The 576716-nt window shown below is 41.3% G+C and overlaps 1 protein-coding gene and 1 long non-coding RNA gene across 5 annotated transcripts; one reads left to right on the forward strand and one right to left on the reverse strand.

The window, feature by feature from the left end:
* Nucleotides 1-6256: 6256 nt before the first annotated feature.
* On the reverse strand, nucleotides 6257-367531 carry LOC142658809 (leucine-rich repeat and fibronectin type III domain-containing protein 1-like protein). Of its 4 annotated transcripts, none has more exons than XM_075834428.1 (5): nucleotides 367073-367528; nucleotides 208930-209082; nucleotides 152890-152944; nucleotides 71116-72509; nucleotides 6257-7027 (listed from the first exon to the last, which is right to left on the reverse strand). In XM_075834428.1, the coding sequence occupies exons 4-5, from the start codon at nucleotides 72492-72494 to the stop codon at nucleotides 6508-6510; spliced, it is 1899 nt and encodes a 632-aa protein (XP_075690543.1). In that variant the 5' UTR covers nucleotides 72495-72509; nucleotides 152890-152944; nucleotides 208930-209082; nucleotides 367073-367528; the 3' UTR covers nucleotides 6257-6507. The 4 variants fall into 4 exon arrangements, 3 of the variants coding, with proteins under 3 accessions (XP_075690543.1, XP_075690544.1, XP_075690545.1); XM_075834429.1 differs by having other exon boundaries at nucleotides 367060-367528; XM_075834430.1 differs by lacking the exon at nucleotides 367073-367528 and having other exon boundaries at nucleotides 208856-208941.
* Nucleotides 367532-440732: 73201 nt separating this feature from the next.
* Nucleotides 440733-447318, forward strand: LOC142658810 (uncharacterized). The gene is made up of 2 exons (XR_012850185.1): nucleotides 440733-440876; nucleotides 446227-447318. It is a non-coding gene; the product is annotated as an uncharacterized LOC142658810 (long non-coding RNA).
* The last annotated feature ends 129398 nt before the right edge of the window (nucleotides 447319-576716 follow it).

The following is a 576716-nucleotide window of genomic DNA, read 5'->3' on the forward strand; positions in this document are numbered from 1 at the left end:
TGAACTTGCAATGATCCTTTAATGTCTTCTGTTGCACAAGGTTAATATTAGACTAAATGTCTGCACCCTCATTAAATATAGAAATCATTGTCTATGCAGTGGATTCCCTCTGTGGTGTTACTCAGCAGCTTTTTTTTAATTTTTATTCTTCTTGCATTGTTTTAACCTGTAAATTGCCCATTATATGACATGACCCCATTGGGGAAAATCTGACATTCAAGGGGGTTTTGCACTGGGAGATTATCAGGCAGACGAGTGTTCATATAACGCTCGTTGCCGATAATTGCCCTGTGTAAAGAGGGGAACGATCAGCAGATGACTGAGCAAACACTCGATCATTTGCTGGTCGTATTGTTTTAAAAAACTGAAAGATTATCTTTCTCTGCAGCACATCTCCCTGTGTAAAGGAGGAGACGCGCTGCTGACCTGATGATAATGTATGGGGACGAGCGATCAGAGAAACGACCGCTTCTCCCCATCCATAGCTCCGTGTGACTGGAGCAAACGAGCGCCGATCAACGATGTCTCGTTGATCGGCGCTCGCTGCATCGGCCGCTTATCGCCCGGTTGTTTACAAAACGTTCATTGCTGACATTGGTTTGTCATGTCATGAGACTGTGGCACTTTAAATACAAAGACCTGTAAGATGCAGCAGATGAAGAGCAGTCTCCCCTATCTCTCAAGTCCTTTTACGCAGGGGGATGGTGCAAGCATTAACCCTTTCAGGACCAGACTCATTTTCATGCTTTTGTTTATTCCTCTCTGCATTCAAAAAGTCATAACGCAGTTTTATTTTCTCGTTGACACAACCATAAGAGGGCTTACATTTTGTCCCGTAAAAATTACTTTCTGTTGGTACTATTTAATATTATCTGTGATGTACTGGGAAGCTGGAAAAAAGTTCAGAATGGGGGTGGAATTGGGGAAAAAACACAATTTCCGCTATTTTCTTATGGGTTTCTTTTTTACGGTGTTCAATGTACGGTGAAAATGACACACTACCTTTTATTCTGCGGGGTCAGTACGATCACTGTGATACCAAATTTATAACGTTTTAGTACCTTTAAAAAAAAATAAAAATGTAAAAGTTTGAAATAATTATGTTTTTTTGCATCACCATATTGTGGCCCCCATAACTTTTTTATATTTCTGTGTACAGAGCTGTGTAAGGCGTATTTTGTACGTGGAAATATGTAGTTTTTATTAATACCATTTTGGGGAATGTCTGGCAATTCAATCACTTTTTATTAAAAAATTTTGTGGGGGTTGAAGTGCTAAAAAAGCGGCGATTCTAACATTTTGACCCTTTTTTCCCACTACGACGTTCACTGTATTGGATAAGTATTCTTTTTTTCTTTTTTTTTTTTATAGTTCGGCCATTTTCGGACGCCGGGGATACCTAATGTCTTTGTTGTCTTTGTTTATTTTTATATGTGATCTACGGAAAGGGGGTGATTTTTATATTTTTTTAAACTTTTTTACATTTTTTTTTCAAACTTTTATTTAGCCCCCCTAGGGCGCTTGACCCTGTGATCATTAGATCGCTTATGCTATAGACTGCAATATCACCATATTGCAGTTTATGGCAAAATTAGTGCATTGCTATTGAGACCTGGCACAGGCAGGTCTCAATAGCAATCTTCCTATAGCAGGGCTGAGAGCGTTCACAAGGCTCCCAGCTGCTATAGGAATACACCGACTACCACGATCTCGCCGCATGGGAGCCGGTGACCAGCACTGAAGTGAAAGGGGCAGTAAAAACACCGGATGCCGGTGGCCACATCTGACACTGGCATCTGGAGGGTTAAATGCTTTCCGCTGGGTCCCTGCGGTGTAACACAGCAGAGACCCAGCGGCTATGGCGCCCGCTCTGCCTCTGAGCGGGCGCCATCTTTAAATACCCTTTCCCGACGTAAATGGACAGATTAGTGATGGAAAAGGGTTGAATAGCAGCCCTGAACTTCTGTTAGGGTAGGGGATCTGTACAACAAACGCCCTGCGCCTGCTGTCCTTAATGTTCTTATAGATACCTGTATTTTTAGTGCCGCCCTCATTACAGCGGAACTTTAAGATGAGAGATTTGGAGAGACCCTATAATTCCATATTGACAACTTTACTAAATATGTCTGATGCCCAAAGTACTGACCACACCGACTATTACTGTATGAAGTTATTTTCAAATCCGCAGTATGCTCGTTCTGTTCTGTTGTGGATTTCACCCATTTTGATGTACAAACTTCCCTACGTGTGTCAGTATTCTTAGGCCCTGTTCACACAGTTTTTTGCAGGCAGAAAAAATTGAAGTGCAGTTTCCACGTCCAGTTTTTTGCAGGAGGAAAATTTTGCCTCAAAATTCAGTTTGTAATTTTGAGGCAGATTTTGACCTTCCTGCACGGCGTTGGCCGCGATTTTCGTGGCGTTTTTCTCGCACCCATTGAGTGCTACGGGCAAAAAACTCAACGAAATACGCTTCTCTGCCTCCCCTTGATATCAATGGGAGGTCCGAGGCGTAACCGCGCGTAGATAGGGCATGTCCATCCTTTCTCCTGCGAGGCCTGAAATCAATGGGAGGCATTTTCGGACGGTCTTTGATAAGTTTTGCGGATCGGTTTCCGCACCAAAAAGCTCGTCAAAATACTCTGTGTGAACAGGGCCTTAGAGTACAGTTTTACTTATGGTTTTTATTGCAGGTGTAGTTTTCCCATTGAAGGCAATGGGGAAAAGTCACCCAAAAAACACCACTAATAGGGAATACCGTCCTGTACAAAACCCACAGCATGCCCTAAAGTCCATCCACTACTGTGTAACATCCGACCACAGAGAAAACGCAGAATAAGGCTAGATTCACACGAACGTGTCCGTTTTGCGCGTGTGAAAAAAGGCTGCGTTTTTCTTGCATTGCAGCTCTGTGTGGCATCAGTGTATGGTGCGTGTTTTTTACACGCGCATGTCATCCGTATTCTATGTCTGCAAAAAAAACTGAAGGAGGTGTTTTTTTTCTGCATCATTTCCTTGCCGACTGGTGCGTGAATCACGGACGGCACACAGATGATGTCCGTGTGCTGTCCGTTATTTTCACGCTACGATTGACGTAAAAAACACACAAAAATAGGACCTGCAGTAAGTTTCATGCAGCGGACACACGCTGCGTGAAAAACAATTTGTCTGGTTTCTTACTTTTTATCTCACAATTGTGTTTTTCTTTTTCTTTTCTTTTTTTTTAATTGGTTCTTTTCCCATATTGTCTCTTCTCTTCCATCTACCTGCTCTTATTATTCCTGGTCTTTGCTCATTACTTTTTCTACCTATTTCCCTCTTTCATCTCCCTTGTCTCTCATCTTTCCAATGATTATTTTTCTTCCTCTCTCCTTCTCTTCCTCCCTGTACTCTGCCATTATCTTCCTTCCTTTTATCTGTTGACCCTTCATTTACCACTCCATCTGCCTGGTTTTATTTCTACCCTTTTCTCTTCTCTCCTTTTTCTCACGTTCTCTTCTTCATTTCCTCATTTTTTATATTCTGGCATCTCTTCCTATTTCTTCACCCTTATACATGTATTCTCAGTTCTTTTTCTTCAGCATTTCTGTTTTTACTCTTCTCACCCCACTTAGTAAAGATTGAAAAGGAAAACTGAACAGAGAAAAGAGAAATGGAGAGAAGAAAAGGGTCTGGGAAGAGTTGAGATGAGACTTCTCTTCCCAAGAACCTTTTCTTCTCTCCATTTCTCTTTTCTCTGTTCAGTTTTCCTTTTCAATCTTTACATCTCCATTCTATTTCTCTCTCCCTCTTCCTCCCTGTCAGTTGTGTGTGTATATAGAAAAGAGAAGGATTCTCATTACAATACTGGGTTTTGCTACCCCAGACAGAAGGGCCTGGTATTTCTTTGCTCCTCTATTGCCCTATACTTTACCCGTGGACAAATTCCCCACCCCATTGTATTCTAACAATGCAACTCCTCTGGGGAGGGGTCCTGAACAACCAACCAATGATGGGCCTTCTCTCTCGAGGAGTACATAGCAGCCTCATGGTCTGACTCTATGGTATGTACACCTACGCTCCTGTCTCTTTCCTCTCCAATATCCTCTCTTTTTTTGTACTGCCCCATTTCTTATTGGTTTTCCATATGATTGTCCCTTTCTTCTCCATCCTCCCTTGCCTCATTCCTGAAGTTTCTCTATTCTATTCTTTCTTCATCTTCTACTTCCTTTCTTTTCCCACATCCCCTTGTAATTCTCTTAAGATGGCCATACACATGAGAAAGTTTTGCCAATCCACCTGACATCGACAGGATTTACTGATATTCTCATGTGTATGGGGGCCTCCGGTAGTGGGATGGCGCATTTTACATTTTTAACATACCCAATCTTTTTTGTTCCCATGGTAATACCAGACTGCTAGAGGTGTCTGGCATCGGCGTCTTACCCTCTTTCCATTGGAAACACATGCAAGCTTGGCCCAGCGTATGTGTTCATAGTGGAGTTTGCAAAAATAGCTGTCAGCTATCTCATGTTTATGGCCAGCTATTTTCTTTATTCTCACTTCTCTCCTCTTGTGCGTTTCTCTCTTCCTCTTACGTCAACCATCCGATGTTCTTTCTTCTCTTCTCCCTACCCTATCCCTCCCCCACCTCCTACGTTTTTTTTGTTTTTCTTTTTGTCCATTATTATTATTATCTGTTGTGGGTTCTATTCTCTTCAGCAGATTTTCTCAGATTCCTCTATCTTCTTTTTTTATTTTTATTTTTTCCCTTTTTTTCTGTTTCTTTTTTTGCTTTTTTCTTTCACCTTCCTTTACTCACCTCACTTCCATATTCTTCCCTTTGAATCCTCTCATTTTCAGTTTTGTTCTTTCTCTTACTTCTATTCTCCTTGCTTCTTTCTGATGCGTCTCTCTCTTTCTTTCTTCTGTAAGGCTCCATTCACATCTACGTCGGAGCCTCGGTTGCAGTTTCCGTCATATTTTCTGGATAAAATAGCGCAGCTTGCAGCGTTTTTTTGTCTGGAAAGATTACGGAGGCCATGATGAAAAGTCAATGGGTTCTGTCAGGCGCCGTTGGTGCCCTTCGACAGCACAGAATAATGGAAATAGCGACGAGGATGTGAACAGAGCCTAATTTCCCCTTTACCTGTCTAACTTTAGGATAAAAGTAGGGATGATTTATTGCCCTCCTTAACCCTTGGTCAGATACATGTGATGAATACACCATAAATGTGCACCACACCGCAGTGATCAATCTATAATATTAGGAATTTAAACTTTTTCAGGAGCACAATGTCAGACCAGTCACGTTGTGACAGTGTACATTGTAGAAGGGCATTTCTAAATTTGGCACACCTTTAGTAGTCAGTGCCACTTATCGGGGTTTATCTTTGTGTCGTCCAGACCTTATTTTCTTGACAGGCCTCATTCAGACGGCCATAATATGGCCACATTTTAGCGTCGGTATTACAGGTTTAAATCCCGACCATGGGCCTAGTGACCTGAACTAACAGCATCATGGGGATCTATGATGATGCTGCTAGTTTAGGCCATTAAACCCACGATTGGACCAGGACTTGCGTAATAATACGGATGCTAAATTGTGGCCAGGTTACGGCCATCTTAGGCCTAAGCTATGTAAGATATGGATCTGATGGTCTCTGACAACACCAATGTAAATGATTATTGCTGGATCATGTGAAGTCACCTAACCTTTCCAGGGATTTTTTCTAAAGTTTACCCAATTCCACTGAAATCCATAGGTAATCTGTATGTTCAAAAAAAGAAAGTGAAGCATAGTAATGACAGATCAGGAAAGAATTTGAATGGGTCCAGGATGACGTTCTTGAGTGAAATAATTACAGGTAAGGATTTGTTCACATCACATTTTGGTCCTACATTTAGCATGCATGCCCGGAAAGCTCCCAACATACACACTAAACATGTCCATAGGGCACCATTAGCCCGACAGAGGCCAAAAGAGTGTCCATTTATTTCGTGCAATCCCATATGAATACATTACAGATGATTTTGCACGCAATTTAGCACACTCTCATGAATGTCGTGTATTTATCACAGTGGAAGCCTGGCCTTAATTGTTCAGTAGGTCATTAGACATAATCAGTAGACACAAATCTTCCAGTATCATAAATTTTACATGAAATTGTATGAGGTTAATTCAGAGTATGAAATAAACAAGTGTAAAAGAACCAAAAAACATTTATTATGCTTCCTTCACGTAAGTGTCATTTGTGGAAATTAAGTATTTCACATTAACCTTGTTTAGTCACACACTTTATATTTAATAATATTGAACCAAAAAATAGTTAAGAATGCAAGAACCCTTTTTACATATTAAAAAAATAGCTTTTTGTTGAACCATCTGATCTTAAAAATAGACAATAGGTGTGAAGCCGTCAATGCGACTCCTTGCCTGAAAATGTTCTTCACGATACCACAATGTCCAATTCTTGGTGGATCGTCTTTTATAAGAGGTGCCTACTTTTGTGGTATAGGTATAATGTTCTGCTAGTGGGACAGGACGTCATTTGTTATAAAGGTAGTATCCGGTACGGTCACTTTTTCACCATCTGGGGTGAGGTCAACTATGGTTTTGCTTTTGATGGACGTTCCTGAGATGTCCTGCATAATACTGTCTCTTCTCTCGTTGAGCTTAGAAGACGAGCGTCCCATTGTTCCACTCTGGCTACCGTTGGTTTGTGAACACACGTTGGTGACCTTAGTTGGCTTAGATTTTGGGTGGTTATTGTAGACTTTATATTTCATTAGCAAAATAAAGATGAAGACTAGAACAGAGGCCACTATGATACCACCTATGATGATAATCATGGTTCCACCAAGAAACTGAGCATGGAGTGACCTGCATTGTTTATATTCCTGTTCGGTGGTAAATTGTACACATCCAATCACTCTGGTCGCAGTTAGCGAGGTTGTTCCATCATCGTAAACGGCCAGGACACACAAGTCGTAAATGCGAGAGGACACCAGGTCACTCAGGAAAAACGACTTGCTTGAAGATGGGATCATTCTGTATAAAGAGAAAGACATGATTTACTTACAATATAGATGTTTTTCTTTGTTACAAGACAATTGGGAATTTTATTAGAAATGCTGTTTTATAGGTGATCATGTTGGGTTTAATAATATTAATGCTATCAACTGATATTTGGGCACTGACCTTCATGAGCCTAAAATGGGCTACTAACAAATAAGGTGTTGTAGGTAAATGGTTAAAGTAAGTTACACTATCATATTTTTTTTTGCATAAATCAGTAGTTCATGTAAATACCTGAAACTATTGAATATATGTTATTAGGGAAAAGTGGCATCTTTCAGTTCCTGTAGTTATCCTTGCCCAGCATACAGTCTCCTTGTAACTGTCCCAAAAACCCCCACTTCATAAAAAAAACTCTGTCTAGTGTAAAATAATAAATAGAAAACAGGGAGGAGGGAGATGTAGCTGCAGTATTTCTCCATCATTTGTGTCTGAGACAGCATGCTGTGAGAGGGGAGGGGTAGCTGCAAGGGAAAGACATCTGATTGGCTCAGATCACATAGCACAGCTTTCATTACCCCAGAAGGAGCCCACCCATTCAATAAGCATGGAGAGAGAAAATGTAGCACAGCTTATATCATACCAGGCAATGCCCACCCACTCAACAAGCATAAAAGAAAATGTGCTTTTACTGAAGTCATCGGAGGGAAGAAAAAATACCTAAAATATGCAGGTTAGGCCCTGTTCACCATGTTTTTTTGTTTACGTTTAGCGTGTAGCTCCCAACTTACATGCTAAATATGTCCATCGGGCTACTTTTGGTCTCTGTCTGGTCAGTACACATTAATATACGGCAAAAAGTGGTATGGAGTATTGTAGTAGACCACGCTATTCGATGCCACGGAGTCCAGTAAATTTTTTTTTTACATTAGATACATTTTTTTTTTAAACATGGTAACCTATGGGTGATGGATGCCTCTTTATATCCTCAGCTAAAAGGATATGTCATGAGATATTAAATAGCTTTTCATGATGTATCTGTTAGACGAATGGCAATATAGCCTATGGGTGATGGATGCTACCGTTAGTCATCAGTCACACCTACATTAAATGTATACAAGCTTTTCTCAATGTATATGTAGGCCACAAAATGAGTTGTAAACATAGCCTCGGACAAACATTTTCCGGCTGCACAACATTTAGGCTAGGGCTTTCAAGGCGATTCACCGCATGTCCAAAAGTTGTGATAAGGCCCTAGCCCTAATATATATTTACAGCTGCTGGAGTGACTCTAAGGGCTTATTCAGACGAACGGGATATACGTCCGTGCAATGCGCGTGATTTTCACGCGCGTCGCACGGACCTATATTAGGCTATGGGGCCGTGCAGACGTGCGTGATTTTTACGCAGCGTTGGTCCGTTGCGAAAAAGTCACGACATGGCCGTTCTTTGGGCGTTTTTCACGCATCACGCACCCATTGAAGTCAATGGGTGCGTGAAAACCACGCATGCCACACGGAAGCACTTCCGTGCGACCAGCGTGATTCGCGCAACAGCAGTGAAAAGGATGAATGAAAACAGAAAAGCACCACGTGCTTTTCTGTTTACAAACTTCCAAACGGAGTGTCATAATGATGGCGGCTGCGCGAAAACCACGCAGCTGCGCATCATAACTGATCCGTGTGGCAGCAGCATAAGTGCCTTTTGCGCAGGCAAAACGCAGCGTTTTTTGCGTGCGCAAAAAGCACACGCTCGTGTCAATCCAGCCTTACCAACATACACCCATTTTCACAGGACCAGATCCTGGGATCTATTGACATTGGTCTATAATAAGTATATATTTAGATACCAGGTGGACTGGCCAGACTTAAAAACAGTATGATAATAACCTGAATATGTCTACCCCTATCATTGTTTGTATATTTCAGTAGCACCCACTTATATTAGGGAACATTCTGTATAATATCTGTGCGACACGTCGTTCACATATTATATTCTGTGTTTGTCCATTGTCTGGAGTGGCATTATTAGTGATTTCAATTGTCCTCCTCTAAAGACGGCATCATATGATTGAGTAGTGGAATTAATTATCCCACCACAATGTTATCACGTAACAAGCTTCTAATTCTTTCTTTGTATATTGTTGGTTTTATTACTTTAGGTTATCGGGGGAGTTTGATCCATTATATATTATAAGAAATAAAACCTTGGCTGCTTATTCTGAATAGACCATTGTTTATGCTTAATCTTTGCCAATCAGCAGAGTTCCTTATCCTGACACAAATGAATTGACTCTGCGGGTTGTTTATGAGCACCGCACATTGTGTTGCTGTTGTTCTGCCTTTCCTATTTGGCTGCCCTGTACTTCTGATTCCCAATCTGTGAAAGCACCGGAGCAAAATAGTTGTGCACCTGAGTTTGAGGGGAACCTTTCAAAAGTATATGAGCTAATGCACCCATCAAAGTTGTGTGCACGGACCATGTATGTTGGATCACATAGTCCCTTCAGGTCCGGGTTACAGAGCGATAGGCACTTCATGAAAAAATGGCTCTGTAATTCAACATGTGTTGGAGCATGCAGCAACTTTTTCCTACTGAATATGAAAAAAAAACCTCCATATAAAATTTGAGGCACAGGAGGTACAGTATGAGCCCGTAGCAGACTATGGTCGCCTTATAGCAGATCTGCACAATATGGTGGGGTCCCATAAATGTTTAAGGGTGCCGATCGCAAGGCACTTGTTCACAAGGAATGATCAGTTATGTATGTGGACGAGCTATTGTTACTACGATCGCTCGTCCCCATACATTTCCATTATGTCGGCAGCACATCTCTTTGTTTACACAGGGAGATGTGCTGCCGACCATTCATTTCATTGGCCACATAAATGAGCAGATCAGTTGATCCTTGCCCTTTTTACAGGGCAATGATCGGGAACAAGCGTTCATATGAAAGCTTGTTTGCCCAATCCTTGGCCCGTGGAAAGGGCCTTAAAAGGAGGGCATGCAAGTGGCATGACTGAACATTCAGTGAGGAGAGCCTCGAGCACTTGAACATCTAGGGGCCGCCTCAGTGGCACTTGCGACAGGGGCATTAAAAGTTGATTTCTCGGTCACGTAGCTTGCATGACCGACACATCAGATATCAGTACAATTCTCTCCCCCCTCCTTTATATAGTGCTGTTGAGGGCTCATATCTGCGGACAGATTCCCTTTAAAGACTTTTTTTAATGTCCTGTAGGGTATCTCCCCCAAAACTAAATTTTTATCCATTGTGATCTACTCCACTGATGCATCTTCGTTAAAAACTGAACTCGAAAGTCGGTCCTCAGAAACATTTCCTCTGGTGGGCCCAATGGACACAGTTCGACACTGGTCCCCCTTTTGGCACTGGTTTAACACACTATATCGGCTCTTCCTCTTCACTATTACCACCCCCTCTTCCTGCTATTGTGTGTGTATGAGATTAGTAAAAAAAATAAAAAGGTATTTTAGTCCCAGAAGTTGCATTACCCACATATACAGTGAAGGAAATAAGTATTTGATCCCTTGCTGATTTTGTAAGTTTGCCTACTGTCAAAGACATGAACAGTCTAGAATTTTTAGGCTAGGTTAATTTTACCAGTGAGAGATAGATTATATAAAAAAAAATATATGAAAATCACATAGTAAAAATTTGTATATATTTATTTGCATTGTGCACAGAGAAATAAGTATTTGATCTCCTACCAACCATTAAGAGTTCAGCCTCCTCCAGACCAGTTACACGCTCCAAATCAACTTGGTGCCTGCAGTAAAGACAGCTGTCTTACATGTTCACCTGTATAAAAGACTCCTGTCCACAGACTCAATTAATCAGTCTGACTCTAACCTCTACAACATGGGCAAGACCAAAGAGCTTTCTAAGGATGTCAGGGACAAGATCATAGACCTGCACAAGGCTGGAATGGGCTACAAAACCATAAGTAAGACGCTGGGTGAGAAGGAGACAACTGTTGGTGCAATAGTAAGAAAATGGAAGACATACAAAATGACTGTCAATTGACATCGATCTGGGGCTCCATGCAAAATCTCACCTCGTGGGGTATCCTTGATCCTGAGGAAGGTGAGAGCTCAGCCGAAAACTACATGGGGGGAACTTGTTAATGATCTCAAGGCAGCTGGGACCACAGTCACCAAGAAAACCATTGGTAACACATTACGCCGTAATGGATTAAAATCCCGCAGTGCCCGCAAGGTCCCCCTGCTCAAGAAGGCACATGTACAGGCCCGTCTGAAGTTTGCAAATGAACATCTGGATGATTCTGAGAGTGATTGGGAGAAGGTGCTGTGGTCAGATGAGACTAAAATTGAGCTCTTTGGCATTAACTCAACTCGCCGTGTTTGGAGGAAGAGAAATGCTGCCTATGACCCAAAGAACACCGTCCCCACTGTCAAGCATGGAGGTGGAAACATTATGTTTTGGGGGTGTTTCTCTGCTAAGGGCACAGGACTACTTCACCGCATCAATGGGAGAATGGATGGAGCCATGTACAGTCAAATCCTGAGTGACAACCTCCTTCCCTCCACCAGGACATTAAAAATGGCTCGTGGCTGGGTCTTCCAGCACGACAAAGACCCGAAACATACAACCAAGGCAACAAAGGAGTGGCTCAAAAAGAAGCACATTAAGGTCATGGAGTGGCCTAGCCAGTCCCCAGAACTTAATCCCATCGAAAACTTATGGAGGGAGCTGAAGATCCGAGTTGCCAAGCGACAGCCTCGAAATCTTAATGATTTACAGATGATCTGCAAAGAGGAGTGGGCCAAAATTCCATCTAACATGTGTGGAAACCTCATCAACTACAAAAAACGTCTGACTGCTGTGATTGCCAACAAGGGTTTTGCCACCAAGTATTAAGTCTTGTTTGCCAAAGGGATCAAATACTTATTTCTCTGTGCACAATGCAAATAAATATATATAATTTTGACTATGTGATTTTCTGTTTTTTTTTTTTTTAATATAATCTATCTCTCACTGGTAAAATTAACTTAGCCTAAAAATTCTAGACTGTGCATGTCTTTGACAGTGGGCAAACTTACAAAGTCAGCAAGGGATCAAATACTTATTTCCTTCACTGTACAAGGCTGTAATTTTAGACACCGCTAATGGAAAAAAAAATGGCGCTTTTTCTTGAAAAACAGCAGTTTTTTCATCTTTTACAATCCCTTAAAGTTGCCTGTGGAGGAAGAATAGACCATTTGCAGGATCACAAGCCCCATAGCCGCTGAACCCATTGAACGGGTACCATTATAGCCTATGGGTGAGGGATGCCTATGGGTGAAAAGGATCATTTGAGTTCATGACATATATCCATTAAACGGATACCATTATAGTCTGTTAGAGCGACGGACGCCATTGTTAGGCTTCCATCTCAGCCTACGTTTAACGTATACGTCTCCAGCTCAGCACCTGCTTCTGATCATGACACCACAGGGTCCCGTGCTTTGCCTCTTACGCTGATATATCTCCTTTGGACTGTATTCCTACAGGTAACCAGAGCAGCAGAAATACTGGAGGCATTGACTTTATTCCAGGATGTTAAGTGCTCTCGGAAAGTTCAGGCAGCCTCTTTGGGGGTAAGGAAGGATTTGAATTCCTCACCATCTTTCTACCCACTCACCACTCACAGAATCCATTCACCTTTTCAAAGACGCTTTTGTGTTCTTAAAGCCTCTGGGAAAAAAGTCTTAGATTGTTCATTTTTCACTCCCCATTGTCTGCTGAATGCTTCTTTCACTGCTGCCCTGTCTTAATCCACCTTTAGCACACAATGTGTAAATTAGGAACCTGCTGAGCAATTTCTTCTATTCTTCCACAAGACAAGTTTTTTCCTTCAAAATTCATTTAATGTTTGTCACAAGATTACTGTTGACTCCAAAGTATTTTTTTTTCTCTTTTCTTCTTGCGGAAGGTAAAGGCCTTTGCAAAAATAAATGTGTGTTTAACATATTGTTTATCTCTCATTGAAATATATGTATACAGCTCCGAGAAGTTATTTATAAGGAGTTTATTATGTATGATATTTATTGTCTAATTTTATACTTTGTTTTTCATGTCCTAGTCATAAGCAGATAATTATACAATAAAACATAGTTTTTCTGTCTGTATTCTGGATATAAAAGGGGTTTTCCATGACTTTCATATTGATTATCATTAGGATAGGACATCGATATCAGATCGGTGAGGGTCTGGCTCCCAGCGCTACCACCGATCAGCTGATTAAAGGGGCCGCGGCGCTCTGTTCTCTACATTGCTTACCAAGCACAATTCTGTACAATTGGTAGTGGCTAGGCCCGATGCTGTAGCTCAGTCCTATTAACTTGAATGGGACTGAGCTGCAAAGAGCTGCAGTACTGGGCACAGCCACTACCGAATGTACGGCGCTGTGCCTGTTAAACAATGAAGAGGCCAAAACGCTCAGCCCTTTCAATTAGCCGAAAGGTGGGGGAGCCGGGAGTCTGACCCCAACCGACCTGATATTGATGACCTGTTCTAAGGATAGGTCATCAATATCAAACTCCTGGAAAACCCCTTTAAAGGAACAGTGTCACGTAAAAAAAATTTTTTACATCAGTTTGATTTTAGTGTTTTATTAAAAAAATTTATATTTATTTGTGTGTTTGTGTTTTACTTCCCTATGGGGGCTGCCATTTTTTTTTCCATTTCTGTATGTGTCGATTAACGACACATACAGACATGGAATACGGCAGCTACAGTCCCATAGGGAATGTGAAAGGGGCCCGTTCCATCCACTATGCTGTACGCCGTCTGTGTGGGTACGGCGCATGCTCCGCTCCCACACAGTCCAAGTTGAACTGTGCGCCGTCCGGCGCCATTTTCCTGTAGACCGGAAGTCGCGGCCGGACAGTAAGATTACTACTTCCGGTCGCGGCTTCCGGACTTGTGCACTTGGAGCGGCGGTAGCAGACGGAGCGGACGGACCGGAGGGAGCGGCGGCGATTGGAGTAGGTAAGTTATTTCTGTGTATGTAAGTGTTTTACTGTGTGTTTACTAGTGTATGTAAACCTACTACACTGTGTGTTAGCTCAAAAAATGGCGACACACAGTGTAGGAGGTCTGACCGTTCAATCCCCTCGTTTCTCCTGGCACTAGCCAGGATAAAGGAGGGGGGATTCTGAGAGCTCACTAGAGCGAGTGAGTTTTCTCAAATTTTGCAGCATAAAGCAATGTGGTTGCTTTACCACATGCAATGCTGCAATTTTGGGAATTGCTCAATCTAGTGACCAGCACTGGGAAATATTATAAATTAGAATCTAATTTATAATATTTCCTGACTCGTGAAAAAAATTAAAAAAATTAGAACAATGTTTAATCACCTATACACTAATTGTTTAACTAAAAAAAAAAAAAATTTTTTTCTAGCGTCACATTCCCTTTAAAGGGGTTGACTGGTTTTTAAAGCCAGTTTTCTTATACCCTACTGGGACATTCAGACTTAATAGAGCAGTCTCCAACTTGGCACCCCCTTCAATTAGGTTTATCAGAGAGAGCGCAACTACATGAGCAGTTTATTGATTTTAATGGATAATATGTAATACTTAATTTCCCCTTTGGTGGCGCTGCAAGGAAATTGAAGACTTGCTGCCTGGTTCCCACATAGATCCCAGCAGCAGGACACCCTGTGATTGGTTTCTTTTTGTGGACTTCTAAAAAAAAAAGGGGATTGTAAAATGTGGGTACCCCTATTAACAATCTTCAGCCCATATCATATCACATCATATAAATGTTCACATAAGTATTTGGTAAGTGTACTGGTCTTCTAGTTGATTATACTACGTGCTACCCAGATGTGTGTGTATACACAGACAATGGGTTTGCTGTAGGCCAAATGTACACTGCGCAGATTTACAGTACCAGCAAAGAAAATGACACCCCAAGTAATCTCATTTACACATTGTGGAATTTGACCTGGGGTGGGGATTTTAAAATCCGCAACATGTCAATTTAGCTTGCGTTTCCGTCTTAGAATTGTATCTGACAACTTTATAAAAAAAAAACGCACCAAAATTCGCACCATAAAATCCCCACCAGTTTCTGTATCAAAATGTGAAAACACACCTAAAAACTCATAAAAAAATCCATTAAGGGTATGTGCACACGATAGCAGGCATTTACGTGTGAAAAGACAGACTGTTTTCAAGAGAAAACAGCTGCCTCGTTTCACACGTAAATGCTCCTCCTCGTATTATGCGAGGCGTCTGTGACGCTCGTAAATCTTGAGCTGCTCTTCATTGACTTCAATGAAGAACGGCTCAAATTACGTTGTAAAGAAGTGCCCTGCACTTCTTTGCCTTGGCAGTCAATTTACGCGTCGTCGTTTGACAGCTGTCAAACGACGACGCGTAAATTACAGGTCGTCTGCACAGATGTTTGCCGACGTATTGTAGCCCTATTTTCAGGCGTAAATCAAGGCATAATACGCCTCGTTTACGCCTGAAAATAGGTCGTGTGAACCCAGCCTTAGTGCGAATTTTACCTGCGGGATTACCTGCATTTATCTGCGGTTTTGAAGCAGATTTTCTGCACCAAATTATACAGCGTGTGCATGTAGCTTAAAGGTGCTTGTTTATAATTTGGGTTACCTATCCCTCAAGATAGAAGTGTCAATTTCAGCTGGCACTTCGGGTGGTGTGACACTTGGCAGTGGCCTGGAATATAAGCCTTATCTCCCGCCGGAAAGTCACTACTCCCCGATAGTCACCACAGATTCTTCTACACAACGGACTTCTAACATGTTATTCAACCAACTAATCTGAATTCAGCCCTTGAAAAGAAACGTCTCATATATCATTGCTATCTTCCCTGCATAAAAGGCTGTACTCCTTTATTTTTCATTGGATGCCCAAATTCCATGTTTGACTTCTTACTCATCAAGGCCATCTTCCTTTGTGGTGACCACCAGATGATTCCAGATCTTGTGTATGAATTTGGTGGTCACCTTCGCCTGCAGAGCATCCTCCAGAACTAGGAGTTATAGGGGAGTGCAGAGCTAATATGCGGCACATGGTATAATGTGAGGGACGTTTCTTGAATTTATATTGTAAACTTGACTGACATGTTATAAAGTATTCACATTGTGATAGTAAAACAGATGACTGTATAATAATATTCTGCAGTACCCTGCGGCAGTATACTTTATATGCACGTCCTCATGCCGAGTTCCCATCTGGTCTTGTCAGAGATTATATTTTATTTGACCTGCTCAGCACATAGTTGTGATCTTCTACATATGTCAGTATACTTGTGTTATGGAGACATTATGGTCCCAGTTCGTGCACCAAACGTTTCACCCTTTGACAGGTAGTCATCGAGGGCCATATGTCATTGAGTTTGTACAGCTAATGTATCGTTCTTGCTATGGTTCCAACCCAATTATAAATATGTTCCATGCCATTTTAGAAATGTAACGAAACTTTGGCATGATGGCCTGTTGCACTTGGACTCCAGTGTTGGACAGGGGTACCATAGGTCCATCCAGGCTTTAATTCACCCAGAACAAAGACTCAGTTCGCTGCCTTGTGTATAAAGATCCATAGCTAAAGCAGTACCTTGATAGTGGCCCCCACCTGGTACCGAGCACTCGAGGCACACGCTCCGCCATCCCCCTATCGTTCTTTGATGGGGTGCCATATTTACAAATTTATTTGCAAAATATTCTCATCCTAACGAGATTGAAACATGAGCTCTACAGTATTTGCTCTCTGGTAATGTCTTTTAAGGAGGTGCCCCCCAGTTGTTGGTGAGACACAGCTAGGGAGGTTGTTTTGACAGAAGTGATCATAAACTGCACGTCTTTCTGGCTGAACCAGTCCCTGGTTTAATAACATAATTTCCCCCTTTTGTGCTTTATTTTAATGTTTTTCTTGGTCTAGGAGACAAATTTTAATATGAATCGAAGTACGTTTTATAAAAAATTGGCCAGGACTACGACTCATGGTGACGCCCAGGCATCACCATGTTCTGTCTAGTGAGACCCTAATAGAAAAGGTTGATAAGCCTTGTTTTAAAGGGTAATTAGATTAAGTACTGTCCACTGTATATATAAGGCTCCAGTATAAGCTAAGTGCCTGAGCGACTGTGCAGTTGAATGTTGGGTGCCCGGCAGTCAGAGACGTCCAGAAACCCTGGAGAGAAGACAGAAGCATTTTTTTTATGCTTTTTTTCTTCTCTTTACTCACGTACACAGCACTCAATGAGGTCCAAAGTTGGAATGGCCCACCAGAGGATCTCCCAGTGGCCCAAATTCTGATCCCGTGAAGCTCATGAGGTCAGACAGTGACCATACCCTCTGGAGAAAGCAATTGAGTGTGATATCTAGAAGTCCTTTTACAGGGACTAGTTCTGTAAGGTTGGAGAGTGGGTCTCATTCTTCTTAATTTCCTCTGGTTGGCTTAATGGTCCTCCGTGACACTTGGTAGGATGGGTAGTCACAATGTTTACTGTCTGCAAGGAGTCTTTACAATTTACTGACATGCTGATATAATGCAGATTTCCAATAGGGGCCGAGATGCAGGCTTAAAGAGGCTCTGTCACCACATTATAAGTGGCCTATATTGTACATAATGTGATCGGCGCTGTAATGTAGATTACAGCAGTGTTTTTTTTATTTAGAAAAACGATAATTTTTGAGCTGGAGTTTACCACATGAAAGGCAATGCCACATAACATCATAGCCAAAGCATCCAGTTACAAGCCATTTGGCTGTGATACATTTGGACTCTATCGTCCTGGTGCTTCAGTGCCCCATGGTATCAAAGGTGGGACAAAAAAAAAAAACAGACTATGCCACTGCTGTGGCAATATGGCCACAGGCGCCCCAAAGGATGTACTCTAGCCAAAATGCTATTGGTGTCAATTACTATATTAAAGAGGCTCTGTCACTTCATTATAAGTGGCCTATATTATACATGATGTGATTGGCGCTGTAATGTAGATAACAGCAGTGTTTTTTATTTAGAAAAACTATCATTTTTGACGGAGTAACGACCTAGTTTAGCTTTATGCTAATGAGTTTCTTAATGGACAACTGGGCGTGTTTTTACTTTTTGGCCAAGTGGGCGTTGTACAGAGGAGTGTATGACGCTGACCAATCAGTGACCAATCAGCGTCATGCACTTCTCTCCATTCATTTACACAGCACATAGCGATATAGCTATATTGCTAACACTATAACATTACTGCAGTGTCCTGACAATGAATATACATTACCTCCAGCCAGGACATGATGTGTATTCAGAATCCTGACACTTCGCTAACGTTTTTGTGAGATTTACAGCAAGGCAAATGTAATCTCGTTTTAAATGACAGTTTACAGCGTAATGTATTTATTTTTGTATGCATATGGGCCATTTTTCTAAATATGGTGCACAGACCACAAAGTTGGCAGCCAAATCGTGCAATGTGGATTTGGCTTGTGTCAATTTATCTTAATTCCCATTTCTTTTACAGTATTTAAATATCTAAAGCAGAATATTTTAAAAGGGTCTGAACGACAGATCTAAAGGAAACACTTCTACAAAAATCTTGAGTAACCTACATTTTATTCATTCAACTTTCTACAGATCTTGTGCGCTCTACAAAGAGGTCAACCATAATCAATGCAGTTAAAGGGAAATAGGACAAGTCGTCTACTCCTACGGACTGCTAATTAAATAGAGGAAATTCATTTATATTACACTGTTATGCTGTCAACACAAGGCAGAAGCTGTCTATCTATCTATCTATCTATCTATCTATCTATCTATCTATCTATCTATCTATCTATCTATCTATCTATCAGGTTTGACTATACCTAGTTTGTTTTCATATACTTTAGTTTTAGAGGTTATCCCCCCCCATTATAATGGCAAGAAAACCCCTATTTTTGACTCCCCTACATCAGAAAATAAAATCACCAGTGATGACCTTGATTCCATGTCATAGGCAGGTCAATGGGACCTCATCAAACAACTACTTATAGCTCAGCTTCCTGAACCCCCTGTGGGTGTGACATGGGGGAATGGGATATTAGGGTTTAAAGAGATTCTAAGGAATTTTGGAAAATCACTTTAGTGTGCCCAACCTAATAAAACAAATAACTTTCATACATCTTCCACCACCCTGGCCTGCTGCTCCCCTTGCCATTGGTCCTCTGTTTAAAACTCCATGCATTGACACGATGTATATGGTCATAACAGGTCACCTGACCCCTCAAAAATGTATCAATTCTTATTCAGAAATGGAATTTTTTCTGCTGTTTTTTTCTTGTTTTATTACAGTTCTACACAGTTTAGGTCGCTACTATGTGTAATTTGCCCCATTGCTTTCAATAGGGACAAGCTCCAATTTAAAATATTAAAATCGGTAACAAAAAGAATGCTATTTTTATATATGGTACTGGCTCCTTTATTACAATAAATAAATAAAAATAACTAAAAGCATCCACACCACCACTTCACTATTATTATTATTATTATTATTTACCCCTGTATGACCGGCAACGGCGTAAACACCATAGAGGCTGCCAAAAGGGCTGGTATGGGAGAATTGGAAGAAGAGCCCAGGCCCAGTTGCTCCTATCCCTTTTGCTATTGGATGGTGATAACCTGTTCAGGACACAGAGGATCTACAGAGGAACTGCATTATTTGAAAACAAAGGGGGTAGAGAATCAGCCCAAGAGTCAAGGATAGAGAATCAAAAACAAGACTCTTCTGTCCTCGGTGGCAAAACCCAGCACCATAATGGCGGGCCAATTTTAATCTTTGCTATGGACCCTCCCTTTGATCTACACCACTAATAAACTAAAATACTGTCCTGTAATGGCTAGTGCAGGGCATGAAGGGGCGGTGCATGACACAGAGTCTTTTTGGTGTTTTTTTTTCTTTTTGTGTCATGCACCGCCCCCCTCAGGACCTTCACTAGGCTTAACAGGGTATATGTTTTGCCTGGAGTGTTCCTTAAAGCATACCCTTACCACCTAATACAAAATAGCATACAGCTAGTTCTACATGCCTTCTACCTAGATCTATAAAAGGAGAATCATGAATCATTGTCTATTGAGTAAACCTGATTCTAGCACATCTCATCCTATTAAACTGATACGTTCTTAGATTATGCTGCGTATGTTGCTGCTGAACGTCTATATGGCATAGACTTGATGTCAGTTTATATAGAATATGAATGCATCTTGAAATATCTGTTCTTAATTGGTTTATTGCACTGAATAACTTTCTAAGTGTAATTTGCATGATTCAAATAGAAACAGATTTATTTACGGCTTTTAAATGACTCATTCAGCTCCCGTGGATTTCAATTACCTGATTTCCTCAATTTTATTATGAGGCAAAATTCTAGATGATCAGAATATACTTAATCTTTATCAGGCCAGAAAATTGCCTCTCAAAATATATTTTTTTTCTTATATATACACGATAGTAGTTCTAGTTACAAATTACCCATATCTGGAACACTCAATGCCCAAAGAGTGCAATATGAAAATTACACAACATCTTTCCATTGCACCCTTTATTCACAGTTCTAGAAATATTCATTTAAATTGTTCCACAATGGGCTATTGTGACTTTTTGGGCCAAAATCTTCTGACCCTTTCCATAATGCTAAACTTGAGAAACTTAGGATAGAGTTATTTACATTGTATAATTCTCATTTGGGGAAACGTACATTTTTGAAAATTATAGGAATACATCAGAAATAAATATTCTGAAAAGTAGTCTAAAACTGACCATAGACATAAAATAACTGTTACATTGATCCTCGTATTCAATGGGTTTTATAATCTGATTTTACACACAAATGTTCTAGGGCTAATTTCAAAGGAAGACAATTTGGCCTATCAGTATACCAGGTTTGGAATTTAGGATTCCATGGCTGCAAAGTAATGCGAACCATGGTGTTACCCACTGTTCGTTGCCCAGTTATCACCCACCGATCACCCCATTAATATAAAATGTTTTGCATGTTGAAGAGGGAAGGGGATGGATCCCAAAAGCATATGGTGCTATGGTGGACAAATATAGGGTCTAAAAGCCTCCATATACATTAAACCCATCAATATGAGTTGTTTAAAGGAACACTAACATAGGAAGTACTTAAAAAAAAATCTAAATTGCAGCAATTTTTACCTTATACTCTTTCTCCCCTGAGAAATATACAGTGTATGGTATAAAAAAATAACTTCTCTATGTGTCCCAGGAGATCGGTCATTTTCCCTCTCCTCACAATCCTTTGTCTGGCTATAAGACAACTGGCTGCAGAAGGACCCTCCCCCACTGCTCTGTCTGCAGTAAGACACAGATTATTAAGCCCCACCCCTTCAGACATTTACCACCTGAGAATGGAAAGGGCCAGCAGGAAATTACCCCTGTGTTCTCTGCAGCATTTCTACAAGATTATTTGTTTTAGGAACATGCAGAAGATTCTGCAGACTGACAAATACAGTAGTAAAGTTTATCTCCTGTTTACACGTATCAATCATTTCTAGGTTTAGCGTTCCTTCAAGAATGCCATGGGTCTCATTAAATGATGTTTGACTTTATTGTTTATGTGTCTGTCAGGTCTGGTTTAATTTCTGAGTCTAAGACGAAGAGCTATTGATCTGGAGAGTGCGTTATCTGTAGAATAGGAAGGATTGGAGCATTTTTTTTATATTGCTGGACATCTCCAAAAATAAAAGTGAGATCATTTTTGATGTTGTTGGTAGTTTATAATCACAACTCCATCTTTATAGACAGGCTTCATAATGATGAGCCTAGTTATAGCTCTATAATGCCTTTAATACATTACACCCACCAAATGTACATCTGCACTGAGCATCATGTTTAACCTTATTATTGACTTAATGACAAACTGCTTGAATTAATATATTAATAATGACATCAGGTGGCAGAAATTGAGACTAGGCATGACTGCAGTAGAAGATCTTAGTTTCTTCAGTCACCCCCGGACAAAGGCATATCCAAAACGCGCATCGGATCTGGCGTCATCTCTGTGCGGGAGCTACATAATGGGGAGGTCACTCTGTATACTCTATTTGATGTGTTGGTTGCCTCTCTTCTAACGAATAACTGTGCTAAACTATTAGGGTATGTTCACACAGCAAACTAAAAACGTCTGTAAAATACAGAGCTGTTTTCAAGGGAAAACAACCTCTTATTTTCAGCCGTTTTATAAGCATCAAGCGTTTTTTATGCGTTTTTTACGGACGTTTTTGGAGCTTTTTTTCTATTGACCCAATGAAAAACTGCTCAAGAAGTGACATGCACTTCTTTTTACGGGGCTTTTTTTACACCTAATTTTTTCAAACGGCTGCGTAAAAAAACGCCCTGTCGGAATGAAACGCAGTTTTTACCATTGAAATCAATGGGCAGATGTTTGGAGGCGTTCTGCTTCTGTATTTTCAGGCATTTTCCGGGGCGTTTACGGCCACACGGAGCGGCACTAACACGGTCGCAACGCAGCCAACAACCGCGCTGGCACTATATAGGCGTGGCTGTCAAATACCTCGTGAAGGTGTATTCCGGTTACATGCGGTAACGTGTTATTTATTAACACACGTAGAACAATGGCGGAATTACTGTTTTTTTTATATTCCCCCCCCCCAAAAAAAAGTTAATTCAAAAATATGTACCACAAAATGGTGCAATTAAAAAATTCAACTAATCCCGCAAAAAACAAGTCCCCATACAGCTATGTTAACGGAAAAATAAAAAAGTTATAGCTCTTTGAATGCAACGATGGAAAAACTGAAAAAAAAAAAAATGAGGCTGGTCACTAAGGGGTTAAGTGTCTATTTATTGGCTGAAGAACAGACATGTGAGAGTAATAGTTGTCCGAACCCACCAATATCGATGGGATTGGCCAATGATCTCTTGTGTATGGGGTCCTGCTGACTATCCCCCGACGGCAAGTGTTGGGGGTAAGAGGAATCACGCATCTTGAATGTGAACATGCTCAATCCTTTGTTTCCATGAGATAAGTCACTATCGGAGGCGTCTGGTAGTGGCGTATTCCCCCCTCTCTATTAAAATAAACATGCGTGTTGAGCCGATGGCTATCTCATGGGTATAGGCAGCTTTACTGATGTTCTGTATGGAATAATTATTAATACTGAGATTTCTGATTAGGAGTTTTGCTTAAAATCTCAATTAAGTGAATATTCTTGAACACCTCGTGATCTTTTTGAATTAACAGAATGTTCCATAATCGTAACAACAATTTTGTAAACATTTGATCTACTGTTATCGCCCGCCGCTGCAGGGAACATGTGATATTAGTGTCGGTGATTAAACATTGTTCTAATTTTTTTTATTTTTTTCACGAGTCAGGAAATATTATAAATTGGATTCAATTTATAATATTTCCCAGCACTGGTCACTAGATGGAGCAATTCCCAAAATTGCAGCATTGCATGTGGTAAAGCAACCACATTGCTTTATGCTGCAAAATTGGGAAAAAATCCCTCGCTCTAGTGAGCTCTCAGAATCCCCCCCTCCTTTATCCTGGCTAGTGCCGGGAGAAACGAGGGGTTTGAACGGTCTAACCTCCTACACTGTGTGTCGCCATTTTTTGAGCTAACACACAGTGTAGTAGGTTTACATACACTAGTAAAACACACTGAAACACGAACATACATAGAAATCACTTACCTGCTCCAGTCGCCGCCGCTCCCTCGGGTCCGTCTGCTGCCGCTGCTCCATGTGCACAAGTCCGGAAGCCGCGACTGGAAGTAGTAATCTTACTGTCCGGCTGCGACTTCCGGTCCACAGGAAAATGGCGCCGGACGGCGCGCATTTCAAATTGGACTGTGTGGTAGCGGCGCATGCGCCGTTCCCACACACACGGCGTACACCATAGTGGATGGAACGGGCCCCGTTCGCATTCCCTATGGGACTGTAGCTGCCGTATTCCATGTCTGTATGTGTCGTTAATCGACACATACAGAAATGGAAAAAAAAATGGCAGCCCCCATAGGGAAGAAAAAGTGTAAAAATAGAAAAAAGTAACACACAAACACACAAATCAATATAAACGTTTTTAATAAAACCCTAACATAAAACTGATATAAAAAAAAAAAAATTTGGTGACACTGTTCCTTTAAGCAGTGTCTTCTGTGTGGACTCCAGTTCAATTCCTGAAGTGTGGCCTTGTCTGAGAGGATACCTCACTGGGTAGAGGCGGTGTAGTGAGGAGGTTGCTGCATAAGAAAGTTACTTATGCAGCTGAACCAGTTTTCTTTTACAGAACATTATTGCAGATTTCAGCAATAGGGTTTGTTCACACGGCCTATTTTCGGCTGTTTTTCGGGCCGTAAACGCCAAAAAAAACGGCTGAAAAATCAGAAGCAGAACGCCTCCAAACATCAGCCCATTGAAATCAATGGGAAAAACGCCATTCTGTTCCGATGGGCAGTTTTTTTACGCAGCTGAAACGGAAGCTGTGCTGTCACTTTCACTTTCCGTTGCGGGGTTCACCCGACGGAAACCTCAGACGGAACCCCGGAGCGGAAGCGAACGGTGATGTGAACAGGCCCTAACACAAAAGTTTTGTATTTTTTTAAGCTGGTTCACAAAAAAAAATAATTCCAAATTCTACTGAACCAACTGCCTATTTAGAGACCGGCAGCAGCTCCAGGAGCGACATCATAAGGGACACACTAGGCGGATATGCTGAGTAAAACTACACAGCTTATCCGCCCCGGTAGCCGCAGGGAATTACAACAGCAAAACCGCACCAAATAGTGGCGCAGGTTTCGTGAGGCTTGTCCGCTGCGGGAATCTTGCAGGGAAAAATTTTTTAGACTTGCCCCGGACGTAGTTTAGGTGACGCATCTCTCTCTTCTGGACGTAGCCCCGCCTCCTGGGATGACGCTGTAGACCATGTGACCTGCAGCAGTTACATGGGATGAAACGTCATGACAGGAGGCGGGGCTGCACTAAGAATAGAGGATCGCGTCACCAAAACTACGGCCGGGGCAAGTCTAAACTTTTTTATCAATTTAAAAAAGTACCTTTTTTTTTTCTCATGTGTGCTTTTTGCGGCAGAACCGCAGCATTTCCGCAACAGAGGAGCAGCGATTCCACAGAATAAATTGTCGTGCTGCGGCTTAAAAAGCCACACTGCAGGTCCATTTTTTTTGCAGCATGTGAATGAGATTTGTTCAAATCTCATCCACTCGGCTGCGACTGTAATACGCTGCGGATTTTCCACAATAAAATGTGTTGCATAAAATCCGCAGTGTTCATGCCTAGTGTGTTCCTACCCTAAGGCCGGATTTACACAAGCGTGTGCTTTTTGCGCGTGCAAAAAATTTGGGGTTTTGCGCATGCAAAGGGTCCATAACAGCTCCGTGTGTCAGCAGCGTATGATGCACGGTTACGTGATTTTCGCGCAGCCGCCATCATTATGACACTCTGTATGTAGCACGTGGTGCTTTTCTGTTTTCGTGACTTTCACGCACCCATTGACTTCAATGGGTGCGTGATGCGCGAACAATGCACAAATATCGGACATGTCGTGAGTTTTACGCAGCGGACACACGCTGCATGAAAATCACTGACCGTCCGCACGGCCCCATAGAGTAACATAGGTCCGTGCGAGGCGCGTGAAAATCACGAGCGTTGAACGGATGTATTACACGTTCGTCTGAATAAGCCCTAACAATAAGGCCCAGTTCACAGAGTTTTTGGGCCTTGATATTGACTCGGACACTGCGTCAGAATCACCAAAAAACTTCCAAAACTGCCTCCCATTGATTTAATCTGAAATCAATAGGAGCCAGTAGCGGAAAAAAGAAAAAGCAGCACGTCCTTTCTTGCCGCGGTTCCGCCTCTGACCTCCCATCGAAATCAATGGGAGGCAGAAAATGCAGAAAATTCTGTAAGGAATTTTGAGGCAGATTTTTTTTCTGCCTGCAAAATACTCTGTGTGAACAGGGCCATACTTAAACAGCACTTTCAGACACTTTACTCACTGTGTCTGAAGAGCTGCTCCTTTTCAGGCGATGTCTTCGGTCCAGACGTCCAGTCCTTCACTTCCAGGTAAGTTGTGTCCATGTGTGTGTCCGCGGCTGCGCGCGCCTCGTTCGCGGCTGCGCGCGCCTCGTTCGCGGCTGCGCGCGCCTCGTTCGCGGCTGCGCGCGCTTCGTTCGCGGGTGCGTGCGCTGGCAATCGCGGGTGCGCGCTTCCCCGGGTGCGCGCGCGGGCGGTCTCGAGTGCGGGCTTTCGTAGGTGCGTGCTCCCGGACGCTCGCGAGTGCGCACGCGCGGGAGTTTCCTTGTGCGCGCGGTCGGTCGCGCGCGCGGGCGGGCGGTTCGACGGCCCCATGACGAGAGGGGGGCCCGGCAGCTCACGACATTCTGTGGTGAAAAAAACGGGCCCCATCGCAGGGGCCCGTTTTTTTCTACCAATGGCAAGTCGCGGCAGTTGCCGGGCCCCTCTTTCAATTAGGTTTGGCCGGGCCCCTCAGACCACTACCCCTAATACCCCCCTGATGGCGGCCCTGTGCACAGCGTGCAAAACAGCTCAAGAACTTATCTTCATCTAAATGCGGAGTACCTCCCCCGACCAACCTCTCCACGTTCCTTCTTCTCCGACCTATCTCAATTTATTAATTTATCATGAAAACAGGTTAAATGAAAGTCTATCAGGTTGAACTGCGATCCTGCAGCAAGAGGCTGCCAAGTGTAATCTGCTATTGTTTATTAGAGATTGGGAGTAATCAATGGCAGAGCTCCATTTCGTTTAGGAAAATGAAACAGGAAATAAAAAGGCTTTTTATCTTCCTTTTAGAGCAGATGTTGTTTTTAGCCTGCCTGTAAATTCCTATTTATCACACTTTGATGAGCCGCCAGCACTGTTAACATGTTAATGTCATTACCACAGCCGAATGTCCTATGTATTCCCCAAGCTCCATTCAGAGATGACTGGTCCTGATAAGCCCTAAACACAGTTTATTTATTTTTTTCAGACTGTTCCTTATGGGAAGAAAGGTAAATACTCGTTTTCTATATCGTTGCAAACTGTAGTTAACTAGAAGCCCCTTTACACGGGCCAATGATTGGGCAAACGAGTTCCCGATCAATATCCTGTGTAAACAGGGAAACGACCACCCGATGAATGAGCTAATGCTCATTTGTTGGTTGATCTGCTCATTTATTCAGGCAAAAAAATGGTCAACAGGGTCAACATGTATAAACAGGGAAATGTGCTGCTGGCATGATGGAAATGTATAGGGACGAACGATCGTAGTAACGATTGCTCATCCCCATACATAACCAATCATTGCGAACCAGCACCGATCAACAATCTGTCTCGTTGATCGGCACTCGTTTTCATGCCCCTTATATACCTGTGTAAAAGGACCCTAAGACCAAGGTAATATTCAAGAGAAAGGGAAGGCCAAGGGTGTACGCACCATAGAAGAAGGTCATGTGGCTTCTATGAGACCCCTGGAAAGAGAGGGTAAAGTTCCAGGTTGGCTGCATCCCATATTTTAATGGGTGTTAAGAACCTGTACAGGCAAACAAGCGTCTGGGGAATTAACCAAAGGTTAACCTAAGGTTAACCAAAGGACCATGGAAAGGAGATAGGGGGCAAACAAGCGCCATGTCCTCCTATCCCAGTTGGTAAGGAGTGTGGTGGTGTTACCAGCACCAGAAGTGGGCCCATTTTAATTTTTGTTCTGGGTATCCTCACCTTTTTGTATAAAACAAAACCAAGACTTAGTAAGATGCCAATAGAACCTTATGGTCTACTCATAAGGAACAATTTGAACCAATTGGAAACCAACTAAGCTCTAACTTATATAAGGCATTTAATTTTTTTTAGAAATATTGCAGGAATGTGGGAAATTCGACAGACTACAGATGCCCATAAAATTAGAAATGGTGAGATCTGCCAATGATCGAATGTCAGACACCTGCAGCTGTCCATTCTTAAGATAAAAAAATAGTTTGGCCGAATATATATTTTTTTCTAACAAATTCCTACATTTTTCCTCCAAGATAAGCTGTACCTGGAGCATTTGTCAGCTTCTCACCCCTCCCACCTCCATAGAAAATAATTAACATATTAAATTGTCTTAACTAAAGCTGGCCATACACTTAGGGTAAAATCATACACAGAGTTTTGTTGCAGTTATTTGGTTAAGTTTTTTTGAACCAAAGCCAGAAGTAGATCTACAGGAAAGAAAAGGTGTATAGAAAAGACTGATGCATCTCCATACTTTGGTGTCCACTGCTGTGTTTGGCTCAAAAAATGGAGCCAAAAACTGCATCAAAACTCTGTGAGTGGTCCTGGCCTAAAGATAACTGTCGGCCAAACGCTAGTTTGTCCAACAGCTATTCCTCCCAAAAGCCTGCAGGAACAAACAATCGGGCATGTTGAAATCCAACATATGTGATCCTTCTTTGCCCCGACATGTGCCAGCTGGGAAAAGTCGGGACATCAGATAGTCGTACGGTCCCACCGAAACTGGCAGGTTTGGCCAGCTGTCATCTGATGTGTATGGGCACCTTATATGTGTGGATCACTGTGGCCCTTTATGATCCTTCGGTCAACAAGAGACAATGATGTCTAGGAAAGTCACTTATTGAAGTCATCATATTTATCTTTAAAAAGTAACTGTACTTTCAGAAAACGTTTGATATGTCATAGTTACGTATCAAAAGATTTGATTGGTGAATTTGAGTGCTGAGACCCCAAACATCGCTCAACTAACTGCTCAGCCGATCACAGGTAAAGGTGCAGAGTGCTTGGCTGAGCGTTTCTGCCCCTTCGTACATTTACTCTTTAATCCTTTCTTTTTAAAGGCTAAAAAGTACAGATACAACAGGGCCATCGTATAAGGCCAGTTTTACATGGCCATAATATAGCCACATCTTAGCATCCAAACTACAGTGCAACACCCGGACCACCACGGCGCCACTGAATTCAACATAGACCATCATAGAAACCCATGGTGAAGTAAGTACAGATGCTAAAATGTGGCTGTGTTGTGGAGTGTGGAACTGGCCTTACACCAATGAAGCCCTTTTTATGCTACTGGCTCAATGCTATTCCCACTAGTAGCTGGGGGTATTTGGGTCCCATAGTTTAAGCAATTGATGGTGGTCCCAGCAGTTGGACCCCCACCGATCTAACATTTATCACCTATCGAGTGTATTGCTGTTACATCTTCTGGCGTGAATATCCCTTTAACCCAAATATTATTTGTTATGCCATTTTTATTTCACTTCAATGATCAGCAGTTTGATGCATTTTCTTATTATTCACGTTGCCCAAGCTATTGAAAAGTGAACCTATTTGCATCACATGAATTTTTCACGTCTTATACCTTCCCGAATATATCATGCTCCCAGCAGCTGCCTGACTCTGAGTGCTCTTAATCTAAATACATGGATATAACTGCCCTTTGTTGTTTCTCTCAATCCATTGCTCCATGCTGCTAATGTAATGAATCACACCAATTAGTCATATGAGGGTAAGTTTTATCATATTGCTGCTTTTGTTTGCTTCACATATTTTATAAGGAGAATGTGTGACGTCAAAGGCGACATGAGCAAACCAAGGCCATAAAAAACAATACAAAAACTGCGCTGAACACTGTTCTTTTCTTTATAAATGGAAACCACAGCTATACGTCTAGCAGAGATAATATGCAACACTCCAGACACTAGAAAGACTACAAACAAACTCTGAAGACTAGAAGATGTCAGTCACCATTCTGTAGATTTAAGAAGCTCTACAGGCAAAGCCTTGCACTCCTAGCAAAGATTATATAGAAAGCCCTAAATACTTATCAGAAACTACAAGCAAAGCTGTGTATACCTTGCAGAAACTGTAGATCAAACTGTAAATAATAACCAGAAGCTACTAGAAATGCACGGGGAGCATAAGCATAAACTACAAGCAAAAGCAATACTCATCAGAAAGCAATGACTGCAGGCATCACTGCGTACCCCAGCGCCACCGCCACCGCCTCCTAAGGGACTCATCCGTAAATGAAGCAGATCATATTTCTTTTAAAGCAGAGGGAACAGGTAACACTCTGCACAGCAGGCAGCGAGACTGTGATGGAAATACTGTGCTTACCAGACAGGCGTTATTATCATGATCTGCGCAAATTATGCAATTAAGACATCGGCTTGTAACATTGTAAATGTAAAATTTAAAGTGTGTTGTTGAGTCTAGTTTCCTTATGCAGAGAGAACAAATGCACTTAGTTATAATATTAAAGGAACAGTCCAGGAAGAGCGAATATACTGCCATTTACCTAGTGCAGGTTCTGAGGGGTGGTGCTTGACACAGGCAGGGGCGTAACGATCGCCTAAATCGTTTTTTTTCCTGCAGCAGGTGGATGGATTTTTGCAAGTTCTATTCATATGAATGGAACTGATTTTCACCCGCAGAAAATTTCTGCAACAAAATCTGCCATGTCACACATGCAGTCTAAGGTCGAGTTCCCACCTAGCGTAAACGCTGTGGAATTTCAATTTATGCCGCGTTTTTGTTGATTTTCTGTTGTGGGTTTTCCCCATTGAATTCAATAGGGATGCAAAAACCACAACAGAAAGCCAGGTGTTGCGACTTTTGTGGCGTAATCGCAATCAAGAAATTGCGGGAAAAAAATAAAATTAAACTTACATCCTCCTTCCTGCCGTCCGGCCTCCTGGGATGATGTTTCATCCCATGTGACCACTGCAGCGTCACATGGCCTGCAACGTCATCATAGGAGGCGGAAACGGATGTCAAAGGAGGAAGGGGATAAGTATGAGCGCTTTTTTTACGCAGAGGAAATTCAGTTTTTCGGATGGAAGGTGCTGCGGGTTCCAGGTCGGATATGCTGCACATTTTTTACGCAGCGTATCCGTCCAGTTGGAACCTGACCTTAGAGGCCCCTTGCACCTCTATTGAAGCCCTATTATAGGGGTAGTCCAGTCCTTAAAAATTGATGGCCTATCTTCAGGATAGGCGATCAATAACTAATGTGTCAAGGTTCGACTCCCAGGACCCCCACCGATCAGCTGTTTAGAAGGGCGTGCAGCACTCGTACGAGCGTTGCTTCCCTTTCATTTCTACTTGCTCAATATGAATCGTCAACACACATGTAGCGGCAAATTCACAGGTATTGCAGCCTTCTTCTCCCATTGAAGTGAATGGAAGAAGGCTGCAATACCTGTGAATCGCCGCTACATCCATGTCGCTAATTCACAGTGAGCAAGTAGAAATGAAGGGGAAACTGCGCTCGCACGAGTGCTGCACCCCTTTCAAAACAGCTGATCTGCGGGGGTCCCGGGAGTTGGACCCTGACCGATCAGCTATTGATGGCCTATCCTAAGGATAGGCCATCAATTTTTAAGGACTGGACAACCCCTTTAAGGCTCCATGTGTATTAGTCAAAATACTAAAATCTTTATTGTAAACAGGTGCGGATATACCACCCACAATAAAAAGACAAGTACACAAAACACAAGTAAAATATACCCCAAAGAGGTGGGCAGGACACAGCAAAATAATCAATGTAAGATCACTTGATACAGACTAATATAAGTATAAAAAAAATTATTGTAAGCAGGACTGAATACCCTGCAAACCCTAAACAATATATTGTACAAGAAAGGTAAGAACAATATAATTAAATATAAAGAGTTAATGTCCATAGCAATATGGCCCATGATAGGTGTGTAGATGGAATGTATAGGTGATGTCCACCCACCTCACCCTGCAACGCGTTTCGCATTAGCTTCTTCTGGGAGTGGTGCCACCTTTCTTGTACAATATATTCTTTAGGGTTTGCAGGGTATTTAGTCCGGCTTACAATTATTTTTTTGATACTTATATTAGTCTGTATCAAGTGATTTTACATTGATTATTTTCCTATATCCTGCCCACCTGTTTGGAGTATATTTTACTTGTGTTTTGTGTACTTGTATTTTTATTGTGCGCGGTATATCTGCACCTATAACATAAATATTACAATAAAGATTTTTGTATTTTGACTTATATATTTGGCTTTGGCTAATTGTTGATATCTTCCCATCGGTATATATATATTCTATTGTGGGTACCTCCAAGTACTATTTGCAACATTGGAACAATTGTTCTCTCTGGTTTTGTAGGTTTTCTTGTGTATGAGCCCTTATATGTGGATTCTGGGGGAAAATAAAAACAAGGGTTTCTATGAGAATTTGTCTACATAAAGTAAATGTATCCACCACTGTGACTCCTATATCTAGAATCACATTTTTCAATCCTTTCTTCACATTTCTTTACACATAATTGCACTTTCTCTTTGATTTGTTGAAATTAGTAAGAGCCGCATTGCGCATCAAGCCCTGGGACACACAAAGCTCCTGGAGCAAACATTAAATGTGTCATTCTAAAGGCCCTTTTACATGGGCCAATAACCGGGCAAATAAGTGTTCATATGAATAATCGTTCCCGATCATTGCTCTGTGTACACAGTTGTCAACAAAAATGTATCCCAAGCATACACTATTCCATCAGATATAACTATCAGTTATCAGAATTCCCAAAAATAATCCTGATGTATATATAACATTAGATAAGGATAAATAGACTCCAAGCACATATTGGTTACAGGCTAGGTAAAGTTTAAGAGGCCAACTTCCCCCCATAATGTATCGGATAGACTGCTCCGTAATATAGAACCATACCGAAGAAAGAATAGAGCATATAGTCGGAGTATATAAGAATATATCAATTTTATTATTACAAAATAACATACATTTAAAAACACATCATTCGAAGACTCTAGTACTAGTACTGTGGTACATCATTCAGCACAGGAAAATATTATGTAACACAGACGAAATGGTATATGCCGCAAAATTGTATATACTACCCACAGAAGTGATTATAGTATATTACATCCATGTGGATTGTATACTGATCATCCGCAGTGTCCTCTCAGTTATATAAGCATGAAGGATACTATTAAGTCAGGAGAGAGTCACACCGGGAGGATCAGTAATAAGAATAGTGAACAGTTATAACAGTGCAGTCTTACCCATTTCAAAGGGAAGTAAGGAGTATCGATACACGTCCGTGCTGAGTCGCCCACAGAAAAACCCCAACGCGCGTTTCGCTGTTCTTAGTCGCTTCCTCCTGATGTACCCCCTGAGGAAGCGACTAAGAACAGCGAAACGCGCGTTGGGGTTTTTCTGTGGGCGACTCAGCACAGACGTGTATCGATACTCCTTACTTCCCTTTGAAATGGGTAAGACTGCACTGTTATAACTGCTCACTATTCTCATTACTGATCCTCCCGCTGTGACTCTCTCCTGACTTAATAGTATCCTTCATGCTTATATAACTGAGAGGACACTGCGGATGATCAGTATACAATCCACATGGATGTAATATACTATAATCACTTCTGTGGGTAGTATATACAATTTTGCGGCATACACCATTTAGTCTGTGTTACATAATATTTTCCTGTGCTGAATGACGTACCACAGTACTAGTACTAGAGTCTTCGAATGATGTGTTTTTAAATGTATGTTATTTTGTAATAATAAAATTGATATATTCTTATATACTCCGACTATATGCTCTATTCTTTCTTCGGTATGGTTGTATATATAACATCAATTCACAATAAAGTAAACAAATGTATAAACCTTTATTATCCCATTAAGGGAGAAATTACCCACAGAATACATACAGTTAAAACACAATTAATTAAAAACGCCCCGGATTGGAATGTCCACCATAATCCACAATAATAACCATGTGGCAACATGCAAATATTTTACAAAGTAATGTATAGTATAACCTAAAGATCAGGAATCTAGAATCTGATCAACTGGATATGGCATAAGTAGTAGTACATTGCATGACACATGTTAGAGACATAAAGATATAGAGTGTTGTAAATCACATAAATACCTATAGTGATTTTAGATAGTATATTTACCTATGGTGGACATGATGACGTATACCCGATCCGAGGATCACCTCGACGAAGGAAGCAAAATGTATATATACATCAGGTATATTTTTGGGAACTCTGTGTACACAGGGCAACAGTCAGCTGATGAACAAGCTCGTTCATCGGCTGATCGTATCATTTATGCAGCATTAAATATTAAACAGGGAGATGTGTTGCCGAAATGATGGAAATGTATGGGGACGAACGATCGTAGTAACCATCGCTCGTCCCCAGACATCACCAATCATTGCTCTTTGTGAAACAAGAAACAAGTGAACGTTGATCGGCGCTCATTTTCACGGCCCACATCAGGTCGTGTAATAGGACCATAAGGCCAACTTCACAGAATGATCCACCAATCCACGCTACAGAATGAATAAATCCCGTCAGTGAGCTGGTGAACTCTATGCGATGTAATGCTCAGTGTAATCCAGTAATATGGCTCTTTTTCTATTATAACACATTTCCAGATTAATGTTATTATCTATAAATTCAAGGGGTTGTCCACTTTGCACAATCTCTTTTTGTTAGAAGCCTCCCTGATAATAAGCTGTTTACATGGTGTCCAGTAGAATCCCCAGCGATCAGCTGTAATCTGTTGGGAAACTTGGCCGCAAATGTTCAATTCTCCTGCAGCGCCCCCACAGGAGAAATGAAACATTACACAGTTTGATTGAAATCAATGGGCTATCTTTTTAATGCATGGGCATGCCAGGTCCTCCAGATCGGGAGACGCCTATTATTATTAGAAATTATAAGAATGATTGATTTTCATTTTATAATGATTATAAAATATGTCTTTACTAAAAATTGTTCTAATAATGTCACCATTGTGAAATTTGTGGTAGACTTAGGCTGGGTTCACACAACCTATTTTCAGGCGTAAACGAGGCGTCTTACGCCTCGAATTACGCCTGAAAACACAGCTCAAATACGTCGGCAAACATCTGCCCATTCCTTTCAATGGGTTTGCCGACGTACTGTGCCGACGACCTGTAATTTTACGCGTCGCTGTCAAAAGACAACGTGTAAAATAACAGCGTCATCAAAGAAGTGCAGGACACTTCTTGGGACGTAATTTGAGCCGTTTTTCATTGACGTCAATGAAGAACAGCTCCAGATTACGGCCGTAATTGACGCCTCGCAAAACGCGAGTACGAGCAATTACGTCTGAAATGCAGGAGCTGTTTTCTCCTGAAAACCGCTTCGTAATTTCAGCCTTAATTGTTGTTATCGTGTGCACATACCCTTAGGGTGGATTCACAAATGCTGCAGATTTTTCCTCCAGAATGGCACCGGAGAAAAAAGTTAATTTTATCAAATCTTATTTACATGCTGCAGAATTTTTCCGCACGGAAATTGACCTGCGGTGTGGATTTTTTTTTCATCCGCAGCATATCAATTTCCGTTGAGAATTGAGAACAGATTTATACAGAATTTTTTCAATGACTTCAATGGGGAGATAAAAATCCGCAAAAAAATCCACTAACAATGTAAAATTGTATAATTATGCTGAGGATTACCCACGGATCAGCAGCAAAATCCACAACTGCAAATTTTAAATGAATAATTTTTTTTTTCTAATTTAAAGGAAATCTGCAGTGTTTTTTCCGTGAATTGCCAGGGATTTGAGCTGCCTAGCTTGACTGCACGGCTTCTACCAGGTGCAACTTGTTTCAACTGGTAGAAGCTGTGCAGCCAAAATCCGTAGTGCAAAACCGCAGCAATTCGTATTAAATTGGTTTTGCAGAGCGGTAATTAGCTGCACAGCAAAAAGACAATGCCATTCAGCACATGTGAAGTTACCCTTAGCCCTTATTCAGACGAACGTTTGTCAAATTAGCTGTAAAAAACGTCAATTTTTCATGGCCCATTTGCACTCGTGCGGGACCCGATTTCACGGATCCCTTACAGACTTGAGTCTATTGAGGGATCCGTGAAAACAAACAAGAATAGGATATGTCTTATTTTTTCACGGGCCGTTAAAAAAACGGGCGCGTGAATAGCCCCATAGAAATACATGCAGCCGTGTGACGGTCGTTAGAAAAAACCTTCGTCACACAGACGATATCGATGTTCATCTGAATAAGCCCTTAGATGCAATTTTTATTTGCAGTCATAAATGGGCTCCATGGTAACTTTTGGTCAAATCCCTGTCTTATGAACTCAATGTTTCCTTATGGGGGAAAATTCCGCAATGGTCGGAAGTGATCATCGTAAGGCACATGTGGCTTTTTCATTCATTGGGAAAATTTAAGGTTGTGCAGCAGTTACGGTAACCTGCGATTTTACGGCAAATGTCACGTGAACGCTGTGGAGCCCTAGTCTAATTTTTTTTTTTTGGGCCGATATAAAAAACTATATGGTTCTTGAAGAATATCAATTCACCCATAAAATACCTGTACTGTATGTATCTGCTGGTGTCCAGCCACCGGTAGGACTAAGCAGTCAATGTACAAGGCGACTTTTCATCTCGGATTCGCGCTTGATCTCTGGAACAGATTCTCCATGGAGTTTGAAGCTTCAGCTACCGGCTTCTCTCTTAAATGGAGTAAATTTGCAGCGCACAGCACTTCTATTATATTTTATAATCTAATAGCTGCTCCCGGGGTCAAAGGATAATGGGTTAATCTGTAATATTGACCCACAATGAATTCAAATGAGCCATGTTCTTAGGAAAGGTTTAGATGCGATATATACTTCACTGTCTCCAGTTCGATAAAAATGCACATTTTATATTAAGTCATGTAAATATATGTGCATGCATAAGAGAACATATCTCCGGTAAATAATAGTTTACAGACAATGCACTTCAGGTGTTATCAAGTAATGCAGGGGAAACGATGTCTAATGACAATGGTCTGTTAACGCTTTAGCTGCTGGAGAGAAAGTCAAAATAACACAGAGAATAGGATCAAAAAATCTGAAGCCCATGATAGGGTCAAACTATTAACTGTTCCCTTTCCATAGTACTTTCTGCTTTAAAACATACAGCTTGGTGAATCATGGAGGATGCAGGAAAACAGAAGTACATGGAAATGCTCAGTGCTTTATTCCGCCCAAAGCAATGGGGGGGGGGGGGGGGTGTGTGTCTCTAGATATTGTTTTTCTTTCCAGGTCCTAGACTGGTCATACAATTTAATAGGGGTTATAAATAAGGGACTGGTTTTGCTTTCAGAAACAGCGCCTCTCTTGTCCTTGGGTGATGTCTGGTATTGCGGCTCATACCCATTCAGATGACAAGGGTGGAGCTGTTTCTGGAAAAAAAGCAGCCCTTAATTTTTAGTTTTATATAGCCACTTTTATTTGTATGGGAGCAGTCTTACTATCCCCTGATGTTTGCTGACAGGGTAAAAATCAATTGAACATATTGATTTCAACATGACTGTCGTTTAATGTATTCTTTATGTCCCTATTGAAATAAGCATGCAAGCTTTACTAATCCGAGCCTAGAAGTTTATAGAAGAATCAGGAACAAAAATCATCTGGACAAGGGTCTTTATGGCCAGCTTTAGTGTCCCGATAGCCTTGCAGGGCACAGGATGCTCAGCAGGCATGCTCATATAAGATAAGTGTCCTGTTTAATCAAAGAAAACACTACGACTGTCATTTGATCTCATAAAACCATTGGCCTACAGCGACTTTATTAACCACTAGACCACCAGGGACTTTAAAATACCTGATTATAAAATGTTTTTTTAAAGGAAAAGCATGGGGGGTTCAGAAACGCTAAAGCCATAGATTTCACCGTTTTTTTCTGGCAATTATGAAAAATCTGCTGCTCACATTCACTAATGGAGTACAAATAGTTCAGTCCTTTAAATGGTCACTAACTTTTCAACAAACCTTGCATAAATTAATAGTACAAGCGAATATAGGAAACATTATAATATATCTTATTAGAGAAATAGAAACGTTGTTCTCCACTTCCCAGGCTCCTTACCCCCTCCCTCATAACTGTTCACTCAATCTGAATTTACTGATAAATCCGTCTCCTTGAGACAAGGCGGACTATGAGCTCACTGAGGGATCAGGTTACAGCTGCCCATTGAAGTCTATGAAGAGGGGAGAGGGGAGGGGGGAGGAGGGAGCATAGAAGCATAGTGAGAGAGAGAGAGAGAGAGAGAGAGAGATGCAGAGAGGTTACTGCAGCTTTTAGTAAGTGTAATATCAAACCCCAGTGCTAGATTCACAGCTACACTGCTCATTACTGCTGTATAATCTCATCCATGCTACTGCAGCATATATATATATATATATATATATATATGCATACATACATACATACATACATATGTATATATATTTATGTATGTATATATTATATATATATATATATATATATATATATATTTGATAGATAGAGATTGGGGGTAGGATGTTTTTTTCTCTATGTGTGCAGTGTATAGAAGATATAGTAGCAGTTAGGCTTCAGCCATTTGTTCAGTAAAAACTGAGGAATTAAAGATAGAGCCTGCAAAAGGTAAAACTGCCATATACAAGTAATATAATGGTATTCTGAGGAACTCCTGACCAGGTTCTGAGGAACCCCAGAATATCAGAGAACCCTTGTTGGAAAACACTATCTTGGGGTATATTGACATGAGACCTTTTTCACACCTTTATCAAAACCTCAACTTTTTTGTAAAATATGCTGTGGTTTTGCTGCAGTATGAAAATCCTAGGAAAATTAGCTAAAAAAAACAAACCTGGGAGAAATACATCTGATGTAAATACACCCGTACAACCTCTTTAAGATAGTACTGTCCTTCAGAGGCCGATCAGTGTTACAGCTGTAGTACAAATCACCGGCAGGATTACACTACCGTTCAAAAGTTTAGGGTCACTTAGAAATTTCCTTATTTTTGCAAGAAAAGCACCGTTTTTTTCAATGAAGATAACATTAAATTAATCAGAAATACACTCTATAAATTGTTAATGTGCTAAATGACTATTCTAGCTGCAAACGTCTGTTTTTTAATGCAATATCTACATAGGTGTATAGAGGCCCATTTCCAGCAACCATCACTCCAGTGTTCTAATGGTACATTGTGTTTGCTAACTGTGTTAGAAGGCTAATGGATGATTAGAAAACACTTGAAAACCCTTGTGCAATTATGTTAGCACCACTGTAAACAGTTTTGCTGTTTAGAGGAGCTATAAAACTGACCTTCCTTTGAGCTAGTTGAGAATCTGGAGCATTACATTTGTGGGTTCGATTAAACTCTCAAAATGGCTAAAAAAAGAGAGCTTTCATGTGAAACTCGACAGTCTATTCTTGTTCTTAGGAATGAAGGCTATTCCATGCGAGAAATTGCCAAGAAACTGAAGATTTCCTACAACGGTGTGTACTACTCCCTTCAGAGGACAGCACAAACAGGCTCTAACCAGAGTAGAAAGAGAAGTGGGAGGCCCCGCTGCACAACTGAGCAACAAGACAAGTACATTAGAGTCTCTAGTTTGAGAAATAGACGCCTCACAGGTCCTCAACTGGCAGCTTCATTAAGTAGTACATGCAAAACGCCAGTGTCAACGTCTACAGTAAAGAGGCGACACAGGGATGCTGGCCTTCAGGGCAGAGTGGCAAAGAAAAAGCCATATCTGAGACTGGCTAATAAAAGGAAAAGATTAATATGGGCAAAAGCACACAGACATTGGACAGAGGAAGATTGGAAAAAAGTGTTATGGACAGACGAATCGAAGTTTGAGGTGTTTGGATCACACAGAAGAACATTTGTGAGACGCAGAACAACTGAAAAGATGCTGGAAGAGTGCCTGGCGCCATCTGTCAAGCATGGTGGAGGTAATGTGATGGTCTGGGGTTGCTTTGGTGCTGGTAAAGTGGGAGATTTGTACAAGGTAAAAGGGATTTTGAATAAGGAAGGCTATAACTCCATTTTGCAACACCATGCCATACCCTGTGGACAGCGCTTGATTGGAGCCAATTTCCTCCTACAACAGGACAATGACCCAAAGCACACCTCCAAATTATGCAAGAACTATTTAGGGAAGAAGCAGGCAGCTGGTATTCTATCTGTAATGGAGTGGCCAGCGCAGCCACCAGATCTCAACCCCATAGAGCTGTTGTGGGAGCAGCTTGACCGTATGGTACGCAAGAAGAGCCCATCAAGCCAATCCAACATGTGGGAGGGGCTTCTGGAAGCATGGGGTGAAATTTCTCCCGATTACCTCAACAAATTAACAGCTAGAATGCCAAAGGTCTGCAATGCTGTAATTGCTGCAAATGGAGCATTCCAAGACCAAAGCAAAGTTTGAAGGAGGAAATTATTATTTCAAATAAAAATCATTATTTCTAACCTTGTCAATGTCTTGACTATATTTTCTAGTCATTTTGCAACTCATTTGATAAATATAAGTGTGAGTTTTCATGGAAAACACAAAATTGTCTGGGTGACCCCAAACTTTTGAACGGTAGTATATATATATATAATATATATATATATATAAAATAAATGATTTACCGTTCATAATAGACTGACCCTTCCTGTTCTGTGGAGATCACTTCTCAGCAGTCATCTCATCATTATCACAGGCAGAGTTACAATGACAGGTAACACCTCTATATAGATAACACAGGATCCACCATTCATAATAGACTGATCCTTCCTGTTCTGTGGAGATCACTTCTCAGCAGTCATTTCATTATCATCACAGGCAGGATTACAATGACAGGTAACACACACACACACACACACACACACACACACACACACACAACACACAACACACAACACACACACACACTCCTTGAACAATCTCCTGTAAAAGTCAATGGGTCCCCGCCTATGATACATTCCCTTTAAAGACCGAAACATGACTCCCCCTAGCCCACAGAACTGCCCATCATTCACAGTGACCAGGAATAGTGACTAACACACAGTGGATGCTAGAGGGCCAGACCTCTGACTGGTTTGTTAACTTGTAGTTTGTGAAATCAAATAAAGACACATGAAACGAGTTAGGACATTGTTTTATGTGAAGTCAGGGACTTAGTGACAATGACAACCAAGAGCAATTTAATATGTGACTGCTGAAAGAACAGTACAAAATATAAAGAAACTTTTATTACTGAACCTGTCGAAGGGACATAGATGGGAAGTTTTATAAGAGGTTATTACAGGGCTCCTGAAGTAATAACCATTTATCTTAAGCATCGGTTGACCTGAGACTGACAATTTACACACCTTACAGCAAGCAGCATGGTTAAGTAAGATGCTACATAGCTGATTATACAGTGAGGAAGAAGGGGTTATATGCCGACAAAATAAAATAATCCTGATGGTCGAGCGACAAATCCTGTATATTGAGCATGATCACTGCAGGCATCTTATCCATTGGTCTAAGGAGGAATTTTTGTTATGTGTGGCAGCAAAATAGTTATAAAGTCTATCAACCCTTTGGAGATACTTGGTCTACATCATTAGGAAATTGCAGGAAGTTCAACATGAGTCCCAAGGGCTTCATATTACAGAGCCGTAGGTACTCTGTGTACTACAGTATGGTAAAGTCTGGACCCATAAATTTTATGGGTGCCAAACTATGGATCCATACAACACAAAATCGTAATATGGCCGTGCATTAGTCCAACGTCCAGTCAAGAACACTCACAGTGTCCCTGGAAGTCCTCAAATGGCCATCTGCAGCCCCTGTGAAGGAATTCTAATGTTGTTCTTAAAGTTTTTATTTATCAAGTGCAAGGGCAAACGCAGTATTTCTAAAGGGGGATTTCAAAGCACGCCGGTGCCTAGAGTGGAGGTGGCAACTCCCTCACCCCAAATTTTAATTTAAAGAGGCTCTGTCACCAGATTTTGCAACCCCTATCTGCTATTGCAGCAGATCGGCGCTGCAATGTAGATTACAGTAACGTTTTTATTTTTAAAAAACGAGCATTTTTGGCCAAGTTATAACCATTTTCGTATTTATGCAAATGAGGCTTGCAAAAGTACAACTGGGCGTGTTGAAAAGTAATACATAATACACGCCCAGTTGGACTTTTACTTTTCAACACGCCCAGTTGTACTTTTGCAAGCCTCATTTGCATAAATACGAAAATGGTCATAACTTGGCCAAAAATGCTCGTTTTTTAAAAATAAAAACGTTACTGTAATCTACATTGCAGCGCCGATCTGCTGCAATAGCAGATAGGGGTTGCAAAATCTGGTGACAGAGCCTCTTTAAGTACAAATGGTATCCCTGGATGGGATGGTGAGCGGGGTTAATGAAAGTAGTCTAGGACAAGAAAAGTTACCTATAGTTTTATTTTATTCTAAATAGGACCAAACTTCTTTATAGGGGTCAGAGCCTTGTTTTCATTATACATGTCAATTTGCCCTTATTCCCTCCACAGGGCTGCCTTTAGGGCAATATGGCTGGTACTGCCATCAGGGGCCTGGACACAAAGATGAAAAAAAAAAAAATGCCCTTCTGGCTCCGCTTGTCACTTTAGTAATTGTAGTTACCATGGAGAAAGGAAATAGTAAATACTGCTGGGGCCTTGCTCTCAAAGTCCTGACACTGGCCAGCAATGACATTGTGAGCAGGGCCCCAATGCCAAGAGCTTGTGGTGGGACAAGGGAATGCTAAGTACATAGGGGTCTGGTCTGGGGTCTGACTTCAATTAGATGTGTGAGGGTGTGGAGATGTTTTGCTTTCCCAGGATTTAGACAAGTTGTCATTATTGAGGACCCATGAATTCTGCAGGGGAGCAGCTATAGGTGTTGCATAGGTAGCATTTGCACCACGACCCTCTGCCACATGAGAAAACACTAGTATTATAAATGGCACATGGTGGGTGGGGGACCCCGTTACAGATTTTGCATTGGAGCCCAGGGATTTCAACTTATGTCCCAAGTGAGGGACTCCCCCTCTATGACGTCCATATTCCCTCATAGGAAATACGGACAGGACTGTCTTTATAATGACAAGAATATTATATTTATTTTCTTGCATGGTTTTCTCCACCCATAATATCCAATAAACAAAAACTGCAAATTTTTACAAAAATAAGTGATTTTTTTCTAATTCTGAACCAAAAAATATACATATTCCCAAAAGCAATTTTTAATTGAGATTATAAGGATATTGATATCAAATGAAGGATTTTTTGTGCTTTACCTGATCCTGTTGTAGAAAACAATTCTAAAATTCATGACCATTTCCTCAAACCTAAGCCATGATTTGGAGCATATTTAAAGAAAATGGATCTTTTTATTTTGTATATTGTACGTAACCTCTCCACGTCTGTTCATATAAATCCTGCCTAAGACTGCTCATATTTCTCCATTTAAATACCTCCTATTATTCCACCGACATCAATGTGATTTATAGAAGTATTGTATGGAATGGGACGCATTATGTTTTCATGCAAATCGATTGTAAATCACAATATAAAACTCCATATGAAATAATCGAATTTAAAATGTGATGGATTGTGTATGTGGAGGGGATTGATGGCTGAAAAAAAAAATCTCCGTTTAAGTCGACCGCAGATAACTGAATATATAACACAGCTTCATAGAGTAAGAAATGGGACAGTTATTAATGTGCTTCATAGCTGGCATGTATAATTCAAACAACTCAAACCACTCCATAAACTGTGTCCAAGTAGAAAAAAGACCAACCTCAACTAATAATAATAACACTACAGTAAAACTGGCCCCATCTGAAAGGTTAAAAGTCACTATTCTAAGCCCTGGAAAAACTGGGAAATAGCTGCTTAGGTCTCCGGGTCATCACTCAGAATTCTGCTTGCAGTTACTTGGAATCAGTCAACATTGTGTAGACAGACACACCCCTAACAGCTTAGCAAAGCTTCCATAACGCAATCCAATTGCAGATTATTGTACAGTGCTTCTTGTGAACACTGCAATTTAAATCCATAGAGTACACTCCGTAAACAAACATAACCAGAAAGAGATTGCTTGGAGGTGTAAAGTGAGTGTTATGTGGCCCTTGGAGAGAGGGGGCTCAGCCCTAGTCCGTTCTATCCCCTTAATACTGGGTGGTGGGAGTCTGTGCAGGACTGCATTGTTAACCAGCAAGGAAATGGAGATTGGCCCATGGCACGTGGAGGGAGAAACAAACATCATTCAAAAAGTTTGAACAGCACATTTCAACAAAATGAAACAAAACGTATGTGCAGGTGCAAGAACGCCTGTGACTGAAAATATACAGCACACAAAAAATAGTGACAGCACACTGTGAACACCAATGTCACCTGAACTGCTAAATAGAGATAAATATGCATTACTGCTAAATCTACTTACAATAGGAAGGTTCTTAGTGCACGTTTTTGATCAAAAAGTGTTTGCCCACCTACCACGACAATGCGACCTCTGTAAGGTGGGGACCTACTCTGCACATACACCCAGGACTGGGACTAAGCCTACATATATCTGGGTATGGTAGGAACTAGCATTAAACTAATTAAATCACCCAAGGCAGAATGGGAGGAGTGCAAGATCAAAAAATGGAGGCAGTCACTAACCCCACATATATGGATCACATAAACACTACAAAAGTGTGAACAGCACATTCCAACAAAATGAAACAAAACGTGTATACAGGTGCAAGAACGCAGATGACTGCAAATATACAGCACACAAGAGAATGGCGACAGCACACTGCGAACAGTAATGCCACATAAACCGCTAAATCTAAAGAAATATGCATTTATGGTTGTCGCCTTGTCGTGGCAGGTGGGCAAACTAAGAACCTCCCTATTGTAAGTAGATTTAGCAGAAATGCATACTTATTTATATTTAGCGGTTTAGGTGACATTAGTGTTCACAGTGTGCTGTCACCATTCTCTTGTGTGCTGTATATACTCTTCTAAGGACTTTTTAGTTTGGCAATAACTAGGTCAGTCATGTATGTCATGTCAGCAGAAAACAAGTCAGAGAGCAATGCCAGAAGTATATGGCACAACTTTTGTACTTTGTGGCTTCATAGAGCGCTGGGATAGACTCTGTCAGGATCCATTCTCAGATATTTTAAGGTCATAGTGTTGGAACATGCTGTCCTAATGATGCCAAGTCAGAATAATGTAAATCTCTAAGCCACAAGCAATTATAAATTAAGTCATAAAAATGTAAAATGCATTAAAATTAACTAGATGTGATGTTAGCTCGGTTTTTGTAGGCTTACGTCATTACCATTTTATAATATTTTAATTATTGTCATTAACAAAATGTCATTACTGGCTGCAAATGTCAAGGACCGTATGTCATGCTTGTATAATGGATCAGGCTGGCAAATACGTGTATAGATATGATTCTTACAATTCGCAAGGCTTGTCTGAATTTTATGGCCCTACTGATTCTGAATAGCTGTAAATAAAAACATATTTGTGTGTGGGGAACGTGAGCGGATGATAAGTGGTGGTGGTGAGGAACATCATCAGGATTTATGCTTTGGAGACAGGACCTCTTATACTGCAAAGAGCAACATCAAATCTGGTATTGCATGATAAAAGAGAAGCAGAAAATGTAACCCATTGTAAAGGCTGCCATATGCCACGGAGTGACCAGCAGACTGACGGTGTATCCACTGGGTTAGGGCTTACGGCTAAACTGGGGGGCATAGTTCTTCACCTTGAAACCCGTCATGGAGATCTGAACTTTCCCAGAGGGAATACCCAGAATGGTGTCTCGTAGTAGTCTCTATTCGATTTTTCTGATCTATGACTGTGGAGATTGGCACAGGAAGAGGCAGCTACATTTACGTACTTGCTGATTGGCATGTAAGTTCCTATTAGAAAAGTAGGCAGTATTGCAGAACCATGGGGGAGATAAGTTTATTATATTTTGAAGGCACCGTGGCTGACATATTTGTACGTGCACTGCTGTAGCTGGCACATTTGGATGGGCACTGTTGTAGCAGTAACTACTCTGTGGGCACTGCTACACAATTCAAACTATTTTATAGACACTGCTTTGTGGCTGGCACAATATTATGGGTAATTGTGTGTGGTGGGCGCAGTGATATGTTCAGTTCTATACTGGCCATACTATTTGGCTTGCATCTTCATGGCCATAATAGTGGGGAATAGCTGCAAGGTGGCACCATTGTGTGATCACCACGTGGCACAACTAGTTCTGGATTTGGTGCAGCCTGGTTTGGTTTGATCAGAATAATAACGTGCGTGGTAAAATTTGCCGAGACGCATGCTTCTATACTTCTATCATTGAGGCTCCTGAATGGCAGCTAGCCATTGTTGGATATCCCAAAACCCAATTAGTTGTTCCTCTCTTATACATTGCAGGCTCATTCTAAATAATGGAATAAATGTTCTTTAACCTCATGCACTGAAAACAGAGGAAAATCATAGACTAATCAAATTGTTTGCTGCAGGGGCGGACACAGAGGGCCCCTGTGCAAGAACAGTATATGGGCCCCTTGCTCTCCAATAGCTCATTACAGAGCACCCCCTGCATGTCACCCCAGGTATAACAATCCACCTGTAATTGTGAGCAAGGAAATTCATTTCTTAGTCTCTTACATGTAATCTAATAGACAGTTGTAAATTGCTTTTAAAGTGGCAGTGGGCCCCCCTAGTACTGGGCCCCTGTGAAGCTGCACATGTTGCCCATATGGTACAGTACAGTCCCTGGTCTGCAATAACAGAGAGATGCCTGCAATATGGAAAAAGAAGAATACAAATGTTCTAATGAGCAAAGAGCCTATACTTCAAGAAGCTAGGAGGGGGTTAAATAGGACTCTGAACAAAAGCACAAAAACCTGATTACGATTCACTATCACAGATGTAATCTTGCTGATAAATGTAGAAACTATAGCGGGAAAAGGCAAGTTTCCATTCTACAATAGGAGGATTATCAGGAATATATGTGCTGAATTATTCATGTCCAGGTGATACGTGTTCTACAGAAACAGACCAAAGCTCTGGTTCTGTTTGCACACGGTATAAAATGTACGGATGGTTTAAGAAGAAATAGGATGCTCTGTATGGGCTCACACAGGGGGAATTAGAAAGAGTGGACTTCTAGGTGAAGGACTTCAGAATGACTGGGAAATAAATGTGTTTATTATTTCTTCCCAGGTTTCATTTCCCCTATCTCTAACCAATTTTGTGAAATATAGAATACGCTGCAAATAAAAGCTGATATATTGTGAAAGAACATCAACGCCAACGCCAGACGATTTCAGATCCCTGGCTCTTTCTACATTACTAAAGCAGACTTACAAATGTTTTAAAGAACATTTCAAACAAATATAGAGAGTGGAGTTCCATTTTTCTGATACAGAGCTCCAAATCCTCTACAATACCTTAGAGTTAAGTTATGAAATTCTAGCTGCATGTAGCCACCACTAGGGGGAGCTCACCGCATACTATATCATTATTGAGTTCAATGTATAAACAGTATGCAGTAAGCTCATAAGCTCCCTCTAGTGGTGGCCATAGCCCGCCAGAAATTTATCATTTAATTTTATGGCTACATATATAGGGGATTTAGCGCTCTACATAGAGAGAAAAAAAAAATGAAGCTCCAACTACTATAAACATATACAAAGAAAATTAACAGCACATTGTTAAATTAAAAAAATATAATGATGTTCAAGGGTTTTTTTTCCCCAAGGAAGTTGTCTTTTTCTGACATGTTAATAATACTATTAAGCTATTTCTTAATTGGCTGAAAATCAATAGAGCCGCTTATATAGCTTTCATGGTGGTTCCTCTGTAATAAATTCGCACAGAGGAAAAACATTCAGTAAAATATGAGGCATTTCCTTTGAGTAATCTGCAAATTCTAAATATAAATCTGTCCATTAGCCTTTGGAACAAAGTTTGCTGGCTTCATAAAGACCTTTTATTCAGCCAATACTCTCGAGACTATATTAGATTGTGATTTGTTAAGGTTGCACAAAGTCACTCTTCATGAATGTGTTACACCTAAAAATATTGGCCAAACAAAGCACTTAAAAAACACACATGCCCATTAATGTATTCATGTATGATTAATGTATGATTAGCATTAATCATATATTTTAAGCCAGAAAACTCAAGAAAGGCTGATGATCCAAGCTTGAATTGTACTAGTTAAATGAGACGCAAATCTCACTCCTACTACCGTAATGGGGTTTTCTAACTTTAGACACTTGTCAGTTGTCCACAAGAATTCCATAAATGTATGAAGGGGGGGGGGGATCACTTATCGGGAGAATGGAGATACACTCATGCAAAGGTGGCCGGTGGCTGGTGGCTACCGCATCAGGTGGTAAACTAAATGGAGAGCTGGCCTCAATATTAAAGTCTCTAATAGTTTTAGACACAGATGAGCAAGCTTGCGCCTTTAATCTCTTCCAAGATATAGTCACCTACAATGGTTGAGATTTTTTTCTTTAAGGGGGAACTTCTACATATCATACATTTATGGTTTAAGAAATAAAATGCATGTGCAGAAATGTACAAGAACAATATGTGCAACATCGTTAAGGGGATTATACAATGAATCATTTCATACCAAAAGTCCAGAAAGTCTATTAATAGTTGTTTTAAATTAATTTGCAGAGTCTCTAGCATATAAAAATACCTTTGTCATTGTTTTATGCTTCCCTGTGTCCCCCTTGGTGCTGCTGTCAACTGTGCTGCTGTGAGTGGGTTATGAGCAGAATCTGTCTCCTCCCTCTCTAGCAGCTGACAAATTGCCCCTTCTTACTCTCCCTGCAGATAGGTAACATGGGATCTATAGTAGTGAAGTAGTGATATACTACGTGAAATCCACAGTATGCACTCCCTTAGAAATCAGTGAAAGTATAATTAAATAAAACAATAAAGACCGAGTGGCGATGTGTAGGGTTCATATCTGCTGTCAGAAGGCAGAGCTTTGCATTCTTAACTACCTGAGAAGAACGAGTTTTCTCAGCTATACTGCCATGCTACTACAGAGACTCTGCTCCTTCCCTGACAAGCAGGTTAGAAAGCTATTTCTAGTGGCCCCTTTGCAGTGAAGAGAGGATTACTATGCAGAGACCTGGCTGTGGGGAGAGTAATTAAGGATGCGTTTGCACAAGCACTCAGCTCACTAGGTAGACGTGCACATTGCCATACACTTTGAAAACCAGGTGGCACCATACTATGTAAATAAATGTTATAACGCTTCACTGGATCATTGCTTTTACCAGTATGTAAATTGCAAACATTGTTATTTTTTATGATCTATACAATGAATATGATGTTTAATGGTAAGACAACCCCTTTAACAATTTTCAAAATGAGCAGGCACTCCCATCATTGCAAAAATCTTTTGGTGTATGCCACTTTAACGATCAGAATCCTGATAATAAAAAATATTCCAACTCTGGTGAGTTCGGGGCCAACTTTTTTCATCTATGAACAGCTCATTAAAATTAATGAAACAGTCGTCTTGAGACGTCACAATAAAGTGTTTCCAAAACTTTTCAAAAAGATTGTTATTACCATGCTTAAATGGTCTTAAAGATATCGTATAGCATTAAATGTAGATCAGTCTAGAATGATAGTGGGCTCCCAAGGATTTTTGGCAGGGGCACAAATATCGTGGATGCAGAGGGAGCAGTCACACCTGAGCCACGGTGCGTGAGGGGACCTGAAGGCACCTCTGCCACATAACAAGACACCAGTATTATAAATGGCAGATGGTAGGTGGGGGCCTTCATACAGATTTTGCATTTGGACCCAGGAGCTCCAAGTTATGCCTCTGATCCTTGGTCCCACTGTAGATGGTACTTGAGCTGTTTTATCGTTGCCTCAATACCCAGAGCAGCAATGGAAACTGAAGCTCTTAAAAGCTCCTGTCTATAACCAAAACTACTGTGATTTAAGGGCAGAGAAGGTGGCTGTTGTGGGAATTAGCAATAAAACGGTAAAGTGATAACACATTAGCATTTTTATTCCACAGGAATGTTTTCCTCTGCAAATTCATGGGGGGCAATTAATAATGTTGGATGCAGAGCAAATCATGTAAAGAATTCTTTTTATCCCATGTGATTTTAAATTGCAAATAAGGAGAAAGTATAATATAATAAAAATGGATTTTTCGCAAACTGGAGGATTCTCTAAAAAATATTCAAATGTGCAGATGCAAATAATATTATTCAGCAATTAAAAAAATGGTAAGGAATACATCAAAGAAAACTAAGCTGCAAGCGAAGAAAGTGGCTCTCTGATGTCTGCAGTGAATTCGCACAAAAGACCAGTATCCTACACCGCTCCTCTTCTATGCACTCTCTATTATGTTTTAGGTAATCCTAAGGCCTCATGCACACGGCATGGAGGCTGAACGGCAGCACAGGGAGTCCATATTATGGAGCTGTACAGGACTCGTCCGTGCCGCGGTCTATTTATGGAGAAAAACTGCATACATACAGCATCTGATGAAAACTCCTTAGGCCTCCATATGAAATTGGCGGCCTACATACGGTGGTACAGTAAGGGCCCCATGCATATGTTGAACGTAGGCAAAAAAATTCAATGCGAATATAGTCTACCATAAGTTGTTGGTTGTATGATCAAGTGTGTATATAAAAAAAAAACAACACATATTAGTGGCCCCTGAAAATGTTTTTACTTCCTGGAACTCCTATTTATATTCCTACCTCAAAGAAGCTTTGTGTAGGGCCCAGATTTGTAGCCTGGTTGCTTGCCCCCATGCCAAGCACCCTTGGGCAGGCTGTAATCACTTTGCCATTCCTTGAAGTCGATAACTTGATCAGTATTAGGCCCCATTTACACGAGCGTAATATACGCGCGTGCGACGCGCGTGCTTTTCACGCGTGTCGTACGCACCTATATTACTCTATGGGGCAGTGCAGACGATGCGTGAATTTTGCGCAGCGCGAGTGCGTTGCGTAAAACTCACGACATGTTCTAAAATTCTGAGTTTTTCACGCATCACGCACCCATTGAAGTCAATGGGTGCGTGAAAACCAAGCAGGTCGCACGGAAGCACTTCCGTGCGAACTGCGTGATTCGCGCAAGAGCTGTCAAACTGAATGTAAACAGAAAAGCACCACGTGCTTTTCTGTTTACAAACATCCAAACGGAGTGTCTTACACATGAGCGAACCGAACTCTACCGGGTTCGGCCGAACTAGTTTTGACCGAACCCGGCAGGAGACAGTCACTGTGCAGGGTACTGAAAGAGTTAAACTGGTTCAGCACCCTGGACAGTGACTTCCGATCCCAATATACGTGAACGTGTAAAAAAAAAAAAGTTCTGACTTACCGATAACTCCCGGCTTCTTCCTCCAGTCTGACCTCCCGGGATGACAATTCAGTCCAAGTGACAGCTGCAGCCAATCACAAGCCAAGCACAGGCTGCAGCGGTCACATGGACTGCCGCGTCATCCAGGGAGGTGGGGCCAGATGTCAAGAGAGACGCGTCACCAAGGACGCGTCACCAAGGACGCGTCACCAAGGCAACGGCCGGGAAGTTCGCGGTAAGTACGAACCTCTTTTTTTTTAAACAGGTTACTCGATATGGTGATCGGAATGCACTGTCGAGGGTGCTGAAAGAGTTACTGCCGATCAGTTAACTCTTTCAGCACCATGGACAGTGACTGACGTCGACTAGCCTCATCTCTATGATGGCGGCTGCGCGAAAATCACGCAGCCGCGCATCATACACTGATGACACACGGAGCTGTCAAGTGCCTTTTGCGCACGCAAAATGCTGCATTTTTTGCGCGCGCAAAACGCACACGCTCGTGTAAATGAGGCCTTAGGCTTAGATGATGGGTCAGGAAGCACACAGGAGCCGCTGCAGACCAAGCCGTTAGACTAGCTCACTGACGGATTTGGCTGACAATGGTGTTCTGCAGCTTCTACGTACTGTGATACAAAGAAGCTGCAGAAGTGAAACGACACAATATTTGTAATAAAAATGTAAATAAATTTAATTTAAATAAAAAAAATGTAAAACTTTTTTTTTTTTACTAAATACATATATCTCCTTTAAAAAAATAAAAAGCTGCCAAAGGTGTGCAGCAATTTTGTAGATGGCTTCCTTAACCCATATGTAGCAGGTGCACCCTTGAGATGTCTTATTTCAGTACATTTTTATTTTAGTGTGCAGCTCATAATAATATAGTTCAATGTGTTTTTTGCACGTTATCATATTTTAATTCTTCCTCATTGATGAAATGATTCTTCTAATCTCTCCACTAATTTTAGCTAATTCTCGAAATAGTTATTAAATAAACTGAACTGTTGGTCACCGTGAGAAAATAAATCAATATTAAAATGAGTATTATCCTCTCTGAGAATTACATTCTCACGAGTGGCGATTTATATCTACTTTCTCCTTCTCTCTTTTTTGTCAATCCATTAGAGGACTGAAACTGGATAGGAGTCATATACAGTAATCTGTTGGCGATAATTGTATTACATGTGAAATGAGACTAATTTTGCCTTGATCCCTCTTAGCTTTAGGCTGCATTAAATGGATTATTGCCTTTCAAAAGGGAAAGTGCATTTCAGTTCACTTTCTATGGCCAGGATAGCGCCATTTACAGCCAGAGATTAATTTGGCAGCAAGGTTACTGGAAAGTTACAATAAATTAATTTCGGATTAAGAATGGAGAATTCTTAAGTTACAGCATAAGAATCTTGCAATGACCCTAATTAATTTTTATTAACATCATCATACCATTGTTATATATCATATATTGAAATAAGAAACATACGTTCTGAGGGAGTAGTACCCAGTGGTGGACTGAGGTTCTTCGGGCCGACCAGAGGAAAATATTCTGAGGGCCCACCCTCCATCTATACATTACATGCGCTTGTCATAAATTTTGTTGGTATCATTGCACACACAGGACATATAATCAATAAGGTTTAATAGATTAGAGGTAGTCTCATGTCAATATGTACTATCACGGTATATGGACATCATAGAGGAAGGTCCCCCACTGGGGACCCCTCTCTATAAGCCAGCTCTGACAAACCTAGCCCGTTCATGTTTTAGATAAACAGCCATTTATTTGCTACTGCAGGGGAAATGTCTGGCCAGATGCGGCATTGAGTTTATTGCCGGGGGTTAGAGAGGCCAACATGTATTTAAAAAGAGGTTTTCTTCATGAGACAACCCCTTCAGTTGTGAAACAACCCATGAAGCTGCCCATACACATAACATAACTGTTGGTTGAAATGGCCAATTTTGGCCATATCAGCCAACCATCGTTTGAAAATTATACACGAATGATCGTTCACAATGGTAGATGGCAGACTATTGCCTTCCATAAATCTGATCAGTCTGGTTGAATTTTTTTCAGCCATGGTTGAATTCGGCCAATCATTTACCACTTTGCGCTAGCTAACTCTGTTTTTTTATTTTCTTATTTTTAATTCTCTACCTGATCGACCAGTTTAATCCGGCATGTTGCTAGTGGGATGGTTCGTATTAACGGTCCCACGGACGATTGATCAGGTGCATTCTGGACTATCTAAATCTTATGTGTATAGAAGCTTAAGAAACAAATTCTAGTGGAAACTGATTTGCTCCAAAGACTTTTACTGGATTTTTTGCAGCTCCACATTAGAGGCTGCGCCATAACAGTTCCTGCACCAAGGTGGACACATAATAGTAGAAACTGAAATTTGTTATGTAATTTCCATTTATATGTATTTCCTTTCTACTGACAGCTGGGAATAAAGTTGTCTTTCATGGTTTTTCACAGTTTTTTGTAAAAATGTACAAGGTCTGCAGACTCCAGGGGCCTAAAGCTGGCCATATACACTACTCTCTCAGAATGGCCGATGTGAGGGGAAAGAAGGATCAGGCATTTTGGATTTCAACATGCCCGGTCCTTTGTTTGCATGGCCTATACCCCTTTCTTCATTATAATAAACATGAATGCTCGCCAAAGCATACATGTTTTTGGGGAGTGGGGAAAAAAGCAGTTCTGGCCAACTTAACCCCCCATCTGCCTCTTTTCAACCCTTGCGTCCCATTAGCATAGTGGGTTGTGACCCTTCCTTTCTCTAAGAGAAAAAGGATTGCATATTTACAAGAATGTAGCCGAAAGCTTATCCTTAGTAGCGTTTATTAGATGGTCGTTCCTTGTCTTTGAATCTGGCAGTAATATCGCACTGTGTATGGCTGTCTTTACGTATACCTCCAATGATGGGCTCTACCACAGCAGATAATAGGTTGTGTAAATATCCAGATGGGAATAAGTGCCTAGCAGATGGGCCTACCCACTCCATCTGCTGTCTCCCACAACATATCGGCTGTGGTGATGGAGCCATCATTGGAAGTGCACTTTAACACAGACTGGTGGGTACGGATGTATTGTCTGGAAGCCCAGTTTAAAAGGCCATTAGGCCAGTTTTACACAGTGCGGTTTGCTGTATTTTTTTTTTAACAAGAAATTTTGTATTGATGTAGTGGTGCAGATGTGTGCGCTGCCAGTCCTGCAAGGTGTGAAAATAGCCTTAGGTAATGTATCCATACCAAAGAGTCTGTCTCAAATGGCTCACCCAATCAGCTCAGAGCAGGATTGGCACCACGAGACAGGGAAAAATAGCTTGGCAGCAGTCAAACCATGCCATTCGCCATCTCATGATGTGTTATTAATCTTCAAAATAAACAATTTATATAATGTACTGTATACCGAGCCCAGAACAGTCAGAATCTAGAGCAGTGAGAAACTAAAATGTAAATAGTTATTCCATCAGTGTCTCCAAGAAAGTGCCATAGAGTAATAGAGTCTCCAAGAATAGGAGCCGTACTTGTTTCCTTCTGCAACCAGAAAGTGTGCTGCTGTAGTCAGTGGTGTAATCCTGCTTATCTAGTCTCCAGCAGTACAAGAGAACTGTCATTCAGGTTTATAATCCTCCCTTCAGTGATGATGAGATGACAGCAGACGCATAACTTGAAGCTCCTGGGCTCTAATGCAATATCTACCTTGTCCTATTTGTAATACTGGTGTCTTCTTATGTGACCAAGGGTATTTGGGCACCAGGTCACGGGTGTGACTACTACCTCTGCACCCCCTATACAGTCTGAATACTTACATTTTTTTGAAAATATAATTTTCTGATGGTAGAGTCAATTTATTGTGTACTTCCCACTAAAAACTGAAATCAAGCAAAGCTTAAATAAATATGTAAATTTGCAATATTTTTACTATGTAATGTTAGTTCTATAAAAAGCCTCAATTTCAGCTGCAGGCCGATTTCCATCGTGCTTCTTCTTCTCTTCCTATATTAGTTTATATGCAATTAACTATTGCTTTATGTTAGTGACTGACCAGTATAGTCACAATGTACGTTCCAGCTCATACGTGCAGCAGTGCTGTAAAGGAGGATGCACTGTGGGATACTGGGAATCAGCCTACAGCATCATAGCACTGTATAGAAGAAACAGGGGATGGCAGCTGAGTTATATTGCAGTATCTATATTGTAGATATACATATTTCATACTTGCCAACTTTTGAGAAAAGACATCAGGAAGAGTCTGGAGGAGGTGTAGGCAGCGCGCCATGCAATTGTTTTTTACAAGCCCATGGCAAGAATACATGCAGCGCTATTTGATTTGACGACATGCAGCAATATTCCCGGCTTTGAAATGGCATAAACCATAACGGTACTCCAACGGATCCTATTAGAAGTCAATGGGTTACGCTGGGATCTGTTCTTATGAACAGAAACCATGACGCATATGTGAATAGTGCCTAAGATCTATTAGATTTTATTGATATATTTTTTTACAGATAAATAAGAGTCTTTTGTACTTTAGAGGTCATAGGGGAAAGTTTACCACACACAAGACATGGGTTTTTATTTATTGCAGTGACTATGAAAGTGTATGTTCACTGCAATGGAAAAAAAACAACAACCCATGTCTTGTGTGTGGTGGACTTTTCCCATTGACCTCTAAAGTACAAAAGACTCTTATTTATCTGTGAAAAATATATTAATAAAATCGAAAAGCTCTTAGGATTTGTTCACAAATGATATGTAGCTATTACATTAATATTTCACCAGCGGTGTTTCATGGTTTTGAGTATAAAGTGTTAAATAAAATCACTTGAAGTATACACAACATTTGGAGTGCTGTTGTATTTCTTTATTTACTGGATTCAAGTTTGGATAAGAAGTAGTCGGCCCACCCGGAAGGTGCACCCATTAGATATCTGCTTTAGAAGTTGTGGTGTCTGGTCCCACTGTGTTGCGTACATGTGACGAATTGTCATTGCAGGTGGCCGGGTGTACCAAGACCACCAGAGGGACTAGAGTCACATTGCCATGGGAGAGCGAAGGGGGAGGTGAGTATACACACAGTCGAGTCACATTATTATGACCACCTCCTACTTTCTCCATCGGCAGCACGTAGCCCATGAAGGAAGTGATGTGTCGTGGCTTGGTGGGTATTTAAGGTGTGCGATAGGCTGTCTGATCACATATCACTCGTTGTTGCCATGGGTAAAAGGGGCGATCAGAGTTGCAAAAAGGGATGATTATTGGCTTTCGGGCCGCAGTTTGTAAAGTGTTTGCGTGCTGCTGTTCTGAAAGTGTGTCGTGAGTGGAGAAATGGCACCATTGGTAATAATACATGAAATAATAGATTTAAGACTATTCAGATCTAAGTCTGGTTCAGTAGAACCGCGGGAGGTCCAGGTATTGAGACTATAAAATGGGAGCAAAAATGTGGCGCAGTACGGCCGTCTAAATGGCATTCGGCTTTTCACACTACCGCTGTTGGGTTTTCGTGGCAAGAATAGCATAGCATGTTATTCTCTTCTTTACAATAAAAAGTGATGGAAATCTGATGGAGACATGACAGACTCCTTATATATCAATAGCATCCGTTAATAATGGACACCATGACATAATTGGTAGAATGCTCTATAGCTCCTCTCAATGGCCATGTTGTGCAATCATTTTTACACCCATGTGTCTTTATACATCTTTCAATAAAGCACTCCTATATTTACACCATTAACATCTCACATCCATGACGTATATTTACAGATTACCTGGCGAGCTATCAACGGTTTCCATCGAATTGAGGTTAATTTGTTTAAGTAACGCACAGTATTCAGGATAAAACTCATAAAAACCCTGTACAACAGCAGACATATGGGGCCATTACAGGAGTATTTTTGCTCTATTCAATAAGTGCAAAAAATCTATATCTGCGGTGAATTCATTGTAGGAATAAAAAGAGGATTTATGAATTTGCTGTTTGAAGGGACTATTATATTGCTCGGAATTAAGAGTCTGTGTATTTGAGGGATAATTCAGCCTCCAGTGCTATGGAACTTGAATGTCTCAATTAGTTGAATGCTGTGAGATGGAAAATAACGTTACTGAACGCACGGCGGTTTTTCTTTTTCTCTTGTTTATTAAAAAATGGGACTCATATTGTACGGAATAAAAGTGCAATCACATTCACCTTGAAAATGTTTTTTTTTGTATATAGATCTCTCAGTACTTTTAAAAGGACTGTTCTGTGACAATAGTCCCATCTCAAGGTCTGTTTACTATTAGGGTTTGAAGTCTTTCATATCTTTTCCCATATACCATCGATAAATTTGATTTTTGACTTATGTAATCCATTCAATAAACACATTAGAAGAGCCGGTTTTATGGGGTAGCCCACGAGGCAATTGCTCCCGGAAGACCAGACCCCAGGAGCAAGCTGAATTTACCACTCATCCATTCGCTGCCCTAGACCACCAGGGAATGTAAAATGAACTCTTTGACTACCATAGCCCACCAGAGATTTTGAAGTTACAAGAAAAACTGTATAGAAATGGTAAGAAAGGGAGCCCTACTTTGCTTGCTGCCCAGGGCCCCACGTATAAAACCGACCCTTCACATTAAGCACTGCTCAAGCTACCATCATGGCTTCCAATCTTACCGGAGCCATGACAGATATAATGGATCTGTTTTTTCAAAACTATCCCAAAATATCTTGATAAATCACATTTACTTAGAATGGGCTCATCAGGTTTCCATTGGGATTCTGGTCTTTTTGATGGCAAGAATAATGCTGCTGACCACTATGCTATTCCTGCCATCACAACAGATCCCAGCACCAGTGTCATAGCCTTAGTAATTTTGTCTCTTTTGCAGGAGGTGTTCAAGCTCATAGTCCCTTAAAAGTGTTATCTTCCGATATCTTTCAATTTCATGTATAAAGTGAAAAACTTTTTTTAAAAACACCACTAATATAAGGATTGGGCCCAGGTCATCTTAATACAAATGCAAAAATACATCCATATCATGGTATTGTGGCCTTAGTCACAGAAAAAGGGAGCACATTTGAGGTCTCACATCCATGTTCACTTTTTGCTTCTTGTTAACCTCATGAAGAAGCAAGATAATGAAATGATCCCCAATAATGACAGCAGTAGGTCAATATATAATTGAAATTATGGCAGGGAGACGGGATACCCCTTCTATCTTTTGCATACAGCACTTCTACTATTGACCTTGTTTAGGAAGATAGCAAGGGTAGCAGAAGATCCCAAACCTTACTGACCGGACCTTGTCCAATGAAAATGTAAAGTATTTGAGAATACCGTGAGGGTGTGAAGCTAGATGGCGCTGGAGAGCGGACAAAGACAGGGGTGAAAAGGTCCCTGACCACACGTATTCGCAGCTAAAGTTAGAGTGAGCCCTCACAGCATAGAAATCGTGGTTGTCTTTAGGGTCGGACTGGCCCACCAGGGTACCCGGGGATCCCCCTTTGGGCTGTGACACAATAATGGGCCCCAATGATCAGGCAGACAACTCCATTGGAGTCCATCACTTGTCACTAGGGTGTATTTCTTATGGGATAATTCACAAAAAAACTGTTAGATCTTATAGATATGTCCTGTGTGTTCAATGATAACAACAATGAATATGATACAATTAAAATTAGACATGTACATGTTCTGTATAGATGGAGGATGGCCCTCAGGATCATTTTCTCTGGTGGGCCCAAGGAACCCCAGTCCGACACTGGTTGTTTTATGCAGGAACCTGATATAAAACTGGAAAACTTATAAGGGCCAAGGTGATGCTGGTTTTGGTAACACTATGACCCTAATAGAGAAAGAGGGTGGTCAAACCAAGAATGGGCCAAAGCTGGTAATTTGAACAAAATTAATGTATAATATTTAGTCAGTATTAAATTGTAAGTTAATAAACTGTTATTATTGCTAAGTTGCAGTTTTTGAATGATGTTTAATTGGTGAATGGTGGAGGCTCCTATATACGGACCCGGAGTGCCTTATGCCTGGTCTAGGCTGTTTATTATTTGAAAAACTTACCGTACATTCATTTGAAAGCTGAATAAAAGCAATTTTTATTGGATGGCTGCTACTTTTGAAGCTAGATACCCTATCCCCAAGTGCAGCAAGTCATATAAACCATATATTTATGTGGTTCATGTGATCACTGGTATATATTTGCGCTGTCCACGTAAAATGAATATAGCACAAACAAAGCAAATATGTGTTAGGGCAGACAAAGGCAGAGGGTTGAATCCAGCGTTGTAGAGGGTAAAACGGAATCTTGTTGCAAGTTTACTGGTATCAAAATTAAAAAGGTCCAATAGGTATGGAGTCCTAGTGTGCAGACAGGAGTGTGTGTCGGTCCAGTCGTGAAGCCTACGCGTTTCAGACGTGTTAGACGTCCTTAATCATGGCTGTTAAGGACGTCTAACACGTCTGAAACGCGTAGGCTTCACGACTGGACCGACACACACTCCTGTCTGCACACTAGGACTCCATACCTATTGGACCTTTTTAATTTTGATACCAGTAAACTTGGAACAAGATTCCGTTTTACCCTCTACAACGCTGGATTCAACCCTCTGCCTTTGTCTGCCTTTACCCATCGTGCGCCGACACGAGTTTCCGTGCGATGTCCACGACACACATGCCAAGTGTCAGGTGAGCTGGAGGATCTCTCCCCCATATTTTCTCAAATATGTGTTAAATAACCATTAGATATTAGCTGAAGGTTTGTGTAGTATACTTACTATAAAATACACTAACAATGACACTTAAAGCTTTGAAGGGAATTTTTTTTTTATATAAAAAGGTTAGTCAGTGTGATTAGTGCAACTTTTAAAATAGTTTTATTAAAAATTTGTTCTTAAAGCTGCATCGTTCTCTATGACCTGAATCTGTTAGTCCCGCGGATTACGGGTTCAGTGTCAGTGGGTTATGAACTTAGATGTGATGGATAACAGGTGGATCCTGCGTGTCTGCCCGCTGTCACTGAACCCGTCAGTCCCGCGGACTAAAGCTAGATATAGCTGCTATTTATAGAGAATATAGAGCAACTGTGTCTCAAAAAGTAAAACAAATTTTTAATAAAAACTATTTATAAAGTTGCACTAAACACTGATTGACCTGTTTATAAAAAAATAAAATAATTCCCTTTCAAAGTCTGCAAAAAGCCCTTTCGGTGTCCACAAGATCTGGCGTCTACTATGTGCAGAAAGCATTTATAACTTCAGCTAAGCGTTTGCAGAGCACAGTTCCACGCACAGATCCATTTTGCTGCTAATGCCGCTAGCTGACACTATCATCATTTTCTGGCACCAAGTTATAGATGGAATTAACAAAGTCTGCTTCCAACAATATCGGAGGAGTTTGGAACAGGGCCATTCTGACAGATCTTCATCCATCTGGAGCCCCTGGATCTCTACAATCCATGCCTGGCCCCTCTTCTCATTGTTTAGGCCCATTCTGAGCCTAACTGTTTGATTTATTACTTATGTCTTCTCCCGCTATGTGAGCTTTTATACTATTATTATCAGAGTATATTGGAATTGTTGCTTGCTTATAGCTCAGTTATATAGCTCAATTATATACATATGTATCTACTTTTTACCTTCACAAAATACGTTATTCATTCTACTCCATTCCTAATAATAGTAATTTAGCAGGGAATATATTAATTATGAAGACTATACAGCAGCATAGCTAAGGAAGGGCATATGCCCCGTGTGCTGGGTGCCGGGGGGCGCCAACAAGCCACTCTTCCTATTGACAGGGTATTTAGATACTGGTCTGGTTCAGCAAACTGAATCGTTGCCCCTGGGTGAAGGAAAGCCTAGCTACAACTCTGAGACTTTATTAGGTGCATGCAGCCTGGTAGTGTACCTACAGTTTCATGGGACAAGAACACCAAATAGTCTATTAATAATGTCAAAACCCTGACACTTAGGGCTTGTTAAGGGTAAGTGCATGTTGTCTACAAATTACACTTACAAGCTGCACCATTCATCTTCACTCTTCTGGGTCCCTCAGCATCAGGGCCAGCCTTTGGGGTGAGCGACCTGTGCGATCGCACAGGGCGGACCACTCCAGCAAGTGGAAGGGGGCGCTGCGCTGGCTCCCTTCCCCTGCTTGTGTTTCTAAAGCGCCCAGGCCCGGCAACTCTGCAGCTGCCTTGCACCGCTATGGTTGCTACAGTGGTAGCGACGTCACATTCAATAGTATCTGCGCCCTTAGGATGCAGATACTGTTGAACACTATGGCAGAGCAGGGTGGTATCGCCCTTCTTTGCCATTTACTAGGCTACAGGCCATTTTGCGCTAGGCTATCAGGCGCAGGGGCATGATCCTTGCGCAGGGCGACGTGATGACGTCACTGGATCACGCCGGCCTACGCAAATATACAGTTATGGAGCAGCTCCGTTCATCGCGGGAACGGGGCCTAGGTGAGTACAATTGTTTTGTTTTATATGTTTGGGGGGCTGTATGGCACTATCTACAAGGCGGAGGTGTGGGGCACTGTCTACAAGGGGAGGTGGGGGGCTGACTGTCACTATCTACAAGGGGGAGGTGGAGGGCTGTATGCCAGAATGTACAGGGGGGCTGCATGGCTCAATCTACAGGGGGGCACTATTTACAAGGGGGGCTGTGTGTCGCACCAAGGGGAGGGGAAGGGGGACATTATACTTTGGTGGCCCCTAAGGGGGCATTATACTGTGTGGGGGCCACTAAGGGGACATTATACTGTGAAGGGTTACTACAGGGGGCAATATACTGTGTGTGGCACTTAGGGGGCATTAGACTGTGTGGGCACTCTCAGAGGACAAAATACTGTGTCTTTAAAGGGGGTTATAATATATTATTAAATATCATTATCATACTGTATGGGGCAGCTATGGGGGAATTATATTGTATGGGGACACTAAAGGGGCATTATACTGTGTAGGGGGCAATATACAGTATGTGGGCACTTAGGGGACATTATACTGTGTGGGGGCACCCAAGGAGGCATTATACTGTGTGGGGGCACAATAAAGGGCATTATGCTTATACTTTTGGATGGGGCATTTTTTTTTATGATTGGGTGGGCGCCAAAAGAAAGTTTCACACAGGGCGCCATCTATCCTAAGGCCAGCTCTGCACTCAACACGCACCATCATTCTAATCTAAGCAGACCTCAGGAGATCAAGGTGCATCATGGGGGTAAAGTGTAAGTCATATGGCCTACCACACCATTAATACATCTCCTTCTATGTTTCTAGGAGCTCACTATGATAACTTTGTTCTTTGGTCCATTATGGAATTGAAATGTTACAACATGGCATAGCAAAATAAGCAGTTTTATGTATTCCCTTTGGTTGAATATTCCTCCAACATTGCACAAAATTAACAAAAACACTTAAAGGGGTTGTCCAGGATTAGAAAAACATGCCTGCGTTCTTCCAAAGCAGTGCCACACCTGTCCACAGGTTATGGGTGATATTGCAGTTCAGCACAACTCACTTTAATCCAACTGAGCTGCAATACCAGACACAACCCATGGACAGGTGTGGTGCTGTTTCTGAAAGAACACAACCATGTTTTTCGATTCCTGGACAACCCCTTTACGGGGAATGTATCACCTATATTTTTTTTCCAAATTAAAACCAGATAGTGAAACATTTTTTTTCTAATCTGTTTTTATTTGTTGATTGTAGATTTTGTACATTTTATTTTCTGTACATGATTATGGGGCAGTCATCTTTCCTGAGGAGCTGTTAACAGCATTGAGAGATATGATTTACAGCAGCCATTTGGATTATAGAAACCTACGAACAGGATGAGACCAATTTACCTCTATGGGAGAGTTTTCTAGGCATGCTCTGTGACCTGTGCATAGGTCATTGTGCAGGGAGGGGGAGGAGGGGAGCTGTGTCCATCACCTATTGTGAATAGTGGATTCTATGTTATCTATATAGAGGTGTTCGTTTTCATTGTAATCCTGCCTATGATGATAATGAGATGACTGCTGAGAAGTGATCACTACCGAACAGGAAGGGTCAGTCTATTATGAATGGTGGATCCTATGTTATCTATATAGAGGTGTTACCTGTCAGTGTAATCCTTCCTGTGATGATAATGAAATGACTGCTGAGAAGTGATCTCTACAGAACAGGAAGGGTCAGTCTATTATTAATGGTGTATCCTGTGTTATCTATATAGAGGTGTTACCTGTCATTGTAATTCTGCCTTTGATGATAATGAGATGACTGCTGAGAAGTGATCTCTACAGAACAGGAAGGGTCTTTATATTATGAATGGTGGATCCTATGTTATCTATATATAGATGTTACCTGTCAGTGAAATCCTACCTCTGATGATAATGAGATGGCTGCTGAGAAGTGATCCCTACAGAACAGGAAGTGTCAGTCTATTATGAATGGTGGATCCTGTGTTATCTATATAGAGGTGTTACCTGTCAGTGTAATCCTGCCTGTGATGATAATGAGATGACTGCTGAGAAGTGATCTCTACAGAACAGGAAGTATCAGTCAATTATGAATGGTGGATCCTGTGTTATCTATATAGAGGTGCTACCTGTCATTGTAATCCTGCCTGTGATGATAATGAGATGACTGCTGAGAAGTGATCTCCACAGAATAGGAAGGGTCAGTATATTATGAATACTGGATCCTATGTTATCTATATATATATATATATATATATATATATATATATATATATATGTAGCCTGTATGTGTAATCCGGCCTGTGATAATGAGATGGCTGCTGAGAAGTGATCCCTACAGAACAGGAAGGGTCAGTCTATTATGAATGGTGGATCCTGTGTTATCTATATATAGATGTTACCTGTCAGTGTAATCCAGCCTGTGATGATAATGAGATGGCTGCTGAGAAGTGGTCTCTACAGAACAGGAAGGATCAGTCTATTATGAATGGTGGATCCTGTGTTATTTATATATAGATGTTATCTGTCAGTATAGTCTGGCCTTTGATGATAATGAGATCACTGCTGAGAAGTGATCTCTACAGAACAGGAAGGTTCAGTCTATTGTGAGGCTTAGTGGCCAGAGTCAAAACTGTAAGGCTGGATTCACACGACCATGTTACGTCCGTAATGGACGGAACGTATTTCGGCCGGAATTCCCAGACCGAACACACTGCAGGGAGCCGGGCTCCTAGCATCATAGTTATGTACGATACTAGGAGTCCCTGCCTCGCTGCTGGACAACTGTCCCTTACTGAAAACATGATTACAGTACGGGACAGTTGTCCTGCAGCGAGGCAGGGACTCCTAGCATTGTACATAACTATGATGCTAGGAGCCCGGCTCCCTGCACTGTGTTCGGTCCGGGATTAGCGGCCGAAATACGTTCCGTCCAATACGGACGTAACAAGGTCGTGTGAATCCAGCCTTAGAGTTTAGAATTATTTTTTAACAGGTTCCCGACCGCTGGCCGTAAATATACGGCCAGCGGTCAGGGTCTCTAAAGTCCGGCGTATAGTATATATACGGCCGCACTTCAGAGACTGTGCACGCGCGATCGCGTGCACACAGCTCTATGCCCTGGCTGTTGCTAACAGCCATGGGCACTGGGCAGAATGTCAGGGGTCAATCTTTTGGCCCCTGAACATGTGATCGCTGTGACAACCAATCACAGCGATCACATGCATTTCTGCATAGAAAACAGTGTGCACGCGATCGCGTGCACACAGCCCTGTGCCCTCGCTGTTACCAACAGCTCTGGGCACTGGGCAGAGTATCAGGGACCAATCTGATGGTCCCTGATCATGTGGTCGCTGTGAAAACCTATCACAGCGACCACATTTGTTTTATTTTGACTTTTCTGGCAGTAAATCTCCTGCCTCTTTTCTTCTCCTCAAACATTGTTTCAGTTTGAGGAGAAGAAGAGACTCGGGAGAATTGCTGCCAGAAGATTACAGTGAAAAAAAATACAGTTACACTAAAACATTCTCTGTATAGATAGATTTCTATCTATCTATACAATCTATCTATCCATCTATCTTTTTTTCTATCTATCTACCTTTCTTTCTTTTATTCTATTAGAATAGGCAGGTAGGGAGTATATAATTATATATATATCCACATATATATAATATATATAGCAATAGCGGTTTATTTTTTTGTTAGCGGTAGTGTAGATATATATAGCAGTTAGTTTGTGTGTTTTATAAAAAAAAAAAAAAAAAAAAAAATTTGTTTAGTTAGTGTTAGTGTTAGTTACGTTATGGCGAGGAAGTTGTTTAGCGCCGAGGAGGCATACGCCATGCTGTGGTCTGAGTCGGAGACCGCATCAGAGATGGCGTCCGAGATGGAACCTGTTTTGGGCAGTGACGATGACAGCGTCACTTCAGGTTCATCTTCAGGGGACGTTGTCCCTGATGCAGTTGAAACTGCAGAACTTGAAAGCGCAGGGCCAAGTAGCGCTGTAGCACGGGACAGCCTGGTCCCTCCAGTCCAGGCTCTTGTATGGACACCTGCCCCATCTTTTGGGCCTAGAATCCACGGATTTACGGCCACTCCTGGCATAACCGTGGACAATACAAATTTTGTCCAAATGGATTACTTCCATTTATTTATAACGGACGACATCCTAAATCAGATTGTCCACGAAACAAATTTATATGCCACGCAATATATAAGGCAGAAACCTTCATCCACCCATGCCAGAGATTGGACGCCCACCAATTTGCAGGAATTAAAAATTTTTTTGGGGCTCACCCTAAATATGGGTATTGTCAAAAAGCCCTCCATTAGGTCTTACTGGTCAACAAGACCCGCCCAAGCCACCCCAGTATATTCTGCAGTAATGCCCAGGTCTCGTTATGAGACAATAATGAGGTTCCTCCACTTCAATGACAACGCACAGGCCCCCCCAAGTACCGATGCAAACCGGGATCGGTTGTTCAAAATAAGACCGCTAATAAATTCCCTGAACAATTTATTTCTGCAACTCTACACCCCTGAGCAGAATGTAAGTGTGGACGAATCCCTCCTCAACTTTCATGGCAGACTCAGCTTTCGCCAATATCTACCTTCAAAAAGGGCAAGATATGGCGTTAAGCTCTACAAATTGTGTGAAAGCGGGTCAGGATATACCACCGCCTTCAGGATTTATGAAGGGCGGGACCGCACAATAAATGTTCCTGGATGCCCCCCTGATCTTTCCACCAGCAGTAAGATTGTGTGGGAGATAATGCAGCCTCTGCTTCACAAAGGGTACCACCTGTACTGTGATAATTTTTATTCCAGTGTGCCCCTGTTTAGGCATTTGCATGCTGCAAGGACTGGGGCATGTGGTACCATGCGCAAAAACAGAATTGGTTTTCCACAGCAATTAGTGGGGAAGCGCATGGTAAAGGCGGACTCCTGTGCTTATGCATCTGAAGAATTGCTGGCGGTCAAGTTCAGGGATCGCAAAGATGTGTATGTGCTAAGCACGATTCATACCGCAGGAACAGTGGCAGTGAGGGAAAGAGGGGCAACATCGGACAAGCACAAACCAGTGAGCGTGTCCGAATATAACAAGTACATGGGGGGGGTGGATTTAAGCGACCAGGTTTTACAGCCCTATTTAGTAAAACGCAAAACTAAAACCTGGTACAAAAAAGTGGCCATTTATCTGTTACAGGTGGCCATCCACAACTCATTTGTGCTCTATAAAAAAAACAGAGGCAGAGACACATACCTGGATTTCCAGGAGAAAATTATTGAAGGCCTCATTTTTGATGTTCAGGACACCCGAGAATGCCCCCAGTCTGAGGATGTCACGCGACTGACTGAAAGACACTTCATCAGTCGGATTCCCCCAACAGCAACCAGAAGCAACCCCCAGAAAAAGTGCCGCGTCTGCAGAAAAGACGGGCACCGCAAAGATTCCCGATATTTCTGTCCCTCATGTCCCTCGCAACCAGGCCTGTGCATTGAGCCATGTTTTAAAAAATACCACACTGTTCTGAATTATTAGATTTTAGTTAATTTGTTGAAAATATATTTGCCCTACATTACGTTTTTATTTTTCCCATGATTTTACTCCAAGGGTGAGGGAGGGAATGGGTGGGGGGTGGATGTCATGTTTGATGTTTTCTAAAGTTCATCTGCTGGAGAGCTCCATTTGCATTAACCTGAAATTTCTTATTTTAGAAAACCCCAAAAAATAAATTCCCATTATACCCCTAGATGAATATTTTGGGATTTCTGCTTCAAGAGCAGATATTTTGGAAGTGTTATAGAAACTCTGTTGAGTTTTGTAAAACCAGCTTTGAAAAAAAGCGATTTGTGAAATAATCTTCTTCTATCCTCCGCCCTCCTACATCTCTATGTGATAAATAAGGCCACATATTTGGTATCCCCGTGCACGGGAGAAGTGGCAGAATGTGAACGGAGATTAATTTTGACCGTGGTCTATACCGTGTGTGAAAAATGCTGGTATAAACTGACGCATTTGCTAAAAAATTGCTAATTTTATTTTGATCCATCTTATTCAAGAAACTTTCAGAAGAAAACTGGACTGTCTAAAAATATGATAAACCCCTTGAAGGAAACCTTGTGGGGTCTACTTGTGTGAATGAAGTCGTTTATGGGGTGTTTCTAATGTTTCAGCAGCATTAGGCCCCCCAGAAAACAGTATGCGGCTATAAAATCAAGTGCAGAATTCCTGGACCGAAAAGGCCAAAAAGCCTCCTTTTATGCCAAGCCCTGGCACATGCCCGTGAATAAAGCACACATATTTGGTATCCCCATGCACGGGAGAAGTGGAAGAATGTGAAATGCGATGAATTTTGTCCGTGGTCCATTTTGTGTGTGAAAAAGCTAGCATAAACTGGCGCAATTGTTAAAAAAAAAAGGTAATTTTATTTTGTTCCATCTTATTCAAGAAACTTTCAGAAGAAAACTGGACTGTCTAAAAATATGATAAACCCCTTGAAGGAAACCTTGTGGGGTCTACTTGTGTGAATGAAGTCATTTATGGGGTGTTTCTAATGTTTCAGCAGCATTAGGCCCCCCAGAAAACAGTATGCGGCTCTAAAATCAAATGCAGAATTCCTGGACCGAAAAGCCTCCTTTTATGCCAAGCCCTGGCACATGCCCGCACAGCGAATAAGGCACACATATTTGGTATCCCCATGCACGGGAGAAGTGGAAGAACGTGAAAGGAGATGAATTTTGGCCGTGGTCTATACCGTGTGTGAAAAATACTAGCCTAAACTGACGCATTTGCTAAAAAAGTGCTGATTTTATTTTGTTCCATCTTATTCAAGAAACTTTCAGAAGAAAACTGGACTTGCTAAAAATATGATAAACCCCTTGAAGGAAACCTTGTGGGGTCTACTTGTGTGAATGAAGTCATTTATGGGGTGTTTCTAATGTTTCAGCAGCATTAGGCCCCCCAGAAAACAGTATGCGGCTATAAAATCAAATGCAAAATTCCTGGACCGAAAAGGCCAAAAAGCCTCCTTTTATGCCAAGCCCTGGCACATGCCCGCACAGTGAATAAGGCACACATATTTGGTATCCCCATGCACGGGAGAAGTGAAAGAATGTGAAAGGAGATGAATTTTGGCCGTGGTCTATACCGTGTGTGAAAAATACTAGCCTAAACTGACGCATTTGCTAAAAAAGTGCTGATTTTATTTTGTTCCATCTTATTCAAGAAACTTTCAGAAGAAAACTGGACTTGCTAAAAATATGATAAACCCCTTGAAGGAAACCTTGTGGGGTCTACTTGTGTGAATGAAGTCATTTATGGGGTGTTTCTAATGTTTCAGCAGCATTAGGCCCCCCAGAAAACAGTATGCGGCTATAAAATCAAATGCAAAATTCCTGGACCGAAAAGGCCAAAAAGCCTCCTTTTATGCCAAGCCCTGGCACATGCCCGCACAGTGAATAAGGCACACATATTTGGTATCCCCATGCACGGGAGAAGTGGAAGAACGTGAAAGGAGATGAATTTTGTCCGTGGTCTATACCGTGTGTGAAAAATACTAGCCTAAACTGACGCATTTGCTAAAAAAGTGCTGATTTTATTTTGTTCCATCTTATTCAAGAAACTTTCAGAAGAAAACTGGACTTGCTAAAAATATGATAAACCCCTTGAAGGAAACCTTGTGGGGTCTACTTGTGTGAATGAAGTCATTTATGGGGTGTTTCTAATGTTTCAGCAGCATTAGGCCCCCCAGAAAACAGTATGCGGCTATAAAATCAAATGCAAAATTCCTGGACCGAAAAGGCCAAAAAGCCTCCTTTTATGCCAAGCCCTGGCACATGCCCGCACAGTGAATAAGGCACACATATTTGGTATCCCCATGCACGGGAGAAGTGGAAGAACGTGAAAGGAGATGAATTTTGTCCGTGGTCTATACCGTGTGTGAAAAATACTAGCCTAAACTGACGCATTTGCTAAAAAAGTGCTGATTTTATTTTGTTCCATCTTATTCAAGAAACTTTCAGAAGAAAACTGGACTTGCTAAAAATATGATAATCCCCTTGAAGGAAACCTTGTGGGGTCTACTTGTGTGAATGAAGTCATTTATGGGGTGTTTCTAATGTTTCAGCAGCATTAGGCCCCCCAGAAAACAGTATACGGCTCTAAAATCAAATGCAAAATTCCTGGACCGAAAAGGCCAAAAAGCCTCCTTTTATGCCAAGCCCTGGCACATGCCCGCACAGTGAATAAGGCACACATATTTGGTATCCCCATGCACGGGAGAAGTGGAAGAACGTGAAAGGAGATGAATTTTGTCCGTGGTCTATACCGTGTGTGAAAAATACTAGCCTAAACTGACGCATTTGCTAAAAAAGTGCTGATTTTATTTTGTTCCATCTTATTCAAGAAACTTTCAGAAGAAAACTGGACTTGCTAAAAATATGATAATCCCCTTGAAGGAAACCTTGTGGGGTCTACTTGTGTGAATGAAGTCATTTATGGGGTGTTTCTAATGTTTCAGCAGCATTAGGCCCCCCAGAAAACAGTATACGGCTCTAAAATCAAATGCAAAATTCCTGGACCGAAAAGGCCAAAAAGCCTCCTTTTATGCCAAGCCCTGGCACATGCCCGCACAGTGAATAAGGCTCACATATTTGGTATCCCCATGCACGGGAGAAGTGGAAGAATGTGAAAGGAGATTAATTTTGGCCGTGGTTCATACCGTGTGTGAAAAATGCTAGCATAAACCGACGCAATTGTTAAATTCTTGCATTTTTTTCCAATTTTGCCCACTTTAGTGAAAAAAAAAAAAATGATATATACTGACAAATGCCACTAAAACAAAGCCCTATCTGTCCTTTAAAAAGAGTGTAAAATTCAAAGATGAACTTTATTCACCTGCTGAGTTATAGTCATGTAAAGAAGCGCATAGCAAAATTGTGAAATTTGCTCTGGTCATTTAGCTGTAAAACAGCCTAGTCCTTAACCGGTTAATATAGATAATGACAGAGAAAATAAAACAAAAAAAAAATCACAAACAATTCTTAAAAAATAAGCTGAACATAGAAAATTGATTTAAGCAATAGGTCATTTTTTTGATGACACGCTCCCTTTAATGCTTTTTCCATCTGCAGCATCTATCAGAGTGAAACCTTATATCTGTGGTACTTGGGTAGCAGCGATCATGATCCTTTAATCTACCCAAGTGTGGTCATCACGAGATATAGCAATTCCCATCATTGTTTTTAAATGAAGCTTTTGTCCTTACATGAACCCTTTAAACCATAATACATTAGATCACCTCTTTATATACAGAGTTGACCCTTTAATACTAAAAAAATGTTACGATAATGTAGACCTAACGGCAGCAGAACAGACCTGCACCAAGGCTCTTAGCTGGACAGAATTACCTGTAAATGAGGATGTCATCTAATGAGCTGTTGTACTGAATCTGGTACATCCTTATTCCAGGGATGTGACTCTGGGGAGGCCATTGGATGAGCGCCGAGGATGAGGTCAACTCTGCAACCACAACCTTCCTATCATGCAGAGATTTCGTTTCGTTAGAAGGAATGCTAGACTTGGCAGGCGTCAGTATATCAGAAAGTCCTGACTCAGTTTCCTTATCATAGCTGGTGCTGTTTGCAAGATTAGGGAACTGGTTGACTACAAGTTCCACATTTGCTGTAGTTTCTCCTGCAGCATTGGATGCAATGCAAGTAAAACTCCCACGATCTGTGAACCGTGTGGTAAAAATATCCAAAGTCCCATTCTCATATGATGTAGTCCTAGTTGTATTAGATACCAGTTTCCCATCCGGAAATATCCATCTTACATATGGATCAGGATCACCTACCGCTTTGCACTTTAAAGAGACACTTTTACCTTCCATCACCTCCTGCCTTGAAGTCCGATGAATTATCATAGGAGGTTCACAAACAAATTCCTCTTCTTTTATAGACCAGAAGTATTTGCCCATTAGCTCTATGGGGGAGGCACAGGTTTCTAAATCATCCTCTCTGGTATGCCGTCTTAGCCATACAAGTTCACAGTTGCAGTGTAGAGGATTTCCCCCAAAACTAAGCACCAACGAACTTAAAGGGGAACCTTTAGATTTGGCATATACGGGAATCCTAGAAAATAATGGATCTGGTGGGATTTTTTTTAGTTTGTTGGAGGTCATGTCTAATCTGGCAAGTTTATGAAGGTTGGAGAAAATTCCCTCAGGAACATATTCAATGAGATTGTGATCAAGGCCAACCGTATTAACACTCGAAAGCCTCCCGATAGTCTCCCATGGTATCTCTATCAAATTGTTGTAAGACAAATCTAAGTCTTCCAATGTGTCGATAAAGTCATCAAATGATCCCGGAGCAATGTAGTGGAGCTGATTGTTGCTCAATATCAAATGTCTAAGATTGACTAAGCCTCTCAAATGTTCTTCATTGATAAAAGTTAGCCGGTTGCTGTCCAAATGTAAGGCATGGAGCCCTTTTAGGTCCAAGAATGCATAAGACATGACTTGACTAATGGTATTTCGGGAGAGTGTTAAGTGAATGAGGTCTGTCATGTTAGCAAAGTCCTTTCTTCTGAGGGTGGTTATGAAATTGTCCATGAGCCGGAGCTCTGCTGTCCTCCTGTCAATACTGGGGGGAACAAATAGAAGGCCTGTCTTGGTACAAAGGATGGTGAAGGACGGGGAGACATTCTGGCAGGAACATCTCTTGGGGCACATCATGGCCTTTACAGATGTGCTTATAATGAGCAGACAAATAGCCAGCCTTTCCATGGTCAGGTGTAGAACCTGCAAATGAAACACAAAAGGATATTAAAAATGGAGCCATCTCATCCACAGAAGATATTTTATACAATGGCTAACCCCCCCAGCTGTGCAATATTATACAGTGGATCCCAATTATGAGACGTAGAATTTCAATGTACTATGCACTAAGCGGCACTATACTGGCCCTAGGTTGACTGTGCCCTGTGCAATTATTTCTATGGATGCCCCACTAATGGTTTAACATATAGTGCCCAAATAATACAATCATATTGTCCTCAATTAATATTACCGTAAGGTGCCCCAATAAAACAAAGAAATCAGACAGTTGCCTAATTAAAGGGGTCCCTGGGCATTTCATATGGATGTCCTATCCTTAAGATAGGCCATCGATATCAGATCGGTGGGGGCCGACACCTGGGAGACTTCACATTCCGCTACAGATGTGTACGATTCAGGGCCTCAAACATTGAAGAGGCTGCAGTGTTCGTTGCCGTGGCCCCTTCAGTCAGCTGAAGGACATAGTCCTGGAAGACGGCCCCCCACCGATCTGATATTGATGAACTATTCTAAGGATAGGCCATTAGTATGAAATTCCTGGAGTACCCCTTTAAAACTTTCCATTTAATAAACTAGAGAATTTAGCTGCATCTTGTAAAACGGCCTTTCCGTAGCTGCGAGCCCAAAGTGTGGGATCGGGAGTACAAGCTGCCGGTGCCCCGGTTCTTAGTGCCCACTTCAGAAGTGATAGGCTGCACATCCCTAAGGCCAGCCCCGATCTTATGGATACCGCGGCATGCTTTATATTATACCACTGTTAGGTCTGACTGACGGTTTTTGATATTCCATCGCTTTCTTATTATAGACGAAGTTCTATGACTCTGCGGCAAGATTAATGCATATGGACCGTTGTGTTGACATTCCTCCATATATCACTATTAAGCACAAAACCACAACCGTCAACATTTTACCATAACTTGCAGGACCTCGGATGTATCTATCATGTCCAACAACAAGCATGATATATTACATCTCCATCGGGACTTGATTAATTATTATTATGACATTCCTATTTGCATTGAAATGGTTCTGCTCAACATCTGTCTTATTAAGGGTAACTAATAAAAATGCCTTTTTTTCTGATCAGATGTTTATGAGATCCAGCCACCTTAGCGCTCGTGCACACAGTTGTATGAATCCGTATTACAGAACCCATACAGATCTATGGTCCTATACTCTAGCTTTGTATTCCTCTCATTTCACACTGAGGCATAAGAAGGGTTTTCCATATAACGCTATGAGAAATCTGTGCCATGCTCCATCTGTACTGTGGACGTATTCTCCCCTAGAAGCATTGCTGAGAAGGAATATGGTGCCGTTTGGCATACGTCTTCGTAATATAAGTCATAGCGGCTCCATATGTTGACGTACAGGCTTCATGCACTAGACGTTACAGTGCGTATGAGGCCTTAGACTACAGTAATAGCTATTTCATGCATTAACCCTTTTCTGCGCCGTACATTTATGGTGCTGGCAGGAGGTAGTTCCCACACAGAGCAGTAAATGTATGGCGCGGGGATGGCATGGGCTCAGTAGTTGAGCCTATGCCATCAGAGGTGGGTGTCAGCTATAACGTATATCTGATTCTCAACTCTGCAGCTGCCGGGATCGGAGCTAACTTTGATCCCAGCGGTTTAACCCCATAGTTGCTACGGCCAATAGCAACCGCGGAACCTCAGCGGCTTTACAAAAGGGTGGTGGTCCCATCGGAGCCCGCCACAATTGCTATCAAGGTGTATGAAAAGTAAATCTATCTTTTTTCTGAACAAAATGCTTTATTATGGAGAAAATAAAACAAAATAATAAAAGAAATTATACAAAATTGGTATCGCCGCATCTGTAACGACCCGTACTATAACATGATCACGCTATTTATCCAAGAGGGTGAACATCAAAAAAGAAAAACAATGGCAGAATTGCTGATTTTTGTTCATTCCGCCTCCCAAAAAAAAGAAATAAAAGTAAAAGGTGTATTTTCCCCAAAATCCATTGAGAACCTCAACTCGTCCTGCAAAAAGCAAGTTCTCACGCAGCTCCATGGATGGAAAAATGTACTGGCTCTTGGAATGCAGTGACACAAAAACAAATGATTTCCTAAATTTCTCCCCCTTCCAAAAAATGTATAAAAGTTATTCAATACATTAATAAATACAACTGATACTTCAGAAAATAAGCCCTCATACAGCTACGTCGATGGAAAAATAAATAAAAAAAGTCATAGGCTTCGGAAAGCAGAGATGGAAAAATAAGGATGAGTCCCTAAGGCCCAAACTCTGCGTCCTGAAAGGGTTTAATAGGGACAACCCCCTCATTACTGCTATCACTGAATAGTAATGCATAGTTAACAAACACAGGATTGAGTTTATGGGTTAACAAAAAAAAATATAAAAATAAAAATAAAAAAAAAAATATGTATAATCATTAGGTGGTCTCTGGTGTATTACTAAACTGAACACTAGATGGCAGTATTTCCCCACAGTAACTGAGGCTTAGAGAACATCAATACTGGCACTGCAAGTGTTTGCCTATTGAGATTCACCATGGCCAGGGGGCTGCTTGGTAAGCGCTGGTAGATAGTTAAGTGGCACACTATCAAAGTACACAATCTGGCTCTAGACCATTGCTGGAGGATCTGAGTTTAAAGGAATTTAATGCATATAACAAACATCCCCGCTCTTGTTTGAATTTATCCAGACCCATGTGTATATTATTAATTTCCCAGCAATCGAAATGGCATTCAACATTTTATTTCTTGGAAGACAATTTGGCCATAATAATTTCTCAAATATTTGTCATCCACATTACTGTCGGTGTAAAATACAGCAAAGATAAAATATAACGCAGCTTCCAATTCTAGCAGATTTTTGAGAATGGGACATCTATTAACAGTGTTGTAGGATCCATACTTAGGATTATATAAAAAATGGAGCAAATTGTGCCAAATATATCAAAATGACACATAATTGGTGCAAGTTGCTAGGCATGTTTGTCACAGTTCTCTTCCTTATGCCACCTATTCGATGCTGTACATATACACCAAATTTCTGTGCCAACACATGGCGCACCTGTAGATGTAAAAAGTGACTAAGGCCTCACGCACATGGCAGAGCCGTGTGTAGAGAGCCTGTACGGAGGCACATGTAGCCTGCGACTCTGTATTTTGGAGCCATAGGCACTCCATGTGTCGCTGTCAGGGCTGGTTTTATACAAAATGGGGCCATGGGCCACAACCAAAGTATCCTAACCCCTAAATAGTTTTTCTTATCAATTCAAAAGCTGTATATAGAAAATAAAACCACCATGCAAGGCGTAAGTAATACTCCCATACAGTATCCTAGTAATACTGCCATATACAGCCCACATAATAGCACCATACAGTGCCTAAATAATATGAAGTATTCAAATAATACTGCCCACCATATAGTTCCCCCATAATAGTGCCATTCAATTTCTAAATAATACCACCATACATTGCTAAATAATACAGTGTCATTTTAATGTAGGGTATTTCTTGGCACATAACGTACATTTTTATGGTTCAATTGTGACACAATTCTGGTATAGCAATTCTACTAAGCATTTTGCTTAGTAAATCTTTCTCATTGCGATAGTAATTTTTTTTTTTCTGCAATGTTTTAAAAAACTGCAGCCTCCATGTTAGTGAACGCGCTCATGAAGAAATCTATTTTACATAATGGGGAAGATTTAGGTCAATGGAAAATTAGATGCTTTTTTTTTTGTCTGCAATGTGGCCTGTGTGGCCACTAGATGTCAGCACATATAAAAACAGCGTCGTGTCATCACTTATTTTACATGAGTACCATAACAATATAAAAATACAAAAAAAAGGTTACAAAAATAAATGACAAAAAACTATTTAAGAGATGTCACTTTTTGATGATAGCGTCCCTTTCTTACGCTTTATGTATTTCTTTTGCCCATAGATGTAACAAGATTTTATCTATTGCGTTTTTTTCTGATTTATAATGGTTACATCTTTAGCACCAAAAAGGTTCAGATCCAACCAAGTGATCTCATTTATACTCAGTCATTGATCACTATTGTGTTTGATAGGCATTTCACCATCTGATGACAAGTAATTCATGCTAGAGTCACATTGGTTGTGGATTATCAGGAGAAAATTCAATGGGGTTGTATGAGATTAATTAATAGGGTGTATCGCTAGGATATGCTATCACTTACTGGTCGTAGGGTCTGACTTCCAGTACCCCCAGTGATCCTCAGTCTCAGTGGCGTACATAGAAAAGAGGGGGCTCCAGAGCAAAGATGAAAATGTTCCCACCATTTAGGTGCCAATTTTTTCCATCCAGGACAGAAGGGTCCCAAAGCTGTTTTCATGACCCTTGGGCCAATTTCCTACCCCTCTTGGAGAGAGGACTCCTGCACAGGTTCTTTCCACCCAGTAACAAATGGTATAGGACCAACCAGAAATGGGCCCCTCTCTACAAGAGCCCCATAGCAGTCACATGGTCTGTCTCTATGGTATGTACGCCGCTGCTCAGTCGATTCCGGCACAGCAGCACCATTCACTTGCTGGGACTCTTGTTCTTGTGACTGGCGGGGGTCCCAGATGTCAGACCCTCCCCGATCATAATGTGTTATGCCTTAACTTTATATGATGGGAATATCCCTTTAAGAGGCTTGTTAAAGAGATAGGTTCCATTTAAATAGCTAGTCATCACAAAATTAAATATCATCCCTTTTTAATGCTCTTTGTAGATGAGCCCATGGATATCAGCCGGACGCACAATCATACTTATTTGTATAATTCACTGTCGGTGTTTTAAGCCGCACTGTACACGTTAGTATACACAATGGTTTTAACAAGCGTACACGATGCACACAAACACAGGGAAAATAACAAGCACAAATCCTGAAGTCACGCTCATTGTGCACGCCGCGCTCTGTCATTACACATCCATCACTCCTCTGTCTAGGAGATTAACTCAGGGCCTCTAACTGTGTTATTACCCGCACCCCGGGAAGCAGAGGAGCTCAAATTAAGGACCATTTTGCACAGTTTTGTTATGGAGAGACATTCCAAAAAAATTCTTTATAGTGTGCGATCAACGAAGGGGAGAATTTTCAGAGTACAACATGGAGAATCTGCAACCAGTCCACCTGTCATTACTGTGCGAGACCTTAATGGTTTCCAGTTGATGGATTTAGTTGAATAAATGTCGATAGGGATTCAGGCAGACATTTGCTCTAAGTGTCTGTCCATAAGATCTAACAATTGTATAGTGCCGGAGGCTCAGACTCTTCTGAAATACTGCACTACCTACTGCGATATCACTGATCCTTATCCTCATCACAGTGTACTGCTAAGTAGATTTCCGCCACAAAATTAGCAGCGACGCTTCTCTGCAATACTGAAATTCCACTAGATACTCTTTCAGATGAGAATAGCCGTACCATATATCATTGCTTAAAGCGAATCCTTAACTGGCATGTATGTATGTATGTATGTATGTATGTATGTATGTATGTATGTATGCATGTAAGTAAGTAAGTATGTATGTATGTATGTATGTATGTATGTATGTAAGTAAGTAAGTATGTATGTATATATGTAAGTATGTATGTATATATGTATGTATGTATGTATGTATGTAAGTATGTATGTATATATGTAAGTATGTATGTATATATGTATGTATGTATGTATGTATGTATGTATGTATGTATGCATGCATGTATGTATGTATGTATGTATGCATGTATGTATGTATGTATGTATGTATGTATGTATAATGCATATACAGACAGAGCAAAGCAAGCAACCAGGCTGTGCCCCAGGATGCATGTTCAGAAGGGCTCCACTGTCCCTCAGTCAGATGCAACACTCCTTTAAGTGAACGTCCACCTTTTAACACCATGTTGTTTTTAGGTCCAAAATTCTGTGCTGATTAATTTCTTAATATGTCTTTATATCGGTCGGAGCTGTGTTTTTTTGATACAGAGCTCCAAATCCACTGCATGGCCATAGAGTTAAATAAAAAAATTCCGGGTTCCTGCAGCCGCCACTAGAGGGAGTTCAATGTATAAACAGAATGTAGTAAGCTTGTAAGCTCCCTCTAGTGGAGGATGTATGATCTTTGTATCTATCTATCTATCTATCTATCTATCTATCTATCTATCTATCTATCTATCTATCTATCTATCTATCTATCTATCTATCTATCTATCTATCTATCTATCTATCATCCGTATCTATCTATCTATCTATCTATCTATCTATCTATCTATCTATCTATCTATCTATCTATCTATCTATCTATCTATCTATCTATCTATCTATCTATCTATCTATCTATCTATCTATCTATCCATAAATAGTATAATCTCTTGTCATTTTAATAAACTCATTGGTGCTATTTATCCAATCTACTCTCACTAAACAATATTAAAATATTACATAGAGAGAGGTAACATTCTTACACTTGTCATTTTGTCGATAATGCATCAAGATAATTTTTCAAGTAAAATAAAAAAATTTTTTTTATTAAAAACAATTGATAGACCTTACTTGCAGTACCATTCATGACCACATGGTGTGCTGTTAAGATTATATACATTCATAAACAGAGCGAAAAGGACTTTCACTCAGATGTGGCGTATAATTCCATGAATCGCTAACTAGAGGTATCAATATTCAGCAAAGTAAAGTATAATGAGGTGAAATGAATCAAAATTCTTGAACGTTATGCTATTCAGAGATCTGTATTTAGTGTTAGGCAGGTGGGTGTATCATCTCAATTTACTCATTGTGCACCTTTTCTATTTTTCAGAATTATTTATGGAAATACGAGTTCTGCTATAGTATATGTAACGGAAACTGCCCACATTTTTAAACCTAGAATGCATTAGGATTGGGAATCGTTAAGGTATTCAATGTTCATTATCTGGAAAAATACATATTTAAAAAAGCATGAAAAACATACGTTACTTTGCACATGAGATAAATTTGGAAATAGTTAATGTTCCATTTTTTCATGTGAAGGAAGGACAAAAGACAAAATTAACAACAGTACACCTGGGCTGATTAATGCTGTATGTAGCAAGTATCGTATTGAATGTCTTTATTTACAAGTCTATTACACACATTATGGGACCCCCTAGTAGCGTGATATGGAAGGTGAGGTGCAGGGAGGGGGGGGGGGGGGGGTTTATCGGGTTGAACCGCAGTCACACCGAAGAATATTCTCTAAGAAAGAAATAGCAGTGAGTCTATCTTGATTGCTCTCATATCTAAAATGGAGCTTGAAATAAAAATAAAACATCAATTATTCCTCCCATTCACTTCAATATGAATCCTTGAAAAAAAACAGTGACGGGAGAGGGGAAGGGGAAGAAAAAAAAAAGAACAGGCGCTGCTCTAAGGTGATATTGTTTGGACAGTTTGTAATGCAATTGTTGAAAAATTTATTTGGAAATGCGATTCTGGGCAGTTTTTTCTACATGTTCTGTAGAAGAAATTTTCAACCGGAGAAGGATAACTTGTGGTATCTATATAAATGTCTTGAAAGACTATGTTTTTGGGATCCTATTTTTGCATTACAGCGGTGGTTATTCAGTCTGCACCGGAGCGGTTGGGTGGTTCTGTTCATATCTTGAGCTTTGTACTTCTCGGCCACGTAGGAGCAGATAGAAATAATAAAGGTTAAAATATGACAAGAAATAGAATTTAATAAACATTAAGGCCTCATGCACACAACTGTAGCCATGTGCACGGCCGTGATTTTCGAGCCGGACAGCCGCAGAGTGTCACCCACAGGCCGCCCGCAAATCGCCGGCCGCGCACATGGTTGCATGCATTAATTTCTATGAGCCTGTACCACAAAACACTGCCGTAATAAGACCTGTCTGTTTTTTTTGCGGTCCAGGCTCCTGGGCCATGCTCGGACTGTGGAAAGCACGGTTGTGTGCATGGGCCCATTGAAATGAATGGGTCTGCAATTCACCCGCAGATTTGTGGGTGAATTGCGGCCGCAAAAATATGTTTGTGTGCATGGGGCCTAAATAGAAAAGTAAATTAATAATACGCTAAAATAAATAAAAAAAGAGTAATTGAAAAGAAGCAAACCTACAACAATAGAAAGTGGAATAATACAGAAAGGGTGCTCGTACACTATAACAACTAGGACTATTACTCTCCTAGTCCTGTAAAAAATGATATCTTGTGAGATATTATGAATATACATACTACGAAATCAAACCACTCCCCCTTGAACTTGGACCGATAGCCTCTGACCAGGTCCTGATTAAACTAGACTATGGGGATATAAAAACTGTAGTAACACCTCCATTCTCTATGCCTGATGAAGACCTAGGTTCTAGGTTGAAACGCGTTGCATGCCAGTAGTGTTTTATTAGTTTATATTTTGTTTTTATTCTAACATGTAATACATTTTAAGTTTTACCTAAGCGGAAAAGAGAGTGGATCATTCCTCACCAAAGGGACGGGGAACCAAGAACCACATAAAGCAGATACAGGAGCGCCACTAGAAGTATTTGTTTTGCATAATCCATTGGATATTCACTTCAATATAAGGGTTCAGGCAGAATCCGCCCGAAGATCGGGCAGGACGCTTCTTTTTCAAAAGCGATCGGCTCCCATTGAAATGAATAATGGGCGAGGAATTTTGCCGCAAAAATTCCAACGTGTGAACATACCCTTAGATGTAGTGCATCCAGAAATGTTAAGTATAACCTGTTTATGTTGGGCCTTATTTCTTACCCCCTGCTGATTTCTGTAAATGCCTGCTGAGTGGGCATGTTCTTCCTTGTGTGATGTCAGATCTGTGCTGTGTGCTCTGATCAGATTAGATGCTCTTCCTCCCCTCTCACAGCATGAATGACAGACAGTCACAGAGTCATACACATACACACACAGACACAAACACACACTAAAGCCGGATTCACACGAGCGGGTTCGATCCGTGATATACGGTCCACTTTTCGGCCACATTTCCTGTACCGAACACAGTGCAGGTAGCCGGTTATGTATGACACTAGGCTCTCTACTACTGTCCCGTCCTGAAAACATGATTACATTATGGGACAGTTTCCTCGCCGCGAGGCAGGGACTCCTAGCGTCATAGAAAACTATGATGCTAGGAGCGCGGCTCCCTGCAGTGTGTTCGGTCCGGGAAATGCAGCCGACATGCGGACCGTATATCACCCACCAAACAAGCTTGTGTGAATCCGGCCACACGGAGACCCCCCCTCCCAGATACTGCAGCTACATCCCCCTCCTCCCTTGTCCTCTCTTTATTGTTTTACACTGGGCAGATTTTTGGTGACTACAGAGGAATCGGAACATTAACAGAGAGCCTGCAACCAGACTGCTGGAAGATCAGGAAGATGTTACATTTCCCTTATAAACTCTATTGCAAAGTTTCATGTATTCATATGTACTATTGATGTATTCAAGCAAGAATTCTAACAACAGGTACACTTTAAAGATCATCTTCACCCATTACGTAAAGATAAAGTAAGAATAAAAAACGATTTAAAAGGAGATTACCTTTAAACTTAATTTGACATGTCACTGAAAGTCAGTAAATTTCATTGGAAGGGGGTCTGTGCCTTGTAAACCCCACCAATCTCTAGAACGAAGAAGAGGGTCACGGGGCATAGACCCCCACTAGTGACACTTTCTGACAAGTCTTAGTGACATGTCAGGAGATGTTTAACAGTGAAGAAAAACATAGCTACTTTCTTCCGTGAATAGGGCTGAGTTGCAATACCACACACAACCTGCAGACAGGTGTGGCGCTCTTTTTGGAACAAAGCAGCCATGTTTTTTTTTTTTTAGAGTAGCTCACGCTACAGGGAGTTCCTATTTTGAGAACAACAATACAATTACAAAATGTCTTATTTTTGCAACTAACTACTTTCTTATTTTTGTTTTTGTATGGAATTTTCCTTTAAGGGCTTGTTTACACAGTGCAGATTTTGCATGCATTTTTAAGTCCAAAGCCAGAATTGGATCCAGGAGAGGAGACCTATAAGGTCTTTCTCTATATGTTTCTTCTGTTCCTCATTTTGACTTAAATACATGCAATGCTGCAGCAAATCTGCTTTGTGTGAACAAGGCCTTAAGATGACAAGATATAGAAGTGAGGTCCAGTTACAGTGAGAGGTAAAAAAAGGACAGATACAAACTAATATTATTAACTCTTTACAGCGTTGTACTACTAGCGTTTCCACCATGGACGATCAAGCAGTATATGTCACCTGCCAACATAATAAAGACGAGAGCAGTTGCCCTAAATGACAGCAATCACATCGAGGTGACTAATGGCATATGCTGCAGTATGGAAGGATAAAACCTTAAGACGTTGTGTATCCCTGCTCCACCTTGTGTTTTCTGAGCTCCGCTTCTTGGCAGCGTTCCTCAATCCCTGTTTCTGAAATAAAATCCATCACTTATCTCTGCATCACAACTGAGACTCCAGGATCATCAACCTCCAAAGTGCATTGAAAATGGTGTCGTGTAATGGAAACACCTATACATTGTGTAATCCAACATCTGTTCTATTGCATTAATTACAGGGGGGAAAAAACAGACGACAAGTAGATTATTCTACACCGCAGTCTTAAAGTGGAAATGCAAATCAGTCTGCCTTGCCTTAAAGAGTAAGGGTCCTTTTACATCAGACCAGTATGTGCTGTAAAAACAAGCGCCGATCAACGAGACAGCTCGTTGAAACCCGCGCTCGTTTGCTTCTTTCACAAGGAGCTATGATCAGTATTTCATGGGGACGAGCGATTGTTTCTATGATCACTCGTCCCCATTCATTTCCATCATGTCAGCAGCACATCACGTTTTTCTCATAAATATGTATTTTTTAAAAATGTTCCTAAAATATTGCAGTTTTCACACTGAACACTAAAGCAGACACAATAAGGCGACATATCCTGTTTTCTACAGCTCAGTTGTCAGCTTTGATGTGTAGACTTGGGGAGGGTCAGCAGAGTCATCTCATTATCATTAAATGGTTACCCAGAATATTTTCCCACAAAACTACAGTATATATCAATCTGATTAGCTCCTCCGGCTCTATAACCTTATGCCTGCAGAAAGGACAGCATGCTTGACATGACAGGTTACCTTTAAAGGGGCTTTCTAGCCTGTAAAAATGGATGTCCAATCCTCAGGACAGGCCATCAGTATCTGATGGGTCGGGGTCCCTCTTCCGGGACCCCCACGGATCAGCTGTTTTGAAGTGACCGCAGCTCTTCACCTTCATTTAGCGGCGATTCACAGGTAATGCAGCCTTTTCTCATATTGAAGTGAATGGGAGAAGGCTGCAATACCTGTGAATCGCCACTAAATGTGTGTCGAAGATTCACAGTGAGCAAGAAGAAATGAAGAAGAAGCAGCGCTCGTACGAGAGCTGCGGCCCCTTCAAAACCGCTGATCGGCGGGGGTACCGGGAGTCGGATCCTGACCCATATGCTATTGATGGCCTATCCTGAGGATAGGTCATCAATTTTTATTGGATGCAAAACCTTTTTAAGCATCACGGAAGGATATTGTCAGCGTATGACATTATAATTGCACAAAAATTTTTGCAAATTAAGGGAATATTATACATGTATACTTTACAACAGTCCAAATTTTGATAAGGCTGTTCTATGAAATGGACCTCAAAAAGGACTGAGTCGTGCTAATTTGCATACAAATGGGCATTCCTAGTTGTTTAGGGGCATGTGCATAAATTTTATAGCTTTGTGAAGTTGAGAGGTGACAGCTTTCTCTATGTCTTTAACTTTGGAATGGTGACCCTATCCTAGACTATTACTGTTCGCAGCATTGGAGAATATCTCCGTCATATTGCTCCGTACAGGTTCCGCGCACACGACTTTGCTCCTTAATGCATTTTTTCTCGATGGAGCATTGCTCTGCTTCAGTGTTCCCGGATGAACCCGGTCTAATATCCCAGTGATAAAAAAAAAAATCTATTTCTGCCTGATCATAGTCTTATAATGAAGTATTTTCCAAGTGTCCTACAAATATAACTATACAGAGAATTTATGCATATTCTGGTCTCACTTATTAATCAGCGCAGATCAATATTACATTCCCATATGAAAAAGGGGCTTATCCTAATTACCTCTGTCCCGCAGGGAGATATCAGTCTCTTTTTAAAGCATTTTTATTTATTAGACTTGGGTTTATTAGATGCACCGGCAATTTAATTTCCCACTAATTGCTAATCCGCTGCATTCCTCTTTATTTCTCCACAATTCCTGTCTGCTCAGTTTTATGCTGTGATATTAACAGATAGGATTTAGACTGGCGAGTAATTAATAAATGTGCCGTGGATATTAATTTGTCCTCCTGTCCGCCCGCTCTGCCCTTTTTCTCCTTCCTCCTCTGTACGCTGCAGTCTACTGTGATGTATTCCTTTATCATATGACTCGGTACCACTGCTGCGGGATTTCTGTTTCACCATATCACCACTAATGGGAAGAAATCCCACTGAGACCTGCATTTACCCTAATGCTGCTTTTTCATATCATATGGTGACGGATCCGGTGCCAATGGTTTCCGTTTGTCTCCGTTGTGCAAGTGTTCCGTACTTTTGACGGGATGAATAGCGTAGTCGACTATGGTATTCATCCCGTCAAAACCACGGAAATCTTGCACAATGGAGACAGACTGAAACCAGTCAGGGCTCCGTTCCGACGGAAAGCTCCGACGTAACGTTGTAACGGTGCCCTGACACAGATATGAACATAGCCTTATTGGTACAAATATTGGTTGATAGATAAAAGACTGATAAAAAGGTAGATATGGAAGACACATTGGAAGGTGGATAGATAGATAGATAGAAAGATAGATAGATAGATAGAGGAAAGTCCATAGCAGCACAGTGGAAAAAATATATAGATATTAGATAGATCGAAAGATGGATAGATATTAGATAGATGGATAGATATTAGATAGATGGATAGAAGAAAGAAAGAAAGAAAGATATGAGATAGATGGAAGATAGATATATAGATAGATATACAAAAGTCCAGCAGCACAGGCAGCGCGTGGGTGCAAGCCCTGGGGAACAGACCAACGTCCCAAATATACAGGAATCAAAAAATAGGCAGCACTCTGTAGAACCAAGTGAAAAAAAAATCAACGTTACTTTATTGCCCTGTGCAACGTTTCAGCTCAGTCCACTAGAGCAGTGATCCCCAACCACCGGGCCGCGAACCAATACCGGATCATTTGGTACCCGGCCGCGGTATCTGGTATCTGGTGGCCGCAGGGAATTTCGGGTGAAAAACTCCACTAAACTGTAGTGCAGTTTTTCGCCCGGAATGTCCGCTGCAGTAAACTGCTGAGTATTTAGCTGGCCTGCCTACTGGGATGAGGTTTCATCCCAGGAGACCGCTGCAGCCTGTGATTGGCTGCAGCAGCGGTCACATGGGATGAAAGGTCATCCTAGGAGACCGGCCCTCTAACATCATCCAGGCAGGCCTCCAGGGATGATGTTTCCTCCCATGTGACCGCCGCTGCAGCCAGGAGGCCGGCCTAGAGGAAGAACACAGATTTTTTTTTTCTGAGTTGTGTTTTGGCGGTGGAATTGCTGCGATTCTGCCGCAATAAACGCAACAACTGCTGTTTGTTGTGGGTTTTACCTCCCCATTGAATTTAATGGGGAAACCCCACAACAAATAAGCAGCGTTTACGCAACTACAATTTACATGCTGCGGAATAAAACTCTGCATCGCATGTCAATTTCTTAGCAGTTCTTCTGCTCACTATTTACGCAGGGTATGGATGAGATTTGTTCTCTCAAATCCACTTTGCTGCTACTGTATTATGCTGCAGATTTTCCGCAACGAATTCCATTGTGGAAAATCCATGGTATTTACGCAACCTGTAAACTGACCCTAACCCGCCCCCAACAGCACCCCCCGGCCCCTTTATCTCCCAATATTTTTTCATACACTAAGGGCGGATTTACACGAGCGTGTGCGTTTTTCCGCACGCAAAAAAGGCGGCGTTTTGCGCGCGCAAAAGGCACTTAACAGCTCCGTGTGTCATCACATAGGATGTACGGCTGCGTGATTTTCGCGCAGCCGCCATCATTATGACACTCCGTTTGGATGTTTGTAAACAGAAAAGCACGTGGTGTTTTTCTGTTTGCAAACATACTTTTGACTGCTGTTGCGCGAATCACGCGCGTCCCACGGAAGTGCTTCCGTGTGGTGCGCGAGATTTTCACGCACCCATTGACTTCAATGGGTGCGTGATACGCAAAAAACGCAGAAATATATGACCTGTCGTGTGTTTTACGCAGCGGACTCACACTGCGCAAAAATCACTGACAGTCTGCACTTCCCAATAGACTAATATAGGTCCGTGCGAGGCGCGTGAAAATCACGCGCGTTGCACGGACGTATATCACGCTCGTGTAAATCCGCCCTAATGGTGATGTCGAGCGGATACTGATGGGGCTCCAGGGAGAGGTGGGATTGCTGACCACGCCATCCTTCACGGATCACAAACGGAGACTGGAAAATGAACCCAAAAGAGCAACTACTCTTCAACTACACCTGTCTACTTTAGGGAGAATACTATAAAAACAAAAGAATACCATGAGGAATATAATCCAACTTGAGACTTACCGTATTTTTTGGACTATAAGATGGTACAATACACTGCACTACATGGATGAGTAACGGAAACAGCGTAACTCACTGAGCTACGCTGTTTCCGTAACTCCCATAGTAGTGATTGACAGTTACAGAAGCAGCGTAGCATGCACCAATCTCCAGAACGGGGCCCCTTAAACCCCGTTCTAGCTTACTCGCTCCGCTGTCTCCCGGCCACTTCCTGGTAAGGTGATCGGGAGTTACGGAAACTGCCGAGTGCTCGCTGAGCTACGCTGTTTCAGTAACTCCCATAGAAGTGAATAGTAGTTACAGAAACAGCGTCTATCTGACGTTTATGGAAAGACCCCTATAAATGCTGCGGTTGCTATTGACGGCGGAATTTAACTAGTTAAATGGTTAGGAACAGCACCATCGCTGTTCCTGGCCGTTAGAGCAGCGTGTCAGCTGTAAAACACAGCGGACACCTTCAGTGTATGGAGCGGGCTCAGCGCGTGAGCCTGCTCCAAATATCATCCTCCTCCCGCTCCATGATGTGCCAGCACATCATGGGTCAGGAAGGGGTTAATTTAGAAGCGGTCAGGGGGCCCGGCGCTGCCGGGTCCCTTGACTGCCGACTATAGGGCACAGGGTCTTTTTAGCAAGATTTATTCTTTCTAAAAACTGAGTCTTATAGTCTGAAAAATACTGTAATCTTTTTTCTCAAAATACAAACGATTCAAACTATCTAACAAATATGCACTAGATGTCATTTTGTTGCATCTTGAGTTTTTACAACAGGAGATTTTGACTGTACAGAGCAATATACAGCACACAGACACTGCACTTACGTCTGTTATCGCTAGTCAGGAATATGATACGTTTTCAGGTAATATGGCAGCACAGGTACTAAGGCTTAAGAGCAAGTAGGAGGAGAGAAAAAGGAGAGAATGGAATAGAGATGCCGACGATTATCTTAAAGGTTAAGTCTATGGTTAGCATAACGATGGATACAGAAATGGACCAAGTAATAGAGAGAATAGGAGAAAGAAGAAGTCGAGTCTGCAAACCAGGGCGGCAGCAGGTGACTCATCCTCTTTTTTAGAGGACACCCCGGGCACTTCCACGCGAACAAGAAGCGCACCAGGAGAGGGGGAAGAAGACACCGCTGGCAGCCAGGTTTACAGGAGCAACAGGCCGAGACCACCGACGACAAGACGAGCAATAGTGCTGAGGAGATGATAGTGGTAAACATTTCCTCTAAAATATTAACTAAACCACAGATATTACTTTTGAACAAAGGTCTATCCTTTTGTCCCACATCCCACACTGATTGGTTCCAAATTGGGACTAATATGTTTAGCTTTTTCAGGGCTTTCAAGCAGAAGTGGTGGTTAGATGGACGCTTAACAAGTAAGACCAATGACTGTTCTGAATAAAATCTTAGGAGGTATGGACAATCCAAAGGTAGTCATTTTGTGCCCCCCACTAGCATGCCTGCTATTGTTGCTTTCATTTCAGCAGTCAAAATTGATGTGGGACTGCTAAAATCTAACCCATATAACACTGTTTTTTCAAATCCTAATCACAAATGTGGGGCAGGTGTAGTTATGGACACCCCCCACATACCTTAATGAGCTCAGGAGGCAACTTAGTGACACCCTAGTGTACAGACAGATTTTCTTTGACCCGAAGTTTGAGATCCTCAAAGAGATTAAAATCATCATTGATAAGGCTAAATAAGGTGGCATTATTGAGGAGGATTTGGCTCAATACTTTACGCTTGACCAACCCAGAATGCCTGTTCTATATGTTCTCCCTAAAATCCACGAGTCGCTCTATGACCCACCGGGCCGACAAATTGTGTCCGGGACAAATTTTATTTTTGTATCTATCTGATTACACACCTGAATGTCGTTAATTTTTGATGCAACTTTTGAATATCATCCTTAGACGTAGTTTTATTTCATTTTAATTGATGATGATTTCTTTTATCAACAACAAGGGACTGCGATGGGGTCCAATATGGCACCTACCTATGCTATTATCTACATGTGCTTTGAGGTGATGGTGTTACATTCATCTTCCTGGTTTGGACAGGTGACCTGACAACGTTACAGGACTTTCATGCCCACCTTAACACCATTGACCAAACAGTTAAATTTACACTGGTCCATTCTGAGACTGAAATACAATTTCTAGACATACTTGTTAAACTAAACGAAAAAGGTTCGTACAGAACTTTATACCAAACCTACTGATTGCAATAACCTACTTAGCTTCAGTAGTAACCCCCCAAGAAAGGTGGTAAGGAGCCTACCAACCAGCCAACTTATGCGGGTCAAGAGGGTAGTAAGTGAAATCGACACCACTGAGAAAACACTTGACATCATGGTTAACAGGTTTAAAGAGGCTCTGTCACCAGATTTTCAAACCCCTATCTCGTATTGCAGCAGATCGGCGCTGCAATGTAGATTACAGTAACGTATTTTTTTTTTCAAAAACGAGCATTTTTGGCCAAGTTATGAGCATTTTTATATTTATGCAAATGAGCCTTTCTTAAGTACAACTGGGCGTGTTTAAAGTTAAGTCCAAGTGGGCGTGTATTATGTGTGTACATCTGGGCGTTTTTACTTGTTTTACTAGCTGGGCGTTGTGAATAGAAGTGTATGATGCTGACGAATCAGCATCATCCACTTCTCTTCGTTAACGCCCAGCTTCTGGCAGTGCACGGACACACAGCGTGTTCTCCAGAGATCACGCTGTGACGTCACTTCCTGCCCCAGGTCCTGCATCGTGTCGGACGAGCGAGGACACATCGGCACCAGGCGACAGAGGCTACAGTTTATTCTGCAGCAGCATCGGCGTTTGCAGGTAAGTCGATGTAGCCTCTGTCGCCTGGTGCCGATGTGTCCTCGCTCATCCGACACGATGCAGGACCTGGGGCAGGAAGTGATGTCACAGCGTGATCTCTCGAGAACACGCTGTGTCTGTGCACTGCCAGAAGCTGGGTGTTAACGAAGAGAAGTGGATGATGCTGATTCGTCAGCATCATACACTTCTATTCACAACGCCCAGCTAGTAAAACAAGTAAAAAACGCCCCGATGTTACACACACAATACACGCCCACTTGGACTTAACTTTAAACACGCCCAGTTGTACTTAAGAAAGGCTCATTTGCATAAATATAAAAATGCTCATAACTTGGCCAAAAATGCTTGTTTTTGAAAAAAACAAAACGTTACTCTTATCTACATTGCAGCGCCGATCTGCTGCAATACGAGATAGGGGTTTGAAAATCTGGTGACAGAGCCTCTTTAAGGCATGCAGTTATCCACGACTATTGACCAAACATCGCCAAATTATACAACATAATGACAGAAACACAATCCTCAGACAGAAGGGATCGGTATACGGGTCAGACCGTATACCATTTATCGCTATGTAAACAGAACAGAGTGACTAGAAAGCACATGTGATCCGATGCCATTGGCACATGCTGGGCAACTGCCTTAATCATGTTCCAGATTTCAATAAACCACCTTTGTTCTCTTATCGTAGATCTGCAAACTTGAGAGACAAGCTGGTGAAAGCAGATACTGGCTCTCTTAGAGTGAGGAGACAGACATACCTAAAACATCCCAAGTTGGGAGCTAAAGTGTATAAATTGTAGGCTCATTCACAAAGGGTCTACACTTACACACCCGACAACCAACAAAATGTATCATATTCGACATTATCCTACATGTGACGCTGACTTTATGGTCTATGTCCTTCAATGTCCCTGTACACTCCTCTATGTTGGAGAAACAGGTTGAACCAACATCGATATACCATTAGAAAGGAGAGGTTGGACTTACCTGTGTCCAAATACTTCTCTGATATGGGACACAACGAACACAAACTCAGATTCTGGGTATTGGATCACATCCCTCCCCTGAGACGAGGAGGCAATAGGACAAAACTACTCAAGGTTAGGGAGTTACAATGGATCGATAGGCTCAACACCCTTAGACCAAATGGGCTCAATGTAGACTTCGTGTTAAGTGAACTGGTCTCCAGTCCTCCTGACCCTGTGGTCCCCTTGGTGTCTGACTTGACATCGCCACCAGTGCTGTGACTTGTGACACTTCTATTTTTCCTACATCTGTTTTAGTTAGAGATCAACATTATGATTCATGTTAACATTTTGTTCTCTCCATCTCTTCCAGGTGAACCAGTTCTCCACACACATATCACAATTAGGAATCCAGAAAGGTGTTTTCCTTCTGCATTATAGTCATTTTTGCATAAACTTCTACTTTTGGGTAACTTGAAATTACATAGTGTTTACTGTGCTGTATGTACCTCTCCCATATATGTCTCCTGATAGGAACCCGGGCTGGTGTCCATTTTTGCTACCTGTCCACTAGACCGCCTTCTCGAAATGCCATTCTTGTCATATGCCTCGTGTGGGCCCCTCGTTATACACTTCTTGTGTTGGTACACCTGTTACTCCGACACCACATTTCACCCTAGGGAGTTACGTGGACACCTTTTAGGCACATGGATTTGCGATGCACACTCAGGTTACCGGTTTTCATATTTTGGGTAGGGTACCTGGACTGTCTACAGGACGGCCATTTGTGTCCTTCCCTCTCGCCATCTTTAATCTCTATGTGTATGAAGGCTCCCACCTATCTGTGCTGTATGTCTGACAAGTTTGCCTTAATTTGTCATAGGAGTGTGTCCAGACACACACTTGATGCAGTTTTTTTGACACCTTGTGAGACACCTCTGCATTGGACATATAGACCAGCCTAAATGGTTTCCATACATGCTCTTTACATTTATTATTATTTATCCCCCTCCCTTTATTTCCCTTACTCTAGTTATGTCAGATGATTTCTAGCTCCTTTTATCTTGATGACCGAGAGGTACGTTCCACGCATGCGCAAGCAAGCGCTGCAGTTAGCCCTGTCTCTCCCAGATGGTAATATGGCCGATATGGCTTCTCGGCACTCACGGCGCATGCGCTGACATGTGCCGCACATTCCGGTTACCCCTAACTAGACGGGCTTTCCCTGCATGCACAATAGCGCGGTGCGGACGCCGCTCTGGCGATGTACACTAACTGGACCAGAGGTGATTATTTTTAACCATCTTAACACTTGTGACCACCTGCACGTTTATTGATGATCAACACCCGATGATCAACACCTTATGCTTAGTACTCCATCTATCTGTATGTATGAATATGGACTTTGACTAGGAAGTCACGTTGTTATTTGTTTTCACTTTTACCTATATGACTTTGTACACTATATAACATTACATTGGTTTTTTGCTAAATACTGTGTTGATTGACACCCTGTTATATTCTATGGTTTTTTACTATGTCATTTGCTTGAGAAAGGCTCTAGTCGACAGAGCTGAAATGTTGCACTGGACAATAAAGTACCCGTTATTTTTTTCACTTGATCCTACAGAATGCTACCTATTTTTTGATTCATAGATAGATAGATATTAGATAGATCAAAAAATAGATAGTGTAGCCTTGTCAGCGTCAGACAGGTAGACCACAAGCGGGATTTGGTGTAACAGTACAGGGTTTTATTCAGAGCAAATTAAACAGTGTTTTTCCAGCCACAAATAACGTTCAAAGGAAAAAAAACAATAGATGTGCTTTTTTTCAGCCAAACAGAAATTCTTAAAAAGCCTTTTTTTTTTTTTTTGTTACCAAAACTCAGTTTGTTTCTCACTCAGGAACCATGCACTTTCTGGCAATAGTTTTCCACTTCAGAAGAGCCCCCCAGACTCAGCACTTCACCTTCATGCAGCTCAAACATAACACGCTCTACTGCCCAACCAAGTTGTTCTCCTTTAAAGAGTCTCTGTCACCACATTATAAGTGGCCTATATTGTACATGATGTGATCGGCGCTGTAATGTACATTACAGCAGTGTTTTTATTTAGAAAAACGATCATTTTTGACGGAGTTATGAACTAGTTTAGATTTATGCTAATGAGTTTCTCAATGGACAACTGGGCGTGTTTTACTATATGACCAAGTGGGCGTTGTACATAGGAGTGTATGACGCTGACCAATCAGTGACCAATCAACATCATACACTTCTCTCCATTCATTTACACTGCAGATAGCGATATAGCTATATCGCCATGTGCAGTCACATAAACACACTATAACGTTACTGCAGTGTCCTGACAATGAATATACATTACCTCCAGCCAGGACGTCATGTGTATTCATTCTCCTGACCACTTCTGTAGCGTCTTTGTGATTTACAGCATAGCAGGTGTAGTCTCGCGAGATTACGCTGTAAGCTGTCATTCACAGCGAGATCTTGCTGTGCTGTGCTGTAAATCATAGAGATGCGACAGAAGTGGTCAGGAGAATGAATACACGTCATGTCCTGGATTGAAGTAATGTATATTTAGCATAAAGCTAAAATAGGTCATAACTCCGTCAAAAATTATCATTTTTCTAAATAAAAAACACTGCTGTAATCTACATTACAGCGCCGATCACATCATGTACAATATAGGCCACTTATATTGTCGTGACAGAGCCTCTTTTTTTTTTTTTTTTATTCTTTATTTTGTTGACCCAAGAGGTCCATTTTGTAACATAAGGGGTACATAAAACAAGACAATGTACATTTAGAATACATAATCCTAAAGCAAATGTACACACAAAAAAAGATAAATAACTAAATACAGTGTGATACATCAGTGTACGGATTTGAAAAAGAGAGAATAATGATAGGGTAACGCAAATCTCCAAAGTGAGGCTGGAGCTGAGTTCCCAATCTAGGGAATGATGAAAGAAGGTGAAAGCGGAAAGGAGAAGGGGGGGGGGACCCTCCACAGCATCCCATAGACAAAGGTGCTATTCCGGCTGACTAAAGGGATGCGGCTCTCAAATTATGTCTTTATAGGAGTCCGAATCCTGAAAAACTATCCATTGGGTCCAAGTTTGGCAAAACCTGGAGCTTGAATCGTGAATAACGGATGTCAAGTCCTCCATATGCATGATGTCGTTAACCTGTGAAACCCAGAGGGATAGTGTGGGGGGAGATGGATCCTTCCACCGTAGCGGGATGCAATGACGTGCTGCCATCACTAGAAAGTGAAGCAGAGAACGCTTATACTTGTTCGCTGGAATGTAGAAGTGATGAAGAAGGAAGAAGGCCGCATCCATAGTTACACTTTTATCTGTGACTTCAATTATCACCCGTTTTATGCCTTCCCAAAATGGGGTAAGGAGGGGACATGTCCAGAAGGTATGAAGGAGGGTACCAATGTCTTGCCCACATCTCCAACATATAGGGGACGTTGTGGGGAAGATGTTATGTAGGCGGGCTGGGGTCCTATACCAGCGCGAGAGTAGTTTGAAGCTTGCCTCTTGGTATCTTGAACAGATGGAAGTTTTTTGGGCCAAAAGGAGTATACGCTGCTCCTTTGCTGGAGAGAAGGATATCTCCAGATCCTCTTCCCATTTTGAAATGTATGTAGGGGTGGGCATATCTGGGGGGTCCATGAGAATTTTGTAAATTGCGGACAAAGTATGTCTAATCAAGTCAGAGCCTGTACAGAGGGTCTCTAGTGGAGTCTTTACCACTTGGTAGGACATAGGAGCTGAGATAGAGGTTAAAAAGTGTCGTAGTTGCAGAGAACGCCAGTGTCCCAACGGAGGAAGATCAGGAATCTGGGCCAAGTCTGCAACAGAAAGCCATTCACCATCTGTCAAGAACCGATCTGCACGGTACCATCCCGAGGATTGCCAAATACGGAAAATTGGGTCCGTCAAGCTAGCGGGAAAGGCTGGATTGCCCAGTATCGGAAACATAGAGGAAGACAGAGCCTCTTTAATTAAACTTTTTCCTACACTACATCCACTCTAAAATCCGGACTCCAAAATCCAGGTTATTTAAAAAAAATAACACAATATGCTTGGTAATCTACATGTTGCTCAGTGCCATTTGTTTTGGGGTTTATGCCACTGAGAGTAGCAGTGTCAGTGGCACCTACCTGCCATTAGATAGATAGATAGATAGATAGATAGATAGACATGAGATAGATAGATAGATAGATATGAGACAGATGGAAGATAGACAGACGATAGATATAAATAAGAAAGATAGATAGATAGATAGATAGATAGATAGATTATGATTGATAGATAGATAGATAGATAGATAAGCAGGGCCATCTCCAGGTTTATGTGGGCCCTTGAGCGACACAGACTTAGTAGGCCCCACGGCGGCAGTAAAATGGCAGAAAACGTCACTTTTTGCCCCCATATAGACGTTAGGCCCTGTTTATGCCCTCATATAGAAGTTAGGCCCCCAGTTTGTACCCCCATAAACCCCCATTAACAGTCAAGGGCTTCCCCAGAGAGGGAGTCCCGGAGCAGAGCCGCTTCTAGCACTCTGCCTGGGACTCCTTCTCTCCTCCTGACATCACTGTCCATGAACAGTGATGTCAGGGTCTTCCCCAGAGAAAGAGTCCTGGAGCAGAGCCGCTAGCGCTTTGCCTGGGACTCCTTCTCTCCTTCTGACATCACTATCCATATATGGACAGTGATGCCGTGACGACGGCAGCATTAGCACCCACCTGGCGGCCGAGTGGGCCCCCCAAGGGTAGTGGGCACTTGCCCAGGTTCGCCTGGTGCTGACGCCAGCCCTGTAGATAATAGATAGATAGGAGACAGATGGAAGATAGAAAGATAGATAGATAGGAAATACAAAGAAGAACCGCACCACAGATTTTGGAAAATCACCTCTATCAAGGGTTTTGTGTGTGCAAGCCTGCAGACCACGACCAATAGTCCAAATTTAGGAATTCAAAAAATAGGCAGCACTCCGCAACATAGTAGTCAAAAAAGTAAAAAACGTTTATTCACCCATATGTAAGATTGCTACGTTTCTGTCCTAGTCCGGACCTGCTTGAGAAAGGTCCGGACTGGGACTGAAACGTAGCAATCTTACATATGGGTGAATAAACGTTTTTCACTTTTTTGACTACTATGTTGCGGAGTGCTGCCTATTTTTTGAATTCCTAGATAGATAGATATCAGATAGATTACAATACAGTACAGTATACAATAATCACTCCAAATGACTTCAAAAGCTACCACACAATTCAACAAACAATAGCTCCATGCATATATGTATATATATATATATATATATATATATATATATATATATATATATATATCCTCAAAGTGCTGCTATTTCTATTATGTCCCCTATAGACATAAACATGTCCAATGAGTTAAGAAGAGCAAATAACTGCTGTGCTCTAAGTACAGATCTCTGCTGAAGAAACTGCCATTAATTGGTGTTAATTTAGTGCGCTTACCCTGATTCTCCTGCAATAATTAATTATCCAATTAGTGAGGTCGCACTGCATTAGTGTTCTATGAATGAGCAAGAACAGGCAGGACGACGGGCCGATGTATGAGATGGATATACTGACATTAAGCGGCAGACTCTGGACTTTTGGAATTAAATAGTTTATTTTTAATTAATATATTAAAAGGTCATTTATGAATTGAGAGGAAGGAGTCGCACTGAAAGGTTCATTTATAGACCGTGAACCCATTTGCGCTGTGGAATAGACCAAATAATGTGATGTTGTTTGGTAAAATGGGGCAGATAAGTAATTTGGTGGTTTTCCCAGATTGGAAAAAAAGGATATGCTTTTTTTTTCTTCCAGAAACATTGCCACATCTCTCCATTGGCTGTGTCTGGTATTGCATCTCATGTGAATAATCTGTGCTGCAATACTAGACATAGCCCATTGACAGGTGTCTACTTTTTGAAAATATAAATAAAAAAATATATATATATATGTTTAGAATCCTGGATAAAACTTTTAGAAGCTGTAAGTTATTTACTTTCCACCAAAATAACTAGAGAGCGCAAACTATATTAATATTGATTTTTGCAAATAAAAAATATTATTTTTTTTTGTAGCCATTTGTAACCGAGGTAGTATAATGTACTATAATTCTATACCGCTAACTGAATGGATAAAGCATGGCTTATATGGCAGAAAATACACCCCTTGGTTTAAAAGCAAACATCCACCTTTGGCTTTGTGTGAAAGCGGATATCCAGTTGTGAGCTTCATTACCTATAGGTGATTCTTACTTGTTATTTATTTTCCTCAGTGCTTGCTGCTTGGATGTTTTTTTTTTTTAGCTCAGCTCCATTAGGGTAGTGCTGTAATCTGTGACTACAATTTAACTACAGTGCCTACAGGAGTCTAAGACACACCTCTTGTCTCATCATTGGTTCAGGAAGCTGCTCTTTCCCTGCCCACTGCAGCTCTGCCTCCTGATTGGCTCCTTAGTATAAACACAAGCCCTGCAGGAAGTCAGTGTATGGAGAGATGATTTCTATTACAGCAAAGACAGAATAATTATAAAGTATTAACTATTAAACCACCAGTGAGAAAAATATGAACACAGGTAATTGCCACACATTCAGTTTACTAAGGGATATGAGACTCTGTAAAGGAGAGCATGGAGAGTCGCTTTAAAATTATATTAGGGCACAGTTTACACAGCAATTCCCTAATATAAGGATTTATTAAAAATTCTCTACATTAGTTTACTGTACAGTTTACTATAAGTGCCTATAATGTTCCAACATAGGCACTTATGGCATATCCATAGGATAGAAACAAATCCCAGAAAATAGGATCACACAGGATAGCAAGCAGCGCTTGTACCTCTCATAGACTTTAATCGAGAGGGCCGCAGGTAAGCTGGGTCACCTTTCCATTGAAGTGTATGGAGAACGTGGCGGTCGGCAGTCGACGAATGGAGGTCATCAGATCCAGAGGTGGGACCCGTATCCATAAGGCATTTATGGCATACCCTATGGATATGCCGTGTGAATGCCCCTTTAAGTCTAGACTTGCCAGAATACAAAATACCTAAACAAGGTCTGTGCAGACACTGAACCAGCAAGGATTGCTGTAAGATTTCAGCTCTGAAGCCTGCAGAATTGTGAATGCAGCTCTGGATTATAATACAGTCTGTAACTAAGGATAAATACAACATAAGTAATACAATGGATTTGCAATGTTATATAACTCTTCATGTAGATTAGGGGGCTTTAAAATGGGGTGAATATGCGCAATATAAGAGATAATTCAATTCCAAAGTTTTAGTTTTTTTAGGTAGAGTAACCCATGATTTCATCCCCCAATTCCTCAGCCTTAAAAGTTGGCCGATCATTGGCTATAAGGGTATGTTCACACGGCCAAATTTCAGACGTAAACGAGGCGTATTATGCCTCGTTTTACGTCTGAAAATAGGGCTACAATACGTCGGCAAACATCTGCCCATTCATTTGAATGGGTTTGCCGACGTACTGTGCAGACGACCTGTTATTTACGTGTCGTCGTTTGACAGCTGTCAAACGACGACGCGTAAAAATACAGCCTCGTCAAAAGAAGTGCAGGACACTTCTTTGGACGTTTTTGGAGCTGTTTTCTCATAGACTCCAATGAAAACAGCTCCAAAAACGGACGTAAAAAAACGCCGCGAAAACGGCGTGAAAACGCAGCGAAAAATGCGAGTTGGTAAAAAAACGTCTGAAAAGCAGGGTCTGTTTTCCCTTGAAAACAGCTCTAGATTTTCTGAGACGTTTTTGTTGACTACGTGTGAACATACCCTAATTGTGCACAAAAATGTTTTTTCTTTTCATCGTTTTTGGTGGCGTTAATTCTTGATAATCTACATATTCTTTTTGATATATCGCAGTCTTCTAAGTAATATGGACTTTTTGTGAGTTAAATGATCTCTCATGTAGGAACAGAGTGATTTGAGGAAAGTAACCTAATGCCAGCGACATGTTTAATACATTAAATGATTAGTACTGGGCAGAAATTTAATGATGGAGAGATGTTTAAAGGTCAGCCTTATATACGGCTATGGTAATGTAATTATTGTGACGTCTTCAATAGGTTAAAGGCCAGTCATGTACAAGGACAATAATACTTACAGTGGGATTTTTTAAAGGGAACTCATCCCCAAACATGCCCATATAAACAATGGTACTTTACTGCTCCTAACTAAAAAAAAATAGTGAACGCCCAATGCCCCCAATAACCAGCCTCAATATGCGTGTTTGGGAAAATGATTGAACTTGGCTTCTCTCCCATACAAGGCCACTTTTAGAGGACCTGTCACCTCTCCTGACATATCTGTTTTAGTAAATATTTGCATTCCCCATTAAATAATCATTCTGGAACAACTTTTCTTAGACCTTTGTGTTGTTCCTCTGTTATTCCTCCTGGAAATGTATAAATAAATTGACAACTGGGTGTTATCATCCTCTTAGTCAATAGGGTGTTGTCCAACACAGCCTGACATGGTCAAATTATGATTGGACTTCTGAGACAACCCCTATTATTTTTTCTTGTCATAGGGATCCCAGGAAGAATTACTTTTGGGGGTAGGAAATAGTTTGTGGATGAATTGTCACACGAAATATCGGCCTGGGAAACAAGGATTCAATGGGACTCATTTTTACTGCCTAATCCCTCTTTAGTGATATAATCTTTATCTGAAATATCAGGCAGCTGCTTATCCCCTGCTCCACTAAAATAACATGCACTGGGTTGATAAGAGTCCCACCCGGTATTCTATGTTCATGGCTGGTTTACAGAGCATATAGACCTCATAGAGGAGGTCCCCTTGTCATTAGGGTCTTTCCCTATACAGTCTGACACTGTCAGCACTAATTGGACAATGTCACTGTGCAGGGACACACCCTATTGAAAAGAAGAATGATAACACCCAGTTGTCAATTTATTTATTCATTTCCAGGAGGAATAACAGAGGAACGGAACAGAGCAAAGTTTAAGAAAATCTGCTATTATTTCATTAGGAAAATAAGTATTTTCTAACATCAAAAGAGCTGCCAGGTCTTCTTTAAATTTGGTGTTCTATAAAATCCGTCCCTTTGAGAAAAACCTAAGGGGATAATAACGTACGAGAGGGCGAAATAAACCTGTGAAATAATCCAGAACATCGTCCATCTAATTATACAAAATATTGTATAAAATTGTTTTTTTCTGCCTTTTTTCTGGGGGCCTCTGACTCTTCTTGTTTTGTTCTCTTACAGCATTAACAAGCACTAATGGATTAATCACCTTCTTGCTTTTTCAGCCTAAAATAGCGTGCCACTTAAATGATTAGCATGTTAGCAAATGATGAGAGATTTTCAGACAAAACAGGCGTGGGAAAAGCTAGGTATAATTCCCTGCCTTTATTTTATAATGATGTTTTAGCTTGTTAATAAATCTCTTTATGGATTGATAAAAATGTACACAGCCGCTATTATGGTCCACTTATATCTGCTCTAATTTGTTGTACGTCGCAAATATAGTATTTTTTTTTGGCCCCGTTTTAAAGTCTCATTATCACTTATGAACAGATTGAAGCCACTAGAAAATTGACACAACAACATGAATAACGTGCTCTATTCCGTCAACTGTTCTCAGGTACCGCATTCCATTTTCCCATTATAGACATATATATATACTATATGAAGTATAGGGACACACCTCTTAATCATTGAATACAAGTGTTTAATTCAGTCCCATTACCACAGGTGTATAAAATCCAGCACCCGCCATGCCGTTGCCTTTATAAACATTTGTGACAGAATGGGTCGTTCTAAAGTGATCACTGAATTCCCGCCTGGTCCTGTAATAGGACGCTACTGGCGCAACAATTCAATTCATGAAATTTCTTTCCTCTTAGATATTTCAACATCAACTGTGAGTGATATTATTGTAAAGTGGAACCACAGCAACTCAGCCACGAAGTGGAGACCACGTAAAGTTACAGAGCAGGTCACTGAGTGCTGAGGGGCATCGTGCATAAAAGTCGCCAACGCTCTGCTGACCCGATAACTGCAGAGTTACAAACCTCCTCTTGCATTAACATCCACACAAAAACTTTCCGCCGGGAGCTTCATGACATGGGTTTCCATGGCCCAGCAGCTGCATGCCAGCCTTACATCACCAAGCACAATGCCAAGCGTGGATGGAGTGGTGTAAAGCTGCCGCCACTGGACTCTGGAGAAGTGGAAACTTGTTCTGTGTAGTGATGAATCGCGCTTCTCTATCTGGAGGTCTGATGGACGAGTCTGGGTTTGGCGAATGCCAGGAGAGTGTTACCTGCTAGACAGGATTTTGCCTACTGTAAAGTTTGGTGGAGGAGGGATAATGCTATGAGGTTGTTTTTCAGGGGTCGGCCTAGGCCCCTTAGTTCCAGTGAAGAGGAATCTTAAAGCTTCAGTATACCAAGACATTTTGGACAATTGTAGCTTCCAACTTTGTGGGAACAGTTTGGGGTTGGGCCCTTTTCTGTTCCAGGATGACTGTGCCCAGTGCACAAGGTCCATAAAGACATGGTTGGGTGAGTTTGGTGCAGATGGACTTGACTGGCCGCACAGAGCCCTGACCTCAATCTTGTCTAACACCTGTAGGATGAACTACAACGGAGATTGTGAGCCAGGACCTCTCCGCTAACATCAGTGTCTGACTTCACAAATGTTCTTCTGGACGAATGGGGAAAAATTCCCACAGCCACCCCCAAAATCTTGTCGAAAACTTTCCCAGAAGAGTGGAACCTGTTTTAGCTGCAAAGAGTGGACCAATTCCATATTAATGCCTATAGACTTAGAATAAGAGGTCATAAAAGCTCCTGTACTGTAGGTGTAATGTGTAGGTGTCCCAAAACTTTTATCCATATAGTGTACTTATATGAATGATGTATCCTATGCATATTAGAAGCCACACCCAAGATACATGACAGTCTTTAATAGTGATCTCCAACCTATAACTCCCTGGCAGTTGTGATATTACAACTCCCAGCATGTCCGGAGTCAAGTCATTCTGGGAGTCATAGTTTCCTAACTGCTGGACAGCCACGGGAAGAAATTAACTGACTGATCTATAGACATGAAGACAGAGTGGTTTAATGCTAGAAATAGACACCTTAGGCAGGGGCGTAGCTAGGGGCGGGCAGGCGGGGCATGTGCCCCGGGCGCAGCATAGAGGGGGCGCCAGCGCCACCTCCTCCTGCACTATAATTGTACCTGTGTCCATTCAGCGCCTTTCCATGAGTGAAGCAACTGGTACCTTTTGTACCAGTGAAGCTTCCGTAGATGAAAGGCGCTGATTGACAGGGAAAGTCATCCTGCCCAGCCAATCAGCGCCTTTCATAGACGCTGCGTTCAACCCCCAGGAGACCTGCGCAGAAGAGAGCAGGTCTCCATGGCTGCCGGACGGCGTGGGAGCGGGATTAAGGTGAGTTTAAATAGTTTTTTTTTAAATTGTAATGAAAGTGTGTGGCTGTATCTATGGGGGGGACGCCTTTATCTACACGGGGGGACCTTTATCTACAAGGGGGACTTTATCTACACGGGGGGGGGGGGGCTTTATCTACGGAGGGGGGACTTTGTCTACACGGGGGGTACTTTATCTACGGGGGGGACTTTATCTACACGCGGGGGGCTTTATCTACGGGTGGTGTCTATCTACAGGGGGGGCTATATACTGGGGTGGGCTATCTATGGAGCACCATATACAGGGGTGGGCTATAGCTACAGGTAGATATAACCTCCCTGTAAATATAGCCCCCCCTGTATATAGTCCCCCTGTAGATATAGCCCACCCCTGGATATAGCCCACCCCTGGATATAGGCCACCCCTGGATATCGCCCACCCCTGGATATAGTCCCTCTGTAGATATAGCCCACCCCTATATATAGTCCCCCTGTAGATATAGCCCACCCCTGTATATAGTATCCCACAAATAGCTCCCCCTATAGTGCTCCACAGAAAGCCCACCCCTGTATATAGCGCCCCTGTACATATAGTCCACCCCTGTATATAGTGCTCCACAGATAGCCCACCCCTGTATACAGGGGTGGGCTATCTGTGGAGCACTATATACAGGGATGGACTTTCTAGTAGAGCACTATATCCAGGGGTGTACTATATGTACAGGGGGGCTATATACAGGGGTGTGCTATCTGTGAAACACTATATACAGGGGTGGACTATATGTACAGGGGGGCTATATACAGGGGTGGGCTATCTGTGAAACACTATATACAGGGGTGGACTATATGTGGAGCACTATATACAGGGGTGGGCTATATCTACAGGGGGGCTACATACAGGGGTGGGCTATATCTACAGGGGGGCTATATACAGGGATGTGCTATCTGTAGAGCACTATGTACAGGGGTGGGCTATATCTACAGGGGGCTATATACAGGGTTGGGCTATACGTGGAGCACTATATACAGGGCTGGGCTATATCTACAGGGGGCTATATACAGGGGTGGGCTATCTGTAGAGCACTATAGGGGGAGTTATTTGTGGGACACTATATACAGGGGTGGGCTATATGGGGGCACTATCTACAGGGGGCTCTATGACAGGCACTATCTACAGGGGGCTCTATGGCAGGCACCATCTACAGGGGGCACAGTGTGTGTGTATGGGACACGGTGTATGGTGCTATTATAAATAGAGGTGCAGTATATGGCGCTATTATATTTAGGGGCGTAGTGTGTGGTATAATGATAACTTTATCTTTATTTATAGGTGCAGAAATGTAGGAAAAGTGAGAAGCTGAAGACATGTGAGCGGCAAACTGCAGAAATGGTCTGTGACCGGGAGAAGTCATCATAGAGGTCTTGACCGGATGGAGAAAAAGAACTAGAATCTGAGACGTCACCGGTGAGTCACTTAATGTAAATGTTTATTCTGCCTCTAATCAGAACTGTAGTTACTGTATGATCTGCAGTGAGATGATGGGTGGTGTGATTATGATATGATTTCTTTTTTGTGAAACAGCATCTCCCAGCATATCCTCACCATTGTTCGGGCCATGCTGGGAGATGTAGTTTTACGCCGTACATACCTATACGGCAGGGGTTGCACTAAATTGAGCTGTATTTGTTCTGGTGCTGTATTTATGTACTGAGCTTGGTTCCGGTGTTGTGTATAGAACCCTATTGCTTGTAAAATCTACAAATATTTTTATGCTCACGAGTCACGTTACATAAAAAGAAATGTGGAAAAGAAATGACACGTCGATTGGTAGAGAAAACAAACACGGCGAGGGGGAAGGAGATGTCGGGAAAGAGGTTGGGGGGGGGGGGGGGGCGCCAAACTGAATCTTTGCCCCGGGTGCTGGAGAACCTAGCTACGCCTCTGCCTTAGGTGACTTCAAATATCTAAAATAGGGCAACTGCAACCTGTAATGATTTTCATATTGCGCCTGTTCTGAGCCTTTCATACATATGAATAGTAGCCACAGTGGAAAAAGTAAAAATACACACAAACTATCTTCCCTTCTCCCCTGTGTTGGGATCCATTTCCGTCTTTGGTGAATAATGATGGATAGAAAAGATTTCCTGAATACCAGCATGCAAGCAGCCTATAGATTGTTTGCTTTAGGATATATCCATACACAGCATTAGCACTGCCAGCAAAGTGGATGAGATTTGAAAGTATCTCATCCACACGCTACAGAAAAAACCCACAGAACATACGTGTGGAAATTGACCTGCTGTGCGGATTCAGAATCTGCAGAGTTTCTATTTCACTTGTGAAAACGTTGTGGAATTTCCTCTCGGCAAATCGGGACAGAAAAGTTTTGAGTGAATATCCACCCAATACTTATGTTTTTTTTAAATCTATATAGATCCACCATTCTGTGCTGATTCATTTCACAATATATCTTTATGTCACGATCTCGGTTTTTAGAGGGGTTGTCTTGATGAGAGAACACCTTCAATAAGCCTGTCAATGACTTTATTATACTTCATTGAATGACTGGCAGAAAGTAAAATACGGAACCGCAATACAAGTCATTTTTTTTTTACAATCTGTTCGGTTTTTGTTTTTGTTCCGTCTTACATTTTGAGTTGTCCGTTTTTCATTGGTATTTGTTTCTTTTGTTAAAGGATTAACTTTCTTGTTTTTGTATTGTTGCTGAAATACGGATGTAAAAAATGGAACAAAAACGCACACGTCAAGTACGCAAAAATGAAACATGCGTTTTTTAAATCAAACCTGCCATTTCTATGGGCTAAGAACGGTACCAATACAGATCAATTGGAACACGCAACGCATTAAAAAAAACAAGTGTAGCAAAGAAAGAGAAAAGTGAAAAAAACAATTTCATTCAATGAAAAAAATGGAATTAATACAAGTTCGATGTAAGTAATGAGCCCTATAACTTATCTCCTGTGTTGTAAGAACCTCCAGAAATATTTTGGTCTTGCTGTGGGGCCCTTCCTCCTTCCAGTTAGAAAAATAATTGTAAAACTGCTCAAAAAATGATCAAATACTTGTTAAATATCCTTTTAGGAGTAACACGGCTTATAATAAATAGAATCTTGTAAGGATAATCTTAATCAATATCTTCCCTCAGCACATTAATTTTCCATTGATTATGGAATAGGATCATTCCTCATCCTATCTAAGAAGAAAAAGTGTTTTCTGAAGCTGTTCTCTCAGTCGAAGGATCGATCTTTTACCAGATATCACCGCACGCAATGAATTGCTCTGTGTGTTTGTCCGCTTGGAATTATTTATTTGAATGTAATGACCGGGGGGTAGGGAAACGGACAAGTGAGCCCTAATCTACCCGCCACTCTGTCCCTGCCTACTTGCAACGACCCGCCCTAGGCGACGGGGTACAACTGGGCGGCGGTCCCTGCACTCAGTAAGTGCACGACAAACACGACAAACATACAAGGGAATACAAGCAAGGGAAAGGGGCAGTTGCCCACGGCAACACCGTGAGCAACCAGAGTGGTGAACGAGCCGAGTCAAGCCAGGAGTGTGCGAGGTACCAAACGAAGAGCAGAAGAGTAGTCAGTAAGCCAGGGTCAGTATGGAGCAGGAACAAAATAGAAGGAGCTGTAGCTGGGCCAGGAAACCACACGAAAAAGAATAACAAGCAAGGAGGAACAGGAAATGCAGGTATAAATAGACAGAGGGCGGGAGCTAGCTGAGTCTGGCCAGGCTGCGATAGGCTCTCCCACTCCTAAGCCTGCCAGCCTGAGTGGTGGAAGATGGAGTCAGTCTCAGGGATGTAGATTCAGGTGCTGACTGATTAATTAAGGGAGTTAACCCCGAAGCTGTGCCTGGCAGATCCTTTACATTGAACTAAAGATATAGCTATTGTATATATTCCTTATCTTTGTCTTACTCTCTAGTCATTTAGTAAGGTCACTACGTAGCATAGACACGACCTTACTATTACTGTGGTATTTTTCCAAAAGCTACTGACCCATTAGTGTTGTCCACATCATCAGCTTTGTTACTGCTGGCCCATTGAACATGTCACTGTATATTCAATATAGATGCATCAAAAATGATTGCCAAAAATCAGCACGGTATGTAGGATCCTGCACATCCTTGCATTACACAGATGGTCCATTGATTTTAATGGGTGCCATGTAATGTGTTTTTATTTCGTCTGCAGCTTCCCCTGGTGATATCAGCTCATTGTCAATGTACCCTCAACAACCACTACAAAACTGTTTATCTTTAATTGTGCGGATTTGGGATTTAAAGAGCTTTTCCGGGATTGCTTATCAATGTCCTATATTATTAGATTCCAAGAGCTTACAATCCATGAGGAAATAGGGGTGACACAAGAGGTAAAAGTGTTTGATATGTACCATGGTCCAGCCATCTTTTGTACAAAATTAAGTACATAAAGCTGCATGAGCCAGTGCCTGTGCAGACGCATATATGAAATGCATTATGGTGCATGAAGTGTGAGCGATATTGCTGAATGAAGAAGATTGGGTTCTGAGTAATAATTTAGTAGTGTACTAAAAGGTAGTGTACTAAAATTTAGTAGTGTAGTAAAAGGAAAGGAGTCGAATTAAGGAATTGGATAAGCCTCCCTAAAAAGAGGTGTGTAGGGCACGCATAAAACTGTGGATGTTGGGATTGTCTATGGCAGTGCTATCTAGAGAACTGGTGCAGCACGAGAGAAGTCCTGAAGTTGGGTGTGTGAGCTTCGGATTATGGAGAATGATAACATGGCTTGGCTGCAGTACCATACACATTGGCATGAATGCGTGTTGCCGTTTCGGTTCTGCAGCGAGTGCCACTGTCTGTTCTGCTTATTTCACTACCTTGACCCCACTGATCACGCATTGGTGGTCTATCCTAAGGATATGTTAGGGGTAGACACAGACAGTCCCCGTGCAAGATCGGCATACGAGCTTTTGCTCTACGATAGCACTCCCCCTATCTGAACTGTAATTTTGACTTAAGAAATACATTTTGCTCATTCCCTTACATGCAATCTAATAGACAGTTAAGAAGCTGCTAGCTGTATATATATATATATATATATATATATATATATATATATATATATATATATATATATATATATATAAAACAAAAAGACAAGAGCATGGAAGCAGCACTCATGGAAAAAAAAAGTTACATTTATTCACCCAACAAATGCAACGTTTCACTTCCTCGATGGAAGCATATATGGTACGTCCACCCCTAGGATTACACATAATACTGTAAAATCCAAGGAAAACCCTTTAAATATAGACCATGATGCAATTCAGCAAAGCACCAATTTCTCAGTCTTGGTGGATCTTCCTTCCAAACTGGGAGATATTTATCTCCTTTAACTTGACTTATTCAGCCCACATATAAATATCTTTAAACGGCATTGCCCTTTAAGGCAAAAGCTTAACCATTGGTTTACCATTTGGGCCTAAAACTAGCGCGGTACTGACAGGATTGTGGAATTTCATGTGGACTGAGACATACAGTACAAAAAAAAACCAGATTCTTAACGTCCCCTCCAGTTTGAGGTTTTCAGGATTAATCCCATGTTTACAGCGTTCCAGTTTTCACAGTCTTTCCCCATTGCATTCTTCAGCGGCTGAGGTATCATGGAGCACTCTCGTGCATGGAGAGAAGAGACATACAAGCCGATCAGTTGAGGCGAGACGAGAGAGTGAGAAGCTGAGAGGGAAGAATCAATCTGAGCTCTAAATGACTGAATCCCTCTCCAGTGCAGCAGACAGACCAAACCTTTGCTTTATTGTGAGAGGCGGCTTCGATTCCTGGGTATTGTCTGCGGGCTTAGAACAAAATTGTGTTACATCCATCAGTCACTGTGTGAGCACATAGGGAACTGTGAAGTCAATCTGCGGATGCTGTTTGTGATCACCGCCCTGTTAATCCAATATTCACGTGCTCAGTCATGTGCATGTTCCCAGCAAACATATAACACAACAGGAGGCACGTAATGCTGACAAAAACTGAAATAGACAGTGCTAAAGGTGGAGCAAGAGGGCAACATAGAGGTACTGGCCACTAGCCTCTTGGGGTCTATAGTCCACCCATCTGCATTTGAAGGCACGATTATAAAAAGGTGCTGCAATGGTGCAATGACTTGATCTAATTGTATAATGTAATTAGGCTGGATTGTTATTGCCGGTTAGGTGGAACTAGGACCAGGTATAGATATTACATGCTTGTGCGTAGGTCGGTATAGTTACGTCTGAAAAGCCTTGTTGTTTATAGGAACACACCTCGGCACCATCCGAAATTGGAGAGTGTAAAGCATGATAATGTTCCAGTCTCTTCCTCGATACATTAATCTAATGATTTATAAATGATCACTCTGATAATTAGGGGATATCTAGTAGTATTATTAGGCCTCAAGTATCGAAACTGTCTCAGAGAAAAGTTCTCCTTCATAGTAACCAATCATGGACCATGTTACATCTCTCTAGTGCAGGCATAATACTGGATGCTGGGCTCTGATTGGTTGCTTTAATAATTTTTTTAATCAGTTTTGATACAGGCCGCCCTATCTAGATTTAGGCTGGGTTCACATCCAACATTTCTAGTGGTAGTTTGGAATCGCCAGTCGTCAAAAAGGCAAATTGTTCATGGGGGTGTAGCTGCCAGTCAGGTACATCAGTAACACTACCTGCTATTTTGCATTTACAGTGGTATTTATCACCATATACAGTGCCTGCCAAAGTGCCTCCAAACACAGTGCCTGCCAGAGGGTGTCTCAATATATAATGCTCCTGCCAGAGTGTGCCCCCATATACAGTGCCTCAGTAAGAGAGTGCCCCATATACAGTGCCCCAGTAAGAGAGTGCCCCATATACAGTGCCCCAGTAAACCAGTGCCCCCATATACAGTGTCACAGCTAGAGACATATAGTAGAAAGGGGCTTGAGAGTTCTAATCAGCAGATGCTCCCAGGACACTCATGTATGTCATTGTATCCATTTACTGGGGACACAGATGCAATTGTGATTAGAGATGCACCATAGGCAACTGCCTCCCCTGCCTGCCCCTTAGACTTCGCCTGGCCTTGTCCAATAGACTAACCCTTCATGGATATCTGAAGTGACTAATAGGACTCATGACAGGGGCACTTTAAGAAGTTTAATTGGTGCTTTATTGGATTGTTCAGTAAAACAGCTGTTTGGGCGCCTCTGGGGTGCAGCAATATCTCGTTTGGAATGACAGGGGCCTGTGGTTTGATTAATAACAAGGACCACACGAGCAGGAGGCAACACTGAATTTAATACTCAGCAATCCTGCAGATAAATAATAGTAGCTAGCATTCCATGGAAAAACACAGGTACGAATCCCCTTTCAAATGGTCAGAAAATACGGTAAGTCAATAACGCTGACAAAAATAATCTTTATTTGAAGTTAACAAGCAAAAAGGTAATTTGTCTAATTAAGTATTGAACTTATTCATAACCGCATTGTTGGCTTTTTAATCCTTTTTTAAATTTATTTTTGAAGATAAATATTTTTTGACTGTGGATGTTAAATGGGCCCCATTTGTCTTTTACTGCTATATTTACAAGGGTTGTCTCATGGGAACCCTCAAAATGGGAACCACATTAGCCATTGGCTGATCAACGTGGATCTGTCTCCAGAAACTCGCGGTAAACAGCTGTTTTGCCCGGGGAAACTGCGGCCATGCAGACATTTCCCCTGCATCAGAAGTGTTGTGTTACATGGCAGCCATTCAGATGAATAGCCGTCCCTGTAATACATAGATGACCAAACTCAGCCAGGGTGAAAGTCATTGCTTGTTAATGGGGGTAGCCTAATGGGGCACCATCCCCCTGTGAGATCCTGATGGGTCTTGGTCTCAAGTATTAGCTCTTGCTATGTATATGTTTCCCACTACTTAAATATAGGAATCTCAAGCAGCACTTATTTTAGATACCCCACTTGTCTGTAGCTCAAAGACCCCGACTCACTGGCCCCCCCTCCATTCTTATATCATGCAGGCTCAAAGAGAGAGAGGAAGAAACTGCAGCTGCATTCCACTCCTCCCCCCCTCATCACTCTCTACTACTTGTTGAATTGCTCCAGACAGATTTTTTTTTGCCCACTGAGGAGGTTTCTGGAACTTCCCAGAGAGCCAGCAGGCAGTGAAAAGAGAACTATAGGCAGCTGGAATGGTTCAGTAGATGCCACGTTCATCTAGATATATTACATGCATGCACATGTACTATTAATATATGGAAAAAAAATAGTATAAAGAGGTAGCTTAAAGGGGTTTCAAACGAAGGACATTTATGACATATCCACCTCTGGGACCCACACCTATCCCTAGAACAAGGCCCCCTAACCCCGTTCTACCTCTTTGTGTTCCGGCTGATTTCCGACCATGAAGGAGAAAACAGCGTAGCTCACTAAGCTACGTTGTTTCCGTAAGCCCCATAGAACTGAAAGGTAGTTACGGAAACAGCGTAGCTCGCATGCTACGCCGCTTCCGTAACTGCCATTCACTACTATGCAGTGGTGGATTATCATTAGGGCGGTTCGGGCGGCCGCCCGGGGCCCAAGGCTCCCGGGGGGCCCATTGCCGTCCGAACCACACATGATCGAACGGCCCCCCTCATGCCCGGTGTGGCGTCGCTAGCACCGGAGGGGGCCCCAGTGCTAGTGGCAGCCACATTCACACATCAATGAAAAGTTACTATAGTAACTGGGGCCTATGTAATAAACTACACGGGCCCCTGTTACTATAGTAACTGACAGTACTTACCCCTCCTCTTCCTGGAGCGCATCGGAGGTTGTGACGTCACAGCGCTGTGCGCAGCGCATAACGTCAAGATGCTATGCGCCGCGCACAGCGTCCCGACAGTTGATGGAGTGAGGACCTGCGGCCGAAGAGGAGGTAAGTTTCATTTTATTGTTTTGCTGATGGGTTTGGGTCAGACACCCGGACACCCACGCCAATCAGCTGTTTTGAAGGGGTTGCAGCCGCTCGTACGAGCGCTACTTCCCCTTCATTCCGGTCACTTTCTCACACTGTATCGCCGACACAGACGTGTCAGCGATTCACAGTGTGAGCAAGTGAGGGAAATGAAGGGGAAGCAGCACTCGTACGAGCGGCTGCAACCCCTTCAAAATAGCTGTTTAGCGGGGGTCCCGGGTGTCTGACCCCAACCCATCAGCTATTGATGGCCTATGCTGAGGATAGGCCATCAATGTTTAGGGACTGGACAACCTTTAATGCCTACCATGTGTTAGGCTTAGATACAGGGCCCCAGCTTATACTGCATAAGAATACTGTCTGCTGTACCCTGTATCTAAGCCTACATTAGGCTTAGATACAGGGTCCAACAAACAGTATCACACATGCACATGGGCCCTGTATATAGGGCCCTGTTCACATCACCACTGCCCTTCCGTTGAGGGGTTCGATTTGGTTACCCCCTCAACGGAAAGGCAAATGGAAACCTTAGCTTCCGTTTGCATCACCATTGATCTCAATGGTGATGGAAACTTTGCTAAAGATTTCCGTTTGGGGGGGATATTGATTTGTATCTATAGGGGGCTGTGTGTAACGCTCTCTATGGGGGGATGTGTGATATCTACAGGGGGCTGTGTGTGGCGCTATGTACAGGGGGCTGTGTGTGGCACTATGTACAGGGGGCTGTGTGTGGCACCATGTACAGGGGGATGTGAGTGGCACTATGTACAGGGGGATGTGTGTTGCGCTATCTATTGGGGGGGATATCTACAGGGGGCTGTGTGTAGCACTATGTACAGGGGGCTGTGTGTGGCGCTATCTATGAATGGGGGGGTGTAATATCTACAGGGGGCTGTGTGTGGCACTATGTACAGGGGGCTGTGTGTGGCACTATGTACAGGGGGCTGTGTGTGGCACTATGTACAGGGGGCTGTGTGGGGCACTATGTACAGGGAGCTGTGTGTGGCACTATGTACAGGGGGCTTTGTGTGGCGCTATCTATGGGAGGGGTGTAATATCTACAGGGGCTGTGTGTGGCACTATGTACAGGGGGCTGTGTGTGGCACTATGTACAGGCGGCTGTGTGTATGTGGTGTTTTACAGTGTGTGGTATTATTATAGTCAGGCGCGCAGTGTTTGGTGCTATTATATTTAGGGGTGCAGTATGTGGCACCATGATAACTTTATTTTCATTTATAGGTGTGGAAATGTTGGAAAAGTGAGGAGTAGAAGACATCTGAGTGGCAAATTCTGCAGAAATCAGTCATGGCCGGGAGATGTCGTCATGTGCTCTGGACCGGATGGAGAAGAAAAGAGGAAGAAAACTACTAGAATCTGAGACGTCGTCACCTGTGAGTCACTCGATTTATAGAGAATATGTCACCTCTCCTGACATTTTTATTATAGGAAATCCTTGTATTTCACAAAAAGTCTTTGTGCAGTCCAGGACTGAGAGACAATTCCCCTTGTCAGGAGGATGTGTCCCTGCACAGTGTGATACTGTCAGTATGTAGGGACACAGCCCTGTGACAAGGGGAATCCGTAACACCCATTTGTTAATGCTTGCCCAAAAAGGAAGTGTTAAAAATAGTTACGGCGCAGCAGGGCGGCAAGGGGGGCCCAAGTTTGGGTAACAGCCCAGGGCCCATCGTCTACTTAATCCGCCACTGCTACTATGGAAGTTACGAAAACAGCGTAGCTCAGCTGTAAGAATGTCCTTTGTTGCCCATAGCAACCTGAGCTCTGATTGGTTGCTATGGACAACAAAGGACATTCTTACTATATGAGCTGGATAAATCTCCCCCATTAATTGCAATTTTTTTTGCCTTTAAATTAAAATGGATTGACATTTCTTTGAGAAAACGCTCCAGCCTATTATAGCTGGATTGAATAATACCGATGTCATCTTATTCAGCAAACAGCGCTATTTACTTGCAAACAAACTGGACCGCAAAAACTGCCATCAACCTCTGCGTTGGATCGCTCGTCGCCAAATATTCTGATGGATATTTTTGGAAGCGCATTTACAGGAACTGAGCGTCATCATGGGTACCCATCAGAAAGGGCTCTTTGTTTGAAAAGTCGCACATCTCCCTGAAAAAGTGGCCACACATCAAGGTTGCCAACCTGATATTTTTTTTTTCAGGAAAAATTACAGACAGTAAACATTTTTTATGGACAATTTGGAAAACCACAATGAATCATAAAGATTATAAGTAATATATGTCTATTGCTTAGAATAGTGACATGAACACGTAAGCAGCATGTACTGTGACCTCTAAACCAATGATAATTACAATGCCAATAATTGGCACAAACACATTCAACTTCAGAAAAATCACGGACGCATCAATTTTTTTACGGACACTGGAAAAAAGACCCTTATTTTTACGGACTGTTCAGGAATTTACACACGGTTGGCAACCCTGCTACACATTATTTACCTCTGCTGTTTGGAAACCTCTGAAAAACAAGCTGCACAACTGACTGCAATATCCGAACGCAGGGGGACATAATCTTCGCCTGATCCATCCAATTTGTGTCAAGTGAAGTTTATGTCATAGGGGGACATAATCTTAACTTGTTCCATTAAATTCATTTTAAAGTTGTCAAGAACAAGATCATGCATCCAAGAAATTTGGGACAATGGGACAAGGACCTATTTTCCATCTTCTGCAGACTGAAGCATTAGGCTCCAAATAATCTGTGCATTGTTATGTTATTAGATGTTGCCTGACCTTATGCATTACATATTTCAGAACTGTGAACCAAGGGAAAATAATAAATATAGTGCTATGTTAACATACGGTAGAATACGGTAGTTGAGGTGCTAATTGTCCCTCTTAGATCAGTCAGGTTCAAGTATCTATTAGAGCGACCCTCCAGTCCCCAGACAACATTTTAAATATGATGGTGTATATGGAGTAATATTAACTGGTGCCCACCAGTCGTGTCCCTCTGCTGTGGATCTGCCGTTTTAGGGTCCCCTCTGTGATGTCCTAAAATGGCTCCAGCACTTCTTAGACTACGAGTCTGAGACACTCCCACTGTTTTTGGATTGGCCATAGCTGCTCACGTGAGCAGTTCTGTCAAATCCGTGAACAGAGTGTTTTAGCGCTGTGGCCTTTTTGAGACAGCACAGCGGGGACCCTATAACTGCGGATCCACGGCAGAGGGGGGCAACTGGAGGGCACCAGGTAATATTACTCCATATACCCCGTCACATTTATCATTTTCTCCTGAGACCGGATGGTCGCTTTAAGATCCAAGAGAAGAAGGCAACCACAACACTCTGGTACTTATCTTAATAGTTCTTGGTCATCTCCTCTTCTTATACCATCCAACATGGCGAACTTTAAAACCCATTTGGAGATCTGTCTGCACCATACAAGCTCTAATTCGCTAAATCATGACCCACCCTACTGTGAAATTCTTGAGAGACTATGTCCCTTTTCTCAATAAGCGTCATTACTTTTTAATTTGGAGAATTTGGAAAACCCTACAAAAAAGATTTCTGATGTGTTTGGATTGGGATGTAAGCTATAGGTAACTAGTTGTAGCAGATTAGGGCATCTGTTTCTAAAAGATAGTCAAGTCCTTCCCTATTAAGAAGTGATTACTCTCAATGGTGATCCTCAGAGGTGTAACTTGCAGCTCCTGGGAAACCAATGCAAAATCTATAACAGGTCCCCCAGCTATCATGCATCATTTATAGCACTGCTGTTCTAATATGTGGCATAGGGGCTAATGGGCCCAGGTGCAACTGCAACCGCTGCAGCCCCTATAGTTACTCCTCTGTCAGAGGCGTAGCTTGAAACTCCTGGTCCCCAATACAAAAACCATAAGAGTGCCCCCACAAACCACATATCATTTATAATGCTGGTGTCTTCTTATGTGACTGAGGGGCTTGTGGGTCCCCTCAGCCTCAGGTGCGACTGCTCCCCCTATAGCTACATCTCCGGCCCCTGGTGGTCTTCATCTGTTGTTCGCAGTCAGTACGCTGTATCAATGTGTGTAATGCACGTGCCTGTACGATCACCCTCCTCTGTGTGAATTGACTTGTGCACCAGGGTAAGGCGGTTTGGCACGTATTACTGTCTGTTGTCATGTGAGCATCAGAGAGAAGTGGATACATAATCCAGGTATCATATCTCTGGCCGCTGTGATTTACCCTCTCAATTATCTGTGTAAAGGTTAATTGCATTAAAGTAAGAATGAATGCAAATATCCCACACTGCCATTAATTGCATACAGCCTGATGCCACCTACTAATTATAGATCTACGTTCTTCACGGCACTGCGGCCCACGGAAAAAGGTGACTATGGCAGCTATATTTCTATGCTAACAACAATCCAGACAATGTCTTTAGGTAAACACTAAGGGTATGTTCACACGCTTAGCAAAGAACGTCTGAAAATACGGAGCTGTTTTCAAGGGAAAACAGCTCCTGATTTTCAGACGTTTTTTGAGTAACTCGCGTTTTTCGCAGCGTTTTCGCAGCGTTTTTTACGGCCGTTTTTGGAGCTGTTTTCATTTTGGTCTATGAGAAAACGGCTCCAAAAACGTCCCATGGAGTGTCCTGCACTTCTTTTGACGGTCCGTCATTTTACGCGCCGTATTTTGACAGCGACGCATAAAATGACAGCTCGTCGGCACAGAACATCGTAAGACCCATTGCAAGCAATGGGCAGATGTTTGCCGACGTATTGGAGCCGTCTTTTCAGGCGTAATTCGAGGCGTAAAACGCCTCCATTACGTCTGAAAAGAGGTTGTGTGAACATACCCTTACATGCACAGTTATGTAAGTCACAGTCCGGACAAGATTTGTTTTTCCTTTATGTGATATTTCTTTATTTTCTTGACAGTTATCAGACGTAGACATATACAAATGACAGCAAAATTGTTTATAAGAAAATGTGTCAGCACTGAAGAATAATGGAACAGAGGATTTAATCAACAAAAAAAACATCATAAATTGCGATAAATAAGTTCACCCAGCTGAAAAGACCTAGAGTTTTATACAATGCTTGCTGAAAACTAGAACGACAGTAAACTTTAAGAACACACGCACACTATGCGTATTACGTGCAGATTTGCATGCAGAATTTCCTGCGGGAAATCCGCAGCGAAAGGCCCTGTTCACACAGAGTTGTTTGCAGGCGGATAAACTTTTGACAACAGTGGCCAGCGAGAGGAGAGTTCAACAGATGAAATGCTGGTGGCAGGTTCTCTTTAAAGGAGTTATGCGGGGACCAAAAATTATTAGAGGTGTGGTCACTGCAGTATGTGAGTACACTCGCTAATATACATTCCAGTCCCTGTCGCGCTGATTCTGAGATTTTCAGAGATTTTTATAGCTCTGCTTGGGGACCGGAAGTCTAGTTGCACAACCTTCTTTGATGATGATACGACTCTTCGTCACGTGACCGACCCGCTGTCCTCGATGTACTCTCTGCACTACTGCTCCTGCTTGTACATCGTGGGCCGGTCACATGATGAAGAGTCGTGTCGTCATCAAAGTCCGGTCCCCCGGCAGCGCAATAAAAATCTATAAACATCTCAGAGTCAGCGCGACAAGGACCTCTTCCTTCTATAAAAGCTAAATTTTTTTGTGCTCATGCTAATATACATTCCGGTCCCCCATTGCGCTGATTATAAGATTTGAATAGATTTTTATAGCGCTAGCGGTGTACCAGAAGTCTAGTGGCACGGTCTTTCTTGATGACAACACGACTATTCGCCGTGTGACCGGCCCCGCTGTACTCTATGTAATCGCTGTAGCAGTAGTACAGCGATTACATAAAGAACAGCGGGGCCGGTCACATGACGACGAGTCGTGTCGTCATGAAGGAAGGCTGTCCGGACCCCGCCACTGCTATAAAAATCTATTCAAATCTCATAATCATTATGACGGGGTACCGGAATGTATATTAGTGAGTGTACTCAGATACTGTAGTGAGTACATTTCTAATAATTTTTGGTCCCCCGCATAACCTCTTTAATGGGAGCTGTATAAATCTTTATGCAGTGAGCTCCCCTTAGTGGTGGCGCAGGTATTCAGGTTAAAAAAATGTTAGTGCTGGGTGGCATGCCACCATACGTCCTTCCTTACCTTTCCTCTTATCCCAACATATGCTGAGATATGTGGCACAAGATGACCAGCTATGAAAGAACACATGATTTTACGATACTCTGTCACAAGATGTCTATGCCATGTGTATATGTGTGGCCACCCAGTGGTTGTAATATGAGTTGCACCTATCAAGGGTTTTGCCATCATGTCGCGATATTGTATTGAACTTGTTTCATGAGAAATTGGAGCTTTTAACCAAATTCAACCAAAAGTAAGAGTGGGCACATCTGTAGGAGTTCTTAAGCTGTTACTGTATTGCCAATGGCAGAAACCATTTCTCAGTCATAGCAAAACTTATACCAAAATGCTAATCACAGTGCCCTTATAATACAACACATTTATCTCCCTTATGGTCCTGAACTGCATGCTCCCCTCTCCATTTACATTAGCAGACAATCAAATTGCACCAATTTTTTTTTATTGAGTTTGCTTTATATTCTTGTCTCAAGAGCCATGAGGTAGTATAGATGTATTTAGTGTCAGACGTAACGGCATATTATGTAGCAGCATCGTTTTTATAAATTGGACACCATTTGTGCCAAACTAAGCATCTCATTTTTCCTTAGTAGGAGGTCATTCTTCAACACTATTGATCCAAAATTCCAGCGTATTCTTTGCCTTCAGAGACCAGGTAAAATATATCATTCATACTGTGTGATCTGAATGGCTTTGATTTTACTTTTTTCGGTTAAATAGGTTAAGACTTTTTCTTTGTATACACGCTGGTATTATATGTTTCCACACCCTCTCATCGATACTTAGAGCTTTCTTTGAGTACTAGATCTTCTAAGACTGCAATCTGGACTTCAAGGGTAGTAGCAATTTATGAATGTAACTGAGATTAAGCCTTGGATTCATACTTTTTATCATTCTTTAGAAGATTGCCAACATAGCTTATCATATGCCTATTAACTTTATGAAAGAAATATTCAATAAAGTTTCTAGATCTTCACAGTGGGAGCAATTACGGAACCAGTAAATGAAGCGAGATCAGACATACAAACTGTATAACATTAAAAAAAAACACTCCAAATGCCCTTTATGTGGCCATGACCCTATGTTCCACAGATACTATAAGGCATATACCCTCCGACCTTCATAACAGTCCTACTCCTCTCTATTAACCCTTACTACAAATAATCAAGTCATTTCAGGAAGGCTCGCAAATGTATAAAATGCAGAAACACAATCAGTTTTTGATGTTTTAATATATTATTTGCACACAAGCACATTCATGGAGATGTTCATTGCTTTAGAGGACTATGGGACTGTGTTCATGTTATTTCTTCAACTAAAGGGGTTGCCTGCTTTAGAAATTCCACTTTTAACTACTGTATTAGGGAATTCTGAGTTAAAAATATGGGTTTACTTATTCAGGATCCTCAAATTTTAGCCAGTATCGATCTATTACATAAAAAACACATTAGACAGACAATTCATTGATTTAAAATTTCAGAGTAATGCTTAATTTACCCTATGGTGGCGCTATAGGAAAATTGAACACCTGCTATCAGGCTCCCCCAAAGATTATCAGCTTTTTGTTGAACAACCCCTTCAACCCCTCTACGCAAAATGAGGTACATGTACACCATCTGTGCGGTCTAGTTCCTGCATAATGACGTACGTGTATGTTATTGTGATCGCACGGGCACAGGAGATTTACCTGTGCGATTACCGTAGGAGCCTGGCTTTGACTGACAGCTGAGCTCCTGCTGAACTCTGAATGCAAAAAACAATAGTGGACATACTGATTCCCCCAACACCCCCAAAAAAAGGTAAAAAGAGTTAAATGTACCCCAAAATGGTGCCATTGAAAAATACAACTTATCCCACAAAAATACATCGTTGAAAAAATATGAAAAAAAATGCTTGGTCCTTAAGGCCCATAAAGTTTACAAATATGGCTATATTTTCTGTATTTTCGTCAATGAACGCGGCATTAGTGTAAATAGAAAGACAACATTAAATCTTCTTGTCTAAAACCATGTTCTTGAAGGTATAAAACAACAGCTATAAACCTTTTAATCGATAGGAAAAGAATAGAAAAAGAAAATAAAGATGTAAATTTGAAAAAGAAAATAATAGTCCATGTAGTCACCTACTAACCAGCCCTTAGGCCAGGGCTACACTGAGACTTTTTGTAGGGCCACTGATTGATTATAACTATTGAGCTACAGCCAAAATAAATACAGGGGTTGCATACAATCTTGGACTGCAGCTGTCACTCAATAGTTAAAATTAATTAGTAGTACTACAAAAAGTCTAGGTGTAGGCCTTATAATTACCCGTTTCATTCTTTGGCTCTAAGTTACCTGACTAGGACAGCAATTTTTTATTTATTTTTTTGCATTAGGATACAATACAACCTGTCAATATTTCTCTTTGCAAAACTTTAATCAGCCAGATTTTGCACAAAAATACCCAAAAGCTCCAAAAAAAATAAAAAATGGCGAACCACCCCCTTTTCTTTTGCAAAACATTTTGGGGTCCAGTCCCTAGTCTATAGACAATTTCACCAGATCTTGAAGTGAAGACGAATTCACTATTTCTGCAAAATAAAGTTTATGGTGTGTGATGAGAATGAACTGTGCCCCTTTTTTACATTTCTTTATCAGAAGGCTGATATACAGCAAAAAATATCTCCCCCCGTAACTACCCCTATCAAATATTTACAGTTCTGATAAACTTACACTGACAACATAAGTGGAGGTAAAAAGAACAAAAATAAAGATTAGCAAATTTCCTTCCTTCATCTTTAAGATGTCTGACCTCCGATGACCAGCGGCTTCATGAGAGTCTGTTACTCTTTGTGTTACATGCCTAACGTAAGAACAAATCCTAGCTGACAATGACATTAATTCCTTTAACTGAGAGTCCCGAACTGAGGCCCATAAAACACAGCCAACAGGCGATTAATACAAGACGCTCCTCGGGGCTGACTTTTGGCTTGCTCCATTACACACAGCACAAATCTCAGGTCAATGCTAGTGATCACTATTCATAAATCAACCATTGTCATCATGATCACCCAAAATGGGACAGATTGTGACCCAGGGGAAAGAGATGCAAATACAGGACGTATGTAGGGTATTACTATGGGAACAGCAAAGTCCTAATTGTGTGGGTGGTGCTCTGACACTTTTGTACAGCTAAGACTACTCTAAACAATACATATCCTTCAACCAGAAGGGTGTACATACTATTGAGGGAGCCCATGCACCCTCTATGGAACCCATGAAGGAGGTAGACCCAGCTCAAGTTGACCCTCACCCATACTGCTGCTACTGTATGACACTGCGGATTTTCCGCAAGCAATTTTGTTGCGGAAAATCCGCAGTGTTTCCGCCTAATGTGTTCCTAACCTTAATGAGAATTTATCACCTATATTTTTACTAATAACATATTCTTTTTATTTTCTGATTGTATATACTTTTATTTTATGCACAGGATTATGGGGGCACCTATCTTGCCCGAACTTCTGCGAACAGCAGTTCAGAGATTTGCCTTACAGCAGCCACATGGACATAGGAAACCTCAGTTTGAAGACAACTCATTGACTTCTTTGGAAAGTCTTGTGGGCATGTTCTGTGCAGAGAGGGGAAAGAGGGAGGGGGAGGTGACCTGTCCCCATCACATATTGTCAATGGTGGATCCTGTGTTATCTATATAGAGGTGTTACCTTTTATTGTAATCCTGCCTTTGATGATGATGAGATGGCTGCTGAGAAGTGATCTCTACAGAACAAGAAGGATCAGTCTATTATGAATGGTGGATCCTGTGTTATCTATATAGAGGTGTTACCTGTGTGTGTAATCCTGCCTGTAATGATAATGAGATGACTGTTGAGAAGTGATCTCTACAGAATAGGAAAGGTCAGTCTATTATGAATGGTGGATCCTGTGTTATTTATATAGAGGTGTTACCTGTCAGTGTAATCCTGCCTGTGATGATAATGAGATGACTGCTGAGAAGTGATCTCTACAGAACAGGAAGGGTCAGTGAGGCTCAGTGGCCAGAGTGAAAACTGCAACATTTTAGGATTATTTTTAAATATGGATAATGACATGGAAAATGGGGAAAAAAACACAATTTTGAAATGTGATATGTTTACACGCTTGCTCAGTTTCCTCAACTTCCATAGAAATAAACAGAGAGAACTGCGCACATGCGCGGCCACCTCTCTATTCATTTTCCACCTAGATGCGATGGGCACTTCTCCAGGCAGGATAAGTGCGGGGGACATTTATGGCATATTCTGTGAATATTAATTGACTAATTAACTGAGCACTATTATCTATTCTGAACTTACAGTAGAGCACTGTACATCCTGAGCTTCCTGGTACAGGAATATTATGGCAGCACAGCAGAACCGCAAAAGCAGAACAGTTGTAGGGAAGGTTAGATGTAACTGCATATTAATGTCGAGTTATATCTCATTCAAGGTCTGTGAAAAGCTGAGTGACAGCTCCTATGGGCACTGTAATGACTGCCATTAGTAGCTTTAGGGCGATTTAGTAAGAGTAAGATAATTCAGGAACAGCTAATTAGAATATTCACGCAAGAGGACAAATTGGGACTGCATTTACCAGCAGTCAGACCCTACTGTTCATATTTTTATGACAAGTATGACTGACAAGCAATGAAAGTGTACTAGCGGAAAACCCCTTTATGTTAAATCACAAATTAGAGTGTACACTAGTTTAATGTGATGTTTCAGCATGAGGTGCTGTAAGGAATATGCACTCAATTGCACCATTGTTCTGGCAGCATCACCTTGCATGCAGGTTCTAAGAAGTCCTGTAAAATCTGCTTTTAGTTTTGTGGAACTAACATGTCTTAAGTTATAGCCTGTGCAAATTTTTTTTTTACTTAAATGAACACCAATTTTTCTAACAACATATGCTAATCTAATAATATACCTGATGTATGGCAACTTTGTAATTTAGTTACTGTTAATATTTAGTTGTTTTATCCATGAAAATTCTGTGTGAAGTTAATGCCACTAGGTGTCTCTCTTCCTGTAATCTGCTGTTTACCCCCTGTTGTCAAGCAAAATAAATCCCTAGTTGCAGATGGACTGCAGGCAGTGGAAGAATGTCTCCTCACTGCCTGCCCTATGGAGAGGGGAGGGAGGAACAGAAGGAGGGAGGAGCAGAGTTTGTCAGACACAATACAAGTCTATGGAAAGGGGATGGGGTGCAGGAGGAAGGAGCAGAGCGAGAGACAGGGAAACGCTGCCAAGAGAAGTCTATGGAGAGGGGATAGGGTAGCAGAAGGAGGGAAAAGGAAGAGACAGACACGCTGCCTATAAAAGTCTATGGAAAGGGAAGGGGAGCAAGAGGAGGGAGCAAGAGCAGAGATAGAGGAGACACAAACGCTACCGGCCATAAGTCTATGGAGAGAGGAGGGGGGAGAAGGAGTAGGAACAGCGAGAGAGGGGGGACACAAATTCTGCTGCCCATACAAGTCTATGGAGAGGGGAGGAGAGTAGGAGGAGGGAACACAGAGAGAGGACAAAGACACTGCTGTCTATAGAAGTCTTTGGAGAGGGGAGGAGGCAGCAGAGTGAGTGAGAAGCAGACAGACAGACACACACACACACACACACACACACACACACAGACATGCTGCAGCTTATAGGTAAGATTTGTATGTCACAGTGCTGGATTCTCAGCTACAATGCTCAGTACTGCGGTATAATATCTTCTATGCTGCAGCAGCTTCCATATATGTGATAGATAGAGATAGGAGAGCAGGATTCTCCTCTACTCTATGTACTGTGTATAGAATACATGATGACAGTTAAGCTCCACTCTTGAACACTGTTTTGTTTATTACTCTAAATAGGTCTAACATTTTCTGCTGATTGATTTCATAATATAGATTTGCAGTGGCAAAGATGAAATTCTAACTGCTTGCAGCTGCCACTAGGGGAGCTTTGGAGATGACTGCATACGGTCTTATTAGTTTAAGGTACAAACATTATGCAGTAAACTCCTTAAATCCCATTTGTAGCGGCTACAGGCAGCCAGAATTTTATCATTTAACTCTATGGGGGGATTTTATCAAGTGTTCTACGCCAGGTTTCTGGATTAGAATAGTCACAAATGCATCAAAAGTCGCAATTTACAAAACAAAAAATACTCAACTTTCGATGCAATAATGCTGCTCACAGCTCTTTAGGAAAAAGTGGGCTTGGCAGAAAGGGGACAGGCCACCCACTGGCCAACACATTTACTATAATTTACGTAGCTGGCGCAGATTTCCCTTTCTGGCGAACGGACAGCAGAAGATGCAACAAATTTATTGAAAACTGAATCTGGGGAAGGTACCATATATATCTTGTCTTTTCCTTTCTCTTCCTGTCACCTTGCTATATGTTCTGCCCTCTTATTTCTCCATAAAGATTAATGATGTCTATATATTCTTCCATCTTTCCTTCACTCACCAGATAAAATGAACTAACGGCTGAGCGCACCAGCCATTAAAGAAATTATATTTCATTAGGGATACTGTATTAGTAGATGTAAAAACTGAACATTTCACTGATGTTTATGGTTTAAATGATGGGATTATTCGTTGATATAAAGTTTAAAGGGCCACTAAACCTGAAAATACAGGCGTTTTGTATAAATGAATGGTAGGTGATAAAAGTTTCACAATATTACCAAAATTGGAAATATCTACTACTAAGTATTTATGCTTAGAATAACAATAAGGAGGTTGGGTGAGCAGGGATCTTATGAGGCTGGGAAACACGATGGCTTTCCTGTACATATGTAGAGCATTTTGCTCACCATATGGGGTTGTACATGGGACACAACACTTAGAACTAATGCCCTTTTCGTTTTCTAAGGTACGTGATGGTCCGGGTGCTAGCTCTTTGTCAGCTGAGCTCCCTATAGATCGTCTACTAATTTAGGGATCGTAAAATTTGGTTCAGAGGTACAGGATAAAATGTGCAATGTGGCACAGGAAAAGGGTAATAAAAGGGTAATAAAGGAATGAAGAGTAAAATGTGTAGTGATAGCCACTAACAGTAGTCATGACTAGTTATCAGGCTGTATTATTAACAGAGGGTGACTCTGCAGGGGAGAGCTATGTAAATAGCAAGAGCAAAACAGGACCCTACCCATCTCTCGCAGAGGCCCTTGGCTCCTTTTCCCTTCCTGGATCAAGAAATAGGACAATTTGGACACCCTCTACAGCAGGGGTCTCAAACTCGGCCGGGTAAGTGGGCCGCATATAGAAAAAATGGGAAGTTGACGGGCCGCATTACTTTCAAATTTGATACAATACAAAATTATTGTTAATCAATTAGTTATTTGAACTACTAGAACACTATATTACTAGAATAATAATACTACATTACTATAATAATAGCGCTAGGTTTAAAATTTGAGAGATTTCTACAAGTGCTTATTTTAACAATCCAGCTTTCCAGTTTAAGTGTCGCTAAATGCAGTCCGGCGGCTCAGTTAGCACACATGTCAAGATTGGGCAGCCCCTTTTTAGATAGTGCCGCAGTGCCCTCTGTGGATGCTGCCGCAGTGCCCTCTGTGGATGCTGCCGCAGTGCCCTCTGTGGATGCTGCCGCAGTGCCCTCTGTGGATAATGCAACACACCCCTAGATAAGGCCACAGTGCCCTCTGTAGATAAGGCCACAGTGCCCTCTGTAGATAAGGCCACAGTGCCCTCTGTAGATAAGGCCACAGTGCCCTCTGTAGATAAGGCCAGTGTGCCCTCTGTAGATAATGCAACACACCCCTAGATAATGCCAGTGTCCTCTTCAGATACTGTCACACACCCACTTGTAGATAACGCCACAGTGCCCTCTGTAGAGGCTGCCACAGTGCCCTTTGTAGAGGCTGCCACAGTGCCCTCTGTAGAGGCTGCCCCAGTGCCCTCTGTAGAGGCTGCCCCAGTGCCCTCTGTAGAGGCTGCCCCAGTGCCCTCTGTAGAGGCTGCCCCAGTGCCCTCTGTAGAGGCTGCCCCAGTGATGTCAGGGGCTTGCCCAGAGCTGGAGTCCCAGGCAGAGCGCTAGTAGGCTCTTCCTGGGACTCCAGCTGTGCTCCTGACATCACTGGGACTCCTGCTCTGGGGAAGACCCTGACACACTGTCCATATATGGGCAGATATGTCAGGGAATTCCGCATCGTCCCGGAGCAGAGCCTATACACACTGTCCACATATGGGCAGCGATGTCAGGGGAATTCCACAGAGTCCCGGAGCAGAGCCGACACCAGCGCTCTGCTCGGGACTCCGGCTCTGGGGAAGCCCCAGACATCGCTGTTCATATGTGGACAGCGATGTCAGGGAATTCCACAGAGTCCAGGAGCAGAGCCGACACCAGCGCTCTGCTCCGCTCTGGGCAAGACCCTGACACACTGTCCATATATGGGCAGCGATGTCAGGGAATTCCACAGAGTCCCGGAGCAGAGCCGACAACAGCGCTCTGCTCGGGACTCCGGCTCTGGGGAAACCCCAGACATCGCTGTTCATATGTGGACAGCGATGTCAGGGAATTCCACAGAGTCCCGGAGCAGAGCCGACACCAGCGCTCTGCTCGGGACTCCGGCTCTGGGGAAGCCCCAGACATCGCTGTTCATATGTGGACAGCGATGTCAGGGAATTCCAGCGTCTCGGAGCAGAGCCGATACTAGCGGCTCTGTTTCCCGCGGGCCGCAGATGACAGCCCCAGGGGCCGCATGCGGCCCGCGGGCCGCGTGCTTGAGACCCCTGCTCTACAGGATGACCAACCAAAAATGAGCTAGCACCAAGAACATCACAAACCTACATAACTACAAAAGCAGAGAATTCCAGGTGTTATATCAAAACTGCTAGATACCTTAGCTAGATCGGTCTCTTGTCACTTTGGACAACTTGGGAATCTCCATCCCTGGCAGCTCTGGCAGCACACGTGGTGTGTATGTAATGCTACTACTGCAGGGGGATATGGTTTGTCCCACCTATGTCCATCTTGTTACGGCTGCACTGCATCAAAGCTATTTACAGACTGTGACGTCACTCACAGGTCCTGCATCGTGTCAGACGAGCGAGGACACATCGGCACCAGAGGCTACAGTTGATTCTGCAGCAGCATCAGCGTTTGCAGGTAAGTAGCTACATCGACTTACCTGCTAACGCCGATGCATCCTCGCTCGTCTGACACGATGCAGGACCTGTGAGTGACGTCACAGCGTGATCTGGCAGAAGCTGGGCGTTCTGAAGAGAAGTGGATGATACTTCTCATCAGAACGCCCAGCTAGTAAAAGTATTAAAAACGCCCCGATGTACGCACATAATACACGCCCACTTGGACTTTTACTTTTAAACACACCCACTTGGACTTTTGCAAGCCTCATTTGCATAACTACAAAAATGGTCATAACTTGGCCAAAAATGCTCGTTTTTTAAAAATAAAAACGTTACTGTAATCTACATTGCAGCGCCTATCTGCTGCAATAGCAGATAGGGGTTGCAAAATCTGGTGACAGAGCCTCTTTAAGCCAAATATACTTGAGATCAAAGGATGACCAACGGTATTGAGCACAATGAAGCTGCAGCTGCTAAACAGGACAGGAAAAATGAAGCAACATACCAGTGGACATGGTGGAGACGGGGATGAGACGTCCGAACCCGACGCGCATTTCGGCAATCGCCGAAACGCGCGTCGGGTTCGGACGTCTCATCCCCATCTCCACCATGTCCACTGGTATGTTGCTTCATTTTTCCTGTCCTGTTTAGCAGCTGCAGCTTCATTGTGCTCAATACCGTTGGTCATCCTTTGATCTCAAGTATATTTGGCTTAACTCTGTTTATACTATTCATGTAACTGTTTGTGATCAGTACTTACGTTGTATACTTACTTTATAATCACCACAGTTACTAGTACTACATTCTCTTTCTTGCTACTGTGCTGTTGTAATTCGATGTACCTTGCTAGAATCTGTGATTGTTCCATTAGACACAGTTCTCCATGTGATCCCATGCATTTACTTCTGCTGCTATAACGTAAACATGTACACTGCTTACATGTGGACATAATACCCATACCTGGTTTGTTCGATTGATCAGACGTCTCTTTTTTACTGTGTGACTCATCCCCTATTTCCATTTTTATTTGTCTCATGTTTTTATTTTTATTTTCAATAAAAATTTTCATATTTTCTTCTAAAATTGTGCTTCAGTCGATCATATTTTCTCGGGTTGGTATCATGTCAATTGTTGATCAATGCACCAAGTGTATCTTGGTTACTACGCAGAATCCAATATAGTGCATTCAATATGGTTAGCAATGGTGCTTTACAGTTTATTTGGTGATATCCCTGAGCACTACTTCTTATTGCATTCTGTCCGTTGGTATTTTATTGGTTTCGCACCAAATGTTTAAGCAGATTTTAGGCCTCTGCGGCAAATTTTCATTTTAGGCACAATGGGGCAGATTTACTAATACTGATATGAAAGATAAATTTTGCGCATCTATGGACACTTTGTCTAACTTTATACCACCTCTTGGTTGGCCTACTTTAGACCAAGTCACACCCGCTTGTCGAGTGAGTTACGAGAAGTGTTGTTTAAAACATTTTATAAATGTGCCGCTGGGCATATGCAATAGAATACCGGAGCATTTTCCTTAGTAAATCTGATCTGATGAAAAGTGGTCGGTCGACCTGGTTGGTCCTATAATGTGTTGTGCCTAAAAAAAAATATTTCGAAGAAGCATTACTTCGTACTCTATTATGTGAAGCAAGCAGCGCTAAAAAACTTCTGCTATTATTTTCTGCCCTCCTATCTGACTGACTGGCTACTGGTTATGAAATAGTAACAGCCCGACAAAGCAAAGTGTTTACTGGTGTTATGTTGAGTGACTTATCTCCTATGGGAACAAAGGATTGGACATGTCGAAATTCAACATGCCTGATCTCTTTTCCCTCTGACATCTGTCATTGGGGAATGGTCGGGAAGCTCTTATATACATATATAGAGGGTGCAGAGGTGACTCCCGATGATGGTGTCTGAGGGGGTCCTTATGCCCTCTACCACATAAGAGGACACTAGTATTATAAATGGCACATTGTAGGTGGGGGCACCGGTAAAAATTTTGCATTGGGCCTTCTGAGCTTCCAGTTGCACCTCTGCCCCCATTCACATAAGATAATCAGACAATACAGCCAAAATTGTCAGATTCAGATGATTTTTTTTTTAAATCTTATGTGCATGGTCAGCTTTACTCTATGGGAAAAAAAGTTGTTCAACCTTTTCAAATTTTACAGATAATATCTTCCATCTGGGACATGCTGCCGTACAACAAAACTCTGCATGTAGTCCAGACGTAGACCGCAAGCACTTGACCATATAATAGCTTTGTGTTGTACAGATCTGTAATACAGCGCCCATAGAAATGTATGGGCCGATTTCGTAAAGAGACACACAGAACTTCCACAGATTTAAAAATTGGGATATTTTCCATCGGGGGGACTATACTTAGTGTATGGAGACACCGAAGTGTGGCACAGAGATTTCCTACAGCTCCATTATACGGAACCGTAGGGAGTTCGTATGCCGCAGTACATACTCCGTGCACACAGCTCTGCCATGTGCTGAAGCCTAAGGCCGTAGCCAGGTTGGTATCACATTTGTATCACATTTGTGTTAAATCCATAGCAGAAATACATTTGCAGGTAGAGATTAAAGATGAATTACATTTATAGTAGGATTAGATTTGGCGATTACCTTGACATTTAGATTTAGAAGGATATATCCACCATGGCATATATTTTAAATATGTCTTAAGTCTTCAGATTCAGCCATAACACCTACAATTACTGTCTGGATAATATGCCTTTAATGGATATGGACTCTAATCCTTTTCCTGCTGATAAAAGCGATGACAACTATATGTAGACAATTGGGCATTGTCCACACTTGCTGCCAAAATCATCAGGCAGACATTTATTCATATATTGACAACGTTCTGTAGGAAATGTATATCACACCATTTCCTTCCCCTGTGGAGGTTATGATCTAATGTGTGCACAGTTATTGGCTTATAAATATGCTTTAGTTTGTAGAAGAAACCCATCAAAACATGGAGAAACGTGAATGAAGATGTTATCCTCTTACTGGTCCTTGTGCTGCAATACGACAGTCCTACTCATGGACTTTATGACTTCTTATCGATCATCAAGTCCTCAAGATAGACTTATTGGTTCATTGGAAGATAATAACTCTTAGAAGAGTTGAAGGAAAAGAGTAAGCGGACAACCGGCAAAAAGATGGATGGACGCCGTGACAGAAATCATGGACACACAATTGAAATCCCTGAAGACCCTGGACATTCTGGAAAACCAGTTTATAATAATGATAAAACCAAGGGTAATACCTCTCTACCCAGAAACCAAACTAGCAGGAGGGGATTACTAGAAAGACTGTAAATTGAACGGTTGCCTCAGATTAGAAAAAAAGGTCTGCTGTTTTGTTTTTTTACACCAGAAACGGCACCAATCCTGTCCATGGGCTGTTTCTTGCATTGCAGTTCAGCCCCATTTTTTTTTTTTTAATCTTAGACAATTCCTTTAAGTCTATAGACTTGTTTTGCTACAATGAACCCCCAAGTCTTATTGAGACATGTTAAAAGATAAAATCGGTGGGGAACCATGGTCTGGTAGACCAACTGTGCTATTTTATGCATTTATTGGTTTATAGGTATGTCAATGCCAGAAAACATTTGCAGCAAAACCAGTACTAAAATCAAGTGTAACAAATTAAAGAACAATACAAAGGAACAAAAATCCCCACTCTCCTTATACCACCATAGACCCCATCCTCATACATGCCACAGAAGCTACCACAATAATGTCCATGTACTGTGTTTATCGATAGTGCTCTAAGGATACAATCAAACAATGTTTGTCTAATATCTATTGATGGTATCGTAATACATTTACTCCATATATAACTTTCCATGTGCATTTTTCTGTATTAAAGACCATCTCTGTCCGCTCCAGGTAAAATAATAAATATACCTAGTCTTAGTCATTGCAGGGAGATTTGAGACTGAGCCCAACCAACTCCAGAATACTCTTAGGCTCTGTTCACTCTTTGCTTTTTAAATACATTTGGCCAGGAAATACGCTGAACCTATCAATAGAGCCCCATGCACCCGGCATATGCAAAAATAGTGGTGTTATGTGTCGGCATTCCATGTTTTTCACTGTATAGCAAAGTGTTGTCTGCTGTGCTTACAGCGGCATACAGTAAAATATCCTATACGATATAAGTTTTTATTTTTCACATTAGGAGCCTATTGGTGACATATGTTACATCCTTCCGTCTGAGGAATAAGCCGTGAAATCCTCCCAACATATACCTCTGAAGGATAGTAAAAATGAATTGTCTGTAGAGCCTTACCTGTAGCAGAGACCCAAATGTATAACACCCATTCAGTACCGTACATTGAAGGAAGATGGTCCTATAGTAAAGAACAAAATGAGCCCCCTATTATGGTGCCATGTTTTTCCACCCAGGACAGAAGGACGTAGTATTTCTTTCTTTCCATGACCTTTTAGACTATTCCCATTGCAGTTCCTCTGGAGAGATGGATCCTGTACAAGTACTCACTAGCTAGTAGCAAGGGGTATGGGACAAACCAAGGTTGGGACCCCTCTTACCAAGCCCCCACATGGTCTGCTCTTTAGTATGTACACCCCTGCACTCATTTGTCATGGTTGGGAATGTTATGCTGGTCTTAGCGTTGTTAGATATTGAAGACAGTTTATACCGGAGTCAATGTTACTTAATATTCAGGGTGTAATGTACGAGTCATCTAATTAACATGAAGGAAATACAGTATTAACAGTCACATTTTTGCAAATCTGAAAACATTGTTTTTTCAGGTCATAGTGCATCTAATGTACAAAAAAACTTCCTGATGACGTACATGTTATAGCAGTATAGTAAAAAGTAACAAGCAGTACGTAGTCAGAAAGACAGAAAAACAATAGCAAAAACAGCTGCAGCTCCAACTATAAAACCAAAATGTGAGTTATTTTCTGCTAGATATTACTCATACAGCTGTCAACAATCCTCTTCCAATGTTAGAGTTGAGAATATTTTCAAATTACACAATTTTGACAAGAGTCTCCTTTTAAATATATGCGAAACGTGTTCCAAGGCGCGTTTCACTCAGTAGAATTGTCAATATTATACTTTAGGATGTAAGCAGACAATGATCACTCTCATCCATCAAAAATATACCCTGCACTTAAAAAAGGTACAGTTTCAAATGTTTCAATTTTCACTTAAAATACAGATATCATTTCCGAGTAACAACAATGCATCTCCCCAATCTTTCCGTTGCTGCCAGTATAAGATATTTTTATCCGATTGGCAAATATAACGAGATATGAAATGTCCTTATCACAAGAGGCTGTGGTGCAGCAGAAACTTTATGAGCCACAACTGACATTTGAAATTCACCCAAAGGAGGTTTTATGATGCCTTAAATTGTAGGTCACGGGTGGAAGCTTCTTTAAATTGTTCATAAAATATTTTGTCAGTGCTAGGAGAACAATGGTGTCTGTCTGTTAGGTGATTACTCTCGATTTTCCGAGCAGGCAAGAGAATATATCAGTAAGTCACATTTATAGGAGGTCTTATAGCCTGAATTTACCTGAAAATAAGATCTTGACCAGGACAACAGCACAAGGGGCTTTCCATGTTGATGTGGATGTAATGAAATGGTCTTCCAGTTTTGGCTTACAAGTTGTTGTGAAACTACAACTCCGACCATGCTGAGAGTTGTGTCACGTAGGGTTTGTGGACCCACTGGGCCGTACTGCCTTGACGGTATGGCAGCTGTCCAACAGGGTGCAGGTTAAAGTCTATAGTTCGTATAGGGTACCTGTGGCAGCTCGGACAGTAGCAGGGCAGGCTCGGTTGGAACTAGGCAGCAGGCAGACGTCAGGCGTGGTGAAGCAGGACAGGCGTGGTATACAGCACAGCACGACTCTGGCTCAGCATGGCACACGACCAGGATAGCACGGGATACAGGTAACAGGAACACACTAGGAGACCATCGCATAGACAAACTTAGGGCACGACAACAACGCTCAGGCATAGAAGCAAGGGACTGAACCCCTCTTATAGTCCAGGGTACTCATGGGCTGATACTTCATTAAAGTCCTTCCACCCTACGGGATACGGCTGAGGTGAGTGGAAGTGAGCGCTGATGTCTCCTGAGGAGGAGACTGGGGCCAGCGCTCGCCAACCCATGGCTGCGGCCGTCGGGGGGAGAGTGAACCTGATGGCCCGCAGCCACGGATATGACATGTTGTGGTATTATACTAGCTGGAGAGCCAGAGGTTGGTGACTATAACTGCAATCTATAGGTTTCTTTGTTGCCATCTCATAGATTTCACTAGTGAAAAATTATATCAAAGCCAATATATATATATATATATATATATATATATATATATATATATATATTAGAGGTAAGTACATGAAACTTTCTTATACTGTATATATTATTAGGACAAATAGTCATTTTCCGCATCCTTCAGCAGCCTGTAGTTCGCCTATAAGGTGTAAAAGAATGGGAGGAGGGGGTAGGAGGGGATGTAGCGGCATCTTTTCAGTGAAGCAGAATAAGGAGGAAAGGAGAGGTGGAGTAGCAGATTGGAGCATCTCGTTGGGTCAGAGACCAGAGGGCGAGGGGAGGAAAAAGACCCCAAATATGATGGTTAGACAAATCATTTCTATGTCCACCATATCTAATATCTACAACTAAGGTGCGATTGGCTAGCATGCAGCATGGAGTGCTGTGTACACGTTTTCCTTTTGCCCACAAGGAATTTGCTAATTTGACCTATTTAGCACAAATCTGCAGTATAATGTTGGTTAACAGCTACAGATATGTTGTGTATAAGCGGCGAGACGAAGTTTCCAGCCCAGCAGAGTTTCCTCCACTTATAGATACTTCCATAATGAGATTGCAGCCGGTGTTTCTACATGAAATATTGATTTTTTTGAATACTTGAGAAGATGGATCGATCTCGCCTCTTCTTTTCCTAGTAGTAAAAAAGGAACATGCTTTCCATGTTACCTGCTGCTCCCTCCTCCACTGACCGGAAACTACCTTCAATCGGAAACGGTGAAATAAACAGAGACTTGATCATTTCCTATTAAGGCCCATTGTGCTCATGAATATGGGTGACAAAGTTCATTAGATATTGATTTATTTTAAAACTTTTGTTCAAAAAATTTGTCAACAAAATCAATAAATCTCAATGTAGGTAGTGAAATCCACTAAAACATAGCAATGAACTATATGAACTGAAAAAATACGAGGGTAAAAGCAGCACAGGCCAACCTCAACTGGACATGTCTCTTTCAGAATGTGGCAATGGACTGTTCGCCATGGGTCCGTCTGCTCTAATCCTTCTATATAGCTGGGGAATTGTTATATAATTTGGCGCCTATTAAAATCAATGGACTACCAAGTAATACCTGGCTGCTGAGAGGTCCTTTAGAGCGGGAGTTACTAGTTATAGAGGCTCTACACTCTAGACGGGGGTGCCGAGCAAGGGACCTTCTGTATGACGTCCACATGCTCTACTATGGCATATGAAGAGTGAGCGAGAAAGGAAGAAGGTAGGATCCAGCGCTGGGTGCAATTAAAACGGATTTTCTGTTCCAAGTTTATTGGAAATAGATTAAAAGGAAGTCCAGTTGCATGTAGTCCTGGGTAAGTGAGAAGTGGAGGTGCGTGTCCTCGGGGCCTACGCGTTTCGGACGACTATCCGCGTCCTTAAACTTGGCTGTAGTCAAGAAGAGTGACTGTCCTAATGGACAACCTCTTTAAGAGCATTAAAAGGTGTTGTACAGGATTAGAAAAACAAGGCTGCTATTTCAAAAACAGCGCCACACCTGTCCACAGGTTGTGTGTGATATTGCAACTCAGACCCATTCACTTCAATGGAACCGAGTTGAAATTCCAGACACAACCTATACTATAGACAAGTATGGCGCTGTTTATGACATCATTTTTCTTCGAATCTTGTACAACCTTTTTCATTTACATATTATCGGGACATTATGAATAATATAAAAGCACAGGTCCTACATACTGTCATACCAAATGGTTTTAAACAAGTAAAGTAGAGGAATATTTTTTATATAGTTTGCAAATACTAAGAAAATGGACCTGACAAAAAGAAATCTATAGAACCTGAAAGAGTCTCTGGGGAATATGAATATTTGATCATGATCATATGTGACGTCTATGTGATCTCTAGTATGGAAACTGCTTTGCCTGCTATAGCGCAAAACTAAATATATGAAGTGTCTTGCCAAAATATTCAAGCTCTAAAAAGGTCAACAGTAAAGTGAATTTTCAAACTCACAATTCTTTTTTTTATTTTTTAAATAAAATAAAAAATCAGAAAAATGCTGCATGCATAAGTATTCAACCCCTGTGTTGAGGATTACACAGAAGAAAGATGTTACGCTTCATCCCATGTCACCACCGCTGCAGCCAATCACAGGTTGGAGCAGTATCCTGAGATGAAACGTCATCCCAGGAGGCCGACATGCTAGCAGGTCGGCTAAGCGCTGCAGTGGACACTCCAGGCAAAAAACGGCATCACAGTTTGGTGCGGTCTTTCGCCCAGAATTCCATGTGGAGCACGCTTTTACGCAGCGTATCCGCCCCGTGTGAACTCTGTCTATATAGGTGTATTTATTTTTTGTTCTTTCATATTCAGAATGAAGAGAAAGAGACAATTTCAAGTCTTATCATTGCTTATCCTATGAATAGGCTGGCTATACGTTATACAATCTATCCAATATGTAGTTCTATTTTTTTCATAGGAGAAAACTCAGCACATTTTCACATTTGCGGGAAATGAAAAAAATAATTAGCAGGAAATATATTTTCCCAATTTCCTATCATTTCATTCCTTTCTCTACGTCTCCATTTTGACCCCAATGCGCGATCCATTGTGCGAGATTTCAGTCTGCATAGATGAAAGTCATTACAAACTTGATATTATTTCTCTAGACTTGTGTTAGCAAGATTCAATTTCCTTCTTTTATTTTTGTCTGTAAATTTTCGAGAAAGATAATGGCAGAAAAAAACTGCTGGGCCAAGAAATATACATTAGGCTACAAACTTATACATCAAAATGGCAGCTTCCCCTAGCAGAGGGTGGTTGGAGGTAAAGCGCTGCTGAGCGGCGTCACACAGGAATCCTCATTTTACAACAGCACAAACAGAATTTTCAGACCCAGATCGCAATCAATTACGGTCTCATCCAATCAGCCTCTTTCTGTCACCGGCCGCTGAAAAGCTTATCGCAAGTTCCAGCTTTAGATTTCCCCATAGACACTAATGTGATGTTTTAGCTAAAAAATAGAGATATAAAAATATTTTAAATGTGGCATAAAACAGGCCTGTCAGCAGCAGCGTCTTAAGATTTTTGTGGTTGTCACTGTGTGTTATGGTTCAAAACAGCCCAATTTCTTTTCTCATCATCTATTACAAGCTGCGGTGACATTATTTTATTCATACCACCTTTAATCCAAAAAGAATGGCAATGGTTTTATATCACATTGTAGCAGCACAGGACGGAGCCTGTAATCCAGTATACACATACCAGTCTCATTATATACTCTTCTATCTTTGTAGAATAGACCCATTATAGGGGTTGTCCAGGTGCTACTATTGTCCATGGACTATGCCCAGTGGCGGATTAAGTAGACCATAGGCCCTGGGCTGTTACCCAAACTTGGGCCCTCTTTCCGCACCGCCACCCTGCCGCGCCGTAACTATTGTTATTACTACCCTTTTGGGCAAGAATTAACATATGGGTGTTACAATTGCCCTTGTCACAGGGCTGTGTCCCTACATACTGACAGTATCACACTGTGCAGGGACATATCATCCTGACAAGGGGAATTGTCTATCAGTCCTGGACTGCAGGAAGACTTTTTGTGAAATAGAAGGATTTTCTATAAGGACGCAATCGGGCATGAGGGGGCCCGTGTGGTCATGTGCGGTTCGGGCGGCCATGGCCACCCCGGGAGCCTTGGGCCCTGGGTGGCTGCCGGAACCGCCCTAATGATGATCCGCCACTGACTGTGCCGGGTATTACAGCTCAGCTACATTCACTTGATATGCACCCTACAATACCGGGCACAGTCATTGGACAAGAGTGGCGCTGTTTCTGGAAAAAAAGCTGACACTTTTTTTCTAATCCTGGACAGCCTCTTTAATGTTAGTAACTTTTCCACCGTGATTAGGTCACTACCAGGGGCATAACTAGCAACTATGGGGCTCTACAGATAAAAATCGAAGGGAGCTCTACTTTATGACTTAAAATGTTCTCTTTGATTTCTCTTCCCTTCCAAAGCCTTCCAAGGGTCTATTTTCTATTATTCACTGCCTTCTTCTACTGCACACTAGATTTTTCTATCAATCCCCATCATCCTCAATAATTCTGAGCTATCCCTCACCTCTAAGGCCCTTTTTATGTCGCCAGTGGACCCCCTTTCAACTGCTGGGCCTCATAGTAGCCATTATGCCTGCCATCCTGGTCGTTATGCCCGAGGTTACAACTCTCACCGTAGAAACAGAACTCATTTCAAGTCCAATACCAATCGTTTCTAGTTTACTTTGTTTATTCATCAAAAAGGAAAAGTAGAGGAAGGTGATTGTCCTCTATCTCTAAATAGGTTATCATTTGGGCACTAGCATAATTCCCACACATTATGCCTGGGAACCTCCCCAAAACTGTCTAGAAACACCCTTTATATGCAAATCCTGTTCCCCCCCCCCTAGTAACAGCACCACTGTTGACCAAGGGTTGTGTCTGATATGGCAGCTCAGTCCCATTGAACTGGTTCCCAGTCTTCTAAATATTTGTAAGGCTCTATTCACATTAGCATCATGGCTTCTGTTCATAGAAGAGCTGTGACACATTTGTTTTGGAATGGATCCCTATCCCGTTAGGGGCCGATTGTAAATCAGTTGTTACATCTTCTGTGTAAAGATGGATCCCATTGGTTATGATGGGATTAGTCAGGTGTCCAGTATTTATAAGTGCAAAAACAGCACTGCAGGCTACGCCATTCTTACCATAGCAAATACTGCAACCTCTGGTGGAAAGTAATAATTAAAAAAATGCTTATGTGAACTTCTAATGCAGAGCAGAATCTGGCATTACAAAAAAAAGGAACTTATTATTAAAGGTACCGCATCTGTTTCTCCTCTAATAGCGAGTGGGCAGTCAAATTTATAGAAATGACATCCGAAGAGTCAAATTGCCTGCTCCTTGTACTAGACTCTACTGTGAAGATTTCGGACTACTCTTCTGTCTTTGTGAAGTGGGAGGTTACAGTAATCTGAAATCATGTAAGTAATTTAATCCTATAATAAAAGTTAATAATGGTAGTAGCTCATTTTAAGTTACAAGTGGGCACCCTCATCTATTAGCTAGAACATAGAGCGAATGCAAAGAATGTCTCTTGCTCCGTACTGTAGGAACCAACATGTCTATGCATCACATGGACAGCCAATTAATTTCAATGAGATCTGTGTAATGCTTAATTTCTCCTGTGGTGGCACTGCAGGGAAATTGAACACTTACTGCTGGATACCCCTGCAGATTACCGCTGATCGCTGTGGATGCCAGCAGCAGGAAACCTTGTGATCAAATTATTTTCAGGGATCATTCTAACAAAAATGCATTGTCCAAAGTGGACAACCCCTTTAAACTGAATTTCTAGTATTAGTTGGAACGTTGCTGTAAGCAAAAGGTTGAGTTTAGTGTAGTAAAAAGTTGTCAGGTAAAAGGTATGATAAGGTTTCCATCTGCTGTGGATTTATGCTGGTTGCCCCTCGTGACATCATAGCGAAACAACCTCAAGGCAGAAGACTTACACATTCTAGAGATAAGTAGTCTGTAGATGCTGTAGAATTACAGGTTCCAGCATCAGGTAGACAGCTTTAACCCTTTACTAGTGGGATTGTCCTCTCTTCCGCATTGCATCTTGCCCGGCGGTGCCCATGCGTTCATTAAAGCACCTAATTGCATTTTTATTTATTTGTTATCCTTCAAGACCTAGAAGAAAGGAGTTCATACGATAAAGCCGGTGGATACCACTCAGTCTCTGAAAGTATGAGCTTGTTTAGAAGTAATTGTAAAAGTAACCACCCTAATCACAAATAGGGCTTAGTCATTGAATTACGCACTTGTCCTATGGAAACTTGCAGCGCAGTTCTTACTATTCAGATAAGACCCACTTAAGGGTATAAACTATTCAGCAAGGCTCTTTCCTTACTTAGGCTAATCTACTAAACCAGATACAAAATCATGCCAGCTTGTTTACTTCCTTTTAATATTAATTTGCCTGTCTACAATACAAATTGTTAGCCCTGTGTTATATACTCTCCTAAAAGGAAGGCGCCGAGGGGGTATTTTATGTCCATTTCATTGTCGCCTTTGTGTCAATTTTGTTCTTACTGTATCTAGCCTGGCAGGTCTTCCTATATTATTGACAACATTTACATTTCTTCCACCACTGACTTACGTAAGCCTAAGGCATCATTTACATGGCAGAGACACGTGCACGGTAGCTGACGTGAAGCACTCGGACTCCCTGCGATTCCATAATACAGAGCTGTATGCACTTTGCGTGCCACCATATATCACCATATTAAAGGCACTTTATATATTGATTGCTCACTTTTAGGATAGTCCATTAATGTTTGATCGGTAGGGGACCAACCCCCAGGACTCCAGGCCGATTAGCAGAATGAAGGGGCCGCAGGGCTCCTTTCATATAGATGGGACCAAGGCACATAATGAACCCAAAATTTATTATCTTTTTTAGACACATTTTACACCTATCTCAAGAGTTATAACTTGACTAGAAATAGGGGAATGATTAAGAGTAGTAAAATGTGCCATATATACAGAATTAAAAAATAAAATATTGGTGTACATGTACATTAATTATGATGTGGTGTAAGAAAAAGAAGTGTGTCTAACATGGGTAGTTGACCCTAGTTTTTTATAGCAGGTGTACCATTTTGATAAATTTGCCATAATTGGTACAATTTTCACCATCTCATAAATGCATGCATCCTTCGACACTATTGATAAATTTTCATTAGCATTATGATGAGAAAATGTTGCTTCATTTCACTCTGTACATGTTGCATATAACTGTAGCCAAGGATACATCCATTTTTATCATAACCAGTTCATAGTAGAGACAACCATTCAGCCATATTGCGTACACTTCTAAGGGCACCAACTGAGGGGTTGCAATAAGCGGTACCCAATATGCTTATTCATAAACCTGTAGTCACAACAATTAGCATTTCTGTTGAAAATGGGAAACATGGGCAGATTGTGTATGAGACTTAGGCCCATCTCATAATTACCCTTTTAAAAACTGAGAAGTATGTAGGTGCCAATATATACAGAATATTACTTTATAATAATATATGAAGGCAGGGACCATATTTGAGACACAAATACCAGAACTGTCAAAAGCTTAATATGAAAAAGAAATGAAATTGTTTTTATAAGAAACTTTCCAAGATTCAGGACATTGGTGTTGCTTGGATCGGGAAGACAGATGTGTAACTTGAAGCCCATGTGCCCCGTTTCAACATCTGTAACAGGGCCCCTATGTAATACCGCCCATTTATAATACTGTGTCTTCTTCTGTGGCAGAGGAGTATTTGGATCTCCTCAGGTACAAGGGTCTGGGCGCAACTTTTACCTTTGAAACTCATATACCGATACCCCACGGGTTGTAGTTAACAGTTTAGAATTAAAGTCAGCTGTGTATTATGATTTACAAGATAATGCAAGTTTTTCTAATTTTCTATTAGTATCATAGGTGTATCTATTACTGGCTGTGTACAATACTAATTATTTTCCAGTCAATTCCGTGAGGTACAAATATACATTGTCGACGGCACTTGGGGACAGATTACAAGACAATTCATATGCACATAATAAAAGTAATGTTAATGGATAATGAAGGTTACGAATGGCCAACATGTTTTGAAAAAAGAGAATACAAAACGGAAGATCTTAATTGGTCATTAAGAGATTCTTCTCTCTACGCAGATTTGCTGGGAGGCCCAATTTGTAAAAATGTCACTTTTCAGGGATATTTTAAAACCCCTGTACTGTCATGACTCAATGATTTCCATTGCATTTGTTTAAAGTGCATTATTACCTGTATGAAGCCATAGAATTACAGAAAACTGGAATTATTTTTGCTAGATAACAACTCACAGACATTTCGTATCTATAGACCAGAAGCCTCTACATTGGGAAACATGTCCTGAATTGTGTTATCTTCTCTGCTCCTCTGTCACTTCGGAAAATAAAAATTCTGGAGTATTTTTTCTTAGAAAACGGTCAACCCACAATTTGTACAAAGAAGATAACCCGAGAACTCAGGTATGGAAATAAATTGTGAGAAGGATTCTTTTTTTCTTTTCAAAATTTCCAAAGATTTTATTTTTCAAGATATGTATTCTTTTGTAGGAGTGGTACAGTTATAACAGGCGATATTTTTGACGTTTCGGCCTATCTCAGGCCTTTGTCACAATTGCTTAACTGGTATACAAAAAATAAAATAAAATATAAACAACACATAAAAAATAAAGTACACATACATATGTAAGTAATGGATGGTTGCTCCGTGTAAATTATATATCTAGTATAGTAAAGTTTACGTAAATTTGGAGAAACATGGATATCAAAGAGCGATGACATATAAGTATAGCCCATATTTTTGGGGAGATACGTATCAGAGGTCAAGAGACCGAGACACAAGTTGATTTACTGAAGCTGTGAGCTAAACAAGCAGGCATAGATAGTACGGTATGTAACAGAACAAACAAACAAACAAACAAACAAACAAACATTGTCATAATTAATGATCAAATATCCCAAACAAAGCACAGAGAAGAAGTTGAAAATAAATCTTTGGAAATTTTGAAAAGAGTACCAGGGGATCCTCCGGTGGGCCTAGGCTCTGACACAATAATGAACCCAAAAGATCCAGTAGAAAATCCCATTTGAAGCTAATTTTCGAGCCAATCACTTGCCACTAGAGTCAATTTCTTATCGGTTGATTCACAAATAACCTTTAAGACCTTATTGATGTCCTGTGTGTTCAATGTTTAAGATGTTTAGATGGAGCATGATCCCATCTTTTCCTCTTCTGGGTTCAAGGAAACCTAATCTGACACTGTTGGGTTCCAGACACGTTTAACCTCTCTGCCCATATGGTTTCCAAAGATCTTGAATGACATTTATTTCCATACCTCACAATTTATTTCCATACCGGAGTGCTCGGGTTTGCTTCTTTGTAGTAATTTAAGCAAACTTAATTCATAATATTTTGCCAGCAGTATATTTATTATATGTTCACTTATATGTGGAATGTTGGAGACACTCTCAAACTCTTAGGTGATAGGTCCAAGGGCAATCGTCCCGTTTTCTCTCCCCATAATCCAGCCCTGAATATAATGCTCTGTCTTTCAATCGTAAGGAGCAGGATTTGGACGCCCTGATAATGATGTCCTCTAACCAGCTTCACATGTGGATACCTGAGTCACCTCCTTGATTAATAATCTAGTCTGAAGAAATGTTCTACTCCAGCACATATTCTTCTCCACATAATTTATTACTTTCCAATATAACTGGCTTTGCTTTTTCTTGCCATCAAAACATTTGCTTTTTTCTTCTTCAAAAACATTAACCTATTTCATTACTTTTTTGTTAAAATTAATTTCCAAAAACCTTGAGCTTTTTTAAAATCGTAAAATATTTAAATGTTTTTCATCAATTGCAGTAATTTGTTATTTTTTGCTCTTTGACAATTTTTGTCCCTCAAGAGTTAAATTCTCTGGTGTTGAAGTTAGGAAACATTTCTGGAGCCAGCTTCAAAGTGAATAAATTAATGTAAAAGACATTCGTTACCAGGGACTTGAGAGCTCAGCTATTTAAAATGAACAGTACATGTTTCCAGAATTTTCATGTTGCAATCTATTCATGACTGTATCTTCAGACCAATGTCCGTTCTGTGTCTTTTCTTTGTGAAGGACACTTTCTATTGTTTGAAACAAATAGTTCCTCGCAGCCCCACACCTCTCTAATACATTTAACATTTAGGGGTCGAGCACATGGCAAGACCAAGTTCACGGGCCATGTACTGCAACACATAGCCCCTATGGTTCCATATTACAGACCCGTAGGCACCACTGTTCCCTCTAAGCTGTTCTTTCTGGAAATGATAGAGTTAAAAATGTAACACCGTGCAGTTATTATTGGACTTGCTGACCCCATTTGAACATTTGAATGTTGTTCTTTTCTTTCCCGAGCGGACAGCTTAGAGGGAACACTGGTAGGTACTCAATGTGCCGTCATATTTTGCCTATACGAGGCACTGATTTCTCCCATAGAAGCATAACCTCTATAACTCAACATACATTGGAACATGCCACAATTTTATTACCATCCAGCCACAGTAGAGTACTACTGCTTGGTTTACCAATCACTCCAGAGTGCAAAGGGTACTTTGCTTTGATTGACTCAGCTGTAAGATCTAATGGGACTGCAATTAGCGTTCCAAAGGATTTTGATGGCTTAGACTGAATTCACCCTCCCGATACATACTTCAAGTGTTTCCATAGACCCCCATTCACCCGATGGAGGCCAAATGAGTGTCCCTTTTGGCTTCCGTCAGGCTGAATAACTTTTTTTTTTAACTGTATGGAACGACACCATCTAATGTATACTGCACGGTATACATTTTTGTAACGTGGGAGCCTATGGGCGACATATGCCACTATATGCCTATCTTAATGTATACCTCCGAAGTATACTGCAAGCGCAATGTATATATACCTTTATTCCGGCATAATCTGACTCACGGTTTGGACTGGCATATTGGATCCACAGTTATAATTTTTATTTACTTGGCATCTAGATCTGATGATATCCATCTTTGCAATGTGCCAGTGTAATATTTTCCTCCTTCAGCTCTGTTTCATTTTAGGTTACCTTGGCAGCTGTAACATCAGAACAAACATAAAATACACAAACAGTCTTAGAAGAGGACGAAGTGAATGTTTTCTACTGATATATTTCTTTCAGGTATAGAAATTTGTGCTAATGTCTTGATGAGTGACCTATCCAAAATCCATCTACTTTCATCAGAATATCCCAATAAAAAACGTATGTATGTACCCAAATTATCAACATATTCTATTTAGCTATATCTTCTTGGTTTATTACAATATTATAGATAGGTGCCATGTTTGGGCTGACCCCCAAGAGTACCAGGGGATCCTCCGGTGGGCCCAGGCTCTGACACAATAATGAACCCCAAAGATCCAGTAGAAAATCCCCTTTGAAGCTAATTTTTGAGCCAATTACTTGCCACTAGAGTCTATTTCTTATCGGTTGATTCACAAATAACCTTTAAGACCTTATGTCCTGTGTGTTCAATGTTTAAGATGTTTAGATGGAGCGTGATCCCATCTTTTCCCTCTTCTGGGTGCAAGGAAACCTAATCTGACACTGTTGGGTTCCAGACACTTTTAACCTCTCTGCCCATATGGTTTCCAAAGATCTTGAATGACATATACAGGTAAATCTACATTGTTATCATAAATGGCAGTCTTCACCTGCTCCCTCTCTGTTATGTGCTTTTGGCCTTCTACTCACATACCAGGAGGGTCAGAATAAATAGCGCTATAGGTCCTCCAAGACCTATGGTTCTCAAGTGCTTCGTACACTTACTTGACTTATTTTGGTTGTATATTTTCCAGCATGATAACTACTAGGCATGGCATCTGATCTAAGGCAACACATCGCCATACACAAAATATCTTGAGGTTGACTGTGCCTATTAGTATATCAAGCTCAGGAACTTAAAGTAAGCATCTCTAGTACTGAAGCCCTCCCCATATCTCTCGACAAGTATGTCATTCATGTCAAAGGAAAAATCATACATTTTAGAAAGTAACTAGTGTTGCATAGATGAGATACAGATCATATATTGACCTGTAATTAAGTCTTCGTTACTTTGAAAGGTTGGAGTAACCCTTTGATCTATCGATGATCAAATGAAGTCACTGTTTAATATGATGGTAAATCTGGTGTACCGAGCATCCACAATTAAGGATGTGTCACCTTTCCAAACTTTGAAGTCTGACTTTCCTTATCAAAACTGAAGGCTGAGAGAGAAGATGGTTTAAGGGTAAAATTTAAATAGAAGAAGGGAACTCAGAATCAATTAGGCCCAAAAAAGTCTTTGGTAATGTATTTTGGAAGCGTAAGTGGAAATACAGAGAGCTTTTCCACATCACAACTTACAAAGAACAAAAAGATCTGAGCTGTTTTTTATGGCCTGCCTGGAGTTAAAAGGGATATATATTTGTGACATGAGTCTTCTAATATTAACCCTTCCCTTACTAGAAAACCAAATTTTTTCATAACAGTTTATTACTATTACAGCTGAACATTATTGCTTCGTCCTTCCAGCATATTAGAAGACCAGTACTAAAAACTACATGTGATATTTGAGGGGCCGTGTTACATATTTTTCCATTGGGACCCAGGAGCTTCAAGTTATCTGGGCAAAAGAATGTGGACACCTGACATCACACCTGTATGAGCTTGTTGGATATCCCATCCCAAAGCCCCATTTTGCGGCTGTTATAGCAGTTTGCATGGTCTACTGCTTTGTGGCTGAGCTGTTGTTACCCCTAAACGCTTCCACTTTACAATAAAATAACATTTACAGGTGACCAGGGCAGATTTTGCACGAATTTTACTAATTGACTTTTGGAAAAGTTGGCATCCTTAACATGCCATGTTTAAAGTCACTGAGCTCTTTAGTACTGCCCATACTAGCAATATTTGTCTATGGAGATGGCATGGCTGTGTGCTTGATTTTATGCATCTGTTTGCAATGGGTATGTAATGTTCACAGCCGCGGACCATCCTGCTTACCTGCCCCCCGACGGCCATGGACAAGTGAGTGCCGGGGCGGCATCTCCCTCCTTAGAGATGCTGGCACTCACTTCCACATCGCTGCACTGGTTCCCGTATGGTACGCGCGCATGCTCGAGCCCGGCCGTAAAGGGCACACATGAGTAAAACCTGTAATTAGCCCATGACCACCCTGGACTATAAAAAGAGCTCTGCCCTTTCATTCATTGCCTGAGCATTGTTGTGTTTACCCGTGTTAGTCTTGCAAATGGTCCCTTAGTGTTATCCTGTTCCCGGTGTTCCCCTGTCCTGCTAACTGTATCCTGTATCCCGTGCTACCTTTGTTCCTGTGCCTTAGAAAGTTGGAGTCGTGTTGTTCCCCCGGTCACGCCTGCTGTGTTACACATCACACCTGGTGTCTGCTGCCAAGGTCCCGTCTGTGCCACGCCTCCATTACTGTCTGAACGACTACAGGTACCTCTGTGCTTGGACTATATCTATACATTGACTTGGTACACTGTTTGGCCAGCTGCTATCCCGGTACAGCCAAGTGGGTCCACATTCCCACAGATCGTGACAGTGTATGACTGAAACACCTGAAATCAATAATTAGGAGGGGGAGTTCACATAGTTTGGGTCATAAACTGTATGTGAGTACAATGTCTAGTAACTTGGTGACATTATGTGGGAAAATTGGAGGATTTGCAAGAAGAATTAAAAGGTGTAATAAGAAGTTTTTTTCATAGACGTTTATTTTTCTACTATTTGGTTTTTCTTTCCTAATTAAATAGTATAATGTGTTGTCATGTTATAGACAGCATAAATAAATTGGTAACAGTGTTATCTCTTCATATACAGAACGGCTTGCATCTGACAAAGCAAATCCATTACTGCTAATATGAGTATGACAGCAACATGTGTAAGAACAAGCCTGTTCTCCTGCATGCACAAAGGTTACAATTTGCAATTGTTGCAGACGAGAAGAATGGATTCACTCAGATAATGCTGTGCGCTCTCTCGCCCCCAGCTTCGGTACAAGGACTTTCCATTGTGCCAGTCTATTGAGCTCTAGGCCTGCCCGCTCCCCCCGCCTCTGTCAATCACTTTGCTCTTACTTGCTAGAACATCCTTCTGTTCCCCTCTGCCTCCATTAATTCCACTGCCTCCTCCATTTCTGGTGCACCCTCCATCTTACATCTTCTGAGCACCCCTCCCAGTACTTCAGTCACTAACATATAGGCCTCTGCTTTACTTATCCATATTTCTCTTTTGTTTATCAGCTGCCTGTGCTACTGAAAAGATGCAGAAATGTGTATTTTCTTACAATTTGGAAGAGATCTTTTATGGAATATGTTGACGACTTATAGACTTCTGCTCATAACAGCTACCAACAAAAAGTCAGGACTAAAGATCCTGCATGATGGAGTTTGATCAACAGTAATCTCAACTGACTACCCCATGAACATCAGTGGCTTATCTCACCAGGTAAAAAAGGATTGGACATGTTGAAATCCAACATAACCGATGCTTCGTCTCCCTGACGTCTTCCAGGGGACTGTCGGGCTGCACTAAACACATTAGCCAGTTGGTGAAACCCACAAAATCAGAGGTTCAATAGACATTAATGCGACTACCTCGTCAGTCAAACACTTTGCTTATGAAGTTAGGGAAGAATAGTTTTATTTTAGCTACTACAGCAATCCCGGCGGTGGTGATGGTGCCATTACTTCAGACAACCTTTTCTCTGCTGTGGCACTATGGGAAAGTGGTAGTCTGAGACACTCCCTACACTACTCTAAATGGAGTGTGCAGGCACAGCTGGTGACATCACTCTGCCCACCTGAAGCCAGGAGCCGGTAGGGAAGTATTGGGAATGAAGGAGGACTGAGCAGCGCCATAATCTGAAGCTCCTGGTTCCCAATGTGAAACCTATGACAGAGTCCCTCTTACCATTTGCCATTTATAATACTGCATCTTTTTTTATGTGGCAGAAAGGGGCCTCTGGGCTCCCTCAGGCACCATCACCTGGATGTGACTGTTACCTTTTCACTCCTTTAGCTACACCCCTACAGGTAAGATTATATAATTTCATTATTTTTATGCACCCACTAGTGTGTAATATACGCCACTGTCCTTAAACTGGACAGTCACTCCAATCTAATAAATATAGTCGGATTTAATGACAGGGTAAATAAACCAGAACAATGGAAAAAAGATAAGAAACTGGTGAGAGGAATTCCAGTTTTATTTTGAGTGATCATGAGGGTAACCTTTAGCCAGGACATCACAGGTAATAGAGAGTCCATATAGTCGGTGATAATTTGGTTTGCAAGGGTAACCACTGTAGACATGGCATTGATGGAGACACGAAACTCTACTCAAATTTTGGGACCTTGGTCGGTTATAGACCATGGAGCCTTCAATATTTATGGGGCACGCTGCAGTGGTATTTTTTTTTAATGTTACTATACCAGAAACTAGAAGTACCATTTTATTTTTATTTCTCCTCCATGAGTGACTGATATAGTTTTGCTTTAATCCCTAAAGAGTGAATGGCGTTGCAGAGCTCATGTGGTGCTCCATTCTAATATACACCGCTGTAAAATTTGGTCCTTAAATGTGGATCCTGAGGGCCATAGCTCTAAGACTAAAGGGTGCGTATATATATGTGGGTGCAATACCAACCCCAATAGATCATAATTTAAGGATATCCTATAGAGACAATACCCATGGAAAAGCCTGAGATACTAGAACGATTCAATGCAATAAAGCACATTTCAACTTTTCTCTGCCATGCAGGATCCACCTGTTATCGATGACATCTAAGTTATGAAACTTACATGTGATCGCTAACAGCACGATCCTGTGTGTCAGAGACACGCAGGACCCACAGTCACTGAACTCGTCAATGCCGCTGACATGATGGATACTGGATTCAGCACTAGATACAGCTACACAAGAAGATAAAGCTATACAAGATACAAAGCAGCTGTATCTCAAAAAGTAAAATGTATTTAGGAAGTTGCACCAATCACACTGATAGACAATTTTATAAAAAAACAAAAAGCAAAAACAATTTCAAAAGTGTACATAAGTGTACATAAGTGTACATAGCCTTTAAAGTAGAGGAACCACTAATGTTTAAGTTACACTTATAGTTACTTGGAGTGGTTAATTCACTGCAGCAGTAAATGTGCTCTTAGAGTCAGGTAACAGTCTGACATTGTGAACCTATGATTTATTCAGTCATATGGAGTGGGTATAGTTATGGGAATAAAGTAATGATATTGATTGCAACATTTTTCTGGAATCCACTAAATAAAAAAATTGCCTTTCTTCTGTCTCACTGGTGAAGATTTAATTTCCTCTTTCTATCAATTAAATCTGTCTCTCCCTCTGTCAAACATATCCTTTAAATACAAGAACTCCAAGTGGGAGAAGAATTGTACTCTGTGACAAAACAGGCAGCAAAATGCCTATGCGCTCGTGCTAGCGCGTCCTGCCTCCACGCCTTACCGTATTATTATGGAACAATTAGCTGTATGACTGCAATTCCTGTGCAAACAATTGTCAGGAATTCAACTGACAAGTGCCTCTCATTCTGCAGCTTTAAGAAATGATTAGCCTGCTCAGTTAACTGTTAACGAATATCTTGTGACATTTCTACATGGTTAAAAAAAAGCCTACGTTTTCAAGATGTTTTACTTTCAACGTCTTCCCGAAATCCCAACTAAGACCAAGGCAATAGTCAGCTGTGCTATAAGGTTCATTTATTTTTAGCCAAAGCAAGAAGTGCAGTCTAAAGGGTGGAAATAATATAAGGTTTCATGCACACTACTGTATTATGTCTCCATACAACATGGATCCGTAATATGGCGCCCAATATGGCACGCAATGGTAAAATGTTCCATTGAATGCCATATTACAGAGATATTCTACTTTAGAAGCATTGTTTTCAGATGTCCTATTGGACTGTCTAGGAGTAAGACTGGAGAGCCGCTAAGTAAGACATGGTGTAAATGAAAATCCACAATCCACAAAGTCACCATGGACCTCATTTTTCTCATGAGACATAAAGTGTTACCGCTATTCCTAACACTACCAGTCCATGTAAAGAGCAAATCATATTTGGCTTAGTAATCAATTCACATAGATCTTCTCAATTGCCTTTGGAAAAGTAACCCCAAAGTCACTGATTTCTGAGTAAAACTACTTATCTAAGTCAGCATGCCCATGGCCTCGGTACAGGTGTGAACAATTTCTGAGTTTTAAGGCCTTTAACACGTAAGGCCGGTTTTAGAAAAAAATGTGGTCCCAGCAACAAGCCCAATTTTCCGCCACATTCCCCATTTTAGACAGTTTTTCTCGTAATTTAAAATACTGAATAAATAAAATAATACATCCATACAATACCTAAATAATGTACCTCCATATGGTATCCAAATGATATTATCATACATTGCCATACAATAATGCAATTCAATGGCCAAATAAAACTGCCATAGTGTCCAAATAACACCACCATGCAGTGCCTAAATAATACTCCCATATAGTGTCCACATGATATAGCCCACAGTATATAGCCCACAGAATATCACCTTATAGATCAATGCTGTGCAAAAACAAGTGAGGACTCCGTGGCAGCGATTTAACAGCCGCACATTTCTCTTTATTGTTCAGTGTAAATGAGATTAAAGAGGCTCTGTCACCAGATTTTGCAGCCCCTATCTGCTATTGCAGCAGATCGGCGCTGCAATGTAGATAAGAGTAACGTTTTTATTTTTAAAAAACGAGCATTTTTGGCCAAGTTATGACCATTTTTGTATTTATGCAAATGAGGCTTGCAAAAGTACAACTGGGCGTGTTTAAAGTAAAAGTCCAACTGGGCGTGTATTATGTGCGTACATCGGGGCGTTTTTACTTCTTTTACTAGCTGGGCATTCTGACGAGAAGTATCATCCACTTCTCTTCAGAACGCCCAGCTTCTGGCAGATCACGCTGTGACGTCACTTCCCCAGGTCCTGCATCGTGTCAGACGAGCGAGGACACATCGGCACCAGAGGCTACAGATGATTCTGCAGCAGCATCGGCGTTTGCAGGTAAATCGATGTAGCTACTTACCTGCAAACGCTGATGCTGCTGCAGAATCAACTGTAGCCTCTGGTGCCGATGTGGCCGACACGATGCAGGACCTGTGAGTGACGACACAGCGTGATCTGTCGAGAACACGCTGTGTCTGCACTGCCAGAAGCTGGGCGTTCTGAAGAGAAGTGGATGATACTTCTCGTCAGAACGCCCAGCTAGTAAAAGTAGTAAAAACGCCCCGATGTACACACATAATACACGCCCAGTTGTACTTTTACTTTTCAACACGCCCAGTTGTACTTTTGCAAGCCTCATTTGCATAAATACAAAAATGGTCATAACTTGGCCAAAAATGCTCGTTTTTTAAAAATAAAAACGTTACTGTAATCTACATTGCAGCGCCTATCTGCAGCAATAGCAGATAGGGGTTGCAAAATCTGGTGACAGAGCCTCTTTAAGGCAGATTACTGGACTATCAGTGGTTCGAGATGTTTTTCCTGCCCATTATCAGATTACTCTTGGTGGTCGTGTCCTTGAGGGCCCCTAGGAAACATGAGCCCTGAAAAATGGCCCAATTTGTCAACTCCTAAAACCAGCCTTGGTAATAAGGCACTGATAGAAGTCTATAGGTCAAAATGGAACTCAATATGCCTTTGATTTAAAAAAAGTTTAAAAAAGTTTTTTTTCTCAGAATTTAGGGCGGCAAAGTCATCTTTGTAGTTTGGAACCGTAGACATCATGTGTCACTGTTTAGGCTCCACTCACACAGTTCTGCAGCACCCATAACGCTTGATATTGGCAAACACATGTTCCTTTCATTACCTGTTATATAGAGTCTACAACAAAAACAAAAAGGAACATTTTTATGTACATCTTCCTAAGAGACAATTTTGACCTTGGGAATGTAACTAGAAAGTTAGTAACTTTGAAAGGTTGCTCCTGATTTCTATTGCTATCTGAAAGTTTATGTATAATTCTGTGATTTCCATAAGACAAAAGACTAGAACAGTTGCAGGTTAAAAAAAAACACATTAATATTACTATAACACCGAGGGCATATATTTGATTACAGTGAAATGATACACGAGGTTGTCAGAAACGGTGATACTTGAAATTAAAAACTAAGGAATGATGAGAGCAGGAAATCAGCAAGAAACATCTGCAAAAGTGGATCAGATCCCAGGATAAAACCTGAGAAAATATACTCAGCAGAAAATTGTAAATGTGACCTTTTACATATTGAAATCTCCTTTGGAAGGATCTGCTGCAGATGCTATTTACCAAATCATTTTACATATTACCTCACCCTGCAGGGTCAATAACTCATATAAAGTCTACTTCCAAACTTCCTTGGAGGAAGTGGCTCGTGTATCTTACATAGAGCAGGACATGGTGGACCATGGAACGCCTTCCCCCACTTACCTGCAGCCGTCAATAGTGAGAGCTCACTTCATACAGATCTATACAGTTCCTATTCATTGTGATACTAGCGGTAGAAGGTGCTAGTTTTCCTGTCAAGATGACCACCATTCAAGTCCATGTTGCTACTTGAACATAAAAGGTTTTAGAAGTTTATATCTGCTACACAATAGACTGCTTCTCTATGAAACACAAGAATGTTTATGTCCCTCCCACTCAGGCAACAGGAAGTATGAGTAGATAACAAAGGTAATCTTACGCAAGAAAGTTTTCGGGATTCAATCTACTTAACATTTCAGTCCAACAGTTTGAGTTGTTAGACACGTCACTATCAGTGCTACACTTCTAGTACTGAGGGAACGGAGTTGCGAAGCACATTATAAATAAACAAAATACGTTTCTTTATCAGATAAAGACCACCTGCTTGTCCTGCTAATACACATCAAGGCTCATGGCTATTTAATCGCCCTTCTAATTGCCTACGAAAAAATCAATCTATACCTAGATTTACCTGTTTCTTGATTGTACTTGGTTCTTTTAAGTGTCCTTCACTCAATACGTGAAACTGGAATGTACAACGTGTAACATTGAAGGGGTTGTCTGAGAGGACATCATAGAGGGTGACTCGGGACTGGACCTATAGGTCTGCTATTAAGGCTTCAGTAATCTAAGGTCATGGCACTTACCTGTGTTATGCAGTTCTTTGAACACTTGCTCGCTCAAGCAGGTATGCAGTGGTGCCTGTAAAAAAAAAGAGGAGCAAGCTTTAGTAAAATAACAAACAAGTATATTTTGCAGAGACAGTCAAGGATTCATAGAATTATATGTGATATGTGAGCCTAAGATGTTCTTTACTTTTAATAAAAAGGAATTGCAGATTCAGGGGCCCTCTCCTGATTAATGTCGCCCAACTCCACATTCTTGGACAAGGGGGTCCTTCCGAAACATCCTTTGTAGGAGAGAAGGGCACAGTGATCTTGGGATGAGTGAAAGGACAAGTGGCCAACCTCCACTGGGGTCCACCAAGGATGAAACTAGGTTGCCTTAAACCTGGGGAAAAGATTCAGTTTTGCGCCCCTCCACCTCAAAGTAATACAAATACCTAACGTGCATACATAGATTTTTAGTTGAGCGGCCCGATCATAAGCCTGCCTTGGCACCGATGATGGGTGGCATCAACACTTTAATATGCAATGTAAGTATTTTGCCCAAAAAGTATGTAACTCTATTATTAACACTTGCTGCTGGTGCCAGTGCCCAAACCTCACTTAGTACCCAGAGCACACCCCTGGGGCAACCTCTAAGGTACTTACCCTCAATTAGCGTCTCACAGAAGCCATTTGCAAAAGACAAAGTTAGTCAGTACGTCCTAGCAAAGGGAAAAAATGGGCATGGGCTAATCTGCTGTGACTGCGATGCAAAATATATCTTACTGCCCAACTAAAGAAATGATCTTGTGTTTCCATAGAAAAGATGTAAGGCTTGTATGTATACTCATAAACAGTGGGTGACTGTTAAGATGATTCACCAACAGGTGTAAAACACCAAGTGGGATGATATTTGTTTAAATTACCAATATTAAAATTGCAAACTTCTTTTGCTCTTTATATTTTATTAAACTTTTTGGAAATTATCCCCATAAATTGGACTGAAGCAAGAAAGTAAAAAGGTCTTATCAGATCATAGAGAAACTAACACATTTTAATTGGATCAAAGCTTAACTTGCCTGGGTCAAACCGTACTGCGGGAAAAACTGTAAAACATCTAGACAAATTATAGGCTAAGGGTAAATCTGCACACTTTATTTTATTAAAGTGTATTCAAATCTACTGTACTACCCCAATTATATTGTGTTAAACAGATAAGAATTGCACAGGCAAAGCTAACAGGTTTTTCAGGAATCTTATGATTGTGCCGCTCGGCTAGAACACAAAATCCTTTAACGAGAGAGTCTTATGTGAGAAAATGCCTGGGTATGGTAACTACTGGACCCGGCTATTTCACATATATGAGTCAAACGTTTTTCAGAGCAGATGTGGCCATTCTCTCTTTATTCATCTTAGTCCCAAAGTATCACAAAAACTTTGTTTTTGGACACAAAAAAATCCTCGATTTTAGACGGTTGTCAATGTAAGAACCCCTAACCAGATTGTGGGCTTATTACTTAGAGGTCTTACTTATAGGTTTTGCCCTTTTATTATAAAAGAAACACTTAATGCCCCAGAAGTTTTCAGGTCTACCCTCCACTGATCATGGTTATGCTAAGTCAGGCAAGAAAGGCAAGTAAAGGTGGACAAGCTCTTTAAAGAGAACCTTTCACCTCCTCAGACATGTGTAGCTGAGTGCAGCATGTTATAGGAAAGGCTCCACAAACCCTGTCTCACGTAAAATTATTTTTGTAACTCCCTCCGTTATTTACATATCGGTGCCGTTATATTTGGCGCCCGATATGTAAATAAGCCCCTGAACAGTCAATGGGGCATTTCTAACTAACTAAAAGGCAAGGGGCGTGATGTCTCTGTTCTGACACTGTCCAATAAGCAGCGGACAGTGTCGGGGCGGTGGCGCTGTGCTCCCTCCCGCGAGAACACACACAGACTTGGTGGTTGTCCTGCAGATAGCATGGGCGCGCACATCGACAGATGTAAGTAGATCTCCTCCTCGTCTCCTTGTCTCTGCTTCCTCTCCTAGTCTCTTCTCGTTCCGTGGCGGCGGGAGTGGTGACGTCGATGTGCGAGCGAACGGCCATGCGCGCACGCTATCTGCAGCACAAACACCAAGTCTGTGTGTGTTCTCGTGGGAGGGAGCACAGCGCTAGCCGCCCTGACACTGTCCTCAGCTGATTGGACAGTGTCAGAGCGGAGATATCACGCCCACTTGCCTTTTAGTTAGTTAGAAATGCCCCATTGACTTTGCAGGGGCTTATTTACATATCGGGCGCCAAATATAACAGCACCGATATGTAAATAACGGAGGGAGTTACAAAAATAATTTTACGTGAGACAGGGTTTGTGAAGCCTTTCCTATAACATGCTGCACTCAGCTGCACATGTTTGGGGAGGTGAAAGGTTCTCTTTAAAGATACATGGGTACCACCACTTGCTAGACTACAGATTCATAGCTTCAGGGTGGCAAATAGTGACAACATAATATACAATATACCACAAGGTCCTTGTGGAATAACCATATGATTTTCTAATATAATGCATAGACATTACATGGAGTTAAGGCCGTTTTACATGGGCAAACAAACTTTCATATGAACGCTCTTTCCCAATGGTTGTCCTGTGTAAACATGGCAATTATCAGCCAATGAACAAGCAAACGCTCGTTCCCTGGCTGATCAGTTAGTTTATACTGGCCAATAAAATGGATTCTAGTTGGCAGCACATCTCGAACGATCATAGAAACCTTGTAAGTACTTGTGAAAGGAACAAACAAGCGCCGATCGTCGATCGGCGGTTGTTTTTACGGCCCATTTTGGGCACTGTATAAGGACCTTTACATGGCAAAAAAAATACTGATTGCCTCCAGCCACCACTAGGAAGAGCTTAGGGGTTTATTATATTTTCAGTATGCAGTAGACTCCTGAGTTCCCCCTAGGGATGCCTGCAGGCAATTATAATTTTAATATTTAACTCTATATCTATGCTCTTTTTTAGAAATACAAAGCACCTGAGTATGTGTATTATAGTCCAGCGCTGCATTCAAGAATTGATTGCAGCATAGAGCATTGGACTATAGGAGCTCAGCTAAATATGTATACAACTATCGGCTGATTGCAATAGCAACCAGCAGAATTATGAATGCAGCTCTGGGCTATGGTACTAACAACATACTGCACGTTACATTTACAGATTTCTTGGCATAATCACACAATTAACAATGTGAAAATTACAATCAACCGTGGATGCTGGTTTTGCTTTGTTTTCCTAAGGATTTGTAAAGATTATAATTAGCACATACTCATTGCTATTTGACCTCCTCATTTTCTGACCTCAAGGATTTCAGATTTTCAATGATTCATCTTCCAAGGACTTTATATTTCAAAAACTTTTAAAAATGTTATATGTTTACATTTTGGGTGGAATTTCTTGTTTATTTAGATAAGTAATGTTTTTAATTTTTCTTTCTAAAACTAATAACATAATCTGTAGCTCCTGAACAGTCGGAAGCATCCAAAATCATCCTATACTATATTAATTTCACGCCATATTTAAAAGGGTTGTCTAGTTTAGAAAACCCATTTTCAAATAGCCTATTAGGGTATAATAAGTTAATATGGCGGAGGGGGACCGGTTCAGGATGCTTATCTTTTAATCAAAATAGAGAGTGGTTAATAAAAACATTCCTCTCACTTTTGAGGACCTGGCAAATCCATGCATTACATGGACAGCCCCTTGATTTTAATGGAAATTGTGTAATGCTTTATTTGCCCAGTGGTGGCACTGCAGAATAATTGAACTCTTGCTGCCAGTTTTCCCCCAAAGAATACATTTGATCACTGGGGGTCCCCTCAGCAAGATACCCTGTGATCAGCTTACACTGGGGGGACCATCCAAAAAACTGATTGCCCAATGTTGGCAGTCCCTTTAACGGGAAATATGTGGGCAGCCCTTGCTTATGGCAAAAATCTACCGAGCCTGCTTAGTGACATATTAATTACTCTACAATTTGTTACTTCTATAAGAGTGACTTTTGGAAATTGGTCACATTTTTTTTAATAGAAAATGAGATGTAAACGGCAAACACTTCAAGATCTGAATTCAAGGACATATATTACCGCTTAAAGTGTAGCTAAATGTTTGACAAACTTCTGACATGTCATAGTGACATGTCATAAGTTTGGATTGGTATGGGTCGGAGCACTGAGACCCCCACCAATCGGTAGAACGAAGCAGCTGAAGCGCTTGTGTGAGCGCTCAGTCGCATCGTGTCTCTTCGGCTTTTTCCGGAATTAAGTGTATCGTGTACGGACTCAATAGAAAGTCTCTGAGCCCGCACTCCGATACATTGGCTTTCCGAAAAAAGCTGAACAGACACAAATACGAGAACCCAAAAGCAATCAAAACATGGGCTAAAATAAATTTTATGCCACATAACACCCGCATCGATGTGCAAGGAAGAAGAAAAGTGTTCTCAACTAGGCCAGGCCAGGACACTACAGTATAAGACTTCAGGGAGGCACCAGTTCATCAATCACCAACGTAGCTGGGAATAACAGAAGTTCTCGAAAAACAGTAATATAACCAATCAAGAGGCATGAGGACTGTGTAAAGCAAACTATAGAACAAGATTACTATAATTCTGCACTTTCCAAAAAGTGTTAGGGACTGTCTAGGCTGCTGAAGTACGGATGATTTTAGTTATACTTGATGATGGTTGATGCCTAAAAAAAACGACAAATATTCGTCATTGCTAGGTCGGGATATTTCACGACCCATCAACTGTATCAAAATTTTGCAGAACATGTCTGGGCCAAAATATAATGGATATCAAACTTATCTACTGTATTGTCAGCCAAACGGGTTTTAAATTAATTTATATTCGTCACCAGGATGAAGGGAGACATCAAAAGAAATATGGGTCAGAATATGAACGTCAGGGCTAGAAGAAGACGAACCTAAGTACTGAATAAAGTCTTATGAATAATAGAAGCTACATTTAACATTTTCTTTTGCTGGTTTATGGGCCCAACCTGTATAGCTAAAATATAGCCACAACTTTCGAGACTGACCTAGAAAAGACACCATGTGTCATATGTGATGGGCATGCCTTAAAGTATGCCCATTTTGGATCACCTAAATGATTTCATTAATTTGGTAGCAAGAGTTAATACAGGAAAACCACCTATAGGGTTGTGTAGGGAGATGCCTCTTTAACAAGAGGACTAATAACACCCAGTTGTCAATTGCTTCATACATTTTTAGGAGGAATAACAGAGGAATTGCACTGCACAGAATTCTAAGAAAAGAAAATGATAGTATCTATAGTAGTATTATTCATGATCACCCCCAGTATAGCAGTCTTTTTTTTTTTTTTCGTTTTTTTTTTTGGTGGGAGGGAATATCTGTCTTTTGTTTTAAGGCCCTGAGCCTATGGAATTCAAACATCCACCTGTTGTCTCCTTTCTTATGATATCTGAGGCTCAGGCTGCTACTCCTTCTCTGCCTCTACTATAGATGCTTTAAACTGCAGCTCTGCTTTCTCACCTTAGCTACTCTGTGTAAACACAAGCCTACCACAAACTCACCAGGAAGCCAGTGCATGGAAAGCAGATTGTCATTACAGTTCAAGGGTGGCATGATTATAAACTACAAGCAATTAAACCACCAATGAAATTAATAATGATTTGCCAAACGTTTAATGGCTCATTAAGCTCCAATAAGCGGGATTCTGGATTTCCTATTTCACATTTCATTACATTTCTGTTTTCTTCAATAGCCCAAACCCCATGGGAATGACATATACTGTATATCATAAAGGATGAGAGTAGTAGTTCTTATACATCAGTATACATACATGCGCCAGTACATTTCCGTCTATAGTGTATTACGCTGTTATTAGTTTCCAGAAGATCAGGTGCTGGCCTTGGCGATAACACTGCCCGGAGGAGCTGAAAGCGCAGATAATGCCTGTTATTAAGGAATTTACGAGAAGATAAACATCTGCTTTAAGATTATGCAGCAGAGTGGAACTGTGGATTTAATTGACTGTAAAATAAAATCGTTTATTATTGCTTGTGTACTAACAAAGATGTTACATTTGCTGTCGCCATGTAGGGAAAAGTATACGCTTGCTGGATTATTATGCATTATTGTTTGTTACAAATGGTAAACTGCACAAAAGGACCACACACAATAACAAGCTAGCAACATACACCTGTGCGGATATGGGGAGCATGCCGCCTACGAAACAGGGCGTTACTGGAAAACAGAGGAGAGCTGAAGACTCCTTGTATACAAGAATGTAATGTATGGGAGTAAAGCTAGGCACAGGCAGACTGCTAATATGGCGTTATGGTGTATCCACACAGTATCCACACGGGCGACACAGTGGGCCTGGCACCCAAGGTTTGTGTTCACCTTGAATCTTTATATTAATGTCTATGAAGTATTATTTAGGCCTTGTACAGCATTGGAGCTGTTATTTGGTCACTGTATGTTGGTATTATTTGAGCACTATATAGCGGTATTATCATTGTGCCGCACTGCTACTTAGGTACTGTACAGTATATTATTTTTGCACTTTATGTTGGTGGTGGTGTAACTGTATAGCATTGTTATTGCTAATGCATGGTATTGCTTTTTGGGCACCATGCTCTATGGCACTTATGGTATGGGTATTTGTACACTGTGGGACTGTACACCATAAGGGGGTTGCGCCATCAGAAGGTAGCGCACAAGCTAAAAATATTAATTTAGTTATCAGTAATGTATAATATATGTAGCATCACGGGCCTGTAAGCGAAAAATATTAATTTAGTTATCAGTAATGTATAACATATGTAGCAAATGTAGCATCACAGGCCCGTTCGATGATTGGCTGTTATGGTCACCTAACATGACATCACAATGGATGTGACATCACTGCCTGGAGGATAGAGGGTATGGTTATTTATAACACTGTATGACAGTACAGCACATAGAGGGGCATCACAGAACATACTGCACGGGGCACCATTCAATAGAGGGCCAGACCTAATTTCTGACTTCCTGTACAATAAAGATGGTTTCCGATATCCAATAACTCTCAAAAAACCTTTCATTTGTGTCTTAAGAAGTTCCATGTACTCCAGAAAAAAGAAATGGAGAATAAAACTTTTAATGGAAGATGCCTACCTTTATATGGCTTTACTATATTGGTTTAGCCTTTCTTTTATACCATTTATTAGATACATTGCCCATTCACCTTTAGTCTTTCTTTACATATGCTTATATCACAATAGCCTTCTATTTTTGTTCCCATTTAATATGACACATTGTTGTACTCATTCATATCTAAGGACTAGCATGAACTTACCAGTCAATATTAAAATAAACATCTTCAATTTCCGCAGCCAAGGTCAGGAAAATTGAAGACACAAAACTTACTATCATCGAAAGGAAATATAATGGAGGTAAATGAAAATGATGGTAGAACAAATTAATAAGAACTTTCAGCTCGCTGAAGTAAATTTTGAATTACTGGATGTGCTTCATGCCTAATTATAATACATAAGGCCCATTGCTCACACCAGGACTGTCAGAGGTTTATAACATTATTTAACCCACGCACCGTTTCTTTTCTCCTTCTCAGCACCACTGGAAGCACTTACTAATTTACATTTTATCTCCTATCAGACCTTTTTATGTCTACGATGAAGCTTATCCCATCCTGCAGTGGAAAACCAAATTGAGGTGTTGAACACCGTGTTCGATAACACAGCAATAAGGTTTGGGACCAACTTTCCCTGGACGAGAGAGAACAACGAATGGAACTGATTTGACTTTTCTTATCCAATTATATTTATTTCTACCAAGGAAAGCCATGAAAGATTCTGTATCTGGTATCCACTTAACATGCATGTTTGGCCAAATGAGCTTATTTAATGAAGCACTCCAGCAATTTTTTTTTCATGCCTATATATTGCAGCATAGGATATTGTTAAATAATAATGTAGAAGCTCTTGTGTGTGCCATTCATGGGTAGTCTGCCATCTTGGTTCCTTCTTCCCCTCTGGTGTGGTTCCCCTATCTAAGTGCAGCAAGTGATAGATCAGTGACATTGGACAGTGTGAAGATAGAAGATCTATGTGATGTAGTTTTAGTCTGTCTCCTCTGCCTCTGCTAGTGAAGGGTTTCTCCATGTCAGCCCTTACAAGCAGGAGGCAGTGAGGAGCAGCATTTCATAGAAATACACTGTACTTTCTGCAAACAGCACACACAAACAGTATAGACAGTCAGTGTGAGTCAGGGGAGGTTTATAACTATGAAACTAATCCTTGTATGGACTCACCTACTATATCACTGCACTCATGCTTCCTTAGCTAGGGATGAAATAATCTCTTCAGCAGCAATTAATGCATGGGGGACATACAGGGGAACAAGGAGGGTGGAGCTGGGTGGGGAGGGGAGGTGTCTCAGAGCTGTTAGTAGGGTATTGATTGAATGACACAATGACACTTTTAGAGTGTAGATGTTGAGTAAGCATATGTGCATTAAATAAAATGATATGTGTGATATGTGCATTAAATAAAAAAATAAAAAAATGTTTCCGGGATGTTTCTCTGAAGGGTTGCTTTCATATATTAGGGAATTCCCAGTTAAGAGAGGAAGGTCAGGATCCTCATCCCTTGGGCAGAGTGGAGGACCTGTCCTGTCCTGCATTACACAGACTACCTATTGATGTGAATGGGCACTGTGCAATGCCTAATTTCCCCTGTGGTGGCACTGCAGGGAAATAGAACACTTACATCTATGGTTTTCCCATAGATTATACCTGATCGCTGTTTCCAGCAGGCGGACACTTAACGATCAGCTTATTGTCACGTGGCGCATCTTAAAAGTAGGGGTTGTCCAAAGTGGACAGCCCCTTTAAAGTAGCATCTCAGGGGTCCATTGTTGATTGAAAATAAGATTTAAATTAATAGTTTATATGCATAATGTGTAAATGTATATTATAATGCTCCTGACCTGTCACCGAGCTTATCACTCACCTAACTTCATAAATGTCATTTTGGAAATGATAGATATTCATTAATATATTTACTATATTATGACTTTATTGGCTGTATGGTTCCAAACTGCATGATAGCACCCACAATACTTTATCCTACGTGTAAAAAACGTGCGGACAAAGTATGATTGCACTCTAATTTGCAACCAATTTTAACTAGTTGAGACCCTAATACTTTAATTGAAAGTAAGGGTGAGTTCACACTTGGTGTTTTTGTTGCTGTCTTTGCTGCTTTTTTTTAAACTCACAACAAAATCACGAAATCACAACAAAAACTTGTCAAAACCAAACCAAAATGCCATGTGTGAGCAATCAATTAAATAAGGCTGCGCTCCAATATTTAGTTCCTGTTGCTTATATAGCGGCAAAATATTCCACAGTCTAATACAGAAACTGTCTTCATTTATATCAGTCACTGTCCACAATGGGGCTCACAACCTAAATCCCCCATCTCAAACAGACACTACAGCCAAATTCATAGGAAATCAAATAAACTGTCAGTTTAGCATCATATTTTTGGAGTGTAGAATGGAACCCACGTAAACAAGAAGAGAACTATCAAACTTAATGCAGATGTCGCCCAGGGCCGAATTCAAAACCAGGACTCCAGTGCCAACCACTGAGCTACAGTACTGTAACTGTGTAATACCAGGCACAGCCTATGGACAAGAGTGGCACTGTTTCTGTGAAAATAAAAAACTTCTTTCTTATTGCTGTCCCTGCATGCCCTTTTGCCTTTCCTGCAGATACTAAATGGAGTTGCCATCAATGACTCCAGGAAAAGTAATTGCTGAACTGCTTTACACATACTCCACCCAAATCTATATTCCACATTGGCCTATTCTACATTGGCAATATTCTCTAACATCATGTCATGTACCTTGAACAACTAAACTTCTCATTGGGTTCTTTTCTGTCAAAATAATGAATTAAAGAAACAAAAAGAATGAATTACAGCCAAATTCCAGTATATGAAAAAACTAAGTAAGACCAGTGACATATTGATTTAGTAATGAAATAATCCTGGCAGAAATACATTTACATAAAATTAGTGACACCTCAATTAACTAGATTAAGAGTCCTGTGCAAGAAAAATGCTGCTGAGAGGAACAGGGGGAACCTGGGATATATTTTTTATAACAATTGTATTAACTTCCTGACACCCACCATTTATATACTGACACTAAGTTATTTCCCAAAGCATCATAAAGTGGAATTAGAAGTAATTAAATAAAATGGAGAGAACAATAGGGCTCATGGTGAAAATAAGGAACATATAACAATTTACGTGTGGTTTAGTAGCGATCCAATAGTATTGTGTTTTACTGCCAATGGCACCATTGTAGGAGACATTATTAGCTACAAAATGCAGCATATGTAAAATGTTAGGAGCTGGGAAACGGTCAATTTCAAGAACGGATAGTTCACAAATATTATGAACATGGGTATAAATATGCTTTTAACATCTAGTATTCAGAGATAATCATATATGTTCATATCCCTAACTAATGGACCCAAGTAGTCCAGAAACACGTAGGCAAGACCCAGATTGGAGGCAAGTTCTGTGGTGGCGTCACCTATAGTACACGCGAAGACGCTGAACAACAAGCACACCAAATAAACCAACTCTCTAGTGAGCCAACAGCCGAAAGTTAAGAGCAGCGAACCAAATGGATAATAAAGTGTGCACCTTGCTGGAAGTAACTGAACATGACTTCCTTAGGTCAACAGGAACGGTAAGTGAAGGCATTGGTAACAATTAGGTTTGGATTGTCTGAAACCACCAGTCGCCGGGAGATGATGAAAAACGTATCATGGTTTGGCTCTTCTAAAACGGAGTACAAACATATAAACATATGAGTCCCTATTGTAAACTATGACTACCCAGAGAGCACACTTGTTCTGACTGTTATAAATCTGTAATTCGCATAATTTCCTGAAGAAACTGCTCATGCTTTGTAGTGTCTGATTATCAGGACCTAAAACAAGCCTGTGTAGCAAGGAGAAGGTAACTCTTGTATAGCAGACAGAACTTCCTCTGACTACTTCTGTATGTAGTCAAATGCTGGTCACCCAGACAGGAAATCAGGTGGTTGCTAGGCAACCTGAACTCACACAACCACACAAGACATAATATGAATAGACTCTTCTAATTATGTAACACCAGCTAAACAATGGCCATGCAGTAACTGCAGCTGAGTTGGCTTTACTTAAACATTCTTGGCATAGAATAGTAGCTTAGAAGGAATTACATATCAGACATTTTACGTAAACATAATGAAAATCTTACAATCATTTATTATAAATACCTCCCAGTGTTTCAGAAAGTCCTGTCAGAACTAAGCTTATTCCTGATCCAACATAAAGCCCCACTCGACCATATTTCAGCTGACCCCTCGCCTTATCGCCAAGTTCCATCCCTTTCAGACTCTGACAAAGGGCTGTCATGTGGATAACGGGCCAAGCGGGACTTGTGATCACAGTAAAATAATAACTTTATTTTTTACTGTGCTCACTGTTTTATATGTCAAAGTAAAGCAGATGATAATTATAGATAATAACTAGTATTGAATGACTGTATTTAGGATATGGACTAAGCAGTTTGTTGTTGCGTCAATGTTCTAAATGCAGTCAGATAAAGTAGCTACGACGAACGGTTAAAGAAGAGTCATCTCCAGAGGATTCAATTAAACGGCTTTTGGTTAAAGTTATTAAAAAGGCTCTTATGCGTATAAAAGGTCTCAAAACAATGATACAAAAATGATTCATTTACTAAACTACAATGCAGACAGGTATACACCTACATCAGACCATTTATAGATAGTGGTGGGTTCAGTATTTTCACAACTGTTAACTGGTCCTTTTTAATGTGGTCGGGATTGATGCTACATTAATTTTGGAACGACGAGTCGGTTAAATATCAATACCCGGCTCTTGTACACAGAAAAGCAGAATGTAACAAAGGAACAGACAATGACTGGTGTCCCAATACCACCTCTCAAGCATCTCTACATGTACAACACGCTGACATCCCTTTATTATGCAAAACACATGCACAAACCTGGTGTTCAAAATCTATTTACAATACAGGGAAAGCTTCTTCTGAAGAGAGAAGGTTTTTATCCGATTGTGTCGGCTACTAACCCTTTGTCAAGCGAAGGGGCTTCGGAGATGTATTTTGTATTTATCACATCAGATCCGTTTGTCTGTGAAAACAATTTGGGCTTCTTATATCTCAAAGTAAGTCAATCCCTTTAAAATATTAACTAGTACCTCGTGTTTATCATTTTTGCAGGATGCAGCCTGGCCTTGTGATGTTGGGGGAGAATGGGATGTCAGTAGTTTGTTTGGTACACTTAGAAGGTGCTCGGCAGCCCACCTGATAGTATGGGCATAACTAATAGGATGCAAGCCAGCATGTTGCACTACACACACACACACATATATATATATATATATATATACACATACATATATATATATATATATATACACACACAGCACCAGACCCAAGCTCAGTACATAAATACATTACCAGAACAAAGCTCAGTACATAAATACAGCACCCTTGACTTGAAAAAGCCTTCATAGAGAGCGTGAAATGTTGTAGTGGATGTTGGATGATTAAAACCAAGTTTTTTTGAGTGCTGCTTTGCTCCTTCTTTTTATTGATATGTACTAGACAAGGAGAGGTCACTCCGTGCTTTGAAGCATAGCACCGGCCTTATTACGTGTGGAACCACAGTGCTACTCCTATCTTTGATTCTTTTAAATATAGCACCAGATCCAAGCTCAGTACATACATACAGGACTAGAACCAAGCTCAGTACATAAATACAGCACCAGAACAAAGCTCAGTTCATAAATAAAGTACCAGAACAATGCTCAGTACATCCATACAGGAATAGAAGCAAGCTCAGTACATACACACAGGGCAAGAAACAAGCTCAGTACATAAATACAGTACCAGAAAAATGCTCAGTACATCGATACGGGACTAGAACCAAGCCCAGTACATACATACAGTACCAGAAACAAGCTCAGTAAATACATACAGTACCAAAATCAAGCTCAGTACTCAGAACCAAGATTAGTACATATATATGCTTGAAAAAGGTCCCAAGGTGGGACAGAAACGTTGAACTTGCCATGTTGGCACAACAAACCACTTTTTTTCACCTTGATTATCGGAGTGCTGCTGGATTTATTTCTGGGATATCTACATGGTCTTTGGATCAGGACTATCAGCCGGCACCCTTTCATTGCTGAACTACTTTTGCTTGGAAACCGAGTGCTGCTGTCTCTCTCTGCTGGTATATATATATATATATATATATATATATATATATATATATATTTGTATATATATATATGGTCACAACCCATAGGCAGGTGTGTTGCTAGTTCTGGAAGAAACCAGACATATTTTTCTAATTGTGTGCAACCTTTTTAAGTGATGACTGTCCACTTCCTCCTAATAAAAATACAGGACAGGCATTGAGCACTATATCAATGTAGTATTTGTGCACTGTATGGTGGTATTATTTAAAGTTTGCACACTCTAGTAACATAATGTACCTGGTATTATGGCAGTAGTAATCTAGATATCTTTCTGTGCAAAAAAGAGGGAGCCCGTACACATGTAATTTCCCACAGATCTTGCTCCACATAGAAATGGTCATTTGAAAAACAAGAACAACTAGAATAATTATCAGGTTCAATACATTTTTCTAATTGATTAAATAACTTTCTATTGAAACAGGAATTGTGTCTCCGCGGGAGAAACTGATAAGGTCAGATGTATTTTAGGACGTATATGGCCACCTTTTCACCAGCACGGTGGTTCAGTTTAGTAGTCTGCACATTCAATTCTCAAGCAGCTGAATAAACCCTGAATAAAACTAAATTTATGGAGACTTTTTTCTAAAATGTTAAAACCATTCTTACAGTGATTAACTTGAATATTTTTCTTCTCCGAATTCTGTATTTTTATGAAGACATTTAGCTTGAAGCTTCATCCCTCACAGAACTTCTCAGAATTTTATTATCTGTTCAGGAACAGCTGCAGTACCCCTTGTTTTTTTTCTTAGCACCAATATAAAGGCACATGGAAGGTATACACATAACTCTACTTTCCTCTTAATTTTCCTTTTCCCCCCTCATTTTTTTCTCCTTTTTCTCTATTCCTCAGTGTACAAAGAACTCATAGTATTATAATGTACATTAATATGTATGTGCTTGTATAGCAATAATAATAATAAATAATATAACAAAAAATATGAATCAGAGCAGAACTGTGTCTGCTGCTTGGAGCAACAATTACGTGAGTGCAACCTCCTAGCTCCTAATATTTAGCAAAAGCCATAAAACTGTAATAAATTACATTAAGCTATATTCATCTGTTCTGGATTTCACAAGGATTTCAGCACCAATTCTGTGCCAAAAGCCTCATCAAATTCGCTAACATTTCAGCTCCAATGCATGCAAATGTTTTTTTTTTAAACAAATATGAGCAGATTTAGGTCCGCACCGCAAAAAAAGCAACCCAAAAATATTCAGGAGATATGGGACTGCTCAAGTAAAACCAGCCTGTTGAGTATTTAAGTTATAGTATGTCCAATTCTATAGCCATAGCTTAAAAGCTCTTAGGTTCTGTTGGAAAAGGTTTACATGGGTCAAGACCGAACAGTTGAGTTATTTACAGGCTCACATTACACTGGGTTCATAGAAAATGTAAAATGTGACTATTCATTTCTTTGCCACATAAAGAGGATCTGTCACCAGTTCATCACTTCCATTCACTTCCCTATCTCCTACCTAATCTAATAGGGGCTTTAATGCTGATAACTCCTGTGTTTTTTGTTTAAAAAAAGTTTATTATTTCCGAAGCTAAGTTCTTTTTTTATATTTATGCAAATTTTCTCTTAATGGCCAACTGGGCGTTTTTTTTCTTTTCACCATGTGGACGTTATATAGAAAACTGTATGACACTGACCAATCAGCGTCATACACTTCTCTTCACCCCAGCCCAGCGTGATTCCCAGACCGGCGTGATCTCAGCTAGAATCGCGAGATCACGCTGTGATGTCACTTACTCTCGCAGGTCCTTCACCGGGGCCGACGGAAGACGGACCAGACATCGCCTCCAGCTGTGTCATGACGATTATCCTCCTGGCATTAACCTCTTGGTGGCATAAATAAAAATATGTTTTCTACCATATACATTTAATAATTTATCACTAAGAACTAAGAAAATATTTTACGCGTAAACGCTAAGCATTGTAACAGATAGAGCTGATTTCTATCGCCTGGATTCCAACCTTTTCACTACCATAGACAAAACAATTTTTATTAACCATCATAAAATTGTTGCATGGCCAGCAGTAATCATCATATTAGTACAGTTACATATTACATAGTTACATAGTTAGTATGGCTGAAAAAAGACGCATGTCCATCAAGTTCAACCAAGGGACGGGAAAAGGGAAGGGAAAAATTTCTACACATAGGAGCTAATATGTTTTTGTTCTAGGAAATTATCTAAGCCTTTTTTAAAGCCATCTACTGTCCCTGCTGTGACGGCTCCTGCGGTAGGCTATTCCATAGATTCACAGTTCTCACAGTAAAGAAGCCTGGTCGCCTCTACAGGTTGAACCTTTTTTTCTCCAGATGGAGGGAGTGCCCCCTTGTTTTTTGAGGGAGTTTTACATGGAACAGGATTTCACCATATTTTTTGTATGTGCCATTAATATATTTATATAAATTAATCATGTCCCCCCCTTAGTCATCTTTTTTCTGGGCTAAATAGGTTTAATTCTTTTAATCTTTCCTCATTGCAAGAAAAGTTTTAGGGATTGGGGTTTACCACAGGTGATGGAATAATTAACATGGTCACTTAATAGGAGATTGGCCCAAACATGACACCAACCTCATTAATGTTTCAGGAATAGACAAATACAGCAGAATTGGGAATTACTGAGCTGACTGCATTCAGAGCACTGGCCGGATGACTATGCCCTCCACGCCTATGTTCCATAAACATTAATTGTGCCCAAACATCCAGTATGTCCAGTATTGAGAGATATCTTCTCATTAGACCATAAGGCCTGGGTTACATGGAGACTTTTTGTAGTGCAACTGATTGACTTTAACAACCGAGCTATTGCCGTAGTCAAAGGAATACATTGCGTTGCATGCAATCTTGTGAACTGCCACTCAATAGTTAAAATCAATCAGTTGGGCTGCACAAAGTCTCCATGTAGCCCAGGCCTTAATGGAAAATATTGCTGACAGGATTTGATGAAATGTACCAATCTAGCAGCTATATGTCAATCAGAAAACAAAATCCTGCCAGCAGAGTATTTTTGATGGACCAAAGAAAACTTCTACAAAAATAAGAAATGAAGGATTTCTACTATAAATACTTTAGGTAGGGTTTAGTATTCCAGGTTTTCTATTGCAGACAGAGCAATGGAGAAGGGCTCCTTCTGCAGCCAGTTGCCTTACTGACGGATATAGGATTGTGAAAAGGAGAATTAGGAGGCGAGCTGATTTCCTGTAACATATATAGGAGAATTCGTTATATATTTCTCACAGTTTTGATTGCAATATGTCAGAATACAGTTGACAGAAAAATAATTTACTTAAATGGGACTGAGCTGCAGTACAATTATTTATACAACTCTTGCAGTTATTGAGTGTAGATCAGCTGCTCCAATAAAATTGCCCTCTTACCCCTATCAAACATATTCTTGTTTCACGGATGCTTCTATTTGAGGTGAATTGATCACAATTTTACACATTTTGATAATATTGTACAGTTTCAACCTTGAGTTTAACTTTTGTGAAGTTTGAGTAGTTTGTCTTGTACAATAGTGTGACAATCCTTCTACATAGAGCATGCATTCATATTTTGCCAGTACAGTAATGTAGAGAAAGCCCATCTCTGATCATATGATCCCAATCAGATCTTCTATATAATGCCTCATGAACATGCCTGTATTATGGATCAGTGTTCCACCGATCCATCTTATGAAACGCATAGAAGCTTTCAGTCCCATACTGTAGAATATATGGAGTGTGTTTTTTTTTCCTGTAAAAAATGATGCAGAATGAATGAGAAATTAACTAAACGTTACATGTTTCATTGCATGCCATATTACGGAGGCATTGGTTCAAGGGGCGAATAAGATGCCATAAGGAAGAACCATAAAGCAGCATGAAGGGTGCCTATGACGGCGTAATCGAGCAAGGTGGAGGAGGGGAGAAAACAATGGGTCAGCATTGGTGTAGATTTCACTATTAAGTGATACCCTCCAAGCTTTATACAAAAAGCACACTGTCAATGTATATATTCATACAATACAATTAGGCAATAAAACGCCTATATCTTTTAACCTAAAATGCATCACAAAAACAAATACAGGACTGCAATTGTAATTTTACGGAGCAAGGTAAAAAAAAACAACCCACATAGGCTCTGTTTACAGAGATGGCGAGTTCTCTTTGCGTACAAATAACCTTGTATTCCACCAGACACTAGAAAGAACCATTTGTCTGCAGATAAATTGCTACTTCTCCTATGTTCTGTGATTGAAATGTAATTATGGGGTCGTTAGCCGAGAAACAGAAATAGTCAATATCTAGAGAGGTTTTTTGAAGTGAAGTGGATGGATTATTATCTGCTAATTAACCCTTTATTCACAAAACCAATTTTAGTTTAGACTCCAATTAGTTGCTTTCAAAAGCAAGTTTAAAAGTCTGCCCGAAACTGCAGAACAAACCCGGTACTAAACTTCAATTAGAAAACCGCATGTTTCCAGAATCCTAATTATTGCAGTATGCATATTTTAAATTTCATTATGATTAAATGGATCCTTGTCACAAACGAGATAAAAAGGTAGTCAGTGGTGTACTAGTCAATGGGACCAAACTGACAGAATACAGTACTATACATGGGCTTAGATTATGTACTGGTTAGAATTTCATTCTGTAGGATGATTAAAAGGAGCAGAAACTCTTAAAAAGTTATCCTAAGATATAAAGAGGTTGTGCCATGAAGACAACCCCTGTCCATATGCCCTTTCATCACAGTCAGTTAAGCGGAGCACAGCCACCCTTAATACTTGAGAACATGGCGTACTTTGGGCCCACCCTCCATCTATACAGAACATGTGCATGTCTACTTTTATATGCATCGTAATTTTTTATGTTATCATTGTACTCCTAAGGTGACCTTCGTTGGCCCAACATGGGGCGTGTAAGCAAGCACTGATCAACGAGACAGCTCGTTGGTCGGCACTAGTTTGCGCTTTTCACAAGGAGCTACCGTGGGGACGAGCGCTCGTTATTACAACCGCTCATCTCCATACATTTCTATCATGTCGGCATCACGTCTCCCTGTTTTACACAGACAACGATAATATTTTCAGCATTTAAAACTATACAATCAGCCAAAGAACGAGTGTTTACTTGTTCATCGGCTGATCGTTGTCCTGTTTACACAGGGCAATTATCGGGAACGCTCATTTGCCCGATTATCGGTAAAAGGATCTATAAGTCATATCATCAATAAGGCCTGGTTATTTGTGAATCATCCCTTTAAACAATGGACCTTAGTGGCAAGTCAGCTCCAAATAGGGTTGTCTTCTGCTGGACCTTTGTGTTAGGGGCCAATTATTGTGTCAGCCCAGGCCCACTGGAGAAACCTCTGGTAATCTCTTGGGCCCCGTCTGATTCTGCGAATCATTCTCCTGTGTATATCATTAGTTGACTTCTCGATAGGAACCTCTTTCTAATCCCTTCATCGTGGAAAGAGACTGTTTCTTTAGCCCACAGAGTTTAATGAATTATTCAGCTCATGAAACTCTTTATAAGTGTTTCACTGTATATTCTTTACACAGAGTTGATCTTCATGAGTAACGAGTCATGCCAGGGCACTCAGCCATATAACGCAAAAGATTTCCAGCCATTTCCATTAATCCCACTAACCTGTGTGCCCGTTCATCACTGCAAAACTTTATAACTGTTAGCAGAGAAACTGCAGATATAAGGGTAAACGGAGCAATGGTCCCCCGAGTATGGGCAGTGGTACAGTACGATTGTCCTTGTCTGTATTTCTTCTTGCTTAAGAAATCCTAAAATCCAAATGTGAGGTTCATGATCGATTGCGGGTTTGGTGCATTGTGCTTTGGCTTTCTGCCACCTGCACAAACTCTCAGCCTATTATGGACACAGTATTTTTTATTTTGTTCTAACAAGGCCGAGAGCTGGTGGCAGCGGGAGAAAGCTTCAGTCAGGTCTGGAAGATATCAAGAGAAGAACAGGAGATGCATTAAACGGTGAATGTTATTATGGGAAACTCACTTGTTCTGCCACTGTCATAGAAACATTATGTCTGGTAGCCGCCATTAGCAGACTTTAATATTCTAAGATGTTATAAAGTCTTTTTGATATTTTTGTTCCAAGTCTTCAAGCTCATCCAATGTAAGCTGACACATGCTTTGTAGCCGGTGCCCATAAGACAGCTTATATCCTCGACTGACAAACCAGGCACAGGAGCCAATACGACAGTCCAATTAATACAGCTATGGACTTCAATATACACACGATTTGGGCTTAAAAAGTCCTTGGAAATTGTATGTTCTTTAGACTAAAGTGTTGGCTTATTTTCCATGTTTGTATGCTTATCCAAGCTCTGCCCATTATTAAAGGGGTTGTCTCAACACAACAACCTCTTTTCAACAGGAATTTGCCCCGACAATCAACTGATCACTGAGTGACTGACGTCTGTAAACCCCATCGATCAGCTGCTACTAACCACACATTTCTCTTACAGTGGCCACTACAGGAGAAATATAGAATACATGTTCACCCAATTTAATGAATAACTGGACCAAGTCTGCTAAAACGGGAGATACTCTTTGCTACCGACATTCTAATAGAGGTAGGTCATGGGTGGGTACCCCTCTATATGATGCTCATTTGACCTAATAGGGCAAATTGATGGGGCTTGCCTTCTTGAGACATGCCCTTTAAGGCCATATGTCATAATGCGGCTTATGGATAGGGATTGTGTTCTTAAGACAATGGATTTAATTGTAATAATGCTAATTATTTTTGTGTTTGGTCTCGTACGGATAATATACAACCAGCATAGTCGTTATGCCTCACAATAAATTATCATCCATGACTAGTCAGTTACATGTCCCTATTACACAAATTCCATTAACAAAATTTGAAACAAGTGCAATACATTTTCCTAATTCAAAATTCAAAAGATTTTACTTGTTTGTAACTGGATAGTTCTTTGGTACCACAGACACAATGATTATTGTTATGACGACTCAAATTGCTGGAAATTGTTTTAAGTGCGTACTACATTTTCAGTGAAATAACATTTTATAACTCCATTGTAGAGCTCCCTTCTTGCTGTGCTTATTGTCTTCCACAGTACCTTGAACCTTGCTGAAAGCTTGAAGTTTACTGATCACCACCAATAGGGTACTGAAATATTTTACTAAATAAATGTCATTAGAATTTTTTTTAATTACTTTGTAAAAAAAGCGGCTTTCATGGTTTGGTTTAGTTATGCAAATGACCTGAGTACGAGAATTGGGTCTAAACTTCAGGGTTTGGCGAGTCCCTGCATCCTCCCACAATCCCCCACTGAGATACACTGGTATAAGTAACTATGTTAATGATGTTCTTGGCCCAAAATTACCCATGGGTTGTGATCCACCAGGTGAAGGATTGACTAAAGAATCATTAATGAAAAGCTTTATGACAATCTCTTCACATGTGACAAATTAGGGAGCAATGGGCCCACATAATGTTTTTGCATAGGGGCCCTCTCCTGTAAATGTCTACTAATGATCAGGGTAGTTACCTATAGGTGGCACTAGGGAGATAGTTCTCCACTAGGAAGAAAACTATCTTCCATTTTTTTTCTCAAGGTGTTTAGGACTCCCTACCAGCTGGATGTCCGAATGGAGTATTTGGATCTTCAAAGAGTCCATACATATGTCATCTCACACAGCTGACCATAACTCTACTCTGTTGAGGAGCATCTACTTTGAAACAGTGCTGTCTTTTTGGCTAAAATCATGTGTAATATCTGTTCCTATCAGTGGTTTGAGGGGGCACTTAAGATGTCTCTGAATGTTCAGGGTGTGGTGCCCTCATGAGTATTCCTCCTAATGGTCTAGGGTGGATGAAAGGTTCCTTACCTGGCTCCCTCTTCTTGGAGATGTGTGGGTGGCAGTCTATGCAAACACCAGAGGATGCGTTCTGCCTAAGCTTTGGCAAAGGGAGGCCACTGATCCCTGACTCTTGTATGGGCGCAGTCCATGAATACTGAGGACTACACAGCACGTGCACATCAGTGAGTAGACTAGCAGAACTGCAGCAGATAAAAAGTGTTTTTAAGAAAACTACTGCAAGAAGCCCAGTAAGTGACCCAGCGCTGGACTCTGTCACTACTTTATGCTGCCCTCAGATCTGGCAGCATAAACCTGGTGATAGATTCCCTTTACGATTCCCTATCAGCTGGAACTCTGCAAGGAGAATCCGTACCTACTGAGTTGTAGATTTCTAGTCTTTATGTCACCTAAATAAATAGTAACAATTGTGATTTATGTTCTTCAAAATATACTGAAAATGCTGCAGGATAATAAAATGAACAACTATTCATCTCCCCTGTAACATAACCGAACCATATCTGACACCTGCAGTGACAACGCATGCTGAATTTCCTAGCAAATCTATCATCGATAGAACAGTTCACTTCCCCCATCTGTTGTCTCATTGCAATGACAAAATGTCCCGACAGAAATAATACCTGAACATTGTACAATTAAAGTCCGGACGGATGCATTCACATTCACATTTCATCGCTTTATCATAGGACATCATCTCATGGTAAAATGTAATAACAATGCATTGACACTGGTGGGAGTTTAGAATTGTGTCTGGCCATTTCTAACATTCTTTTTGAGACCTTTTGGACACCATTTGCACCATACATACATCTTCTGTGGCTTTGTATTCCATAAATGTATCCCTGCTTTCTCTCGAACCTGATGTGGTTGTCACAAGGATGAAGCTCAGCTTTCTTTGCCCTGGTCACAGCTTCAGTATGGTGCCCCTACCCATGTAGTAAAACGTCATATTTTTTTTCTACATGTCTAAACAGAGCCCCACCTAATTGACCAATAATCAGTCCCATAGTAGTGCTATTACAATAGTTTCAATCCCATAAATATGTCCAGAATTTTTCTTGCTAGAGGCACGAGCCACTCCCCGTATCCGGGGCACATACAGCACCCACTCCCCGTACACAAGGCACATAACTAACGCCCACCAGCTACACTCTTAAGATGTTAGCTATTTACAAAGAAGGACTAAGCAATGTATTTTTTGTTTTACATTAAAAGACAATTGTAGTCTAAAATTTTCTGGGATAATACTGTTCACGGTCATTGCAAAAATAAAAAAATGTAATCCTATTAAAATAAAATATCTAATTAATTAGAAAAAATCTGCAACTTACACAGATCTGCCCATTGTAACTTTTTTTTATCTATTACGTATCAGCAGGGGCGTAGCTAGGGGGTGAGGTGGGGCATGTGCCCCGGGTGCAACTAGGTGGTAGGGGAGGGCGCCGCAGAGCAGCTGATCGCTGCTATTAGGCGCCCTGTATGTTGGACACCTGCAAAAGTGACCAGCGTTAGGAAGAGCCAGGAGTTCATGCGGTGGCAGTCTGTCTGGGGTCTGTGACGGTTCGGGAGTGGACCAGTCCAGTGACCTGTCACCTGACCTCATGTCAGTGACATGAGGTCAGATGACTCAGGTCAGGTAACTGGACTGGTCCACTCCTGGGCTGTCACCGACCCTAGTCGGAAGGAACTCCGCCGCTTCCTTCGCCACATGACCTACTCGGCTCCTCTGGTGAGTCACGTCAGGCAGAATGGAGAGTGGTAGCTAAGTACAAGGTGGAGAGTGTGGTGCTAGTTACAAGGGGGGGGGGGTGTGGCGCTATTTACAATGAAGGGGGGAGTGTGGCGCTATTTACAAGAGGGAGCGGGCTGTGTGTGCTCTATCTACAAGGAGATGGCCCTATTTACAAGGGGGGGTGTGTATGGCACTATCTACAAGGGGGGCTGTGTGGTGCTGTTTACAAGGGGGGCTCTGTGGCGCTGTTTACAAGGGGGTACTGTGTGGCGCTGTTTACAAGGGGGGGCTGTGTGGTGCTGTTTACAAGGGGGAGCTGTGTGGCGCTGTTTACCAGGGATGGCTGTGTGGCACTGTTTGCAAGGGGGGACTGTGTGGTGCTGTTTACTAGGGGGGGCTGTGTGGCGCTGTTTACAAGGGGGGCTGTGTAGTGCTATTTACAAGGGGTGTGTGTGGCGCTAATTACAAGGGGGATGTGTGTGCCACTATCTACAAGGGGGGCTGTGTGTGGCACTATTTACAAGGGGGGCTATGTAGCGCTATCTACAACAGGGGGGCTGTGTGGCATTAACTACAAGCGGGGCTGTGTGTGAAGCAATCTACAGGGGGCTGTGTGGCGTTATAGAGATGGGGATGTGTGTGGCACTATCTACAGAGGGCTGTGTGTGGTGCTATCTACAAGGGGCTGTGTGTGGCCTCTTTAATTTATTTTCTTTGAATAAATTTTTATGTTAACTACGTTATATAACTATATCTCTTGTAAAATATAGAAATGATTTTATGCTCGAGTTACATTAAAAAAATTGCGAAAAAAAAAATTACACCTCATTGACTGGTAGAGAAAGCAAACACGGCGAGGGGGAAGGAGATGTCGGGAAAGAAGTTGGGAGGGTGGGCGCCAATCTGAATCTTTGCCCTGGGTGCAGGAGAACCTAGCTATGCCTCTGTGTATCTGTAAGTTCCTGCTCCAAAGGCGGAACATTTTAAAGTAAGAGTGACAAGTTGTAGAGGTATGTGATGGTAGATTACATCAAAGAGGATTGAACTTGAAGCTACTTAGGTTAGGAAGATAAGAAGAGTGAGCCGTGTTTTCAGCAAGACAGTAATGCCTGGGCTACCATAAAACTTTTTGTAGCGCTACTGATTAATTTAAAATATTGAGCAACAGCTGCAGTACACAAGATTGCATACAACTCATTAGATTCCTCTGGACTGCAGCTGTATCTCAATGGGTGAAATCAATCAGTTGTGGTACAAATAAAGTCTTCGTGTAGCCCAGGCCTGAAGGTCAAGAAACTGGATGAAAAACTAACGAGGCATAGCCGAGAGTTCCAAAGAAAACATGTAGTTCTGTGGAAGTTTTATGAAACAAGGCACAGACTTCTAGAGATGACATGAAGCTGTGGAGAAGTTTAATGAAACAAGATGTCATTCCTGAGATGTGAACATCTAGGGATGTTTGATGAGACAAAGCAAAGGATTCTAGAGAAAATATCCAACTTTCGAGAAGTCGGATGTAAAGATGCTTGATAAAAGGATGAAGGGAATTCAGAAAAGGTTAGCCATCCAGTTAATTTAATCAGAAGACAAAAAGAAGCAAGGTAGACACGTTAGCTACATAAAAGTTGTAAGGATGTAATAAACCTGTAACGTCTATGGCCACGGACCGTCGTCCTGACTTACCGCGGCCATGGACGAGTGAGTTCCGGGCGGCATCCCCCTCCTGGGAGACGCCGGCACTCACTTCCTCCTTCAGACACTGTCTCCCGCAGGGTGCGCGTGCCGGCGCGTGCTCGGACTTAAAGGGCCAGTACGCGCACATTTGCAGAATAGCTGCCTCCAGATTGCCTCTGGACTATAAAAGGGGCTCTGCGCACTCAATCATTGCCTGAGCGTTGTTGTGTTACCCTAGTTTGTCCTTGCAAATTGTCTCCTAAGTGTTTTACAGTTCCCAGTGTTTCCCGTTCCTGCCGCCTGTACCCTGTATCCCGTGCTACCGTGCCTCTGTGCCTTCAAGAGTTGGAGTCGTGTTGTGCCCTCCGCTGCATCTACTGTGCCGCACCCCGCCGGAAAGTAGCCTGAAACCACCGCTACTGTCTACATTGCCTCAGGTACCCTTTCAGAACTATAGACATTGCATATATAACTGTTTGGCCAGCTGCTATCCCGCTACGCGGTACGGCCCAGTGGGTCCACACCCCGCGCCGTGACAAAACCGAGGTTATGCAACAAACTACAAGAAAAAAGTATTCTGGATAAAGAAGTACAAGACATGTAGTTACATCCAAAGATTATAGTAAGTGTAAAAGCCCTGAGGCATGAACATAGTGTAGGAAAAATAACCAGTAAATACCTTCCACCCACAATATGTGTGGAAGATAAAATTCATTAACCACCTTAAAAAGGAGTCCACTGAACTACAAACCTGCAGAAGACGCGCCTTTCCCCCACGACTTCTTCTGGTCTTCTGCCTCCGGACTTTTTAATGGATGTTTTTAACCATTTTTTATGGTAATTATGTTAATCTATATATTCATTAGCTATATGTACATTTGATGGATTAACCCAGAAGAGCCTCCTTATATACACCCTTTGGAGTTCTGAACTGTTAAATTGATGTTGATTATGAAGGACATTTATGCCCGTGGAACATTAACACTTTGACAAGGAAACCATTTTTTGAGCTGGAAGGTCAGCCCCTGTTTTTTCTTCAACAACCACCGTATAGAGCATATCATTTAGACAGATACTAGATCCTTGTGGACATGTAAATGAAAACCGTACAATTCTTACCTACACTAGACATATAAACAACAACAAAAAACAACAACACACCTATTTAGACATATGTAACTGCTACCTGCCTGAAGGACCTTTAACTCCTTCAGGACCAAGCTAATTGTGGCCTTGAGGACATAAACATTTTTTGATTTTGCCTCTTTGCATTCCGACGACCCTAATTCTTTAATTTGGTACTTTATGTAGTGATCTTTTTTTTTTTATGGTACATATGCATTAGGCACTTAATTGATATTAACTTTCATTTTGGGAAAAATGCAGAAAAATGCAATTCATATATATATCTTTCAATGCAACTAGTCAATATATATATATATAGACTAGTAACATTGGTTTTATTTTTCATTATCGTATGTTTATCTTTAATCCTACCAGTGCACAAATCAACTTATATCAAGCTCCTGCAAAATAAAATAATTGATTCAGGCACTGACATGATTGCCATTCATAGAGTTGATGAACACTGACAGTTACATACATTTTCCCTGTGCTATGTAGGCAGTCATTGAATGATCCTTTACAATATGATTATTAGAAGCATTTTCCATACCATATCCTCAGTCACTTCTGCTGGTGCTGCAGATTATGAAGATATTTTTGACATTGCCACATTTCCACAGTTGCCTATAGAAGTCAGAAAAGGTCACATTATGCTGCCATTTACAATATCCTTAATGCTATTCATACAGTTATTTCTATTGAATTTGTTTCCATGGTTCTGTCCACCCTGAAAAGAAGCCGCAAATTCCTAAAAGAATTATTTCATGATAGGAATTGTAACAGCTGGTCTTGCCATGCATGAATGCACCCACCACCCTTCCACATCACATCGCAGTCACCAACACTCTCACGTGGAGCAGCAAAGGCATGTATTCAGCTTGTGTATGAGCGAACTGCTGAATATCTATCTATCTATCTATCTATCTATCTATCTATCTATCTATCTATCTATCTATCTATCTATCTATCTATCTATCTATCTATCTATCTATCTATCTCATATCTATCTATCTATCTATCTATCTATCTATCTATCTATCTATCTATCTATCTATCTATCTATCTATCTATCTATCTATCTATCACTACAGACTTCACACATATAATAAGCTGTTCTTGACTACACAATGCTACATGACATTTTTTATGTAAGACGTGTGGCTGAAGAAAAGGGCTCTGGGTCTAAAGACCTTGTATATTAAAACAAGCTGAGCTACAACGAGTCATGAATCTGAAAATATCTTTTTTACACAATAATTTTAGGAGTAAAGTAAAGTAAAGGAGATCTGTTCCATTAGGGATAAGGGAAGAGTACGAAAACTATGAGTGGAATTTCTTAATAGTTATCAATAGTTTTGTACCTGTTTCTTGGCTTAAAAAAGTCGCACGGCATATTTGCACAAAAATTTGCCAGTTTTCAAAAGGGCAGACAAAAGTGGGCAGGATTTACTGGGAGTGGGCATGGTCTCCACCTTTTAGATAGATTTATTAATACTAAATCCAAAAAATGAAACACATTTTTTTGCAAATCTAGGGTTGCTCATAGAAGGCATATATTTCATTTTCTGACTTTAGGACAGTCCAAAATGCGCCATTTTTTTTTAAAGAGGGATGTGTCTTTTAATATATTTAATGAAACCCTAGTCTTAATAAATCTGCCCTTGTCTTTATCCTTAAAGTCAAAAGTCATATTAAATAAAAAATAATTAAATACGATTTTTATATCAAATTTAATAAATTCAGTGATCTCGAGCCTACGGCTCTCCACCTATAGTGAAACTACAACTCTCAGGTTGGATGTCATCAAAATAATTAAGGGTCTAGTCACACGGTGCAGTCAAATCATGGTTTATTGCTGCGATTACTGCGAAATTGTGGCAAAACTCTGAGTTTTTTTTTCAAAATTATGGTATAAAAACCACAATTTGACCGGTCTGCGTGAAAAGATGGCTTAAGCTGGCCATAAACACTAGATTAAGATCGACCAGCACACCGCTCATCGATTGTATTGTTCACAGAAATGACCCAACGATCAACATGTCAGACTGAAGTGGACAATCCAGGCATACAAAATGCAGTTGCGCAAATTGGAGAGTGATTGGCTGTAATTTGCTAATCATACCATATACACAGTTTCAACCAACTAATTCCAACTCCAATTCCATCAGACATTGGTCGGTCATTTGCCACTGTGTTGGCGTTACATTTTAAAATGATGATCAATCAAAATGGTCAAAATTGGCCAATTTTCATCTAATGTACAGTATATGGCTAGCTTTAGAGAGGTGATTTAATTATTACGTACAGATATATTATATTTGTATAATCTATCTATGGATCTGTTTAAATCTAGGCCTTACATATACCAAGAGGTCATATACCTATATGTCTTAAAGAAGGTTTCATATACAGCATCAGCAAAGAAATCTAGGAAAGTCTCTGTCACATACTATTGAGATAGTTGACTCATTGAATGATTCTAATGGGGGTCTTGATGCCTTTCTTGGAAGTCATATTACACGTTAGTTGTAATAGATGCTGGAGATGGGTCGTTGATCCAGGGATTTATTCTGATTGACATATTGAAAGGAATTGTGCCATCGCAGACAGCCACTCTAATGTGGGACCATCCTCTATGACCTCCATATGCTCCGGTAGGGCATACGGACGGGTTATCCTGATGGGTCTGTTTTGCCTTCTACTGGTGGATAATAGATTGAACATATCCAATTGTTCTGTCAACCGTGTTTTTGTGCTATTAATACTACTCTGCGCTGGATCACCCTGAGTTATCCTAGAATCATCTGTGTGTGTATGGCCCACGTAAGTTGGTGAATACAAATATTGTGCTTGTAAATAATCAGTGTGATTTACCAATTATAATATAAATGAGCTGTTAACTAAACGCTGCCGCGTGGAACGGGATATATAAATAGGTTACGGAGGGGAAACTGCGCAGATAATAAAGTTGTTTTGTGATAAGATTGTTACTGTGTACAGATCCCAATCAGACAGACACCGCTGCGTGCAGAATAATCACTGAGGCTGATTGACTCGATAAACATGTAACAGATTGAGAGGCAGAGAAAGAGAAAACTCTTGTCTTATTTCATGCACGCACAGGAGGATCCGGGTGTCATAAATAAACCTCAAATATTATTGTGTTTACAGCAGAGTAATTGATCTCCAGGGATACACAGATATTTTATCGTAGGAGCTTTGATGGCAAAAAAAACCCCTGATTTTAACATCTTTGTTAAGTTTAATAAGGTAATCTAGAATTAGAACTGAAGCGATATTTTAGGAGATGTAGCCATTAGCGGTAGAATGTGATAACACCATGGCGAGTGAATTAATAAGGTATTCCTACCCTACTGCTTTCTCAGCCCTGTCCTACTGTCCCCATTATATACATCATACTAAAATCTCGCACACAACCTATCCAGCTGAATCCAAATATCCATTGTAATATCTTTACATGTTCATTATATATCAGACAGTTCCCTTACATCTATCCTACTGCTTCAGTCTCAAATGTCCCCTGCCCCAATGTCCTCCATACCTATTATTCTTCTCTCTCACTCGCATCCTACTGTAATACCTTACCTGAGTTTTATATGTAATTGGTGGAGCCCGGCAACATGTAGTACTACTGATTTACTATATCATGAGATGACAGGTGCCCGCCGATGCATGAATGCACCAATGGTCAAAAAAGCTAAGGAGGACTAACGTGCACTCAGTGGAGCAGATCCTCTGCTGAACTGGTTAAAATATATGGACCACTAAACCTCTGGAGATTAGTTAATTAATGGGATCAAACTAGTCATGCTTTTGATCTACCCAAGATTAGACCAGGGGACTGGAATTTTGGATTCTGAATAACTACAATTAAGATATTGTTCAGGGCCAGGTTGAGGCTAGCCATAGACACTATATCAAATGTAATTGAACTTTCCACCATGTAATTGAAAATTCCACCATGGCAAATGTTGGGGGTAAAAGAATGATAAGTTAATAAGTTATGTTGGATTTCAACATGTCTGATTCTTCGTTCCCATAGTTTCTGGTAACAGCTTCTTCTTATCACCCTACTGAAGTGAACATGCATGTTGGGGAGGTCAGGGTAGATGTTGACTGGACAAGTCTTCGTCGGACAGCTATATCATGTGAATGGCCAATTGCTCAGAGTAAACCAATACCCAGCCCTCCAATACAGAAGACCCAGCTTTAATGCTTCCTTTTCCATTATGACCCCTATAACAACTCATATATATATATATATATATATATATATATATATATATATATATATATATATATATATATATATATTAATGGGCCATTATGGAGAAGATGTGAGAAAAAACTCTGGAAATGATTTTAAATGCAGCTGTCTCACTCTGATACTTTGCAAGAATGTTGTTTCTCATGAGTTTGGAAAGGCCCACAGTAAAATACCAAATGTATACACTGAGTTGTGCCTAGTGCAAGGCCTGAAGGGAAGTGTATGACTAAGGCACTGTTCACATTTAGTTTTTAGTTTTCATTTGGCACATACAGAAATTTCCCGGTGTGTGACCAAACATAATCCCCAACGTAAGCAACTGTATGCCTCAAGAAAGTTTTAAGAAAGGCTCTTGTCCAGGTTTGAACACTGCTCGGGAAAGGTTGAGAAGAGCTCCTTGGTGGCTTAGAATATTGCTGGTTATGGATGAAGAAATTCTTCACCCAACTGTGCTACACCAATGGTACACATAGAAGAGATGAAGGCCCCAAAGCAAGGATCAAAATGGGGCCATCATTATAGTGCTGGGATAATACATGCCAGACAGAATGGCCCCTGGTGTTTGTTTCCCCCTTTATGACTGTTAGGCCAATTCTCCACCCTTTCTTTGCCAACAATGCAGTTCCTTTGGAGTTCTTCACAGATTCTCAAAACCAGTAGCAAGGGTGATGCTTCTCTTCTAGGGCCCCATAGCAGCCGCATGGTCTGCCTCTATGGTAAGATCATCCTTAGTTGCTACTTCATTCTTATTATATACCTCGAAAAGAATCGGAACTGGTTGTCTAGAATTTCAATGCCTGCCTGGTACGTTATCGCTTACCCACAGCACAGCGGAGTCTCAGATAATAATTTGAGATGATCGGACTGATTTTACACAAATCGAATTCGGTCAGAACATCCCCAAAGTTTCGGATTCTGAAAATGCTGAAACTTTTTTAGTTTGCGGCACACAAATTGCGGCAAAATAGTGGGCAATGCCCATTTTACAGATCAGAAAATGGATCACATGACCTTGGGCAGTTTTCCCTTATATTGCTTCACAGGCAGTCTTCCCAAAATGCACTGCGGTTATCCCTCCTTCTACCCATATATGTTGCTATCACTTTGACATTTCTAATGCCGGCTTGGCATTAAAAGCTTTAAAGGGGTTGGATACAGTCCTAGAAGTCATCAAGGAGTCAGAATCGAGTTTTCGGGGCAACCGGGGCAATTGCAATGTGCAGTGAATTTATTTGGATGAAATGGAATCAGATCCGAAACAAATTCCAAGAAATTTGCTCATCTCTAGTAATAATAATTATTACATAAGCAACATTTTTAGCTGAATTTTCCTATGCGGACACTGGAATGCCACTCTAAGCCCCGCATTGCATCTGCCAGTTTAGTTGGTTTTATGTTCCATTTATTAGCAGAAGAACGTCTAGAGAGAGAAGCCATCTTGTTTCTTCTTATTCCCCACAGAGCCTTATTGTCGAGTCTGTCAGGGAAATGTATCAGTGCATATATATCCAAACAGAGGAATTTCCTCTCTGTTCTAGAATGATATGACTGAAACATCACATCATTTCCAGATTTGGAACATGATTTGTTTTGCATTCTGCGTTATGATATGATAAAAATGTCTCCGAATGGACGTCTAGCATCTCGGCACATAATTGTGCCAAGCGTTTATTTTTATACCTCTGGGTATAAAGCAAAACTGGATAAAATATTCACATTTGAAGTATTTTCTTCTTTCAAACGCTTTAAAACCAATGGGACTTATGGATAGTAGTGAGGATCATTTGAAGGTATGCTGAGCTCTGAAATCCTCCATATGTGGGCAGGCTTACCTTCTTTGCAATGTGATACTTTAAAAACTAAATCCCACTTCGGTTTTGCAAGTGACCCCCATTTATGTGAAGGGTTTATCTCTGAAAGTCTGATATCTCTATGAATTCAATAGTTTTCTGCACATATTGTGAATGGTTCCCACAGGCATCCTGGGTCAGTACGGTCAAGGATAATCTTTGTTTGCCCGTTCACGTAGGAGGAAAAACTAATCAATGACATGATTGAGAGACGAAGACTAAAGAATTCATCTTCTCCAGGGATTCATGCCAAAAATATACAGACTTGTATTTTTCTTTTCCATTGAAGAGAAGAAAGGTTGAGACAGCAATAAGGATACATGACCCTCGGATTGCTATGAGACTAAATGGTTGCAATGGAGAAAGCCATAGATAAACTGATATACAATGGACAAAAAAATGGGACATATGTACTAACATCAATGTACGGAAACTATAGTGACCTTCACCAAGGTCATACGGGATATACACGGTTAAGACAATGCACACTGATCTTAATTCATCACGAACTATAATATTTTATTGACTAATTATCTTATCAAAAGATCAACTTTACCAGTGATGGTATAGTTAGCTTTTTTGTCCAAAGAAAACATTTTCTTACTTTCATCTCCTAGCTCAATATTTGAAAATATAGGAAGAAAGCAAAAAGAATCAACTAATTTCAACTTGTTAAATGTTAGTGGAATGTTTTTGTAATACGAACTTGCCTTCTTATAAGGTACTTTCCCTGGCAACCCCTTATTCTTAAAAGAGCAATCCACTCTGGTTTCCCTAGGGCAGTGTTCACATCTGTGTCAGGGGCTGCGTTAGGAGCTTTCGTCGCAGATCCGATCCAAAAGACTGCACGCTGCGCTATTCTTTTCCGGTACAATGACGGACATTATGATGGAACCAGACGGAACCCATTAAAGTCAATAGGTTTTGTTGAGCGGTGTTAGTGTCCATATTGAAATGGATCCAGTGCTTCCAGTTTTTCGTTGTTCTGCTCCTATGATGTAGATGAATGACGGAAAACCTTAACGCAGATGTGAACAAAGCCCAACAGTAAGCGGATTACAGGGTGTCCTATTGCTGGATTCTCCAACAATCAGCTCTAAATTGTGGACGAATCTGGCAGCAGGTGTCCAATTCCTCTAGAGCGTGACCAGAGGACAAATTAAGCATTACACAATTCTGATTGCAATCAACGGCTGTCCATGTGATGCATAGAGAGGGCAGATCCTTCAGAGTGAGTGATAGTCTTGTAGCAGCTTACCGCTGTGGCTGATACATGAGGGTCTGTATGAGGGACGCCCTGTATTATTTCAGGATTTCCTATGTATTAATTCAGGATTTGAAAATACGTTGTCTCAACCTCCAAGTGCACAATTCCATCCTTATTCCCCTGGTAAAAAGCGCCATGGGAAATATAAAGTCCCCTATATATCCACTTAATAAAAATACTGTATACCATTCGAGTTATTGTAGATAGATACATAAACTAAAATACATATATCAGCAGTATTTTTGACTTATGTATCATGTTTGATCACCTCCTTGCTGACCTCATTTGCCATAATAATAACAACACAATCAAGACATCATCAATCTTGTTGTTATTAGTCACTTTTAAAAGGACACTATTTGTAAAAAACAACAAACATGTTTTTATATTTTTGGATTTGATTATTATATCAGGCCTATTATACAAATAGTATATTACAGTTTTGAAATTGGCCACTAGATGTCAGTGTGGAAACACTTTATACTGGTACAAAAAACATCTTGTTTTACAGCCTGTAGTGAAATTGAATATCATTATCTTTAGTAGGCAGTGCAGAGGCTTAACTTAAAACAGAGACGGTACTTGTCTCCTCTTATGGGGATGAGGGGCAATTCGGCCCTCTCCAAAACTAGGGCCCAGGTGCAACCACAACCTCTGCATCACCTATTGCTACAGAGATAAAGGTTTTAATGACAGCTTTCACGTAATTAATATTGCAAACAGCTGACAAAGAACACTCAAATGTATGTAAATGTTTCAGGAGGTTCTTAGGCCTCGAGATATGTGAGATGAAGTAGTAATCATGAAGAGTGCTAACATTTTTCTGTACTTCATGTCAGCAAACTAAATGTAGAGCACTACAGTCAACCTCTACAGGACAAAATAGCTCCTTACAGAGAACAATAGATTAGATTTAACCGCATAGCAAAGACAAGATAGAATTTAAGTTTAGTACCACTTTAAGGACTACCTTCATGAAATAAATATAACTTAATACTGAATAAATGAATATAAATGTGGCATTAAAAAAAAATCCATGTATGTTTTACTCTTTTAAATAAGTAGTTCTATGATAATGCCTTTTAAGGGGGTTTTCAAGTCGTAAGAAATTGATGGCCTATCCTCAGGATAGGCCATCAATATTTGATCGGTGGGGGTCCGACTCCTGACTCCATGCTGATCAACTGCTGTGAAGAGGCCGCGGCCCTCGGGCGAGCGCTGCTTCTCCTTTATTCTTGTCACTGCTCTTACTATGAATTGCCAACACACTTGTAGCGGCGGTTCACAGTATTACAGCCTTCTCCCGTTCACTTGACTGGGAGAAGGTTGTGATACTGTGAACCAATAATCATATTGACCCGCAGAATAAAGTTAACATGTAGTTTTTACCACATGGTCAATGCCTTACAGATGAATCCTATATTTTTTTTTCAGTTTCCAAGTACATTATATGGTATATTAAATGGTGCCATTAAAAACTACAACTCGTCCCACTTACAGCTATGTCAACAGAAAAATAAAGAGGTTATGGCTTTAGAAGGCGGGTAGGAAGAAGCGAAAAAGAAAAATGGCTGCAGCGGCAATGAGTTAAGCTTGAAATTTGACAACAAACAGTACAGGAGATCCTATTTTGAACAAATTATCTCAATATCATTTATCACAGTGTTTGCAGGTTCAATTTTAGGAATCAATATTTTTATTCGGACATGCTAATTCCAACATCAGAACTATTATGACTGCACTTTTTACCCAAAAAATGGCAGCCACATTAAAAAATGCCAATCTGTAAATGAAACATAATTAACACACTTTGTCTATCATTCTACTGCTTGATTTACTAATACATCTCTCCCCAGGGGTGGGATCCGGCCGGTTCGCCCTGATTCTCCTGAACCGGTTGTCAAAATGCAGAACCGGGTGAAGCGAGAAGCCGGAACCGGTCATCTGCACTCAATGGTATCCACGTCCTTAGGACGCGAATACAATTGAGTTGACTAGCGCTGCCCTGGCGAGGCACATGATGCCTCGCCATTCGGCGCTTTAGTGATGATGCAGTCGGCGCGATGGAGATGACGTCATCGCGCCGCTGCATCGTTCCGATGGAAGAGGAGTGACGTCGCTGCAGGATGGCGCGGCTACGGGACAGGTAAGAAAATGTGTTTTTTTTCCTTCTACTGTGGGCACTACGGGGCACTACATAGGGGACCATACAGGGAACGAGAAATACAGAAGACTATATAGGGAACTAACTACAGGGGACTATATAGGGGGACATACTAAAAAGAATGAAGAAAAAGAATGAACATTATTACTAATGGGAAGAAAATATAAAAAAGGGCATAATTAATTTTTTATGTTTGGTAGACATGGCATGAACAGATTTTCCTTGTAGTTAATGAGGATATAAACACAAATTCCATATAAACAAACGCCTTAGGAAATTTCTGGGCTTGATAGACCTGCAATGAACAGGATATAAGTGTAGTTTATAAGGGAATGAACACATATTCCATAGAAACAGATGCATAATAGTTTTCCTGTGCTTGATAGACCTGGAATGAACACGATATATCTGCAGTTTATAAGGGAATGTGTTAATTCCCTTATAAACTACACTTATATCCTGTTTATTCCAGGTCTATCAAGCACAGGAAACATTTTTACACATCTGTTTCTATGGAATTTGTTTTTATTTTCTCATTACCTACAAAGAAAATCTGTTCACTCTATGTTTTCGAAACATAACAAATTCATATCTTTTTTTATATTTTTGCCCATTACTATTATTGTTGATTCTTTTTCTTCATTCTTTTTCTTCATTCTTTTTAGTATGTCCCCTATATAGGGGCCCTTATCTACAGGGAACGCCTCAGAGGGCCCTTATCTACAGGGAACGCCACATAGGGCCCTATGTGGCGTTCCCTGTAGATAGAGACCCCTGTGGCGTTCCCTGTAGATCGAGCCCCCTGTGCCACTGTGGCAGTCCCTGTAGATAGGGCCCCATGTAGTGTTCCCTGTAGATAGGGCCCCATGTGGCGTTCCCTGTAGATAGGGCCCTATCTACAGGGAACGCCACATGGGGCCCTATCTACAGGGACCACCACAGGGGCACAGGGGGCTCTATCCATAGGGAACGCCACAAGGGGCTCTATCTACAAAAAACACTACAGGGGGCCCTATCTACAGGGACTGCCACAGGGGCAAAGGGGGCTCTATCTACAGGGAACACCACATGGGGCCCTATCTCCAGGGACCGCCACAGGGGCACAGGGAGCTCTATCTACAGGGAACGCCACAGGGGGTTCTATCTACAGGTAATACCACAGGGGGCCCTATCTACAGGGATTGCCACAGGGGGGCTCCATCTACAGGGAACGCCACAGGCGGCTCTATCTACAGGGAACGCCACAGGCGGCTCTATCTACAGGGAACGCCACAGGGGGCTCTATATACAAGGAACGCCACAGGGGGGCCTATCTACAGGGGGCACTATACAGGGAACGCTACAGGGAAATCCAAAGGGGGCACTATCTACAGGGAACACTACAGGGGGCCCTGTCTGCAGGGAACACTACAGGGGGCACCATCTACAGGGAACGCTGCAACCTACAGAGGGCTCTATGGGAGTACTATCTACAGAGGGCTCTATGAGGGGCACTATCTACAGGGGGCACTGTGTGTGGTGCATTACTTTACAGTGTTTGACACAATTTTATTCAGGGGCACAGTGTATGTTACTATTAGATTCAGGGGCACAGTGTGTAGCGCTATTATATTCGGGGACACAGTGTATGATACTATTATATTTGGGGGCATAGAGTGTGGTACCATAAGAATTTGATCTTCGTTTATAGGTTCAGAACTGTTGAAAAAGTGAGCTTCCGAAGACATCTGAGCAGCAAATTTGACCATTTCCGCAGAAATGGGTCATAGCCAAGAGGCATCATAGAGTTCTGGACCAGATGGAAAAGTAAAGAGAATGACTACAATCTGAGAAGTCGTCACCGGTGAGTCACTAAATATAAATGTTTATTCTCCCTGTGACTGCTCAGTACTGTAGTCACTGTATGATCTGCAGCGAGATGATGTATGTATCATTCTTTTTTGTGAAACAGCAACTCCCAGCATATCCTTACCATCGTTCTGGCTATACTGGGAGCTGTAGTTTTATGGCGTACAAACTTATATGGCAGGGGTTAAACTACATTTTCTAATTATCTCTGTACTGAGCTGTATTTGTACTGGTGCTGTATATATATGTACTGAGCTTGGTTCTGGTGCTGTATATTTATATGTACTGAGCTTGGTTCTGGAGTTATATTCATCATAACAACCAAGCTCAATACATATATACAGCACTAAAGAGAAGCTCAAAACATATATACAACTCCAGAACTAAGCTCTGTATATAAATACAGCACCAGGACCAAGCTAAGTACATATATACAGCACCACAACAAAGCTTAGTACATATATACAGCACCAGAACAAAGCTCAGTACATATATACAGCACCAGAACAAAGCTCAGTACATATATCAGAACAACCAAGCTCAAAACATATATATATATATATATATTTATGTACTGAGCATGGTTCTGGTGCTGTATATATGTACTGAGCTTTGTTCTGGTGTTGTATGTATGTACTGAGCTTGGTTCTGGTGTTGTATATATGTATTGAGCTTTGTTCTGGTGCTGTATATATGTAATGAGCTTTGTTCTGGTGTTGTATATATGTACTGAGCTTTGTTCTGGTGCTGTATATATGTACTGAGCTTGCTCCTGGCGCCCTATCTGTGCATTAGCCGGGAGAGTTGTCGTGGCTTACTGTGCTCGCCGCACTGTCCTCCACCCTTCTCGTGTGCACAGCCTAACTAAATGGGCTGAGCGCGCTTAGGATATTGAATGTGCGCATATAGGCCTATACGTTATAGGTGAGTTTAATATAATGTGTGGGTCGGTCTGTACGCTTATGTAATTATATAAACAGTGTGGCAATCCACACTAAAACATTCTGGACAGGGAATTTTTTTATTTAGAGTCCACTTTAATGTAGGGGATATTTGGAATATCATAATTGTTTTATTTTTTTATTAGAATTATTTTCAATGGCGCGATACACCGCAAAACACTGTGAACCCCCCTCCCCCGCATGTCTTCGTCCGAAAAACAGGGAACCTGTTGTTAAAAATTTGGATCCCACCCCTGTCTCTCCCAACTATTCCATTTATTACAGGATTGTCTCTCCCGAAACTGACTTTAAAGGGTCTGTTTTTCCTGGTCATAATCGATGCCCAAGTACCTTCCCATGATAGTATCTCTTGTAAGGGAGATTGCATGCACTCTTGTACACCCCGTTTATCCTTGTATGTTAACATTGTAGTGCCGGTGGGAGGCGGATTAGGGGTAAGGGTGAGGAGATCAACATGAGTTGCGGTTCCTTTCTCCTCTTCCGTCAGAAGATGCCTTTCTGGTTTGCAAGTCCTGTACTGTACATATGGAGTATGTGAGTGTGGTATTTGAGGTGTTCTCAATTGCATAGCAAATGTACTTAGAGTAAAATGGGGAAATCTGAAGGTGGTATATGAAGAATACTGATGTGCTATCAGGAGGGGGGTTTAGAGAGCAGTATATTCTTCACTGTCGAGAAATATAAGCTCTACCTACTTCCTACTGTGCATCTCTTCAGACATGTAGACAGTCTGTAACAGCTGCTCTTTGTACTCGGTATATTTTTAGCATCAGGGTTTGAAGCAGACTCTTCAGATCATACAGCAAATAGCAGAAAGATAAAAGATCCAGGCAGTGGTAGTTTATGTGTATGTGTCAGAGCTGAAAGAAAGAGGGAATATTTATAGGGTCAGCCGTGGACTTACAACTAGACAGGGGACGACCACCTATGGAGCTGTCAAATTGAGGTGTGCTCCAGAATCCAAAATAACAATCTCCTAAAACCACTACTGCTTCGAACAAAGCTTTGCAGGTGAATATTGCAGGGAATAAAAGCACCAGTCTGCCTATATTCATGGAGGCACCTTCAATGAGAGGCGGTAGAAACATACAGGTTCCTTGCCATCGTCCAAAATGCAAATACTAGAGAAGAAGGAATTCTCAGGAGAGAGATTCTGCATCAAGTTTTGATAAGACCTCTCTATTTATCATACTGAATGTTGCCGGTAAAATAAAATACAACAGCATCAGCATATTCGGATCTGCAGAACATACAGCTGATTGAAGACGCCTGAATGCTGTTACAAGAGCGCAGAGCCAAACTGACAAATCACTCGCAGCATCCCTGCATAGATAATTAAAACATTAAAAATACATTAGTGTTTTCTTCAGAAATCTGTGGAGTGAGCTCTTTCACATCACTCGTCAGCAGGGCTTAAATGTGAAAGCAGAGCAGTTAAACATAGAGACCATATGGTTAAACAAACATAGGATTATAGGACATGTTGTTTGTCTAAGAGGTCCACTCTAGGGAAAACTATGGTGTCCATCAGAAGAGTAGATACTGGGGTATCGAGGTTGCAGTACCACCCAAGCCCTGGTGCCTGACGGTAGGGTTGCCACCTTTTCCACCCAAAAAATACTGGTACAAAATGGGTTTAGCTTTGTGGGCTTGACTGGCCATGGAGTATGATTTGCCATTTAGATCTGGGAACTATTCATTACTTGTCAAGACTGTTTAAAGCATGTGACCGGCGTGACAGTCATAGAAGATGTCAAGGATAAATAGTGATATTCAGCCCTGATATCCTTTCTTTAATTTCGATCTAGATGGTAGACGAATATCGATGTAACACAAAGAATATTGCTTCTAAGTAATAGGACCCGTGCACAATTTGCTGGCATCAGATGGTTGCCTCGTCAGCTGTCCCGTCTGGCGGGTGTGCACTAGTGTCTCTCCACGTCTATTTAGGACTGGGCAGAAGAGACTGCATGGAAAACCCCTTTAACAGGATAGAATTAAGCAAGGTAGGACCAATCACAGAGCTTTATTGTACTTATCTTGCTAAATCTTTGAGAACAGGCACACATTGGTGGTACCCCTAATAGCACAGGAGGGTGTACACTAAAGACCTCTGAGTAAGGGTCTCTCAGTTGGGTCTTCTCCTATCCAAAGTGACCACATGGGGGTCTGTACTGATGTGGCAAACTACTCCGTCCTCCCTTGCTGCCCTCCTTATTTCCCCCTATATACGTGATGCTGCTCCTTCTGTATGCAGCGATGTAAAGATAAACTCCACTGCGTACAGTCCTTCCTGCCATTTTCCACAGTTAACAGAGATTTTCCTCCACCTTCCTGTGACTGAGCATCGGTATCATGTAGGCGCTCATGTAGTTAGGGAGCCTGTTGCTGTAGTTCGGGAATATCTGCCTTGCTCCCTATGGCCCACACAGAGAAACACCAAAGGAAATGGGTTAACATGGGGCAATATTACTGGTAATTAATATAGCCGATGTAAAACATTTATAGGCACCGACCTATAGCCATCAATACCGGATGGGCTGGTGGTTTAAAGGCCAAGTGGCAACAGTACTGAGGGAGCACATAAGAAGACACCAGTATTATAAATGGCACATGGCAGGTGGTAGTGGTGGGGTATGTTATAGATTTTGGACATTCAAGTTACCTCTCTGATATCCATCATGCATTGTCAGCCAGATTCCCCCCATAACAGTGTAGGTAAGCTTTGAAGAGCCAAGAAAAAGTTCAAGTTACTCTTGCCTGGTCATGGATTTTGAAGGTGGCAATAGACAAAAACTTTTGATCATTTGTTAATTTGTAAATATTATTCTTGACACTTTTTATGGATACCCAGAAAGAAATACAAATATTTTCCCAATTCATGGAATCTCCTTAAAGGAACAGTGTTACCACAATTTTTTTTTTAATATGTTAAAGATGTTAGTGCTTTATTAAAAACGTTTGGATTAATTTGTGTGTTTGTGTGTTACTTTTTCTTATTTTTACACTTTTTCTTCCCTATGGGGGCTGCCATTTTTTTTTCCATTTCTGTATGTGTCGATTAACGACACATACAGACATGGAATACGGCAGCTCCAGTCCCATAGGGACTGCGAACGGGGCCCGTTCCATCCACTAACATGTACGCCGCTGTGGGGGAATGGCGCATGCGCCGCTCCCACACAGTTCAATTTGAAATGCGCGCCGTCCGGCGCCATTTTCCTGTGGACCGGAAGTCGCGGCCGGACAGTAAGATTACTACTTCCGGCCGCGGCTTCCGGACTTGTGCACATGGAGCAGCGGCAGCAGACGGAGCGGATGGACCGGAGGGAGCGGCGGCGACTGGGGCAGGTAAGGGATTTCTATGTATGTTTGTGTTTCAGTGTGTGTTTACTACTGTATGTAAACCTTCTACACTGTGTGTTAGCTCAAAAAATGGTGACACACAGTGTAGGAGGTTAGACCGTTCAAACCCCTCGTTTCTCCCGGCACTAGCCAGGATAAAGGAGGGGGGGATGCTGAGAGCTCACTAGAGCGAGGGCTTTTTACCCAATTTTGCAGCATAAAGCAATGTGGTTGCTTTACCACATGCAATGCTGCAATTTTGGGAATGGCTCCATCTAGTGACCAGCAATGGGAAATATTATAAATTAGAATCCAATTGAATCCAATTTATAATATTTCCTGACTCGTGAAAAAAAAAAAAATTAGAGCAATGTTTAATCACCTATACACTAATTGTTTAACAAAAAAAAACAAAACATGTTTTTGCAAACAACACATTCCCTTTAAAGTAAATGTCCATCTTGTATCACCATGTCATTTTTCAATGCAACATTCTGTGCTGATTAGAGGGGTTGTCCTACAACCCCAGAATATTGTCCACAGGATAGGTGATAAATGGAACCTTTGACTTGACTGTCTTGGCTTATATATATAACCCAACATTATCTATGTTGTCTGTTTAAATTATAAAAATTCATGGGCTATCTATAATAACAATTTGATTAAAAATTTCACTTAAAAGTTTTTTCAGAAAAGTTCCCACTAAACATAATGTACAGATCGGAGGCCGCTATTTTGGTGTTGTCATAGAGACACGGATGCTCAGAAGACATGCTTGTCAAGGAGATGCTACCCAGATTGTGGATCCATGGTATCATGTTTATTTTGCAGTCCTCCCTTAGAGTAACTGCCACTTAAAGGGGTTTCCCGAGTTTATGAGAAACACAAAAAAGTACATATATGTGCGTGAATGTTAACCAGGTGATGCCGCCATAGCTCAGAAGTAGTTATTTTTATTTATATTATTTTCCCCAGCTCTGTGCATTACTGTTGTTTTCATTTTGCTAGGGCTTGCTGTGGGTGGGATTACCATATATTGGACTACAGTTCCCATGATTCTTCTCCCTCTCAAAGACATTGCCTCTATTTAGGTGCCTGCATGCCGTTCTAAACAAGGTATAAGGTAATCCCTCTCTGTCTGCTGATGAGACACAGCTTTGCAGCTATAATCTGTACTATATGCATCCCAGCATGTGAAACACAATCCCTCCAGTGACAGGGATCTAGGAGGTATGTGATGTGTGACATTCCACACTCCGGGGAGGAGGGTGAAGGCAAATAACCACGTTGTTCAGTGTGCCGACTGTCACACAACCAGGAGCATGGTCATGCGACTGCTTGTGAGAATGGCTTACAGAGACATCTCAGCTGCAGACAGTACATTAGTAAGTGACTCATTTTACTGCAATGAAACCATTTGCACACAATTTTTAAAGACCGTACATCACTTCCTCTAAATTGCCATCTATAGCGATAAACTAGTAAAAAAAAAAAACACACACACACAGAGTAGAACTAAGGAATTTGATGGAGTTCAGACAGAGGTGGTATACAGAGGAAAATAAGGAAGAATAGTAGGACTAATAATAAGCAAAAGATAATGAAATATTGCTAGTGGCTTTGAACTAAAAACACACACATTGTCAATTGACATAGATTCCGGATACCAAAAGATGAGGTATTGGTAATGTTCTCGTTATCCGCTGACCTATAATGTTTCCCTATCACGTAATCATTCCGCTGTTCACTCCGAGGGATCATTTTACCTCAGACTCAGCATTTCCACTACCAGACAATGAGGCTGATATCTTCAAAGTATTTATGTCGTATCCCTGCCAAACCAATATGATCACTTTATTATTAAAACAATATCATTTCTTCATTATGACTGCTTCCGAAGATATCTCCTAAAATAACCTCTGTCTGGTAAAAACTGAACAGGCGGCCATTTTGTCAACTAAACAATCTTCATGTTATTTTTGGATTTCTCATACAAGCCCAAAGCAAAATACCTTATATGTCAGTGACATCCTTAGTTCCCAGAGAATTTATATAGAAAAGTCATAATATCTTATACAGTCTTATTTTGTATTATTTTAGACAAAGTAATTTTATTACAATATCCACCCCATGTTAATGACGATACTTGCGTGGTTGTGATGTTGTTACTATGTATATGGTAAATTAACAATTGTGTCTTTTGGGTTTTACTATAATATTGTAAGGCTAGGATAAAATATTTTTAGTAAAAAGGACCTGTCAGCATCGTTCCCCTATAAACTGGGAGGTTGACACCTTCTCTGCCTTTGACCACCAAGGATGCTGACACTAACTCCTTCCTTTCCTTTCCTAGACCATCCGTGATTCAGACATTGACTCCTTCTCTTCTCTAGACCACCAGGGATGCAGACTTGTAACCAATTTTCTTCCATAGACCACCAAAAATGCAGACGTTAACCCCTTCTCTACCCTAGACACCCATGTATGCAGACATGGACCCCTTCTCTTTTCTAGACCACCAGGACTGCAGACGCTAACCCCTTCTCTGCCTTAGATCATCAGGAATACTGACAATTCCTCCTCGAAATGCATTGCATCGGAGTTGTGTGTGTATCTTGCCATTCAATGTGCATCTATCCTCTAAATGTAAGATTGGAAGGAAGAATATAGGGTGATTATTAGTTGTTCTAAACACAGGGCTATACCTAGACCTTTTGTAGCTGCAGAAAATCATATTTCATTGCTAATAATCAGGGCCGGCCTTAGGGGTGTGTGAGCTGTGCGAGCGCACAGGGCGCTGTGTAACTAAGTTTACACACGGAGTAAATAAGAGCCGAGGAGCAAGCTCTGTCCACATACCGTCCTGCACGAAGCCTGTGATACTGTCAGCATGGAGAGATGGTGAGTGTCTGTGTGTCTCTGTGTATTTCTATGTGTGTATACAGTATGTGTCTCTGTGTGTATACAGTATGTGTCTCTGTGTGTATACAGTATGTATCTCTGTGTGTATACAGTATGTGTCTCTGTGTGTATACAGTATGCGTCTCTGTGTGTGTGTATACAGTGTGTGCCTCTGTGTTTGTATGTGTATCTGTTACAGTGTGTGTGTGTGTGTGTGTGTGTGTGTGTGTGTGTGTGTGTGTGTGTGTGACTCTCTCTCTGCATGTGTTTATGTCTCTGTAAAAGTGTGTGTTCAATATTAAAGCAGAACAGATAAAACAAAGATATCTGTGCTGCCTCCTATATACCCTCGGCCCCTATATATCCTGCTGCCCTCTATATATCCTGCTGCCCCCTATATACCCTGCTGCCTCCTATATACCCTGCTGCCCCTTATATACACTGCTGCCCTTATATATATATATATATGCCTCTGTGTGTGTTTATATGTGTCTGTGGGTATAGTTATCATCTACTACATTATCTGTACTCAGAGAGCTATCACTGTGTTATCTGTGGTGTTACATAGGACTGCAGGTAACATCTACTACATTATTTGTATTCAGAGAGTTATCACTGTGTTATCTGTGGTGTTACATAGGACTGCAGATAACATCCACTACATTATCTGTACTCAGAGAGATATCACTGTGTTGTCTGTGGTGTCACATAGGACTGCGGGTAACATCTACTACATTATCTGTACTCAGAGAGCAATTACTGTGTTATCTGTGGTGTTACATAGGACTGCAGGTAACACCTACTACATTATCTGTACTCAGAGAGTTATCACTGTGTTATCTGTGGTGTTACATAGGACTTCAGGTAACATCTACTACATTAGCTGTTCTCAGAGAGTTATCACTGTGTTATCTGTGGTGTTACATAGGACTGCAGGTAACACTACTACATTATCTGTACTCAGAGAGTTATCACTGTGTTATCTGTGGTGTTACATAGGACTGCAGGTAACACTACTACATTATCTGTACTCAGAGAGTTATCACTGTGTTATCTGTGGTGTTACATAGGACTGCAGGAAAAATCTACTACATTATCTGTACTCGGTTATTACTGTGTGTTATCTGTGGTGTTACATAGGGCTGCACATGAAATCTACGACATTATCAGTACTGGGTAATTATGTGCCTGTGTGGGTATATATGGGTCTGTTTGTGAATGTGTTTTTGTACTTGTATATATGTGCCTTTTATGTATTTGTATATGTCCCTGTCTGTGTATTTATCTGCCGGTGTGTGTGTGTGTGTGTGTGTATGTGTGTGTGTGTGTGTGTGTGTGTGTCTGTACGTCTATATATTTACCTGTATGTATATATTCCAGATGTGTGTATGTATATTTGCCTGTATGTCTAAATGTCTGTCTTTATGTATGTATAGTATATATGTCCCAGCGTGTCTATATATGTGGTTAATTTTTGGTTTGTGTAGGGGGCGGCAATAGAGAGTCCCGCACAGGGCGCCATCCAACCTAAGGCCGGCCCTGCTAATAATGCATAAATAAGGACACTTACTCATTTACATTTAGTTGCAATATTGTGCCAAATCCCCACTTGGGTACACAGTCACATGTCCCTGGAAGTCCTGTAGTTCTTTCCGCTTTGGTGACACGCTGACACATACCCACGTGACTGTCAGCGGTCTCCCACTTATATTGTCTTTGCATGTTATCAAAGCATGTGACCACTAGGAGGCTAGCACTGTGACAACGCAGAGGAAGTAAGCTAGCCCTCTTCTTCCTCGGCAGAATCTCAGGCAGGCATTTCCCGGCGTATGCGCACTAAAACTGGCAATGGGGTGAAGATACATGGCCAAAAGGAAAAGAAGGGCTTCATGCGAACTGTCGTTTTCAGAGCGCACTAAAAATGCCTGCCCGTCTACCTAAAAGTTTTGTGAGCGACTACATCGGGAAGTGGGGAGCATTGCGGAAATGTGAGCTTGTGCAGGAAGAGTAGTTGCAGTCAGGGGCGTAACTAGGAAACACTGGGCCCCATAGCAAACTTTTGACTGGGTCCCCCTCCCCTGGGTGCCACACACACCCCGCCCTTGTAGCTAGTGCCCCCCAGTAAATAGTGCCATACTGACCCCTCCTGCAGACAGCCCTATACAGCTCCCTGTAGACAGTGCTATACAGCCCCCTGTAGACAGGGCTATACAGCCTCCCCATACAGTGCTATACAGCCCCCTGTAGACAGTGCTATACTTTCAAGTAGCACAAAGAGGGACAATCGATGCGGCGCGCAGCGTCAATTTTGTTCTTTCTCTTAAGCCACACTTCTAATCCCACCCAATCCCCACCCATACACACCCGGTTCAACCCACACAGTATCATGCTCCCATAGTGCCCCCACACAGTATCATGCTACCACAGTGCCCCCACACAGTTTAATGCCCCCATAGCTGCCACCATACAGTATAATGTCCACACAGATGCACCATACAATATAAAGACCACACAAATGCCCCATACAGTATAATTCCCACACAGATGCCCCATACAGTATAATGCCCACACAGATGTCCCATACAGTATAATGCCCACACAGATGTCCCATACAGTATAATGCCCACACAGATGTCCCATACAATATAAAGACCACACAAATGCCCCATACAGTATAATGCCCACACAGATGTCCCATACAGTATAATGCCCACACAGATGCACCATACAATATAAAGACCACACAAATGCCCCATACAGTATAATTCCCACACAGATGCCCCATACAGTATAATTCCCACACAGATGCCCCATACAGTATAATGCCCACACAGATGTCCCATACAGTAGAATGCCCACACAGATGCCCCATACAGTATAATGCCCACACAGATGCCCCAAACAGTGTAATACCCACACAGATGCCCCATGCAGTACAATGCCCAAACAAATTCCCCCATATAGCATAATGCCCCATAGCTGCCCCCACAGTATAATGCTCCCCATAGATTCCCCCACACAGTATATTGCCCCCCATAGCTGCCCACACACAGTATAATGCCCCCCATAGCTGCCCCACAAAGTAAAATGCCTCCCATAGCAGCCCTCACACAGTATAATGCCTACCATAGCTGCCCCCACAGTATATTCCCCCCATAGCAGCCCCCACAGTATAATGCCTCACGCAGTGTAATGCCCCCTAGCTGCCCCACACAGTATAATGCCCTCCATAGCTGCCCCCACAGTATAATGCCCCACACAGTATAATGCCTCCACAGTATAATGCCACCCATAGCTGTCCCCACAGTATAATGCCCCATAGCTGTCCCCACACAGTATAATGCCCCCATAGCTGCCCACACAGTATAATGCCCTAAACCGTATAATCTCTCTCATAGCTGCCCCATAGTATAATGCCCCCCCCCCATAGTTTTCGACATCGCTATCGATAACCTCTTTAACTATTGAGCTGCAGCTGTAGTCCAAATGAATACACTGAGTTGCATGCAATCTTGTGGACTGCAGCTGTGACTCAAAAGTTGAAATCAATCAGTAGTACTACAAAAACTCTAGGTGTAGCCCTGGCCTAAGGTGTGTGAGGACCGCAGTTTAATCAGAGGTCTTGCTGCAAACAATTAATGGGTATCCCAATATACCTCACACAGTACACTATTAATGTAGCGCACAGCAGGACTTTGATGCACCAGCAGGGCCATCACTACATTTCTGTATTCTAAGTTTTAATTTAAATATGACTTAAAGCTAAGATTATTCTCTAAGTTTGCCTGAAGAACCAAAGGTTGAGGACTGGGCACAGTGTGCAGAAGAGATTACATTGTGCATTGTGTTGCTGTATGAAAACCAGGAGAGACATCAATTGCCACTGCTTTACTGGAACTTGCTTGGCTGCTTTTTCTACTCATGGTGCCTAAAATTTGATTAATTAAGATTATAATCCCTCAGCACACACCATTGAAACATGATTAACATTACAATTCAGAAAGTTCCTCAACTTGACAGCTGAAAACCACCTTCGGCCAACATGGGACAAACCCAATAACCTATTAGTTATATTACTGTTATTGGACTATTTTTGGATTACATTTTTAACCAAGTGTTCTCTGAGGCATTCCAAGAATGAGACCTCACATATTCTTGGCTTCACATGAAGTATAACACTAGCCCTTGAACCATATTGTGGAGTGCGAAGAATACATTAATACGTATTTCATGCCGCAGGACCCTCCAAGAACAAATGTGACTTGAAGGATTCTTTTGGTATTAGCTTAAAAAAAAAAAAAAGCGTAACCTTTATATAATGAAAAGTTATGCAACTATCTAATAAACTTTGTGTTTTTAAATTCATTCTCATACGATTTCTGCTTCCTGTCAGTGAATGGAAGCATCCTTTTTTACATCCAGAACCTAAATACTTATATAGATATAATACTTCTCACAGCTGAGAGTTTACTATAATGTATCGGGTCAAAGCAATCATCTGAAAGCGACTGTCCAGTCATGATCCTAAAAATGATATGTAAGTTATTACCTTTAGGGGATACTTATCTTCTTTTTATTTTTCTCAGTTTTTATTGCTTGGCTGCTTCTTTGCTCAGATCTATTAGGCAGAACTATGATTCATGACTCCAGCATATCCACAATGCCTGTGGGGAGCCTGAGGTAGTCTGAAATCCACCTCCTGTCTGATCATTGGTTCAGGCTGCAGCTCTGTCTCTCCAGATTGACTGCTGGGTATAAACACAAGTCTAGCACAAGCTTACCAGAACATGGAGAGCTGAATTTTATTACAAGTGCTGAATGATTATAAAATAAATATTACTAATATCTCTCACATTTAGGATCAGCAGCAGCTTGGAGGAAATTAAACAGCAGTAATGAGCAGTGTAGCTGTGACTACATCACTGGGGTGAGATATAACACTTACTACAAGCCACAGTAGTGTCTTTGTGTGTGTCTCTGACCTGTCTCCTTCCAGAATTTCCTTCCTCCTACTCTTCCTCCACTCTCCATAGACTTCTGTGGTCTGCTGTAACCTGATATCTCAGTGGAACTTAGAATCCATCTCCTCTCTGCTATACAGATTATAAGAGTGAATTCTAAGTGCGTGAACATTTAAGAAAATGTTATCCTTCTGATAAGTGGAGAAAGAGAGTAAGAGCTCAAGAGTCTTATCGGACATACTTAATATATAAGTTAAAGGGGTTGTCCGAGATTAAATGACTTTGTGTTAATGCTTGTAATTTATAAATGTAAATACATTTCTAATATACTTACATTTTCCAAAGTGGCTCTGTTTCCAGATCCTGCCATGGGGAACTTAAAGAGGCTCTGTCACCAGATTTTGCAGCCCCTATCTGCTATTGCAGCAGATAGGCGCTGCAATGTAGATTACAGTAACGTTTTTATTTTTAAAAAACGAGCATTTTTGGCCAAGTTATGACCATTTTCGTATTTATGCAAATGAGGCTTGCAAAAGTACAACTGGGCGTGTATTATGTGCGTACATCGGGGCGTGTTTACTACTATTACTAGCTGGGCGTTGTGTATAGAAGTGTCATCCACTTCTCTTCACAACGCCCAGCTTCTGGCAGTGCAGCACTGTGACGTCACTCACAGGTCCTGCATCGTGTCGGCACCAGAGGCTACACTTGATTCTGCAGCAGCATCAGCATTTGCAGGTAAGTAGCTACATCGACTTACCTGCAAACGCCGATGCTGCTGCAGAATCATCTGTAGCCTCTGGTGCCGACACGATGCAGGACCTGTGAGTGACGTCACAGATCTGCACTGCCAGAAGCTGGGCGTTCTGAAGAGAAGTGGATGACACTTCTATACACAACGCCCAGCTAGTAAAAGTAGTAAACACGCCCCGATGTACGCACATAATACACGCCCAGTTGTACTTTTACTTTTCAACACGCCCAGTTGTACTTTTGCAAGCCTCATTTGCATAAATACGAAAATGGTCATAACTTGGCCAAAAATGCTCGTTTTTAAAAAATAAAAACGTTACTGTAATCTACATTGCAGCGCCGATCTGCTGCAATAGCAGATAGGGGCTGCAAAATCTGGTGACAGAGCCTCTTTAACGGGTGACGTCACTCTCTGCACTGGCTCTGGCCGCTTTGTTGATCTTGAATTCTTTCCCGGGTACAGTGGCGGATTATCATATGGGCGATTCGGGTGGCCGCCCGGGGCCCGAGGCTCCCAGGGGGCCCATGGCAGCCCGAACCGCACATCATCTTCCAAACCTATTCAGCGCGCTAGCGCTGCTAACTTCCGAAGATGAGGAGGGGAGGAGCAGGGAATTGGCCGGGAAAGGGGTAGGACACGCCTCCCTGACAAGTGCGCCATTGAGTAACAGAACAGCGACGGACGGCTGTTCTGTTACTCCAAAGCTGCAAGAGAAGAGAAGAGCCGGGCGGTCACCGGGGCTGAGGTTAGTTGGCTTATCCTCCTGCCCAACTGGTTCCCGACCGCTGGCTGTATTTTTACGGCCAGCGGTCAGGGACAGGTCCTTAAAACCCGAGCCATAGACTTTCTACGGCTCGGGTTTTAACTTGCTGCCCGCGCGATCGGGCAGCTGAATGTCGGGTCTCCGGCTGTCAGTGACTGCCGGGGACCCTGAGGAGAAGACAGAAGCAGCTTTCGCTGCTTCTGTCTTCTCCGATGTCTTCTTACACAGCGTTCAATGAACGCTGTGTATAGGAATAGAGACAGCAGCAGCGGCGCTGTCTCTATTCCTCCCGGTGATCATGTGACTGGTCACATGATCGCCGGGTGCCGTTAGTGACAGACTGTTGCTGGGTCTAACTAGACCCAGCACAGCCCTATTAGTGACAATCGTCACTATGAGAGGGCTGATTTCCCCTATAACTGGGGCTGCTGTGCAGCTCCAGTTACAGGGGAAAAACATGGTGTAAAAGAAAGAAAAAATATATATAAAGTTCCCCAAAGGTCTTTTTTGACCTTTGAGGAACAGAACATAATAATAAAAAAATAAAGTGCAAAAAAAATGAAATAATAAATACACATAAAATACCCACCCCCCAAAAAAACGTTCCCCGCCGCCAATCATTGTTGTAACGCTAGCGCTGACCCAATTACCCTAATATAGACATGTAATATATTCAAATTTACGGTAAACAATGACGATCACAAATAATATGTCTATTTTAGGGTAAAACTATGTTATTACCCAAAAAAATAGCTGAAACTTAAAAAAGCTTATTTTTTTACTATTATTTTCAAACTTTATGAATAAAAATTCTAAAATAGCAAAAAAGGTGTGTATAAAAACAATAAAAAACGAAACCTGCAATGTCTACGGAAAAAACGTCGCAAAAAATCACGTCGTTTTTATTTTTTTTTTATAAAAATGTGTGTTTGGTGCAACTTTGTAATTCCGTTTTATTAAAAAATATTTTCGCTTTTTGAGATACAGCTGCTTTGTGTCCTGTCCTGCTGAACTGACGGGATCAGTGAAACGGGCCCTGCGCTAAATTATAATCTTAGATGTGATAGATTTGAGGTGGATCCTGCGTGCCACTGATCCTGTCAGTCCTGCTGACCTGACGGATACAGGATACAAAGCAGCTGTATCTCAAAAAGTGAAAATATTTTTTAATGAAATCAATCAATCAATCACACACATACTAATATATATATATATATATATATATATATATATAAAATTATGATATAAAGTTTTTAAATGTGTACATAACCTTGTGGCACTATATACAAGGGGGAGCGCTGTGTGCCACTATATACAAGGGGGAGCGCTGTGTGCCACTATATACAAGGAAGAGCACTGTGTGCCACTATATACAAGGGGGAGCGCTGTGTGCCACTATATACAAGGGGGAGCGCTGTGTGCCACTATATACAAGGGGGGGCTGTGTAGTGCTATCCACAGTGGTATGTGTGTGGCGCTCTTTATAGGGGGGGCTTTTTGGTGCTATTTACAAGAGGGGGAGGGCTGTGTGGCACTCTCTACAGGGGGGCTGTATGGCACTATCTATAGGGGGCTGTGTGTAACGCTCTCTACGGGGGGGGGGGGGGATGTGTGATATATAGAGGGGGCTGTGTATGGCGATATCTATGGGGGTGTGTAATATCTACAGGGGCTGTGTGTGGCACTATGTACAGGGGGCTGTGTGTGGCATTATGTACAGGGGGCTGTGTGTATGTGGTGTTTTACAGTGTGTGGTATTATTATATTCAGGCACGCAGTGTTTGGTGCTATTATATTTAGGGGCACAGTATGTGGCACCATGATAACTTTATTTTCGTTTATAGGTGTGGAAATGTTGGAAAAGTGAGGAGACGTCTGAGTGGCAAATTCTGCAGAAATGAGTCATGGCCGGGAGAAGTCGTCATGAGCGCTGGACCGGATGGAGAAGAAAAGAGGAAAAAAACTACTAGAATCTGAGACGTCGTCACCTGTGAGTCACTAGATTTATAGAGAATCTGTCACCTCTCCTGACACTTTTATTATAGGAATCCTTGTATTTCACAAAAAGTCTTTCTGCAGTCCAGGACTGATAGACAATTCCCCTTGTCAGGAGGTTGTGTCCCTGCACAGTGTGATACTGTCAGTATGTAGGGACACCGCGCTGTGACAAGGGAAATCGTAACACTGTTAATGCTTGCCCAAAAAGGTAGTGTTAAAAATAGTTACGGCGCGGCAGGGCGGCGGTGAGGAAGGGGGGCCCAAGTTTGGGTAACAGCCCAGGGCCCATGGTCTACTTAATCCGCCACTGCCCGGGTATACGACACGTCACTTGTGGCGAGCCGTGTATGGGCTGTTCTGTTGTAACGCGCATGTGCGGCCCCTGCTGTTATCTCGAGAACAGCAGGGACCACGAGAACAGCAGTGACAGCGCATGCGCATTATGGGCTGTGAAGCAGAACAAGCCGATATACACCATGTCACAAGTAACGTGTTGTATACCCGGCAAAGAATTCAAGATCAACATAGCGGCCAGAGCCAGTGCAGAGAGTGACGTCACCATCAAGTACCCCACGGCAGGATCTGGAAACGTGGCCACTTTGGAAAATGTAAGTATATTACAAATGTATTTACATTTATAAATTACAAGCATTAACACAAAGTCATTTAATCTCGGACAACCCCTTTAAGAGATGCGGTTATGACAGATATATGTTGGTGCTCCGCTTGTGTCTGATTTTGACAATATGGCTGGCATTTCATGGTGATACTATATATATATATATATATATACATAGATTTATTGATTGATTTAAATTTCATCTAGATTACATCTGGACAGGGATGGATTTCTCATTAGACACAACAGGCCCTTTCTGAAGGGCGGCCCATCCACATTTTTGCCGATCCGGCTTTGGAACATTTAACATGAACATTAAGTAGTACTGGTGACATTGTCCTAGATGTCCTTACACTGTGGCTTTCCATCATGTTGGCTTGTCTCAATCTGTAGTCTCATGACACTGACTGGTTATGCCTCCCCTCGTCTCGCCACCAGGACTCTCCTTAGCACTGGCACAATGTCTGGCAGTACTGTGTTAATTGGATGTTGCACACATGGATGTCAAACAGATAGAGAGACATGCAGCGAGCCTTGACTTGGACATGGAGTCGGCTTTTGAGCATTGCCCGAGAGAGAGAAAGAGAGAGGGAGAGCTGGCAAATTTATTGGAACACTGTATGGCACTCTTTCTGTTGCCACTATTCCTAGGACATTGTAATACACCATTTCTGGGCATAATGTATAGCACTATTCCTACTCTTTATGTGGCACTTTAAATATGAGTACTGTAAGGTTCTACTCCTATGGGCACATTTCATGTGGCACTTTTATATGGGCACTATGTATGTCACTATTTAAGTGCCGCTGTGTAGAATTCTTCCTATGGTCACTGTACATCACTTTTAAATTGGAGAGTATGGCAAAACCATATAATTATGGACATGTGGCAAATTGACAAAGTTTGGAATCTTTATAGGATATTGATTTTTTTTAATGCTCTAGAGTAGGAATAATTTACAGCGGCGCACTCTGCACTCCGCAAGAATACCTTTGTCTGCTGAATAGGGAACCTGCTGTTAAAAAATTGAATCCTACTCCTGACTGTAAGTGCTGACAGAAGAATTTTTTCATTGTACTGAGCTCAGTCATGTCCTATCATACAAGTACTGATGTTATATGGTGATTGCGGAATACCATAAATACAATTCAGGTGAACGTGTCTTTATTTCCATAAGGTTTGTGTTTGAAGTAGCTTTATTTAATAGAGGGACATAAGGTGCTGGACATTTTGTGCATGTAGACTCCTGACTGCTATCTCCAGTACAGCATCTGCCAATATCGTCATCGCAAGAAACAAGCGACTGCAAATTACAATAAGGAATCCAAAAACATCTAAAGAATGTGCTCTCAAATATCATACAAAGTATATAATAGCAATTGACACAAGAAGCATCTTCTTCATGTCATTAAGTCACTGGTTCCTTATATGCCAATGACCTTGACTGTCATTTGGTGTTAATAGCCAAATACTTTCTCATCTTCTATAAAGCTTCCACTGAATTTGATTATACACATTATTCATATATATATGAATCCTTCAGTGCGCACTACTGCAACAGCGTATACTAGTATGTCTTATTTTAAAATTGCATCATAATATAAGTATTGTTTTTTTTTAGCTGTTTTGTTCATTGAAATAAATGAAAACCCTAAATATTTGCATTCCAAGATCATAGGGTGTATCAACGCGGACATGTGGGTTTTGCTAACAAGTCGGCATAGAAGACACAAGAGTAACATAAAAAGGCTGGCAAAAAGCAACTGTTTAAATGGTACAACCATGGCGTTAGTCAGGATGATGGTTGTCACCTTGACTTTCAGACTTTTGACTTCCTTCAGAAGCAATATAGGGGAATCAGTAGTCTAAGACTGTCCTGCTGCCTGTAATTAGACATCAGCACAGTCTAAGTGAATTGAGTGGGCGGGCACAGCTGGTGACATTACTCCCCATTATCTGCCTGCCAACTCTACCCTGAAGCAGTGAGTAAAAGTAAAGCTGCAGGGTAGTATAGTCTAGATAAGTATAATAATACTTTTTTTTTTTTTATGTTACATATGTTACCCACCACCCACCCTATATTTTAGGGAGAAGAGGAGATGGTAGGAAGAACAAAGAAGCATTTTGCATATATTTGCATGAAAGTGAGTGACTGGGTGACCAGAAGTTTCAGCTCCACAATTTCAAAATGGCTGATTATAATTGTATTTTCCTGCCCTCTGAGACGCCAACCCCCCCCCCCCCCCATAAAATATGCCACCTAATGTTAAAGGCACTAAACATGACACCAATGTTAGAAAGCTGGGTTCTTCCAAATGGCTGGACCGTTAATCCATTAAAATATCACTATCATTTTGTGATTTTGCAGTGTAGGCAAAGCATGGTTAATGCAACAAAATATCTGCATAAAGTATATAATAAATTTTGCATGTGGATGAGCGGCAGAGTCATTGTCACTGACACACCTGAGTTCCAGCAGAGCTGCCCTGCTCTAGGTTTCCAGACTGAATGAAAAGAAAGAATGTTATTTTCTAATGACCTTTAAGAAGCTTCGGGAAGGTCACCGCTCCCTCACTGGCTCCTGAAGTCTTTTCATTAGTTTTTCATTTGCTTGTGGACTTCAGCCAATAATGGATTCTCTCGGTCACACTCGTGATGCAGCTTCCTACACAGCCAAGCATAGACTCCCATCCTGGAAAGGAGAAAAAGGCAAGTTTTAATTGCTTATTTACTGAAACTCTTTACGTGGTGGTATGAATTTCATCCATGATTACCTGAAGGAATGCTAAGAAATATTGAAGCCCCCCTTGAAACTACACCGTCTTTACCATTTAGAGCGTCATATTCAATAATATCTAACCAATATAACCTAATTTTGTTCTATAACAGCAGATAATGCACAGCAATCTAACTTTTTTAAAGAGACAGATTTCCCGGGAGACAGCAGAATTTCCGTATATCGTAACCAAGCCATGGACTCGCCCGGGTATTAAAGCGATCAATTGGGTTTTTGCATGTGATCGAGTGGGTGGGAATTTGAAATGGTTTGGTACTTGATATGGCACTGTTGGTACAATATAGGCATAGTGTATTCATCGTGCAGCCTCCTCTTCTGGCTAAAAGACTTATTGGCGGTATAGTGTTGATGATAAAACGGGAAGAGCAAATGGATGTATTTCCCTTTTTCCATGACCATTAGCACCAGTCTGAGCAGTGTACTCAAACAAAAATCTGTCTAAAGACACCAATAAATAAGCCCTAACAATATTGTTTATTCTTAACCCCCTCACCACCCTATACCACCAGGGCTGTTAGTCTAAATTTCTCCACTAATCTATACCACCAAGGATTTTATCATAACCCCTTCACAACTCCCTACCGCCAGGGATGTTAGCATTAATCCTTTCACTTTTCTACACCCCCAGGTATGTTACCATAAATCCATTCACTGTCTTAGACCACCAGGGATATGTTACCGTCAACCCCTCCACTAACCTTGACCATCAGGGATGTTATAATTTCACTATTCTATAACCAAAGATATGTTACCATCAACCCCTTCACTGCCCTTGACCATCAAGAATGTTCTTTGAACCCATTAACTATTCTAGACCCCCCAGAGATATTACCGTTAATTCCCTCACTACTCTAGACCACCAGGAATATTATCACTAACCCCTTTACTATCTTAGACCACCATGAACCTCACTATTAAATCTTACTCTAAATGACAAGAGATGTTACCACTAATACTTAAGCCATACAAAACCATCAGAGATATTCCTAAACCAAAGGACAGGACACTGGACAAAATCGATAAGTATTTATTTAACACTTATTCTTTAGGGCCAGTTCACACAAAGTTTTGTGGCGTTGATATTGACACGGAAATCATATTGGAATCAGCACCAAAAAATGGCCGAGTTCACTCCCCATTAATTTCAATGGAAGGCAGAGGTGTTTTATTTCCTGGGTGGCTGTTGGCCGCTCACGGATTAAAAAAGCAGAACGTACTTTCTTGCCACGGTTTCTGCCTCTGACCTCCCATTTAGTCAATGGGACGCTGAAAAAAATCTTTGGCTCAAGTTTCTGAGCGGTTTTAACAGCATTTTTTTCCCGCGGTCTTTGCATTAGCAAAATACGTGCATAAAGTTCAAAATCTGCCTCTAAATTCTTGAAGGAACTCAAGTGTGAACAGGGCCTTACAGAGCTTCAACTTATGTTGCATTATTATTTCAAAAATGTTTAGCGGAATTATTAGGAAACACCCATTCTATTTACACATGCCCAACTTAATTGTACCATGCCCACTTTTGTCACACCCTGGATTGTCCTACAACTTCTACCCATGTTTTATGTATTTCCACAATTCTATGTACTATGGTATACAAACTCCTCTTTGAGTGGAATTCTAGCATTGTTCATCCTAAATTCTTGCAACATGATTAGAATTGAAAAGTTATGGTGAAAAATCACACAAGTAGAAGTGAAGAAGGATGTAATTCTGTATACCAGTGCAAATGAACTTTCCATTCATGGTATGTGGACAACTAGGTGCAACACCGATGGGCACCAGATTGTCTGCCATTATTGGTTGTCACGCTGTATCAGTTACCTGAATTTTAAGATCTTACAAATTCAAAAAAATGCAAAGTTCAGCAGTTTAGCTACTTTGTTTGCCTTCTCTTCTCCGGAATGCCTCTAAGCAAAGACTTACCAGGCACAACCCATTATTGTGTGCACAATGAGAAAACATAAAGCTGTGTCTAGCTGCAGTGGGACAATTAAGAGACAATGATATTTGAAGTAGCAATCCTTTTACAGACACCAGTTTCAGTTTTGTGTAGAGGTGACAGGTCACTTTAATTAAAATCTATGTACAAAGAAAAAGCAATGTGGTTCAAAGTCTCCAAGATGAAATGAGAGAGCGATAGTATTGATCTGACCTGCATCCTCCATACATGTAATGTAGTGGTGAACAACTCAAGGAGCTGCCCATTAACCGGAGACTGTAATGAGTCACGTAGATAGACTTCTTGATCTCTAATGTTTTTGGAAATTTTTGTTTTCCTTTAAGTTTTACTCCCCTTAAATAGCTTCTTTAGTGTGCGTGTTGTTGACATTTATAGACACATTAGATTCATCAGTATATTCCAGGTAAAACAACAACCACAGGGTCAATAAATTCAGCACAAAATGTGTTCAGTCAACAAAGCCCTTAAGGTCAATTCTGGCAGTGAATTTGCATTGGACAGAGTGTTCAGTTTGACATATATTGACTTACTCCATGTATACTGACTTAAAGGAACACTGGCTAAAACTGATACACTGGAGCAGATTTATTATTGTCTTTGCGCCTCGGTTCTGGCGTTTCGTGCACCCATTTTCTTGGAGCAAATTTGTTGATGCGTGCGCCAGAAAAAACCTTGGTTTGTAATATGCTCGCTATGTCGGGTCGCATACTTAGAATATTTCCGTGGATTTGTCAAATCAAGAAATGCGCCAGATTTATCACTGGTATGCGCCAGTTTTGTGGCACAAATTACTGGTCTAAAGTGTAACGCCCAATAGGTGGTGTAAAGAAGGGAAAGGAGTCTAACATGTGCCAAGTGGTGGAAAATCTATCAAAAGGCGTGCACGTCATTGAAAAATTTGGCGCATCTTCAGCCTAGCACTTTAAGTTTTAGTCTACCTATCTTTAAGTCATTATTAATAAACTGGCCCATGGTGTTGTATTATACCTAGTGCAGCGCGTAGGGGGCGCTGCATAACAGTGATTCCAGTAACACCAAAAAGGGAGTCCCTGTGTCATGTCTGGTTTAGGGAAGGAGGGGACTAAGGGGGCAGTGCATAACACAGTGGGGCAGATGTATTAATATTTAATTTAGACAGCTTAGAACTAGATTAGATGCGCCAAATTTATCACCGTGACTCATGCTGTATGATAAATATGGTGCCTCAGTTTGCACTTTTGTCTAACTTTATGCCACCTCTTGGGTTGGCTTACGTTAGACCAACTTATTTGTGCCAAAATGTTGGGTCAATTTGCGAAGTTTTAAACCACGCAATTCTCTAGATCACGCCCTCTTGTAAAGTGAGGTGCAAAAAGCATCTAAAACAGTTAATAAATAGGGCACCCGGAATTCTGGTGCATTTTGAATTAATCATAAATCTGCCCCATTGTATTTGTTTTACCCTGGAATGTTCCATTACTGAGGTTGTCTCGTTTAGAAAGCTCCTTTTTAAAAACCCGGTCATGGCTTTCTAAATTAAAAAGAAGGGAGTCACGTTCAGGACTTCCATCAATTAACCGGAGGATACAGCAGCTACAAAGACTTTTTATCCCTCTGGAGAACCCAGCCTGCCATGCATTACATGGACAAGCTACCCATTCTAATGGGCACCATGTAATGATTAATTTGTCCTGTGGTGGTGTTGCAGGGAAATGAAACACTTATTGCCCGATTTCTCCACATATTACAGCTGATCGATGGGGGTCCCGGCAACAGGGCAACTTGTGATCAGATTATTTTTGAGGGACTCAGCTAGCAAAAAGGAATTGTAAAAAGTGGAGAATACCTTTTAAATATAGGAGTACACTGTATAAAAGTCAATACTACTATTAAGAGACCGGGAAATATATTCATATAGTGAAGCACAATTGCAATCATTCAGAAAGTGGGGGGTGGGGGGGGGGAGTGGCCAGTTACTGATTAGCAGAGCTGCTACTAGCCTTGATGTAAAATGGCACCCCCTACTTCCCCAAATTGAAAATGGGAAAGTAACTGTACGGCATTTCTGTCAAAGTGCTGCCCCCTGCAGTCAGGAAAGGAGTGTTGCCTAAGGGTGCCTTATGGATGGTGGACCCCTCCAACAAGATATCAGGTTCTTTCTGATAATGTATATACCTGTACATTTTTGGGGTCCTTCGGAATTATTCTTGGGTTTTGATACTTATGAAATGGATGGACTTGGTAATGTAAAGACTACGTCTGTGATTGTAGTTCTGCTATCTCAACTGAATCCCTAGCTGGATCTCATTAGGATCTCACAGTAGTATTCTAATTTAAAGGTGACCATACAATATAGATAGCCGGCAGTTAGGGTCATCTTATTTGTGCCAAACTTCAGCTGCATAGCAAAAGGAAACATATCAAAGAAACTTGGTTACAAGGAAATGTAACTTGTGGACATAATGGCTTGACGGATGTAAATGTTCCATTTCTTGTATTTCAGAATGTAAATCTGTGTGTCAAAAGTTATTAGACTGCAGCTCTGTCTGCAAATACACGTGTATGAAATACTAAGTCATCACTGTTATTACATTAAGACCAACGGCATAACCATAAGGAGAGAAGACAATGCGACCTCGATGATAGACATTTTGATGTGTCCCACATGGACTATCTCATATTAATATATCTAAGACCAAATGGGCAGCACTCCAGCAGATGCAAGTAAAGTGGACTTTTAATCCCATGCGAAGCTGTGACTTTTTGGTTCAACAGGATCCTTTCTCAACAGGTTTCGGTTGAACCAAAACATCACCCCTTATCATGCAATAAAAGTCCACTGTACATCCATCTGCTGGAGTGCTGCCTATTTTGTCTTATATTACTGTAGGGTAGTGAGCCAGAACCTGCTACTACAACTGTCTATCTATTCTATATCTATTAATCTCTCACTCTATATAAATCTCATATCTATCTATCTATCTATCTATCTATCTATCTATCTATCTATCTATCTATCTATCTATCTATCTATCTATCTATCTATCTATCTATCTATCTATCTATCTATCTATCTATCTATCTATCTATCTATCTATCTATCTATCTATCATCTATCTATCTCATATCTATCTATTCATCTATCTATCTCATATCTATCTATCTATCTATCTATCTATCTATCTATCTATCTATCTATCTATCTATCTATCTATCTATCTATCTATCTATCTATCTATCTATCTATCTATCTATCTATCTATCTATCTATCTATCTATCTATTTTTCTATCTATTTTTCTATCTATCTATCTATCTATCTATCTATCTATCTATCTATCTATCTATCTATCTATCTATCTATCTATCTATCTATCTATCTATCTATCTATCTATCTATCTATCTATCTATCTATCTATCTATCTATCTAATCTATCTAATCTATCTATCATCTATCTATCTCATATCTATCTAATCAATATCTCTCATATCTCATGTGATGGGCGGCATTGGGCTACTGGGTTCGAATCAGACTATAGGAAATATCTGCATAACGTTTGTATGTTCTCTCTGTTTGCTTCAGTTTCAGGAAATTAGATTGTAAGCCCCACTTGGGACATGGACTGATGTGAATGGTGACAATCTTGTAGACAGCCCTGTGAAATAAGTTGACACTATATAAGCAATGGGAAAAAAATAAAAAATATCTATCTCTCTTGAGGGTGAATGTAGAGGACATTTAGAGTAATGGTAAGACAGTCATTCTCCTTGTGTAGATGTATATCCATCCTCATGTCCTTTACATTCCCTTGGCTTGGTATGGTAGTTTATTCTCAATCAATTGCTGGGTTCTTAATATCTCCTAGAAGTGAGTAAGAGAGATGAATGGCACGATTACTAATTGATCAATAATTCTGGCAGTATTAATGGTGTTTGTTACTCGCCAGGAAAATAACAGTCTACAAAGTGCAAACAAGGCGGTGGAGCGGAGCATCTGTCATTATCCTCTAATTGTCACTGCTGAGTCTTGTGACTTCCTCAATGGATGAGACAGGTCATCAAGGGCAAGGAGCAGGACAGATGCTCTCATACATCTACGTGATACATCTACATGATATGGAGAGAACAGCTTCATTATTCACATCTTTCATCAATCCAGAGGGAAATAAGGAATACCAGTGAAGGGAAGAATATAACCTCATGCCCTTAATGTAAAGAAGACTTCAACCCTACAGCTAGATTTTCCTGGAGTTCAAAATTCTTACAGTATATCATCTTGGGGGAGCATCAGGGTGAAGTTAGATTCTTTTATTACGTATAGCCGCTTGTACTGTCTCAGAAATTAAAGGGGGTGTACACTTTTGTATGTATGCATGTATCATGAGCAGCTGCAGAAATTCGCTTTAGGGCATGACCACACATGGCGGAATTCCTCCGCAACTGTCCGCATCGATGCCGCACAGAATCTGCGTTGCAGATTCTGCAGCGGATCTGCACAAAATGTGCAGTACATTGATGCGGACTAGCTGCTGCAGACTGCGGGAAAAGTGCTTCCCTTCTCCCTATCAGTGCAGGATAGAGAGAAGGGACAGCACTTTCCCTAGTGAAAGTAAACGATTTTCATACTTACCGGCCGTTGTCTTGGTGACGCGTCCCTCTTTCGGCATCCAGCCCGACCTCCCTGGATGACGCGCCAGTCCATGTGACCGCTGCAGCCTGTGCTTGGCCTGTGATTGGCTGCAGCCGTCACTTACACTGAAACGTCATCCTGGGAGGCCGGACTGGAGACAGACGCAGGGAGTTCTCGGTAAGTATGAACTTATATGTTTTTTTACAGATACATGTATATTGGGATCGGTAGTCACTGTCCCGGGTGCAGAAACAGTTACTGCCGATCGCTTAACTCTTTCAGCACCCTGGACAGTGACTATTTACAGACGTCTCCTAGCAACGCTCCCGTCATTACGGGAGCCCCATTGACTTCCTCAGTCTGGCTGTAGACCTAGAAATACATAGGTCCAGCCAGAATGAAGAAATGTCAAGTTAAAAAAGCAAGACGTATCCGCAGCACACATGACATGTGCATGACAGCTGCGGACTTCATTGCGGAACTTTGAATCTCCATTGAAGTCAATGGAGAAATTCCGCCATGAGTCCGCCACTGCTCCGCAACAGACAGAGCATGCTGCGGACACCAAATTCCGCTCCGCAGCCTATGCTCCGCAGCGGAATTGTACGCATCGTGTAAACGAACACTGCTAATTTAAAGTGAAAGTCAATGGAGAAACGGCTCCGCTGCGGATTAACGCTGCGGAGTGTCCGCAGCGGAATTTAAGTGGAATTCCGCCATGTGTGAACCCGCCCTAACAGTCGACATCTATGTAAACCAGTTGAAAGGGATTTTTTTTAATATAAAAAGATCAATCAGTGTGATTGGTGCCATTTTATAATTCGTTTTTATTAAGAATTACTTTTACTTTTTGAGATACAGCTGCTCTGTATTCTACTGTACATACTGTATCGTATACTAAGACCTGAATCCGTCAGGTCCGCGGGACTGACGGGTTCAGTGTCAGCGGGTCACACAGGATCCACCTGTAATTGATCACATCTAAGTTATGAACTTAGATGCGATGGATAACAGGTGGATCCTGTGTGAGCCACTGACACTGAATCCGTCAGTCCCGCGGACCTGATGGGTATAGGATTCAGCGTAAGATAAAGCTGCTCTGTATGCAAAAAAATCCCTTTCAAAAGTATAAATAGCCTTTACAAAAACTAAGTCAGAATATTAGTCATTGACTTCTACGGACGAGTGCTGTCCGCATGCTCCGTGAAATAGTTTACTGTGCAGCGAGAGGGAGGAGGGAGGAGGAGAAGAGCTGTGTCCATCATCTATTGTCAATGATGGGATAGTGTATTATCTGCCTCTGGTTGTATAATAAAGGTATTACCTCTCATTATAATCCTGCCCTCTGATGATAATAGGATGACTATTGATCCTGCCCCTAGTTTACACCACAAGCTGAAAGTGATATCTACAAAATAGGATGTGTTCGTTTATTGTAAGGACTCACAATAGTGGTCACTGTAACAGATATTTGTGATATTGAAATAATTATTTTAATATAGATAGTGATGTGAAACATCTAAAACAACGCTAACATTTAAAACAACAATTTAACATAAAAACTTCAACAATGGGTCATTGCCTGGTAATAGTTTTCCGTAAAGGAACACTTCAGGCAAAAATGATAAACTGCGTTGTGCCTAGTGCAGTCCTTGAGGGGGCGGTACATGACACAATGATTAAAATGTACACAAAATGGAGATGCACCACCCCCTCCAGACCTACACTAGATATAAGAAGAATGCAATTTACTTGGCAAGTTACCAGCACCATAAAGACGTGTAGAATTATTAATCAATTAGTAATTATGTCATAATTCTGTCATCTACCACTCTTAGGCCACATGCACATCGTCCTATTACAGCACCACGAGACGTCTTTGGGGCTCTCTTCTACCTCTGTAAGCTTCCCTTTTCATACAAATGCATTTATTTTTCTGTCAGACCCTGTATGACTCTGACAGATTAAAAAAAATTGTGGCTTGCACCACTGGAGGCCATATTATTGAGCTATTCTCGAAGTGATGCTTCTAGGGGAGAATAATTCCATAATACAGAGCACTATATGGCAGCATACAGGTAGTGTAAAGCCACAGGGACTCTGCATGCCTCAGTACACAAGACTCTACTGTGTGCACAAGGCCATGCTCTGTGCTAGGAGATCTTAAAGAGTAACTGCGCTATCACAAAACTTTTGATATGTCATAAAGACATGCCAGAATTTTTGACAGGTGAGGGTCTGGGTGCTGAAAACCCCACCGATTGCCGAAACGAAGAGGCAGAAGCGCTCAGGCGAGCACACTGTCCATTTGGTTGTGAGCGTCTTTCCTCATTAGTTGAATACGGGTTCATAAAAAGTCTACGTGAGTCCGTCATCAGCTAACAAGGAAAGCAGCTCACAGTACGAAAGGGCAGAACGCTCAGCTGATTTCTTCTGCACTGTCGTTTCAGCGATGGTGGGGGTCTCAGCAACAAGACCCCCACCTGTCAAAATTTCTGACATGTCTTTATGACATATCCAAAGCTTTTTAAAAGTGCAGTTATTCTTTAAGGAACTCACTGGTTTCCGCTACTCCATTAGTTACAATTTACACTAGCTCTCGGAAGATAGGGATTCTCCTGGTAAGGAGTCTTTAAGGCAATGCTCCCAGGTAAAAATGCTTAGACTTTGTTAGACTAAGAAAGTTTTAATGCATCTCTGAAGGTGAAGAACTGGTCTTGCTACACTCGTCAACATTGAAATTGCAACGCCAAGAAGCAAAAGTTTTGGAATTGTGGAAATCACAGGATCGATAGACATGTTAATGATATGCAAATGATAAAAAAAATGGAAACAAAATATTCCAAACATCTTGATTTATTTAGTATCGAGTATGAGCGGCACGCGCAGAAATACTTGGCATGCTATCAATGAGGTTATTAATGGATGTCTGAGGAATATTATGCCACGCTGAATGCACTTGGGCATTAAATCATCAGGATTGGCTGCTGGCAGCTCCCTTTGCAATTACCAACCAATGACGCCCCAGATCTGCTTAATGGGAGACAAGTCCGGAGACGCTGCAGGCCATGGCATGAGAAACATGCGGCCTGGTGTTGTCCTGTTGAAAAACAGCTTCTGGGACTCTTTGGAGCAATGGCTGAACCATTGGTTCCACAACCAAATCAATGTGATGCCGAGCTGTTAGCGTACCTAAAATCAAGACTAGAGGGGTCCGGCTACAGTAAATGATGCCACCCACACCATAATCCCAGGAGTAGAACCAGTGTGATGTGCCCTTTTGAAGGCCTCTTAATGGTGTTGCCCACATGGTCTTCAGACCAATTTCCGGCTATCATTGTATCAGAGACAAAAGTGGGACTCATCGCTGAAGAGGATAGACCTCTATTCCAGCCTCCATTGCCATCTTGCTGTGCACCATGATAGCCTTTGAGAGCGGTGGCGTGTGGTCAATGGAACACCTGTAGCTGGACGTCTGGCTCGTAGCCCAATGTTGCACAAACGCTTTCTGATGGTTTGTGTTGACACTGGTTGCCGCCCTAGGCTTGGGATGTGATGTCCAATTTCACTTGCATTACAGAATGGATCACTACGCGCAATTCTTCCAATCAGAGGATCCATCCGTGCAGGGGTTCGCCTCTGCGCACCTCTTGCGGTCATTCCCGTTCGTTGTTCTTCTTCTAACCTCCGGGACACGTAATGTTGAACAGTGCTGACATCTCGGCCTAGGCGCGTAGCGATTTGCTGGAGTGATAAACCACGTTCTGTCAGTTCAAGGATTCTGTCCCTCTCAGTTTGCGACAAGTGGCGATAACTGGCACATTGACGAACAGGGGGCATCACACAATCATCCCACACCACTTGATCCGATTTTTGAGGTTTCATGTGGCTAAAAAACTTTGCTTTCAAACTGGTTTTTATGCCCCTCACACATGCCACAGATTGGAGCTAGCTGCTTGAAATTTTGATCATTTAAAGATCCTAGCGACACTTGCTACTTCCTCAATTTGTATAACCTTACAGCTTGTCCTTCTGGGGGTATGGTCACACGGCAGCGTCTGTAATGGCTGAAATTACGGGGCTGTTTTCAGGAGAAAACAGCCCCGTCATTTCAGCCGTAACGGCATGTGCAGGCGCTTGAACGCCGCGTCCATTACGGACGTAACTGGAGCTGGTTTTCCATGGAGTCCATGGAAAATGGCTCCATTTACGTCTGAAGAAGTGACATGACACTTCTTTGGCGCGGGCGTCTATTTACGCGCCGTCTTTTGACAGCGACGCGTAAATATACGCCTCGTGTGAACAGACAAACGTCAGCCCATTGCTTTCAATGGGCAGATGTTTGTCAACGCTTTCAAGCCCTAATTTCGGACGTAATTCGGGGGTTAAAACGCCCGAATTACATCCGTAAATAGGCCGTGTGAACATACCCTTTGTGTTGCAATTTCAATGCTGAGGAGTGTATGTGCTTATAGGATTGGTCCATTGTAACATATCTCCAAAGAGTAGGCTTGAACATTGGATCAGGTCCTTCAGTGCATTGGAATTTATAAACAGTTTACTATATAAAACTGGAGAACGCAATGACTTTGATATAACAAATGGAAATTCACACTTGGTATATACAAGCACGGTGTATTGGGAAATGAAACTGAAATAGGAAGGTCTAACATGAATCTCAGACCTTGAAATGGTTTTGAAGCGAGCCAAGCAATTATCAAGTAGTAGACCTTCGCTCTAGAAGAAAAATACATATATGCAGAAAGGACTAAGCCCGATCAATAAGTCCTTACATTAACACGTACAAACCTAAGGCTCTAAGTGTTTCATATGTATTTGTAAAAGACAAGTCTGCATATAGACAATGACTAACTGGAGATTCCCAAACATACAGCAACTGACCCCTCAAAAATCTTCTGCTAAGTGAAGTTTTGTGTCAACATGAGATTCCCTGCTGTGATTTGTCCTAGCTGAAGGACAAGTGAAGGTCATGAGTCTCAAGATTATATAGAAGACCTAAATAAACATCTTTCTATTGACTCCTGTGGGACAGGTGTGGACAATCTATTACATGTAGGCTTACAGGGGCACCAGACTTGAAGTAATGGACTGACACCTACATCTTTGAGTTTGGTAAAGGAAGCACAAGCTTTAGGACTTTTGATCAATTCTCAAATCTAGCTGGTGTAATTCTTATTATAACTCATCATAAAAACATACAGATGTAGTAGAACTGAGTTTGTTATTTGACACAACTCACTGTGATATCACAATGTGTTATCTGTGGTTTCACATAGGACTAAATGTAAAGCTAGTCTACCTAAATGGAGAACACCAGAAACAGAAGATCCCTAAATACATTAGTAACCATGTATTAAACCTAGTGCATCGTATCTATAGGGACCAGGGCATGACAGCCCATAAAGAACATGGTGGTAACGGTGGAGCCCGCTGATAACTAACAAAACCTAAAAATTGGAGTCTGACACACCAGAGTAAATATAAAACAAGGCTTGAGGGCCGAAACGCGCGTCGGGGTTGACACCAGAGACGGTGATCTATAGGATGGGTAAGAGTTCCTTTTCAGCATCTAATCCTATTGTAGGATATACAAATTTCTCTCTCACTTGATTATTATTTATACAGGTACTATGCTTTCTTTGAGCACAGGTATCATCCTGGGTGCCCTATAATGATAGTTCTATTTGATGCATATCTTGCTAATTTCTTGTCATCCCAGTGTTAGTACAAATTTGTCTGATTTTATAGAGAGTTTACTCATTTGCTTGCTGAGCAGGTCTTCTTACCGCGTCAGTTATCATCCATATATACAGCATATTTTTGCTACATATTGTAATTTTGATTTTTTGGTGGGCCACATTGTGGCATCTATTTTCTATAGGATTACTTTATCCTCTTTGTACATATCTGGTTGTCTTTCCGCACTGTGGAAATCATCTCTGTTTTTAAATGTGTGTTATTCTAAATGTAAAGCTAGTCCATTATGTTAAATCAGAGGGCCAATTCATATGGTCTTTTTATGAATCTGTGGTTTACGGATCTGTAATATGGTGCCCAAAGCCTGCTATGGACCTATCCTGTGTCTTCTGTGCCCCTATGTGATTTTATACATATACACCTCGGAAACTGTGTCGATAAGTGACACATCACTTCTTTTTTTGCCTGCTGAAAATTCTGGGGCAGTTTCACAATGAAGACTATGGGAGGCTTCCTACAAGTGCTATTCACGCTGATTCTGACATGGAAAACATTCTACCCTAGAAGCACTACTTGCAACAGGCACTATACCGTGGTAAACAGAGTGGCTACAGGGCCGTAATACACATTCATAGGGTTTATGCATAAGGTCGTAGAGGGTCTATGCAGACAGCATTACATGAGCCCAGAGAGTTATCACAGTGCACAGACAATGTAGCCGCCAATGAGTGTAAAGACGGATTCAGCTCTACTACATCTGTCTAATAATTTAACTCATGAGCTCATTCATATCTTTCCTCTTAATACTTGCTCCATCTTGTTTTGGAGGCATGCTTAAAGAGTACCTAAGTTTTCAGATGACTTTTCAGAATTCTGTTAGCAGCCATGTGTGTACATGAGGAATAACACTATTTCTAGCCATTATATGACTTGTATTCTGCATTTTTATGCAGTTTTCCCCTCTGAAGGCTCTATCTCTAATTCTCAGTTGTCTGGGGAGCCTAACTGCTATCATGTCTTCTATACATTGCACACATAGAAGAGGAGAATCCTGCTCTCAAATCTCTATCTATCACCTATATAGAAGTTGTACCAGCATGGAGGAGATTATACAGCAGTATTGACCAATATAGCTGAGAATCCAGCACTGGTGTGAGATATAAATCTTACCAGCAGCCTGTGTCTCCTCTCTGCTTTTACTCCTCCTCCCTCCTCAACTCTACATAGACTTATATGGGCAGCGTGTCTGTGTCTCTCTGCTACTGCTTCCCCATCCCTCTCTATAGACTTGTATGGGCAGCGGGTCTGCGTCTCTGTTCTGCTCCCTTCTCCTCTCTACAAAGAATTCTATAGGCAGCACGTCTGTGTTTCCTCTCTCTCCCTGCTCCCTCCTGCTCCCCTCCCCTTTCAATAAACTACTATGAGCAGCAGAGTTTGTGTCTCTTTCTCTCTCTGCTGCCTGCTCCTGCTCATCCTTTTTTTTCGATAGACTTCTATGGGCAGTGTGTCTGTGTCTTTCTATCCCAGCTTCCTCCTTCTGCTCCCCTCCTCTCTCCCTAGACTTCTATGGGCAGCATGTCTGTGTCTCCTCTCTCTGCTCCTTACTGCTGCTCACCCCCTCTTCATAGACTTCAAAGGGCTGCAACATCTATGCATTTTTTCTTGCTCCCTACTCCCTCTCCATAAACTTCTGTGGGCAGCAGCGCCTATGTCTTTCTCACTCTGCTCCCCTTCTCATAAACTTCTATTGGCAGTCAGTGAAGAAACACACCCCCACTTCCTGCAGTCCATCTTCTTTGCTTTGTAACTAGACATGGATTTTGCTTGAAAACAGGTGGCGGACAGCAGATTACAGGAAGGGAGACACCTAGTGGAAGTAACTTCATAAAGAATTTGCAAGGATAAAACTACTACATTTTAACAGTAAGTAAATTACAAAGTTGATATATATCAGTTATATTATTCTATTAACATAATTGGTTTGAAACGTTAATGTCTATTTAAGACCAGGATCGCACATACAGTTTTTGTGGCAGTTTTTGCTTTAAGTGTATGTGCACACGAGAACTGTCTTTTACGTCTGAAAAGACAGACTGTTTTCAGGAGAAAACAACTGCGTCGTTTCAGACGTAAAAGCTCCTCCTCGCATAATGCGAGGCGTCTTTGACGCTCGTAATCTTGAGCTGCTCTTCATTGAATGCAATGAAGAACGGTTCAAATTACGTTGCAAAGAAGTGTCCTGCACTTCTTTGGCGAGGCAGTCAATTTACGCGTCGTCGTTTGACAGCTGTCAAACGATGACGTGTAAATGACAGGTCGTCGGCACAGTACGTCGGCAAACCCATTCAAATGAATGGGCAGATGTTTGCCGACGTATTGGAGCCCTATTTTCAGATGTAAAACGAGGCATAATACGCCTCGTTTACGTCTGAAAATAGGTCGTGTGAACCCAGCCTATTTTTGTAGCCAAACAGGAGTGGACGCCAAGAATAATAAAAAGAGAAAATGCACCATTCTTTTCTTTTTACCATTTCTACCTTTTGGGTCCACTACTGGCTTTCACTCAAAAACTGACCCACAAACTGCACAAGAAACTGCATCAAAACTGCATGTGTGATCCTGGCCTTAATAAAAATTTGTATTTATTTCTTCCTATAAGCCATATATTCAATGCAACACGTTATAGGTGTGTGGTTATTTAATACCATTCCTGTCTAAAGGCTGAAGTGAAGTCTGACTAAGGGTATGTTCACGCAACTTATTTTCAGCCGTTTTTCGGGACGAAAAACAGCTGAAAATACAGGGGCTGATTGCCTCCAAACATCTGCCCATTGATTCCAATAGGAAAAAATGAGTTTCGTTCCCACGGGGCGTTTTTATACGTGCCTTTTGTAAAATTTCACTTCTTGAGCTGTTTTTGGAGCCTTTTTTCATTGACTCAATAGAAAAACAGCTCCAAAAACGGCCGCAGAAAATGCTGCAAAAAAACGCAAGTTGCTTAAAAAATGGTTGAATATGGTTGAATATGGTTGAAAAATGGCTCCGTATTTTACGTCCGTTTTTGGTTTGCCGTGTGAACATACCCTAAGCCTCATTCTGTCCGATTTTCTGTACAATCACGAGCAACTCTCTTTTTTTAAGGACAAGGTGTGCAGTAATTACAGTGCTGACAGAGAGAGAAACGAGACGCTTGGTTCAAAGGAACAGCCTCCAGTCTCTTGTTGATTCATTAGCAACATCCTGCAGTGGTCTGCCTTGTAGTGAAAGACATAGTATATAATGCGCCATAGAGACAAAGAAATGACCAGTGCGTTCAAGAGTGCTGCTATTAAATGATATGGTTGAGAGCAAAGTAATGTAACAGCAGTAACGCGCTTAATGGGTTACAGGGTCAGTCCTGTCTACAAGGCGATCTGATGTTATAATGAGTATAAAGCTAAGCACTCCCTCTATACACAAATTTTCAAAGGATATCCCCAGAATGAGTGGAGCTGGAGTTTACAGAAAGCATTGTCACTTAAAATTCCTATGACCTTTTTTTCTGTTCAAAACATTTTCAGCTGGTGCTGTGTACACTTGTAACAGGGTCAGTAGTCATCTCATTATCATCAGAGGGCAGGATTATAATAAAAGTTAACATCTCCTATATAAGGCTCAAGGCAGATAACAATCACACCATGTACATTAGATAATTGGGACAGCTCACCTCCCCCCCCCCTGCACAGTAACCTCTGGACATGTCACAGAGCATGCCCACAACATTCTCCCATAAAAGTTTGTCCAACATACAGAAACATACTGTTTAACCTCCATCTAGTATGTAAAGCAGAAGAACAATCTAACAGGCAGCCTACTTTCATTAGGGGCCCCTACATAGAGCAATGTACTTGGCTGAATGCTCACTGCGAGCTTCTCTTTCGGGGCTCCAGGTTTGTCACTAATCAGCAGCAGGGAAAGAAGAAGACAAAAGATGGGCTGGACCAAGTGGACAGGAGTCACAGTTTGGCTTCACTCTTAGGCTGGGTTCACACGACCTATTTTCAGGCGTAAACGAGGCGTATTATGCCTCGTTTTACGCCTGAAAATACGGCTACAATACGAAGGCAAACATCTGCCCATTCATTTGAATGGGTTTGCGACGTAATGTGCAGACGACCTGTAATTTACGCGTCGTCGTTTGACAGCTGTCAAACGACGACGCGTAAATTGACTGCCTCGGCAAAGAAGTGCAGGACACTTCTTTGCCACGTAATTTGAGCTGTTCTTCATTGAACTCAATGAAGAACAGCTCAAGATATACGAGCGTCACAGACGCCTCGCAAAATGCGAGGAGGAGCATTTACGTGTGAAACGAGGCAGCTGTTTTCTCCTGAAAACAGTCTGTCTTTTCACACGTAAATGACAGCTAGCGTGTGAACATACCCTTAGGGTATGTTCACACAGGGCAGATATGCTTTGTAAAGGCACGTACTGTATCCGCCCTGTGTTCCACAGGGAATTCCATTCGAAAAACCGCACCAAATTGTGCACAAAAAAAGAAAAGGATACTTAAAATGGCGATGCGTCCCCCCGCTGTTCTCACGTCAGACGCTCTGCAGCCCTTGGATGACGTTTCATCCGATGTGACCACTGTAGCCTATGACTGCGTCATACCAGGAGACTGGCCCGGAGGTAGAAACACCGACTTATGGGTAAGCATAAGATTTTTTTTCCTGAGTTGCTATTTTTGCGGTGGAATCGCTGCTTTTCTGCAGCAAAAAACACAACATTTGCTATTTGTTGTGGGTTTTACCTCCCATTGAATTCAATGGGGAAATTCTGCAACAGATAAGCAGCGTTTACGCAAATACAATTGACATTCTGCAGGTTAAAATTCCGCACTGCAGGTCAATATCTGAGCGTTTTTTTCTGCTCATCATTTACGCAGCGTGTGGATGAGATTTGTTCTATCTCATCCGCTTTGCTGCTACTGTATTATGCTGCGGATTTTCCGCAATGAAATCTGTTGCAGAAAATCTGCAGCGTTTACACTACGTGAACTGACCCTTGATATATAATGGAAGTTTAGTAGGCAAGAGCATAGTCAGAAAATTTTAGGGTTCATTGAGTTGAAATGCAAAATGTAATGCCAAATTTAAATTAGGGGTAAATGTCCGACAAAGTCATAGAAGGGCTGAAACTAGGATAGAGATTATACAAAACTTTGGGCAAAGTCCTGGCACTTTAGAATATATTTTATTTTCCAATTCAACATTTTCAAGATTTTTTTCTTGCTTTTCACGAATTGAATCATTCTTGCTGACATCCACAGGCTGAAAATCCATATCAACTTGATAGTTATCACAGCTGAAGGTTTGCTCCTACTAATCCTGAGAGAATGCTATAATGTATCCGCCTGGCTGTTCGCTCACAGAGGATAGCCTAGACTGGATACAATAGTAGCAATCCCTTCGTTGTGGGTAGTAAAGTCTGTACAGGTTTTCAGCCCCTGGATATGACCAAGAATTTTTTCATTCACTGGCCGCAAACAGAAATCTTGAAAAATGTGTGGCCTTAAAGCGAAAAGTATATTGGAAAGTTGTTGTATGTGTCATCACACAATGATTAGGCTTTATTTACATAAAATAGGAAACCCTTTTTAACCCCTTAATGACCAGCCTATTTTAAACCTTAATGACCAGGCTATTTTTTTGCGTTTTTCCATCGTCGCGTTCCAAGATCTATAACTTTTTTATTTTTGCGTCGACATAGCTGTATAAGGTCTTGTTTTTTTGCTGGTCAAGTTGTATTTTTTGATAGCACCATTTTGGGGTACATATAATTTATTAATTAACTTTTGTTAATTTTTTTGGGGTGTAATGAAAAAAAAACCTCATAAATGTTGCCACTTTTTTTTTGCATCTTAGATTTATGCCATTTACTGTGTGGTATAAATAACATAATAACTTTATTCAGTGGGTCATTACGATTGTGGCGATATCAACTGCGGGCCGCATTTTCGCGCCGTGCTCCTATACTCCTATCGAACATGTTCTATCTTTTGCGGCACAGTTCTACGGCCCGGACGCCTATCCGTAGCAATACGGAAAGGTGTCTGCGGTCAATAGAACTGAACGGGTCCGTAATTATGGACCGTATTACGGTCCGCAACTACAGACATTTTTTACGGTCCTGTGCGCTTACAGAGTAAATCACTTTTTTTTCTAAATTATTTGTTTTTGTGTCACCATGTTTTAGGAGCCATAATTATTTTACTTTTATGCCGATGCAGCTGTATGAGGGCTTATTTTTTTTAGTACCATTTTGGAGTAGATGCGATGGATGAACAGAAAACAGCAATTCTGGCAATGTTTTTTTGTTTGATTTTTTTACGGCGTTCACCGTGTGGGTTAAATAACGTAATCACTTTATAGGTGGGGTCGTTACAGACGCAGCGATACCAAATATGTTTAATGTTTTAATTTTTTTATTTTTTTTCCGATTAAAGTATTTTATAAGGGAAAAAGTGGGGTTTTCATTTTTTATATGGGATTTTTATTTAGTTATTATTACCTTTATTAAACTTTTTGATATTAGTTTTTATTATTTTTAGTCCCACTAGGGGACTTCACTATGCGATCTTCTGATCGCTTTCATAATACACTGCAATACTTCTTTATTGCAGCGTATTATTGCCTGTCAGTGTAAAACTAACAGACACCTTCTAGGTCATGCCTCAGTTATGGCCTAGCAGGCGTCCACTACAGGCAGACCTGGGGGCCTTTGTTAGGCCCCCACCTGCCATAGATGCCATTGGCACGCTGCGATTGCAATTGCAGGGTGCCAATGGCGTGAGAGAGGGAGCACCCTCCCTCCAAAACCACTTGGATGCGGTGCTCGCTATTGAGCGCCACATCCAAGGGGTTAAACAGGTGAGATTGATTTTTAAATCGATCCCGTCCGTTAGTGCAGGTGTCCGGCTGTCTTTAGACCGCCCGATACCCGCTATATCTGACGCAACCCTCGGACAGGTGTGGTGCTGTTCGTGAAAGATGTATTTTTTTTTCTAATCCTGTATAACCCTTGAATATTGTGCTCCTTATTTCTATACTTTGTACTTATGTCCAGTAAAATAAATATCTGCATGTGACCGAAACACGGTGAAGATATCTCTATAATTAGCCGAGCCAGACTGCAGCCAGTACACCTGGATAGCACACAGCACAAAATATAATGAAAAAGCGTTCCTAATCACCGATAGCAGAACTGTACATGATTATGAGATCTCGTAGGTCACATGCCGGGGTCAGCTAGTAAATATGTCTTGTGAGCAGCTTTTTTTTTTTTATCTAAGTCATGCACCATATGCGTGGAAATATCTCAATGTATAAGGAGATATCTCACATTAGATTACTTGTAATACAAATACAAATAAAATAAAAAATAAAAATACAAAGAAGAGCAATGAAGCTAATAAGGGACATGGAGAATCTACGTTATGAGGAAAGATTAATAGAATTAAACCTATTTAGTCTTGAAAAGAGACGACTAAGGGGGGACATGATTAATTTATATAAATATATTAATGGCACATACAAAAAATATGGTGAAATCCTGTTCCATGTAAAACCCCCTCAAAAAGCAAGGGGGCACTCCCTCCGTCTGGAGAAAAAAAGGTTCAACCTGCAGAGGCGACAAGCCTTTTTAGGCTGGATTCACACGAGCATGTTCGGTTCGTAAAGGACGGAACGTATTTCGGCCGCAAGTACCGGACCGAACACACTGCAGGGAGCCGGGCACCTAGCATCATAGTTAGGCCTCCGTTTTGTGACATGTGTATATGGTGCGTGGCTGCGTGATTTTCGCGCATCCGGCAACATTATGACACTCCCTTTTTATGTGACGACACAGTAAAGGAGGGGATTTTATGTTTCCCTTCTCCTCTTTACCAGCTGTAGCGCGAATCACACGCGTCACCCAGAAGTGCTTCCATTTGCCGTGCGCGATTTGCACGCACTTATTGACTTCAATGGGTGCATGCTGCGCGAAACACGGGCAAGTATAGGACATGTCGTGAGTTTTACACAGCGCACACACGCTGCGTGAAAATCACTGACAGTCTGAACAACCCCATTCACTAACATACTGTAGGTCCGTGCGACGCGCGTGAAAATCACATGCGTATCACGAACAGATAAGGCCTTATGTACAATGCTAGGAGTCCATGCCTCGCTGCATGTTTTCAGTACGGGACAGTAGTTCCACGGAGAGGCAGGGACTTTTAGCGTCGTACATAACTATAATGCTAGGAGCCCGGCTCACTGCAGTGTGTTCGGTCCGGGACTTGCGGCCAAAATACGTTCCGTCCTTAACGGACCGAACATGCTCGTGTGAAACCAGCCTATCTGTGAGAACTGTGAATCTATGGAATAGTCACCGCAGGAGCCGTCACAGCAGGGACAGTAGATGGCAATGTGTTGAATTTTTGTTTCATCCCTTTCATTTTTTCCCGTCCCTTGAATTTTTAACGTTTTTTCAAACTTTAAAATGTTGCAAAATATTTTATGACATTATTTAAAAGATTTTTAAAAACTACTTTGAATAAGTAATGAATAATAAATAAGGAATCCATGACTAAGGTAGAATTATCTGTATGATTTTTAAAGACTGAATTGCAACATTTTCCTCCACCGACACATGTTCTGTGTTCACACATTGCGGTCAAGACCAGTTTTATAAACCTGTTGTCTTCTTGCCTTTTTCGAAAATCTGTGATATGACTGCAATGTGTGAATATGGCCTTCTGTTTAGCGCTATATGCAGCCCAGATAAGGATGAGAAATACAAATATTAATAAAAGAGATGGAGAAATGTCATTCTTCAATATTCAGATTCCAATTTATTCATCTGAAATATATATTTTTTTTATAGAATTATAGATAGGGATAGCCTACCCTAATAGGACAACCCCTGTTCAGATTAGGTCCGCTGCTCGAGATTATCAGCTAGAGTGTAGAATGGCACTGAAAAGGACAGCTCCCAATCTGGAGGACTACCACATATTTGGGCTACATCTCTGCTTCACTTGCCATACACAGCAATCAGGAATTTATCCAAGTGGGAGAAAAACCCATTAATATACTGTCCAGTTACTATTATACTATTAGAACTTGATTTCGGAATTGCTGTTGTTTATGTTGGAGTTGGTAATGGAATTTATACTTAGGTCCAGGCCACAAGGCAACTCACTTTCACGTGCGAGTGGTGGGAATACCGCAACACGACCACAATGATTTCCTATATAAAAGAAAAACATGTCAGATTTTTTCCAACCGCTTGAAAGTTGCTTCAGATTTTTTGTTTCATAGGAAATAATTGCGGTTGTGAAATTTCCAGGTTCTTCAGAGGGCAGAATCCCAGAGGTGATATCAACTTAACTATCATATAGTTTAGAAACTTTGTACTAGTAAATATTAAGAATTCTGCAATTTTTTCAAATCCCTGCTATTAAAGTATTATGGGTAGATAAAATGTACTGTATTCGCTCTTATCAGATAAAAAAAAACCCCATCTGGTTTCTTCCAGAAATAGCGCCATTCTTGTCACTTGGGCTGTGTCTGGTATTGCAGTTCAGCCTCACTCATTTGAATGTTGATGAGCTGCAATACCAGGCACAGCCCATTAACAAAAGTGGCGCTGTTTCTGTAAGCCAAGACAAAGTTCATCATTTATCTTATCGTCCTTAGTGGATTTACATCTCAGAACCTTCTAAGCACAAATTGTCTTAGATTTCACCCATCTTCTTACAACACCCTCTGCAGTTTTTCCCTCTGAGTGTCCTCCTCTCACTCACACGGCTCTGTGAGTACCGAATTAACATATAAATACACATCATTTACATATAAATTTACACAAGTGTATCTATATGTGCATTTTCCGTTCAGCAGGTGCCCTCCCCCCAGGGCCACCTATACACAAGTCACAAGTCAGTAGTTCCTATAGGTAAACCCGGCCCTGAGTATAGTGAAGCTGGTTCAGTAGTGTCTAGCAAGATAGGGAAGAAAGAGTGCCCAATGTGACTATTTCCCAAAGGTCCACACTAACATAGTATCTGCCTTGTATTCATTTTGTCTTTGTACCGTACCTGGCAGTGGCACTTGATATCTTTCTTGTGGACTTCCCAGCCCTAAATCCACGGTGAAGTCCAGCCCTGTGTGACCCTAAGGCCTTATTCACACGGACCTGTCCGTTTTGCGCTCGCAAAAACGCTGCGTTTTGTGAGCGCAAAAGGTCTGTGTGGCATCAGCATATGGTGCGTGGCTGCGTGATTTTCGCGCAGCCGCCATCATTATGACACTCTGGTTTTATGTTTACAAACAGAAAAGCACGTGGTGCTTTTCTGTTTTCATTCATTTATTTTACTACTGTAGCGCGCATCACGCGCGGCACCCAGAAGTGCTTCCGTGTGCCGAGCGCGATTTGACTTCAATGGGTGCGTGCTGCGCGAAACATGGCCAAATATAGGACATGTCATTAGTTTTACGCAGCACACATACGCTGTGTGAAATTCACTGACAGTCTGAACGGCCCCATTCATTAACATAGGTCCGTGCGACGAGCGTGAAAATCACGCGCATAGAACGGACGTATAACACGTTCGTGTGAATAAGGACTTATTGCTACACCACTGATTGAGTGGGCATAAATCATATCATAATCTAGCAGGGCGCCCTCTAGAGTAGTGGTGTAGTGTAAATAAATTTTTATAGTAGTTGAGATTTTTATTACACAGATCTGTGTTATCTTTCACACGGCATATAGGACTAATTTCAGGGAATGGAAAACAGGGCAATAGCCCAGGGTCCTGTTTCCTAGGGGGCCCCAAGTGGAGCCTAAGATTGGAGTATATAAGCACTTACTGCTGTGGGCCACCAGGAACTTTACTTTTTACCCCATCCCTATCTAGGCATTGTATGGCGGTATTATTTTAACAGTGAATGGCACTATTGTGTGGGAAATATATGGCAGTGTTATGTTGGCACCATGTTGGTATTATTGGATACTTTATGGAGATATTAAGGCTTTGCAGTATGGAAGTATTAATTTTGCATATGTATCTGTGTTAGGGCTTATTCAGACGAACGTATAATACGTCCGTGCAACGCGCGTCGCACGGACCTATGTTAGTCAATGGGGCCGTTCAGACTGTCAGTGATTTTCACGCAGCGTATGTCCGCTGCGTAAAACTCCCGACATGTCCTATATTTGCCCGTTTTTCGGGCATCACGCACCCATTGAAGTCCATGAGTGCATGAAAACCGTGCACGGCACACGGACGCACTTCCGTGGGCCGCGTGTGATGCGCGCTACAGTAGTCAAAACTATGAGTGAAAACAGAAAAGCACCACGTGCTTTTCTGTTTACAAACATAAAAACAGAGTGTCATAATGATGCCGGCTGCGCGAAAATCACGCAGCCACGCATCATATGCTGCTGACACACGGAGCTTTTATGGACCTTTTGCGCGCTCAAAACTCAAAACGCACACGCTCGTGTGAATCCGGCCTTATATATATTTATTTTAAGATGACAAGAACAACTGTATAAAAAGGGCAAGCAGGGGACCTACTTTGCTTTTTTGCCCAGGGCCCCATAGTCTATAAAACTGGCCCTGACTACATATTACCCAAATGTAGATTTTATGGACCTAGATACAGTTAGGTCCAGAATTATTTGGACAGTGACGCAAGTTTTGGCATTTTAGCTGTTTACCAGAACATATTAAATATACAGTTATATAATCAATATGGGCTTAAAGTGCAGACTCTCAGCTTTAATTTGAGGGTATTCACATCCTAATTTGAGGAAGGATTTAGGAATTACAGCTCTTTAATATGTAGATGCCTCTTTTTCAAGGGACTATAGGTAATTGGACAATTATCTCAAAAGCTATTTAATGGGCTGCATGGGCTATTCCCTCGTTAATCCATCATCAATTAAGCAGGTAAAAGGTCTGGAGTTGCTTCCAGGTGTGGCATTTGCAGTAGAAACTGTTGCTGTGAACCCACAACATTAGGTCAAAGGAGCTCTCAATGCAAGTGAAACAGACCATCGTTAGGCAGAAAAAAAATGAAGAAATCCATCATAGGGAGAGCACAAATGTTAGGAGTGGCCAAATCAACAGTTTGGTACATTCTTGAAAAAAAAGAGCACACTGGTGATCTTGTGAACTCCAAAAGGCCTGGACGTCCACGGAAGACAACAATGGTGGATGATCGCAGAATCCATTTAAGTGAAGAACACTCTCCTGGAAGTAGGTGTCTCAGCATCTATGTCTACCATAAAGAGAAGACTTCATGACAGCAAATACAGAGGGTTCACTGCAAGGTGCAAACCATTAATCAGTCTCAAAAATAGAAAGGCCAGTTTAGACTTCGCCAAACAACATGTAAAGAAGCCGCCCAGTTCTGGAACAGCATGAAACTAAGATCAACCTGTACCAGAATGATGGGAGGAAGAAAGTATGGAGAAGGCTTGGAACGGCTCATGATCCAAAGCACACCACATTCTCTGTAAAACATGGTGGAGGCAGTGTGATGGCATGGGCATGCATGGCCGCCAAAGGCACTGGGTCAATAGTGTTTATTGATGATGTGACTGAAGACAGAAGCAGCCGGATGAATTCTGAAGTGTTCAGGGATTTACTTTCTGCTCAGATTCAACCAAATGCAGCTGTAAAGGATCTGCCAGGCACTGCTTCAGGGTTAACTCCCAGAATTAATCAGTCAACACCTGAGTGTACATCCCTGAGACAGACACCAGCTTCCTCCACTCAGGCTGGCAGGCTTAGGAGTGGGAGAGCCTATCGCAACCTGGCCAGACTCAGCTAGCTCCCGCCCTCGGTCTATTTAAGCCTGCTCTTCCTGTCCATCTGTGCTTGTGAATTCTTTCCTTGAGGTTTCCTGGCCCAGCTACAGCTCCTGCTACTTTTTGATCCTGCTCCATACAGACCCTGGCTTACCGACTACTCTTCTGCTTTTCGCTTTGTACCTCGCACTCTCCTGGCTTGACTCGGCTCGTTCACTACTCTGTTGCTCACGGTGTTTCCGCGAGCAACTGCCCATTTCCCTTGCTTGTGTTCCCTTGTTTGTTTGTCGTGTTTGTCATGCACTTACTGAGCGCAGGGACCGCCGCCCAGTTGTACCCCGTCGTCTAGGGCGGGTCGTTGCAAGTAGGCAGGGACAGAGTGGCGGGTAGATTAGGGCTCACTTGTCCGTTTCCCTACCCCCCCCCCACCATTACAAATTCACAAGCCCTATACCTAGTCTACCCTGGTCCCTGACACCATTATGGAACCCCGTGAAACCCTGGCTCAGCAAATGCAGGGTCTCTCCCTACAGGTCCAGGCCCTGGCTCAGAGGGTCAACCAGCCTGATGCTACCTTGGTAGTTCCCCTCACCGCACCCCTTGAACCCCACCTCAAGTTGCCCGACCGGTTCTCAGGTGACCGGAGGGCTTTTCTCTCCTTTCGGGAGAGTTGTAAGCTTTACTTTCGCTTAAAGCCTCACTCCTCAGGTTCTGAGAGCCAGCGGGTGGGTATAATTATGTCCCGGCTCCAGGAAGGGCCCCAAGAGTGGGCCTTCTCCTTGGCTCCTGGCGCCCCTGAACTTTCCTCCGTTGATTGTTTCTTTTCTGCCCTCGGACTTATTTATGACGAGACTGACAGAACTGCCTTTGCCGAGAGTCAGCTGGTGACCTTACGTCAGGGTAAGAGACCTGTTGAGGAGTATTGCTCTGACTTTCGGAAGTGGTGCGTAGCTTCTCGGTGGAATGACCCTGCCTTAAGGTGCCAGTTTAGGTTGGGTCTGTCGAACGCCCTGAAAGACCTGCTAGTTAGCTATCCCTCTTCTGACTCCCTAGACCAGGTTATGGCTTTAGTGGTACGACTTGACCGACGTCTCAGGGAACGACAACGTGAACGTTTATGTGTTTTTTCCTCCGACTCCCCCATGATGCCTCCCGAAGTCCCGTTGCTTCGTTTGTCCCCTAAAGACTCAGAAATACCTATGCAACTCGGGGCCTCCGTGTCCCCTCAACAACGTAGAGAATTCCGCAGGAAGAATGGTCTCTGCTTCTACTGTGGGGATGTCAAGCATCAAGTAAACAACTGTCCCAAGCGTAAGAATGCTGCCAGAGAGCTCCCGCGTCTAAGTGATCATCGGGGAGGTCACTTGGGCGCACAGGTATTTCCCGTAAATATGAAACGTACTAAGATATTGCTTCCCTTTCAGGTCTCGTTTGGTGGTAGGTCTGCTACCGGCAGTGCCTTCGTGGATTCAGGGTCCTCTACTAATATCATGTCTGTGGAATTTGCTATGTCTCTTGCTATGCCTCTGATTGATTTGCCTAAACCTGTTCCGGTAGTGGGTATCGACTCCACTCCTCTTGCTAATGGTTATTTTACACAGCATACCCCTGTTTTTGAACTCCTTGTTGGCTCCATGCATTTGGAGCAGTGCTCTGTACTATTGATGCAGGGATTATCGTACGATTTGGTTCTAGGTCTTCCCTGGTTGCAGTTGCATAATCCCACGTTTGACTGGAATACTGGGGAGCTAACCAAATGGGGTAATGAATGTTGTACGTCATGTTTTTCTGTTAATTCTATTTCTCCCCCTAAGGAGGTGAATACGCTACCCGAGTTTGTTCAGGACTTCGCTGATGTTTTCTCTAAAGAGGCCTCCGAAGTATTACCGCCTCATAGAGAATACGATTGCGCTATCGAATTGGTACCAGGAGCTAAGCTTCCTAAGGGTAGAATATTTAACCTTTCCTGTCCCGAACGTGAAGCCATGAGGGAGTATATCCAGGAATCCCTGGCCAAGGGTTACATTCGTCCCTCTTCTTCTCCGGTAGGTGCTGGCTTCTTCTTCGTAGGGAAGAAGGATGGGGGTCTTAGGCCATGCATTGACTACCGTGGCCTGAATAAGGTCACGGTAAGGAACCAGTATCCCCTTCCTTTGATTCCTGATCTCTTTAATCAGGTTCAGGGGGCCCAATGGTTCTCTAAATTGGATCTACGGGGGGCGTATAACCTTATTCGCATCAAAGAGGGGGATGAGTGGAAGACTGCGTTTAACACGCCCGAAGGCCATTTCGAATACCTCGTCATGCCCTTTGGGTTGTGCAATGCCCCTGCGGTCTTCCAGAACTTCATAAATGAGATTTTGAGAAATTACCTGGGGATATTTCTTGTAGTGTACCTTGATGACATATTGGTGTTTTCCAGGGACTGGTCCTCCCACATAGAGCATGTCAGGAAAGTGCTCCAGGTCCTTCGAGAAAACAAACTGTTTGCCAAAATCGAAAAATGTGTATTTGGGGTACAGGAGATACCATTTTTAGGTCAAATCCTCACTCCTCATGAATTCCGCATGGACCCTGCCAAGGTTCAGGCTGTGGCTGAATGGGTCCAACCTGCCTCCCTGAAAGCGCTACAGTGTTTTTTGGGGTTCGCTAACTATTACAGGAGATTTATTGCTAACTTCTCGGTCGTCGCTAAGCCTCTTACGGACCTCACTCGCAAGGGTGCTGATGTCCTCCATTGGCCCCCTGAGGCCGTCCAGGCTTTTGAGACCCTCAAGAAGTGCTTTATCTCGGCCCCCGTGCTGGTTCAGCCCAACCAAAGGGAGCCATTTATTGTGGAGGTTGACGCGTCCGAGGTGGGAGTGGGGGCCGTCTTGTCCCAGGGTACCAGCTCCCTCACCCATCTCCGCCCCTGTGCTTACTTTTCTAGGAAGTTTTCGCCCACGGAGTGTAACTATGATATTGGCAACCGCGAACTTTTAGCCATTAAATGGGCATTTGAAGAGTGGCGCCACTTCCTGGAGGGGGCTAGGCACCAGGTAACGGTCCTTACCGACCACAAGAATCTGGTTTTCCTAGAATCTGCCCGGAGGCTAAACCCGAGACAAGCTCGATGGGCGTTGTTTTTTACCAGATTCAATTTTTTGGTTACCTATAGGGCCGGGTCTAAAAATATTAAGGCGGATGCACTGTCGCGTAGCTTCATGGCCAGCCCTCCTTCGGAGGAAGATCCTGTTTGTATTTTGCCTCCAGGTATAGTCATTTCCTCTATCGAGTCCGATTTAGTCTCTGAAATTGCTGCTGATCAAGGTTCAGCTCCTGGGAACCTTCCTGAGAACAAGCTGTTTGTTCCCCTGCAATTCCGGCTAAGGGTACTTAGGGAAAATCACGACTCCGCACTATCTGGCCATCCAGGCATCCTGGGTACCAAACACCTCATTACCAGAAATTATTGGTGGCCTGGTTTGCCTAAAGACGTTAAGGCCTACGTCGCCGCCTGTGAGGTTTGTGCCAGGTCCAAGACTCCCAGGTCCCGACCAGCGGGCTTACTGCGTTCGTTGCCCATTCCCCAGAGACCTTGGACACATATCTCCATGGATTTTATCACCGATTTGCCTCCATCCCAAGGCAAGTCGGTGGTGTGGGTGGTGGTAGACCGCTTCAGTAAAATGTGCCACTTTGTGCCCCTCAAGAAACTACCCAACGCCAAGACGTTGGCTACCTTGTTTATCAAACACATCCTGCGTCTCCATGGGGTCCCCGTCAATATTGTTTCTGACAGAGGGGTACAATTTGTTTCATTGTTTTGGAGAGCCTTCTGTAATAAGTTGGGGATTGATCTGTCCTTCTCCTCTGCCTTCCATCCTGAAACCAATGGCCAAACGGAGAGGACTAATCAGTCTCTAGAACAATACTTAAGATGTTTTGTCTCTGACTGTCAATTTGATTGGGTTTCTTTCATTCCCCTCGCCGAATTTTCCCTTAATAACCGGGTCAGTAACTCGTCAGGGGTCTCTCCCTTTTTCTGTAATTTTGGGTTTAATCCACGGTTCTCCTCCGTTTCACCTGGTTGTTCCAACAATCCCGAGGTGGAGGTCGTTCATCGGGATCTGTGCACAGTCTGGGCCCAGGTTCAGAAGAACCTAGAGGCGTCCCAGAGCATACAGAAGGCTCAGGCCGATAGAAGACGTTCTGCTAACCCCCTGTTTGTGGTCGGGGATCTGGTGTGGTTGTCATCCAGGAACTTGCGTCTCAAGGTTCCGTCCAAAAAGTTTGCTCCCCGGTTTATTGGGCCGTATAAGGTCATTGAGGTCCTCAGTCCTGTCTCTTTCCGGCTGGAGTTACCCCCGTCTTTTCGTATACACAACGTGTTTCATGCCTCCCTCCTGAAACGCTGCTCCCCGTCCTTGGCCCCCTCGAGGAAACCTCCTGTTCCCGTCCTCACCCCTGAGGGGGTGGAATTTGAGGTGGCCAGGATCGTGGACAGCAAGATGGTCCAAGGCTCCCTCCAGTACCTGGTCCATTGGAGAGGATACGGGCCCGAGGAGAGGACTTGGGTACCCGCCCGGGATGTTCACGCTGGGGTATTGGTCAGGAGGTTCCACCTGCGTTTCCCCAGTAAGCCAGGTCCACTTAGAAAGGGTCCGGTGGCCCCTCATAAAAGGGGGGGTACTGTAAAGGATCTGCCAGGCACTGCTTCAGGGTTAACTCCCAGAATTAATCAGTCAACACCTGAGTGTACATCCCTGAGACAGACACCAGCTTCCTCCACTCAGGCTGGCAGGCTTAGGAGTGGGAGAGCCTATCGCAACCTGGCCAGACTCAGCTAGCTCCCGCCCTCGGTCTATTTAAGCCTGCTCTTCCTGTCCATCTGTGCTTGTGAATTCTTTCCTTGAGGTTTCCTGGCCCAGCTACAGCTCCTGCTACTTTTTGATCCTGCTCCATACAGACCCTGGCTTACCGACTACTCTTCTGCTTTTCGCTTTGTACCTCGCACTCTCCTGGCTTGACTCGGCTCGTTCACTACTCTGTTGCTCACGGTGTTTCCGCGAGCAACTGCCCATTTCCCTTGCTTGTGTTCCCTTGTTTGTTTGTCGTGTTTGTCATGCACTTACTGAGCGCAGGGACCGCCGCCCAGTTGTACCCCGTCGTCTAGGGCGGGTCGTTGCAAGTAGGCAGGGACAGAGTGGCGGGTAGATTAGGGCTCACTTGTCCGTTTCCCTACCCCCCCCCCACCATTACAGCAGCAGGTTGATTGGACGTCGCTTCACAGTAAAGATGGACAATGACCCAAAACATACTGTGAAACCAACCCAGGAGTTTATTAAGGCAAAGAAGTGGAATATTCTGAAATGGCCAAGTCAATCACCAGATCTCAACCCGATCGAGCTGCATTTCGCTTGCTCAAGACAAAACTTAAGGCAGAAAGACCCACAAACAAGCAACAACTGAAGACGCTGCAGTAAAGGCTGGGCAAACATCACAAAGGAGGAAACCCAGCGTTTGGGGATGTCCATGGGTTCCAGACTTCAGGCCGTCATTGCCTGCAAAGGATTCTCTATAAAGTATTTAAAAAAACATTTTATTTCTGGTAATGTTAATTTGTCCAATTACTATTGAGCCCCTGAAATGAGGCGGCTGTGTAGAAAAATGGTTGTGATTCCTAAACGTTTTACAGGATATTTTTGTTCAACCCCTTGAATTAAACCTGAAAGTCTAAACTTTACTTGCATCTCAGTTGTTTCATTTCAAATCCAATGTGGCAGCAGCGGAGCCCAAATCATGAAGATTGTGTCACTGTCCAAATAATTCTGGACCTAACTGTATGTACTTTCTGCACACCTCTGGGTAAATATAACCCTAAAACTTAAAAATAATAAAAATAGGTAAAGCACTGTATAAAGTTTACAGCCAGTAATATAGCAATATACTAATGAGCACAAATCACCATATTTATTATATATCTACACAATACTTACTGTACCATTTTAATTGCCATGGCCTCTCTGTTGACACAAGAAATTCTTCTTGCATTTGCTTTAGTGAAAAACAAATACGTAGCATTGCCACTAACATTGCTTTTAGGTGTCTTTGTTGTGGTGCTTGGTTAGTTTCAAGGTAAACCAGCACCCGTGGGAGGATGAATCTTCAACCACTCGCAGCATAACGGATGACCTTGTCTATGGAGGAGTTAGAATAGCATGTTTTGTATGATTTTCTCAGCACATCCTCCTCCATCACGACTGAACGCCGCTCAGGTTGTATGCAGATCTATGTATGAGGACACAACTATCAAGGTACAGAGGGGAGAAGGCAAAGAGTGTAGATTCTGTTGCTGTCTTCTTGTGTGATTCTATCTACACCTTCCATGAATGCTAATATTACAAAGTGTGGGCATTACGCATCCAATACTAATGTTAATTAATGTATAAATAATTTTAATCATAAGTGATAATCACAGTAGGTAGGTGTTATCTGCAGTGATGAGACAACACATGATCCAGAGAAAAAGAGGTAAAACCTGTAAATAGAACAGAACATTTACACGTACAATTACAATGATGATTCTCCAATAGGCACCATCATATTATTTAGAGCTCTACATTACTATAGGGGTTGTATGAGATTAGAAAAACATGGCAACATTTTTCCCAATATAGCACCACTTTTGTCCATGGGATGTGTCTGGTATTGCAGCTCAGTCCTATTCAAGCGAATGAGCCTAAGGCTTCGTTCACATCTGCGTTGGGACTCCATTCATGGGTTCTGTCTGAGCTTTCCGTTAGGGGAACCCATGAATGGAATCCAAACTGAAACAAATGGAAACCATAGGATTCCATTTGCATCGGATCCGTCACCATTGAAATTAATGGTGATGCAAATGGAAACCTATGGTTTCCATTTGTTTCAGTTTGGATTCCATTCATGGGTTCCCCTAACGGAAAGCTCAGACAGAACCCATGAATGGAGTCCCAACGAGGATGTGAACGAAGCCTTGTATACCTGTTGTGTAAGGGTTCCGTAATTTGACGGAATGAATAGCGCAGTCAACTATGGTATTGATTCCGTCAAAGTGACGGAACCTTTACACAACAGTGACAACCATTTGCACCGGATCCGTCACCATTGAAATCAAGCATTTGTTTCAGTTTTGATTACATTCAAGTGCTCCTCCGACGGAAAGCTCCAATGAAACCCATGAACAGAGTCCCGACGCAGATGTAAAAGAAGCCTAAGCTGCAATACAAATCATGACCCAAGGATGGTGCTGTTTTTAGAAGAGAGCAGCCACGGTTTATTGATTTTTTTCTAACCCCTTTAATATAGGGGACAAACCTAAAACAAGACATGTCTATGAGCAAGACACGGTAAGAGAAGCGGGATTATAAGGGGTTACATAAGATTCAATATATAGGGGAAAGACTAAAGGTTATGAAGGTTGTATAAATCAGTGTTTATCAACTTTGATCCTCTAGTATCCCCGAAAGATCATGCTTTTAGTCTTAGTGTTAGAGAGGGGTCATAGTTTTGACATCTTCTCCTGGACAGACTTTGTCTGGTACTACAGCTCATCCCCATTCGATTGAATATGACTTTTCTACAATACCAAACAAATGTGGTGCTGTTTCTAGAAGAAAGCAACAATTTAAAAAAAATCTTATACAACCCCTTAAACTAAAAAAAAGAAATCATATTTCATAGTAAAAATATTCCTAAATACCTTTATTTCGCCAAAGATGCTCGTCTAGTCAAGCGGTAAACATTGTGGATTATTAAAATGGCTGCCGTTACGTAATCGTATTTGAAACCCACCTTAGGCCCTGTTCATACAGAATTTTTGGGAAACTGCTTCGGAATTAGCGTGAAAAAATAGCTGAAATCGTTCACCAATGATTTCAATGGGACGCAGAGGTGTTTTTTTTAGCTGCTCGCGGGAAAAATAAGCAGCATGTCCTTTCTTGCCGCGGTTTCCACCTCTGACCTCCGATTGAAATAAATGGGAGGCAGAAAAAAACTGCGGCGCTCGTTTTCAAGTGTTTTTCGCTGCGTTTTTGCCCGTGGTCCTTGCATTAGCTTCAATGGCCAGGATCAAAAAAGCGCAAACAGGTCAAAATCCGCCTCAAATTTCCTGAAGGAATTCTGAAGCAGATTTTTTCTGCTTGCAAAAATCTCAGTGTGTACAGGGCCTTAGAATGCATTAGAATGATTAGGACTGCGTGAAGATAAGCACTCGAGCCCAATGTTGGAGCGATGTAACTGCTTCTTCCTGCTCAGGATGACTGGCAGCTGTGACATGAACGCGCGTACTAGAGCGCGCACATTCTACTACATTCTACTCACTCAGCCTGACAGGATTTAGCTTGCCTCAGACGCGCAAGCTCAATCAGCCGAGGAGATTTTATTTCTTCATTTACCCTCACCTTCGTGTTTTATTTATATTTTTAGTTTATTTTCCCAGAGATCCCCTTTAAGGATTAGGTAGGTTACATGACTCCCGTAGCTCCATTTTATGAATTGTGAAGATTTGCCTGGAGTTTCCCTTTAAGTTGTTTCTAGTTTAATAATTTTGTCATATTTTAGAATTACTGGATAACACATTCAATGACATTGAACCCTGTGAGTCAGCCATTGTCCCGAGCTTATTAGTAATTGATAGAGAAAAGGCTTTACAACAATAATCTTGTCAACTAAAAGAAGTGCAAGGACTGAGTAACTGAAGTCTCAGAAAAACGAGAGAATCTGTAATTTGAGAAAAGAAAAGGACGATTTTGAAAATACTGATTGGTAGCTAATAGTCCGATTTTCCAGACCCTAAAAATGTTGGGGCTTATTTTATTATTTTATGTCTGTTGGTAGAATAGCACCAACATATTCTGCAACATTATACGGAGATTGTCGCCATTCACATCAGTCCCTGTCCTCAATGGGGTTCTCAATCTAATTTTCCCTTTCTCACCCTCATACACTAGGGACAATTTTATATAAAGCCAATTAACCCGTTAACAACCACCCACTGTCTTTTTACGGCAGGCAGTGCAGGTCCGCAGACTACAGCAGCATCATTTGGCATTGCTGTAGAAAGGGCATATGAGCGCTCCTGGGAGAAGTCATACTCTAAGCAGGAGCTGTAACTCACTGTAACTGAGAAGCCTCCTGAGTATAGCTGGGATCGAAAAAAATAAATCCAACCCCAGCTGTTTAACCCTTTCATCGCCAGGGTCTGTGACCGCAGCATGATCAAAGGGGACTCCCCTCTTCGATCGCATCACCAGAAACCGGGTGACACAATCAGAGACTGCCCTCTGCACACTATGTGTTCCCATAACAGCAGCCTGTGACATAGCGACGCAGTGTAATGTATTAGTATACAAGAGTATATAAAGTTATCCCTTCATGGGATTAAAAAAGTATATATATTTTATTGCCAATACATTACATGGAAACAAAAAACCTACACATATTAGGTATCTACACGACCATAATGACCTATGGAATAAATTTCACGAGTTATTTAGTGTAAAACGTGAACGAGATAAAAAGTAAACAAAAAAAAAAACAATGCTGAAAATCGCTTTTTCCTATATTCATGCCGCAAAAATAAACGATATAATTTACATAATAAATTTTTTTACTCCCAAAATGTGCAGGAAAAAAAAAATTCTCCCGCATAAAACAAGGCCTCATGTAGCCACATCAATGAAAAAATAAAAAAGTTATGGCTGCTGAAAGGCAGACGGGCAAAAACAAATAAATGTAGCTGGACAATAAGGCCTTTTCAGGCCTTGTCATTAAGGGGTTAACCTATCAGAATGTTATTTGGAGTGTGGGAGTAAAACCGAGGCGAGAATGGGGAACATACAATCTTTGTGCAGATGTTGTCCGGGAACGCAGAAACCCCAGTGAGGAATGTCGACAGTGGTAACCACTGAGCCACCAGGGTTTAAAGAAATTTGCATAAAAAGGAGTGTCAATATTAGATTTTGGGGGCGGGGCTTAAAACACCTCATTATGATCATTGATCATATCTGATCGGTCAAGGTTCGACTGCTGGGACTCCCACCGATACCAAGAACGGGGATCCAGGAGTGCCGTAAGTAAAAGAAGCAGGACTGCACCTGTTTGGCCACCACCGCTCCATTCACTTTGTATGGGCCTGCCGGAGATAGCACTCCATTCATACAGGGCATTCTGAGACACCCATACTCGGGTTATATATATTCTATAATTGGATACTCCATATTGTTATGTTCTGATCCTCATTTAATTACCGCTCTCTCATTTTCATAATTTGTTAATCCCTTATTATATTGTCATGGAGGCAGAGAGTTGTCATTAGTTTTGCTTTGCGTTTAGTAGACGTTATTGAGTCGCCAATCAATCGTGAATTATAGTTAATTGTCTAGGTGTAATTAAATTCTTGCTATAGTAGTTCTTACTTATTTAATCATTGATTATAATACAGTTAACTTATGGCATTAATGTAGTTTATGTTCATTGCGCTTTGTAATGTTGAATAGAAAGTCGCTGGGAGTTTAAAGGGTTTGCCCACTTTTAAAAATCATATTAGGGTGTATACAAGGATTTAATGTACCTAAGAAGCAAAGTAGGTTTGTAAATACATTGTGTTACTTTTCTTGTACTGTTTTTGAGTTTTTATTATAATCAGAGCTGCAATTCTGCAGGCTTCAGAGCTGAAATCCCTCCAGATTCCCTGCTTGTTTAGTGTCTGCGTAGATTTGCATTGTGGGAAGTGTTTAATTTACACCAGGCATTGTACAGAAATCTGATGTAGGAAAAACAAGCAGCATTATGGCAGCTCAGCTAAACTGTTAGGTCTTATTCACACGAGCTTGTCCGATTTGCGTACGCAAAAAAGGAAGATTTTTTTCCGTATAAAGGTCCGTTTTTTACGTAATGCCATGCGCAAAAAAATGTCAGTAAGGCCTGATTTACACGAGCGTGTGCGTTTTGCGCACGCAAAAAACGCGGCGTTTTGCGTGCGCAAAATGCACTTAACAGCTGCGTGTGTCATCAGTGTAATTACGGGTGCACACACACATAGTCACCCGTAATTACGGGTGCACACACGTAGTCACCCGTAATTATGGGAGCCCATTGACTTCCTCAGTCTGGCTGTAGACCTAGAAATACATAGGTCCAGCCAGAATGAAGAAATGTCATGTGAAAAAACAATACGCTCCGCAGTACACATAACATGTGCATGACAGCTGCGGACTTCATTGCGGAATTTAGAATCTCCATTGAAGTCAATGGAGAACTTCCGCAATGAGTCCGCAAACAGTCCGCCACACCTCCGCAACAACCATTGTATGCTGCGGACACCAAATTCCGCACCGCAGCCTATGCTCCGCAGCGGAATTTTCCGCATCGTCTAAACGAACACTACTAAAAAGCAGTGGAAGGCAATGGAGAAACGGGTCCGCTGCGGATTAACGCTGCGGAGTGTCCGCAGCGGAATTCCAGAGCAATTCCACCACGTGGGGCTTTGCCCTTAAACTCACAGAGTATTACCTGGAACTGGCCCCATTGTGTCTACCTGTCAGCTGTGAGCAGAAGGAGGTCTGTCCTCCTCTGGATGTAAATAATGTTTTCTATTCACTGAAAGCAAGCAACAATCTTAAAAATGGAGAGGAATTGAAACAAAGTATATTAGAAAGTTGCAGAACTTTTCCATTATACAATGATTAAGCTTTATTTTCATAAAACTGGAATACCCCTTTAATCACATCTAGGCAGGTGTACAGATCCAATTGATCATAGTGCACGGATTACTAATTGTGTGTAACACTACTATCTTATAAAGGGAGGAATGCATTATAAATTCAGCAGCCAGATAGACATTTTTGAGGACCAATGAAGCAATTCCTCCAAATATCCATATATCAATCTTAAAAGAGGGACAAATTGAAAGGAATGAGAGACAGGGGGATTTGAGTCTAACAGAGGGACAGATGGGAGGTATGCTGTTCCATATGCCAAGGTATCTGCTTAAAGCGAGATGCCATACTTCCTGAGTAATTATCCACATATAAACGATATCCCTGAAGTGTAGAAGTGGCAAAAACTCACCAAAGCAAAACATGGAACACAAAATATTCATTTGCTCTCTAGAATGGCGATGCTGCTGATTGAACCTTTTAGGCTCCGTTCAGACTACATGCAGTATTATTTTTACAGTCAAATTTGACAAAATCTGCAATGTTGCGTATTAGTCACGGATTTGCGGCAAAACCTGCAGCGGAAAATTTCTGCCGCATCTTAACGTGCCCTATCAGTTCACAGATACTCATTCAGTCATACCAACATGGCAATGGGTTATTATCTCCACATATAATGTGTTTATGGACTGAAAAGGTCCCCTCTTAAAATATTAGGGACATGGTATATCTGAGATCTAAAGAATGGACGTTTCCGGTAGCGAAACACGTTATATGTAGAGATAGCAAACCGTTGTAATTATGGTAGGACAGTTCAAGTGTCTGTGAACTATTAGGGTAGGAACACACACAGCGTATTCATGGAGGATACACTGCGTCAAGCTGCGCAGCGTATCCGCCCTGAACACTGCAGGGAATGGCGTCTGGAAAATCGCACCACACTGTGGTGCGTTTTTCCGGCGGAATATCCGCTGTGAAGCGGCGCCGCTGTGATTCCGCCGCAAATATCGCAACACACCCCCTTGAGGAAGCGGACATTCGCGAAACGCGCGTCGGGGCGCACACAGCGATCATCAGGGAACACATAAGGACACTCCATGGGTAAGAATATCCTGTCTATTCCTGAAGTCTCAGGGTATGGTTTACTTCAGGCTGCAGTGTGGGGCCATCGCAATATTCATCTTTATGGGTAAGTCTGGCATAATATTCCTTACGTTTCAAACATACCCACTATGATCTATACATGCTCTGTACATTTGACTTCTTTTCTGGCAATTTTTGCCTGACTACGACACTCTGGTCTTGATCTATCCTTGCTATTATGGCGTAACCTGCTATGTAACCTCTTGAATTCGGGCACTTTGGAAACACACGGTCATAGATTGACCTTTGTGTTCCCCGTAATTATTGTACCTGTGTTGTTATCACCACTAGGCTGCAGATACGCCACTACTATATGATTTAGATGTTTGACTTGTGGTCTATGTTAGACATATATAAATTGCCAGGGAATTTTTTGGTGGGCAGGATACCCTAAACTCCATTTGTTTGAAGCTACCACGCTGCTTCTTTTTTCAGATCCCCTTTGAATTTTACATATGTATTATCTTGTGTTGTATGTCCTAATAAAATGTGTAATTTTTTATCATATTTGTGGCGCAATGACTTCTTTTTCTCTAAGTTTTCCATATTTTATATATAATGTATATTTTACTTTTGGTCACTGGTGTCTGGTTTAATCATGCTTATGTTTCATGAGAGCAACCAACCCAGCCAGCAATGAGTGTAATGTTATCTGCATTTATTTTTATCACTTAGCAAAGACGAACCTACACACACTACATGCCACCCACCATCTATGGGTACAGAGCGAAGAATGATGGGCATCAAATGTAAGTCACTGATTTTAATGTTTAACGTAGTGGACTTTTAATATCTCACGCACTCTGGCTTCTATTTTGTGGGGCACAGTTTATAATAGGTTGTACTAAGCTTCAAATGCCTAGAAGCATTGCCGTGGGGAAGCCTGTGTTAGTTGGGTGGGGGGCCCCATCATAAATAACTGCTCCATACTGCTGGCAGCCTTAATCTGGCCCTGATTGTAGAAAACCATTTCTCATTCCAGGAAAAGTCATTATTAAACCTACAATCATTTCCTTGTAATTCTAACTGGAGAAACAATGTTGTACTGCAAGCAAAGCAGAACCTTCCCAGACTATTACTTACGCCTCAATGTTTTCTTTATGACCTGGGGCTGGCCCTAAGGTGTGTACATGTCCTCCAACAACAATAGCCACACAACACAACTATATATGATAAAATATTGCGTAGCAGCCACTCTGTATTCAACACAAACACTGCAAACGTTGGGGAGACCGACAGAGTCGGACTAGTGTTCCTTGGGCTCACCAGAGGACATGATCATGGGGGCTTCCAGAACATGACCTAGTCCCCTTTAAGTTTCACTGTAATCTTTGTTGCAATCATTGTACACACAGGACATATCATCAATACGATTTTATAGGTTATTTATGAATCATACCCTTAAGAAATAGACCCTAGTAAGAAATGATTGGCTCCAAAGTCAGCTCCAAATGGGGTTGTCTTGTGCTGGTTTATTGGGGCCCATTATTGTGTCATTGACAAGGCCCACTGGGGATTCCTCTGGTAGACCAGTCTGACCCTGGTGCTCGACTAATTGTGACTCCTTTCCCCCTGAGCCTGGGCTACTCTGCCTTTGGCTACTTGACTACTCAACATTGAAGCCTGCACCCAGTTGGCTGCCCTAGGTAGCCGATGGTTTCCCCGACCAACCTTTGTGACTACCTGGCCCATCCAAATGGGGACCTGGTGCACAGCCTATGCTCCCCCACTAATGAGAAACTATAAACTGGGGGAGGCACAGTTAGCAGCTTGAGGACTGCACTGTTCAAGAGGCGACTGCATGAGGGATCATTTTTATGCCCAGCCCTGCACTGAAGTTCATAGTTCCCTACGGAGAGGCAACTACAAAGTTTGGCATTCAGCTCAATGACAATCCCAACATCAAAGGGAGGTTCCTCAGCTCTTGCACTGGGAGCCGGAAATCTTCTAATTTAATGTTATTAATTGAATTTCTCCCAGAGGTTGCGTGATCTGGCCTGCGGGAGCATCAAAGCAATGCAGACAAAGTTTACATCAGCCTATATGATGGTAATTCACTTATGCTCCAGGCTTACACACATTGATTTTGTTGGACGTTAGATACATGGGGGTGGTCAATGATGCTACATGGGGGTGGTCAATGATGCGACCTGGGGGTGGGCAATGATGCTGCATGGGGGTGGGCAATGATGCTACATGGGGGTGGGTAATGATGCTACATGGGGCTGGGCAATGATGCTACATGGGCGTGGGCAATGATGCTACATGGGCGTGGGCAATGATGCTACACAGACAGGGCAATGATGCTACATGGACAGATTGGCAATGTTACTGAAGAAAGCATTTATTGCTTTGATTGTCTAGTTATAACATGACGGCTGACATGGACCACCAGTTGTGATTAACTTGTGTAGACACTGGGAGACCTAAAACTCATCACCTCTTCACCATCACTGTGGTACTACTTTCTCATGTAAATTATAGGCTGTTGTATTTAATTGAAATATATTATGCTGGTCAAAAGTAATTATATCTAACTATCAGTATCATTAATCCACTTATGTAGACAGGATGGAAGGACTGACCTTTGAATCGTGTCTCTGTATTTAGAACACTTTGCACCTAGCAAGGATTGCACCTTGAGTTATATAGATTGCATTGCCAAAATAATGTCATTTTAAATGTGTTTTGAGTGACACAATGACCTCAATTTGTGACATGGAAGACAATATGACAGGATCTATTTAATCACTCAGATGAAATGCCATGACTGTAGAGATGCTGTGGAACAAGACCGTACGATGCTATAAAATGAAGTCTATTTCAATGAACTAGTCTGCACTGGTATTACAGTGTGTTATTTTTTTAATGGTTGACTCTTCTCCCTTTTTTTAACTTCACCTTCCTCCCTGTCAATCTCAAAATCCCTTCTTCTCTTCTATCCTCTTATTCTCACCACTCGTGTCAGGTATAGCGCCCATCCCTTTCCATAACAATACTTTTATGTCCTCTGCTTTTTTCCTCCCTATCTGATTGGCTTCTCACCACCTCCATCTCACCAACTTTTACATTTCTTTCCTACCCTTGAGTTGTTTCTTATGACTTTCAACTCTTTCTCCTTCTTTGTCACGCATTTTTCTGTCTACCTTTCAGTCCTAAGATTTGTAGTAATGGAACAGGAAAAAAGAATACCGTTCTTGGCGCGGTCCCTCTTGGAATTAATCATTTTTGATGCGGTCTTTTCCGATTTATCAAATGAATATACTCAATTGATGAAAAAAGCCTTACAACAATGAATTAAAAGTCCATCAATTTATTTCAGTGTTTTAAAACAGCAACGCATTTCGAGACCGAACCGGTCTCTTCATCAGGCTAAAAGCACATAAGTCTTAGGGTATGTTCACACGCAGAGTCAAAAACGTCTCAAAATACGGAGCTATTTTCAAGAGAAAACAGCTCCTGATTTGCAGACGTTTTTTGTGCCACTCGCGATTTTCACAGCGTTTTTCGCTGTGTTTTTTTACGGCCGTTTTTGGAGCCTTTTTTCAATAGAGTCTATGGAAAACAGCTCCAAAAACGTCCCAAGAAGTGTCCTGCACTTCTTTTTCACGGCTGTTTTTTTACGCGTAAAAAAACGCAGCGAAAAATGCTCCCTCGGAACAGAACGCAGTTTTCCCATTGAAATCAATGGGCATATTTTTTGAGGCGTTCTGCTTCCGATTTTTCAACCGTTTTGCGGGGCGCTTACGGCCCGAAAAACGGCCGAAAATAGGCCGTGTGAACATACCCTTATCGTTTTAGGCTTATGTATTTTTAGCATGATGAAAAGACTGGTACAGTCTCAAAACGTGTTGCTGTTTTAAAGTACCAAAATAAATTGATGGACTTTAAATTCATTGTTTTAAGGTCTTTTTAGTTCATTTGAATATATTCATTTGAGAAATCGGAAAAGACCGCAAATAAAACGTTTATCTTTCAAGAGGGACAGCGCCAAGAACGGTATTCTTTTTTTCCTGTTTCATTTCTACAAATCTTACACTGACAGAGCCCCGGTGGCCCCTGTATGGATTCCAGGCTGCAGTCCCCCCTCATTTCGACATACAGTTCAGGACGTTGCGCTCCTAGCACAACGTCATCAGGTAAGCACAACTAAATAACTAATTTTTCTCCAGGAGATTTTTGGATGATGCACTATGTGCGACGTGTATTCTTTTTCTTTCTTTAATAGCTACCTTTCCCTGTCCTGTCACTTACATGACTATCTACCGTAATATTACAGGTATCCACCATGCTCATGAATATAAACTGAAGGTACCAGATGGACACGTGAGACAGAGAAGGTTCCTATTCTCAATGGCCCAACTACGTCCTTTAGAAGACATCCATTCAGTCCTTCTAACTTTTGTTCTGACAAAAAAGTAAATTTGTCATGAGTGTTGTCTCATTCCTGGTACTTCTTTGTTGCCTAACCTATGTCTGCTTTTAGAGTGTGTTCTTTACTTTAATGCCATTATCATTCTGACATCACTTTACTGAACCTTTTATGTTTTATTTTGATCATCTAAAATGCTGTTGCTTTTTCATATTTATCACAGGCAAAAAGCTCCTCTCATCTCAAATTCACCCTTCAAAATTATTTCCCATAAACAGTATTCTTGAAATTCCTTTCTCTATGCAGATGTTTTTCTTAAAGAAATGCTGTATAGAGAGACATAGGGGGAAAGATTTATCAAAACGGGTGCAAAGGAAAAGTAGAGTGGTTGCTCACAGCAACCTATCAGATTGCTTCTTTCATTTACAAAAAGGCCTCTGAAAAATGAGAGCTTGAGCCTGATTAGTTGCTATGGGCAACTACTTCACTTTTGCACCAGTTTTTATAAATCTCCCCATTGTTCTTAAACTAGTTTCATCAGATGTATTACTACATATGGTTTGTCACCGCTTTAATTATAATGTTTAATGTGCTCTTAATTATGGTTGGACCTGGAATTTTGACATTTTACCTTAGAATTCTGACTTTTTGTCTCAGAATTTTGACATTTTACCTCAGAATTTTGTCATTTTACCTCAGAATTTGGACTTTTTAAGGAGTGTGAACTGTGTAAGACAGCTCTTCAAATCTCAGTTTTCTGCACAACTTCTGGGTGTAACATAGCAACATAGCTGGAGTGTACTGCAGGTGTTAACTGCAGTTAAATCTACATATTCAGGTTAAAGGGAACCTGTCACATGGTACATGCTGTCCAATCTGTTGGCATCATGTTATAGAGCAGGAGGAGCTGAGTAGATTGGTATATAGCTCAGTGGGAAAAGATTCAGGATAACTTGAATTTTAATGACATAAATCCCTGCTTACGCTGGGGGTAGGAGTCAAGTGGGCGGTCCTACTCAGTGATTGACAGTTGTTTCCGTATGCACACTCATACAGGGAAGGCTGCCAATCACTGCAAAGGACCGCCCACTTGACTCCTACACACACATTGAGCAGGGATTTATATCAATAAAATACAAGTTATCTTGAACCTTTTCCCACTAAGCTATATATCAATCTGCTCAGCTCCTCCTGCTCTATAACATGATGCCTACAGATTGGACAGCATGTACCACGTGACATGTTCCCTTTAATATGGTAGATAGCCTTTAAATCTGATCTATCAGACAGTATGCACATAGACAGTAATAGAAATAGATTATGTGTGCAGTTATAAATCGGCGTTGGATGTTATCGTATATATAGTGTTGTGTGTTATTTTTATTATCAAAAACTACAAATGAAATCATTTCGGAGCAAGGCACAAATACAGATCCACATTAGTAGCTTCTTGTTAATGTGTCAGCAGACTGAGTAACACGGAGCTGTTTGTCTTCTCTGCTGAGACACACTTTTCACCATGATGCCGGCTTCTGCAGACAGATGCTTCCAATTCTTCAGGGATTTTCTGCTATATTTGTTTCTAGGTTTCCTCTTACTAAAAAGACTAAATTCGGAATTGATACGCTGCAGTACACGTCTTATACGCCATTTAAGATAAAGAAGCCAGGCCCATCTATAGTCCACAATGACAGCAGCCCCACAGGCAGCGCTCTTATCTTGGGCAACAAAATCTCTTTTCTTGGGGTCTACAGATTGACGGTGACCTGAATTAAATGTTGATGTCTGGAAGCTAAAGGAAGGAGCGGCAAAGACTTCTAAGTCTTCTCAGTTCGAGCTTGTCTCATTATAATGCAGCTTAGAGCGCGTCTGCATCGGACAATACAAATAATGATCCCTTAAATGCCTTGTGTCTGGTCAGGACTAACTCACATATCATCAATAGCTACTTCATAACAGACATCCTATAACTTCCCCTATATTCCCCTCATATATGTCTCCTATATTACCTTACATTTTCATATAGGCTCTTCTTAATCTACCATGTCACCTGTAGTATATAGCATGATCCTTATAATGTGTATCCCATACCATATAGTGTTCCTTTTCATCACATTCCGAAATCTATACCATACCCCCCACCCATCCGGATCACATGCATGCTATACTGAGCGTGCATGTTTATTTCAATGGGGAAAAGGGAATAAACTGCTACCAGGGGTTTATATCTCTCAGGGAACAAAGAATCGACATGCGGAAAACCAATATAACTGTAACAAATTCAATACAATATTGCAATATGCTAACAAACCTCTTGACAGGTTGCAACGTACAACACAACCACTGGTGGCCAAATAGACACACATAACATAGACATCCCGTGACAGTATCACGAAATCGCATCTAAGGACATGTTGAAATAAGAGGAAAGGAAGGACAGGTCTGTATAGTCCTGCTGGCATCTGAGGGTTTGCTGCATATTTTCTAGTCTAGAAATTAATCTGTGACCTCAATACATCAGCGGCACAAATCTCCCTTTTGTCGTGTTTGCTACAATGTATCAGTGCAGATGAAATACATTCTGGATTCCATCCTGTTAAGCTTAACAACTACAGATGCATATATTTGAGATGACACAGTGGACCAGGGTGGAAAAGGTTAATTGAATATACACTTCGCTATGGCACCACCACAGTCAAGGCAAATAAAGAGAGTGCTTGCCTAAGTTGACTAACATTAGTTGGTTTATTATTTCCATTTAGTCTAAAAAAAAAAGTTTATTTTGTTTTAAATTAACTTCTATTTTTTTGGCTTTGTGAAAAAAAAAAATCTAAATGATAATCCAGAATCTCTGCAGGCGACTGCCTGTAATTTTTAATAATGTCGACTCTGTTTATACTAACATCAGGTAATATCAGCTCCATGTTTTTCTGTGATGGACACTAAATCCAATATATTTATAATATCAAACCAGCTCCGGGGCCTAGAACAAAGAATGAGTTTTAATGAAAAACAACATAGCGGAAAGATAAGCACCGGGAACGGTAGAGGTCTATTACACAATGTGTACAGTATCGGGCCACCACCGAGTCTGTTAGCACCAAATTAGTTATGCAATAGTAGATGTGGTGCATTCTCAGTCTGCTCAGCAGAGATGGATTGTGGGTAATGGCATGCAGTAAGTACATCTCTCATAGTTGAATGCTTACTCTATAGACACAGGCAACGTGTTGTGTAGAAATCAGCAAGGGAAAGCAGGAATGAGAGATTCTAAGCCAAGGAGCAGATGAATTGGATCTGTCACATATAATAGGGTGTCGGATGCTGGGCGAAGGAGCTGAGAATGTTTATTTAACCGCTGGATGGGAAGCCGTGTTCCTTCTCCTAGACGAAAACATTGTTTATTTCTTCTGGAAAAAGAGTACAGCTTAAATAAATAGTCAGGTATCAGGCCGAGCAGTTAACCTTGTCCATGAGAGGAGGCTTGCACAGCTTGGATAAGAGTACGTTGTGCATCCCAACAATAATGCACATGATTTACACCCACATCATCTAGAAGTGGGGCATTTTACAATATAATTCATTTCAGGGAAAGCAATAGAAAGGGAGCGCTTCTTATTCTCACGGTCCGCACATACCACGTGCATCTCTGAATTGGAACTGAAATATTTCGACTTCCGCCGTTTTAATTTTGTAATGGTCTCAAATTTCATTTTTCTTTTTGTTTTCAAACTCCCATATAGATATAGCCACCTACATTTTAAAGAGTTAATATTATTTGAAACAAAACTTTTGAAGATTTTGGTGAATTGGTGTCCAGGTCCTGAGTCCTCTTCCAGTCAGGGAGTCTAACTCTTAGGCTGGGTTCACACGACCTATTTTCAGACGTAAACGAGGCGTATTATGCCTCGTTTTACGTCTGAAAATAGGGCTACAATACGTCGGCAAACATCTGCCCATTCATTTGAATGGGTTTGCCGACGTACTGTGCAGAAAACCTGTCATTTACGCGTCGTCGTTTGACAGCTGTCAAACGACGATGCGTAAAAATACAGCCTCGTCAAAAGAAGTGCAGGACACTTCTTTCAGACGTAATTTGAGCCGTTCTTCATTGAACTCAATGAAGAGCAGCTCAAAATTTACGGCTGTCAGAGAAGCCTCGCAAAATGCGAGGAGGAGCATTTACGTGTGAAACGAGGCAGCTGTTTTCTCCTGAAAACAGTCTGTCATTTCAGACGTAAGAGCCTGCTACCGTGTGCACATACCCTTAGAGAGTCTATAGCCCGAATACTCTCCCTGGAGAGCTGATCAGAGCCGAAGGGGCACAGCGCTCAGCCAAGTGTTTCTGTCCCTTCTTTTCAGCGATCATTAGGGGTCTCAGCATCTAGATATCACTTATCCAAACTTTTGACATGTGACAATATAAAGACTTTTTTGAAAAGACGGTGACCTTTAAACTATTTTTGTCAATTGCTTCTGACTATGACTTAAAAGGGTTGTCCAGGCTAGAAAAATATGGCCGATAGAAAAATATGGCTGTTGCCTTCCAAAAATGTTGCCACACCTGTGCATGGGTTGGGTCTGGTATTGCAGCTCAGCATTATTGAAGTGAATTGGATTGAGATGCAATACCATACACAACATTTGGACAGGGGTGACGTTGTTTTTGGAAGAAAACAGGAATGTTTTTAAATCCTGGGCAACCCTTTTAAAACATATCGCTGCTTAAAAAAAACAAAGCTTTGTTAGTTTTGCAGAGAACTCTTTATCTATCAGTATTTGCTATGTCAGCCAGTTTTCCTGTTAACCTCCTATGAAGAAACAAAGTTACAGAAGCTGTTTTTAGCAACTTATGGAGCTATCATTTAGTCACTGTGTCACTAGAGCTTCATGGAAATGCATACACCCTGTTCTCTCCTCCCTCTTTCCTCTCTCTGTGGCTCCACCTACTGTTTTATATACTGAATTCTTCAGCAGCCTATAAGTATAAAGCTCTATATAAGTACTGCCTACTTGTATAGCAGAAGATTCTTGGAAAAAAGCACTATCCTTTATTGATACCAGTGTCTGATATTGGAGTCCGAACAAGGCAACCTTCTAAATAGGTGACTTTATTACACTTTTGCTCAAGTACCAGTTTCCTCCTGGATAGTTTTTGGGAATATCGAGAAACACATTTTAAAATGATCTTAATCTAAAAAAAAACTTTTGTCTGTGGAACTAAGTATCTGGTTACATCACTGCAGCGCAAATTTTACAAGTTTAAGGAAGTTTAAGTAGCTGGTTAAAGGGTTATATACTCCTGTACAGTACATATGTTTGTAGCAGTATAGATGAATGATTTTTCAAGGAGATCTAACATTCCTGGTACTATAGCTGTGGTCGGTGACAGTGACAAATGAGAGATGTATAGATACACAGTGCAGCCACTCAATTACCTGGCATAGTTATGTTCTTTTCAACGCAAGTCCATTGAGAGCTTAAATTGCATTTCACCCAACATAGAAAGTGTTCAAAGTCTGTAGTTACCAATAGGAAATAAGAACTCTATAATAAAAAAAAATATCTCCAGCTCCTCAGGTTCCATTGGGACAAGATCTAGGACGGTGGAAGCTTCGAATGTTTTCAGCTATATCCATCTCAGCAAAATTCTCTCTGTCCCTTCACAGCATGAGTTTATAATGAAAAGTTGTTGAAAGTTGCAATAAACAATCTAAATATAAATATATACAATATAGTTAAAGCTATAAGGAGTGACTAGTGGAGTTCAAATATTTTGGATGATATGAGAAAATAAAGTAGAATATTCTTTAGAAATCATACAACCTGTGAGTTTGTATCCAAATTGGGCTTACTATTGCATTCCTCTGATTCATCAATAATTCATATATCCCTTTGAGATGTGCCTACTTTAGTGATGTCCTAAGAGTTTGGGTCTCTTGACCATTGACCATGATAAAAACAAAAAAATTTAAAAAAGGTATTTTTAGATGCCACTTCTTGCAACAACCCCCAACATTTTTAAGCATAATTGTTTCTTGGGATTACCATACAGCAGCCATGAGAGATGAATACCCCAATGATGCCAGAAAAAGGACAGATCTGTAATTCCCTTCACACTGTCAAGAGTTAAATCATGACATTCTGTCTGCCTTCAGCTACCACTAGAGGGAGCACACAGTATACAGATTTTTTATTGTGTGCCATGGGAGCTGGATAAATCCATATGCAGTAAGTTCAACCTAGTGGTAACTGAAGGCAGTCAAACTCTTAAAAGGTAGATGGCTGACCTAATATAACCCTCTCCTAGCTTGGTTCACAGTGGTGGAAGGAAAGTAGCAACCAATTTTATGTAGACCTCCACTTACCCCTTTGGTGTCTGGGAGGACTTCTGCTGTTGTTTCGTTACTTTAGGTCAGGACTGGTATCACCACCAGGCAAACCTAGGCAGATGCCAGGGCCCACTGGTTTTGAGGAGCACATGATCTGAGTCAAGTCAACAGTGAACTTGACAGGGGGCCCATATACACCTTGAGTCAACCCCTCTTGAGGTGGAGATTGAGTATATTTTATTTAGCAGGAAATACACTTTTAGTCAGAAGAGATAGTCATCCTGAAGCCAGGCACAGTCAGTAAAGCGTTAATGCTTTTACTCTGTAATGAAACTAAGTGAGAAAGGACATTCAAATTGCTTCAATTTTGTAGGAGGGAAATATAATCGCCCAGTGTATTAAAACATGTGCAAATACAATAAAACTACATTACGCCCTTGGAATGCTCACAGAATAATAATAGAATAGTGTGTTTTAATTTTTAGCCCGGCAATTTTGTTGTACTGATTAATTAAGATCTGTAACATTAATTAAATAGCAAAGAAAACTCTTGAATTATTCTATGATCTACAGATTACTAATCCCAGCACATTTAAGAGCAGTGTTTGTTGTAGACATAATCCTAAATGTGTCATTTAATGCTAATAAAATAATAATACACTATGTGGAGACGTCTCTCAACACATCAAATACTACATTTCTATACTAAACAATAGTACTGGCATTAAAGAGACATAGAAGAGAGGGGGCCTCATTGCAAAGATTAACTGAACCCCCCTATTATGGTGCCAGGTTTGTATTGCAGTATAAATGCCAGGTTTTTATGATGCCCCTATTATGGTGCCAGGTTTTGCCACCAAGGACACAAGATCCTTGTTTTTTTGTTTTCTCCTCCACATCTCTTTCCTTGACTCAGGGGCTTATTCCCAACTAGGTGGGCCAAGTGCAAAGATGTCATGAGTGGGCCCCTAATTCCTGCAAGAGGTAAAAATAATGCCCCCCACACAGTATGTTGCCCCCAGAGAGCCTCCCTGCACAGTATAATTCTCCCATAGTGCTCCTCACACACAGTGTAATGCCCCCATAGTGCTCCCTCACACAATATCATGCCCCCCATAGTGCCCCATCATACAGTAATGTATAATGGCCCCATAGTGCCCCCCGCAATATAATGCCCACTTCGTGACCTTCAACACAGTATAATGCCCCCAGAATGCCTCCCCACAAACTACAATGCCCCATAGTGCCCCCTCACACAGTATCATGTCCCACAGTGCCCCTACACATTATAAGGCCCCCATAGTGCCCCCTCACACAGTATTATGGCCCCATCATGCCCCCAGTTCAATATCATGCCCCATACAGTTTAATGCTCACAATGCCTCACCACACAATATCATGCCCACATAGTGCCCCCTCACACAGTAATGTATAATGGCCCCATAGTGCCCCCCACACAATGTAGTGCCCCTCAACACAGTATAATGCCGCCAGATTGTCCCCTCACACAGTACAATGCCCTATAGTGCTCCCACACATTATAATGCCCCATTGTGCCCCCTCACACAGTATCATGGCCCCATAGTGGCCCGTACTACAATATCATGCACCATACAGTTTAATGCCCCACAATGCCTCACCACACAGTATAATGCCCCCATAGTGCCCCACACACACAGTATCATGTCCACATAGTGTCTCCCATACAGTATAATGTCCCATAGTGTCCCCGACACACAGTATAATGCCCCCATAGTTCCTCCTAATGATATCAAAATAAATACTCACCTAGCCCCGTTCCCGTGACATGAATGGAGGAGATCCCTCTGCAGTTCTCCTCCAGTCTATGTGGTGTGTAGGCAGGTGCGATGACGTCACTGCATTTTCTGTCTGAACCAAGCCACTCACGACAGGCGCCACAAAGTGAATGGTGAAGCAGGGAGCTCATAGCTCCCTGCTTAACCATTGTATACCCAATCCCAGCACCGCATCTAGATCAGGCATATTTAATTTCAGAGGTGTGTGGCAGTGGTTTTAATTCCCTCTGCCCATTGAAATAAATATGCACCCTCGGCTGAGTAGAACGTGCATGTTTATGGGGGAGTAGAGATTCTACAGATATCTCATATGTAAGACTAGATTTAGAACAGCTGTAGGCCCTGTTCATATCATGTGTGTGATGCTCCTTCAATGTATACATCTAATGTGCCCATAGACTATCATTAGCCTAACGAATTCCAAAGAATATGTATTGGTATATCTTTTCCTCAACTGTATTGGTTTCCAATACAAGGGGATTCTATAAAAAAGTATACAGTGCAGTATATGATTATTAACAATGAGAGTCAATGGCAGACCTATGCAACTGTATAAGCATACATGGGGCATACATTTGGCAGCACAAAAAAATAATGCAGACGAGATGTGAACAGAGCCTTACAGAGGTTGTAGGGTTCTTTAAGAATTGGATGTTAACTTTAAATATAGGAAAATTAATATTGTTGTCATGTGATGAGATACAGAAACGAAAAGGTTCCTGTACTTGATATATGTCTAAGTTATATATGGTATCAATCCATGTCGCATTTTCTACATGGAGGAAGAAAAAAAATAGCAGTGTATAGTCCAACAATATAAAATACATTTGACTTTATTATGGTCGAACAAAGAAAACAAGAAAATGAGCGAATCAACGTCAGTAATTTATTAGATTTGCAAGAGACTGAAGCCCTGGTTGACCTGAATGTGATTAATACAATAAATCAATAAGTATACTGCAGTCATTTATTAATTTACAAATATTTCTATAGAAGAAATTCAAATGATCCATTTACATTTCCCAGCCTAGACATGTTGAATATACAAACCATAGGCTAGACTAAAACCAGTCGGACTACGTACAGTGTGGGCTGGAATTTTAGAATCATATTTCCAGTTATATATGGGATATATGTGACTGTAACCGCCAGTATCTCATTCTTCAGGTTAGGACGTTGTGATATGAGTGGTTGTTTGACAGGGTCTTCACACCGTAGAGCTGCTTGTAACTGAGGTCTTTCTTTCGATAGATAACTTAGGGGTGCTGCTGGGCTGCCATTCTGTTAGTCAGGAAAATAAAATAACCAGAAACCAACAGCTGTCCATTGTGAAGATCCTGCAAACAGCTCCACATATCTCAGCTTCCTGGGCTCCTGTGAGTATGACGTGGGTGTGTGGGGGGATATTGGGTTTAATATCAGTCACATTTTCATTTTTAAGCTTGAAATTTATCAACTGCTGACAACAAAATGCATTTGTGGAGAAAGTAACTATAATATTGTGCCCTATCAACCAAATGAGACCCCCCATGCCCAGCGTTCAGCTCATGTCATATGTACTTGTCTACTTTGGACAATTCTATTTTGTTAAAAGGGTTCCCTGGTGATAATCTGATCACAGTATCATAGTTGCCAGCATTTCCGAATTTGCTGGGGATGTCCCGAATTTACAGAGATAGTCCCAGCAAATTACTGTCCTGGACATGTCCCGGCAACTACCATATTCAATTGTATTTGCGTCCTCAGGATGCAGATACATTTGAACACTATAGCAGAGTAGGAAAATTTTCGCTCCCTGCTCTGCCAATCACTCCTCCTGGAGCAGAATCCCTGGCAAGAGCATTACCGACACTCTGGATGGGGGTTCAGCTCCTAGAGGGAGCCCCTGACCTCACTGTCCATATAAGTCAGGCGCTCCTCCTGGAGCGAAATCCCCGACCAGAGCGTTGCCGATGTTCTGCCCGGGGATCCCGCTCCTGGAGGAGCCCCTGGTGTCACTATCCATATATGTACAGTGACGTTAGGGGCTCCTGCAATTGCGGAATCCCTGGATAGTGAGTTGCTGACGCTCCTAGAGGGAGTCCCTGATGTCGCCGCCTGTATATGATAGCGACGTCAGGGGCTCCTCCAGGTGTGGAATCTGCAACACTCTGACTGGGGATTCCGCTCATAGGAGCCCCAATGGTGCTATCTACAGGGTGGGGTGTGTGTGTGCGGTGATATCTACAGGGGAGTGTGTGTGGTCCGATCTGCGGGGGTGGGGGGGGGGGTGCGGTGTCTGGCACTATCTACTGGGGGGAGAGTATGGCAGTATCTGCAAGAGAGTTGTGTGTGGCACTATCTACAGGGGGCTGTGTAGCACTATCTACAGGGGGCTGTGTGGCACTATCTACAGAGGGCACTGTGGCATTATCAACAGGAGGGCTGTGTGGCTCGATCAACAGATGGGGGTGTGGCCCTATCTACAGAGGGCACTGTGGCATTATCTACAGAGGGCACTGTATCACTATCTAAAAAGGGTGTGTGTGGCACTATCTACAGAGGGCACTGTCACACTATGTACAGGGGGGCCTTGTGGCGCTGTCTAAAGGGGGCTGTGTGTGGCATGATCTACAGGGAACAGTGTATGGCAATATCTACAGGGAGCAGTGTGTGGTAATGTCTACAGGGAGCAGTGTGTGGTAATATCTACAGGGAGCAGTGTGTGGCGCTATCTACTGGGGACAGTGTGAGGCACCATCTGCAAGGGGCACTGAGTGTGGCACTATCTATGCTGGTTTTTACGCTATCAGTAGTTGTCAGCAGATATCGCCTAGCCCTAGTGATGAAGTGAAACATTACCTGCCTGTAAACAACTGGATAACTAGAGAGAGCGATCCTCCGGTGGCATGTCCCTCCCCCAGGCCGCCGGCATCCGCTCGTGTCTCCTGCTCACAGCCGCAATGTCTTAAAGGGCCAGCGTGCGAAATGCAAAATTCACTCATTCAATCCCTGTTGCCCCAGGACTATTTGCGGCACTTAGACTATCCACCTGGTGCCTGAGAATAATTGGAACAATCTAGTTTGTATCCTGCAAAGGTTTCTGCGTACATCTGATTCCAGTCCGCTATTGCTATCTGTTGTTAGCCTGTATCCAGTTATCCGCTACCAGCCTGTATTCAGTCCGCTATTGCTGTCTGTTGTCAGCTTGTATCCAGTTATCCGTGGTCTGCCAGTGTCCAGCTACCTGCCTATTTCCAGCTGTCCGCTATCTTCCTGTGTCCAGTCATTTGCTACCAACCAGTGTCCAGCAATCCGCTATCAGCTTCCATCCAACTGCCTGCTGTCAGTCTACCTCCTAAGACCATTGTCAAGCAAGAAGCTTCTATCTTTCAAGGTACCATCTGCCAATGCCTGTTTATAGTCCACTTGGCCAGCAGCTACTCCGCCGGGACCACCTCATGAGGTAGTAACCTGGTAGCCACCCCGCAGCGAAGACCAGAACCATATATAGGGGTTAAAGGGTGAAGACCGGTGAGGCTACTTAGATACCGCTCTGAGAGGTGGCCTTAAAGAGGCTCTGTCACCAGATTTTGCAACCCCTATCTGCTATTGCAGCAGATAGGCGCTGCAATGTAGATTACAGTAACGTTTTTATTTTTAAAAAACGAGCATTTTTGGCCAAGTTATGACCATTTTTGTATTTATGCAAATGAGGCTTGCAAAAGTACAACTGGGCGTGTTGAAAAGTAAAAGTACAACTGGGCGTGTATTATGTGCGTACATCGGGGCGTGTTTACTTCTTTTACTAGCTGGGCTTTCTGATGAGAAGTATCATCCACTTCTCTTCACAACGCCCAGCTTCTGGCAGTGCAGATCTGTGACGTCACTCACAGGTCCTGCATCGTGTCGGCACCAGAGGCTACAGTTGATTCTGCAGCAGCATCAGCGTTTGCAGGTAAGTCGATGTAGCTACTTACCTGCAAACGCTAATGCTGCTGCAGAATCAACTGTAGCCTCTGGTGCCAATGTGGCCGACACGATGCAGGACCTGTGAGTGACGTCACAGATCTGCACTGCCAGAAGCTGGGCGTTGTGAAGAGAAGTGGATGATACTTCTATACACAACGCCCAGCTAGTAAAAGTAGTAAACATGCCCCGATGTACGCACATAATACACGCCCAGTTGTACTTTTACTTTTCAACACGCCCAGTTGTACTTTTGCAAGCCTCATTTGCATAAATACAAAAATGGCCATAACTTGGCCAAAAATGCTCGTTTTTTAAAAATAAAAACGTTACTGTAATCTACATTGCAGCGCCTATCTGCTGCAATAGCAGATAGGGGCTGCAAAATCTGGTGACAGAGCGTCTTTAAGCCAAACTGGTGTAGTAGCCCAGTGGGTCATAACACTGTGCTTCTAATGCATAGGCCTGCCATGTCCTCCAGAGCGAGAGATACACTTGGAGGGTATTTGAAAATTAGTTGTCTAAACCAGAATACCCCTTTAATGAAATTGTGTTAGAAACAATATGGATACAAAAACTCTTGTTGAAAGATAAAGTATTCCAGGACTTGGAGTAAAGTACAGTTGCATTGAGCCTTATTGATTACACTAGTTCAACGTGACTTATTCTGTCCCTTTTATTTTACAGCACAATACAATACAATTCTTTATACTCGATTTGGTCAAATGTGAAGCAAAGCAATTTATTTGTGTTAGGTGACCCTATCATCCTGTATTTTACCATTACTAACACACAATAACTCAGAGAACAAATTGTATACACAGTAAATCATATATAACAAGTCATATAGCTATTTCATCCAGAGGCATAACTGTAAGCACCTGGGCCCCAATGTAAAATCTGTAACAGGGGCCCCAGCCTAATATGTGCCAGTGATATAACTGGTGTCTTCTTTTGTGGCAGAGTAGCTTATGGGCGCCCTAAGTCACCAGGACCCGAGTGCGTTTTCTATCACTGCACATCCTATAGCTACTCTACATCTCAAATCTATATCTATCTATCTATCTATCTATCTATCTATCTATCTATCTATCTATCTATCTATCTATCTATCTATCTATCTATCTATCTATCTATCTATCTATCTATCTATCTATCTATCTATCTATCTATCTATCTATCTATCTATCTATCTCATATCTATCTATCTATCTATCTATCTATCTATCTATCTATCTATCTATCTATCTATCTATCTATCTATCTATCTATCTATCTATCTATCTATCTATCTATCTATCTATCTATCTATCTATCTATCTATCTATCTTATCGATCTCCAAAAATAAATCTTGCAGCACTCCAATGAAGTAGGTGAAAAAAAATTTGGTTTATTCAAGCCAACATATAATAAATGTGCGACGTTTCAGTCCAACATTAGGACTTTTTTCAAGCATGCTAGGGAGAAGATTACTTTATGATTTTGGTGGAGAGGTCTAGTAAATTATCACTTCAGCCCTGCTTCCTGTAGGGGCATAGCTGGGGGCGGGGGGGGGGGGGGGGTTCAGCAGGACAGATGTTCTAGGCCAGGGGTGGGCAAACTTTTTGACTCGCGGGCCACAATGGGTTCTAAAATTTGACAGAGGGGCCGGGCCGGGAGCATTTGGAGGGAGTGTTTGGGCCGGATATACTAAAGCATTAAATGTAGTGTGTGCAAACCTCATAGCACAGTAAGAACACTACAACCCAATTTATTAACTGTCTTTCAAATGTGAAAAATAGCCCTTATCAGTTAATAAATTTGTCTCAAGGAATATGCAAGATATGGCATTTACATACTATTTCGCAGATACTGGGAGGAGGAAATGTAAATAGATTAAAATAACATACGCACTGTGATTTATCAAGAAAAAAGTTCTGTTGACTCTGTAAATTAGCTGCCAACCTCTGAGCAGTAGCCGCCCGTTCTTGTGTTGACTGCTTGCTAGCATAGTTTGCATGCTTCGTGGCAAAGTGACGGCTGATATTGTACTCTTTGAAAACCGAAGGGCTTAATGGTGACGTGAAACGAAGTGAAAATTAAAGTGAAATAAAGAGAAATACGCACCACATTAACCCCTTAATGACCGGGCCATTTTGCACGTTAATGACCAAGGATTATTTTTTGTTTTTCCACGGTCGCATTCCAAGAGTCGTAACTCTTTTTTTATGCCGTCGACATAGCCGTATAAGGGCTTGTTATTTTCCGGGACGAGTTGTATTTTGTAATTGCACCATTTTTAGATGCTTATAACATATTGATTAACTTTTATTAACTTTATTTTAGGAGAGAATTGAAAATAAGCAGCTATTCCAGCATTAATTTTCACGTTATAAATTTACGCCGTTTACTATGCAGCATAAATAACATGTTAACTTTATTCTATGGGTCGGCACGATTACAGGGATACCAAATGTGTAAAGGTTTTATATGTTTTTTCTACGTTTGCGCAATAAAAACCCTTTTAGAAAAAAATTACTTGTTTTTGCATCGCCGCGTTCCAAGAGGCGTAATTTTTTTATTTTTCCGTCGATGTGGCCGTACGTGGGATTGATTTTTGCGGGACAATGTGTAGTTTTCATTAGTACTATTTTGGGGTACATAGGACTTATAGATGAACTTTTATTTTATTTTTTATGGGGGGAATGGGAGAAAAGAGAGAATTTTGCCGTTGTTTTTTGCGTTTTCTTTGGACGCCGTTCATCCGGCGGTTTAATTAATGTGTTCATTTTATTGGTCAAGTTGTTATGATCGCGGGGATACCATATATGTGTATGTGTGATTTGTTTTGACCGTTTTATTAAATAAAACCACTTTTTGGGGCAAAAAAGTAGTTTTATTTGACTTTGACTGTAATTTTTTTTATTTTTTTTTTCACAAACTTTATTTAACGGTTTTACTTTTTTTTTTTTAGTCCCACCAGGGGACTTCACTATGCGATGTGCCGATCGCATATATAATGCTTTGGTATACTTCGTATACCAAAGCATTATTGCCTGTCAGTGTAAAACTGACAGGCAACCTGTTAGGTCATGCCTCCGGCATCGCCTAACAGGCAGATGCTGAAGACAGACCTGGGGGTCTTTGTTAGACCCCCGGCTGTCATGGAAACCCGACGGCGACCCGCGATTTGTTTGCGGGGGCGCCGATCGGGAGACAGAGGGAGTTCCCCCCTCTGTCAAACACATTAAATGCCGCTGTCACTGTTGACAGCGGCATTTAATGGGTTAAACTGCCGGAATCGGCGCGTGCTTCGATTCCGGCAGTTGCAGCAGGAGCCAGGCTGTGTATAACAGCCGTGCTCCTGCCGCTGATCGCGTGGGTAAACTGTCAGTACCCGCGCGATCACAGGACGGATATATCCGTCCTCCTGCGCGAACTAGCAGCTGCTGAGGACGGATATATCTTGGACAAGTTCGGCGGGCCGGATTAAAAAGCCTAACGGGCCGTGTGTGGCCCGCGGGCCGTAGTTTGCCCATGTCTGTTCTAGGCGTTGGTGGCCAACAAACCACTTTGCCTTAACCGGGGTATTCAGACACGGGACAAACTGAATCTTCGCCCCAGGTGAGAGATGGTCTAGCTACTCTGTCTACATCTGTCTGTGTATATATATATATTACACACACACACACACACACACACACACACATGCTTAGTTACTTTTTTTTATGCTTCGAAGCCTCACCACAATACCACACACATTTACAGACTCAAATCAATTATTTGTTGGCCCATTTTCAATAAATAAGAGCAATCTTTTCACATTTTTCCTCTTATTGCCCAAATTGCAAAGCCTTATGAATGATTATGTAGGCTGTCAACTTGGAAGTCATAGCTGTTCACTATTGCAGTTTGTTATATTATTTGTATTGCAAGCACAATTTGCATACAGATTGTCAGATTTATATGGTAAGTTATGAATGTCTATACATGTCTAGCGGATGAGAATTGTTTAGTAAACCCCTGTATGGTCTGTAATATATACAACTCCTGCTATTATGCTATTAAAGATTTTATTCTATGTCCTTTTAATTTAGATTTGTCCTTCTACAGAGACATTTGTATGGACTCATACTGATCCCTATGGATCTATATGCATTCAGCATATGCATTTTATAAAGTACATGATTACAGTTTATAGCTTAGCCACTGGGAAATATCCTGCCACTTCGCTGACAGTCCATAAGACAGTGATTGACTGTCTTTATAGGCAGAATACAGACTGATTTAAATAGCAGTGTGTAATCTGCTGATGGAATTGTCAGGACACTTGCAGGGAATTAGATTTCCTGCATGTGCTATGCGCTATGATCTGATCAATCTGATCAATGATAAAGATAACAATTCCGATAAAAAAAGTATAGTAGGGAATTACAGTATATATATATATATATAGACTATGCCCTTGTTTCACCATAAATTTCTGATTGTAACACAGCATACTGTAGGTGAAAAGACAGAGTATGACATAATTATTAATATCTATTTATAAGAATAGCGCCATGTCTAGTTGCCCATGGACTTATTCTTGAACTAGAGCAATATTGACACTCTAGTTGTGCAATGTTGTTATAGTACTGAGCAGGGCCGGCAATGTTATGGAGGTACTTAGGGTGGATGCCAATATTATGGAAGTACTGAGCCGGGCTGGCAAGGTTATGAAGGTACTGACTATGATTGTCAATGTTACCACTATACTGATTGTGGCTGGCAATGTGATTGAGGTACTAAGTGTGGATGGCGATGTTATGGTGGTACTGATTGATCTGCGCAATGTAATGGAGGTACTGACTGATCCCAACAATATAATGGAGGTACATACTGATGCAGACAATGTAATAGAGGTACTGACTGATCTGCACAATGTAATGGAGGTACTGACTGTTCTTGGCAATGTAATGGAGGTACTCACTGATCCCGATCAGGTAATGAAGGTACTTACTGATCCCCGCAATGTAATTGAGGCACTGACTGTTCTCGGCAATGTAATCGAGGCACTGACTGTTCTCGGCAATGTAATGGAGGCACTGATTGTTCCTGGCAATGTAATGGAGGCACTGACTGTTCTCAGAAATGTAATGGAGGTACTGACTGTTCCTGGCAATGTAATGGAGGCACTGACTGTTCTCAGAAATGTAATGGAGGTACTGACTGTTCCTGGCAATGTAATGGAGGTACTGACTGTTCCTGGCAATGTAATGGAGGTACTGACTGATCCCTACAATGTAATGGAGGTACTGACTGATCCCGATAATGTAATGGAGGTACTGACTGATCCTGATAATGTAATGGAGGTACTGACTGTTCTTGGCAATGTAATCGAGGTACCGACTGATCCATGCAATGAAATGGAGGTAGTCACTGATCCTGATAAGATAATGAAGGTACTTACTGATCCCAGCAATGTAATGGAGGCACTGACTGTTCTCGGCAATGTAATGGAGGTACTGACTGTTCCTGGCAATGTAATGGAGGTACTGACTGATCCCGACAATGTAATGGGGGTACTGACTGATCCTGGCAATGTAATGGAGGTACTTACTGTTCCTGGCAATGTAATGGAGGTACTGACTGATCCCGACAATGTAATGGAGGTACTGACTGATCCCGATAATGTAATGGAGGTACTGACTGATCCCGATAATGTAATGGAGGTACTGACTGTTGCTGGCAATGTAATGGAGATAATGACTGTTCTCAGCAATATAGTGGAGGTACTGACTGTTCCTGGCAATGTAATGGAGGTACTGACTGTTCCTGGCAATATAATGGAGGTACTTGCTGTGAATGGTATGGGGGCACTAATTCTGCTAAACATATGTCTCCAGTAATTTATTAAAATATGGGCGATAACAACTATCTGCGGAGAAGAGAAATGGATCATATCGGATGAATCTTTTAACTGTTGTACCAGGCGGTAATGATTCTATTGTTACTTATTAGTATAACTACTTGGTACGTATTTGCCAAATTATCTGTGTCTATTCCCACCTTCAAGTCATTGACCCCAGAAGATCAGCGTGCTCATGTCCCACCGAGAACATTTTGTGGTTACAAACCATTACAGACCCACTTCAAAGCAGGGAACACATAGATAAACGGATGGTGAGGAGGAACGCCAACAAAAGGATATTCCCTTCCAAGTAAAACCTTAAAACCCTGCTGATATAATTACATGAACCGCAGGCCTGACATACAATGCAGCACTAGCTAGAACTATAGTATATTCAAATCATTATGCCTTTAGTGTAGGGACATTGAACCTCCCCGCTTAAGATATCCTTAATTCTAATCTACAACAAAACTTTATCCAAATGGAAAAAAACACCATAATGAACATGAACAATAGAACAATATTTCCGCAATGTGAGCATCAAATTGGCTTTTAAAAAAAAGTTGGCGCTTACATAATGATGGTAGAATTTTTCAAAAGGCTACGATGAGTTACTCTTAAGAGCCGACCTGAATCTTCTCTGCTGGAAAGATCTGTTTGAATCGACTTTCTTCCTCGCAAATTCAGGTCGTACGTGCTGAAGTTCCAATATAGCACGGCTAAATTGCCCTTTGCAAATGATAAAAGCCAAAATTCCTGTTGAGTGTAAAATTACAGTAAGGAAGTACACAATGGAGATAAAAATGTCAGCGCGTCTGTATACAGAGATTGACGAAAATCTGTAAAATTATAAAACTCCATGGGATTTTTTTTTTTTTAGCGCCACTCCACATAAAGGATTTTGACTGTTTTGGTGAAGTGAAGAAGAGTGCAGGGGAATGTTATTTTAATAACTAAACTTTATAGTGATGAAAATACCAGTTAAGGGGGTATTCCGGTTTGAAGAAGTTACCCCTCATCCGTAGATGATCGGCGGGTGTCTGACCGCTAGGACCCCCAGCGATCACGAGAACGGGTTCCCGTACCCCCTGTTTGAACGGAGTGGCAGGTCACTTATGCGCACTGTCGCTCCATTCGTTCTCTATGGGAGCACTGGAAATAGTCGAACGCTGTAAAAAAAAAAAAAAGTAAAGTCTAATTACCCTAATTTTATGTCTATATGGTAGATTTGTTGCAGAAATTTCTGCAACTGTCCCATTCATCTAAATGGGGCTTGCAGAAATGTAAATGTATGTAATATATTTTTTAGTTGCAGAAATTTCTGCAACAAATATGACATATCTGAACATACCCTTAGGGGTCTGTATTATAAAAACAGAGTTCTGACCATTGAACCTAAAATTACATGGTGTTAAAAGGTGTATAGTAAAGGGATTTTCCCACAAACACAAGTATCCCCTATCCACAGGATAGGGGAAACATGTGTGATCGCTGAAGGTCCGACTGCTGGGACCCCCAGCGATGAGAACAGTCAACGCTCCATTAATTTCTATGAAGCTGCTGGAGACAGCGGTCCCAGAAGTCCCATAAAAATGAATTGAGCGTGGGTCGAGCATGCGCACCAGTTCTCCATTTTCACGGAGCCCTTTGGGGAACGTTTGTTCCCCCGTTCCTCTCATGACTGGGAGTCTAAGTGGTCGAACCCCCAGCGATCACACATTTATCCCCTATCCTGTAAATAGAGGATACATATGTTTTGTGGGGAAAACCTTTTAACTTTAATGCAACTGTCCAATCTGTTTGGAGTTGAGATCTTGATAGTAAAGTTAAAGGGGTTGGTCCAGGATTAGAAACACATACCTGCTTTCTTTCAGAAACAGTACCACACTTGTCCATGGGTTGTGTGGGATATTGTATCTCAGCTCTACTGAAGTGAATAGGGCTGATCTTCAATACTACATACAACCTGTGGACAAAGGTGGCGCTGTTTCTGGAAGAAGGCAGCCATGTTTTTTGTAATGCTGGAAAGCCCCTTTAAGGGTTTCTAAGTGGTAGAAATGAGAATCTACAGCTCTAATCATCAGTCAGATAATGCATAATACACAGTGCACGATCCACAGAGCATCAACTATAATTAAAATATAGATTTGCAACTCGGCCAAGAACATTTAGCACCCAAAGCCACGTGCCATTTGCAGAGCACACTCAATGGACTGACAGCGAGCAGAGTGGTTTGTTTTTGTATATACCCATGCGTATGTTATTTTCAGGTGATAGAAGAGAGCTGCCGATCAATGCTGCCTATAAAAACACATCTAGTCTGTTCAATGACACCAAATGCTCATATTATTCTAACCAGAACACTAAGACCTAAAAAGAGATATTTTAGAAGACCAATCACATTGCCCATCAGATGAAATGCCCAGAATAAATTTTTGAAAGAACCTTTCACTGTTAACCCCTTGCCGCCGCAGCCAGTTACCTTCCTGGTAGAGCCAGATTTTTCAAATCTGACGTGCCAATTTATGTGGTTATAACTTTAGAATGTATTTACTTATTTAAGTGATTCTGAGATCGTGTTCTCGTGACACATCGTACTTTATGTTTGTGGTAAATTTTAATTCATTTCTTATGAAAAACACCAAAATATATTAAAAATTTGCACAAATTAGCATTTTTTTCTCGGTTTGTAAGACAGATAGTAATGCCATACAAAATAGTTACTAATTAACATTTCCCATGTGTCTACTTCATGATGACCTTATTTTTTTAACATCCTTTTTTTTTTTTAGGATGTTAGGAGGCTTATAAGTTTAGAAGTCATTTTTCAGTTTTCAAGAAAATTTTCAAAACCTATTTTTTTAGGGGCCAATTCAGTTCTGAAGTGACTTTGAGGGGTTTATATGTTAGAAACCCCCTATAAAATCACCAAATTGTAAAAATTGCACCCCATAGAGCTTGTTCACATGTAACAGAATTGTTGCGGAAAAATTTCTTCAGCATTTACGTATCGACTATCAGACAATCGACAAAATCCATAAAATTTCATGCATTTTTACTGCATTTTTTTGGTGCGTTTTTTCAAGGGCTGTGTGATGATGATATTTCTTCTTCCTGTGATGTAGTTCCATCCCCTGTAAGAAATTCTGAAGCGTTTCCGCAGAAAATCAGGAAAAAGGAAAAAACGCAGCAAATCAGTCCACTTTCCGCTGTGGTGCATAATTTTATTTCCGCAGCAGAAAGTGGACTGATTTGCTGCGTTTTTTCCTTTTTCCTGATTTGCCGCATCAACGCATTTCTGAACAGAATTTTTCCGCACTGCGTGGATGACATTTGTTAAATCACATCCCCTTTGCTGCTACTGTATTCCGCTGAGTATTTTCCGTCTGCAATTCCAGACGGAAAATACGCAGCAATTCCGTTATGCGTCGACAAGCACTTAAAGTATTTTGAAAGTTTCTTAACTTTAGACATTTCATAGGATTTAAAGCAAAGTGAAGATATAATGTATAAATTTCATTTTTATTGCAAGTATTCAATTTTAACTCATTTACGATGTTTTACTTTTTTTAAATGATACGTTCAGCAGATGAAGGAGCGTTTGCTCGTTCATCTGCTGATCGCTGTCCTGTCCTGTTTACACAGGGCGATTATCGGCAACGAGCATTCTATGAACGCCAGTCTGCCCGATAATCGCCCAGTGTAAAACCCCCTTAAAAGAATGGCAATTTTTCCATAGATATGCCATTTCAGTGCCCAATATATTGTGCCCCGCTTCTGCCATTGTGAATAAACAGCTCCTTAATTATTCTGCGGTTTCCTGATTTTAGAAACACCCAAGTGTTTCTGTAGTATACAGCTGACACCTGCTGCTGTTAGTGCGAGCTCAGCTTTTGCAAATTGTGGGAATCCCTTGCCGGCCATGACCTACAGTTACGTCAAATGTCGGCAAGGGGTTAAGATACAAAATGCACTGCAGCATGCACAACTCTTACTATACCAGTTGATTGTATATGCTAAAAAACGGCCACAATGTCAATATAATGCCATGCCCTAATCTACAAATTTCTAAAAGGACTTGCACTTACAACAATTCTCTTGTTTATATATTTTACTCGAATTTCTTTGTTTGCAAGTGGGAACACGCTGAGTAATATGGGATAACAGACAAGAGGAAACTAAATTTGCTGTTGCGATCTGGGATCCCTCTCTTCCATTGACAGAGTGCCAACGCTATAAACAGTGGATGTAATCTGGTGATAGAGCTGAACTGGGCTGCTGTAGAGAATTAGATTTCCTCACACCTGCTCTCCGCTATTACCCAGACTGCTGAGTCTCAGAAAGGTAGCAATTAAGGTTATCTATCTATCTATCTATCTATCTATCTATCTATCTATCTATCTATCTATCTATCTATCTATCTATCTCATATCTATCTATCTATCTATCTATCTATCTATCTATCTATCTATCTATCTATCTATCTATCTATCTATCTATCTATCTATCTATCTATCTATCTATCTATCTATCTCATATCTATCTCCTATCTATCTATCTATCTATCTATCTATCTATCTATCTATCTATCTATCTATCTATCTATCTATCTATCTATCTATCTATCGGAATTCTTTCACTGTAAAGACTTGTCATGTAAAAGACAAATGATTTGTTATTCCCTTACGTCATTTCCAGCAAGCAATACTAGTTCTGATTTTTCCAGTAAAAAAAGTAAATGTAGAGGCCCCTGTTTGGGAAAGAAATTAAGGTAAGGGTGAAAACAAGCATCCTATTAGATGATTTTAAGTTCAAAGAGAGGAATCCCTCATTTAGAACCTCCATCAATTAGTTGGAATAGAGAGCGGCTGCAAAGAACTCAATGGGAACTGTGTAATACTTAATTTCTCCTGTGGTGGCACTGTAGGAAAACTGAACACTTCCTGTCAGGTTCCTCTGCAGATTACGGATGATTTTGTGCTAAACTTTTCTTTTCCTAAAAAATTATTTAACTCTCCTTTAAGATTAATGGTGTTCTATAACAGGTTCCCGGCTTTTTCTAAAACTCACAAAAGCTCTCAAATCGGAGCTACAAAATAAATGGTTGAGGAACGCGCTCTGTAAATAAACTTTTGGTTTTCACGGCAGATAACATGGGTCTCACTTTATTTAGGGCAATGGCGGCAATCTCTTTCCTGGAACCCTAACCCTTGTGAACTAAATTTTCATCCCCCTGAGCAGTAATAAAAAGTCTCTACATTCACGCTCTTACACGAAACATAAACAAGACAAGACTTGGCCTCACAAGATGAATAGACAAAATTCAGTTTTCCAGGTACGTGAGTAAAGTTGATTAAAAAGGAAAAACAAAATAAATAAAGCAATTTACTATGAGAAAATTATATTTTGCAAAATGATATCATTGCTCTGCGGGAAACAACTTTGTTGTGATTGTTTTATATTCTCATCCTAATGTACACAAAAATGAGAAAATCCACACAGCTGAACATTACCGGGAGGAACTGGGAGAAATTAATAGCATCATTTTGGAGACAATGTACTAATGGAAAGTAACATTTATCATAAGAATGTGTATAACTGGAAAGAAAAGGTCCATACCATTTTTTTAGGAAGAGTTGGACAGAACAAAGTACTCCTTGAAGAATGGTAAGTTGAGATATGGATAGAGAGAAAAAGTTACAGGTTGGTTATTCTGTTGCCATTTCTTGCTCATCTGGTAGTTCCAATGTTTTTGCTTTTTGACAATGGAAATGTACATCTAAGGCTTCGTTCACATCTGCGTCAGGGCTCCGTTCCGTCGGAACAGATCGCTGACTGACACAAACTGAAACCATAGGTTTCCATTTCCATCACCATTGATTTCAATGGTGACGGATCCGGTGCCAATGGTTTCCGTTTGTCCCCGTTGTGCAAGGGTTCCGTCATTTTGATGGGATGAATAGTGTAGTCGACTGCGGTATTCATCCCATCAAAACGACATGACCCTTGCACAACGGAGACAAACTGAAACCATTGGCACCGGATCCGTCACCATTGAAATCAATGGTGATGGAAATGGAAACCTATGGTTTCAGTTTATGTCAGTCAGTGCTCCGTTCCAACGGAATGCTCAGAAGGAACATCGGAACGGAACCCTTACGCAGATGTGAACAGAGCCTTAAACATACAGTTAGTTTGGCCAACAAACTAATGTGCATGGGGCAACCCTACAGTCCTAGGACCTCTCCCGATGGAGGAAATAACAGTTGGAGATGTTGAATTTCCTGCATGAAGCCCTATCATACCTGATCCACTCTCTCCAGAGAGATAAGTGCTACTAGATGTGTCTGGCAGCCCCATCTCTTCTTCATATGGCAATATACTTGCCCGCTTGCAATAGGAATGCATGTTTATAAGGGAGTTGGGGAAAAAGCTGACAGAAATCTAAAATATTTACTTCAAAGTAACAGCTTTACTTCCATTCACCCTTTTCCTGTCACACTGGCTTAAACTATCCATCATTCACTGTATGTCTGTCATTAACATGCAATATGGTTCACTCTAACTCCTATATACAAGCAGTAACGAACAATGTCTCACATGCCTCAACATCTAGGGAGGGAGCGAAGGGCGGCAGGATACAGAAAGTAACGTACTGAAGGACACAAAGCACTGACTAGGTAAAGCTTTGCTGACATTTTATACAGTGCCCCCAATACAGTTTACTGTATAGTACCCTACACTGATTTTCTGTATCAATAAAGGTTTAGTGACCTTTAGTATGTTTCTATCTGTTACCCTACCACCCTAGATCTGCCCTCCTCTCCCTGCTAGATTGACATTTATCTGGAACCATTGAACCCAGTATCTAATATCGAGACACAACCCAAAAATGTCCATAACTTAAAGGGAATCTGTCACCAGCATTTCACCTATTCAACTAGCAATACCTGGTGGAAGTGGGTGAAAAATCATTTCTATGTAACCTATAGTTATCTTCTAAGTCGGCTCTGTACCTTTAGTATTCAATTTTTTTGTGTTCCCGTGCCGTAGGCTAATGACCATAAGAGAGTGATATATTTGTTTGAAAAGAGTCATATCTTCATTTCTCAAGCCTTTCCAAGTTTACCCCACCTCCTAAATATTGATTGACATCTCCTCGCCTCCCCCCAGCACACACAAAATCCTATCTAACCTAACATGGTAGCGCATGCGCAGTAACTAGATTTGAGACCGAGACGAGGCAGGGAAGGGCATCGAACCATGCATGACTGGCGCATGCATGCTATCTCAGTCGAGAGTTTGGCATTCAGGGCGGGCTAGTTTTCGGCAGTGGGCGGGCATAAGAAGAGGATTCATTTATGGATTCACACATTTCAGAACCACTCTGCCCCACCTAACTCGAAGCAGGGTCATTTTAACACCAGTACAAAGATGTCATGACTAGGCCCACAGAGATTCCAGTCACAGATGGCCCAATAAAGTCTCACATACCCCCAGATTCCTTTCCACAGGTGCCTTTATGAATTGCTTTAGATGCCCCCCAGAGTGCCTTCCACAGACAACCTACCTAGCCGGAGTTTACCTCTTCCATTAAGCTGGGCATGTTCACTAAATCTGAGGGACATCTTGTAGGACGTCATCGCCATGTGGGAATCGGCAGTGGGTGCTTGGTGCAGCTGCAACGCTTGCCCTTTGATTGAGGCGGCAATATCTTGAAGCCCACCTTCAGCTGGCCATACATGCAATGTCAACTATGAACAAATGTCCCTTTAAGAGCAGATACAAGAGAGACGATTAAAGCGTTTGGGTTGTGCAAACAGGGTGCCCAACAACTCCCCAAAGATTAGATTAACATGATATACCTAGAAAATAAAGTTATACCGCCATATACTCTTAAAATACTGATCGCTAGATTAAATCTCGGAAGGGTTTTCTTCAGAGATATTAAAAGAAAGCTGACAAACCACATAACAGTCAGGAAGGCGCCAGTCATTTCCGAAGAAATACAGAAAATAAAGTAGGTAGTTAGTTAAATTGTTCCTGCAGACTTACAAGTTAATAACTAAAAATCACTGAGAGTCACAAGTGTTGGAGCAGTTCTTGAAGGTGAAAAACTTCTTTAATTGATCTGTCAGAACTGTCAACAAAAGTCACTAACCTCCCTATATCCTCGAGACGCAATGCGTGAATTTCTGTCGACCGCTGCACGGAGAAGCTCATAATCAGCGTCTAATAAGTTATTTTCGTTCTCTTCCTTTGGATAAGGAGTAACCAGGGATATTAAGAAGGGTTGCTTAATACTACAGTAACCTTAGTAACGGCTCGTACATAACATTTCATAAAAGACGTTCAATGTTTTATAACTCAGTCATCTTGTTGGCGGCCCCTCGGAAATGCTGAACCGAAGGAAACTGGTAGATTTGTAGGAATATGTACTTTGTTAGTGTATCGTATTAAACACAGCTATCCACTAACAGAAGGAGAAATTCTTCAAGTATAGATATAGAGTAACCAATTCAACGTTAACATTTACTTTGCAAGCTTTAAAGGGATTTGTAGAATTCTAAAAACATGTCTGCTTTCTTCTAGAAATAGCACCACTCTTGTCTATAGGCCGTGTTTGGTATTGCAGTACCGTGCCATTCAAGTGAATGCGGCTGTGCTTCAATTCTAGACATGTTCCAAGAAGAAAGCTCCCATTTTGTAGAATATCATACAACTCCTTTAAACGTCCCCCACAGTGATACAGAGAAAACAATCAGAGCCTCCCTTCCAAAGAAATGCAATATATTAGTATTCCTTAGTTTTTCAGCAAATAAAAGAATTGTCCATCTGTAACTTTGAAGGTTATTGTGGATGGGATTATTAATCATGCTAAAAGTAATGCTTAAAGCAACCCTCCGGTCCCGGGACAACATTTTAAATAAAATGGGGTATATGGAGTAATATTACCTGGTGCCCTCCAGTTGTGCCCTTCTGCCGTGGATCCATCATTTTAGGGTCCCATCTGTGCTGTCCAAAAATAGCTGCAGTGCTTCTTAGACTATGAGTCTGAGACACTCCCACTGCTCTTGGATTGGCCAGAGTTGCTCACATGAGCAGTTCTGTCCAATCCGTGAACAGAGGGAGTGTCTTAGACTCAGTCTGAAATGCGCTGTGGCCATTTTGAGACAAACACAGAATGGACCCTAAAACGGCGGATTCATGGCATAGGGGGACAACTGGAGGGCAGCAGGTAATATTACTCCGTATACCCAATCACATTTATCATTTTGTCCTCAGACCGGAGGGTCGCTTTAATAACTATTAGAGAATTTTCCATAGGTAAACCATTTGTCACACCGTTCCCTGATTGCCAGGGGTTAGCATTTTGGCAGACATACCAATCCTTGCACCATTTCCTGACCCCCAGGGGGCAGCATTTTGACAGATATACCCATCCCTGCTAGAATCATCCCTGTAACTAACTGCTCATGATATTACGTTGTATGTGATGACATCATGCAGCAATTCCCTTATCGTTTTGGGGTTCTATGAAGCTATTGCATGCATGAAGGCCCTGATATGACTGTAAGCCCTGAAAACTTTTTCCACTTATTTTTTTTAAATTAAATATGTATTTGAGTAGACAAGATGGGAAAATAAAGGAAACACCACAGGTTATTCATGGACGTCACAATAAAGCGTGAATAATTTTACAATAAAAAATAGCACTTACGACTCCTGCCGACATCATTTCATGGCAATTAATTCAATTATCTAAACATATAATAAATGTCATTTTGTGAAGGGCTGGTGTTTGCTAGGCTTATCTTTTGTGATTATTTTTAAGACTTAAATTAGGTAGGAACACAAAAAAATAAATCATTGTGTTAAAAAGGTCTGTGACATCTGCATGTAAGTATTACATTTAATATAAATGACTTAACTATCTATAAGGAGATATAAATAATTCTATGAAAATATATTGTTAGACTTTATGCCTGTGGGAAATATTCAAGTGAGTTTTTGACTTTCCAGCTCCTCTTCCATACTAACTGGTATCTGTAGATTCCCTTATGTGGGTACCAATTGTGGATGTTTTCTAGAGTGGTCAGACAAAGTACCTTCAACCATGTGGGCAAAATATGAATGGTTTCTTTAAGGTTGGGATATTAAATTGTTGTAATAAAAAGGGATGTGGACAAAAGTGGACAAGGGTCTGCTGATGATAAACTTATTACAGGATGTCCTGCTGCTGGGACCCCCAGCGATCAGCTGTGATCTGTATAATCAGCAAGTGTTCAGTTTCCCTGCAGCTCCACCACAGGTAAAATACAGCATCACATGGTGACCATAGACATCAATATTCTGTCTATCTAATGCACAGACATGTTGGATCCTCCAGAGAGAGAGAAAGAGAAAAAGAAAGACTCTTTGTAGCCACTCTGACAAATAGACAGAGATGCCAAATAGGGATTGAAAATGGGTTTTCTAAACCAGAGAATCTCTTTATTAAGCAGGGATGAAACAATGGGGTTACAGTTATCATGAAGGTTAAAATATACTGTAAATTTCTGCCTGGTTATTATATCATCAATATATAACATGCAAAAAAAATAAAAAAATAAAAATATATATTTCACCATTGTATAACCCACCCACTATCTGCTGCCTTTTCTTTGACACACAGGAGGTTAATATTGCATGCAAAACTCTTTTTCTATAAATTTGTAATAAATTTCATTGACATGTTTCTATGTATCTCTGTGTGAGAGAAGAAGCTTGCTCTCTACACGTGTGTCAATGGCCGGGTAGGGGATTGGCCTCATTACAGAGGTTTTACCGTTCATCAAACCATCTCACTCCGAGCAGCTGTCTACCATAAAGGATGCTTCCGCCCTGTTGACAAGGATCTGTCGTCGCTCGTCTCATGAATGCATAGAAACCTCTTTCTCACACCAGGGACTTTAAACAATCCGGTGTCTCCATGGAAACTAAACACACATAACAATACGCTCACAGGTCTGAAGTGTTGCATCAAATTTCCTCTCCTATTTCATATATTCTTGCTAATTTACACCTGGACAAGGGAAAATGAGTGGGAATAAAACACAATGACCAATCACATTATTTTGGCATACACGCACTCCAACGGGACTGAATAAGGATGTCCAGTACCAATTATATACACTATCACCCATCTAATTTCAGCCAGTAGTGTTCAATATTGATCATACTTGCCAAATTGTGAGAAAGTAAATGCTGCAAGCTCTGCGTAGATTTTTTAATACAGAAGCTTTGTGCTCAAGTACTCAAAGTACTCCAATAATGACATTCAACGTTGCGGTACCACTGTCCAATTGCCCACATAACAACGAAGTGTGCCAATAATGATGCAGTGCCTACCCTCAAGAAAACATAAACTCCTCTTTGCTCTAACTCTGCTCTCTTAGGCTTTTGACAGGAATTAACATGGCAGCAGCCACCTGGTGGACACTTGTTTTTTTTGTCTGGCGGTACCAGTCTATGACCACTCTTGTTGGACAGTATGACTGTTGTGTGGTCCCATTCATATCCTACACCAGGGTTCTAACCCAAGGTTCTCGAGGTTCTGCTGTGTTGCTTGTGGGCTATCGCCAGAACATTAGCTGCAGTTCTGGTCAGTAATCTGGATTCTTCTGTAGTGCAGCGGAATTGGAAGAGCAGCCAGGTTGCCTCATATCTCTCAGAATGAAATGTGAGAGGAGACAGCTGCAACGACGTAATAACGTTTAAACGGTAACTAAACTTTTTTTTAACGTTTTGACATGTCACAGTGACATGTCAAAACTTTTTATCGGTGGGGGTCCGAGCTCTGAAACCCTCACTGATCGCTAAAACAAAGCGTCAGAAGCGCTCGAATGAGCGCTATGCTGCTTCGTTGCTGATTGACTTTCCTCGGAAAGCCGAGCAAGTGGTGTACCAGCTCAATAGAAAGTCTTTGAGTTTGTACACCGCTCGATCGGCTTTCCAAAGAAATCACCCGAGCGCTTCTGTTTTAGCAATCGGTGGAGGTCTCAGTGTTTGGACCCCCGGCGATCAAAACTTCTGACGTGTCACTCTGACATGTCAAAAGTTTTTTAAAAGTTTAGTTCCACTCTACTGGCTCCTACTTCACCTTCCCTCATGTCCACCATGGCCTTCATCTGCACTAAGCAAAGAATGCGTGCATGGGAAGGCCATGGTGTACATGAGAGGAGAAGTAGAAGCCATTAAACATTGTTACAGTGCTGCATCCGTCACCAGCATTTCACTCCAGTGTTTAGAAAGCCACACTCACCACCATCGAGTATGTGCAGCTGCAGCATCTCTTTTTGGAGGAGCTTCTCATCGCTCCTCCAAAACCATTACCTGTCGTCCTCCACGATCTTAAGTAATGTGTAAAGGTCATAAGCAAATGGAGGTGGGCAGGTAATTAGTATAGTTTCTGACTCCCCCCCACCCAAAAAAAAACAAAAAAACAACAACCCATAATACCTGCTAAATTTAAAATAAGGGCAGGTAATAGATTGGAAGAGGAGCCATGCTTATATTTATATACAAGTTATATTTATATAGCCAGTAGAAGTTTCTCGCCTTTCCCCAAAAAAAAACCTAGTAGAGACTTACACCACATGGGATTCCAGCCACCACCATCAGACATTGTCACCAACATTTGAGGTTCATAGGTGGCATTTATGGACCCTAAAGGCTTCAAGGTTGGCTTAGTCTACAATATTGCTACATCTATGGTCTGTTGCTTACACTGTACATGGCTTATGATACATCATCTGGACCACCAATAGCCTTCTTTTTCTTCTCTTCTATTTCTCAGCTGCGGATGTCAATCTCATAAGATCACTTTTCTCCAATGAACAGCTGAAACTTTCGAGCCCAATGTGAATTGTAGATTCCCTTTCTCAGTTCTGTGGAGAGTTTGACGGCCAACATGAATCACAAATCTCTATTAGAAGTAACAAGCTGCCCACAGGAAGGTCAGTGCTGAACTGTCTAGGGCTCTTATACATTGTGGAAATTCACGTCCCAGAGATCTGTAGGACAATACGTTCTGGGTCAGCGAGCACCTGCTGAAGCCCATCTACGTTTCCTGTCAGGCCTGGGAAGACCAGGCTGATACAAAGGGACAAAGTGTCAAGTTCCCTCTACATCTCATGTTGTGCATTTTATCTGGGCAGGGAATGGCGGGCACCTTTAACATAGAAGTATGTTCACTGTCAAAGCCTGTTGTTTTCTGCTTCACATATATAGGTTTGAACCAGAAATGCCATAAAACGAGTCCCAATTCTCTGCAAATTTATATGTGTGTAATTCACTGTGAAAGTGGAGGCAACTCGGCAGAGAACACCATGAAAACAATAGGTCCAGAGCTTTTCCCTGAGACATCAAAGAAATAAAAAAAATGATACAATCTGTACATATATTACAATAACAAAAGGAAAGTATGAAGTGGAAATTAATTTAACCTGCTGTTTGCAGAAATCTAACCTCTTTTGTATCGCTCTCCCTGGAAGAAAGACAGCATAACCATCAGCGTATGAAAGGGTTGAGGGCTGAAAGGATAGTCATAGAATTCCATAATGGATTATAAAGCAGAATGGACGCTTTTCTTTCAAGATACAGTATATAAACCATTAGATTGCAATGCTAGGGCTATTAAGTTATATTATCATTTAAGGGGTTTTCTTCACTGGGTCAGCAAACTGGCAACTACATCACAGACGTACAACATCTTTCTTCTTCAATATCAATGTAATGTTAAAAAGTGGTTATCATTGTCTCTTACCAGGGCTGCAAACCAAGGGAAGGCGGAACAGGTTGCTGCCTATTGTGACATTAAGATGGGGAGAAGGTAGAATTTATTGGCAATCAGTCAGCCGTTCACTGTCGGCTGATTAAAGCGTGTGTTGGGTGGCAGTGTTTATAGATAGATAGATAGATAGATAGATATAGATTAGAGGTGAAGGAGTTGGGAACCATGCTACAAATACGTGGCAGGAGACTATTAAATGAATTACTGTCCATCTGACAGCTATCATGCTGAATTTAAAGGGGTTGTCTAGTTTAGAAGACCCATTTTTGTATACCCTATTAGAAAAATCCGAGTTAATAGAGAGGAATTCCCAGTTCAGGGTCCTAATCTCATGGCCAGAGTGGACAGTTGCAAAGAGCATTTTCTGTATTACACAGGCATGGTGTAATGTTTAATTTTTCCTGTGGTGGCGCTGCAGGAAAATGTAACACTTATTGCTAGGTTTCCCCACAGATTACAGATGATCGTTGGTGGTCCCAGCAGGAGGATACTATGCAATCTGCTTATTGTCAAGGGACCCTTCTAACAAGTAGGGTTTATCCAAAGTGGACAGTCTCTAGCTGATGGGTCGGGGCCGAATCCCAGGACCCCCACCGACCTGCTTCCCCTTCATTTCTGCTTGCGCACTGTGAACATTCGACACTCATTCACTTTAATGGGAGAATGTTAGTGACTGGATAAGCCCTTTAAAAGAAGAGGATGAGGAGAAGGCTGCATTTTTAAATGTACTTTAATAAAATGTCCAAAAAAAAAATCACTGATTCATGTTCTTAATCATTGCCCAGGTATCAAAGACAGCTCACTTAGATGATCATGTCATAGGAAATGGGAATAAATAATTAAAAAAAAACATTCAGCTATATAGAAGTATAGGTGGACCAAACCAATACTTCTAAGCCGAAATTCACACGAACGTGTGCGTTTTGCGCGCGCAAAAACCGCAGCGTTTTTTGTGTGTCGCAGTTCCGTGTGTCATCAGTGTTTGGTGCGTGACTGCGTGATTTTCGCGCATATGCCATCCTTTGGACACGCGGTTTTGAGGTTTAGAAAAAGAAATGAAGGAGGTGGTTTTATTTTTCCCTTCATTTCTTGATCTACTGTTGCGCAAATCACGCGCAGCACACGGAAGTGCATCCGTGTGCTGCGCGTGAATTTCACGCACTCATTGACTTCAATGGGTGCGTGATGCGCAAAAAACGCTCCAGTATAGGACATGTCGTGAATGTCCCCATTGCCTTACATAGGTCCGTGCGACACGCGTGATTTTCATGCGCGTATCACGGACGTGAACTACGCTCGTGTAAATAAGGCCTAAGTCTAATACATTCTCAGAAAACCCATGGCTAAATAATGAAAGGATCTTTTCTGATTTCAATTAACAGCCGATGTTTCTTACCATTGTGGGACTATGTAAGTAATTCTTGTATACTTGATTCCGAGCTGGTACATGCCCGAGGGAACATCTGAAAGTTCGGATGGAACATGTTGACTGCAGCAAATTCAGACTGACCTTTGTTTCTGTGTAATTCTATTGATTATATGTGTAAAGTCGTATTAAACATGTCCTTTGGCGTATAATTTTATGAATCAATGGTTTTTAGACATAGATAGCTGTCAAAATGCTTCTCTACACAATTTATACGATTCTTAGTTCTAAACTGACGCCATTATTTGTATGAGATTTCCTGGACGATCGTGCACTATTATAAGAACCAGAATATAGAAAAACAATTAACTTTTATCAAGTTTTTTTCTGCGTTTCCACCAAGACACCATTGCTTCTGGTGCCCCAAAATTTCAATTTCATTGGGTTTCCTTCCAAACTCCAAAAATATACTTGATATTGGAACATGTATGTGTATGTGCAATTTCGTAAGAGATGTAGATGTGAGCCCAACTGGGAACGGAAACCAATGTGAATATGTTCTCCATAGTACCGTGGTATATATAAATAACTAGTAATACATAGTACAGATTGCAAGATTCTGGACTTATCCTCTGCAGTCTGTCTTTTTTCGAAGATTGTGGGTCCTCTATGGCAGTGGGACACCGGCGATTAGGTAGGTAATAGCTTCATACATTGCTTTTAAAGTGGGCCTTAGAGGAAGGTTGCATGGCAAATCTAAATATTCATGTGTATGCCACATGCCAGGATTTAGATTTGCGGAACTAATTTACAATGGGTTGATGTCATCACGTCGATGCTGACATCAGGAGGCTGAAGAATGTGTCATACACTCATGAGTATATACATCTACCATAACATTATTCTATGAAGCCCATTGGAATACTCACAGTAAAAGTGATGACCACCCTCACCACCCACCACTTATCGCAAAGGACCAGCTGCCCACTCCAAAGGATCTGCCAGAGCTGTATTTCCAGGTAATTTTCATGTTAATTTGGTATGGGAATATTTTAGAAACTTGCTATATTAACAGAATTTCACTGGGTCAAATTTGACTGGATAATTGTAGCAACCACCCAAATATTTACATTCATCCCATCAGTAACATTATGTTCTGCACTGATTGATCTACCTGTGAGGTCTCTCCACCATTCTGAATACATCTTAAAAATTTCAGATTCAAGAATCGTGCAGATTTCTGGGTTGTTCATCGTTTTCCACTCAGTACAGTTACAGTACATTTATATATCAAGTACATTACAGTTACCTCTTATTTACCAATATAGATTGAAACAATTGTAGAGGTCACATCCCACCACCATCATCAGGGAGAGCGGACACCTAAAGAGGATCTGTCACCTCTCCTGACATGTCTGTTTTAGTAAAAACTTGAATTCCCATGAAGTAAAACATCTGGAGCATCTTTTCTTACAACTCTGCATTGCGCTGTTCCTCTGTTATTCCTCCTGGAAATGTATGAATAAATTCACAACTGGGGCGGGACCATTTCTCTTCCCAATAGGGTGTGTACCTACACAGTCAGACACTTTCAGCACTAATTGGACACTGTCTGTCTGTGTAGGGACATGCTCCAATGACAAGGAGAATGGTGACACCCAGTTGTCAATTTATTAATAGTCAAGATTGTCCAAATTGGAGAACCCCCTCTAAATAGTATATTACATTTTGTTTTATCATGGAATATGGGGTTGAGTAAATACTGTATGGTTTTTACTTTTGCATAACAAAAAAGAAAATAATATTCATTTTCATATTCTTAAGTACATATAAAGCTTGTGGACTGAACACGTCTTAACATTCTCTACACAATAGACGCTAATGACATATGATTATGTGTACAATACAGTACAGTATTAACTTCATGTATAACTTCCGCTAGACGTCCCCACCACGTGCGTTTATGGAAGCCGTATTGTGTCTCTGATACAAGCGTCACTCAGTAATTATGAGAAACATCATAATTTTCCTCCTGAAATATGTGAGTGCCGTACTAAATCTTCGTGTTCTACCTGTTCCATATGCATAAAATATTTATATAGGAAATATGAATGAGAGGTTGTCACAGCCATGCCCTTTTTCTCACTGCATGGCAATACAATCTTAAAAAAAGGGGTTGTTTCAAAACAGACATCTTTGATATAAAACCCACCATAGTGATCAGCTGATCGTCACAGGTCCAGCTCCTGGGGCAAGATGCGAACAGCTGTATTACATGGTGGCCATTCAGATGAATGGCCGTCTATGTATTTCCTGGGTCTGCCAGAGTGAGAGCTGATGTTAGAAGCTCCCCGCTCTGGCTCATATAGGGGTTCCTAAGCTAGGAAACCCTCCTCTGTGACGTCCATATGTCCTTATAGGGCATGTGGACAGGGGTAATACGGAAGGGACAACCGCTTTATGTGCACACTTATACTAGTAGACCGATAAACAATGAATGACTATACCAAAGTGTACCTAAATGTGGCTTTCTTTCAGAAAAAAGCCTTTGCTTTAAAAGTTGAGTCAGAGATTTCCAGTGACAAAAGAGTGCTGATGAGTAGGTTAAAGGGCTCTTAGGAGCACCGAGGCCCATTTGTTCTGGAAATCAATGGCGGTCTCAGCTGAAGTACTACACTCATGTTATCTTCTAAAACAAATCTATGACATGTCTGAAGATACATTTTTGTTGAATTGACCCTTTAAATTTCTGAAGTGTGAATGAATTCAGACATGTTCTCTATTATGTCACTCGTGCTTTATATAGTCCAAAGTTCCTTTATGATCAGTTCTTAACCCAACTGACTGTATGAGTAATTCAACTTAAAAGGCTTTGTCTGGTTTTGAAAATCCATTTTCAAATACTGTATAAAAACTTAATAGAGAGGGTTCCCCTGTTCACCCATTAGCCAGAGCAGAGAGTGGAAAAAAGAGTGCTGCTTGCTCTAAAGGATTGGGATTACTTTCAATGAGATCGGTGTAATGCCTCATTTCACCTTTGGTGGCGCTGCGGTTCAACTCAACACTTAGAGCTGGGATCCCCAACAGATTACAGCTGATTACTGATGGTCCCAGTTTCAGGACATTCTATGATTAGCTTATCTTCAGGGGAACCCTTATTGTCCAAAGTGGACAATCTCTTTAATAGATACCTTTGTAGGCAAGGTGACACTTTTTAAATTGCTCAACTTACTCAACATTAAAGAGGGTCATCCTGAAACAGTCTACTATGGACTTGGAAACAATGTGAATTATAGGCTTCGCTTTCCAATCAAGCAACAATGATGTTTTACAGAACAGCAGAATTTGGGCATTTGTGCTGATTCTCCGGGTAAGTAATACTTTGTGCAAGATAATTTATGTGACTTATATGGGAAAAGTCCCAACAAAAACATCTGACCGTCCAGATTTCTTGATCCTACAGCAACGACGGAAAACAACATAGGAGCAAATTCCCCCAGAATCATCCAAGGATCTGGAATCGTGAAGATTAAAAAGCAACAATAGTAGCATCAGCTAATGTGTTGGGTCATGACCTGGATGTCATATATTTCTGAATTCTCATTGACTGTTAAAAATGTCCACTAGTTTCAGAACTGCAAGATAGATAGCAAGCCAGGATCAGGAGGCTAGGCTTATAGAATTTAGAGATGTACGAGGATCAACAATCCCACACGTTGATCTGTACAATTAAGTAAAATAATGTCCAGAGAGTGTGTAGATCACAGAGGGCCCGCAGAAGAAAGCATGTTTCATCTCTGGACAACATTAACCTAATTATGTTCTGAAGTCAGAGAGAAAGTAGGTTATACATCCCACAGGTGTCGTTCACTTCTATACTTCTCATTACATCTGAGAATCTCTGAAGGAAAAGACAACTTCACTTATGAGATCAAATCAGAACACAGCTCACTTCACACTGACCAGTGAGTATATTGTGAATGGCGGAAAATGCTTTCATTCTATTGTGATGAAGCTACAACCTACATTAAAAATAAAAAATAAATAAATATATATATATATATATATATATATATATATATGAATATAATAACGTATATTGTACATTGGCGAACCAGACCCTACATTATCTGCTCTTTAACAAGTAAAAACTGTATGTTGTGATAGAAGACACTACGATTTCTCTCCAAATGGTTATATTTGGCTGGTAACTTGTGTTGCTCCAGATCTGCAGTTAGGGATGGTGGCAGATTAAAAGTAACATCCATATCAAATCTCACGACATTGGCTGAGGTTAGCCGTAACCTATATTAGTATTACACATATTAGCATATATATTTGAATATATATATATATATACATATATATATATATATATATATATATATATATATATATATATATATATATATATATATATATATATATATATATATATACATTGTTATGGAAAAGTTAGAACAATTTGCCCATTGGAGTAATCACATAATATAGTTTAGGTATTTTTATTGCATGAATAAAAAGGGGTTGTCTGACTAAAAAAAACAAAAAACATTTCAAATACTCTGTTAGGGAATTTTGAGTTTATAGAGAAGTGTCAAAAAGTCAGGACCCTACTCTATAAGTCAGACTACAGAGAGGCTACAAATAGCGGACCTTTCTCTGGAGAACCTGGCATGTTCATGCATTAGACAGAGAGTCCATTTCCTTTGAATAAGAACAGTGTAATACTTAATTTCCCCAGCGGTGGCACTGCAGGAAAATTGAACTTGCTGCTGCCTTTTCTCACATATTTCTGCTGATCGTCAGAGGTCCCTGTTGTGGAAAATCTTGTGATTAACTTATTGTCAGAGACCTTTCTAACTAAGGAATTAGTGGACAACCCCCTTTCACATGCAGGGAAATAGGAAAACTTTGTTTACAGGAATATGAAAAGAAATCGAAATCTATTCCTCATGTTCTAATATATTGATACATATCTGTCTCATCTAACCACTGGATAATGTTACAATGTAACTGTTGTAAGTGTATTTTATGTTTTTTTTTTACTGTATCTGATAGATTTTAAATACATTTGTCTCGGAGCTTTATCTGTAAAAGGGGTTATCCAATCCTATGTGAATTAAGCTTAGTCATGGTGTTTTGAAAAGTTATATTACCTTCTAATATACTCTATGTTTCAATTCCTCATTATCTTTAAAATCTCCGTGTGCTGTAAGTGAGTGCTGTATTTTGTAGGTTTAAGAATGTGTCTGGACTGCTGCATAGTAACAATCAAGGTATCCACTAAGTGAAAACTGCAATTGTGCATAACCCCGTGTCGACTTTTGTCACTGAATCTCCTCCAGACTGCTTTCAGTTTCCTGTAGATGATGCAAGGCTATTATAAATTAATTATCTCCACACCCCTGTGCCATGGGCTTGCATTTGGATACTGCATGTAACATGCATGCTGCTGCACAGGAACAGTCTGCAGCGCCTCTTATGCCTTGGACCATATTTGGCTCCTCAGCATACTGGTTATAATTGGGAAGGCTCTATATAGCAATAGATGATCTGGCCATACCTCATTATGTGATGACTGTTTAATGGGATCTACTACCGGCAGGTAGGGATTTTTTTACATCAAGACAGTGGACAGAAGCTGATTATTCTCTTCTACATCAAGTAAGAGGTGGCATAGGAGAAATAGAAGAATGCGGTTATAATGGACTATAATGGTTAGGGGTAACGTGTATATGTGTCTGACAGAGATTTTTCTAATAAATAAAAAATTTGAAAAGCTATTTCTTAAAAGCAACAATATTTGGAAAGCCTGTTCTTTTAGTCTTGATCTATGTTGAACAGCAATGACTACAGCTTGCCCAAAGATGTATAAGCAATTTACAGGCCTGAAGTACACCAAGGATTAATATGAAAAACCTGCTTCCGTATATAACCAAATCTATTTATACTGTAATAGTCATTTTTAGAGTTTTTAAATGATCCAGGAGAGATCATTTCAGCATCCAGAAAAGGAAGTGCGAAGAATGTGCCATCTGTTACTGCTCAATTCCAAGATTATAAATCCCTGGTTTATAGTCACATTGCAACATATAAAATAGGTGTGAAATATCATGATGCAGACTTTTAATTGGAATTACCCTATACCTTATGTTCACAGACTATCTCCTGATCAAGGTGCACTTACTGGGGTTTCCTAGTACCCAGAAACCCCCATTTAAGCTGTTCAGGGAAAACTGTTTTATATATTGTGCTCAATGGGAGCTGTTTAAATCCCTATGCAGTGAGCTCCCCCTACTGGTGGTTGCAGGCAGGCAGAATTTTGTCATTTAACTCATTGTTTGTGTGAATGGAATAGGGGATTTTGAGCTCTTTATCAAATAAAAAAAATTAAAAAAAGAACTCTGACCCCTATAAATAATTATGGATCTCTTTAGATAAAATGCAATGAAATAATAGGTATATATTTCTGCCCTAGACCACCACCAGTAACCCCTATACCATGCTTAACCTCCAGGAAAATTAAGTATTATCTCATAAGCACCCTAACTCACAATGGATATTGAATATCATTCTTAATCCTTTTATCTAAAGCAATACTATCACTCACCGCCAAAACCACACTATGTAAAAATAAGCGATGTAGTGAATGTAGAAGGTTGGCAAAGTGAGTATAATTTGGGAGCATTTTAATGTTGTGGGCACCAATGGACTTAGAAACCCCCTTTAAAGAATATAATAAGTATGAGGCTGCTAATTGCATTAAACAATTGTCAGATGCAAAAGGTATTTGGAAGCCCAGAGGTAATAATTTGAGCCCTGGGCAAGTTGGCAGTTGTGTGAAATCTCCATTTAGATTTTTTTTGGCAGTGGACGGAGTGATGTCCAATTGTTTGGTGAACTTTTAATCCTTTTGCAGATTTATAGAAATCTATAACCTCCTTTTTGAAGGTCTCAGAGTGCTCTTTGGATCTAGGCATATTGACCTGATACCACATATTTTTACATCAAAGAAGAAACGCAATGCCTAAGGCTTAAGGGTGCCCATACACAATGCGGCTGAGCCATGGTAGTTGCCGTGTGTTCGAAATGAAAACAAGTACTTTACTGTACAGGCTACGTGGCCGAAAATGGCATTGCAAAACCATGGTTCTTGGACGCAAAGCAACTACTGCAGCTTGGCCACATTATGCTAAGGGTACCGGAATAAAAACAGATTCCTCCAAGATCTTCTCTAATGAATTTAAACTCATTTGCACCTTATTCTAATTTTAAGTCTTTGTGTTGGGATAAATCAGAGAGGGGAATTCCATATCTAAGAATTTTTGGTAAAATAAATTATTGCAAAGTCAATTTGTTAGTGTCTTTCTGTTCAATATCGTCATATTCATCTTTATATATGGGGTTTATAATGATCAAATATAAAGACCTTGTACAACAGTTGCGATATAGTGGGGAATCCTTTGGGTGAGGGGTGGACATTAAACAATAAAGAACCACAATTGGATGCCCTATAGGCGGAAAATCACAAAACTAATCTGGAATTTATTTCAATAGAGTTGAGATGATTTTGTATGACGGTTTTATGGCAGCGCTGAGGAAGCCACGGAATACCAATACAATTGAAATCCATTACTGCAGTAATTCCTAAAATAAGTAAACGACGCATGAATGCTCCACAAATTCCGCAAGAAAACAATTAGTCTTCTACTGTTAATGAACATTTCTTGCTACTCTCTAAAAGCATTATAAAGATCCTCACACAGCATTTGATATGACTTGATAGAATTAAATGGCTGGCTAAGTTAAAATTATACCGAGGATAATTTGATTTTCTTTATAATGGGGAATGCATGGAGCTATGAGTAATTATAAGGGTGTCTAGTGATTCCTTAATCCCATCATCTGCCAACAAGATAACAAGTCACTTGGAGTCTCTTCTTTTCTTTTCTGCAACATGCAGTAAGTATATTACCATAGATACTAAACTCATACTACAGCACCTGGGACCCTATAAACATGTATATAATTAGGTTTAATTATCCCCTATAGACAAGATGATGGGCTAATACTCATGTTTCCTATGATTATTTCTGCAAAGTTTCAGGAAAACATTTAGGACAAAAACATTTAACCAGGAATATCGGGGAAGGTTTATCACAAGTATCATAGGATACATAAATAATAACAGTAAAATGTCACCAAGTTAATTCAAAAAGGGAATGTCTCCATTTAGAAACAGCTACAAAGAGTGTCTTTCATTTTGGAGGACCCAACACCTCGGTATGTTAAATGGAATGTACATTGATTTCAATAAGATCTCTGTAATACTTAATTTCCCCTGCGGTGGCACTGCAGAGAAATAGAACACTTGCTGCTTGGTTTGACCCATAGATAACAACTGATCTGTGGGATCCAGCAGCAGGACGACCTGTGATCAGCTCATTGTCAAGGGACCCTTCTATCAAAAAGGGATTATAAAAAGTGGACATGCCGTTAAGTTTTCTAGCCTGAGCGATTAAGCAAACGCTTTTTAGGAGGCAAGAAATTCAAAGGCGCTCAACCTTCTGGTCTACTTACTCAGCGATTGGGCCAAGTGCCAGTAGTCTAGTCTATCATAGACACATTTTTGTGGCTATTACATAACACCCACGTGTCATCTCTATTCCCATCATAGAGATCAGGGCAGGAAGAGGAAGTTAAACATGATCAGTCGATCGTCTTCAGCTTCCTGTGAATGGAGATAAGCGGCAACAGTCAATGGACAAGAGTGGTGCTGGTTTGGGGATTCTATTAGTGGAAACACCCTGAAATGCAAGAGGCTCCTTTAAGACATGGGACATAAAACAAGTTAAATGACAAAACAACCTTGTTTATGCAGCACTATCATTATATGTTGGCAGCTCCATATAGAGCCATGACAATATGAGCTACTGTATACAGATAGGGATAGTCAAACTGTTTAATGACTAGTCGGAAAACAACGCTGAATTGTAATTGTGTAAACTGCAACCTTTCCAAGCTATTGCCTTTGTCTATGTGCTTCCTATGTACACTTAGCATCCTCTGCAAATTGTAATTTATGGCCCGTAGCCTGACTGCAGAGACAGTCTGCCTGTGCTACTGGAAATTGGCCATCACCACACAAAGCACAGACCTGGTATTGTCAACATGGGAGTGCGGACAACATTGTTCTGGGGGCTGAGCGGAGGCAGCGGAGAGAAGCACAGATTGATTCTGTTATCAAATTAACAATAGGAACTTGGCAACTGGCTTTACACTGGTAGTATAGAATCAGATGTACGCCTGGCCCCGGGCAATACAATAGTTGTTCCCAATGCATGCTGGGATTTTTTTTTTTTTTTTTAAATAATTAGCAACATCTCAATAATATTGCAGCTGGGCTTCCATATTGTACCAAGAGGGCCATAATGCCCCTAAGAGAATTCCCCAGCAGTGTTGTAAAATGTATTATTTAGGACTATAATCGAGGACATTTTAATAGAGAGTTTTTTTGTGTTTCGTTTCAAAAGCAGAAATCCCTTTAAGACAACCATCTTGGCGGGAGAAGATCATGACTATAACTCAGACTTTTACTAAGCAAAGAGCTAACCATCCATTCAAAGCACAAGTTGCAGGACAAACTGCATGCTGTACAGCAATCCTGAAAATAATAAAGATATTTTCCTTGAAGGGTAACTAAACTTTCAACAAACTTCTAACGTGTCATAGTGACATGTCAGAAGTTTTGATCGGTGGGGTTCCGAGCACTCAGACCCCCAGCGATTGCTAAAACGAAGCTGCAGAAGCGCTCACGTGTGCCGCCTAGTTTCTGATCGGATTTTCTCGGAAAGCCGATGTAAGGGGGCCCATGGACTTTCTATTGAATCCATACACAGCTAAATCGGCTTTCCGAGAAAAGCCGATCAAAAAACAAGTGGGCTCAGCAATTACCCGAGCACTTCTGCCGCTTCGTTTTAGCGATGGGTAAGGGTCTCAGTGCTCGGACCCCCACCGATCAAAACTTCTGACATGTCACTATGACACGTTAGAAGTTTGTTGAAAGTTAATTTACCATTTAACCAAAAAATCACCAATAAATATAAATCTTCAGTTTTTCTGATCTTTTACATTGTTAAAAATTCTATTTACTTGTTCCTTGCTGTATATATCTGTTTCTGACAAAAACGAGTCACAACTAGTGAGATCTAAATTACAGCTCTCACAAGGGGTTGTCACCCATGTTTATACCTATAAAAGAGGACCTATCCTATCCTATTTTCTTAGAACTCATTGTGCTATTGCTCTGTTACTCCTCATGGAAATGCATTAATTCAGAACTGTCCTTTATCCCTTTAGTCTATGGCCAAACTGACCACCTAAAGGATATCTCTCACATACATCTCATACAACCTACCTATTGACTGCTAAAAAAAACAGCTCAACACCGTAGTCTTTTCTGAGAAGCTTATGTCACATCTAGAAGAGTAGCTATAGGGGGTGTAGAGGTAGCAGTGGCCCCTAAAGAAGAAACAATTATTATAAATAGCACATGGTAGGTGGGAGACTCTGTTGCATATTTTGTATTGGACCCCAGGCGCTTCTAGTTACACCTCCGGTCATATTGTAGCTACAACCGCAACCCGTGGAGCACATACAAATTGACATCTGTGGCCATAACTCTTCACTCAACTCTTCTGCCCTTGACCTCATTCTTCACATCACGTCTATGTTGGTTCAGATACTGGCTGGGTGGCTGGTTCTTAGGTTCTTTCTTTTAGATGTTTGTTTCCAATTTTTTGGCTATTTTGTATCTTTTCTGGTTGCAAAATATGTTACATAGTTAGTACGGTTACAAAAAAAACATATGTCCATCAAGTTCAACCAAGGGATGGGAGAAAGGAAAGGGATGAAACAAAAATTCTACACATTGACATAGGGGCTGATATTTTTTCGTTCGAGAAAATTATCTAAGCCTTTTTTAAAGCCGTCTCCTGTCCCTGCTGTGACCGGCTCCTGCGGTGACTATTCCATAGATTCACAGTCCTCACAGTAAAGAAGACTTGTCGTCTGATACATTCTTGTTATCATAGTCACTTTACAGGCAACTATTGTACCTAGCTTGCGGAGGGAACCTGAATCAGAGCAGGTTTACTAAGAAGGAAGCATTCAGCTTACTGACAAACCATCTTCATCTCTGAGAAAATCAATGGCCAGAGTAAGAAATGAGAGTCAGACTATAAAGATAATTTCATACCACACTGGTTATTAAATAAACATGAAATTGCTCACATAAAATGAGAGTTTGCTGCCTGTTAAAAGCATAGGTTATAGAGCCAGTAATATCACTTCAGAAATCTAACATAAAAGAGCTTTTATTAATTAAATTGCTTTTCACAGCAGCTTTGTTTCCGATAGTCATCTTGCTACAAATATCTTAAAGGACGGGTGTCGCGAAAAAAAAATGTTTTATATCAATTTGCTTTTAGTGTTTTATTAAAAAATGTTTGATTTATTTGTGTGTTTGTGTTTTACTTTTTTTTATTTTTGAACTTTTTCTTGTCTATGGGGGCTGCCATTTTTTTTTTCATCTCTGTATGTGTCGATTAACGACACATACAGACATGGAATACAGCACATACAGCCCCATAGTGAATGCGAACGGGACCCGTTCCATCCACTATGCTGTACGCCGTCTGTGTGGGAACGGCGCATGCGCCGCTCCCACACAGTCCTAATGGAAGGTCTTCGGCCGAGCGACGTCCGGCGCCATTTTCTTGTGGACCGGAAGCCGCGGCCGGACAGTAAGATGACAACTTCCGGTCGCGGCTTCCGGACTTATGTTCTAATGCAAGCACTTGGAGCGGAGGGAGCGGACGGACCGGAGGGAGCGGCGGCGGCAGGAGCAGGTAAGTTATTTCTGTGTATGTACGTGTTTTAGTGTGTGATTACTACTGTGTGTAAACCTACTACACTGTGTGTTCGCTCAAAAAATGGCGGCACACAGTGTAGGAGGTTTGACCGTTCAATCCCCTCCCTTCTCCTGGCACTAGCCAGGACAAGGGAGGGGGGATTCTGTGAGCTCACTAGAGCGAGTGTGTTTTCTCAAATTTTGCAGCATAAAGCAATGTGGTTGCTTTACCACATGCCAATGCTGCAATTTTGGGAATTGCTCCATCTAGTGACCAGCAATGGGAAATGTTATAAATTAGAATTTAATTTATAATATTTCCTGACTCGTGAAAAAATTTAAAAAATGAGAACAATGTTTTATCATTTATACACTAACTGTTTAACTAAAAAAATAAAAAATACATTTCTAGCGACACATTCCCTTTAAGGCCGATAAGTAATATTTTTCTTCACATGTGACAATTTTGTTAAAGATGACGTCATAAGAATTGCTGGTGACATCAGACACGGGCAAAAAGTCCATTCAAGGCCCTATGCACACGACCGTATTTTTCATCCGGAATTACGGACCATAATTATCTACCAGAATTACGGACCCATTAATTTCTATTGGCCACGGACTCCTTTCCGTATTTTTACGGATGGGTGTTTGTACTGAAAAAATGATAGAACCTTTCCTATTCTTGTCCGTAATTATGGCACGGACTCTCCCACGGAAGCCTATGGGCGCTTCCATAAAAACGGATGGCTATGCATGTGCATACGTAAACCGTCCGTATCTATGGAAGCGTTGCTATGCAATATGTTGGTTACATCATTTGCAGCCTCCCTCTTTTTTTTACGGATCCGTATATACGGATGAAATACGGATGCATTACGAAACGTATTTGCAGATACCGTTCCGTATATGAGGATACGTTTAGGATGACTACAGATCCGTATTTATGGACAGTATTTATGGATAGATGAAAATACGGTCGTGTTCATGGGGCCTTACACTATATCAGTCCTATACATGAAATATATATGATCAATCACCACTTTCATCGGAGGAGAGAACTTCACCTTCTTATTAACCCATCAGTTTCTAACCAGGTTACCACCATTTAAGGGGAAGTCTGAACACCTACAGCAAACCCAATATGTCTCTATGACAAATGGTTGCAAATGGAAAAGGGTGAAGATTCAGACAATACAGTATGTTCTATACTGACCAAGGATGGTGCGCAGGAGAAAACTATATATAGGTAACACAATAATTTGTTTTCAATTAGAATTTTTTATGACAATTTTCCATTAATTGAGTTGATCGAATTACTCTGGATTTCTTGGAGTTCAACTACTGAGAAGAACTTATAAAGTTTGATCTGTTAAAATCTGTGTGTTCCTGTTTGTTTCTAACGTGTTCTCTAAAATTTTACTTGTATGTTGTCACAGAATTAATTCAGCCACCGATCATAGTCTACTAGTAAGAACCTCTGAAATATACCATGGTCACAGATCCCACAGTAATGACTGGAACTCCCCCTCCCCATCTTGTAAAAGCTACGTTATTGAAATATATGAAATATGTCTCTTCTAGTGCATACATTACCGCTGGTGCTACTGCCCAAAACACATTACAACAAACCACTGGTTGGATGTCACATTTAGGTGAACTCAACCACGAAGCATTCATATTATGAAAATAAGACATACAATTTTGACCTCTGAGCAATGACATGGATGTGCATTTTTAAAGGAAAAAAATTGGCCAATTTAGACTAAAAAAACTGTGTATTTGTAGGCTACACTCTAATAAGTTCTGGCAGCTGCCTATTAACAGCTAGTTGTTTATGCCTGAGAACTTCTCCTGGAAACACGGCCACTTCCATTTCTGAATAGAGCAATAAGAGGGGCAAGGGGACCAAAAAGAGAAAGCCTTTCTAGTTCTCTTAAACCATAAAATACACAACAAATTTATCTGCATCTCCAAAACAGCAAATCTTGTGTGGTGTTCCCAGTATGCAGTGGTTATTACCTTCCTATAGTGGTCCAGGCAAGGAAAGTGGTGATCCAGCGACAGGGTCAAGGGCACATTGATGCACGTGGGGAGCAAAGGCTAGCCTGTCTAGCACAATCCTACAGAATAGCTACAGTAGCATACAATGCTGAAAAATTTACTGCTGACTATGGTAGAAAGGTGTGAAAACACACAGTACATCACAGGTTTCTGCGTATGGGGCCACGTAGCCGCAGAGCGGTCAGAGTGCCCATACTGACCCCTGTCTACTGCCGACAGCTCCTACATTGGGCACGTGAGCATCAGAATAGGACCATGGAGCAATGAAAGTAGGTGGACAAGTCTGATGAATCATGTTTTATTTAACATCCTGTAGATGGCCGGTTGGGTGTGCGTCGCTAACCTGGGGAAGAGATGACTCCAGGTTGCACTATGAGAAGAAGGCAAGCCAATAGAGGCAGTGTGATACTATGGGCAATGTTCTGTTGGGAAACCTTGGGTCCTGGCATTCATGTGGATGCTAGTTTGACAAGTACCTAAACATTTTTGCAATGGTATTCCCTAACGGCAGTGGACTCTTTCAGCAGAAGAATGCGCCTGCCACACTGCAAAAATTGTTCAGGAAGGGTTTGAGGAACATGACAAAGAGTTCAAGGTGGCCTCCAAATTCCCCAGAACTCAATCCAAAGACTGATACCAAGATCTCAATTGAGGATTTGTCGGTTGTGCTGGAAAAAAAAGTCTGATCCATGGTGGCCCCACCTCGCATACAGGATCTGCTGCTAAAGTCTTGGCGCCAGATACCACAGAACACCCCTTCAGAAGACTTGTGGAGTCCATGCCACACAGCTTAGAGCTGTTTGCAAGAAGCTCAATGATAGATATATATATACACTGTATATATATACAGACATACAAACATTGTGAGTAGAGGCATGTTCATATATTTACAATTATACATACTTATATAGATCCTACACAGAATATACTTTGCAGAAACAGATGGTGCATTTGCGTGTCCTAGACATAGAGCGCTGTGATTGACAAGTGAGAATAAACACCGTAAACCAGAGGAGAGAAAATCTCACAGCTTGTTTTTCTTTAATTTGCGGCAAAGGATATAACAGTCCCCATAGGGAGTCACATCAAGGTGTTTTAGAAGATATATTTCAATATTGACTAGGCACTCAATTGTCTTTATTGAGGGTTTTTTTAGCGCATAAACATCAGTAGGACGTTTGATTGTACAACTTCAACTCAATAAAAAGCAATAGCAGGAAATAAAGGAATAGCTGTTGCTGAAATAGGTAAAACATTTCAAGAGTTTTGCAGTCAACCATTAGAGCTTTTCAGTGGCATCTGGTACCAGTCCTGGCTCATGGATGGCTTGGAAAGGTTAATCTAGACCCCTCATTACTGAGAGAGGTCCATCTATAGGTCCATCTAAGTTCTTCACTTCACTGACAGGAGAGATTTGTCAATATCACCAAAAGAAATTCTTCCATGACATTCATCTGCAAGATGCCTTAAGTGGTTACTCGGGGGAGGCTCTCCTGATAGTGAGACAGACATGTCTTTCCTGATAATGAGGACAGGGAATGGACCTTTCCGGGCAATAAAATCGTGAGAGCACCTTGAGGAAACCACCTGGAAAAGGATTCAAAGAAAAAAGCTCTGACTAGTGACGAGTCTCAGAAAAAAAACCTTCTCCCGTAATGAGCACAACAGAAAATGGTCTACGGACGGATAAGTCTTCTGATAATGAACTCTCATGATGGACTTTGTCCTGGTAATGAAAACCAAAACAGACCGGCTCACAACCAGGAGACTATCATTTGTTACTTTCGTTAACAGAGCAAATTACTTTCTGAGAAATGATTACAGAAGAAGCTTAAAGGAACAGTGTCATCACAAATTATTTTTTTATATGTTAAAGATGTTAGTGCTTTATTAAAAACGTTTATATTCATTTGTGTGTTTGTGTTTTACGTTTTCTTATTTTTACACTTTTTCTTCCCTATGGGGGCTGCCATTTTTTTTCCATTTCTGTCTGTGTCGATTAACATGGAATACGGCAGCCACAGTCCCATAGGGACTGCGAACGGCTCCCGTCCCATTGACTTCCGTGTACGGCGTCTGTGTGGGAACTGCGCATGCGCCGCTCCCACACAGTCCAATTCGAAATTGGCGCCGTCCGGCGCCATTTTCCTGTGGACCGGAAGTCGCGGCCGGACAGTAATATTACTACTTCCGGTCGCGGCTTCCGGATTTGTGCACTTGGACCAGCGGCAGCAAACGGAGCGGACGGGCCGGAGGGAGCCGCGGCGGCAGGAGCAGGTAAGAGATTTCAATGTATGTTCGTGTTTGTGTGTGTTTACTACTGTATGTAAACCTACTACACTGTGTGTTAGCTCAAAAAATGGCGACACACAGTGTAGGAGGTTACACCGTTCAAACCCCTCGTTTATCCCGGCACTAGCTAGGATAAAGGAGGGGGGATGCTGAGAGCTCACTAGAGCGAGGGCTTTTAACCCTATGTTGCACTGCTGCAATTTTGGGAATAGCTCCATCTAGTGACCAAAAATGGGTAGTATTATAAATTTAGAATTAATTTATAATATTTCCTGACTCGTGAAAAAAATAAAAAAAATTTGAACAATGTTTAATCACCCACACACTAAATGTTTCATTTTTTTTAAAAAAAACATGTTTTTCTGGCAACACATTCCCTTTAAGCCATAGTCCTGGCAAGAAAAAACGGTTGTAGTTACGGTGTTTAATCTACTTGAACATACCGATATTCTTACAATGAAAATAAATACTGCAATTTACTAATTTATCATCATTACTCCATTTATTCAAGGAAACCATTGTAGAATTGACCAGTCCTTAAAAATTGATGGCCTATCCTCAGGATAAGCCATCAATAGCTGATGGGTCAGGCTCCGACTCCCAGGACCCCCGACTATCAGCTGTTTTGAAGGGGGTTCAGCACTGGTACGAGCACTGCCTCCCCTTCATTTCTACTTGTTCGCTGTGAATCGTTGACATTTAGCGGATGTAATTCACAAGGTATTGCAGCTTTCTTCTCCCATTCATCACAGGAAGGATTACAATGACAAGTAACACCTCTTTGTAGATAACACAGGATCCACCATTCATAATAGACTGACACTTCCTGTTCTGTAGAGATCACTTCTCATCAGTCATTATCAACACAGGCAGGATTACAATGACAAGAAAACACCTCTATATAGATAACACAGGATCCACCATTCACAATAGACTGATCTTTCCTGTTCTGTAGGGATCACTTCCCAGCAGTCATTTCATTATCATCACAGGCAAGATTACAATGACAGGTAACACCTCTATGTAGATAACACAGGATCCACCATTCAAATTAGACTGATCCTTCCTGTTCTGTAGTGATCAATTCTCAGCAGTCATCTCATTATAATCATAGGCAGGATTACACTGACAGTTAACACCTCCTTATAGATAACACAGAATCCACCATTGACAATAGGTGATGGACACAGCTCCCCTCCTCCCCCTCCCTGCACAATGACCTCCGCACAGGTCAAAGAGCATGCCTAGAAAACTCTCCCATATAAGTCAATGGGTCAGCCTATTGTTTCCTATGGTCCATGAGGGAGGTAAAGCATATCTCTAAATGCTGGTAAGATGGCTGCCCCCATAATCATGTACAGAAAATAGAATAAAATAATCTACAATCACAAAATAAAAACACATTAGAAAAAAAGATTTTGCTTCACTATCTGGTTTAAATTACGAAATAAAAACAAAGTAGAGGAAACATTCTTTTTAAATCTCTCTTCCTTTAGCCACAAGGGCAAGCCATGTATTCTCTATAGGATTCACAAATATAATAAGTTCTCATAAATGTTTTGTTAAGGGCAATTTACATATTAATATAAAGATATCATATCCTTCTCTGGACTTCATATTCTAGATGCAGCTACACAGTGTGTTATAAAAAGGTAAAATAATACCTGCTTCTCTAAAAGCTTTATACCGTCATTTCAGAAAAAATATTTTCACTGGCAGTCTAACATATAAGCCTATTGGTGATAGTATACCCGTAGAATTGGTCATGATTGTATCTCCACGAGAAGTTTCAATGTGTATGGAAAGGCTGCTGGAAGATTGGACAGGATCGTATGATGCCGAAAGCCTGTCCTGTACAGAGTATTTGGGTATATACAGCGCCACAACCATCCAGGCACTGTGTTAGTACCGCAACTCAGCCCCATTCACTTGAATAAGGCCGAGATGTTGTTCTCAGCACAGTGAGTGAATGGGAGTAGCGCAGTATAAATAAAATGCCGGTTTGTTCCCAACTTGTTGAGGTCCATTGTCTCCATTTGTCTTGCCAATGGCTGATTGAGCTGAAAAATTGACAGTTATGTTCTTGAGTCAAAAATTTAATCAGAACAGCTGTCAATTCCCTCCCTTAGCTCTTCTTGGCAGGTCATTCAAAGTGGATTATTCAACAGGAGGAGGGAATGAGCACAAGGAATCCCATTCCAAAACAAAAAAAAAATAAAGTAAGTGAAATTCAGAATTAAAGAAAGATTAATATTTAGTTCTCTCCCAATTTCACCTGCCAATGTTAACGTTTTCCATCTATGTTAAAATAATTGATTTCTCATTTTGGAAAACCATGATTCCAAGTTCTACATTTCCAGCCGCATAAATCAGATCTATCTTGGAAAATGGAAATAAATGAGAACTAGTACGTGTTATCCTGTGTCTACCGGCATGTTTCCTCTCCTTGTTTTCTCTTGGTGATAAATTACAGCTTGAGGGGAGAATGGTGTCACTTGGCAGCCCTTCTATTACATTTGATCATCATTGAGGAACTGTCAGTGTAATATCCAATTTGATACAGCGATATCAAAGCAGCAGGACTCTTCTTTTGTACTCGATCCCAAATTCTCAATATTATCTTGAAAAGTCCTCTGGTTCTCTAAATTGTCTTGACTATTATAATAGGATTTACAAATCAATGGGCATTGCTGTGTTCTATTACCTTTTTTTTTTTATTACCCATTAATGCAATGTGGGTGGACTGACTTAAATTAAGATAATAGTCAACTGTATTATGAGTAATTCCCTAATTTAATATTATTACAGCAATCACTTCCCTTACTGGTAGCAATCCAATAATAAGTCTGATGGGCTGCAGGAACATAAAATTGCCTACTTCTCTGCAGGCACTAACAGCAGAAGGCAACCACCCAAGTGCGTACATACATCGTGGATGCTATTGAACCCTAGGAGATCGGAGGCGCAGTCCCAATTGGTCCAATCCCCTTTGTTACTGGGTGGCAAGAACCTATTCAGGACTCCCCTCTCCGGAGAAACTGCATTGCTTGCAAGCAAGGAGGTGAGAAATTGGCCCACGGGTCATGGAAATGGTGTTGTGAAGGATGGTTTATTCTCTGTATTAAATTACATTATGAATTATCCAGCAGGATGCCGAATTACTAAGATATGTACTTTCCATTATTTTAATGACCTTTCCTCTACAAAGTTTTGTTTGAGTCTCAAAGAAATGTGTTATCTTTATGTATTTAGTGTGTGGTCTTCATCCACCCCATTGTAACGGGTTGGCTGAACGACCAGACATAAAGTGCAACTATTTCTTATTAGCGCAACATCCTCCCTCATGGGAAAGAACAGTTAACAACACCCCATTGTATGTTTGTCTCCAGGTGTTACCTGATGTCAGCATTTTAATGAAGATGTACTTGAAATATTCTTATGGTCTGCTATTGGCTGAATAAGAAATATTGTCACATTGCCTCTGATTGGTTAACTTCAAGCTTACACCCCTTTTGAATGATATTATTGTAATTGAGTTTGGCAATAAACCCCCAGAAGAGTATTTTGAGCATATCAGCAGCGTCTGTGTGTTACTTCTCCTTTCTCGATATATATCGGTATGAAATCTCCTGATTGGGATGCTGCATAAAGTTCCTGACGTGAGTGCCTGTTGGAAAACTTACATTTCAGTCCAATATATTTTGAGCCATTGACTTCCATGACAGTGTGGATAAGGAAACAAACGTCAGGCCCCACTGTCCTGGGTGGAAAACCCTATCATCATATTGAGCAGTCCACTTTGACCTTTGCTATGGGCCCCTTCTCTTCTATGTACACCACTGTAACTGTCTGTATACTGTATACTGTCAATGGGGTACTCATAGAGTTGTGATAGCTGTCACATTACGACAGCTCTCATAAGTGGTGAATTTAGAGACTATAGGTTCCCATAATTGGTGCCTGTGTTTTGGACAAATTCCCTACAGGAAATAAGTGTAGACTGTGACAGTACCACAACCACGTAGGCGTATTAGCAGATTTTTAGCAATGATTTTGCCACCTACACATAAGAGGAAGGGTCATACATATTGGTAGAGTCGGACTGGCTCATCAGACTACAATCGGATTCTCCGGTGAGCACAGGTTCTTATACAATAATGGCCCTCAAAGCTAGTTTTGAGGTCATATCTCAGAATCTTTTTTTCTTCTGATGGGCCCAGGGTACACCAGTCTGACGCTGCATATAGGTCTAGGATTGACAATGAAAACCTCTTTCAGAATATATATGATAGAATTTAAAGAGGACCTGTCACTAGGTAATATAAGTTGAACTATTTTATTGACCTGAATAGCACTGTCTCCCTGATTCCAGCGCTGTGTTTCTTTTTTTCCTGGACCCTCCCCCCATTCCAGAGATATGGCCCACTGTTGTGTTGGCTCCCTATATACTAATTTGCTGTGGTTAGCCAAAAGTGCGTGAACTACCATCAAGCTGCCTCACGCTCATTGGTTAGCATCAGAGGCTGGGACGCTAGCTCCATCCCATTGGCTAACTACAGCAAATTAGCATATAAGGAGCCACTACAACAGTGGGCCATATATCTGGAATGGGGATGTCCAGGAAACACAAACAGCGCTGCAATCAGGAAGACAGCGCTATTTAGGTCAGTAAAGCAGTTGAACTTATATGACCTAGTGATAGGTCCTCTTAAAAGCTTTAATGAAAAGTAATCTGAGACAAAAAGGAATGCTTTGACAAATAAAGTCTATACCATGAAGCGTTCACCAATGTTTCCTCCACAAATACGCCAATTTTGTAAGTAGTATATGTTACAAGACACTAACCTAAGCTAAAACCTGCAATGTTCTGGTTCTTGGATCAAAAATCCAGCCACAAGACAAGTCAAAGCTGGCCAAGCACATAAGAAGTCAGGTAAGTTGAGATCTGAGTTTTCAGTGGTTAATGAAGCAGTCCTATCTCTTCCAGCACCCTACGGTCTTGTAGACATGGGAGGTGTCTGCAGTTATCTCCTGAAGACCATCGCAGGGGCACAGTTGTGGGAGAGTGTCAGGTGCTAGAGGTTGGGGGGGGGGGGTCAACAACGATCCATTCTGCCTTGGCCAGGGTATTTAGATAGAGCGGTAGCAAGGCTTTCGTTCAGTTGGTGCAAAAATTCAGCATGGTGCCCTACCCTTAATATAAATAACCTGGACAAAGCAGAGTGGCAGAGTGGCTGGTTGGTTTCCTCTAAACTGAAACCGGGGGCACTTGCCTTACTAGCACCCCCAAGCTACACCTTTGATTTAGATACAAGCTAGCAGAGTGAACTGAATCTTTGCCCCTAAGACATGGGATCCTATCTTTGACTCTAGGTCAACAACATGGTCATCTTTGTACTACAGATGTGTCTACACTTACTTTTTCTTGAATTGCATTGTTAAGCGGTCTGTCATTATACTAATTCAATACAATCTCGCGGCATACAGTTAAAAAAAAAATTGTACATTAGGCTCTGTTCATATCTGCGTCGGAGGCTCTATTAGGGGACTCGTCACAGTTACAGTGAAAAATGCCAGAAGACATAGTGCAACATGTGATATTTCTTCCGGTAAAATGACAGATACCCTCACGGAATCTCGACGGAATCCATTAACGTCAATGGGATTCTTAGGACACCATTAGTATCCGTGATGCAATGGCTCCATCGCCGTTTTTTCATTCTTCTATGATGCAACAAAAGAATGGAAAAACTTAGCACATATGTGAATGAAGACTAAGGGCTATCTGTACATCACATCTCCACCCTCTGACCAGTGTAGTTCACTCAAGGCCTGCAACGTTCTTGGTTAACACTCCGGTATACAGCAATGTACTATATTTACCTGCTGATCACACTTAGGAGACACCTTGAAGCTTAGAGATGGCTTCTACCTGTGCTGTTAATTGCTGTTTACAGATATGTATCACCGCTCATTTCTTACTATGATTATTTATATGTACAGCGGAGTCTTTAGCATTCTATGACACTTCCAAGTCTAAAAAAAATAATCTCCCGCTATGGTGAGGCAGAGGCTGCCACCCTGCAGGTTACTACTAGATATTTATCACGGTGGCCCTTACTGCAGGCGTTTTATCTGTACTTTACTCATGTTTTACCGTTACATGAAATATTAATTCAGATAAATGACCTTATTTCTTGGATTCATGCGATATCACATTTACTCTATTTTTTTGTGGATGAGGCTGGGGTCCTATCTACAACTTGGTCAAAGAAAATACTGCTATCTATATAAAGTGAAGCTCTGCCTTGGAGCCACTTTAAATAATATATTAGAGAAATGCAAATATAACAATTACTAATGTAGTGTAGACTGAAGTCTTGGCAGCAATCTCAGAATAACCTGCACCTATCATGCCAACTATAATTTTCTTAGGTAGGAAAAGAGCCTTTGGGCCTCAGGCACTGGGGTCAAGTGCAACTGCTAACTCTGCACCCGCTATAGCTAAGTCCCCGAACTTTATTGTATATTCTTTGATGGGAATCTATTACTGTGATGTCATTGAACACTAAAAGTCACGATTGGGTGGGTCTCATCAACTTGTGCCCTATATGTAAATGATGTGGTCCTCATTAGCCGAGATGGACCATGTGGTCGCATCCATGGCCCCTTAGTAGAAGAGAAAGGATGCTCTATTTGCATACAGGGAATTATTTTTTGTAGAACCCCGAATAAGAGTAATGGAGCCGATTTTTCAGGCGTAATTCGAGGCGTAAAACGCCCGAATTACATCTGAAAACAGTGCGTGCGAATATAAACTTAAATTGAAGGAGTCTCTTGTGGTCATAGGTTTCTTTCAAGATGTTTCCAAGGTGTAACCTCACTTTAACTACTCACAATAGGATACAGCTGCCAAAAATATAAATGTTTTTTTTTTCCCATAGGAATCTATTGAGGTAACATCAGGGTTGGGGTAATCCCACAACTCAAGGGCAACACCACATCATGGGAAGTCCTACACTGAATCCAAGTGGTAGCCAGGTTTCGCCTTACCCTGTGCCCTAGACCTGTATCTAAATTCCACGGCTGAGGCAGAATGGCTTGGTGGAGCTTGCCCTGGCACACATGCCCCGTCAAACCCCCTAGATACAACCTTAATACATTTTGGGTATGTTTACAAAAACAAATTACATTAGGCCTTATATTCTGCTCAAGAGCCAAGTGCCTCGTCTATACCAGGATTATTTTCTCCCCCCCTTCTTTGATAGTGTTATGACCATTCCTAGTTGGCACCGTACGATTGTACTGATAGACTAATTAATAACTAAGATTCCCTCTGTTCTTTATGTTCTACTTCTTTTACTGCCTGCTGCAATGTATCTAAATCTCCCCCATTGTTTTTCATTGTATACCAAAATCTATCGAGAATAATATGTGACATCCCACCCAACCATTCAAGAACTACAAACACCAGCATGCTTTGCCTATTTCATGCAGCTTGAGAGTTCTATGCGCTATGGAGAGCCATTGATTGCCAGACAATGAATGCTGAAATGATGACTAGGGACTTTCTGTCAGCTACGGTGGTAAGGGTTAATGACAGCCACATTGTCCGTATTGATCCTCTCTGTGATAGGCAACACGTTTTTTTTCCCTCCGATATTGTTTTATTCATGCAAGAGAAGTAATATAATCTGTTTGCCGATAACATATTATAAAGCTAAGAAATTGGAGCAGCGCTTTCCAATATGAAGGTTTAATGTAATTTACAGAGTTGCTGGGATGACTGTAGACCGGTAACCTGTCCTCCTGTGCTAAGACCATGATCTTTATAGTCTCAGAATAACGTCTCTTACCTATAATTACAAGAATACAAATACCACCAAACTTCCTGACATTTTGTAGATCTGCTTATAATAAAGCTAGAAACACAGATGTTTCGCATTACCCTGCATATCCCTTTTTACTATACATGATACTACATTTCACATTATTTCATATAATAATTCCCAATGACTCTTCCTTTAATGTCTATAGCGAAGGGATTGTATGACAATCCCAAAAATACATATGCTATGCAATCCCATTACATTAAGAAAAGGGCTAAAATTATTCTTATCTTACATAAACGTCCATTACTCTATCACTACTCATTCCCATAATGCCCCCCGCCCCATATAACCCCACCATATGTAGCATTATGTACCCTCAAAATTCCCTTTCCTGCTTTTTATTTTCTGTAACCCATCAGCACTGTATTATAAGGGGGGAAATATGGCAATTGTTCCGGGCCCTCCATTATCTATGGACCAAAACCCACATCTATCAAATGTCCAAAAGTAGCCTACACAACAGTCAACCCTGTATTCAGAGGAACCAACACAATGGATAAAGATGGATCCATCAGATCTGGACCCTTTGTACTGGTTAGTTAGCCACTCTACAGGATATGCCATAAATGTGTGATAGATGCGGGCATACAGTTGCATACCTCCCGACTTTCAAGAATCACAAAGAGGGACAACTGATGTGGCGTGTGCAGCGTGTCGCATCAATTTTTTTTCTTTTAAGGCACGCCTCTAATCCCACCCAATCCCCGCCAATACACACCCAATTCAGCCCACAGTATCATGCTCCTATTGTGCCTCCCCCACAGTATAATACCAAATAGCTGCCCCACACAGTATAATGCCCCCATAGCTGTCACAATACGGTATAATGCCCCCATAGCTGCCACCATACTGTATAAAGCCAACACAAATGCCCCCATGCAGTATAATGCCCAAACATATTCTCCCATGCAGTACAATGCCCATACAGATGCCCCCATGCAGTATAATGCCCAAATTCCCCCATACAGCATAATGCCTCCCTAGCTGCCCAATACAGTATAATGCCCCCTTAGATGCCTCTAGTGCCAGTGCCCTTGCAGATAGTGACATAGTGCCCATGTATATGGTGCCCATGTACCTAGCTCCACAATATCCCCTGTAGATAGTGTCCCTATATAGTGCCACAATGTCCATGTAGATAGTGCAACACCCCCATGAAGATAGCTCCAGCCCCCCCCCCCCCTGTAGATAGCGCCATTGGGACTCCCTCTAGGAGCGGAATCCCCATCCAGAGCATGGGCCTGTGATTCCGCTCCTAGAGGGAAGCCCTGATGTCACTGTCCATATATGGACAGTGACGTCAGTGGCTACTCATTTAGCGGAATCCCCGCTGCTGACTCTGGCCGGGGATTCCGCTCCAAGAGTAGCCACTGATGTCACTGTCCACATATGGACAGTAACATCAAGGGTTTCCCTGAGCACAGTACTTACAGTAGTGCTGTGCCTGCGGAGTCCTCAGCGAGCGGAGGAGCTCCCTCTGCTCCTCCGCTCTGAACTAATTCTAAAGCAGGGAGCTGATGGTTCCCTGCTTCAGAATTAGTTTGACAGTGGGACATACCCCCCATATGACGGTTGGGAGGTATGCAGTTGGAACCCGCACCTACAGTATGGGGGGAACGGGGATCCCCCAACCCCCGTCCCACCTCTGCCGCACCCAGGCTGAGAATGAATGGAGAGGCGGCCTGCAAGCCCTGCTCGGCTGTTTCCATAACTCCCATCAAACAGAATAGAGAGAGAGAGGCGCACACATCTGTGACCCACCTCTTTATTTAGTCTTCACCAGGCAGGGTGGATGTTGGGTAACCCCTGTTTTTAATATATGTGCGGTTTTCTGAGTCACATCTATTAGACATTTATGACATATCCTGTGGATATGCCATAAATATCTGAGATGGGAATAACCCTTTAAAGGGGTTGTCCACTACCGGACAACTGATGACCTATCCACCTGGATAGGTCATCAGTATATTATCGGTGCGGGTCCGACACCCGAATCCCGCACCGATCAGCTTCTCCGGTGGCATGTCGTCACCGGATGTTATGACACATTATGCAATGTACAGAGCCGGAAGCAGTTGGCTCCATACATTGCATAGTGGCCATGCTGCCGAACTGCAGATCTGCTCCTATTCGCTTAAACAGTACTGCAGCTCGGCCTCTATTCCAGGACCGGAGGCAGCCAGAGCAGCTTAACGGTGCGTAGCCCGGATGTCGGACCCCCACGGATCATATACTGATGACTTATCAGTTGTCCGGTAGTGGACAACCCCTTTAAGCACTGTACAGTATTATTTGGACACTGCATAGTATTATTTTAGCATTGAATAGTATTATTTGGGTACTGTCTAGCACTTTTATTTAGGTTCTTCTAGAGAAAGGAGAGGAGGTTTCTCACTATGGTTTTTTTTTTCCCAAGGGCCTCCGGAGACCTCTATTGAGCCTTGTGACCCATCCATTATATAATCCATCCAAACCACCACCATTACTACCCCATACTCCATACAATCACGATCTGCAATACGTGTAATTCCGCCTAATGTTTCCCATAGTACCATTATGTTACTGCGATCGATAGGAAACTGGAATGATACTTAACACACAGGTCAATATGCATTGCATTCTGGTTAGTGTGGTTTTAACTCCTATCATCCTCCTATCTACGTCCCTGACCACAGCAACAGTTAAACATTGTGAGTAATGTGGAGCGAGGCAGATGGATAAAACCCTGGTTCTGTATCTTACGTGGTGACATGTGAGGACGGCATGATGATAAATTGCTAACATAACTCCACTTCCCATCAAATCATTTGAGAGTGAAATCCAGCTAACTGGATCCACTGGAGAACATGCAGTTATAGGATATCGATACTGGGTGTAATGGAAGAGATGATAGATTATATACTCTGTTCTAAGCACACAGTCCCATGATGTCAGCAGCTCATGCAATTTTAAAGGTGCAATCTTGCCCCATATTAACTTTGCCTCAGGCCATAAAACGTATAGCGAGCCGCTTAGTTTGAAATGAATTTCTGGGATGTCCTAATATTATCTACAAGTGCAGCGCAGAAACCATTGGGTCTGAATTATATAGATGCCTTTCCTGTAAATGGATATATATATAGACATATGAGATGTGCATGCATTGTACAACTGTCAATCAACAGCGTCCGTAGTGATTTTACACAGACGCACAGGTCAATACACTGCGTTCTTCTGTTTGGTAATTGTCTCAATGACAGATCTAGCGCTGTGCTTCCATCTACTAACCATTCATTTCGCCTATTAAATTTAAATTATTTATTTACCAAATACCCTATATAGACCAAGTATTAGTAAAAATCATGAATATATTTCCTTACATGCCATCACATGCTATGCCACACTGCTGGTAAATGGGCAACTGTGGTCACTATTCTTGCATGGCGACAAAGTTCAGGGGTCAGCAACCTTCGGCACTCCAGCTGTTGTGAAACTACAATTCCCAGCATACCCTCACAGCCAAAGACTTTATTATTCTAGCCAAAGTCTGTAAGGACATACTGGGAATTGTAGTTTCACAGTAACTGGAGTGCCAAAGGTTGATGACCACTGTAGTATGTCAACAGGCAATTTCTATTCATTTAAGAATGTGCTGATAATGCATAACTGGAAACATGTTGGAGCATGCGACCCTTTCTCAATTCCCTCCCCCTTCTAATTCCTCTTTTGTACTCATCTACTTCTCCTGATTCCCTCTCTTCATGTCTGGGCAAGCTCACACTTTTAACTGGGGCAGAAAAGTGATTTATTAGAGGGTTCTGCCCAAATCGAGGGAAAAGATGGAATCTGTGTCTACAGTTTAGCTATAGGGACTACAGAGAGTCTGCGGTAGTCGGAAATCCACCACTTCCTCCTCACTGAAGCTCTGCCTCTTCAGATTGGCTCCTGAGTAGACACACAAGCTCAGCACAAGCTCACCTGGAAAACAGGGAATGAAGAGCTGAGTTGTAGTACAGCTGATGTGGATTTTGCAGCAAATTCGGGACAATTATGCAAAAAAATCTGCAGTAAAATTTGCACTTTAGAGGGTTTGTCCAGACGTGCCAGATTTCGGAGTAGACTTGCCACCAATTTTTGTCTCCGCAGTGAAAATCCACTGCTTCTCCGCAACAAACTGTGCATGCGAGTTTTCACACTGTTGTTTCCTGCAACGTCTGCACTAAGTTAACTATAAAAGCTATAGGAACTAAAGAAGAAAAAGTCTGTTGCGGATTTCCATTGCGGCCTGTCCGCAGCTAAAAAATTCTGCCGCAAATCCACCACATCTGAATGGGCCCTTAAAGTATGACTATACTTTCATAAAACTTCTGACATGTCTTAGTGATATGTCAGAAGATTTAATCAGTAGGGGTCTGAGCACTGAGACCCCCTCCGATCGCTAAAACAAAGCGGCAGAAGAGCTCAAGTGTGCACTGTGTTGCTGTGCCACTTTTTATTGATCGGTGGGGGTCCCAGTGCTCGGACCTCCACTGATCAAAACTTCTGACATGTCACTATGACATGTCAAAAGTTTTATAAAAGTATAATGTTTCTTCCCTGGTTCCACATGGAGGCTGCCTGGAAATACTCCATAACCTCTTACATGTGAATTTGATGATGCCAGCAGGACGTTTTTTTTAAATTTACCATGCAATGGCAGGATCCATGGACACATGGGCATCTGTTTGTCTATAATGCATTAGAAATATGGAAATGCAGAATTTTCCATTGTGATAAAATGAAATATGAAATTTTATGGAACGACTTCTGTGTCTTGTATACAAATTCTGCAGCCGCTTGTTTATATGGTTATTGAGCTCCTCTCATTTTAATCCACATGCATGTATCATGCCAACAAATAGTTCAATATTTACCCCTCTGTTGTGAATACCAATTACTTCAGAAAATCTTAGGACGTCAGCCAAAACCCAGCATAATATCTGGGAGCTGTATGCATTTTAAATTGCAGTTGCTACTTTCATGGTGAACATATTCTCAGTTTTGAGTTGTAACAGTCAAAAATATAGTAAGTGAAGTAAATGTAAAATCCACAATCCTCATCTGATATTTTCTCATATTTTACAGGTTGTGCCATGCAGAAAAATAAAATCTCCTAAAAACTCTCTGGAAACAGTCAACAAACTGCTGTTGACTGATCTGTTTTTATTATTATTTGTCTATGTTTAGTAATATGAGCGCACAATGGTGCCCTACTATTAAGGGGTTGAGGGTCTGGCTCATTAGCACTTTAGGCTCTGTTCATATCCCGTTTAAACACAATGTCTGGCGTGTATGTTTGAAGGGTGATGTAAACCCCAAATTTATGCAATTGTATGCCCATACCTAACAATGTATAAAAATGTTTGGAACGCCTTAAACACCTTCTGCATTCAGATTCAAGAAATAACTGCTGAATACTAAATATAAATATGTTAGTCAATTTTTTTCAGATGTGCACATAATAAGTATTACATATTCAAGTGTTAATGAGCTGGCTTGCCTTGGAAATTCACACAATCAATAATAAAATCTGTCAACAGCAGCTAGCGTAGCTTGTTATTGGTTTTTGGGTAGCAAAAGTTTTTTTTTGTAAAAATAAATTGAAAAGTAATGAAAAGTGAAAGTAAAAAAAAAAAAAATCTAAAAATGCACGTCTGCTAACTATATAGTGAATTAGTTCTTGTAGGGACAATCTCTTTAAAAAGGAGAGGGGGTTTTATGAAGACCATAAGCTCCTAACAACTTCTCCTTTTTATATTGCTACAATACCAATGCTATAAACTGCATGTATTCTGCTTACTTCTGGGTACAAAGGAAGAGATTCAAGCGATAGAAGTATATTAGGGAATTGCTAATAGTCAGGGCTAGTTTATGGGGATGGAACATTTACCCAGGGGGCTTCATACCTTAGCAACCATCAACATCAGTGGGATGCACTGACAATTATTGAATATTTATGTCCAGTTCACGTTAGCCACATATTATATGACACTGTTACTGGGGAGGGGGTCCTAACCACATTTTTTTCCCCAGGGGCCTCCACAAACCTTGATCCAGTCATGCTCATAGTAGCCAAATATTCAAGCAAAGGATGGCCAATATTTTTGTGTTTCAACACAACGCAGATTATAAAAACCGTTCTCAATAATATCCCCTATGTGAGATTTGTTTTGTATGTGACAATTACAACATGTCTAGCCAAACAGCATTACACCCCTTCCTCTATATTGCTCAATCCCCTCAGGCTGCTACATCAGGCCCTGGCACACAAGGTCTGTACCGCGGCGCATACGAGGCCCTGGCGCCAGGCAGCGTCAAGACATTGTGTGCTGCATTGCATATATTGTCCTGACCCGGCCTGGCGTCAGGACCTTGTATGTGCTGCAGAATAGCCCTGATGTTAGGGCTGGCCTTCTGCAGACAAGAGAAGACAGGAGTGGTAGGTAACATTTTTTTCTTTTAGGTTTGATCCATGGGGTCCAATTTACTAGGAGGTCTAATTTGCCAGGGGGGGGGTCCAATTTGGGGGCATAGGGTCCAGCACCGGGCCCAGCACCGGGCCCAGCATGGGGCCTGGCACACACTTGGTACGCCCCTGCTCAATAACTAGATTCATTTGCCATTCAAGATTCTGGAAAAGCTGGATGTTAAGCCTTGGAGGAGGTGTAATGGTGGATATATTGGATGTAACCCTCCAAAAAAAAACTAATAATTACAAACTTGACAGAAAAGTTTGATACAAAGACTTTGCCAGACAGCAAAAATCTAGGTTGTCAAGTTACTAAGAAGCTTACCTCCACTTTCCCAATTCGTCTCATATTTCGTTTAAAAATTCTGAAGATTTTAAATGAAAGAAGTTCTCTGTATCTCTATGCCAGGGGAATGTCACATCTATGTATTCCATATCGGTGATAAAAGCTAAGCAGTGTTGGCATCTCCTTTTCCCCCTGCTGTGAACACTGGGAACAGAATCGCTATAGCTGGGTTGGGTTTTCTTTAGCTGCCGGCATGCCTGGCATGTATGTGTCACCGTTTGCCCTGAGTGGTGATGTATGTGGAACAATGCTAACCTGTGGGTAAAAAAATAAGATAAAAATCTAACGCTTCACTGTGACATTCGCTTTGTATCGGGAGACAACACAGTTCCATTGCAATGCAATATTATATACCGTCATGGCCTAAATTCAATGCTAAAAAGATTGTTCTTAAAGGGAAAGTCCACATTTAAACACCACTTTACAGTCTAGAATAGGATTAATCTAAAAGGCTGAGGAACTTTGTAAATACATTACATTGTATATATACTGTAAACTGTAAAATTGGGTTGAAATGTGAACCTATACTTTAATAGGGTTATCTCACGTAGACAAACCCTTTGAAATAGATGTCGGCCTGGCGATCAGCTGATCGCCATGGGTTTGGCTTCTCTAATCTCCAGCGATCAGAAGCCATGTCTGTCAATACATTTCCTCTGCAGGGGCGGCTGTTGAAGAAATGTAGCATTGAAATCTGACCATTTCATTGAATGTCGGACCATGTAATACATGGAAGACCTGAGACTCAAACAGGAAAAGCTGTCAATCACTCTGTGTGGTCGGGGAGATTCAGGACTTGCAGACTTTCTCTATTTTTTTCATGAAAATACAGTAATCCTAAAAACAGGTTATCATTGCCTATGACTAATATTAAATATAATTCCTCGCTATAATTACAGTACACATAAAATAAACAAATAGTATAATGTAATAATCTATAATAATAGACATCAGTAGACAATTCCCATTGACTTATCAGTGCACAGGCCGTTAATAGAGATTCTGCAGAGTTTCTTCCTATATTATTTACCACTGTTAATAAAAAGCTTTTTTTAACAGAAAGTTTATCTTCAAGTCAATCACTGACTGCTATGAAACTGCCCATTCTAGTCTCAAAGAGGTTCTGTAACAGCTGAGGTGTAAACAGAGCCGGCCTTAGGTTGGATGGCGCCCTGTGCGGGATTTTCTATTGTTGCCCTCCACAAACCAAAAATTAACCACATACTGTATATAGACACACACATACTGGAACATAAATACTGCACATACATATAGGGACATGTTTAGACAAACAAGCAAATATATATACACACACATTCTGTAATATATACATACATAAAGGTAAATATATAGATATACATACACAAATTGTATATACAGATGCACACACACGCGCACGCACACACACGCAGACGCACAGGCACCTCAATACACAGATAGGAACATATACAAATACATAAAAGACACATATATACAAGCACAAAGACACATTCACATACACACCCTTATATACACAGTGCAGATAATGTACATGTCACCTGCAGTCCTATGTAACACCATAGATAACACAGTGATAACTCTCTGTGTACAGATAATGTAGTAGATGTTACCTGAAGTCCTAAGTAACACCACAGATAACAGAGTGATAACTCTCTGAGTACAGATAATGTATTAGATGTTATCTGCAGTCCTATGTAACATCACAGATATCACACTCTGCTAACTGTACCCACATATATATATATATATATATATATATATATACACACACAGAAGCATATACACACAAAGAGGAGAGGACAGAGCAAAGGCAGAGCCCAGAGGCGCCCCCTACATGCTGGGAGGGAGGAGCGCCATGTGCGCTCGCACAGGTCGCACACCCCTTACGCCATCCCTGGTTGTAAACTATACAGTTTATTACCGCAGATCATGTTACAATGCCTGTTCATATTTCCTTTCAGGGCATATAAACGTTATACTGGGGGGCCCTACTCAGGACCAGCCTCTATTAATCAGAGCTCTCCACAGGACTCATTTGAATGGACACCATGTAATACCACATTTCTCCTGTAGTGGCTCAGATTTCACTGGTAATCACCAAAGTTTCAGCTGTTAGGTCCGCAGCGATCAGTTGATCATGCTTTAGAGCAGGAGTGGTCCAGATGAAACAACCCCTGCTCCCGTTTCCACATCAAAAATAAATTTTACAGCAACTGGGGTGTGTATTACAAGGCAATGTGCCTTTAAGTGACAAGGTGACGTTATCACATATATTGTTATTAAGATTATGTTATTAGTATAATGATTCATATTATTCTTACACCCAAAACTCAGGTTATAACATAGAACGGCTTATGTGTGTACCGCTTCTGTATAAATCCCCCATGTCCCCTGAAAACCTCTGTCTATAATCCCTCCATCACTCTGTGCCATACTCTGTTCCTCTTATACTTTATGACCTTGTGATAATTCCTTTAAAGAGGCTCTGTCACCAGATTTTGCAACCCCTATCTGCTATTGCAGCAGATAGGCGCTGCAATGTAGATTACAGTAACGTTTTTATTTTTAAAAAACGAGCATTTTTGGCCAAGTTATGACCATTTTCGTATTTATGCAAATGAGGCTTGCAAAAGTACAACTGGGCGTGTTGAAAAGTAAAAGTACAACTGGGCGTGTATTATGTGCGTACATCGGGGCGTTTTTACTACTTTTACTAGCTGGGCGTTGTGTATAGAAGTATCATCCACTTCTCTTCAGAACGCCCAGCTTCTGGCAGTGCAGATCTGTGACGTCACTCACAGGTCCTGCATCGTGTCGGCACCAGAGGCTACAGATGATTCTGCAGCAGCATCGGCGTTTGCAGGTAAGTAGCTACATCGACTTACCTGCAAATGCTGATGCTGCTGCAGAATCATCTGTAGCCTCTGGTGCCGACACGATGCAGGACCTGTGAGTGACGTCACAGTGCTGCACTGCCAGAAGCTGGGCGTTGTGAAGAGAAGTGGATGATACTTCTATACACAACGCCCAGCTAGTAAAAGTAGTAAACACGCCCCGATGTACGCACATAATACACGCCCAGTTGTACTTTTACTTTTCAACACGCCCAGTTGTACTTTTGCAAGCCTCATTTGCATAAATACGAAAATGGTCATAACTTGGCCAAAAATGCTCGTTTTTTAAAAATAAAAACGTTACTGTAATCTACATTGCAGCGCCTATCTGCTGCAATAGCAGATAGGGGTTGCAAAATCTGGTGACAGAGCCTCTTTAAGTCTACATATAATCCATTCTCTTAACCAACTCAGATCGCTCCACATATAGTTAATCCTTCTAATAAATCCTGCATATATCTGCTTATATTTCTATATTGCCTTTTTAGAGGACCTGAAGTTCACACTATTGCCTCATGAGAAAGGAAATTTCTGTCAAAAGAAAATTGTGTATTAAAGGGGTTGTTTCATCATGACCCCACAATCAGCTGATTGGGCCACATTTTTTTCGGCTGGCCATACATTTCCCCTGTAGCGGCCACTACAGGAGAAATGTAGTATTACATGCTAACCATTCAAATTAATGGCTGACCATGTTATACATGGATCGGCCTAATCCACTAGAGCAAGAACCATTCTTTGTTATTGCTCTGGCTCATAGAGGGGGTATCCATACTGGGGGATCCTATGAGAATCATGGACTTTGGCTGTCGTGATGAGACAAAACCTAGTTTTTTGGATGCTGCAGTGGTGGGGCTCTACATTGCACAAATACGGATGAATGTTAATGTTAATGAAGGCCCCTATGTAGTCTGTGGAGAAGTGGCCATAGGTCAGGTTAGCCCCATCCATTTTCCCCATGGGAAATGTGAACTTACTCATTGTTCCTAATGTCTTTAAGAACTTCTGCAATAAGGGAGTGTTCGAGGATTTTTTTTTATTTTTTTAAAAGGGTCTGTTTTTATTCAGAAACAGCGGCACTAATGTATATGGGCTGCATCTGGCATTGCAGATCATCCTTATTCAAATAAATGGGTCTATGCTGCAATACCAGGCACAGCCAATGGAAAAGGGTGGCATTGTACCTGAAAGAAAAAAAGAACTGACCCTTTTTTCAAATCCCCTTTAACCAAAAAATAGGTTGGGTAGTCAGATCCAAGGGTTATGCTGCACTACGCTCCTAGAAGGAGAACAAACAGCAGGCCCTCCAGTCCCGAATGGGAGGTATTGTAACATTAGTATTAGGGAAAAAAACAAACATTTTAATTTAGACATCTAGAGGCAAAAAAGAGAGAATGCACAGCGCCACATAGTGCGGGTCACCAAGGTAGGATGAAAGTGCAAGTTGGAGTTGTGCAGTTATGCTCACCTGTAATAATTGTGAAAATTCAGGCACAACTCTGATCTAGGCAGGGTAAGATGAATATATCTCAGCTGCAGCTAGGTCCCAACCGGTAGTAAGATAGATACCGCAATTTATACAATTCAAAAGATGAGGACCCAAACGAAGCGCTGCTGACATCAAGCCAGGAAAACCATTTTGATTTTCGCTTTGAGCACAACCATGACTGCAACCCTAATGGGGTCATGAATTATCAGTCACCCTGATCTAGACCATGAAACAATAAAACTAGAACCACCCCTCCAAAACATTTTCATTTTACTCCAAAACCCTTAAAGGGAGTATGTCACCGCTTTTGACTCTCTCAAACCGCTACCACCGATAGATAGGTGAAGAGGATACAAGTTTAAACATGCCTTTGTTGGCAATGATTCTCCATGCACAAATAGGAAAAATGTACCTTTAAAAAACTTTTGGCATGTCATAATGACATATCAGAAGTTTTGATCAGTGAGGGTCCGAGCACTGAGACCCCCACCGATCGCTAAAATGGAGAGGCAGAAGCAATCGGATGAGCACTGTGTCGCTTTGTTTCTGATCAACTTTCCTCGAGCGGTGTACGGGCTCAATAAAAAGTCTATGAGTCTGTACACCACTCGCTCGGGTTTCCGAGGAAAGCGGTTCAGAAACGAAGCGGCACAGGGTTGACCCGAGCTCTTCTGCCTCTTCATTTTATCTATTGGTGGGGGTCTTAGTGCTTGGATCCCCACCGGTCAAAACTTCTAACATGTCACTGACATGTGAAAAGTTTTTGAAAAGCTTAGTTACCCTTTAAGCTTAAATTGCTCACGTGTAATATGTTAATTAATGGGATGCCAAGTGTATGCCAGGCAGGGAAGTGTCGTAGCTTCTTGGCTGTAAAACCTGCCAAACCATTGACATTGCTTTTGAGTGACGGCTCTAGCGGTCACCTGTGTCATGAGATGCTACCCACTAGAGCCATCACTCATGAGCACAGGTAAGGGTAGTGGAGGATTTACACCCAAGAAGCCTGGACACTTTCCTGACTGGCATTCACTTGGCATCTCATTAGCATACGGCATGTGAGTGATTAAAACAGCATTTTCCTAGTTATGCTTAGAACAGGATTGTCAACAAAAGTATATTTAAACTTATATCCTCTTCACCTATCTAGTGGTGTTCGGGGTGTTAAAGGGGTGATAGACTCCCTTTAATTCCAGATCTACATCAATCTGTTGGTACACGGCGCCCATTCAACATCTCTAAATAAACCTTAGTGTATTGTGTCAGCGTGATCACCAACTAACTAGATGCGCAAAACACAGACTCAAAGCATTTTCATTATAACAAATAAACATCCTAAATACACTGCAATTTCCGGCTGCAGAAGATTATACCCTGTGATAGGAAATGAGTCCAAATCACAAAGACAATACCTGACTACCCCATGAAGAATAGTCATTTCACAAAACACAGTCATATACCTGACTGACGGATGAAAGCGACCTCACATGGTACCGGCTGAGGGTTCAACACATCGCGGGATCACTTTCTTACAACATTTTAGTGACACTTAAGATTTCGGTTGTGTCTTAGTTCAAATCAAAACGCTGAACTTTTTTAAATTAACCACCCACAGCTATAAAGATTACAAAGCACTAACATTGTCTAGGAGTCATAATTGTATCCATGTCATATTTTATTTATGAGGAAGATACGTTTTAGAAGCTGGCGAGAGAGTCGTTTATGAATAAAGCTCATTTGTGAATGTCTGTTTAATTAAAGTCTGCCATATCCACATAAAATCGGAAAGTTCAAGTTTCAGTTAAAACGGTCTTCAGTGAAATTCAAATATATTAAGAAGAAATAACGTTCTCACTAATGTATACTTTATGTTCAAAGGCTATGTCACCTTTACATCCATTTTTTTTATAGCGCCAATGCTATGTAAAAAAATGATGCAACTTTGACAAAATCTCTCACCGTTTTGTGTACACAGCTCTTATGAAGACCTATGTGTCTCCACGATTACAGACTACAAACATGGTGTAGTCTGATCCAGTCATGTATTACTCTCGCCCTTCTACCCCTCTACTGACTTATCTATTGTCTATAGAGTGGACAGAGGGAGTAGAGTGACCCCTAACTGCAAGATCAGACTATAGACAAGTTTTCTTTCTTACCTATCGAATGTATGCATATCAACAAGAAGTAGGGGACAGATGGTAGTATGAATGGAGGAGCAGACTACACAGGGTTGTTTATAGTTTGTAACGATGGAGACACATAGATCTGCATAGGAGCTGTGGACACAAAATGGATCATGTGACTGGATTGTCCTAGGCATGGGACCCTACAAGTGTTTATGTACAGGCACACATCTAATGGGAAACCTGGCTATATTTGTATTACATGACCTCTATGGGCCTTATATCGTCTTGGGGAACCACAGAAATAGAGTATATATAATATTATCTTTCATAACAGTTTAATATCTCTCTCTCGGTTTTCAGCCTCTGGATATGAACAAGAATGTTACGATTCACTGACAGCAATCAGAGATCTTAAAATGATGACGAATAATACACAAAGTTGCAGATCTTTTAATTATACATTGATGAGGCTTTATTAACATGAAACAGGAAAATATTCCAATGTTGTCAGAAATGAGAAACTCAGTGTCATTCAGCTCTAATATCTTCTGACATGTCAGCCCATATTACATGGATATAACCAGACTGAACTGTATCCGTCCTGACAGTTAGATATAGTCAGAAGGGAATCTATTCATGACCAGAATGATGTCACAGAATTTCCTGTGCTTATTAGTAAACCTTGTCAAATTAAGTTCTAATTTGGAGACACTTTAATATTTCATTAGTAAACGTCATTGCGGTAAATGTAAATGGCGCCTCTATCCTGCCTGCAACGCAAAAGTGGCAACAGCATGTTTAATTAAACCGGACAACCCATTTTCTTTAGCTAGGTCCCACCATAACTAGTTGATGGGGCTAGTCCCACTGCTGGGTCCTGCGAATCATTACCGCGCATCACACTGATATCAACAGTCCACTGAATTCTCTGAAGGTCCTGATTGGGAAACAGTCCCATTACTTCAAAATGCCCAAATAGTCTATTTTGCAAGTAGTGGTCTAAACCACTCAACCCCTTTAATGCCTTTCACACTGACAGAGTCGTGTACAAAGACCCTGTATAGCAGCAAAAGGAGTCCTTCCGGGTCACTACGATGGCCATCTGGTGCCTACAGAGGTACGGGATAGGCACATACATTTGTATGGGCATCATATTACAGATCCCTATCCCACGGATCCTTTATACCTTTACATGCATGAGGCTTAAGACCTATTTATATGGAGCAATTATTGTTCCGATACAAATGATAATGATAACAACAACATCATCGGTTAAGACAGGGGTGGGGAACCTTTTTTCTGCCAAGGGCCATTTGGATAGTTATAACATCATTCACAGGCAATACAAAATTATCCACAGGATATGTCATAAATGTCCGATAGATGCGGGTCCCACCTCCGGGACCCGCACCTATCTCTAGAACGAGGCCCCCTAAACCCTGTTCTACCTCTCTGTGTTCCTTCTGATTTCTGACCATGAAGAAGAAAACAGCATAACTCGCTGAACTACGCTGTTTTTGTAACTCCCATAGTATTGAATGCCAGTTGTGGAAGCAGCGTAGCATGCGAGCTACGCTGTTTCCGTAACTACTATTCAGTTCTATGGGACTTACGGAAACAGCGTAACCCAGCGAGCTACGCTGTTTCCTTCTTTATGGTCGGAAATCACCTGCTTCAGCACAACACAAAGAGGTAGAACCACGTTTAGGAGGCCCTGTTCTAGAGATATGTGCAGGTCCCGGAGGAGGGACCCGCATCTATCGGACATTTATGACATATCCCATGGATATATCATAAATGTCCTTGATGAAAAAAAAAAGAAACCTTTAAGTCACTTGGACCTCACTTTGAGTAAGTAGGGGCGTAGACAGAGCCCAGGAGAGAATGACACGGCGGCAGTGGCGGACAAAGTGAGGTAGGGACGTGCAGTGACGGGAGTGGACCAGTCCAGTCACCTGACCTCACGTCACTGACTCAGGTCACTCCGGAGCCAAGAAGCGAATGATGTGGCGGCAGCACTGTCTGAGTGAGGCCGGGCCGGACCAAATGATCCCATGGGCCGGACGTTCCCCACCCCTGGGTTAAGATGATAATTGCCCTGTATAATAATACAGATTCAGATCAAAATTTTATTACTAAGAAAAGACGAGATGGAAATCACATAAAAACTGAAGGAGCACCCCATGTATGAGAATGTGTTGTTGCAGATGTGTCCACCTTTACCTTTGCATGAATTTAGTTAAGGACTCCAATTTATCAGGAAACAAATTCAACACAATATCACGATACGCTAGTTAAACAGTTGACATTCTGCAATTTACATCACAACCACTGGGTGGCTACACATTAACACATCTGGCATAGACATCTTGTGACAGAATATCGCAAAATTCTATTTTCCTTTCAAATCTGGTCATCTCACGATACACAAGGAAGGACACATCTGTGTATGAAGATGTGACTTTTCACAGGTCTCCATTTGGAGATTACTTTTTGTAGCTAGACTTTCCTTTACCCGGAACAAGTTGCCCTACTGGCTTGTAAATCACCCTCCCCCCCTATACGCATGCTCTGCCAGCACCCCCCAGCTACCTTCCTGAAATAGACCTTCAACTGGTTTACTGTGAACAATCTGTTCAAGCAATAGTTAAATAATTTTGCCAAGTGCCAAGAAGTGCCCGGTTAATATCCAGCATGAAAGTGCTAACTAAAGTATATGTGACCCGCTGCCATAAAATGCCTCTAGTTTTATTTCAATGGTAATAGGTCCCCACTGAAGAATTGTCTCTATTAGTCACACGGACTGTTTGCTCCTCCAGTCCCTCGTCTGAAAGTAACATTTCTGAGACGTCAATGTCATGTCAGTGTAAAGCAGCAGGGAGAGGATGAGGCCACGAATGGCGGTCGTCTATCCCTGAGCTCTCGCTATACAATACAGATGGCAGAACCTGCAACGCTGCTGCAATATGGCCAGGAGCAAGACAAGCCCGGCATAATGACTTTACCGCTACACCATATTGTATAGATGATTTACATTCTGTAGCCACTGGCAAAGACAGGAGATATCAGCAGGTAAGTGGGACAGGCTAAATATGTACGCAAGTAAAATATATTATTCCTATAGCAAAAACGAGCTGCAATATCATCTATCCAAAAAACAAACCACACTCTTAGGCCTCCTTCACACTGGGTTTTTGTCTGTTTTTTTTAACTACGTGAAAAAATGCATGCAAAAAACTGAGGTTTTTTACGCTTTTTTTTATTGTGTTTTTACATGTATTTTTTATGACATTTTTCATTTAGTGGCATATTTTACATTGGGTTTTTTCAGCCATTTTTCTGAAGTCCTATAGAAAAAGCTTATGAGAAAAAAGCCACAAAAAATGCCATCCCCAGAGCATGCTGCGTTTTGAAAAAAACCCCACTGAACCAAAAACCGCCATAAAACAAAACGCTGTGTATGTAGACTATAGATTTTAAAGTAATATCTGGCCGCAGCATTACGAAAACGCCACGAAAAATGCAGCAAAATGCTGTGTGAATCCATCCTGAATGTGATTCTTGAATTGTGGGAAGTCTCTAAATTTTTACCTATATTTATTTCTGGGAATGCTGGGTGACAACCAATATGGCTGCCACAAGGGTTGTCGGAACTTTCTCAGACTCCAAAATGGCAAATTTCAATTGGGATGTAGAGTTATAAAAATAGAGAAAATATAGCTGCCTAGTTAGACTTGCATGTGCCTCCGATTACAGATGGAAAAAAATATTCGCACTCCACCAAGCCATAGTATTATCGTATCTTCCCCTAGAAGCATTGTATCTAGGGAGAACACAGTATAGGTGGGCCATACAGCGGCACATGTGCCTACAGCTTTGTAATACGGAACATTAAAAAAACAACTGCACTGTGCCGTTCCCCTGCTATTCCTCCTGGAAATGTATGAATAAACTGACAACTGGGTATTACTATTCCCCATGTCAAAGGGGTGTGTCCATACACAGGCTGGATTCCTGTAGAGCTTTTTGCGGCGTTTTAGTGTTTTTCGTGGCATTTTTAATGTCGCTTTTTAGTGTGGTCAAATGTTACATTATAAATAGAGGAAGTGTTACTATAAGTTCTGTCACCACATGTCCACCACGCTTCTGTTGCGTTTCCACTGCGTTTTCACTGCGTTTAGTTGATGCAAGTTGGTATGAAGTAAATCCAAATGCTGTAGGTGCTCGCAAATACACCCAAACTGGTCCTGTGTCGACAGCAGGTGATCAAGGCAATAGTGATGTATAGTAAAGGTGAATCCAGCACTCAAAAATAAATCATAGCTATGATTAAGGACCTTACTGGTCTGAAACGCGTAAGCGTGGTCCCGGGATTTTTGGGTTTTAGCTTCTTTGTTTTAATATGACCAAATAAACCTTACAACTTTTATTTTTGAGTGCTGGATTCACCTTAACTATACACCACTATTGCCTTACATTATAAATGGCTATAGTGAAATATAAAATGCAGTACATACACCTGCGTTTTGGCTTGTGCGTTTTTGGTGCTTTTTTATGGTCAGCGACATTTTTTTCAAAATGCAGAACGTGGTGTTTTTTCTGAGGTTTTCCCCACAGGACTTCAAGAACACCAGAAAAAACATGTACAAAATGACAACAATTAAAAAAAAAAAGCCATCAAAAATGCCATTGAAAACGCTAGCAGTTTAATATGCCACAAAAGATCTATGTGTGAAGAAGGCCTAATGGTAGGGCCACACAGAGCAGCCGCTGAACCTGCACCGACCGACATGCGGTTATACGGAAAATTAGAATTTTTTTTTCATTAATTGTTAAAGACCACACAATTTTACAGATAAACAGTAGTATGTTAATGACTTTAGAGTTTTGTGGGTAAAACTGCTGTTTAGATGCAATATTGTGCAGCCGTTAAAAATTCATTTAAAAACCGCCTAAATTTTTTGTGAATTTTGGACATGTCTCAGCCGTCCGGTGCCCCCTTCGTGTGACCCTGTCCTAAGGCTAAGTTCACACCAGATGAAAACGCTGCGGATTCTCCATCCAGATTTGCGGACGTAAAGTCTGCAGCGGAATACAGTAGCAGGTAAATAGATGAGATTTGAACACATTTCAATCACATGCTGCAGAATATAAACCTGTGGTGTAGAATTTCAAATCCGCAGCATGTCAACTCCTATGGTGGAAAAAGCAAGGAATTATTGCGAATTTTTCACATTTAATTTAATTGAGAAGTTAAAATCCACAATCAAGTCCTAGTGTTGCAATGCTGATATTTCTGTTGATTACTTGCGGATCCGCAGTACAATCTGCCAGGGTCGATGTCAATTATTTTAAAAAACGGCATACTCACCTTACCCATCCCCAGGTGCTCCTGTGGTGCCACTTCCCTGGTCCCCCGCCGGTCTCTGCTTACCGTTCTCCAGCGATGACGTGTCGCCTACAGCTGGAACCGGCTGAACAGAGTCCGGCTGGGGGCCAGGGAAGCCTCACCGCTGCAGCAAGCCACAGGTGAGAAGTACAGGTCACCCGTATATAATAGCCAATACAATACATATCCTTCCCGCATAGTGTCTCAGCTTAGCTGCAGGTGGAGGGAGGGGGAGGATAAAACCTCTGGATCTCCATGGATATGACTGGAAAGATGGCTGCTGATCCTAGATAATAAGTGGGAGGGGGGGGGGGCTTTGTGTTTCCTTGTCAAAGTTTTACTTTAAAACTATAACACAATAAATATTTACGACCCCCTCGCCCCAGGCAGTCAGTGAATGCAGTAAATATATCCACAATTCTCTCGTTCGGCTACCTCTGCATGCAGTCTCCATTAGCCGCCTTAAGATATTTTCCAAGCCTAACCACTATTTGCTTTTCAAAAACAACTTCAGGTTGTGTTACGCCCTCGCCAGCTGCTGGAAACATTATTTTAATCATCTACAGATAACGAGGAATGGATTTCCTTTGTAGATCGAGCAGCTTGCCTTGACAAAGTCCATTTCTATCCCACGGCCCCGCAGCCTCGCGTCCTTCTTAATAAGCCATGTGTGATCTTTCTGCGCACACACATCTCTGCATCGGGGCTAATTCCCCCAGCTGGGACCTGGCTTGTTTATTTCTGAGCCGTAGATTGGGTTTACAGGGAGGAAATAAACTATTATTAGGTTGCAAACGGCCTGGGAGATCCTGAATGTGCGTTCTTCATGTCATGTCTCTGATCCGTGCATCCTAGCATTGCAGTGAGATGTAACGCAGGCGAGCTGATAATACAACATGATCCTCAGTAATAATACAAGGTTTATTGTATCAGCATGGAGACGGATGTAATAACGTGTACAGGCGTTTAATAACACGCGGGCTGATTTCATTACACGTATAGACAATCACTAATATCCGGTGATGATATAATGTCGGAGGGAATAATCTAGGAAGACGTTTATTACAGTGATATCGTGTATCAATGTTATTCTACAAAACATTTACAAAGCATTGGAACAGGGTGGCAAATTTAGGGACACAATTACCCAAATGTGGAAACAAATGGGACTTCCTGACTTGGGGAAAAAAACAAAAATGAAAGGGGCGAATGTGCTGAACTTCATGGGGACGGAACCTGTGAAGTGGTACACAGAGTCCCTACAGCTCAATATTATGGAGCAATGGGCACTGTGTGTGACGCCATGTGGTGCATCTGTATGATACTATATTTATTCTCTCCTAGAAGGAAATATTCTTGAGGAATATACCTCAGTACAGAGTCGTAGCTCGGCTTCGCTTCATCTGGGGCAAAGATTTAGTTTGTCGCACTAGCCCTGTATGTACCCTGGCCAAGGCAGAGAAGCTTATTAGTCCCCTGTCACCCAGTACCCTCGGCACATGCCTCTATAATACGGCATACAGTGGAACATGGCACAATATTTTTCTCTTGGATTCCATATTGCGGTTTAGTATAACTCCGAGCTTGTATGACGTAATAATACAGCCATGTGCATGGGTACATAGACTGCACTCCATCTAAAATATGCAAATAGCATAGAATATCCCAAGCAGATAAATGCCATCAACACATTCCTTGCTTATTGTGAGCCTACACAAACAAATGTAGCAGAGCTGAGTCATTCAGATGCTTGTTATTTCTCACAACTCATTGTATTATCACAAGATCACGTATAATAGCAATATAATACCCTACCTATAGAATGAGTAAGTGGGTCATCACTGTGTAGAAAGGAAAAAAATCCAGTTCTGCTACATAGATGAGCAATGGCTGCATGTGAAGAATTACAATTAGGTCCCGTGCTGGTTCATGCCATCACTCCCTTCCATTGCAGAACAGGATAGCCCAGAACTTTGGAGATAAATATATAAATTGTGGACTCAGAAGTTATAGACTTCAATAATGGATGAAGATTTAATTTTTGACTGGTTCTATTTAACAGAATTGTCCATGTTTCACTTAGACATATCATAAAAAGCGGTTGCCCAGTTGCTTAGACAATCTTGGGTTTGGTGCCGCACCATCAATGAAGAAATGGTCACTCTCTTCTAAACGATAGTTAGTTACGGTCATTTCTCTATTGATGGTTGGCACTGGCACTGGTGGATGGACTTATCCGATCTTTATCACATATCTAATACATCATAAACATAATTTTTGAGACAAACCAAAATATTCGTAGCATTGTTATCATTTATTGCATATTTGTCTTGCCCCATCTTAGGAGACAGTGACATGTCAAGGATTTAAAGGGAACCTATCACCAGCATTTTACCTATTAAACTCTACTCACCCCTTCACTGGCCGCTGCTGTCAAAAGTTCATTGCCGTTATCCCCTCTCCTAAACTCCTCCTCTGACCGTAAATAACGGTCTGCAAACATTTTGCACCTGTTATGGTAATAATCCGGAGGTCTCGTTCATTCCTCTTCTTATGCCCGCCCACTGCCGAAAACTGGCCCGCCCTGAATGACAAAATTTTGTCTGAAATAGCACGCATGCGCCCGTCATGTATGGTCCAATGCCCTTCCCTGCTTCGTCCAGGCCTCAAATCTAGTGACTGCGCATGCGCCTTTAAGACCCATAAGAACAGTATGTGCATTCAGTTTGTATGTTTGCTATGTACCAGTGGGACTCTTCCAGATCCTGTAGATTTCTTAATGACTATATGCACCTTTGAAATCATTTTTTTGAGCTAAGACCAGTCAGTGGGACTGACGGGTTCAGTGTCAGCGAGTCCTGTGTCTTGGACACACAGGATCCACCTGTAATCGATCACATCTAAGTTATGAACCTCAATGTCATAGATAGCAGCTCGATTCTGTGTGTCCGAGACACAGGACCCGCTGTCACTGAACCCGTCTTTCCCGCTGACCTGACAGATTCAGATCTTAGCCCAAGATACAGCTGCCCTGTATACAGAATACAAAGCAGCTGTATCTCAAAAAGTAAAAATAATTTTTAATCAAAATTGTTTTGAAACTGATAGACCTTTTTATTTAAATGCTCCAAAAAAAGACTGATGTTTAAAGGGGTTCTGTGGGACTGATGGCCTATCCGTAAAATGTGTGTATCGAAGGATGAGTGAAATGAGTGGACATGGACCAGTGTGGATTTCTCGGTACAGTGCTGCACAATATGTTGGAGCTATACTAATAATACATAATAAAAAAAGTTTTGTTCCTGTTTTTTGAGCCAAACAAAAGCACAAGAAATAAGTGAGAGCAAATAGATTTAAAATCATTGCAGATGAGTAGTTAAATTGCAGAAAAATGCAGAAAAGTACTGCACATAATAATCAAGCTCAGTAAACAAGACCTGATGGTGGCACAACCAAGAGAGAATTGCACGTGACATTATTAGATGCACTGACTCATCACTGTGATCCTGGAAAAGATCTTATAATGCAGAATAATACCGTTCCCATTGTAATTTTTTTTATTTGGTTTCGTGTAGTTGACGAGAGTCATTATTAATGGTACAAACAGGAAAAGATTATAAAGTAGTGGAACCCCAGTAAAATAATCGATTATATCAGTCCAGCGGCTCATCCATATCATGCGCCCTGCATTTCAAAGCATCATGGGATGTGCCAGTGGACTCTATGGATTCCTGTCTAATTAGGATAAATCACAATGCTCCCACTGTATACACAAAATGTGCCCATAAACTTCAATTAGCCAGATGTATGGCAAAATAATGTCCTTTTGGCATACAATTGGCCGATATATGTTGATATTCTATATTTACAATTCACTGGAGCCCCCCAAATAAAAATAAAATATTGCAATGGGAGTCAATTGCAGATTCTTATAGTTCTAGTTGCTTTCATCTGGGACATGATCTTAAAACATGCGCGCATATCTGTAAACATTTTAATCCCCATTTGGGGACGTTTTGAAGCCCCACCTCCAGTAACGCCCAATTTGAGCATTTTTGCATAAACCCCACTGCCAGGAAGCTCCTGATATCGGCCTCTGTTTTTAGCAGGACCTCTAAGAGGAGTGGGGGAAGGGAAGTGACAACTGCTCTTAACACATTTTTTAACCAAAAACGTGGTTGTCACTTTCAAGTTTTGATCTTACAAATAGTACTAAAAATCTTTACCTCGTAATGACTGTACCAAAACGCGTCAGCCTATATATAAAATTATGGACCTGATCACGCAGAAGAGTGTTTTTCTCTGCTTAGCGATAACCCATATTTTGCATGTAATTGCTCTATTCATAAATGTTCCTCCATCCAAATATCCTGCAAAAGTCTCTGTGAAAAAACAAAAAGCAAGTGGACAAAAATGCTTCTGAAAGACTCATGTTATTATGGAACTAATAAATCTATGAACAGGTGGAGAAAGCCATTACTCTCTCACATCAATTCCCTTATTACTTGCTCTAGGCTCATAAGCGTGAATAAGGATATATTGACTAAAATCTGTGGGTGTTGGGGAGTTAACTTCATTGGAAATAGCTGCGCAAAAGTAAATACTCAGTATTAGAAGAGGAAACATAATAAACAGGTTTAGATTTTCACAGCAAGGGATTTGATATTGAAGTTCCACCACAACTTGCTATAGTCACCCGCCGTCCCTGGAAAACTTCACTCAAGAATAAGAAATCAGCTAAAACATGGCGTTAGTGGCTGTCATCTCTATAACACCATGGCAGATATTTGACCACCACAGAATATGTGTTAGTCTCCACCATATTTTTTTACTCCTCTGTCTCCACGCAGGCCTCAGTTGACAGGTGCCCACAGTCATGTTAATGGATCATAGGACATAACTATATCTAAACCTAAGATCCAATTTCTTGATTCAAAGCTTTTGTCTATGGATATTAAGTTCATGGCAATACAAGGCAGAGGTCTCAGATTGTCTACCAATACCTCTCTTATAGACGCAGGTTGCAAGGTGTCTGACCCCCCCAACCCCCTGGGGAAGTACCCGGGCTCAGCAGAGCAGTGCCAACCCTACAGCACCTCTTCCATCGCCTTTTTTCCCCTGTCTCTTTATGTTTAACCCCCAATTTCTTCCTCTCTATGAGTTCTTTACCTCTACGTCGTGGTATTGCCATCTTCTTTTTCTTCTCTTTTACCTTTTTGTTATTTGTGGAAGGTGTATGTGGTGAGTTGTTGTGATATATGTAGCATAAGATACCCTTTATGGGAACCTTTCATGTTGAAATTGCAGCCTGATCTGTGGACAGCATGGTATAGAGCAGAAGGAGCAGAGCAGATTGATATATAGTTTTATGGGAAATGATTCAGGATAACTTGAAATTTACTCATTTAAATCTCTGCTCATTCTGGGCTTAGGAGTCTAATGGGCGTTCCTACTCAATGATTGACAGCATTTCCTGTAGGAGTATGCAGTCAAACATTGATTGGGACCGCCCACTAGACTCCAGAATCAGCTGAGTTTTAAATGAATAAATTACAAGTTATACTGAATCTTTTCCCACATAACTATATATCAATATACTCAGCTCCTCCTGCTCTATAACATGTCGCCTACAGATAGGACTACATTTTCAATGTGATAGATTCCCTTCAATGTACCGCTAATCTCTATGAATGTGTGTATATCAAACCACCTCTCTGATGGCACTCTATATTTGAAGTATCTTGTATACCATGTAGTAACCCGTTCATTTATACTTTAATCATTTTCTTTTACCTGTCTTTTAATACCAGTGAATATATTGTTTATTCTAGAAGAATTTTGAGAAAATCTCAGTGGCATTATCTCCTTGAAGGAACAGGTCACTTTGACATTGCTTGGGTAATTGTAGACAGTGTTTTGACTTGTGAAACAACTCCAATCTCAGTAGACTTTTCATCTTTTTCAGTTTCTTATGGCAATAACCGCTCTACTCTTTGTATGACTGTTTTGTATATCTGTCAAGCTCTGTAATATCTTATGAGAGCAAGACGCTGTCTGACGTAGATTCCTGCTCCCTTTCTAGACCGAAAAGTCCACTACCAAGACTTTATGTACCATAAAGGAAGCCCCTGCGGGCTGCTATGATGCTTGAGGAGAGGACTTCACCAGGTTGGCTCCATCTCCATGATCGTTTCCCCTCCACAAGTTCACACAAAGCTCAAAAACAGGGAAGAGAATACTTGGCAGAGATATGCCACCCATCTCTCCTACGTGACTGAACCATCGCTGGAAGGAGGCCCAGTTTCATTTTTGCTATTCTCTCCATCTCATATTCCAATCACGTTGCAATAATGTTGTCTAAGGCAAAGCCCTCACTTCTTCATAGGGACACCACTTTCAATGGATTAGGCTCGGGCGTGCTACAGTTCTCCGTCTGGTACTGTAAGATTTGCTATTTGAAAAGATTTCTTAATATTTTTAATAACTGTGTACAAGGTACTAAATATTGACATTTGCCTTTAGCTGATGTTCTACTGGGATCAGTAGTCCTAGAACAGCATTTGGCATGGAATGATAGGCTTTGTAGTTCCAAATTTCGCTATAGTGCTCACAGCAAAAAAGTCAAGTGCTCCAGGAAAGAAGCAGATACAAATCTAGTTTTTTCCAAATGTATAATAACATTTACTGTGATATCCTCCATAACAATATGTTTACCTTGTAAGAACATAAACTAGTACAGGGAAAACGTTAAGAAGTCAAATGGGACGACTGGGCCAATTTGTCTTGAAATGTTGTGAACATTGGATGATCTTGTATCCGGCGATTTAAAGTGAACTACCATGGCTTATGCAAGTAGAGGTTTGATGATATGCAGTTCTGGGTGATGACCACATGATGACACATTGGTTACTGCTAGATCTTTGTGACCACATAGTCCTCATTCTGATGAAGAGTCCCAAAACACGCATCTTCAACTAGGCCGGAGCTGCTTAAAGGGATTCGCCAGGTTTTAATGGATTCAGTCAAGATCTCTCCTGTTATTCCTCTGGGCCTGCTTCATTGTGGTTTTGTAGGCAAAGACATACCAACACATGCCCAAGCTGCAGAAAGGATAAACTATACATTACTATTCTACAATATATGACTGTTCACTATTTGCTGCTGTCTGTGCTGCTGTAAACATGACGTTTTACCATACTGCGGACTGTGTGCAGTGATCTCCCAGCAAAGGGCTGTGGCATACCAGGACCCGAGAGCAGAGCTGTCATTTGCCCTGCAGGCACCATCATAGTAAATTAATTGCCCAGAATTGTAAACACTGATGGCACCACAGCAGTGATCAATACATAAGGTATTCTGTATAGTGTACAAAAGAAGGAGGGTAGAGGACAAAGAAGGTCACGAGAGGTTGCAGACTGTCACAAGAAAAGAAAATTATATGCTTTTTAAAGAGGATCTGTCACCTCTTTTTACATGTCTATTTTAACAAATGCATGTATTCCCCTTGAAATTACAATTCTGGAACATATATTCTTAGAACTCTGCCTTGTACCCTTCCTCTGTTATTCCACCTAGAAATGTATGAATAAATTGATAACTGGGCGATGAAATTCCCCTTGTTAAAGAGGCGTGTCCCAGCACAGTCTCATTCTGTCAGCACTGATTGGACAGTGTCAGTCTGTGTAGGGCCACACCCCCAAGTGGTAACACCCAGCTGTCAATTTATTCATACATTCCTAGGAGGAATAATAGAGGAACGGCACAATGTAGAGTTCTAAGAAAAGATGTTCCAGAATTGTTCTTTTATGGGGAATAAAATTATCTACTAAGACAGATATGTCAGGAGAGGTGGCAGGTCCTCTTTAAACCACTCAAAATGATCATAATCTTTATATTTCCTAGACTGAAGATGGCTGTAGCTAAGAGGGGGCCTATTCCAAAATGTGCTATGGGTCCCCAATATTACTGTTTTCTCCGCTGCTCATTCTCATATCTCATTATCAGGTTTACATTTGCTCCAAATCTCCACAGTAGAGTTGCAATTTCTACTGTGTTGGTAAAGTAACAATGGCAATATTTCCTTACTGCACAATAAATTGAATTTTTTACGATAAGGGGAGATAAGAGGGGCTGCTGCCATTTTATTTGCTGCCTGAGGCTGTGGACTGACTAGCTACACTCCTATACATATGCACCTATATAACATATGCACATATATATATATATATATATATATATATATATATATATATATATATATATATATATATATATATATATATAAAAGCAGATAATTCCCTTCCTGTCCTGTTCTGTCAGAGTCCCCAGCCATTATTTTCTCCAGGCTAAGATGTGGTAATTATTTTCTTCATCCATCCTCTATTCTGGGACACAAAGATAAGGTGATAATCTCTCTTGGGGCCATCATATTTGTGATCCTAGATGTTTAAAGATGCTGACTGAATATATCTCTCAGACACCATAATATATGTTATCCCCAGTAATATGTGCCATAGAGGGAGAGGTTGGCGCACAGTCCGTCACCTTCTGATTAAAAGTTCTGTGGTGATACTTATACATTTGTGATAATGTACATTGCAATACTCATAATGTTATACTCAACACTGTCTGTATAGCACCCATCCTATCTCTATATCTGCCCATCTTCAATATTCATGAGCTCCTCAGCTTTTCCAAGGATTATACTGATATTATCGAACTATACATATGGTAGGTGCTGGAGATTATAGAGACAATGCGCCAATCCGATATACGAACACAACTTTATATTTACTCAGGCGTTTATTTCACCATACCTCTTTAGCAATAAATAGATTTCTGCTCAAAGCTGCTGTAGAGCCCAGTCTACAAATGATTTCACGAAAATGTACCATAAATTAATTAACAAATAAACAAAAGAAAATCAAATTAGACTAACTACACTTACTATGACATAATCCACTTCTTGATCCAATTTGCCTTATACCATTAACCGCAAAGTAAAAAATAATGAAAAGAAAGCCCCACCTCCACGTCTACAATGGAAGCCCAAGCCTTGACTTCTTTCGCTGTCTGACTCCTCCAGGTGTTCCAGAGCGTGACAGGGAGGACCAAAGGAGATTGTCCGGTTTTCTCTGACCGGTGATATACATACAAGAGAGGAGGCTAATAGCAGATAATCTAGGAAACACTTTATGGTTTTAGATTTTGCCATTCAGCTCCTTTCCATGGTCCCTTGTCCTTATTTGAAAAGAATGCCTTTCTTCTGGAGGGTGAGTCCTGCACAGGTTCTCACCACGTGTTAGAAGAAGGAATGGGACCAACCAATTCTGGGCTATTTTTGCTGTGGAACCATAGTAACTGCATGGTCTGCCTCTATGGTACGTACGCTTTCAACTCTGACAGATTCTTGCGGGACCGCTTGTTTAAGGAGCTTGCAGAACATCTTGCATACTAACAAATTTAGTATGTGTTTGCTTTCTGTTCACATTCGTTGCATTAATAGTACGTGTGAACTTAGTGTCACAATTTGCAGATTTATCCGCCACATATTTAGCTGAAGATTCACGGCTAATTTATTGCAAACTCAGATTTTGTCGCATATCTCACCCTTTGCATTGCGAAGGATGCAATCCGGGATGAAAATCCTCCACAGAATTGACATGCTGTGGATTAAAAAATGTGCAGCATGTATTGAATTCCATGCAGATTTTTTCCTGCTACATGTGGATGGGGTTTTGAGAACCCCATACACATGCATTGTACTGCAGTTGTCGCAAATTTTTAGTGCAGAATCCACACCAAAATGTACGACAAATCATGGAGGGCGCCTTGAGGCAAAGAGACAGAAGTATAGACGGGAATATTGAGCCTAGGGTTTAACATTTGGATTTATTGGTGTTTTTATTGAGATTAATAATGCCAATTAAGGCATTTATGTTTTTGAGTTACACTAAGGATTAACTGTGTGCCTGAATTGCATAAGCTTACCGAGGAAGATTCTGAAAGAAGTTGAAAAGAAATCTGATTGGATGGAACGGCGGGAAAATTCACCTTAAAAACCCTGCGGTCTGGTGGCCATTGCCATTTACAAGAAGAAGAGCTGAAGGAACCCCGCTCCAGCCCGCCCAAGATTTAAGACCTCTTATGGATTTGTCACATTCTTTTTAGATCGATGTGTCACCCAGCTTAAGGCTTTTGATCAGAATTATACTGATTGATCGGTTATTGGCTGCACCTGTGGTTTATTTAAATCATTTATTTATTGCTGTCCTTTAATAAAGCAGTGCGGCCAATTCCTTCTAAGCTTTGTATTGTGAGCTTATTTGTGCTATTTGTTGGTTATGTTAAGGTATTTGGTTATATTATGCCTCATATATTCCCATGAAACTTGAACGTACCCTGAACAGCAGATAATTAGAATTTTTTGTGACCACTCATTATTTCCCCTCTATGACAAATCTTCTGTACTTCCCCTGCAAATAAAACATTATGATGTGAGGAAGTAACAGCTAGAGGTTTTTATGTTCTATTATTTTATTCTTTTTTATGGCCTTCATACTTCCCCATGAATGAAGGATTTTGGAGGTAGTTTAGAGAAAGGTACTGTCATTCTCTATCATGAGGGATATCCGCTGCTGGCATCTAATTGGCCTTTGGCACGGACCCCAGTCCTCATGTAATGGCAAATAACATGAAGCACAGAGAATGACTCCTGACAACCTATCAAGACACCTCATTAAGCACCTATATAGTCTCATTCTGCACCACAAGGAGATCTATCACACTGCCCCATCATTTCCCGGTGACAGGACAATAAATATCAGATGTTTTCTTGATGTTCATCTTAATTCAAACAAAGTCAAAGTTATGTGTTGACATCTGAAGGCACCATGAAAGTTCTTCCAAACCTAGTAAGTCGCTCATTATGGGCCTTCTATATCACTCTTCAGTCCAGACAGTTTCTTCCCCTATGGATCAATATATGCGTCTTTCTTTTACTGGGACAAGCTTTCTTGGTGCCCAAAAACAGGGTTTCAGAATTCGTCCTCCCCCACTCTCTGAAACTTATTTTAATTGCCCCCTTTCCCCACCAGTCCCTAGCGTTATTGTTTATGATCCATACTCATAATTTCCCTCTACTCTCAACCCCTCTACACATGGAAGTTCTCAATGCAGGGCCAACTGGTGGTCACCCTATAGCTTCATTCTGCAAACACAGAGCTAAAAAGGTTGTATGCAAAGGCAGATCATTTTTTGATCCCCTCTATGAAGTTCTAGGTGGCCACCTACTCCTCGTCCTGACCCAGCTGACTGGCTCTTACCACCATAGACCAGTCTGGTTTCCCCACAGCAGTATCTGTCACTTTCCTACTGTTGTGGAGTCTACTCATATTCTCAAGCAAGACAGATGATGGTCACTTTCCACTACCCTCACTATTTAGCTCAAATGGACGCTATCATACCGGCGCTGTGGCAGATCAGTACTATAGAGGTCCTAGTGGTTTGTAGACCATTGAAACACTTCTGGTAATGAAATGATGAGAGTCTTATCAAATTAAATTCAACTTTATGCAGGGCCAGGGCTAGATCAAGGTTGGTGGAGGCCCCTATGTAAAAAATGTGGTCCGGACCCCTTCTCCACTAACAGTGTTATATAATGCTTAGTTAACATAAGCTGGGTATTGACATCAGATAATTGTCAGCAGATCCCGATAATGTCGACAGGATTCAACCACAATCTAATCTCTATGAGGGGAGTCCCACTGTCCCCTGATGTCTGGTCTTGGGAAAAACAAGATTCAACATATTTGATCTCAACATGTTTAACCAGGAGATAAGTGGAGTCCGATGCGTCTGACAGCTGCTGATCCCCCTCTCCGTGTGTCAATTAAAATGCTTAGCCACCGGACTTCATCTTGTTATCGGTGCGGGCAGACATGGCATCGAATCTCAGGTCAAGAAGAATAAAGCTCAGACCATTAGTAATAAATATTAGTAAAAACAGAAAAATAGTCACCTCTTCTGCCTCACACTAAAACCTTTACAGTGTTGGAGGAACATTAGAAATCAATTCCAACTTCCATGCATTGCACTTTATATTATCTAGGAAGGACTGGAGGGAACTGTGTTGTTTCGGCTGATTGGTAGTAAGGGGCAATTGCCCTTTTGGCCCTTCCTATAACCTGTCCCTGACATGGGCATACGGTAGATAATATCTTTAAATAAATTAGAATTGATATGCTCTTTAGTATTCCCTTCTCCTGTATTTCCTACCTCTTGCCTTATTTTAGTGCCTTTTCTCGTGTTGCCGATCAGCCTAGCTCATCCTCTATTGCAGTACCATCTATCTCTCTGTCTCTATATTTTTCCTACTATTTCTTCATATATTGAGCCATCAATATTTTATTTCAGTGATACAACACTCCATCCTTTAGATTTTAGTGCTCATAAGTCTTATCCTGCCAGCGCATACAGCTCATAACATTAATACTTTGTTGTAGTCCATGCATACAGTATAGAGCGCTGCTCTGCAGAACATTTTTTACCTGCTAGAGCAAAGTAGGGCAGAATTAACTTTTACACTGCCTGGACACCCAATAAACAGAGCATGTGATACAATACTATGCATTTATTATCTATGCTGCCATGCATCTACGTAAATGAGGTCTGCTCCAGGCACGCTGGCCAGCGACTTTGTCAACTGATTAATTATATCGGTATGAAATTAAATAGAAAATCAATGAACGTAAATACTGCAGGTTCTAAAATTAAATTGGATAGTAGTTTCGCTTAAGTTTCGCTTAATCATATCTCAAAAAGAAAAGACTGCGGATTAATATATTTGCATTTACCAGTTTGTACAGGTGGCGTATTATACCAGGATTGTAGAAATTGAAGTTTTGCTGGGTAAATCTGACTATACTGAGGCTTCGCTCAAAGCAAATATGCAGGATAGAGTGCCATAGAAATCATTAGCACTTCAGAAGAAACTCTGCGCTGGACGTTATGTGGCAGATTTATAGTAACTAGTGCACGTGAAAAGTGGAATAGCGGCAAAAAACAACCAATCAGGGGATAGATTTCATTTTCCCAAAAGGCTTTTGAGAAATGAGAGCTGGATTGTGATTGGCTGCTATGGGTAACTACTATTCCCTTGCACTAGTTTTATATAAGGCTTCCTGCAAAGGGCAGTGCCGTCTGCCCAGTGCCTGTATGCGGCACATAGAAGTCCCTATGTCAGCGTACTATGTGTGCCTCCGTACATTGTCTCTGTACGGCGGCGTTCTTACCTATAAGCAATGTATCCACGGGGCTGGCCTTAGGTTGGATGATGCCTTTGTGTGATACCTTCTGTAAGCGGCCCCTACTCTAAATGGTGTGCAGTCATACAGTGTACAAATCATCATACCATACAGTATGGCATCTAAAAAATAGTGCCATGCGCTGTCCAAAGCTGTCACAGTTGCCTAAATGACAATGCTACTGCCACCACTATACAGGGCAAAAATAATATTCTGCACTCTGTCTAAGTACAAGTGTCACACAATACCACAATACAGTGTGCAAATAATACCACTATACAGAAACCAACTAACTAATATATAATAAGAGAGCTGTACAATTCCTTTTGAGATATAGCTGCTCTGTATCCTGTATACAGAGAAGCTGTATCTTGCGCTGAGACCTGAATCCGTCCGGTCCACGGGACTGACGGGTTCAGTGAATGTGGGTCCTGTATCTCTCTGATCACATATAAGTTCATATGATGGGATCAACTCAATGAATGAGAGGTGGTCACAATACTGCTCTATTACTAACAGCAACAAATAGTAATATATTATCGTGTTTACTGCCCTAATCTGCCCAATATCTTACTTATTGGGGTCTCCTGTAGGTAAATCAATGGGGTCACTTTCCAACTCTAAGTTATTTTCATTACCAGGGCAACTTGACCACACTCTACAGGAACAGCCTGCACTCTGTGTAGTCTGATCCTGCAGTTATATTGCCATCCATCGGCCCCCTACTTATTTCTAACCTACTAAATTATGTTGTTCTGAAAAAGGGGAGAAGTTGAAGGGAGTAGGACAGGGTCAGACTACACAAAGTTTGTTTGTAGTCTGTTACCATGGAGACTCATAGGCCTGCACAGTAGCTGTAGACAGAAAACAATAGCACAGTTTTAATGAAGGCTATTTGCAAAGTTACTTCATTTTTCATATTAAATGAATTAGAACAATAAAAAATTGTTGTGAAGGTGGGTCTTCCCTTTCAGCAGCAATAGTCCAAACATATTTAAATGCAAACATAGTAGAATGGATAAAAAAAAGTTTTTAATTAGGATGTCTGGAGGACTCCCAGGGAAATATTGACAATGAGAAACTTGTTTTTTACTGGATTTTTCCTTTTATATAAGAACCCCAATAACTAATTAAACTATAAACAGAATAGAAATAATAGAGATATATCCTGGATGCAAAATAAAATTCTGTTTTATACTTAATGACCTCTGGAACATAATATGTCCATCTAAGACTGTTCTAAAATCTCTGTTGGCTACTCATAAGAAGTGTAAAAAAAAAATGATCTCTCTTTCCTCCTATTTATGTAAATAATATATATTCTTCATGCTGGAAGCCGTATTATGAAACTAGAGGCATTTTGTGTCTTGGTAATACATAAGATATAACCATCATTAGAACAATACCCTTGCTGTCTCCTTGCAGAACTTTGCTTATGCAGGGAAGACATTGTTCCGATTCCGAAAACCCCCTTAGGCCAAATATTATGGTATACTGAAATTTGATCAAGCTTTCTGTACACAGTGTTTTGCTGAGGTCAGATGTATTTACTAGAACCACAGCCCAAGAATAAAAAATATTTATAAAAGCCTATTAAATTCCAAGATATAGCCAAAGTCTTAGCACATGAAGATACCATAATGTGTGAGGTGAAAGTGTTACCCTATAGGCAAGTAAACAACATTCGGGACGCCAGGTAAGTTCTTCAGCTCAATAATGCATGGCTTCTGCTGCGAGGAATATTCAACCTTAATTTTCCTCTCTATTTTGTGCTGATGGTGCAATAATATTCTTAGCAGTGTGACGCTTATCACTGAGTGTATACATAAGAAACTAGTTTAGACATTAGCAACTACGTTGCCATGTCTTGTCCTTTACCCAAGCTGCATTAACCAAAACTAAAAGTTATTGGGAGTCATCGTGGATAAGATCTCCTGTTCTTGCCTGCACTAGTTTTCAGCCATCAGGCTCATTGTGTGTTTTTGTGTAGATAGTGCTGCAGACAGGGGGCCTACAAAGAGAAGAGAGGACACCAAAGAAAAATTATTAAAACAGGCCTAACGTCTGGTTTTGGATCACTTCACTGAGTTCCCATTCCGGGACAGGAGAGCCCAAAGTTGTTTACCCCATTCATTTTTCCATCCCATGATGAGATCCGATGAACGAGCTGGTTGTACCTTTAATTTGTGTTGGCGATGATGAGGAGGAACCACCTGAGGGTGAAGGCATCAGCCTGAGACATAGTAGCCACAGGCGTTGACTTGATGTGGTGTAAGCCCTTGATTGTAGTTTCTGAGGTCTATCTTAACCCAGATTGATCCAGAGCAAAACAAAGAAACCCTAACCATAAAGAAGATGGCCTACATAACCCAAAAAGCAGGACTTACCCCATGTCTACTATTTTTCAAGCAAGTATCCAAACCTTTCTTTAAGTAATCCCCAGGTCACTTCTTCACATCTCTAACAGGAGCTGTCAGTGGAGAGTGGGGCTGATTCTGCGTTTTGCTATGTGGCCCTTTGATTTTTATTTTTTTTTGCATGCCCCTGCTGATTGTGATATCCTTATGGGCTACTGTTTTTTTTGCCTCATGCATGAAGGTAAACCCACAGACTCACCTCAGTCTTACTTAACTCTGTGAATTATCATAATATACAGCCGAAATTCAGCTACATCTGTATTTTGCCTGCCGCCCTTCTGACTATATCTATCTTTTCTTGCCTTTCTTAAGCTTCTCCCTGTCCCCTTATCTGCACCATTTCCCCATGTTGATATGGCTCTCCTATACATTAGAAAAAGTAAATTGGGGTTTAATGCAAATGTAGTTCTAGAGCCCAGAGAACGTTGAGCAGATGATTAGATATGCAAAACGAATTAAGAGCGAAGCGGTCATTTATACACACTGATTTATATTCTACACGGCCCACCTTATCTTTCCTAGAAGAGAGATTCTCGGGCTTTGCTTAACTGTGTCATACCTTGTTGGAACCTGAATACTAACAAGGAACAACCGAAAAATGTGAGCTTGATTCTGTGCATAATTCCCCCCGTGTTTGCTGTTATTTTCCCCTAAATTGCTCTATAAATTCTTAACCCCTTAAGGACGCAGCCTAGTTTTGGCCTTAAGGCTCAGAGCCCATTTTTCAAATCTGACATATTTCACTTAATGTGGTAATAACGTCGGAATGCTTAAACCTACCCAAGCGATTCTGAGATTGTTTTCTCGTGACACATTGGGCTTCATGTTCGTGGTAAAATTTGGTCGATATATTCAGTGTTTATTGGTGAAAAATTGCAAAATTTAGAGAAAATTTTGAAAAAATTGCATTTTTCAGAATTTAAATGCATCTGCTTGTAAAACAGACGGTTATACCACCCAAAATAGTTACTAGTTCACATTTCCCATATGTCTACTTTAGATTGGCATCGTTTTTTGAACATTCTTTTATTTTTCTTGGACGTTACAAGGCTTAGAACATAAACAGCAATTTCTCATATTTTTAAGAAAATTTCAAAAGCCTTTTTTTTAAGGTACCTCTTGAGTTCTGAAGTGGCTTTGTGGGGCCTATGTATTAGAAACCCTGATAAAACACCCCATTTTAAAAACTAGACCCCTCAAAGTATTCAAAACAGCAGTTATAAAGTTTTTTAACCCTTCAGGCATTTCACAGGAATTAAAGCAAAGTGGAGGTGAAATTTGCAAATTTCATTTTTCTTGCTGAATTTCAATTTTATTCATTTTTTTTTCTGTAACAAAGAAGGTTTTACCAGAGAAACACTACTATATATGTATTGTCCAGATTCTGCCGTTTTTAGAAATGTCCCACATGTGGCCCTACTGCGCTCGTGGACTAAAAGACAAGCCCTAGAAGCAAAGAAGCACCTAGTGCATTTTGAGTCCTCTTTTTTATTAGAATATATTTTAGGCAGCATGCCAGGTTTGAAGAGGTGTTGAGGTGTCAAAACAGTAGGAATCCCCCAATAGTGACCCCATTTTGTAAACTACACCCCTCAAGGAATTCATTTAGGGTTGTTGTTACCATTTTGACCGCACATTTTTTTCACAGCACGTATTTGAATTGGGCTCTGAAATGAAAAAAATGTCATTTTTTCCAATAAAATGTCATTTGTGATCAAAATTTCTTATTTTCACAGGGAACAAAATACCCCATTTTGTTGCCCAATTTGTCCTTAGTGTGGCAGTACCCCATTTGTGGTGATAAACTGCCGTTTGGGCCCATGGGAGGGCTCAGAAGGAAAGGAGCGCTATATGTTTGTTGGAGTCCAGATTTTGTTGGATTGGTTTTCGGGTGCCATGTCGCATTTGCAGAGCCTCAGAGGTATCAAAGCAATGGAAACCCACCAAAAGTGACCCCATTTTGGAAACTACACCCCTCAAGGAATTCATTTATGGTTGCTGTTAGCATTTTGACCACACAGTTTTTTCACAGCACCTATTTCAATTGGGCTGTGACATTAAAAAAATGTCATTTTTTCCAATAAGATGTAATTTTTTACCAAAATTTCTTATTTTCACAGGGAACAAAATACTCAATTTTGTTGCCCAATTTCTCCTGAGTGCATCAATACCCCATTTGTGGCAATAAACTGCCGTTTGGGCCCATGGGAGGCCTCAGAAGGGAAGGAGCGCTGTGTGTTCTTTGGAGTACAGATTTTGCTGGTTTGGTTTTCGTGTGCCATGTCGCATTTGCAGAGCCCCAGAGGTATCAAAGCAATGGAAACCCACCAGAAGTGACCCCATTTTGGAAACTACACCCCTCAAGGAATTCATTTATGGGTAATGTGACCATTTAGACCCCATAGTTTCTTCACAGAACTTATTTGAATTGGGCTGGGAATTTAAAAAAAATATATTTTTTCCAATAATATGTCATTTTAGCTCAAAAATTCTTATTTTCACAAGAAATAAAATACTCAATTTTGTTGCTCAATTTGTCCTGAGTGCGGCAATACCCCATTTGTGGTGATAAACTGCCGTTTGGGCCCATGGGAGGGCTCAGAAGGAAAGGACCACCATTTGGCCTACTTGGGATTTTCTAGTGCGAAGTCATGTATGCAGAAGCCCCTGAGGTACCAGTACAGTTGAAACCCGCAAGAAGTGACCCCGTTTTAAAAACTACACCCTTAAGGCATTCATCTAGAGGTGTAGTGGCCATTTTGACGGGAGACCTACACCCCATAAACTGTAATGTGGGTTCTCCCGGGTATGGCAATACCCTACATGTGGCTGTTATCAGCTGCCTGGACACACAGCAGGGCCCAGAGGGGAAAGACGAGGGGGGATAAGCTGTGCGGAGTGCATCAGGGTAAGTAAAATTGGGGTAAATTATAAACCAAGGGATGTATGATAAATTTTAAAACACTTTCATACAGAGCTCTGGTTATTCGGGACACGTGTCACATTGATATATTGTGTCCTCCCTTATCCCCCTCTTATAGCAGACTTTGCACCTCTTTTGACTTTTTCCCTTCTTGCCAGTTTGGGGAACTTCCCCTGGAAAGTGTTGCCCTGGTACGATGCGTGTGGGCTCGCTTCCAGAAGTACTGTGTGCCCCCCCTTCTTGGTCCCTAAAGATTAGGTTCTTGATAATCACCTCTTGAAATTCCAGGAAAGTTCCCGTCTGGCCTGCACATCGACGTAGCATGTACGCATTGTACAAAGCCATCTATATGATGTTCCCGGCCAGCTTCTTATACCACACCGCATGGCGCTGTAGGGCTTCAGGGCTTGATCTTACAAGTCCATCACTCCCATGTACCTATTGTAGTCCAGGATGCAGTCTGGTTTGGGGGTGGCCTTTCCTTCATATATCCTAAACCTGTAGGTATACCCTGATGCACTCTCACAGCTTATACATCTTCACGCCATACCTTGCCCTCTTACCCGGCAGGTACTCGCGGAATTGAACCCTCCCTTTAAAATGTACCAGGGACTCATCAATAGAAATACACTTCTCGGGGGTGTATGCTTGGGAAAACCGGGCACTGGAACGGTCTAATAGGGGTCTCCGTTTAGACAAACGGTCAAAACTGGGGTAATCTCGGGGTGGGCACGGCTCATTATCAGTATAATGTAAGAAGCGAAGTATTGCCTCATTTATTTATTTTTTTAGGTTCCAGTTCAGTTCTGAAGTTGCTTTGAGGGGCCCATATATTAGAAACCCCTATCAAATACCCCATTTTAGAAACTAGACCCCTCAAAGTATTCACAACAGCATGTAGAAAGTTTATGAACCCTTTAGGTGTTTCACAAAAATTTAGAGCAAAGTAGAGGTGAAATTTACATTTTTTTTTTGTCAGAAAATCCTCTTTATACCATTTTTTTTATAACACAAAAGGATTTATCACAGAAACGCAACTTAATACGTATTGCCCAGATTATGCAGTTTAGAGAAATATCCCACATGTGGCCCTTGGGCGGTAATGGACTGAAGCACCGGCCTCCGAAGCAAAGGAGCACCCAGTGGATTTTGAGGCCTCTTTTTTATTAGGCACCATGTCCGGTTTGAAGAGGTCTTGTGGTGCCAAAACATTGGGAACCCCCCAAAAGTGACCCCAATTTGGAAACTAGACCCCTTGAGGAATCCATTGTAGTTTTCTTGGGGTGCATGCGGCTTTTTGATCAGTTTTTATTCTATTTTTAGGTGGCGTGGTGACTAAAAAACAGCAATTCTACTATTGTTTTTTTTACGTTTTTTTTACAGCGTTCACCGTGCGCTATAAATGACATATTCACTTTATTCTGCGGGGCGATACGATTACGGTGATACCAGATGTTTATAGTTTTTTATTATGTCTTATGGCGTTTGCACAATAAAATACGTTTTGTAAACAATCATTCACTTTTTGTGTTACCTTATTCTAAGAGCCATAACGTTTTTATTTTTCAATCAATAAAGCCGTGCGAGGACTTATTTTTTGCGTAACGAACTGTAGTTTTGATCAGTACCATTTTTAGGTGCATGCGACTTTTTGATCTCTTTTTATTCCATTTTTTGGGAGGTGAAGTGACCAAAGAATTGTGATTGTGGTTCGGTTTATTATTTTATTTTACGGCGTTCACCGTGCGGGATAAATAATGAAATAATTTTGTAGTTCAGGCCGTTACGGACGCGGCGATACCAATTATGTATAGTTTATTTGTTTGTTTATATATTTTTATTAATAATAAAGGACTGATAAGGGAAAAGGGGGATTTTTACTTTTATTACTTTTAAATCTTTTATTTTCTAATTTTTACACATCTTTTTTTAACTTTTTTTTCACTTTATTACTTTGTCCCACTAGGGGACTTGAGGACAGGAGGCCCTGATCGCTATTCTAATACACTGCACTACATGCGTAGTGCAGTGTATTAGAGCTGTCAGCTACTCACTGACAGCAAGCATAGTGGGTCCTGACGTTGTCAGGACCCACTAGGCTTCCGTCTATGGCATAGCCGGACGCCATTGTTTGGTGTCCGGTTGCCATAGTCACCATCGCCGGCCGCTATCGCGTAGCAGGCCGGCGATGGCAGCTTAACCCCTAAAAAGCCGCGATCTCTATAGAACGCGGCTTTTAAGGGGTTAATCAGCGGGGACACAGCGATCGGTCCCCGCTGTAGGAGCTGTGACAGCTGCTGAACAAGACAGCAGCGTCACAGCTCCTGTATGTGTCGGGAGGACGGCCGAAACGGCCGTTACTCCCGAGACGTACTATTACGGCATGGAGCGCGAACGATACAGCTGCCATGACGTAATAGTACGTCAAGGAGCGGGAAGGGGTTAAAGATATCATTAAAATATATTTGGCTTTTTAATAGATTGAGCGGCGCAGGCAAAAACATTGCGAAAAACGCTTTCTCTACCTCCCATTGATGTCAATGGGAGGTCAGAGATGTAAACGCCCGAAGATAGGGCATGTCGCTTCTTTTTCCCGCAAGCCGGTTTCACCGTTCCTGGGGAAAAAAAATGCATCCGCCTCCCATTGAAATCAATGGGAGGCGTTTTCAGACGTTTTTTGGAGCATTTTCCAACACAGTTTCCGCATCAAAAAATGTGTAAAAAAACTCAGTGTGAACTGGCCCTAAGGCTTTTCTTGTTTGGAGAACTGGGGTCCTGGAGTTGAGTCAAACTAATATTTATATACATTTTGCATGTTTATGTTTGTGTAAGTTTCCTCCGAATACTCCCGTTACTCCTAGCACAAAAAACTAGAACGGGGTTTAGGGGGCTCTGTTCTAGAGATAGGGACCCGCATCTATCTGACATTTATGACATTTGTGACATTATTCATTAACTGTGACATCACCATGAGTATCATCTCTTTTTTAAGACATCACTTTATGCATGACTCCTGTACTATGACATCATTTCTACATTATACCTGTGTACTTGCGAAAGACATATGACACTGCATGAACACCAAAATAATCATGAGCTTTACATGTTCAGAATTTACTGCTGAAGGTGGTCATTATGTACATCACCCCTGTACTGTAGCATAACTGTGTGATTTACAACTGTTCTGTGACATCACTGTGTGCATTTTCCCTGCACTGTGACAGACTGTGTACATGATTCCTGTACTGTAGCTTCATTGAGTTAATTTTCCATTTACTGTGACATCACCATGAGGATTTGACCAAAGTATATACGGTGTGTATGACTTCAAGATATATAATAAAGAAATAGATTATATACAGCAGAATGTGGAATTCAATTGACTAATGACATTACAGCCAGACTGCTAGAACTATTTTTAAGGCGGTATGTGCCCTAATGCTCTGTATGAGCCCCAAAGTGCACTCAATATCTATCGCCCGCTAATCATATTGGATGATTAATCTGATTGGATTATCATAACCCAGTCTGTCACAGGAATGGAAATAAGAGTGTAATGGGATTGTAATATACATGTAATATTGTCAGCTGGGATATTATAGACCCCTGTTTTATTAAAGCAGACTATGATCTCTACAGCCCTGAGAACAATGATTACACAATAAGCTCCTCCAGAGCACAGTAAGGAGGCCTGTCGGGAGAAAGCGAGAACAAACTGTCATGTATATCTATAAATATTTGATGCCACCCATCTATGGTTAATGCCACAGAACCTCTATAATGTCACATAAAGATAGATAAGCAGGCGCTGCATACACTAAATGGAGAATGAAGGTATTCAGATTGCAAATAATTTTCTATACAAGCAATATAGACATAATACGTTGATATTGCCATTTGGTACATTTTAAATCTGGGTAGACTCAAGCCGCTCCGAGGACCGTGGCAGGTGGGGAATTTGATTGGGACGGTACACCTGTCAAACCATAGCGCAGGTGTCCTATGGCGAGCTCAGGGAGGACAGAAACCTCCCGTGGAGAAGAGGGGTGTAAGCTGCTTGGTACAAAAAGATCCTAAATGTACTCAAAGACCAAGACGGGGCATGTGAACAGGGGCAGACACAGACTGATCATTTGGGAATCAGGGCAGTGTCTTAGAGCCCAAAGCCAGAAGGGGACCACAGCCTCGCCAGTTACAACAATTCTTAAAGTTTTAATACAGGGCCTAAAAAAAAGGCAAGTAATAAATACTCCTGCAATTAAATTTATTTACCCAAACCAAGTGTATTATGGCTATAGTGGTTCGTAAGTGGCCAACATGACCCTTAATGCCTGAGGCCAAGATCACTCTTAGTATAAATAGTCTTTTGTAAATTGTTCAAGTTATCTAATCTCTGGCATTGCTTATAGTTATAGTTCCAACAGTGAACAAAATAAAATTGTTAGGTCCAAAATTAAGGTCAAATATATTTTATAATATATCTTTGAAGAGCTCCAAATCCCCATTTTCCTTTTACAGAACCATAAAGTTAAATAGGTACTGCACTTTGAACAAACTTTGCATAAATCAATAGTACAAATGAGTATAAGAAACGGTGCAATATATCTTACTAATAAAAAATTGCCTATTTCTCCACTTACCAGGCTCCCCCTAATCCGAACTGTTCACTCCCACTGAATTTACTTCTAAATTCGTCTTCTCAAGACAAGATGGACTCTCAGCTCACTGAGGAATCATGTTATAGCGGAGTGTAGGAGAAGGGTAGGCGTAGCAGAGTGAGAAAGGGGCAGAAAGACACATAGATACAATGCTACAGCTTCTAGTAAGTCTTAAATCTCACTACAGTGCTAGATGCACAGCTACACTGCTCATTACTACTGTGTAATCTCCTCCATGCTGCTGCTTCTAGATGTGTGATAGATAGAGATAGGGAAGAGAATTCTGCTCCCCTATGTGTTTAGTATAAAGAAGACTTTAGTATAAAGAAGACTTCATAGGAGTTGGCTCCAGCCACTAGCTCCTGGAAAACAGAGAATTTGGAATGGATTCTGCCGCAGTATTCTGCAGTATTCTGCTTCCCATACAATTCATAAAAGAAGCCTCCTGTCCGATCTTCGGGCGGATGCCACCCGAACCTCCCATTGAAGTCAATAGGAGGAAGAATCTTCCTGCCAATGGAAGGAATAATTCCTCTGTGAATTTTGCGGTGAGACCCGCCACGCAAAATCTGCCATGTGAACTGACCCTTAGAGATAGAGCCTGTAGAGGGGAAAACTGCAAAAAAAATAAAAATATGCCATATACAAATCATATAATGGCCAGAAATAGTGTTATTCCTCATGTACACACAAATGACACAAGTGACAGCTTAATCTGAAATGTCACCTGAAACTACAGGTACAGTATGCTGTTTTGGCTGCCTGCAGTCACAACTAGGGGGAGCTAACTGCAGACCAATTTATAGGGCTGCTACCATCAATAAGGGGTGCCAGCTTCAGCTATTGTACAAGAAGAATGCCACAACTAAGGCATCAAGCACAACACAGAGCTGGGTGCTAAAGGTACTCTGCATACTGCGCTGATACTGGGATATTTTTCCCTTGGAAAAAAATTGGGTTTTCCTAGACTAAACAAACTGGCTAAAGGCAGGGAATATGATAAAAAGAAACAAAAGATACATTACTCACCTGGTATATCCCCCGCCGCTCCAATGCCACTGCTCAGTTGGTCCCACTAGTCTTTGTTAGCTGTAATTCAATGTTGACATACTGACTACCCGCACATGACCACAGCAGCCAATCACTGGATTCAGCAGTGATGCAGCGGTCACATGCGGGCAGTGGGCACATCATCTCCGCAGGACAGCTAACAAAGCCTGGCGGGACTATTGGAGCAGCGGGGATATACTATGTGAGTAATGTTTTGTTTGTTATTTTATCACATTCCCTGCCTTATGCCAATTTTTTGGGGTCTTGGAAAAAACGGAAATAATACTGTTATGGAAATGCAAGTGGAGTGATACCTCAAGGCTGCTGGATTCTGCCGGGAACGAGCATGCATGTGAATTCGCAACCTCAAATCCATAACCACTCTGATTGAAAGTGTCTAAGGCTACTCTAAGGTGTTCGCCAGAGCCGACCGCAAGGTGGGATGGACTTTGCTGCTTAGAACCCTGGTTGTCTTAAAGAGGTTCTGTCACCAGTTTATAAATGCCCTATCCCCTACCTAATCTAATAGTCACTGTAGTGTAGATAACAACAGTGGTTTTTATTTTTATTTTTAAAAACGATAATAAGTTATGAACAATTTTAGATTCATGCTAATTATTTTCTTAATGCCCTACTGGGCATTTTTTAACTTTTGACCAAGTGGGCGTTGTAAAGACAAGTGTATGAAACTGACCAATCAGCGTCATACACTTGTCTCCATTCATTTCCATCTGTACTCACAGCACAGCGTGATCTCGCGAGATCACGCTGTGCTGTCACATACACCCACATTAACTTTACCGAAGTGTCTTGAGAGTGAATAGACACTGCCTCCAGCCAGGATGCGATGTCTATTCCCACTCCCGACACTTCGGTAAAGTTTCTGTGGGACTTTTTCAAAATAAAAACCACTATTGTTATCTACATTACAGCGCCTATCAGAGTGTAGTTTTGGAAAAGAGGTGCAATGCCGGCAAAGCTGAGCTGGAAACAAGACAGCCAATAGGTTAACTGAAAGTCCAGAAATGGAGTAGAGGTAATCAGACAAGCCACGGTCAAAACCGGCCGGGAGCGGATAATCAGAATCGGTAAGCAGAGGGTTAACGAGAGACAAGCCGAGGTCAGTATACACGAGGTCCAGAAAACAGAAGTGCAGGAGCAGTCAGGATCAGAAACCAGGAGTCAGAAAAAATTCACAAGCAAAGACAGGAGGGAAAAGACAGGTATAAGTACAATCCCACAGCTGATTGGCAGAAGGACAGAGAAGAGAGAACCGCCCAGAAGCTAGACAGGTTGTCATAGCGACCTTAAGGGAACAGTGGTTTTCCTAACAAATACCAAGGTAATATGACATAGAAGCCTATGGGAGGCATATTACGGTTTCGTACAACTCGGAGGTGTTACAGAGCCATAACACAGCCATGTGCATGACGTCTTACTATAAACTTCCATAACTGTTTGATAGGCCCTGAAGTAATTCTCTCAACTCTCTTAAGTCTAATAAGTATTCTGTCTAATTAAGTCAATAGTTGTTTGGTTGCTTTGGATTATAGTACTTTTGTTGCTATGGATTATAGTACTTCCATCTGCGCCTTCCTATTAAGTAAGTTTATATCTAGTGAGCAAGAGACAATGGTGCCAATTTTCTATCATAATATTTTACCTTTATACAGTGCAGCAAACCAGATTCTCAAATTGGATATAAATGATAATAATTGTCCGGTTATTATGTGCTGTGTCTTTATGTTCTATAATGCGCTGACGGGCCCAGGTTTCTAGGTACAATCTTTTCATTCTAGTGATTTTGTTTTTCATAAAAATGAATCCGTCCACCCTTTTCCCCAAAGATGCCTTCCTTTTTGTACAATATTTATCAGACCTTCAGAAGCAAAGAAACCTTATACATTATTACTGATACAGTAGTAGGGGGTGCATTTTCAGTAACATGTTTTGTTCTTAGGCAAGAATCCAGACGGTAGACACTTCAGGCTTCAACTGCATATGATTATTTGTAAGATTGCTTGTAGAAGATTTGTCATAAATAAGCATCCACAATACACCCGGAAGCTGCACCCATCCGCTGTTCTGGCTGCCTCCGGGCGCCGGAAGCTATGTAGGGGTCAATGCCGGAAGCAGAAGGCTTCGACCATTGTATAGTGGCCGTGATGCAGTACTGCAGTTCTGCTCCTATTCAAGTCAATCGGATCAATATAAAAACACAGCCCCCAACCTGGACAACCCCCTTAATGTGGCTTTAGCAGCCTATCTTATTTAGTGTATAACAGCTTATATTACTATCGGGTATACATTAGCCTGTGTTATTTTTGTGCCTATTTTGAGGTTGAGGTTCAACTCATGCATTGTCCCACTGGGGGTATTGGAATTATATTGTTATTACTATCTTGAGGCATACATGTTTAGGGCTTAGTCACTGCATCTTATAATTATCGATTTTGATTGTATGTATTGTACTGTTACCAATTGTGACCACCACCTCAGTCTGTTTTATGTGATTTTAGTTGTTTTTACGGAGACAGCTGTTGTCATATGTGTTACAATGAATTGTTCTAATAAAGGTATATTGAATTAAATATGTGTGGGATTACTATTATGTTACCGTAGTATACGTTTATGGGTATTGACTTTAATGCGGTATGCCACGGCTTGTACAAATATAGGGGACTATAGTCTTTTTGAAAGGTTTAAAACAAGTTATTTCAGGAGAAGAGGTTTAAGCGCGAAGTAGGGAAATACAGAATTCTCCCAAGCGTTGTGACTTGTGCTGAGACTATTAAAGAAAATGTCCACCCACATAATAATTATATATGGACACAACCAGCGTCTATTTATACATCCCTTAAGGTCTATCTTTACGACGAAATGATTTACTTAAAGGCCACAAAGTCTTAGGAAAGTAAAAGAATAAGTCAACAGTCATCATCCTAGCAGAAGATGCCCAATTTTTTCCTTTCTGAATCTGCAAAATTTTTTGCTTGAGTTTATGCTCAAATTCCTGATTATACTTTGTATAACACAAAATATAATATTGCAATATATTGCAAAATAGGTAGTCAAACACAATTTTATAGTAAACAGGGTAGGAGCCATAGTAACTGCTATGAAACCTAGAAGCTAAAGGGTCCTGGCCCCAATGTTAACCCCTTCCCTCCGCAGCAATTTTTCAGATTTTCATTTTAGTTTTTTCCTCCCCACCTTCCAAAAGCCATAACTTTTTTTATTTTTTCCATCGATATAGTCCTATGAGGGCTTGATTTTTGCGAGACGAATTGTCGTTTTTCATAGCACCATTTATTGTGCCATATAATGTACTAGGAAATGGAAAAAAATAATTTGTGGGATAGAAAATGAAAAAAACAGTGATTCCTTGTTTTTACGGAATTCACTGTGCAATTAAAACAACATGTTAACTTTATTCTGTGGGTCAATACGATTACGGCGATACCAAATATATATAGTTTTTTCTATATTTTACTACTTTTACAAGTAAAAACCTAAGTGTAAAAAATAAAATTTCTATAGCCATAACGTTTTTATTTTTCCGTTGATTAAGTGGTATGAGGGCTTATCCCGCTCATTACTCTGAAGTGTCGGCTGTAACATACAGCCGACACCCGCATCGTATGGAGCGGTTTCACTCCGTGAGCCCGCTCCATACTTCCCCTACCCGACTTTGGCGTATGGATACGTCAAACGTTGGGAAGGGGTTAAAGGGGTTTATGAGGTTAGAAAAACATGACAGCTTTTTTCCAGAAACAGCACCACTCTTATCCATGGGCTGTGTCTTGCATTACAGCTCAGTTCTATTCAATAGGGTGAAGCTCCAATACCAGATGGTATTGGTATCTTGCCAATGGACAAGAGTTGCACTATTTCTGAAAGAATGCCACTATGTTTTTGTAATCTCATACAACCCTGTTAAAGGAGGCTAAGAGGTGATGGATGGGAGAAGGAAAGGTAATAGATAATGGAATTCAATCCATTAAAGAATTGACAAAATGACACAAGACAGAATGAGTAGTCTATGACCATGATCATCATAAACGTTCCAATTTTTGGACATGCTGATGGTGGTCATGAAGGACTAGGGCCCAATTCCAAGAGTCCTCATACCCCTGACTACACCTATACATAACAATCCTACATGTTTAACTGCAGTACAGAAATTTAATAGAGGAAAGTGGAAGGTTCAGCATTTTACCAATCAGTTAAAGGGACTATAAGCCCTGTAAGCAGCAGGTTTAGGGTGGGGTGAAATTGACAGCCGTGTTCTTCAATAACATCACTAACATAAAGACTAGTAAAATGTTTGCCTCCTCGCTCTGTCCAGTTCCCATAACCTCCAGAAGCATTTCAATACATACACTTTATGTGAATGATGTTAGCAAATTGTTTTATAATCCTGTTGTCTCATATACTACCCACACTTAGTGGCCCTTTACATGTGAACCTCAAGATCTAAAGGGGTTATCCACTTTGGCCAAATGGTGATCACACGATTTCCCACTGCTTGGTACCCCAGCGATCATCTGTACTCTGTAGGGGAACCCAGCTGCAAGTGTTCTATTCCGCTGCAGTGCCACCACAGGGGAAATGAGGCATTACACGGTTCTAATTGGGATTAATGTTCTATCTGTATAATGTACGGATGTACTTGGTCCTTTAGTATGATAGACACTATTTGTAGTTGCTCTTCACTCTGGCTAATCTATGAACCTCCTTTAATAAATTTCCTAATTGGGTATTTGATCATGGATTTTCTAAACCAGACCACCCCTGTAAGCCTCAAGTTGTATTCCACAAAGATGGGTTAAAAGTACATAGTAAATTAGACCTCCGGTAACGCTATATCCTACAATAATAACACCCAGCTGTTCTCGGGAGGGATTCAGAAGCTTTCTCTAAACTGTCCAGGCAGGAACACTGATTCAAGACTGGGATAAGTCTTCAATGACATTTGGAAACTTGAGAGATGTAAAGGTAGGAGATCTCAAAAGGGACTTCGCTGCTTAGAGAAATTACACAAACCGTGTTTACTCTTCAAATACAGACCCTTAGATGTGATCTAATTACTAAGTACAGTACAAACATATCCAAGGTCAATACAAAGATCTGTTTAATGAGTTTTTATATTCAGGCATGTGCAAATACCAGAAGATCAAGTGCAGCTGGAGAAGGATGGCGTCATCTTATGTATTCATATAGATTTTTTGGTGTAAGAGTAGTCAGATTTACTATGGCAAATTCTTCCCAATGGATACGTCACTCAGCTGTCCACTATCATTAGATATGAGATAATTGTTTGCCCGATTTGCAGGTTCACCCTATTAATGCCACAGTTACGTTGGAAAACTGAATAGTAAAAAAATTATATAAAGTAGAAAAGCAGAAAAACCCACAACGCCACTGCCTGTAAAATATCAAAATGGGGAAGCCGTTTTAATACTTTATTTTAGGGTCAATATTCTAAATTTTAATTAAAATAGAAATTGTCCTTTTGTGCAGTTTACCTCAAATAAAACTATATAGGCTATTAGTTTAAAAACAATTATAGTAATAAAAAAAATCTGTATATTTGCCAAAACAAATAAAAAAGAATTATTTTGGGGTAGCTCTACACATTAAATAAAAAAGCTAAAGCCATTAAACCAACCAATGCGCAAAAACGAAGTGCCTGGCCACTGGGGAACGAAATAATCTGGTTTCCAAGGGGTTAATACATTTTTGTTCTATTATATTTTTATGAGGCGGTCTTTTTTATTTTTATTTTTTGTTTAGAATCATCTTCTTTGTCCTGTGATGGTCTATTCCTGTTTATAAAGAGTCCCGGTTGAGGAGGAGTGTGTCACTTGACCCAATTTCCTCTTCTGAGAGGGCTGACAGAGAAGAAACGAAAGACATATATGACAACGTACATCTCAGCTCCCTCAATGTCCCATTAATTGGCCTCCATTGCCCTTTCTAGATACAGTGGCATCATGATAGAGGGTGCAGAGGTTATAGTCGCACCTTGGCCCTTAACCCTGATGGAGCCCAAAAGACCCCTCTGCCCCATATGAGGAGATTAGGATCAGTGCTATATAGAACGTATAATGGTTGGGGACCTTATTATTATAGATCTTGCGTCAGGGCCCAAGCGCTTTAAGTTAAACCTTTGTCTAGATCAGTCATTATGGGATCTGTAAGGCGTCCAAATGCCAACAGACCTTTTAGTGTCTGGGCCCATCCAATCACAGTTTTGGGAGGGTTACAACTTTTCTAGGCCTGTCAGAATCTTTTTTATTCTTTTGCTATTTGGATTGTCGTTTTTTTTATTTTCTCTTCAGGGCTCAGTCTTCAGTTATACTACCAAGATAACTTTTAGGATGCAGGATCTAGAAAATGATGCTCCGAACATGAAGCCTTTGCTGACACAGAGCACAAACCAGCCTCAATGCCCCACAGCCATCTATTAACAATAATTGTGCCATCACTAGGATCTGTTCTGTGAATAAACTCACACACTACAAACCCCCTCATGACTGCAACCAAGATCTAGACACCTTTATGGGTCCGACTCCTGCATTCCCAGAGACTGTGGAATATATATATATGTATTTGTCGATAGATATATATCCAACTGGTAGTGTTTATGGAGAGGCATCACCATCTATCGCGAAAATCCCTGCTCCTGTCTGGAGCCAGGAGTGACGGATGCCCCTTCAAGGTATTATAAATGTGGAGCCCGTTTTTTGAATGTCCATTGCACAGCAACAAGACTAAATTCGTTCTCAATTTTGTTGTACTGACTGAATAAATTTATAGCAAGAGCAATAGATGGAAAGTGTAATGTGTATACATTTATGTATGTGGAGAAGTATGGATGGGATTGACTAAGCATTGTGCTTGGCAGTGACTGCGTTGTGTATATATAGCTGACTAGGGCGTATATATACAGCAATATATTTAAATTGATAGCATTGGAAATAATAGAAAGAGAAATTGTTGTCATTGTTGGCCGAGGTTATGTGAGGGGGTGGCAGGTATTACTATGACTATGAATAGGAGGAGTAGGTAAGCATGCCTGGGGGGCAGGGGGTCCGTGACTAGGTGGTGGGATTATGATGAATGGTGAGGGGGCTGCTGTATTAATCACCAGGAACAGATCAGGCTCTTTCTGTTTAGTCTTTCTATCCGGAAGACGAAGCATATGGTAAAGCTCCAGGGTCCACAAACAGGCGTCATTTATAGTATTAGTCTCCCAATATGGCGCCTTATGGGCCTCTTCAGGCTTCAGGGCCCGGGTGAGATTGCAACCTCTGCTCCCCGTATACTGTAGATATGCCCCCGTCCAGAAGGAATTCGGTGCCTGATATAGAAACCAACTATTCTTAAATGTCCAGAGACAATCACAGATATTAAACTCTATGCAACTATTCTATGAGAAGAAAAAGAAAAGGGGAAAATACAACTGATTCTACAGCACAAGTTGTCTATTATCTCTAACCTATGGCAATTCTATTTTTCTATCTATCTATCTATCTATCTATCTATCTATCTATCTATCTATCTATCTATCTATCTATCTATCTATCTATCTATCTATCTATCTATCTATCTATCTATCTATCTATCTATCTATCTCATATCTATCTATCTATCTATCTCATATCTATCTATCTATCTATCTATCTATCTATCTATCTATCTATCTATCTATCTATCTATCTATCTATCTATCTATCTATCTATCTATCTATCTATCTATCTATCTATCTATCTATCTATCTCATATCTATCTATCTATCTATCTATCTATCTATCTATCTATCTATCTATCTATCTATCTATCTATCTATCTATCTATCTATCTATCTATCTATCTATCTATCTATCTATCTATCTATCTATCATTTGTCACCTTTCTGTGTTTCTGCCCTCTTTTTTGAACTATATATACAATGACCAAAATGTTAGCATAAAAATGATTTTGAAATTGTATTAACTGCGGTCTATTTGTGGGGGTTTTGGTCCTACATATATAGATATGAAAACATCCTTGATGTGATAGGATGTTGAACCTATTAATTGGACATCTTATACAACCAAGTACAGAATGGATAACATGTGGCCTGACCTGAATATGACAGGATCAGAATAAGTGAAGATGTTACTCACAGCGATCTTAGTGCTTGGCTTTGATTTTTATTGTTTACTTTATTACTTTTTTCGTGCATTATATTTTTCCTTTTTATAAAAACTAGTGGAAAGTCATTAGATAACGAATCGCCTCCTCTCCTACAAACGAAAACATGCGTTTTTTTGTGTCCCTTTAAATTCAGTTGAGGAAAATAAGATTTATTGTTGGCAGATGTAATCGATTATTAAGATTAAAGGGGTTGTTAACTTTGTCAGAGGAGTCCCCAGAAGATCAGCTGAACGTTTGCTGTTACTGGTACCCCCAGTGATCAGGTGTTATCTGTGGGGAGGCCTCGCAACAACTGTTCAATTCCCCTGCAGTGCCACCACAGGACAAATGAAGCATTACACAGTTCTTATTGAATCCATAAGGCCCTGTTCAAACAGAGTTTTTTGCAGGCAGAAACATATTGTTCAGGGTAATCCAAAATAGGAGCTTTTTTTTTTCCACAATACCGCCCCTTTAACAAAAGAGACACCAATTAGCGCACAAACACTGACTGAATAAAATATACATAAATGCTAAAAGGATATCCAACAAACCGGAAAGTACACTAATGAACAGCATGTACTGCAGAAAGTGTGTGTCAGCAGCTACGAGTTTACTCAAGTTCACCCAGGAAAACCAGAGCCTTACTAAGGTCTCATGTACATGGCCATATTACAACTCCATACTGTCACCCAGCTGTACAGAGCCATAATATGGCACACATCTCTTGGAAGATACCGATTCTCCTCGCAGAGATCCAGCTGGTATGGTGCCGTAAGGGCAATGCTTCTTGGGAAATAAAATTATACAAAACAGCTCTTCTCCAGAAGAAAAAATGGTCTCCTTAGTGCTACCTATAAGTGACTGCCCTGCTCTGTAAGTCTATGTCTGACCCCTTATAACGCTCTATAGAGGATTGGGCATTGACATACAAGATGGGTGGTCATCTATAAGTGGCACTAGAGAGACCCTTTAGGGCTAGTTCACGCAGAGTTTTTTGGCGCTGTTTTTGACACGGAAACCGCTTCGGAAACCACGCCAAAAAACTTCCGAAATCGCCTCCCATTGATTATAATGGGAGGCAGAGGCGTTTTTTGCCCATGAGCGGAAAATAAGGCAACATGCTCTATCTTCCCGTGGTTCCGTCTCTGACCTCCCATTGAAAAACGTTGCCACAAAATGCGCAGGCAGGGCATTCCTGAAGGAATTTTGAGACAGATTTTTCTGCTTGCAAAATCCTCTGTGTGAACATACCCTTGTAAAGCTCCGCAAGGAAAATCAGTATCTGCATCAAGAAAAATCTCAGTCAGCCAACCAGAGCCCTACTTTGTACTGATGAGGAGCAACACTGCTGATATAGTGTTGTGTTCTACTGAAGGGTGTCTTTCGTTTAGTTAATAACCAGTCATGTTTCAAGGCTTTATAAAAGGTTGGACATTGAATGGCAGAATATTCACCTATAGGTGGCAATAGAGAGACAGATTCCTTCCTCCTGGAGGAGAGCTGTTTTGCATTCAAGGTGTCCTCCTGTACCACCTTCCAATATCATACAGAATCTTTCTTAGAAGAATTGCTTCTAGAGTAGAATATCTCTGTAATACAGTGACATATGGAGTGCCTATGGAACTGTAGGGTTACTCTGTGTCCTACCATATAGTCTCAATGCACATGTTTCTTCTATAATGATACAGTGGCGGTTTAAATAAAGGTACCTGTAACCAGCTTATAAAGGGTTAACTGGTGGTGTTTCATGAGAAGGGCTCTGTCAGTTCGTGGGTCTCTTCCAATCAGTTTTGCTGCGTGGACGCTCAACATCAATGACTGACAGGTCTCTCCTACTTTTCACGAGGACTCCGATTTGGGGAGGGTTGCGCTGTATTTAGCCTTTATGGCCGTGTTATAGATGCCTTTTCTTTTACTACATACTGTTTTATCCCTTTATGGCCATGTTATTGATGCTTTTATTTATTTAAAATGACAGTGTTGCGGTAATAACACATTGTGAATAGAAGGGCACCTGCATCCACTTCTCCACCTTCACATACTATTATGTACAAAATATAGCTCTTTGTGTCTTTCAGGTAGCTGCAACAATCTTCTTAGACACTATGATATTTTTGTGCCATTAAAGTGGAATAGCAATTGTGTTCAAGTCAGTGTAATTGGGTAATGCTTACCTGCTGTTTATTTTTTTCATGGTGCTACTCTAGCTTTACTCTATTAGGACACAGATATCTTCAGTGACTCCGGCATAGCTGCATTGTCTAATAGGAGTCTTAGCTAGGCTGCTAATCAGAGGGTAAGGCCACACGGAGCGGCCATGACACGGTCGTGAAGCGGCCAACGGTCGTGAAGCGGCCAACAAACATGCCGGCACCATGTTCGGCGCGACTGTCAAATACCCTGTTAATGGCCGCGCGTTATTGCCCTTTACCTGCAGCCAAAACGGGTGTATTAATTAATGTCCGCACGAATTTGCAGATAAAGGGACGTTTTACCCGCATTAACGAGCAGCCATTAACAGGATATTTAACAGCCGCCCCGAACATGGTGCTGGCGCGGTTGTTGGTCACATCGCGACTGTGTCAGAGCCGCACCGTGTGGCCTAACCCTAAGGCTCCTTCTCTGCCCCTCCCCTATAATGTATACTGCAGCTCTGCTTATTCAGATAGGCTGCTGTACATTAGCATTAGCCCAGCAGGAATTAAGTGATTAGAAAGTTGATTTCCATTATTGAAAAAATAGTAACCAAACCACTAGTGGGACAAAGAAGAGTATCATGTAACTGCCTCGCATATACTCAGCTGTAAAAGCCTCACTAGGTCTTGGAGAGTTGGTTTCATATTTGATTTGCAATGCAGGAGAGCAATTCATGAATCTACCATATCTTGCAAGAAAACTTCCTGGAACTTATTTCCAGTCTCTTAAGAGAGTTGTCTGGTTTAGAAAACCCATTTTTATATTCCCTATTAGGGAATTTGGAGTTATCAGAGGGGGTCCATCGTTCTGGACCCTCAATCTAGTTGCCTGGGCAGAGTGGCTACAAAGTGTCTCATACCTAGTATGTCCATGCAGACAGCTCATTAATTTAAAAGGAGACTGTGTAATGCTTAATTTCCCCTGTAGTGGTCACTGCAAGGAAATGGAACACTTGATTCCCCGATAGTTTACAGCTGATCGCTGGGGGACCCTTTTAACATAAAGGGATTGTCCAAAGCAGATATCACCTTTAATGTTCCCATTTACTGCACAGAGATTGAGTATATTCACACTTTGCGGAGTTTTCCATTATACAATGAATCAGCTTTGTTCAGAACAATCCTTTTAAAGCAAATTTGGTCTGGGAACAATGGTATTTGCTACAGATTTAAAGACTATTTATATGTGATCATGGCTATTGGATTTTTTGAAGTTGATTGTCAACCCCCCACACTAGGCTCTGTACAGTATGTGGTTTTCATACCCCATGCTAGTAAGCTGCAGAGAGGCCTGAAGCAATATAAGAGCTTACAAAAAGTTAATGCGGCAGTGAGAATTAGAGAAATGCTTGATATGAGTACTAGTCCGGTGACTTTACCCCTTCTCTGCCGTTAGTTCAGTAATAATTCTGCCTTGAGCTGAAGAGAAGATTAATCTGAGATAGATAGTTGTCTGGCAACCCTATTTAAAAGACTGGTTGCTAAGCAATGTATTCCTAGCAACCAGTCTTTCAGATGATCAGCTCACACCTGTATTGGTACTGTGCTGATAGCAGAAAAAAGGGAATTGCGCTTGACTGCAGTGAAAACAAATCATTCTCCATCTCAGGCTGCATTATTAATCAGATTTTTCTTGTAATAATATTAGGGAGAGAGATGCTTTAAGTTGTAGACACTAAACTGTAGACAGAAAACTAAATCTACTACTTAAAAATAGTAACAAAAAGTCTTTATAGACAAGGGATTAAAGGGATTTTCCAGCCAGTAAAAATTAATGGCCTATCCTCAGGATAGGCCATCAATCGCTGATGGATCGGGGTCCGGCATTCAGGATCAGCTGTTTTGAGGGGGCCGCAGCGCTCATACGAGGGCTGCTTCCCCTTCATTTCATCTTGCTCACTGTGAATCGTCGACACGCATTTAGCGGCGATTCACAGGTATTGCAGCCTTTTCGCCCATTCCCTTCCATGGAAGAACAGGCGGCAATACCTGTGAATCGCCGCTAAATGCGTGTCGACGATACAAAGTGAGCAAGAAGAAATGTAGGGGAAGCAGCGCTCGTACGAATGCTGCGTCCCCTTCAAAACAGCTGATCGGTGGAGGTCCCGGGAGTCAGACCCTGACCCATCAGCTATTGATGGCCTATGCTGAGGATAGGCCATCAAATTTTAGTGGCTGAAAAACCCCTTTAAGAAAATAATAAAATCTCACTACAACATTGCCAAGGCTTTTAACCTAAGATATAATCTCATCGCTACTTTATACAATTATATGGAGGTCTTCTTGTCCACTTTCAAAAAATTTTTTTATAGAAAGAACGCACAGACAAACATGGAGGCATGGTCCTACCATTGATCATTTATTGATACTCATGTCCAATGCAATTCATTGTACATAGAAATTAGTCTACCCCATCCTTCATTTTAAATCCTGAAATAGTAAGAACAGTTGGATGTGATATGACATGTCCTTTTATTTTGGGTTCATGTTCAGTTGAAAGTTTACTTAACCAAGATTTTGGGTAACGTCCTATTAAAGCTAATACATATGGGAGCCCTTCCTGAATGTCAACTGCCCAATACAACTAAATGTAAAAATGCAACTCAATTCAATCCAATTGTTCACATAGTAGTAAGGAATGACCCCCTTATGTCAACCATCTCATGCAATAACCCCCAAATATGAAAATCCCAAACCAATTATCTTTAACCACACAAAATAGTAACTGATTTATATAAATCACCAAAAATCAACTGTGTTCTAGAATTATTTTTTAACCCCTTAAATTTCATCTATCCATTACAATTATGTGACCCCCCCCCCCCCCTAATTTCACTTTCACATGCAATTCCATGTGATCTCTTAATCTCATTTATCCCCCACAATTATATGATATCCTTCTAAGGTTGACTTTCCTAAGCAATTAGATGTGATCCTCCCATTTTATAATATTTCCATATTCTACTTGCCTTCTACTACAGCATCTTCTGCCATAGCCAAATCTATATTACCCTCCCTTACGTCATGTGCCTCGGGAGACTGCTATGTGATCATATATCCTGAATCAGACCCTATCTAATCAATAGATGGATATGTAATTGGACCCATTCACTGACATATACTGCTGTGTGCTCATAGTCCATAGGGTACTAAGAAAATAATACCCCCCCCCCATATACTGTATGCAACTTATTGAATATAGGTCCCTGATTATACAGAATACTGAGTCAGTGTAAATAATTAATTGTATTTAATATGCATTTTGCATATTATATCGTAATATTTCATGTATTTAGGAAGACTAGAAGTGCATGAAATCAATTAAATACATATATGGTAGGTGTTGGTTTCATTTGAAGAATACCTGTATACCCCATAAATCTGCAGCCTGCCCCCCGTGACTGAGCCTCTCATGAATCACAACATGTATTAATCAGGAATCTCCTCAAGTGGGAACACAATCTGCTGCTCAGCCGGAAAATATCGCTTTTAGGTGGAAACGTTAATTTGCACATGCAAAGCGGATCTTTCCATTTATACGTGGACAAGTGGGCACCTCTGACTGTCTCTTTGTAAATGTCTCATATCTTGTCACACTCTCAGTCTCTTATAAGCGCTCTTTTCTAGTGCAGGAGATAGATTCCCCATAGACTATAATAGAAATGTACAAAAAATCTTTATTAAATATAGTAACAATAACAAATAATGATTGTGCACGTACTGTTACATGCACCATATACTGTGCAGGCTACGCATACTGACATACTTTACACGTTGTCCATCCAGCTGATTACTTGGCACTATGTATGGGACTAACCTCCCCATACCCCCGGGTTTACTAACTACTTACCTATAACTGAGCGTGTGTTAGGTCTCTAGTGGACGGTTGATTCTGTTGGCTCTGGTCTTTTTCATCTGACCCTGTTGTTTATGTCTCCGTGTTCATTGTATCAGATCTCTTTTCTCATTATTTGTTATTGTTACTATATTTAATAAAGATTTTTTGTACTTTTATCTTTGGAGTACATTACTTACTTTAGGGTCATGTCCCATCTTTGGTTCGTTTTTAGGTCTATGCATTAAAAGGGACCCCAGTACACGCCACTCTTGGTGTGAGGTTGTTGTTTAGGTTGTTTGTTTTTTTTTTTGTTATAATAGAAATGTGGTGAGATAAATGGATAGAAGTGTTGCAATAGAACCCAGATACTGGGATTGTTTGGCGAGTATTTGCGTTACATCATATTTTACTTACAGAGTTGGGCGTTGGGGGATTTTGTAATTGCAGTTTCCAGAGTCTTAAAGTAATTGTGACCTGTCTGGAAATAAAGGCTCCACAATGATGTTAGAATAAAGTGGTTTATGGATCATATAGAAATCCATTGTTATATGACACTCCGATGCTTATACCTCTTTCTGGTTCATATGATGGACACTAATAAGATTCCCTGCAGGCCTGCTTGGCTTAAGAAAATCCCAAAAAGTGGGGTACATCACAGAGATTTTGGGGCACAGCTGACAGTCCATGCAGTTTTACCACCCACTTCACCCTCTGATGATTTCTATGCAGTATATTACAACTTTAGATCTCCCCCATGCATTACATAAGGGTCTTCTATCAACCATCTCTGATGGGAGGCTGCTCCCTGCATCCACTACCCTGCGCATTAAGGTTTGTCATTCAGGATTCAGTGCATGACCTCTGTCTCATATATAAAGCTTTATATCACAAGCAGCACCCTTAAAATAATTACCTGCCACCCTTACCTGGATCTATAGCTTCTCTTCCAGGAAGGGGTCCCCAATAAATCCGGAGTTTTTAAGTATTCAGGCTCTGACCCTTCCAGTTATTCCAGAGATGTCCATTCCAGGGTCCTTGAAACCTTTAGCACAGAAGAATGAAGACCTCTCCAGAAATCCAAGTGAAGGGAACAAGGGATCCTAATGTCTTAGAAACCCACCTGGGAGATAACATTCCAATGCAAAGCCAATGTGGGGGTTCTCCAGTGTCACCCCACCAGTGGTGCTTATAATCCAAGGGGAGGTTGGCACAGGGGGTTGTGCCACAGTGTGCCAGCTTGCAAGCAATCCTCTGCCCAGAGGATGGATATTATGGTGGCTGAAGAGTCTGTCTCTCTCCAGTCTGTCTCTCTGTAGCCTCTGTCTCTCTCTGTCTCTCTCCCTACATACTGCAGCTCCCTCCCATCCCCGGCTCTGTGCATCCAGCGATCTCTTCCCTGCTCAGCAACACGCGGCCACGCCCCCTCCCGTGACGTCCCCTGTCACTCAAGTCGCGGCGGAGCTGTCCGTGGTGCTGATGCAGGCTGCCTGTATAGTATTATAATCGCCAGTGCATGTGTCTTATTACACTACAGTGCTGCTTCCACATCATTTAACATGCGATAACTTCATACAGGTAAAGCCTCTTACGCCATAGGTGAGCTGCATCTCATGGCTAGGCATGAAATAGTTAAATACATGCTTTCCAGCCTCTTAAAGAACACGTCCTCTAATATTAAATATCAATCCTATAATTGTCAAGAATTATTCAACAGTTTTTTTAACTTTTGTCAGCAGTCACCCAACTTTCCTAAAATCCTGAAAGGCAAATCAATTTCAGCGTATGAGAAAGCTGGGTGACAGCCAGCTAATGGCCATATTAGTTGTCACCCAACTTTCCCAGAATCCAATATAACAAGAAGAGGACAACTCAAGGGCTTAGGTGAGTTTGTAGATTATGGAGAATATTATTTGCATGGTTTTAGGGGATTTTGGGCTGTCAGCATATAACATTTTTTATTCCCCTTTATTTTAAGAACTGATAGGATAATAATAAAATATGAGGAACACAACAGATCTTAAAGGGACATAGGGCACCTTTTAAATCTGTGAGAATTGCTCCTCCGCTTTTTATCCATCTGGCTTATTTTATTTATATGGTAATTTTTAATAATTATTTACATATTTGTATGTTTCTGACTTCACAACATGTTTTTTTCTAGGTTATGTAATTTTATATTAGGTGTCTACACATCCCCTGTTTATATGTTGTATTAGGGTGTATAAACATCATAGGAGGGTCTCCCTGATTAGAACCCCCCCATTAATCAGAGTGGAGAGCCGCTAGAAAGAGCAACGCTGCAGAGGAACTACAAAGATGCCGATCGCCCAGCAGTAGCAGATGATCGCCACGGGGCTAGACCTAAATTTATTTTCTTCCAGTGCAGCTGTATACAATCTATTGTTCCATGTTATCAATCACTTCAGGCTTGGGAGAAGCTGACTGTAGTGTTCAACAATGGAATTACTGGAAGAAAGTCCACAAAAATTGCTGCACCCCATGATCACTACTTAAAGGAAGGGTGTTGCGGAAAAAAAAATTTATATCAATTTGCTTTTAGTGTTTTATTAAAAAAATGTTGTATTTATTTGTGTGTTTGTGTTTTACTTTTTTTTATTTTTGAACTGTTTCTTCCCTATGGGGGCTGCCATTTTTTTTTTCATCTCTGTATGTGTCGATTAACGACACATACAGACATGGAATACGGCACATACAGCCCCATAGTGAATGCGAACGGGACCCGTTCCATTCACTATGCTGTACGCCACACAGTCCAAATTGAAGGTCTTCGGCCGAGCGACGTCCGGCGCCATTTTCTTGCGGACCGGAAGCTGCGGCCGGACAATAAGATTACTACTTCGGGTCGCGGCTTCCGGACTTGTGTTCTAATGCAAGCACTTGGAGCGGAGGGAGCAGACGGAGCGGACGGACCGGAGAGCGGCGGCGGCAGGAGCAGGTAAGTTATTTCTGTGTATGTACGTGTTTTAGTGTGTGATTACCACTGTATGTAAACCTACTACACTGTGTGTTCTCTCAAAAAATGGCGGCACACAGTGTAGGAGGTTTAACCGTTCAATCCCCTCCTTTCTCCTAGCACTAGCCAGGATAAAGGAGGGGGGATTCTGTGAGCTCACTAGAGCGAGTGTGTATTCTCAAATTTTGCAGCATAAAGCAATGTGGTTGCTTTACCACATGCCAATGCTGCAATTTTGGGAATTGCTCCATCTAGTGACCAGCACTGGGAAATGTTATAAATTAGAATCTAATTTATAATATTTCCTGACTCGTGAAAAAATTAAAAAAATTAGAACAATGTTTAATCATTTATACACTAACTGTTTAACTAAAAAAAAAAATACAAAAATTTCTAGCGACACATTCCCTTTAAAGAGGTTGTCCACTTTGAATAATCCCTGCTTGTTAGAGGGGTCCCTTGACATTGATCAGCTGTAATCTGTGGGGATACCTGGCAGTAAGTGTTAAATTTCCCTACAGTGCCTCCACAGGGGAAACTAAGGATTACATAGTGTTTATTCATATCAATGGGTTGATAATGTAATGCAGAACAGGACCGGTCCTCCAAAGCTAGAGAGGGTTATAATAGCCGTTGCTCCACGCTACTGTATACCAAGTCCCAGCATCTCCTGGCCAGCGCTGCTCCTCTCCCCTGATATCTGCTTCTAGCAGCCTCCTATGCTCTCCTTGTGCTTCTAGCACGCAAAATATCCACCCAGCTTTCGAAAAGTATAATGGATCCCCTTTTTCTGTACACTCCGCCTGATCTATTAGGTTCTTCCTAGCCAGTCTAGTGTTTGCCAGCTATTAATTTGTTGGATTTCCTGTGATTGACCTCTGCCTGTATCTTTTGACTATCCTTGCCTGATGCCTGCCCTGACCTCTTGCTAGTGACCCGTGAAGAACCTCTGCTGACTGCCCTGAACTTTTGCTCGACCCTTTGCCACCTGCCCCGATCTTTGCTATATTTGACCCCGCATTCTGTCTATTGATTTTTTACTACGCTTGTTTGCGATGGCCATCACTAAGGGAAACTACTCCAGGGGTAGCGACCTGGGGTTCCCTGCAGCGAAGTCCAGATCCCTGTATAGGGTTAAAAGGGTGAAGACCTGGGGTTCCCTTAGACTCTATTCCCCAGTTTAGCCTTACGTCAAATCCCTTGGTGACAAAGTTGGTTCACACACCCTCTGCTGGCCCGTGATACTTTTCCTATCTACTGGCCGCTCATGACAACGCTCTTTGTAACTCTTCTCTACTTTGACCAAAAGATAACGATCCTGAACAGAAGACCCCTGTGTAAGGTGGGCATACCCAAGATGAGTTTTCTTTTTCTGAATGTAAACAATAATGCTTCAATTCCCTGAAAGCAAACAGGTAACATGAAACAATAAGGAATTGATACACAAAGTATATAAACATTTTTCATAACTTTCCATTCTACGTGATTGAGTTTTACTTGCATTCTTTTTAAGGGTTGACCACTTTGTTTCTATGAAGAACAGACTGGTTATGGTTCATAACATTGCTTGTTCTCCTGATCATTTCTACACTACTGAGACTTTCGGGATCTGAAATTGATTACACCAATAGAGGAGTCCAGGAGAGCACAAAATGTTGTTGTCCTCCATGCCAGCACCTGGTGAGTTCTAAAAATGATAAGTTATATGTTTCGCTAAAAGAATTTATTTAGGGACCTATGAGGTTTTGCATCTACAGGAAGCAATTGTATAAACTAAGATACGCCATCACTTCTTCATCCATGGGGGCCAACTGCTAGAACCCACACTGATGCTTACAATGTTAGATTATTCCTGCACAGCAGCGCTCCCGGCCACCCGCCGTTCAGGGAACGGCATTACTATAAGTGAATGAAGCTATGTTGCAGTTTCCTATACAGTGGGTGGCCGGGAGCGCCACTGGAAAGAAGAAATGATAGACCTCTGATGCTGTCTCTGTGAGATCCGAGAGATCAGACCTCCATGAATCAGAATGTTATTGCATATCCTAGCAATACGTCAGAATATTCTAAGATGAGAATACCACTTGGCTTTTAGGGGATCCCCATTGTCTGATTTTTATATTTTTACGAATAGAACTCAATATCAGTAATGTTTTCCCAGTTTACTGTGCATATTTTTCTTCCCAGTAGAGGGCACTGCAGGGATACTGTCTCTGGACCCCCAACATCACTTTGTGGCAGGTATACTTTTTTTTTTTTTTTAGAATGTGTGATCCAAAATCCAACTTTTTTAATTGTCCTGTATGTTAACTGAATTGCCACTTGATATTTTTACCATAATTTTTAATAATTCCATTTCATTTATGAAAGGTATTTCAGGCAAGTGCTTCCTCACACCTCAAAACGTGTAAATTATTTTTTTTTTCATCATTCTTTGTTTAAAAAGCAAGATTTAAAGTCATTACAGTAATAATATCTTAAACAAATCTAAAAAGCATTTTCAAAAGTAACTGCACCCTTATGATTTTTTAAATTTTTTATACCAATATATTGATGTATTGATGTTAGGGGAAGTTACAAATCTACCTAAAATAGCAATTGTCAATATATGACATACTATACAGTTAATTCCGTCAATAAATATATCAAAACTTCACATACAGTGGATGTGAAGTTCCATGATTTATCCGTGCACAATTCTCAATAAATATATTTATAAAATGTCATATTTTAAAACTGCTTAGACGTATATACCACTAATATATTCTCCCTATAGTATGTACCCATTTATAAAAATATTGAGTCATGTCCATGGTCTGTCTAATGAAAGTCTTCTTCAACCCAGGATTTGCATAAATTCAGGCAGCTCCTCCCACATTCTCAGACTCCCACCCCTGCTTTGTCTTAGGACACACCCATTCCATGTTTATGTGAGAATATAATGAATTTTAGAAAGTATTCCTGCAATATATATGGAATTAGCTCCTTGTTGGGTTTTCGGGAGAAACCGTAAAGTAAATGTATAGCATTCTATTGGGAAACTATCAGCACATTGTAAGAGGCCCAGATAGCAGGTAATTGTGTCCAGAAAATATATTTATTTTACTGATTTGGTTTGCAAAAAGAAGACCCAGCATGTTAGAGACTAAAAGATAATTGAAAATGCAAATAGGAAAGATGATTTAGTGGCAGTGTTTATGCAGAATGTTTTCACAGGCCTCCAGAAATGAATTATAGTTTTTAAAACCTTTTAAAATGCAGTAAAAAAAAAAACGTCACTGACATTACATTTAATTCCTCCCTGCTTTATGTAAAACTGTCATTGCCGGCTGATTTAAAAACACGATGACATTTTGTTATCATGATTGAATGTATTCTAACCTTCCAATATGGCAGAAAGATGAGAACGGAATGAATATCCTTGGTGTATTAACCCTTTGAATGTATGTCTGTGATTTCATTATATTATTTAAACAGGAAACTGACGTTTTATCCTGTAAAATGCCGAATATCATGATATTGTCTTATTCCTATGCTGTGCTGATCCTTCAAATATAATAATAATAATAATAGATAATGTATATATAACTGACCATGACTGGCCAATCATCAACTGTTATATTATAGATAACTGACCCTGATTGGCCTATGATCAACTACTATATTGTAGATAACTGACCCTGACTGACCAATCATCAACTACTATATTATAGAGATCTGACCATGACTGAAGAATCATCAACTACTATATTATAGAAAACTGACCCTGACTGACCAATCGTTTAATATATTATAGATAACTGACCAATCATCAACTACTATATTATAGAGATCTGACCATGACTGAAGAATCATCAACTACTATATTATAGAAAACTGACCCTGACTGACCAATCGTTTAATATATTATAGATAACTGACCAATCATCAACTACTATATTATAGAGATCGGACCCTGACTGACCAATCATCAACAATTATATTATAGAGATCTGACCCTGACTGAAGAATCATCAATTACTATATTATAGAGATCGGACCCTGACTGACCAATCATCAACAATTATATTATATATAACGGACCCTGACTGACCAATCATCAACTACTATATTATAGATTACTGACCCTGACTGACCAATCATCAACTACTATATTATAGATAACTGACCCTAACTGACCAATCACCAACTACTATATTATATATAACTGACCCTGACTGACCAATCACCAACTACTATATTATATATAACTGACTCTAAGGCTGGGTTCACACGACCTATTTTCAGACGTAAACGAGGCGTATTATGCCTCGTTTTACGTCTGAAAATAGGGCTACAATACGTCGGCAAACATCTGCCCATTCAAATTTGCCGACGTACTGTGCAGACGACCTGTCATTTACGCGTCGTCGTTTGACAGCTGACCCTGACTGAAGAATCATCAATTATTATATTATAGATATCTGACCCTAACTGACCAATCATCAACAATTATATTATATATAACGGACCCTGACTTACATATTAACTACTATATTATAGATAACTTACCAATCATCATCTACTATATTATATATAACTGACCCTGACTGACCCCAATCATCAACTACTATATTATAGAGATCTGACCCTGACTGACCAATCATCAGCAATTATATTATATATAACTGACCCTGACTTACCTATTAACTACTATATTATAGATAACTTACCAATCATCATCTACTATATTATAGATAACTGACCCTGACTGACCAATCATCAACTACTATATTATATATAACTGACCCTGACTGACCAATCATCAACTACTATATTATATATAACTGACCCTGACTGACCAATCATCAACTACTATATTATAGATAATTGACCCTAATTGACCAATCATCAACTACTATATTATAGATAACTGACCCTAACTGACCAATCATCAACTACTATATTATAGATAACTTACCAATCATCATCTACTATATTATATATAACTGACCCTGACTGACCAATTATCAACTACTATATTATAGATAATTTACCCTAATTGACCAATCATCAACTACTATATTATAGATAACTGACCCTAACTGACCAATCATCACCTACTATATTATAGATAACTGACTAGCCTATCATCAACCACTTTATTACAGATGGCTGGCCCTGACTGACCTATTATCAACTACTATGCTATAGATAACTGACCCTGATTTGTCTTTGATCTCGACCAAAAGTGCAAGATGTCAGCTGTAATGTAGAGCTAACAGCCCCTACATTTAGAGCGAGCACCATGCTCTCCCCTACTGACCATGTTGTGCATTCACAAAAAATGTTGGTAAGGGGTTAATGAGAGCTAGTACCACCCCTGAGCTGCATCTAAGGCATCTCATTCAACCAACCAGTACCCTGCTCTGTACTGATGAGGAGCAAGAACCCTGAAACAGTCCTGTCTACAGATGGGTTGCTCTTTCTTTTGGAGCAGTGCCCGGTTTGGCTTTTATGAGCCATTTTGTAGACATATAAAATCAACGACACAGTGAAGGTGTGATATAATATTGTAATATGCAAATTAGTTCTGGTTTCCATTTTATATACAGTTTTGAACACTAAAGAAGTTAATATCGGTGTACATAGAAGAGAGAGGACCCCATAGCAAACACCATAATGGAACCCCCATTACAACTTCAGGTTTTGCCACCAAGACAGAAGGGTTTTGTGTCTCCCTCCCCCATACCCTTTCCACAACCCTACCCTTTGAGCTAATTTCCCTACTACTTTGCTTACAATGCATTTTCTCTGGAGACGAGAGTCCTGCATGGGTGCTCACCACCTTGTCGCAAAGGAAATGAGACAGCCCCCCCTCTAGCCAAGGGTCCCATAGCAGCTGCATGGTATATATGCTATCGCAGGTTGATGATTTTAAGTGGGCCACACTGTTGGGTTGGATTGGGTACCATCTTAAACAATACAGACCTGCTATTTGCATTGACAAACTTTTGATAGATTGAAGCTGTATTAGGGAAAGACTGGTGATCCCATCTAGTGAATATAAGCATGCGTACTGACTGCCTGGGAGTCAATTCCATGTCAGCTGAATATATGTGATGTGACTCTCCAATTGACTTTCCTTTTTTAGCTGGGGGATGTAAGAGACTTCTTTAATCTCTGAACTTCCAACTTTTCATTTGTACTCCCCTTACTATATCGAATATGTTTATGCAATGAGCCTCACAGCCTAAACCTTTATTCATCTCTAGATTCTTATGACATTCCTTCTTATTCTTCAGACTAGGCCCAATTCTCCACATCTTTGTCTTGAGCCCTCGTCTACGGCACTTTTTAAAAGTTAGCTCCACCAATATACGGAATTCATCTCCTGTTTTGTAAGTTCATCCTTGGTTTACTTGTATGGCCATATCAAATCCGCTGCTCTCATCGTACTCTTTCATCTCATCTCAAGTGCGACAAGCAATCTGTTTCATGACAAAGGACGAGAGGTTTGTACCTGATTCTAACATCACCCAGTAATGAAAAAAACTCTGTTTTAGACCTGGATCTATAATAATTCAGTACATGTACAATTAAAGATTACACTATAATGCATCGCTCAGCTTTCAATCCTAAATAAATTAGAGAATTAGAATTAAACAATATGTTTTTTTATCTAACTTTGTCCAACACAATTAGATTTTTTGTTGGGGGGATGTGCAGTCACAGTCTACCCTTATCATTCTACCTAGAGGAGAGGGAACCTAATAGCAATAATCCAACTAGCTAGCCCTTTATTTAAATAACCTTTCCAATAAAGAGTAGCCCCGTTGGCACCCATCACTCGGGGTACATGCCGCGCCAGCCTCCCTGTGGATGACAATGACCCCTTCCCTCTTTTTCTCAGACAGAAGATGATCTAGTGCTTTTTTTCCACCACCCCTCCTTCTCTTTCCTTTCCCTTTTATATGACAGAAGAGGATTGTGATTTATGTGTCAGATGTTTCCTCCCTTGTTTAACAACTTAGGGAAGCCCCAACTAGGGACGGACATGCCATATATGCAATCTGTGCAGCTGCCGAGCGTGCCTGTGTTCAACAGGGAGAAGTGAGAAAGCCGCTGACAGACTCCTCCGGCAGCGGCTTATCTATTTGCATATAAAAGGATCGGGCAAGTTGAAATTCAACATGCCCAACCCTTCTCTCCCCCGACATCTGCCATCACCATATACATGAGATGGTTGGCCGTTCCCACTGAAATCGACGGGTTCGGCCACAATACATCTCACGTTTATGGCCGACCTTAAAGGGGTAATATATATAACAACAAAAAAAGGAAAAAGAATTCCAGAAACACAAAAGGCACTCTTGGGCTATTTAAAAGTTGTAGAAAAATACTTTATTGAAATCTAAGTCGATTTTAGAATATTAATATATAGAAGGGGAAGGGGAAATGGACACAGAATATTATTTTTATTTTTTTTGTAAATTTATTTCTTTACTAAAAATTGTTGGGTTGTGGAGGATGGAGCCAACCTGAGATGGGCTTTCCTAACCACTGGCTACAGCTGCCATTCTCTCTATGATACGGATGCAGCCATCTTTATCTTGACTCTGATAACTTGCTGCAGCGTGATATCACACAACAAAAGCCATTGAAAAGTAATTGAAAAAGTCAAGATAAGAGATCTAGCCATTTGTTATTTAATGCGTTAAAAGTCAAGATAAAAACAGCTACATCTGTACATACTGTACATTGTTTCATCTCCTAACCAGGATATTCTGCACACATGTATCCTATTCTAGACCTCAGTTACTGTTATGTATAAAACACATGAAATGTGCAGACCACAAACACCATTTAAGCTGCTATAATGTCATTAAATATTAAGTTGGTCCCTGATCTGTATTTAATGAAGTGTTTACTTATCACTTTGACACATATGAACCATCATGTAGAGTATGTTAAGTTAAAAGCAGAAGATTAGAGAATTTATTATAACATGAGGTGGCTAAAGTCTAGAAAAAAAATATCCAGATAAGTGGACACTGCAAATCAGCTCTTCAGAAGAAAAAAACAGACTCTCTTGTGCCACCTATAGGTAGCTACCATGTAAGTCAATGTCTGACCCATTAAAAAACCTTAAACACGACTAGGGATGTTAGTCAAACCAAAAACACATATATTCTAGACAGTATTTTTTTTTTGCTTTCTCTCACCCAAGTGCAAAACAAGTGCAAAGCTCCACACGGAAAAGTGCACAAGGAAGCGCTCTATCGCCAGCCCCCTCTAAAAGGTGAAGAGCCCCACAAACCTTCCCCAATCCCACAAGTCAAAAGAGCCCTGCAAGTGTCGGGGATCAAAGGCTTCCCTTCGCTGAAATTTAAGGTTAATTTAGACGGCCCGAAATGGGCCGTGAAAACGAGCGCTGATAGATGAGACAGCTCGTCAATAGGTGCTCATTTGCTCCTTTCACAATGGGCAATGATCGGTTATGTATGGGGATGAAGGATCATTACTACAATCGTTCATCCCCTTTCATTTCTAACATGTTGGCTAACAACCAGTTTATTGACTGCATAAACAAGCAGATCAGCCGATAAACCAGCGTTTGCTCGTTCATCGGCTGATCGTTGCCCTTAATACACAGGGAACGAGTTCTGTGAACGCTCATTTGCCCGATATTTGGCCTTTACTCCCTGCCCACCTCCCCCCTGTGCATGTTGTCCAGTCATGTCACATTGCTCACAGCTCTACAGGTTATTGGAACACTGCAGGGCACACACAGCGCATGTCATGGGTAGCATGGTGGCTCAGTGGTTAGCTCTGGAGTCCTGGGTTCAAATCCCACCAAAGACAACAGCTGCATGGAGTTTTCATGTTCTCCTCAGTTTGCAAAGATTTTCTCCCACACTCCAAAAAATACAGATCTTGGGTCCTCTGGTAAGAAAGTCTGACCCCGTATTTATACAGTTCCTTGATACAGTGAGTGGCCTCAAGAAAGAGTTTCACTTTGTGTGGGAAATAGATTTTTTGAGTATTGAGAATAAAGCAGCAGTACAGATGTAGCCATCTCTATCTTTACTCTTAATGCATTAAATACAGTGGCAAGAAACTTTAACTTGAGGGTATGTGCACACGATAAGGGTATGTTCACCCGGCCTATTTACGGACGTAATTCGGCCGTTTTACGCCTCTAATTATGTCCGAAAATGCGCCTCGATAGCGTTGGCAAACATCTGCCCATTGAAAGCAATGGGCTGACGTTTGTCTGTTCACACAAGGCGTATATTTACGCGTCGCTGTCAAAAGACGACGCGTAAATAGACGCCCGCGCCAAAGAAGTGTCATGTCACTTCTTCAGACGTAAATGGAGCCGTTTTCCATGGACTCCATGGAAAACCAGCTCCAGTTACGTCCATAATGGACGCGGCGTTCAATCGCCTGCACATGCCGTTACGGCTGAAATGACGGGGATATTTTCTCCTGGAAATAGCCCCGTAAATTCGGCCGTTACGAACGCTGCCGTGTGAACATACCCTAACTGCAATTACGTCTGAAAATACGGAGTTGTTTTCAAGGGAAAACAGCCCCTGATTTTCAGACGTTTTCGAGCAACTCGCGTTTTTCGCTGCGTTTTCGCAGCGTTTTTTACGTACGTTTTTGGAGCTGGTTTCATTGGAGTCTATGAGAAAACGGCTCCAAAAACATCCAAAGAAGTGTCCTGCACTTCTTTGACGAGGCAGTCATTTTACGCGTCGTCGTTTGACAGCTGTCAAACGACGGTGCGTAAATGACAGGTCGTCGGCACAGTACGTCGGCAAACCCATTCAAATGAATGGGCAGATGTTTGCCGACGTATTGTAGCCATATTTTCAGGCGTAGATCGAGGCATAATACGCCTCGTTTATGCCTGAAAATAGGTCGTGTGAACCCAGCCTGACTTTTTCAATGGATTTTCAATGGCTTTTGTTCTGGGATATCACACTACAAAAAAGTTATCAGAGTCAAGATAAACTTGGCTACATCTGTACATCCAGATCTATGAATGCATTGTATAATAAGTGTACTGTAGGTGGCACCCCAGCTGGATTAATATATTGTACCCAATTATAAATATATCCTGTTTATATTGCGACACCGCTACCTGGTTCTCAGTCTGTGTGGCTTTGCCGCCAGCACCTAATCAGTTACTCTATTCTACAATATAATTATTCTGTTTCTTGAAAGGTGCGAGTCTCTGACTCTTCTCACTTCATCCTTTGAAAATGAAACAAGTTTAGTCATGTGAATAATGATCATATTGCACTGTACACCCAGTGAGCATGCGGCCAGCGCTGCCCTCCCATCACAGTGCATGGATATTCAGCCGCACTATACCATCCATGTCTCATCTCTTGCTGTGTTTATAGCTAAGAATCAAGAGACGAGGTAATTTCCTTGCCATTTTTAGAGGAGGTAGATTGAGATTCATAGGATATGCTTTCCTACCACTCATCACGAGCTTCCAGATATATCTAACCTAAATTCATTTCCTACTACAAAGCCATGATTGATGTTCCACAGTACACAGAACAAGTATATTGCCTATAAATTGACAAGTTGCTCTGTTTTACTTACTTGAATAGGAGCAGAGCTGCAGTGTTGCAGCACGGCCGCTATACAGTGGTCAGAGTCTTCTGCTTCCGGTACCGATCCCTGTATAGCTTCTGATGCCTGGAGACAGCCAGAGCAGCTGATTGGTGTGGGGTCTGGGTGTCAGACCCCCACCTGATCATATATTGATGACCTATCCTGTGAATAGGTCATCAGTATAAAAAAACAGCCCCCAACCTGGACAACCACTTTAAAGTGAATGTCCGTCTCTAAAAAAACTAAATTTTTTTAATTATTATTTATTCTGTGTTGAAATAAAACTACTTCAATAATATAATTTTTTTAAGTAAAAAAAACAAAACATGAATCACAGTGTCCATGACTTGTATCGATTGGGGGGAGCAAACAATTCTTTGCCCACCCCTAGAATCTTATTTTAGATTCTGACACAAGAAGAAGCTACTTCCTGTTAGCCATTTTAGCTGACATGGGGCTAATATTTCGGTCAACCGATTAGGGCTGTATTTATATGGAGGACTTTTTTTTTCTCCCTCCCTCTCCTAGTTCTTTCAGGCAACCAATCACTGTGAAACCATCCTTCTCCTCCAATCCCTCTAGCTATGCAGAGGCATACCATATCTCTACCTGAAGCTGCATAGCAGTAAAAAGTCTCTACTAATGACTATAAAGTAAAAATCGTGAACATTTTCATTTTTTTAACAAACCCAAATTGTGTGTCAAAGCAAGATATCATAAATTTTAATATATATATATATTAAACAGTGTAAACAGTTAAATTTCTAGAAAGACTATATTGAACTAGCTTGCAGTAATGTAGACGTTCACTGATGACATCATCAAGAAATTTAGTACTGCATAGTGGAGATTTAGAGAAGAAGAAGGAAAAGCCACACTTACTTAGAAGTAAGAAACACCTATGGGGGCTGCAGTCCTGCAATAAAGATTCAGTAAGTGTTACCATTTCAGGAATGGAGAGGAATCCGTCTCTTTCTCATGTACAGTATGTCCAGTTAAGTTTTTACTGGAAATGAGTAAAATGTCACATGTCACACTATTATGTATTATTCTCCATGGATTTAATACATTCTCTGGTTTTACAGCGTTATGCCTCATGAACATGGAAAAAGGATATTTTAAAGCTGCGGATAATTTATCAACAGCACACGAAGCCGGCAGCCGGGGTCCATCTGGTGAGTGTCTGTTCTATTAGATTTTACTGCAGCCTCTGAATCAGCGCTGCCGAGAAGTGGTCCCTACATATTAATATCTACGATATTAATGTACATTATGGTTAACACATTTCACCAGCTGGAACGCCAGGGACCCCGGATGCATGTACAGTTGATTTAATGGTTTCAACTAAATTCCAGTCAAATAAAATCACGTCTACTGTGTAATACTCAATAATATTAGTGTATATTGTTGTATTGTCTGGGATTGGGTATTTATGAATGTGCACCATCAATCAAGTCAGCCATTTTGTTGGCCATATCCATGAATATGTAGGTAATGATCAGGGCCAGATTAAGATTGGTGGGGTACCCCATCTAGGAGAATTCACATATAGGACAGGTGGCCATGTATGCATGTAACCCTCTCCACTGAAATCTGTGGGAGTTAAGGAGACAGCCGAGCCAGCAACTTCTTAAGACTTAAAAAGAGAGACACACACATGCATGACCACCTATCTATCTTTTCTCGTCGGCTGAATGTGATCACAAAACAGCCATCCGAGGACCCCTGTTTTCTTGAGAAGCGGGGGTTCTGGAGGTAAGCAGCGTATACACTAGACACTACCTATATAATTAATGACTGCCATGGGCGAAGCTATTAAAAGCTGTATTGGAAGAACCGGCTTGGACAAGGAGGGTGGGTGCTTGAGATCTCTAGGTCTTCGAGGTGGTGGAGACCCTGATAAACGTGCACTGTGTGCTCTCCCTTTAATCCAGTCCTGGATATAATCATTAATGAGGTAAAGGCCACTAGCCAGTTCCTAATGTTTCTATGTATCTTTGCATTCTTTACCACTAAACACCCTACAGCAGTGATGCCCAACTGGCAGTCTAGGGTAAGGAAAACTCCCATGGCAAAGCTGCCTTCTCCAGGATGATTAGGTATGAGCCATCTTGTACACTGAGTAATCTGCCCATCCAAAAATAATATGAAGAGCTCCTCTGGGGGCACTGTGGTATCTTTTCCATTTCTAAAAGTTGTGTCGTGTGTATGTTTATTTGTATGTGTATGGATCCACATTTGAGGCCCACACAATTAAGTTGGCCACCATTTACCTCATGCTTGTTTTCCTTTGTAATAAAGTTATTAATAAATGATTCAATTATTTAGCCCCAGCTAATATTTCAACAAGATATCAGAAGTAAAAAAATGAAACGTCTAGACATACGGCGGAGTCCAAACTGGATAAAGGTAGATGCATCTCAACATTATCAAGAACATCAGCTCCACCGTTCCTGTCCAGTTATATCTAGCCACACTCTTCATCTTCTTTGCTGAAATAGTAGCCGTACCCACAAAAGTCATCAGTTTTACATTCATTCATCCCAAAATTTTGGTTCCACTCTGAGCTTTTCTGTTGCAATAGAAACTTCTTGTATAACCAAATACTTCTGCAGCAAAAAAATAAATAAAAAATTACTGGTAACCATCTCCCCTTAAAAATGGAGGGGCAAGGGCATTCCTTATAATTGAGCAGGTATACCAACAGCTATGGAGTCCAGTAGTTGAGAGGTTCAGAGTTGAGTGGTATCTAAATCTCTGAGAAGTATGGTGGTGGAATCTGGCATAGAAAGCACATCTGTATTGCATACATGTTAAAGGGGTTATCGGCTTTCTTAGATGGGTTCCCCTTTTTTGATGGGTTACCTTTTTGTTAGATGGGTTCCCCAACAATAGGCTGATCACAAAGAGTTCTGCTGCTAGGACAGTAATCTGTGGGGGGTTTCGGCAGCAAGTGTTCAATTTCACTGCAGCGCCACCACAGGGGAAATTAAGCATTGCATTGTGCCCAGCTAAAGCTTATGGATTGTGTATGTGACATATGGACATGTTGGTTCCTGTAAGGTAAGAGGTACTCTATGTAGTCCCTCTATGTTCTGGCTAATAGATGCGGGTGCCTAATTCCCAAATAATGCACCTGAAAAAGTTTTTCCCAAACGGACAACTTGTTTAAATCATAATCTATAATGATACCTTATTTTCTTAAACCTGGATCTGCCATAACTAAGCAGGACCCATTATTACTTGATATGGTACTGTGTACTGGGTTCTTCTTTTAACATACCATCATTACTCATCACCAGCATTTCTACAGAATATCAGATGGAAATGCTTCTTCCATAGGAGTATGATGTTGCTAGCCCCAATTATATTAGGGTGCGGTCTAGCCGGCCTGTCTAATGAATATCCACAATGGGAACTAAAGTGATCCTTTAAAACAGTGTTCTCCAATCTGTGGATTTCCAGCTGTCAGGGCATGATGGGAGTTGTAGATTGACCGCAACTGCTGAAAAGCCGCAGGTTGGAGACCACTGCTTTGATCATTTAAAACAGTTGTCCGCTGCTCCCTTCTGTCAGTTCAACAAGGACATTATCAACCTACATTGAAATGCTAGCAACATGCAGAGGAAGTGGCACAGGACTTAAAATGACCACGCGGGCTGTATTCATGGCGCAGTATTGGTGCAATGTATAGAGGATACGGAGAGTTGAAGGTCAATAGAACATATTGCAGACTTACTGTGCAAGAAATAATACAAGAGATTACTGGGAGTGTGCCTGTGAACTAATCTGTGGCAATCAGATCTCATCAATATTTGCCAAGCACTCTGAGTCAGTTTTTATGTGATCATTTCACCTTTGATACAATCAGGCATCCATGAATGGGTGCTTGCTGATTCTCTATCTTTTTGTCACATACATCTCAGTCTGCGCTCTTGATCTGGTTGCCAACGCCTGTACCTGGATCTTTTGGCACTCTGTGCCCTACCAATTTTAATAATTTTGATAATAAACAATTATTTTAAACGTTTATACAGGCAGAATAATTACTGTGCAAGAAAATGAAATCGGAGGATCGGTCACATTTTTGCCATGCTGTAGGAATCTCAAAGTGCTGCCGGGCCATGGATAAATCATATGGGCTGATGTATTATTTGGAGACATAGCTTTCTGGTAACTCATTCATATAAAAATATATAATCATTCCCGGAACCCCTGGCACTGGATCTATGGAAAATGTAATTATCACATTTGGGAAAATGCTGTAATCTTGTCATGATGCATTGTCGTCCCTGCATGTTATACACTATAACTTTCCGCAGATTTTCTGATGTGGTGTTACAGTTTGTACTTCCAAGAATCATTTATGTGTTGCACATTCTTTTTCTGTTTTGTTTATTGTGTGTGCGCTGGCTGCTTGTTTCTGAAATTGCCCTACGAAAAAGATGAGCTCTTTTAAAGGCTGGTATGAATGGGGATTTAACTCAAATAGGCTTAATGAAGTTTCTGGGGCTAAAACACTGAGGGCTTATCCTTAGGCCTAATTCACACGAACGTGTCCGTTTTGCGCGTGTAAAAAATGCAGCCTTTTGCGCGTGTTGCTGTTCCGTGTGTCATCAGTGTTTGGTGCGTGTCTGCGTTATTTTCGTGCATATGCCATCCTTATGTCACGCGGTTCTGACGTTTAAAAAATGAAATGAAGGAGGTGGTTTTCTTTTTCCCATCATTCCTTTAGCAACTGTTGCGCGAATCACGCACAGCACACAGATGTGCATCCGTGGGCTATCCGTGATTTTCACGCACCCATTGACTTCAATGGGTGCGTGATGCGCTAAAAACGCTCAAGTATAGGACATGCAGTGAGTTTCATGCAGCGGACACATGCTGCGTGAAAAACACGGAATGTCTGAATGGCCCCAATGACTTGCATAGGTCCGTGCGACGTGCGTGAATTTCACGCGTTTATCACGGATGTGAAATACGCTCGTGTAAATAAGGCCTTAGGATAGGCCATCAATGTTTCATGTGTGGTAGTCCGACCTCTGCCGATCATCAAAACGAACGGGCTGCAAAGCTGGAGCTCTGCAGCCCTTTCAATGTTTACCCAGACACAGAGGCTCATCCATACGTGCCTGGTACTACTGCTCGGCCCTATTCAAGTGAATGGGACTCAGCTGCAGTACCAGACAGAGCCACTGTGCCTGGGTAATCAATGAGGGGCCGTAGAGCTCACAGAGTGATACAGTCCCTTTGCTCTGCTTATCAATGGGAGTCCCGGGGATCAGGCCCCTACCAATCAAACATTGATGGCCTATCAATTTTAGTCCTAAGACACCACTTTAAAATGTTTTTGTATCATAGACATTTATTATATATCTGATCCCTTTCTCTGTAATAAAAAAAAACCTGATTAAAAAAGTGATACAGAAACAACAAAGCTCGCTCACTCAGCTGTGTATATATCCACCAATTATATAATGAACAGTTGCCATGCATGTGCGGGCTACATCCCTTCCCTACTGGGTAGAGGAGACCAGGAAATCCCATCCTCTCAGGATTGGTAGGTATACTAGTGATAAGTTTCCCCACTGATCAGACAATTATGCCATCCTGTAAAGGTCCACTGGTTTTGGACCAAATACAGTTAAGAACCCCTTGTATTAGCTAAGCAGTTAATGGGACATTAAAGGGTATGTACACCTTTGAAAGCGATTATTATTATTATTATTATTATTATTATTATTATAATAATAAAAGTGTGTACAAGTGTGTTTGGTGCAAATTTGTAATTACATTTTATGAAAAAATATTTGTACCTTTTGAGATACAGCTGCTTTGTATCCTGTATACAGAGCAGCTGTATGTTGCACTGAATCCTGTATCTGTCAGGTCAGCGGGACTGATGGTTTCATTGTCAGCGGGTCCTGTGTCTCTGACACGCAGGATCGAGCTGTTAGGGATCCTATCTAAGATCATAACTTAGATGTGATCGATTACCGGTGTACCGGAGGAGGTAGCACATAACATCCACTCGTACACCTAATATTCAGGAGGGGGTGGCTGCTTAGTTTTACAATCATGGGCATAGTTACCCATGTAGCAGGCATATCAGCTTAACTCAGATGTAAGGTGCAGGTACTGATAGCTATGAATGATGGAAGAGGGCGACGAAAATTAAATAGGTCCCCATTTCATGTTTTCCTATAGAGCGACATGAGTACTTATTGCACCCCATGCTGAGTGCATTATCTGTTATTGTGTGTAAAATCTCTCTACTATGATATCACTGTGTGCATTATTATTGAGGTGTCATATTTCTTCATGTCACAAGACAAATGTAACAATAAGCTTTTAATAATCTGAACTCGCTGCTGAAGGTGGCAACAGTGAATTGAGGCCCCCAGCGTTGTAGGTTCCCATCATCAGTTGTTACTCTCTGATCACAGTTGTACAAACATAAAGCTTCTATACTATGAGGTGCTCTAGAAGCCTATTGGTTACCTTCTTACTACATCACACAAAGTAATGACACCACAGCATGGTACACTACATGCGATCATTGACTAGTACCTTATAGAAGTTTTATGTGTGCGTGATTGTAATACTAAGTATAGGCATGACTTCTGTTTTCCTCATTTGGGATGACTAAAAGGACACCCAGAAAAATTCCTGCCCCGATGATCTCACATATCTTTAGCTTCGAGACCCTCCAAAGGCATTAACACACATAAGAGCATATGTACCAAACAGGCAGCTCATGCCGCTGCTATGGTGCTCCCTGGAAAGATGTGGCCCATTCCAGGTTGGTTCAAGGAAGTGGAAAATACTTGAGTAACCGGATGGGAGCACCAGGACCTCCTGTCATCCTGTCCTGTGGTTAGGATTGTGTTGGTGTCAAGCAGCACCTGAAAGGGGGCTTATTTTCATCTTTGCTCCAGTGTACATTAAAAGAAGACATATGTCCATCAAGTTCAACTAAGAGATTGGAGAAAAAGGAAGGGATTGGGGAAAACTTGTTTTTTTGTATTACCTCTATTGATCCAAAAGAAGGTTAAAAAAAAAAAACACAAAAATACAAACCATAAGGCATAAACCAATCTGCCCTAAAATGGAAAGTTTCCTTCCTGATCCCTAGTGCCGATTAGACTGGATTAACATTCAAGCAAAAATCCAATACATTGACATAGGCAGTGATATTATTTTGTTCTAAAAAATGATCTAAGCCTGTTTTGAACATAAATGTAAATGATTTAGGCTGCGTATAAGCTTCACTTCTTGTCAAAAGTATATATACAGTAAGTAACCAAGCTGAGTGACAAAACATAAGAAAGGAACAGGGAACAAAATCAACATTGGAATAATACGTTATTTCAATCATTAAATAATCAGACTGTTCTTGGGAACGAATAAGTACATTTTGTGCTTCAAATTAAATGCTTATTAAATCAAACACTAAAAAATATGTATTTGGGTTAGTGCTGGTATATTAGCGCCAGAGAAGTAACAGGCTGCTAAAATCAATTCATTGCTAGTCCAAAAGCTTAGCAACGGAGACCCAAACCCCCCTACTATCTACAGCCGCCTATCACCTCCGTGTCTTCCTCCGAGGTCCAGCCATTGTATGTTGATCTCTGTTCAGCTCTGCTCTGGAGTCTAGTAAATCAATCTTGTTATCGTACAAGTTTAGTTTTCATGGAAACTAACGGAGCCCAAGGTAAGGGAGAAGCAGACAGATATTGTGCAAGTCTGATAATCACAGATATAGGATGAAGTGGGTCAAAAAGATAGACAAGAATAAACCTGACAGTAGAGGAAATGATTAGAACCAAATAAACAGATACTAACATGATAGAAACGTGCTCTGTAAACTGATATACATACACAGTACCACGCAGAAAAGCAACTTTCATCCCCCGGAATTTCGTGATATTAAGCTCATTATATAAATAATAATTATCTTAATGAACGAGGGTAATTGTAACCTTTACACTGTGGCAAAACTGATATCACAGCTGCAAGTACAATACATGTTGTACTAGAGAACTGCCAAATAGAATTAACCTTTCAGGTTACACCACTGATTTGCTTCAATCCACCTGTCTTGATTGCAACAATGTAATATTTAATTGACTATTATATGAACCTACGATTATTTGTATAAATTCAGCACAGAAAGCAAAACAAATTAAGACTCAGGTAATGCAGAAAATGGTAAGTTTGTAAGATACTATATGCCTCTTTATTACAGAGTTTACTAGAGAAATGTAAATTATTTATGAAATTTGCTCCGCTACTGACTCCCAGAATCTGCTAAAAAAAATAATCCGTTTCTCATTATTGTAGTGATGCTGCTAGATATCCTCCTACTCTAATCTTCTGAACCAGACATGAGAAGTTAGAAATGCAGAATGAACCTTGTCAAGGCCCAAGATGTTCTCATACTTCGTGTGAGAATGACCCCTGTGAGAATGACCCCTGTGAGAATGACCCCTGTGAGAATGACCCGTGTGGGATCCGTTTTCCCACTCTGATCAGGTGGTTGGAATTCAGAACAAAGGAATCAAGCAGCTTTTATGTTCTTTTTGGCTCAACATGTGAAAATGGCTATGTTTTCATGGAGTATGTTATACTTACTGTGACGGAGCCTGTGGATAGTGAGACTGTCACAGGGCCTGCAGAAGATGGTCTGAACCCACTTTGTGTCAAGGGAATTGACGTAGGGCTAAATCAGGGAGCGGAGTCCAAGGGAACCTCTATACAGGGACTTGTACTTTGCTGATGGGAAACCCTAGGTCACTACCCCCAGAGTAGTCTCCCTTGGTGACGGCCAACGTAAACAGTCATAGTACTAAATTGGCAGATAGTATACAGGGTCAGGTATAGCAAAGATCAGGGCAGGCAGCAAACGGGCTCTCATGGTAGATCGAGCAAAAGCTCAGGGCAAGCAGCAAACGTTCATAACAGGTCACTAGCAAGAGGTCAGGGCAGGCGGCAGGCAAGAATAGTCAAAGGTACAGGCAGAGGTTAATCACAGGAATTCCAAACATACGATTAGCAGGATATCAATCAAGCTAGATGGAACCAGGCAATGATAAAACCAGGGATAAGTCTCTTTATACCCTTGGTGGCTAAATAGGCACACACTGGCCCCTTCCCGCTCCTGGACATACTATTATGTCATGATAAGTGCATCGTTCGCACTCCATGACATAGTAGTAAGTCCTGCATGAAACCGATCACACCGTTCATAATCTGTGATAGCTGCTGTTTCCAACAGCAGGCTATCACAGCTCAGTGTGCAGGGACCGATCGGGGTTGTCCCCGCCTATTAACCTAAAAATAAAATTTAAAAAATGTTGTGTAAAAATAAAAAAATAAAAGTTTAAAACTAATAAAAGTAAAAATCCCCCTTTTTCCCTTATCAGTCCTTAATTATTAAAAAAAAAATGAAAAAAATAAACAAATAAATATACATAATTGGTATCGCCGTGTCCGTAACGGCCTGAACTACAAAACTATTTCATTATTTATCCTGCGTGGTGAACGCCATAAAAGAAAATAATAATAATAAACCGTACCAGAATCACAATTTTTTTGTTCGTCACCTCCCAAAAATGGAATAAAAAGAGATCAAAAAGTCGCATGTACCTAAAAATGATCGATGTTCTGATCGAAACTACAGTTCATTATGCAAAAAACAAGTCCTCGCACGGCTATCTTGATGGTAAAATAAAAAAGTTATGGCTGTTAGAATAAGGTAACACAAAAAGTAAATTATTTTTTATAAAAAGTATTTTATTGTGCAAATGACATAAGACGTAAAAAAAACTATAAATATATGGTATCGCCGTAATCGTATCGCCCCGCAGAATAAAGTGAATATGTAATTTAAAGCGCACTGTGAATTCTGTAAAAAAATATAATAAAAAACAATTGTAGAATTGCTGTTTTTTAGTCACCACGCCTCTTAAAAAATAGAATAAAAACTGATCAAAAAGTCGCATGCACCCTATGAAAACGGCAATGAATTCCTCAAAGGTTCTTCCAAAATGGGGTCACTTTTAAGGTGTTTCCCCTGTACTGGTACCTCAGAAGCTCTGCAGATGTGACATGGTGCCCAGAAACCAATCCAGCAAAATCGACATGCCAAATAGCGCTCCTGCCTTTCTGAGCCCTGACGTTTGTCCAAACAGCGGTATTGCCGTAATCGGGAGAAATTGCTTTTCAAATGTTGGGGGGGTTTTCTCCTTTATTTCTTATCAAAATTAAGCATTTGTACGTTTTATTGGAAAAATTTGATTTTCAATTGCACAGCCTAATTACACAAAATGCAGCAAAAAACTGTGGGGTCTAAATGCCCACTATACCCCTCGATATGTTCCTTGAGGAGTGTAGTTTGCCAAATAGGATCACTTTTGGGGGGTTTACACTGTTTTGGCACCACAAGACCTGTTCAAACTGGACATGGTGCCTAATAAAAAGGAGGCCTCAAAATCCTCTAGGTGGTCCTTTGCTTCGGAGGCCGGTGCTTCAGTCCATTAGGAAACTAGGGCCACATGTGGGATATTTCTCAAAATTGCAGAATCTTGGCAATAAGTATTGAGTTGCGTTTCTCTGGTAAAACCTTCTGTGTTACAGAAAAAAAATGGAATAAAAAGGATTTTCTGATAAAAAAAGAAATTTGGAAATTTCACCTCCACTTTGCTTTGAATTCCTGTGAAACACCTAAAGGGTTAATAAACTTTCTAAATGCTGTTTTGAATACTTTGAGGGGTCTAGTTTCTAAAATTGGGTGTTTTATGGGGGTTTCTAATACATAGGCTCCTCAAAGCAACTTCAGAGCTGAACTGGTACCTAAAAAAAAGAGGCTTTTGAAATTTTATTCAAAATATAAGAAATTGCTGCTTATGTTCTAAGCCTTGTAACATCCTAGAAAAATAAAAGAATGTTCAAAAAATTATGCCAACATATAGTAGACATATGGGAAATGAGAACTAGTCACTATTTTGGGTGGTATTACTATCTATCTTACAAGCAGATACATTTAAATTTAGAAAAATTCTATTTTTTCCAAATTTTCGCTAAATTTTGCTATTTTTTCACAAATAAACACTGAATATATCTACCAAATTTTACCACTAACATAAAGCCCAATGTGTCATGAGAAAACAAGCTCAGATTCGCTTGGATAGGTATAAGCATTCGGAAGTTATTACCACATAAAGTGAAATATGGCAGATTTGAAAAATGGGCTCTGAGCCTTAAGGCCAAAACTAGGCTGTGTCCTTAAGGGGTTAAAAGTGTGAGAGTCAGTGTCACTAGGAAGTGCAGGAGAAGAGCAATGGCGATGGAGAGCGCAACCAGCCCAGAGTGATGGAGGGATGCGATGGCCAGGAACCAGAGGACGCCGTGGAGAGGTAAGTATAATGTGACCGCGGGGAGCTGCGGTCATTACACTTGCTGGTTTTTGGAAATATTTAGAAAACAATTGTTTGTGGTGTCATATTAGCCAATACTACGTATAGCAGGATATGGAAACATTTGTTTGCATGTATCACACATTGAACTTTCATAAATTACATTTTTCTCCTTATTGATCACTATTCTACTTTATTGGTTATTTCTCTTTATTGTCCTACTCTATTTGATACCCTTTTTGAGCACTGGTGGCAAAATAAAATTTTGTTATTTAACTGGAATTTCCCCTTAAAGGGGTTGTTTCAATAGACAATATATTTAAAGCCATATTTAAGCCATCCCGGTGATCAGCTGATCGCCGCAGGTATGACTTGATAAACCCCTAGAGATCACTGGGTGAAGTACCAGTAGCCATACATTTCAGCCACTGCATGGGAACTGTAGCATTATATGATGGCCATTTCATGTAATATATGGTCGGGCCTACATTTGCTTTATATTAACGCACCCATTTCACAAAGGTGACTTTTTACAACTGTAGGGTTCCATTGTTGGCAACAGTCCACATGGTAATAACATCTAATTAATCTGGCTGGAGAACAGACTGTAATTAGATACTTTAGAGAAGCAGCTTTTGGGCATGTTGTATATGAAGTTTAATGAAGAAGTAGGAAACAAACTCCAGTTTCCCACCATAGTTCTACCATTTAATAGCCACATGTTGATATAAAAGCCCCTGTACTTATTTTTTTTTTTTTAAATCCACTTACTTCATGAATCATTTTGTTTTGGAGCCAAGCAGCCATCTTTGTCTAACTGACTTTTCGTGGAGGAAACTCTTTCTTTCATTGCTTAGTGCTGTGTGAATAAATGAGTGAATGGGTGAGACTGAAACATGAAACACTATAAATGGTCAAACAAGGAGGTCATAATACTATCGTTGACCACCTCATTTACTGGAAGAAACAGAGTGGCAGTACTATCTGTGTCCACCTCATTTACAGGGATAGACAGGAAGGCAGTACTATCTGTGCCCACCTCATTTACAGGGAGAGACAGGAAGGCAGTACTATCTGTGCCCACCTCATTTACAGGGAGAGACAGGAAGGCAGTACTATCTGTGCCCATCTCATTTACAGAGAGAGACAGGAAGGCAGTACTATCTGTGCCCCTCCTCATTTACAGGGAGAGACAGAAAGGCAGTATTATCTGTGCCCACCTCATTTACAGGGAGAAACAGGAAGGCAGTACTATCTGTGCCCACCTCATTTACAGGGAGAGACAGGAAGACAGTACTATCTGTGCCCATCACATTTACAGGGAGAGACAGGAAGGCACTACTATCTGTGCCCACCTCATTTACAGGGAGAGACAGGAAGGCATTACTATCTGTGCTCACCTCATTTACAAGGAAAGAGAGAGAGGTAGGCAGCACTATCTGTGCCCACCTTATTTACAGGGGGAGACAGGAAGGCAGTACCCTCTGCACCCACCTCATTTATAGGGAGGGAAAATAGGGCAGTATTATCTATGCCCACCTAATTTACAAGGAGAGAAAGGAACGCAGTACTATCTGTGCTCACCTCATTTACAGGGGAGATAGAAAGGCAGTAATATCTATGCCCACCTCATTTACAGGGACAGAAAGGAAGGCAGTACTATCTATGCCCAACTCATTTACACAGAGAGACGAGTTATGAGACGAGTACTCATCTATATAGTAGTTGTGAGAATGTGGGGCCCACAACTAAAGTGTGGACTTTCAACTTATATGGTTGTGTATTACAGACACAACCCCGTCAACACATGCGTTTTAAACTAAATTAGGCACTGGTGCAGCTCTAACCATTTTCTATTGTATCCCAGGACAGTAATCACATAAATAAGAAGAAAACAAAAACAGGATAGGTTGCGCTTTAGTTTGTTACTGTAGGATTTTTCAGGGAGAAACCAAAGTGTGACCGAGGCTCTCACCTGATCGGGTTACACAGACGGTGCAATCCGTTAAATGGAATAGAAAATAGAAGTTCACTCAGGGTTAAATTTCATCAAAAGATTATACATTTCAGGGTGTTCATTTACCACTTCCTCAGATCAACATGTCATAAAAATAATCACCTCATTTACAGGAAAAGACAGGGAGGCCGTATTATCTGTGACCACCTAATTTACAGGAAGAAACAGAGAGGCAGTACTCTCTGTGCCCACCTCATTTACAGGAATAGACAGGGAGGCAATACTATCGTTGACCACCTGATTTACTTGAAGAAACAGAGTGGCAGTACTATCTGTGACCACCTAATTTACAGGAAAAAACAGGGAGGCAGTGCTATCTGTGCCCACCTCATTTACAGGAATAGACAGGAGGGCAGTACTATTTGTTGTGCCCACCTCATTCACAGGGAGAGACAGAGTCAATACTGTCTATGTTAGCATTATTTACAGGGAGAAATGGGAAGGCGGTATTATCTGTGTCAGCATCATTTACAGAGGGAGACAAGGAGGCAGTACTATTTTTCCTAAATAATTTACAGTGGGAGATGGGGGAAGGAGCATTATGCATGATGTGCCTATATTTTACTGGGAGTCACTATGAGGCAGTACTATGTGCTTACATCATCATACATCATTACTTATTTGAAACATGGGGAGACTCTAAAAAAGTCTATAGGTGTCAATTTGGATTGGCATTTAGTGAGTACAATGTCTGTCACTCACTTGCTTAATCTTTTTAAGAAATCTTAGATATGCTCTTATTTGAAATGATTATGATTCATTTCACAGCAAGTGTCCACCTATTGTCATGTCATTTTTAGGTCCAATATTCTGTGATGATTAATTTCTTAAAATATCTTTACAGGGGACGGCTCTTAGTTTTTACTTATACAGAATTTCAAATCCCATGCATAGAAATATAATTAAAGAGTAACTGCACTTTCACAAAACTTTTGATATGTCATAGAAAAATATCAGAAGTTTTGATCAGTGGGGGTCCAGGTGTTGAGACTCCTGTCGCAGAAACGAAGGTGCAGAAGCACTCGGCTGAACACTCTGCACCTTCAGCAGCGATCACCACTCTTTTTAGGCTGACATAGAATGTCTATGAGCCAGTCGTCATCTTATCTCAGCACCCAGACCCCATAGATCAAAACTTCTCTATGACAAGTTTTTTGAAAGTGCAGTTACTTTTAAAATGATAAAATTATGTCTTAAGTTATGATTAAGGACCCTAGTGGTCTGAAACGCGTAAGCGTGGTCCCGGGATCTTTGTTTTAAACGTTCTGTTTTAAATGACCGAATAAACCATTTAACTTTTATACCAAGTGCTGGATACATCTTTCATTGTTCACCTCCATTACCTTGTATACCTGTTGTCGACACAGGACCTCATTGGGAGTATTTACAAGCACCTGCAGCACCTGGATCAACTCAACTTGTACCAACTAACGCATTGGAAACGCTTTGGAAACGCGGTGAGCGGACTTTCTGTAATATTTTCTCTTTTTTTTCTAAAATTATGTCTGCCTGCAGCCACCAATAGAGGGAGCCTGGGAGCTGAATGCATACTTTTTATACATTCATCTTAAAGGGTAACTAAACGCTCAACAAACTTCTGTCATGTCATAGTGACATGTCAGAAGTTTTAATTGGTGGGGGTCCGAGCACTTTGTTTCTGTTTGGCTTTTCTCAGAAAGCCGATGTAGCGGTGTACGGGCCCATAGACTTTCTATTGAGTCCGTACACCAACTGCTCGGCTTTCCGAGAAAAGCCGAACAGAAAGCAAGCGGCTCAGCGCTCACACGAGCGCTTCTGCTGCTTAGTTTTAGCGGTCGGTGGGCGTCTCAGTGCTCAAACCCCCAGCGTTCAAAACTTCTGGCATGTCAGGAGTTTATTGAATGTTTAGTTACCCTTTAATAATAACACAGTATGCAGTAAGCTTCCCTTACTGGTGGCTGAAAGAAACTAGAACCTCTATAAAGATTTAACAGAAATGAATCAGTACAGAATTTTTGGATATATTTAGCTACAAAAAAAAAAAATGGTATTCAAAGGTGGTCATTTATGTTTAAATAATTTTGCTATGTGTTGTATGATGATTTGTCTTTCTTAGTAACGTAGAGAAGGAGGATTGTGGAGCATCAGATATACACAGAAAACCTTTGTGGTGCCGGTCGTGCTGTACCGCTCTACAGAACGAGAAATAATGAGGCTGTACTGTATACGGTTGAATGAACGTTGAGTCCTCATGGCCAGAGAATTCTCCTTTATCTGCCATTTGTTCTTTTTGTCTGTGCTAGCCGGCAATACTCTTTCATGTCCAGTATGCTTTTATATAACCTATAATATAGATTGGGTCACGGTTATTCCAGGCTCTGTATAACAGATATTTAAAGGTTCAGTTAGCCCCCAGGTAGCAGGAAATGGCTCAACCACAGTGTAACTGCTCGGAAAGTGGAAACCCTGTGGATCTGTTCACTGTTGACAATGGTGAGAAAGAACGCTTTTCTCCTATAGTATCGACTGACGGCCCTTATTTGTGGCACCACCTTTCCCTCCATCCTACTGGTCTCCCACCTGCAGTAGTGCCGGCACCTCTGTGTGCGATTCCACCCCTGCCTCCAGGACAGGATATTCATCTACAAATTAAGCTGTTCAACTTTTGGCTCGGAGGATGTGACAATGGATACTGAGCAGCATCTCCTCCAGAGATGGGTACGGAGCGTTTTGTCTTTATCGGATTTTCCCTGCATTATCTCTGTGTCAGTCCAACCTCTCCACTGAGATGGAAGACTGACTCTGGGTAGCCATTGTGAATTACTAGAGGCAGAAATGGTTTTATCTCTCGGTTTGGCTGTGGGGGGGGGGGGGGGGGGGGAATTATATCCTTTATCTTCCAAAATTAACTGAACTAACTCAGACACAAAAAAAATCTATCTTTAGCCGGCATAGAGACGTTACAACGCTACCTCTAATTAGTACTAGGAAATATTGTATGCAGGACTGTAAAAATACAAATTATTGAAATAATAGCAATTATAACAATCATAATAATAATAAAAATAATATTAAAAAAATTATCATTTAAAACACCATTATTTATACTGCACCAACCTATTCCACAGAAAACAAATATACAGATGTAGCTGAGCTGAGTATGTCGCTAAAGTTCCCTAACTCCCATAGAGTGGAATGGAGAGAGCTGAACGGACACATCTCCATTCAGTCTAAGGTTGGATGCGGCCACGTTCTCTTGATAGGTGGGGTCCCATTGGTGGGACCCCCACCTATCAGACATTTTATACCATATATTGTGGATATGCCATAAAAGTCTGAGAAGATAAATCATTTTTTATCAAAAACCTTTATTAATACTTTACATTGTAATATCCCACAAATGGCATCTCTTAAAGGGGAATTTCACCCAAAATGGAAATGTTTTCATATATTAGTAAATCAGAAGTAAGAGCAGCAGCCAAAGTTTAGTCATTATGTTTTATATACTTACAGAGATATTGGAATTTTTTGTAAGTTTTGTTGTGGAGGCCATTTTTACTGAAGTGACAACAGGAAGTGAAGTCATATTAGTTGCCACTTTGAATTAGATACACTAAGGTAAGCCTTTCAGATTGGTATAGATTATCACATGCTGATGGAATGACGGCTAGTTGTCTGTTTCTGAGAAGCTAAGTTAAAGGCGACAACAACATGGCTGCACTTCCTGTTGTCACTTTTTAAAAAATGGCCGCTGCTATGGAATAGAAAAATGGTAAAATCTCTGTAAGTAAAACAACTATAATTACCAAACTTTGACCACCACTCTAACCTTTGAATTACTAGTACATGCCCAATTTTTGTGTTTTCAGTGGAAATTAATTATGATTTACCCTTAAAATAAAGGGAAAAAACAGAAATAAATATTTGTTTTTGATTTGTCCTATTCTATAAAGCTATTTAAAGTTTTCTTCAGCCATTTCTTAGTTACAACTGTTATTTAGGTGACCACCTATAGGGACCCATAACAGGTCCGGCATCACCAAAAAAAACAAAAAAAAAAACGGGCCCAGCGAGTAAATGCCATTAAATAATGGCTCCGGTGTTTCTTGCCAGTCTCTGTTTACTGTGCTACAGCGATGACATCACATCGATATACATCACCTCTGCAGCGACTGCTGAGGCCAGTGATTGGCTGCAGCGGTCACGTGTGTGGGTGTGATGTCATCGCTGCAGCTCAATAAACAGAGACCAGCAGGGAACACCTGAACGATGGTGGGGGAATTTAACAGGTAAGTTATGCTTCTTTTATTTCCCGTTTCATCATCATTTTGTTTTTTAGGTCCAACATCATGTACTGAATTTTTTCTACTATATCTATCTTTGTTTTTCTGATCCATAGATCTAAACCCGCTGCATAGACAAAGATTTCAAAAATAAAAATTTGGCTCTGTCTGCAGCTGCCGCTAGAGGGAGCTGTATTCAGTAAGCTCCTAAGCTCCATCTAGTGGTGGCTGCAGGTAGCCAGCAAGTTATATTTTACGCTGACTGCTATAATACTATATTAAGAAACGGTAATAAAATTCCCTCCTTCTTGGGATCAATCCAGATCTCAACGAGATGGCAAGTTTTTATGATATATATATCATTTAGCCTAAATGACAACCCTATAGCACTCCCTTTTTGTCCATACCAAATATTAGGACATTGGTCTCCTCTCCCTGTACATAGAACAGTAAATGCTGATCTTTATTGTTATCACACTTTACATATTAAGCCATAGGCTACTGTCAATGCTAAAAGTAGCGATCACCATCAAGTCAATGGTCCCTGCACGGCAGCTATGATCCCTGTATGTAATAAAGACTAGTTTCTTTTATTACAGTATGAAAATTGTGTACAGCAAGTATTTAATATAGTATTATAGCTTCAGTACAGAATAAGAAAAAGAACACAGTGAATTATGAAGATTGACCTAGATTTCAGCTCTTAGAACAATGAGTGTGATATTTTACAGGATTTCCATAGTACAGAGAACCTGAAATGTTATTACCTTTTCAAGGTCAGAGGATTACAAGAGGGGTTCAATGCATGAGGGGGGGGGGATTAGATTTGGTCCATTTAATCTCAGTGGAGTGACTTTAGATAACAGATGAAGCTTTGGAGAAAGGTTGCCTGTAAATTGTAGTGAAAATGATATATATCCAGCATTACCACATTAACTAATTCTTGCTTTAAAAAAAAAAAAAAAAAAGGGACCAAAGAAATGTCGTTTTTGCATCGCCCCATTGTGAAAACCATAACTTGTTTATTTCTCCATCCAGGTAGCTTTTTAAGGGCTTCTTTTTTAAGAAATAAGTTGTTTTTTCTGTGGCATCATTTTGAGGTACCTATAACTTAACTTTTTGGAGGGCTAATGTAAAAGAAACTGAAATTCTGCAATTGTTTTGTGCATTTTAAATATATGTTGTTCGCGTCGCGGCATAAATACTATGTTCCCTTTATTCTATGCGTTCGTACAATAATGGCGATACCAAATATGTATATATATTTTTTAATGTTTTATTACTTTTGCACAATAATAGCAGCTTTTAGGAAAAAAATTTGTTTTTATGTCACTGTATTCCAAGAGGCAATTATTTTTCTGTCTATGTAGCCATATGTTGGATAGTTTTTTTGCAGGACGAGTCATATTTTCTAATAGAAACATTTTGGGATACATATAAATTATTGTTTAACTTTTTTATGTTATTCACCTTTCACTTTAAATAATGTGTTAACTTTATTATATAAATGCGGTGATACCGTATATGTGTATTCTTTTAATACTTTTCCATGGAAAAATGGTTTAATTTTTTTGATTTTGATTTTTTTACTGTGCACTATTTAAAAAAAATAATGAAATACATTTATTTTAGTTTATTTCATTTTTTTTTTAAGTCCCACAGGGGGACTTCACAATGTGAATCCTTGATTGCGTCTATAATGCTTTGGTATAGGCATATAGATATGGCAGGCCTGGGTGTCTTTATAAGGCCCTTGGCTGCCATGGAATCTCTTCGGCATCTTGCAATTGCATCACAAAGCGCAAATGAGGTGTCAAAGGGAGCCCCCTTTTCTGTCAAACCTCCTAGATGGCGTGGGCGCTATTGATAATGTCATCTAAGGGGTTAAACGGCCGGGATCGAGCTAGCAAATCACAGCCGCAGATGGCACGGACACAGCTGAGACACACTGATTTAAAGAGCAGGATCTATCGGGCGCCACCAAACAGGTTAGAAGAGCGAGTGATCATAAAACCATTTATTGACCAATGTGCAGCGCGTTTCGAAGTCGGTCTGACTTCTTCATCAGGTTCATAAAATAGCTGGTTTTATGATCTTATGATCCTCCGCTCTTCTAACCTGTTTGGTGGCGCCCGATGGATTCTTCTTCTTTCGTTTTATTGTATTGATTTTCCTGGTCTCGTGTATGAGGTCTGCAGGTGGAGCAGCAACCACGCCAAACGTGGGAACAGTCTTTGATCCAGACATGCATCCCAGTGTTTTGTCTGTTCATTGCACGACTCAGTCTGGTGAGTGCGGCTTTGTTTCCTCCGGCCAGAGGATTATTACCAGTTACTTTCTTTGACATCTTACACTATGGAGCGCTTTCTATTTTATCTGTAGCTAATTTAAAGAGGACCTTTCAGCTCCCTTGACATGCCTGTGTTAGGGAATACTTGCATTCTCTATAAAATACAAATTCTAGAGCATTTATGTTGTGCCGTGCTCTATTATTCTGCCTAGAAATGTATGTATAAATTGACAACTGGGTGTTACCATTCTCCATGGCCATCAGGAATGTCTCTACGTGTTTTAACACTGTCCAATCAGTGCTGACAATGTTAGACCGTGTAGGGATACGCTCTATTGATAAATGGAATGGTAACGTTGAGTTGTCAATTTATTCATACATTTCCAGGATGAATTACAGAGGAAGGGCAGAGTTCTAAGAATAGATGATCCAGAATAGTTATTTCATGGGAAATACAAGTTTTTACTAAACAAACATGTTAGAAGAGCCACCAGGTCCTACTGATAGTTAGATTTGTTTTGCCACAGGGGTCAATCTGTGCCCAGAAGAGTTGCTTACTTAGGCTGAGTTCAGACTTTGCATTTTACTGCGGTCATGCATCTTAAAAGACACAGGTTTCAGATGTTACAAAATCCACATTTTGTGTTTTTTAGAACCGGCAATTTTTCTTTTTAATAAAAAAACTCAACATACTTCATTTGTTTACATTTTTAAAACATTTTTCAATGGGCAAAAAACACAATGGTTTTATTGCTGCGGTTTGTACTCTGCAGTATTGGTGCAGTTTAAAGCTACACTAAACCATAGAGTCTAAACCCATGGGTCTCCTGCAATCCTAATTTGCATAAACAGCAAGCTTGCCCCCTACAGACTCTCCTGTTTATTGCTATAGCTGTCAGATTCTCCGTACGGTAAAGCACTGTCTACGATATTTATCTAACCAGAGTGTCAATACAACAGTATCAGTATCCTGACAGTCAACCTAATTGTCGTTGTCTATGTCCTGATATTGCTGCTCACACAAAACCAATTTATTCCCTGCCAGTAAATTAATTTCTAAATTGCTTTTTATTAATACTCCTTAATATAACGCTTACAAAATTCTCATTTAATTTTTTTATGCAAGTTTCTAAACCTTGGATTAAACATCTATTAGACAGTGAAAAAAAGCCACATTAAAATATTATTCTAGGTGTTTCATGCCAGTGGAAATTATCCTTAAATCAAAAATATGCCTTTGAGTGGGAGCAGGGTCATAAAATGGTGTAAGTAGAATTTCTCTAGCACAGCGGGAAATGTTGCCGAAATAAATAAATTTAATAATTAAACATGTCGTTGTTCATTTGCACTATTTAAGATCACTTGTGTATGTGTGCTAAATAATGCAGCAGGCAGATCTGCAAGTCAGCAATTATAGCCGAGCGGCTGGAATAGCATTTAAGACTCTGTACAAGTGCACGACATCCCCATCTCCATCTCCACTGACCAGATAATACCACTGACGGGAGTAATAGAAAACTTCTGCATAATTCCACATGAACAAAGCCTGTAAGATGGCACATGGAGGCATATGGTGTCTAAATATGGCATCACATTAAAGAGATATCCTCCCCTAAAATAATGTCTCGGATGTTGTATGGAACGGTAATAAACCCATGCACATAAGCCCTACTACTGAATATCAAAGGCATTCCGGAAATTATCATCTAAAATTTATATATATCAGTAATCACCAATAATATCAGTTACGTAGTTCGATGTGATAAGGCCAACATCTGCACATAGATTTTAGGGGAAATTTATTAAGGCTGCCGTTCATACGCCAGTCTTAATAGTAAAAAAAAGTTGGAGTAAACTGCGACACATAAGAGGATAAAGCCTCTTAATAAATGTGTCGCAACTTTCTCTTGGTCCGTGCGCCACAATTGTGGTGCAATAACTGCAGCCATGCCCAATCCATTCCCCCCCCCCACATCTGCAATAGCAAAACACATACTCACCTCACCTCAACTCCCCTCCGGCTCCCTCAGCATGCGACAGTTCATACAAGGTCTTGATGCTGAGCAGTGACTGGGGCCTTATATGCAAATTCAATGGGGCCTTGCATACAACATTCGGATGCTACCGGCGTCAGTATGTTGTATTGCCAGCGCTGGAGCGATGGGTGGACCCAGAGGGAAGAAGAGGAGCGGGGAGAGGAGTATAATAAATTTTTTCTTTCATTTTTTTAAAATTTAACAATCCAAAGGGGGAGTACTTGGATCGGGGGGCTAGGGGGGCAAAAGTGGTGAGGGTGGCGCAAAAAGCCCAAAAACATATTGCTCCTTTTGCAACTTTTGTACTTTTCTGGGTTAGAAAGGTTGAAAAATTGGCCTCTATATGTTCACCACAATTTACAGTTATGTTAACAAATTTTTACACCTGAAACCTCCTCTTCGAGAAGACCTCCCCAGATCTAGACCAAATTTTTCCGGGTTGGATTTTTTATATTGGCCCTCTTCTTCGAGAAAACCACCCCCCTAGATGACCATTCTTCACTGCAATTATGGGTAGTGGTCTACAGAAGGTTTCACTGAATTCTTTATCTGTTAGAAAGCAATTAAATATGCCAATTCCCTGGCAAATTGTCTACGGGCATTATATGTGGTGAGTACACCTTGCCCTCCCCTGAAATTGAAGGACTTGGCAAAACAAGCACTAAGCATGTGCTAGATCAGCTAGTATTATTATCTTACGCATGAAGGCGGGAGCAAAGGTGCAGGGACAAGCACAGAGACATGAGTTTCAAATAAATACGAGGATTATTTCCAGCACTCGAAGATCTTATAAAAACGCCATAAATCTACATTGAATTGTATTAAAACCTGTGCAACTAAACAGCAGCTTACGCGTTTCCGGTTTATATGGTTCTTCATCATAACACATGTACATACACACCACCCAAATAAAGTAGCAGTTACAATTTTATAAAATAAACCATGCTACAAAACCAAAATAATAAATAAAAAAAATGGTACATATAAGGCCTGGGCTACGTGAAGACTTTTTGTAGCGCAACTTTCCATTTGTATCGAGCCACAGCTACAGTGTAGAGGAATAGTTTGAGTTGCATGCACTACGGTACACTCCAGTGGAGTACAGCTATCACTCGAAAAAGTCTCCACATATGTATATATATATATATATATATATATATATATATATATATATAAATACACACATATATATGTATATATATATACACACACACACAGTATATGCAGCCATGGACTAAAACAACATTTCTAAAATACTATAATACGTGAATACTGATATATGAAGTCCCACTTAATATGAATACTATCCAATATCTGGCTTTCTTAAATGTATGATTAATATTCAAAAAGTTTCTCCATTCAATATTTTTTTTATTAATTTATGGTCACCTCCACTGCTTAAATGGCCTTCAATTTACAGCCGTCTGTCTAATTGTATAAAATGACATGTTCATTGCTTTATTTAAACATTTCCCCAATGTCATTCAATTTACAGTCTATGCCCTATACTCCTACTTATCGAGTGAATGGTGATGACAGGATGAGCTATCAGAATATTTTATCACAATGCTGAGACAATCATCCTTTTTGATTTGGGAATTCCAGTAGACCCAGATGCGCGGACTGTGGATGGTTTTTATTCCTGATAATCACATTTGCCTTTGAAGCTAAAAGAGCAGAAAGGATCCATTGCCTTTTTAGTTATTTTGCCCAGCTGCAGAACTGCATGTTCATTGTTGTACACGGCTGTACGGGCCTAAATGGAGTCATATAAAGCCAAGCTGATAATCACAGCCAAACAGAAGCCTAATATAAGAAGATTTCCTATAACATTCCTGAATTCTGCTACAGAATATAATGAGGTTGTCTAATTGGGATCACAGCGGGGATGTAGAAGAGAAATAATGTTGTTTTTTTTTTATGTTGAACCTATTTAACATCCCTGGAGGCGGCCATATTGGAAATACACATTTCCTTCCTGTGTTGTCTGTATAGGCAGTAGAGCGCGAGTGCTTTATGGCAGCTGAAATGAATGGGACTCAATTCACATAGAAATCTTATAGATTGTGACAGTCTACGGGAAGTGATGCAGTATAGCCCCCTCCCCCACAGACCAGGGAGTGACAGGAAAGCTTTATCTGTATGTATTGTGTATAGTGTTACTATCCTGCCTTATCTAAACCTTTTATGTACAATATAGCTGCAATCAAAGAGGAGCTGTCACCTCTCCTGACATGTCTGTTTTGGTAAATACTTGTATTCCCCATAAAATAACAATTCTGTAACATATTTACTTAGAACTCTGCATTGTGCCTTTACTCTGTTATTCCTCATAGAAATGTATGAACGGTGTTACCGTTTGCTTTGTCAAATGGGGTCGGGTTCCTGCACAATCTGAGATTGTGAGCGCTGATTGGACAGTGTCAGAATTTGTAAGGACACACCCTCATTGGTAACACCCAGTTATTCATACATTTGTAGGAGGAATAATAGAGGAATGGTACATTGCAGAGTTCTAAGAAAAGATGTTCCAGAATAGTTATTTTTATAGGGAATACAATTATTTACTAAAACAGACATTTTTAGGAGAGGTAACAGATTCTCTATAGCTTTATGTCTATGCGGGGTGGGGGGGGGTTAGAGTTCTTTATAAAAAAAAAGTAAGCTCTGTCCCCTACAAAAATATATCAAGAAATTATTTCCCTTTTAAATCTTCCGCCCTCTACGAGATGGTTCTGCTCTCTATGTTCCAGTCTACACAGCAAAAAGTGAGTTACAATAGAGCATTAGTCTAATGTGGCTGCTGTAGTGGCCAGTGTAAAAACTGCAACATTTTAAGATTTTTATTTTACGTTAAAAGTTAAAAATAACACAAAAAACAGCACCGATATAAAAAAAAAATAACAAGCCTGATTCAAATAATTTTACATTTTCTGATTCTCTCATTCCCTTTAAACAAGGTTTGTGTTCCAAAGTATATAAAATTGAACAAACTAGTTCAGCTTGGGCCCAGATATTGGCAGGGACCAATGCTTTAAATGGGTTCTATTGCATTTAGAAATAGTGTTCATTAAAAATGAATGCTAAAATTGCTGCCACCCTGCAGTATTTCCATTTCGTATATTCGATCTCTGACCTGAGATGTTCAGGACCACTTCTGAAGAATCAACTTGTATTTTTTTCACACATGAAAACCCATGCACCTGCTTCTATCAACAAGAATCTAATGCCTAACCCAACTCAATATGGTGACCTCAAGTGTGGCCCTTGACTCCTTCAGAGAGACTCATGTCACATTCGGTCAAGGCAAGGACAAGGGCTAAGCCTACATACACATAAATACAGCCGGGTTAATGGTCACTTTCTCTATATATTCTATTCTGCCAAAAACAGGAAGGCAACCTATGAGGCAGCTGGAGATTGTCTAGATAAAGCATGCAGGTAATCCGCTACCTCAAGTCCGTCACTACTTTGATCAGCAGAGTCTAAGGCTACTCTATGGTCTTCACCAGAGCCCACCGCAAGGCAGGCTGGATTTGGCCACATAGAACACAGGTTGCATTAACAGAATACAGTGTTGGACAGGAGGTGCAAAGCAGGCAATACCAGAACGGAAACCAGACAGACAGAGGGTAACAGCAAACAGAGTACACAACCCGTAGAGACTGTAAGTCCAAATCAGAAAGCAGAAGAATACCAGGAGTTCCAGATGTCAAAACCAGCTGAGAGCAGAATGCCCAAATCAGTTAGCAAAATGGTTCATCTAAAGACAAAGCCGAGGTCCAGTTCCAATAATTAAAATAGTCAGGTGATACAGGGTGTAGCCAGGAGCTTGATCAGAAACTGCATACACAAAGAAATTCACAAGCAACAATGAAAGAGCTGACCTAGAATCTGATGGAAGAAGACAGAGAAATGGGATTGGTCCTGCAACTCAAACCAGAGCCACCCAGAAGCTAGGCTAGTAGGCATGACAATCTTAAAGAGACGGACGTTTCCTAACAGAAGCTGCCTGCCCCTGGGGCTCTCCATGTATAGAAGGCATATGAGGGTAACCATTTGGGCATTGGGCAATTTAGGCAGCAGAACTTTCATTAACTAACTAACCTATATAAACAAACACGCAACGATCCTTCAGCTGCTATATATCAATAATAATTCTCTATAGTTTACTTTTTTGGCTGGGGGGATTCCCTACTGGATGTAATTAAAGAGACTTCCAGGAGAAATATTCTATACAGCACTGTAGCTTGTAAGCCACCACTCTACACCATGGATAGGTTTATTGTATATAACTTATGAATGCGTTGCTCATAGGCTTTGTGTCCTTATTTCACCATTTGTCCTTATAGTGATACACACAACTTTGATGCTCTTGGATGGAACAAAAAAAAAAAAAAAAGAGCAGGACAGATCAGTTCCTAACCCTCTAATTGGTCTCCTGGGGTGCAACTCCTTCTTGGTAACATATCACATCACAGTGACAAATGCAAGGCAACATTCATTATCCACCATGTGTCACTTCACCCTAGCAGTCGAAGATCAGTCACAGTCTTACTGGATCGAATGATTAGAGGATAGTGACAGGTTGGAAATAGCCACGGATCTGACCACCTTGTAAAATCCAGCCTGGTCTATCTTACTTATTATATGAAGTTATTTCTTATTTTGGCCCTGACCATTTACAATAAAAGGAAATTCAAAGTTATTTCATTCTTTTTTGAGGACTAAGGATGTGTTTTTGCATAGTACCATCATTTATAGATGGGATACAACATTGATCAATATCTTGAATTCTGTGCTTCAATATAATGATGCTGAAATTTAAATCCTTACAATTATAATCATTCCATCTATGGTACAAAAATGATGAAATGTTTTATTTTGTTTGTTATTAGTCCAAAAACCATGGGACCCTTGTGCTACTAATAATGAGACAAAGGTCATTTCAAGGGGGCAGCTCATTCCTGCGTCCACTCACACATAATGTGCATGAGTATATAGAAATGCCATCATGTAAAGTGGTTATATAGCAAACCTACAGTATGCTCTTACTGTTATAAACTACTCCCTCATTGTTAAATTTTTGTTTCCCAGCATCCTTTTCTTCCTTAAAACCTTACACCAAAAATTCAGAAATTGATTTCCTATCCTCTGTATAATGTCCGCCATCTTCCTTTCAAGAACCAGAGCTAAGAAGATCTGGAGTTGTCACCTGCTTTTTCCTGAGCCCGTTCTTTGGCAACATACAAAAAGCCACTGGCTAGAAAAAATGGTTGGTTAAAAAACACTTACCAATAATTACTTACAACTGGGGACAATCAGTGGGGGTCATGACATTTGTAGGTGGAAGATCCCTTGCAATGAGTTTCAGTAGTCAATGGCATACAGTAGGTTCCATTTCTACTTGGTCAGGTACACGGTATGGGATTGAAACACGTTACAATAGAGCTCCCGTAAAGGTTTTTCTATTTTTAAAGATGTTCGTAGATGCAGTTTTATTATATCCAGCAAAACAACAGCACCAGGGACACTGGAGGATTTTATTTTCCATTACTTTGTATGTCGACGTCAGGATCGTTGGGAAGATCTTTGAGGAACTTTGGTCTATATCAGCAGCTATCACCATGGGATGGAATTACCCATTGCCACATGTTCACCATAGAGTTGTGCCTGTTTGGATGGACAATCTTACAAGATCTATTATTAGGGGATCTATTATTTATTTGATATTGCCCTAGGGAGCGCCCGTTCTTTTGTGTTTTCTTGCACCTTGTTTTGGTGAAAGTTCTCTCCAGGTTTCGATCTTATCCTCATTCCCATTCCTTAAAATTCTTACTCTGCACATCTCTCATAGGTACAAACATGAACTTCTCATTAGTCAAAAATAATTAGAACTTCTTGGACATGGCCAGACCACCACCACTCCAGCACTTAGGTCTTTGGTTTGAATAGAACCTGACCAACACCTACAAATAAAATTTGCATGCACATGTTCCGTTTTTTTTTTTTTTTTTAAATGCTCCCTTTCTTTTTAAATATAACTTGCATTGTCTTCCTATGAAAATTAACTGCAGTATGAGTATTGAGCCAATGGATATTTAATAAGTTAGTCCCATTGTAGACAAATCTTAAAAGGCTTGTAAGAGATTAGCAAAACATAACGGATTTCTTATGGAAACAGCGCCACTCTTGTCTATGAGCTGTGTCTGGTGTTAACTCAAAACCATTCAAATAAATAGGTTTGTGTAGCAATACCACACACAGCCCATATACAAGAGTGGCGCTGTTTCTAAAAGATAGCAGCTATTTTTTTCTATTACTTATATGTACTTTTTTAATTACTTAGACCAATTCTCACATTCAGAGCTTTTAAATGACCCAACAGAAGTTACATTTTGTTAATTCAGTCGCTTTTGGCTTTAACATCCTTTTAATAGTCACAGTGGAGACATCTGTTTCCCTCACAAGTCATTAAAGTCTACAAAACAGATGCTGAGCTTACCAGTCGTCTTCACCAACTTCCTAGTACTCCTCGCCATAGCTGCTCTCAAAACAGTATGGTATTTAAAGTTGCGTCTAATTTAGGCCTTTAGAATTCACTAATGAATAATCCATAAAGTAATTATCTTGTTAAGGAGCTATGGAACAGTTTGCTTTTAAATATTTTATGAAGGTCGCGAAAATATCATTCAATTTTTACTGTCAACTCAGGTTAAAGCAATCGCTATATCACTTGCGGCCTTCCTGTTGTCTTATAGCAATGTGGGTACAAGGTTTTTTCATATTTGAAAGATGTTGAACTTCCGGAGTTTGGAGGCTCCATTAGCGCTGTTGGCCCATGAAGCAGCTGATGTCAGGTTATTTTGGGCCCTTGACTATTTCTTCGACAATGAAATGACTCAATACTTTTCCTGAGGCTGAGTGAAATATTAAAGTAGTAAAGCAGAAGGACCTGTGCTATAGACAGTGTTGAAATAGTTCATTCAAGTTAATAAGTAGCTATATATCCTTGTAGAATGATGTTCAATGCATCATATACTGTTATTTTTAAGTATTCTGGAAGCCTTAAACTCTTAGATAGGGTCAGGATTTGAACCCAGAAACTTTTGTGTCCCAGGAAGGTGCTCGTCTAGCTGAGTTACTGGTGAAGCTGGACAGCTCCAATGCAGAATCTATTGTCTAGGTTCTCTTGGTTCTCGCCTTTTGAGATTCCTCGCTTGATTACCTTAATAGTTTCACCCTTTTGGCTCCTATATAAGCCTGGCCCTTGCACTTCCTCTCTGCCAGACTATTAAGCTTTCTGTCTGAAGTCTAGTCCCTCTTGCTTTTCTACAAACTGTTGTTCCGTATTTGTGTACTGAACTTGGATTGTCTCCTGATAATGTCTCCGCCTTCAGGAAGATTTCTTGTCTGGTAACGCGCGCCGATCGATGATAATGTGTCGATTGGCACTCATTTGCTCCATTTACACGAAGCAATGATGGTGTGTATGGGGACGAACGATCGTTAATGCGATTGTTCATCCCCATACAGTTTGCATATTGTCGCCATCACATCTGCTGTTTACATAGAAAGCCGTCAAACGAGTGCTTGCTTGTTTGTTTGATGATAGCTGCCCTGTTTACACCAGACAACGATTGGGAATGGGCGTTCATATGAACGCTGGTTCAGCCGATCATCAGCCTGTGTAAAAGGGCCTGTACCCTACAAACTGTTGCCAATTATTTGTGTACAGAACTTGGATTGTTTCCTGACCACATCTCCTCCTTTCACTACAAACTTTTGGCACTTAACTGTGTACTTGACTACTTTTGCTATTATCACCCTACGTCCAGATTAATTCTGAATCTTCTACAGACCTGGACTGTACCATTCAAGACACTCTTTCTTACACCTTGTAAAAGTTATAGTCTAGTCCGAGCCTGAATTTGCACGCACTGTAGATCTAGGTTGCACTAACATGGATTCTTTAAGACATGTCGCTTTTTGCAGGGCACTTTTTACACTATGTTGGTCTCTGGTATGAAAGTCCATCTAAATGTAGTTATAATGTAGAGCAGGCACAGACCATGTACCGCACAGATGCATTCCCCAGCATTGTATCCCTGCAAGTGGAATTTGCGTTCAGACCTTGACAGATAGATACACATACATATTAGATTAGAATGCTCTCTTCTATTTACTTTCTCGAATTGTAGCAAAAATGATTTGCATTATTGACAAATGCTATGATTGCAACAATAAGGAGTTGCCACACATTCTTCGTTATTTCACTGTATTTGATCCCTTCATTCCAAGAGTCATAACTTTATTCTTTTTTTTTTATCGATATAGCCATTTGAAGGCTTTTTTTCTTGCAGGATGAGTTGTAGTTTTTAGTGGCACTACTTTTTATACTATATAAATACTGAAAATAATTTTTTTGTGTGGATGGAATGGAAAAAAAATAACAGCACTTCCTCCATTGTTTTTTGAGTTTTGATTTTACGGCGTTCACTAAGCGGTAAAAATTACATGTTTACTTTGTTCTGCAAGTCGAAAAAATTATGGCTATACCAAGTTTCTGTAGTTTTTTTTATGTTTTACTACTTTTATGAAATAAAAAACATTTTTTTTTTAAAAAAACATTTCTGTCACCATATTCTGAGACCCATAATTTTTTTATTTTTCCGTCGATGGAGCTGTGTGAGGGCTTGATTTTGCAGCGCCATTTTAGGGCAAAGATTAATTTTTATGCTATGATTGCAACAATAATAAGTTGCCACACTGATTAAGGTTTTACCCTTTCCTGCTGCAGGGCATTTTTTTGTTTTTTCATTTTTTTTTCTCCCAGCATTTTAAGAGCCTTAACTTGTTTTATTTTTTCATCGATATAGCCTTTTGAGAGCTTTTTTTTTTTTTGCAGGATGAGTTGTAGTAATGGCATTATTTGTTGTACCATATAAATTATTTGTGGGTGGAATGGAAAAAAAAAAAGAAAGTCCTCCATTGTTTTTTGGGTTTTGCTTTTATGGCGTTCATTGAGTGGTAAAAATTACATGTTAATTTGGTCTGCAAATTGAAAGATTACGGCAATACCAAATTTCTGTCGTTTTCTAAAAAGAAAATATTGTGTCGCCATAATCTGAGACACATAACTTTTTTATTTTGGAGCTTTATTTGCAGGGCCATTTCAGGGCAAATACAAATTTTTAATCACTTTTGAGTCTATTTTTTCGGGGAGATAAGATGATCAAAAACAGCAATTCTGGCATTTTTTTTTACGGTGTTCGTCGTGTGGGATAAATAATATATTGTAATAGCTTTTGTAATTGTTCGGACACGTTGCGGTCGTATAATGGTATCACGGATGGGCTCCCCCCGTCTATCTAACAGGTTAGATGCCACAGTCGTTATTGACCGTGGCACCTAAGTGGTTAAAAGGTTGGGATTGGAGTCATCTATGATCCTGGATTTTACTTTGAGGTGTCGGTTGTAATATACAGTCGACACCTGCTGGCTATGGAGCGAATTTAGCCCGTGAGCCATCTCCATACTCCCACTTCCTGGCCGTGAAGTACAGTTACATCAAATGTCGTGAAGGGGTTAAGATACATTTTCCTGACCTATTGAAAAGATTTTTATCAGTTTGGACTGAATATTTTGTTACCAAATTTGTATTATGTATTAAGGCAGCTCTTACCACTCATTATCAATTCAATTGGAGGAATTATCATGCATTTAGACCAGCTCAGTAATTAGAGGAACACTCTCTGAGAAGAATAACAAAATTGGAATTGCAGATACTTCTTTTTCTAATTGAAAACATTATTATTATTTTTATTTTCAGCTTCATCCTGTGATTTCTAAATCAAGAGTGAGAGAGGGACTATGTACTTATTTGAACTTTCATTGTGTTTGGTGCGGTAGCATATAATTTGGACTATTTCTTTTTATACCAGCTCCACTAACAAAAAAACGAATTTTTTATTGTAATTGAATTAACTCTTATGTGCCTATTTTAGACTTTTAGGTTTTTCGGATTAAGTACGTAAAAAAAAAAGTATTTCTATCAGACGCCATATGTACAGAGGTATGCTCTCTAGAAGTATTGTTTTTAGAGTAAAGTATCTCGGTACACAGAGTGCAAGAGGAGAGTTTGAAGCAGTGCATGGCGGCTGTACTTTTTTTGGGGGGCATGGTGTATTTATTTTTGCTATATATGTCATACACTATTGCATGATGGTAAAGATAATCCAGAACATTTAATCTTCTATAGCCTGTCAGGTGGCATTGATGCTGGATTGAAGGAAATTGACTGTAATTATACACAATCTCTATACTTTGGAGCAATAGCAAATTAAGGATAGACTAGATCAGGGGCGTAACTAGGAAAGGCTGGGCCCCATAGCAAAGTTTTGACTGGGGCCCCCCTCTCCCCTGGGTGTCACACAACCCCCCCCTTGTAGATAGTGCTTTTTTTACAGCCCCCCTCTGTGGATAACGCCATACAGCCCCCCTGTAGATAACGCCATACAGCCCCCCCTGTAGGTAACGCCATACAGCCCCCCCTGTAGGTAACGCCATGCAGCCCCAACCCCCAAAAAAAATCCGACCTATAGTGTCCTACAAAAGACATGTATCCCCTATCCACATGTGTGATCGCTGGCAGCGATAGGGAGAACGGGGGACTGAAAGTCCCCCCAAGTTCTCCATGACTAACCTCTGACTTCCGGCGTCTGCGCAGCTCAATAAAAATGAAAGGCGCGCTGGTCACGCATGCGCACAATCGCTCCATTCATTTCTACGGAGCTGCCGACACAGACCCTGGAAGTCCGAGGTTTGTGATGGAGAACTTCAGGGGACTTTCAGTCCCCCGTTCTCCCTATCAATGCCAGCGATCACACATGTATCCCCTATCCATAGGGGATACATGTCTTATGTAGGAACAACCCGTTTAATGGCAGAGCGGGGAGATACCTCGCAACAGAAGGCCAAGTGTTGCGACCTTTACGACATAATCGCAGCAACTACGCGGCAAAAAAAAAAATCACAACTCAGGAAAAAAATGTAAAAAAAAAATAAAAAATCATAGTTACCCAGAATGCTCTCCTTCCTGCAGTCCGGCCTCCTGGGATGACGTTTCGTCCCATATGACCGCTGCAGCCTGTCACATAGCCTGTAACATCATCGCAGGAGGCCGGACTACGCGCAGAGAAGACGGAGGGGGTAAGTATTAGCGTTATTTTTCACAGCGCAAATTACGTTCGGAAAAAAGAGAAAAAAAGGTGAGATTTTTCGCACGTAATGTACTGCGGGTTCCAGGTCGGATACGCTGCATGATTTTTACGCAACTTATTCGACCCATGGGAGAACGACCTAATAGGGAAAAATGTGTCAAACAGCAGCTGGTGGGCTGGCGGAGCAGGCTTAACATGCTCATCATTGAACTCAAGTGCTACAGCTCTGACCACCATGAGCCTTTAGCTACCCCCCTGGAAATATTAATATAGTTTATCATGTACATTAGGAGACAAATAAGGGAGATTTGAAAATAGTTCTGTAGGGTGCACAAATTTAGGCCTCATGCACACGGCCGGCCGCCGACACCCGCGGGCCACTTTTTCGGGAGCATGGCCCGCAAAATTAGAAATGTAGGACATACTCCACAATTCCCAGCGCGGTTATACGGCACTGACACATTTTCGGAGCGCTAGAACCTGGAGGGTTTGTAATTGCGGACTGTATTGCAGTCCGCAATTACGGAGTGTTTTTTACAGTCGTGTGCATGGGGCCTAACCAAAATAGCAAACATAGAATTAGATATATTCCCCAACTTGCTAGACAAATTTGTCATTCTTACACCACCTCATGACTGGGATTCACGTACATTAAGTCAATGGGTGCGTGAAAACCACGCAGGTCGCACGGAAGCACCTCCGTGCGAACTGCCTCTTTCGCGCACCAGCTGTCAAAAGGATGAATGTAAACAGAAAAGCACCACGTGCTTTTCTGTTTACAAACATCCGAATGGCATGTCATAATGATGGCGGCTGCGCGAAAACCACGCAGCCGCGCATCATATGACGCTGCCTCACGGAGCAGGTAAGTGGCTTTTGCGCAGGCAAAACGCTGCGTGTTTTGCGTGTGCAAAAACGCCACGGTCGTCTGAATCAGCCCTTAGTTACATAGTCATGCATGACCCCTGGAATCATTCCAGTAACAGGTTTCAGCAAAGGAACATTCGCACTGGACTTCATGCAGCAGGTGATTATTAACCCTCTATAACCCAGACACAGCGGCATCACCATACACACTGTGGATATGATAGAATATCCACATAACGCAGGTCCTGGCCTGGATAGAAACATCAGGCACTGCAAAGCCTGCACCAACTTCTGGTCTGCCCTGTATAATATCGTCCTCTATGCCAAGCTAAACACAAACACCCCCTGTAAGCGTTACACAGGCAACTAGTGCATTTATTACACACAGCAGTAAGCGCACCTATAACATGGCGGCGGCGGCAGGATGCACTGGCACAGAGCTGGTTGTGTTGGTACTTTACCGCCCTCACGGAGCAGCGGGCTCCCCCTCCACCACTGTAGCTGAAGACACAGTCAGTCCGGACACTTCCTGGATCCGTGTTACACAGAGGCTGATGGGAGGAGCTTAGTGTCAGCGCTGTGTGTAATGGCTGAGGGAGCTCTGGTCCGTCCCTCATAGAAGACATAGACTAGCGGCAGTCCTGACTGTACTGTCCTCCGCCCGAAGTCTCGCGTCGTTCGTTCCCTTTAGCTCCGCCCCCTGTCCTCTCCCCTGCCTGAGCACTCCTCCTACCACCTATCGCCGTCCTATTCAACTGCACAGTGTGCAGTGCAGCGGCTATCACCGGGCTCCCGGACCCCCCCTGCGGCTATCACCGGGCCCCCGGCCCGCCCCCCCCCCCCGGATGCCTAGTGTCACGTTAGTGATGCTGCTACTAGGCATGAAGGGGCCCGTGCCTCCAGGCCTGGCACATAATGTAATGTGCCTGTCAGGGCGACACGGGCCCCCCCATGCCGCGGGCCCCGTAGCAGCTGCTACGGCTGCTACTGTGGTAGTTACGCCACTGGACTAGATGACTCTCCTTCTAGAAGTGGCATTTTGTACTATTTAAAATTCATAGGCTAAACGACATGATGTATTGAGAAGTGATTATTGGATGATGATTATGACAATGATAATAATAATAATAATAATAATAATAATAATAATAGTAATAATAATGATAATAATAATAGTAATAATAATAATAATAACAATAATAATAATAGTAATAATAATAATAATAATAATAATAGTAATAATAATGATAATAATAATAATAATAATAATAATAACAGTAATAATAATAATAATAAGTTTAGGTGTTAGGATGTTTGTATAATCCTACATTCATAAAATTAATATGATAAGTGGAGAAAGAGGCATTTTTCTTTAATAAGATATATTGAAAAATTTCTTGTCTTTTCTTATACTATTGATATATGTAAAGTTGTTTTATATTTCATGGTACTCTATGAACAGAATTTCTGACTGCTATAAAAAAAAATTGGCACAGAACATTTCGCCTATTTAGTAAAAAAAATAAAAAAAATAATAAAAATGGTGTTCAAGGGTGGACATTTATTTTAAGGTGGTCCACGCTATTCATGCACAGTGTACTATATAATAATGTCTTCTTCGCACAACATTTCCATCATAAATCATAAAGTGCACTTTTTTTTATTGTGCTGTTTGTTTTACTGTGAAACCTACAATGCATTAAATATGCGTATTTACCATCTCCTACTTTACATTTATCACGGTATCCTTCAAACTGACTGCATCTTTTCTTTACCTTAGTTGTGCTTTTTATACTTTTTGCATCATGATTTGATAAAAATATTGTGTTCTTGTGTGCAGCATCACAAATGTATTTTCTATCGAATGTTGTTTACTCAAATTGATGTTTTTTACCCTTCCAGCCTTATTGACCGCACAAAGATCAACTTTACATGATGACAATGAACATGTCTCTGATGATTCCATTGGTCTGTATATCAGTCCTAGTGGCATCACTTAAAGGTCCAAAAGTGGCAACATGTGCCTATAGCTATCATGCATCTTTAACCCTTTCAGGACAAAGCCATTTTTTTATTTTTTATTTTCGTTTTTTCACTCCCCGCCTCCCAAGAGCCATAACTCTTTTATTTTTCCGTCAGTAGAGTGGTGTAAGGGCTCATCTTCTGCGGGTGGAGTTGTAGTTTATATTGGTTTTTCATTTAAATATAATAATATTAATTGCATATTGGTATTGCATTTAAAGTACCCTATAAAGACCAGTAACATGTTCTTCCCCCATAATCACTACTACACATATTGTGTTCACATTAGTCCTTATCTTAGACATGCAAACTCTATGGCCATTACATAGGAAGACAAAACCTATGCGTATGCTTTTACAATCCCCATACAGATGTTGCCCTGGTCAGAGTCAAACCCAGGACAACAGTACTACAAGGTGGTAGTACTTGTCCCTGTGCCAAAATGTTACCAAGTGTGAGACAGGAATACACCTTCTAGTACCTCTATGGCTAATAAAATATGATGGTGTTTATGAGATATATTACATGTCCTTCAAGTTCAGTTGAAAAGTCATCGTTCACTGACCATAAACGCATAGGTCATAATATGAGGGCTAGATCTTGACTTAGATTCTTCTGATAGGTTGGATCCACAGGATCACAGACAGTCATGTCCTCATCAGGAAGACTGTGCAATACATTAGACCCTCCTCCATGTGTCCATGGCGCTGGTCACTCTTGACCAGTAAAAGGCATTTGATAATATTTCGCAAATGTTTATGGGCACGGTGTTGCGAGGGTTCAGACTGGGGGAAATGTTCTGTTCCTATACTAAACTTATGTACATTTACATTTTAAGTATTGGACTGGTAAACAACTGGAAGACTGACCTCTTTTTGGTCCTCTTTGGAGGTCAGTTAAGTATGCCGTCTTTCAACTCTTCTTTTTGTTTGCATTTTTCGCAGAGTTTATCCGGCAAAACCAAAAAATGACAGATGGATCATGGCACCAAGACCAGACTGTCAGGTAGCCAAGAACATGGACAACGCGACCGTCTACTGTGCAGATCAGTGTTCGGTGATGGTGCTGGTACAGACCTGTGAGGAGTTCAACAGAGCTTCAGGGGCTAAGATCAACTACAGGAAGTTGGAATCTATGTTCTCTGGAAAGTGGTCTCTGACTTCCTCTGCCCCTTCTCCTTCTTCATTCAACAGGACTTCATCAAGACACTAGGAGTCTGGTTTGGGATGGAAGGAATGGCTCTAAAGTCCTGGGACGATTATTTGGCCAAAGTCAACCAGAAGATCCGACTCTGGAGTATCATAAAACTTGCCATTGAGGGAAAGATTATTGCACTATGTGATGGGAGACAACCTGGCCTCCACATGTTACTGTTTCTCAGGCTATTACCAGAACTGTCCTTTGCTTAGTTTGGGGTTCCAAATTAGACACACTAAAACGTAGGGCTGGGCGATTATGACCTAAATGAAAAAACACGATTAATTGTAGCCTGGATTACGATTAATTAACTATTATTTAGGCCACATCCCTTTTCATGCCATGCCTCCTATTTGCATGCTATGCCATTGAGCCTGCTGTATACTACTATTTATTATATACCCCTTGACACTGCCCCCGCACAGTATAATGCCCCCATAGCTGCACCCACACAGTATAAAGCCCCTATAGCTGCCCTCACACGATATAATGCCTCATAGTACCCCCACACCATATGATGCCCCATAGTGCCCCCACACCATATAATGCCCCATAGTGGCCCCCACACCACATAATTCCCAATAATGGCCCCCACACTGTATAATGTCCCATAGTGGCCCCAACACTGTATAATGCCCATTAGTGCCCCCACACCGTATAATGCCCCAAAGTGCTCACCACACAGTATACTGCACCCATAGTGCCCCCACACAGTATAATGTCCCCACAGTTTAATGCCCAATAGTACCCCCCACACAGTATATTGCCCCATAGTTGCCCCCACACATTATAATGACCCTGTAACTGTCTCCACACAGTATAATGTTCCTATAGCTGCCCTCTACACAATATAATGCCCCACAGCTGCCCCCACACAGTATAATGCCCTTTAGCTGCCCCCCACACAGCCCCAATAGTGCCTAATAAAAAATATAAAATACACACTCACCTAACCCTGTTCCACGACGAGTGGAGGGGATCCCTCTGCTCCTCCGATCTGTATGGCTCGGCACAGACTGGCATGATGACAGTTGAAACAGGCAAAAAAACACAAAAAAAACGATGCGTTGGTTATCTGTGCTGAATTCCGTTTTTTGTTTTTGTTTTTTTTTTCGATTAATTGCCCAACGGATGGGTATGTATAAGGAGCCCTGCAAGTATGAGAATGGAGTCCCCAACATCCCCTCTCTGGTGAGGGCTTCTTTTGTGTGTCACAGTACAACATAGTATGTATTTGAAAAACGATTGTGAATAAAGTTTTTTTTAATCAAAAATAAGCTACTGATTCTCCATGCAGGACATCTTAAGAGCAGGGAGTCTTAAGGGCAATGCTCCCTCGGGAAAAAGTATGCAAAATAGGGTAGCCATCTACCTTAACCCCTTCCCGCAAAACGACGTGTCTGGTACTTCGTAGTGCGGGGGGAAGTATATGGAGAGCGCTCACGCGCTGACCGTGATCCATATGCGCAGGGCTTAACAGATGCCTGTAAAAATGACAATATACTGCAATACTTTAGTATTGCAGTATATTGTACCAGCGATCAAACGATCGCTGGTTCAAGTCCCCTAGAGGGACTAATGAAATGTGTCAAAAAAGTGAAGTAAAGTTTTTAGTATTGAAAAAAAAAGTTCAAAAAAGCCCCCTTTTCCAATTTTTCCTCTAAAGTAATGTAAAAAATAGAAAAAAGTTAACAAAATTGGTATCACTGCGTCCGTAAAAGTCTGAACTATTAAAATATAGCATTATTTAATGTGCACGGTGAACGCCATAAAAAAAACAACATTTAAAAAACCCAAATCGTTGTTTTTTGGTCAATTTAGCTCCCAAAAAAAAAGTTATAAAAATTATATGTACCAAAAAATAATACTGATAAAAACGTCAGCTCATCCTGCAAAAAATGAACCGTCACACCGCTCAATCAATGAAAAAATAGTTAAAAGTTATGGCTCTCAGAATGTGGGGACTCAAATCAACATTTTTGTTTAACAAAAAGTTTTTTTCTTTAAAAGTAGTAAAATATATAAAAAAAACCTATATAAATTTGGAATCACCATAATCGTATCGAGCCACAGAATAAAGTTAAGTTGTCGTTTTTACCGTACCGTGAAAGACGTAAAAACGAAACCTAAAAAACTATTGAGGAATCTCAGTTTTTTTCCCAATTTCTGCCCGCAGAGAATTTAGTTTCAGTTTCCCAGTACATTATATGCTACCAATAGAAACGATAACTCCTTCCGCAAAAAATAAGGCCTCACACCACTCTATTAACGGAAAAATATGCTTGTTATATAAAAAAAAAAAAATGGCTTTGACATGAAGGGGTTAAGGTAGCAATAGAGAGACCTTTTCTTCTAGAGAGGACCTATTTTGCAGAGGTAAATTTAAAATGTGCTTATCAAAATCATGGTGGCTACTTCATGCACTGGGGGTTCTGCCTGTATGCACTCTACAAAAGCCATAATAAACTCAACACAAGCCATAATAAACTCAACACAAGCCATAATAAACTCAACAGAAGCCATAATAAACTCAATAGAAGCCATAATAAACTCAATAGAAGCCATAATAAACTTAATATGGAACAATCCCCTCCATGAAGGAGGCAGCCACCAATTTGTTGGTTTTGTGAGGGAATAGGCAATTGATTCTCTTCTGTGACAAAATCGAGCACTGAAGGCTGAGATACTGCTAATTAAATATATTCTCACTTTCTTCAAAGTTCAATGAACGCTGAGATTCCCTTTAAAGGGCTTTCCACAATTGGACGACCCATGTCCTCAGCCATACGGAGAGGACAAATTATTTATAAAGCAGTTGTGCCTTTGTTTACTAGGATGAAATTATACATATACATCCCCTCAGAGAAAGCAAATCAAATAGAAGGAAGCAGTAACTATTAACAGTCACCGTTCTGTAGGAAATGATCTGGGTTACCTCTCTAGAGATGCTTTTTTAGATTATTAAGTACAATGTATTTTCATACTAATGCTAGGCTTTAGTGTAAATGCCAGCCTATCTTTAAATTGTAAACCATGAGAAATCATCCGTACATCTTTACAATTATATATATATATATATATATATATATATATATATATATATTGTGCAAATTCATTTTTAGGTGCTAAAAATATTTTGACTATGACTATTGAGTTTTTTCTTAAGGCGGTTGTCTGGTTTAGAAGACTCTTTTTCAAATACCCTATAGGGAATTCTGAGCTAATAGAAAGGGGCCCCCCGGTCACAGGTCCTCATCTATTTGCCAGAGCAGAGAGCACCTCTAAAGGTCATCTCTTGCTTTGGAGGACCCAGTACATCCATGCACGTACGTAGCTCTCTAGCTGTTGGCAGCTGTAGAAACTATTGTGCACTAATGGCACCAAGGACGTCCCATTACTAGAATTTGGTACTGTTGTCAAAACCATATCTATTCCAGTTAATACTAGAGTAAAAGCTAAAACACTAGGCCATATATTTCATAGGATTCTCCTTTTTCTTTTGTTATCAAATTTTTCTTTTATTATATCGATTATCATAAAGAAAAAAGAAATAGCATAAGGGACAAGAAATTTTCAATCCTCATTTCCCCATGACGTGTATCAGCAACACCCCCCCTTCTGGTATATGTGAAGCCATTTAAGAGTAGCAAATAAATTAACGTATTAAAAAACTCTATATAAGGCCCCCTGCACACGGGCGTGTCCGTAATCACGGGGCGCGGACTGCCGCGGATAGCCACTTGCATTTGCGGGCCGCGCTCCCATTCTAAACTATGGGAGCACGGTCTGTAAAAGCAAAAAATCGGATATGTCCTATCTTTTTCAGAGGCCCGGACACCTTCCCACAAATATACGGGAAGGTGTCAATGGGCAATAGAAGTGAATGGGTCCATAATTATGGTAGTAGTAATAAAGTTAAAAAAAACACCAACACAGAAAAAATATTTTATTGAACTAAAACCCACAACACAATCATCGTTAACAATTTTATTGAAAATAAAAACGCCGTAGTCCAAAATCCGAATCTGTTAAAAAAAACACAAAAAAACCACATTAGTAACAGTAATAACTAAAAAAGCAAAGCCATTATTTTACTTACCTTCCTGGGTCTGTGACAGCTCTAAGCTGTCATTGGCTAGTTTACACCACATGATCCAAGGTTACCTCAGTTCATTTGTCTACAATGTACTGAGGTAACCGGCAGGGCGTAATTTGCTGCAGTCGGGATAAAAGGTCGCTGCAGAAGTGTTTTTTTTCCTAAAAATTATTAAACTGTGACCTGATCAATAATAGGAGAAATGGGTCCCAGTGCTCATGTGGGGGGCAGGGGAGGGAATGTGAATGGGGTAGCACTGAGTATTTCTTTTAGGTTAAGTTCACGTAAATCTCATCCACATACAGCAAAAAGAAAAACCTCTGTAAAAACGTTCATAAATTGACCTTCAGTGCGTTTTTTTTAATCCGCAGCATGTCAGTTTATGCTGCAGAATTGCTGGTTTTCTGTTGCAGGTTTTCCCCATTGAATTCATTGGGACGAAAAAGCTACAACAATTAGCACATGTTGCGATTTTTGCGGCAGAATAGCTGCGTTATCGGGGTGTCAGCACTAAAAGTGCCTAGGGAAGCACCAACTCCAAACACGGCCCTGTCGACAACCTGTGTCTGATGCTCTCTAGATGGCAGTCTCTATACTGTTTATGGATTTACAGGACAACAGTTGTTTGATTTCCATGCAGTCCTGTAAGTTTATCATTGGATTGCTCCTATTTTTTAAAGGGGAACAATTCTGAATATATTAAGGAATTGGTGTTTTCTGATATATTGGCATAGGTTCACCAAACAGTACCCCCATTTAAAGAAAACCATTGGAAATTAAATGTTATGCTCCTGAACCCAACCTAGTCACCTTTCTAATCAGATCCATAACTTGAAGCTCTTGGGCACCAATGTAAAACCTGTAAGAGGTCCCCCAACCTACTATGTGCCAATAATGCTCGCGTCTTATATGGAAAAAGGGTGTTTGGGCCTCCTTAGGCACCAGGGCTGAGTGTGACTGCCACCTCTGTACCCCAGGGGCAACACAACATTTTGTAAAGGCAGGGGTTCACATCCATACTTGCATGGTAAATGAATACGCTCATACAAAAATCACACATATATACATACATTAACACAAACACACGTATATCTAATAAATATACTCACTGACACATCCACACACCTTCTCTGTTAGATTTCTCCGACAGAGGCAGTGGGCACATCAACACAGGATTGCTCCAGCCAGCAGTGATGTGGAGGCACTGGAGCTCTCCCTCCCTTTTCCTCTCTGACCCAATTGTCCTCTGCATGTTTGCTGATAAAGGGTAGACATCCTCCATAATGTTCATTTTTAAGCATAGGATGGCAGACAGCATTACATACATACTGTCCAATGTACTACATGTCGAGGAGGAGGGAAGGCACAAAGGTAGGCTTTAATTCCATAACCCCCTTTGTGAATGCCCCTGCTGCACCCCGTATAGCTACACTACTGTTCATAATCCTGCTCTATATTTTTATTTCCCATAAAAAGGTATATAACTTATTTAAATAACTTTCATCAATCATACAGGTCTCCCATGCCCGAATGCATTGGGGCAGTGTTATTACGTGGAGATCGGGGGAAGTGGTGAGATCCTGTGCAAGGAAGAAGATCTATAAACAATATCTAGATGGGACAAGAAGTTGCTCAGACAACAGAAGATCCATATGTTGTCACCCGGTGCAGGCGTGGACTGTTGCGATGCAACTGCCCAAGCAAATTCCAGTGGATAGCTTACTATAAGAAAGATAGAAGAAAAAGTATTGGCTTCAGACATGAGATTTATTAAAAGTTTACATTGGAAAGCCTGCTTTTTAACAGAGTTTTCCTTTAAGAAATAATAATGAGAATTTCTAGTATATGACTCTATTAATAATAATCTTAATTACACTGATTAGAATATAATTTTTAATGACATAATTACAAATGTATATTTGTCTCTTTTTCTTACACGTTGCTTTTCTATATTTTCATATTCACAGCTGTCAGTGACCCAGATTTGCTGTTAGTTTATCAACAGAGCAAGCAGCACCTGCTGCGGCGGCGGCGGCAATCACTTCCATGAGGCTGTTATGTCAAAATGAGTAAGAACTGGAATTAAAGGAGAACTCCAATACTATCAGCTCCTCTGGTTAGTTTAGTGTCTAGTGCCTAATGTAACCCTACAAATTATTTTGAAAAAACAATCACTCTTAGTAGAAGGCGCTCCTGCGCTTGTGTGGAAGATTGAGCCAAATCCCCAGTTGAGGCACAATATCTCAGTAAATAGAAAATATGAAATTTATTTCTTTAAAAAAGACATGTGTAATAAACAGCATATGTCTCAATGGTGGTCCAAAAAGCTACGCATTTCGACCCCAGGCTAAGCTCTTCATCAGGCTTGTCTACACTTCCCAGAGATGCGTCCATGGTCCAGTACTGTACAAATCATAGGAGATCCCACAGCAAGAATCATATTAGTAGTGATTCCCACCACACACTGCACTTTTTTACCCTGCCATTTGTGGTGATAGAAAGTTTGAAAGGACCACTCCCAATCTATACATAACATGAGCAGGCCCATTTTAAATATCATCATCATCATTTTTGTTGTTATAATTGCAGACCTAGGACATATAATCAGTCTAATATTTGTGGATTAACACATAAAAATAGACCCTAGTGGAAAATAAGGGCACTCTGGTGGTCCAGTTCAACCCTGAAGCTTGTGTTGGCAGTATTGCTCTCAGGACTGCTCAAGCGAGTATGCCAACATTATGGTGCCTATGGAGAGGGGAGTCAACCATGCAGAAGTTCACGCTGGCCATGGAAAAGGTATATGTGATCAACCTGAGCTGGGATCCTTGCTCTCCATGAACCCGTGGCAGCCTTTATGGTACACACTGTCTACCCTTGTCACAGTTCTCTGAGTACAGATGTAATGCAATTCTATCTTTTACGTCTAATGATGTGACTCTTTCCCAAATCATCTAGTCCTGCTGTCCCATGTTAATCTGCCATTACATTCACTTCTGACTAGTGTAGGTACCCAATGGGTGGGAATTTTCCTTAACTATGTTCTACATGTTTAGACTCTTAGGGTATGTTCACACGACAGCGCAAAATACGTCTGAAATTACAGAGCTGTTTTCAGGCGAAAACAGCTCCTGAATTTCAGACGTAATTGCTCATACTCGCGTTTTTCGCTGCGTCCATTACGGACGTAATTGGAACTGTTTTTCAATGGAGTCAATGAATAACGGCTCCAATTACGTCCCAAGAAGTGTCCTGATCTTTTGACAGCAACGCGTAAAATGACAGGTCGTTGGCACAGTACATTGTAAAACCCATTGAAAGTAATGGGCAGATGTTTGTCGGCGTAATGGAGCCGTTTTTTCAGACGTAATTGGGGGGCGTAAAACGCCCGAATTACGTCTGAAACTTGGTCATGTGAACATACCCTTAGGCCTCATGCACACTGTAATACAATGCCCATATATACTGCTAGAGGCCGATACTGGTACTCATTTTATAAGGTGGCACACAGATGTTTTCCATGGAATCCAGGAGAATAAAATTATGGCATACTTCATCTCATGCTTCATTACAGAAATGCTTTTATGGAAGAAGACTATGGCATACAGAGTGCCTACAAGTCCGTAATAAGCACCTATAGAGACTCTATATGGAGTTGAACAGGCTAGGTGCACAGATTCTTGCTTTGCATGATCCCTCATAGAAAAACCTGAATTGCCAGCCATTTTTGGGTGGAAAAAGGGCTCTCTCACCCCTGGCCAGGGCCATATAATAGAGAGGGTGCAAAGAGCATGGGCCTCCACCACTGACCCATAATGTCCAAGCCAGTTCATTTGATGGGGCCCAGTATTTTCTAGTTTTGCCTCTTGCAGTCACTCTTTATATGGGTAGTCTATACACTGCTCCCCTCTGGGATCCCCATCTCTTAAACCAGGGACCCTAATGGCCATTCATGTGTGTCACTCTCTCTTTTGAGCTAGGTAAAAACAAAAAACTAAAACACAGCGGAAAACACAGTGCACATAGTGCATCAAACAACACAATTATAAGGTGAAAAGAAGTGTAGTCAATTATGCTGACCTGATGGAGTTGCGCTAGAAGCACAACATCCACTGGAGCGATGTATAATATGCCCGGGTCCGGCTGTAGATCCAGATAAGTCGCATCTTGGGTTCCAGTCCGGATAAAGACTTATCCAGAGATATCACAAGAAGAAATGTGGAAAAACAACCGAATATTAACCCTGGCACAGTGTGGAGTCTACGACATTCTTATCTCCGTCATGGATAAAGGTAACTGTTCTCAAGAGTAATTCCAAGGGTATTTTATTTGCACATAAAAACAACACGTTTCATTGCCAGACCAAGTACTTGCCTGATGAAGATTCTGATAAGTAACTCGTAGACTCCACACTGTGCCAGGGTGAATATTCAGTTGTTTTTCTACCCTTCTTCTTTTGACATATACAGAAGTTGCTGGCTTGGCTGTCCCCATAAATCCAATAGACTTGCGGTGAGGGCCACATGCATGTGTGGCCACTTCTCCTATATGTGGCTTGGCTGCAATAGAGGGTCAGGTTGGGTCTCGGTGGTCCCACCAATCTTAATCCAGATCTACTTCTGCACTTTATATTGTAAAGTTTTGTACAAATGAATGTTTTGCTTGTCAGTGCTGAACTGTGTATAGAGTAAAAATATCTGTAACTAGATCTAAATATAGTTCTGCAGCTCCAGTATAGTGATTAGCACTTTCACAGACAGTTGTAAAAAGCCAAAATTAGAAATAGAAACATTATTAACACTACAGGCAAAAGTAGCAACGGAAAAGTATGTAAATTGATCTGAAGTCATCAGGTTATACATAAAACACAGTTGTGTATTTTCTGTGCTCTCCTCTTGCTTTACTCTAAGAGACAAATGGTTTCCAATGGAGTCTCCTTTGCAGGTTTATGTTCATTTTGAGATGTAGCATGTGCAATTGTCACCACTTGTGTGTTGTATTATCTCTCCCAATGGGGTGCTGACTGGTGACAGTAATGATGTAGATCAGGATTCATCTGAATATCATTAAAGGAACGACTAGTTCTGTGTTTATCCCACCTCCAGTACATGTGTTCCTTTGGTCCTGTACATGGCAGGTTGTCATGCCCCTCCCCTTATCATTATACACTCACTGATGGAAAATACTATAACTAAGAACAAGGTATAGAAATATTTGACCTTTTTCTTTCTGGGTGAAATAATTCTACTTAATTTAGCACTCTTAGATCCTATTTTCGCGGCATTTGACGCGGATTTTGTGAATCAATGGTAAAGAGCGCCGTTAGTACACATCGCGGGAAAAAAAAAAGGATTAGGACAATACTTTTAGCGTAAAATGCACCGAAAACATGCCTAATGTTCCCATAGTCAATTCGAGTCCTAATTATGCACCAAAAAAGTGCAATAAGCATGCACAAAACACATGAAAAAAAGTCAAAAACGTGCCAAAAACGCCTGTATTATAAAAATCGCTTTACAAAAACACTAGCGTATTTGACACGTTTACACATCATATTTTTTGAGCGCTGTGTGAACATGCCCTTACAACTAATGTCATTGACTTATGTAAATAAATAGTACAATGGAAAGTTATGAAACTTTCTAATATACTTTGTGTTTCGATTTCTCACTATTTTCAAATCCTATCTCCCCAATTTTGAGCAGACTTACTGTATATTATTCCCCAATTAAATGGTCGAAAATAGGAATATATTCTACGTCACAATTTAAGAAGACGTGAATATCTTAACAACCAATCAGATTAGCATATTTCTTCTTGCAACATACAACTCACAGCTGGTAACTTACTGGTTAATATGGTCAACATATGCACTTTTTGTTTGCACCTTAATTTATAAACATCTTTACACTCTACATATTAACATTGCATAGTCAGTACATTGTGTAATAATTTATGAAAGATAGTAATCAAGTGACGGAGCAAAGAATAGTAAGTAATGCAGTAGAGATGCCGTCAGTTGTTGCCTCTTGAACTGGTACCAGCCAGGGGCATAGCTAGGAAAGCCTGCGCCCCATAGTACATTTTTGACTGGGCCCCCCTCCCCCTCCCCTCGGTGCCACACACATACCCTCTTATAGATGGTGCCCCCCCTGTAGATTGTGCGATACAGCCCCCCCTGTAGATTGTGCGATACAGCCCCCCCTGTAGATTCTGGCATACAGCCCCTCCTGTAGATAATGCCATACAGCCCCCCTTGTAGATAGTGCCATACAGCCCCTCACCTGCCCCTTGTAGACAGTGCACCTGCCTCCCCTTGTAGATAGTGCCCCCACCTCCTCCTTGTAGATAATGCCCTCCACCTACCCCATGTAGACTGTGCCCCCACCTCCCCATTGTAGACAGTTCCCCCAACTCCCCCTTGTAGATAGTGCCATACAAACCCACACCTCCCCATTGTAGATAGTGCCTCCCCTTTGTAGATAGTGACCCCCACCTCCCCCTTGTAGATAGTGTGTTACAGCCCCCCACCTCTCCCTTGTAGACAGTGCCATACAGCCCCCCTCTCCCTTGTAGACAGTGCCCCCTGTAGATTGTGCACTACAGCCCCCCTGTAGACTGTGCGATACAGCCCCCCTGTGGATTCTGGCATACAGTCCCTCCTGTAAATAGTGCCATACAGCCCCCACCTCCCTCTTGTAGACAGTGCCCCCACCTCCCCCTTGTAGATAGTGCCATACAACCCCCTTCTCCCCCTTGAAGACAGTGCCATACAGCCCCCCACCTCCCTCTTGTAGATAATGCCCCCACCTCCCCATGTCGACTGTGCCCCCACCTCCCCCTTGTAGACAGTGCCCCCAACTCACCCTTGTAGATGGTACCATAAAGCCCACACCTCCCCCTTGTAGATAGTGCCTCCCCTTTGTAGATAGTCACCCCCACCTCCCCCTTGTAGATAGTGCCATACAGCCCCCACCTCTCCATTGTAGACAGTGCCATACAGCCCCCACCTCTCCCTTGTAGACAGTGCTATACAGCCCTCCACCACTCCCTTGTAGACAGTGCCCCCACCTCTCCCTTGTAGATATTGCCATTCAGCCCCCACCTCTCCCTTGTAGATACTGCCATTCCGCCCCCACCTCTCCCTTGTAGGCAGTGCCCTCACCACCCCTTGTAGATATTGCCATAAAGCCCCCACCTCCCCCTTGAAGACAGTGCCATACAGCCCTCCACCACTCCCTTGTAGACAGTGCCCCCACCTTTCCCTTGTAGATACTGCCATTCAGCTCCCCACCTCTTCCTTGTAGGCAGTGCCCTCACCACCACCTTGAAGATATTGCCATAAAGCCCCCACCTCCCCCTTGAAGACAGTGCCATACAGTCTCCACCTCTCCCTTGTAGACAGTATCTCCCACCTCCCCCTTGTAGATAGTGCCATACAGCCAACTACCTCTCCCTTGTAGACAGTATCTCCCACCTCCCCCTTGTAGATAGTGCCATACAGCCAACTACCTCTCCCTTGTAGACAGTGCCATATAGCCCACCACCTCCCCCTTGTAGATAGGGCCAAACAGCCCCCCACCTCCCCCTTGTAGATATTGCCATACAGCCCCCCACCTCCCCCTTGTAGACAGTACCCCCCAAACAAATAAAACAAAAAACTTGCTCACGTATATGCCCTGTTCCTACAACGAATGAATCTGCTCCACAGCGCCGACGGGAAACTTGCGTAGACCAGTGCGATCCAGTGACATCATCACACCAGTCTGTGTAGGGATCCTCCATTTACTGCGCCTGTAGCCTAGTAAATGGCAGAGTAGGGAGGTGCCTCCCTGTTCTGCCATAGTGTTCAACAGTATCTGCATCCTAAAAATGCAGATGCTATTGAATTTGGCATCGCTACCACTGTAGCAGCCTAAGCGGCTGTTAGCCGTGTCACCCTCATGCCGCAAGCTTCTTAGCAGCCGATGTGGCTGCTAAAGCGGTAGTTACGCCACTGGTACCAGCTTTATATGCAACCTGACATTAAATGAACCTCAAACATAGCATTTTTGGCACAAAACCATGTTGTGAACCTTTGCTATGTGTAGTGGTTACTAAATTGGATTATAAGGTAATTGCTAGGTTTAATAGGTTCCTTGATTTTCCATGGCTGACCGCTGACCATAGAAGCATATTTCGTTAATGCATCTCAATGCTCCTCTCTTTGTGGTGCAACATCCCTCCTCTGTTATTAGAGGAGGAAAATGACACCACATGGAAGGTAATGTGGAAATTCAATGATGTAGAGTTCTTCGGTGTCAGGTCTCCAAATAAGGGGGGCTTAGGACATGATGCTTCAAAAGAGCACAGAACATTATGGCGCCATTATCATTATACAGTATTTACATCTCATGAGCCTGTAGGCACAGATTGTCTGGTCACACGTTAAGTCATGTATGGTTTGAAGATACGCTCTTACACAATAAAGCAGAACATTGCAGTGTGTTCCTCATAACACCTAGCACCATCCTCCTCCCACTCCGGCAACACTGTGATCACTTAATAAGCATATAATACGTTTTATTTACATATGAATTTACACTGTCCAGTATATGCATATATAAATTCTACTTTTAGCAGGTGCCCTTGCCCCAGGGCCGCCTATAGGCACAAGCCTACTGTGCCTATGGGTGAATCCAGCACTGTGGAGGGGGGTAATTATTTTGATAGTATTGTATAGGCAGATGAGGGTTCCTCAGTCTGGTATGTAGTTGTTTTAGAGTTCCGTGGAATAAAGAACCTTTGAGAAGCACGGCTTAGTGAATACCTGGGTTTAGTCTATATCGCCATTAGAATACATTCTTACATATAAATCTGCACAAATATGTATTTAATTTAGCAGAGGAAAGACAAGCAATATTCTGCAATACTGTTTTGCTATATTTCTAAATTACCTACATTGCCTCGTTCTAGTCTCTAGTTATAGTCTTGTTCCCGTTATCTCTCTGTGTCTCATTTTGCTTTTTCTCCACTTCCTCTATAGCTCTCTCTCATCTTCCCCTTTTTCTCAAATGCTGTCAGTCTTGTCTCCTCGCTCTCTCTGTGATGATATTTTAAATCTGCCCTATTATATCACAGAAGACATATTTTTTTTTACCTTAGAGCATGTATTTCTCTAAATCTGCTGGTGTCATAAAAAAGACAGTACAGATCTAGGATGAAAGTGGGTACAGGGGGCTCGGCACCCACAGATCAGCAAAGACAAGTGACATTGAATTGGCATTTAGCTGTCTCTGTCTCCTGCTGGCAGAACAAACAGTACCGTGTTCCTGAAAACCTTACACTTGTCCTATCAAAGACTCTTCCCAGCTAGGAATGGGTTTGATCATGTATACACTTTTGATAAGAGCGCTTTTTGAGACTGTTAGCTACCGACTAATCCAGACATTGGGGTCAACATTAATGAAAGTTTTAGTTTTAGTGTAGAAAATTGTTGATAAAATATCTCTTCTGAGTACTGTAGAGAGATGGAGAAAAATGATCATAAAATAAATAAATCAACCCAAGAGACTGTATATAAAAATGTAGCGCAATATCTATCTATCTATCTATCTATCTATCTATCTATCTATCTACATGCATACACTCATCAGCCATTACATTAAAACCACTTGCCTAATATTGTAAAGGTCCACATCATGCCGCCAAGACAGTTTTGACCCATTGAGACGTGGACCCAACAACACAAGTTTTCCCACCTTGAACATTTATGGAATGTCCACAGGTGGTGACTTCCTGACAAAGTGGTCAGGAGTTACGGAAACAGCCGAGCTTGCTTAGAAAAGGCTGTTTCTGTAACTCCCATAAAAGTCAATAGGAATTATGGAACCAGCATAGCACAGGGTACTACACTGTTTCCGTAACTCCCATTTACTTCTATGGAAGTTCCATAAACAGTGTAGCTCATCGTGCTCAAGTGTTTTCGTAACTCCCGACCACCAAATCAGGAAGTGGCCGGGAAGCAGCTGAAGACGAGCAAGGTAGAACCGGGATCAGGGGGCCCTATTCTAGAGATAGGTGCGGGTGCCAGAGGTGGGTCCCGCATCTATCTGACATTTATGGCATATCCTCAGCTAGCTTGGCTGTTGTCGTAACTCTCAACCAGGTAGTGGCCAGAAAGCAGCGGGAGCCGAGCAAGGTAGGGCCAGAATCAGGGAGCCCCGTTCTAGAGATAGGTGCGGTTCCCAGAGGTAAGACCCACATCTATTGGATATTTATGGCATATTCTGTGAATATTCCATAAATGTCCAAGATGGGAAAATTCCTTTAAGTCTTGTAAGTTATGAGGTCGGGCCTCCATAGATCAGACTTTCCCATCACATCTCACAGATACTTGATCATATTGAGATCTGGGGAGTTTGGAGGCCAAGTCAACACTTTTAATTCCTTGTCATGTTCCTCAAAACATTCATGAACAATTTTTGCAGTGTGGCATGCACATTATCCTCCTGAAAGAGGCCACTGTCATTAGGGAATACTGTTCCCATCAAGGGGTGCACTTGGACTGCAAAAATGTTTAGGTAGTTGGTACATGTCAACGTTTTATCCACATGGAAACCTATGGTATCCCAGCAGAACATTGTCTAGAGTATCACACAGCCTCCACATAGTGCGTCCTGGTGCCATCATTACCTGTTTGAGTAAGATATTTATAGAGAACCTGTCACCTGCCCAAAAAACTGCAGCTGACATCTCCGTTAGATTGCAGGTGCCTCACAGATTCTGCCCGCTTTTAATTTTTTTTTCTTCTAGCCCCCACCGTTGCTGAGATATCGGTGCCAGTAGTTTTGGTGCCCCATATGCAAATAATGCCTTTGACTGTCAGGTAGGCGGGTAACACCTGTCACTTGATAAGGGGTAACCGCCCACTTGACAGTCAAAGGTCTCATTTACAGATCGGACACCAGAACTAACGGCACCAACATCTCAGGAATGGTGGGGGCTAGAAGGAAAGGATAAAAAACATCAGAATCTGTGAGGCCCACAATCTAAGGCCGGATTCACACAAACGCGGCGTTTTGCGCACGCAAAAGGTCCATAACAGCTCTGTGTGTTAGCAGTATATGATGCGTGGCTGCGTGATTTTCGCGCAGCCACCATCATTATGACACTCTGTTTGTATGTTTGTAAACAGTAAAGCACGTGGTGCTTTTCTGTTTTCATTCATAGTTTTGACTACTGTAGCGCGCATCGTGAGCGGCATACGGAAGTGCTTCCGTGTGCAGTTTTCACGCACCCATTTACTTCAATGGGTGCGTGATGCGCGAAAAACGGGCAAATATAGGACTTGTCGTGAGTTTTACGCAGCGGACATACGCTGCATGAAAATCACGGACAGTCTGAACGGCCCCATTGACTAACATAGGTCCGTGCGAGGCGCGTGAAAATCCCGCGCGTTGCACGGACGTATTATACGTTCGTCTGAATAAGCCCTTACTGAGATGTCAACTGCATTTTTTTCGGGCTGGTGAAAGGTCCTCTTTAATTTACTTTAGCTATCTCTCTCAATGTCTCTGTATCTATCATTTCTTTCTGTCAGTGGGGAAAGGGCTGCAACAATTCAAGTCTCCATCTATTCTGCCCCATGTTGAAATGAATGAGGCGACCAAATAGCGGAAAGCAGCCATTTTTAAATTCTATATGAGAAACCTGAATTTACATACTGAAGTACAGATCCTGAGTGGTCTATAAGTAGATCACTGAAGGTACACCATAAATGGCCAAACCAATAAATTAATCCATTACTTAAACTTAGTTTTGGAGAGAGGACAAATGTTGATGAATTTTCTTTTTTGGAATTGGCTGCATTTTTATAATAACAAACCAAATGTATGAATATGTTATAACTCCGAATTAAAAAATCTCAAGCTACTGCTGAATCGTCAATGGGAGTCCTAATTGTGCACCAAAAAACAAGCAAAAAGCGCGCACAAAACGTGTCAAAAACACGTGCAAAACGCGTAAAAAAGTCTGTGTTTTAAAAAGTGCTTCACACGAAACGCTAGTGCATTTGACACATTTACACGTCAGGTTTTTTTTAGCGCCGTGTGAACACGCCATTTTCCTGTCTGTCTTCCATAGCATTATCTATTAACATTTGTCTTTGGGGTTTACTGTGCACCCAACCTTCCAGTCCTGAGCTCATTCTAGAAATAAGAATAAAATTAGTGAATCAGCAGAGATTAAAGTGACATGTCCTCCTGATATATGATCCTTTCTTACAAAGAATGTAATCTATAGTAAATCAGCTCAGTGTGTAATTCACACCGCTGGGAACCTTTAATTAACCAGGAACATGGGGCTGACTGTGATGTATCTGAAGGATTTTCATGGGTACCTTTAGGGATGGTTTACAAGCGCGCAGGAAGGAAAATCCATTTAAATGCCACCTTCGTGTGTCATTGCTATAGAGTCAGATTCTTATGTCTGGTTAACCCAACTCTCTCTGTTGGACACACATCTGGTGCTAAATGTATGTGATCTTGAGGGAGGGATTGTAAGGGCACGTTCAGACGTGGCAGAGTTTTTCCGCTGCAAATGTTGGTGCAGATTTTGTTCAATTACAATTGCCACAGATTTCAGTTTTAGCATTGCAAAGGCTGAAATCCGCAGTAAAATTCCGCTTCTTCTCCGCAACAGACAGCGCATGCTGCGGACTGAAAATTCCGCACCGCACCCTATTGTCCGCAGCGGAGTTTTCTGCAACGTCTGAACTAAGTTTCCTAAAGATGGATAGAAACAAATGTAAACAACGGCCGCTGGAGAATTCCACTGCGGACTGTCCGCATCGGAATTCCACAGCAATTCCGCCACGTGTGAATGTGCCCTAAAGGTGTTTAGTTATATTGTTGTTTTTGTTTTATTCTCAAAGGAGTTTTCCTACGAGGGAGATTTATGACATATCCAGAGGATATGTCATACATGTCAGATAGATGCAGGTCTCACCTCTGGGACCCGCACCTATTTCTAGAACAAGGCCCACTAAACCCCGTTCTAGCTCTCTGTATTCCGGCTGATTTCCGACCATGAAGGAGAAAACAGTGTAACTCGCTGAGCTACGCGGTTTCAGTAAGCCCCATAGAACTGAATGGTAGTTACGGCAACAGAATAGCTCAGGGAGTTACGATGTTTCCATGTAATAAGGAAGAGGCCGGGAGTCAGCGTAAGCACAAAAACCTAGAACGGGGTTTAGGGGCCCCGTTCTACAGATAAGTGCGGGTCCCAGAGGTGGAATCCGCATCTATCTTAAATTTATGATTAATTGTGAGACCCCGTCTAAAACCACAAAATGCCCTAATAGGGATTGTCTAAAACATATAAACCCCTTACCATCTACACTAAAGAAATAGCAACAAAAAATGTTTAATCCCAAGTTACACAGCATTGCTGGTCGCATACCACCAGTTACATAGCAACATAGGAGCTCTGATTGTCTGACCACTGTCCATCAGCATGATTGGGTTAGGCTCTGTTCACACTGCTATTAAAGCTCAGTTTTTTAACATAGCCATGACATGTATTATGGTTCCATTTTTTACATCCAGTTTTTGCAGGCAAGTATATTGCTCAAGACTATTATTCTTGCCATAAAAATCTCTGTAACCTGATAGAATGTAACCTATCACCAGTGTGAACAAAGTTTAAAGGGAATGTGTCGCTAGAATTTTTTTTTTGTTGTTGTTAAACTGTTAGTATATAAATGATTAGACATTGTTCTATTTTTTTTAATTTTTTCACAAGTCAGGAAATATTATAAATTAGATTCTAATTTATAACATTTCCATGTGCTGGTCACTAGAGGGAGCAATTCCCAAAATTGCAGCATTGGCATGTGGTAAAGCAACCTCATTGCTTTATGCTGGAAAATTAGAGAAGACACACTCGCTCTAGTGTACTCAAACAATCCCACCTCCTTTATCCTGGCTAGTGCCAGGAGAAAGGAGGGGGTTGAATGTTCAAACCTCCTACACTGTGTGCTGCCATTTTTTTAGCGAATGCACAGCGTAGGAGGATTAGATACAGTGGTAATCAGACAGTATAACACGAACATACACACACATCACATACACAAACATAACTTACCTGCTCCTGCCGTCGCTGCTGCTGCCTCCGCTCCCTCCGCTCCTAGTCCTTGCTTCTGAACATATGGACGGAAGCCGCGACCGGAAGTAGTCATCTTACTGTCCGGCCATGGCTTCCGGTTCACATGAAAATGGCGCCGGATGTCGCTCTGCCGAAGACCTTCCTTTTGGACTGTGTGGGAGCGGCGCATGCGCCGTTCCCACACAGACGGAGTATAGTATAGTGAATGGAACGGCTGCCGTTCGCATTCTCTATGGGGATGTATGTGCCGTATTCCATCTCTGTATGTGTCGTTAATCGGCACACAGAGATGAAAAAAAATGTCAGCCCCCATAGAGAAGTAAAAGAAAGAAAAAAGTACAAAACAAAAACACAAATAAATAAAATTTATTATAATGACATACTAAAAGCAATAACATATAAAAAAAAATTTTTTCCGTGAAACCTTCCCTTTCCCAGTTCAGTAAACCCTTTTTCATATACTGTATTAGGGAATTCTGAGTTAATAGAGAGTGGGGCCCCTGTTAAGGACCCTCATCTCTTGCCCAGAGTGGAGATCAGCTACAAAGAGCATCTTTAGCTCTGGAGGACCTGTCTTGTTCTGCATTACACAGACATCCAATTGATTTGAATGGGCACTGTGTAATACTTAATTTCCCCTGTGGTGGCACTACAGGCAAATTGACCACTTACTGCTAAGTTTCCCCACAGATAACAGTTGATTGCAGGGGACACTTTGTGATCAGCTTATTGTCAAGGGACTCTTCTCAATATTACGGGGTTGTCAGAATAATGGTCATGTAATGTGCTTTCGTTCAAATTAATAATTAGGGTGTTCATGCAGCTTATAACGTATGACTTTTTTTTTTTTAGTATTTTCTTTCTTAAAACTAGTTTCTTAATTTATCTTATCAGAAATGTCATTCATATGAAAAATTAGCATGGAAACACTAGGAAGACAATTTACCTATACAAGTTTTTTGAATTTGGGAGATAATGTGGAGAATTAGGATAGAATCCAAGCAAACAGTATGGAAAATTGCAAGCTCCATGCAGCTGCTGCTATGTTCATATTTAAACCTATAACCTTACGGCTGTTCATGGAAGATCTTTTGTTACCCTATCATGGCCTCTGCACTGCCAGTCTTTATATATATATATATATTTCTTTAGTAGCCTTGGGCAGAGAACATAATAATCCATATTGTAAACCAAGCAACAGTACTCAATGTCAAGCAGCGGCTGCAAAAGCAAACACAATTTTAGGGTTTAAGAGAGAGAAAATTTTGTGAACCCAATGTAATATTGCCCTTCTATAAGTCCCTTGTAAGACCACATCTAGAATATGGAATTCAGTTTTTGGTTTTTAACAAGTATAAATATATGTGTGTGGTCTATACAAAGAAATGGCACATGATTTATTTATTCCAAGAACTGCACAAAGGATTGGGGGACATTATTTACCTGTGGAGGAAAGGCAATTCATACATTAATAAAAGAAAGGGTTCTTTACAGTTAGAGCAGTTAAACTTTGAAGTGTCCTATCCCAAGAGCTAGACTATTCATTTTTATGGAGGTCACTTGTCCTGCTGGCATATTTTTATATTTTAGGAGGTAACTGAAGATCCTGGAAGAAACTTGCATAAAGACTGGAGACCATACAATATAGAATATGTGATCCCTCATCAGTATGGATGTCGTATATCATGTCTGAGATTTGAATACATCCCATGGGCTGCATCCACGTTCCCCTCTGTATACTCTCATCTCTTTTTTTTTTTTATGGTGGTTGCGTTGTTTTCATCATCGGTCTTATTGAGCAAAATTGCTGTAATTAAATGAGAACAATAGAGAGGAAATGACAGCGGCAGAGATATCAGACAATTGTGGCATTTAGTGGGGGTTAGGGCATTGTAAAACTTGGCTTTAGTTTCAAATTGAACTTATCCACTTGCAAAAGCAAAAAGAAACATGTTTTATTTAGCGATGTGTAATAGCAACAGAGCTGTTTTCATGCCGTTAGAAGAAGGCATTAGAGACAGCAGGAAATACACAGAACACTTTAGCAGCCCATAAACAGGACCCGTACTGGCTACTAAACCATGAATGATAAACTTCTTTCAATTGACAAAGTCATTCCAGTGAATCTCTTAATCTTAACAATTATCAGGACGGTGTTGATGCATAAATGCAGCAAATATGCAAGAAAACAACCTCGCAATTTTATAGACAGATGCCTTTATAAATAAAACAAGGACAATAGAATTTATGTAGAAATTTGGGGACACAATTTGTGAAAAACATATGTTTATAAATCGATAATCCTTTATGGGGTGCACGGTACCAAACTGGGGTTATTAATACTTAGAGTACGAACACATACAGCGTGTTCTGGGCAGATGCGCTGCGTCAAGCTGTGCAGCGTATCCGCCCTGAGCACCGCAGGGAATGCAGTCCGAAAAATCGCACCACATTAAACCCTTCATACTTACCCCCTCCCTCTTCTCTGCTCGCAGTCCGGCCTCCTGGGATGACATTGCAGGCCATGTGACCACTGCCGCCTGTGATTGGCTGCAGCAGTCACATGGGAAGAAACGTCATCCCAGGAGGCCGGATTGGAGAAGAAGCAGGAACTCTGGGTAAGTATAACTTTATTTTATTTTTTCTTACTTGCGATTTTTGCGGTGGAATCATTGTGATTCCTGCTGCAAATGTCGCAACACACACGACTTTGTTGCGGGTTTAAGAACTCCATTCAATTAAATGGGAAAACCCGCAACAGAAGAGCTGCAATTTCGCAGCATTAATTGACATGATGCAGTAGAAGAAACCGCAGCATTTCTCTGCAGTGTGGGGATGAGATTTGTTGAAATGTCACCCACACTGCTGCTACCGTAATACGCTGCGGATTTTCCGCAATGAATACGTTGCTGAAAATCCACGGGATTTACTCCATGTGTGTTCGTACCCTCATAGGGGTAGCCCATCAAGGATGCAGTGACAATAGGAATGCAAAAATTGACTTGAAGATTGTGTTGGATTTGACTGTATGTTTGCACCCATATTCCATTTTTTTTAATTTAATTTACTAATTTATAAAATGGTAAGTCATATCTTTTTGTAATATTCACAAATTTAAATTCTGCTCGCAATTCTTTCTTATACCAATGAGGGAGGCTCCTATCTCTGCATAGTCTCTTAGTATAACCCATGAATGAGTCCTGTGTCGTGAATCCATGGTCTTACTGAATAGGACTAGACTTGGCGTTGGTCACGTCAATCATGCTCATCATGTGACTCAAGAATTCAATTAGTAACACAGACGGGTTTAGTCCTATGCAGTTAGTCCATGGTAGCGCTACACCGGACACATCCAGTCGCCTAATTTTCTGCAGTTTTTTTTTTAGGTATTCTTGATCTATTGCTAAATTTTAAACTCATATATATTAGAAAATCCCTTATTCCCTTATTAATAAATCAATTAATAAATTAATTAAATTAATAAAACTAAAAAAATGAATATCCCTTCAAATTGAATTTCCATTTTGGAACTATTGTAATTGTTAGGGAATTGCATAACTATCTGATGTCTTATATAATGTTATTTTTAAAATACCTTTACAATGGGGGTGATTCAAATAATAAGGAGGAATTCCACTCCTCTGCCCTGTACATACGGATAACGGCACAATTTATGGAAGGTTATATTCTGTCAATGAAGCCCTCAGCGGGGTTATACCAAAGTGCTATTACTCCATTGATACAATGCATGCATCCATAAATGGGTCCTGTACTCCGGTGACAGCTGCCGCAGGGCAGAGTTGAGGAGTTTTATTTCCCTGAGGCCATGTAGAGTAATTATGAGTTATTCCCACTTGGAAAGTAAGAGATTGCAGAATTGTTATATCAGAGATTACTGTTAATATACGGTAGTTCTCCAAGACAAAGTAGAACTTTAATTTTAAGATGCATTTGATATATTACTACCAAATCTTCTGTCCAGTGTTTCCATTAATCTGTTCCCAAGGGGGCTGGAAAACATATTTTAAGTAGAGATATCCTTCATACCTTGGTATTGGTTGGAGACGGTACCTCTCCTCCCTAGGTCTTTCTTATTAGAGGAAGGGGGGAGTTTTCCTTATCCATGACGGGTCTGATCTGTATTGGTAAGGTGAGTAGAGGTGGAGTCAGTAATAATTTGGAGAATCGCTCATCCCTAAGGCCCCATGCACACAACTGTAGTTTTTATCTGTAATTATGGATAATCTGTGGAATTATTAATTTCTATAGGCCACTAAGACCTTTCCGTTTATTTACGGATGTGTGTCCGGACCGTAGAAATGATCAGAAAAATATAGAACATGTCCTGTTCCTGTCCGCAAATGCGGTATGGACTCGCCCATAGAAGTCTATGGGCACGCGCAAAATCGGGATCGGCTACAGATGTGAATCCGTAGACATCCGTAATTGCGGAAGCGTTGCTGTGCAATGGCAGGGAATTCCCCAAGAAAATGGCACCTGAGCGACATGAGGGGTTCTAAGCCCAATCTCCAGACAAAAATAGCAGAATTTTTACGTTTTGGATCAATAATTGCTTTAAATGAGTATATATAACAGCCAAGAAAAAGCTGCGACAAACTCCTAATTTCATGTACAACAGTGGTAGTCACTATTATAAGATGAAATGTTATAACTGACCTGGGAATATACTGGATCTGCTGATTGTGAAAAAGAAAACATAAAAAATAATACTGTCTACCGGCATATTGTGGAAGGGTTCTGTCACGAAGCGGGTAGTGGACCCACTAGGCCGTGCCGCCGTAGCGGGGAGGCAGCTGGCCAAACAACAGGACACCCCAGAAATACAATGTCCCGCACAAGGGTACCTGGATAGTCCAGACGGTGGCCGCAGCTCTGGCACAGATGGAGATGGGTGCAGCAGATAGTGCCAAACGTGGCGGATGACACAGAAGCCGCAAGTTGCGCCAGACGTGGCGGATTCCTCCAGACGTGGCAGATGACACAGAACGTGGCGGATTCCTCCGGACGTGGCAGATGACACAGGACGTGGTGGATTCCTCCAGACGTGGCAGATGACACAGAACGTGGCGGATTCCTCCGGACGTGGCAGATGACACAGGACGTGGTGAATTCCTCCGGATGTGGCAGATGACACAGGACGTGGCACGACTTGATACTAAGGAACAGCACGGGAAACAGGAACGGGGAACAAGGCACGGGTCACAACAGGAACGGGAAAGACTAAGGGACCATTTGCAAGACACACTGGGAAAACTAACAACGCTCAGGCAAGGATTAGAAGGCCAGGGGCCTTTTTATAGACCAGGAAATCGTGGCAGTTGATGATGATGACTTCCTCCTATTTGCGCACGCTGGCCCTTTAAGGCCGGCACGAGCGTGCGCGCGCACCCTACGGGACACAGCCGAATGGAGCGGAAGTGAGCGCTGGCGTCTCCTAGGAAGGAGATAGGGACCAGCGCTCACAGATCCATGGCTGCGGACGTCGGGAGGTGAGTAAATCTGACGGCCCGCGGCCATGGACGCTACAGGTTCACATCAATTTTAGAGGTTGGATTTAATCAATCATTCCTGACACTATTATGTTGTGTTTTATGTATTATTTATGTTGTGTATCTTTGTATCTCGTAACCTCAATCCAGAACAATAATTTCAATTTGTAGACAAGTCTATTTCAGCCTTTTAGGTCTCATCCAAACAGGAGCCAGTGTACCTATGGGACAATAGAGCCTCGTTGGACATCTATTTTTCCTTAAAGGCTATGAAAACCTTTGAAAGGCAAATGCATTTATTTTTTTATTTTTTTAAATAAAAATGTCAGTCACTGTGATTGGTGCAACTTTATAATTACTCTTTATTAAAAATTATTTTTACTTTGTAAGATACAGATGCTCTGAATTCTCTATACAGAGCAGCTGTATCTAGCGCTATTCACTGAATCCGTCAGTCCCGCGGACCTGACAGATTTAGTTGCAGCGGGTCCTGCGTGCACGTGTAAACTATCACATCTAAGTTATAAACTTATAAACTTAGATCTAGTTACAAAGTTATAAACTTTGATGCGTTCGTTTACAGGTGGATCCTGCGTGTCAGAAACACGCAGGACCTGCTGTCACTGAACCCGTCAGGTCCGCATCTGATCGCCTGGGGTTTCAGCTGCTGATCAGCTGATCTATATTTGGGAGAAAATCTATTTGCATATGTATCCCAGGGTGCACTGCATGATATATCCCTAATTCATACTGATTCTCCCTAAGGAACGTCAGTATTTCATTTTAGCAACTTTTACAATTTAGCAAATTTCACATTTTATAAAGTCTTAAGAAAACAGTCTATATATCTGCCCCGCTTACAATTTTCTCTTGTAGTATTTAGTCATTAGACATGGTTAAGATTTTACAAGTTCATTTCTGTATGCTGTGGGGGTGTGACAAATGCAACACATATAACCGCTCTACTGCTCATTTTTCGTGCGAGTTATTCCATTTTGACAACAATTTAAACATCCAATTCATTTTAGCGCTAATTTTGGAAACTCTAATTAACTGCTGACTAATGATCCATAGATCTGTTTTTGGTAAAGGATTGTTTTAAGTCTTGAGGTAAAAATGGAAATTAACAGAGATATTTACAGCTTACCATCCAGCAAACTTCAAAAATGCTCTTGTGATAAAAGCCATCTACCATATAAAGTATATACAAAAAAAAAATATTAAATGCCATTTTAAATGACTGGCTCAAGGCCTCTAAGGAGGAAGCATTTTACTAGAAGAGGAATGACGACCTTTGGGGTTTGGGTAAGGGATGGCTTTTTCATTTAAGGTTCTTGGGCTATGGACATGATCGCCGTAAAGCTGGGCTCCCACGGGTCGGATACACTGTGTAAAAACAGAGGCGTAGCTAGGTTCTCCAGCACCTGGGGCAAAGATTCAGTTTGGCGCCCCCCCCCCACCACCAACCTCTTTCCCGACATCTCCTTCCCCCTCGCCGTGTTTGTTTTCTCTACCAATCGACGTGTCATTTCTTTTTATGTAACGCGAGCATAAAATTATTTGTACATTTCACAAGCAATATGGTTCTATACACAACACCAGAACCAAGCACAGTACATATATACAGCACCAGCACAAATACAGCTCAATTTACTGCAACCCCTGCTGTATAGGTGTGTACGGCGTAAAACTACAGCTCCCAGCATAGCCCGAACAATGGTAAGGATATGCTGGGAGATGCCGTTTCACAAAAAATAAATCCTATCATAATCACACCACCCATCATTTTGCTGCAGATCATACAGTGACTACAGTACTGATTAGAGGCAGAATGAACATTTACATTAAGTGACTCACCGGTGACGTCTCAGATTCTAGTTCTTTTTCTCCATTTGGTCCAGACCTCTATGATGACTTCTCCCGGTCACAGCCCATTTCTGAAGTTTGCCGCTCACATGTCTTCAGCTTCTCACTTTTCCAACATTTCTGCACCTATAAATAAATATAAAGTTATCATTATACCACACACTACGCCCCTAAATATAATAGCGCCATACACTGCACCTCTAATTATAATAGCACCATACACCGTGTCCCACACACACACTGTGCTCCCTGTAGATAGTGCCTGCCATAGAGCCCCTGTAGATAGTGCCCCCATATAGACCACCCCTGTATATAGTGTCCCACGAATAACTCCCCCTATAGTCCTCTACAGATAGCCCACCCCTGTATATAGCCCACCCCTGTATATAGAGCTCTACAGATAGCCCAACCATGTATGTAGCCCCCTGTAGATATAGCCCACCCCTGTATATAGTGCTCCACATATAGTCCACCCCTGTATATAGTGTTTCACAGATAGCCCACCCCTGTATATACCCCCCCCTTGTACATATAGTCCACCCCTGTATATAGTGCTCCACTAGATAGTCCACCCCTGTATATAGTGCTCCACAGATAGCCCACCCCTGTATATACTATATACAAGGGTGGGCTATCTGTGGAGCACTATATACAGGGGTGGACTATATGTACAAGGGGGCTATATACAGGGGTGGGCTTTCTGTGGAGCACTATAGGGGGGAGCTATTTGTGGGATACTATATACAGGGTGGGCTATATCTACAGGGGGACTATATACAGGGGTGGGCTATATCTACAGGGGTACTATATCTACAGGGGGACCATATCTACAGGGGGACCATATCTACAGGGGGACCATATCCACAGGGCTGGGCTATACACAGGGCTGGGATATACACAGGGGGGCTATATCTACAGGGGTGGGCTATACACAGGGGGGCTATATCTACAGGGGTGGGCTATAGATAGGGGAGCTATATACAGGGGTGGGCTATATACAGGGGGAATATATCTACAGGGGGCTATATCTACAGGGCTGGGCTATATACAGGGCGACTATATCTACAGGGGGGGCTATATACTGGGGTGAGCTATCTATGGAGCACCATATACAGGGGTGGGCTATATCTACAGGGGGCTATATACTATATAGCCCACCCCTGTATATGGTGCTCTATAGACAGCCCACTCCAGTATATAGCCCCCCTGTAGATATAGTCCCCCTGTATATAGTTCCCCTGTAGATATAGTCCCCCTGTATATAGCCCAGCAGATATAGTCCCCCTGTATATAGCCCAGCCCTGTAGATATAGTCCCCCTGTATATAGCCCAGCCCTGTAGATATAGTCCCCCTGTATATAGCCCCCCTGTAGATATAGTCCCCCTGTATATAGCCCCCCTGTAAATATAGTCCCACTGTATATAGCCCAGCCCTGTAGATATAGTCCCCCTGTATATAGTCCAGCCCTGTAGATATAGTCCCCCTGTATATAGCCCAGCCCTGTAGATATAGTCCCCCTGTATATAGCCCCCCTGTAGATATAGTCCCCCTGTATATAGCCCCCCTGTAGATATAGTCCCCCTGTATATAGCCCAGCAGATATAGTCCCCCTGTATATAGCCCACCCCTGTAGATATAGTCCCCCTGTATATAGCCCCCCCTGTAGATATAGCCCCCCTGTATATAGCCCCCCTGTAGATATAGTCCCCCTGTATATAGCCCAGCAGATATAGTCCCCCTGTATATAGCCCAGCCCTGTAGATATAGTCCCCCTGTATATAGCCCAGCCCTGTAGATATAGTCCCCCTGTAGATAGACACCCCCCGTAGATAAAGTCCCCCGTGTAGACAAAGTCCCCCCCGCAGATACAGCCACACTTCTATTACAATTAAAAAATAAATAAATTTCAAACTCACCTTATTCCCGCTCCCACGCCATCCGGCAGCCTGCTCTCTTCTGCGCAGGTCTCCAGGGGGTTGAACGCGGCGTCTATGAAAGGCGCTGATTGGCTGGGCAGGATGACTTTCCCTGTCAGTCAGTCAGCGCCTTTCATCGATAGAAGCGTCACTGGTACAAAAGGTACCAGTCGCTTCATTCGTGGAGAGGCGCTGAATGGCCGGGCACGGAACGTGCCCGGTCATTCATTGCTTCTAATTGTACCTGTGTCCTTGCGACACAGGTACAATTATAGTGCAGGAGGAGGGGGCGCTGGCGCCCCCCTCTGAACTGCGCCCGGGGCACATGCCCCGCTTGCCCCCCCTAGCTACGCCCCTGGTAAAAACTACGCAGCGCATGTGACCTGGAACCATCACAACAGCTGGGGTAAGTATGACCAATTTTTTTTTCTACGCTGCTTTCCGCAGCAAAAATTCTGGCTGAATTTTCGGACAGAATGTGCTGCGGTAAGCAGCGTAGAAAAAAAACTGGTCATACTTATCCCAGCTGTTGTGATGGTGACGCATCCCTCCTTTCCCTGTCCCTCCTTTCCCGTCTTGTCTGGCCTCCCTAGATGAAGCTACAACCCAGGTGACTGCTGCAGCCATCACATGGGATGAAACGTCATCACAAAGGGGCCGGACTGGAGGAAGAAGCAGGGCCTGGGTCACTATATACTTTTGTGGCGGAATTGATGCGATTCCGCCACAGAAGTCGCAACATTTGGCTTTCTGTTGCGGGTTTTGCACCCCCATTGAATTTATTGAGGAAAACCCGCAACAGAAAAGCAATGAAAAAGCAGCATAAATTGACATGATGCCGTTTTAAATTCCTCACCGCAGGTCACTTTATTAACGTTTACTCTGCGTTTTTTTTCTGCAGCGTGGGCACGAGATTTTCAAAATCTCATCCACTTTGCTGCTACTGTAAATTGTGAAGAATTTCCGCACAGAATTCCGTTGCGGAAATTCTGCAGCGTTTACGCTACATGGGAACCCAGACTAATTGTATCGAACCGCAGAATAAAGCTAATTTATCATTTTTACAGCACTGTGAACGGCATAAAAACGAAACCCAAAAAACAATGGCGGAATCACAGTTTTTTCCCATTTAATCCCACAAAGAGTTTTTCTTTTCAGTTTTCCAGTACATTATATGGTATATTAAATGGTGCCATTAAAAATGACAACTCGTCCTGCAAAAAAGCATGCCCTCATATGGCTATGTCAACTGAAAAATAAAAAACTTATGGCTTTTAGAAGGCAGGGAGGAAAAATCAAAAATTAAAAACCAAAAATTGTCTGCCTTTCCAAGGGGTTGAAGGGCAGACAACTGTGCAAAACTTGCCCCTCTGTTTGTTTGAAGATGACCAAATATGTTTCTATCCTTTCTGCCACCTTTGCCCCATTACACATATAGAAGGACACATAAAATTCCACTAATACATTTATCCATAAGATATACAGATGTAGCGATCTTTAAGTTCACATTTAACACGTTAACTACAAAGTGGAAAGAAACTTTAACTTGACTTTTTTAATGGTTTTCAATGTGTGTCTGACTGCAATTTCCACCAGTGATTATAGCTGATCTCTTTTGTTTTCAGAAGCTGGACATGTGGCCCGAGCCAAACTTTTTTCAAAAAAGGGGTGCCATGCTGAGACAACAATTCAGGTACCTTATCAAAACTGAAACATTATATGCGGTTGTATTCAAAGAAAAGGAAGAAAAGAGGCTGGCACTGCCCAATTCAGACACAGCGATGTACCTGCATGGAGATTACTTTTGGCATATAGTCATCTGCGGAGTCGGCTATATAGTTGCCCATGGGGTGCTCATCGACAAGTACAGCACGTTGAATATTTGAACCAAAAAAAAGTAGAAAAATCAAGGCACTCACCGGTGCTGACAAAAAAACTTCTTTATTTCATGATCATGGTCTGTTTGATATGGAGCAAGCCTATGGCCGTTTTGCGCTACCACACGCTTTTTCAAGGCCCTCCTATTATATGCAGTTGTACCCACCGAAACGGCTCCAAGAAATGCTCCAAGAAGTTATATGTCCTTGCATTTTTGAAGCCTTAGAAAACAAAACCAACTTTTTCAAAAAGTTAATTCTCATGAAGCGGAATGGATCATTACAGCTTATGATGGGAAGGGTTGGTGCCCCATATACACATTATTATGTGCGGCACGCTTTATCCAAATTGGCAGCTTGGTGGTTCAAGGGTACTCTTACTAATCAAAACAGACCATTTCTGGAGACAGGGGTCCTTTAAGTAATCAGCAGAAGTGGAGTAGTATATTCTCTATCTCTTCATTGCTTTTAGTAATTATAAAACTTTTCTACAGGTTTAGTATGACCAAGAATAAAGCATTTCTTAAAAATTGAGCAGCAGCTGATAAATAACATCTTCTCAAGTGTAAATGCCCACTTAAGAGTTTATTAGGATCACCGACGAGCCCAAAAAGCGAGCGCATTTATAGCATTTAATACAAGAAAACACATTGCCAGAGATGGATTACTTGATTGCACGTCTTTTGTTAAGATTATAAAGACTATAGAAAAAAGCTTGTGCTGTAGAAGAACATACTGCTTTGTGATTGGTAAGAAAAGGGCATTAGATCGCTGTATAAATGATATGCTGAAAATAACAACAATGCGACCTCTTTTATAAAATGTGCTGTATGCCACTGATTATTGTATATAGTTGTTCCCTCATTTCACAATCCCTCTTTTGTGATCATAGGCCATAAAGTACCATAAGTTAATAAACAGAAAGAATTTCTGCGTACGGTTCAAAAACTAGAACTGAATACAGATGGAGCAGTCTTTGGTACATATGAAATGAACACAAGGTACCAGTCCTAAAAATCCCAGATTTTACAGGAAAGTCCCGGGCTGCAAGCACTGCCCTACAGTTTTGGGAAGCCATTATTATTAGATTGCTAAAAAAGGAGATTTTGCCCAGAGTACCACCCCCACCCATTCTCCGTATTGATCCTAAAATATTTTTTCTTTTAACAATGCTTGAAGTTCAATTCTGATTATTTCATGTAGTTCCTCCTTAGTCAGGGGCGTGACTAGGAAAGACTGGGCCCCATAGCAAACTCTTGTCTAGGCCCCCCCGGGTGCCACAAGCAGCTTCCCTTATAAATAGTGCCCCCTGTACAATGTGCCATACAGCCCCCTGTAGACAGTGCTATATAGCCCCGCCTATAGACAGTGTAACACCCCATTTGTAGATAGCACCCCCACTTCCCCCTTGTAGATAGTGCCATAAGCCCCCTGTAGATATCGCCATAAAGTCCCCACTGTATATAGCGCTGTACAGCTCCCACTGTATATAGTGCCACACAGCCCCTCTCCCTTGTATACAGTGCTCACAGCCCCCCCCCCCTTAGTAGAAAGTGCAGCACACAGACACTTGTAGATTGAGCCACACTCAGCCCCCTGTAGATATAGCCACAGCCCTCCCCTTGTAAATAGTGCCATACAGTTCCTCCATGTGTATAGTGCCACACAGCTCCCCCTTGTGTATAGTGCCACGCAGCTCCCCCTTGTGTATAGTGCCACACAGCCCCCCTTTGTGTATAGTGCCACACAGTCCCCCCCCCCCTTGTGTATAGTGCCACAAGGCAATGGCGCATCTGAGAAAGTTATATCAGCCAGGGAGATGTCACTCAAACATAGAAAGGTGGGTTTGGAGGCAGGACTATGTGACTCTTCAGGATAGCAGAAAAATGGACAAGGAGGCAGCACTTCCAAAACTTAGAAAACCTTTAGTCACCCATGCAACGTTTCAATCCCTCAGGAGCTTTCTCAAGCATGCTTGGCCATTCAGTGCTAATGCATGTATATAGCTGCCGCTAGCACCGGGGGCCCCCTCTGGTGCTAGCAACACCTTCAGGCATGAGAGGGCCTGTGTCGCCCAGCCCATACTTGGAGGCTCGGCAGCGCGGGCCCCATAGTAGCGGCGCTACCGCTGTAGCAGGCATAACGGCTGCTAGCGGCGCCACCGGGCATATGGGGGGGGCGTGTCGGCTGGCGGCACGGGCCCCCTCAAGCCCCCTGCCCCGTAGCACCCACTACGGCTGCAACCGCGGTAGTTACGCCACTGCCCTTAGTATATTACAGTTGAAGGCGTTGTCTGGATTAGAAAGCCCATTTTCAAGCAGATCAGTCAGATTTTTATACTGCCCTTCGGAGAGCAGCATAGAGAAGTGACAAACTCGCTGATTTCAGCATGCTGTCAATTATTCATGAATGTTCTGTAGTTTAGGAGTATTTAGAAGTGATACCCGAGGCGCGCGGCCAGTGCCGCACATATGAGTAGAAGTATATTTATATATTTATGCCCCCCCCCCCGCCCTCCAGCCACTGATTGACACTTTCTCCTTATTACTCTGTATAGGGAGAAAAGTGTCAATCAGTCGCTGGAGGGGGAGCCTGGGGGGAGCATGAATATATTTGGAATTTCGCCGAATGTATAAGTTCTAAATACTCCTTAACATTATAAGTGACAAAACGCTGAAATCAGCATGCCTGTCACTTCTTTATGCTGCCCTCAGACAGGGCAGCATAAATATCTGACTGATCCGCTTTAAGGAATTCTGAGCTAATAAAGCGGACTCCACCATTAATGATCCACATCTATTAGTCAGATCTGAGAGCAGATACAAAGAAAATCTCTTGTTCTGGAGGACCTGACACATAGTTGCATTACACAGACAAGCCATTGATTTGAATGAGAACAGTGTAATGCTTTGTTTCTCCTGTGGTGGCGCTGCTGGGGAATTGAGCACTTGCTGTCAGGTTCCTTTACAGGTCACAGCTGATTGCTGGGGGTCACGTTGCAGAAGAATACCCTGTGATCAGCTAATCATCGAGGGACCCTTTTAACAAAAAAGAGATTGACCAAAGTGGACAACCCCTTTTGGCTGTCACCAATATTAAATTAAATGACCCTGGACCCATCAATTGGCAGATTTCTTAGGATCCGCTTTTAATTGCATTATAAATTCTGATGTTATTGTATTCAGAAAGTTCATATCATCATTAATGGTATAAAGGTTGTCAAGAAACCCAAAATATTGTTACATATTAGCAACCAGTGATCTAATCCAAAGTCTGCTTCAGATATGGTCTTCTGCTTTTGGCCTTAATGGCCCCTTCTCCAAACGGGTTCATTATCATTTCAGAACCTGGGTCCACTAGAGGATCTTCTGGTACTCTAGTAAGCCAACATGAATCTAATTGTCATTGACCACTGGGTTCACCATTTGTTCAAATAGTTGTGCCAATAATTCTGTCATATAGTGCCCACATAACACTACCACCCAGTGCCCACAAAATAACAATTGTTAGTGCACAATTCTGAAGAATAAAAGCTTTCATTGACCATGGGAGGACTTTCCCCATTGCCAATGCAACAGGGAAGAGCGCCCATCCCGAGTACAATTGGCAAAGAAGGGTCCCTATAAAAATTCATGGTGACTATTCCAATAGACAGATTAGAAAAAAAAGGAAAACTAGCATTTTCTTTCAACCAAATTTTTTCTTTTAAAACATGTTTTTCCATAGCACCAGAACAATGCAAATCTGCCCTAAAAACATATTATTCAGGTCATATGAAGAATAAAAATTGTCGATTTTCGGCACGTAAAAGCAGCTAAAAGTGGTCAATCTAACATGGGTACATTTGTCACCGATATCTGGCAGGTAAAGGGTTAGCTCTTTCACAATATGACATGACAAATACTGGTGACTCTGAATCAAGGCCTTCGTATTATGATTTCCCATTTACATTCCTCCGCCATCTATATTCTGTAATTCAACATTAATCTTATGGTGAAAACAAAACGGGTTATTTGTAGCCCCGACATGTACACGGCATTATTATAACATAAAACTTGCAGGCACCTCTGGTTCAGCATTTCCCAGAATGCAACTTGTGTTTTGTAAAAGACATACAATGGCTCTCTGTCAATTTAATTAGGATCCTCTGTGTATTTGAACATAACGATTAAAAAAAAAAAGAAAAAGAAAAAGAAAAAAGAGATTTTCAATGAGCACGATGTCTTGTATTAGTAAACTGCGTGTGTTCTCAAGTCAATGCGCTCTAGACGGGAGATAATATCATCATTACAAGGGCAAACATTAACACAGGCCCACAGACAAAACACACACATATCATCCAGCCAAAGCCAGAATAAAATATTTATACCCATTCATACCCATTATACAGGGGCAGCAATGGTTCATTGAGCGGAGCACCTTTTAGAACTAAACACATATAAATTCTCTGTCTTTCTCCGTAATATGCTTGGCATTATTTACGTGATTCATAGGTTAGATATAAAGGGTCAACCCTGCGTAAAATAAAGTGACTTCATTACCCAATTCCTGGAACTACACAGTCGCGTTGTGCTGTAAATGCTACTCCCTATATGACAACGTTAGACAAATAATCTCCTTAAGCAACGACGCCGCATGGACGGACGGGCACTGAGAGGGTTAATGAAGGCGCCACTGACTTCAGGGAAAAGGTTAGAAGGTGATGACAGCCTTGGGCAAGCAAGTGCTCAATGACTATTGGCTGATTTAAGGGTTAATGGAAATCAAGAAGATAAAATGGTCATCCATGAACTCAGACGACTTTCTGCAATTAGTTGGCAAAAGGGTGACGGGCTACTTGATCTACATATTGTGCCCAGTATCCTGATTTTCTGGTTATATATTCATGTTAAATGGTGTGAGGGTCTGTCTTTACAGTCTCTACAGTCTAGCAATGGTTTGCATAAATGATACAACTTAGTGTGGCTGAAAGATGGTAGATGGCAAAACTTTGAAGCCTTATGCCAGTTTCACATGACCGAGTGACACCTGGGCTGTTTTTCACGGCATCCGAGTGGCACCCGATAGTTTTCACTGACCCATTCACTTTAGCGGGTGAATCCGGTCTGTGAAAACGGACCAAACTCTCCGACCCGTGGAAAGATAGGACATGTCCTATCTTTCCACGGATCACGGACGGGACTTGGGCGGCACACAGGGTGGTGTGCATTAGGCGTAAAGCCATTATGCAGCAGCCTCTTTTCAAGAGAAATCAATGTAATGAACTTATGACACAACATCAAAAGATGGACAGTTAGGCTACATTCACACGAGCGTGGCAGATTCTATAAGCCATGCAGTGAGTTTCACGCGACGGACTCTCGCTGCATGAAAACTCCCGCATGTCTGAATAACCCTGTTGAAATAAATGGGTCCATGTGCTGTGTGTTGTTTCAAAGCACGGCACACGGACGAGGTTCACGGTCGTCTGAATGAGCCCTGAGGCTTTGTTTACATCACGTTTGAACCTTCCGCAGGAGGTATATGTCGAGAAATGCTCTGATGTATGTCACTGTATATGCATACAGGGGCATACGTCGCCCAAAAGGTCCATGAAGAGAAACAACAAACACAGCGGTATACCATTTTTTTTTTTACTGTATGCTTTGTATTGAATAGTGTAGTTGACTATGCTATGTCTTACAGTAAAGGTACACAGCGTATACCCCATGGCGCCGCAGGGAATTCCGGCCGAAAAACCGCACCAAATTGTGCATACTTACCCTATGACGTCCTGCAGACCGGTCACATGGGATGAAATGTCATCCCAGGAACCCGGCCTGGACGAAGCACAGAATTCTGGGTCAGTATAAGACTTTTTTTTTCTGAGTTGCGATTTTTACAGCAGAATCGCAGCTTTTCCGCCGCAAAAATTGCAACATCTGCTATTTGTTGCGGGTTTTACCTCCTCATTGAATTCAATAGGGAATTCCTGCAACAAAAAAAAAAACAACGATTACGCAAATACAATTGACATACTGCGGATTTAAAAACCGCACCGCAGGTCAATTTCTGAGCGTTTTTTTTTCGCTTATCATTTATGCAGCGTGTGGATGAGATTTGTTCAAATCTCATCCACTCTGCTGCTACCGCATTAAGCTGCGGATTTTCCGCAATGAAATTCGTTGCGAAAAAAAACGCAGTATTTACGCTACATGTGAACACGGTCTCAAAGTTTGGATTTTGCTAAGGAACATTTAAAGGATTTTATCCTTATGTACAGAAAATATGTATTTAGGGTAGAAAATCTGTTGTTAAAATTTTAACCCATCCCTGGATCTATGTCCGAAGTTGTTATCGGAGTGGTCAGTCAGGTGTCTCATCGGTCAGTGGTCAGTCAGGTGTCTCATCGGTCAGTGGTCAGTCAGGTGTCTCATCAGTCAGTGGTCAGTCAGGTGTCTCACCGGTCAGTGGTCAGTCAGGTGTCTCATCAGTCAGTCGTCAGTCAGGTGTCTCATCAGTGAGTGGTCAGTCAGGTGTCTCATCAGTCAGTCGTCAGTCAGGTGTCTCATCAGTCAGTGGTCAGTCAGGTGTCTCACCGGTCAGTGGTCAGTCAGGTGTCTCATCAGTCAGTCGTCAGTGTGGTGTCTCATCGGTGAGTGGTCAGTCAGGTGTCTCATCAGTCAGTCGTCAGTCAGGTGTCTCATCAGTCAGTGGTCAGTCAGGTGTCTCACCGGTCAGTAGTCAGTCAGGTGTCTCACCGGTGAGTGGTCAGTCAGGTGTCTCATCAGTGGTCAGTCAGGTGTCTCATCGATCAATGGTCAGTCAGGTGTCTCATCGGTCAGTGGTCGGTCAGGTGTCTCATCGGTCAGTGGTCAGTTAGGTGTCCCATCGGTCAGTGGTCAGTTAGGTGTCTCATCCGTCAGTGGTCAGTCAGGTGTCTCATCGGTCAGTGGTCAGTCAGGTGTCTCATCGGTCAGTGGTCAGTCAGGTGTCTCATCGTCAGTAGTCAGGTGTCTCATCGGTCAGTGGTCAGTCAGGTGTCTCATCGGTCAGTCAGGTGTCTCATCGGTCAGTAGTCAGGTGTCTCATCGGTCAGTAGTCAGTCAGGTGTCTCATCGGTCAGTAGACAGTCAGGTGTCTCATCGGTCAGTGGTCAGTCAGGTATCTCATCGGTCAGTGGTCAGTCTCAGTGACATTGTCACTTCTGTGTTTACATTATAAATTCTTGCCCATAATCCCAAAGACATATGAATGTGTCCCTGCTGTACAACAATGGAGTAAAAGTAATTGAATTCACAAATCGCATCGCTTTTATAACAATTGAAGACCTAATAAAGAAATAATTAGGATTTTGAGAAGACATTTTAATATATCTGTTATAAAATCATTCTGTATCCATTTGGCTCGGATAACATCGTTCTGAGAGATTAAACCATATTCTCCACTCTACCTCCCTGACTGAAAACAGCGATGACTTATCTGGATTGGGGATGGGTTGGCCTCCTGTTGTGAATAGCTAATGCCAGTAGATAAATTTAAGCCAATACTGCATAGTCGTCAATGCAGAACTCTTCTGATTTAATCCATCAATGGCCATTTTCTACATATGAAACGTAAAAAATAAACCTGGGACTGTGCGCAGGAGATGATCCGACCAGACGTTACAGCTGTCAGGAGTCAGCGAGGTCTAATCAGCCGACATGTCTTTAGATAACATACATAAGAAAGGGTAACGAGTTTACTTATCGTGAAGGAGGCAATCAGACAGCGAGAACATGAAGTGGCTGAGAAAATACAGCTGATTTCTCATTTGCTACACAGGTCACAACTCTTCAGGAACGTTGTTAGATATATCTCAGGTCATTGAGAAACTGGTGGAGCAGAGTGTCGCTGGTATCACGCAAGGACGCCGACTGGTTGAAAAATACGCCAAATATAGCTTCCACAAACATGTACCGTACGTGTATTTAAGTGCAAATATATATAAGCCGGTTTTGGTGGTTTAGTGGTATATTTGTTTCTTAGGTTACATTGTTGTTTTTTTTACAGATATTTTTTATTTGCTGTTTTACCTATTGGAGTCACTAGGGAATTACAGATGTGTCAAACCGTCTCAATAGAAGTACCAGGACATCCTTTGGTGGGCTCCAACTCTGACACAATAATGGCTTCAGAGGTCCGTCAGAAGACAACCGCATTTGGAGCCAATTACTCGTCACTAGGGTCTATTTCTTATGGGTTTATTGACACATCACCTAGTAGACCTTATTAATGATTTGTCTTGTATGTACAACGATATCAAAAAGATTATGATGCAATTAAAAGTGGACGTGTACATATTTTGTGTAGATGGAGATTGGGCTCCATTTCCTCTGGTGGGCCCAAGAAGCCTCCGTCCAACACTGAATAGTGCACTATAGTACTAGGCTTTATACCCCGGACCACCCATGCATCCGAATCACAGAAAAAGCTGAGGACTGAGCGGCTGTCATATAACAGCTGTTCAATCCTCTCTATTTCAAGCCCTGCACAATCCCTGTGATCAGCACAGGATATTAGAAGAGGAAGCAACGTGAGGGAGAATTCCAGAACTACGGTGAAAAATAGCACTAAGGGTATGTTCACACGCTTACTAAAAAAACGTCTGAAAATACGGAGCTGCTTTCAAGGGAAAACAGCTCCTGATTTTCAGAAGTTTTTTAAGCAAAGTCGCGTTCTTCGCCCCGTTTTTTTACGGCCGTTTTTGGAGCTGTTTTTCTATAGAGTCCATGAAAAACGGCTCCAAAAACTAATCAAGAAGTGACATGCACTTCTTTTTACACGCCGTTTTTTCAAATAATCTGAACCGTGTAGATGAGTTTTCTTGAAATCTCATTACTTTGCTGGTACTGTATTTCGCTGCGGATTTGCCGCATGAAAATACTCGCGGCAAATGCGCACTAAATACGCAAGGTGTGCATTCAGCCTAAGGGCTTGTCCACGCGTAAGGGAATTGCTGCAGAAAATTTCTGCAGCAATTCCATTGAAATTAGCAGACAATCCGCTGCGGAAAAACCAAACCATTTCCTGCGTTTTTTACTGCAGAAAATGGTGCGGATTTTACTGAATCTTTCACAACGCTGCGAGATGGTGATATCTCCTCTGAAAAGCACAGCACTTCAGTCCACTTTCCGCAGCAGGAATTGACATTCTGCGGTACGAAAAATGCTCACCACAGGTCAATTTCTGCTCGGAAATCTTACGCAGAGTGTGGATGAGATTTATTAAATCTCACCCACTTTTGCTGCTACTGTATTCTGCTGCGTATTTTCCGTCCGCAGTTTCGGATGGAAAATACGCAGCAATTCCACTACATGTGGACAAGCCCTAACACAGACAGAGCAGTAGGAGAGAGAGGGAACAAGGAGATGTAACTATGTAACAATGCAGATATAGATGCTATTCAGGGTTTATAGAAATCTGTATGCCCCCCCCCCCCCCATTAGAAGACACATTAATAACTAACACACTTGTCACCGAGCATCTGCAACAATTTAAAGTACAATGCATGTGAATGGGTTTTAAAGACCTTGGAAAAACATATGTGTGGATTTCAGATTTTCAAATGTAAAGCTCGCCCATTATATTGCGGAATTGTTGCAGAATTTCATCCCTTGCATTTGAGGCAAATCCGCATGTAACACATATGGATTTTGGCATGTGTTCACTGTGGATTTGTTGTGGACTTGGGGCAAAATCCATGGCAGGAGGACTCTGCAACGTTTGTACCCACCCTAATAGTTGCCACTATGGCAGTTTTATAGTTTAAATCCATATAAAATGTAATTTAAATATGTTTTTTCAAAGTTCTTCTGTTTGCCCCCGGAAGCTGACAGCGGTTTACCTCCACTCTATTGTCGGTCATGTGACCTTACATCTTAGCCCTGAGGCTATGTTCACACGCTTAGCAAAAAACGTCTGAAAATACGGAGCTGTTTTCAAGGGAAAACAGCTCCTGAGTTTCAGCAGTTTTAGGGTATGTTCACACGGCAGCGTCCGTAACGGCTGAAATTCCGGGGATGTTTTCAGGAGAAAACATCCCCGTAATTTCAGCCGTAACGGCATGTGCAGGCGCTTGAACGGCGCGTCCATTACGGACGTAATTGGCACTGCTTTTCATTGGAGTCAATGAATAACGGCTCCAATTACGCCCCAAGAAGTGACAGGTCACTTCTTTGACGCAGGCGTCTATTTACGCGCCGTCATTTGACAGCAGCGCGTAAATATACGCCTCGTGTGAACAGACAAACGTCAGCCCATTGCTTTCAATGGGCAGATGTTTGTCAACGCTTTCAAGCCACATTTTTCGGACGTAATTCGGGGCAAAAACGCCCGAATTACGTCCGTAATTAGTGTGTGTGAACATGCCCTTATAATTAACTAGCGTTTTTCGCTGCGTTTTTTACAGATGTTTTTGGAGCTGTTTTTCTATTGAGTCAATGAAAAACTTCTCCAAAAACGGCTGAACAAGTGACATACACTTCTTTTTCGCAGGCGTTTTTTTACGCGGCCGCTTTTCAAAACTGCCACGTTAAAAAAAGCCCCATCTGCTTCCGATTATGTGGCTGTTTTTTTGGCCGTTTACAGCCCGAAAAACGGCCGAAAATAAGCCATGTGAACATACCCTGACTGTGTAACTATGTAAGATTAGATCCCAAAATGCACTGCTTCATAATCATATAAATGTTTAGAGTTTAGCTTAAGACATAAAGGGAAGGAAAATATTCTGCAACATAAAATCAGTACAAGAAAAGCAAACTAAAGTATTCACAAAGCGATTCAGCATTTTATGTAAATTGTTAAAACGCGTTTCTAAAAGTTTTCCTTTATACAGGAGGACAACACAGAGACTTATATTTCTATTTTATTCTTTTTTTTACTCTGGGGGAAATGCTCTTACGGGTTATAAATGTGACATTTACACTGAACAGGGACATTTTGTAGCCATAGAATAGGAAAAAAGGCAATAGGAATCTGCAGTAAAAGCTAATGGCAGCTCTGATATTCCTTTACTTGTATGACATATAGTTGCACCATGAAGAGGCAAACAGTACATTTAGAGGGAAAAGGAAAAGTGCAGATTAATGCTGAGGAGCTCCAGATGTGATAAGAGGTCGTGCTTTCAAATTACGTTTTCACTTGGCAATATGTGTGTATCTCAGCGGCCGTAAATAACCCACAATGATCATAGAATGTGTTTGTCCAGAGCCGCCATGAAATGACTTTACTCTATAGGATGTGAATGTCCATATACTCAGCAGCACAGTGAACCACTTGCAATGGTACGATACAGTATGGTGCAGATACACTTACGGTCCTCTTACATGGCCCGTCCTGAGCCATGTAAATGAGCGCCGATCAACGAGACAGCTCGTTGATCGGCGCTCGTTTGCTCCTTTCACAAGGAGCTATGTAAGGGGACGAGCGGTCGTTACTCCAATCGCTCATCCCCATCCATTATTATCATGTCGGCAACATGTCTCCCTGATTACACAGGGAGATGTGCCGCCGACAAACATAATATTTTAGGCAGCTAAAACGAATGATCAGCAGATGATCGAGCATTTGATCGGTCATCTGCTGATCGCTCCCCTGTTTACACAGGACAATTATCGGGAATGAGGGTTTTATGAACGAGCGTTTGCCCGATAATTGGCCTGTGTAAAAGTCTTATTTTATTCTGATTTTACAGTCTTTTGTGTCTACTAATGTAAACAAAGCAACAAATATAGTCCTGCGGCAGGTTTGACCTGTCATACTTATGTAAGACAAAAATCTTTCTTTAGGGCCTATTCACATCAGATTCCATTCATGGGTTCCAATTGACCTTTCCATCAGAGGAACTGATAAACGAAAAGGCAAACGGAATCCATAGCTTCCATTTGCATTACCATTGATTTCAATGGTAATGCTTACGTTGCAATTGGATTCCGTTTGTTTCCGTTACGTAAGGTTTCCGTTTTTTTAGCAGAAAGTGGTGGCCATATTGGAGACACACACTTCCTGCACTTCCTGTATAGTCAGTACAGCAGGGTGTGTGCGCTTTATGGCAGCTGAAATGAATGGGAGTCAATTGACAGAGAAATGTCATAGATTATTATAGTTTCCATGAAATTATGGAGTACAGCCCCTTCCCTCAGAGACTAGGGAGTGACAGAGGAGCTGCATACAGTGCCATATCTGTGTATATAGTGTGCTAACCTGCCTTATGCCTTCAATGGGTGCATGATGCGCGAACAACGCACAAATATCGGACATGTCGTGAGTTTTACGCAGCGAACACGCTGCGTGAAACTCATGGACAGTCTGCACGGCCCCATAGGCTAACATAGGTCCGTGCGAGGCGCGCGCAAAACGCACACGCTCGTGTAAATCCGGCCTTAGGATTTGTGAGATGTTGGAAAAACTAAAAAGTCATCAGTCTCAGTGATCAGGACCCTCTGTTTTAGAATTGCCCTTATATTAGCCATGCCTACTTTTACATCATCCCACATAAACATCCAGAAATAACAAAATGTATAAAATAAATATAGATTTGAAAAAACTACCAACAGTGAAAATAGAAAAAGATGGCCGGCTCAATCATGAAAGATGTTATTAAAGATTATCAACCTGACAGATACTCGGGAAGCAGGCATGTAGTGTAGCAGACACTTGGCACAGATGATGCTTGGCGTGGTAGATGACACCGGACGTGGCAGATGACACTAGACGTGGCAGATGACACTGGACATGGCAGATAACACAGAGCGTGGCAGATAAAACAACACGACTCCAACACTAACATACAGCTCAGGATCAATCACAGTTACGGGATACAGGATACAGGAAGCAGGAAATGGGAACACTGGGAGCAGGATACAACTAAGTGACCATTTGCTTACACTAAAATGGGAATACAACAACAACGCTCAGGCAAGGAGTGGAAGGGCAGAGCCCTTTATATAGACCAGGATGTAAGGGGATAGGTTAGGGAACACTTTGTTGGTGTGCGTGCTGGCCCTTTAAGGCTGGGAACGAGCACACGTGCGCACCCTAGAGGCAGGAGAGTACAGCCGCGTGTGTTTGTGTCTCCTGGGAGGTAAACGCCGACAAGCCTTCAGTGTCCCGCGGTTGCAGTTGCCAGTGAGTACAGCGTGCTGGCGGTCAGCGACCGTGGACACAACATGCACTAATAACAACAAGCTATTGCGTGCCTACTGGCCACTCTGAACGGGCCTTTAAAAAAAGGTTTTGTCTCATTCCACCTTTTAATGTACTGTGACAAGGTGACTAAGAGTTTTTCATTTACAGTGGGTCATATAGCATATACCAGACAATAATGTGAATATTTTCTGTGCTACTTTTGTCTTAGCAGTTCTGCGGGATGGAGGGAAAATTAAAAAAAGACAAATGGAGGGCCATGTGATTGGCTGTTTTTATTTTTTGTCCTGATTTATTGTTTTGAGGTACCTTCAAAGAAGCCTTTGCAAATATTAGACTTTAAAAGCTACATCCTCTCTTTGACTGCATTCTTTTATGTTTATTTCTGTCATTCTCTGCCGCTGGCTGTGTTTTTTTTTTTTTTTTTTGTTATAAACAGATTTGGGAGTAAGAAAAAAGAGGAAGTATTGATTTTTAAGTTGTCGAAATAATAGATGTTAGTGTAAGTCTTTATTAGCAGAATACAGGCACGTTATGGGGTTTGGAGGAGAGTTCTCTCCTGACACACGTCTTATAAAAGACATTACGTCGCAGTAGTTGTGACTATTATTTACTTTAGACTCCAGTAGTATCTACAATAGTATCTTATGTACTGTACGGTATATAGCTGGATCATTTTGATTGGTGCTGTTTGGCTTGTGAGAGTTTTCCTGGAAAACTGACCATTAAGTTCCAGTGTATACATTAGGGAGTCCTCATTAGGGAGTCCTCATTCGGGAGTCCTCATTCTACCAATACCAAATATAAGCACTCTAGGAGCTAGATACTTAGAATTCCTGTATAGTTCCATTATAGTTTTACTGACTACTTTGGTGACATGGTCAATTTTGGGGGTTGATAAGTTGGGCTACTGACCATGGCTCCGGTTTACGACAGAGCCTCCAAGGACGGGAACAGTGAGAGCGAACTAAAACCACACAATAATATTTAGTGGTGTATTATTTTGCGGATTGAATTGTAGTATTATGTGGGAACCATATGGCAGTATTATGCGCGCCTTCGGAGTAATATTTGAGAACTGCATATTATTTGGGTACTATATGGTGACATTCTGTGGGCTGTATATGGAAGTTTTATCTTTCCACTATTCAGCAGTATTATGTGGGCCGATTTTCTATAAAGCTGTGGCTGATTGGTGGCGATGGTAGAGACTGTACAATGTACAAGAATCAACTACTCTGTATTTATGTTGTTAAAGGGTATCACCACTTTTGAGCCACACTTTCTCTGAATGTAGATCTTCCCTTTACCTACTGTAATGCTGGTGGTAGGGAAACAGACAAGTGAGCCCTAATCTACCCGCCACTCAGTCCCTGCCTACTTGCAACGACCTGCCCTAGGGGACGGGTTACAACTGGGTGACGGTCCCTACACTCAATAAGTGCACGACAGACAAACAGACAAGGGTACACAGAAGCAAGGGAAAAGGGGCAGTTGCCCCAACACCGTGAGCAACCAGAGTGGTGAACGAGCCGTGTCAAACCAGGAGTGTACGAGGTACCAAACGCAGAGCAGGAGAGTAGTGAACAAGCCGAGTCAAACCAGGAGTGTACGAGGTACCAAACGCAGAGCAGGAGAGTAGTCAGTAAGCCAGGGTCAATATGAAGCAAGGACAATGGTACAAGAAGCTGCAGCAGGGCCAGGAAACCAAACGAGAAGAATCACAAGCAAGGAGGAACAGGAAAGGCAGGTATAAATAGACAGAGGGCGGGAGCTAGCTCCGTCTGGCCAGGCTGTGATAGGCTCTCCCACTCCTAAGCCTGCCATCCTGAGTGGTGGAAGATGGAGTCAGTCTCACAGACATAGAAGCAGGTGCAGACTGATTACCTATGGGTGTTGACACAGAAGCTGTGCCTGGCAGATCCTTTACACCTACTCCCAAAGTCCAATCCTCTGCTAAATGCATATCCCTACCACCACCCCCTCATTCACTATTGAATAATTACATTTATGGATGTGTATGATGTGTATATCCAGGGTTTATTCTTAGTGACTTACTTGTGCCAACAAAATCAGAGGTGTCACCGGTAAGGTCTACTAGTTCATCTGGAAATGCTAATTGTGCCCTCGAAGCAGCCCCTAGACTGCAAGGGTTGCAATCTGCTCTACCATGAGAAAAAGAGGGTCTCTTTGTCAGCAATGCTCCTTGCTCCACTCAACGTTCCTAATGTGACAAGAGTTAATAAAGTATAGTATAGTATAGTATACATATATATATATATATATATATATATATATATATATATATATATATATATATATATATATATAGCCCCTATTCATCTGCTGGCCATGTCATCCAGTTGAAGGGATGTCTCACCATAGACAACCTCTTTCATATCAGGCTCTCAACGTCCCCCGGCACACAGTTTTCATCTGGGAAGCAATGGTTAGCCAGACATTTATAGTCAATGCAGTATTACTTAGTGGCCAATAAGAATGGATTACATGGACATCTCGAGCCCGACAGAACAGATGCTGGTCTTATAGAGTGACTCACTTTTTTTGCTCATAGACCCCCTCTTTGACATCCATAGCATAGGCACTAGTAAGGATTGCCATAGAGGAGGTCTATGAGCTAAAACGGAGAGCCGTACTATTAGAGCAACTTCTGCTCTGCCGGACTGGGGTTGTCATAATGAGACTACCTCTTTAAGAGCATTAACAAGATCTTGGCTTTGTAATAGCAATACTGGCATGATGTGATTAAATAAGGCAGTGAATATCATGTACATAGTTTTTTCACTTATTTGTAATTGTTCCAGGGAGAGAATCCTTCGCATCCATTTGTTTACATACAAAGCAAGTGACATGCATTTTATTTTATCCAATTTTGTTACTTCTTCTGAATATTTTCAGGTAGGTTCATCGTGCGCATTAAAATTTCAGGTTATTTGTGTTTTATGTCTTTTTCTGCAAAGTTACAACACTCTAAATAATTTATTTATCGTAAGCGAAATATAAAGTGTCCTATGAGATTTAATCAAAAAATATATTTTCTTTTTACGTTGTTTTGTAGGGTTTTTTTACGTTATTTCTTTTTTTAAGGATTGTGACAAAGATGTTCATTTGATTGTAGAATTGTCGTCATAGAATGCAGGGTGCTTCTATACTCTTTAGCTTTACCCTTATAGTGCATATAACCCTGCTCTACTTAAAGGGGTTCTCTGGGAAAACATGAACATGGCTAAACTCTCAGCATTGTATATGTGCATCATTGAAATCAATGGGGTGTAATGCATGGATGTACTGGGTCCTCCAAAGTGAAAGACACTCTTTTTAGTGGCACTCCACTCCTGCTAGGAGTCTGCAGGATCGGGTTGTGGTGCAGTTCTCAACGTTGGTCTTTCTGGACCTTAAAGGGGAACTGTCTGGAGTTGTAGTGCTTGGTTATCAGCAATGGGAGGGGGGGGGGGAGTTTCCTGATGTTTGTTCTCTGTGCTTTTTCAGTGTTTGACCCGCCTTTCGTCTTGATGCTACTTGATCTGATTTATTTGTGTACCAACCTCTGGCCGGACTTTGACCTTGCCTCCTAATACTGATTACTGTACCAGAAACTGCCCGCCAGATACGACCCGGATCTGTTTAACCACTAAGCATTTCATAATTGCCATCTGCATCCCGACTTTCCTAGGGACTGTAACATGGGAAACTTTCCGGCAATGTCCATACCTCCTTGTGGAGGTTAAGGGTGAAAACTAGCATTTTCTTAGAGTCTGCACCACCGGATAACCTGCGCCAGCTCATTAATCGCTCTCAGTCACTCAATGTTCCGGATGGCTGCCAAACTACTCTGCTTCACCATCCCTTAGACGTTCCCGCTACACTATGCTAGTCTGTATTACCCTCTTCGAGAAGTCATCCAACTTCTGACCACGCTAGCCATTGACCAGCATCCAGGTACGCTCTTGGGCTTGCAGTCTACAGATGTACAATAATACAGAGCGTTCAACCAGACAACCTTTTTAACTTTCTAATACGTGCTGTGTTAAAATGGTTTATGCCTAGTATTCTAATTGAACACAAAAAAGGATTCTATAGGGCGCCAGTCACACGGTTAAGTGTAGTGCTCCATGCTGACTAGCAGTCTATTAATCATGCTTCTAACTATTAGATCGGACGGGCTGCCAAGCACCTCCTAAGTGTACCACACAAGTGTACAAAATAGATAAGAATTTCCCATTTTCAGCCTATGACCTTAACAAAACGTCCTGTTTGATTTACGTGATATGTGAGGCTTAGGATTTATTCAGATGTACGTATATATAGTCCGTGGGATGGCCATTTATTTTACCGGCTGTCACAAGGCTGCATGTATTTCTATGCAGCTGTTCACACGACCGTTGTTTTAACGGACCGTGTGAGGGGACGGTGAAAAAATAGGCGCTATGTCCTATTTTTGTCCGTTTTCACGCATACCTCAAAAGACTCAAGTCTATGGGGATCCGTGAAAACGGGCCCCGCAGGAGTGCGAATTGGACCTGGAAAACGGCAGTTTTTCACGACCGATTTCGCACACAACCATCTGAATATAGCCTAAATGTGTATAACTGTATTTGTATTTAGAGACGTGCACACTGATTATATTCAGCATGTTGATGCAGTGGTCTTTGTGTATATACATAGTGTGGCTGACAGCCTTGCTTTAGTCTGTCTGATTTCATCCCATTTGTACAAATGACACCATCGCACCCCTGTGATTTCTGCTTTACAATTCCAGAGAAAACGTTTGTACGCAGAAGATTGCCTATTAATGTCTTCCCTCTCATTTACTGTCACTTAACTGGTGTCTGCACTAAAACTGAGAGGGGAGCTCACGGGGGACTGCGCTTTACTGTCAGTGTCTCTCGGCTATTAGAATTGTACCTCTATCTCAAGTCTTTCTAATGCTCTCTCTTTTATGTCACTGACACTCTTTCCTGCTCCTTACCCGATACATGCCGAGCTCTGTCAATTACCACATTCTATGGCACAAAATGCATTTTTTTTTTCTGCAGTACAGAATTAATATATGTAGTGATTGCAAATTGGAATATTCAAATTGTGAAACAAAGAGATAAACCAAGTAGATTCAGGAAAGGAAACGCATTACCCATTTCAGAAAACTCTAATTTTGTGAAATAATAGCTTTACTTTAATATGTAAGCATAGTATATCATTCATCCGAGACACTCATGCCGCATTGAAGGTTTCCATCATCAGTGATGCTTATAGCTATATTGAAACTCGACACGATTATGTTTTCATTCCACAAAAAAGCCTGGGAAAGGGAGCTGAGGCATTGCGGGAAGGGGACATTGATCTATAGGTAGGCAAACGAGGAACCTGCCTAATGCGCCAAAACGAGTGGCAAAGTCGTAACTAGGTATTCCTTCACCCGGGGCAAAGGTTAATTTCACTACCCTCGCACTGTATCTAAGTACCCTGGCCAAGGCAAAATGACTTGTTGGTGCCCCCCCCCAGCACTCAGGGCACATGCTCCGGTAGCCCAGCCCTCTAGCTATGCCCCTGTGAATGCCAAAAATGTGTGTATTATGTTGTATTATTTGTTTTTGTCTTACTAACATCCAGACTTCCTGTTGAGTCAGGTTCATATGAACAGATACTGTTTCCAGGTTTGGGACTGGTTCCCCGGGGGATCCTCCGATGAGCTCTGACACCATAATGAGCCCCAAAGGTCCAGCAGAAGGCAACTGACTGACCACCAGGGCCCATTTCTTAACCTATTCGACCTTATTGATGATCTGTCTTGTGTGTGCAATAATAACAAAAAAGTTTACAACGCAATTAAAAGTAGACCTGCACATGTTCTGTATAGCCGGAGGATGGGTCCTCAGATTTATTTGCGCTGATGGTCTCAAGAAGCCTCAGTCTGACACTGTTACTACCGGATCTAAAAAAAACACACCAAAAAATTGTGGTGTTGATGTCACCAGAGCTTCTTTTTTTCTTACATGTGGTTGTCTTTGCTTTTTTTTTCCTTTATTGAAGTTGAGAAGGATAAGCACCACAATGCTTTGAATGGGGCACCTTGGAGCCATGCGCCAAGCCATAGAACCTGCAGACCACCATGAGCATTGCGTGAACATTATAGTATAAAATCCCCTTCACTACAAAGTACCAAGCCAAAAGCCAGAACGCCAGAATCTGTGATCCCAGCCCAAAAGTACTGGAGGTGATGTTGAATAATGGATCTTCTAAACCCAGGTGCTTATTTAGTATGTATCCACACGATGCCTAAGACAGTAAGTAACATTTGTATATACAGCCGTGGGTGACATTTCCTCATAGCCTTGCTAGAGTTGCATCTAAATCTCACCATCTGGTAGAAGCTTTTTTTTTTTTTTTTTTTTTTTTTTTTTTGCACCTCATGCAGCACAAAAGAAAATAAATTATAAAAATAAAAAAGAATAAGAAGATACAATAGCATAATACATAAAAGTGGAAATATAGTTTAATTATATTAAATAGTGTATCTACCACATCATTGTTATAGTGCTATTGGAAGTAGCAGTGATATTGAAACACCCCTCACGACTAAACACCCCTCTTTTTCTGCTTCTGTCCCAGGAGTAGCTGAGCTGCAGGTGACGTAATGCTGTACATGCTATGGAGCTGTTCTCTATGGAGAGGGTCCCAAGAAAGCAAAATTGAATATTCTGTAGACTACAGGCTGTTGTAAAGCCAATTATGTCTGCTGATGGATCAGCAACCACAGGCTACGCAAAATTTTGATGTTAACCTTATATTAGGGAATTGTGGTGATTCCTGTAAATATGGACTCCCCTCCCCCCTTGCATCTAGAGCAGAGGTTCCAAACCTTTTGGACCTGGTGAGCCACATTAAACTTTGAGTGATGGTCACGAGCCACATTCCAAACATAGAGAAACATGTTGCGAAATTACAGAAAGTGGTACAAGTGGTATAAACAGAAGAAAATATGTATTATACCATCCAAATCGGCACTGTTCAGAGGCTAGCATATGTCTTCAATATAGTTAATTTGAAAATTGTAATGTAGCCAATGTATATGGTCATAACTCATGGATCCTATCGTAAGCCACACAACTGGAGGTCACGAGCCACATGTGACTCCTGAGCCACTGGTTGGGGACCACTGACCTAGAAGAAAGCAAATGTATATTTTTATATTATCTTTTCCCCCATAAGAATGTTTCCTTTACCTCGTAGATTCCACTTATTTATTTACATATTTTTTCTTTGTATGGCTTCAGTTCGGGAAATATTGAAACAGGCTTTCAATGCATGAACTGATATATTAGGAGTCTTGTAAGGCTGCCGGTACACACAGACAGGTATTATGTCTAATATTGGAATTCAGCCGTGTGTTTGATGCGGCACACGCTTCATTGATAACCATTTTACCTACTTTACAAGTAAACTCTGCAAGAGCTCCAGGGATTTCTCTGCTGAAAAAAAAATCCAGTAAAACATCCATTATTTTCTGTGTTTATATATGTCCCTTTTTTCGTATGGCGGAATATATAGCGGAATAACTCAAACTACCTCACCACATGGTCCGCACCATTGTAATACTGCATAGGGTACCATGCTATTACCAAGGTCATAGGGCTTAACAAATGTACAATACAACTGTCTTAAGGACCTTTTACACTGGGCGATTATCGGGCAGACAAGCGTTCATAGAATGCTCGTTCCCAATAATTGCCCTGGGGAATGATCAGCAGGTGAATGATCAACTCGATCATCTGCTGATCGTATCGTTTTAAAAAAGTAAAATATTATCATTGTCGGCAGCACATCTCCCTGTGCAAACACGGAGACACGGTGCCGACATGATAATGATGTATTGAGACGAGCGATCGGAGTAATGACCACTCGTCCCCATCCATATCTCCGTGTGACAGGAGCAAACGAGCGCCGATCAACGATGTCTCGTTGACCGGTGCTCGCTGCACCGGCCGATTATCAGCCGGCGTAGAAGAGCCTTTAGTCTTAGCTCAAGAGTCCCGCTCTGAAGGTTGGATTAATTTTATATGAGAATGACCCAGTATCTCGCTTCACCACTTTAACCCTGTCACTGCCAGCAGCACTGTCCCTACTAATCCCACACTGCAGTATCACATTAACATTCTGTGTCGTGGACTAGAAATGGCCTCTATTTGCGCTGCTTTCAGCATTAGATTATTCTCTGTAATCACCCAGTAACCTTCACTATGAGAAATATCCTTGGGGAGAGAGTTAAAATGGCCGCATGAAACCTATCTAACACAAGTAATGCTTTGTAAGACATGATTTTCACATAAATGTGCTTGATCCTATTGTAGGGAATAACTGAGCGAGTCAGTGGGTAATTTTATCACCCTATTCTATGGCAGATGTCTGAGGTATAGATGTGATTAAAGTCTTCTCATGCCTCAGATACCTGGAGACAAGAATGAATTTCTGATATGAAAAGGAACCAGGTCTCTTCATGAATAATTAACTATGGAACTTGACTTTCAGTGGTCTTTTGAGCATTTTTCGAAACTTGTGAAGGGATTTCGACCCATAAGAAATTTTTTTAGAAATACAACTGGGGATTTTATTGGCGTTTATTTTTTACTATAGGATATTATGGGATTTTAAAGACATCTGTGGAAAACCCTTATTGTATGTTCACACAGAGTTTTTTGCGGAAAAATCTGCTTTAAAATTCATTCAGGTGCTTTTAAGGCCATTTCTGCATTTTTGAGGCTGTTTTCGGCCATGGCCATTGAGCGCCCCCCATTGATGTCAAAGGGAGATCAGAGACAGAAATGGCGGAAGAGAGAGCATGTTGCTTTTTTTTTTTTTACCCGCAAGCGTTTTTTTGTGTGAACTAGGCCTTAATAGCTTATTTTCTTGCAGTCAGTTATTAGAAGCATCAGTGTTTATTACTTGCAAATCAAAAACTCAAAAATCATCCCGATTCTTTCACTCTGTATCTTTTGTAATTGTGGTCTCCTGTTTCCTACACTGGGACACTTGAGGCAAGTCTGGTCTCTGCAGTTACATCATAAATAGGGGAGGGCAACAGGATGCATGAGAGTCCAGCTTAGGTAGCTTAGCTCACTAATGCTAATACCTACATGGGTCAGACTAACCACTTCAATCTTTGTTAGGCTCCCTGAACACGGCCATGCCCGTAATCACGGTCCACGATTACAGGCACGGTCAGCCGCTTCTCGGCCGCGGACTGCCAGCCGCATTTTCGGCCCGTGCTCCTATACAAAGTATGGGAGCATGGTCCGTAAAAAGCAAAAGATGGGACATGTCCTATCTTTTGCGGAGGCTTTTTTAAGGCCCGGACTCCTTCCCGCAAATATACGGAAAAGTGTCTGAGGTCAATAGAAGTGAATTGGTCCGTAACTGCGGACCGTAATTATTGTATGGTCGTGTGCATGGGGCCTAAATCTGTAGACTTGGAGGAGGAAATGCTTCAGGTCCAATTCTACCCGTTTTTGATTGACATATTGTTTTCATTATACAATCACGGCTTCATGCAAAACTGCCAACTTTTTGTTATTACATCATTACATCATTACAGTGGCATGTAGATAAGTAAATCCTATATTATGGTGAAATAAGTAACGAATTACTACATTAAATACCCATGTAAATGTTTTTGGATGATTAGTACTAAGCACTTGGTTAGCAATCATCTGAGTCATAGCTTGAAGTTCCTGCCCTCTAGTCTACAAGTTTTACCTGGACTGATCACCTAGCTAAAAATACAAGTAGGGATCTATATACTATACAATGTAAAAATAAATTATTAGCAATACTACACTACTGTGAAAAAAGAATGATACTGTATGTAATAGCATCTCTATACCATGCACATACACCCCTGCCAAATACAGGCAGAGGGGCCCAGTGGGTTTCCATGTACCTCAATAGTGATCTTTTCTGTATTCTAAAATATCACATGACCATTATATGTCATTCATTTGTCAAATTATTATTGTATGTTGTTGTTTTTTTTTCTTTTGTTTTTGTTTTTTTACACCTTCTGTTTTTTTTGTCTGATCTTCTAGTTGGGTAATAGGAGTTATAAACCAGTTGAAACAAGTGTCCCATTTCCTTATTAATTACTTTTTTCCTTGAATTTTCATAGTGTTGGGTAGAAGAGTTAGCTCTTTTTGACTGTAACCCCTCAGATGAAAGTTCGGTTGATATGATGTTGTAAACTTTTTCCTCTGTTACTGACCTGTGAAGGATACTTGATAATATTATCCACTAAAAGGAGGGCCGGACTGAAGTTGGACAGTGCCCTTTACCATATCTTCTCTTGGCTCCCACCCATATGAGAAACTGGTACACAGTGTTCTAATAACATACCAAACAGTGCCTAATTATAAGTGCCATAAAGTATGGTGCCCAAATAACAGTACCATATGTTGGCCAAAATTGGTTAAACGATAATGCTTAACAGTGCCGTCACCAACACACTGCAATAATAATATACTATACAGTGCCTTAGAAGCAGTGCCGCCATACATTGCTCAAATAATACCAACATATACTGCAATAACATTATACTATACAGTGCCTGAGAAGCAGTGCCGCCATACAGTGCTCAAATAATACCAACATACACTGCAATAACATTATACTATACAGTGCCTGAGAAGCAGTGCCGCCATACAGTGCTCAAATAATACCAACATACACTGCAATAACATTATACTATACAGTGCTTGAGAAGCAGTGCCGCCATACAGTGCTCAAATAATACCAACATACAGTGCTCAAATAACATCTTCATATATAAAGTATTCTAATAACAGCGCTATGCGATCTCTAAATAATACTGCAATACAATTAATGTTAAGATTTGTAATGGTCAAGGGGCAGGCCAACGGAGACCCTCCTTTCAGTAGTGGCAGCTGACGTGCCCTGTATGACCACGCAGGTTGCACACCACCTCGGCCAGCCCTGACAGGGAGAAACTTTGGAAAACCATTGTCTTGTGGTTTTAGTAGGTCTCGAGTATCTTATAATTCTAAGTGGATGAAGACAAAATGACTCTTCCTCTTTTTTTTTAGATTTGCTACATCAACCCTTTTAATCTTTGGAGCTATGAGAATCTGATAATATCCATTCTATTAACCTTCTCTTGACTTCTGTTAATATTGGAATAGAAGTTCACTGTGTTGTAATGAAGATTAATAATTGCGGAGGCGTGAGAAGTAATTTCTCAGTTATAAAGTTAATGAAAAGAAGAACCTGCATTTTATTTATGGTCTACAAGCAGTGAGCCACCTATTGTGCTTGGCTATTGTGCCTGTCTGTGTCAGCATGAAAAATGCATTGACTGCTTAGGGTCATAGAATAGATAATTTATAAAGTGAACATTTCAGAAGAGACTGCATTGATTTCATAATAGGCTTTGTATAGAAATACATTTGCAAGTACACATTTTTAAAAATTTCTATTTTTATAGTCATTTTGTTGTAGTTTATGGATATCATGAATGTGCTTTTGTAACTCCACTACATCACCAAGGTCAAGATAAGTTAATTTCTGGGTAGATTTGGGACAATTTCACTAGGTCAGTTTTACGGAACCAAACCCACGGTAGATCACCATGCAACCCTATGGTGATCTAAGTTTGGTTCAGTAGAACTGAGATGGTCCAAGTGTTATGGCCATAACATGGAGCCTACAATGAGACCATAAAACTGGCCTTAACCTACTCTCCTGGTTTATTCATTATATAGGACAGCAAAAACTTGGCTTTTGAGTCACATGTCTCTTGTCCAGATTTCGGTGGGTTTCGGGTGAGGAATACATTGGAAAAATTTGATGGGGAACAAACTTCCTTGTTTCCATGAGTGAGCCACCTGGATGGAAACTACCCATAATTTTGACTCCAAAAAGACAGTTAGTTGGCTACCTGTATTATATATAATGAATTTATATATAAACCAAATATATATAATGGATTAATATGTGTGTATATATAAACTGTTCATGTTGCACAGCAAATTGTGCAAAAAAACAACTATTCAAAGGTTAAAGAATATAGAAAATCAGAGCAAGAAGGAGACGACGACCCTAAGGCCTAATACACACGACCGGGGTGACATTGCAGTACGCAAAACCATGGATCCGTTGTCTGTATTTGCGGTCCATTTGTCCACAGAAAAACTTTAGTAGTGAAAGGAAACAATTGCCTGGCCCTTCTTTCTAGAGTGGAAAATAAGGGTACCCATTTTGATCTCTGCTTTTGGGCCCCATCTCTCTGTATCTATGTCACTGCTGTTGTAATATAAAATTATTAAACCATATATTTACCCATTACATAACTACCTTCATTTTTGGTCCTGCTTTCATGTATTTCAAGAAACTGGAATGAAAACCATCTGAGGACAAGTTTCCAGGAAAGTTAGCAGACGCTGAACCCTTTTGTGCAGTTTGCATGGTGTCCAGTGCCATCTGGTATGATGATTATCACTACATACTGAATATTTGCCGTTAATAGGACATTTGGCTGTGAACAGTCTCCCCTTTTCCAATAGTAGCTGAGTTACTATTCTACCAGGCCCTGTTCCCATGCTGAATTGTAATCTAGTAAGCCATAAATAGACAAAGCTTCAATCATGACATATGGACAGGAAATGAGATGTTTCTGTGATTCTGACCGATCATAGAATTATTTTCTGTTGAGAATGGCTAAACCAACTATACATTAAAAACATATACAGTCGAGTCACATTATTATGACCAGCAGCTAATATTCAGAGTAATCGCCGTGTGCAGCACGGACAGCAGCTAGACGGGCTGGGAGTGACTCAATAAGGTGATGGTAGGTTGTCTCCAGTATCTGGCGCCATGCTGACTGCAGAGCATCCCACATTTGCTGGTGAGTGCGTGGGGGAGGATCCATAGAGTGAACAAGACGATCGAGTTGGTCCCACAGATGCCCAATTGGGTTCAAGTGGTGAATTAGGGGGCCAGGGAAGAGCCGTGTGACATGTCGCATTGTCTTGCTGGAAGATTCCATCTGCCCCAGGGAAGACAATCAGCATGTATGGGTGGACGTGATCTGCAACGATGGATTCATACCCAAATCGGTTCAGAGGGCCTTCTACATGGATGAGCGGGCCCAGAGAATGGCATGAAAAAATTACCCAGACCATAACGCTGCCGCCACCAGCTTGTGTTCTTCCAGCAATGGTTGGAGGGTGTTTGATCTCTGATGTTTCTCGCCTGACATGCCAACGTCCATCCGTTCCATGAAGCAGAAAACATGACTCATAAGAGAAGACAACCCTTTGGCAATAATCAGTGCTCCAAATCCGATACTGCAGTGCAAATGACAGCTTTTTTTTTGTTAGTATAGGAGCAGTGACCTCCGTTCTTCTTCGGAGCCCCATACGCAGTAGGGTTCGCTGAACTGTTGTTTTAGACAAACATCTGGTAGCCCCTGGTTGATTTTTGGTGAACTGCTCCACTGTAGCGTGTCATTTGGCCTTCGCGCACCTTCATAGTCGATGTTCACCTCTCACATCAATGGCACGTGGTGCTCCGCAGTTTCCACATCTGTTATTCTCAATTGTGCCATTTGTCCACTCTTTCACCAACAGCAGCACGGGAACAGTTCACAAACCGCGCTGTTTGAGAGATACAGCCACACTTGGCCCGAGGCAAAGAATCATCCCTTTTTGCAACTCTGATAAATCGCCCCTGTTACTGCTGGCAACAACGAGTGATATATGTTCAGACAGCCTATCGCACACCTTAAATACCCAACGAGCCAGCCCACGACACATCACTTCCTTCATGGGCTACGCGCTGCCGACGACGAAAGTAGGAGGTGGTCATAATAATGTGACTCGATTGTGTATATCCAGTCACATATGGAAAGCTCACTTTGAGGCTACATGCACATGTTGCATAATTTGATGTGGAAAATCTGCATGAAATCTGCGAGTAATCACAGGTAGTTCTGCAGGTAAAAGTCACACTTAGGGCTTATTTACACGAACGTGATATACGTCCGTGCAACGCGCGTGATTTTCACGCGTGTCGTACTGACCTATGTTAGTCTATGGGGTCGTGCAGACAGTCCGTGATTTTTGCGCAACGTGAGTCCGTTGCGTAAAACTCACGACATGTCCTATATTTCTGCATTGTTCGCGCATCACACACCCATTGAAGTCAAAGGGTGCGTGAAAATCACGCGCACCACGCGGAAGCACTTCCGTGGGACGAGCGTGATTCGCACAACAGCTGTCAAACTATGATGTAAACAGAAAAGCACCACGTGCTTTTCTGTTTACAAACATCCAAACGGAGTGTCATAATGATGGCGGCTGCGCGAAAATCACGCAGCCGCGCATCATACGGGGCTGACACACGGAGCTGTTAAGTGCCTTTTGCGCACGCAAAACGCTGCATTTTTTGCGTGCGCAAAATGCACACGCTCGTGTGAATCCGGCCTTTATACTCCTTTTTTTTTACTTTTTTTTATGTGTGCGATTTTTACATTTTGATGCGGAAATAGGTGAGGTCCTTGTGCTGTGGATTTTGGTGCGTTTTTATAAACTTTTCAGCTACAATTCTGAGATGGAAACGCAAAATAAATTGACATGCTGCAGCTTTTCAAATACGCACCGCAGGTCAATTTTCGTGCAGAAAAATGCCTCAACGTGTAGATGAGAAAACTTGAGATCTCATTTACTCTTCCGGTACTTTATTACGCAGCAAATTTGCCGCAGGAAAGTCTGCATGGCAAATCCTCACAGAATACACATTGTGTGCATTTGGCCTTAATGGGAGATAGATTGCCTGCCCTCAAAGCTTCTTACAGGGGGTCACTGTGTCCAAGATGTGGAGAGGAAGTTAGGTCTGCCTGTGTTGTAATAATTGTAAAGAAAATGTGTTATTTTGCATGGTGCAGTGCTCCCAAGGTCAATAAAAGGGTCCTGTCACTTCTCCTGACATGTCTATTTTAGTAAATACTTGTATTCCCCAAAAAAGAAACAATTCTGGAGCATCTTTTCTTAGAACTCTGCATTGTGCGGTTCCTCGGTTATTCTTCCTAAACAACTGGTGTTACCATTTCCCTTGTCAATATCTGAGACAGTCAGCACTGATTGGACATTGACAATCTGTGTAGTGACACACCCCCAAATGGTAACACCCAGTTGTTAATTTATTCATACATTTCTAGGAGGAATAACAGAGGAATGGCACAATACAGAGTTTGAAGAAAAGATGCTACAGAATTTTTATTTTATGGAGAATACAATAATTTACTAAAAAAGACATGTCAGGAGAGGCAACAGGTTCCCTTTAAGCTGAAACTGCTGGATTACTGATTGAGCTGGTGATCTTAGACATGAGGAATCTTCTGATGACGATGGCATGGGTGCAGGGTGCAATGTCTAACAAAAGACCTTTTAGTAGTTTCAGGATTTTTCAATAGGCGATTCACAAATGATGGGACCCTACAGCAAAACTCAAAATGATCCCCATACCCCATTAAGAGCTCCACCAAATGTACTACACCATTATTCAATTTAATGTCCACAATCTCTAGGTCCAAAATTCTGTGCTTATTTATTTAAAGTGTATAGAAAGTTTTTCTGATTTTTAATAAATTCTATAATTTTGACTATATGCAGCTACCACAAGGGAGTCTGTGGCGGCACCTGGGGCTGAAGAGGACAAATAGGTAGAGGTGAATATTTACTCAGGATGCCGAGACCGGGAGACTTGACAGCTCTTCTGGGAGTTTGGGAGGTCTTCATTTTTTCTAGGAGATATAGATAGGATGAGCTCACTGCATATAAATTTAGACAGCTAGTACTGAACTAAATAGGAGCGGTATACACCTCTATACAGTGAGCGCCCCTAGTGGTGGTTGTAGGTAGCCGGTATTACAGCAAGCAGGGGAATCAGTGGGCCGCAAAGGAGTTATTTGTTCTGCCACCATGATAGGTGCACCAATGGGCAAAGGGATAGGATGGCGTACTGAAGAGACAGTGTGCGATACAGTATATAAGGTATAAAGTATATAAGATAACGGACAGGATATTATATTGCAGCCACACTTCCACTGTCCTTATATGTAAAATGAAGAATGAAGCTCGGCCATAGTCCAAACCATTCCCATCTACTGATCTCACCATTAATCTGATGGGTTCAGTATACTGATCTTGTATTTTTTAAGACCACTTGCTGAGTTGAAAGCAAAATAAAAAATGACATAGTAGGATTTCACTTATATTATTGGCTTTATTTATTTCAGATTCTCCAGGATAAAAGTATTGGATAAGTACTGGAAACAGCCTGAAAGTAGTCAGGAGCAAGGTTAAAATATGACTTTACTTAAAAAATACTTATGTGGTTGTCCTAACAACTGTAATAGATTTTAAAGATATCTAACAGTATTGGGAGGAAAAAATAAAATGTTATACTTCTATATTAGGAACTAAGTGGTTCTATGGGAGAAAGAAAGAAACACTCCATTTAGGATCGCTATGCACTTCTAAACTGTAAACCACAAAGAAAGGCATATTATATACCAGTGGCAGGCAACTAGCAGCCCACACATGGGTCACATGTGGCCCTCAGGTGCTCTCCCTATGGCCCCCATGGCAGCAGAGTCGTAAAACGCACATTAAGCTGTGTACTCTCTGTATTATTAGATGTAATCTTCAGGACCCACACCCCCCCCCCCCCCGAGTCCCGAGAACATGGAAGTGGTTGCACGTACGCAGTTATCCTACACTATAGTGAACAAAATATACCGAAACAGCTGAGCTCGCACAATATCTGTCATGGATTTTAATATGTTCAGCCACCCCTCCGCTTCTAATTGGGGAAACAGGACATTAAATGTAATATGCAGCCCTCTAGTCGATGGTCACATCTGAGGTCCCTATAATGTGATAGGTTCACCACTGCTGTTACAGACCACGGCCAAGGTTGCCCGACATGACAAGTTTTTGCTACTTCCCTAGTGAAGGGCACATTCAGGAATGTTACCAGTAGGGAAACCGGAGCCAAGGTGAGATGAGCACAAATGTGGGTCACTATGCCCCCTGAATACTCTGACAACAACCTCTAACATTACTGAGCGTAGAGGTTAATACCTTGTGTTTTCTGGCAGATGAGGGACTTAAAGAAGCTCTGTCACCAGATTTTGCAACCCCTATCTGCTATTGCAGCAGATCGGCGCTGCAATGTAGATTACAGTAACGTTTTTATTTTTAAAAAACGAGCATTTTTGGACAAGTTATGACCATTTTTGTAGTTATGCAAATGAGGCTTGCAAAAGTCCAAGTGGGTGTGTTTAAAAGTAAAAGTCTAAGTGGGCGTGTATTATGTGCGTACATCGGGGCGTTTTTAATACTTTTACTAGCTGGGCGTTCTGACAAGAAGTATCATCCACTTTTCTTCAGAACGCCCAGCTTCTGCCAGATCACGCTGTGACGTCACTCACAGGTCCTGCATCGTGTCAGACGAGCGAGGACACATCGGCACCAGAGGCTACAGTTGATTCTGCAGCAGCATCAGCGTTTGCAGGTAAGTAGCTACATCGACTTACCTGCTAACGCCGATGCTGCTGCAGAATCAACTGAAGCCTCTGGTGCCGATGTGTCCTCGCTCGTCTGACACGATGCAGGACCTGTGAGTGACGTCACAGCGTGATCTGGCAGAAGCTGGGCGTTCTGAAGAGAAGTGGATGATACTTCTCATCAGAACGCCCAGCTAGTAAAAGTATTAAAAGTGCCCCGATGTACACACACAATACACGCCCACTTGGACTTTTACTTTTAAACACACCCACTTGGACTTTTGCAAGCCTCATTTGCATAACTACAAAAATGGTCATAACTTGGCCAAAAATGCTTGTTTTTTCAAAATAAAAACGTTACTGTAATCTACATTGCAGCGCCGATCTGCTGCAATAGCAGATAGGGGTTGCAAAATCTGGTGACAGAGCCTCTTTAAGGGAGACTAGTAGGTCAATGATTATATCTATGGTGTTCTGGGGGTGGTTTCAGAGTTAAAGGGTAACTAAACTTTTAAAAAACTTTTGACATGTCATAGTGATATGTCAGAATATTTGATTGGTGGGGGTCCGAGCACTGAGACTCCACCGATCGCTAAAACGAAGCGGCAGAAGCGCTGATCAAAATTTCTGGCATGCCACTATGACATGTCAAAAGTTTTTTTAAATGTTAGTTACCCTTTAATAAATTTTTATCTCTGGTTTTCTTGGGGGTAAGGAAGTTAATGGTAACAACCATGGTGGTCTAGGGTACTAAAAAGTTTCATACAGGCCTCTTCGGGGATCTAGGGTTCGGAAAGAATTAGTGTCAGCATCCCTGGTGGTCTGGGGCTGTCAAGAGTTAATATCAACATTTCTGGGAAACTAGGGTAGTTTTGTCGTTAATGTCCTTGGGTACTGAAAGGGTAAAAAGGGTATTCTCATCTTATAAAGTGATTGCATATCACTAGGATATGCCATCACTTTATGATTGGTGGGGGTCCGACTTTGGGGAGTCCCAACGATCCTGAGAAAGAAGGGGCCGCAGTGCTGATTTAGAGCTGCCTCCCCTTAGTGTTTTTCTGTGCAAAGCAGCGACCGTTCAAGTGAATGGGGCGACTGCAGTTCTCTGCACAGCCAGGTGGCTAGGAGCGCCTAAGGGGGAGGGAAAACTCAGAAGGGGATGCAGCGCTAAATCAACACTGCAGCCCCTTGATTTTTAGTATCAGTAGACCCCCTGACGATAGTAAAATAATGGCAAATTCTAGCAATATACCATCACTTTATAAGATGGGAATAACCCTTTAATGCGAGCATCCTTGGTGATCTAGGGTACTGACATTTTTAGTGCCAGCATCCCAGGTGGTCTTGTGTAGTGAAATGGTTCATTAATACCTGGTGTCCGTCCAGGTGAGTTATTCACCTCCCCAGACTCCAGTTCTGTTTATGCGACCTCAGGAAGCTGGCAGAATTTGATGGGTTCATTGCATTTAACTCCCTCAGACTGCTCTGCACTGATCATAGATATGGAGATGACCTGGGATTGTCTCTCTGATCAGGCATCACTAAAGAAGTAGTCTGAGGGACTTGTGCTGCCAGACCAAAAATGACTCCCAGGCCCCCCGACCACTGTACCCTGTGCGTAGTGCTAGACTTCGCTGAACACGTATGTAAGTTTCTATGGACACAGGAGAGGTGAGTGGCCGCCAGATGTTCATGCCAATATGATGTAATATCACAGTCTATATAATGACCTGACCATCACTGGCTCAAATGTGAGTATAACATATAAATTGTAGTAAAGCTCAGGCTGATCAGCTAGATCTTGCCTACCTTATGTATACAGTATATAGTAAGACGCCAAACTGCACATTTTTCCTGTTCTTGGATAGGTTAATAGAATCTGCAGCTGCATATGGAGGGTAGGCATTGGACAGTAAATGTATATGGTCTATTTTATGTTTTTTGTGTTCAGGATATAAACCTATAGCCTCCAATATTCTTCAAAATCAGACATAATCCTGACTACCCCACTGTAAACCTCAACCCACAATGTTGTGCCGCAAAAAGCAGTAAATTAATGCAAACCGATTAAACTAGCCAGCGTAGACAATACAGACTAAGGCCTTTTTCACACAATCGTTTCAACGGCCGTCACACAGACGCATGTATTTCAATGGGGTCGTTCACACGGCCGTTGTTTCAACGGACCATGTGAAGGGTCTATTTTCTTCCATTTTCACGGATCCCTATATATACTCAAATCTATGGGGATCTGTGAAAAAGGGTCTAACACGGGTGAAACCCGGACGTGAAAAACTGCTGTTTTTCACATCTGAGTTTTCCCACGTTCATGTGAATAAGCCTTATGGGTCCTTTTACACCGGCCCAACAACGAGCGCCGATTAACGAGACAGCTCGTTGATCGGCGCTCATTTGCTTCTTTCACAAGGAGCAATGATCAGTAATGAATGGGGATGAGCAATCATTCTTACGATCGCTCGTCCCCATACATTTCTATCATGTCAGCAGCACATTTCCCTGATTGCACCGGGAGATGTGCTGCCGGCAGCGCTAATATTTTGTGCTGCATAAACTATACGATCAGTCGATGAACGAGCGTTTGCTAGTTCATCGGCTGATCGTTGCCCTGTTTACACAGCGCAATAATCGGGAACGAGTTGTAAAGGATCTGCCAGAAACAGCTTCTGTGTCGACGCCTGTGGTTAGTCAGTCTGCACCTGCTCCTAGGTCTGATCGAGTGACCCCTCCTTCTACCAATCAGGCTGGGAGGCTGAGGAGTGGGAGAGCCTATCACAGCCTGGCCTGACGGAGCTAGCTCCCGCCCTCTGTCTATTTATACCTTCACTTCCTGCTCCTCCTTTGCCTGTGACTCTCCTGTTTCCTGGCTCTGCTGCTTCTGCTTGAACTATTTGTCGCTGCTTCATATTGACCCTGGCTAGGACTGGCCGAGTCAAACCAGGAGTCTACGAGGTACCAAACGCAGAGCAGGAGAGTAGTCAGTAAGCCAGGGTCAATATGAAGCAGGGACAAATAGTTCAAGCAGAAGCAACAGAGCCAGGAAACAGGAGAGTCACAGGCAAAGGAGGAGCAGGAAGTGAAGGTATAAATAGACAGAGGGCAGGAGCTAGCTCTGTCAGGCCAGGCTGTGATAGGCTCTCCCACTCCTCAGCCTCCCAGCCTGATTGGTAGAAGGAGGGGTCACTCGATCAGACCTAGGAACAGGTGCAGACTGACTAACCACGGGCGTCGACACAGAAGCTGTGTCTGGCAGATCCTTTACACGAGTGTTCTATTAACGCTCATTTGCCCGATAATTGACCAATGTAAAAGTGCCTTAATGCAGAGGTGGGAAGAAGAGAATTGTAAAACTGTAGTATCCAGGAACAGTTCTGACTGCTCTCCTGACATGATGTTTTAATAAATATTTGCATCCCCCCCCCCCCCCAAAAAAAAACCTATTCTGGAACTTTTATTTTTTAGAATTCTGCATTCCTCTGTTGTAGACACAAGAAAAACTATTGGTCCGCTCACCACTGATGCAAAGTAGAACACCACGTCTCTGTTTTTGATTGGTGCTGCGGACAGGAGATCTACGTCGGAGGTAGGCAAGGATCCAGAAATTCTAGAGATGGGTCCGGCACACGATGAAGTTAAAATTCAATGCTGCTTTATTGGTATCAAATGATAGCTGGTGCTTAGCTATGACTAATAACCGAGAGGTTCGAAACGCGTAAGCGTTCTTTGCCCGGGATTTCATTTATTTGTTTTATCATTTTATACCAATAAAGCAGCATTGAATTTTAACTTCATCGTGTGCCGGACCCATCTCTAGAATTTCTGATTCCTCTGTTATTCCTACTGGAAATGTATGAATGAATTTAGGGTGCTACCATTCCACTTATCAATGGGGCATTTCCCAACACACTTTGACATTGTCCAATCAGTCCCTACAAAGTCATACTGTGTAGGGACCCACCCTAATCACAAGGGGAATGGTAACACCCAGTTGTCAATTTATTTATACATTTCCAGGAACAATAACAGAGGAATGACCTAATGTAGCGTTCTAAGAAAAGGTACTCCAGCATTGCTATTTCATAGGGAAGAAAAGTACTTACTAAAACAGACTTGTCAGAAGAGCTGATGTAAAATGTTAATAAATTAGATCTTATTTTGGTCAGTGAAAATTGACTTTTGTGTATATTATTATCTGTATAGTTGCTATGTACTTGTACATTATATTCTCTCCTCCACAGATGTAGCAGAGCTGAGTTTGTCAGATATTGCAGTGATGAAATGTGAAGTCAATATACAAACACCAGACACATTCAGCTCTGCTATGATGAACAATGCGTATAAATATATATATACCTAGACTGGTCTGTCGCCATTAACCCTCTACTCTCTCACAGAGTTAGCTTCTCCCTTGGAGTGTATTAATACTGCCAGCCGTCAATCAGCCGCTGATCTGCCGCCGGCTCGCCGCACCAGCACACGTTAAATGCACAATTCTTTCTACTTGTGTGAGCAGCAAGCAAATTGGCGAGAAGAAAAGCAGCAGAAAGGGAATAAATGAGATAAATCTGAGGAACACGAGTCCTGAATGTCAAGGAGGAAAGTGCTGGAGACTTGTTTAAAGGGAGAGGAGCTTGTTCAACATTTCGGCCTGGCACATGACTAGCTGCTGTCTCTTTTCCCTGCATTTTGTGACTGTTCTCTGCCAGATTGGAGAAACCTCTGGAACCTGCTAAAATACATACGAGGATGAGTGATTCAGTGGTTTGTTTTCCAGACTGTCACACAATATTGTCTCAAAATGTGGACTTTATCCAGATACCGTAAATTACCTAAAATAAAAAATGTCAATATCCACTCAACCTGCTAATTCTACAGCCAAAATACACAGGGAATTATGTATAGAAACTGCTGCAAAAGGAGTGAGGTATCATCTGCTGCCATTTATCAGACACTCCACCTTTATTTATAAGCATGGACGTAACGCCCAGGGGGGCAGCCCAGCAAGTAAATGGACCTGGTTGGAGACACATGACTGTGTATGATGTAAGGGCAGTATGGAAATAATGGCAGACCAATGAAAGGACATTAATTCTGTACTGTGATATCACTTTGTTCTTTATTCCTATACAGTGGCATCACTTTTTGCCTTATCCTTGTACTGTGACATCACTGTGTGCTTTATTCTTCTGCTGTCACATCACTTTGTGAATTATGCCTGTACTATGACATCAAGATATGCATTATCTCACTACTGAGACATCATTGTGTGCATTATTGCTTAGCTGTAATTTTGGATTATCCTTGTACTGTGACATCCCTGTGTGCATTATCCTTGTACATTAACATCACTGTGCTTGTGATCCCTGTACTGTGACATCCCTGTGTGCATTATCCTTGTACATTAACATCACTGTGCTTGTGATCCCTGTACTGTGACATCCCTGTGTGCGTTATCCTTGTACATTAACATCACTGTGCTTGTGATCCCTGTACTGTGACATCCCTGTGTGCATTATCCTTGTACATTAACATCACTGTGCTTGTGATCCCTGTACTGTGACATCCCTGTGTGCATTATCCTTGTACATTAACATCACTGTGCTTGTGATCCCTGTACTGTGACATCCCTGTGTGCATTATCCTTGTACATTAACATCACTGTGCTTGTGATCCCTGTACTGTGACATCCCTGTGTGCATTATTCCTTGTACATTGACATCACTGTCACACGGCCATTTTCAGAACAATGAAGTTCTATGGGTGTATACACATGGCCGTTTTTTTAACGGCCTGTGAATACCAGCCATCAAAAAATAGGACATGTCCTATTTTTGACCGTTTTCACGGCCAGACGGATCCCATAGAAGTCAATGGATCAGTTTTTACCGGACATTTTTCAGGAATTAATCCTTGTAACAGCCGGTAAAAACTGATCCTGGCCGAGGACTCCTCGCGCACACAGCGCTACTTTGAGCCGGGGACTCCTGTCTTGGGAAAGCCCTTGACGTCACTGTCCATATATAGACAATGGCGTCAGGGGCTCCCTCTGACACACTGATGCAAAACGGACATGAAAAACAGACAGTTTATCAGTTTTTAATGGCCGTTTTTTTCACTGTCGTGTTAATGTAGCCTAATTGTAGCGTGAATGAGAAAAGTAGCTATCTACTCTATACTACGAGGCAATACCTTATCTTGATCATTAAGGAGTCTTCAAGGGCATTTTTGTTGTATTCTTTCTGTGGTCAGTGGGCCATTTGACATACTTGCAATGCCTTCCACATCTCATAATTCAGCTTTGACAGTAAAAAGAATATCACATTCAACCAGAAATCCCAATACAGATGAAATCCTTACAAATATTATCAGCTGTTTTCATATCCATTGGGAACATGGAAATGTCAGGTATATTGTCTCAGGAAATATTAAGGTAATTGCATTCCTATTCCGTATAGGTCTTTCTTTTGATATATGTGCATAATAAAGTTTACATGGATACCAGCATATTTCTTAATTACAAGTCTTTATTATAAGCACTGAAATATGTGTCTGGGTTACGTCTTTGCTCAATTTTCTTCTTGGATAACAACTGAATAAATCAGGCTCTGCGTCTCCTGTGCAGTTACTATGAACCAGGATTTCTATAGAGCACTTGATTTTCAACTCACAAAGCAAATCATTCTGTGAGATTAAATGTGAACAGGAAAATTATTAATTTGTTTCTTTTTTCTTTGACTTCACCCCCTCTCTGTACTCCTATACTTAGAGCTCATGGCCAAAGGCCACCAAGGAATGTCTTTTATAGACGAAGATAATGTCAAGCCACATGGGTTCTCCAGTTCTCGATTCATTTTTTCTAAAAGAAAAAAAACATGGAATATAAATAATTACACAGAGGTCAATAAATGTCACATGGGTAATACTTTGTAGTTTAAGCAAATAAGTGTTTAATGTCTGGGTTTTCTTCCCAGTATAATCTACAGGGATTGTAACATGAGCTCCTTCTAGGTGGTCAACAAGTGCTTTTGTAAGGGTGTAGAAGTGTATTACTAACCCTTAATTTGCTGCCGAAATTGTATATTTTGTATATCTGTCAGCATATGTATATTTATTGGTCCACTGTGTATATTTATTTGTGCGCTGTTGTGCTGTTTTTTTTTCCGGTCTAGGTGGCGTTACACCAGAGGAGAAGCAAGTACAGCCTATATACTTATGTTGTGCTGCTATTATGTTAATGCACTCATATGTTGACCATTTATTTAGCGGTGTTCAGTGTTTGGGTGGAAGAGGAATCTGGCTATAGTGCTGCTGATAGAGATAGCTGTGGAGAGCTACAGTGGAAAGTTGCTGTGAAGAGCTGCTGTAAAGAGCTATTGTGAAGAGCTACTGTGGAGAGCTACTGTGGAGAGCTGCTGTGGAGAGCTGCTGTGGAGAGCTGCTGTGGAGAGCTGCTGTAAAGAGCTACTGTGGAGGGCTGCTGTCGAGAGCTGCTGTGAAGAGCTGCTGTGGAGAGCTGCTGTAAAGAGCTACTGTGGAGAGCTGCTGTGGAGAGCTGCTGTGAAGAGCTACTGTGGGGAGCTAAGGCGGAGAGCCGCGGTGGAGAGCTGGGGTGGAAGCCTTCGGTGGAAGCCTTCGGTGGAGAGCTGCGGTGGAGAGCTGCTGTGGAGAGCTGCTGTGGAGAGCTGCTGTGGAGAGCTGCTGTAAAGAACTACTGTGAAGAGCTGCTGTGGAAAGCTACTGTGGAGAGCTGCTGTGGAGAGCTGCTGTGGAGAGCTGCTGTGAAGAGCTGCTGTGGAAAGCTGCTGTGAAGAGCTACTGTGGAGAGCTGCTGTGGAGAGCTGCTGTGAAGAGCTGCTGTGGAAAGCTGCTGTGAAGAGCTACTGTGGAGAGCTGCTGTGGAGAGCTGCTGTGGAGAGCTGCTGTGGAGGGCTGCTGTAAAGAGCTACTGTGGAGAGCTGCTGTGGAGAGCTGCTGTGAAGAGCTACTGTGGGGAGCTAAGGCGGAGAGCCGCGGTGGAGAGCTGGGGTGGAAGCCTTCGGTGGAAGCCTTCGGTGGAGAGCTGCGGTGGAGAGCTGCGGTGGAGAGCTGCGGTGGAGAGCTGCTGGAGGAGCGACTTGAAACTATTGGTGAGTGCTGCACTTCTTATTATACATATATATTTTATGAGGACTTATCTATTGTGCAGAACATCACTAACACGAGTCCCAGTTGTCCAGAAGCACAAAATATCTTAAGCGGTCAGAAATCAGCGCAGATCTAGTTCTTTTCTAGACTTTGTACTATGTTGGTAAGAATGAAAAAGGCAGAGATACAAAAAGACAAAACTGTGTGGCGTTGCCATAACCTTTCATGAGGTAATGAGCACATTATCAAAGCAACTGGAATGGTTCATATCATCACATTTCCCATGCTAAGAAAAAAAGAACAACTTGCTCGTTCTGCCCTCTGTTAACTGTACATGAGTTTATGGATACCTTATCAAAGCCAGTCACCACAAGCAAAGACACAAGTAGGGAAGATGAGGTTTCCCATAGCAAAAATGGTTGGTTCTGGCACATGCCACCATACTGCCCAAACTGGGACTGAAGGCGTCCATATTTGCTCATACTGCCCCCCCCCCCTCCCCGTTATTCTTGTGCAGAAGCTAAGCCATGTACAGGCTCTTACTGCAGAATAAACACATTGATTTCCGTGATCTGTTTGGTGATTTAGGATAACTTACATTTTTAAGGTGGGCGCTAGAAGGAAGAAGTCCGGCTTATTCATGAGCTGCCGTTCCGCTCGCCCAGCCGCTGATGATTGACAGCTTTCTTGCTGTGCACAGTAATAGGGAACTGTCATCGGCAACTGGGCCAGGGAAGCAGCAGCTCATGAATACGTCAGACTCCTTCCTCCCAGAGCTCGTATCGCGCTGCAATATTCAAAATGTAAGGTATCCTAAATCGCTAAACTATCAGACATGAGTGACAGACTGATGAAATTAACTTGTCTGTCACTACTTTATGCTGCCTTCAAAGAGAGCAGCATAAAGTCAGTGGCAGGTGTCCTTTAATGCCAATTGAGAAGATGGAGTTGACTATTTCTTGCCATCTAGATATGGTCTTAGGGCAGCTACGCAGTTGAAAATGATATCTTATATAGAATCTATGCTATAAGTTAGGCTGCATAGTTTATGTTATTTATGTAGCCGTAAATTAAAGTCAGGCCGGCCTAACTATCCATCATGAGAAATCCATATAAATACTTCTTAATTCATTTTTCTTACAGTTGATCTCCAAGATTTCTCCTTATTGAGCTTCATTTGGCTCAGAAAGTATGTCACAATTATCGTAATTTTCTCCTTGATATTTGATCCCTGCTGTAATAGAAATAAATACTGCGTACATGGGCTTTACAGTCAATTTTGGTGAGCTCGTGCTGATACACAGCAGCTAATCTGTCAACACAGAGCTGCAGTATGTAGCATAGAGAAGTAAAATAGATGCAACTCAGGCCGGGTTCCCACGTAGCGTAAATGCTGAGGAATTTCCGCATTGGAATTCTGTGTGGAAATTACGCAGCAATTACAGTAGCAGCAAAGTGGATGTGATTACAAAATCTCATGCCCACGCTGGGGGGAAAAAACGCAGCGTAAATGTTAATAAATTGAGCTGCTTTGCAGAATTTAAATCCGCGGCATATCAATTTATGCAGCGTTTTAGTTGCTTTTCTGTTGCAGGTTTTCCCCATTGGGGATGCAAAACTTGCAACAAAAAGCCAAGTGTTGCGACTTTTGCGGAGGGATCACAGCGATTCCGCTGCAAAAATCACATCTCCGGAAAAAAAATAAAAAAATAGTCATACTTACCCAGAACGCTCTCCTTCTTCCTGTAGTCGGGCCTCCAGGGATGACGTTGCATCCCATGTGACCGCTGCAGCCAATCACAGTTGTTTTTTTACTCCCAGCGCTGCATTCCTCAGCGGATATTCAGTTTGAAAAACCGCACCACAATGTGGTGCGGTTTTTCTGACGGAATGTACTGCGGGTTCCAGGTTCGATACAATGCGCAGTTTTTATGCAGCGTATACGACCCGTGGGCCTTAAGCTTTTGATGAGACAGGAGGAAGTTATCAGATTACCTAAAACTCAATTGAAGCAAAGATGCAGTCATTGACTATAGCCATGCCCCACTATAGCAGAGCTATGAAAAAAACTAGTAGCCAACATAGCCAAATAGCATCACCAAAACTTTGTAACACAGTTTTTAAGCCCACAACTAATCTTCCACTTTAATGTACTATGAAGAACTATAGAGCTGATATAATGGATCCACCAAAAGTGTCCACAGTGCGCCAGTCACGTAAAAGAAGCCTGAAACTTCATCGCGTCCTCCTTGGAACCAATCTAGGAATAAGATCTTTATCTAATCTCAGACAACCCCTTTAATGTTCAGAAAAGTGTCCATCAGTCCCCAGCACCCAGAGTACTGCCGTCCCTCAGAGACCAGAGAGTGTCTGGGAATTGGCCTACAGAGTCTTATCTATGTATATATAGTATATATGTAATGTTGCTATCCTGCCTTATCTAGGCCTCCAGGAGTATAATAGAGCAGTCATCTGTTATTAAAAAGCATCTGTCACCGAAATGCAGTTTTTCTCTGCCGTTGGATCAATCATTATTAAATCATATGATAAAAAAAATTCTGCTCTATGTGACTGAGATGTTTTTTTCCCAGTAATTCAGACTGCAGATATCTTGAATTTTATATATACATATATCTTAACAAAATGGCTGCTGATGTACAGTATATTCACTAGGGATTGAATACAGTATTTAGCAGCTGATTGGTCTATCATGTCACCTAACATACACTGCGTAGGTACACTAAATCTGATTGGTCAGAACCCACTTCGTGCAGCTCTAGTCTTTAGTCTCATACAGACAAAAGCTAACCCTTTAGACTCATTCACTTTAAAAAGTAAAAGTTACTTAGAAAAAATGGCAGAAAGAGACACTAAAAAAGTAAAATAAATAATTTTACCTGAATATCCACAAGAAAATATATCATACACGAATACTGTTTAAACCCAAAAACTGTGACAGACACTCTTTAAATCCCACGCCGTTTAATGGTAATGAGATGACTCTGTTGACAATGTCCCTGTCTACACAGCAAAGCTTAAAAGTCATCTGCAGAAAACAGGATTTGTCAGCCTATGTGTCTTCTCGAGTGGCTAGTGTGCAAACCAGAATATTTTAGGATTTTTTTAAAATGAATAGAAAAATGAAAGCACTACCACCGCCTTATTAAAATATTTTTTTTTCTGATGATACATTCCCTTCAAGAAGATAGACAAAATTGAACAAAAAATAACATCTAAATCTGATCATGTTTTATAAAAGTTCTGAATTCATTGTGTTTTTTTCCATTAATTACTTGTTTTGGGATAATAACTAGTGTATTGAAACAGGACTGTAATAAACTCATTATTCGAAAGCCAAACTCATTGAGAATAATTACAACCATAAACATGGGTAATTGCAATGTGTTTTCGAAAACCTTTATTTGAAAAAAATAAATTGTGTTTGTGAGCCAACAATGAGTTGACATCTTTCAGCTACATCATTTCTATAACAGGAAAACCCTAAAAAAGTACAATAAATAGAATATCTCTGTGACTCTTGAACTTCGCCGGTCAGGAGATCTCACTTGCTTCACTTTGACAGTTCACAGCGGGGGCGGTGGGATGCTAAATAGACAAGTATGATTTAAAGAGTCAAAGAGTAACAAGATAAAAAAGATCTAATGACAATGACTAATGTAATAACAAGGAAGGATTTACATACAATGATTGAAAATCTATATGGGAAATTGATCCTAGCTCTTTTGTAGTACTCAGAATCAGTGCATCCTACTGTTTACACAGTGTAATAATAAGGATAAAAATTATTTTATACATATATTCCCTCCAAAGCAATCAAGTTGGCAAACTTAGCCGTTACAACGAGCACCGATCAACGAGACAGTCTGTTGATCGGCGCTCGTTTGCAGGAGCTTGAAAGGAGCTATGTAAGGGGACGAGCGCTCGTTACTCAGATCGCTCGTCCCCATACATTTCTATCATGTCGGCAGCGCGTCTCCCCCAGGTACATCAGGGAGATGTGCTGCCGACAACGATAATATTTCATGCTGCATAAACGATACGATCAGCCGATGAACGAGTGTTTGCTCGTTCATCGGCTGATTTTTGCCTTAGTTTACACAGGGCAATGGATGGGAACGAGCGTTCTGTGATTGCTCGTTTGCCCGATAATTGGCCCGTGAAAAGGGTCCTAACAGATTTAAAGACCCCTGCCTGCTGTTGGGCCGGATCATACAGAGCTTACAGTAGATTCCGGACTGAGTCCCATACAGTAAAAATAAATAGTAATAATAAAAAAATTTAAAAAATTGCCATCAAGATGTAAGTTTGGGTTGGGACAAGGTGGTGGAGGCCTAAGGGCATTTTAACCTTCTACCTGGGTGGCGGCATATTTTATAATATAGACAAAATCTGATCTTACTACATTGAATTCTTGAGATCTGGGTACATGTAGGTAGATAATAGATTTAAAGGGGATGTATTATATTAGAAAGACATGGTTGCTTAGTTTCAGAAACAGCGCCACTATTGTCCATAGGATATATTTAATATTACAGCTCAAATAAATAGGGCTGAGCTACAAGACCAGACACCACCGACAATAAAAGGGACGCTATTTTTGAAAAAAAGCGACCAGGTTTTCTAATCTCATACATCGCCTTTAAACAAATTACACACTTAAGTTGAATTGAACCAGCAATAAAACCATTATAGAAGAAGAAATGACTAAGGTCACTTATCCTCAGTATAGCGTTTATGTAGAATTGTGCAGTTTGATTCATTTGCTCCTTTTTGTAAAATTTAGAAAATGTTGCAGATTTGTATCTCGGCTATTGTAAGTGGTATAAGTCAGGTCATTGCAAAAATAAATCTAGGACTAAGATGTGTGCACTTCCAGCAATTCTGTCCAGTTTTTATCTAGAAATGGATCTGCTAATACATTGCAGCATGAGCAAGGCTGGCAACAATTATAATAAAGTGTCAGCCATCGCCTGAATGATGCAGTACAAGAGAAGAAGAAAATCTACGGCACTGATGAAGAAATAGCGCACTTAATGGAAATGAAAGCCATTTAAAGGTTCGCTCCTACTTTATATGTGCTCAGGTCTTACAATGTTCATCAACCTTTCTATATCTCTCTCCTGATGACTGGTTAATGTGTAAGGGACAATAAACAGGATTCATGTCTCCAGACTGTTTTATTCAATGTTGTCTCGTGGAGGTCTCCAGTAATATGAATTTACCTATGTACCGGCAACCAAGAAATTCACGCTCATAAATTGTTCCAACAACATGGAAATCGTGGACACAGAACAGTAAGGATTCTATAAATCAGACTGCGGCGCTGTCTGTGGTGCTGAGACAATTTACAACTCTCGATTGCGTGATTACTTCCATGCACTAAATCTATTTATTGTTCTTATATATTTGGTGCTACAAAATGGAAATGACTTTCTATATTAGACAATGAATTACAGATTACGGGAATTATACTTCCTTGTAAAGAACTTTTGCCTTTCTGCTCGGACTTTGATTTTATGTGCAAGTTGTAAACATTTGACTATTGGCTCAACCAAGACTGAACTTTATCCATTTACAATAAGTCTGATGATCTTGAACTTTTATTTCTATTAATATGATATAAAAATCAACCCAAAAATAACAAGATAACTTATCTACCAGGCTAGTCATAGGTTAAACATTGTCATGGGTTTTCATGTTGCTTTGTGGAATTTTAGTCTGTGCAATAATACATAGACATATAGCAGTAATACAGTATAATCAGGCATGGCATACATCGGCAAGCAGAGTCAGAACAGATCTAGGTATGGTCACGGCACATAGAAAATTCTAATGCAAGTAAACTGTTCAAGACTAGTCGAAATTAGCTTTAAAGGCTATGTAAACCTTCTTAATATATATATATATATATATATATATATATATATATATATATATATATATATATAAATGTCAGTAAGTGTGTTTTGGGCAACTTTCTAATTCGTTTTGATTAAAAATTATTTTTACTTTTTGAGATACAGCTGCTCTGTATTCTGTATACAGAGCAGCTGTATCTTACGCTGAATCCTGTACCCGTCAGGTCAGTGGGACTGATGGGTTCAGTGACAGCGGATCCTGAATTCATAACTTAGATGTGATAGATTACAGGTGGAAGCTGCGTGTCAGAGACACGCAGGACCCGCTGACATTGAACCCGTCGGGTGCGCCGGACTGACGGATTCAGGATTTAGCAAACGATACAGCTGCTCTGTATAGAGAATACAGAGCAGCTGTATCTCAAAAAATAAAACTAATCTTTAATAAAAACTAATTATAAAGATACACCAAACACACTGACTGACCTGTTTATTAATAAAAAATAACAAAAAGATGCCCTTTAAAGGTGTATGTAGCCTTAACGGAGTTATCCGGTGATATAAAATTGATGAAATTGATGGCCTATCCTCAGAACAGGCCATTGATATTAGATCGGTAGGAGTCCGACTCTCGGCACCCCGTCGATCAGTTGTTTGAAGTGGCCACGATGCTCTGGCGAGCGCCTATTTCCATTTTTCCATTTCTGATTTTTTTCAATGCCTACACAGCTCAGCACTGCACAATGTCGTCACATTCGTAGCGGTGATGTACAGTATTACAGTTCTCTCACATTAACTTGAATGGGAGAAAGCTGTAATATTGTGCACAGCGGCTACGAATGTGATGGCATTGTGCAGTATGGAGCTGTGTTAGCGATAAAGGAGAAGTGGCGCTAGCCGGAGTGCAGCAGCCCTTCAAGCTAGTGATTGACGGGGGTGCCGAGAGTCGAAATCCCCACCGATCAAATATTGATGTTCTGAGGATAGGCCATCAGTTTTATATCACCGGATAACCCCTTCAAGATGTTACAATCAAAAAGTAAAAAGTTAATTATGTTTCTTGTGCTTTCTTGTCTTGTAGACTTTAGTTTTGTGAAACAGAGAGATTCATGTTCTTAGTAGGACGACTTCCTTAAAGAATCGATCTATTATCACCCAAATCTCTCTTCCAAAATAAATCATTTTGGTTCTATCTCACTAGTTTTAGAATCCTCCTGAGATCCTAGTAAATGACCTAGAAAATCAATGCAACTAGCAATTAACTACTTAGCAGCCATCTCCCTTCAATTAACAAAAGCATGACACAGCCCCAGAGACTCCTAATGTTTTTAAAGTACCACGGATTTGAATCAGCAATATTGATAGGTGCTGCCAGGTGCAAACATGAGGAAATCTATAGTAATCAATACGCAATGAGCTTTGATCAATCCACTCTGCTATAATTTCACCGTTATCTTCACAAGTCCAGAACTATCCTCTGCTTGGTGCCATACCTGAATGTTCAGTGTAGATTTTTTTTCTCTGATTTTACAAACACTGGAATAGCAGAGCCAAACATCTTCAGCATTAGACTAAGGGGGGATTCACACGAACGTGTATTGGGTCCGTGCGGGCCGCGTGGTTTTCACGCGCCACGCACAGACCAATACAAGTCTATGGGGCAGTACAGACAGTCCGTGCTTTTTGTGCAGCGTTTGTCCGCTGCGCAAAAAGCGCGACATGTTCAATATCTCCGCGTATTTCGCGCATCACGCACCCATTGAAGTCAATGGGTGCGTGAAAACCACGCAGGTCGCACGGAAGCACTTCCGTGCAAACTGCCTGTTTCGCGCACCAGCTGTCAAAAGGATGAATGTAAACAGAAAAGCACCACGTGCTTTTCTGTTTCCAAACATCCAAACGGAGTGTCTTTGAGATGAGCGATCCCGGACAACCGAACCGGACTTCACCGGGTTCGGCCGAACTCGTTTTAGCCGAACCCGGCAAAAAAATTTCCGGTACGCGACGTCTGGAGATGGTCACTGTCCAGGGTACTGAAAGAGTTAAACTGTTTCAGCACCCTGGACAGTGACTTCCGATCACAATATACATGAACGTGTAAAAAAAAAAAGAAGTTCTGACTTACCGATAACTTACCGATAACTCCCGGCTTCTTCCTCCAGTCTGACCTCCCGGGATGCCAATCACAGGCCAAGCACAGGCTGCAGCGGTCACATGAACTGCGGCGTCATCCAGGGAGGTGGGGCCCCCGATGTCAAGAGAGACGCGTCACCAAGGCAACGGCCGGGAGGGAAGTTCTCGGTAAGTACAAACTTTTTCTTTTTTTTTAACAGGTTTCTCGATATTGTGATCGGCATTCACTGTCGAGGGTGCTGAAAGAGTTAACTGCCGATCAGTTAACTCTTTCAGCACCCTGGACAGTGACTGACGTCGACTAGACTCATCTCTATGATGGCGGCTGCGCGAAAATCACGTAGCCGCGTATCATACACGGATGACACACGGAGCTGTCAAGTGTTTTTTGCGCGCGCAAAACGCCGCATTTTTTGCGCGCGCAAAAACGCAACTTTCGTCTGAATCAGCCCTTAGGGTATGTTCACACGGGCTATTTTCAGCCATAAACGGCCCGAAAACCGGCTGAAAAATCGGAAGCAGAATGCCTACAAACATCGGGCATTGACTTCAATGGGAAATACGGCGTTCTGTTCCGACAGGGCGTTATTTTACGCCTCATTTTCCAATAACGGCGCATAAAAAGACACCCCGTAAAAAGAAGTGCATGTCAATTCTTGAGCCGTTTTTGGAGCCGTTTTTCATTGACTCATTAGAAAAACAGCTTAAAAAAATGGCCGTAAAAAACGCAGCAAAAAAAACGATAGTTGCTTAAAAAAACTGCTGAATATCAGGAGCTGTTTTCCCTTGAAAACAGCTCCGTATTTTCAGACGTTTTTTGTTAAGCGTGTGAACCTACCCTATAAATACACTCTGGACACTGCATTGTGATCACCCCAAGACTCTGAGCTAGCAGAGATGTCAACTTGACCGACTTCAAGGCAATGATTTTGTCTTTCTTCTTAAGTCACCTCTTGAGTTATAAATGTCTCTTGTACCATTTAACTGATTCACAGATATTTAGGAAAAACACTTCCATTAGGCGCAGACGGAGATAGAGATGGTTCTTAATAGATGTCTGATTGGTTGATATTTTCACAGTATTTTGTGTTTATCCTGGTTATACTTGTCATATATTAAATTTCTAAAGTAAAAAAGTGTGACAAATATGATAAAATAGAAAAAATCATAAAAAAGGTGAATACTTTTTAAAGGCACTGCAAGCTTAAAGGGAGCCTGTCAGTAGGTTTGGAGCCACTTAACACATCCATACACCTCCTTATTATGGCTCTGTATAAAATAAAGCCATAATACGGCGCCGTGCATGAGGCCCTGAGAAGATGGTGCATGCTGCTCACTCCCACAGATTTTGCATGGAAAAGCCGGAGGATTTCTACACACGGATTAGCCCTATTGAATAAGACTGATCCGAATGCGGATTTGCGGCACATAAAACTTCACATCTGGAGCAGAAATCCGTGGTAAGCCTCAGATTTCTGCCACGAATCCGGCAAAAAATATGTGTCGGATTGGCCTATGGTAAATCTGTCTCGCGTGAACATAGCCTTAGGAGATGAGAGTCCATGGTCACTGAGATAGGAAGGGGTGTTATTCGACTGTCAAATGCAGACAGGAGACATTTGGAGTAGAAGGGGATATTACACAAGAAAAGGGCTGCGATCATGTTACATGACATGTTGTATCTGTAATGTATTCACTAGGATAAATATATTAAGGGCTCATGCACACGGCCATATTACTGCTCTGTACAACATCCGAAAGTGGCACGGAACCATTATACGCCATCCATAGCACTCTATATGGCCATATTATATCTACGGAAAATGTCACATTATGGAGGTATTCTCTGTAATATAATGTCATACAGTGGCACCGTATGGCAGCGCACTAAGGGTGCGTTTATTATAAATGGCAACTTTTGATGCATTTGTGCCTCTCATGTCACTCTACTAGACGTGGGTGGTGCTTAGCAGGAGGGCATGGTCTTCAGCTGCCAACAAATCTACTATAATTCACACCTGAAACTGGCATGAATGATAGCACAAGTCTACCCCAGCTCGTAGCTGGAGTAAATTTGACTTTTTGGCGCAAGAACGAACAGAGTTGCGCCTAACTTATTAAGAAGTGTGACTTACTGCAGCACTCTTTAAATTTATTTCGCCAGCCTTAATAAATTCCCCCCTAAAGTGCCTCTGTCGTGTGCATGGAGTCGAGGTGTAGGAGAAGACTTAGGCAAAGTATCATTTAGAAACTATGAAAATACTAAAGGTTAACAATAATTTGAGCGCATATTAATTATGGCGAAAGATCTTCTGGATGATTGTTATTCTATCCCTCTTACAGATCTGCCCTTATTACTAATAATGGTAATTAGAGACCTATTCTGCCACCAGGGACAGCTCTGTAATTTGCTGAGCACACACACACATTGGTAATTAGCACAGTGATTTCAGGTGATGTGACATATCCAGAAGGGGTTAATCTCTCGGCAGATATTTCATTTCAAGTGCATCACAGAATGAACAGTCACGTTAACCCTTTTCGAGATTGGAAAGCCACGTCCTTTTGGTGCTAGGATTATTTTAGGCTAGTTGAACATCTGGTGGTAATTGTGCCAAGTTCCCAGAGCTTTGAGTAGAGGTGATTGAGCCTGTTCCAAGCCCCTACTCTCAGCTTTGCTTCTGCCAAGTTCCTGCTCTCGGCATGGATGGTGTTTGAGACCTGCCATATGGGCTTGCGCTGAGCCTCAGGGCTGGATGAGTAAATCTGGCAAAGGAAAGCATGGATGTCGGTGCCATGTTTAATTTGACACCAGACCCGTTCAATGCCAAGTGCATACTCTGGTGGACAGATGAGCCCGGAGAATGTGTGTGGTATGACAGTTGAGGGAATTTGTAGCCCATATTTGTCAGATTATTGGATAGGTTTCATGTGCATGTATGTAGCTCTATACATATATATATATATACATACCAAGTGTTTATCTTTGTGGGTACTGTGTAGACCGAGCATACATTTTGTAGCGGACTGGGCATTACTCATTCCTCAGTGTATATTCACCCCATATGTAGCAGATCTGCCTCATTAACATTTAATATCTGTAATTGCCTATAGCTGCTTTCCTTTAGGGTTTGTTTTCCAGAAGCCGAGAATGAGAGTCTATCACGAATAGCACCGTGCAGCCAGACAAGCAAAAACAGTAGTCAACAAGCTGTGTCATATACATAGTACTTCCTCCTTCATATACATAGTACTTCTTCCTTCATATATATAGTACTTCAGCCTTAAGTCTGGCCATTTCATGATTGCACGGAGTATGCCACAAAGCACCATAATCACCGTCATCATCACCGACATCAGTTACAGCTTGTGTTTACCACTTTATGATAACTGGCATTTACATTTCTGATGCAAAATCAACATGATTGCTTCGCCTATGGTCTGTTTTCCCAAATTATTTGTAAGAAAAAAGTGTTTGCCAAATCATTCAGCAACTCGGGATGGGTTAGGTTAAAGGAACAGTCCAGGTAAATCTGATACAATGTGTTATAAATTGTGCAGGGCCTGAGGGGGCAGTGCGTGACACATGGATTATTTTTTTTATGTTCTCAGAGTCTCTGTGTCATGCACCGCCCCCTTAGTCCCTACACTAGTGTATATGTTTTTCCTGTAGTGTGCCTTTAAATAGCATCTGTTACCATTTTTTGGGTTACAATCTATGTTACAATATATTCTCATATTAAATTAATGAGTTGTTGAGTGTCCTGTTTTGGCATTTTTCAGGAATTCTTACTAACAGTAGGGCCAAATGTATGTGTGACCAGGCGTGGCTTTCCCTGTTGATAACGGCTGAACACTGGGGTTTCTGAACCGAGATCTGTGGCAATCAGTTGATCACTCGGCTAGGATCTATTTATTAAGAGATTGTCTTCCAGAAACAACCCCTTTAAAAAAATACCTGATTGGTTACTTTGCACAACTGTTCCGCTTTTCCTTTGAAATGGCTTTGTTAAATCTCATCCATCTCAACTATACTCCATAAGTAACCTTAACTGGTAATGTTTTATTCTTGGTATTTCAAAGGTGATATAACTATTGTTAGTACATCAGTTACTTTTTATGTTCAATCATTTTTATTATAATTTTTAATGCAAGGCTTGGTTTTCATGTCGCGGTCTAAATGCATGTTTTTGTGCGATTCACCCGAAACCGTGACACTTTGAAAAAACTTGCTGAGAATTATGGCAAAACGGCGCAGTTTTGCTGCTGTCACGGCAAAAGAAAAAAGCATTTTGAACGCGACATATGAACCCAGCCTTAAAAACAGTTACAATCGGAAAGATTTGTGTCCTTCTTAGGGATGTAGCAGCAAAAGCAACTATTTCACAAGATACAAAAACTTCAGCAAATGTGTCGGATCCAGGGGATATTCTCAAATCTTGACCAGTTGGGGTTACTTGAGGACTAGAGTCAAGAAACACTGATGTAGAATAGATGTAAAAAAAATACGTTTTCTGAAACACTGTTGTCCATCTCCTAAAGGAATAAGACACGTCTCTTTGACCTTGATAAATGAAGTTGAGATAAACTCCTTGGATAAGCCACTGATATTAATAAAAAGAGATTTAATTTAATTTAAGAAAGTCCTCAATAATCGAAACAATTACTCATCAACACTTTCTTTGGTGGAGAGATCTACAGTTTTATTCGACTTGCAGTAAAAAAAAACTTTTTATGCCAACGGCAAAGTCTTTCTTCCGTAATGATGTCCCCTTGTGAAGTGTTACTCCCTGATAGCTTACATCTGGCGTCTTTTTCACTCTTTCTTCACATATTTTTTCCTATCAGGACAAGCTTGTAGATGTTGTGTTCATTATTATACATTTTCCCCTTCATTGCACCAAGATCTTAAATTCTACAGCTGCTATTGGCATCACCCTTGCTTTTATCCGTAGTGTCTTCAAAAGGTTGCCGCTCTTGGCGTAGGATCCCAGTTGACTTCACTGGCCATGTCTTATTTAGAAAAATGTCGAATTTTAAATTAGCAGTGATGTAATTATTTATGGTGTTCTGCTACTCTCGAGGCTTTTGCAGAATTGACAGCATTGAACTCAACCCAATTGTGACTTCCAAGTGGCATAGGATAACGGGCACTGGTTCTGAAAAATAAAGTATTGTAGTAACTATAGCTGAAATGAGGATGCAATGCTACAGCCTATTGTCTAAGGGTTAGTTCACATGGAGTTTTTTTTACACGTTTTTTGATGTGGAAACCGCATCGGAAAATGTGCCAAAAATCGGCTGAAAATGCCTCCTATTGATTTCAATGGGAGGCAGAGGCGTTTTTTTCCTGCGAGTGGAAAAAACAGCTTGCGGGAAAAAGAAGCGACACTATCTTCAGGTATTTACGTCTCTGACCTCCCATTAACATCAATGGGAGGCAGAGAAAGCTTATTTCGCTGCGTTTTTGCCCATCGGCGCTCAATGGCCGTGGGCAAAAAATGCAGCGGAAAACTCAGTGTGAACCTAGCCTAAGAAACAAACAGGCTTATTGGAGAAATTAGTTCTATGCATCTGAATGTGGTAGTTTCTGCAGCACGTGCATGGATTTATGCAAACCCCTTTCAGATGAATGGGACAGTATCAGAAATTTCTGCCACTTGTGAACATATCCTTATAGTCTTTTTTGATACATGCAAGAATGTTATAAACACAGGACTTGTGTTTTTATTTGGCATGGGAGAATGAGTTTGCATTACACATACCTAATCTCCCAGATTGTCCAGGAGTCTCCTGAAATGGGGAGTTGCTGCTGGAAGCTGCGATAATGGGAACTTGCTGCATATGTATTTATCTGGCTTCCATTGTTGTCTATGTAGTGAGCTCCCCCTAGCTGTGGTTGAAGGCAGCCAGAATATTATCATTGAATTCTATTGCACTCTCCTGGCAGCACTATTGGACTCAGTCTGCTGGCAGTACTGTCTATGACGGACAGTCTGCTAGCACTGTCTATGTGGGACACTTTGGAGGCACTGTTGCTTATGATGAGTAATCTGCTGGCACTGTTTATTTGGGTGGAGACTAAGAACACTTTCAGACATGGTGGAAATTTTCTGATGCGGATTTTGCCACAAATTTGCAGCAATTACGCAACGAATCTGTAGCAAAATTTGAATATTTGACCATTTGTTCAGACGTGGCGGATTTTGCAGCAGCAGGCTAGCATTACCAGGGTGGGAAGGGCCACTGTTTCTCACCTTTCCCAGTCTAATAATACCAGCCTTACAGATAAAAACAAGGGGACATATATACACAAAAACACAAAAAGCCATACTTACAAAAGGACACAGACAGGTCAGAAATGCTGATGAAGGAGAGTGAGCAGGTGCATTAAATAATAATAGCCACTCCCACTAGTCTTGAGGGGAGTGGCGTGTGGTGCATGGGATGTGTAGTAAAAAATCATAAATGAATAGTGTATATGCAAGTGATAATATGAGTGAAATATAGGGGGCAGTAATGAGTAAAGTGCATAAATAAAAATAAATAAATAATGGGGTGCAGGTGTGTGAAACATGGAGGGATAGTGTGTAAGTCATGAGGCGCAACATGTATAGCCAGGTAGAAGACTATTTGTGACGACTTGATAATTCATAGAGCGGGCTACCCTGCTTGCTATGCCAGATACCAACACACCATACTCTCCCAGCATCAAAGACCCAGCCTTGTCCAAAAGAAGCAAAAATAACGCAAGCTCACAATCCACGACAAGGATCCCCAGACTTGTCTTTGTATTTTCTTTGAAACTTTATTACTACCGCTTTAGTAATGGCCGCTGGCTGATTGACAGCATCCATTACTAAGGCGGGGCTTAGTGTTAGCCGGCACAGAGGCTAACACTAACCCCCATTATTACCCCGATACCCCCCACCACCTGGGGTACTGGGAAGAGCAGGTTACGATCCAGTACCTGACCATCTGTAGTGATGGTCGGGCACTGGGGCAGCCGCAGGCTGATATCATTAAGCTAGGAAAGCCTAAAAACAGTGGCCCTTCCTACCCTGGTAATGTTAGCTTGCTGCTGCTGTTTTGTAACTCGCAGGTTATGAAAATGGGGAGGACCCCAAATCATTTTATTTTTTTTTAAATAAATAATTGGAAAAAAAACGACATGGCCCCCCCTTCATTTTTCATAACCTTCCAGATACAACACAACAGCAGCAGCCTAGCATTACCAGGGTGGGAAGGGCCACTCTTTCTCACCTTTCCCAGCCTAATAACACCAGCCTGCGGAAGCCCCATTTCCCGACCATCCCTAAAGATGATCGGGTACTGGATCGTTCCCAGCTCTTCCCGGCACCCCTTGTGGTGGTGGGTACCAGGGTAATATTGGGGGGGTTAGTGTTAGCCTCTGCACCGGCTAACACTAAGCCCAGCCTTAGTAATGGACGCTGTCAATCTGCCATCAAAAAATACAAGGACATAAAAAAAATCATTAACCATTTTATTGAGAATAAAAAATGGTGTCATTGAAGTAGTCCTCGAATCTGATGTAGTCCAGCGACCGAACCCGTAAAAAAATCACAAAGACAAAAAAAATTTGTAACACATAAAAAATTACAATTACTATTCTTAATTTTCCTGGGTCCAGCACTGGAGCTGCAATGTCAGTGAGTTGGGCCCTATATCCTATCATGAGTGATACAGCCTGCTGAGCCACTGTATCTAATCCTATCATGAGTGATACAGCCTGCTGAGCCACTGTACCTAATCCTATCCATATATATATACATACACACACACACACACACACACACACACACACACACACACAAACACACACACACACACACACACACCAAGGATACTTACTGCTGGGGCACTGTATCTAAGTCTATCATGTGTGATACTGACTCCTGGGGCACTGTATCTAAGTCTATCATGTGTGACACTGTCTGCTGGGTCATGTATCTAAGCCTATCATGTGTGCTAAGACAAGGTGAGTATGTGGGACTACCTACAGGGGACTGCATGGCTCTGCCTACAAGGGGGATATATGGCAGGGGGACTGTGTGTGGAACCATGCAGGGAGGGGGGTTGTGAAACTGTATACAGGGGGGCATTGTGTGGGGCACTCTCTACAGGTGTCTTTCATTATAGCCCAGAGACATAACTTTGCTTGGGGCCCCAGAAATGCCAAATTTGCCCCTGAGGGTTAGCACAAGGATACTTACTGCTGGAGCCCTGTATCTAAGGCTACATTCATATGAGCGTGACGCGCATAAAAATGTGCGGAAATCTGGTCGTGTGCATTGCGTTTTGCATCAGTGTGCTTTGTGTGTGGTCTGTGTTTTTCACGCACTTGCAAGCACTATTTTTTTCTTCAATTTCACTGTTGCGTGAAACACGGACAGCACACAGATGTGCGTCTGTGTGCTGTCCGTGGTTTTCCCACACCCATTGATTTCAATGGGTGACTAGGTAAAAACGCACCAATATAGGACATGCAGTGAGTTTCATGCAACGGACACTCGCTGCGTGAAAACTCCTGCACGTGTGAACAACCCCATTGAAATGAATGGGTCCATGTGCTGTGCGTTGTTTCAACGCACAACACACGGACGAAATTCACGCTCGTCTGAATGAGCCCTAAGTCTATCATGTGTGATACTGCCTGCTGGGGCCATGTATCATGTATCTAACATGTGTGATGCTGTCTGCTCGGGCCATGTATCTAAGCCTATCATGTATGATACTGTCTGCTGAGACAATGTATGCAATTCTATCCAGCGGTATAGCTATAGGAGCCTTAGTCTTATAGATAGGCTATCTCCAATATATTTGGATCTTTTAAGACCCTAACAACGCCCCTGCTTATGGGTGCTACGAAAAGCATGCAGCATCTCAAGTGTCCCTGAAATTGTGATATATAACGTATGGAACAAAGCACCTATAATGTGGATAATTTGGTGAGGTGAAACAAGTTTATATTACATAGCTCTTAGAGGCATTAATGGAGTACAAGAAGAGGACGAAAATGTGTTATGAAAAGTAAAACTAATGACTGTTTGCACCCCAAGGTGCTACTCACAGATATTGTTGGTCCTGCACTCCGGCTATCAGTTCTCAGAAATATCCTTCAACCATTGCAATAAAAATGTGCTTATAATAACTAAATCCGCTCCACAATGTTAAAAGAGACAGAGAAGCTCCACGTGTGAACATTATCATCTCAATCTATGTGGCCAGGAAAGCAGCTGGGGCTTATCTACAGATGAATAGTACATGATTTGGGCAATGACTCCAATTTTAGTAAATTAAAGCAATCATTTACAAAGCCTACTTATCATTTATCAACTATACTGTGTTGTGGATACATAATATAGAGAAATGCCACCCAAATCTGAGTCCAGTAGAGTCAGGTAGACATTTCTGGGCAGACACTGAATACTCAAGATCAGGATGAGGTTTGACAACTATTTCTGTTCACTCGCTGCAGATGAGGATACAAAAACATACCAAAAAAAAATTAACATGTTGAGAACAACCCCTTTTAAACAAGATGCCGGCTGACTGCCACGGGTCCAATTTTCCTCATCCTCAGGGATTAGCTGTCACCACCATGGAAGCTACGGCCAGCCACACACTTACCCTGCAGCAGCCGGTAGCATATGTCTCTCCATTCAGGCACATAGAGGAGAGTCCCAAGCAGGGGATACCCCTCTATGACGTCCATATGTCCTAATAGGTCATATGGACAGTGGATGTCCTATCAGTTTAAGTAAAAATTATTCCGGTCCAGCTGATGAGGATACCAAGTAAGCAAAATGTTGGGAACAGTAAGACATTAAGGAGGTATACCGTATGCCACAATAGGATAACACCTATTCCTTAATAGCTTAACTATTTCTGAAATTTGCTATATGTAACATGTTTGTGCCCATTTTAGGGTTTGTTTACATATCTCCAGGGATCAGGCTCAATTCCCTCTGCCCTTTATATCATGACACATCACTTTACAACATCTATGGTAAACTGACAACTTAACGGATGCCATTGTCTTCAATGGACTTCTTGGGCCCTATTTGACTGCAAAAGTGTCAGACATTAAAAGGGATGTCCATGTATTTCATTTTAGTTAATTCATTAAATGTAAGTATAGGGAAAGTTATGTGTTAGTTATTTTTTTAAATGCTGTAGCTATTTTATTTTATATTTAAAAACTTTCCTTGGGGCAGCCCTATTGATTGCAAACATATTTGTACTGCCTTGTCTAGATAGACAGTGCAGCAGGGTTTTATGGCAACTGTAATGAATAGAAGTCAATTGTCATAAAAATGTCAATAGATCATTACAGTCTTCTGGAAGTAATAGAGTACAGTCCGTCCCCCCAGAGACCAAAGAGCGGCAGCCGAGCTGCATATAGTGCTTTTTCTGTGTCTATAATGTTTCTATCTTCTATTCTGCCTTAACTAGGCCTCCAGCAGTACAACAGAGCTATCATCTGTGACCTGCTCCCTAATGAAAGTGAGATAACTCTGATGTCATTGCCCCAGTCTACACAGCAAAGCTGAGCAGTGAGCTTTAGAAAACAGGAAATCTCAGCCTTGTGTCTGCTCTAATGGCCAGTGTGCAAACTGGAATAGTCAAGTTTTATTTTTAATATGTATAATCACATAACAAGATCAAATATTTTCTAAAAATATGTTTATTATAAAAACCTGATATGAATAATGTTATTTTCAGGGAATAAATTGCTTTAATGCTGGACATCTTTTAAAGCTTTTAAAACATGCATGCTACGTTCCTTCTGGTAGGACTGTAACCCCATTATCGGCCAATGTCCTGCAGTACGGGTAGCACGAGCACAACATGTTTCCCTTGTACTCATCTGACAGCCTTTTTTTTTTTTTTCTTTACAGGTGGCGGAAACTGATTCCCCTCCTGATATATGTGAAAAATCTTGTGCCATGCTACTTCAAGAGGATAAACTTCTATACTAATATAAAGTTATTTTTATTATACAGTAAACATTACAACGGCAGTATTAGGCTTCTTGAATATATTTTTACGTGAGTGACCCCTTATTTTTGTAATATGGTATAAATAGATGTGCCGTTCCTTACCTTTCCTACTATCTCAACATATGCTGAGATGTGTGGCGCAAGATGCCCAGCTTTGAAAAAAACATGATTTTGCGATACTGTGTCACGAGATGTCTTTGCTATGTTTGTCTATGTGTAGTCACCCAGTGGTTGTTATGTGAATTACAGCCTTTCAAAAGTTTTGTTAGCATGTTGCGTTATTGTATTGAATTTATTTCATGAGAAATTGGAGTCCTTAACCAAATTCAAGCAAAGGCAAGGGTGGACACATCTGTGCTTTATATAACTGTGTCAGTACAATTATTATATTTAATTGTCGCAGTATGAGTTTATTAATGCATGGTGGTGACCCATTCATTCATTGTCCTAAATATAGATTCCTTTTCTTCTTACAAAACAATCATCTTTAAGGTCATTTTGATAAGGCCATAATATGGATGCATTTTAGCATCCGTATTACTTCTGCAGCGCCCAGACCTCCAGTGGTTCTACTGAACCAGACTAGGGTTCTATTAGGGGCAGGATGCAGGCGGTACAATTCACCCTGGTTATGGCCCTGTGAAAATGATGTTCGGCCTTATGTACATGGCACAACTATTTGCACAGAGCCTGTACAGCAGTATAAGAAATCCATGCAGAAATACAGCATGGGCCCATAGACTTCTGTGTGCCATATTTCAGATCCATGTAACTCGGAGGTTGTACGGGCCATAATACAGCTGTGTGCCCTGTGAGTCTTTACCCCCAATTTAACAAGTCAGTATCTTTAAACCATTAGATTCCTTAATGGAACTGATCATTTTAACCCCGTAGACATCTCTCCCTGTTTTTTGGCCACTGAGCCAGACTGTGCTCAGATATTTTCTAATATACTGAATGTTTTGTCTCCAGCCATAGTTGTGTTTGGCGACTTTCCCCAATCTCTCTTGTCTTCACCTTTCTAAACCTTGGAAGGTGTCCAGTTCCTTGTCGGAAATTAGAGGAAAGACTGTTCATCTGAACCTGCTTGAGGTGGCCAGGGCATAGATTTTGGCTGCAGTCCTAAGTTACAGATGGCAGGTAAAAATAAGATTTATCGGGCTGACATTTTTAGTCACTCATCTTTAGTAGATTTCTTTATTTTATTATTTTTCCTAAGTATCTGAGAACCCAAGTATTGCCACAGCCCATAAAACCTTGGTGACCTGGTGAGTCCTTCATGCTGTTGTTGCTTTCCCTAATCCAGATATCACCCAAGTTTCTTCCTATCGCTTTGCTCTTTGTGCAATAACTCTGCAAAATCTATCTATCCATAAACTTGTCAGATAAAGGAGTTATGTTTCTGTTAGTAATCCCATTGAAGACACTACAGTTAGCCTTGTCATGAAATGACTGATAACAGGGAACAATACCTGCATAGGGTGTCGTGCTATTAGGTTCATCATTCCACCATTTCACACAGTTTAAATAAAGTTCAGATGGACAACACTATCATAAAAAGTCAAATTTATTATTATATTGGAAGATTTATTCCTTTTCAGAACAAAGAGCGTCTTTCGTTCTGTAGGAACCGGCACATACATACATTACATGGCTACTCATTAATTTTAATTGGACTGTGTAATACTTCACATTGTATGTGGTGGCGCTGCAGGATAATTGTGCACTTGTCTTCTCCACAGATTGACAGCTGACCAATGGAGTCCCAGCAGCAAGACATGTGATTATTGTCACGGGACCTTTCTAATAAAAATTATTTGTCCGCAATGGACAAACCTTTTAATGGGTCCATTACCTGGTTAGTATGCTCGTAAGGGTGGGACAACCAGTGCAATATACAAGCACAGGAACCAGACAGGTGGCAGATTTTACACAACTTTACTTCAGAAATGAAATGTGGGTTATACAGTGACACTATATCAGTCTCTGCCAATATCCACATATCGCAGCCACAAGCTTCTCCTTAGCTCCCACCTGCCATATTAGTGAGGACAGTCCCAGCAGTTCTCAGACACTCCTGTAGCTGTCTCAGTCTCCAGTTTTCTCTAAATTCTGCTCTCTTTCCAGACTTTTCATTCAGGGGTCTCTCTTTATACTCTCCTCCCATGAGTTTCTCTGCTGTCTCTCTTCCTTCCCTCTCTTGTCCGCTCCTCCAGCACAGATCTCCTCCTCCTGCACAGAGCTCCTCCTGCTCCTCCAGCACAGAGCTCCTCCTCCAGCACAGAGCTCCTCCTCCTGCACAGAGCTCCTCCTGCTCCTCCAGCACAGTTCCTCCTCCTGCTCCTCCAGCACAGAGCTCCTCCTCCTGCACAGAGCTCCTCCTGCTCCTCCAGCACAGAGCTCCTCCTCCTGCTCCTCCAGCACAGAGCTCCTCCTCCGGCTCCTCCAGCACAGAGCTCCTCCTCCTCCTGTTGCTCCTCCAGCACAGAGCTCCTCCTGCTCCTCCAGCACAGAGCTCCTCCTCCTGCTCCTCCAGCACAGAGCTCCTCCTCCTGCTGCTCCTCTAGCTTTCTAGAACTTTCCTCAGTCTGCTAAGCTGGGCTTTCTGGGCATGCTCAGTACAATCTGTCAAATTACTCATTAGTAAAAATATATCTTCTACAAATATAATCAGACAGATAACAGTAATAAACTACAGTTACAGCATACGCATAGTACAGCAGAATACAGGTTACACAGACTACAGACATTTATCCCAGCCATGTTCACCCCTCTTACATGCTGTAGTCTTAATGGGGTTGTACAGTCTCCAAAAATTGATGGCCTATCCTCCACTAATCAGCTATTCCTTATCTGCTTGTACTGTAAATCGCCGACACACTTGTAGCGGCGGTTAACAGTACTACAGCCTTCCCCCATTTAAATGAATAGGAGAAGGCTGTAATACTGTGAACCGCCGCTACCAGTGTGTCGGAGATTCACAATATGAGCAGTTAAGGAATAAAGGGGAAGCAGCGCTCGTACAAGCGCTGCAACCCCTTCTCAACAGCTGATAGTTGTGGATCCCGGGAGTCGGACCCTGACCGATCATATGGCCTATTCTGGTCCGGGAAGGACTGACCCATTATACACATCACTAGTATTATTACACTCTAGTTCTGGGAAGGACTGACCCATTATACACATCACTGGCAATATTACACTTTAGTTCTGGAAAGGACTGAACTATTATACAAATCACAGGCATTATTACACTTTAGTTCTGGAAAGGATTACAAGACTGCACGGGCTCATGAAAACAATTAAAGATTTATTTCTCTAGAGCTATTAATATGAAGAACAACTAGTTTGAATTTGGAAGCAGACGACTGATTATCAATGCACCGATGGCTGCAAACAGTAGATTTATTTATAGTAAATGACAATATCCTGTTTTCATAGTTTACTGAACAGATCCAGGCGTCTTTTATAAAGGCAAATGTACATAAGAGCGGCGGCACTGAAAATACTAATACACGACTACTACACCTAGGGATGTAGCCATCTTTAACTTGACTCTGATAACTTGCTGCAGCTCACAGAACAAAAGCCATTGAAGAGCCATTGAAAAAGTCAAGATAAAGACGGCTACATCTGTACGGGAATAGAAGAAGAGTCAGCTGCCCCTAGAGGCCAATGAGCTGTTAACTATTACTATTAGTTGTTTTTAGTTATATTTTCTTCTAAGGATATTGTTCGACAGCCAATATAAGCATTATTAGTTCTTTCACAGACTTAACCGGTTAAGGACTAGGCTGTTTTACAGCTAAATGACCAGAGCAAATTTCACAATTTTGCTATGCGCTTCTTTACATGACTATAAGGCCTCATTTACACGAGCGTATTATACGCGCGTGCGACGCGCGTGCTTTTCACGCGTGTCGTACGCACCTATAATAGTCTATGGGGCTGTTTAGACGATGCGTGAATTTTGCGCTGCGTGAGTGCGTTGCGTAAAACTCACGACATGTTCTATATTCTTGCGTTTTTCACGCAACACGCACCCATTGACTTCAATGGGTGCGTGAAAACAACGCATGCCACACGGACGGTCCTGCGTTGCATGCGCGAAAATCACGCAAGAGCTGTCAAACTCCTGAATGTAAACAGAAAAGCACCACGTGCTTTTCTGTTTACAAACATCCAAACGGAGTGTCAAATTCGAGATGAGCGCACCGAACTTCACCGGGTTCGGCCAAACTCGTTTTGACCGAAACCGGTAAAAAATGTTCGGGTACGCGACGTCAGGAGACAGTCACTGTCCACGGTGCTGAAAGCGTTAAACTGGTTCAGCACCATGGACAGTGACTTCCGCTCCGAAAATCCATGAACCTGTAAAAAAAAAAAGACGTTCTGACTTACCGATAACTCCGGTCCGACCTCCCGGGATGACAGTTTAGTCCAAGTGACAGCTGCAGCCAATCACAGGCCAAGCACAGGCTGCAGCCAATCACAGGCTGCAGCGGTCTCATGGACTGCGGCGTCATCCTGGGAGGTGGGGCCGGATGACAAGAGAGGGACGCGTCACCAAGGCAACGGCCGGGAGCCCGGACTGGGGGAAGCAGGAAGTTCTTGGTAAGTATGAAATTTTTTTTTTATTCACAGGTTGGTGTATATTGTGTTCGGCATTCACTGTCGAGGGTGCTGAAAGAGTTACTGCCGATCAGTTAGCTCTTTCAGCACCTTGGACAGTGACGGGCGTCGACTAGCCTCATCTCTATGATGGCGGCTGCGTGAAAATCACGCAGCCGCGCATCATACACGGATGACACACGGAGCTGCCAAGTGCCTTTTGCGCGCGCAAAACGCAGCGTTTTTTGCGCGCGCAAAACGCACACGCTCGTGTAAATGAGGCCTTACTCAGCAGGTGAATAAAGTTCATCTTTGAATTTTACACTCTTTTTAAAGGACAGATAGGGCTTTGTTTTAGTGGCATTTGTCAGTATATATCATTTTTTTTTTTTTCACTAAAGTGGGCAAAATTGGAAAAAAATGCAAGAATTTAACAATTGCGTCGGTTTATGCTAGCATTTTTCACACACGGTATGAACCACGGCCAAAATTAATCTCCTTTCACATTCTTCCACTTCTCCCGTGCATGGGGATACCAAATATGTGAGCCTTATTCGCTGTGCGGGCATGTGCCAGGGCTTGGCATAAAAGGAGGCTTTTTGGCATTTTCGGTCCAGGAATTTTGCATTTGATTTTATAGCCGCATACTGTTTTCTGGGGGGCCTAATGCTGCTGAAACATTAGAAACACCCCATAAATGACTTCATTCACACAAGTAGACCCCACAAGGTTTCCTTCAAGGGGTTTATCATATTTTTAGCAAGTCCAGTTTTCTTCTGAAAGTTTCTTGAATAAGATGGAACAAAATAAAATCAGCACTTTTTTTGCAAATGCGTCAGTTTAGGCTAGTATTTTTCACACACGGTATAGTCCACGGACAAAATTCATCTCCTTTCACATTCTTCCACTTCTCCCGTGCATGGGGATACCAAATATGTGTGCCTTATTCACTGTGCGGGCATGTGCCAGGGCTTGGCATAAAAGGAGGCTTTTTGGCATTTTCGGTCCAGGAATTTTGCATTTGATTTTAGAGCCGCATACTGTTTTCTGGGGGGCCTAATGCTGCTGAAACATTAGAAACACCCCATAAATGACTTCATTCACACAAGTAGACCCCACAAGGTTTCCTTCAAGGGGTTTATCATATTTTTAGCAAGTCCAGTTTTCTTCTGAAAGTTTCTTGAATAAGATGGAACAAAATAAAATCAGCACTTTTTTTGCAAATGCGTCAGTTTAGGCTAGTATTTTTCACACACGGTATAGACCACGGCCAAAATTCATCTCCTTTCACGTTCTTCCACTTCTCCCGTGCATGGGGATACCAAATATGTGTGCCTTATTCGCTGTGCGGGCATGTGCCAGGGCTTGGCATAAAAGGAGGCTTTTTGGTCCAGGAATTCTGCATTTGATTTTAGAGCCGCATACTGTTTTCTGGGGGGCCTAATGCTGCTGAAAGATTAGAATCACCCCATAAATGACTTCATTCACACAAGTAGACCCCACAAGGTTTCCTTCAAGGGGTTTATCATATTTTTAGACAGTCCAGTTTTCTTCTGAAAGTTTCTTGAATAAGATGGAACAAAATAAAATTACCTTTTTTTTTTTAACAATTGCGCCAGTTTATGCTAGCTTTTTCACACACAAAATGGACCACGGACAAAATTCATCGCATTTCACATTCTTCCACTTCTCCCGTGCACGGGGATACCAAATATGTGTGCCTTATTCACGGGCATGTGCCAGGGCTTGGCATAAAAGGAGGCTTTTTGGCCTTTTCGGTCCAGGAATTCTGCACTTGATTTTATAGCCGCATACTGTTTTCTGGGGGGCCTAATGCTGCTGAAACATTGGAAACACCCCATAAATGACTTCATTCACACAAGTAGACCCCACAAGGTTTCCTTCAAGGGGTTTATCATATTTTTAGACAGTCCAGTTTTCTTCTGAAAGTTTCTTGAATAAGATGGATCAAAATAAAATTAGCAATTTTTTAGGAAATGCGTCAGTTTATACCAGCATTTTTCACACACGGCTTAGACCACGGTCAAAATTAATCTCCGTTCACATTCTGCCACTTCTCCCGTGCATGGGGATACCAAATATGTGTGCCTTATTTATCACATAGAGATGTAGGAGGGCGGACGATAGAAGAAGCTTATTTCACAAATCGCTTTTTTTCAAAGCTGGTTTTACAAAACTCAACAGAGTTTCTATAACACTTCCAAAATATCTGCTCTTGAAGCAGAAATCCCAAAATATTCATCTAGGGGTATAATGGGAATTTATTTTTTGGGGTTTTCTAAAATAAGAAATTTCAGGTTAATGCAAATGGAGCTCTCCAGCAGATGAACTTTAGAAAACATCAAACATAACATCCACCCCCCACCCATTCCCTCCCTCACCCTTGGAGTAAAATCAGGGGAAAAATAAAAACGTAATGTAGGGCAAATATATTTTCAACAAATTAACTAAAATCTAATAATTCAGAACAGTGTGGTATTTTTTAAAACATGGCTCAATGCACAGGCCTGGTTGCGAGGGACATGAGGGACAGAAATATCGGGAATCTTTGCGGTGCCCGTCTTTTCTGCAGACGCGGCACTTTTTCTGGGGGTTGCTTCTGGTTGCTGTTGGGGGAATCCGACTGATGAATTGTCTTTCAGTCAGTCGCGTGACATCCTCAGACTGGGGGCATTCTCGGGTGTCCTGAACATCAAAAATGAGGCCTTCAATAATTTTCTCCTGGAAATCCAGGTATGTGTCTCTGCCTCCGTTTTTTTTATAGAGCACAAATGAGTTGTGGATTGCCACCTGTAACAGATAAATGGCCACTTTTTTGTACCAGGTTTTAGTTTTGCGTTTTACTAAATAGGGCTGTAAAACCTGGTCGCTTAAATCCACCCCCCCCCCATGTACTTGTTATATTCGGACACGCTCACTGGTTTGTGCTTGTCCGATGTTGCCCCTCTTTCCCTCACTGCCACTGTTCCTGCGGTATGAATCGTGCTTAGCACATACACATCTTTGCGATCCCTGAACTTGACCGCCAGCAATTCTTCAGATGCATAAGCACAGGAGTCCCCCTTTACCATGCGCTTCCCCACTAATTGCTGTGGAAAACCAATTCTGTTTTTGCGCATGGTACCACATGCCCCAGTCCTTGCAGCATGCAAATGCCTAAACAGGGGCACACTGGAATAAAAATTATCACAGTACAGGTGGTACCCCTTGTGAAGCAGAGGCTGCATTATCTCCCACACAATCTTACTGCTGGTGGAAAGATCAGGGGGGCATCCAGGAACATTTATTGTGCGGTCCCGCCCTTCATAAATCCTGAAGGCGGTGGTATATCCTGACCCGCTTTCACACAATTTGTAGAGCTTAACGCCATATCTTGCCCTTTTTGAAGGTAGATATTGGCGAAAGCTAAGTCTGCCATGAAAGTTGAGGAGGGATTCGTCCACACTTACATTCTGCTCAGGGGTGTAGAGTTGCAGAAATAAATTATTCAGAGAATTTATTAGCGGTCTTATTTTGAACAACCGATCCCGGTTTGCATCGGTACTTGGGGGGGCCTGTGCGTTGTCATTGAAGTGGAGGAACCTCATTATTGTCTCATAACGAGACCTGGGCATTACTGCAGAATATACTGGGGTGGCTTGGGCGGGTCTTGTTGACCAGTAAGACCTAATGGAGGGCTTTTTGACAATACCCATATTTAGGGTGAGCCCCAAAAAAAATTTTAATTCCTGCAAATTGGTGGGCGTCCAATCTCTGGCATGGGTGGATGAAGGTTTCTGCCTTATATATTGCGTGGCATATAAATTTGTTTCGTGGACAATCTGATTTAGGATGTCGTCCGTTATAAATAAATGGAAGTAATCCATTTGGACAAAATTTGTATTGTCCACGGTTATGCCAGGAGTGGCCGTAAATCCGTGGATTCTAGGCCCAAAAGATGGGGCAGGTGCCCATACAAGAGCCTGGACTGGAGGGACCAGGCTGTCCCGTGCTACAGCGCTACTTGGCCCTGCGCTTTCAAGTTCTGCAGTTTCAACTGCATCAGGGACAACGTCCCCTGAAGATGAACCTGAAGTGACGCTGTCATCGTCACTGCCCAAAACAGGTTCCATCTCGGACGCCATCTCTGATGCGGTCTCCGACTCAGACCACAGCATGGCGTATGCCTCCTCGGCGCTAAACAACTTCCTCGCCATAACGTAACTAACACTAACACTAACTAAACAAATTTTTTTTTTTTTTTTTTTTTTATAAAACACACAAACTAACTGCTATATATATCTACACTACCGCTAACAAAAAAATAAACCGCTATTGCTATATATATTATATATATGTGGATATATATATAATTATATACTCCCTACCTGCCTATTCTAATAGAATAAAAGAAAGAAAGGTAGATAGATAGAAAAAAAGATAGATGGATAGATAGATTGTATAGATAGATAGAAATCTATCTATACAGAGAATGTTTTAGTGTAACTGTATTTTTTTTCACTGTAATCTTCTGGCAGCAATTCTCCCGAGTCTCTTCTTCTCCTCTAACTGAAACAATGTTTGAGGAGAAGAAAAGAGGCAGGAGATTTACTGCCAGAAAAGTCAAAATAAAACAAATGTGGTCGCTGTGATAGGTTTTCACAGCGACCACATGATCAGGGACCATCAGATTGGTCCCTGATACTCTGCCCAGTGCCCAGAGCTGTTGGTAACAGCGAGGGCACAGGGCTGTGTGCACGCGATCGCGTGCACACTGTTTTCTATGCAGAAATGCATGTGATCGCTGTGATTGGTTGTCACAGCGATCACATGTTCAGGGGCCAAAAGATTGACCCCTGACATTCTGCCCAGTGCCCATGGCTGTTAGCAACAGCCAGGGCATAGAGCTGTGTGCACGCGATCGCGCGTGCACAGTCTCTGAAGTGCGGCCGTATATATACTATACGCCGGACTTTAGAGACCCTGACCGCTGGCCGTATATTTACGGCCAGCGGTCGGGAACCTGTTAAACATTATATATATATATATACACACATTTGTTTGTGTGTGTTTATATTAATGAAAATTTATTTTAATTGATATCTATCATACCTTCTAGTGCATGATGATTTGTGCTATGCTATATCATTCGTTGTCATATAATTTGTACCTTACACCAGTCAGTTCACACTTCTATCAGTATACTTGACCTATGTTCAGCTCCCATGTGTATCACTTTAGCTTTTAGAAGACTTTCTGAGGGAAATAAAGTGCTCATGTAATCGCAGTCTTTGCGTTGCTTGCTATATAACACTAAAGTCCCACTGGCGGTTCTCATTTTCCGGATGTCCAGTCCTCATGAGAAGACAGATTAATATGGCGCAGGATAATGATCTGCCCAACCATAAAGAACAGAGGTATTACTCTGTTTTCTCCTCTGTTATGGGGACACCGGGGTATTGTTTCCATCTACATAAGTTGTGTTGTGTATATGTTTATGTATCTGTATATGGGCTTTTTACATGTCTATGTTTCCTCCATATGTATTTTGGCAAAAACAAGATCAGATCTTGAAATATCTGTTGTCTATTTATTTTCCTTCTGTTAAGTCCAAACCTGGAGAGATCCCCACAATATGTCATCTTGACCACCAATGGTATATAATCTAACATGCGATTTTACAAATAATTTAGAGGAATAAACTTAATCAAGGTCATCTTTAGATGCAATTGCCTACCTCCTAAGGATAGGGACACGCGTACTGACTGCTAAGGCTTCATTCATATCTGCGTTGGGACTCCCTTCATGGGTTCCATCTGACCATCAGGTGGAACCCACGAACAGAATCCAAAAACTGAAACAAACGGAAACCATAGGTTTCCGTTTGCATCACCTTTGATTTCAATGGTGACAGATCCGGTGCGGATGCTTTCCGTTTGTCATTGTTGTGCAAGGGTTCCGTCATTTTGACGGACTGAATAGCGCAGTCGACCATGGTATTGATTACGTCAGAACGACAGAACCCTTACACAAAGGGCACAAATGGAAACCATTTGCACCGGATCCGTCGCCATTGAAATCAATGGTGATGCAATCAGACCGTTTGTTTCAGTTTAGATTCCGTTCATGGGTTGCCCTGACGGAAAGCTCCGACAGAACCCATGAATGGAGTCAAGATGTAAATGTGAATGAAGCCTAAGCGGCACGGTTTTTAAATTAATTGTTTATCTCTCTGCATTTTTGCGGGTAACTAACGGTTTAACCGCCTCAACTAAATGGTTTGTTGTCTCCCTGGTGCCAGGGTTCGGCATGTGGTGGAACAGGTGAACAAATGGCTGGGAGGGGCTGGTGATGATCCAGCTGTTGTGGTCCATGTAGCTACCAACGACAGAATAAATGGTAGGTGGAGGAGCCTCAATAATAATTTTAAAGAACTAGGCTACAAGCTGAAGGGAAGGACCTCCAAGGTTGTATTCTCAGGAATACTGCCTGTGCCATGCATATCACAGGAAAGACAGCGGGAGCTCAGGGGGTTAAATGCATGACTTAAGTCTTGGTGTTGAGGAGAAGGCTTTGGGTTTCTAGAGCACTGGGATGACTTTTCATTGGGGTACAAACTGTATTCTGCAGATGATTTGCACCTAAATGGAAGGGGATCCGCTGTGCTAGGGGAGAGAATTCTAGCTGGGGTGGTGGAGTATTTAAACTAGGGCTGAGGAGGGAGGTCAATGTAGAAAATATAAGGGGTAGTCAGGTTAGGGAGGGGTCAGAATATATTGGTGGGGGGAGAAACAGACTGTGGGGAGAGGACTAGGCAACAAGATAAGGAGATCCTTTTGTTACAAAACAGCAGTGAAAATAAAAATGCCCATATAATGTCAAATAATCAAATTTCTGATAATAAAAGTGAAAAACTGAAAAGGCAAATTAAAGTGTATGTTCACAAATGGCAGAAGTCCAGCAAGAAAAATGGGGGAGCTGGAGGCTTTGGTACTGGAAGAAAATATAGATATAATTGGGGTTGCTGAAACATGGCTAGACTCTTCTCATGACTGGGCTGTAAATCTACAGGGTTTTACACTTTTTCGTAAAGAGAGGGCGAATAGGAAAGGTGGTGGTGTATGTCTGTATGTGAGAAGTGATATGAAGGCGAGTGTGAAAGAGACATTAGAGGGTGAAGATTGTGAGGAGATTGAAACATTGTGGGTGGAACTAAAAAGGGAGGTAAACACTGAAAAAATTACTTTTGGTGTAAACTATAGACGCCCCAATATAACTGAGGAGATGGAATATCAGCTATATAAACAGATGGAGTGGGCTGCACAGGCGGGTACTGTAGTAATAATGGGAGATTTTAATTACCGGGATATTAATTGGTGTCATGTTCGGCTTCAATTGCAAAGGGGAGACATTTCCTCAACCTGTTGCAGAAAAATTGTATGGGCCAGTTTGTCAAAGACACGACTAGAGGTGAAGCTCTGTTGGATCTGGTCATTTCTAATAATGCAGATCTTGTTGGGATCTTGTCGTGAAAACCTCGGTAACTGTAAAAAACAAACGCAGGCTGGGAGGGCAAAAACATTTAATTTTAAGAAAGCCAATTTCCCAAGGATGAGGGCTGCAATTCAGGATATAGACTGGGAAGAACTAATGTCAAATAATGAGACAAATGATAAATGGGAGATTTTCAAATCTACTTTGGGTTATTATAGTGCAAAATTTATTCCTATAGGTAACAAGTATAAACGACTAAAATTAAATCCCACATGGCTTACACCTTCTGTGAAAGGGGCAATACACGACAAAAAAAAGGGCATTTTAAAAATACAAATCTGAGGGTACAGCTGTAGCCTTTGTAAATTATAAAGAGCGTAATAAAATCTGTAAAAATGTAATAAAATTAGCAAAAATACAAAATGAAAGGCTGATGGCCAAGGATAGTAACACAAATCCCAAAAAATTATTCACGTGTATAAATGCAAAAAAGCCAAGGTCTGAACATGTAGGACCCCTAGATAGTGGTAATGGGGAGTTGGTCACAGGGGATCAAGAGAAGGCAGAGTTACTAAATGGCTTCTTTAGCTCTGTATATACAACAGAAGAAAGAGCAGCTGATGTAGCCGGTGCCAGTGCTGTTAATATATCAGTTGATATACTGAATTGGATGAATGTAGATATGGTCCAAGCTAAATTAAATAAAATAAATGTGCACAAGGCCCCGGGTCCAGATGGGTTACACCCTAGAGTTCTTAAAAGCGCTTAGTTCAGTTATTTCTGTCCCCCTTTTCATAATATTTAGAGATTCTGTAGTGACTGGTATAGTGCCAAGGGACTGGCGCAGGGCAAATGTGGTGCCTATTTTCAAAAAGGGCTCTAGGTCTTCCCCGGGTAATTATAGACGAGTAAGCTTAACATCCATCGTGGAGAAAATGTTTGAGGGGCTATTGAGGGACTATATACAGGATTATGTGACAAAAAATAGTATTACAAGTGACAGCCAGCACGGTTTTACTAAGGACAGAAGTTGTCAAACTAAGGCCTCATGCACACGACCGTAAAAACTCCTGTTATTACGGGTCGTAATTACGACCCGTAATAACGGGCTCATAGACTTCTATTGGCCACGGGTACCTTCCCGTTTTCTTACGGGAAGGTGCCCGTGCCGTTAAAAAAGATAGAACATGTCCTATTTCAGGCCGTAATAACGGCACGGACAGTCCATAGAAGTCTATGGAGCTCCCGTAATGACGGGTGGCTACATGTTTGCACCCGTCATTACGGCAGCGTTGCTAAGCGACGTCAGTAAATAGTCACTGTCCAGGGAGCTGAAAGAGTTAACTGATCGGCAGTAACTCTTTCAGCACCCTGGACAGTGACTACCGATCAGAATAAAGAGCAACCTGTAAAAAATAAAAATAATACTTACCGAGAACTTCCTGCTTCCTCCAGTCCGGTCTCCCAGACGTTGCCTTGGTGACGCGTCCCTCTTGACATCCGGCCCGATGTCCTGGCCGTCCCTGGATGACGTTTCAGCCCATGTGACCGCTGCAGCCAATCACAGGTCAATCACAGGCTGCAGCGGTCACATGGACTGCCGCGTCATCCAGGGATGTCGGGCTGGATGTGAAGAGAGGGACGCGTCACCAAGACAACGGCCGGGTAAGTATGAATTTCTTTAACTTTTATTACAGAAAGGGCTGTCCCTTCTCTCTATCCTGCACTGATAGAGAGAAGGGGCTGCCGATTAGTGCAGTGCTATTTTGCCGCCAAAAACGTGCCCGTAAATACGGGTGGAATACGGGTGACACCGGACCCATATTTACGGGCACGGGTCCGTAAATACTGGTGCAAAACGGGTCGAATACGTGTGACACCGGACCCGTATTTACGCCAGTATTTACGGGTGGGAAAAAGTACGGTCGTGTGCATGAGGCCTAACCTGATCTGTTTTTATGAAGAGGTGACTAGAAGCCTAGACAGGGGGGCCGCTGTGGATATAGTGTTTTTGGACTTTGCAAAGGCATTTGACACTGTCCCTCATAGACGTCTAATGGGTAAATTAAGGACTATAGGTTTAGAAAGTATCGTTTGTAATTGGATTGAGAATTGGCTCAGGGACCGTATCCAGAGGGTTGTGGTCAATGATTCCTACTCTGAATGGTCCCCGGTAATAAGTGGTGTACCCCAGGGTTCCGTGCTGGGACCACTATTATTCAACTTATTTATTAATGATATAAAGGATGGGATTAATAGCACTATTTCTATTTTTGCAGATGACACCAAGCTATGTAATATAGTTCAGTCTATGGAAGATGTTCGTGAATTGCAAGCGGATTTACACAAACTAAGTGTTTGGGCGTCCACTTGGCAAATTAAGTTTAATGTAGATAAATGTAAAGTTATGCATCTGGGTACCAACAACCTGCATACATCATATGTCCTAGGGGGAGCTACACTGGCGGATTCACTTGCTGAGAAGGATCTGGGTGTACTTGTAAATCATAAACTAAATAACAGAATGCAGTGTCAATCAGCTGCTTCAAAGGCCAGCAAGATATTGTCGTGTATTAAAAGAGGCATGAACTCGCGGGACAGGGATGTAATATTACCACTTTACAAAGCATTATGAGGCCTCATCTAGAATATGCAGTTCAGTTCTGGGCTCCAGTTCATAGAAAGGATACCCTGGAGTTGGAGAAAATACTATAGCTAATAAGGGGAATGGAGAATCTAAGTTATGAGGAAATATTAAAAGAATTAAATCTATTTAGCCTTGAAAAAAAACGACTAAGGGGGGACATGATTAATTTATATAAATATATTAATGGCACATACAAAAAATATGGTGAAATCCTGTTCCATGTAAAACCCCCTCAAAAAACAAGGGGGCACTCCCTCCGTCTGGAGAAAAAAAGGTTCAACCTGCAGAGGCGACAAGCCTTCTTTACTGTGAGAACTATGAATCTATGGAATAGTCACTGCAGGGGCCGTCACAGCAGGGACAGGAGACGGCTTTAAAAAAGGCTTAAATAATTTCCTAGAACAAAAAAAGTATTAGCTCCTATGTGTAGAAATTTTTACCTTCTCTTTTCCCATCCCTTGGTTGAACTTGATGGACATGTGTCTTTTTTCAGGCGTACGAACTTTGTAACCTGAAAAAACGCGCAGACATCAACAATAATTTAAAAACAGTGAGGATTTGCTGTAAAAGAACATCGCGGCCATACCTCGGTTGCCCGGCGGCTACTACGTGTGTCTCTACCTTTAAAATTTACTTATCTGCTGTCCCTTGATGTGGAAATGTAGAAGAAAACTAGGAGAACACCCGAGAGTAAGGTAAGGAGACATGTACTACAGTGCACACAGTCAGTCAATGAGCAATGTATGAGTAATCCTATGAGTCCCCGTTTAAAAAATGTATCCTGTAATGCAACATTCCCCTTCAATAACAATTGATTTGGGGGGGGGGGGGGTCCCAGCAGTGCAGGACTCTCCACCATCATCTATTCATGGGGGGACCAGCTTAATTTAAAGTGATATTTGCATATACGATGTTGTGCTGATAGCGAGACTTGAAACAATGCTGTGATTCCTGCACGCCAGCACCAGGGACATGTGACGACTAAGAGTCTGGGAGCTCAGAGGGAATTAATGTTCATTACATGGTGCGTCATAAGCAGGGATGAGTTTACTGCTGTGACACCCCATTAAATCACGTTTGCACTAAGTATTTATCTATAACAGAAACAGCCTGAGAAAGCTACAATCCCACCTCGCTCATCTCCATAGCCACCGCGTGTGATGTCTCATCTCTCAGGTCATTCTGTATCAAAAAACAAAATCATTTTTTGGTGGTATTACTATAGGGGGTTGTAGTCACACTTGGTCCCTGGGGCTAAGCCGTTTCCGTAACTGCTATTTACTACTATGGGAGTTATGGAAACAGTGTAGCTCAGCAAGTTACGCTGTTTCCGTAATACATGGTTGGAAATCACACTCTTCAGCCACAACACAGAGCAGGAGAACAGGGTTTAGGGGGCACCATTCTAGAGATAAGTACGGGTCCGAGAGGTGGGACCCGCATCTGTCTGACATTTATGACATATCCTGTGGATATTGTCAGAACGTAAAAGGTATAGACAGCAGCACACATCTCCAGGAATAGAATCAAAAAGGTAGAATTTTATTGTCAAAGCATCAGCATAAAACAGGCAATGTTTCGACCCACCGTGCGTAAAGGGTCTTTCCCAAGCCTCACAGTGTTTATTATCTATACCGTGACATCACTGGGTATTATCCCTGTTCTGTGACTTTACTATGTGCATTATCCCTGTGTGCATTATACTTCTATTTTGATGCTGTCTTTATTATCTCTGTGCTGTGACATCACTGTGGTCCTTAACCATCAGCTATGTTTACAATCCCTGTCCTGTGACATTACCCCTGTTTTGTGACATCACCTTGCACATTATTCCCATGCTGTGACATTACTGTGTGCAATAACCCTGTCTTGTGATTTGTGACATAATTGTGTGACATCACCGTAAGAATTATTCATGAGCAGTGACATCACTGTGTGCATCTTTAATGGAATTCAGCTAACATCCTCCTCAATTCCATCTGTGTTTCTTAATCAAAAAGTGAAGATCATGAATATTCATCAGTGGTCCCTTCACCATCCACTGGAAGGGCTGTAGGTGTCATGCGGTTGCCGGACCACTCAGTCTGATGCTGCATCTCCCTTCGTCGCTTGCAAATTTCAGCGGAAGATGTGGATCGATATCATCACTTTAAAGGGACAGAACATTGACAACCTCACGTCTAGTTTCACTATGCATGCACAGAGAGTAATAGGGAACTATACATTTTGGGTCGATATATCATTTTCAATAAAGGTTTATAGACATTAATTTGAATGGATTACGTAAAGACATTGTAAACTGATGCAGTCTGGATATAAGTGTGGTTATAATGTACTAGGAGTCATTAATAGGAAGAGGGAGCCCCATATAACATTGGCTACAATGCCTAGAATATGAATGGCACATCGACTTCATATTAATGTTTCCACCCTTAACTTTTCTTCAATTGCGTTAAGTTATACAATATGTCATGATACCAATTAACATAGGAGTCTAATGGCGATGGATTTCTCGGAGGCCTCCATAGGAGGTATTCAGATTTTTTTACATGTTTATTTAACATATGGTGCCATACATCTAAAGTAAAGCCCCGATTACACCGGCCGACATCGCTTGTTTGCTCCTGTCACAAGGAGCTATGGATGGGGACAAGCGCACGTTGATCGCTGTTCCCATATATTACATGATCGCTCTTCCCCATACATTAGGGAGATGTGCTGCCGACAACGATAATATTTAACTTTTTTAAATGATTCATGACACCATGACACCACTGTCCTGGGATTGAAGGTGTGGTGGCATTAACCATCACATCTATAGGATCTCTTTTATCCACTGTCTTCCCTATCTGTATGTAGGATGATAAGACAATTATGGGATCAATGGGGATTCGATACAATGTAGCAGAAATGATAACCTATTTGAAAGGGAAATTGGAGGCATGGCGCAAAATGTAACTAAAGAAGCCCGATTGTGCAATAATTGATCAGTCAGTAAGAAACCCGTTTTTGGGAAATGCTACTTTCAATAGAGAATTAACCCCTTAACGCTCCAGGACATACTATTATGTCATGGTAAGTGCATCGTTCGCGCTCCATGACATAATAGTATGTCATGGAGTAAACACGGCGCCGTTCGCGCGGGGCGCGTGCATGAGCTGTGATAGCTGCTGTTTCCGACAGCAGACTATCACTGCTCAATGTGCCGGGACCGATCGCGGTGGTCCCCGCAGATTTAACCCCTCAGAAGCCGCGTTCAATAGCGATCGCGGCTTCTTAGGGGTTAATCCGCCATCGCCGGCCTGCTACACGATAGCGGCCGGCGATGGTGACTATGGCAACCGGACACCAAAAAATGGCGTCCGGCTATGCCATAGACGGAAGCCTAGTGGGTCCTGACAGAGTCAGGACCCACTATGCTTGCTGTCAGTGAGTAGCTGACAGTTCTAATACACTGCACTACGTATGTAGTGCAGTGTATTAGAATAGCGATCAGGGTCTCCTGCCCTCAAGTCCCCTAATGGGACAAAGTAAAAAAGTTAAAAAAAAGTTAAAAAAGTTGTGTAAAAATAAGAAAATAAAAGTTTTAAAAGTAATAAAAGTAAAAATCCCCCTTTTTCCCTTGTCAGTCTTTATTATTAAAATAAATAAATAAACAAATAAACTATACATAATTGGTATCGCCGTGTCCGTAACGGCCTGAACTACAAAATTATTTCGTTATTTATCCCGCGCGGTGAACGCCGTAAAAAAAATAAATAATAAACCGCACCACAATCACAATTGTTTGGTCACTTCACCTCCCAAAAAATGGAATAAAAAGAGATCAAAAAGTCGCATGTACCGAAAAATGGTACTGATCGAAACTACAGTTCGTTACGCAAAAAATAAGTCCTCGCACGACTTTATTGATTGAAAAATACAAACGTTCTGGCGCTTAGAATAAGGTAACACAAAAAGTGAATGATTGTTTACAAAACGTATTTTATTGTGCAAACGCCATAAGACATAAAAAAACTATAAACATCTGGTATCGCCGTAATCGTATCGCCCCGCAGAATAAAGTGAATGTGTCATTTATAGCGCACGGTGAACGCTGTGAAAAAAATAGAACAAAAAAACAATAGTAGAATTGCGTTTTTTTAGTCACCGCGCCACATAAAAATAGAATAAAGACTGATCAAAAAGTCGCATGCATGACATGAAAACTGCAATGGATTCCTCAAGGTCTCTAGTTTCCAAATTGGGGTCACTTTTGGGGGTTTTCCACTGTTTTGGCACCACAAGACCTCTTCAAACCGGACATGGTGCCTAATAAAAAAGAGGGCTCAAAATCCACTAGGTGCTCCTTTGCTTCGGAGGCCGGTGCTTCAGTCCATTACCGCACTAGGGCCACATGTGGGATATTTCTCTAAACTGCAGAATCTGGGCAATACGTATTAAGTTGCGTTTCTCTGATAAATCCTTTTGTGTTATAAAAAAAATGGTATAAAGAGGATTTTCTGACAAAAAAAAAAAAGTAAATGTCACCTCTACTTTGCTCTAAATTTCTGTGAAACACCTAAAGGGTTCATAAACTTTCTATATGCTGTTGTGAATACTTTGAGGGGTCTAGTTTCTAAAATGGGGTGTTTGATAGGGGTTTCTAATATATGGGCCCCTCAAAGCAACTTCAGAACTGAACTGGAACCTAAAAAAATAAATAAATGACGCAATACTTCGCTTCTCACATTATACTGATAATGAGTCGTGCCCACCCCGAGATGACCCCATTTTGACCGTTTGTATAAACGGAGACCCCTATTAGACCGTTTCAGTGCCCGGTTTTCCCAAGCATACACCCCCGAGAAGTGTATTTCTATTGATGAGTCCCTGGTACATTTTAAAGCGAGGGTTCAATTCCGCCAGTACCTGCCGGGTAAGAGGGCAAGGTATGGCGTGAAGATGTATAAGCTGTGCGAGAGTGCATCAGGGTATACCTACAGGTTTAGGATATATGAAGGAAAGGCCACCCCCAAACCAGACTGCATCCTGGACTACAATAGGTACATGGGAGGGAAGGACTTGTCAAATCAAGTCCTGAAGCCCTACAGCGCCATGCGGTGTGGTATAAGAAGCTGGCCGGGCACATCATACAGATGGCTTTGTACAATGCGTACGTGCTACGTCGATGTGCAGGCCAGAGGGGAACTTTCCTGGAATTTCAAGATCTAATCTTTAGGGACCAGGAAGGGGGGGCACCCAGTACTTCTGGAAGCGAGGCCACACGCATCGTACCAGGGCAACACTTTCCAAGAGAAGTTCCCCAAACCGGTGGAAAGGGAAAGAGTCAAAAGAGGTGCATAGTCTGCTATAAGAGGGGGATAAGGAAGAACACTATATACCAATGTGACACGTGTCCCGAAAAACCAGGGCTCTGTATAAAAGATTGTTTTAAAATGTATCATACATCCCTTGATTTTTAATTTACCCTGATGCACTCCGCACAGCTTACCCCCCTCATCTTTCCCTTCTGAGCCCTGCTGTGTGCCCAGGCAGCTGATAACAGCCACATGTATTGTATTGCCGTACCCAGGAGAACCCACATTACAATTTAAGGGGTGTATATCTCCGGTGGCGCATGCTGGGCACACTATATCGGACACTGACATGCCATATATATATATATATATATATATATAAAATTGCAAATCTCACTCTGCACCATCTGCTGCGCATTATCTTTTACACAGTACCTGTGGGGTCAAAATGCTCACTACACCTCTAGATGAATGTCTTAAGAGGTGTAGTTTTTAAAATGGGGTCACTTCTCGGGGGTTTCAACTCTACTGGTACGTCAGGGGCTTCTGCATACATGACTTAGCACCAGAAAAGCTCCAGTAGGCCAAATGGTGGTCCTTTCCTTCTGAGCCCTCCCATGGGCCCAAACGGCAGTTTATCACCACAAATGGGGTATTGCCGCACTAAGGACAAATTGGGCAACAAAATGGGGTATGTTGTTCCCTGTGAAAATAAGAAATTTTGATCAAAAATTACATCTTATTGGAAAAAATATAATTTTTTTCATTTCACAGCCCAATTCAAATAGGTGCTGTGAAAAAACTGTGCGGTCAAAATGATAACAAAAACCATAAATGAATTCCTTGAGGGGTGTAATTTCCAAAATGGGGTCACTTCTGGTGGGTTTCCATTGTTTTGATACCTCAACACCTCTTCAAACCTGGCATGCTGCCTAAAATATATTCTAATAAAAAAGAGGCCTTAAAATGCACTAGGTGCTTCTTTGCTTCTAGGGCTTGTGTTTTAGTCCACGAGCGCAGTAGGGCCACATGTGGGACATTTATAAAAACTGCAGAATTTGGACAATACATATTTAGTAGTATTTCTCTGGTAAAACCTTCTGTGTTACAGAAAAAAATTTAATAAATTTGAAATTCAGCAGAAAAAATGAAATTTGCAAATTTCATTTCCACTTTGCTTTAATTCCTGTGAAATGCCTGAAGGGTTAAAAAACTTTCTATATGCTGTTTTGAATACTTTGAGGGGTCTAGTTTTTAAAATGGGGTGTTTTATGGGGGTTTCTAATACATAGGCCCCTCAAATCCACTTCAGAACTGAACCGGTACCTTCAAAAAAAGGCTTTTGAAATTTTCTTAAGAATATGAGAAATTGCTGTTTATGTTCTAAGCCTTGCAACGTCCAAGAAAAATAAAATAATGTTTAAAAAACGATGCCAATCTTAAGTAGACATATGGGAAATGTGAACTAGTAACTATTTTGGGTGGTATAACCGTCTGTTTTTCAAGCAGATGCATTTAAACTCTGAAAAATGCTATTTTTTGTAAATTTTCTCTAAATTTTGCAATTTTTCACAAATAAAGACTGAATATATCGACCAAATTTTACCACGAACATGAAGCCCAAAGTGTCACGAGAAAACAATCTCAGAATCGCTTGGATAGGTTTAAGCATTCTGACGTTATTACCACATAAAGTGAAATATGTCAGATTTGAAAAATGGGCTCTGAGCCTTAAGGCCCAAACTAGGCTGCGTCCTTAATATGCACACATCTCATTGATTCATTTGGCTTGAATTAAATGGGGGGAAATAAAGGACTCAAGGCTATTGTGTGAACATTGCTGCCCGGGACCAAGAATTCAGCAGCCGAGGTTACTAGAGAAGAATAATCTCAGAGATTGTCTCCTTTCTACTTGTACCTCTCAAGGTTATCTGAGGCTTTTACTCCTCACTTTATGAATCCTTAGAGTTTGTCCCTGCATTTATATTGCAGAGATATTGTACATATTTTCTACAGGATAAATATGAAGGAAATCTATCAAAAACATTTTGTATAATGCTGTTTACATGGAGTGGCTTAGGGCAATATCTTGATAACACAATGCATCAAATAGAGAAAATATCTTCGTTTTCTATACTTCGAGCATCATGTTCTGCATCATTAGGCTTTCCTCGTAAGCAACTTGTCATAATGAGATTAATGAATCTGTTAAAGTTCAATCTGAAGAAGAATAGACGGAGGAAATCATTTGATCATACGATGCATTTCAAGCTGGATCATAGGGCAGGTCATATGTTTGTTTTTAGATGATTGTTCTGGACATAGCCCTTAAGTACTCAGTCAATAGATATCTTAAATGTAATAAGAGCTCAGTGAGTGAAGAGTAAACATCGAGCCTGGAAATTGAACCTCCAGGACAAAGAACAAGACGGTAGTGAAGTCCGGTTCCGAAGTTAGAAAAATAGAGTCACTTTACTTTTAATGTAGATGTACACTGTAAAATAAAGTTCAACGTTAAGTACTTTACTCACAGTTCATAAAAGGGTCATCTGCATCACCCGTATCTAATCCAGGGGCAGATATACTATTGGTGCCCAGTAGGTAAGGGGCCCACTGATGCCTTTAAAGCAGCTAGCAGTTTCCTACTGTCTATAGCTCACAATTGTATTGTTAGAGAAAAATAAGGGGGGGGCTTTGTTATGAACTTCTAGAAAGCAAGGGGCCCAGATACTTTTATTTCACAGGAGCCCTCTGCTGTCTGTATCTGACCCTGATCTAATCTTGGCACCATAGAAGTGTGGAGACCCATCAAAGACATAATAAATAAGCATTCCACTCCACCAAGACCACCGTCAGCTGCGAGAGTTCAGTTCATTAAAAATTGTATGAATTATTATTTCGGTCCCCACTCTGCCTCGTGGGTCATATTCGTATTCCTTTGTTCTCCAGGAATGAACCTGTTTGGCTCCATGGCAGTTTCTATTCATGCTACAATCATGTTTTTTTTATCATATCTTCACCTTTATAGAGTACATAACTGTCACTTTTTTTTATATATATGTGATCGGGCAAGTGATTTTAAACCATTTTGTAATATGGTGCATTACCTTATTAAGACTCCTTTGCCCTTTAATCTGCTCCTGAACCACCATCCCTAGCCTTTTCCAGCCTCTCTGGAAATCACCATTGCCATGCAAAATCGGTATTTACTCTATGAAACTGGTGTACACGGACTGAGTGTGTAGGGACTGACTTCTCTCCAGCATGCACGCTCCCGGCACGTACCCAATGCTTTGTGAGAAGGTATATTGGCAAGGTTGCCAACCTGATATGGTGTTTTTTTTCAGGACAACTTGTCCAAAAATCACAGACCGTAAACTCTTTCTATGGACAATTTAGAAAACCACAATGAGTCATAAAGATTATGTTTCAATAATTTTTATTGAAGATTTTCAAGAAAGGATAAACAATGCAATCAGCATCAGGGGGTCAAACCCCATAATTGGCACAAATTCATTCAACTCCAAAAGTTCACGGACGCATCAATTTTTCACTGGACACTGGAAAAAAGACCCTTACTTTTACGGACAGTCCGCAAATTTATGGACGGTTGGCAACCCTGTGCATCGGGTACTTTCTGCACAGCCTTAGGAGTCATCCCGGCGTGCTGGTTATATTCTTCCTCCCGGCAAGCGCTGAATAGGTCTATCACAGAGGCAGTATCTCCTCCTGGTAAGACTTATACAATGCTGCCGAGAGAATAGAATATGATGGTACGGCAGCAGCTCCGCTATAATTTCTCCCTGTACTGTAACAAAGTGATGTCACAGTACGAGTATAATATTATAATAATATAATAAACTATTAGTGGCACAGTAAAAACTAAAAATCATAACAGAGCTGCATTGTGGAAAGTCAGGGTAGCGTGAATGATGCAGGATATACTGGCAGATGTCAGAGAAGACCTGTCCAACTCCACCATCTTACTTACTGAGGGTTTTTGCAGAGCTGGAATGGAGCATTGCTATGGACAAGAAAAGCAGTAAATTAATACAACATGTAATATAAAAGGTATAAAATAAAAGACAGAATTTCAAAATCAGGTTTCTGTAGCAAATTGTATTAAATTGTAATCTAAACAGTGTGATATAGCCAAGGAGACTGAAGGTTTCAGTTGAGGCAATACTAAGGAGGGGGTAAATCAGAATGTTATGGATAATCGTGCTATAAATGGTTAAGCAGTCGGCTTCATGTACGACGAGAGTGACCTAATCACAAAGACATGATTAATGACCTAAAGACAGTGACAACTTTAATGGGCAGAATGCGCCATAATCCTACATTGTAATTATTCTGATATTTCATAGTCGCGTCAGAAAAGTTTCCATTTCTTTCCGACTTAGTTCCACAATCCACGTCTCTCTTTACTAACGATTGATTGTAATTAATGTGGCATTAAATTGGATGATAGAATTGGGGCCTGGGAGAGCAGTTTCTGGCCCACTGCCCACATCTAATTATATAGGAACGAGACTTGTAGATTAGAGGAGAGACAGTGAGAAACAAACATGTTTCATTCGAAGGCAGAAAGAGATGAAAGACAATTGACGAGAGGCCTTACGAAAGTGCAAGGGCAATCAAGGAATGAAGAAGGGACAAGATAACGTCACAGGACACAAGTTATTACGTTCGTAGTCAGCAAAGTCCTAAATGTAAGATGTAGTCTGTGGAGCTGCCGGATGATTCATAATGTCAACCCACAGCAGACTTAGAAGACTTTGAAACCGTTACATTATGTAAAAGTGCTGGGGATAAACATAAAGCTATATTAGGAATCAATTACGGCAAGCAATAACACAGGCAAGTAATTAGCACAAACTAGATCAATGTGAATGTCTACGGACACTGCTAATACCTACAAAATGATTGAGCAACACAACATTACACAACGCAGTAATTAAATCAGGAATCGCCAAGCAAGAACATGGCAAACCGAGCATAAGAAGAGATTCTTCTGTCTGACACTTTTGGATGGGCTGACCAATAATGTGTAAAATGACTGTGAAATTGATTAAATGTGTTATAGACCAACTCACTGAGACTTCTCATAATAGACAAAGATTATCAAGAAATTAACGGAGTGGCTGCAAGCATGGTGGTGAAGGTGGATTGTCTTTTTACTTGATCCCATCAGTACAACCCTTGTTTTTATGTCTGATTAGGGCATATGGACATCTTAGAGGGAATTCTCCAACTCAGAACCCCCCTCTCAATGAGCCAGAGCAGAGAGGCAAAATAGTAGAGATGAGCGAATGTCCGAAATTTGTTTCGGCTCTGATTTGATTGAATCACCTGTCCGATTTAGTCAGAATAAATTCAATGCAAATCAGAAGTTCCCCGGTTCCCTGAAAGTGCGTGTCTGGCTCTCTGATGTCTTCTAGGTTCGTTTTCTAGATGTAATCATTAATGATTATGTTGGTCTCCACTCCAGGGTCATATCCTTCTTCCTGGAATGAGCCTTTTTGGCTGCTGGGCTTTATAGCAGTTTCTATGCATGCTATAATCATGTTTTTTTTTATTACATCTTCACCTTTAAAGAAGGTTTTTTTAAGCATTGGATAAAGGAGATATGTCACAATCTGTGGGTGTGTGGGCCCACTGGGCCGCACCGCCGTAGCAGGATGGCAGCTGGCAAAACTACAGTGTACCAAGTTAATATATATAGTCCAAGCACAAGGGTACCTGTGATAGTCCAGACAGTAGCAACGGCTAGGAACAGATGGGAACTTGACAGCAGGTGATGCAGACGAGACAGATGACACCAGACGTGGTGTAACAGCAGATGTGGCAGATGGCACAACTCGACTCCAACACTATAGTGGGCACAGGAACAACTACAACACGGGATACAGGATACAGGTAGCAGGGCACGGGAACAACGGGAACAGGATAACACTAAGGGACCATTTGCAAGACTAACAGAACAAAATGAAAAAACGTCAGGCCATAAGCAAAATGTCAGGGCCCTACTTAAGTCCAGGGTGATCATGGGCTAATTAGTGATGTTAAACATGTGCGCTCACTGGCCCTTTAAGGCCGGGCACGAGCGTGTGCACGTAACCTACGGGACACAGTAGAGTGGAGTGGAAGTGAGCGCTGGCATCTCCTGGGGAGGAGATGCGGACCAGTGCTTACAAGTCCATGGCTGCAGCCGTCGGGGGGTGAGTGGTTACAGGATATATGCCACTTACTAATATACTGTGTTTGGAAGTTCTGCTCCATTTACTCTCATCTTGAAGCGCCACCCCCTCCCGGGCAACCCCTCTGCTTTTGTCTCGAAAATGGCAGGGCATGTGACACGACCCTGTACATCAGAAACTCCTATTGTAATACCCCACGACTGCTCTAGGTTCCTTGTGCGCAAGCTTTCATCTGCACTTAAGCACCAGGAAACTGCGCAAGTGCATCTATTTTTTTGTCATCATAAATACTCTAACTAGGTTCCCCTAGTCAAAATCAACTGGATAGAAAAAATAAAACAAATTCTTCCTTTGAACCCTATACCCTACTTAGCCGTAGCAGTGGGCAGTGGTGCCTGTGCCGCTGCAAACTCTTTCCCTACTAAGCAATGATGAGGGAATCTGTGAAAATTTGCCATGTTCGCCTTTCACTGATAAAAATGACAACAAATTTGCTGTTACTGAGCTTCATCTCTTACATATAAGCCAATAGAGGCTGAAATACTGATCCGTATTTAAGCCTCAAATGTCTTTTAGAATTGAGAAATTTTCTCATTAGCAAAACATGAAAAAGATAAATTTTCACAAATGTTCTCTCAACTCTGGTCTTTAATGCAGATGGACGATTAGTTGCCTATTGTATAAATGCAGAAAGGTCAGCCAGGGGGGCTAGGTAGACCCCAAAATTCTGTAAAAAGTAATACTACCATAGGCATTTGCTTTATTAGCCAATGATTTTAACTAGTCTCCAAATATGTACATGCCATAGAAGCAGACCATGTAGATGCTATGGGGCCCTTGAAGAGTGGGGCCCAGTCCTTGTTGGTCTCCCTTTTGTTAAGATTTTGTAGGACTCCCCTCCCCTCTCCAAAGATACTATAATGTTTCAACCAAGGGGTCGCAAAATGGCCCATGGGTCATAAAAAAAACCCCGAAGGCTTTTCTGTTCTCGGAGGCAAACCTGGGACCATAATGAGGGGCCAATTTAAATTTTTCCATGGAACTTCCTCTCTATGTACGACACGGCTGTTTGCCTTTGTTAAACATTTCCGTAAATTGCAGTAAATACAACATAACCCTTATTTTTTATAGTCTTATAACACATGGGTTGACTCATTAACAGACAGAAGCCCAGTAACATATCTTCATAAATGAGAAAAACGTGAGGAATTAAGATGCGAGTCTATCACGGGGACAGACAGTTATGCACAATAAATTCTATCAGCAGCTGTTTCACCAAGTTACCAGGGGTCCGCGGATGAATTGTCATTGTCGGATAATTCATTAGGGGATGAATATTCATAAGCCAAACCTGTATTTAAAACTGCCAATGGAAATCCACCTATAAAGAAAGAGATGGTTTCCTCACTCCGTACAGTGACCGCATAGTCACCAAAAAGGTTCATCAGTACTTTTCTTGCTATTAGTTAATAGTCTTGTCCTTTCACTTGGCTCCACAGCGGATGAGGCTTCAAGTGACCTAAAAATGTTGTGACACAGATAGGTTTTGACAATGTAAGCATTGGTCTGGAAGGGTCTCATCATTTATTCTGCTTGAAGACCCCTGACTGGTTTTGCACCCTACTTAAAAGGTATTAGGTTTGATTAATAGGATTTGCCAGAACGAAATGTGGCTTAGAAACGAAAGAAGGTGAAAAGATTTCTTACGGAGTCTAAAGAGGTTATATGTTTTTATAAAAGTATGGCTGACTAACGGAAAACACAAGAAGAGTATTGACTCCAGTGGCGATTAGAGGGGACTTGGCTTTGTTAATGTACACTTCGTCATGTGAAAGCTCTAAAGGGGTCTATGTATCTATGTATCCCCTCCATATGCATGAATATGTACAAATAAACAAAGCCTTACCACCAGTGGCTATAAAATTGGATTTGGGGGCAATGTACGTACCCTTATTAAAAAAATCTATAAGGATTTTTGTAAATAGCCTCTCCATATGGGTAGACGTGTGCTGAAAAACATTGCACTTCCACTCCAATCACCGATATCAGGGAGCTTAGCGACCAGATTTTCTTTTTTTTAATAGAACTGTCTTGATTCATATTATTAAAAGTTACACAGTCTCTATGTCCCACCCAGTAGAGCCCAATATTCAGGGTTATACATGGCCTTGCTGCTGCCTGTTATGAACAGTGAAATGGTGCCCCCCTCGATGCCCCATGTTCCGTTTAATCGAGCCAGTGATGAAGGAGATGAGAAGAATTGAGCGTACGATGTGCACGCATAAACACTTTAAATTCACGTCAAAGGGATGCACTGAAACAGCCAAGTAAGCAAGCTCTGCTGTGTCCTTATCTACCATAACAGAAGTGAGATTGGCTGCGTATGGGTGTCCTCTGCTCCATTCTTCTCCTCCTGGGGCATAAAGGACCCTCTGATCCATAGGGCTCCCATTGGTTGAATTACTCCATTTCAGTGGGACTGCACATGGCCTATCTATACGTGTAGAGATATTTAGAGAGGAAGTAAACTGTTCTGGGGCCCCTTCATTGTAACAATTATTAGGGGTCAGAATGCAAAAGACACTAATCTATCAAAATTTTAGGAGGTTTATAGGTATATCCTTATGGCCTAAGCAGTCTAGGGTAGTGATGGGGTTGGTGGGCACATCAATGGTAATCTATGGTAGGGAAGGGATTAATGGGCACATCTCTGTGCACTGTCTGAAAGGAATTCGTACCACGTGGTAGCTGCATTACAAGTAATCCCTGCTGGAAGCTGAAAGAAAAGCTCCTGACTGTGCATTGTGCAGGGCGATCCGAATCTCAAAAATTTTCCATTCCCCTAAACTCAGGGAACAGCTCACCTTGCCTTACGTATAGTGCACCCTTGCCCATAGGTTCGGTGTCATAGCTAAATCGGTTGCAGAGGTGGCAATCGCAACAAGTCTACAATAGTTTGGGGGTGCACTGGCCAGCCTGGCACATATAGTAAGAACATTAGCACCATAGGCAGGTGGGATTTTTATTTTAGGCTGAAATTCCCTATAAGATGTTTACATGGCACTTGATTCTATATGCGAGTTGTGGGTCTTTAAGCTTGCAGTGGTTTGCTATAAGTAACGCACAGTAAGAATGATTTTGCTGGAGGTTCTTAATGTTCCCTAGTTGTCATTTCTAGTTAAATCTGTGTTGATGAATAAATAAAAATGTTTGCTAAATATGTATTATTGCCTTGTAGGGAAAATCTTTTACTAATGTCCATGAAGGAGAAGCGAATGTGCTCGTGCGTGGGAGTGTGCGCTGCAGACGATATTTCTCAGTGCTAAACTTTTGGGTATATATTTGGCTAAAGACGGCTGATTAATAATTACTAAATGATCTCAGTAATATTAAATACTGAATCAACTGCTTAAATATTAACACAAACTTTAAAAGTGAAATAAACTAATGTTTTAATTTTTCAGCATCATCATTATTAATTATAGCCGGAATCCATTCACTTTCTAATGATGAAAAAAATGTAATTGGACAGGTTTAGAGATGAAGGTCAGAGCTTCTAGAGATTCACTTACTGCACGTCTTATAATTTGTGTACTTTTATTAAGGGAGTCGTTTCCAGGTTTTGCATTAATGCTATGAAGTAGCATCGTGCAGTAATTCATGGAGGCAAACTGGGCAATTGCACAGGGGCTCCACTCTACGGCCCCCACGAGCAACATGAGAGTGTAGCAGAAAAAAATGACTCTAATGTCAGTCCCAGTAGTCTGCAAAGCGATTATTTACACATATGCCCAACAATAGAGAGAACCAGTGGCGTAACTATAGGGTTCGCAGCTGTCATAATTACAAATGGGCCCCAAAGCCAGGGTGCCCAGGGCCCCCGTAACACGTCAATACACAGTTACTATAGTAACTGGGGCCTATGTAATAGGGCTACACGGGCCCCTGTTGCTACAGTAACAATATACTTATCCACATCAATCCTGAGTCAACGTCATGACGTTAACGTTGTGACGCTGAATGGCGTCAGGACCCGTGCTGTGCTGGATATGAAGAGGACCCTATTCAGGAACGAGGAGGGTAAGTATAAGAATACTGTCTGCTGGGATCTGTAGTTAATCCCATCATGTGTGGTACGGTCTGCTGGGCCCTGTATCTAAGCCTGTCGTGTGTGATACTGTATGCTGGGTCCTGTATGTAAGTTTATCATGTGTGATACTATACTGCTGAGATGCGGTATTTGATCCTATCATGTGTGATACTGTCTGCTGAGCCGCTATATCTAATCCTATCCAGTGGCGGACCTATAGGGGGCCGTCGGCCGTAAAGAGAATTTGGCGCAGGGTACAAGAAGAACTGTTGAACCGAAGCCCATAAGCCTTTAGCTAGGCCCCTGGAGAGAACTGTGCAGCTGTTAAATCACAGTCACATCTGCACCGATCTATATGGCAATATTATGTGGACACTTTATGGGAGTATTTCAGCATTGTATGGTGGTTTTATTTGGACAATGCATTGCAGTATTGTGTGGGCAACATATGGCTGTGTTAGGTGGGTACTCAATAATACGTTGGTATTATTTTAAATATGCAGCTTTGAAATGAAGAGAAAAAATATCTAAAAATGGCGAACTGGTGCTAGCTTTGTTGTCCAAGGCCCCATTTTCTGAGTAAGCTTCCCGCATATGGGCTGATTTATAGTTAATCTTCATATGTTGTCCCTCATTGAAGTTTCTGCTTATGCTTCTAGAGAGTTACCCTTCAAATTTGTCAAAGCCATCGGGACTCTGCAGTCTCCTATTTATCGCATTAAGGGCCCTCGTGCAGGAACGGTGTGTGCCCCCCTCTGCAATGACAAATAGCGCCCACATCCGATTTATTTGTTCGCACGGTTCTTATGTTACTCATGCATTGCACACGTTGCTCACACTAAGCAAATACTACTCACACTGTAAAACCTGTGACTACAATACTTCAATCTCACTGTAATAAATAATCTCCAGCTTTCTTTTTATAGGGCTAGCCTCTGGCAAGCAAAATTCCTCTGAGAATAGCCACGCCCACAGCAGCAAAGTCACACCCACTCATTTTGTTAAGCCACACCCCAACCACAACTCAAAACTCAACCCACTCGCTCACTACTGAAGCCCAGGCCTGTGCTGCACTAAAACCCTCCACAATAATGTGGTTTTATTCAGAGGCAGCATGGCCAGTCCATTATATGGCTGGTCAGTGGCCAACCATGTGGCTAGCCAGACCGAACTAAGCAGAGCCAACAGGAGACAAACTGGCACAGTGCTTTACTAGCTTGACAGGGGTCACAGAAGTTGGATATCCACCGAGCAGGCCCCCTTCTAGGCCAGGTGGCCATATTCCGATACTAATGGGGGGACTGGACAGTGGTCGGTATGCCGGTTTTCTCCATACTAGATATTTTTTGGGGGTCCCTGGGCAAAACATCAGTTGATTATGCATTCAGATATATCTCTTCTACACGGCAATGAGCTTGCAAAATGTCATGCTCTCCACTAAGTATATGTAATCAGCTTATCTTCCACTTCGTAGCACATTAATTGTCAGGATACTAGATGCAAGGCTCTGAGCCAGTGTGAGAAGCCATGCACAAAGACAAATTCACAATTCATATACCTTGACTGTAATCAAACAGACTATAAAATGTGTAATCAAATATTATTGGTTCTGGTAGAGGTGGGCGAAATAGTAGTGATCAACAGATGTGAGTAAAATTACTCATTGATGATCATTGCCGCTGTTTAGAACATCTTGCATATTTGGTAGCTCAAGCTCTTAAAGATAGGAACCATAGTACAAAATTTTTTTTTAATGATAATCTATTATAAATTACTCCGTGGCCGTAGAATTTTTTTACTAAATACAAGCAAAATTATAAGGTTTATGCTCCAGTTCATGCAACCAATGAGTAAAATTAATTATCATCCCTTTTCTTCTTGTATTCAGGACTGACCGCATGAACACCTGCGTCCCGTGCTCCCTCGCCCGCCGTAATCACCAGCTACAAAATATTAAAAACCTTGTAAGGTGTTTACAGTGTTTAAATGAGCAAAATCTCCCCAAAGTGTATGGAAATATCGGAAAATATATATTAAAAACCAGCCTGTAAAATACCCAGATGGAGAGAAATGTGCAGCCGGAACAGATGGTCGGTTTATATCATCATTTTATTGAGTCGCAGACTTTACTGAGACAGTTACATAGGAAATATTAACACGGAGAAGCAATTTCCAGTTATAGCTTTTCTCAGCTTTTTTCTCCCTCAGCACCAAAAATGTTTATTTTGTAAATTTGATTAAATCTCTCAGCACTGAAGATATTAAAGGTGTATAATCAACATATTGAAGAGAGAGGGAGAGAGGAATTAAATATCACCAGCAGGTTGTTTCAAGGGTTTGTCGCACTTTTTCTATACACTATTAGGGAATTCTGAGTTAGAGGGGGTTTATAATTCGAGGGTCTGCATCAATTAATGGAGCAGAGAGCGGCTTCAAAGAGGGTCTCTCAGTCTGGAGGACTCAGCATGTGTGCTCATTACATGGACAGACCATTGATTTTAATAGGCATCATGCAATGCTTTATTTTCCCTGTGGTGGCGCTGCAGGGGATTTAAACGTGTTCTGGTGCATATTACAACGGATCGTTGAAGTGGCCAGCAATAAAACAAGATGAAATCAGCTGATTTTAAGGGGCCCTTCTAACAAAAAAGGATTGTCCAAATTAGATAATATCTTTAAACAGGACTTTGCCTTAAAATAGGAAATGTGTCCGCTATGGTCAAACTGTTAAAAAATTCCTTCAATTGTTTTTTAGTTACATCAGTTTTTTTGTGCGGCCGGGTGATAACCTGATTGATGATGCAGTGGCACATCCACCTCTCCAAGTTTAGTGCATAACTAGTTAGATTTGTCATACAGAAATGTATGAAAATGCAGTGACAACTTCCGTAGGAACTATACAGGTGTCCACAATGGTTGCCACCCATATAGAGATATAACGAAGAAGCAACTGAATAGAATTTTTGACAACTTGACTGAAAAGGACAATTTATACAATTTAAAGACTTTATCCTAGCAGCAAATGCTCTTAAGACAGGTTAATGATCCATTTTGGTCAATGCCAACAAATGGCGCATCATCAATATCAGCAGTCATTATTGATGTTCAGATTAATAATCTGCACCACATCACGACAGTTAGGCCTTGTTCACACCTGCGTTTGGGGGCCTCTGTCACAAATCCAGTCAAAAATACTGGAAACAATAGCGCAACATGCTGCGCTATTGTTTCCGGTAAAACCACAGGCACAAAGCTGGAATCCCGACGTAACCTATTAAAGTCAATGGAATTGTGTCTGTCATGCAACGGAACCGGTGCTTCCGGTATTTTTTGTTGTTCTGCTCATCTGACGTAGCAAAGCAATGGGAATACAGACGCAGATGTGAACAAGGCCTAATAAAAACATATTTTTACGTAAGCATCGTAACTCACAAGCTACGCTGTTTCCGTAACTGCCATTTACTTCTAAGGGATTTCTGAAAACAGCATAGCTCAGATACGCTGTTTTCTTAATTTCTGACCATGTAATAAGGATGTGCTCCGGGAGGCAGCGGGACCTGAGAAAGCGTTCTAGTGATAGGTGATGGTCCCAGATGTGGGACCCGCATCTATCTGACATTTATGTGGCATATCCTGTGGATATGCCACATAAATGTCCCTGATGAGCAAACCCACAATGCACAATCCACGAGCAACATCATAACCATAGAGGAATTTAGCAAAGTGGGATTAAAAAAAAAGTGAGTTGGTTTTTAAGAAATAGTGAGATGTTCCTCACTCTATCATACGTCTGCACCCAAGCACTTACTCGTGATATGTTTTGATAGCCCCAGAAGGATGCAGTAATGGGGAAATTTAAGCCTTACCAAGTACTTCTGGTTCCTTTGAGGGCCTCAGGATATAATTCTGTCTTCAAACTGTGATCTCAGGGTTCGGTGACTTCAGTGTTCGACATTGTTTACATACAACTCATCCATTGACATATGACAAGTTGTGTTCCCCAGATACCCCATATGGGTGACATAATTTGACAGTATCCATAATTTAGGTCTTCAGGAGAAATGTAATTCTTACCTTTTGGAGCCTATGAAATGATTATGAAATACTATACCATTATACTGTATATTCCTGGAGAATTTCACTCTCATGGAAAACTACCACTGAAACAGTAATATCCTTGGCTAATAGAGTCTCATCATCCTTAAAGGACCCAGAAAGAAGATTTGGGTAGACAATTCATGTCCTAAATGGTCATTTTTTTTACACATCAGCGCTGACGTTTCCTATTGTTTAGTGACAATTTCTCCGAATTAAGACTGGCATTTACTAAGTCTATTGTATGATGGCTGCTAATGTTTATTGTCAGGTGCCGAGGACTCATGACAACACTTGTTAGATTAGGTTAACTATTTTGAAAGGTGACAGATTTTCCCTGCTATAACTTCTCCATAATACGGACATTTAGAACTTATTAATATTTCACAAGAGTTATTTCTGTCCTGTTGAACATGTTCTTCTGGACACGCTTCAAGAGGTCCATGTGACAGGGACATGAAGCGTGTCAGGACCGAATGACGTCACAAATGAATAGTTGGATGTTGCATTTAATGGATGCTGAAAGGTTGGTGGGGAGGATTCTTGTACTTCATTAGTATGAAGACAGATATGGGTTGCGTGACCGGAAGATGGAGCTGGAAGTGTGACGGTGTCAAGAAAATTCTTTACAAAGAGATATGCTGACCCATTGACATTGTCTTATTACATGGTTGAAAGGAACATTTCTATTTCGTGTTTTTGTCAGCATCAGGCCACTTATCAAGCATGTTTAAAACTGGAGAAGGGAAGAAGTTGAACTCATGCAGAAGTATTTTTAAGAATTGTTTAGGGGAAAGGAAGCAGTGTTTTAGAATTCGAGTGTGTGAAAAACCTGTGACTATCTCGTGATGCCTCTTAAAGAGTCCACTTTTAGTAAATACTTGTATTCCCCATTAAAAAAAAAATTCTGCTAAATATTTTCTTCAAACTCTGCGTTGTGCTGTTCCTCTGTTATTCCTCCTAAAAAAAATCATGATAAAATTGACAACTGGGTGTATCTATTCCCCTTGTCAAAGGGGCGTGTCCCTACACAGTCTCACTCTGTCAGCACTGATTGGACATTCTCAGTCTGCGTAGGTTGACACCCAGTTGTCAATTTATTTATACATTTCTAGGAGGAATACCAGAGGAAAGGCACAACGAAGTTATACGAAAAGATGTTCCAAAAGTGTTATTTCATGGGGAATACATCCCTGCTGACGAAGTGGTTTAGCATCCATCAGTGGTGACTAAGTACATATCCTCGGTCATCAATTGGTTTAGTAATCTTGGTGACCTAATGTCTATCTCTAGTGATGAATTGATTTTTTATCTAATCCTGGACATCCAGGGGGTTTAGCAAAGATTTATATTAGTTCAGTGTTTTTTTTATTTTTCAGGTTATTGTTGCCAAGAAGCTGCCAACTTCTCTTTGCCTGTTGGGACAGGAAGGTAAATGGTATTGGCTTGTTACATGATGTTCAGCATTCTGCAGAAATCTCAAAGAGATCAGTACAGAAAAGGGAGGACTAAGTTGCTGTAATATAACTGCTCTTATCTCTGATTGGACAAGAGGCCTTAGGGACCATGAACATTTTGGCCAATCACCAGCTCAGGAATGTAAGGAAACACCCCTGCTCAAGGCAACAAAACCTTATAAAAAGCCTGTAATGTAGCACTCTCCTACTATTCGAATACAAGTTTAAAAAGGTATAAAAGCTAAAATACCTTATCTTTAAATAAATTTGACACCAGGAATGCCTAGAATTTGTGGTTCTTTTCTCTCACTATCTACACTGTGTACTTTTTTATATGATGAATGAGAGAAAAAGAAACACCACTACAGTAATGCTGAAATAGCTAAGACACTGACAAGACTTTTATTCACTAAGTGCAAAAATATTCCATTACCAGGAATTGCAATTATCTCGGTTCTTGTAGACCACCTGGAAAGACTAATCTTATTGTCTATATTTTCTTACAACAGATTCAGATTAATGTTATTATGTAACTGGTATGATAACTAGCCGGTGTGTTCAGGATCTGTCCAGTATAATGAGATGGGAACAGCTTTAGCGGCTGTAATTATCACTCTGCTCCTGGAACTGTATGTAAATCCATTATGTTAAAGTATTATCGAAATACAATACAACGTCTTCAATCCAGAATTAACCAAAAGGGGTGCAAAATCATCACATATTCTGGATTATCAGATGCTCATAGAAAAATATACAATCCCTACTCATAAGGTTAGAGAAACATAATAACCTCGAGTCCCTGCTCAAATGTCTGAATCTGACCTTGTGGGAATCTTGCAGTTCTGTGGTGGAAAAAGTGTCACAATGGCATCTAAGGGTGTTGTAACATACAAATCCCTTTTTTATTTTATCTGGTCAATCAGAAAGGTCAAGCTTGCCAATCAGAAAGGTCATAAAAGTTTCTAGGACTCCCAACATTGCTGAGAATGAGTGCCAAGTCTTCATTCTTGGCTGAAGAGCAAAAAGAGCATGCACCGTCCATCTGCACAGAGATGAATGGAAGTGCCGGAAATAGTTGAACGTGCTTATTTGGCTATTTCCGACACTCCAATCTCTATAGATGGTTGAGAACGGGAATTTGGGGCACCTAATGCTCAGTAATGGTGGGGGTCCCAAAGGTAACTAACTTTTAAGACTTGTCTGATTGATACGTAATAAAGATAAAAAAAAAGTGGTTCTCAAATAGGACAACCAATTGCATATAAATATTCCTTTTTCATACAAATTTTTTATTTGGCTGTTTCACTTAAACAGTAGGATTGAGATTGTGCTAGCGGAAAGTCTAGTTTCACAAGGCTGGCCGTGGTGCCAAGTGTCTTGTGATCTTAATTTCGGAGCCATAAAACAGTATTATAATTGTTAGCCTGATGTCACCCGCCAGTCATATAATTCTAACCAAAGAGTCATTTGTGCACAATAATTTTTGCTGCCTTTATAAAGGTTTTACTATATTAGAGACCAGAAAACATAGCGAGAATTCACAGGTCTATGGACTTGAGTTCTGATTCAATGCTAGATCTGGAATTATCTGTGGTAGAATCGGTCATGGTACACCGGAAAAATTGAGGCTCTTGACATACGCCATTTGTATTGATATTTTTCTTTACTGGTCATTACTTTACGGTATATAAATACAAAATACAATACAATAGACGCTGGAATCTGTATTAAAGTAGAGCTGTATTTATTAGAACTCTGTAAGGGTATGTTCACACGCACTAATTACGGACGTAATTCGGGCGTTTTTGCCCCGAATTATGTCCGAAAATAGCGCCTCAATAGCGCTGACAAACATCTGCCCATTGAAAGCAATGGGCAGACGTTTGTCTGTTCACACGAGGCGTATATTTACGCGCCGCTGTCAAATGACGGCGCGTAAATAGACGCCCGCGTCAAAGAAGTGACCTGTCACTTCTTTGGTCGTAATTGGAGCCGTTATTCATTGACTCCAATGAATAGCAGCGCCAATTACGTCCATAATGGACGCGGCGTTCAAGCGCCTGCACATGCCGTTACGGCTGAAATTACCGGGATGTTTTCAGGCTGAAACATCCCCGTAATTTCATCCGTTACGGACGCCTTCGTGTGAACATACCCTAATGGTAACTTCTGATCTTGATGAAACGTCGATGAAGCATATTTTGATACATTAGTTTATCTCTGGCTATGATGCATCATCAAAGACCAGTGGAGGACATGGTCTTCAATCCCTGTCGTCAGAGGTTGCCTGCATTTTCAGATCTGGACCAGCTTCAATTCAGTTTAAGGCTAGATCACACGAGCGTGACAAATTTCCGTGCGTAAAAAACGCACGTACATCTGTCCGTGCGCGTTGCGTTTTGCATCAGGTGCTTTGCATGTGGCATGTGTTTTTCACGCAGTTGCAAGTACTTCTTTTTTTTTTTCAATGTAATTGATGTGTGAAACACGGGCAGCACACGGATGTGCATCCATGTGCTGTCCGTGGTTTTCATGCACCCATTGACTTCAATGGGCGGCTAGGTGCGTGAAAACGCACCAATATAGGACATGCAGTGAGTTTCACGTAACAGACACTCGCTGTGTGAAAATGAATGAGCCCTAAGTCAATAATGAGCCCTAAGTCAATCCTCCTCCCGTGTCCTCCTTTCTTATGACAGGGGAGGAGGATTTATGCATGCCGCGCTGTGCAGGAGATACCATAAAAGAAGGCCACAGACGGGTGTGCGACCGCCCGGCCAGTGCACCAACCAGTTGGAAAGAAAGGTGGGATGTCTCAGAATGGAGTCTTCAGCACTGCTGCTCAGAGGAAACCAGCAGAGGACATATTGCATTGCTCACTGACAATGAGCACAAACTGTAAACACTGCGGAGACGCGCACTGAATGGGGGGCGTCTGACGGGTCTGCCTGCGTCAGAACCACTGCTGATCATCTGCATATGATAGCAGGGACAGCATTGGCGTATGGTTTAAGTAGAGCGCTGACTCGTCCTCCTGACCACCTCCTCTCTGCATTTGGAGCTTTGCAGAGGAGGAGGCGAGAAGTAGCACTGCGAGCACGTACCGGTGTGCTACCAGAGCGCCAGGCCCATCTGCGATAGAGAAACACTGAGGCACCGACCAGTTGGAAAAGAAGTGGGACACCGAAGGAAGTCTTTTGTAGCCGTGCTCAGAAGCAGCATAGAATATATTGGCATTCATCATTGATTTTAAGCAGTATGTTGCAGCTTTGTACACAATGGGGATTATCTGACGAGTCTGGACCACAACCACATGCCCTAAATACAGTTTTTGGAGATTTTTACAGACTTTAATTGGTTTTTTCTTTGTTTTAATCACGTGTGGGGCCTCCAGCCTTCTTGCTCCGACAGATCAGAACATTCAATATTTGTATAGTGTATATATCCCTTTATGGCCACTTTCGGATGGTCGTAATACGAGTGCTTTTCGTGATTCTATCATTCTGTAACTCTGGTTCTGATGAATGGCAGTATGTCTGGGTGTTGCGCCCATACTAAGGGCTCCAAAAAGCGCCCGTATTACTGCGGTCTGAATTTCTGAAAGCAAACTAAGACGGAGGCTAAATGTGTAATGTATAAGGTCGTGCCATGCTTTCTTGATGATTTGATGTGGAAATAAAAGCGATGCAAGCAATATAATGATTAAATTGCTCGCATCAATTTAATTTCCGCACCAAACCAGCATGAAAGCATGGCACGACCTTATACATAACATTGCTGGTATCGCTTTTATTTCCGCACCAAATAACCAATGTATCAGGTCATGTTTTCATAGTGGTTTGGTGTGGAAAAAAATGTGATGCAAGCAATTTAAAGGGGCATTCCCAAAACCATAAATGATCACCTATCCACAGGATAGGTGATCATTTTATGATCGCTGGGGGCCCCAACACTGAGACCCCCACCGAACCAACAGATCCTCCAAAATCGGCACCCACTGCAGTGAGGAGTAGCTTGAATGGAGTGGCAGTTCAGCATGCGCCCTCCGCTCAATTCACTGTGTGTGAGAATAACGGAAACAGCTGAGCCATATACTCGGCTGTCTCTGTCATTCCCATAGACTTTGAATGACCGTCGCTCCTTTCAATGTCCTCCTCACGATCGGTAAGGATCTCAGCAGTAGGGCTCCGAGACCCAAAATGTGGGGGGAATAAAATACTGTAAGTAAACAGCTCCCCAAGATGTACCCAATAGATCAGTGGATTAAAAACATCAGAATCTAGCAGCACCTATCAATGACCACATAACCACCAGCTTATAAAAATACCACCAAGTCTTAATGTCCTTGTATGAGAAGACATTCCAATGTCTGGCCTCCTACAACTATCCTGACTACACCTTGGTGCGGTCTTACAATCTAACCAGTCCTGCTCCCATTGAAGCAGGTGGAGACAAGCAGTTTCTACCATATGTCATTGATATGGCGGCTACTTTCTTCACGTCATGATGAGACAACCAATTCTTCCAGATGCCATGCTGCCTCCTGTGCCCAGAGGAAGGGCAATCCTTAGGCCATGGTTTCCCTAGAGGTTTCCTCCGCAGGGGGTTGTTCCTCTCCTGAGTGCCGACGGATAAAGAAGAGAGCAAGAAGAATGGCAACTTATTGGACTCTCAATGGCACTCACACCACCCACTAGTGGCATAGAGAGACCAAAAAGGACATATTCCACCAATAAACAGTATTGTAATATTTGTCATATGTAAATTTATAAGCATTTTTCCTTCAGTTTTAGGAGAAAATGTGATCAGTGTGGCATATAGTCTTTCTAGCATTAACTCTTTCGTGATCGCCACTACGCTTATTCACACCGGGTCATTAAGGATAACTATGCCATATGGCTTTGTGTCATAAACCTAATGACAGCCTGGCTTCTGCTCTAACGGCCGGAATTGGAGTTACCTCCGATCCCAGCCTTTTAACCCTTTGGATGCCACGGTCAATAGAGACTGCTGCATCTAAGTGGTTTTAAAGATTGGGTGTCCCTTTGTCACCCCGTTGACACCACCACGATTGTGTTGTAATGGTTTCCACTGCAGCCAGGGGTTAAACACCGGCCCTTAGGTCTGCCATCAGTGAAAGCCCATTAGGACCTGCCAGAGGCAGTTTTACTCTGACCGGTATAATACACTGCTATACAGAAGTATTGAAGTGTATTATAAAAGCGATCAAATGATCGCATAGTATAGTCCCATAGTGCGACTAAAAAAAGAAAAAAAGAAGTGAAGCATAGATCAATAAAGTGTAGAATTAAAAAATGAAAAATCAAAAGAGAAAAAAAACACTTACAGAATTTACAAAAAGGCAGAAGAAAGAAGCAGCTTACCTACTGAGTGCTCTGTGCTGTCCGGACTGTGCAGTGCAGAGTGTAAATGCAGGAGCCGGGGGCACAATTGTATTTGCGTAATTGTTGCTTTTGTGTTGCTGGTTTTCCCCATTGAATTCAATGAGGATGTAAAACCCGCAACAAATAGCAGATGCTGCATTTTTTTTGTGGCGGAAAAGCTTTGATTCCGCAGCAAAAATCGCAACTCTGTGCTTCTTCGTCCAGGCTGGCCTCCTGGGATAACGTTTCATCCCATGTGACCACTGCAACCAATCACAAGCTGCAGCAGTCACATGGGATTAAACGTCATCCCAGGAGGCTGGGCTGCAGGACAGCAGAGGGACGGGTCGCCATGGCTATGTAAGCTTGAAACTTTTTTTTTTTATGTGCAATTTTCTGCATTCCGGCCGAAAAACTGCACCACAATTTGATGCAGTTTTTTGGCCAAAATTCCCCGCAGCGCCCAGGCCAGATACGCTGTGTGCTTTTACGCAGTGTATCCGCCCTGTGTGAATGTAGCCTAAATGCGGAGTTATGCTTACCAGATTGTTGTGTCCTCTAATTTGTGAACCATGGAGAACATGTAGAACACGTGAGAAGCCTAAATCTAGGATAACAATGTCTTTTACATTCATTTTTCCAACTACTTTTGTACTTTAGTTGTCTCCAATGCAATATTTAGTTGTCAGGATCGTTACATCTTTTCCGGTAATGTATAAATATGTGCAAATGGAAATGAGATTTTCCTATCTAGTAAGTTTGGCCATTTCACTCCTTTTTATAATAATTTCCAATTAAATTAATTCTCCAAATAAAAAACAAAATAATAATCAGCAGCACTTTTCAATATGCCACACAGATTTTTTTTTTCAGAACATGTACCGATGTAGCCACCTTTATCTTGACTGATGACTTGCTGCAGCGTGATATCACAGAACAAAAGCCATTAAAAAGTCATTGAAAAAGTCAAGATAAAGGATCTTGCCACTGTGTATTTAATGTGTTAAAAGTCAAGATAAAGATGGCTACATCTGTATATGGAATTACAAAAACCCCATTCTGTCGCATAGGACATGGAATGTCAGTGGATCTGGTGCGGATTTCACGCCTAAATTTTCAGCAAATCCTCAACATGTGAACATGGCCTAGCTGTATACCAGCAGTATTTCTGTGTTGGTAAAAAGTTGCTAAAAAGTGGGCAAAAAGAGGGTCATTTGTTAGATCCACAAAAATATCTACATTTTTCTAAAAACATTGGTAAACAACCTATTCTATCCCACGGAGATACATATTTTAGTTTAAAAAAATCAGCTTAACCAAGTATTGTATTATTAATATACAAACATCTGCTTTCTCCAATCGATAATTAAAATCAGAGCTGGAGAATATTAATAAAACATTTAAAGTTTTATTACATTCTAGTAGAATTTCACATAAACACAATTTAGTTTGATAAAACAGAGAAGAAACTTGAGTAACCTGAGCCCCAATGCCAAGGCTCTAATACCTGTCTATCAATGATGTCATAAGCTACTTTATACCTTATGCCGTATCTCATCTATATATACACTAAGTAATGAAGTATGTCTTTGTATAGTGAGATAACACATCATTGTGGCTCTTCACTATCTACTAATTACATTGTTCTTATGTTCCAAAACAAAGTGTGCACCCAGTTATAGGACCTGGGTACAATTGTAACCTCCAGCGCAGATGCCAATACCAAGGACTAACTGGTTTCACTGGACATGACTGCATTATACTGGAAGACCTTGTTATGACTTTTATGAGGTGGAATTGGAAGTGGTTTTCAAAAGTTATCACAATGATGGAGGGGCGTTTCTCATGTTAGTGATTGGAGGGGGTGTTAGCATATGGACTCTCCCCCCAATATGAACTTCTGACATGTCTGTAAGAAGTGTCAAAAGTTTATTTCAATGATAGGTACACTTAAAGGCTATGTAAACCTTTGACACAGATAGATAGATAGATAGATAGATAGATAGATAGATAGATAGATAGATAGATAGATAGATAGATAGATAGATAGATAGATAGATAGATAGATAGATAGATGATAGATAGATAGATAGATGATAGATAGATAGATAGATAGATAGATAGATAGATAGATAGATAGATAGATAGATAGATAGATAGATAGATAGATAGATAGATAGATAGATAGATAGATAGATAGATAGATAGATAGATGGTAGATAGATAGATAGATAGATAGATAGATAGATAGATAGATAGATAGATAGATAGATAGATAGATAGATAGATAGATAGATAGATAGATAGATAGATAGATAGATAGATATCTCTATCTATCTCTATCTATCTCTCCCTATCTATCTCTCTCTATCTATCTCTCCCTATCTATCTATCTCTCTCTCTCTATCTCTCTCTCTCTTCCTATCTCTCTCTCTCTCTCTATGTCTTTCTATCTATCTATCTATCTATCTATCTATCTATCTATCTATCTATCTATCTATCTATCTATCTATCTATCTATCTATCTATCTATCTATCTATCTATCTCTATCTATCTCTATCTATATATGAACACATTGTATTAGAGGATTTTAGACAGCTTTTTAATTGGTCTATATAAAAAAAAATAAAAAAAAATGTTTTTTAAATAAAGCTTCTATGCATCCTGGATTCAAAGAAGCTGTATCTTGCGCTGAAACCCAAACCCGCCAGTTCAGCAGGACTGACGGCTTCGGTGACAGGCAGGATCCACCTGTTATCGATCACATCTAACCCGGTACCGTCCCAACCCCCCAGACTTATAAGGTGTTAACCAGGGTTACCAATCATCCATAAATTCCCAGACAGTCTGTATAATGAAGCAAGGGGAATTTTGCCATCTCCACTATGCTTGAAAACCCCAAAAATCCTGTCTGCCCATGTCATTGGGGTGCGACTTACATCACACACTTCAGGTCCCACAATCTCCTTGCTCAGAATGTGCTGGCTTTCTTTACTCTTTTCTTTGTTTCCCCTGTTCCTCTGCTCCAGCCGAATAAAACAATTACTCTGTGCTAAACCAAACTCGTGTATCTCTTGCTCTCTATAATGTCCCTGGTGCTCAGGAAAGGAAATTGACAGCGAAATCTCTCCCTTCCGTCTACGGTTATGTGAAATATTTAAAGTCAGGAGGAGAACAGCCAAATCTTGACTATTAACTTGGTTAGATGTATTTAGAAATTGCAGTTGCAACTATTAAAATCTTTTCAGGAGACACTTTTCCGGCTGTTTGAGATGATAACGTATTTTGAGACAATAAAGGCAGTTTTATAATGTGATGCTAATGTACAGCTCACCACTTAAATGTGAGATTTATCTTATTTATTAAGAGGCACTAACTAAAGAACTGCGTTTACGGCGGCGGTGGAAGCATTTGCTTAACGACCAGCAAGGGAGGGAGTATTAACAACTCTTAACTGGATTCATTTTTCCGTTGCAAGACGGTGGAAAGTCATTTAATTCAATTGCTTTTCGTGGCTGGAAGTTTTCAGGAAGCCTTGGCCCTAACAGTGGCTGACATGTAATCACAACCACGACCTTTAGGTTAATATCAGCAATCATCTCTAGAAATAAAACCCAACAGTCTAAAGGCAAGAGTTTATCACAACACAACCATCCATATCTAACATAGATAGATAGATAGATAGATAGATAGATAGATAGATAGATAGATAGATAGATAGATAGATAGATAGATAGATAGATAGATAGACAGACAGACAGACAGACAGACAGACAGACAGACAGACAGACAGACAGACAGACAGACAGACAGACAGACAGACAGACAGATAGATAGATAGATAGATAGATAGATAGATAGATAGATAGATAGATAGATAGATAGATAGATAGATAGATAGAATTAGATGATCTATCTCTCACTTTATACATTGCGTGACCAAAAGTATGTAGATACCCCATTTAATTAGTGGGTTTAGTCATTGTGAACTGATGCATAAAATGAATGCTACAGCCATGCAATATTCATAGAGTAACATGAGGGTCATACTGAAGGTCAGTGACTGATTCTGCATGTGTGGTCACTCTCCTTTAAAGTGATTCTCCCTTTTTATCATCATGTCATATTTAGGTCCCGTATTCCCTAGATTTCATTTCTTAATATATATTTTTAGAGGTTGGAGCTCCAAATCACCTGCATAGACATAGGCTTAAAGGGGATGTTTATTTTCAGTAATTTTATGTGATTGTTTTGTATAATTGAAAGTTAAACATTTTTTCAATATACTTGCTGTATTAATTCCTCTCGGTTTTCAAGATCTCTGCTTGTTGTTATTCAGTAGGAACGTTCATTGTTTATGTCCAGTGGATACAATTCTGTCCATGGTCATGTGATGGACACAGGTGCTGGGACCATTAGAAGACACAGCTCTGATAGACATACTATAACGAGCCGTGCACCTGTGTGATCACCACATGATCATGGACAGAATTGTATTCACTGGAAGAAAAGTAATGAATGTTCCTATTAAATAACAGCAAACAGATCTTAAAAATTGGGAGAAATTAATACAGAAGGTATATTGGAAAATTGTACGACTTTTAATTATGCAAAAAAATAACATTAATGTGGTAAAACTGGACAACCTGTTTAAAACACAATATGCTGTCCACATGTAACGGCCACTAGAGGGAGCTTACTGCATATTGTGTTCTTATTAAAAGGGTTGTTTCAACATTAAATGTCTTGAATGTCCGATCACTAGAACGGGCATGCGCACTGTCACTCCATTCACTGTCTATGGGACAGCCGGAGATAGTAGAGTACAGTGCTCAGCTATCTCCTTCAGTGCCATAGAGAAAGAATGGAACAGCAACCTGCCGCTCCATTCATTCGGAGGAATGGGACCGCCGTTCTCATGATTGGTGGGGATCCCTGCGGTCGGACCCCCACCAATCAGCATGTTATCACCTATCCTGTGGTCTGGAGATAACTTTTAATCTTGAGACAACCCCTTTAAGTTCAATGTATACCAGTATGCCCCTAAGCTCCCCCTAGTGGCGACGACAGGCAGCCAACATGTTATCTTTTAAATCTATGTCTATGCAGGGGATTTAGAGCTTTGTATCAGAAATACTCCAACATTTGAAACATACTGTATGCTAAGAAATGTATTCCTCATAAAATTTTAAATCTGGATAACAAAAAAAGGTACCCAAGGATGGACATTAACTTTAAGTATGTGGTGTCTACTACGACCGTGAGCAAACACATCTGTATCTCTTATAGACGACTTGATCCTTCAGTTAGTAGGGAGCCAGCAGTCATACCCCAACTCGTCAAACTTTATTATAATATCCAATGGATATGCCCTAAAATCCCCTTTAAATAAATAAAATTTTCTGTTCACTGAATAAATGACCTTCACACCCTCCATTATCCTCTACCATAATATGAATAAAATATTGTGACTTCTGTAATGGTACAGTATGAGAATATTGCACTCTTATTATAACTTAGCACATTTCTCTTAGATGTCACAAAATGATTTTTATTGGGAAATATCAACTCGGTCCTTATTACAATAATCATTATATCCTCATCTCCTACATCAAAGGAGGGGACTGCGATTACATTTCTGCAAGATCCAGCAGCTGCAACCAGTGCCATGCGGATCAGATGTAGAGTATCAATAATTACACTCAAAAGCCACTTTGATTGCCGGATAAAACTGGTATATAATTCAGCTTTCGAGACAGACAGGCATATCTGACTTGTGTAATTAGAGAGCAAGGAGGATATGTTCTCAAAATATGTAGAGTCTCATTACGTGGAAAGGAAATAGGAAAGAAATGTCTATGAACCTGCTGAATTTCCCATTTTATCGCCTCTCTCTCCGCCTGCTAAATTGCTTCTATTAAACATATATAAATTCTCAAGTTAAGTTAGATGCCCCGTCAGCAATTTCCACTTGCTTCATCTAATGTGAGGAGAGTTCTCTGCCGCCCCCACCTAACTTCTCTTTGACCTTTTCTAAGTAGAGGAAAAAGTATTTGCCAGAGGCAACATGGCCGGCAGCAGCAAATGAAAAAGTTTCACCTGCCCTTTCACATGCGCCAAGATGAAAAGGACTTTGGGAACCTGAAGTCAATGCACTCAAAAAAACACTGGCATACTCTGTAAGCTGGCATGGCGAAAACACCACCATGACCATAGCAGAAGCCAAGAAAATGTTTCGTTAGATGGAATCCAGTATTGTAGAATACAAAGTGTTTTTACATCACAAAGATCAACATTTTTTATTATGCATCAGATACTACTAGAGAACCATAAACCTGTTTCTGCAAGGCTGAGAATTCTTGACAGATCCAGCATGAGATTTTAGGGGAAGGAAATTGACAATCTCGGAACCCTGAACCATAGCAGCCAAACTACAGGTCAGTGGGAAACGCTTGCTAAATGCGTCTCTTTTTCTAGCTACGTTTTTGCTCAAAAACTGGACAAAAAACCATTTAGGGGCCTGTTCACATTGGCATTCGGTTTCCGCTGATGGGTTCCGTCAGACTTTTCAGTCGGAGGAACCCATCAATGAAAAGGCAAACGAAAACCATAGTTTCCGTTTGCATTACCATTGATTTCATTGGTAATACTTCCGTTGCAAATGGTTTCTGTTTGTCTCTGATCCATAAGGTTTCCGTGTTTTTGGCAGAAATAATAGCGCAGTCGACTATGCTAATGGAAACAATTTGCAACGTAAGCTTTACCAATTAAATCAATGGTAATGCAAACTAAAGCTATGGATTTCGTTTGCCTTTCCGTTGATGGGTTCCTCCGACAGAAAGGTCTGACGGAACCCATCAACGGAAACCAAACGCTGATGTGAACGAGCCCTTAATTGACTTTGGTTTTCCATTCTGTCCCCCATTAACATAAAAAAATAGACCATGACCATAACCTCATATTGAGGAAATTAATAAAGACTGACTCAAATTAAATTAATTGGATCCATCAACAGACAAGTCAAAATCCACAGTGATTAACAAAAGATGAACAAATAATCAAACTTTAGGGCTCATGCATACGGCCATGTTACACAGCCATAAAACGGCATCCATATACACCGCATTCAAAATTATTATGCAAATGTTATTTTTCGCTGATTTTCCTAAATAGTCGATGCAAATGACAGCCAGTATAATCTTCAAGCCATCAACCGTTGGAGTACAATGCAAATTTAATTTAACAAATCTCCTAATGATAACAGATTTTTTTTTAGAAGTCAAAAACTCAAATTATTATGCACAACAGAGATCAAAACATTTTAAAAGTTGTAAAGAGAACTAAAATGGTAATTTGTTGAATTTGCAGCATCAGGAGGTCATATTTACAAAAATCAAAAGCTCTTTCAATAAAAAAAAAACTTAGCAGGCCAAGTTACATGTTAACATAGGACCCCTTCTTTGATATCACCTTCACAATTCTTGCATCCATTGAATTTGTGAGTATTTGGACAGTTTCTGCTTGAATATCTTTGCAGGATGTCAGAATAACCTCCCAGAGCTTCTGTTTTGATGTGAACTGCCTCCCACCCTCATAGATATTTTGCTTGAGGATGCTCCAAAGGTTATCAATAGGGTTGAGGTCAGGGGAACATGGGGGCCACACCATGGGTTTCTCTCCTTTTATGCCCATAGCAGCCAATGACACAGAGGTATTCTTTGCAGCATGAGATGGTGCATTGTCATGCATGAAGATAATTTTTCTACGGAAGGCACGGTTCTTCTTTTTGTACCACGGAAGAAAGTGGTCAGTCATAAACTCTACGTACTTTGCAGAGGTCATTTTCACACCGTCAGGGACCCTAAAGGGGCCTACCAGCTCTCTCCCCATAATTCCAGCCCAAAACATGACTCCGCCACCTCCTTGCTGACGTCGCAGCCTTGTTGGGACATGGTGGCCATTCACCAACCATCTACTACTCCATCCATCTGGACCATCCGGGGTTGCATGGCACTCATCAGTAAACAACACCGTTTGAAAATTAGTCTTCATGTATTTCTGAGCCCACTGCAACCGTTTCTGCTTGTGAGCATTGTTTAGGGGTGGCAATGGCATTTTAGCAGCTGCTTTCCTAATCCTATTAATTTGTCTAGCAGAAGCCTTCCTCATTATGCCTTTATCTGAACGAACCCGTCTGTGCTCTGAATCAGCCACAAATCTTTTCACAGTACGATGATCACGCTTAAGTTTTCTTGAAATATCCAATGTTTTCATACCTTGTCCAAGGTATTGCACTATTTCACGCTTTTCGGCAGCAGAGAGATCCTTTTTCTTTCCCATATTGCTTGAAACCTGTGGCCTGCTTAATAATGTGGAACGTCCTTCTTAAGTAGTTTTCCTTTGATTGGGCACACTTGGCAAACTAATTATCACAGGTGTCTGAGATTGATTACAATGATCCAAAGAGCCCTAAGACACAATTCCATCCATGAGTTTAATTGAAAAACTAATAATTAAATGTTTATGACACTTAAATCCAATGTGCATAATAATTTGGAACACGGTGTAAGTCTATGGGGCCATAGTAGTGGATTTCTGTTGGATTCTTATGTAATCTGGCAGAAAAAAATGGTGCTATGTTCCAACGAATGGCATCTTTTATTCTCCCCTAAAAGCATTACCTCTGGAATACGGTGGCAAACAAATTCTCCATATGGCAGCACACATAATATCTGCCCATAGCTCTGTAGTATGGAGGTGTAAGGCCTCTTCTAGTGTTTTTGGACAGAGGTCCAGTAGATGACAGCGGAGTAGGATTACACAGTAGATTTCTATAATACTTTAAAGGACCTCAGAATAAAAGGGCAACACTATGGGTGATAATTCCCCGCTATGGCTCGTAATTTGCTGCCGCAGCTATATGGAGCAGCAAAAGTTCCTGCAGACTCTCTTTCTCTGAAGTTCTGCCTCATTTATGACAGCCAGGACAGAATAGACTATAACCGCAATATTGTTTGTGGGACCTAATGATAAGGAGCCTATAGGATACACAGGTTTGGTAGCCATTACTATAATCAAGATCCTAGTAAAAATAGGGCAGTGAGAAGGGGGAATCTCATTTCACCATTTGGGGCTTTACTTTAAACTTTTACCAGGTCTACACGGTCTAAATTTTTTCAGTTCTTTAAAATGGATAGCCTATCCTTACAATAGCCATCAATATTAGATTGGTGGAGGTCTCACTGCTCAACTGTTTGAAGGGGCCGCGCCACAAGTGAATAGGACTGAGCTGTAAAACCATGCACACCTACTGATAAAAGTACGGAACTGTGCCGTACGGGGCAATGTACACAAAGAAGGGGACGCAACGCTCGCGGGAGCACCGCTACCCCATCAAACAGCTGATCGGCACGAACGCCGAGAAGCAGACCCCCTACCGAACTAATAGTAATGGTCTATCTCAAGAATAGGTTATCAATTTCAAGGAGCCCTAAAACCTTTTTAACCCCATACAGTTCCTTTAAAAAAAACTCACATCCATTAAAAAAATATATATCTTTAAAATGTGAGACGTCACTCCACAGATTGCCGCAGGATTCTCAGCACACTCCTGACAATAAGCAGCAATGCAGGTACCTGCTCACTTTTATGTGAGACTTGTACCCTTCCATTATTGAGTTTATCTATTTTTATATCAGCTACTATGATGCCCCCTTATTGGTGCATGACCCCACTTGTTCTCCTTGCCCATTATTACGACTGTGTATTTGAAAAATTTGTGCCCCTCGAGAGATCCTTTTGACGGCTTTTTACGTGAGAGAGAAGAAGAGGGTGGAGACCTGGCACCATTCTCAATTAATTATAAATCTGGTATTAGCACATGTTTTGCTTAGAGTTACACTGGTGTCTTGACATTGACTGTTTGACGTACGTTCGCTCAGTGGGTTTGTCAGGATTGCGTTCTACTTTGTATAGCTCTAATTGCACTGATCTAAATGTCAGTGCTCTCGGGGGATAGACATAGAGTAAGTGGCTATTTAGGGTGTTGATTAAGAAGGTCTGTTTGCCGCCGGCATTCTAGACAATGGTGACGATGATTACCTATATTGCATTGTGTCACTATGCTTTCAGAAATGCAAAGAATTGCTTTTTGTTCTATGAACCGCAACGTTTTTTGACCCGAGCAATTCTCACAGCTTTCTTGATGTCACTTCGTTTCAGTGTAACTTTGAAACTGTAAAATATAGGCTTTCAATTTTATTTTTTGCTAATCAAGTACATATTGCATTATTTTCTTTTAATCAGTTTCTTCCAGCAGCATTTTCGATGCCTACTGCAAATATGTAATGGATACCGCGGCTTCTTCTGTAGTGAACTCCCAGTCAGTGCAGGAGGGGAAATAATGCAAGATGCTAAAGCCTAGTGGCGATGTTTAGAGAGGGGGGAATGGCTGTTGGACATATTACTGTACTGTATATTACACATTGTTTTAAAGAAGTTCATATAATATGTGCAAAAATCAGTAAGGTGTAATTAAAATGCTGTTTTACATATTTTTGTAAAGTAATTCTCTTCCAGAAGGTATCTCTTAAAGTGGTCGTCCAGTCCCTAAAAATTGATGGCCTATCCTCAGGATCAATATCAGATCAGGTGGGGTCGTCCGACAGCCGTGACCCCCACCGATCAGCTGTTTTGAAGGGGCCTCAGCGTTCGTACGCGCGCTGCTTCTCCTTTATTCCAGTCACTGCTCACACTGAATCATATATTTTAATAGAGTACATTGAAAAAAATTCAATATTTATGGTGTTAAAAGTGAGACATGTGTATTCAGAGGTGTATGAGCCCCATTAATGCCAAGCTCATATAGAAATTTTTATTTCGGGGTTCCATAGGACTTTCTCGTATTATTATGGCTAGAATATCGCAGTTTGCAGCGCTATTCTTGCAATCAAAAATACCAAATTCTTGATAGGGTCTTTCAGGAATCGCCAGTATCCATTAAATGCTAGGGCTACACAGTGACTTTTGATCGTGTAACGGTCACAGTAAAATTGCGAGTTACCTCTACCATCGCATGACCTTAAAGGGGTTGTCTGCTTTTTTGCAATCTCTTTATGCTAGACGTTTTCCCTGACAATAAGCTGGCTAAAGGGGGTCCTGCTACTGACCAAGCAGAAATTGCTCCATTTTCCCGCAGTGCCTCCAGAGAAAGATGTTCTTTGTAGCGGACCTTTCCTCTGGCTGATAGATCCTGAAAAGGGGACTCCACTCTATTAGCTTAAAATTCCCTGATAGGGTATGTGAATTTTTTTTTTCTCAACTAGACAATTCCTTTAATTTTTTCCTACAGGTTAAAAAGTGGTCAGAATTCATGTAACTTTCTTTGTTGTGTCTTTTTCCACCATAGGAAGAAACGAGGTTGCATAATTTTTGCGGTACCAAAAGTCACCATGGAGCCCTAGTCAAAATGCCCTGTACAATATTTCTAAATATTATTTACAGAGGAGACCCAGACTTAAAAATCATGCAGATTTACAATGTTGTATCATGTGGATGTCTGGCAGAATTTTTTTTCCAGACTTCAGGCAGCATGTAAAATTCAACAAGCCAAAAAGACCAACAATCCATAACAGTATAAGGCAATATGGCATGAAAATGTAGAGTCAAATGTAAAAATCCCTGTGATGTGCTGTGAAGCTGAAATGTATCACCATCAGCAAAAAATAAATCAGACTCAATATATACATAAATACTTACATAGGTGCATCAATCATTTCATGTAGTAGTCAATTAATCAATAAATAAATAAGAACTTCATTATAGATGGCAATAATTCATAAATAATACAAAGGAAATGAAAAAAAAATGTATATACTCATGACAAGGAACTTAATGAAGTATTTATAATTCATGAAAATAACCCAATATCAGTGAAACAACGCAACATGAAATCATGAAAAATTAAAATGTCATCCATTGTATGTTGTGTATTTACATATTAAAGTTTATTGATGATGTAGATATATGGCTGGGACTACACAGTGACACGCCATCACCCACCAATTGCAGTAAAGCGGCATTTGTGTGACTACGTGACCAACACTACAACCTTTTTTTGTCATAGGGAGACATCGAAGTCATGGCATGGAACATGGCAGATTTTTTGCAATGGTCGCAGGGGCATAGGAAAACATTAAAGGGGTTTTCCCATGAGGGACATTTATGACATAACCAAAGGTTATGCCATAAATGTCAGATAGATGCGGTTCCCAACTCTGGGACCCGTACCTATCTCTAGAACGGGGCCCCCTAAACCCCGGCTTAGGCAGCAGGCAAACACCAGGCGTGGTGAAGCAGGACAGGCATGGTACTCCAACTCAATACGGCACTTGACCAGGATAGCATGGGATACAGGTTACAGGTAGCAGGAACGGCAAACACTGGGAACTTGAAAACACTTAGGAGACCATTTTCATAGACAGACTAGGGTAAAAACAACAAAGCTCAGGCAAGGCAGGAAGGGGCTGGGCCCCTCTTATAGTCCAGGGTGCTCATGGGCTAATTTGGCACTTTAACTCAGGTGCGCGAGCTGGCCCCTTAAGACCTTAAGAGCGGGCACGAGTGTGCGCGCGCACCCTATAGGAACCGGCCGGGAGAATCGAAAGTGAGCGCTGTCGTCTCCCGAGGAGGAGATGGGGACCAGCGTTCACAGATGCGGCCGTCAGGTGGTGAGTGAGCCTGACGGCCTGCGGCCATGGGCATGACACCCTTTAACATTTTGGCATGGTCACGGTAATCCCACAATTTTATGTCTGAGCGCTAGTCTAATATTTGTCCTTGCAGGCGGTGACAAGACTTTACCATGAAGATAGTGGTTAATAATAAAGCAGAGTATCTGGGATTTGGTGTTGCTGATGTTTTTTTAGACTGGCCTACTTGACACATTAATGGCTGCCTGTCATAAGTGGAATAAAAAGTTGAGGAAATATAAAAAAGTTTCTACATTTCGCTTTCTGCCAGGCAGGCAGCCACCTTCTTTTAAAAACACAAACAGAAAAAATGGGACATAGATATCATCAAAACCACAAAAAAGGCCATACTTACTAGGTAGGTGGGTGGGTGAAAACCCGTTCCCATCAGGACGCAGACGGGTCAAAGAATGCTGCAGAAGGAGTGTGCATTAAATAGTGATAGCCCCTCCCACTAGTCTTGAGGGGAGTGGCGAACTAAGTGCTCAAAGGTGTGCGATAAATGAGTGTCAGTGTAGTGCTAGGGTGTGAATGTATGGTAAAAAATAAATATGTATGTATGAAAGTGTCAGAACTGTGTAATAATGTAATAAAAATAAATAAATAAATAAATAAATAAATGTGATGAATAGGGGTCAGTGCTGTGAATAGTACATGGGGTGTCAGTACTATGTGTAATACGTGGAGGGATAATGTGCTGCTCGTCAGGCATGGCGTATCTTGCCGAATAACAGCCTATTTGTAACGCCGCTAGTGTTAGCTAAAGCGGGCTGCTCTGCATTCCAAACCAAACGCCAGCACATCATGCCCTCCCAGCATATAAGACCCGGCTGCGTCCTGAAAAAAAGTGTAGTATACGTAGTAAGAAATATCCATGAAACATGGGGTATTAGTTGTCATTTTGGCCAAAATACGCAAAGCTCGCAACCCAACGTCAAGGGTCCCCAGTGCCTTGCGAGTCTCTAACCAGAACTTTACGCCTTTTTTGTGGTTTTGAAGCCACCTTCTTTTGCCTGGAATAATGAGATGGAGCCAGTGTCAGACTGACGCAACAGAGTATTGGAGGATCCTCCGGTGGGCCCAAACTCTGACCCAATAAAGGGTCCCAAAAGGTCTAGCAGAAGATAACTCAAAATAAACTAGAAGACTTATGATCTATGTATTGTATTGCATAACGCTGAGCATTTTAGACTTTGGGATCTTATAAATAGTCCTATGAATAGTGGTAAATTAATGAAGAGTAGTGAACACATACGATGGACAGTTACAACATGGGAAAGTCAAACCATTACCGCAATCTCAACAAGAAACTTCCAGAATATGGAAACCAGCCAAAATAATCCTGCACTTCAGCTGCAACATTAACTACCAGCCGAAATTGTTCTGAGTACTTAAGACACACCAGGGCTTGAGCATTAAGAAATATTAGCCCATTGTACAGAGCTGCGCAGCAGGCAGTCTCCACAAGTCTTGTTTTACAATTGCCGCTTGCGTTAATACCCGATATAAAGATAATATATTCAAATAACATACGTCTCTCATAGAAAAGCCTTAGAGAGCCCTCATTCATCTGAAGCCAGACAAAACAGAGCCGGGAAAGTAATTTATATGGGTCGGAAGGGAGGCTTTCAGAAGAAATAACAGGTTCTAACTGACACGAATAAAGAAATCCTTTAAACGGCCAGACAAAAAATGATATAAAGACAAGGGCTTAAGGGGTTAATTAATTCTAGAAACAGACAGAACTTATTTAACATGACAATATTAATAGATCACCAGGATTTTGCACGGGGACGATCCTCTGACCTCTTAAGCTAGTCACTGTCAGGAGTTGATTTAATTATACTTTTTATTCACCAATTTGCAAATTATGTCATTAAAGACACCGGTTCCAGAGTTGGGAACCCCCCTCTGACGAATATATGCCCCAATAGGACATATGGAAAACAGTTGTCTTGAATACAGTGAGCTAATATTAGTTTTTTCTCAATATGCATGGCAGTATATTTGGTGTCTATACGTAATAGCTTCTGCCATTTGCAATGCATTAAAAATTAACAGTTTGCAGAAAAAAAGGAAAGTAGGAATTGAACGAGTCCAAAAAGCACAAGGAGGTGGGAACCCCCATGAGATCCTATTGCCGAGAGAAGCTAGATGGATCTTGCATACCAACGCAATTTGTGCTCTTGGTTTTAATGATAGAAATGACGTGAGTGTCTTTTTATAATTGTATACTGATTTTTTTCTACTACCTATTACTTTATTACCGATATTATGCTTGTTATATTGGATGACGAGAATCGTCAGCACGCATAAAGATGACGTTCCTACACCATGTTGCTGCCAGGCCAGAAGAAGCGTGGACCCCGCATAACTGCAGTCGCCTTGTGTGTAGTCCTACATTCTCACGCTGTGATACCCATTGGGATCGCAATAAAGGATATCTTTTTCATACTACTTCTGAGTGCCGCTCCTTTTTTGTATATGAATTTACAGGAGAAAAAAAAAAAGCTTCTTCTCTAGTGCACTCCGAGTCAGTTCAAGAAAATAATACAGGATCTCATTCTAAAGCCTTGTAAGAACGTTCTTCCACAAGGCACTGTGCGAAGGAGCTGGGAAAGTAATTTACCTGCCCCATGCCATGTGTGCTGTCCACAAACCCAGTATTGGCTCTCGGGCACCTTTCATGTGGCTCCCAATTGGTGGTAGATTTGAAATAATATTGTCCCCTAGATAAGAAAGATGACAATGTTTTAATAAATGTTTTCCCTTTTGCGGCTCAACACCACTTGTCATATGTGAAAGTTGCTCACAAGCCATAAAAGTTGGGACCTCTGTTCTAGACCGTACTCTGTGGTCAGTTTATCTATACTGTATAAATTATATTACTACATGTAGCTCATACCCACAGATTCCTCTGTTTTGATGAATCTCATCCTAAGCAGGTCTACTTTTGAGCATCATATATAGATATATATTTGCGTAACTACGTAAAATTAGCCCATTTATGATCTTGTACTTATCTTGAGCTACTGTCACGGAGTGGGTTAGTGGACCCACTAGGCCGTACCGCCGCAACGGGGAGGCAGCTGGCCAAACAACAGGACACCCCAGAAATACAATGTCCCGCACAAGGGTACCTGAATAGTCCAGATGGTGGCCGCAGCTCTGGCACGGATGAGATGGGTGCAGCAGATGGCGCCAAACGTGGCGGATGACACAGGAGCCGCAAGTTGCGCCAGATGTGGCGGATTCCTCCGGACGTGGCAGATAACACAGGACGTGGCGGATTCCTCCGGACGTGGCAGATGACACAGGACGTGGCGGATTCCTCCAGACGTGGCAGATGACACAGGACGTGGCGGATTCCTCCAGACGTGGCAGACGACACAGGACGTGGCAGATTCCTCTGGACGTGGCAGATGACACAGGACGTGGCAGATTCTTCTGGATGTGGCAGATGACACAGGACGTGGCACGACTTGATACTAGGGCAAAGCACGGGAAACAGAAACGGGGAACAAGGCACGGGCAACAACAGGAACGGGAAACACTAAGGGACCATTTGAAAGACAGACTGGGAAAACTAACAACGCTCAGGCATCGAACTAGGGGGCTGGACCCCTCTTATAGCCCAGGGTACTCACGGGTGAAAGGTCGTTCAAGATGTCCGGTGCGCGCGCTGCCCCTTTAAGAGCGGGGATGAGCGTGCGCGCGCACCCTGCGGGCTCCGGCGGAGGTGAGTGGATGCAAGCGCTGGCGTCTCCTGAGGAGGAGGCTGGGGCCAGCGCTTGCCGACTCGTGGCTGCGGCTGTCAGCGGGAGGCTGGAGCTGACAGCCCGCAGCCACAGACATTACAGCTACAGCCTATATTATAACCTTGCGCTGCATTTGAGGTTGCAACTTACTGACTTTCCAGTTTGAGGATACCAGAGCAAGGGCTGCACAGATATTGAGCTGACAGATTTTAGCGTAGTAGCCTGCAGAATTGTGAATGCAGCTCCGGACTATTATACCGGCTGTAATTCAGGAATGGATCAGTATACGGGTATGTTCACACGTCAACGCCAAATACGTCTGAAATTACGGAGCTGTTTTCAGGCGAAAACAACTCCTGAATTTCAGACGTTTTGACAAGTGCACACGTTTTTCGCAGCGTCCATTACGGAAGTAATTGGAGCTGTTTTTCAATGGAGTCAATGAAATCCGGCTCCAATTACGTCCCAAGAAGTGACATGCACTTCTTTGAGGCGGGCGTCTTTTTACGCGCTGTCTAGACAGCGACGCGTAAAAATAAACCTCGTCTGCACAGAACACCGTAACACCCATTGAATTCAATGGGCAGATGTTTGCAAACGGTTTGGAGCCATTTTTTCGGGCGTAATTCGAGGCGTAAAATGCCTGAATTACGTCCGTAAGTAGGGCGTGTGAACATACCATAAGAGCAATAAAGCAATGTATATACACAAGGGAAGCTGAAATAATCTGAAATAGTCTCTAGTAAAACCCCAGTAAAACCAGAATGTATGGAGCTATTTTATTTTTTTTCATCAGCTGCCATTATCATAATCATAAATTGATAATTCATGGCATAAAATTATACAATAACGAATCATACATCATAAGGATTTAAATTCTTCCTTTTCAGTGCAACCAATGTACATAAATATAATTAATATGTCTATTTATTCCAGCCCAAATTAAGCATAATCTAGGTCTTTTGTAGCCTTGAAGACTGTCAAAAGGAAGTGTGCATAACAGTTAGTGTAGCTTAGGTCCACGCTACGCAGATAAGTAAAGTCCTACACAAGGCAAGGTCACTGTTTGCACGCAGATGCCAAGAGGTGGAGCAATCCTTCTGTGGTTCAGGTTACCCATGCTGTAATATTGTGGTCAAGTTGTTACTATTTCACAAGGCTCTGCAGGGGCGGGACAAGGAATTGGCAGAGTTATGTCCTACCTTTTAACCAATCAATTATTCCCTGTATGAATAAGAAAGCTAGGGATTGGTGGGGAAAGGTGCAACATGGCTCAATGAAATCAATGATTGTTCATTTCATGGTGAACTTCAGAGGCCGAGGGTGATTGGATGAATTCTTAGGCCCCGTGTCATGGTTTGTGCTGATGTATTTTGCTCACAGAGCATTGCCAAAACTAGATAAAATCACATCAATTTCTCAGCTGAGAGCAGGACTAGGTATGTACTGGTTTACAACCCCTAAATGTAAATCAAGAGTGTTCTCATTCACTGACAAACAAATATCTTAGAAATAATGATGAATTGAAGCACAACATATATTAGATTGATGTAGAATCTTATATTCACAGTGATGAAGCTTTTTTTCACATAAACAAGGAAACTTTTTTTTAAGGTCAATCTTGGGCCGAATATGAAACCTCATCCTAACCCACCATAGGCTTTCGTACAACCTTTTCAGAGATCAGCTTAGGAGGCTTAGACTGGTCTGTAGGAGGTCCCACTATCAATAAAAAGGGCTGTAGATGCTGGCTGTCAATCCACACTGCTGGCTGTCAATCCACACGTCCTCTAGTTCTGATTTGTTCATAACAAAATAGTCAGACCATGCAAACCAACATGCCCACCTGCAGTGAATCTTGTAAGAAAGACTTGGGCAGGAGACATTGGACGATAAGGAGATTGCATCTCCATCAAAACGTTTCAAAGGTATTTTTTAGCTGTAGATCTATTTTAAACACGTAGAATGTTTGGTGAGGAGTATCATAAATGCCCCATTGGATTAGAGTGGTATTAAGGGTTGGATTGGTCCGTTGGAGTACCAAAGGACTGTTTAGGGGGTCCTGATTCTGACAAACTTATGTGCCCCTACTAGAACAGGGCCAAAAGGCAACCCCATTTGAAGCAGCCCTTGAAACTAATTACTAAGGCCCTCAGAATCATATCCTGGTGGGGCCAAGGAACCCCAATCCGACACAAACGTAGTATTACATCACCATCCGTATCATATGGACTAAAAGAATTCCTCTTTTCCCATTGTCTATATTTTCATTCTTCCACATATAAGTAGTTTACAGTCTACGAACAACATATACAGTTCATTGAGGTTTTATAGCATTCATACTGCTTGAGTACTTCACACCATCTGGTCTTCTTTGCAAGTCAAAAGCAAATTCCATTTCTACCGTGCTTACATTAAAATACGTTACTGTTAGAACGTCTGTACTATTTCCTAACTATTTTAGGTATTGTGTTGCCTTGCAATACACCTTTATTATTGCTCTTCGTTTTTTTTTCCTTTTACGCTCATTATAGGAATAATCTAAACAATCTGTAGTTTTTGTCTTTAGAGGGTTCCTGCTGTTCTTTTCTCAGAATAGAAGATGAGATGTCTCTGCCAGAACCACTAAGTGGTAGTTATACTAGATTTCATTCTTTCCTCATTTCTCCTATGCCAGACGCACAGCGCAGTTGGTGATCGTATCTTCTACTAGTCTGAAGTCAGGCTTATCATTCTGCATATTTGTAAGTTTTTAATTAGTGAGGTCTTCAAGAATTTGATGTTTTGTTTTTTTTGCATTTTAAGGGGTTTACCCACCATAGGTGCACATGAAGCACTGTATAATTTTAATGAAGTAAACTTGTGCATGCTCTCCACCAATGGCTGGTCCTAAAACTGTCTCATTCTTGGGATTGTGGGTTTCAAGTGGCCGCACTCACCCTAAGGGGTGGATGACATGTGAAGTCGCACAGGGCGCATAAGCCGTCCCTGCTGAGGAGGGGCACTGATGGCCTTGTACCCGAGGCTTGCAACCACCAGGAATCTTAATATTAATTTACACCAATATTATTCAGACATTGCATAGCACTGTTATGTTATTTATTTATTTTATGTTATTTAGACAACTATTTTTAAGTGTTTGGCTATGTTAAAACCTTGCATGGTCTGTATATCCTGCACATGAGCTAGGAATTGCTCCTTTTGGGATATGTCTGGGTGATATACCTCAGCATACCTTTTTTTTATATTGAAAAGCATAGTCCTGTTAGAACTGTATAGCAAAGCTACATAAATACCAAAAATGTGGCGTTTTTACTTAGATATAAGACATATTCATTGACAAATTAATTGACAATCATCGAGAAGTCCGGGTCATGTTGAATCCTTTACGGATATTATGCTTGTGTATATATGGTACTACGAGACTTCTAGTAACTTACCTATAGTTGAGCTATATACAGTAGATCAGTACCCTTTCTGCTATAACTACCATTAACATAAGTGACTTCCTGTGGCTTACTCTATTCCTCAACTTTTTTTTCTAAAAGTTGAGCTGATTCAATGAAAACCCTAAATTGGGCTTCTGAAATTTTGCAGTGATAGCAAAAGGTTTTCTTCTTCATTTTCTGAAGTGACAGTAGACGACAAGTCTTGTAATACATTTGGAGTGGGTGTGGATACCTACCAATCTTGAGGGCAAACGTACCAGCAGGAGTGGGATTAAAACTTTTAACAACAGGTTCTCTGTTTGCCGACAAAGACATATGCGCCGGGTGGGAGGGGGGGCGTAGAGTTACGCGGTGTTTTGCTGTGTATTGCGCCATGCAAAATTATTCTAATAATCAAATAAAACAATTACAATATTCTGAATACACCCTATATTAAAGGGGACTCTAAATAAAGAAACTCCCTGTCAAGAATGTTTAACTGTATTGCCACACTATGTATATAATTACATAAGAATACATACATGCATACCTACCCACACTCATTAAACTCACCCATTACGTATAGGCCTATATGCGTACATTCAATATCCTAAGCGTGTTCAGCCCATTTAGTTAGGCTGTACACCAGAACATGTACAGAGCCTGTACACAGGCTCAGTACATATATAGTGCCAGAACCAAGCTCAGTACATAATACAACACCAGAACAAAGCTCAGTACATATATACAGCAGCAGAACAAAGCTCAGTACATATATACAGCACTAGAATCAAGCTCAGTACATATATACAGCACCAGAACCAAGCTCAGTACATATTTATAGCACCAATACCAAGCTCAGTACATACATACAGCACTAGAACCAAGCTCAGTACATATATACGGCACCAGAACAAAGCTCAATATATATAGAGCACCAGAACCAAGCTCAATATATATACAGCATCAGAACCAAGCTCAGTACATATATACAGCAGCAGAACAAAGCTCAGTACATATATACAGCAGCAGAACAAAGCTCAGTACATATATACAGCACTAGAATCAAGCTCAGTACATATATACAGCACCAGAACCAAGCTCAGTACATATTTATAGCACCAATACCAAGCTCAGTACATACATACAGCACTAGAACCAAGCTCAGTACATATATACGGCACCAGAACAAAGCTCAATATAAATAGAGCACCAGAACCAAGCTCAATATATATACAGCACCAGAACCAAGCTCAGTACATATATACAGCACTAGAACCAAGCTTAGTACATATATACAACACAAGGAGATCAGAAATGTCTTTTGCAAATTCTGGGGGATTCTAACTGCTGATAAAGATCTGAATAACGCAGTAGCCCTATACCCGCTGATCACCTTTAGATGGGGAAAAAAATTCCAAGACCGTCTAGTGCATAGTCACTTCAATAAACCTCTACTTCCACCAAAATGGCTGTCCACTAACCCAGTGAGTACTTTTAAGTGTGGCTCTTTTAAGGCATGCACATACATTGCCAGAAGGAACACGTTTACTAGTGCTACTACAGGACAAACTTACAGGAATAGGGAATTTGCAAATTGCAAATCTAAAGAGGTAATTCATAAGGCCACATATACCTGCCCACAGAATTATGTGGAAAAAACAATTCTGGAATTCTGGAGAAGAATCCCGGACCACATTGGAAATATACGTAGGGACGAAGCAAGGCACATGCGAGAGATGCATGTGGTCAACCAAGAGGGAATTACATTCCAAACTATAGAAGTGATACGACCCTCCAGTCGAGGAGGTAATCTGGATAGGTTACTCTTACAAAAGGAATGTAGATGGATTTATCGTTGAAAACGCTACATCCAAACGGAATCAATGACTACACGTCATACGTGAGCTTTATTAGATTCTTCATATAGCACCCACCCATAATATAGGGGGAGAGTGCTGGTACAGCACCATCAATGCACAACTTTTAGTTACTATACTGTATAGAGGACCTCCTCTGCATCAGAGACGGCCACTTGTATGATCGTATCAACAGCCTGTACATATATCCTTATTGGATACATATCACCCTACCCCTGATTACGGTTCTAATACACGATTAAATCTGGCAGATTACCTTACACACTACATTGTCCATAGTTAGATCTATGTTTCCCAATGTTGATCATCCTCCTTAGCGTGTGGAAGGTTAGGATGACCAGCATTCCAATACAGCCACAGACCGACACACTGGGAATGCCCAAAACCAAAGGGGGCTGCGGAGTGTAGGCCACACCACTATGCTGAGCATCAGGGGCAGGCTGTACTCGTGCAGACCAGTGATTGGTCAATACGAGACAAGAACCCAACCAAATGGGGCGGGAGACGACAACAACAGCGTAATGCAGTGTGATTGGCCTAGATCAACCATGACCCCATTAGTGGGAGGGCCCTCTGCCTTTATAGGACAGAGCTTTTGTCCGCTAATGGCGGCTCACATCTATACCCACGCCATACATGATTTTATGTTTGGTGCATTGAACACATTCCTCTGGATTGTCAGAGGATTTACTACATTGACTCTGCAAAGTCCCTGACGATTAACTGCAGAGCAATACAATAGTGAAGAAACTACAAAAGTATTATAAACAAAAAATGTAAATGATCAAAAAGAAAAAAAGATAAATATACATCCGGTCTATCTAAACAATTTAAACGATTGTGTCAATGCAATGTGCGTAAGCACAAGACAGCCACATATATATTAATATGTTTGTATCGTAATTGCTGAAGTTTGATATAAAGAAAATATTTAAGGTTCTGTTTTAACAAAACTATATGCCCATTGGTGTTTATTCAGTGATAAAATATATACAGCGCCAGAACAAAACTCAACACATATATACAGCACCAGCAAAAATACAGCTCAGTACATATATACAGCACCAGCACAAATGCAGCTCAGTACATATATACAGCACCAGCACAAATACAGCTCAGTACAGAGCCCATTTGCAAATTTAGTTTTCCATGGCAGTTTTCATACTGATGACCTATCCACAGAATATTAAAGTTTGGAGAAGTAAGGACATATTTTTAATCACTGACAGGGTTGGACTGGCCCTCCAGAGGATTCTCCAGTAAGCCTAGGCTTAGAAATGATAATGGCTATTGGACATTGCTCAACAGTACTAGACAACTGAATCACAAAGTTTATAAGGAAATTAAAAAGGGTATATGCATTTGTAACAGAGGGTGTGCCCAATTTACCTCAGTCCAACACTGTCCTGCCAATTTAACCGCCACCATCTGTTAGCTTTTCTAATGGCTCATCTTTATGTTTTTTGTAAAATAGAATATGAGAATTTAAGATGTTGGGTACTTGTTTACATGGACATTTTTGGACTATTGTCTATTTTTATTGTCGATTTTCAATAGAATATACACAGTGCTGACATTCATTTTCTGGATCAATTTGCGTCAATTTAGGAGCACTTTATTTTGCTTTTGAACTAGGTGTTCTCCAATTAGTGTCAAGAAACCAGGGTTTCTCAGTAAGTGCATATTTTAAGTAAATTCTTTTTTTTTATTGTGTCGTTTTCTAAAATGCTTTTTGGTCATTTTTAATAGAGAACACAATACCGAAAATAAAGGAGAAACCAAGGATGTTAATGTGTCCCTGAAATCTACATGCACAACAAATAATGACAGCAAGTAGCTTGACTATTTATTTTTGCAATGTGATGTATTAACCTATTAATGAAGGCCCACCAACTTTTTTTTTATGGAAAGGGATTTTTACATTTCAAACGTTTTATGCAGCTTAAAACTATAAGGAAAGACCAAAAGCTCTTTTTAACCACTCATCGTGCCATCCTTTTCTGCGCAGCTTTCATTGGTACATTCTCTTTCTTGCATGTTATAAAAGAATTGTATATCGCCAGCATATGCCATCAATTTGTCCTCTGCACTGTTAACTAAACAGCGGCTTTCCCAGCAATCGGTTTTGCAGGGAACTGCAGTGGATCCTCTAGAGCAGTAGTAGTAGAGCAGTAGTCCTTAATAAATAAATATATATATATATATATATATATATATATATATTTTATTTATTTTTTATTTATTTTTTATTTTATTTTTTTTCCCGTCTAGTCTGGGGTCTGAATTAGTTATCGTGGCTGGACTGAGGTCTGAATGAATTATAAAGCCTGGTCTAGGGTCTGATTAATTTTAGGGGTATGGTCTGTGGTCTGCTTAATTTTAGAGGTGTAGTCTGGGGTCTGATTTATTTTTAGGGGTCTAGTTGGGGGTCTAAATAAATTTTAAAGACTAGTCTGGGGTCTGATTATTTCAGAGGTCTAGTCTGGGGTCTGAATTTATTTTTAGGCAACTGGTCTGAGGTCTGATTAATTTTAGGGTCTGGTCTGGGGTCTGATTATTTTTATGGGTTGGTCTGGGGTTTGATTCATTTAACGGTCTGGGGTGTGAATTAATTTTGTGGGTCTGGTTTGGGGTCTGAATAAATTTAAGAGTCTGGTGTCTAAAATAAAAATCTAAAATATATATATCTTGATGTAAATAGTTTTACAAAATTTGCAAAATGTTAACAAGACGACATCCTTACTGATTTACAGAGGTAACCAGCGGACCTTTTCTAAAACTTGTTGAGTACCCCTGCTCTAGAGTCAGATGCACTCTTTGTGGACGCTCTCAGCTCTGGCTAAAAGATAAATATCCTGAAAGGGGACTCCCATCTAATAACTCAGAATTCTTTGATGGGTTTCTAAGAATGGGTTTTGTAAACCAGACAAAAATGTAAAAAATTAAAAAAATTAAAGGAATGCACCAGTGATATCAATGCTACTTTATAACAGAAGATTTGTGTCCAGTGCTGAAGGGATTCAGGTGCATTACGGAGTGCTGCGGCCTCTTCCTTCTAGGAACTGGTGGGATTCCAGATCTCGGAACCCCAGCATGTAATCTTCTGACATCTTCAAAATGATGATAAAAAAACATAGAAGACCTGGTTCTGGTTGTTGAAACTCAGTCATTCCTGTTATAAGTATTTATGCAAACAGGCCAATAAAATTGGAAGATTTCAACCCATCCATGACATCTACTCAGCTTCTCTAACTATGACTTCGACGTGTTCAAATTGCTCAAAATACAGAATAATCATTATGAAAGGATCCAATAAACAAGCCCTTAAACCTCTAAGCAACTTATTATAAACCCTGCAATCACCAGTCTTCAGATGCCTATTTAAGAAATTCAATAGAAGTAAATGGTTTTAGCGTTCGATGTTTCACAAGCATTGAGCATGCTTTTAGTGTGCACATTAATTGCAGAGATGTATGCATGTGATGTGGAAAAAAGCTGTAAGGCTCATATATTATAGTTGTTTTTAAGGCATCAAGGCAGGTCTTAGGGTAGTGCATCCACTGCAATCACACAGGACACATCAGCCGTCATTACTAAAGCGGGTACTACTGGCCTGGACACCTGAAACTTGCAACCGATCCCACACTTGATGCACAAACCTATGAAAAAACACCTACACAGGGATACAGCTTCATTCCCTACTTTGTTGAATGGCTAATGTTATTTAGGCAATTGTCTTACAATTCTGCAATTATAATAGTTTTGAGCTTAAATCCTTTGTAACTGAGCTGCGCCTATTTATACTTGAGCACAATTACTTTACATTTAGAACTAAAGCACACGACCATAGTGGTTTTGCAGTCCGCAAAACCATGGACATGTTGCGGTCCATTTGACCGCAAAAAACCTTTGTTGTGCATCCATGGGTCATGCGGATTCACAGATCCACAAAAAAAATATTATTTCACCAGTTTAGCAAAGCTACAAATCTGGACCATAAAAAGGCTTGTCTTGAGTTTTTGCGGTCCGGATTTGCGGCCCCAGCACGGTCCATTAACACCACGGTCGTGCATGGGGCCATAGAAATGAGTGGGTCTGCAATTTATCTGCAATAATGCAGATAAATTGCGGACGCAAATGAACGGTCGCGTGCATGAGGCCTTAAACAAATATTCTTCCTACCAGCTCAGGCGAGTGGCAGCCGTTGTGCTCCTATGTACGCTAATCTCTTCCGGGGCTGGTGGGAGAAGAGCATTGTGTTCAGTGAAGAGCTGGAGGAGTGGACATCGTCAGTTGCAATTTGGCTTGGATTCATTGACAGGGTTGGCCTCTTCTTCACCTCTGACATCCAGGAGAAAACAATTACCTTCCTAGATTTGTCTATTACCATTTCTGAGGGAGGAAGCCTTCAGACCAATATGTTCGGGAAACCCATCGCGAAAAACAATCTAATGAGGTGGGAAAGCTGGTACCCCTGTCCCCTACGGAGAGGAATACCCAAGGGGCAATATTTAAGGGCCCGCCGTAACCGCTCCACTCCGGCAGATTTTAGATTAAGGGACAGTGATCTAATGAACAGATTCAAAAGAAGAGAATACGGTGATAACACTCCCAAGACGGCCTATCAGCACTCCCTTATGGTCAACCGAGATGAACTACTTAACCCCAGAGGTAGATCACAAGAAGGATCCCAAATGTGAATCATAGAGACCTATGACTCAGCACACACTGAAGTGCGGGAGATCCTGCAAAAGTAATGGGGGATTTTAAAATCAGACCCTGATATTGGTGACCTTTTGCACGTTGAGCCAAGCATCCCGTTCAGGAGGGGCCGTAACATACGGGCTGGTACAGAGCCACCTGTCACCAGAAGTAAGCCAGCTTACCGGGCTACCGTCAAGGGAGACGGGTACATACAGCTGTGGCTCATATGTGGTGTGCATCTCGATTCAGAAAAACAAGAACTTTATGAATACTACAACTGGACGCACGTATAACATGCAATCATGATGAATTGTGTCTGTGGTGCCCACTATGATGGAAAAACCATTTGCGAATTTCAGAAACGCATTAGAGATCATATTGGAGACAGAGGCGAGTGGACAAACCAGTGGCGAGGCATTTCTGGGAATAATGCTACAGGGATTCCAATATCATCAAATTCCAGGGCTTTAAATTGGTGAAACCTAAAATAAGAAGTGGAGACTTTGATAGGAAAGTGCGGAGAAGTGAAATGTTTTATGTTTGCAACTGATATTATGTTTGTAACCTCTGTTATGGTGCATGAGTTTCCCTGGACTGGCAAGACTTCTGTGTGAATACTCCTTATTCCTTTCGTTCTCGTTAGGCTGGCCACCTAATGTTCTATTTATTCCCCCCTTTCATGGTCTTGCCACCTGGAACAATGTACCAAAACCTTGGAAAATGCCTATAACAGCAGCATGGGTGTTAACGCAATCATGGGCCAAAATATATTAGACTGAAATTTGTAATGGGTATGTCAACCGATACCCGCCCTCCAGTGATTTATCCAGTTTCCAAATCATAGGTGATAGATAGATATATCTGAGAGAAAAGATGACACAAGAGACCATGATTGTATGCTCAAAATCCTTCTCTGCGATTTATTGATCCAAACAAGTATATAAGTATAATGACAGGAATGGTGTAGGCTTTGGTTTCAGCCAATCATCTACAATATGATAATGACTCTGATTCAGCCAATGAGAATATTTCAATGCATTATAATAATTCTTCACCCTCCAAGCCCCAGGTGGCCTGAACCTTGTCCCATGGGGAAGACACACATTTCAGATACACAAGTTAATTTGTCTCCTTCTTATCTCACTAGAGAATGGAGACTACAGATAAGATTAAATCATTTAAACAGAGGGCTGAATCCCCTTCCCTCATGGTAAACAATGTCATTGTTCATTCGGCCAAGGCTATTTGATCTGCTCCTCACAAGAGTAATAAAACATTCAATTCAAGAACACATAACATAGAATTGCTTCAGGACATCTGCTGACATATTACTTTTTACTTATTAATCTCAAGATGGCTCCTTCAGGCCAAAAGATGGATTCCAACGATCCAAAATGGACGCCTACCATACAAGATGGAGTCCATGCAAAGTGTTATCTTTTAAACATATTCTAATCACTTTCACAATGGGTAAATGTGTTTAAAATCTGTTTGTTTGGTTCACTTGCCTTCAGCAGGCGGTGTCTGCTCTGACCTTATGAGAGACAGGCCAGCAGCAACTCCAGTATTTTATAGGGAAACTTGCATAGGATTGTGGGAATTTTCAAGTGTATAAAAGGACATCATTAAACAGCAATCCGTGGTAGTAGATGATTGTGGAGATTGTGGATTGGTGCTGCTAACCTGAGGAGAGTCTCTATATTTGCAACAGCCTGATATGTAAGGATTCTGTTACACAAACTATGGACTTCTCACCGCGTAATCACGTTTTGTTGGAACGAAGGAATGCTTAAAATAAAGTCCTTTGAATTATTTCTTCAACCAAGTTCTGTTTGTTATTTTGGAAAGTCCTGCAGCACGGGCTAGGTGGATATTTAGACACAATACAATCCAACCGCATGACCTAAATGAGCAGATTTCCTATGCCTGCTTCCTCTAATCAGTGGGGTCAGATGCGAGAATGTGTCCACTATGTAGATGGTTCACTAATACGGGATATTCAGATATTCACTGATACGGGATATTCAGATATTCACTGATACGGAAAATTCAGATATTCACTGATACGGGATATTCAGATATTCACTGATACAGAATATTCAGATATTCACTAATACGGGATATTCAGATATTCACTGATACGGAAAATTCATATATTCACTAATACGGGATATTCAGATATTCACTGATACAGAATATTCAGATATTCACTAATACGGGATATTCAGATATTCACTGATACGGAAAATTCAGATATATTCAGATATTCACTAATACGGGATATTCAGATATTCACTGATACGGAAAATTCAGATATTCACTAATACGGGATATTCAGATATTCACTAATACGGGATAGTCAGATATTCACTGATACGGGATATTCAGATATTCACTGATACGGAAAATTCAGATATTCACTAATACAGGATATTCAGATATTCACTGATACGGGATATTCAGATATTCACTGATACGGGATATTCAGATATTCACTAATACGGGATAGTCAGATATTCACTGATACGGGATATTCAGATATTCACTGATACGGGATATTCAGATATTCACTGATACGGGATATTCAGATATTCACTGTTATGGGATATTCAGATATTCACTGATACGGGATATTCACTGATACGGGATATTCACTGATACGGGATATTCACTGATACGGGATATTCACTGATACGGGATATTCAGATATTCACTGATACAGAATATTCAGATATTCACTAATACGGGATAGTCAGATATTCACTAATACGGGATAGTCAGATATTCACTAATACGGGATAGTCAGATATTCACTGATACGGGATAGTCAGATATTCACTGATACGGGATATTCAGATATTCACTGATACGGGATATTCAGATATTCACTGATACGGGATATTCAGATATTCACTAATACGGGATATTCAGATATTTACTGATACGGGATATTCAGATATTCACTGATACGGGATATTCACTGATACGGGATATTCACTGATACGGGATATTCAGATATTCACTGATACGGGATATTCAGATATTCACTGATACGGGATATTCAGATATTCACTGATACGGGATATTCAGATATTCACTAATACGGGATATTCAGATATTTACTGATACGGGATATTCAGATATTCACTGATACGGGATATTCAGATATTCACTGATACGGGATATTCAGATATTCACTGATACGGGATATTCACTGATACGGGATATTCAGATATTCACTGATACGGGATATTCAGATATTCACTGATACGGGATATTCAGATATTCACTGATACGGGATATTCAGATATTCACTGATACAGAATATTCAGATATTCACTAATACGGGATATTCAGATATTCACTAATACGGGATAGTCAGATATTCACTGATACGGGATATTCACTGTTATGGGATATTCAGATATTCACTGATACGGGATATTCAGATATTCACTGATACGGGATATTCACTGTTATGGGATATTCAGATATTCACTGATACGGGATATTCAGATATTCACTAATACGGGATATTCAGATATTTACTGATACGGGATATTCAGATATTCACTGATACGGGATATTCAGATATTCACTGATATGGGATATTCAGATATTCACTGATACGGGATATTCAGATATTCACTGATACGGGATATTCAGATATTCACTGATACAGGATATTCACTGATACGGGATATTCACTGATACGGGATATTCACTGATACGGGATATTCAGATATTCACTGATACGGGATATTCAGATATTCACTGATACGGGATATTCAGATATTCACTGATACGGGATATTCAGATATTCACTGATACGGGATATTCACTGATACGGGATATTCACTGATACGGGATATTCAGATATTCACTGATACGGGATATTCAGATATTCACTGATACGGGATATTCAGATATTCACTGATACGGGATATTCAGATATTCACTGATACGGGATATTCAGATATTCACTGATACGGGATATTCAGATATTCACTGATACGGGATATTCAGATATTCACTGATACGGGATATTCAGATATTCACTGATACGGGATATTCAGATATTCACTGATACGGGATATTCAGATGTCTTTTGTACCTTTTTTTCAAAAAGTGATATTTTAGTCAAAAAGTCATAGACGTCTAAACATCGGATTGGCTGATCACGTTAGGCAGTTCCACTCTTGGGGGTGTGGTTATGGCTTTAAAAGCAGGCATTGAAGGCTCAGACTTCATGGCTGCCCGGCCACCATGCTGTCACTCTGCCAGTAAAAACAATGATTGTGCCAGAACAAGGCCATGGCGGTTTACACTTATAGCCCTGATGATGCTGATCAAATGTAGTTATTCAGATGAAATGTGTGGGGTAAAAAGTATATTTATTAGTTGACAGGAAAGGAACTAGTTACTTGGAGTATTTGAGGCAGGTGAAAGCAATGGTAGAATCAGCGTGTTGGACTGCTACCAAGCTAAGGGTATGTTCTCAT

Source organism: Rhinoderma darwinii, chromosome 8, assembly GCF_050947455.1.
Source record: "Rhinoderma darwinii isolate aRhiDar2 chromosome 8, aRhiDar2.hap1, whole genome shotgun sequence".
NCBI classification, from domain to species: Eukaryota; Metazoa; Chordata; class Amphibia; order Anura; family Rhinodermatidae; genus Rhinoderma; species Rhinoderma darwinii.

Bases quoted from the DNA above. Each gene is read 5' to 3' on its own strand.
- LOC142658809 (XM_075834428.1), bottom strand. From the start codon at position 72,494: ATGGAAAGGCTGGCTATTTGTCTGCTCATTATAAGCACATCTGTAAAG. The intron at 7,028-71,115 runs GTAATTCTGTCC...CTCTTTATACAG, and splicing joins GATGACATCCTCATTTACAG to AATGATCCCATCTTCAAGCA.